This window comes from Bemisia tabaci, chromosome 10, assembly GCF_918797505.1.
Source record: "Bemisia tabaci chromosome 10, PGI_BMITA_v3".
NCBI lineage: Eukaryota > Metazoa > Arthropoda > Insecta > Hemiptera > Aleyrodidae > Bemisia > Bemisia tabaci.
This window is the reverse complement of record NC_092802.1, coordinates 9,779,201-10,253,561: the sequence shown is the minus strand read 5'-3', so window position 1 is coordinate 10,253,561 and position 474,361 is coordinate 9,779,201. Positions and strand designations below refer to the sequence as shown.

Below are 474,361 nucleotides of genomic sequence, written 5' to 3'. Positions count from 1 at the left end.
AAATGTTAGTGACCGATACCTCGTAAAAAACTGCATTTCATATATATATATATAATATATTTTTTTATTTAACGACGATCAGCATCTAGGCTAATTACGTCGGGGACTATGCAATTTTAAATTTTTAAATTTAATTTCTTGAAGAGTTTTAAAATTTCGGTTACTACTATTGGATTATCTGAACATAAAGGGTGGATGTTATGAGGGAGGGAATTTCGAATTTTGATGCGTGTGGCATAGGTTTTTGGGCAAGAAAGTAAAATATGGTCGATTGTAAGGGGGGAGTGTTGACATAGAGAGCAGAAAGGAACTGGAGATTTTGAGATTAAATGAGAATGAGAGAAAAAGGTATGGCCGATTATATATATATATAGTTAGTTAGTTAGTTAGTTTTAGTTAACGACGATCAGCATCTAGGCTAATTACGTCGGGGACTGGGCAATTTTAAATTTTTAAATTTAATTTTTTGAATATATATATATATGCTGACCGTCGTTAACTAAAACTAACTAACTATATATCGGAGAAGAAAATATCAAGAAAAATCGGATGTTGACTAATTTCAGTACGTTCATAATAATTAAAACTGTGTGATACATATATTTATCAACAATTTAAGTTCGTTGTACTATTTATGTTAGCGGCAAAATCACCACGTTATATTCTCATCTGGCACTTTCAGAAGATTAAATGAAAAACACAAGGTTTAGTGAAGCATCCCTCCGGGCAGAGTACATCGATTAAAGGTTTTTCAAGAATTTAGAATTTTTTATTAGAGAAAACCAGCAGCATCATTGCATTGTTCACAAGATTTCATCTACAAGTAGATTATATGTGACAGCGCTTATTAACAATACTTACAAATCTTTTATCAGGAGCCGAAGTCAAATGATATCGCAAGTTCAAGTCTCTTTTGATTTGGTTCCGTTTTGAAATGCATGATCATAACGATTCCAAAATTGTGCACGCACCTTCTTTGGCCAGCAGATTCCTGGCCAAGTCGTTTTGAATTGGGGCATTTTCGGTAGAAGGAATATGAGGCTGAGGCTCGCATATTGCTGAGATTGTGCAATTTTCCCAGCGTTTGCGGCGGATGAAATTCATTCACTGTCGATTTACTTCCTTACAATGGTGAAGGAAAACTCGGACCGGATTCAGGGAAACACTTGTAGCAGACCTGGCGGGCAAATTACTTACAACTACAGAGAACTCCGATGCACAATCGTAATAGCATCGGAAGTCTCATACGCCCTTTTACCGAAAAATGCGTTTAATTGAGAATTATGTGGCGAGTGCCGATGTATGCGCGCCGTTGTCTTTTACCGCGAGCAACTATTCTAACTTCTCTGATATCAAATTGCCTACCCGGCGCAATGAAGGAGCTTTTATTCCGCAGATTCGTGCCTCAACAGTCTGAGAGTGGCATGAGCGGAGGAAGCAATGCGCGTCGTCAGTTTTTACCACGATTAACTATTTCAACTCCTCAGAGAGCGAATTATATTGTCTTCATATCGAAAGAACTTTTGAACGCTCGATCAAAATCGAAGAATATGAGGATTTGGAGCCGTAGTCATAATTCTTCCTTATTATCACCTATTTTCCTTTAGGAGGCTCAGATATGCAAAATTTAATAAAATGAAACTAAGCATCGGGACTCAAGTCTCAAACTTGGCAAAGACGAAGGGCGATAAATTTAAAAATAAAAATCAGTGAAAAAAGGTAGACAAAGTGGAATTCATTGTCATCAGGGGAAACAGACCGAACGAATGAGCCGCATTTTACACAATTGTGGTTGAACGACGCCATTATTTGGACTACGTTTTGCAATTAAGAACTATATAAATTTCGGCCCGGTTTAAAAACAACGTATGTGCCCTTAGTTTCACCATGCACATAAGTGTTTTTTCAGATGAGTTAAAATTTATAGCTCCGAATTGCAAAATGCAGTCCATTTCGTGTGAGTTATTTCATGAACCTTCGGCGTTAATGTGAACGTTATTAATATTGTTAGTGTTGTTGAATTATCGAAAACCTTACCAAATGTGATTGCATTAAATTGTGTGAAACCCTGATGATGATCACCCGGTCGAAAAGCTTAAGAAGTTAAATAAACAATCAATTATTATACAACGCCTTGGTTCAAAGCATAACTCACACTAAGCCACATAGACTCGAGAAAAGAATCCCGATCACTGATTGGCTCGGCTGAGATGATGTCTCTACCTCATTGGAATTGTTCGATCAATCGTGTTAATTTTTGCGGGCATCTTTTTGTGCTCTCTGATGTTGTGGATCATTTTTGAGGTCAGCGCTCGCAAAGTGGACTTGCCCGGCGCACGGTGGATCGAGTCGATCGGAAAGGTCGGACACGACATTTTTAACTAAATTTAGAAATTTTTAGGTACAATTCGTCAAATTTTAAATTTTAAGGGGTGTCTCTGAAAGAAAATTTCACGAGAAAAGCAATGGATTCACTCGTAAAACCTCAACGTTTTGTATGAACGGAGTTATGAGCTTTTGAAGTTTCAACATTATTTTCAACCACCCCCCTTGTCTCGATCCACCGTGCGACGGTGCGGTGCGGTGGGGTGGGGTGCTCTGACGAGCTAAGGAAAAACGCCGTATGATCATTCGAGCGTTCCCAATTTTTTATTGTTAAAATGTGAATTGCTGAGAAAAGTTATGAATACTATTCTTTGAAATTTTCAAGAACTATAGGTGAAATTACGAACACAAATATTTGAAAAATATTCATAAGTTCACCCAGAAATTGTTGTTATATCTAAGGAAAATTGGCAGCGTCCGAAAGCTTTTACGGCGTTTTTCCGTATGACGGCATCCAAAGTGAAAATCGGAAGCTAAGGATCCGTAAACTTCGTGTCACAGAATCGTATTTAGATGGATAAATTGGAAGTATTTTTACCAAACAGAACTATCTGCAGGTGGGAAAGATGGGGCATGCTCGTTAGTAGACGGCCGTAAGAATGAATGGGAATTATAAGGCGCCAAAAAACTAATCAATCTCATTCTGACCTACATTTTTGCACTTTTGCGAACCATTCACGTTTTACATATTGTTTCAGTTGCACACAACATCATGTGTTTTTATCTATTTACTTGTACTTGCATACACTTGCGGTATACTGCCGTGCTACGGAAGAACGCCGTATGAACATTCGAGGGCTCCGAAATTTCCTTTGTTAAAATGTTCATTTACGAGAAAAGTTACGAATATTTCTCCTTGAAATTTTTAGGAGCCTTAGACGAAATTGTGAACGTAATTACCTGAGAAATTGGAAGAGAGATATTCATAAGTTTACCAGGAAATTTGTGTATTGTCAAAGAAAATTTAGTAACGCCTGAAGGTTCATACGGCGTTTTTCCTTAGCACGGCAGTATATCAATAGCGACTTGTACATACTCACTTGCACGGTCTACTCTCAACCTTGGGTAAAGCATCAATCAAAATTTTCAAAAAGAGAACCCAATAAACGAGAAAGTAAAAATGTGAATGATTGAGTAAATACTCTTCGAGTCACAAATTAGAATTCGACGGTGAAACCACCAAACCACGTATCTCGTTTGCGGTGTTTAGAAATCTACGCTCACATTTTATTTTTTTGAAGTAGACCAAATCAATAGCATTCCTTGAAATTTTCACGGAATTTTCTCCGCACGAAGAGGAAAAATCACAGAAATTTTCAAGACTGGATGTTAAGTAGTTTTTCCTTTAAAAAATAAAGTATGACAGGAAGTCTGCGACGTCGCAAACCGAGATACGTGGTTTGGTAGTTTCACCGTCGAATTGCTTTATTCAAATATCTCGGACGTCAAAACAAAGCACTAAATCAGTTGCACGTGTAGAGCAATATCGTGTTTTATTATCGGTGAGGGAAAAATATTTATTGCAAAAAAATCCACAATGTGCAGTGGCAGAGCTTTGCCTCATTAAAAGGAGCGAATCAGACGGACGGTAAGATGGTTCGATTGACGCCATTTTTGTGCCAGAACGATATGCGAGCAGAGGCGGACTGGTAGTCGAAAAGTTAGGAGGAGACCTAAATATAAGTGCCCCTCCTGTCGTTCGGGGGCCCCTATAAGAAGGTCCGGGGGCCCTTCCCCGGTAAATTTTGAAAATTTCACACTTTTTAAAAACGTAGGCATTATTGGAGTTGGATTCTACAGTACTTGAACGTCAAAATAACCCATTCTCGGGATTCATCGGGGGTCCCTTCATCACAAATGTTTTTGGCGACCTTCCATGTCTCTTAGAGACAAATTCTCAAGGAATTCGGGGCCTTTTAATGATTGAAAAGGATAAGAAAATTACAAAATTACGGGAAAAAAACGATGACTCGAAAAAAATTCGCCGCGAGGGCCCTTCGGGACCACCGCGGCAAATTGTTACGGGGCGATCGCCTCCCTGCCCCCATGACCAGTGAGGCACAGGAAAGCCGAAAAACCAAGCGGGGACAAAACTTCAATATTAAACTTCCATCGCCTTGCTAAGGCGCAGGGTTACAACTATTTGAACTCTCCGGAACGCGTGAGGTATCACGCCTCAATTGAAGGCGTTTTCGAATCTTCTGTATTCACATGACAAGATTTTCCAACTTTTCTTGCATTATATTGTAGATTTGAGTTCCTTTCATTATTTCGTTAAATTATTCCTGCTTCTTAATTTTTGATTATTCTGCAAAAATTATCTTTTTCCGAAGTACAATCCTGGCTTTAGCGCCCGTAAACTGCGGCCTTAACGGTTGAAACTACAGTGGCGGCACAGGAAAGCTGAAAAACCAAACGGGGACGCTACTTCAATATTAAACTTCCATCGCCTTGCTAAGGCGCAGGGATACAACTATTTGAACTCTCCGGAACGCGTGAGGTATCACACTCCAATTGAAAGCGATTTCCAATCATCCGCATTTACATGACGAGATATACCAAATTATTTTGCATTATATTGTCGATTTAAGTTACTTCATTATTTAGTTAAATTACACCTGCTCCTGAATATTTAATTATTCTGCAAACATTATCCATTTTGGAAGTACAACCCTGGCTTTAGCGCCCTTAAACTACGTTAGTTTTTTGCATTTCATTGTAGATTTGAGTTCCTTTTGTTATTTAGTCAAATCATTCTTGCGTCTTAATTTTTAATTATTATGCAATAATTATCTTTTTGCGAAATACAATCCTGGCTTTAGCGCCCGTAAACTACGGCCTTAACGGTTGAAACTACAGTAGCGGCACAGGAGAGCCAAAAAAACAAGCGGGGACGCTGCTTTATTATTTAACTTCCATCACCTTGCTAAGGCGCAGGGATACAACTATTTGAACTCTCCGAAACGCGCGAGGTATCACGCCTCAATTGAAGGCGTTTTCGAATCTTCTGTATTTACATGACGAGATATTTCAAATATTTTGGCATTATACTGTCGATTTGAGTACCTTTTATTATTTAGTTAAATCACTCCTTCTAATCAATTTTTAATTATTATGAAAAGATTATCGTTTTGCGAAATACGATCCTGGCTTTCGCTCCCTTTAACTACGGCCCGAACGGTCGAAACTACAGTAGCGGCACAGGAAAGCCAAAAAAACAAGCGGGGACGCTGCTTTAATATTTAACTTCCATCACCTTGCTAAGGCGCAGGGATACAACTATCTGAACTCTCCGGAACGCGTGCGGTATCACGCCTCAATTGAAGGCGTTTTCGAATCTTCTGTATTTACATGACGAGACATTCCAAATATTTTGGCATTATACCGTCGATTTGAGTTCCTTTTATTATTTAGTTAAATCACTCCTTCTAATTAATTTTTAATTATTATGAAAAGATTATCGTTTTGCGAAATACGATCCTGGCTTTAGCGCCCTTAAACTACGGCCTTAACGGTCAAAACTGCAGTAGCGGCACACAGGGGCGGACTGGTTATCGAAAAGTTAGGAGGAGACCTAAATGTAAGGGCCCCTCCTGTCGTTCGGGGGCCCCTCTAAGAAGGTCCGGGGGCCCTCCCCCGGTAAATTTTGAAAATTTCACACTTTTTAAAAACGTAGGCATTATTGGAGTTGGATTCTACAGTACTTGAACGTCAAAATAACCCATTCTCAGGATTCATCGGGGGTCCCTTCATCACAAATGTTTTTGGCGACCTTCCATGTCTCTTAGAGACAAATTTTCAAGGAATTCGGGGCCTTTTAATGATTGAAAAGGATAAGAAAATTACAAAATTACGGGGAAAAAAACGATGACTCGAAAAAAATTCGCCGCGAGGGCCCTTCGGGACCACCGCGGCAAATTGTTACGGGGCGATCGCCTCCCTGCCCCCATGACCAGTATGCGAGATCTCGCATCGATTGGTTCCATTTTTTCAGCTACTCGTCATTTTTATCAAATTTTGAAATCGCAATTCTGTTGTCATGAGACTGAAGAATTTATGCACCAAATTTGACAAAGCAACGTAAATAACGTAAGCAACGTAAGCAACGTAATAAAGGCAGGGTTTTTTAGAGGAAAAATATCGTATTCGATACTGATATCGGAACTGCACTCGAATGCGATATTTTTCCTTTAAAAAACCCTGCTTTTATTACGATGCATTGCTTTGTCAAATTTGGTACATGAATCTTCAGTCTCATGACTTCAGAATTGCGATCTCAAAATTCGATAAAAATGACGAGTAGCTGGAAAAAAGAACCAATCGATGCGAGATATCGCTTGTCGTTTAGACCAAAAATAAAGCGTCCATCGCATTACCTCAAGACCGAATGTCTGTCCATTCCATGCATACTTACACCATCCTCAGTATTCGAGACTTGCAACGAGCGAACTTTTATAGGACTGGTTTTTATGAAGTGAGTCATAAGTGAAATACGTACTGCGTTACCGTTATCATGAAAATGGCTACGCCTCAAATAGGTCATCTAAAATTGTTCGTAGAAAAAATTCATAAACGGAATAGTTGCAACCGTTTTTGGATTAACTAAATCAACCCAAGAAAGATCGACTTTGCAACATTCCAAAATTACAAACTGGAGGCAATTTAAGAGTTAGAGTTAGTCATGATGCTTGAAAAGCTCATCGGAAACTAATAAACTTTTTTAAACACGTAATAATGTTGAAATCTCAAACTGAATTTAATCATTTAATAATTAAACAAACAGAAATCTACATACTTTGTTGCTCTACAAACGTACTTCAATTTTGTCTTAAACACCGAATTTTAGCCCATTGGAGGCTCTTACAAGCAATATTTGCGAACGAATTCTTCCATTTTCTGAAGTTTCTAACTGTCGCTGTATGTTGAAACATATCCGTCAAAATCTCTCCCAGAAAAGTCAGGAAACTCAAAAACAGACCAACTGCAAGAGCAATGAAAGCCGATTGTAGATCATTTATATCGTATGCGCGAGGCTCCCGCGTATGATTAGTCGTGGCAATTATCTCAAATATATGATTTGTTTCTTCAATTGATATTAGTTCCGACAAGATTTTCCAAGCAAGCCCCGACTCGAAAAACTGACCGATTATTTGGTTGATTTTATCAAAAAAGAACCAATTTTTCGGGAATATAAGCATCAACGGATACGTCATCAAGCACTCCTTCATCAGATGGTACTCAAAAATCTCACCGTCATCCGAAGATGAAAATTTCATGCGAACGATCGTCTTAGGGGTGGAGAAGAACGGTATGATACATAAAAACGCGTCTTTTTCTGCTAATAAACGAATATGTTTCATCATATTTTTGATCATTTTTCCGTGTTTTGATTTATGCATCGGAATCAAATCATAAAAAGTAGAGGAATTGGTCGCGTTCGGAAATGAAATATTCGTTAAGTCATTCAAAAAATAGCTATAAAATGCCATACTGTCGACAAACTTAGCATTCATTGTCTCAGACTGGTTCAACTCGTCAATAAAAATCGACATATCGGTATCGATGATAGCGGGAGTTTGAATGTATCGATCGGACAGCTCTAAAGTCTCCAAGGAATCTATTTCTGGGTACATTACTCTATCACTAAGGAGTGTTGTCATGCCACTAAGGAAAACCGTGGAAAGGATGATTGTGGCGAAACTGAAGATTCCAAAGAGGATCTTTCCTGTTATCAGACGACCAAGATGCAGAGATGGTGGACTCCCGCACATAAAGTACGCGTAGACGATCAACAGAGAAGAAGTGTTTCTGTAATAATCTATTTCTGCGTCCGTGTAGAGAACCTGGAATGATTCACTTTGCGAATATTGGTAAACATATTGGACGAAAACAAAAACGATGATCGTGAGGAAAGTCAATACCCAAACAGCCGGTGGAAAACTTTCGAAAATAACCAGACCTTGCGACATAAAAGGGCTATGTGGGGTTGCAATGCATAAGCTACTTGCGTGAACACTGACTGAAAAATCAAATTTTGAGTGATCTGATTTCTTAGAGACGATCCCGGTGTTCGGCGCCAAGATATCGATCCCATATCTCAAGCTGTCTTCAATTATAGACTCATGTTTAGAGGATGTAATTTTCAATGTACAGTTTGCAGCAAGTTCGAAGTAATCAAAAACTTGCATGTAAAAACCACCGATGTTACTCCACAATGGACGGTTAGATAGGCTCAAATCAGAATCACTAAGCAAAATATTGGATACCCTGAACATTTTTCCATTCAAATTTTTCCAAGAAAAGTCGAAAAAAGTCTCATGGGTATCATTCTGGTATGAGATGAGGTTTCCGGTAAACGCGTCATATTTTTCGCAGCTGCCAGGGTGGCAAATGACTGTATTCCGGCCTTTGAAAAAACGCCAAAAGAATTTAAAGCAAAATATCAGGCTCCCGGAATCACTTTCTTTAAGAGTATCATCTGCGAAATATTTCGGCTCGATCATTCTAGTGTTGGGCTGGACATTTTTCAACACGAAAATGAGATGGTTTTTGCAATTCCAAATTTTGTTGAAGGACAAACCGCGAGTTGCGTTGAAAACTCCATCGCTCAAAACTGACGTGTCTTCTAGTTCGGATGATGTGATGCTTACCACTTTACTGCACGCTTTCCGGTTTCCTGGCCAGAGGTGATGCCCATCAACTTTGATACAGTAACGAGGTAAGGTTTCCTTCAACTGGCGTCCAGGGTGCGATTTATTATTTTCAAGACCGGGTTTGATCTCTTTGTTTATTCCCGTCAAATCTGCTTGTGAAATCGTGAAGAAAATCAAGTTGAATAATTCTTGGAAGTCTTCAAGGATGAAGATCATATTTTTTGGACCGTCAGTAATTACTGAACTACTCATCTTGGTGTGATCAGATATTAGGATAGTTTGAATCGAAGTCGTGTGTAATCCCTCAATGAGATGTAACGATGGGCGATGAGAATCAATGTCCACTACGTAAAAAAGCTTTAGCTCAGTTCTCTTCACTATGTTCTGACACATGTTGAATGCAAGTGATGTAAACCGTCCCGAGTTATCCATAACGGAGAAGCTGTTCATATCGGCATCATCACGGGCACCTATTACTATGAGCGCAGTAAATAATAAAATGAAATCTGGCCATTGATACATTACTGATCGGATATTCACAATTCTCTCACATAAAATGCTTTTTGCAATTGTTTTTATTAAAAATTGAACGAACCTTAAAATCAAATTTGAAATTGTTTGGAGGCTGAAAAGTAAATTGAAATACAAGTGTGATGTCCAAACATTAGAAAGAATTGAAACAAACGACCCCAACTGATTCTATTGTCGAAAAAACACTGTACAGTGTAGATTTTCTCTTCAAAATGTACGATTTGCACATGGAATAAGGGGTCAAACACAGAGAGAGAACAAAATAATCAATTTCACTTACTTTTAACCCTTTGTATACCAAGTATATAACATGCGTTCACTGAATCCAAACCTGATTTGAGCTATGAAAGAGTAAAGCGATAAATGCGGAAACTTCTATACTGTTCACTTATACTCCATCACATCATGTTTCTGAACATTTGGTTAGAGAGGTTTCGCGACGTGAATTTACGACATTCTTTTTTCCTTGTTTGTCCGTAAACTATGTATACAGAACTGGGCAAAAGAATATCAATATAATGTAAGTTTGCCTTTTTGTCTGTCGTGGAATTACTGATGAGTGGTAAACATCCGTATTGTCAAGGGTAGAAATATTATTATGGAGTAATTTTCCCGTTTTGAAACTATGTTTACTTCCAGGTGAATTCAAGGGCAGTTTTTTGTGATTTAATTTATCCAGTCTTGATTGATCTATCTTACCTATGAAGGAGAAGGTAAGGTAAGTGTAAAAAATGGGACGGATGTAAGAAACGCGCTAGGTAGTTCGAGCGCCATATTTTAAGGGTCCTCCGTAAATTCCGTAAGATAATTAGGAATGCGTACTTATGTACGCGTGCGTGATGGAAGGTTTCTGGCTCAAAAGATTGGATCCAGAGCTAGAGATTTTAATTTAAAATTAGTTACCAGCGTGACTGTTATTCATTTGCACGGTCATGTCAACAGGGTGACGGGAGAGATGCTGCCAAAAGAGGGCCTTGATTGGGTTCCTCCTGGGAGGAGACGAAGGGGACGCCCAGTGAATGGGCGGCGCACAGTGGTTCGTGTCAATAGGAGAGGTCGGGCAAAATTTGGAAACTATAAACGCTTATAGCTCTGTTTATACGGAACTATGAAGTTCTAAAAGCCGCTCCATTAGTTTTCCCGTGAAATTTTCTTCTAGATGCACCCCTTGAAGTTTAAAATGTGACGAAGTAAACAAAAAAATGTGTAGTTTCATTCAAAAATTTCATGACCGACCTCTCTCATTGACTCGATCCACTGTACGGCGTCAGGAGGTTTTAAATGCAATGAGGGAGTGCCAACTCCCTGACGGGTTATGGGAGGACGGAGTACTAAGGCGGTTGGGCGTCGTAGAGCCCTGGAGAGCGCTGTGAAATCGACTCTTAGGTATGTATGTGGTATTAATTTATTTGTGAATTTTTGCTGGATGACTAACACAAGAAAATGGGCGAGTAAGGTATTTTGATGTTTGATTTAGTCTTGTTTACCGTTTTCTTGTGATTGTCCTCGTTGTCCTCGTGTGAAGGGTGTAGTCGGAGCACTCTGACCGAATGAATGGAGAGAGACAAGCGAAAATGTTTCAGATCGGAAAACCCTTCATGGAAAAGTGGTGTAAGTATGGAAAATGGATAGTTCCGCAAAATATGGAAGAGAATACCTGAATGACCGCCTAAGAGATGGGCACACAGCTGGCTGTCTTTTACTGGGGATGATTCATATTTTACTACTGTATTTTATTGATTTGACGAGTCCTATATTTTTAATTTAACGACTTTTTAATTTAATAATCTTTACATGATTGAATGTGCTCGATACTAGATGGTCTAACAAACAGCACTTTGCTCTGTTCGTTTGTGGTAGAAGGAGAGGAAGAAGAATTATTCGAACGATATTGTTTATAAACAATATTACAAATATAAGTAAGTAAGTAAGTAAGTAAGTAAGGCCGGGCTGGCCGGCGAGGCGCCCTCAAGGGGCCAAGGCAACTGGCAACTGCCGTCGTGCACCCCGAAGTTGGACCGTACTCCTTAACTTATCTTCGTGCTATTGACACATGGAGTATCAATTATATTCCCGCAAGGCTCAGCGGCCGTCTGATAGCCAACGGAAGGTCTTATCAAAGACTGTGGCAGACGCTGCAGAGCACGGACTTTCGGAGCACGGCCATGCCTCCACCGAGTTGGACTGTGTTGTTGCAATCTACACTGATAGGTAGCGCTGGCAGTCGCGCACACTACGAGTGATAACCGATTTTTCACAACCCAGTCGAACAGTGCAGACGGATTACTTACTGGGTGACTATGTCCCTCCCGCACCCTGTAACCTCGAAGGGTCAGGGTATTGGAGTGGCATAGTCATCCACAGTCACGATGACTGATATTTGAGTGTCCTCAAATATCAGTCACCTCCGGGGATTGAACCCGGGACCTCAGTGCTGGCAGCGAACTGCCTTGACCACTACACCACTGAGGCTGACAATATTACAAATATATAAACAATTATTATATATAATGTCGCACATTTTCCATTTCAACTTCGCAAAATTTTCACATGCAAATTGAACTATTCAGTAGGAAGCAGATAGCAGTTTCTAACTGAAGATTGAATTGGTTTCATTGCTGACAATACGTAAAAATGGAGGATAGTATCAACAGTCATTGGACTATCATATTCTTTTTGAAAAAGTTTATGAATATCATATCCTTCAATTTTTCTTGAAAAAAATTGAATTGTTTGCGAGTCAATTTTACAATTTTGGAATGGACTTACCTCCTCTCTTTAGAAAAATGACGAACTGGAGGTCCGATGAATATTTCACTCCCACATCTGAAATCGGAAGTTAAGAGACCTTAAATCTGATTTTTTTTTTTTTTTTTTTTTTTTTTTTTTTTAAACAAAGTTATAAGCTTCCGGCTGGATGGATGCAGAATTTTTCAGATTCATGATATTCAATTGGACGTATTTCTGGAACTATGGATATCATCTTCGGAACTTTGTGCATTATGACATAAGCCCTAAGACCTGTAAGATTATATGCGTAACAGGGCTCACGTCATTATGCTCATAGTTCCGTTCGGCAGAAATACGCCCAATTCTAGATCGACGAGTTCAAAAAGAGTCACGGGCTCAGGGAGGCCAAGTACGAGTCCAGGTCTTTGCCCAGGATTTGGAGCTTCCCCCAAAAGATAACGCTGGAGAGGACCTTGATGAAGATCTTGATGATAAACTTGATGATGATTTAGACGATTTGAATGATGATCTTGATGATGATTTCGATGATGGTCTCGATAGTAAACTTGATGAACTTGATGATATCGATGATAAACTTGATGAACTTGATGATGGTCTCGATAATAAACTTGACGATCTTGATGATGACTGTATAGAATACGAGCTGCCCAAGGATGGCGCTGAGGTCGCTCTCAATAATAGGCTCGTTAAGGGCCCAACCCATTCTGATTTTGGCGACGTTGTAATACCGTCGACTCCATTGACAGTTGGATATTCACAAGCCGCGTATCTCACTTCAAATTCGTCCACCCTCACCGACTTTTCATTTTCTACGCCCATGATCACCGATACAAATCCGAGCTGAAAAATTTGAAACTGGAATTGAACTAAGAGCCAACTGAAGGAAAGATATGGTAAATTTTTGTATTCAACGAAAACAGACTTCTCTAGACAGAGTTTTGGGATTAATCGTCACGTTATGAATGAACTCATTCCATGAATTTGGTAGCAAAGGGATTGAAAAAAAATTAAATCGGACTTCTTTTTCTTCCTTTTTTTGCATGTGTGCAGTTCGAAATGGTAGACATTTTTAAAGGAAACCCTATCGTTGCCGTTTTGAGTTTGGAAAACTAATATTCAAAAAGGAGAAAAAATGATGTAGAATGTATGTTACCACCTTCCGGCCAAAGTATCACAAACGCCATGCGACGTTTCGAAATTTCCGCCACCATTTTATTTTCTTACGGAGAAATTTTTCAACGAAGCTGTTCGAAAATTTCATTGAATTTTCTCTGTGCAGCCGATAAAATTCAGTGTAACTTTCAAACAGATTCAATCAAAAATTTCTTTACATAAAAATAAAATGGCGGCGGAAATTTCAAAACGGCGCTTGGCGCTTGTGATAATATGGCCGGAAGGTAACGATGTGTGGTCGAGGTAGTGATAGTGGTGTTCTTTTCGACAGTGGTTTACTCTGCCGTGAAACGCAAAAACGCCGTAAACGCCATTTTACATTTTTTTGGAAAAAATATACCATAGCAGAAAAATTCGTGTACCTTTGGGACGATGTCTTTACAGGATTCTTCCGCAAATACTATGAAGAACTTAACCTGAAATTTTGAGGTGCATGAGTAAAACAGTTTTTATTTTATAAAGTGTTAAGTTCCTAAAAATGAGGGAAAACCATGATGGATCTACGGCGTGTTTGCTTTGCACGGCGGTGCTGGCAATGGTGGTGGTGGCAATGGTGGCATTGGTAGTAATAATACTTATTTATGTAATTATGAATGGCCAGAAAGAACTTCTCTTCCCCCCCCTCCCACCTGAAAAAGAAAATCCCAAAATACGTAAGAAATAATCCAAGTTTTATTGTTTAATTTGTTCTTACCGCGAAAGGCCTGCTCACATAAACAGGAACGGAGGCACGGTACCATTTCGTTGGATTGATCCCCAAATTGTTTCCCGCAAAACTCGTCCAAATTACAAACGATCGGTCCGAGTCAAATCCAAGATCCAGGGGCGAGCTCAAATCTGTTTTATACAGCTGAATCAATAATAAATACATGAGAAAGAATCATAGAGTACAATGAGACAAATTTTAAACAATAATTTAGATGAAGCATCGGAAAAAGGCACCTTAGTACGAGAATTTTTTTATTTTCTCATAAATTTTTCGCGCTCCGTCTTCTCTCTTTCGTTCCCCAAAATCTTTTTTCCTCGCGTAAAGGGATTCAAATACTTTAGAAACGACTTTCTCAAGAAGGGTGAAAGACTTCTATTCTACCGTGCTAAGAAAGAACGCCATATGAGCCTTTAGCCGTTGTTATATTTCCGTCAATAAAACCCGAATGTACCGAGGAAATTGTGAATATTTTTTTTTTTCAATTTTTTCAGACAATTTTGTTCGCAATTGAATAATCAAAGTCCGAGAATTTCAATTTTTATCCGGGGAAATTTGGCAACTTTCTAATGATGTTCATACGGCGTTCTTCCTTGGCACGACAGTATTATCTCCTATTCTTTTTCAACGTCCATCACTCATTTATGCAGTTCTAATACGACTAGATATAATCAAACTACGCACAGTCATCATACGTAAGGCACACTTCAAAGAAAAAGACATCGAACAATGCTATTCTGCTAAATGTAGATTAATGTTAATGTCTCATTAATGTTTTTATTTTTATAAGTTGCCACAAGGGAAATGCTTGAATTATGTGAAGACAGATCAACTTTGGCTGTTTTCCCACGAATAGGTGAGATTTATGTTTCAGGATATTTCTCACTGGCATCTACAAACTACAATAATGCAGAAACTAAATGTATGAGAGCAACTTGAATATTGATGAAATTACGTATCTTGATTTGCAGCTTCGCGTTACACACTTCCCGTCATGCTTCATTTTTAAATCGAAAATTTATCAGCATAATTAACTTAAGAGTCTCAATAATTTTTCTTTCCATTTGAGGAACCTTTTTTTAAAATATCAAGCTATTTAGAGTATCTTTTTTCCAAGAGAAATGAAAAGGAAGCAAACATTTTGCAAGCTTGTAGCTCAGTGTTGGTAACGTGGCCCTTGAAACACCACTACAAATAAGACATACGGAGCTAACACTCCATGCTAATAGAGCAAGGGAAAATACGACGGCGATGACGGCGCAGAGATACAACTATTCGTACTTGATGGATGTCCATGTTGCGTCTCCAAAATTGAAGGCGCGATGGCACGAGGCATGATCTCACAATGCTCCGTCACAAGACGCCGTTGCGGTGTCACCCTCATTAGGCCGGATGACACCTCTCCTAGCTTGGACTGTGTAGATACTTGAATTTTTTCAGCTTAATGCGTCTGATTCTCCTTTTAGGATGTATTTGTGGACCTATATCTAAAACTTGTACCTACCGGCACTATAACTCCCACAAAAGAGATAACGGGTTAATTTGACCCGGTTTGGGATTTATGCATGAGGATGGATGTCAAAAGAATTTTCCTTGATACTAGATTCGTTCTTTTTTTTTCAAATTGATGCCTGATTCTTTTTTTACGGTGTATTTGTGGACCTATATCTAAAGGTCGCACGTACCGGCCTGGTGTAATACGCGGATTTCGTGATTTTAGCGAGTCTCGAGTCAATTTGACATGACTTGAGCATCTAGGGGTTAAACAAAGAAATCAGAAAAAATTTTGGGCTAGAATTGCACAATCATATTCTTCTTTAAAACGCATTTGTTTCACGCATGATGTACAGCACAATAAATAGACTCTCTTTGGGTTCAATCGCACACGAATCACGATGGGTCAAAAGTCATTTTTATGCGATGTTACCGAAAGATATTCCAGTCATTTGGCTGTGTCTCTTGCGTGCCACGAACCCATTGGATTTGTTACGTCAATTTTATAACCTTAAAATGGAGTAACGTTTTCTCATTCGGAATAAGTTTGAAAACTGACCCGCAAAGACAGTATTCCCCTTTCGACAGTATCGAAATAGTACAGGAAATTGACACATCCCTCTGGACCCCGCTCATCGTCCAGAGGACTTAAACCATAGAAGTTAACGCTCCAAATTTGGCTCCTTGTGAATAATCCTCTATCCTCGGACCCCAATGCACTTTCCAGGTACCCTCCCACAAATGTACCTGAGGACTTTGAAGTCATGATAACTGAAACATAAGAATGCGGAAGTTGTGAGAGAGAGGAAGAAAAATAGCGTGAGTAGGAACCTTGCATTCTAAAATGAAGTATTGTGTGAGATCAACAAGGCATTGAGTCACTTCTTCTCTCACCTTGCAGAGAACTGTAAATAAATAAAATTGTTTTCAGTGTGGTTAATTTGTTATGTGATGCTTGAATTACTGCTCATGACCGGTATGATTAGACGCACTTGAAGAGTTCAAAAGTCAGAGTCGATATATATATTTTACAGTACAGTGATTTTCGTCGGGAAATACTTTCCAGTATGTACGTTATTCAACTTTAAACAACTTTTTTTTGGCTTTTTTTAGAATTTTTCATGGTGAAATTTCAGATTGATCCAAATTTTTCAGCTACAATTATCGAAAATTAGAGAATTGATTCACTTCCTTTACATGCTTGGTACACGGACTTTATGTCCACTTTTTTTACGTCCACAGACTTTTCGTCCACAAATTTCACGCCCACAGTTCTAAAGCCCACACTATTGTTAAGTCCATTACTTAAAGGTCCACTAAGTTAAGTCCGTAAATGTAAAGTCCACTAAAATCAAATTCAAGCGTCATATTTTAGTCCGTGTGTAAAATTATATTGACAATATCGAAATGAGAAAATTAAGAGAGAATGAGGTGTTGTTATCGTAACTCATATTTTAAATGAAATGTTAATTTCTTCTTTTGATTCATATTTTCAAATTGTCTTTGGTAAATACTTGGTTTCATTTCTATCCTTGAAATTTTCGATTTAAAATATGCCTTAAATGTACATTCTTTTTTTAATGAAATTGATTACTTCATTTTAAAAACATTTACATTTTTTAAACGTGATAAATATTTGTAGAACCTTCTCCAAGCAATGGCATCGATATGAATATCTCAATGAGCCGTAGTTGTGATGTAAGAAACTATACAAAAATTAATAAAAGAGGAAAAAAACTAAGAAGCACGCAATTTTTTGTTTCTAACTTATTTGTACATCGACCTCCTTGAGTCAAATATGTCCAATTTTGAGCGTTTGGTTGCGCTTACACCGCGCTGCAGCACAGTAAAAGCCCAAAACATAAAAGAATAAATTTGAATGCTTTGGAAATCATTAAATTTGACACGGAACCACTATTATATTTACAAAAAAACACATTATATTTTCCAGTAGTATATATTTCTTTTTCATCAGTTTAAAAGGGAATAATCAATGCAGAGAGTGCAAACATTTCAAAATCATTAGTTGAAAAACGATGACTCCACGAGTCTAAATATTAGAGCCTAACACAGAGCGGAGCAGCGTGTCAGCAGCGCAGAACGCGCACTGGCGCCTACAAACCTAACGGGATACTTCACGCATTGCGCAACGCGTGAAGTATCCCGTTAGGTTTGTAGGCGCCTATGCGTGTGTCACGCTGGTTACCTGCAGCGCCGCAACGCTTTAAGCAACTATTTCGCGTCAGATGCGTTGCACAGTATCCTACAAGATTGAAGGCGCACGATATAACTAGTTAAAGAGGACTTTCAATTTTGACTGCATCTGTTACTGAAAAATGTTTAATTTGGCATTGGAGCGTTTCTTAGGCTCCCGCTTTGGTTTTCTTCTTATCATATCCGTACAGTGTACACATGAACATATGTTTTTATCAGCTCTTAGAGACTGTTCTCTTTCATGACTTGATTCATGAATGAAATGTTTTTAAGAATGCAGAATGTTTTTAAGAATGTTTTTAAGTAGTAGTAGTAGTATGCATTTATTTTTGAGGTGGTTCCTGTCATTTAAATGAGAAGAAAAAATGTGGACATAACGTGTCCACAATTTGGACAATTTTGGACGTATTCATGGTTGGACATTAAATCATGTGGACTTAATGAAGACTGGACGTAACGTTTAGTGAACATTAATAGCGGTGGACATTTTTTTAATGGACGAAAGGTAGGTGGACATAAAGTCCTGGAAGCACATGTTTAGAATCAAGATACTTTCTTGATCACGGTACTCACAACACACACATCATACTCCTTTACAAAGGATGCTAGTGAGTCAATGGTGAGTTTTCTGGCAATAAAGTCTATTTTTCTGCAGTTTCTCACAGCATACAGAAAGTGCAGGCTTTTTATTGGACGTGTTTCTGCTAAACGGAATCAGAGACAGGCGGGAAGGAAGGTGTGTGCTCGTTAATCGAGGGTCGTAAGAATGAATGGGAATTATAAGGCGCCAGTGACGTCAGCGGTGACAAAGTCGTTGCTGTGCTGATTCATAGTCCGTCTCAACTCATGAGCCCTGTCCTCAACGCTCTTTTGCCATGCCAACGGCTCATGAGTGCCGCATACAGTTGGCGCTTTGTTCTGTGTGATAGAATGTAAAAACCCCCATTTTCATTTCCGCAAGGAGAATCACGCCCTTTTTTACATTGTTACTCATGCGGCTTTCTAGAGCACATCCCATCTTTCCCACTCGTCTATACTTTCGTATAAGGTCCTTTTATTGAGAGAGTTAAGACAACGCATCTCATGGATGTCACAAACGGGAATAAAGATTACACAATTAGGCACAGATAGGCGTTTTTTGTAATCTTTGATCGACCCATTCCCGAATTCCTATCTCCGTTTCCTCTCTTATTCCATTTGTTCCTTGCCGTACCCCCAATGTCCCAATCCATGCCAGTTTATAATCTTTGCAATTTGTGAAACTGTAATCTTAATTCCCGTTTGTGACACTGTGAAGGCCTAAAATACGGGAACCAATCAGAAATGGATTCACATTGTCTTGACTTTCAGTATATAAAGGGACTAGTTTCGTATAGCAGAAAAAAGTCCTATTGTTAGTCCACCAACCTACCGTTCCAAATGAAGAAATGCAGACTAACCCTTTCTTGGAATCCACGTCCATGCGCTGTCCTGAGTCCCCTTGAATCCGCAATCATTATCGTCGAAGGAACAAACGATGTCATGAGGAAAGCTTGGTTTCTGATCTGCACCTAAAACAGTTCATAATGTCTGGCATTAGTTCCTGGCACATAAATTCTAATTTCATTAAATTTTCAGATGAACGTTAGTTGGATTGTATTTTGCAAAAAGGAACCAAGATCATTCCAATGCCGCTAAGATTGTGCTACTTTTTTACCTTGCAATTATGAACTGATCATCTAAACAAACTTTATCTTTACTCCCGATAAACTATAAATTAAAAAAAAAAATTAAGTACCCTCGTGAATTTAATTTTTGGTATGGTTTTCAGTGATCTTATTGCAAAGAATGTAAGTAGCATAATCCTAGCAACATTGGAATCCTCTTGGTTTATTTTTGCAAAATGCAGTCCAGTTGCTCTAAAGAGGTGAGGGGGGCCTAGCCCCTTGTCGAGAAGTTGTAACAGTGTCATGTGACCTACGGAAGAAAGAGGTAGACGTTAAGTTCAAAATTGAACATTTCCAATGAATTGAGGTGGTCCCCAGTTGGTGAGGTTACTAACCCAAATGCTGCGGTATTTGTAACTGAAAAAGTCCATAGTACCCATAAGATCGAGGAAGTACCACAACTTTAGGGGATAACCCCTGACACTTTTTTTCCGTTTCCCTTTCCTCACTAAAACTGCAAAGTAGAATAAAGCCCCATACTTGTACATTTTCTCGCTTTGCTGCGTAGTGTGATAGGGAATAGGAAATAGCTTGACATGTTTCTCGAGGAATGTTAGTTTTGAAACTTATGTTCGCAATTGGCTAAATTTTGCGTAAGGTATAAGGGAGATTTAGCCTTAAAAGTTCCCGAAGGAAACCTCCCCGCTACTATCATTTCAACTTGCTCGCATAATGCCGATTATCAATGGGTAAAAATTCATTTGCCGTGGATTGTCCGAAGAATGTTAATTAAATTAAAGTGAGTGTGATCATATTTCCAAAATTTGCATAAATTTTATCCTACCTTCACGGAGAGAAAAATTTCGCGTGCGGGGCCCGAAGTTGAGGTCATATGGATCTCTGAAGTTTTCGGATCTTGCGTCCGAAAACTTGAGGTCCAGTTGCCGAAGTTCGGGTCAAACATCTGAAGTACTTTGTTATATACCGAAGGGTTCGGCTCACATATTTGAAGTGCTCCGGTACAATCCGAAGTACTTCAGACATTTGACACGAACTTTGGCTGCTGGACCTCGAGTTTTCGGATGCGCCATCCAAATACTTCAGAGATATATATGACCTCAACTTCGGGTCCCACGCACGAAGTTTTTCTCTCCGTGTTGAAGTTTTTTGGCTTTTGCGAGGAGTGTAAGTCTCTCACGTGGACGCGGCGAGGATGTTGGGAGGAGAATATAGACTCCTTCTCCCGATAATAATAACGCTCTTTAGAACAATTGTGTCTGTGTTGGGGAGAACGGAGACTGCTACATTCAACCCCGTTCGTAAATCCTCAATAGAAAAATTTAAAAAAAAAAATAGAAAAAAATCATGCTCCGCGTTTCTGATCTCTTATCCATTACTTGAAAGAGAGATCTAAAAAATTCTCTGGTTTCGGTTGAAAGTTTGATGGAGCTTACCTTCACACCGGTAGAGGTCATTGATTCTGCGGACATCGCCAGCGCTGAGCCTTGTGTTCCCTTCCAACGGCGCTCCTGATTTTAGTCTAAGCGTCTTTAATTTTGGCGGTTTCTGAAAGGGGAATAACATTGCTACTACATTTCAGATCACTATTCTGCTGTGCTAAGGAAAGACGCCGTATAAACATTCGAGAGTTGCCAAATTTCCTTCAACAAAATGTTTATTTTTGAGGGGAGATAAGAATATTTTTTCTTGAAATTGTCAGGAAATTTGTGTGAAATTGCGAACAAGATTATCTGAAAAATTGGAAGGAAAATATTCATAAGTAAGTAATTTCATAAATGCAGCAAGAAATTCGTGTTTTATCAAAGGAAATTTGGCAACTCCTGAAGGTTTATACGTTGTTTTTTCTTACGGCAGTATTACCCACCGTGGTTCGTCATATTTAGCACATCATTATACTTATTTTACGAGCAATTCATATCCATAGCTCTTCTTTGCCTCTGCTCTTGAATTACTTAAGTATCTTCTATCCTTTAAGAGGATACAATGATAGGTAATACTAGATCTGAATGATAGATATCTACTGATAAATGGAAACTGAGGAGATAATGACATTTTTTTTTCTCCGCATGTTTTCTTTCCCATTTTTCAAAATTTTCGACAGTAGGAAAAATATTATAATTAAAAAAAGAAGGTTGAAAAATTTACAGTCAGAATAAGGGTAATATTACCTTAGAGAAGGTAGAGTCAGCGTACATCATAATAGATTTGTGGTCAAATGGCTCCCCTAAGAGATTTACATCCGTTGGCAGGAATTTTCTAAAACTCGATATGAATTTCTACAAAAAAGAGAAAAAAATTCACACAAAGAAATCATTCATAGGAAAATCAGAAAGTTCCAACCATGATTTTATTTATTCATTTCTTATTTTCTTAAGTTAAAACGCTTGCAGTGAATGTGTGATATTGGGGGATTTTTACCATTAGAGGGTCCAATCCAACAGGAGTTGGTCAAAAAAAGTCCTATAGTTTACAAATACCATGTGTTTTTATTAGTTTGAATGGGAAGACAATTTTTGTATCGTTGGTTTTTGTTTATACAGGAGCAAATGCATTAGCAGGGTTGCCGTGTTTTCAACTTTTGAGTCCCCAAATAAAGTGGCAGCCCTGTCAATGTATTTGCTCCCTATCTTTGCACGGAGAGTTTGTCTTGATGTAGACGTGGACTCTCAGGATAGCGTGGGATATCCCCTCCATTTTGGCCTCAACTTGAGAGCTTTTTTTGAGATTGGGAGTTGATTTCAGAGAAAACCAGTAACACCATCGTGTTTCTCGCGAACTTTTACACAAGAATCAGTAGTAAATCGCATGCGATTTGACTGCTGATGATGTGTGAGGAATTTAAATTCCTCACACATGCAACACCTCCATTAAAAAATCTAAATTTTTGTATGTACACCCATCTTCCAAATTCTTTGTAAAGACGTTAATAGCCAAGGATGCTGAATGTCTATAAATAAAATAACTAACTAACTATCTATCCTTACCGGATCAATGTTGTCATAAAGGATATCCACATAATAGTCTCTGTCTGGGCGCGTGTGCTCATCGATGAGACCTACGGTGTGACCCAGTTCATGCATGATTAAACTTTTGATCCAGGCATGAGAATTTATTCGTATCTGCTGTTCACCCCCTCTACATCCTAAATGAGAATCGCCTCCTCTGTAAACGAGGTAAAAGATCTATGTTTCAAAAATCTGAGCTTCAAATGGACGTATTTCTGTCAAACGGAACCAAGCGCCATAGGGGGAGGAAGGCAGTGGAAAAACAAGGATGAAAAACGGGAAACAAGGCTAAAAATACACAATTAGCCATCCTTCCACCAGGTTTTTCATCCTCCTTTTTCCACTGCTATCATTGTCTTGGGTTGCTCTTAAAAGTTTGTATCTATGATTGCACTGGGGGAGGAAGGTAGAGAGGGGCTTTGATTGGCGGCGAAACCGGGCGTCGGGCTCATTCCGTCCTATACTCGCAATGCTTTTCCATGGCGCTTAGTTCCATTTGACAGAACGCGCTATCCGGGATTCTAAATTCCTCAAAAGGAACTCAAATTTTCGCTTAGTTACGTTTGACAGAAATACGTCCAAATTTGTAATGTAAGGCAAGATTTCAGGTACCGGGTTATTAGACGGACTAGCAACACTATTCATAAGTAATGATAAACAATGTGCCGACGCAATCGCATCCATTATCACAAACAAAAAATATTGAAGGTGACTTGGTTGTCTTAATGGCAGCGCTTGGACGCAACTGATCGTGTTCTAGGGGTGTCCCAGTTGCATATCCAAAAAATTGAAGGCGGCTTGGTTGTCTTGATGGCAACGCTTGGACGTAAGTACTCGTATTCTTGAGATGTCCCAGTTGCATATCCGAAAAATTGAAGGCGGCTTGGTTGTCTTAATGGCAACGCTCGGACGCAACTATTCGTGTTCTAGGGGTGTCCCAGTTGCATATCCAAAAAATTGAAGGCGGCTTGGTTGTCTTGATGGCAACGCTTGGACGTAAGTACTCGTGTTCTTGAGATGTCCCGGTTGCATATGCAAAAACCTGAAGGCGCACTGGTACTTTGCCGTGCTAAGGAAAAACGCTGTATGAACATTCGAGAGTAGCCAAATTTCCTACGATAAAATGTTTGTTTTGGAGGAAAGCTGTGAATATGTTTCCTTAAAATTTTCAGACACTTTAGATCAAATTACAAACAAAATTATCTGAGAAATTGGCAGAAAAATGTTCAAACAAGCAGGAAGCTCCAACGCATTCGCGTCGGAAAGCGGCTCTGGCGACGGTAGGTAGTTGTTACGCGTTTACGGTTTCCTTGGTAACCTTTGTTTGCTATCAGCTGATGTCGAGTAGTATGAATAGGAAGCTCCAACCACGGCATTCTTCGAAAAAAGCGCGAAAACTTATAGATTTGAATTTTCAAATTTTAAACGTAAAGTACATTTTTTCCAGTGCGAGATTAAAGCACAGACCGTTTTGAATTATTGACAGTATCACCATGATTCCAAAAATACACTACACAACATAGCATTCGCTCACAGGAAAAAAGATATCAATTAAAATAAAATCATAGTCCCCCCTAAACAGCAGAAAATGGCGCCGATTCCCATCAACCAACACGCGGTCTCTCCAATGTAACACGGTCCGTTGATACTCCCCAGCTGGGACCGTCCGGAATAGCAGCTCTAGTGCAAGCACCAGAGCCGCTAATAGTGCAAGCACCAGAGCCGCTAAAATGTTCTAAAAAATCAGTGATTTGCCAGAGGAAATTTGGCAACGCCTGAAGGTTCATACGGCGTTATTCCTTCGCACGCAGTACTCTTGACGGCACCGCCTGGATGCATGCTCAGGGGATACCCATTTTGCATATACAAAAAGCTGAAGGCTTATTCTATCGTGCTAAGGGAAAACGCCATATAAGCCTTTAAACTTCGCCAAACCTTCAATAAAAACCGGATTTACTGGTAAAATCTTGAATGTTTTCGACAATTTATTTTCGAATTTCTATAAAAAATAACTGAAACTTTAAAGAGGAAATATGAATATCTTTCCTCCAAAATACATGTTTTATTATCCGGGGAAATTTTGCACCTTCCAAATTTTCAAACGACGTCTTCCTTAACACGGCAGTATTGGTGAAAGCGGCTGGTTGCAACCTCGAATGGCAAATGCAACCCTTTTGAGAATGTAAATATACTCATTTTAATTGAACGTATTTCTGCCAAACAGAACTATGTGCATTAAGACATGAACCTTTAAGCTCAAAAGACAACTGGACGGCCACGTGTAATTATGTGAAGATCGTGATGGAAAGTAGAAAAAAGACCCTTGATGCTGATGCTATGCCTGATGGTGTTTCCAGCAGTCACTCACAATGATTTAATGATTTAATGATTTAATTCAATCTTTCGTACCCCCCTTTCTTACCTGTTTTTATTTTTTTATCTCTTTTGATGTAAATCTTTTAATTCTATTGTAACGTTGTTGAATGACAAATAAAAAAAAAAAAAAAAAAAAAAAAAAAAAAAAAAAAAAAAACATGAACCTGAAGACTCATAAGAGTATATGCATTACAGGGCTCACGTCATAATGCACATAGTTCCTTTTAACAGAAATACGTCCAATTAATAGGTCAGCAGAAGTTGTCAAACACACCATAGGTGAACCGTTCAGCATTGCTGCATGTGGCGTACCCAGGTAGTGTGCGATTTTAGGAAGTGTTATTTGCAATGATTCGCTGAATCAATGTGCGTAAAACTTTCTGCAAAAACGTTTTCGGTGAAAAATTTTACGTAACTGAAGACAGGTGGTGACAGTTCGGTTCTCTCATGACCAAATAAGCACCATCGCTTAAATAAAGTTCATTTGTTAAAAGACTTGAAAACTGCAGTAATACATCGGAAGGTCATAGTAATAAGGATAACGTATTTTTATCAAACAGAACTATGTGTAGGTAAGAAATATGGGGTGTGCTCAAGAAGGCTGCATAATAGACAATAATGTAAAAGTGGGCTCGTATTGGATACATTTTTTGCGAAAGCCCTGTTAACACCACTAACAAAAGTTCACAGAACTTGCACAAAAGTTAAGTTCCGTAAACCTATCTCTGTGTGGACAAGGTCCTCCATTCATAAGAAATGAACCAAAAATTTATGAAAGAACAAACATAAATGTGGTTTAATAATTTTAACTTCCGCCGCTGCGCCGCGCTGATCGCACTGTGTTTGGCACAATGCGTGAAGTATTCCTGCAGTCTTGTAGGCGCTATGCGTTTCACGCCAACAGCTGATGACCGCACTGTGTTTGACGCAATGCGTGAAGTATTCATGCAGTTATGTAGGCGCTAATATGTGTTACATGCCGAGCGCTGCGCCGAGGGCTTCTCCTTTTCATCTCAAGTCCTTTGTCATCATAGCTCTCTGAGTTGCGCCGTTCCAAGCCAAATTGCGTGTTTGATTTCTCTTAACTCGACTAATTAAAGATGCTGTCTCTCGTATCACCGAAAAACGACAAAATTAGAAATTACTATATTCTAAGGAAAGAGAGATTTTGTCCCCTTTTTTCATTGATAATTTTTTTTCTGAATCCGATTTCTTTAGACATACATTTAAAACAATTGCAAAATTTGCCGCCCCCTAAATTTGCCGCCATGGGCCGCGGCCCATATGGCCACCTGATGCTAGAGTCTTCGTTTTTGAATACCGTGATTGATGAGGTTATGGTTGTACAAGGAAATATATAAAAACACGGGTCGTTTTGCGCGATTTAAAAGCTGCATAGTTTGAAGTAGATGTGGCACGGTATGAGTCTCAACATGATTTTTCGCTCACTTTTCCTCTCTTTCCTCGACTCAGCTTTGAGTATGAAACTGAGTTTATAACCCTGCTCAAACGAAACGTTGGTGCGATTGAAGCCTGGTAATATGTTCACGGCAACAAGTAACTATCACAAGTAGTATAACCTTGTAAAGATCATGATGTTATCAAAATGAAAACCAACATGGTAACATACCGGTTTCATAGTGGTATTTATGACCAAGATTTTTAGTAGCAATTACTGCACATTATATTTGTAATGTCGGCTAATAACTCAGCTTTTTCTTCGGTTTATGACCAAGTTGATACCATTTTCCTACCATGTTGACAACATATTCACACCTGCATGGTCTTAACCCTTCATAGCATAGCGTTACGAATTCGTAACGAAGTATTTTCGGGGCTTTTAAAAATTAAATATTTCCCCTGTGCCATGATTTTGCAGAATTTTGTTAGTTTTTTCTTTTTTTGAAACTTCGTTTCCTTTAACTTTAAAATTTTGAAAAAAAAAAAACTTGGTATACTCTATTTTTTTATGCCAGCTACAAAATAGATTAATGTCCCAGAGAATGTGAGATCCAAAATTAATTCATGCCAGAGAGGGTTAAAGAGATAAATGTTGGTGACATTCTGCTCTCAAAATGTTACCAACATGGTTGCTTTTGACAGGAAAACGTCTAGGGCACTCAAAATATAGACGTATTTTTATCAAACGGAACTATGTGAATTATAACGTGAGCCCTGTTGTACATGTATTTTTATGGGTCTCAGGGCTCATGTCTTGATTCACATAGTTCCGTTTGACAGAAATACGTCCATATAGTCAAAGGAACAAAGAAAAATGACGATGAACGACTACTCACTTAATTCGAGTCTCCATAAAACGCACGTAATTGATCTCTCCGCTTCGCTCTTTGAATCGGATGCAAGTCTTTCTTGTGTATGCATACATAGCTTTCTTTATTGCCAAACACTTGGCCGAATCTGGGCATCCTTGAGCAAAGGGGGAAAACATTAATTGCACTTTATTTAGTATAAAGAAAACCAATGTCATTAAAAAGCTGCTGACTTGTGAAACATTTTTGTTCGGAACGAAGTAACTGAACATGGATGAATGAATCGGTGGAATTAAGCGATTCGGACTTGTATCTGTAAGTGCACTTTGAAAAAAAGGTGCTTGCCTCAAGTATGATGGTTCTTGAATTTGCCGCCAAGAATTTGTTTTATCTTGATTTAAGCTGAAAAAATAGTGCCTAGGTTAAGCAAAGAAGTATTTTAAATTAGGCAGCAAAATTCTCGATTTAAGAAAAAATACTTCTGAGGGACAAATTTAAGATTTTTTTTTTCAGTCAGTTTTAGACTGTTCTCAAATTCAGTTGTATCATGAAATCTGGGTTCTTTCTTTTAGTTTAAGGGATAAGAAAATTGTAAAATATACGAAAGCTTTTATTTTCTTGGAATCTTAATACGAAAACAATATATTTTATCAATCTTTCAATCAAGATTGCGGGCTCGATTGGCTTGATTCAACTTCCTGCTGAAAATTAACTCCGATGCACCCACAAGTACTTCCTTGGGTTAATACTTTATTTTAACTAGCATTAAATGGGACTTACATGATCTGGGAGTTAGTCTAGAGGCCGCAAAGTCATTTTTGCATGACACCCTGAAACTTTCAGGGTGTTTTCTACGTTCTCTGTTCACATAAATTTTTCATAAAATTTGAAATATCCGAACTTTTGGGGAAAAAGTATTTGGTTTCTCAAAATTAAGGGGCTCAGGGATCCAAACTTGAAAATCCTATGTACAATTTAGTGTAGAACATTGTTGGTACTTAAAACATATCCACTCTTGTCATTTGACAATTTTGCGTATTCAGGGTGTTTCCTACGGTCCCTGCTCACGTAACGGTGTCCTAGGGACCCCAGAAGATACTCTGAAAGTTTCAGGGCGGCACGTTAAAGTGACTTCGTGTCCCCTAGACTAAGTAGTGATGATGAGAATTGAAGAGGTTTGACGATTCACTCGACTAACTCAATTGAACAGCTGGAGGAAAAGATTCATGACAAATACACAGATATACAGCATCAACCCTACAAAGAGACATATGAAAGCTATCCTCAAATCGGTCATAGAAAACGCCCGCGGTTCCTAACTGTTGCCCTCTTCCTTCGCCACCGCAAAGTTGTCTTAAAATTGGGCGTTTATTTTCGTCACAATCCCGGAAAAAATACCGCCCTCCACGAATCCAGCCAGGACGTCATTGGAAACGTCCCGATAAAACAACCCCCTCGCGAGAAAATACATGAGCGGATAACTCAAGACGCGCTCAGACACGGCACACGGGAAAAAATGGATTGCTAATTTAAAAATTAAATAGATAAAGAATATTTCCGACATTATACTTTTACACACATTAAACATTGTACATATTAATACAAATGTACTTTTTACAACGGTGGAAAGCTAATTTGACCACGGCGGTGGTTGCACTAGCACACCGAAAAAAAAGTGAAGTTGATTTAACATTCTAGATGTAAAAAAAGTGTGCGAGAGCTTATGAGATGCTGAAGATACTGCTGCAGCAGCTACATTAGAAATGCCAAGATGTAAAACTGATTGTAAAATCTACACTGAAACATGTTGGAAACTTTTTTATACTACAAAGAAGTTTAATCAGAAATTTCATCTTCTTCCATATGGAACTCGTAAACACCCCCAATTCTCCGATCATAGTGAATCTGGTTTTTGACTTTTGAAACCAATGACGTGGTCTTCATTGAAAAAAGCATGAGATTTTAACATGACTTCAACCTAGCTATTGTGCCAACTGATGTCATTCACCCATGAATAAGATGCGTTAAAATTGAAGAAATGTAAGTTCTGATTCTAAACAGCAGCAACTGTTTAAAACGCCTAAAGTCCAAGCCATTAGTTAATCTTTGTTCGAGCTAATGAAACTCGGGATCCGCACCAAGAAAAATCAGCAGGCTGATTGTTGAAATCTATAGACAAAGCTATAGACAAAGAAGGCACAGGGAGTATGGAGCGATTCTAATGGTTGAAATTGGTGCTTTCCTTGGACGAAGAGGAACAATTATGAACTAACTATATCGCGGGTCGCCGTTAGGTACTCCATTTCTACCTGCTTTATCCATCGCATTCATTCGCTTCCACCAGTTGGATCCCTCCATATCCCTTTTGTCTTCTTTGTCTATAGCTTTGTCTATCAATTTCAACGATCAGCCACGGAAATGATTGGGTGAAAACCACAATCAATTTCACTGGTAAAAAAGTAGCTTGGATCAAGAGTCCAGACTCTTAAAAAATTGACAAGAAAAAATACTCTTGATTCAATCGGATTTTTCCTTGAATTGAAGAGCCAAGCCTCTTGATTTAAGCGGATTTCCATTTGTATCAAGAGTATTCTTTTTGTCAATATTTTTAAGAGTCTGGACTCTACATTCAAGCTACTTTTTTTACCAGTGCTATGGTCAATGTATTTCGGTAGCCTCTGATTATTTAACGATATAATTTTTACAAATAGCTGGGGAAATAACACCAAGATTGAAGGTTGGAATCTGGTAAAACAAGGCATCAAGGCGATATGTTCTCGGAATAGAGTACTAAAACTCAAGCATGTGGCAAAAGTGCACCCGTGGTTCCGTGAAAATGAAACGGAGCTTTCCACTACTCCCCAGCTTTTTCACTAGAAATAAGTTGGATTTTCCTGTTTTCTCTGACTTAAAGAGTGGCAACACTCAATTTTTAATGCGGAGCGTCAACATTTTTTCAAAGCTCATATCAAGACTATCTTGTCCGTAATTTGGAAAATTCTTGTTTTTTGTGGCCTCGCATCGCCCGAATTTGTACAATTTTTCCTGGTGAAGAACGTCAATACGGTAAAATTAATGGACATCTCGTTCGTGTCCTGCTGATAATGAGTAGGGTTGGAAATCGCCTGTTGAAATGTGTCCAACTCTGAGTCATGTTCCGATCAAACTATTTTTCACGAGAATTTCGCCAAATTTTTCTCATTCGCACATCAGCACCTACATAATCTTCATGGAAATTTTAATGCAGTTTTGGACGTATTTCTGCCAAACGGAACTATATGCATTATGACGTGAGCTCTGTTATGCAAAGGGTCTCAGGGCTCATGTCCTAATGCACACAGTACCGTTTGGCAGAAATACCTACAATTATTGTATAATCTAAACTCAAATATCGAGAAAAATAATGAACTATACCTTAGCTTGTAGGTACCTCCTCTGTATTATTTGGAGACACCCACATATCAATTTAAGTAAAACTAATAGGAGTGTTTCAGTTTTAGAGGACAATATATTGCCAACCTGAAGGAAAACAAATGGTTTAATCTATTACTCCTAAGCCACTCTGATTTTCTGGGTGCAAGGTAACGCTCTGCAGATTTCTTTGTAATCACTGTAATAGCGTTACCGGTATTTGACTCGGATTCCCTGCTGCGTCAAATTTTGTATTCGTTCTAAGCTATGTTTCTTTTGCGCTGAACGGTTAGCAGTAGCTACACCTCTGATCAATGCAATGACTCCTCAACTACAGATGTGGCTCATTCCTTATTATTTAAGAAATTCGAACCGAGCGGACTGAATATACCCCCACCTGGTCCTGTCAACTGTCGTTTGGGCGGAGCAAACGGGGTCCTTATGGAAGTGACATTAGCATCTTTTGAGTGTCCTGAAGAACTCGTCACCATTGGGAGTTGAACCCAGGACCTCAACGTTGGCAGCGAGCTATACTCTAATCACTATGCTACCGAAGATGGATGAATATAATATGATTTACAGCATTGGGGAAACAAATTAATCTGGCCACTCCTGAAATATTTTTTTGGATACCAGGTTCTTTTTGACAAAAACTAGAACACATCTAACTTAGCAAAATCCACTGTCAATCAAGATTAACTTTCATGAAAAAAGATCCCTTCCCTCATGAATAATGGTTATGAGAAGTCATGATTCAATCAACTTACCGATGTCAACGTCAATCTTGTAAATAACCGCTGCGCTCTTCCATAAAAGATGGTTGTTTTTAAGCATTTTCTTGCTCCGCAACTGTAAGAGATACGAATAAGGAGAAATTCAAATGCCTGCGGGCTGATTATTGAAATTGATAGACAAAGCTATAGACAAAGAAGACATAGGGGGTATGGAGCTATCCTAATGGCTGAAATGTATGGTTCTTGTAAACTAAGGGAGAAAATGATGGACTAATTGTCGGGCTTCTCGTGGGTTGCCGTTATATTTAATCTATTACCTACTGCCTTTGTCCATTGCAACCACCAAGTTCCACCAATAGATTCCCTCCATATCCCTTTTGTCATCTTTGTCTATAGCTTTGTGTGTCAATTTCAATAATCGGTCCGCAGTACACCAATGAGTCAGTTGCGCTGGTCACAGAATCATGCTTTGATGCTTGATTCTTGTAGATAAGCTGAAAATAATAAGATCTGTCAAAACCGCAACTTTCCACGTTCAACAACCGGGATATCGCCCATTGAAAAGTCGGGTTTTTGACGTCATCCACCGAGGTAGTGACACCCTTGGTCTCTTCAACCTTGTTTTCATTAGCGACGCACTTTTGCACTGGTTACCCAACGTGAAACTCGGATGAATGATATTAGCGCCTGCCAGACTGAGGAAATACTTCACGCATTGCACCAAACAGTGCGGTCGGCGTGAACCGCATATTAGCGCCTACAAGACCGCATGAATACTTCTCGCATTGCGCCAAAAGCAGTGCAGTCGGTCAGTTGCGTAGAACGCATATTAGCGCCTACAAGACTTGGGTTCATTCCACCTTGTTTTCATCCAAGTTTCACGTTGAGTAACCAGTGCGTCACTGACCGATGAAAGCAAGGTGAAAGAAACCACGGGCGTCACTACCGCAGTGGATGACGTCAAAAACCCAACTTTTCAAAGGGCGATAATTCGGTTGATATTGAACGTAGAAAGTTGCGGTTTGGAAAAATCTCAATATTTCTAGCCAAACTGCAAGAATCGAGCATCAAAACACGATTCTGTGATCACCGCTACCGACCCATTACTATTGTATTATAGAAAGGTAGTATTCATTGATTTATTCTCATTGGGGACTACACGGTGTGGTGATGTGGGTAAAATGGACCCGCTTTTACCGAAAAGAAGCCAAACTACATCATTTATTGCCAAACTCAACCGAGGAGTTCAATTTTTAACGAGAGAACGTTCGTGCGAATTTTTTTGAAAAGTTTTTAAATTTGCCTCGTAGTATGCAGAAAAGTCACTCAATAAAAATACTCAAAAACTCACTTGCACGTAATATTTTTGTTTGCGGACGCGTTTCGCCTACTCACAACTCCGGCATTCTCAGTGAGTGAGTTTTTAAGTTTTTAATTATCAGGTTTGGTTCTTTTCTTGTGCGGGTCTCAAAAAGTTTCAATGAGGAGGTTCACTGGATTCGCACAAAAATCAGCAAAACCGTTCTTATGTAAAAAATAGACAGTATGTTCGAGTATTTTGCCAACGTGAGTTCACAATTCAGCATAAAGCTGAAAATCTCAACACAGAGGAAAAAAACTCATATGAGCACAGTTTTCCCTGAAAGAGATATCGACGGTGAAACTACCAAACCACGTATCTCGGTTTGCGACGTCGCAGACTTCCTGTCATACTTTATTTTTTAAATGAAAAGCTACTTAACATCCGGTCTTGAAAATTTCTGTGATTTTTCCTCTTCGTGCGGAGAAAATTCCGTGAAAATTTCAAGGAATGATATTGATATGGTCTACTTCAAAAAAATTAAATGTGAGCGGAGATTTTTAAACACCGCAAACGAGATACGTGGTTTGGTAGTTTCACCGTCGATATGCTGTTTGGTGCAACGCTATCCCTCTGTATTGAGATTTTCAGCTTCGTGCTGAATTTTTAACGCACGTTGGCAAAATACTCCAACATACTGTCTTATGACCCGTTCGTCCACCGAAATGACTGAAACAGAAATAAAAAAATTTGTAAAAAAATAGACTGCGCAATTGAATTTGAGCTGATGTGGCTGGCTCCATTCTGCTTAACACGATCCAAATGAAGTCCGGGCATGGGCGATTTCCGACTTCTGAATATTCAGCACCGGAAACGCGTTCCACGAATGTTATGTGTATTATAGCCCGTTTCAGACTACTTTCCCATTTATGTTACATTCAATTCCCTATCCCGCGCACAGAGGAAAATAAAAAAAGTAATATGAAGCAGGCTTTATAAAGGTGCGATAACAGTTCTATGCTTTCACTCGTCATATTTATGGCCGAGGCCTCCGAGATCTTTCGAGTTCAATATTACGGAGTTGAGGACAGATGACACACATGCCAATGCTGTCACTACAGAAGCCTAAGTTCAAGCCTTTTTTTTCGTAGCTAATAAGCAAAATTAGCTCTAAAAGTGGGTAAGCGTATTTGACCATGTAATTTGAGTAACGATGCCGAAGCAAAACCACAATTACAATAATTTTAAGTCTCATCATTACTGCTTTTCTTGTTTTTTTGGTGCAACACATCTGCACGATAGCTTAAGATGGCTCAGCCAATCAGAGAGTATCTCTATACGGAGAATCTCTATGGTAACGTCACCAATAATACCTAATGCTTAAATCTGTGCCAATTTTTCGCATGAAGACTTGAAGCTTGGACGGCGTTTTAGACAGTTACATTAAATTTTCTAACCATCTAAACATGATCTAGTGTTTTATCCTATACTTTACATCATTTAACTATCCAAACATGAATAGATACAATTTAAAAAAAAACGATGAAAAACCTGAGCCCTGTACATGGTGGTGGCCGGGATCTGAGAAAAATCTACTGAAAATGACTCAGTTTTGAGTCAAAACGTCTCGTTTTTTTTTTTTTTTTTTTTTAATTTTTTTTTTTTTTTTTTTTTTTTTTTTTTTTTTTTATTGTGTATTTTCACCTTGATTCCCGTTTCCCCTTTGTTTTTCTACTGCAAACATGAATATATATTTACGCAAAAGTTACAAATTCTTACCATTGTACCTCCACTCTCTCGCGCTGATCTGTACTCGTCTTCAACCCTAATAACTCCGCCGTTGCGTAAGTTGACCTCGCGACTACTACCCTCAAAAATAACTTCAAAAACGAACAACAGCAAAACGCCCGTGAAAATGAACATGACTTAACGAACAACATCAATGAGCTAGTGACACAAGCTCATCCGAACCAGCGAGTGCGATCGTCGTCCTGTCCTAGGGGCCTCAAACTTTTGCGTCACTTGTTCGTTCAGTTTTTTCTTCTTTCTCTTTTTGCTTCACCTACCTTTTTTACATTTCATCTGGTTTTACAATTTGTTCCTCTGCATTGTTGCCAACTTAGACGCTTTATGTTTTGAGGTATTTTTTACACCGTCCTTAGGCGGTCCTGAGGTATTGAAACTTATTTATTTAAAATTGAGACGACAACCTAAACTGGTGATATTCAACAAGATTTTTTGGTGTGATTTGAGGTTGTCTGAGAAAGAAGAGTTATCGACTACCACAGGATATAAATGCTTGCCAACATTAAAGGTTTACAGCCTGCAAGGAAAACCCCATCGAGTGTGAACCTCATTAAGTTTCTTTTATCTCTAATTTTTTTACGTCAATCAAAATTTTACCCTGAGGGGAAAAATTATTCGGCATGTGCTGTGTGTATATTTTTAATTTTTGCACTCAGCTTGACGCATATTGTAATATTACTCACAGCGCTTACTTATAATTTCAATTACCAGGAAAAATTACATTTTCTCTATTTTTTTCACTTCTACGTGTGGAGATATATGAGATTCATGCACAAAATCAAACACGATGATTTGTTTTAAGGTCTCTATTCCATTAGACAGAGCAGCTCGTTCGAAGTGGAAAGTTGCTTCTGGAATGATTGATTTCATCTGGCATCAGACATAGTGCTATGTCTCTTAAAATAAATAACTCAGGGTGGCCTTGATCTGCTGTTAAAGTGCATGAACGGCTGCCTGCATGCGATTGTGTCCGCAACAATGTATGTGCGTTTAATTTCAACATTTATATCGTATAGCAAAGAGATAATTTCTTTTTTCCTGTATAGTGTTTTGAATTTTATCGCAGAAATATTTTCCAGACTGGTACGATCCTGAATATTCCATGTCTACCTTGAAGTATCAGAAATGTACTGAATATTTCATTTGTTGGTTGGGATTAGTCCAAATGAGGAAACGCACTTTAATTTAAACTTCTCAAAATCTCTACTTTTCTTTCAGATATTTGTTTATGTTTAATTGTTTGTACTTCTATAACAGACTTGATCAAATAAATTACAACATTTTGTAATTACTTAATTATCTTTTAAATTATTTGGACATTTATTTATTATCATTGTTATTCTGTAAAGGTTATGATAATTGCTCGAAATTTTCATAGATTGCTCTACATTGGATGAGAGATTCTTGGAAAAGGAATATGCGTGTTCGTTTGCAAGTGAGGTGCGTGCTTGCGTCAACTTCTATTGAAAAAAAACAGGACATCAGTGCAGGATGACCATTTGAGCGCATGTGTTTGCCTAAGCGCTCAATTGAAGGCAACCCATGTTCAGTTTTCTATTGCTCATTTGAGACTACAGCAAATTCCACGTGGCGCAATTCGCCTGCATTCAGTTGGTTAGGCGAAACAGCTCTTGGGTGCTGAAACTGCTGCATCTGCAGTGGTTTTTACGCAATACTTTTTCTTACACTCGCGAGGAATTCACGACTTCTGATGTGTCCTCTTTACATTACACTGCAAATATTTATTACGGTTCTTGCGGTTTTTTTGTGCGCACTTTATATTAAGTTCCAGGGGCTTCTATACAATTAATCACATCAAAAAGTACCTCGATACGTTTGCCTCGATGGATCACCACACGCTGTATAAATTTAAACATTCTGATACATGTTTCCCTCTGTAAATTTAACGTGAAATACGTTTCACTGGAAGAAAAAAAACACATTGCATCCAAAGTTCAGACTCTTAAAAACATCGACAAGAAAAAATACTCTTGGTCCAATCAGATTTAAGCTTAAATCAAGAACAAAGCCTCTTAATTTGAGCGGATTTCCTTTTGATTTAAGCTTAAATCTGATTGAATCAAGAGTCCTTTCTCTTGTCAATGCTTTCAAGAGTCTGGACTCTAGATCCAATGTGATTTTTTTCCGGTGCTGAACAATCATTTACATCAAAAAGGACCTCGATACGTTTGTCTCATTGGGTTTGTCTCTACCAGAGCGAGGTTCTTTCCACAAAATTGTAAAATGCGCTTCAAACTTACACCACCAGAATTGTTGGTATTAAATGTCACTGTCATCATGTACCATGAGGCAATTTAATGTAAAGATTAATTTATAATTTATCATATGTTATACACAGTTAACCCCCGAGTAATAAACTTGAATCAGACTGATAGGTACCATAAATGGACGCATTCCTGCTAAATGGAACCAAGCGGCATAGGGAGAAGAAGGGGAATTGGTTGAATTGGTGGGTAGATCATAACGACAAGCTCATTCCGTCCTACCCTCACAATGCTTTTCTATTGCGCTTAGTTTCGTTTGACAGAACGCACTATCCGGGATTCTAAAAAGAATTATATTGTTTAAAAAAAAAAAAAAAAAAAAAAAAAAAAAAAAAAAAAGAAATAGTCACCAAAGTGAAATACGCTGTGTGTAATAATGTGTAATAAGGATTGAAAGAACTTAATATCAAGTAGGAATACGTCCAAATATTCAAATGATGGTTCTAGTACTTTCATAGAATAAATTGTGCTGTTGGAAAAACAAAACAAAACAAAAAATTAACGGAATAGTCACCAAAATGAAATACGCTGTGGGCTTGTTTTTCAAACCCTTTAAATGTTCAATAAGGATTCAAAGAAAATAATATTAAGTAGAAATACGTCCAAATATTAAAAGGGTATAGTTGTAGTGCTTTCATAGAATAAATTATGTTGTTAGAAAAACTAAAAAAAAAAAAAAAAAAAATTGGGGCGAAATATTTTGGCTTGTTTTCCGAGACCTCTAAATGTGAAATAAGCTTCGAAAAAAATTTAAAAACGAGCTTAAATTATGTGAAAAAAATGGAATCCAGACGTTTATTTTTGTAGTCTCGTCGACGAAATTCGTGCTTTCCGGATCACTCCTGCAACCCGGCAGAAAGAGCCGAGCCAAAAGCATACCCGCGGACGCGGGGCGCAATTGTGCGGGTATTTATACGAATCCGGGAACACAAGAACAGCTCAACTACAAATAACAAGAGCCTCCCAAGCGAGCGAGGGCGGGGGGGGGGTTATGAGGTATGGACGCGGGGAGACAAGGCAACGTATGCATAAAGGGATGTAATAACGTTTAGGTTTGCACAGCGCTCCGCTGCTACAATATATCTCGCGTGTATGTGAACCGGGGAACGCGGGATTCGGACCGGGAACGGCAAAGCCCGGACTCCTTAGCTCGCCTTTGTTACGACTCCCGGCGGGTCCTCCATTCTTCAAGATGGAGGTCAGACGGACCTATAAAAATACAGGAAATAGGGAAATTGAGCAATTTAAAAAGGAGGGAAGGGGAGGTGTACGGGCGCCGAGCCTGAATGCGGGAATCTCTCCCTGCGGAGTCACAACCTCACGGCGGCGTCGCTCTTCTTCGCTGGTGGCGGATGAATGATGCCGCTGCTACCGCCCTAATGGACCCGCGCCGAACCCTATCCGCTTTTTTGAACACCCCCCCCCCCACCACCCCGTTCACCCCCTATTCTGTCGTGCTAAGGAAGAACGCCGTAAGAGCCTTCAGGCGATGCCAAATTGCCAGAGACAAATCACGAATTTTTGGGTACACTGAAAAAAAAATCTCGGTGTATTTACTAAGAAAAGGGACAAATTACCAAGAATTCAGGGTTCTATTTGATCCCAGTTTTTTCTTGGTAAAATTATCATTTATGGAATTGGTAATTTTATCGAGAAATCGCGGTGAAATTATTGAACTTTCTCGGTAATTTTACTGGACCTTGGTAAAAACAACAATATTTTTTATCGACTGCGGTAGAATTACCGAGATAAAATGGCAAAGTTACCGGGAATTGATTACCGATAAAAGTGGTATTCTTACCTGAAAAAAACAGTAAAAATGCCGGTTTTTAGGTAAGCTTACCAGTCTGTCTTGGTAAAATTACCAATAATTGATAAAAAAGTGAGATGGTAAAGGTACCAACGGACCTTAATAAAAACGCCGAGAATTTTTTTTCAGTGTAATTTCTTAGATATTTTACTCTTAATTTTTCAGAGACTTTTATCCGCAATGTACTGTTTAGACAATGTACGAATTTCATCATTCTGATACATGTTTTATAACTAAAATTTCAAGTAGAATACGACGCGCACAACGTAAATTACCGAAATCAACTCCTTCCGAAGATATTTAATGATTCTTGATGCGTGAATTCAAACCACCCGCTCATGAAAACTTAATACTCTGCGTGATTCACATCGTGGGCTAACTGTTATCATGGCAGTCTCTGCGATATAAAAATCTGGCAACCTCAATCTTGACGCTTTGGCTCAGCTGTAGCAAATTGTTTATAGTTTGAACAACACATGGTGGGAAATGAACATTGCTCGATTGAGAAGCTTGTTGAAACCGTTGTAGTGCGCGATTTGACTCACGTAGAGCTTTGACTTTCTTGTCAGCGGGCAGTTCAAATTCCTCGTAACCAATGTAAAATAAATACACTATTAATTTTTTCGTTTGGAGTTTGTTTCATTAGTTTTCGTTGCGCGCATCGTTCTCTACGTGAAATTCTGGTTAAGAAACATGTATCAGAATGCTTAAATTCGTACCTTGTCTAGTGGTCCATTGGATCTTAAGCCTCTTAAAATTTAAAAAAAAAAAATAAAAAAAAAAAACAAAAAAAAACAACATATTCATGACTATTCTCAAAAATTAATATTTTCTAAGAGGGAATTTGGCAACTCTTGAATGTTTGTAGGCGTTCTTCTTTAGCACGGCAGTATTCTGATGACGTCTTATTGCCGAGTGCTTGCATTTTCTGTACGCCGCGGAGGTAGGTAACTGTAATTACTGTTCCTTTTTCAAGAGAGTTGCGCCCGAAACTCGAAAAGTGTAAAATAACGTGCTGTCTCCAGCTTAAGAAAAGTACGGAGAAAACAGTATCACAATGCCAACAATACTGCCGTGCTAAGGAAAAACGCCATATGAACCTTCAGATGTCAAATTTCCTTAGACAAATCACGAATGTTCGAGTAGATTCGTAGATATTTTTCTTTTAATTTTTCTGAGACTTTTGCCCGCAATTTTATCTAAAATATCTGAAAATTTCAAGGAAAGGCAAGTATAACTTTCCTAAAAAGTACATGTTTTATCAAGAGGAATTTTGCAACTCTGGAATATCCATACGGCGTGCTTCCTTAGGACGGAAGTATTCTGATGACGTCGTATTGCCGAGTGCTTGTATTTTCTGTACGCCACGGAGGCAACTGTAATTTCCATTCCTTTTTGCCCGAAACTCAAAAAGCGTGTCGTAACGTGTCGTCCCCTTCTAAGAAAAATACACGAGTATCACAATACCAGCAATTCTGCCGTGCTAAGGAAAAACGCCGTATTAGCCCTAGGCGCAGCCAAATTTTCTCTGATTAAAAGTGAATTTATTGAGAAAGTTGTAGAGATTTTATTTCTGATTTTTCAGAAAATTTTTTCGGCAGTTCAATCTAAAATATCTGAAAATTTAAAGGAAAAATATGCATAACTTTCTTCAAAAATACATTTTTTATCAAGGGAAGTGTGGCAATTTCATCAAATCATACTCGAGTTCGTCGTGGTCAAATTAGACTGCAAGTGAAATGCACGCCAAATTACACTTATGTCAACAGGTGTTCTGGATATTTTTTCTTTCTTTCTTTCTTTCTTTCTTTTGCCCTCTTTAGAGGTGTAAATGGCCTTAGATGCTAAAGCACCGCTTAAAAATAAAATTATTTTACTACTACTACTACTTTTTAAATAAAATTATTTTACTACTACTACTACTTTCTTTCTTTCTTTCTAAAGCACCGCTTTAAAATAAAATTATTTACTACTACTACTACTACTTTCTTTCTTTCTTTCTTTCTTTTTCTTTTTTTTACGAAATTTCCTAAGAATATTCTTTGTAGGCCAAAGAAAAATCACACAAAATTTAATCTACGACGATGAGCAATTAGATAGGTTTAAACCAAAATCACTTTCACAACATTTCATGCTGCTAGAGTTCCTTCCATGCTTTATCCTTTACCCTGAGGTTCTTGAAAATTATCACCCCAAAAAACCACCCCATTACTGAAGAGAAACCACACGTTCCGGAGTCTCTATATGGACTTAAGTTTTCAAGTAGGAACTACTATTTTTTTTTCATTGAAAAACCAATCTGGATAGGGAAATTAATGGCAGGTATGTTGCATCTCAAATAAATCTGGGAGTTCCCACAAGTTCCACAGGTAGAGTTCCCATTTGAGGGGCTTTGAAGACAAGGCGCATAAGTGCAGTTTTAGAAGTCCGAGACTAGAGATTACAGCCCACTAGCTTCAGCCGCGTGTCATAGCTCGGTATGCTTGTATATATTTCAACAGGTGAGATACATGAAAACGACTGGACCGTAGCACAGTAGATAAAAACAGGAGGGAAAGGCGAAGGGAAACAGAAATCCAGGCCATTTCGTGTTTGTCCATGAAAAAGGAAGGATGGAAGGTTTCAGGGCATTCCGTCAACAATTTTTTGTACGTACACCTGTTTTGTCCAGTAGTTTACGTCCACGTGTGAAATAAGCAACAGTGACTTGGTCCAAGTGTCATATTTTAGTCCGTATGTAAAATTATATTGACAATAATGAAATGAGAAAATTAAGAGACACGGAAGAGTTGTTGTGGTAACTCATTTTTTTAATGAAATGTTATTTCCTTCTTTTGATCAATATTTATAGAATATTTGGTTTTATTTCCATCCTTAAAATTTTCGATGAAAAATAAACCTTATAAAAACTTTTTTTTAATACAAATATTACTTTATTTTAAAACATTTACATTTTTAAAACGTGGCAAATATTTGTAAAACCTTTTCCAAGAGATGGCATCGATATTAAAGTCAATGAGCAGTAGTTGTGACGAAAGAAACTATGCAAAAATGAATAAAAGTGGGAAAAAACCGAGAAGCACGCAATCTTCGGTTTTAGCCCATCTGTACATAGATCTCTCAGAGTCAAATGCATCCTATTTTGAGCGTTTGGTTGCGCTCACACCACGCTGCAGCACAGTAAAAACACAAAATATAAAAGAAAAAATCAATGTGCTTTGAAAATCATTAAATACGACAAGAAAACGCCTTAATATTTACAAAACACACATTAAATTTTCCTTTCATATATGAGGACTTATCTGTAACAATAGCGGATGTGAAAAATTACCTTTTCGAAACACGCTTAAAAAACTGTTTTGTTCACACAAAACTTTAATATGTTTGGCTCTGGTATAATGTACAGATCTCGAGGATCACATCTCAAGTATTTTCTCAACATTTTCTCGATGCCAAAACAGTTTTTTGAATTTGTTTCGAAAAGGTAATTTTTCACATCCGCTATTGTTCAGATAAGTCCTCATATATATTTTTTTTATCAATTTAAATTAAAGTAATCCATGCAGAGTGTGCAAACATATAAAAATCATGAGTTGACTCCAAGCTGACTCCGCGAATTTAAATAATAGGCCCTAACATAAAGCGGAGTGATGCGACATGCTGCCAGCACGAAACGCACATGGCGCCTACAAACCTAAGCAGATACTTCACGCATTGCGCAATGCTTGAGGTATCCCTTAGGTTTGTAGGCGCCAATGCGCGTTCAGTGCTGGCTGGCTGGCCGCGCTGCAGCGTGCCACGTGCCACGGCGCTTCACTATTTCACAATAGAGGTGTTGAACAGTATTATACAAAATTGAAGGCACTCCAACATACCAACAATAAGAATGAAAGGTATCCTTTAAGAGTACGAAACTTTTCCTTGCAAAATAAGTCGAGATAAGAGAGATAAAGGAACATTCTTGGGTACGCCGTCAAGAAGATTTTATTTTGAATCAAGCATGAAAGAGGTGAACAAAAGCGGGTTTCTGCTTGATGTAAGTGACTTTCCTTTTTATAAAAGCATCTTTTCTTCATTGAGAGAAAAACATTATTTTCTTTATTAAACTCATAAGGAAATCTTCTCGGCGGTAAATTTGAGGATATTTCTTCTTAATTTAGGTCACTTGTTCCTCTAATGAAGTTAAAAATCATACTAAACGTTATTAAATACAGATACTAGGACAGTAAGTTTTTCGACTACCGCTCTCTTTTTGTTGTCGTCACTCGATTTAATTTGCGAGGGAACTCCGTGCTTCTGAAAGATGCCATCAATAATACGTTGGGGTACCTTCGATCTCATATGATAGGTACTGTGCAACACCTCCGCGGCGAAATAGTAGCTCGAAGCGCTGCGGTAAACCAGTGCCGAAGCGAAGTTACCATGCACAGGAAAATATGAGATCCTTTATGAGGCAAATCAAAAGGTTTTCCAGTTCAGGTATAAACATATGGGATTTTCTTGAAGGATAATTAGGTCCTGTTGCACCAAAGAGGTGTAGAGAGTTTTAGTGAATTTTCTCTCATGGAAATGACGCTCCCTCATTTTCACCAAAAATCTTAGTTACATATTCCTCTCTGTTGGAGCAAAAAAAAAAAAAAAAAAAAAAAAAAAAAAAAAAAAAAAAAACAAGCAAACCCTCATTCTTCCAAGACATTAAACATTTTCATCCAAAAACGTCGTAAGCAATTGTCGTTTGAATTTACATGTGGACCAATTAACTTTGGGTCTTTAGTGGTGAGTGGACCAAAACTCCCCTTCCGAAAAAACGCGTAGACGTAAACTCCTGGAAAAAACAGGTGCGCGGACAAAAATTCGTTGACGAAATGTCCTACAACCGGATGGAAAAAAAAGTAAAATTGTGTGCTCAGAGGCATATCTTTGATCAACATTGAGTTGTGCATGTTTTTTGGTAGTAGGAGGGTAACGTAAAGTCTATCGAAATCCCAAGCTATTTTGTCTGAAAGTCATTTGACTCAGAGACAACAGCGAATGAGATAAGTGCATTTTTCGTTTAGAGAGGGCTCGGGATAAATGCGACTTACCGTCACTTGAAGCCTAACTTCTGGCCTCAAATTGCCTCAACTGAGCTGAAAATTTCAGAAAACGTTCATGAAGATTTGAGATAAACACGTGTAAATTTTGAAGGTACCCGGAGTTCTCTGTAGGGCTGAGTAAAATGCAGAACTTTAAACTCTTCTTTTTTTCGAAATAATAAAAACTGCTCTTATGCGCCGTGTCTTCCAAGCTCCTCATTTGCAAAATGTAATCCATATGATAATATCCGTGAGCACATTCAGATTAAATATTTACTTTTCAGACACCCTATGTATTGAAATGATAGCGTTTTCTCGGACTAATCAGTTTGAGGTTTTATTTTCATGCAGCACCGCGCAGATAAATTTTTATCTCGGACTTACTTGTCTACACATATAAGGTCAATACTATCACTACTTCTGTGTCAGTGATATTCTTTGTGCGCACAAGACCATCTACAATGTCGCGATTTCTTATATTTTATTTATGGTCCATGCCCTGGTAAGTGAATTTAAAAACATGTATTCGTTTGATTATCTTTGCACCCTGTAGGGAATCCCTCGAAATAAATGTTTCGTGATAATTTTATTAAATAAGTTCCCAGACACAAGTCGTGAGTCGTCAAGACCTTAGACATAATCCAAGTATATTAAACTTAGACTTATATGAAATCATACACTCACAAGTACACTAGCTTTTAGGATCTTTGGAGTACCTCCAATACTTATTTTCAGCGCTGATTCAAGGCAACATGTTAGATACAAATGTAGAGAAAGTTCGTGCAACTGTGTGAAAAAAATACGCTTCTAGTATTGTTGTAGAAATATTAGCAGATTTCAATTAGTGAGCTAGATCTATTCGTACCATTATTCACGAACAATCTTTTTTATTTTTTATTTCGCACAAAAGAAACTATACAAAGATACACTTTTGGACGTATTAAATGTCTTTAAAAAGCTTATCTTAACTATTAAAAAAAAAACAAATTAACTAAATGTACTACCTTTACAAAAACAAGGAGAGAGATGAAAAAAACATTATTACAAAATAAAATTGTGTCATTGATTTTCCTGCTGTTATTGGGCAACCAGGAACAGCCAAAGCCCAAGAAACCCCTGATCCCGTCCTAGAAACGTGAGAAGACACGTGTGGTGTAACTTTTTACGGAAATTTGAAAACCCCGATTCCAAGCTCATGGGGCTTGCGACGTTTTTACCTTTGAATGCATCGGTCCCATTCTAGGAGCGCAAGCGCTTAAGGGTTCACGAACACTACGCCTTGTCTCTTGAATTTCTCTCTATCCCTCCCCAGCTCTCCTTCTCTCTGTGAAAAATATCAGAAGCGTCATTTGTGCACAGGCGCTATCTTTCTAAACTTTTCAAGCTTGTCAAAATAGTTCTAAGGGAAATTAATGAGCAGAACCATTTCAAAATTTTACCCAATATTTTTTTTTGTCATCATTATTAAAGTCCAGATTAATGTCAGATAGGTCCAGAGAAGATCTAGATAAATGTCAGATTAATCAGTCTGGTCCTATCATTTATAATATCATTTACATTACTAACAGATGATTCAGTTTCATTAAAATAATAATAAAAAAAGGAAGAAGAAGAATAATTAATAGCTATCCAGGCCCTTAAGTTAAATCAATAGAAATGCCTCATTGAAATAGTCAACCATCTTAACCAAAATATTAACATTAAGTAAATAATCTCATTTAAGGTATCAAAGTTAAGTGACTATCACTAAAGATAAACGATTTTATCATGATTGATTTTAAAAGATCAACACTTACTTTCTTGAAAGTTATCGCAAAAGTTAAAAGGTCTCGATAGACGATCAAATTCCCGAACAAATTACCATCAAAGTGTCGGGAGTCATCAGTCTTAAACTCATTAATTTGCTTAATTTTTAAATGAAAACTTGGCAAAAATGTTTCCTGTGGCAGGAAATGATGAATGGTGGCACTCCATTCTGATCTTACTTTGAACAAAATAGTGCTACTCAAGCCATGTTCTTGCACATTGTTTTTTTATTAAAGCATGGCTAATAGCTCAGCTTTTTTTTCGCAAATAGCCACTACTTTTAAAGCAACTTTAAAAAACTCGTACATTTTTAAAGCTAACTTTTAAAAAAAAACTTTTGAACTTTATATTTTGGGAAAACCAGTGTTGTGGATATTTTAAACTAAAAGTTAAAGCGGTATGATTTGAGTGTAAACGATGTCGTAAACTCTTATAACCTCTATTAAACTTTTTTAAACTCTTAAAATGTTAAAAAAAAAACTCTAAAAAAACATTGTTTATAACTTTATATTTTGGGAAAACCAGTATTGTGTATATTTTAAAATAAAATTTAAAGCGGTAAGATTTGAGTGTAAACGATGTCGTAAACTCTTATAACATCTATTAAAGTTTTTTAAACTCTTAAAATGTAAAAAAAATGTTAAAAAAAAAAAAAAAAAAACTATAAAAAACATAGTTGCTCTTATACTTGTGTTACAGTATTATCTACGCGGAAACAGCTATTCTCGCGTCTGAAATAAATTGTGTTAAAATTCTCACCTGAAAATAAAAGAATAAAGTCTTTAATCCCCATAAATCTTCCCTCTAATTTCCCTCTAATTTTTAGTATGCGGGTAAGTCTGTAGGGCCCGGCGCCGGCGCCTACTTCACACGGCCGGCTCGGCCGAAAAGATGTTAATCACAGAAAATCTGATTGTCGCGCTCCAGTTAAATTAACTCACCTGATGATGACCTTCTTGGTCATGCAAAGTAGTCTCCATTGTGCATTGTGCGTCAAGCTTTACTCTTCGACAGTTCCGTTTCCATAGAATGAAAATAAATCCGATTTTGGATCACCCCCCGCGATTTGTAGGTTCTAATTTTCTTTTTTGTTTTACCTATTAAAATCTTTTTAAAATTTTAATAACATATAAACTGAAGAAAGAAAGACGTGTCATTGCTGAGGAGGAACGAAGACATTTGTAGACTTACATAGTTCACGTAAATGTCTAAATAAAATCCGATGCAAAAAGCCTTTTACCGAGGAAGCGTTTTTGTTAAAGTGTGTCAAAATGTCCAGTCCCAGTTTCAGTCTAAGATTGCGTTGACCTTAACGTGGAATCAGATGAAAAATCAGCAAAATTTCAGCTAGAAACACCCGAAAGCGGTTCAGTGCACGTTGAAGAAAAAATCTCTTGGATTCTGAGTCCAGACTCTTAAAAAATTTGACAGGAAAAAATATTCTTGATTCCATCAGATTTTTGCTTGAATCGAAAGCCAAGCCTCCTAATTCAAGGTGATTTGCCTTTGAATCAAGCAAAAATCCTATTGCATCAAGAGCAGAAGCGGATCCAGCAATTTGGCAATGTCGTATTTCCCTTTTTTAAGCCAATGCTAAATAATCGATTCTGACCGGAGCATCTAGCCTTTGATCTAGCCCCTCCAAGAATCGATACATTTTCATAGGTTTAAATGGAGGAAAACAATGTCGCCAATTTGCAGGGTCCGTCAATGATAAAGATTGATTTTTTTTTTGTTCAAATTTTTCAGGAGTCTTGACTCTGAGTCTGGACTCAGGATCAAAGAGACTTCTTTTCTCCTGTTCAAATTCAATTTTACAGCGATAAAACGCATACGTTATTTTGCCTAGAGATAGACGAATCAGCTACGAGCGATTCATGCTTCACCATCGATTGAGGACGAGTATCGCCGTTCGTAATAACAAGTTACATCCTCGGAAGTGATTTTTTTCCTCTTGAAGTTATACGGACAGCGCGAGGTATCTTGCTAATTCATCGCCGTGCGGATAACACCTCTTCAGGGGGAGAAGAAGAATCCGGCGCTGTTATCACATACGCGAAACATGACGTAACGGATCATCCATGTCGGGTAAACGTGGCAGCGGCGACGCGTCGCAAAGTCGGGCCCGTTTTCTGAATCCAGATCGGCCCGACCAGCGTCATCGCCAGGGAGCCAGTCGCGAGTGAAAACATCTCTTGGCCGCCGCTCAATTTCGGCTCGCACGTCGTTACGACGTCGGATTCTGAGTTTGGACGCGCCGCGCATCTTTCCCGCCGTGATTACGACTGCCCGGCCCCGACGTGCTTCGCATAACGCCCGAAGGAAAAGTGAGTCGTATGGGTGAACTTCTACGCTTTTGCGTTGGGTTCAGCGATAACTTAGGAATTTGTCGCGAAATTCGGTCAGAGATACAGCAAAAGCTTGCTAAGTCGAACTACGGTTAAGACAAAATACCGCTTAAGTCAATTTTTCGGTCCCTTGACACGTCCATAAGGCGCAATGTAAAAAACTTCGTACACGGAGAAAAAAACTTCGTGCATGGGTCTCGAAGTTGAGGTAATATGGATCTCTGAAGTTTTCTGATCACGCATCCGAAAACTTGGAGTCGAACTGTCGAAGATTGGGTCACGGAGACACATCGGTAAGTACCGGAGTACTTCAGATGTGCGACCCGAACCCTTCGGTATATATCGAAGTACTTTAGATGTCTGACCCGAACTTCGGCAGCTGGACCTCAAGTTTTTAGATACGTGATCCGAAAACTTCAGAGATCCATATGACCTCAACTTCGGGTCTCACGCACGAAGTTTTTTTTTTCCGTGTTTAAGACGAATTCGGAGCATTCATTTCTGAAGGAAAGCCGCTTAACTGGAAGAAAAATTCCCGAAAAATCTGACAAATTGTAAAATTTTTACGTGCGAAGAAGCAATTTTGAATGGAAACCTAACAAAAATGCTTTAGTGGTTACATACCTGTGACTCAGTAGAATGCAGAAAATTGTAACATAATCAGAAACATTGGTTAGCAAAGTTGCATTGATTAATTAATACCACCCGGAAGATAAATGAAATTTAATTTATTTTATTTTAATTTTTCTAAAATTAAATTTTGATTAATTTGATCAGGATTTAAACATTAAAACTCAGTTTTTACGCTTAAGTCGAAATCGTTCGTGTTACGTGGAGAATCGGTCAAGACACATTGCCGTTTAAGTCAAATTTTTCTTTCAGTTCCTACACAATTCTACTTGGCGAGCTTCCACTGTAGTAATTCAGAACAGGTTCCAGCAACGGTGTTTACCCACAGTGAACCCTACAGGGCCCATCCAAATGGTGACCCAATTTTACGAGAACGGAATGATGGTTTATTTTTCACCGCAGCGTTTAAGTCTCCAAGTCCTCACCGTAAAATTACTCACGAGTTTCGCTGGTAATATTTAGCCGGACAAAGCACGGCCGAACTATCCTTTGTCTATCAAAACAATGAGTCTGCCGGGACAATCACAGAATCGTGTTTCGATGGTAAAAACTTATGCATTCGCGAACAATAGTAAGCTCTGCGAAACTATCACATTTTTACTTCCAATATTAACGAAGCTTTCGCCGTTCGGAACCACGCTGTTTAACGTAAATGACTGAGCAAAGCTTAACATACTTTCCTCACCTTGAAATCGTGTACTTTATCGTTCCTTTTTGTGCGCGTCTCTGTTGTCGCAGGCTGATTATAGAAATTGATAGACAAAGCGTTAGACAAATAAGACATAGGGTTTATGGAGCGATCATATTAGTTGAAATGGGCGGTTTCTATAGACTAAGGGAGAAAATGATGAACAAACTATACGGTCTCTCGTGGGTTGCCGTCAGTTAGTCTATTACCTACCTCCTTTGTATATTGCAACCACCCGCTTCGACCGATAGGATCCTTCCAACTCCCTTTTGTCATATATGTCTGTCAATTTCAATAATCGGCCGGCTGGAGACGAACTATTTTCGAACGCTTCATCTTTTATAGGTCGTATTCGATAGTGGTGCGATGTATCGTTCGGTTCAAAACAATAGAGCAAAACCTCACACAAAAATTTTAGGATTTAAGCAGGGAAATGAGAAAATAAGAAAATTCCTAACAATTTCACTTTTCATTGCCGTTTCATATACTCATAAGAATCAAAGATCCATCACAAGAGCCCGTTCCCTCAGATTACTCAATTAACTTTTGATTCTATTCCTACATGTTGAACCAATCGATCGATGCAATCTCTGTCCATTGCAACCACCCGCTTCCACCGATAGGATCCTTCCAAATCCCTTTTAGGTCCAGTTACACGATCAAATTGAGCCATAAAATTGGGCCTCTCATTGGTCGCATCCTCACCTCAGGTCTTTTTCCACCTATCAGAACTTCAGTTTGATGGCTCAATTTGATCGTGTAACTGAACCTTTCGTCATCTATGTCTATAGCTTTGTCTATCAACTTGAATAATCAGCCGGCTGCGCAGTTTCCTTGAAAGAAAGCTCTCGGATCTCGGAAGCTGGGCCGGCCGGGGGCCGGGCTCGCTCGGTCGCTCGCGTGGCCACGGAATAATTAATAAAGGGAATTATCCTCACTCGGTTTCCCCGGGGCCGTCCGGAATTATTCAAATCCTCTCACCTTTCGAAAACCACCCAACTCCAACACCAACTCCACCCAACTCCGCGGTTCTGGCCGGAGGGATCTGTTCCGGCGGCTGGATGCAACAGGAGCGGAACCAGATGACTTCCCCGCGGCTTCCCTTGGGATGGGGGAAGGGGGGTGTTGATGCGTTCTTGGCGCCGTAATTAGCGGGCGAGGGAACGCGAACGGAGTCCCCGGAAGAGGACGCGGGCCACTACTTCCCACGACCGAGTGGGTCGCTGTTGCCGGACAACCGAGAGCCGGGTGTGATGCAACCGACGCGACGACTGTGCGATGGATCGGAAACTGATGATGATGACGCCCCCTTCGATCGGGAGAGTTGATGATGTTCGAAGGATTCGATATGGGGAGAGCACGAATACGTCGAAATGTGGAGATTTTAGGGCCCAAAGCGGCAGTCGATCTTCCTAGGCCTTGTCTCCACGGCCGTTTCACGAAATTTATCCCAGGGAAAAATCCCTCTTACGAAGTTGGGAAAAATATGAGTTAATCAATATTTTCCCGGTACCAAGTATGGCCCTTGTACCCCTAGGACCCATTGAGAGAGGAAGAAGAAGTGAAAACGAATCGTTCGATATTTGTTGATTACTCCATTGTTAATGTTTGTTTAGTTAAACTAATGTGTCTAATTGTCAATTGAGTGCAATTATTATTTTAATCCCGGTAAATACTCGACTTTAACTAAGTTATCCTCCCGCGCTAACCAGTCGCAGGACCGTATGAGCCTCGTCCCGTGGAGACGGTAACTGGGAAAAATCCAGAAGTTTCATTCCTGCTATTCGAACTTGGGAAAAATCCCATGAAAACGCCCCGTGGAGACAAGGCCTAACACGAGAAACAATGGAAAAATGTAACTACCGATCTTCAGAGTCCACTATCAAAGAAAAATGACCGAGAATGTACTTAAATAATGAGCGTCTTTCCGCCAAAATGAGTACATTCATGCAAAAACTAAGTAAAATGCGTGCTTCACATACAACTGGTCGTGACGATAAGTGAGTTGCACTGGTCAAAAAATCGTGTTTTGATGTTTGATGCATGTTGATAGCGGAAAGTAACATAATCTGTCCAAGCAGCAACTTCCTTCGTTGAATATTGACGGAGATATCGCGATTTGAAAAATTCGGTTTATGACGTCATCCACCGCGGTAGTGCCACCAGTCAAATCTCTCACCCAGGTTCATTTCGTGTCCTCTAGATCGTCCTAAATTGGCGAAATGCACCGTTGCCGACAACAACACCCCAGTTTTCAAAAATTTGAAGTTGGCAACGTCGTCAGGGTACGAGACAACAATAGCGTCCCGGGTTCCCGACGCTAACGAGTGGCGTCGCGGCGCTAGTGGTCGCCTGGGGGTCCGCGGCGGTCCGGGTGAAACTGGAGCCTCGGGACAGCCGGGTCCCTGCGCATGCGCAATCGACGCCCCCGGCCGGTGCGATAACACCGGGTCTGGGATTCCACGCTCAATTACGTTATAATCCTAAGGAAAAACGCCGTATGGTCAGTCGGAGGTTGCCATACCGTCTTATAAAATGTATATTTTAAGGGATTGCTGAGAAACACAACGCTATACTGCCGTGTTAAGGTGATTCGATGGACGCCATATTTTGCGTCAGAACGGCATGCGATATATCGCATCAATTGGTTCCATTTTTTCAGCTACTCGTCATTTTTCTCCAATTTTGAGATCGCAATTCTGTTGTCAGGAGACTAAAGCACTCACTTACCAATTTTAACAAAGAAATTCAACGTAATAAAGGCGTGGTTTTTTTAGAGAGAAAACATCGCATTCGAGTGCAGTTTCGATATCAGTATCGAATGCGATATTTTCTCTCTAAAAAAACCACGCCTTTATTACGTTGAATTTCTTTGTTAAAATTGGTGAGTGAGTGCTTTAGTCTCCTGACAACAGAATTGCGATCTCAAAATTGGAGAAAAATGACGAGTAGCTGAAAAAGCAGAACCAATTGATGCGATATATCGCATGCCGTTCTGACACAAAATATGGCGTCCATCGAATCACCTTAAGGAAAAACGCCGTATGGACGGTCGAAAGTTGCCATACCGTCCGATAAAATGTATATTTTAAGGGAATGATAAGAGACACAACGCTGTGCTGCCGTGCTAAAGAAGAACACCGTATAAACATTCAAATGCTACCATATTTCCCGCCAAGAAACATTAGTTTGTGAGGAAATTTTTGAATAGTTTTCCTTTAAATTTCCGGATACTGTGGATTAAATTGCAAATAAAATCATCAGAAAAATTGGAGGAGAAAAATTCACAAATTTCCCTTGAAATTCGTATTTTATCAAGGGAAATTTAGCAACGCATACGGCGTTCTTCCTAAGCACGGCAGTACAGCCTAATTCAATGATAAAATACATGAAAAAACTCGAAAATCATAGATACAACAATTAAGGCTGGCGAATGGTAAAAAACAGCCGCGAATTTATAAAATTTAATTTCCAAAAAATTGAAAGTAATTAATTAGCGAACTGAAAAACCAGTTTAAATAAGTAAATACTGAAATCTTATGCCTCTTGTAACAAGGATGATTAAAAATGACCAAATTGCTTCGGGTCTAGCCTAAATTCCAAGGCTAAAGATCAACGCTTGACATAGTCTTCATTTTTTAATTTTTAGCCTTTTTCCAGTTGAGAATGGGCCTCTAATTGGTCTTGAAAGTCCTGGCTGTTTTTTACGCATTTATATTAGACCTCTGACACTGATTTTTGCGTTTTCCCCTTGTATCTCATTTTTGTATTGTATTTCATATTTATGAATAATTCATTTTTGGTGGAACATTTTAACTAATCATTTTTATTTCTCTTTGTTGCAGGTACGTATCAAAGAATAATGAGCACAATGTTTTTGGGTGATTGAGCCGGATTTGGAATAACTTTCCGGTCTTTTATAAAGACTTAGTATTAATTTAGATCTACTTATCATTCCCACAATAAAATGAAGCAATCGAGAAGTCAGACGATGGTAAGTGGACTGCAAAAAATAATTCAGAGCATTGATTTGTCTATCGACAATTAGTGGGTGAAGATAAACCATGATTGCGAATGGACGTTCGTAGAGTTTGAAAACAGATCCGGCACCAAAAATTGCCATGAAATAATGTATTTGAGTTTCTAGAATACCATTAATGGTTGAAACCGTATGCCTCAATTAAGCCTCATACGTTACTACTTTTTCTTGAGTTGAGAGCGATTGGCTGCAGAGAAATTGCCTTATTTTCAAATAATACAACCATCGAATTTTGGCTCATTTACCACACTCTTATAAGTGTGTAATACCCATAATTACTTCAAACTTAACTTTATTTCTCTGATAGACCGAACGATCATGTGGCATAGTCTAAATTACTACTAAGTCTTGGTTTCAATGTTCCAAATAGACGCCACTACACATTCTTTCCTCAAATGCAAAATTTTGGCGAATAAATGCCTGACGTAAAGCTTTTTTGGCGACAGTTTGCAACATCTGAGAGCTTTTGCAACTTTATGCCCGATATATGGAAGGCGGAAGTTTGCACCTTTCTCCTTCTACACTTTGCAGAGTATCGAATGCAGTAAAAATCATTTTAAAGTCTAGCAGTTGCCAAACGTTGAATAATTATCATTTCTAATTTAAATCTCTGAGGAAAAAAAATGTAAAAATCGGCCACCTATAATTCGTCACTAAATTTTTCCAAATGCAACTCAAATTTTAAGTTTCGTTATCGTTTAATGGGTTGGTTTCGTTCAATTTTTCTTCAAAAATAGCACAATAAAAGTCCGTCACAGTGGCAACAATGCTCAATTTTTCACTCGTCTTAACAACCTCGCGACGAGACCCGCTACTGACCGTTGTGAATGATTACTGTTCGGGGATACAAAGATCTCTGATCTCGCTGCTGACAGCCAGCTCGACACTCAAAATTCACCCCTTTTCCCCCGATGTAAGCTTTAATTCCTGAATAAAATGAACGATACGGCAACGCATTGCGCGGTAATTATAATCATATGAGTGACCGATGACTTTTACTTATCGTCGAACAGGAATTGCTCGCCTCGATGGTACATTACGGTGATGCCGCTCCAGTAGCGTGGCGTGCTTTGCGATGTATCGATTGATCTGTCATTTAAACCTATGGAAAAAAATCGATTAATAGGGTGTTCGCAGCGAACACCTTAATAATCGATTCTTTACCACGGATTCAAATGGGGAAATATCGATAATCGATCATTCACGCCACGCCACTGGTGATGCCGCTGCGAAGATTTCATGCATATTCATTCATGCGGTGGGGCTGTTATGAAGAGCTTTCCGATCCAATATCATTGTTTGGGCAAAAATGGAAAAACGAGCATTAAATGGATGATAACATTCAATAAAAAGATGTTGTCATGCTCTTAAAAAATAATTGACAAAAATAACATATCAGTAAACGTGTCAGAGTCAGGCAAAATGTTCCTTAAGATGATAAGGGGCATTAAGTAACTTTATAAAAACACCTCGCCCAACCTCGCTCATTTGCGTAAAAGTAGGCGTACTTAAACCGGACATTAACATTATTTTCAACCACTTCAGTTAAAGTCAAAGATGACAGATAGCGATAGCGCGAGGCACTATAAACACGCAATCAGACGCCTGCCAAACTGGCCGTCCCGCTCTGATCGTACATGGAAGTCATGCCATGACCTCCCTACTCTGCCGTAGTGAGAAAAAACGTCGTATGAATATTTGCATGTTGCCAAATTTCTCCTGATAAAAAATGAACTGTATGAGGAAAGCTACGTACTTTTTTTTCTTGAAATTTTCAGGCATTTTAGATTGAATTGCGAACGAAATGACCTACCCTGGAAAAAAAGAAAAACACATTGGATCTAGAGTCCAGACTCTTAAAAACATCGACAAGAAAAAATACTCTTAACTCAATCGGATGTTTGCTTTAATCAAGAACCAAGCCTCTATTTGAGCGGATTTCCTTTTGATTTAAGCTTAAATCTGATTGAATCAAGAGTATTTTTTCTTGTCAATGTTTTCAAGAGTCTGGACTCTAGATTCAATGCGTTTTTTTTTTTTTTTTCCAGTGATGTTCACAACTTTCCAGATAAATTCGTATTTAGTGAAAGGAAATTTGGCAACGCCTGAAGGTTCATACGTCCCTCTCCGTTATCATGGCAGTATACTAGAAGCACCAAGCTCTCAAAACGGGACCCATTATGCGCCAAGACCGGAACCAAACGGCTCGATTACGGACCGCAGTCTCCGGTGCCGGTGCTGACCGTTGATCTGGGAAGGTCGTCGAAAGGTCGCGGCGACTTGTCACCCGCAACTTGTCACGACCGGCCTACGCTGCGTCGTCTGGAAAGGCGCTTTTATGGATATTACGCAAAAGTCCGCGAAATCGGGTCCGACCGAACCGGACCCGTAACCGGGCGCATCCGAGCTCGTAGCGGAAGTTGTCCGCTTGCGTAACCGTAGCCCCCCTCCCTCGGTCTCTTGATAAAGTTGCCGCGCACTTTGCTCGTTGTTAGTGTGCGATTTACCGATGATTCAACGGCCGCTGTTACGATGGATTTTTCTGTCGATGGAATCGGATACTTCAGATGCTTGAGTGATGAAGAGCTTGTGGAGATCACATAGTATTTTACAGGGTGATCCAAAAATCCCGAACCATCGGCATCAGGCATCACCTTAGCGGGCCGATTATCGAAGTGGAGATGTTGCATGTGTGAGAAATTTGCAATTATACTGATTCTTATGTAAAAGTTTGCGAGAAACACGATGGTGCCTCTGGTTTTCTCTAAAATTAACTCCCAAGCTCAAAAAAGCTCTCAATTTGAGGCCAAAATGGAGGGGATATCCCACGCTATCCTGAGAGTCCTCTACATCAAGACAAACTCTCCATGCAAAGATAGAAAGTAAATACATTGACAGGGCTGCCTCTTTATTTGGGGCCTCTAAAACCGAGAACACAGCATCACTGTTGACGTATTTGCTCCCTATCTTCGCATGGAGAGTTTGTCTTGATGTAGACGTGGACTCTCAGGGTAGGGTGGGATATCCCCTCCATTTTGGCCTCAACTTGAGAGCTTTTTTGAGCTTGGGAGTTGATTTTAGAGAAAACCAGTGGCACTATCATGTTTCTCACGAACTTTTACGTAAGAATCAACAGTCAAATCGAAAATTCCTCACACATGCAACATCTCCATTGATAGACAAAGAAGACATAGGGACAATCGTGCAAAATTACCGACGAGTTTTGCTTATCCTGAAAGTATAACTTCTGTACAATGGGAAATATACTGGCGCACGAAGGAAGAACACCGTATGAACATTCAAGAACTGCCTATTTTTTCTGAACCACACAAGTAATTTTAAGGTTAGCTATCCGTATTTTGCCTTAAAATCTTCAGATATTTCAAATCCAAGTGCGAATAAATTGTCTGAAAATTTTAAGAAAAAACATTCCAAATTTTCCGAATAAATTCGGCTTTAATTGAGGCAAATCTGGCGACGTCTAAAGGCTCATACGGCGTTTTTACAAAGCTCGGCAGTATAGCGGTACGGGGTCTCTATAAAAAATTATCCTTGCCAAAATCATACTTATTTTGAATGAATCAATAACTACTCCGCCAGCAGAGTGAAATCACAAGAGAATACCTGAAAAGTTGTATAAGTCAACAACAACCGCGGCATCAAATTGAGCGATAGGTAAATTCGAAATCCAACTGCACCCATACTCAATTACCTGATCTCTATCAGCTCCTCGAGTTGCTGCCTTTCCTTTCATCAAATTTTCACCGCATACTGTTAATTTGACCATCGGTTCCGATCCGAACTTCTGGGAGGGCCGATCTCGACATTTCTACGCCTCCTTTCAATTTTACGACGATTTTTGCGGCAAGCCGCGAATGCCAAACCGCGCTAAGGAGGAACACCGTAAGAACAATCGGATATTGCCAAATTTCTCTCGATGAAATATTTGTATTCGAGGAAAGTTTTGAATATTTTTCGAGCCCTCGGAAAAATTGAGAGGAGGAATAAAATCATTCTGGCAGAGGGAAGTAGGTCCACAGAACCAAATTTTACAGGAGAGGCAAAAACTGACTCTCTCGTCAAGCTGGACGACTAAAGTTTTCTGAAGGGCTCAAAAGATGGGTCAACATCGAGAGACGGGTCAACATCAAAAGATGGGTCAACATTAAAAGATGGGCCCAAATCAGTTTAAAAGTTTTAAAATATTTTTATTGGTGCAAAACTTCTTGGCACCACTTCGGGTTGTTTTGATATTTTGACCTACACCCTTTTTTGAGAAGATGAAGAGAAACTGAGAAATTTTTAAGTAAAATAAGTAAGTTTAAGTAAGTTTAAGGACTCATTTTCGTCCTTCAAGAAGAGCCTGGTGGTATAACCTCATTCAGATAGAGTCAAACATTTAGAAGCTTTTTCAATTCAAGTCGAAAATTTTACTATTTGCAGAGACTTTAACGCAAGGATATGAAAATCACCATCTGTTAATCGCGTTTTCCGTCTGGAAATGAGTTGGGTCCTTCCGACCTTGCACTCATACACATTAAAATTTTACCCACATTTCATTTTTCTGCCCGATTTTTGCACTTTTTCTTAAATAATAACGGAATTTATTTATTTATTTGGAGTCAAAAATTTAGAAGCATTATTCTTTTCTTTTCAAAGCGAACGAAACAAACAATTCTCAGAAAATGTATAAGCAAGTACCTTTCATCAGGCCAAAATTATCAAAACAGATGAATTTAAAAATGTTTTACTCGAGCTTTTCAACCATAAACCAATTAAAATGTTCACGAGTTTCTCCGACAGGCTGAATTTAACCTGAGGAAATTTGGCAACGTCTCACGGCTTATGCGGCGTTTTTCCTTAGCACAGCAGCGTATTCCATCGATTTATTGCAGAGTTCCGGCTGGGCTCTATGCATTCTCGCGTTTTTACGCGGTCGTTGAAACAAAAGTGGAAGAGATTAATTGCCGCCAATCGTTCTGAAGCACGGCTGCTTCGCGGTCACGGGCTTTTTAACACGCTTTACGGTTTTATTGGTGGGAGCTTTCCGTTTCTTGGGATTAACGAACTTGCGGGAACTGCCCAACTTGATTTTTGATGGATAAAAACTTCCTTTTTGATTGATAAAAACTTAACGGTACTATTTGGAGAGACTTTAACGCAAGGGTATGAAAATCACCTACTGTTAATCGCATTTCCTGTCTGGAAATTGCTTGGGTCTTCCCGATCTTGCCCTTCATACGGATTAAAATGTAACCTAAATTTCATTTTTCTGTCGGGTTTTTGCGCATTTTCTTAAATAATAAAGGAATTATTCAACTTTTTGGCGATCAAAAATGTTAAATCGAGAGCGACCAAACACTTGACTTTCCAAAAATCGCAAGCTACCAGTAACGTTCCTCAGATCATTTATTTTTCTTCTTCTTCTTCTTCTTCTTCTCCTTCTTTTCTTTTAAACTACTTCAAAAAGCCTATGAGGGCTAATCTTGGCGCTTCAAAAATCATATAGCTTTCTATTTCGATCATAAATGTTTACATTATTTATTATACAATTCAGAGAGCACTTTCTAACAAGCAGTGCGTTAAAACAAGCTTTAATCCAGACACATAATCCATGAAAATATCCCGTAGCCGTAACAGTTAAAGTGCTCATTAAGACCCGCCGTCTTGTACGCGCAAAACATCCGGGGACTTTCGCAAATCATCATTGTATTTGCAGTGTGCGGAAGTGAGGATGACAGAGAAAACGAATTAAATTCATAATTAACGTTAGTCTTTTCGGGCGTGCTCGTAATATTTTCGGCGAAATTTTAATTACATTCCCGACCAAAGGACTGCGCGGGTGCAAAAGGGTTTTGAATGCGAGACGATTTATGACTGATAGTGCGTTACTTGCGGTTTTACCGGTGGGGGATAAAGATGATGTTGCCAATTTTCAAAAACAAACAGAGGACTTTTAGAATACTTGGATCTCTTTCGACCAAAATTAAGAGGAAGTAACTTCTAAATAGTAAAATGAGAAGTCATGTATAACATTAGAATGAATTGTGTCGAAAAATGAAAATTTACACTGTTCCAATGCGAAAATTTACAATTTCATCAGGAATTATTACGAATCGGAATCAAATTTCAAAAAATTAAAAAGAGGGTTTTACGATCATCCCTGACCGCAATAGTAAAGCCCAGTCAATTTTTCAAAAAAATTGAGACAAAATGTTAAAATCTGCATTGTTTGAATAAGAAAATTTACAATTTCAACACGTTTTATCAAAAAACTGTTTGTGTTAAAAAAACTTTAAAAAAGCGGGCTCAACTATGGGTTATTACCTGTCGATGACGGCAGAAATCATGGAAGTCGATAGGATAGACCTCAAAAACGATTCATCGCCAAAAATGTAAAAGAGGGTCCATCCATCAAGATACTCAGTGCATCTTTAGAGGTAAGAGATATGCAAATGAGCCCCTTTTGGCAAGCTAGATAGCGAGTCGTATGGCGGCCCTCTCTTCTTCATTGAGAAGCAGAATTAGATTTCTACCTCATCTGGACGGCCGCATTGTCCTCATTATTCCGCTGTGAGGAATGATGACATCGGTACCGGAAAGAACAAAGCGAAAAGCAAATTAATGCTTTAAGTCCACCGTCGTTGTCACGTTTTGCACGGATTCACCATTCTGCTTCCGCGTTGAGAAACTAAAATTGTAACGTTGGAAAAAAATTGCCAGCGTGAGAAAAAAATAAAAAGAGATAACTGTATCACACTGGAAAAAAAAAAAAAAACACATTGGATCTAGAGTCCAGACTCTTAGGAACATCAACAAGAAAAAGTACTCTTGATTCAATCAGAATCTAGCTTAAATCAAGAACCAAGCCTCTTAATTTAAGCGGATTTAGTTTTGATTCAAGCAAAAATCCGATTGAATCAAGAGTATTTTTTCTTGTCAATGTTTTCAAGAGTCTGGACTTTAGGTCCAATGTGTTTTTTTCCCAGTGTAGGAGAAGTAATTCTGTATCATTTGGCGCAAATAATACGAAACAATTACCAAACTTGTATTATGTGAACAGTTTAATGTTTGCGAGCAATAAATCGAGAATTTTCAAGAGAACGTTGTAACAGTTTTTTGGTGCTTTTGTCACCTTCAAGAGCATTTCATTTCGAATGTTTTGAATAACATTAGTTATGAAGACCAAACACTCTCGAGTTAAGGGACAAAAATAAAAGCGCCACGCTCGAGCAAAAATTGTTTCATATTATTCAAGGGGCAGTTGAAAATAATGTCTGTCTTGGACGGACTATTTTTTATCGATAAGATTTTTTAAAATTTAAGAATTTTACTTATTTACATTTTGTTTTATTAATATCTTTTTAATCAATATAATTTATTTAAATAGAGTTAGGAAAAATAGACGTGCAAACTCCCTTGATGAAATTTCGTCACTTATAGGCCTGATTTTCCAGAAATTCTCGGTCCCAAAAGCAATATCCGCAGTCACGAAATTGAGTTATCTCAGAAACAATGAGAATAGAGTCTTCGATCATGACGTTTCTATCGTATCGATGAAGTGCACGACAAAAAAGCTCTGGGTGCGTGTGGACAATAAAACAAGTTTGACAGAGTTCAAATCTCCACCGAAACCGTTTCCAGCCAGAATAATTAATATATCGCTCTCCTAGACTGCCGTGGCAAGGGAGAACGCCATATGAACCTTCAGGCGTTGCCAAATTTCCTTTGATAAAACACGACTCTCCCGGTGAACTTATGAATATTTTCCTTCCAATATTTCAAATTATTTTGTTCGCAGTTTCACCCAAAGTTTCTGAAAATTTCAGGGGAAAATATTCATAACTTCCCTCAAAAATAAGCATTTTAGCGAAGGAAATTTGGCATTTCTCGAATGTTCATACGGCGTTTTTCCTTAGAAGGGGGGGGGGGGGGCACGAAGGAGCGTATTCTGAGCTGATGAGGGTCACTTTCGCTGACGGATGAGCCCGATGCTCGGTGGAAGTTCGGACACTCGGTTTGATTGATTAAAACACCGCCGCGGCCACTCACGCATCGAAGTGTTGCCGACCGTCGTTGTAAAATTCGCCTGCTTCACATGGATCCAGCTTAAGAGTAGGCGAAGTCTGGCGGTCACGGTTGCGGCTTGATTAATCAAACGATTTCGGCATTCACAGCTTGATTCGCTGGATCCGCCCGTCAGAATTGATCTGGAGATTATTTTCGTGGCCGGCTACTGCCGATTGTGGTAGAGCTTTCACAGGCTTTGCATTGTCACGCGACACGAAGAATGGAGAGGAGGGTTATTTGGATTTACCGAACCGGATCATGGAATTAAGAGGAATTTAGCATGTGCTAATGCGGATTATTTGGAGCTTATTATGAAAAAAGACATACAGGGGCGTATTCATGACAGAACTTATATATGGGCCTGTCTCGACTCTCGAATGATCTGAAGCTGCTTCCAAAAACGGCACTTTTTTACTACCGGAGATTTTTTACCGTAAAACTCCCCCTCTAATATCTCCCCTTTAAACCTTCCCTTCAATTAGCTGGTAATTCTTCTATGTGAGAAAAATTTTCAGACGATCCTGTACGCAATAACATCTAAAACATCTGAAAATTTCAAAGAAAAATGCGCATGAATGTCGTCAAAAATACAGGTTTTATCAAGGGAAATTTAGCATCTCTTGAATGTTCATATGGCGTTCTTCCTTGGCACAGCAGCAGTGCAGTGGTTAATACATTTTATGTCGGGTAAAATGACTTTCAAATCACCCGTTAGAGTTAAAAACTATCGCTCTGGTCATCAAAATGATCTGAAATCACAACAGAATCCTTTGATTTCTGACCCTGCCCAACGATCCATTCACGACAAAACGTTCCGTGATGAACCGACGGCGAGCGCAGAGGCTCTGACGTCATGGCCGTGGGTAGGTCGGCAAACTGGGGACGGAAGGGGGGGGGGGGGGGGTTCAGCGGGGGAGGCGAAAAAATGCTAAAACCCATCAGTCGGACGGGAAGATGGGAGATCGCCCGGTGGAAGCCCCAACTCAAACGGCAAACGTGACTTTCGTTTCCGGTGAACTTGCGCTTGCGCTTTCTTTGCATAACAAGTTCCTTGGCTCGCCGCCAGATCGCACTGATATCCCTGTAAAACCTTTGCAGCTTGGCTCTAATAACCGAATAAGACAAGCTCGAATTCCTTTGAGTCGACATTCGACGAATTCGTCGTATTCCCGATTGCTGACTCACGCATTTTTTCCTACCCAAGCGTTAAAGTCTCTGAGTTTTGAATTGAATCATCCGCAGGTAACCACTCAATAACGCAGCAGTGATATCCATTTTCAGCGAGAGAGCTTGGCATAAGTAGACAGACTAGTTCCGATCCAATTCCGATCAAAATACACCACTTGTATTGCATTTTGCAATAAATTAGGGACTACGATATCTGGCTTATTTTAGAAACAGCATATTTGACATACATTTCTCTATACAGGTAGGCACTTTCATGGATGAGCCTGAAATTGCAGTTTCTAATTGCAAAATGCATTCCATATAATGACTTTTTGTCACCTAGCAACATTCCTCTCTCTGATAGACTAATAATCGTGGCGCCTCTGATTGATAACTACTCTTGCATTTTTTCTATCCAATCGTTAAAGTCTCTGAGGGTATAGAGTTAGGATGTCACCTTGCAACGTTCTTCTCTCTGATAGACTAATAAGCGTAGCGTCTCTGATTGATAACTACTCTTGCATTTTTTCTATCCAATCGTTAAAGTCTCTGAAGATATCAAGTTGGGATGATCCTCAGGGCCACCACGCCACCAACTAAAGTGCCACCATTCATCATATTTTGTCGCACGGCACATTTCCGCCAAGTTTTCATTCGAAAATAATGACAATTCAAGATTTGACTCCCGACACATTTAGCGCCGCCCAATGTAGGCGAATTTTGGATGGGAACTTCGATCGCGAATCGAGACCTTAAAAGGTCGCTGCGGTTGATGTAATACAACCGGTTACCGATGAGTTTCCGGCAAAGCGCGGCACCGGCGATGGATGATGGAAGCAGGGAGCACTACCCGGGACGCACGACACTCACGAGCCAGCGCTGCCAGCCCCACCAAAACCCCGCGGATTTCCCGAGGTCCCGAAGCGTTTTTCGGTTCGAGGCGGCAACGCTGCCAGTGAAAGTTCCACCGTTCGGGCACCCGGCGAAGCTTCCTAACCTCTCCCGGCGGCGGGGCCTTTGTTTCCCGGCGTCGGAGTCCCTGGACCCGGCTCCGTTGTTGTTGTTGTTTTCGCTCCTCTTTCCGACGCGTCGCGTCACGCAAGTTGCAAGTCGCGAGCGGCTTTTGAGCGCCGCCGGGACTCCGCGCCACTTCCGTCTTCGAGGCCGTGTTTACACTTGCCAGCCGGGGTCAGGCGGGGCGCCGCGCTGCCACTCCGAGGGCTGTGTGCCGTGTACCCACGCCTCCACCGCGCGCCGGCCCAAGCGCGGAAGACGCGAGCTGGAGGCAATGTTTCAATCAGCGCAAATTTTGGACGAATTCCAACTGCGCACGGAAAAAAAAAAATCTCGGTGTATTTACTAAGAAAAGGGTAAAATTACCAAGAATTCAGGGTTCTATTTGATCCCAGTTTTTTCTCGGTCAAATTACCATTTATGGAATTGGTAATTTTACCCAGAAATCTCGGTAAAATTATTGACTTTCTCGGTAATCTTACTGGACCTTGGTAAAAACGCCAATATTTTTTATCGACTGTGGTAGAATTACCGAGATAAAATGGCAAAGTTACCGGGAATTGATTACCGATACAAGTGGTATTCTTACCTGAAAAAAACAGTAAAAATACCGGTTTTTAGGTAAGCTTACCAGTCTGTCTTGGTAAAATTACCAATAATTGGTAAAAAAGTGAGATAGTAAAGGTACCAACGGACCGTGGTAAAAACGCCGAGAATTTTTGTTCAGTGTACATTTTAAAAAAATACAACGGTAGGTAACAAGACTAGATAAAAAAAAACACATGCTCCAAGACGTTCCAGCTGGAAACACCACAGCATTCTTCAGTTCGATAAAATATCCATAATTTCATCCATGAAGAGGGGCTGAGGTGTTTTCAGCCGAAACGTATTGATGCGTGTGTTTTTTTCTAGCCTTGTCATCTACGGTTGCATTTTTTGAAAATGTGTGTCTTGTCGCAGGCTGCTAGTATTTAACATACCTCAATCAATAGGGAAACGAAGCAATCCTATTGGTTGAAACGGGTGGTTGAAATAGACTAAGGTGAGAAATGATAAACTAACTACAGGGTATCTCGTATAGGTTTCCGTTAAATTAGTCCATTACTTGCCTACTTCGTTAACTGCACCTACCCGCCTCCACCAACAGGATCGCTCTAATTTCCCGTTATCTTCTCGGTCTATCACTTTGTCTATCAATTTCAATTATCAGCCCGTAGTCCGCGAAATATGAAAATTGAAATGAAGGGACTGGTGTAAAAGCTATTCTGGTAGTTTAAAAACGCACTAATTTCTTTAGAATGTCAACTGCCATGGATGTTGTAACCTTTCTAGGTACCCCACTCCAGCAGGCTCCAAGTTATTAGGCTCATTCACTTTACGGATTTTAATTTCTTCAGTTAGAGTGTTCTTAATTAACTACGAATGGCTAACCAGCGTCAGTCATCTTCAAGAAGTCTCATAAAATCATATAAGTTTAAATTACAATCAATCTCTCATGGCTATTAATCAATTCAAATTGGTTCAACTTCAACAATTTACATGAAATATCTCATTAATAAATAAAAGCAATTAGTTGGTCTGCTCTCTTCCGTTTTGGGCACTTTTTCTAGATGCCTTAAATGGATTATCTATACGGCCCATTTAAACTCATAGCCACTAACAAACTTCATGGGATTACGCGCCCACGGCTGTTCATAATCTTTGATCGACAACGTGAGAGCTTCACAACCGAAAACCCGTGGAATCCACCCAAAAACACACCCAACCAGATTGTATAACCAATTTTACGAGGGCACCGGTCTCGGTCTCGGTTAACAACGTGAAAATACCGCACTAATAAGTCCCCTTTAAAATATCAACCGGCACACAAATTGCATAACCGACTTTATGAAGGCGCGCATAACCGTCGATCGGAGATCGGACTCGTCTCCGAAAAAAGAGAGAAAAAATCGTAAAAACGCGTAAAAACAAACATTGCGCAACCGGTTGTAGAATAAGGGTCAGACCGCGCATATGCATAACAGGTCCGGTCACGATGGACCGAAAAAAAACCGGTTTCCGGTTCGACGTCCGATTCCGTAGTAGGAAGGAGAGAGAGAAAAAAACCGAGCGGGATTGTCTCTTCCTTAATTTATGCTCGTTGCGGGCTTATCTAATGAACTCAGCCCCGGAGCCCTCAATTTTATAGGTTATGTAAACCGGCGGGAACAGCGTCCGGGCTTTTTTCAGGTGGTTTTAAAATTGCAACTCGGCGTTGGCGGATTGCAGCCGGCTCCGGTTGGAGTCGATCGGGAACGGGTGGGTTTTTTGGTTCGATTTGGCAGCGTGGTTGTCGGGGAAGTGCGGTGCGTGGTGCGGTTTCAGGATGCTTAAATGTGGGGCAGGCGCGGGAACTATCTCAGGCACGTTGTCGGGAGGAGATTATGGGGCACGGAGCTTGGAGTATCAGTGCGTTTTTGTTGCCAGCTTGGCGCGAATGGAGCACGAAAAAAAATTAAATGTTGATTTGGCATTTATACTGTTAAAAAGATGTCCGACAAGTTTCAAATGCTGATTTTACATTACAAAAATGCTAACATAACATTTTAATTCGTTCGTTTTGCAGCGGGCGTAGTTACGTTAGCATTTGTTAAAATGTAAAATCAGCATTTGAAACTTGTCGGACATCTTTTTAACAGTATACATGCTAAATCAACATTTAATTTTTCTCCGTAAGGTTTTAGACGAGGATTTCAAGCGTGAGAATTTGTTTTCTGGTGACAGCGGAGGATGGTGAGAAGAGGAATGGTGGAAAACTTCAACCCTAGTCCGAGAGACTCCCCCAAGACTTCGATCACTAGCCGATGATTGCCAAAATGGCGGATTTCGGCAACGCCATCACCCCGAACGCATAGTTCTCTTTTCCTGTGTGCCACAGGCACAGTGCTCCCTTATAAAGGCTTGGGTCCTGCTTTGCATATTTGTAGTAATTTCTAAATTATTCCTTTGTACAGACCAATAGTGATGGCAAATAAAAAATAAAAAAAAATAATAATGGTAAAAAAAAAGACTCCTATCATGTCAGATCAGGGCGCTATAGAATTTTGTAGGAGAGGAATAGGATGAAGAATGAGAGGATGATGAGTGATGCCAAAGGGAATTAGAAGTAAAAGGAAAGGAAGATGAAGGATATGAATAGCAACAACCACTAGAAGAAGAAATGGGGAAGAGGAAAGAATAAAGAAAGAAAATTACCGAGAAGAAAAAAATAGGAGAAGTTTTCATCCGCCTTTTTCTTCTTCCTCCTCCTCTTCTTTTTCTCATCAACCTTCTTTCTTTTCTCTTAAAAAAATGTACAAAAACCCTTTTATTCGCGAAAATATTTTTTAATTGAGCCTTTTGCCTCCCTAAAGACCCTTCTTTCTTTTGCTCTTTTGTCCCCTCCCAGAGGCATTCTTCGTGCAAGCATGTCTGAGACTTTACCATTAACAAAAGTTCAAATGATTTTTAGCGGAAACTACACTGCGTGCATAAATTCGTCAGGGGTGGAGAGACAGTGACCTATTGTGCCAAGAGCTTTAAGTGAGAGGAAAACCGAGTGTTATTTCATAAGTTTGACAACACTGGGTACAATTTGGTCCGTGCGCGTTCCCGAGTAACTGCGTAAGTGATTTTCATTTCTCTGAGGAATGGTTCCAAAGCACTACTGGTTCGCGTTTCCGCCATAAATGATCATAGGTCTCTCCTCTCGGCTACAATCTGAAGCCGGATCTTTAGAACGAGTCCGCAGAGAGACTTTTCCGCCGACGAATGAACCAAAAGTCCAGTGAAAGCTCCAACAAGACTGATAAAATTACTTCGCGGAGAGTTTTTTTTTATTTTTTTCCCCCTTTAAATGTAATCAATTATAGCGAGAGAACACAGGAAAAAATGTCTCACACCGAAAAAAAAGTGAAGTTGATTTAACATTCTGGAGGTAAAAAAAGTGCGCGAGAACTTGGAAAGGCTGAATTACCAGCTACAGCAGTTAAATTTACATCTTGGCATTGCTAAAGTAACTGGTGCAGAGGGTGATTTATAGCATTTTCTAAAATCTCGCACACTTTTTTTACACCCAGATTGTTAAATCAACTTCACTTTTTTTTTCGGTAAGGACTGTGGATCTAAGAGCTTTTTTCCAGTGAAAGGAAGTAACAGAGGGGAGGACATTTTCCCGATTCCTTCTCAATAACAATTCGGACTCGGATTGCAATCATTGCTTCGAAAACTAAAGCTAGGAGGCGCTTTCTACACGGAATCGCGCCAGAGAAACTGCAGAGTTCAGCCGAGAAGACGATGGTCGAGGGTCGAATCGCTAAAAAACAGACGGTCAAATACTCAATCGACTGGCAGATGCACCAGAATTACACTACTCCGACCAAGGATCCAGTCAATGGACACTGAATGGAAAGCACAATAGAAACCGGTGGATTTGCATAATTGTGAGGAATTAGCTTGCACTCTGCTCAGCCCCCCGTTTCTATGTTGTGGAGCGTAGAGGTAATGGAGATGAAGATGAGTGTCTAGGAGGTTGTAGGCATAGTATCTGGTTGTAATCGAACCGCAGTTTTCTTCTCCGAAGTAATTAAAAACAGCGTTGTCGAGTACATCGCTGGTGAAAATGTGCACATGTGAAGGATACAGAAAGAGAAGGAGAGAAGAAGAGAAGAGGAAGAGAAAAGAGAAAGAGGAAGAATATGAGAAGGAGAGGTAGAATAATATATTTATTAATCATTTTTTATATATTTTTTTAATTTTTTTTTATTTTCTGCCTGTCTTGTCCGTCTAAATTGCAACATTGCCCCGTGAAAATCCATGGAAAAAGGAAAGTTTGCCATTTTATTGGCAACAATGAGACGCGTAATGCCATCATCCCAATGACGCTGTGATAGCTGCTACAGCAAGAAACAAGTCAAAAAGGTCTTACTCAGCCGTCATTCAAAATCACTTAAGAGCGAGAGAAATTCCCTCGTCGGCAGATTATAACAACTCGTTTTTATACATGTAAAGTTGATGTTACATGCATGTTTTCGATTCAACTGTCTTCCAGAGGCGCATTTTGATAGTCATATTCAATAATATTTCGCCAGAGCAACTATTTTAACACCTATACAATGCTTGTCGTATGCACACAAAATTGCAGGCGCTACTAAAGAGATCAAAGTTTACCGTCGTGTACAGTGTAGCGTCGAAAGTAAGGCGAATAAAAAAATTGAAGAAAAATGAAGACAGGAGATAAAGAGATAAAAAATATGTATGAGAAAACGGAAAAGAATAAGAGGAGGAATCCTATACGAATATAGGACGAAAAAATAGAGAAATAAGGAGGACTATTCTTTTCTACTCTTTTTCTTTTTTTTCGTCTTTTCATCCCTTTCTTCTTGTTTTATTTCTTCTTCCTCATTTTATTCCATTCTTCTTCTTTTCCTTTTAGCTTCCTCTTTCAATCCCTTTCCTCCTAATTTCCTTCTTCTTCCTCTTCTGACCTCTATTTCCTTCTTCATCGTATTTTCATTCCATTTCCTCCTCCTTTTTTTTTATCCCTTTTCCCTTCTTCTTTTATCTCCTTTCAAAACTACCGAGGTAGATGCAACAGGTTTCCTTACGTCTATGCAATCGGATTGACACCTCGAGGTACCTAACCAAGAGCCATCATTCAAAACCGCCCTAGCTCGCTGACATTTGTAGACACTTCATCCATCAATTTCTCCCGACGGAGGCAGAGATCGGTGTCATTAGGAGTCTCATCACGTTGCTCGATGGCGATGCTCCGGGAACAAAGCGGCCGGCGCTCATAATCCGGTCTAATGATGACAAGCGTCCATAAACTCGACGAGAAAAAAACAGTCGAGGAGCTGTACGCCCAACACGCGTCGAAAAGCCGAAAATCATTTGTCGGTAGCTGGATCCTCGTAAGCCAAATTGGATAGGGCGCGAGCCGTGATTAGTGGAATGGGGATTAGGTTGATTCTTAATAGGTTATCATTTTTCTTACCGTGTATCCGTTCGCTTGGGCTAATGCTTAAAGCACGTTTTGTTCTTTTCTTAACCACTTGGGGGGCCGTTTTATCACCTCTGCGAACTGATTATTGAAATTTATGGACAAAGCTATAGGCAAAGAAGACGTAGGGAGTATAAAGCGATCCTATTGGTTGAAATGAGTGGTTCCGATAGACAAAGGGAGGAAATGATAGACTAACCGTCGGGTCTCTCGTGGGTTTCCGTTAGTTAGTCTATTACCTACCTCCTTTGTCCATTGCAACCACCCACTTCCACCAATAGGATCTCTCCATATCTCCTATGTCTTCTTTGTCTATAGCTTTGTCTATCAATTTCAATAATCAGCCCGCAGATCAAGATTCCAGATCTGGTTAGCGAAATGTTCATTCGCTTTCTTTGGAGTACGTTTGTTTCATACTTTTTTAGTCAAAATCATGATGACGTTTTTGGAGTCATTGAAGTTAACGGTAACCAGAGTTTAATAAGTTAACGCTTTGACAGGTGCTTTTGGAACAGGAAAATGGCTCCATTTCCGGTTCCAATCATGTTTCTGACGATTTTGCCTTTTAGAATCAGTCTTTCCTATTCCTTAAGTTGCATCTGTAGTAGAGGTAAGGAATTATACAATTTTTTAACAAATTTTTCCAAATGCTGAATTCATATTCCATTTTCGGCAAAAAAACAATCCATTACGCTAACAGACACACTGTAGTTGTTTATTCCCAAAATTTCTTTTGTAAAACCTGAATCAAAGCTAAAAGTATCCAAACGCGGAAATTAAGTTTCATTTTATGGTTTACGAGATAGTTCCTCGGGAAAAACAGCCAAATAGTTCTACTGTGTGTGTTGGAGCCGTTCCCTGCCAAAATTCTAAAAAAATGACCGGTAATTTTACAAAATTCGTTCGATATCTAGATATCTGTTCACTTCCGGTGTAGCTGTACCTTAAATATCCCTCTCCTTCTCTCCGTCCTATCAACACCGCCGCAATCCAATTAAACTCATCATTGGTCAGCGATGACGTCAATTATTACCTCTGACGCAAACACCTCCCCCCTCCCTGAGCCCGAATTCACTTTCAGATCGACGGATCTTTTTTTCTTGTTTCGAGAGATCCTCAACGCGACGAAACTTTCGCGCCAGCTTAATCTCTCACATTGTCGCCAGACCTCGAGCTAAACCCCTCCTTTGCCGCGATTTTAACACGGATTCACGAGTGATCCGACAACGCGGGCCGCATTTACATAACTTCTAGTATGACTCGATTTTCATTTCGTTTGGAGCGGCGTCAAATTTTCTGTCGCGCCGATCAAATCGGTGGCTCGTCGTAAAAGCTCATCCGGCCGGGATCGATGCACTATTACGGACTGTTATGGCCCGGTATACGGCCCGGTATACGGCCCGTACCAACATAACGCGGAGCGCTTTTGTGCCGGCGCTTCCCGCGATTTGCGACCGCTAAGTTGGTACTTATCGCTCGATTTTATTTTGCGCCTCGACCGTTTTCCTCAGCTCTCTTCGGGGCGCTCTGCGACGCACACTGGATCGAGTCAATAGGAGAGGTCGGACAAAATTTGGAAACTTTAAACGCTTATAACTCCGTTTATACAACACTTTGAGGTTCTAAAAGTGGTTCCATCGGTTTTCTCGTGAAAATTTCTTCCCAAAGGACCCCTTGAAATGTAGATTGTGATGAAATAAACGTTAAAATTTACAGCTTTTGCTAAAAATTGTATGTCCGACCTTTCTGATTGACTCGAACCACTGTGGGCCGGTGAAAAAGTGACCATGTCACGGTGTGATTTTTATGTTGATTGAATTTTGGACGGATCGAGCATAGTTTCCGAGACTGAATTTAATGATGATGATGGTGCCTCCTTTTATGGCCACTTCACACGCTGAAATTGATAATCTGTATGGTGGTTGTTGCAATGGCGTAATTTTGCAACTTTATAGTTTTTGACCTGGTTTTCTACTTAGTCATTGAAACGGCTCAGGCGAACTGATAGCTGTTGCATTTCGACCACATTGTGTAATTCGCAGAAATATCGTATATGAGGGGCTTAGAGGACAAGGCGCATAAAAGTAGTTTTCGAAAAAATTGAGATTCAAATTCGAAAAATTTGATGGAGAGAAATTCCATGGCTGAATTAATTTTTGAATTACTGATTTCGAGTAAAACTAGTCTTAGTGCATATTCTGTGAAAAATTCGCTCCCAAATTCCAATTTTTCAGCATCTAAAAGTCAGCTCGTCACTTTCTTTTCGCCAAACTGCCGTGCTACGGAAGAACGCCGTATGAACATTCGAGAGTTGCCAAATTTCCTGCGATCAAATGTTCATTTTTGAGGAACGTTATGAATATTTTTTCTTTAAATTTTCAGAATCTTTAAATAAAATTGTGAACTAAATTAGGTATCTAAAAAATTGGGCGGAAAATATTCATACATTTACCAGGAAATTCGCGTTTTTTAAAAAGGAAATTTGGCAACGCCTGAAGGTTCATACGGCGTTTTTCCTTAGCATGGCAGCATAGGGATTCATGTAATTTCAAGATTTCAAACACATATTCGTGGAAATGGCAAAAACTACTCTTAGGCGCCTTGTCCTCCTGGCCCCACAGACATCATATGCTTATGAGAAAACAAATAAATCATAAATTTGCCCTGGCAACATCGCAGATGACCACGGCGACATCCATAGTCTCCATGGCCGACTCCTGTTGCACAGTTCCTTGCACTTTCTGCAATCAGAGGAAGGAGGGAGGGTAGGTTCCGAGCATTTTTTAAACGGGCAGTAGGGAAAAAATACCGGCTTGGAGTGAAATGCTCCGTCGAGGAAGGCCGCCTCTCCGTCTAATAAGCACCTCTTGGGAAGTTGCAGGTTGCAGCGTGGTGTGAAACTTACTCCACTTACGCTACTACACCATCGCCCATTCGAGGTGGGCTTTTCCTCTCGGATGATACTAATCGGACCACAAACACCGCTGCCACTTATACTTACCGGTAGAAAGCATTTTAAAAAGAACTAATTTAAACTCAATATGGCAGCATTGTTGTGAAAATTATCCAGTGGTTGAAATGCTCAATAAATCCCTGGTAAAAATTGGCGATAGGAGCTGCGTTTCAAAATACCACAAGAGTTCTTACAGCCGACTGAAGAAGGCAATAGGGAACCATATAGCTAGCTGTGGAAAGTGGGAAAAATCATACGGCCGGGCCACACGAAGCGATAAAAAATTATACAGCCGGGCTATAGTTCCTATCGCCGGGCTTTACACTTTATCGTCATCGGCTATAAAAAATTGTGTAGAAATTCGTGTGCTTTGTAAATCCTTAAGTTTGTTCGGAACCACCTTAATATTTACAAAACGCACATTATATTTTCCTTTACTGCATATTTTTGTTCATCAATTGAAATGAGAATGATCCATACAGAGTGTGCGAACATTTCAAAGTCATGAGTTGAAAAACGCTGACTCCACGAGATTAAATATTAGAGCCTAACACAAAGCGGAGCGGCGGCGCACTGGCGCCTACAAACCTAACAGGGATACTTCACGCATTACGCAATGCTTGAAGTATCCCTGTTAGGTTTGTAGGCGCTGGCTGCCCGCCCGCCGCGCCGCGCAGCAGCGTATCACGGCGCTTGAAGCAACTATCTCACACCAGAGGATTCACAATCCAGATTCATTTTTAACATGAAATTTAGAAAATTTCGGACACCTACTAATTCTTCATTGACGATGATCAAGGTACAGTAGACTCTCGATTATCCGATAAATGTGAGGTGGGGAAAATTGGATGATTGAAATTGTTGAAACAAGATAGAAAGAAATGTCATTTCTTGCACTTTTTGTAACCAGGAAACGCAAGCTAGAATTTCCTATGATATTAGTAAAATATCGTCATTTAATGGGGGAAAAAATACAAGAAACTAATACATAGAGGTTCAGTTACACGATCAAATATAGAGACATCAAACTGAAGTTCTGATTGGTGGAAAAAGACCTGACGTGAGGATGCGACCAATGAGAGGCCCAATTTGATGGCTCAATTTTATCGTGTAACTGGACCTTAAATTTTGAATTTTTTGCCACAAAACCGGTCTCTGTTGTGTCGTAACATATCCGGAAATGTTTCGTTTCAGCGGTAAAAAAATTGTGTCGAACAATCGTGGCATCTCTGAGTTCTAGCGGAATGTATTTTTCTGCATGTCACCGATAAGTCGACACTTATATCACTCTTTCCGTCAACTCTCTCGGTTTCCGTTTATCTAACGTCCAGCATTTGAGGACGCCGACGGCTTTTGACTCGATCGACGTGACCAGACGATGACGTAATCTCTCGTAAGAATGCATACGTGCAATTCGCTTACACCTCCGTAACAATGTGTGGGAGTCGGATGGAAGTTCTCGGAATATGCATGAGGCGAACGGTAGGAGCTCGGGGACTCGCAACTTGCTCAACGCAAACAACGGACTCCTCGGTGAGCGAGCGCCTCGAATTTGCATCCGAGCGTGATGAGTGTTGATTCGTTGAAAGTGAAGTGCGTTTTGTTTTGTCTCCTCTAGCCACGCGGAAAGAGTCATTGTTGCCAGCTGTTGTAGAAACTGAGACTTGGGAAAAACACTGGCGAGGTAGCGAATTCTGGAAAAAAAAAACACATTGGATCTAGAGTCAAGACTCTTAAAAACATCGACAAGAAAAAATACTCTTGATTCAATCAGATTCGAGCTTAAATCAAGAACCAAGCTTCTTAATTTGAGCGGATTTCCTTTTGATTAAAGCTTAAATCTGATTGAATTAAGAGTCCTTTTTCTTGTCAATGTTTTCAAGAGTCTGTACTCTAGATGATGTGTGTTTTTTTTTTCCAGTGAACAGCAAATTGCGGAGGAAAAATCCGGAAGAAACCAGAGTGCTTTCAATTTTTCGTATATGCAATTTACACGACACCAGAGTACGCTTAGTTGCATTCAAGTTGTTAGTTGCGGTACCCAGGTATTGCGGGCGGCGAGCCCATGAAAAGCGTTAACGGAGAAATTAGGTTGAGCGAGGAGAAAGAAAGGAAAAAATTGTAAAGTCATTACAAATTTTATGCGCCATTAATCTCTTGACAAAAGCATCCATTGAAATAGAAAATAAGGACACTGGAAAACAGTCTTGGATCCAGAGTCTAGACTATTAAAACATTTGACAAGATAAAATACTCACGACTCAATCGGATTTTTGCTGGAATCGAGAGCCAAGCCTCTTAATTTAAGTGAATGGAGAATTTGCACGGACGTTTTTTATTGCTTCATCTGAGAGTGGCTAAAAAACTGATTTCGCAGTATTTTTTATATTTTTTTCTGATTTGTGAACTAATATAAAAATAGGTTTTAAATAGAGAAAAGAAACCGCTTAGTGACGTCAGATGGCGGCATTTCCCATTTAAACAAATTTATCTCGGCAAATTCGGTCACATTATATCTCCTCCAATAAATTGTCCAATTCATGACCCACGGTCATCCTCATGATCAGTTCACCTTGTTGCATCCAAATAAACGCGAAATTCATCAAATTTCTGACACCTGCGATTTCTCATACTGGAAAAAAAAACACATTGGATCTAGAGTCCAGACTCTTAAAAACATCGACAAGAGAAGGTACTCTTGGTTCAATCAGAATCTAGCTTAAATCAAGAACCAAGCCTCTTAATTTAAGCGGATTTCGTTTTGATTCAAGCAAAAATCCGATTGAATCAAGAGTATTTTTTCTTGTCAATGTTTTCAAGAGTCTGGACTCTAGATACAATGTGTTTTTTTTCCAGTGCAAGCAAAAATCCTATTGAACCGAGAGCATTTTTTCTCGTTAAACTTTTTAGGAGTGTAGACTCTGGATCTAAGAGACTGTTGTTCTAGTCGTTGGAAATCCTGTTCGGAAATTCCCTCTCTCGAGAATCCGACAACGGCCGAGGATCTCGAAGTCGGGAGCGCGCTTGGACCCAGACGGGCGACGAAAAGCGCCTAAAACAACGAGCACCGTGATTGACTGGTCCGGGGCCGGCACCGGGTTTCTCCGGCAGCGACGGCGGCGGCGCACAGTGGATCGAGTCAATCAGAGAGGTCGGACAAAATTTGGAAACTTTAAACGCTTACAACTCCGTTTATACAAAACGTTGAGGTTCTAAAAGTGGTTCCATTGGTTTCCTCGTAAAATTTCCTTCTAAAAGCACCACTTGAAATTTAAAATGTGACGAAATAAACACAAAAATTTGCAGTTTTGGTCAAAAATTTCATTAAGGTTAGCGAACATTGTACTTTACCCAAAAGGTAGTAGTACTTCAAATTTTTCGGTAGGTGAAATGTAGCCAAGTGCTGGAAATGATGTAACATTTTTTGGAAAACTTACATTTTAGTGATACAATTTGAACAAATTTTATCGATTTGGTTTCAAATTTGGTCGAATTTTATCAATAAAATGTAAGTCACAATGTGTGTCTTTAGCACAGTGCCCAAAAGGTAGTAGTACTTCAAATTTTTCGGCAGGTGAAATGTAGCCAAGTGCTAGAAATAATGTAACATTTTTTGGAAAACTTACATTTTATTGATACAATTTGACCAAATCGTATCAATTTGGTCAATTACCAAATCGTATCAATTTGGTCAATTACCAAATCGTATCAATTTGGTCAATTACCAAATCGTATCAATTTGGTCAATTACCAAATCGTATCAATTTGGTCAATTACCAAATCGTATCAATTTGGTCAATTTTAGCAAGTTACTCAATTTTATCAATTTGGTATCAAATTTGGTCAAATTTTATCAATAAAATGTAAGTTTTCCAAAAAATGTTGCATTATTTCTAGCACTTGGCTACATTCCACATACCGAAAAATTACATGTCCGACCTCTCCTATTGACTCGATCCACTGTGCGGCGGTGGGATGATTACATTCAAAACGGAGAAAAATCAGCGACAATCACGCGATGCTGCCAACGGGACGCGATCCGGCCGGAGATTACCGGGTGGCTCGCACTCACCTTCATCTCCATACAAACCGCTTATCTGCATGGGGTTCCCGCGGGGAGTTACGCGGTTCTGGGTAAAAGGATTGTCGCGCATGCACGGCCGCCGGCTAATGAGCATCTATGACAGTCATTGTTGACGCGCACAGACGTTCGCTGGACGTTGGGCCTACTCGGACGTGGACGATGACGACGGGCGCTCGGTCATGCGGTGTTGTTTGGATTCTGCCGCGCTAAGGAAGAACGACGTATCAACATTCAGATGTTGCCAAGTTTCTTCTGATGAAATATTGAGCTTCGAAGAAGGTTATTAATGTTTTTTTCTTGAAATATTCGAGAGTACGGATATATCGGTAATTTTGAGGGTAGGGCATGGCGCTTATAGGGCCCAAAACGGCAACCAACCTATAAATTCAAATTATCTGTGAAATAAAAGCGAATTTCCATTTCAATTTGACAACGTTCCTGAGTCTCCGGTTTCTATCCCATTAAAATACCACTGTGCATATTTCAAACGCAATTACCGCGCCGAAAACGATGGTGTGAAACACATCAGAGAGATTCACCACGGTGGACCATAGTGTCCCGGTGCTCAGTCTGAGCAACTCCGTTAAATTTTTCACGGGGGATCATACGGACTACATTTCGCTTCTTCCTGTCCTCATCTCCGTCATTTTTTCTTCGCCGTCTTCTTAAAATTTCTTTCTTCTTCTTTCTCGCCTCCTTCTTATTCTCTTTCTTCTCCTCCTCCTGCTTCTTTTCTCCTTCTTCTCCTTCATCTCTTCCTTTTCCTCCTCCTTTCTGCCCGTCTCCTTTTTTTCGAATTTCTAATGCGTCCTAATCTGACTTATAAAAGTTCCGAGACTCGAGTCTGTCAGATTGAGGTTAAAACAGGGAATACTTAAAACTAGAAAAATAAGCAAAAACTAAAAAGTTTTAAGGAGCAATCCGGCGATGTTGCCTGAACGCAAAGCGATGTGCGAGCTTTCTTTTTCGGCTCGGGGCCCGGGATGGGTAATTGAAAAGCAGAAAAGCGCATCGCTTCACGATAAAAAGCGCACGCGGCACCTGCCCAGCCTGCCTCCCGGAGTCCCGACTTAATGACTTTAAAATCGATGTCACCTACATGCAGCCTCGATCGCATCGCAACTCCAGTAATGACCTCCTCCTCATTCCGTAGATTATCGCTAGGTGGCGCCGTAGTTGGCATCTTCAGGGAGAGAAGTTTTTAAGATACACGGAATTTTCCAACTTTTCCATGGGTTTGAAATGGTGTTTCCGCATGATAACTTCATACAAATGATTTAACAATTTCCTTTAGGCGCGAAGTTTCTTGAAACTGATCAAATTTTTCGACCTGCGGCAAGAATTTCAAGGTTTCACGGGGCAATTTAGTTAATTTTAAGGACGGGGCAAAATTTCTTGACTTTTTAAGAACTTTGTCGCTACACCGCTGAAAAATCTTCAAGTGAAATTCCGGGCGCATTTCTTTCCGGAACCAATTTTACTCCCGGAAACACGAGAGATAAAACATGCGGAACGAAATCTACTCTTCATGCGGATTAACCCTTTTTTTGAGCGTATTAATGCTAAAAGGAACTATGTGCATTGGGTTTGTGTGCAACATAGTTCCTTTTACCATAAATACGTCCATTTTTACAGAGCGTAATCCTTAAAACTGCTCCATTAGACGTATCAGTCTGATCGGATATCAAAATGTATGATCGGGGGGAAAAATAGTTTATTGATATGAACATTTTTCCCAAAGGAGAACTGCAATTGGTTTTAACAGAAGCCGTAAGCGGAGCGTCCTAAAATACATTAGCAATGCAGGGAAATCACGCACATTCTGACAACCGTGACGAAAATCGCTCGTTTTCATGAATGAACGGAGTTATGAATGAGCGAGGACAAGTTTACGCTACAACGAATACACACGCGCCACGGACGGATGCGTTTGCGTAAACAATCCGGACTGTCGAACTGTGCGGGAGCCCGTGCATTCTCGTCGCAATAAACGATTTTTACCATCGATATGGCAACTGTGTCTGATTGAGGGCTTGAGCCGAGGGGTCATCGACCGATAAGCGCCGCAAAGGTCGGTGAGCCACTACGAACGACCTTGTTCGTTTGACCCAGTGACCGGAATGAGGATCCCGAGTTAGGATTGGAGTCGTCCTTTTTCCTTGTTGATGATGACGTCAGTTGGTTACAGAGTGTCTGACTGACTGAGAGTCTCTTCAGATTTTATGATTCTTGTAGAATTTTATCAAAGGCCAGGACCGTTTTTTGTCCGAAAATTAATTCGGGGAAGGCAGGAATAGGCTACATTTGGTGAAGAAACAATTTGACGCTAAAACTGCCGTGCTAATGAAAATCGCCGTATGAGCCATCAGGTGTTGCCAAACTTCCTTTGACAAATCACGTATTTTTGGGAATATTTTTAAACATTTTTCTTCTGATTTTTCAGAAAATTTAGTTCGTAATGTGATCTAAATAGTCCAAAAATTGTAAGGATAAATATTCATTATTTTTCTACGAGAATAAATATCGGTGTCAAAAAACGCGTTTCGGGCTTTCAGGAAGCGACTCAACTCGACAGCGACTGCGTGGCTACGCTAAATGATATTTCGCCTTCAATTTTCGAGGCAGGCCAGACATCATACATCCGCATCAATATTCAATTATAGTCGTCGGTTAAAGGCGGATTAAGATATTTTGGATTTTGATTTCCTCTAAAGTGTTTAAACACTATTGATTTCTTATGGACTACTATTTTTATGTTCACAGGTTTGTTTGGGGGCCCTCTTGCACATAACACTAATATGGGCCAAGGCAGTGGACCTCTCCCAACAAGTGGGTTTGAAAGACCCATCGCAGATCCAACAGTAAGTATTCCGTTGTAAAATGTATAATGAAACCTACTTATTAAGCCTCTTCAACGACGACTTCCGTACAAACTAACAGTTTTTCTGACGATTTTTGACAGAAAGTTTGACTCTGATTTCATAGATACCCGTTTAGTGAAAAATTAATGGCAATCGTCTAAGATAAAAAAAATAACTGGGATAGTGAATTCACGAGTGTCAATTTCATTGATGAAAATTAGAATACTGGTGGTGGGTGCGTTCAAATTTATTTATGTTTTTAAACCACCCTTAGTGAGTCAAAAAGTCAACAATCATCTTCTCGCTTTCCCGGAACTTTAATTTTTCATGGCGGGAAAAATGATAAAATAAATGAGGCTTAGTCAGTTTCCAGAATCTAAAAAAATCTCAATCCACCCTTTTCATCCATACAGGCAAAATCTGAGGGCAAAAATATTCAATCTCATCTCATGGACATTCATAACATTATGATAATCAACGGGACATAGCCGCAACTCAAAGAAGGATAAAGATCTTATGAATACATTTTGAGAGATATACTTTTTCTGGGATTCCACCGAACGACAGTACCTTAATTGCATTTTATTCAACCATTTACTGACCTTTCTCTTTCTTTCAGGCAAGAAGCATATTGGAGATTTTTAAGAAGTTTCGTCACAACATTACATTTTCGTGACAGTTGAAATATAAGAGTCGAGTCACAGAAACTTAAAATATCCAAAATGTTATCACCTTTTCCCACCATTTTTTGTTCCTTTAAACAGGGCATCCACCCACTAACTAATGTACTCTTCAAATCTCACAGAATAACATTTTCAGGAAAATGACCTACCAACTTACTGGTGCAAGAAATGAAACTTTCGAAGTTTTCATTTCAAAGGGTAAGAGCAGTTCTCTGCGATAGTGTGGGGACCATACTTGAGACTAGAGCCAAAAGGGTTGAAATTGGGCCAAAACAGAACAATAGGCACTCAAACCTAAGGACACGGAACATTTGGGACTCAAGAATCACGAAATCCTCGGACACAGAATGACATCGCACGGACTTCAAGAAAAAGTGAATGTTGACTTAAGCGGTCGACGGCTGCAGAAAACGAAGCAACATCGAGCACCATCTCATACCGTGGACTTTTGACTAGTAACATATTTATTCAGTGATCAGCAAGACTGGACTTAATATAGTTTTATTCCTAACTTTCAAGTTTTTAGTGCATTTGAACATTTATCCCGATATTCTTTGAACTTTTACCTCAGCAATCCACACTAACATACTAATCCATTTAAAAGACAATTTTAATAAGATCTAACGCGAACTGATCAAAAACAAGAGACTTACTCAATTGAATTCGCCGGAGTAGCGATGAAATGTTCGAACTTTGAGAGTTGGTTCATTAATTTTCTTCCTTTTCCATTCTATGAAGTTCCAAAAAAGATTTTAATTATTTTTTGAAGAGTCTCAGTGCATTTACTTATTACTACATTTAAAGTGACTTTAATGCTGAAAAGACAATTTGAAATGTGTGTGCCTCCTCAATGAGTGTACAGGAATAGTGCTTAAATGATCTCTTCACAGGACCAAGTTCCGGACAAGACACACTTAAAAGCACTCAATTTCTTTGCTACTTAATTATCCATTCAAAATCTCAGTGGGATAACTTCCTTTCATTTTTTTCACCACCGATCTGTAAATTTAGCTCCCTTTCAACTTCATTTTAGGAAGAAAAGACAAATATTTTTTAACGCTTCCTCTTAATAAAAAATCAGCGAAGGTGTAAACATTGAAATCCACAGACATGAGTGATAAATTTGCAAAGATTATTCTTGGAGCAATTAGTTTTTCAGAATTTCATAATCCAACTATTATTATGACAGACATCAAATAGACCTCGAAGGGATTCCGGTTTAACGAGAAAGTTTCACTCCAGTTACATTACAGATCGGAAACATTATGTTGATATGACTTCACGAACAGGTGGAATTAATACGAACTGATTTGTGTTTTTAGGGTCGCTGAGAAGCGAATCGGCGACTACGGACATGATGAACACCATCACCCACACCAAAAGGGCTACTGGAAGAAGAAACTCATCTGGAAACCCGGATGGGTCAAGACCTGGAAGCCTGCCAAGAAGCAAATCTGGAAGCCATCGTGGAAGCAGATCTGGAAGCCCATCTGGGTCCCAACACAGAAAGCGGTATGGAAAGAAATCAAAGTCCCTGACTGGAAGAAAATCTGGAAGCCAATCTGGGTTCCGATCTCCGTGCCCGCATGGAAAGAGGTGAAAGTTCCTGACTGGAAGAAAATCTACAAACCTATCTGGGTGCCGATCAAGGTCCCTGCCTGGAAAGAAGTGAAAGTCCCTGACTGGAAGAAGGTGTACAAACCAGTTTGGAAACACATCGAAGTTCCTGCATGGAAAGAATACCAAGTGCCTGACTGGAAGAAAATCTGGGTGCCAGAATTGATCAAGGTCCATGTGCCAGGAAGCAAACCTTTGGGTAAAGACGATCACGGCTGGGAATACTTGGCTCACGATCTGTGGAAGAAGAAGGTAGTCTGGAAGGTTCACTGGAAGAAGATCTGGAGAACCGAAAAGAAACAGATCTGGGTGCCGTCCAAGAAGCTCGTCTGGAAGGAAGACTGGGTGCAGATCTGGCGAACTGAGAAGAAACAAATCTGGGTTGAGGACAAGAAACTTGCCTGGAAGGAGGCCTGGAAACAGATCTGGAGGGTCGAGAAGAAACAGATCTGGATCAAGGAGAAGAAACTCGAATGGAAGGAAGACTGGAAGCAGATCTGGAGGCTGGACAAGAAGCTCATCTGGGTCCCAGACAAGAAATTAGAATGGAAAGAAGCCTGGAAACAAATCTGGGTTCCTGACTGGAAGGAGATCTGGGTTCCAGCCTGGAAGAAGATCTGGAAGCCTGTTTGGATCTCAGAATGGTTCCCTGAGCCAGAACACCACCCACACCACCACGAAGAACACCATGAGGAACACCACCACGGCTGGGACAGGAAGGATACTGGAGCGACGCAGCTTGTCGACACCGTCCAGGTGCAACAGCAGCCAATCCAGCAGATCGACACGAGGCCTCAGCCATTCCAGCAACAAGTGATCCCGCAAGGATCGTTGCTCCCTCAACAGTAAGACTGATAGAACTCTCGTTGTTTCACCATTGCTCCAGGGTGTCGCGGAATCTCTCTAGACTATCTCGCTCCTCAATTCCGGTAGGAATGAAATACCTCAAAAAATAAAATAATCGTAGCATCTCAAGTACCTGGCAGGCTCTTTGGGAAAATTCGCTAGTCTGATCGGTGTTACGAGACTTTCGAATTTCACCAAAGAGAACAGCTCACGGTTCCTATTGTGAGGATTTTGATTACCAAATGAATAATAATTGCCAGAGACATCGAACAGATCATCAGAAAAAATGAGCTAGTTGTAAAGAACCCTTTCTGCAGCATCATGATGCCGAAGGCATACTGTAAAACCAAAGATGAAGCTGAAAATTATCAAAGTTCCAAATTTTGTTGACACCCTGTAATGCCATGAAATGACGCGAGGTCATTTTTGTGCCACAAATACATTCAAAGCTTCCAACTTTATCAAGTACAAAACTAAATCACTGCCTTCAGATGTTGCAGCAATATTGTTACAAGCTTGTTCCTGCCTTCTCTCTCCATACCAGTTACTCTAGTACCTACAATTCTCTCTAAAAATATTGATTCATAGATTAGAAAGGATTTATTCTTGAAAAAGTAAATATTTGTTCATGCTTGTACCTGACCAAAGTTACGTCAACGATCAAAATACCAAAACCAGAATTGTTGCGATGCTAAAGCTGTGTGATATTAATAACAAAACTGCCCAAGCAAAATTGTTGCAATACCTACTTAAAGCTGTGTAATTGTTACTTGACAAAACTTATGATGTTCAGTTCTTCACCTTTTGAAAAAAAAATGATTGAAATTAGCTCCGAAAAGACTTGTGATTAATGAAGATTGCTGGTTGATTGGAATTACTTTAAATTAAAGTTGAAAGATGCCAAACCAAGACAAGATGAGTCATGACACTTTCTCTGATTGTATACGAAGAAAATCGGGCAACACTTAAATTGATTCAAACTTTCGGCCGCTAGAGAGGGGACATCATTTGTTTTTGTTCTTTAACAATCTTGTTGTTATTTTGTTTTCTGAATTCATTTTGCTTTAGTTTTAGGAAATTGTTGTAAATATTTTTTTACAAACACTTCAAATGTATATAATTAGCCGTAAGCTCTAATTGTTACTTAGTATTTAATGTTACCAAATTTGTTTCTTTCGCCACAACCTTTGCTATTTCTTCGCTGACGAGCGATTCTTTTGTAAATAATTTCCTCGATAGTGATAATATTGTAATTACAATATGATCATTAAAAAAGATAAAAGAAACAAAGAGTAGTTATTATTTCATTTCCATTTCAACAGTGTTCTGCACCCTGCAATTACGAGAAATACAGAAACCAGAAATAGCAAAAACATGAATTACTATTGGCGTGAATACTTAGAGCAGTGCACAAAAGTATGACTCAGCTACAGAGTTTTTGCTTTGAAAAATTAAAAATAAGCTCTTAAAAAATAACTGATGAGTAAATTTTATTATTAACATTAATACTTGTGAGATGAAAAATGCCCGTGAGCCCGGAATTTCTTTAATTTCTCTTAAATTTTATGCAGAGGTCTGAAATTTCTTCCTCGGCTTTATTTTGATGATCTGCACATCATTTGCGTATGCAAATCACCAAGTTTTTAATTTTCCACACTTCAAAAAAAATTGTTCATGATAAGACTAGGCCCCCAAGAAATCAAGCATTCGGTAAATGGTAAACACAAATCCTTTTAAAAAGAATTAGAGAAACTGATAATGAAATTTTGGATGATGCACTTCATTATTTACGAAAAATACAGCAACACATCGTTGACCAAAGTGCGAAACCACGTATCTTCGTTTCCAACGTTGGAGACTTCCTGTCATACTGTACTTTTTCTTTGGAAAAATAGTCAAAGTATTTTTTTGAAAACTTCTTAGATTTTTCTTCTGTGTTAGCAGAATATTCTGTGTGCATTACAAGCTGTAAAGCTGACTTATTCCTCTTCAAAAAAATAAATTTGGAGCAGAGATTTTGGAACACCGCAATAAAGATACAAGGGTTTTGCATTATGGCCATCGACATATTTTTGAAAGGATGTGAAAACATCCATTGAAATCGTCATAAAAGGACTGATTGTTGTTCTTCGTGAAAAATAATAACTGCTATAGAAATCAAAAAGTCAAACTTGGTAGTGTTAAGGTTAAGGCAGATGCCACTGGCTCTGAGGTCCCGGATTCAATTGCCAGTTGGTGAGAGGTTCCTATGGTACTTAAAAAACCTGTCATGGTGGCCTTACATGGATGACCAAGTAGAATTTTAGAGAATAAAACATGAATTCAACAATATTTCCATTTTATTTTGATGATCAACGATCGTGAAAATAAAAAATAAAACAGCTCATTGAAAAATAAAGCAAAATAATCGATAAAAAATCATGAAGACGTAAAAGACTAGTTTTTGATAATACAAGGTCTTCGTTTTGACGGACTTACATTATTCATTAGACAACAATGAGACGAATTCTAAAATACCAATATTAATTCTTGGGCGTGATTTGTGCCTGCTTTGGTTCCTTAAACTGTCTTGCACCCAGAGCATAAATTGCTGAAGGGCTAAATATAACTTCAATTTGGTGTATACAATGATGAGCTGAATAAGTGATTAAAACCACAGGATTTTCCATCAAGTATCACTTCATTAGCATTCTATCATTTGCAACATTAGAAAGTTACAAAATCTAGTTTCTAATAAAAAAGCCTTTTTTTACATTAAAGCTGAGAGCTTTAATTTACAGGCTGATCATGGATGATACCTTCCAAACTATTCCTGCTTTTGATGATTAAAAAAATTGCAGTGCCATTGGTCTCATTACTTAAGACTGCTGAAAGTGTTGCTGGACGCATTTACATATGAGAAGAATTAAACCGCATGGTAGAGCACACCTTTGTGTGATAAGCGCACAGGCAAATAAAAAACAAGATCTATGAAAGCAGACTTGATAAAAAAATTCAAAAGAGCTACGCGCCTGGGTAAAATGAAGGTCTACTATGAACAAAAGTAGATAAAACGAGATCAGAATTCTTCCAAGCTCCAAGTTTTACTACACTTTGAGATGTTAGCTCATTATAAAACATTATAAAACATTAGTCTTAGCCAACTTTTAATTGTTGAGCTATGTCTACTTACAATGCTGGCACAGTTAAGGAGGATTCCTTAAAAATGTTCCTTGTTGTGATTTTAAATATGTGAGACAAAGTGCCTAACCGTACTGATGTTATATATGTATTCTCTCTTAGTCTTCACCTACCTGTCAGTAAAAATAAAAAAATAGTTGACTTTAAATTTTCAAATGCTGAAAGCAACAGGGCACTTTATGAAATCATTGCTGATTTATTCTTTAAGGGCTGATTTCAGAGTTAGGAGTAACAAACGGTCACCAAAAGACCGATTTTCACTTAAACTTGGACTGCATTACATAAAAAAGAACCATTATTTCTAGCTCATTTTAAAAACAATGATTGCAATTAGTTTTCCTGAGCAGATAAGTGCTTTCATGGATGAGTTTAGAAATATTAGTTCTTTATTGGGTAGAACAGTTCATCTTACAATTTATTTTCTCAGCAGTGCCTAAGTCCTCTTTGTTCAAGCAACACCGGAAACAAAAAGGAGGAAAAGGAAGGATTCAAAGTCATTAAGATCAGTTACTCTTTAGATTTTTTAGATGAAAGGACCTTACTGGATGTTGATGATTTTGGAGAGGCGGCTACGGTTTCAGATTCTGAGGACTTGTCCGAGTGCTCAACGGAAGCCTCAAATTCCACAGGCTCGATGAATTTCTTGTTTGGGAATGGTGGTGGTCCTATGATTGAGACAACATCATCATAATTCAAAGTCTCTTTCTTTAAAAGTTCTTCAGCAAGCTGTAAAACAAAATAAATAACATTATTTATTACATGAAAAGTGGGAAATTTTTCATGGACATTGTTTTATTTATGAGAGAGACAGGGGTAGCAGTTGATCATGAATATTTCATAAAAAAACAAGCAAAAAATCTCTGATATGTTCCCTCAGCTGTTTTCTGTGTTGACGTGTTTTTAAGTTCTCCCAAGAAAATGAGTACCATTGAGATGAAAGAACGATCAATTTTGAGAAAACTACACTACGGCTAGAGAAATGATTTATAGAAAAACTATTATCTTGCTTTGTGCTTTGACAACAGGTGCATTGACTAAAGGTGTCACAGATTAATCTTTTCTAAATATGTACGGCCCCTCTCTGCCATCTTGTTGTTGACCTGGTGCACCATTTGTACGCACTGCCACCAGTAAACTAGAATTCTAGAGGCAGGTTACCGTTGCTGGTGTTTAATATTGCACTATATACTACATGTGATCCGGTCTGTGAAAAGGGACCTTATCTTCCAAAAATTCAAATTAAAGTTGTTGGTGCCACTGCAAGGGCCGAATTTTATCGGCTCTTTCACACGGTGATGCAACATCCATCCATGAGTCCAAACCTCATCACCAGCTAATCAGAAGCGCCAAGCTGGACTTAAGTGCAGTTGAGGCTCGTCATAAATATATTTAAGTAAGGAGAAAGAGCCAACAAATTTCGGCCCCAAAAAGAAAATTTGCAAATTTTGGTGCAAGTTTCGGCGCCTGAAAGCTTAAATATTGAGGAAGATGATCCTGAAGTTCCAAGACAAAGATTCTCAAGTTATAGGTTAAATTTAAAGTGGAAGATACAGTCCCATTCAGAATTTTGGCATGAACACAGAGAAGGAGTAGCAAGCTCCTTCTGGGACAAAGATATTAAACTAAAACCATGAGTAGCTTGTTCCAAAAGCTTTCAGGGAACGTTTCCTGTTGAGAGCTCAAAATCGCTAATTTCAAAATCTTGTTCTCTTTGAAACTTTTCTCCTAGAAGATAAAGTCCCTTCCCAAATATCCTGTCATATATGTAAAACAAATATGGAAGCACACAACACCAGCCTTTTTACATACATTCCTGATTCAATTGAGAACACTTACAGCTTTTAATTTATCTGAGTTATTCCTGAGTAAGTCTTCAGTTGATCTGTATGCTTTGGCAACCAATCTCTGGATCTCCACATCCATTAGAGCTGCCAGTTTTTTGCTGTAAGGTCTTCGACTTTGTCTGTCTTCTTCTTCAAATGAGACTAGTCCAACATTTTCGCTCATTCCAAACTGTTTTACCTGAAATACAAAAGTACCACCCTTTATCATCAAATTTTATTCAATCTTTCCAAGACTCGATTTGTACATACAACATTACTAAAATAAAATACTCAGTAATTACACATTTTGAGAGCAAACTAAGCTATTCTGCAAACATGATTTCTCCTGGTAGATTGTTGTTGGAAAATGATGATGATGATGAATATGAAGAATGAATTGGAAGATGATCAATTGGACGTATTTCTGGCAAACGGAACTATGTGCATTAAGACATGAGCCCTGAGACCCATAAGAATGTATGCATTTCAGGGCTGATGTCATAATGCGCATAGTTCTGTTTGGCAGAAATATGTCCAATTAATAAAATTGGCAGTTAAAAAAAATATTAATTTTTAAGTAAAAATAGATTGAACAATAAATGGGGACGTACCTGAGCAGCAGCCATTTTAGTAACTTTCTCTAGGTCATTTTGTGCTCCAGTCGTAATACTGTCAAAAGTGAGTGATTCGGCTACCCGTCCACCAAGAGCCATACACATACGATCAAACAGCTGAAATTAAGTAATCATGCAATTAAAGACACAGAAACCAACAAAACTTGCCATAATTTAATTTTAATTTTGCCGAAAGAGCTACAAAATTGAGAGACACATCATTCTTTGTCAATAGTGGTTCAGCATTAAAGACTGGAATAGACACTGAGGAAAGCGCTCTCCGTGAATTTTCTTTTCTAGAGAAATAAACTTTAAAATATTTGACTGAGGCTCCACGATAAAAGCGAACACTACTCAATAGGAAATCCGTGTTTCTGAAATTTCATTTTTCAGTAATTGGCTATCAAAAGTCATCAAATTCAATTTTATAATATTAAAAGGTTGAAAAATCAAAATAGACGGATGAAAGCAGTACCTCTTCTCGTGTGTAAAGTTTTTGGTCCGTGGGGATATACTGAGCAAATCCCAACGCCATAGTGGTTCTAGGTACAATGGTAACTTTGAGTAAGGCATCAGTGTATGGTAAAAGCCAGCCAACAAGTGCATGACCTGATTCGTGATAAGCTACGACACGCTTTTCAACAGGTGACATTGCATGACTTTTTTTCTCCGTCCCACCAACAGTCCTTTCAATGGCATATTCGAGGTCTTTGTCTTGAACTGTTTTTTGCAAGCTCCTTGCAGCATGCAAGGCAGCCTCATTACAAACGTTTGCAATATCTGCCCCTAAAAACACAAATATTATTAAATGGCAGGCATTTTATGATGTTATTCTTAGTAGATCTTTTTAGAATCAAACCAGCATTTGATGCGTTACATCAATTAAGTGAAAATTTTGGGTAAACTTTTGATTTTTTTCTTTTGCTAAAAAAAACTACAGCTCTGACGCAGTTTACAGAATCATTTGTACAATTGAAAATTAAAAAATTTCAAGTAAAATAATCTAGAAAAGAAAGGAAAAACGATTTGTAAATCTGCTGTTATTGTAAAAACGAGTTTGCTTGGTCTCATTAATATGAATAGGTTGAAAACTTTCTTTTCTTTTCAATACTTTGCGGGTGGATAAAAAAATTGTGTTATACCTCAAAATATCCCTGTTTTACGTTTCATTATTGTTTTTTACGACCTCTCCCGAATTGAGTTGTTTTTTGACTGATTGCTTTTTTCTTTCTATGGTACATGTAACAATGGCTAACGTTTGAAACCACGTATCTCCGTTTGCAACATTGTAGATTTCCTGTATTACTTTATTTTTTTCTTAGAATAACTAGTCAACGTAATATCTTGAGAACTGCCTTGATTTTTTTCCTCTATTAGCAGAACATTCTGAGTAAATTTCATGCAATAAAGTTGGCTTGTTTCTCTTTGAAAAAATAAAATTAGGACCGGAAATTTTTAAACACCACAATTGAGATATGCGGTTTTGCATTTTGGTCATTGATAATACTTGGACTGTGAAAGAATCAAGGTATTTATGAGTCGCAAGAGTGGAATGAGAAAAAAAGAGGATATTACAGTGAAGAAAAAGCCAAGAATATACTATAAATTAAACATCGTGACATTGAAAATATTTCAGATATTCAGAAGAAATATTTTTCACTTTGAGAGAAGAAAAACTGAAATTTTATGAATGAAGGAAGTGCAATACAATGAGTTAACACATACCACTGAATCCTGGGCTTAAATAGGCTAAACGTTTTGAGTAGGCGCTGGGAGGTTTCTCTAGTTTTATTCCTTTTAAGTGTAATTCAAAAATCTCAATTCTTTCCTGGAGATTTGGTAGATCAATTAGAATATGCCTGTCAAATCGTCCAGGGCGCAAGAGTGCCTGCAACAATGAGAAAAAACCGATTATTTCCTTGATACTATCATTCATATGAATGTTGTGAATGAAAAGTTCCTGTATTACATTCTACACTCAAAAAAAATTCAAAATGAGATGGGTTCAGTTGAATCAAGCGAGGGATAGTGAGAGATCAAAATTGATTGTTTCAAGTTTTGGTCTGCTTACATCTCATTTAAACGGAAACTGACCATAATAATGTAGAGAAGAGTTGGATATTTTTCTACTGTCAGTACTTATCTTTGGAATCATTGGCTCTTTTCTAGTAAAATGATCCCCTGTCTTATCTACAGATGAGCTTTTTTGCCAAAAACTTCTTATGTTTTTGACTGCAGATTATATTTTAGTAGACAAGTAGAAGTTAAGGATTCTAGAGATGAAGAGCAAAAAAGTATTGAACATATTTCGTAGCTTCTGGGCTTATACTTGGATGTGAAGGTTTAATTTGAAGAAAAACGTTTGATTCTTGCAGACATTTGCATTGAGTTACAAACTTACAGAGATGCATTATGCATGGTTTTTTAATATACTATAAGAAGAAGATATATAGCCGGGCCCTGGTTAATTGCTGTTTAATTACATTTTGTACGTAAATAAATGTAAATAAACAGTAATTCACCATGGTCTGGCTATATTCTCTTCTTATAATACATGTAGGTACAAACTACCTACTTAAATATTTTCTAAAGAATGGTTTCCTTGTTAGTAAAAGGCAGAGTTCTTCCTGGATTTTTTTTCAATTGTTCTGCATGAAAAACAAGTACCCATATTCTCATTGGCCACAAAAAAAACATATATGTACATATATTAGAGGAAGAAAGTGGTAGGGAACAATAGCATACTACTAACAAGTCGTTCTTATAGCGCTTCTGTGCGCTCAACGACACCCAACCACCACTGATAGCGATCCTGCCAGAGCTCTTTGGTTGCCTTAAGAATGTCCTAGGACCGTTTCTTCAACTGCCATACCTCAATAACAATAACAATCGGGAACAATAACGTATTGATTAAAATTTATGACTAAAGCTAAAATACATGACACTTACACTGTCCAAAACTTCCGCTCGATTTGTAGCGGCCAGCATTAGAACACCCTCTTTTGAGGCCATTCCGTCCATCTCGACTAAGAGTTGATTCAGCGTTTGCTCCCCCTCTTGAGAGTGCCCGTCAAATGGACCACTACCTCCACGCTTCCTTCCGATAGCATCAATTTCATCGATGAAAAGAATGCAAGGCGACCTTTTTCTGCCTTCTTTAAATAGATCCCTAGAATCATTTAAACATAATTGTTTCATTTGTATTCCGTCAAATTTACCACAGGTTCTTAAACTTTCGACATCATGACAAATGTCGTCTGAATCTTTTCCCGACTGATTTAGAGCTCAGCATAGATTTTAGTTGAGCTATGCATTAGATATTATGAGGCACAAATCAATTCATAATTGAGACAGTTAAGTCTATGAAGGGGAAGGTGCAAGAAACTATGAAGAAGTGAGTGGACCAAGAGTTTCTCAAGAATTTGGAAAAAATGTTGGTGGTTGTTTGAACCTACCACAGAGAAATTAATGTTGAATGGGGTAAAAATAAATATTTTTTTCAACCTCATGGTTCGGATAGGTAAAGAATAATTCAACGTTCCAGAGATTAATGATTTTCGAAAGCTTCAAAATTCGCCAATTTGAACCTCAAAGAAGGTCCGAAACAACTTTTATGGATTCAAAGTGGTTGATTTTTCAGACAATTTTTTCAATGTAAAAAGGAGTCCTGAAACTAGCTGAGTTTGGTGGTTTTTGAATCAACACATTTAATTAAGAGAGACAAAATACAATGGAGTCTTGATTATTTTGATATTATTATCTTGATCAATTAGGCAAAAAGTAATAGTCAAAACACAGCCCTCTGTATAAACGTCTAAACGTCTTCTTGAGTGTTACACATGCTAGGCCTCAAATGATTTTTACATGCTCTGAGTAAGCAAACTTACTTTAAACTCAAAGATGCAAAATATGGACTCTATAGTAATTATACAAGACACCATTTCAATTGGATTCGCTCTTATATAAACCGCTAGTGTCCTCCTTTCCTAATTTTGAGGAAACTGCAAAAATTGTACACAAATCTTTCAATCAAGCGATCAAATAGTATCCAAATGATGTCCTTTGAATCCTTCAAACCTACAATCGAAACTTCCAGACCCCTCAACCCAAAACTCCAAAAAACTCATAATATGAAAAAACGGACATTGGCGGTTTTAGCAGAAATCGATTTAATTAATAGTTGGTTCTTCATCAATTAAACTGGTATCATTATCTGGGTTAGATTTGGTTCCAACTAACGAATATAATCAAGAACCTAGTACATAGAAATTAGAGGAAAACCTTGTTAAGAATAAGTATTAATTATACAGGAGAATAATTTTTACCTGACTCTGGCAGCACCCAGCCCTCCAATTTTTTCAATGAACTCTGATCCGTTCATCGACAGAAAAGGAACATTAGCTTCGGTGGCTACAGCTTTTGCTAAGAGTGTTTTTCCACAACCAGGTGGTCCTAATAGTAGTGCTCCTTTTGGTACCTGTGAAAGGGATAAACATGTAAAAAAAATTTCTAAGTAATGAGACATTTTAATGAGCTTAATTGAAATATTAAGTTGGTAAACAACAAGAGAAATAAGTGTAATTAGGACATTCCCTCTTCTTCCGAACACAAAGCTTCTGGAGACCGAGCAGGCTACTTATGCAATGCCTACAGCTTTCAGTTGTTCAGAGATGTGACTGGAGTGTGGTCAATTTATGAAACTTCATTAAGATGATTCGTCAAGCTCAAGTGACGTGGTCGAACTGGCATGCGATATATCGCATTGATTGGGTCAAAAATCTCGGCAGATTTTGAATTTTTAGCAAAAAAAGGACAATAGCCCCTGCGCATGAGCTAAAAGATCATTCTAAACCCAAAAATTGGCCAAATTCAGAGAAATGAAAGCAGAATAGTGTTTGGAAAAAAACCTTGCATTCAATACAGAAATCGATAGCTGAATCAAATGGGAGGTTTTTTTCCAAACACTATTCTGCTTTCATTTCTCTGAATTTGGCCAATTTTTGGGTTTAGAATGATTTTTTAGACTCATTCGCAGGGGCTGTTGTCCTTTTTTTGCTAAAAATTCAAAATCTGCCGAGATTTTTGACCCAATCAATGCGATATATGCATGCCAGTTCGACCACATCACTTGAGCTTGACGAATCACCTTAAACTCAGGTATAAAAAAACTTAATATGATGGCAAAGGGGTTCACCAAATAGTTGGCCTAGCTAATTGCAGATATCAACAAACTAACATATTATGAGAAATTTGAGGCAAATTTCGAAGAATGATGACCTTTTAATTAGTATAGACTTGTCGCAATTGAGCAAACATTTTTGCAAAAATTTTAGGAATATTAGATAATTCCAATGAAAACCTTACCTTTGCTCCAAGTGTCTTGTATCGATCAGGGCTCTTTAAATAGTCAACAAATTCAGCTACTTCAACTTTAGCTTCCTTTAAGCCAGCTACATCTGAGAATTTGACACCTTTACCGACTCCTAATAAAGGGTCAACAAGCGTGAACTTGGCTTGCCGTATGGTTGACTGGAGTAAAAAACAAACATACATAATTAGATGTCTGAGAATATGTGGAATAAACTTCAAGCTCAAAAATTCAATTTTATCTACAAATATGTGAGATAGCATTGGCAAATTAGAAAACTAGCAAGAATTGGGTTCAATATTTTTTATATTACAAAGCGCCCAAACAGCTGATTGAAGCTCACTAACTACCGCTTGCAGTTTCCAATTTAGGTGGTTATCCAAGTATGCTTCTATAAATTATACATTTTTGGTTACACTGATTTGAAAGAGATCCTTGATATGAAATAAAAAAAAATAGTAATGGGGGGGGGGGGACACAGATGAAAAGGAGATAACAGGGATTGAGTCTTGGCTTCAATAACTATTAATCTCTTAGCGTAAAACTATGCTGACAATGAAGCTTGCTTAGATCATTTCTGTGATCAGGCCACTAAATTGTCACTTATTATTATTGGTAAGGAGTCATGGGCAAATATGACGATCAAGTACGGCATTTTTAAGACAAAGTTTTGAATAGCCTTGGATTACGAAAAACATATAAAGAAAATATATACTTACCAAAGGTTTATTCATCATATTTGATCCGAAGGAGCTGAGCTGAGGGAAAACAGCAAGCACAATAGCTCCAGCAATAAGAATAGCAAGAATTTTTCCCAGCGGAAAATCATCACTCCTCTCATATACAATGGGAACAGCGGATTCTATTCGGATACCAAGTTTTCGTTCGACGTTACGCAATTTTTCCTCAAATTTATTGACATCGCTAACATTCATAAAGAATGTCTTGTAATCCAACTGCAAAACAAAATTTCATACAAGTAAGGAAATAGTTTTAGGAAATACACGTCTGAGAATCTCTTCTTTTATAGAGAAAAATAAAATACAAAACTGATTGTGGTTTGATGCTTGAGTCGTTGAGACCAAGCAGTTCGTGATTTAGCCAATATGCATTTAAATTCAGTATAAAAGTAAATATAAAACATATTTTGAAAAAAAAAAAAAAAAACATGAAATTTTGAGAAACGGTGGCTAAATTACCAACTCTGTGTTTAGAGAGAGACTACTAGGAGAGAACTACCCCTAGAGCCTCAAGCAGAATTTCAGTCGATTTTCGATTTTTCCATAAACATGTTTTTCAACTCAAGCTGAACTTTTTAAGGACAAAGAGGAAAACACCTTGGATGATAAAGAAAGGATGTTAGGAAAAAAGAGCCTCCGGTATCTAAGATTGCATTGACTGGGCACTTCCATTTTATGTAAAATTTAGCAAGTTTTGGACCCGTGATTTGCCCTCTCAGAAAGATTTTGTTTCATTGTTTAGAAGCAATTAATGAATTAAAATTAACAAGAAGAAAAGAAATAATATAGTGTGCATGGACAAAAGTATTGACTTAAGCGTCAGTATATTTTTAAAGTTTTTTACTCAGCTTTCTGGTGCATTTGTGGAGGCATTTCTCATTTGTTTCCAGTTATCTTTCAATATTTTCTTAGATCTGTATTCAACAGAAGTGTTTGCTTATTTGAACAGTGTCAAATCCTGTGATGCCCAAAAAACCATGATGCTGATGAAATACCAATTTTTTTTCCTATCAAGGAAAAAATCTTAGGCAGGAAATGTTTGAAATTCCACACTGTGATTCAAACCTTCCCTAACGTTTTCTGAAAAATGTGATGCACAGAAACACCTCAATGCCTACAAGAATCAAACTGTCAGGAGAGATTCTACAAACAAGACCATACTATCCTAGACAAACAGATAAACAGAGAAAAAGTGGTATTCAAGTATAAAAATAAAAGATAAGAACCTTAGAGAAATTTATTTTCTACTTACTCTTTTGCCTTTGATAATAGCTCCTTCATGAAGATGAATTGTGACAATATCAGAATCTGGCCGAACGATCACTTCTTCTACTTCTCCTTTTGCTAACATATGATGCACAAACTCATTCCAGGATACAAATCTCAACATCTGCACAGAAAATTATGATTTGAAAAATCGTTGCATTTCTAATTTTATTTTATTGAGGGCGTAAGACGCTTTATTTCAAAACCAAGACTAGCAATTCTAGCACCCGTAAATAGACTTAAGCCTCATTGGTTGATTGGTGGACTACTGGTTGAAATAAAACACCTCCTGTATACAATCATCCATATGTTTTTATTTATCTACAATTTAAAACATTATGAATGGGCTGATTATTTTGAAAAACACGTCTGGTTTTTCAAGTAAAGTGTACTTTATTCTACGCCAGTTTTTTCATGAATCGAGTTTCCAGAGGGTAAGTGCTGGTGTGCAAATGTCAAAAAAATTCTACAGACACTCCTTTATAGAGAGTAGGTCATTTTGACAACACTCGAACAAATGTTAATTGAGTTGAATTGGGATTCAAATGAGGACCAATTCGGAAAAAAAGTCATGTCAATTTTTTCTTCGTTTTTATTCCTCCCCTGCCTTGGCATATTATATAGGTACCTAACTAAATGGTCAGTTGCTGAATGACTTAGTACTAAATCTCTACCTTTGTATACTCAAAAACCAAGGGCAACCACAAGTTACTGGCTGCATTTGACAACTTCTTGACTGATGTAAGATAAATGAACTTGTTATTTTGTAAAATGCTATCAGTATTGTTTTTCCTCCTTTTCTTCATCTTTTGCTGAGTACCTCAAAAATTTCAAATTCTACTAGGTACCTATGTTTCTATTCATGGGCATGTCAAAAAAGTGGAAATATCATTATATCTTTGCATCATTACATATGTAGTACGGGAGAATGACCTTCGTCCGCGTTAGATTCGTCATATCATTACGTAGTTTGCCAACATTTGAAAATCGCAGCGCATGATAACACAATGGACCTGTTGCAAACTTTTGCTGGAGCAAAAATAAGAGATTTTCCTCATAGATAATGTCTGAAAAATCATGATGAGCTTATTGGCAAACTCTGAAATGCACTCCTAACTTCACAATCTGCATGAGAAATTTGCGTTTTTTTAAGTTTCCCGCTTCAAAAAGGATACCACGGCACAGGTGAACATTGCGTTGGAGGAATCGTTACATTCTGCATTCCTACTCTGTGCCAACGAGGCCCCTTAAAATTGCCCCCCCTCCCCCCAAAAAAATCCCAATTTTTCTGTTTGGTGATTCTTTGAAATTTCAACGCTCGGCACCGGACTCTAACTTTTTCATAAATGTGCCTTGAAATACAAGCAAAAAGTCAATTTGGCCCCTAAAAACCTTCAATGGCCTCTAAAAATCGAGCTTGATGGGCCAAACGGCTCCTTAAACGCAGTTTTAAAACACAGCTTGGAAATTAGAGGGGCAGTTAATAAAACACTCCTCAACCAATTTTACTCACCTCTGGATTTTGTGAGTTTCCTGCTAGGATCGAAATGAGTAAGTAGCCGAGCAGCGTAAAAAAAATAGCCTTCGAAAAATATGCTATCATGTCCTTTTGCTCATCTTCTTTCTTTTTCTTATCTTCGTCATTGCCTGTGGCTTTTTGGTAGTTGTGATTCGATGAGTGGAATAATCGGACCTGGAGATTATTGATGCCATTTTGAGGAGGAAATGACCGACTGATCAACTGGTTGACAGCTCGAAACTCTCGGTTGATGTGGCGTAATACCTGAGATGAAAATAGAAATCAACATGGTAGATGAGTCAGCCTTAAGATTAGATGATGGTCCTATAAAAAAATGCTTGAGGATTTGTCGATCAATAAGTAATTGAGTATTTAAAGCCACATTTTTCGTAAATCTCTTCTCACTTCTCTTGATTTGGACTAATTAATGCTAAACAGAACCAGATACAGGTAGGAAAGAAGGGGCGTGCTTGTTAGTTGAGGGCCGTAAGCAAGAATGGGAATTATAAATCGCCAGTGACATCAGCACCAACGACCGAGATAGACAATACACAGAAATTCTCAGGAGCCAGAGCTACAGGCAAAAATAATACGGCTTTGAATTTTGAGGACTCCACCGATTTGATGGACACCGGACAAAAATTAGGGCTTTTTTTATCCTAGCCATAGAGGAGTACGATAGAATGCGTCACTTTTTTAACGCAGTCCACTGAAGCAGTCCAGCCTGTTCCTGGTATTCCAGTAGGACGCTCGGATCCCTCTCACGAGGTGGGTCGCAAGCTGTTACGTGCTATCCTAACCTCAGTCGATCCACTATGAAACATAGAGATCCCAATCCATCGCATTCCATGGACAAAAAAAGCCCTGTAGAGAACAAGTGGTTACCATCCAATAACAGCAATTTACCTTCTGATTTATACTATGAGGCCTAAGGAGATTGCTGACGGTTCCAGCACATGATTGACATAAACTTCGAGTCAACGCAGCATTATGGTTCAAGATGGAAATATTGAGAGGATTGCGCTTTATGCCAACGCGAGACTTGGTACCAATTGCTCTCAAGTTTCTGACGATTTCAATACCCATGCCGCAAGTTTAGATTCCAGAACCGCGACAGAAACTAATCGTATTGATGGTGACCTGGTAAATTTGAAATCAAATATCACATTTGATGATGTTGACAGGATCTAGCAGGAAATCTGAGACTTGGAAGCGATGTTATCCCACAAGGTGAAACCCCAGAGGGTGATGTAACAGCATTGGCTCAACACGACACAATGCTAGACAATGAGGAAAAATACAAATTGGAAAATACTTAAAATTGAACCTGGGAATTTTGAAAAACCGATCAAAAATTTAGACGATCACTTTAATTCACTATTCACGAAAATGATTATCACCAATTACTAGAGTGCTGATAATGGACACTGTTTGTTGTTATTGTTTTGAGGTTAACCCGTTATCCTGTTATCATTTTGCGTACAATGTTGCCTTTGCTAATTTGAATCACAAGATTCATAGATTACTATAAAAATAAGTATATTATGAAAAGGCAACATTTACCTCTCTCTTCGTCTTTCCTATCCCCACCACGAACCTTCTCAATTAAATTTCAAATTCCGCGATGATTCCGCGTTTATGCCCCTTGTCGAACCAGCGGAACTCGTTTTCAAGTGGTCCGCTTGCTTCGCATTCCTTTCTCTTTGAACGCAGAAATTGCAAGCCGCGAGCGAAAAGTTCTTGAAGTGAAGATAATGAAAATGGCGATGCAAAGCGATGGGTAGATTGATAGTTCGTGTTATGATGAGTTGTGTTAAAGTTTTGTAACGTTTCGCGTCATTGAAATGCACATTGTGAACACTCGTATTTTGAAATGAAGTGATTAGTTTTGTTAATAATGTCTTCCTACTACTTTATTTTCTTCGTTTCCGTCGTGTTTAATCTGCAGACGGCAGTTGAAAGTAAGGCGTGTTTATTTTTAACTTTTAAGGATTTTCGCCTATTGTCCCCAAATCGAAGTGCTCAATACTCAGTGACAGACCGATATCCTTCCATTCATCTGATATTACGCCATTAATCCACTTTACTGGACCCCTCCTCATGTGCCAAGCTCTTTTTCCCTGCAATGTTTTGGTTGTTGTGACTTGAAGCAGCTTTCTCCCCATGCCTTCAGCCCTACTTATTTCCATCAATCTTCCCTAGCTCATGAGCACCATTTCTTCTTAAACACAGCTAAATACTTTTATAGGATTACCTCCAGTCCTAACTTATTTCATGTTAAGGTTTATACTGGCCTCCGATGATTGTTTACTGGGGGATTATGATTACCACATATCGGCTTAACGATGAATAGGAAAGCCATTGTCATACTGTTGAGTGTTTTAAACATTATGAATCAACTCAATGAAACCTCCGGTAACAACCATTTGAAGTATTGATTTGCTGTTGATTTGACGGGTTCAATTCTCTCTCTGTCACTCTTCGCTGAATTTTAATGAGGATAAGGATGTGTACCGAATTAGCATGAATCAAGCTGAAGAAGCAACGCTTACTTGTTTTACTAAACTCAGTGCACTTATCTAATCTATAAATTAAATCATCCTAAGTTGATGCCATGTGATGGTGCTTTAGATTGTATTCATTATTTGGGGCTAGTAACTTGATATGCTAGAATTGTGCCTACCAGGAAACAAGCGTTCCGAAAGCACCAGTAATATCAGGATTCACAATGTGATTAATGTGCTAGTACATTTTACCCCATGTAGTCATTCAACTGAGAACAAGGTCATTACATTCCTTGGTCACGACCATATCAAACCTTTCTCCCTATTGATGCGTACAAAAACAAGTTTTGACTTTAGTCTGAACATACCATGGAGTGAGCTTTATCTAGGAGTGCATAAATAATTAACTCATTTGCGGCATGCACCTGAGTAAAAGGCCAATAGAAAGTCTAATAGAAGAGAATAGTATTAAGAAGAAAGAAGGAGCCAGCATGAATGCATGTGAATCGTGCTCAATGACTTTGTTGCATACTTAGCAGCTGTTAAAGCAAACGCATCGTATGTTGAGACTAATGTCAATCAATAATTACCTTTGAATTAGCACCACTCAACATTTAATACATGCAGTCAGATGGCACCACTAATGAGCGGTGACCTAAACAATACTTGACTCTTGTCCCTAGAGCTCACGCATCGTATGTTGAGACAAATGTCAATCCCAGATTAGCTCTAAGTACCCACCACTCAACAGGTTAATACATGCAACGTACATACAACTTGGTTGTTTGTCTCAACATATGATGCTCGAGCTCTACGAATGATGCATCTGCTGTAAGTCTATTCCAATCTCATTGAACTGATGAAAAACATCAGTTAATGTTTTTACAGCTTACTTACATGTCTCCATGACTTGTTTAAAGTTTTCAAGAACTTCAATTTATTTTTTTTCTGTACAGGTTTACTCTGCTATTGTGACTCATGCAGTACCACTAACTACACTTGTGTAACCGATGGCTATTGTTTCACCTCAAGCACTCTGGACGCGAAGAGCGGTCAATCGGTCAAATCATACAGGTAATATCATACCATACACATATCAGATCAATCTGTTCAGTTACCACATTTCTTTTGATGGAAAATTCCTGAGTGAAAACACATTAAGTGCTTTCTTTTTAACAACTTAGGCGCCCTCGATTTCACCCATTTACTGGTGGAAAGTCAACAGACCCACTATAGTAACTAAAATGTCTCTTAATAAGTCATTTTAATTACTCTTTCAACCTCATTATGGTTACAGGAAAATTTGTCTTTATCGGTATACTTACTTTTAAACAGTTAATGTAGGATGTACCCTCCTAATTGATTTTTCAGCACACGACGGACTAAATTAAGTTTAGGAAGGAAAACCTGTGTTTCACTTTCAGTCTGACTTGCACAGGGGAACATGAAGTACAAAAACCAATGGAAAACATCCCTCCATTTATTTTTTATTTTTTTAAATGGAGGCATCTTAAAAATAAAATAAGGCATACTACTCACAGTGAAAATCTTGAGAATACCTATCAATTATCTAAGTGCGAAACTACATATCTTCGTTTGCCAGGCTGGAGACTTCCTGTCGTTCTTCATTTTTTTCTTTGTGAAGCCAGTCTACGTACGTTCTGTAAAACCGCCTTGATTCTTCTCTGTCAGCAGAATATTCCGAATGAATTTCAAGCTACTAATTGTAAGACAGTTTGTTTCCCTCCGGACAGGAACAGAAACTTTGAAACACTGCAATGGAGAAACATGGTTTTGCACTTTAGGCAAATATAGGCCATATCAATATATGGTCTAACTGTAAATCAAAGTATGCCGTAGTTCAGCGTGAACCAAGACTTAAGGGGTTGAGCTAATTTTGCTCAAATTGGATGAAATTTAGCATTGAAAACAATTAAGGAACACCATTAACTGCCCTTCTAATTCGTAATTATATTTTTATTAATTAGGCAGCATTAAAAACTTACAAGAATTACTTATGGACCAAAATTCTAACCTCTACCACGCTTTTTAGGTATTACTTGTAGCTGGTCTGTTTCGCGTACGTGAAGACTTATCAGAGATCATAGCTTATATTTGTTCTGTGGCTCAACAGAGAACAAATCAATTTAATGGCTAACTTAGATTTTGTAACTCCAAGTCCAATAGCTTTTTCCCCCTTATTTTATCCTGTTCTATATACCTATTTTTACCTTTTTGCCTTGAGTTCTTGACAGGGTCTAAAAAATTATTGAAACAGGAAAAACACATTATTTGATACAAGAGAGAAATATTCCTGAAGCTAGCTGTTTTCCTTTTATTTAACGTGCGTCCTGGTTAGCATTTGCATCTTTTTTGTTCAGCTCACTCTGAAAGTCACCCATCATTTCCTTTTCCTCGGGGGAAAAAAAAGATTCACACTTAATTCAAACATTCCAGGGTAGTATTTTAAGTCCATTTAGGTGCAAATTTCCACAATTTTGAGACATACACGCTCACTATTTTAATATTTTAGCCGAATTGTTTTAAACACCTCTCTCCTTGTCACGGGCAATCACGGCAAGTTGATGTATTTTAAGGATGCTGGATATTACTACTTTCACTGTAGAGGAGAAAAAAAGGGAATAAAAAAATTTGTCCTTGATCAAGTGACACAGTTTTTCATCCAGTTTTTCTGCCCTTTTCTGAACAATTCCGCTGAGTTCAGTGTCCTGCCTCTTTTTATTTAATAGAAGCTCATGAAGCATAGTGATACTGAAGAAGGGAACTTCAAGCTCACTCATTTTTTTTTTGCTCACAATTGACATGTATGGAAGGTTAACGAGCTAAGAAAAAAGAATTCCAAAGTTTTTAGTGGAGAAGGGAGTCATGATAATTACACGATTGTGTTTTACAGTTTTTACAAAAGTTTTTGTGGTAGAAGGAAGTACCTACTTCTGATTCAAAATTATTTTTAGGACCTTTTTCTTGTTCTACACCACAAACTTGTCCATTTCTTTCATTAATTCAACTCCAAGATTTGATAATTTACCATTTGACACCATTTATTGAATTTGGCCTGTCTGTTGTTGTCGAAGCAACTGAAGCTCTGTCTTTGAAAGTAAATTCACTGGGGGTCCAAGTCTGTTAAGCTGAAGAAGAACGATGTAGGAAAATTTAAGAGCCGCGGAAAGTCCCCAAACATGTATTGTTGAGAAAAGTTATGCATATTTTTCCTTGAATTTTTCAGATATTTTAGATTAAATTTCGAACGTTGAAAAATTTTAAGAAAAATATTCACAATTTTCCCAATAAATTCCTTTTTGATTGAAAGAAATTCGGCAACGTCTGAAGGCTCATACAGTGATCTTCCTCAGCACAGCAGAAGTGATGATGATCATTAAATTTTGCATCTGGCAAAATAGAGTGAGACGGGGAAAAAAGTAATGTAGGTATGACCATTTTTTTATTTCGATTTATTTTCAAACATTCGCATTCTCTAAAGAAAGAAAAGAAATGGCTGTCAGAAGCAATAGGCTGCCTGTACTTTGAGTGTAATCTGATGTAATTATTATGCCGCTGATGTGCTCTGCTGCCCGTTCAGATTCTGAAAAATCAATGATGAGTAAACTGCAACAGCTCTTCAGTACGTAATTTAAACGGGAGTTTGAGTGACTGCAAGCGGTAGATAAGATGAGAGAAGAAAAAAGAAAATGCAGTTTCATGCATCAATCTTCACAGCAGTTCAAATGACCTTGATTGAATTCGCTAAGATAATTAATTAATTCCTTTCTTTGAGAATGTAATTTTCTCGCTTATCCTCCTCGGAGTGTGTCAGAGTGAGTTAGTCTACCTTATCAGAGAGGCAATCGTTCCACTTATGATTTGCTCTTTTATTAGGATTTTGGGGGGTGGGGGGGGGGGGGGGGTCAGACTAGTGGACTTCCTAAATGAAATTATGCTCACTGAAGCGTCTTATAAGACTTTTCTTCTCTCTACTTTTTTCTCCCTGAAGTTTAGAGGTCAAAATGATGCCTCTAAGCCATAGAGCATTATCTCTCCAGTTTAAATTTTTTATGTTGTTGTTATTTTGCACCGGGAAGCTGCTGTATAAGCATTATTACCCAACTTCATCTCCATCCAAAGAACGTTTTATCTTTTGGCAATGACGTTTTTCTCCTTATGCCTTTGTCCCCCCTTCCATTCGTCAATAATTACCTCTCTTCATAAATCCAGGCAGTAATCTGCCAAAGGTTACTGTTCCTTTCAAGACTCATAGGTTGAAAGAGTGGATATTTATTTGGAAAGTAGACAATTTTTTTACTGTCTCGTAAAGCTATGACTTTAGTTTATTGTTCTCTTGATATCTTAGCGGTATCATTATCTGCAAAGAGTTGCGCTTAAAATTTAGACGAACCAAGCAGATGTACAAACATGTGAAGTATTGATATGAGAGGTTAAGGAATTTTGATGATTTTGCTTGGCAAAGAACTGGGAAAGTTAGGTATTTTTTCTGCGAGTCTGTAAGATACCCTGCCAAACTAATTGTTTAAAACCAGCTTCAACCACTCTTATATGCAAATGATGACTTTGGCCAATAAGTTTCAAAGTAACTTCCAAAAATATCATAAACCTCATTGCCTCTCTGCAAGTTTAGATGAGAGAGGTGATAAAAATTCACTTTCTCAAAAATATGCGTGCCAATCAGAAACTATTCCTCCAAGTGAGCATTTCACTAAGACTTCACTTGCCTGTTCAGGTGACTTTCCATGTATGCCTACACCTACAGCCAATCTACACTTATCTCACAACCAAGGTTTCCTCTGTCAGTCATCAAAAACTCTTTTTCGGTCCATACTTTTTTCAAAGCTCAGTATTGCTTCTTTTTTTAAGGGGCCACAATGTTTTTCTGAGGCAGAACCCTCCCTTCCCCCCTTTTTTTGTCGGATGAGTTTTATAGCCCTTTTCATTTTCAAGCCAAAAGTTTTTTTTTTTTTTCCTGTGCGAAGTCGCAGTGATTCACTCGATCCTAAAGTGAAATTTCTGTACTGTTACTGATAAAACCTCGGAGAGAACACGGCTTTGTGATAGTAGAAAAATTTGTCTCTCGATTTGCAACGTTGCCAATTTCTTGTCACATTTTATTTTTACCATGGTAAACTAATGAACAATATTTCTTCGAATTGAAAAGGGTTAACCTGAATCAACCCAGCTACATCAGACATTGCCAAATTTCATTTTCCAATTCGTTTTCTGAAAGTGAGAAGCGAATCGAGCTTCCAGGAATTTTTCGGATTTTTTTAACCCTTTAATGGCAAAGAAACCCTGTTTTGAAAGTTCAAAAACTGTGACCAGTTTGAAACTATTTTTTGATGATGTAACCAGGCGAGAGAAGCATACAAACTTGTTGGTTTTTTCCACGAAATTCAGAATAGGAAAACATTTACTAGAACCCTGTAAATATTCCTTACCACCGCTTCATCCAGAGAAAGCTGTGAAACGTTTTATTGTACGGTTCTCTCTCAGAAAAATATAAAGTGAGAAGAAATTAAGCAAAGTAGAAATCAGTTAGGCTGTCTTCGGTTAAATTTGTCGAAGTAGAATTGATTCATTTATCCTGTAGGAATAGATTGGCCTCGAAAAATTTTAAAACTCATACATTTATTCGTTAAAAAAATAAACATAATAATAAAGTAACATCGAACATTTCAATGACGAAACTTCCAAACCACGTATCTCGGTTTGCGACCATGTAGACTTCCTGTCACTCATTATTTTTAAATGGAAAGTTACTCGATCTCAATTCTGAAAAAAAACTTCCGCGATTTGTCCTCTCTTTGCGAAGGGAATTCGGTGAAAACTTCAAGGAATGGGGTGATGGTTTGTTCTCGGAAATAAAACGGGAGTAGAGATTTTATAACGCCGCAAATGAGATACGCGGTTTTGTGGCTACACCGTCGGGTTTAAAGTGTCACAATGGACCACTAGACAAGGTACGAATTTAAGCAATCTGATACATGTTTCTTAACCAAAATTTTACGTAAAACACGATTTGCGCAACGAAAATTACTGAGACTAACTCCTAACGAAGATATTAACGTTTTTATTTCACATTGGTTACGAGGAATTTGAATTGCCCGCTCACGAGAAACTCAAAGCTCTTCGTGAGTCAAATCGCGCACCACAACGGTTTCAGCGAGCCTCTCAATCGAGCAAACGTTCATTTCCCACCATGTGTTGTTCAAACTATAAGCAATTTGCTACAGCTGAGCCAAAGCGTCAAGATTGAGGTTGCCAGATTTTTATATCGCAGAGACTGTCATGATAACGTTTAGCGCGCGATGTGAATTACGTAGAGCATTGAGTTTTAATGAGCGGGTAGTTTGAATTTACGCTTCAGGAATCATTAAATATCTTTGTAAGGAGTTTATTTCGGTGATTTGTGTTGTGCGCATCGTGTTCTACGTGAAATTTTGGTGAAGAAACATGTATCAGAATGCTGAAATTCGCACCTTGTCTAGTGGTCCATTGAAACATTTACATGTTTCTTGATGTTCGTCTAAGAATGATTTGCTTCAGTCAGCATAATCTATCCTCGGTCGAATTCTCGATGGAGAGGTGGCAACGCCTCCAACAGGGCATTGATGTTGTTTTGTTGATTTGTATACTCCAAGTGCTTCGTGAATTTAAAGCTGGAATCAATTTTTAACTCATGATTGTATTCACTCGTAATCGTCTTTCACTCACGATGCTTTAGTAATTCATTATCTTTCACTGCCATCGAGTACCTTAATTTTTTCGAACTGAAGAGTTTGTTTTTCTATTCCACCAAATAAATTCTAAGTACTTCTTATAGGATGAGCTCAAGGAGCCCGTATCGTCGTGTGAAGTACTCTCTCATCTTAATTTTCAACTGCCTGTTTCCTTTCAAGCTCGATCAATTCGTTTCAGATATATATAGCCGTTATCAATTTTATATCGTTGTTAAGTATTGAACAATGACTAAGATCAGAGCTACGCACCTATGTTTTTATTTTCTATTTCTATCATCCACACTATTGACCATCAATTAGATACCTCCGGTACTCGTAATTGGATTGCATTTTGCAATAAGGAACCATTATCTCTGGCTCTTCCATAAAAGCACTTTTCTATAAAAGGAAACCAATGGCATATATGCTGTTTCTAAAATGAGCCAAAAATAGTGCTTCCTTTTTGCAAAATGTGGTCCAATTATGGTATAATAGTCAGTCAAATGTATGCACTTGCTATAGTTTCGTTTGTGGCCCGAGAGAATGAAGAACTAGACTGCTGTGCTAAGGCAAAACGTCGTATGGTCATTCAAGAGTCGCCAAATTCCTTCCAGTAAAATTTTTATTTTTAAAGAAAGCTATTAATATTTTCTCATGAAATTTTCAGAAAATTTCGATCTGATTACGAATGAAATTCTCGGGAAAATTTAAGAAAACATATTCATACATTTCCCTGAAAATTCGTATTTTCCCAAAGGAAATTTGGCAATGGCTGAAGGCTCATGTGACGTTTTTCCTTAGCACAGCAGTATTGTCAGTGGAAAAACCCCAGCGGCTAACTTGGTTGCACGAGCATTAAGTTTTTAAAGTGGCAGAGGAAAGAGTGATGTTCATTCATTGGCTGTCAACACTACTGACTCATTTTTCACTCGCTACCTAACAGTCGTAGAAACTAAAGTTCAAAGCATTATAGGTACTTTCATGAAAAAATACCGTGGCTCCTTTTATCCTTTCAATGGGTTTCAGCATTTTTTGTGTGTGTCATAAGTAATCATCATCACAAGTAAAATTTAGAATATGATTTCCTATCGTGAAAGTTGAAATCTTAGGAACGAAAGAAGGAGGGGGTCATTGAATGAAGAAGACACCTCAAGCTTATTCAGGGTGTCTAGCATCAGGATTTTACAGATTCCACCTGGATTTGAGGTCAATCAGGATTTAATCCCGATTTCATCAGGATTTGAGGAAAAATCGGTCGTAAAATCAGGATTTGAGAAAAGTCAGCTGTTCGCATATTTTCCGTCAATAAATCCGTTATCCGTCCGTTAATTTTTCTCTGCATAAAGTCAGGATTTGGAAAAATTATGAAATCAGGATTTAGCAGTCAAAAATCAGGAAAAATTAGAATTTCATGAGAATTGTCCAAAATGAAAAAAGAAAAAAAAACTAACAAGGGGAGTCTACGAAGTGACATCCTGGGATTGGGTTCATTTTGCTTGTACATGAAGAAGAGACAAATCTAAGGTTGACGTATTTTTTTTTAGCCGCCAACTCCCAACCGTTCTCGAGATATCGATTTTTAAAGTTACGATTTTTGCACGTTTCCGCGCGGAGTTCCGGCGAGTCAACTGAGCGCCGGCAAGCTGCACGAAGCGTGTTTCCTATCAGCGCTGCAGACCGGCCATCCCCATCAACAGCTCCGTGGCCGAGTGGTAGAGTGTTCGCCTGCAGTTCCACTGTTCGCGGGTTCGAATCCCGCTCCGTGCCGTGACTTATAGGGTACGCCGCAATGCGTTTTTACAAGTTTTCTTTATTTTTATCACACAGCAAGGGGTCCGCCCCCTGGCCGGTACGCGGCCCAACCCCCGGGGCGAAAAGGCGCGTTTCGCGGCGAGCGAAATCATCGAAATCGACCGTTGACGGTTGCAAATTCAGAGTAAGGAAAAAGTCATTAAGAATATTGTGTGGTGGGAAATTTTTATTTGAAACATCATTTTATCATTCAATTAAAATTATTTACCCAGTAACCGTCAACGGTCGATTTCGATGATTTCGCTCGCCGCGAAGCGCGCCTTTTCGCCCCGGGGGTTGGGCCGAGCAGTGGCCAGGGGGCGGACCCCTTGGTGTGTGATAAAAATAAAGAAAACTTGTAAAAACGCATTGCGGCGTACCCTAAAAGTTACGGCACGGAGCGGGATTCGAACCCGCGGTCAATGAAACTGCAGGCGAACACTCTACCACTCGGCCACGGAGCTGCTGATGGAAATGGCCGGTCTGCAGCGCTGATAGGAAACACGCTTCGTGCAGCTTGCCGGCGCTCAGTTGACTCGCCGGAACTCCGCGCGGAAACGTGCAAAAATCGTAACTTTAAAAATCGATATCTCGAGAACGGTTGGGAGTTGGCGGCTAAAAAAAAATACGTCAACCTTAGATTTGTCTCTTCTTCATGTACAAGCAAAATGAACCCAATCCCAGGATGTCACTTCGTAGACTCCCCTTGTAAGACACCCTGTTATTTCAGTTGTACATGCTTAGCCTTCCCTGATATGCCAGACGTCCTTTTGCCGGTGGAAATTCAGGTCATTTTGAAACTCGAGGTTATTTGTCGGTGTCACTCAGAGTGATTGCCTTTGATTGTGTCCAATCAGAGTTGCCGCCTCGATTTAGTCTATTAATCCCTGATTCCAGTACAATCTGGTCATAAGTGCACTTCTTGAGGCGAACTGTCAAAACATGTTTTTATCTGTTTCATAGGCAGATTACTAGTGTTCAGTTCTACTTGAAAGTCATTGCAAATTAGATAAGATAGTTACATTTGTAATGGAATTTCTTCTCTCGAGTTCTCAGTTGTGTGGGAATCAGTTGCGTCCGCAAATCCCTTGATTTTAAAGTTCCAATGCTGAAATTTTAATATAAGTAAATGAATAGACTGTGGCTTCTCTGAACTTGTAGCTCATTTCTAGGGTTTACCATGTTTGCTTCTATTTTACTTTCTTCCCCAGAATATATAGCTGTCACTGTTTAAGTTTATCTCACATTATTCACCCTGCAGAGCTTTAAAAAATATATCTTCGTTTAAAAATTCAATCAATTTAAGTATGGAAAACTCTCATGGCTGCAGCTATTGAAGATCTCTGTTAAAATATTTTAACTACTATCAGTTTCTTTTATTTTTTCTCATCAGTGTTTTTCAACAGCTCAGCAAAGAATAGAATAGAAAGTGTATTTTACAGGGTGTCTAGCATCAGGATTTTCTCGAATCTATCAGGATTTAATCCTGATTTCATCAGGATTAGAGGCAAAATCTGTCGTAAAATCAGGATTTGAGAAAAGTCCTTAGAACTTAAGTCTAAAGTTCTGTTTTCGCATACGATTATGCAGAAATTTTAATTTTTTTCCGCATAAAATTAGTATTTGATCAGGATTTGGGAAAAATATGAAATCAGGATTCAGCAATCAAAAGTCAGGAAAAATTAGGATTTCATCAGGATTTCAAATGATGAAAAACAAGACACCTTGTTTTAATAGTACAGTAGACTCTGGATTATCCGGATTAATTGGTGCCGGGCCCGATCCGGATGAAAAAGAAATCCGGATAATAATAGTAAATACCAATACCACCAACCAACACCACAGTATTCTTATTATGTATACATCATGTACGTACCAACACGAATTTAAAAGGTTAACGCCAAACTGAACGACTCAATGGTGATTGTGAATGGTAGCCGACAACAATAAATTACAATACAACGATTAAAGTGCGCAATGCGTGAAGTATTCATGCAGTTTTGTAGCCGCTAATGTGCGTTTTAGGCTAACTAACCGACTGCACTGCGTTTGGCGTAATGCGAGAAGTATTTTTGCAATCCAGTAGGCGCTAATGCGTTCCACGCCGACCTCGCTGTTTGGCGCAATGCGTGAAGTATTCCTTCAGCCTTGCAGGCGCCAATATGCCTTGCGACCGCTTCTCCGCGGATCCGTTCACTTATCGGAATGCGTACGCAGTTACATGGTTGCAAAATCGATCCGGATAATCCAGAGTCCGGATAATACGAAGCCGGATAAACCAGAGTCTACTGTATTGTAATATTTACTATTGAAATTAACTTCTTAAAGTAGGACAGTAGCAGGAACACTGCACCCATTCATTGCTAAATAATAATTACAGAGTGGGTATTTACAGATCAGGAAAATCCAGAAGTGTTAAGGAGTTTCATCAGGTCATGAAAATCAGAGGAAAGACAAATCCCCCCCCCCCCCCCCGCCCCCGCCCCCTCATTTCCTGGCTGAAATATTTTATTTTCTAACAATATCATGATATGCGTGAATGATCGATTATCGATATCTCTCCATTTGAAGCTATGGTAAAGAATCGATTATAAAGGTGCTCGTTGCGGACAGCCTGTTTATCGATCCCTTTCCATGTGTTCAAATGGCAGATAAATCGATTTATCGTAAAACACGCCGCAACGCTGAATTTCATTTTCGCGGAATGGATTAACTCGGTATCTCGACGACAGCGTTGCTTTCGTCTTTAGTCAGCGTTTCTAATTCCAGCGTTTCTTTGTTCAGCGACCAAAAGAAAACCTCTGAACCAATATTTTTTTCCATAAATTCTAGCGCGTATTGAAACACAAGATGGAGAAAAGTCATGCAGAATGTCATCGATAGTTTTGCTTAGTAAAATAAAATTTGATCACGTCATCGATAGTTTTGCCTAGTAAAATAAAATTTGATAGAAAGTCTGCATCGCTACAAATATGAGGATAATTCTCTTGTACAACCGTTGATGTTCAATTTGTGAGTCTATTACTCAAGGAGTCTTCGTAAATCTACCTCCTATTTAACCTCTTTTAACCCTCTTTATCAGTCAGTTCTGATGAGGTTTATCTCCGCTATTTTAAGATTCTTTTTTTTCTCGTCAATGTATCAATTAATTTATTAATTGATTAATTAATGAACATTTTGATAAAGTGGAAAAGAAGCCTAAATTACCGCCGCCTTCTGTGATCATGTCGAGCATCGTCTAAGTGTGCAGCAATTATTTTTTGTCGAAACTGCAATTGATGCAGCAAAATCCTATCGTCCATTTTATTTAAATGATGCGTTGGAATACTCCCATCATCACGGGTACGATGGAAATTTTTTCCCCCCTAATCTGCCTCGCAACCCCAGGGTGTCCACAAGTCCGGAATTTCTGGAAAGTCCGGAAATAGTACTGATTTTTCAAGGGCGGTCCGGAAGTATTGAAAAAGTGCGGAAATTCCGCAAGAAGGTCCGGAATTTTTTTTTCATTTTTCTGTTATATTTTTGTCCCAATTTGAGCGGGAAATTCAAATTTTTTAAATTTCTTCAAATCTTAAATCTTCAATTGTAGGTACTGAAAAAGTACTGATATTTATTGATGTTGAGGAGATATCGAATTCCGGAAATTTTTTCATGTTTCTATTATTTTCGTCCCAATTTGAGCGGGAAACTCAAATTTGTGAAATTTTTCGGATTTCTTCAATTGTAGGCACTGAAAAAGTACTGAATATTTATGTTGAGGAGGTATTGAATTCCTTGGGAATGTACTGAAAAAGTACTGATTTTTGGCCAGCCTGTTTTGGTAGACACCCAAAACCCTCTTGTTTTTCGTTTCATTTTTTTCTGAACATTTTCCTCTCTTCTTCGTGTGGAAAGTGGGTTAATATTTGGCTGTCATTTAATTTTAAGATGCCTAAACCAAAGCCAATTTTTCCCTCCTGAGATGCCGCTTATGTGTTATTCAAGACCCTCCACCGAATTTGCTTTGGTTTGCTGTCGAGATGGTGAGCGCTGCAATGAGGCTTTGAAGCCGACACTTGTCGTTAGTACTCCAGGTAAAATTGATCACACGGAACACCCCCCACCCAGCGCGCCAATAACATAAGTGTGGTGTACCCTAACAGTCGTTCATTCATTAATTTGTGTGTGCGTGTTGTTTGTACCCTGCAAAGTAAAAATCTCCTGTTTTTCATAGAGAAAAAAAAGGAGGTGTTTGCATCTTGAGGATTTGTACCCACCTACGTCATCAATGTAAACAAGACGCTCGTTGAGGGTTATGTTGACGCTGTAAAAACGGACCATAATGTCCGATTTTTTTACTTAAATCAACTCTTTATATAATTTCAAGCACTTTTTATAGAATGACTTTTTCCCTTAAATTACACCATTTCCAAGAAAATCGACAGGATAAAAACGTCGCTGTACCCAATGACGTCATCAAAGCTATAGATACTCTATGAAAAATTCCAAGATGCCCGAAATGCAAACACCTCCTTTTTTTTCTCTATGCCTGTTTTTAGTATGCCTCGTGATTATACCGCAAGCGTGAGATCATCGGCGGATCCAGCAAATTGGCAACACAGCTTTTTCTCCGTTCGAGCTTATATATCGTATTCGATACATCGAAAGGTGATATTGTATCGATATCGATTGGTTCAACTTGTAAACACAGCCTCAAAGTCTACAAGTCCGGAAAGTCGGGAAATAGTACTGATTGTTTAAGGGCGGTCCGGAAGTACTGAAAAAACTGGAAATTCCGCAGAAAGGTCCGGAATTTTTTTAAGTTGTTGTCATTCTGTCGCATTTTGAGCGAGACATTCAAATTTTCGAAATTTTTTGAATTTCGTCAATTGGAGGTACTGAAAGAGAACTGAATTTTTCTGTTCAGAAGGTACGTGATCTCTTGGGAATGCACTGAAAAAGTGCTGTTAAAGTACTGATTTTTGGCCAGCCTGTTTTAGTGGGCACCTTGCAAAAGTCCACTCAGAAATGGAACGTGTTAAGCAGAAGAGAACCAAGCCACATCAGGCATTGCCAAATTTAACGAAGCAATTCAATTTTGTACATGAAATTAGTTGTGCGGATTTTTGTGCAAATGTCAGTGAATTTTCTGCATAGTACGAAGCAAATTCCTGAAAATTTTCAAAGGCATCCGCAAAAACGTTCTCTTGTAAATAATTAAATTGCCCAGTTAAATTTGGCAGTAGCCAAAATTTTTAATTTTAAATTTTTAAATTTGGCAATGTGGCTTGGTTCCTTTCAGCTAAACGCGGTTTAAATCTGACGGAACGGGTTATTTTATAGATGTTTGATTATGAGTACGAAATGGCAATGAAAAGTGAAATTGTTAGGAATTTTCTCACTTTCAGCTTTTCCAACTTAAATCCTTAAATTCTTGCTTAAGGTCATGTTCTATCATTTTGAACCAAACGATACATCGAACCAGTATCGAATACGATCCATTGAAATGTATCGATTCCCGGAGGGCTTAGGTGCTTCGGTAAGAATCGATTATTCAACACAGGTTTGAATGGAGGAAAGTCAGTGTTGACAAATCGTTGGATCCGCCTCTGTGTGGAATCGTCAGCCTCCAAAGGGACAGGGCAATTTCAAATAATTCGGCCTTGAAGCCGGTAGAATTGTTAATGTTCACGGGGAAAAAATCCTTATTCCTTAGCCCGCCGTAACTAAAAATGTATTTGTTGATATCATAGCATTAAAGAGTATCCCGCGAACATTTTGGAACAACAAACCCCTGAAATATATCAAACACTGGAAAAAAAACACATTGGATCTAGAGTCCAGACTCTTAAAATCATCGACAAGAAAAAATACTCTTGATTCAATCGGATTTTTGCTCAAATCAAGAACCAAGCCTCTTAATCTGAGCGGATTTCCTTTTGATTTAAGCAAAAATCTGATTGAATCAAGAGTAGTTTTTCTTGTTAATGTTTTCAAGAGTCTGGACTCTAGATCCAATGTGTTTTTATTCCAGTGAACCAAACTGGAGTTCCGGCGGTTTGAAGTTCACAGTTAAAAATAGTTGTTCGGAGGAAGAATTTTGTAAAAAATCGGTCCATCCTGTTCTGGGTATGCAATTGCCAGACAACAATGCACCTGTCCGTTCTCCAATAGCACAAAAATGCTTGCCTCGCATTATCCAGGACACTGGTTTTTGTTTATGTCGGGGATTTTTTCGAAAAAATCAATTAATCGACTCGATTCGATTTTCTTCGAGGAACCGATTTGCATCGATTTAAATCGTGACAAAAGATCGATTTAAAAAATGTCGAAATGATGGAGGCTAAAGATTTGAAAAAAATCGTATGATAATTTCTGGGGCGTTTGCTAAAATTCTGGTCCATAAATCCGCTCAAACGCCGATTCAAGCAAAAATCGGAACCTTCGACTTCGAGAGAAATATAGATTTGTACGATTATTAAGTAATCAAACCCTTTCAAATCGATGCGATTTAATTGTTTTTTCCCCTTTAAAAATCGAGTTTTCAAGAAAATCGATTAAAAATCCTTAACACCAGTTTTTGTCTCCCTCTAAATTCAATTTTATGATGCTACGCGACAAAAACCACTCTACAAACATTTTTGCAGAACTGAGGATCCTTTCCCTGTGAGCGAATTTTCGCTCCTTTGACGTAAGGGCATAGCTCAGTTTCCTGGTGATGAGCCCTGTCTTACTTATTAATCCATACTCCCTGGGGCTCCTATGGAAATCGACCTACGCTCTGACGTCACAATAGCGGCAATACATCGGAGAAGTGAATAGAATGACGATTTTTCCCATTTCCCGGAACTAGTTCCCAATTCCTGAAATTTTGAGATTATCCTGGATTTTCCCCGGAACTTTTGAATTTCCCAAAATGTTCCGAATCTTTAGCATTTTCCGAAATTTTTGAAAAAATCTATACTTAAGGAATCCTGGAATTTTTGACAATTATGGAGTGGGAGAAATTGGAACATAAAAATTCCGAATTCCGGAACATTTGACGTACATTAAATGCAATGCTCCTATTCCATGCCCGTCAAAAGTTCCGGGCTTCGGAACTTTTCTGTTCCAATATCTTCCATGCCATGAGCGTCAAAAGTTCCGGGATTCTTTTAAGATTTTTTCAAAAGTTCCGGAAAATGCAAAAGATCCAGAAATTTCGAAAGTTCCGAGAAAAATCCAGGAAAATTTCAAAAGTTCCGAAATTCGGTACTAGTTCAGAGAAATCGGCGCACTGATTTTGCCCTGCCCTCGCTGTAGTGCTGATAGATAGTTTTCGGTAATTACGAGTAAGTCATACTGACTTGTACCCTTTGAATTCTGTCGAAACACGCACACTGATACCCATCTGTGTGGCCTCCTTTGTCTGTCCTCATTTTATTCCCAAAAAATAACTGTAGTGAACACCAATAATAAGGGCTTGTGTGTGCCGCGTGTGTTTTCTTATCGCAGGTGTTTGGAGAAGTCGGTCTTATTACCACCGGAGAATCCATTTTTATGTCACTATGCGAACCCGCTCAATGACACTTTCGTCATTGAGTGCTGTAAAAGCGGCGACATGTGTAATGTAAACCTAAACCCCCTTCTCCATGAGAAGAAAAAAGGTAGGTCAGGCGACTCATGCGACCTTTTTTCACCATGCAATCGCAAAAATGCAGTCAATCGCACAGAATTGGTGACTGAGCATGAACCTTTATGTTCCTGTCCTTTCTCATCGTCTTCCTCTTTCTCTGTTTTCTTTTTATCTCTTCGCCTCCCCTCTATTTATTAATCATGTCTTTATCTTTTTTCAGTAGTTCGGATTTTGATATGCACGAATTTTTTCTTTAGATTTGCCAAGTTTGCATGGTTGACGTAATTCATCTTCTTCCGTGACCTTTTTCTACTTTTTTAAAAATTCTGATCTCTGAACGCTAAAGCCCTAATCACAAGATACCTTGTGATTTTGGTCAACATTTTTCATTTGTTCAGTAATGTTGCGGTAGCCAATCACCACCTAGTGGAGCAGTGCGCCTTAAGCTCACCCCTAATCGACTACCGCAGACTGGATGGTGATTGGCCGATAAAGACGTAATTTATGCTCGCTCTCGTGTATTTTGTAAATATGAGTGTATTTTCCAAAGGAAATACTAAGTATTCAAGGTTGAAATCTTTAGTTACCTAATCCAAACTTACCTTTCTGCAATTCGCATCCTCGTATTCTTACTTCTGTTTCCTACAAAATAACAGTGGTCGCGGAAGTAAATATTTATCGTTGAAACAAGAGAAAACTTCAAAGTTAGTTTTTTCAGAAGAAAGATTGTGTTCACCCGAGCTATTACCATGAATCTTATGTCATCGGGATACACATCCGTATTCAAGTAGTTTATATTTTAGATGTTTCTCCCGTGTTTTAACATTTAGCATCTTGCACTTTCATATTTTATCTTCCTAAATCACAGCTAATCTTGTCCCTTTAATCATCAAGTGTGATGACAAACTCTAACTTGACTAACCTTGCAAAATTTATCGTTTAGTCAGTTATCCAAATTGCAGACACGTGGTGTATTGACCGTATGCGATTTGGTAGTGAAGAACCAACACCAACTGACCATACCTGGCCACTGTTTAAGATTTTCCAGAGAGCCTACGGGATCGTAAAGGAAGGACCTAAAAAAATTGATTTTTTTTTTTTTTTTTTTTTTTTACTTTTTTTTTACTTTTTGTTTCGGGCATGGCATTCTCAGTTGAATTTCTGGGCAAGTTTGATGGAATGAAACAAATTCGTACGACAGAATCACATTTGAAATGAAGGAAAAATGATTTATCGTATGCCAATATACGGAATAAGGGCGATAAGGGATGCAACCCGACAAACGTATACATAAGCGAAGGGGTTGCAGGGGAATCTAAGTTTCTAGCTATCATAAGAGTTTTTCTTCGTGGCCAAAAATGTAACATTTCAATTCTGTGGATTATGAAGTCTCATGTTACAGAATTCCTTGGGTGGAACTGTACTATGCTGAAAAGCGAAAATTCACACTTTCACGCGTTACCCTTAGCCCGGTCCTTATACCCTCCGACCCTCCGTAGCACTTACTAACACACTCTCACACGATTTCTCACGTGGCCAGGGATGCTAAGTAGGAATGGATCAAGTGAATTTTATTTAGAAGTTCGATACTACTTTGCGCTCGAACCTCTCGGCTGTCATTTTATTTTGAGTTCGATACTTCCGATTCGATGACTTGTGAATCGCAACGTTGATGCGTAATTTTGGTACTGCTTCGCGAGGTGGTCCTAAAAAAAATTCGATCTATAGAAAACCGACGGGTCTGATTGGTCGAACCTGTTGGCAGCTAACGGTGACCATTAGTATTGATGGTTGATAAGACAAAACCGGACAGAACTTCCAGCGTGTCTACCGGTCCCCAAAAGTCCCCAATGTCCCCGATTTTGAAAGGGTGTCCCACATATCCCCGAAAATCCCCAATTTTCTTGTTCAGGTCCCCAAAAATGACAAAAATCGTCCTAAACACCGGCATTTTCAAATTTTCGGCTGCGCGGTATATCCAGGAATAAAAAAACTGAAGTGCTGCTCGGTTGTTCGTATGTTTTCATCGGTTCAACATGACTTAAAAATTAGTCGTATAAAATACGCCTTTTAACGCTCCAACTAGCTCCCTCTCTCACTAATTTGGGGGAAAAAGTCCCCTCTCTTACTATTTTGGAAAAAAAGGTCCCCTCTCTTACTATTTTGGGGAAAAAAGTCCCCAATTTCTGTAAAAAAAACCACCCCTAAAAGTCCCCAAGTTGGGTTTTTCATAACTGGTAGACACCCTGACTTCCCAAAGACACTGAAAAAAACTCCGGCCGTGGAAGCCGTACTTACGGGCCATACGGACGTGCCGTCCGCGTTCCGGTTTCAGAGGCCGAAAGTTCCGGGGCGTGCACCTGAAGCAATCGAAGCTACGGCTCCAGCACCCGGAAGTTTCGGCTGAGCCCGGAACGGACGGTATCTATACAGCCCGTAACTTTTTTTCTTGAGTGGAAGTTCGGAACTTAAAATAAAATTCGCTCATAACTTTTTTTTTCAGTGGAGGTTCGGAACTTTAAATAAAATTCGCTCATAGAACTCTGAATAGAATATCCCAGGTTTCCTGTGATACCGGATTCAGGAAGGTAGAATACCTCTGTAAATAGACCATTGTATGTTGTGTTAATCCTTCTTTCTGCTAGTAGTATGTCTTTGACCTCACGAATGATAAGCCACTTTGATGTAGGTGCTACAATAAATCGCATGTCTTTCCCCCGGAGAACCCCCTCGTGTGTCGGCCGGAATCCAACGAGAGGAATAGGGACTACGCGATCCTATGTTGCGAGGATTACCCCTATTGCAATCACAACCTGAATCCAAGTGTAAATATCACAGGTTTCGCAGGTAAGAACCAGGCACTCTTCCATGTGGGTTTTCCTCATCCGGGGCTCGCCATGCTCAGCTTCCAAGCGATTGTCAGACTAGTTCAAACTAGAGTCCCTTTATAGAGAGAGTTGAGACTGGAGTACCTTAGAGTACCTATACAGGGTGATCCAAAAGTCCCTTCCACCCCCTCTAACTTTTTACCTAATAGAGGTAAAGATTTGAAACTTGGGGGATATTCCTTGGTCAAAGGGAGCTACTTTTTGGCCCCCCTAAAATTTTCAGGGGGCCCCCCTTGGGGGGGCAACGGCTCCCAACTTTTAATTTTCAAATGGGAAGACCCCCTTTGTGATAGCTCGTTCGAAAGAACATAAAAAAAGAAAACTTTTCGCGCAAACCCGAAGTCAATATCTGAAACCGTTACAAAATGGCGGCCGGTTAAAGTTCAAAATGGCCGAAAATTCAAACCGGTTATTTGTCGATGGATTTGCGCGAAAATCGGTATGTAGGGGTATTTTGACACGAGAAAAACGAATTTGACGTTAGATTTTCAAAAAAACCGAAATTTCCAAAATGGCCGCCGGTTAAAGTTCAAAATGACAAAAAATTGATTTTCTTAGAAATCTAAGTTCAAATTTGTTTATCTTATGCCAAAATACTCTCAAATTCCAAGTTTTAGGCAAATCCATCAGCAAAAAACCGAGGTGACAATTTTCGGCCATTTTAAACTTTAACCGGCGGCCATTTTGGAAATTTCGGTTTTTTTGAAAATCTAACGTCAAATTCGTTTTTCTCGTGTCAAAATACCCTTACATACCGATTTTCGCGCAAATCCATCGACAAATAACCGGTTTGAATTTTCGGCCATTTTGAACTTTAACCGGCCGCCATTTTGAAACGGTTTGAGATATTGACTTCGGGTTTGCGCGAAAAGTTTTCTTTTTTTATGCTCTTTTGAACGAGCTATCACAAAGGGGGTCTTCCCATTTGAAAATTAAAAGTTGGGGGCCGTTGCCCCCCCCCCCCCAAGGGGGGCCCCCCTGAAAATTTTAGGGGGGCCAAAAAGTAGCTCCCTTTGACCTAGGAATATCCCCCAAGTTTCAAATCTTTACCTCAATTAGGTAAAAAGTTAGAGGGGGTGGAAGGGACTTTTGGATCACCCTGTATAGCGAGAGTAGGTATGGACAGATCGCTTCATGGAGAGATTAGGGCCCAAAAGTGCAGCCACCCTTCTAACCAACTTCTAACACACAAAACACTGCAAGTCAGCAGATTCCAATTCTAACAAAGATGGCCAAGAATGTACAGAAATAAGCGTTCCTCCGCAAAATTGAGTAAATTTATGCAAAAACTGAGTGAAACACGTGCTTAATAAACGACGGTTTTTAACGATAGTATCAGTAAATCGTTCTGGATAATTGAAATTCATAGGTTGGCTGCATTTCTGGGCCCTAACTTTATTCGCAGAAGCATCGGTGAAGGCCTGATGGATTTTCGGAGTTTCACATATGTCCATACTCTCGCCATACAGGTACTCTAGTGAGTACCTTGTTGAGACAACGCGGCCAGGGTGGCATGAAACGTACGAAAGAAATGAAAGATTGGAAATTTCAGTGAAATATTTCATGTTTTTCAGGGGCTAGAGTATGCAACCTGCACTCAAACACACGAAACTATCAGAAAGTCACAATTTTTTGATTTTGCAGAAGGAACACGAAAAGGAGCTGATATTTTTCAATATATTTCCTTAATTTCTGAAATTTATGAAAGATATTGAAAAATACCGGTTCTTTTTCATGTTTCGCAAAATGAAAAAATTGTGACTTTCTCCTATTTTTGCGTGTTAGAGTGCAGGTTGGATATTCTAGCCCTTGAAAATATGAAATATTTCATAGCCTTGTGAAATTTCATGAAATATTTCACTGAAATTTCCAATCTTTCATTTCTTCCTTACGTTTCATGACACCCTGCCACCCTGTATTGGCGACAATGTAATCTTCATTCCCGTTTGTGACATTGTGAAGGTCTAAAATACGGGAACCAATCAGAAATGGATTCGCATTGTCTTTACTCTCGGTATAGAGGGACGCTAGTTAAAAAGCTTTCAAGAGACTCACGCCGGTCCCTCCGGAGGAAGTTAGTTTCTGAACCAAGTAACAACTCCATGCATCATCGTAATCTCATTTTCGAAATAATGTCTGGTTTATTTCACATTGTAACTGTCCCATTGTCATCGCCGCCGCCTTGGATCATAACTTTAGTGCCTATGTAGGAAGAGTACGGACATAATTTTACACTTTTTTTCTCAGTTCCTTACAATACGTGTGGAAATAGTGGAGGGGGGGGGGGGGTAAAAATGTTTACCATCCCAGGTAGCAGTGATCGCAATACATAGCGATATTATCGGTTGGTTATCGCGATTATATCGGTGGCAATGTATAGAGATACATGCATAAAAAATGGCGATATGTGGCGATTAAATCGCTACACATCGCAATTTTTGGTTCGATAAAATCGCGATCAATTTTCGTCGATGAACTCGAGATTAAATTGCCATTTATTGTGATTTTTATTTCGGAAATATCGCGAGGAATTGCCGGACGATAAAATCGCGATTTTACACCGATAAGATCGAGAATAATCGCTCAGATGTTGACGACCCTAGAGATTTTATCGCCGATAAAATAATTGCAATACATCCCGATTTTTCCGTTGAAAAATGCTACTTGGGATGTTCTCCTTCGAGCTACATTTTATATGAGATTCAGAGTCAAAGCATCAAATTAAAGGGGAAAGAAAATAGAGATTCGATTTGCTTTCTTGAGTCGTAATTCGTCGCCTGGTTGACGAAAGGGCATAAATTACACTTTGAGATGAGCCTGGAAAAGCGTTGAATGATATGGACGTAAAGGTTCACTGAAGAGTGTCGTTAAGCCCCAATGTCAGGAGGATGACTAATATTGTTACTTGTTTTCCTGCTTGATCAGTGCTGTACATGAAATTGTCCTCTGAAATGTATCCAAAGAATGTTTCAAAAGTCCCTTTTAACATCGATGGCATGTTTTAAACCTTCCAGGGGAATTTTTTAAAGTAATAATTCTGTAACTTGTATGAAGCATCTCAAAAGCATGGTTTCGATGTGACACCGCATCAAGTATATTATAGGGAACTATTACCTCCCGGGTAAAAACTTTCCACGAAAGTCAAAGTGCTTCTCTTACTAAAATTGTGGAGCCCTTTGCCAAAAAGACTTGAAAAAGAGCCGTAGAAATGCCCAAATTACGATGCATTCCGTCAAACATAGACCTTCGACGAGCAAAAAATCGTAGTGATTAAGAAGTTAAGCTAGAGTCGGCCCAAAACGGCCCTTATCAACCCCTATCCTTTATTATCGTTGGTCATTGCTGAGATTGAATTTCTTCTCAAGGCTTTTCAATGTCCTTTTGATTCAGTGCGTCAGAAACAATTTTCAAGCAAATCATTCACCAAATGAGAGTTCTAGCATGTAGATAGACAAATATTTACCAATTTCCTCTGTTGTCCCTATATTCATTCACACTGCCGTGCTATGAAAAAACGCCTTATAAGCCTCCAGACGTTGCCAAATTTCCTCCAAAGAAGTATGAATTTCCAGAACAATTTGTGAATATTTTCCTACACATTTTTCGGAGAATTTTTCTCGCGATCAGGTGTAAATTTTCTGAAGCTTTCAAGAGGAAGTATTCATTCCACTCTTCCTACAGAAACGTATTATCGAAGAAAATTCGGCAACTCATGAATTTTCACATGGCGTTTTTCCGTAGCACAATAGCGAACCCCTCCTCTGAAAACATAGTTGTGCCAGTCTCGTTGGTCCTGCAGCACTCGATGTTTTTTTTCTCTTTTTGCTGTGCTTTAGTTATTTGGCCCAAGCTTGTGTCAGTTAAAGTCAAGACGCGGTCAGCAATAGCAGCATCCCAGAGCTATTCCAGCTAAAATTTCCATGAAGACTAGAATAGCACAAGATCAGAGAATGGAAAAATCTTTCAATACCCGCACTTTTAAAAAATTGAAAACAATTTATCTTGTCCATACCGCCAGTGGAAACTTCAGTTGCATTTCTTTTTTTCTTCCTCTAATCAGTTTACACCAGCCGTCAGTGTTTTTTTCTCAACTTGCGTGACCTATTGGTATCTTGGCAAGACAGTTATAGCATGACCTAATTAGTCAGAGATAACTTTTTCTTAATTATTAATATTAATTTCAAGAAATTATTCTACAAAAGGGATGATCGGACATCACTTAAACTAATCAAACTACTGCTATTAACAAAATTTCCCATCCCAAGAGGGAACTTCTTTTTATCTATGTATGTAGTTTTTTCAACATGAAATTTGGAATTGATACTACTTTTCTCTTTGGCAAATTATACATTGTCGACTATTTGATTGGCTCTGAACAAGGTATATTCTGTCATTTTAGAATGTAAGTTCTCAATGCTCGCTTCACCGAGTATCCAGGAAAATTGGTGAGTTCAATGCATGTACTGTAAACATTTTCTGCGAGAATTTGTTTTTTTCTGTGGATTGCACTATTTGTATCTTTTCAGTGGTTCTCTTCAAAAATGCTTGCATGCTTCCGCTTTTGTTTCAATGATTGACCATCCTATCAATTCTACATCACTCTCTGATGTCTTTGAACTCTTTGCACAATGATTCCAGATCCTTTCTAATATAGCATGCATTCTTACACTAACAAAAATCCCCATCTTAGTCTTTTTTAACCTTTAATTGGTTGCAGCATGAATTTACAAAGATGAATTTACTTATTTAATTTTTCAGCTTTTCAAATTTATTTTTCTATGAAAAAGAGATATATTTTAATGAAGTTTTCATTCAAACTAAGCCACAAGGCAAGATCTAGACTTGAAATACCATCACATGTGTTTTCTTCAAAAGCTTTTCTAGAAAACATTTAACAACATGGGAAGTTTGGAAGTAAACCACCGAAATACTTTTTTGCTTTTTGAAACATAGTTTAATGAACCCAGGAACCTTCAGAAAATTTCCTCTCTATTTTACTTAGATGGCTTAATGCAAAAAAAGCGTATCTCAATTCCAACGTGAGGACATCTCTGATTAAGTTTTATGTTCTTCAAGGAAATCAAATCAAAATGTTTCCTCACAATTCTTTATGAATTATTTTTAGAAGAAACGAAAAAATCCAGAGACCATTTCAATAGAGACTTATGACAAATTTTCTCAAGAAAAGAATAAAACATGAGGCAAGACGTACAGTCGTACAATGTCTCTATTGGAGGTACGCATTTTTCGACTTCAGCCATCGAATGACCCAAGAATCAATTTGAAAAAATATCAATTGCTGGCGGTCACTTCACTTGAAAAATTTCAAGGCTTATCTTGTATGAATATATATATTTTGTACGCCTAAAACAAATTTTAAGAAATATTTCAACTAGTCATATTTATTTTACGTATCACTAGAAAAGGTCATGATGAATCAACTTTAGAAAACTAAATTATCTTCATTATGAATTAATATCATGCATTCTATTAATAGAAGTTGGTTCAATGTAAACATTTCAAAACTGATAGAAGTAAACAGTGCTTGTCAGTTAGTTAAAGAAGAATATACATTTTGAAACCTTTCCATTTTACTTACCACAAAATTTACTCATATCTCAATTTCTGAGTTTGGCCTCTTTCATACATGAGTAGATCAGTGTCTGTCATAAATTATACCCTCACGAATGGTTTCTTATCTTAGCCAAAGATCTCATTTTAGTAGGAATACAGACTGCCTAAATGTTGCACCATCATTGGTTCTATAACCCTTGCTATCTTTTACAGAGCCACCGTGGTTCCCTGGTGTGATAAGCAACCTGAATGCCTGGGAACTTGCATTGATGATAGCGTGTCCGATCGCAATGATTTGCTGTGCTGTAGTGATGGGCTTTTCACACCTTCAGCGGCGGCGGACGCTCCACTATCACTGTCCAGAGAATGGTGACGCTCAGGATGGACAGCCCATCCTGGGGGCTTATTCTCTACGGCACATGATCGATATGACGACCAGTGGGTCTGGTTCTGGTGAGTTCCTCAAAAAATCATTATCAATCCTTACGAATCATAAAGATATATTATAGGAGATATGATAGACGCTCGGCAGCCCGTGACAAGATATACCGTAAAAAACAATTTAAAAAGCGGGTAACAAGGCTAAAATTTTACAAACAAAACCAAAACGTTTCTGCTGAAAATTCAGCCATCCTTGGTTGGATAAATAAAAAGAAAAATGGTCAAAAATCTGAAATAGTACCTGGCTGTACCTTTCAAAGCGAAAATGTTGTTATGACAGAAACTTTGATAACACAGTCAACAAAAAACACCGCAAACGGGCATCGGTGAAACCAATCCAGCGCTTAAAGTTTCAGCCGATAGATAGCGACACGAAATAGGCCGCGCTTCTCCTGGTTTTGGAAGAACTGGGGGTAGAGAGCACTGAGTCAGCTCACGTCCATGCGGGAATTACATAAAGATTCACCATGCTTCAAATCCCTATCATTTCCCGCACCAATCTACAAAATAGCTTTCCTTCCCTACACAAGATTTCAACTTGGTTTAAATGGAACTGGTGACCGAGCTCTCTTTGATGATGTTTGAGAGCTGTTAACTCTCAGCCGTCATTCATATGTTGCAACACTCGCTTGCGCAGAAGTTGTTTAGTTTGCCCAATATAGGACACATTGCAGTTGGAGCGAAATAATAAATGGAAGCGTGTGGCGGTAGTCTGCCAAGCTAAGGAAAAACGCTGTATGAGCCTTCAGGCATCTCCATATTTCCATAGATAAAAAACGAATTTATTGAGAGAGTTTCTTCCTTGATTTTGTAAAAAAAAAGAAAGAATTAGTACACAGGAAAATTTTCCCATTGTAAAATATACCTAAATTATTTTAGGGTTTGATTTGACTTGATTAGACTCCGGTTTTTCTGTGTACGGGAAGTGTGGATTAATGTAGACAAGGTCCGTTATTTTCTAACTCACGAGTTGAAGCAGGAAAGGTTTAATGCATCCATCATATTCTGTGTGAAATTTCACGCAGGCAACATTCAGTGTAGTTCTTGATTTCGTACTCCATCTTGCGGTCCATCACTATAATTCTTGTTATGACTTCTTAAGTAGACTTGAGTGTCTAAATTTCATGTCAGCCTAATCTTGAATCCCACTTATACATGAATTTTTGTTTGCTCAATTGCAGGACTTCCACTGCTTGTCCAACGAAGCATAGCCAGGCAAATCACTCTGGACGAAACCATTGGAAAAGGAAGGTTTGGTGAAGTTTGGAGGGGTCGTTGGAGAGGTGAAAATGTAGCTGTGAAGATATTCTCATCTCGTGAGGAACGATCATGGTTCAGAGAGGCTGAAATCTACCAAACTGTCATGCTGAGGCATGATAACATTCTTGGTTTCATCGCAGCTGATAATAAAGGTATTTTGCATTATCTGTAGTGCATAATTCCTGTAACATAAGTTCTAACTTCATATTTAAATAAATAGCTGTTTAAACGCTGTTTAGGATTTTTAAAGAATAATGTGTATCAGACTTAACTAAAATGACACTGAAATTTTTAGATACAAAGCTTATATTCCAAAGCAGCTCGCTCTATTTGAGTGGAAATGGTTTCAGTTTCTGTCAACTGAGGAAGAAAGTGGCTTTTGCGATAATGTTTACTTTCAAATTAATATGCTCTTAATTCATGAAATATGAAAAACAAGAGAAAAAAAGAAAGGAAGAAAAAGTATCTACATTCAGAGTTTTGAGTATTGTTCAAAGCCGACAGGCACAATGCGCAAAATGGGCCTGAATATTCCTAATTGGTGTCTAATTAATTAAAGGCAAAGCAAAAAATGGCATTTAAATATTTGCGGTTAGTTGGCTTCAAAAACGCTGAAACTTAGACAAACTATTTTGATACATACGAATCTACCAAGGATCCATTGAAAGGAATTCTATTTGGTAGTTAGAGAAAGTCAGATTCCTAAGTGCCAGAAGCCATCCAGTATTCATCATGAACTTCTTTAAAAAAAATCAATTTGACCCTTAAAGAACTCTAATGGCCCCTTGATATTGACCAAGCTGACAAAATTGGCCTGTAAATTTCACGGTAAGATTCGAACACAGGTTTTTAGGGAGGATGGTTATTTCCTGAAGATGGATTGAACTTTGTTTATTTCAGAAAGAACCTTTTTGAATGATCATGCTTTGTTCGTTTATTAGTTTATGTCTGAAGTGAGTTGACTTGTTCACAAATCCTGAGTTGCTGCCTTTCTCCATTATGTTAACACAAATTAGAAAAAATATTTACAAAGAATAGCGTGTGAAAGATCAATAGGACAAGCTGGTACGTAACTCTGAGATTATTATGATGGAAGTAAAAGTAAGTATTTACTCTCACTAAAATTGAAGGTAAAAAAGCTAGCATAGTTTTTGTCGTTAAGTGGGGACCTCTTCAAAAATGAAAAACACTCCCAGAAATAATATGATGTTGAAGAAACGGACAGCTATTGCCAAAGAGGTCACGATAGAAATGAGAGGTGTCTCCTGTTTCTATGATTTATGGTTCTGCATCGAAAGCAATTAAAATCAGACAGGGAAGTGTAGTTTTTCTAGTGTTACTGTAGTTTCAGCATGTCCCATTATCACATAGTCCTCACTCATTAAGCTTTTCTCATCTACAGATAATGGAACATGGACTCAGTTGTGGCTGGTCACTGACTATCATGAAAATGGTTCCCTCTTTGACTTCTTGAATCGCCATACAGTGGATATTCCAGGCATGATTCGTATGGCCCTGTCTATCGCAACAGGTTTAGCTCACTTGCACATGGAAATCGTTGGCACTCAAGGTATGTGTTTATTGTCTTGATGTTCTTTCTAATTTTTCTCCGTACTTTTTTGTGGTGTCTCTTTTAATTCTGAGGCAAGTTGTGCCTAACATTTTAAAATTAGTTTCCAGTAGTTCAGTAGTAAATGCACATTGGCATGAGCTTTGATGTCTCAAGTCTGCTGTTCAAAGGTGCTAGAATTGAAAGGGTATTGTTGAAGTTTTAATGGATTACGGACAAGGTACAAATCTAAGCATTCTGACCCAGGTTTGCGCTTCAAAATTTCATGTAGAATGTGATTGGCACCACGAAACCCTCTAAAATCAACTTTTTACCAAGATATCAACGTTTTTTTTTTAGCATCGGTTACAAAAAATTGAGGTTTTACCGTACATTGTAATGCCTAAATTTGCTTCTTGTCTAGTGGTTCATCAAATATTAAGGCAATTCAATCAGTTCATGACACCTTCAAGGTAAAAGTGGGACATAGGCCTCTCAAAAGATGATGCCGATAACCAATCAAATCTGTCTTATTAAAAAGTACACAACTAGGAAAATTTCAGCAGGGATGCAAATTGTTCTGTTTGCTCAAATCGTGGAAGTGCCCTTAAAATTGTGGAGGATGAGTTTTTTTTTTTTTTTTTTTTTTTGTTCAAAGGTTTTCAGATTTAAAACTATTGTTGAATAATTTAACTTTGACATACGTCCAAAAAATAACCCAAATATTTATCAAAATTTTGACTAGCCTGTTGTGTTGACCTCTCTGCAAAAATCCAGCATGTTGCATGAAAGTACAGTGGCCTCCTCGGAAATCGCGTAAGTCTAGAACAATTTGTACCCCTGAGTTTCAGTGCAAGGTTGATGAATTAATACCCTAAGTTATGACAATAATCCATAGTAGTTATTAGGCTTGCCTTATACCAGATTCTCTTTTTCCTTCGTTCAACATATTTTTTTGCGTTTTGTTTCTTACAGGAAAACCTGCCATTGCTCACAGAGATTTGAAATCGAAAAATATCCTCGTCAAATCAAATGGCACTTGTGCTATCGGAGACTTAGGTCTTGCTGTTAGGCATGATGTTACAACTGACACAGTAGATATTCCTCTTAACAACAGAGTGGGTACAAAGAGATATATGGCTCCAGAGGTAAGCTTCAAGTTTCTCTCTTCCTTTGCGAAAGCCACCACTCTGCTGTGGTTTATATTTTTACACGCTACGAAAGGCTCCTAGGCCCAACACTGAGATATTTTGTCAAATTGACATCTGTATTCTGTTCTGAGTTTGGTTGCTGTCAGCTGACAGCAAGTGGATGTCATCCAGTGCTCTGGGTTCAGCCCCAGTTTTTCGGAGCTACTAGCCTGAAGGTCAAACTTTTTAGATTTCATGCTCAACTTTTTTCTGAGTATTGATATTTTATATTTATAGGTATGAATATTATTATCATAATGAAATAGCGCAATTTAGGTACGTTCCCTCTTGCAGGGTATGACAAATTCTGTAATGTTTTTAATTTTTTTATTTTTCTTTACAAAGCTTACAGAAAGCCACCAAGAGGGGCTATTGTAATAGTCAGACATAGAACACTATGTAGTGTTATAACAATATATGAGGACATAAATGTAACAATGGAGTTGCCGACATCTGCCATTTTTAGGGCAAACGCTTTTTTCGAAATCTAGAGCCTCCAAGAATGCCTGTACAAAGTTTCAGACTTCCAGCACAATTTTTCGGCGAGATATGAACTGAAAAACATGTTATTTGTAAAAACAGCAGATGTGGGAATCGACTGTTTTTCCCGGCCGGTGCGGCAGTACACTGTGGAGATTAGAACCCACTTGCAATAACTGCCCGCCCACCGGCCATGGGCTGTAGCTGACACTCAAATTATACGTATCGGGACCGTCTCGCCAGAATTGTTGAATTTTTAACTGATTTTAGAATTTCTTCCTTGTTTTTGTCCTAAAAGTTACAAACGGTTTAGTTTCTTGTTCAATTTTGTGAAATGACTCAGCATTGACTTTCTTTTGGTTCATTTCAATCGTTTCACCAGCCTTACCCTTCCTGAAAACTTCGTTTCATGCATAAAAAAGTGTTTGCAGCAAAAATAGTGGATGTCACATTTTTTTCAAATCGCTGTTACTCCTTCAATTTTTCACTTACATATATCGTAAAACGTGTGTTTTTTTACTGGAAGAGTTGCCCCTCATGAAAATCTTCATAAGAATCCACTCGGTTCTATGGGCGGAAAAGTGCAAAGCTTCAAAAACTTCAAACGCAATTTTCTCACAACGTGAAAACTCGACATCTGCTATTGTTACAGATAAGTCCTCATATATAGACACATAGAAAATCACAGGCATTTGAGTCCCGATCGCTGTTTTTGTTCTGATTTTTTAAGCATATGAGTGTGAGTGTTACCGTTCAGGAAAGAAAAAAAAATCGTATTTATTTTAAAAATCTGTATTTAAATTCTCCTTGTCTGTTTCAGGTCCTGGAGGATTCAATGAACATGAATCATTTCGATTCGTTCAAGAGGGGTGATGTGTATGCTTTAGGGCTTATATTCTGGGAGATCGCCCGAAGGTGCAATGTGGGCGGGATATACGATGAATATCAGTTGCCCTTCTTTGATCTTGTTCCTTCAGACCCCACAATCGATGAGATGAGGAGAGTGGTCTGCATTGACAAACAACGCCCGTCAATACCCAACAGATGGCAGTCGTGCCCGGTTAGTGAACTTTCATCATCTTATTCTTCATCATCCTTTGCTTGTTTCTGATTAATGGGCGACTAGACTAGGTCTAAGCTAGAAGGAAACATCACATGTCTCCTTCTTAAAATTGTACGTAAAAAATTATTCGTACAATGGGAGTTCGAAAACCAACTCCGTAACAATATTGTAACAAATATTTTTAACACCAATCAAGCTGAAGTAAGATCATGCAAATGATTTCAATAATTTTTTTGCTGTTTAACTAATGCTAATCGGACTGCATTTAGCAGAAAGGAACCAAGCCACATCAGCTGTTGCCGAATTTAACATGGCAATTTCATTTTTTACAAAGGAACGTTAGTGCGGATCCCTTTGAAAATTTAGAAGAATTTGCTTTGTACTATGCAGATAATTTACTGAAGTTTGCACAAAAATCCGCACAACTGTTTTCATTTAAAAATTCAAATGATAATAACCCCACTAATAAAAGCCTATGTGCGTGTAGGCTGTTATTGCTCCTACTAGGTTTTCAGATTCTCCGTGCCCTGGACAGTGGCCGTCAGGCCTGTGACCTTTATTAGCCCAAATCAGTAATTGATGTAATACAACATTGTATACAATTGCACTCTACCATCTTTTATCTGCACTAAAACCGAGTGTTACCAATCGAACCCCACGCTTTACTTTACAGCCAGAGATGTAAAATTTCACAAAACTTTCAATTTATGAAACCTTCATCTTTAAAATTTCATGGAACATTTGAAATTTGTGAACTTTTTTCTTTGAAATTTCATGGAGCATTAGAAATTTGTGAAATTTCATCTTCCACTTTCATACAGAGAAATTTTGTCAACCTATCACTCGGCTATCTGATTAAATTAAATGATTGGTCCAAAAAACTCAGATATTTGTTTGTACAAAAAAATTTGGTCAAATTTCATCAGCCACATCAACCATGCACCAATTTTCAATATTTTATTCATGCATTTTATTTACGATTATTTTCACAAGAGAGATCAGTAATTGGGGCATGGTACGTGCTGAGAGTCCCCCTTATGCCTTACAATTAGTTCCGAAAAAATTAATACAATAGCATCCTATCAAGTATGTTCATTGCAGATATCGCATTTACCAAGCAAAAATTCAGATAGGTTATGAAATGCCTTAGATAGCAGAAAATTCCTTAAGAACTTAAAGAAGGAAGCTATATTTCCAATGCAAAGCTATTTCTTAATATTGCAGGGCAGAGCAGTTACCAGCTGGATAGCGGAAAATGTACAATTTTGCTCTGACCATTTCAGCCAAATTCTTGCGCCAAAATATTGGATGTAATACAGTGGGCGAATCGTCCTGTAACCGCTTAGTGCATAAAATTTACCATTTTACATCCTTAATTTAGTTACAATAATCTGATCATATTTCAGGCATTGCAAGTCATGTCGAAAGTGATGAAGGAGTGTTGGTATCCTCTCGCTGCAGCACGCTTGACGGCGCTCCGAATAAAGAAAACGCTGGCGAACCTCAGTGCCATAGAAGATCTCAAAGCGTAACGAGGCTCAGCTGCGCATTACTAGTCATTTCCTACTACAGTGTAAATTATTGAAAAGACAACATCATCTTTCAGACGTAGTCTCTCCTCTTAAGTTTTTTTAAACTCTTTTTTATTTCACAGGCTGTCCTGATGACTCAGGTAAGGTGTACAGTATACTTTTAATTGTAAGATTCCTGTTTCCTACCTTATCAATTTCGCCTCCCCTAATTTATTCGTGTATCGCAGTCAAGATGTTTACTAGCGGGTAAACAAGGGCTTTAATAGTACAACTATTCAACATATTAGGAACTAAATCTGTCAATCGGTATTGGATTATCGAAATTTTTTTACAGAGAGATGTAGTATTGAAGCTACCAGTAAAGAAAACCTTTAGAGCTTTCTACGTTTATACATGTTTGATAATGTACTAACAATTAATGAAAGGAAAAGCTGTCTTGCTAAGGAAGAACGCCTTATGAACCCTCAGATGTTGCCAAATATCTTCCTTTAAAATTTAAATTTTCAGGGATATTTGTGAATATTTTTCCTCCAAGTTTTCAGAGAAATTTTTTTGCAACCTGATCTAAATTACCCGAAAATTCCAAGAGAAAATATTTCCAACTCTGCTTTAAAAAAAAAAAAAAACCATTTATTTAAGGAATATTGGTAACTTTTGATTGTTCCTTCGGGGTTTTTCTTTAGCATGGCAGAATATGGCACTATGCAGTCCAGTGAAAAATTAAGTACGTAGCTGCCTCTATGTGCATTTATATTCCAAATTACGTGCTTTTTCCCTTTTTTAAAATTTTATTTTAATGTTAATTAAAATTCTTGTTATGTGACTCATTGTTATCAATCTAGGCGTTTTGTCTATTTAAAATCATTCATATTTAATTAAATGAGCCAATTAGAGGGATTCTTCAATATTTTCCAAATTTATATCATCATTTTTTTCTTTGTTTTCTCCTGGTGCTGATATAAGAAATCAAAAATTAACTTGGAAAACCCTGAACCATCAGTTCAAGTGCCCAGAGATAGCTTCAAGCATTGTGCACATCAAATTAATTTTTCTATGGATGCCTTAGGCAAAATTGTGATTTTTTTAAGTGCATATTTTTATACTTTTGAATGTTTGACAAGTTTTTATACTGTTATATTTTTCAAGTCCCATCGCTTGCGCATTGATCCCCTCCGTTAAATGTTTTTTTTTTCTTTCAAAAATTTTGCGTGCTATTTTGGTGGAAAGCATACCTATGCTTTAATAACATTCTTTAGGAGTTGTTTCGTTTGTATGCATTTACAGGTCTCAGCAATCAAGTTTCGATAGAAAACAAGTAGATTCCCAATTTACTAACAAAATTTTTAAAATATACAGACTATTCAAGATGACCTAAGTTATTTCTGAACCAACTATTTCATTATTCTAGTATTTGAAAATCTTGAAGCTTGCTGTTAGCAGAAAATTATCTTTAATCATCAGTTTAATGGCATCTCACAGTGTTCTACACAATTTGTGAGAATTATTTTTTTCACTGTGTGGCTGCGGAATATATTTTGTTATTGGAAACGGTCGACATTCAGCCTTTTAGTGTACATAGGCAGTCAAATTGAGCGTAAAGTTGTGCTATTAGAGTCCCAGTAGTTTTTAATATTCTTAGTGTACAAGTATTTTGTAATTCAGGTTTTTTCTTTTCTTTTTTTTATCATTGTAAATAATAACCAAAATGTGTAAGTTTTTCTTTTTTTTTGTTTTTGTTTTTTGTAAGTCAGAAAATAAGTAACTGTAAATTTTATAAAAGTGGATTTGTTCCATCTTTATATTTTGTTCCAACTGGATTCCTAATTCAGAAAACATAAGGAAACAAAATGATTCCTGATGGCAGAGCGCACTCAGGGAAATGACAGCAGCAATTATACTGCCACATGCTCAGGAAGTCTTATTTGTCACTACATATTATTAAGTCCTTAAGCAGTCAGTAACTCGTTGTTACTTTAATTTTAGTAGGCAGCTATCTACCACCAGGCAGCAAATTCAAAGGCCGGAGGAAGAATTCGCTGATTTCCTACCACGGAGTGTTTGCTATCATAGTTTTTTCACCATTCATTCTACACTCTTCAAACATTGTAAAAGTTGGGGAATCAGAGAGATCCCCTTTACTTCCGAAATTAGGAATTTCTAGACCTGAAAATTACTTTCCTCCCAATTTCAAAGCTCACCTGAAAATGATTGATTTTTCTTTTTTGCAAATAAGGCGTAAGTTTTTCCGAACTCAATTTACTGACACTTATTTTTAATATTCCCTAAAATTTGTCAGTTGAGTAGTGTGTTCTATCTTTTCATCTGCTGTAGCTATAGTTAAAACCCATGACTTCGAAAGTAAAAGAGGAATTTGAAGTATTTAAAGGATGCTTTCTTTCCCTAAGTAACTACGCCAGTAAACCGAACGAGTTCCGTACCTCGCGGGCTATGTTCTTTGCCCTGACGTAAATTGTAAGGATTTTTCTGACGCCTTTTAATGAAGTTTGCCAATATCAATGTTCCTCTCAGTAAAACTTATGTAGAATATCCTGTTGATTTTTGCTCAAATGTAAGTATCATTTTTCCCAATGATAAATATTCAGGTGCCATTCGCTTTTCGTCAAAGTGGGTATTTCTCTCTTTGAAGAAAAAGCTTTTTCACTTTTGAAGTTTCGCCATCAATTTTTGAAGATTCCTAGACTTAGATATTGGTTAGTTAGTGAAAAGGCCGATCTAAGAGCATATTGGTGTGTTTGGTTTGCTAGTGCATCACGCTAATGAAGCTAAATCAACTGTTGAACAATGGTTTCACTGTTTAGAATATGATCTTATCTGAAATCTTTTGAGACATTCCTGGTTTTTTTTATCCGTTTATTAAGAGACTATCCTCAAGAAAATATCCGTGTCTAATGCACCACTTACTTTCAAAAATAGACTACTCAGAGGTTGAAACTGTTTATTCATATTGATTGGTTTGCCTCTAAGATGATCATTTATCTTTTAGTAGAGTACAAAATCAAGGGAAGAATTTGAGTTGCATTGGTTGTAAACATGGAGGGTCATTGATCCATTCTGACACATTGACTGCTGCGCTGGGCCTGAAGGTCAATATTTTTCGAGTATCGCTTCACTGTCAGGACACAGAATTTTTGGGGCACTCCACCCTAATGTCATAGAATTTGCTTATGCATAAAACTTGCATCAGTGGCTCTTTCTTGCAAAAAATTGAGAGTACATGTAGCTCCGCTGTACTTCTGCTCTGCATTTGCTTAAACACTTACAAATTTAGAAGGCCGCGCGTTTCGGAGCAGAATGATTTACACTTTAGTAGTCAACTTGTTAAGCTATCAGAATCATCAAAATCCAGCTGCTGTGCATTTACTTCAAAATTTTGTTGAAAAGTAAACACTATTCAAAATCATGAAAACACTTTCTTTGTAAGATTGCGGAGCCTAAAAATGAGAACGTCCACGTTCAATCAGAAAGATCTCATTTAAGCATATCCTGAACTAGGAGGTGGTGAGAAGAGAAATTGACTACGTAGATTTAACACTGGCCAACTTGTCAAAGTAAGGTCAAAATTGTACTTTTAATGTCAGGACTGCGTCCTAATTGTTCGTTTTTTGATTGTGCTACTTTAGACCCCCTTGCTTGATCAGGATGTGGTATGCTGTTAAGTGATTAGAAGTCTGAACTACATCCAGAGACATCATTGCGTTTTTTCTATCTTTGCGTCTAGGAAGAATTAATATTTTTGTTGCGAGTGAATCATTTTCTTAGACGGCAAAACGAAAGAATTGCGCGTGTAAAGGTTCCAAACAGTACATTTCTTTTATCACCTCCTCCGATAAATGGCCATTACTCGAACAAATTGTAGCTACCAATTTTTCAATCACTGTACGATTTTTTGTTTACGTTTAGTTTTTTGTAAACTCTCTAGCTAGGCATCCTGTACATACTTTAGTGTTGTAAAAGACTTCGATTTCTAGTTATTTATATTTTTCATCCCTCACATGTGAATTATCCATTATGATTTCCCCCCTTGTAAATTTAGTTTCAAAACCAATTGTACCTCTATGATTTTTTCGCTCATTTTCTATACCCTTATTTTTAATTTATTTTTTGATAATTTGTTGTAGAACGAAGAATTATATATAACATTTATTATTTTTTACAAAATGACTAAGTTGGTAGTTTTTATTTCCTCTTCTTTTTTAAATGTATTAGTGTTACACGTAGAACATTTCACATATTTTTCAGAATGTTAACTTTTTTATCATTTTTCTCTATCCATGTAAATATTTACAGTACTTCTCAGATTTGTCAGTGCATAAACTGTTCATCCTCTAATTTTCTATCTTATTCTTGCTGAGGTCAGTGAAAACTATCAAGAGTCATTCTGTCATTGCAGCTTTCCTTTTAATGATGTTAGAGAGAGCAATGAATAACAACTTGTGCTCAGGACCTCCCAAGCAACGATTTACAAGTATACCAACACTAATCTCTGAAATAATTTAATCAATCTTGAAATACAGTGAGATCTCAATTTATAGGATTTTACGAGACTGACAAATTGAGCCGTTAAACCACTGAATCTGTCAATTCAAGCTAGCTTAAAGCTCTTGAAGGGATCAGAAGGTCGATCCGTTGAATGCCACCCAATAAATTGAGGTCTTACTGTATAATCAAATCAAATTTGTTTTACCCTTCTTCTCTGTGGCACAAATATGTCATTTATCCTTCACATTATTATTTACTCAAGAGAAGTATCTCTGTTCAAGGGTAGTTGAAGAATTTGTCTGTTTTTTTATTTGAGAACAAGCTGATGAGTGAAACATTTGAACATAGAATTTTGCCTGGTTAATTTCCTCTCTCTCAGAAATTCTGTTGAAAATAACTTGAACTGTACCGTTAAATGATTCTTTTTGTCCTTGCTAAAATGCGATCAAAATCAAACTCTCATCTTTATCGCACTAAGGCTATTGCAGAAAAATGGGTTTTTCACATTATTCCTTTATTTCTCTCAAATATCTGGTAATTTAAACTAAGAATCGAAAAAAATAAGCCAGTGACAAAAGAATGGACAGATAAAGTTTTGAGTAGTTTCTTTTACACCGAGAAATTACGACCAGGTAGATTCAGTGAGAATTATCAGCTCAGTTTCAAGAAATCTAAAGTAAAACTCTGGAAAGGAGTGTCCAGCTCAAATTGTTTAAATCTTATTTTGTCAGGTAGAAGTTCAAATTGTTAAAGTTTTTTTTTCTATATATTTAGTCTAGTCGGCTTCAAGGAAGGCAAGTCCATCCTCCCTTAGAATGACCTCTGGAAATTGTGTTCTTTCAAGGTTTTGTCATTTGAAGGAAGATATTTTATTACAAGCAGTTATGTCCGAGAGAGGTGGTTTTTTCGGTCACCGTGCATAAAATTAATTGATGTGAAATTCTCATACTAGAGGGTAAGAAACTTGAGTGTTTGCAAAGATTTTGCCCTACTGTTAGCTTCTTGATTTTGTGCAGAGGTGGATTAGTAGCTGAGCCAATTAAAGTGACATCCGCTTTCAGTTAGCAAAGGATTATGTTCACAACATTAGGAAATTTGATACTGGATTTTCAATTTGCATCCTGCTCAGAAGGCCGGAAGAAACATAGTATCAAATAATATAAATATTTAGCTGGTGCCAAACTTATTGGCACTGTGTGCACAGTCCTTTTCCACACAGCCATAACTAGCACCATTGCAAGGCAATTTTAGCAGCTCTGAAATATCTCTGCAGTCTTGTCCTGATATGCTGTAACAAGTGTGTAAGCAAACAGCTGCTTAGAAAATTTTGCTCAAATGAGCTTTTGTTCTGCACCACAAGAATGTTCGGTTTGATATTAAATGTTATGCACGATGACAAACTTACCATTTCTCCAATGAAACAACTTGTGCGTTAAACCGCCACTATTATTAGAAGTAGATATATGCACTAACCCTAATACGTGTAGCAATTTTTATGCATGATTACTTTGCATTAATACTTCTTGGTATTTTCGTGTCTCTGTTATGAGTGTTTCTCATTGTTCTTTGCCGTTTATTATGATTCATACTTTAATTTATGGTCTGTTTCTTTTTTTATGTTAAAATTGTGGTACATTTCTCTTTGTAAGTGTTTCTCTTGAAAAAAAAAACAGCACTGTTTCTTTTGTATGCTTGACAGATTTAGACTTGTTTTGCCTGATGCTCATTTGTATCCTAGCTGAGCAAACAAGGGGTGTCCTACCATCAGATAAAATATAAAAGATCAATATCCCACGATATTTTACTCGGTCATCATTTTTTTATTTGTTCTATTGCATTAAACCGCTGTGATCTTTCACAAGTAAATCAATGGCACCCAATTATTCTATGCTCATTAATTCTATGCTACTGATGATTTCGACAGGCTTGAGTGCATCAAACTGCATCAAAATTCCATTTTTTAATTCAGGACAAATATCGATTAATTGTCAGACACCCCTCTGTTTTTCTCAGAACTACCGCTATGATCGATTTTTTTAATGTCTGTGCTGTTTTCAAATTTTTGTAATCTCTTTATATTGCTCGATGTAAAAATTATCATCATATGGGGTTAAAATGAAGTGCTGGTCAAAGTGGATCAAAATGTATGCTTTTTTCGAAAAGGGGGAAGAAGTCAAATAAAGTTGTAGGTTTTACCTATCAATAATCATAGCAATTTGTATATTAGCCTTCACAAATTAAGAATGTATTCTTGCTTTGGCCTCAAAGTTTAGAACTAAAAATATTTCCTCTTTCAAAGATTGCTGAACTGAAGTGACGCACAGCCGAAATTTATACTGCATGCTCCCCTCTCAAGATACAAAAATGACAAGTTCTCATTTTTCCTTGCTTTCTAGAAAACAAATATTTATCAAATATCTCAGATTTCAACTCCGTATCTTTTAAATTCCACTTCTAGTTTTCCATTTGAAGAAGTATTTTGAACCTCCAAATCTTAGTTTTCACTCGACCTTTTTCAAATCCCATAGTACGTTTTTTCTTCCCTCTTAACGTTCTAAAGTTCAGCGTCTTTCTCAAAGAACAGATTTTTTAGTTGAAGGTCCATCATTTTATATTCTGTATCTTCAATTTTTATCGTGCAATATCGGATCATTTTTATTTTTATAAATATTTTCATTTTCTACTTCGTTAACTAGTTCAAAATAGTTTTCACATTCGAACAACTACAATTTAAATTTTTTTTTTTTTCAAAAGTTTTACACCTGTGCTCATTAGTGGTGCTATTTTTTTTATGAAACCCAGTAATACGGACTCAGATTTTTTTAAAATCTTTATTCAGCGTTTCATTTCCTGTTCTTCAAGTTTCAAAAAGCAAGCAGCACAAACTTATTTCATTGATCAAACTGTTTCATGTAAATGAAGGAAATCTGATTAAATCACAGTTTCAGCAAAAGTTGGTAAATGTACTTACAACTTAAGTACAACAACGGCACTCGCTGGCCTATCCGGTTTTTTGTGCACTTAATTCTTTTGACGCTACATAAGAGGGCCCTTGTATCAATGAGTGCAATCTCTAAATTCTTCTGTCGTAAATGTTCAGTTTAACAGCCCAACTTATCTTTTCTTTTTGTTTTAAAATTTGCCAGAAAGTAATCCAACCGATGCTTTTTCCTTTCTTTAAACTAATCATGCAAAAGTAATTACTCTAACTCATAGATGCATAGTCCTTAAATTTTATGAAATATTTAATGCATCCCTCTTTTAAAATCATAATTTTTTCTATATTATGACAAAATGCTAAATATTATCTGACTTTCCTTCGTCTGCAGTCTTAGTGTTTGGTATTGCAGATTTGAGTACCCAGTCAATAACAGATTTACTTTTATCTCATCCTTGACTTTGACCTGAGAGAAATTTTTTCAGGAATTGTAAATCTTATGCAAAACTATCTTTGTTAGAAATCAAAGTAATAATATTTATTTCCGGGTACATAATTGTGACTGTCCTCAGGGGAAACGTTTTTTGCGCGAAAGAACTGGAACCTGAGTTATTGATATCATTGTATAGAGGAGTCAATCGCTAAAATTTTGGCATAAGAATGCTCAAAATTTTCAAAGTAAATGTAAGTTAAAACAGACCTAAGTTGTTGGCTCAAGATACCCAATCATGATAAAAATTATTCAAGGTTTTTTCTTCCAAGTGTAGGTCTCAGAATGCTCCTATAAAAATGCAACTCAATTAATTAACTAAACCTCGAAATTCTTTGAAGTATTAGAGAGCGTTTCTTGTTCAAAACTTGTATACAGATATGGCCTGATCATCCAACGATACCTGCATTTCAAAACTGCGGTTGAGAACTGAAGTCCCCCTCCTCTGTGGATGGTCCAATGTAAGATGACGAATCTTTTGCAAATATCTGGGTCAAAAAGTTAGGTATATTTTCAAATAAGAGTCAAATAATTCCTACCTAATTTTGATATACACACCCATTAATGTTGCAACAGAAATAAAGTAGAATTGAAGAAAAAATGAATAATGATGAGAAAGCAGGAACTAAAGCATCAGAAAAAGAACCTCTCATCGGTCAAACCAGTGTAAATAAATTACCTATCATAATCGTCGTCATACTTTCTTTTTTTTACTCAGTATTTTTACGAACCTTGTTATTAAATTGTTGGCTTTAATTTAAATTTTGAAACTTTTTGTTCAAATATAATACATTTTATGCATATTTTTTCTAACTTGTTTGTTGAGAGAAGAATTTTTATAACTAAGATTAGGTTTTTTCTTTCTTTTTTTTAAAAAATAAAAATAAAATCAATATTGTAAAATTACTCCTTTTTTTAAAGTAAGATGATTGAATGCACTTTTTTCGTATTTCCTCCCAATTACAGAATTTTCAATAGGTCAGCCCCACAAAAGTAATAAAAGGTAGCTCAATAGATTTTATAACGTTTGTATGATAGACTAACATTTCTTGTATACTTGACAAAAGTCTCTAATCTTTAAGTATAATTGAAGTAATCTTAATTTGCTAGACGTAAGTTTTTTTAAAAGAAAAATATTTTACTGCATAGTTTTCTATCTTTCCTCTATTCAAGAGTATGCCTCTCTATTCGATGAATGTTTCACTTGAAACTGCCGTAAGTCAAGCGTTTTACGTGAAAAATTCATGCAACTTGGTACAAAATGTAGAGTGTAGCAGTTTTTTTGGTTTGACCCCCCCCCCCTCCCCCTTCAACCTGAGCGTAATTCATCTTTCAACTATGTCAGTTATGTAGCATTAGTTTTAACCCATCCTGAACTCTAAACATACGCTTGCAATGTATTGCCTTGATAGGAATGCAGCTATCAATTTAATTTCACTGTAAAATGGTTTTATTTCCCTACTAGTAAGAGGATTTAATGTAAAATTGTATAGGGCTTTACTTTAACTGAGCGCCCAGTGATGAAAAAAAATGTATGAAAAGTTGCATGAGAATAATAGACACGTTAAGGACAGTATGATAGTGCTGTGCTTAGGAAGATAGCTGTATTAGGCTTTGGACGTTGCCAGATTTCCTTTAACATAACCCAAATTTTTTTGGGAATGTATCAATATTTTTCCCTGAATTATTCAGAGAATTTTGTTCTCAATTTGAACTAGAGTATCTACAAATTTAAGAGAAAATTACTCATGACTTTCTTCAATTACTAATGTTTTATCAGAAGAAATTTGACAACCATCGGATTTTCATACAGCGTTTTTGGGTGAAAAAAGGTGAGAGATCAGTTGAAAAATGAATGGCTGATTTTTCTCAAGGTGACTCCAGGCATTATTTTGGTTTAAATTAAACTCTTTATGATTTACATCTGTATTTGATTTTTACTTTGGTTTTTTCAACAATTTGGAAGATATAAAGACAGTAGATTCTTGTCTTGACACAATGACAAATTTCCAATTCCCACGCACTCGGTAATGAGAGCAAGAATCTAGTGAATGAAAACCCCTCTGTTTAATTAACGGCATCCAAAAATGGAATAATAGATTGCATTCCGCAGAAGGGATTCAATGTGATTAGAGATTATCCAAAATCGTGCAACCCCTTTTGCTTTAATAATTGCTAAGTATATGTATAGTAATGGAATGTATACAATGGGTTTCCCTTAAAATTAACCATTTTTTGGCAAAGAAAAAAAAAAACAAAACAAAAGCCATATTCCATTCTAGGCATTTACTAAGTATAGGGATGAAGTTGTGCGATTTTTTTAACACTGAAATCGCGTTGGTTCCTTTCTCCTGAATGCAGCTCAAATGAAATTATTTTGAACAGACTTTTGCTTTCATTCTGAAATATTTCTAAGTTTGATAATGAATTTCTAAGTCAAGTATTTATTACCTGTAAATGCTATTTCACTCGATTGATCAGAGCACAGTCCTACCGTTTGAAAGATATGAATAGAAGTACTTAATGCCTGGATTAATCTAAAACTTTCTCACCATTTTAGAAAAATATTGCTGTGAACTACACCACCAAATCAATTACTCTGATAGCCGCATAATATCGATCAAAGCCTTGCAAAGAATTTACTTCACCTCTTAGAAGCACATAATCTCTTAAAGTTCGTCGCTAATTATTTCATTAAGTCTTCTACTGGATTGAAAAAATATTTTGATATTTAAAATTAAACAAAGAGTTGTTGTTGGTCATGATAGCAGGATTCAGCACTAAGGCGCAGGTCTTGAGTCATTGCTTTTTAATTTTGCCGCAGTTAGGTGATAGTTTTGTAGTTAGGTAAGGTACTTGGTATTGTACAAACTTGGTACCTTTTTTTTATTTTTTAAGTTTGTGGTTAATGTACTAATGTTATTATTTTTTATTTATTAATCTTTGTTTTTTTTTTTAAATATTTTCTTTGCTCTTCTCCTTGTTTTTGTACCCTCTCAGTTAAATCTTAACTTTGCGAAACAGGTTTTATTTTATCATGGTACCTACTCCTTTTTTGAATTTTGTTGTTGTAAATAATGTTACATCATAATTAATACAATACAAATACAGTTTTTGCCTTTTTTATACTCCTGTCTTGGTGATTTATTTTTGTCGTGCTATTCAAGAATTTCAAACACTCTATTTCAGTGAAAATTCTGATTCTAAGAATGTGAATTGGACGTATTTATGCGAAAAGGAGATATGTGGAAGTGGAAAGATGGGGTGTGCTCGTTAGTGGTCGGGCCATAAGAATGAATGGGGAATATAAAGCGCCAGTGACGTCAGCGGCGACGATGGAGACTCCGAGCCGCGGATCCGTGTCTTTAACTCATGAGCCCTGTCCACAACGCTCTCTTGCCATGCCCGCGGCTCATGAGTTAGCATATTTTGGCGCTTAGCTCCTTTTGATTTAATGTCAAATCCCGCTTCTCAATTTTCTCAAAAGGAGCTATATCCACTTTTACATTGTTTCTTATGGCCCAACTAACGAGCACACCCCATCTTTCCACTTGCACATATCTCCTTTTAGCATAAATACGTCCAATTTTGAATAATCGTTTGAATCTCTTTTTTCTTCTTCAACATTCAAGCAATAACTTTTCATGAAATTTTTTTTCTAAAGATAGTACCTAGGAAATCAGATGTATGAGATCATGCCATAAAGTGGAGCACATTTTAGACTGACTATAAGTCTGAGGAACCGAAAAATATTTGGGAATTTCATTTGGTCATGGAAATCGGGAAAAGTCATGGCATTCCACAAGAAAACCTGAAATTTTGACAAATATTGAAATTTTCAGTCTGAGAAAACATTCCAATCAATCAGGTCTCAAACTGTATTTAATAATTACTAAGTGTACTGTAATAAGTATACTAAGTCCCAGTTTGGTTCTGGGTCCAAAATTGAATAGAGGACTAAGAAATGTCTTCTACGGAATTGCAGTGCCTGTCAGTTAAATAATTAACACCTCAAGAAAAAAAGTTTCGCATCGTCCTGTCATTTGTGGCGGCATTAAAGCCAACATTTTTGAATTTTCAGTTCTACACGTGCTAATTGTAGATTTAAGAGGTCAAGGAATTTTGATCACTTTGGTTAGAGAAGACTTTAGAAAGCCATGGAATGGACCACTAGACAAGGTACGAATTTCAGCATTCTGATACATGATTCGTAACTAAAATTTCACGTAGAATACGACGCGCACAACGAAAATTACCGAATTCAACCCCTTCCAAAGATATTTAACGATTCTTGATACGTGAATTCAAACCACCCGCTCATGAAAACTCAATTCTCTACGTGATTCACATCGCGCGCTGAATGTTATTATGACAGTCTCTGCTATATAAAAATCTGGCAACCTCAATCTTGACGCTTTGGCTCGGCTATAGCAAATTGCTCACCTATAGTTTGAACAACACATGGTGGGAAATGAACATTGCTCGATTGAGAAGCTTTCTGAAACCGTTGTAGTGGGCGATTTGACTCACGTAGAGTTTTGAGTTTCTTGAGAGCGGGCAGTTCAAATTCCTCGTAACCAATGTGAAATAAAAACGATAATATCTTCGTTAGGAATTAGTTTCAGTAATTTTCATTGCGCGAATCGTGTTCTACGTGAAATTCTGGTTAAGAAACATGTATCAGATCGCTTAAATTCGTACCTTGTCTAGTGGTCCATTGTCTCCCGCCGAGTCTGTAGACAACTTGTATTCTGCTGTGCCAAGATAGAACGCCGTATGAACCATTAGGCTCCGCCATATTTTACAAATCACAAATTTAGTGAAATTTTCACGGTTTCAGGACACCCTGCCAACGATTCTTTGTCCGCGCACCTGTTTCGTCGAGTAGTTTACGTCCACGCGTAAAATGAACGTATTTCTATCAAACGGAACTATGTGCATTGTGACATGAGCCCTGTTATGCATGTATTCGTATGGATCTCGGGGCTCATGGCTTAATGCACATAGTTCCGTTTGATAGAAATACGTCCAAATAAATAACGGCGACGTGGTCCAAGCGTTTGACAATATCGAAATGAGGAAATTGAGAGAGAAGGAGGTGTTGTTTCGGTAACTCATTTCTTAAATGAAATGTTACTTTATTCTTTTGATTTCTTCTTTTCAAATTGTCATCGGCGAATATTTGGTTTTACTTCTAGGTATCCTTAAAATTTTCGATATAAAATACACCTCATATAAATATATACCTTTTTTTAAAATGAAAATAAGACTTCGTTTTAAAAACATTTTCCAAGCGATGGCATCGATAATCGTGCTACATCATGCTACACTACGTCCAATTTTGAGCGTTTGGTTGCGCATAGGTACACCACGCTGCTGCACATTAGAAGCACAAAATATAGGTAAAAGAAAAAATTAAAGTGCTTCAGGATTTATTAAATTTGACACGGAACCTCCTTAAAATTTACACAGCAGGGTAGGATGGGGTCAGTCCGCCACTTTTTTGCCCCAAGATTTTTCCTGAGTTCCCTAATTTATGGATGAACTTGTTTGAATGCTAGGAGTGATCTTTGGACCTTTGACTATGCACAAAAAAAAATTGGATACTTTAGGTGCATTTTCCCCCCCCCCCTTTTTTGAACCTTTTTTTTTTAAAAAAGAAAGTGGCGGAGTGACCCCACGAGTAGGGTCAGTCCGCCACATTCTTAGGGTCAGTCCGCCAGTGCTGGGGTCAATACGTCAGTAGCAAATGAAGACATGAGAAGTGCTGGAAAAAACAATTTAATTAAGAAAAATGAAGGAAAACAAACATATCTGAACTCAGAACTTCAGTCAGTACAAAAAAATCTATAACTATAAGAATGAAAAGTTAATTTTAAAGGTGTAATAAATTTCAAAATTTGAATTTTTTTTTTTTCAAAAAAAAGTCAAAATATTAATAAAAAGTCGGTGGTTTTGAAATTGAACTACAAACATATAAAGGACTAGCCAGTGTAGCAGCACCTAAACCTAAAAAGGGGTCACTTAGCCAGTAGCAGAATGACCCTCGGCGTCACTGGCGGAATGACCCCATCCCGGCTTCGCTGCACAAAATTGTTACCTGGCATGACAGAAGTAAAGATATTTCAAAGATCAAAAACGGAATCAATAGCCTTGAGTGAGTAGTTTACGATGGTGTACTTACCAAATTTCGATCACCAAACCACCAAAGTCCAGACGAAAAGTTCCAAAAAAGAAAAAAGTTACGATCGGGAGCAATTTTAACACCTGCGCCTGTAGGTTAGTTGTAAACAAATGAATCATGCATGGAACAACATATAGTAGACGAGCACTTCCAACTGCTTACTCCCATGCTTTGAATTTCCCAATTCGACCACCGCTAAGGGCGCTACGGTCAACTGGCGGACTGACCCACCCTGGCGGACTGACCCCATCCTACCCCACACATCATATTTTCCTTTTAACACATATTTTTTTTTTCATCAATTTAATTGAGAATAATCCATGCAAAGTGTGCAAACATTTCAAAATCATGAGTTGAAAAACGCTGACTCCGCGAGTTTAGATATTAGAGCCTCACACGAAGCGGAGCGGTGTGCTGCCTGCGCAAAACGCGCACTGGCGCCTTCAAACCTAACTGGATACTTCTCGCATTGCGCAATGCTTAGAGTATCTCCTTAGGTATGAAGGCGCCAATGCGAGTTGTGCTCTGGCCAGCCGGCTGCCGCTGCCCTGTAGCGTGCCGCAAGCAACTATTTCACAACAGAGGTGTTGCACAGTATCATTCGAAATTGAATCAAACATATTAAGGATGACAGGTATACAAAAAGAGAGCGGTATAGTCCAAAAACTCACTGAGTCCCATGCAGCATCCGTACTTTACAACGTTCCAGTATAATTTTTGAATTTCATTAGAGGAAAAGTGACTCAATTTAGGCAGGAAACATTCTTGAGTATACCGTCAAGAAGATTTTATTTCGAATCAAGAATAAAATAGCAAGAGGATTTCTCCTCCGTTTTTTTAGAGGATTTCGTTCGCAATTATTTGCTCTAAAAATTCCAAAAATTTCGAGAATAAATAATCATAACTTTCTTAAATTTTTTTTCAGTGCGCTCCTGTCGCTCCATCCTCTTCATAGAGAAAAAAAAGAGGTGTTTGCATTTTGGGCATCTTGGAATTTTTTTGATGACGTAGTAGGTCGGTACGGCGACTTTTATCATCGATTTCCGTGGAAATGGTGTAGTTTATGGAAAAAATGCATTCTACATAAAGTATTTGAAATTATATCATGAGTTGATTTAAGCAAAAAAATCGGGAGTTATGGTCCATTTTTCATACTTCGAATTCCGGATTTTGCTGACCAGGTTGTACCAACCTACGTCACAGGGTACACAATCCTCAAGATGCAAACACCTTTTTTTCTCTATGCATTCTCGTGACGGCACTGCGCGTAGAACCTTGCAACTTCTGAATGAGTCTCAAGTGACTTCACCTTCCAAAATGTCTGACAATCGAGGTTGTCACCGGAGCCGTTTGTGGTAGGTGAACATTTGAAATTGGCGAAAATCGAGAAACGAGGCACAGTGGATCGAGTCAATTTGAAAGGTCGGACATGAAATTTTTGACTAAAACTGCAAATTTTGATGTTTAATTCGTCACATTACGAACTTTAAGGGGTGGTTCGGGAAGAAAATTTCACGAGGAAACCAATGGAACCGCTTTTAGGTTCTAAAAGTTTTGTATAAACGGAGTTATGAGCTTTTAAAGTTTCAATATTTTGTCCGACCTCTCCTATTGACTCGATCCACCGTGCGACGCGAGATTTGAGTCGTGCCCAAAGTGGAATTCTGCCGTGCTGAGGAAAAACGCCGTATGAGCCTTCAGGCGTTGCTACATTTCCCCTGGCAAATCACTAATTTCCAGGAGAGTTTTAGAATGTGTGTCTACCAATTTCTCAGGTAATTTTGTTTGTAGTTTTTTTTTTATTTTTTATTTTTAACATCTTTTATTAAGTAATGATACATAATATTAACAAGTTTAATATGGATTAATAAACATTAACTTTAAAATTATATTGATTTACTTAACAAAGACCCCGGAACCGCCTGGTGGCATTACATCGGGGGGGGGGGGGGGGGCTGTTAAAGGGGTAGAATTATTAATCTTATTGCCAGAAGTCTTAAAAAATGATATCTTATCTTCTACTGTTTCTTTTATGTATCTATAGGTATAGCCTAAGTTCCATTTTTCCCTACTCTCTAACATTAACTTTAATAAATTATGTGCATTAATATTTTGTTTCATTTCTAATTCTAACTTACCCCTACAATCGAAATTAAGATTACATAAAAAGAAAGCATGGTTTAGAGTGTCTATTTCGCCGCATACACAATTGGGTGTTTGTAGTTTGATATAAAACGTCTGAAAATTTCAAGGAAAAATATTCATAATTCTCCTCAAAAATTAACATTTTATCGAAGGAAATTTGGCAACTCTAGGATGTTCATACGGCGTTCTTCCTTAGCACGGCAGAATTGCAAGCTCCAAACGGCGGGTTACGTCTTCCTTTCAAACCGAATCCTAAGACGCAACACAATGAAATCAAGACAAATAATAACACATTATTATCCGGCGATTCTTGCCTACCTAGGTACGGACAAGTTTTAAATAAAAAGGGCCCACGGGCTGGCTCACAAAAGGGGGAATAATTTTGCGGGGATCCGGAGCGAGTCTGCTGTTGCCAAATCTCGCTTAAAATATTGCATTGGTCACGATGCTCCTGTCGTGCTTCAGAGAGATGTTGAGTAGAGTCCCTTTATACTGAGAGTCAAGACAATTTGAATCCATTTCTGATTGGTTCCCGTGTTTTAGGCCTCCACAGTGTCAAAAACGGGAATAAAGATTACATTTTCACCAATTGCAAAGATTATAATCTGGAATGGACCAGGGAATTACGGGTTCGGCAAGGAACAAACGGAATGAGAGGAGGAACGGAGAAAGGCATTTGAGAATGGGCCGATCAAAGATTACGAAAAACGTTCAATTTCTGTAATCTTTATTCCCGTTTGTGACATCCATGAGCCGAATTGTCTTGACTCTCAGTATAAAGAGACTCTAATGTTGAGTACATTTATACTGCCGTGCTAAAGAAGAACGCCGTATGAACATTCGAGAGTTGCCAAATTTCTCTTCATTAAACATGTATTTTTGACGCAACGTACAGCCGGCGGCCGGCTGGCCAGAGCACAACTCGCATTGGCGCCTTCAAACCTAAGGAGATACTCTAAGCATTGCGCAATGCGTGAAGTATCCCTTTAGGTTTGTAGGCGCCACTGCGCGTTTTGCGCAGGCAGCACACCGCTCCGCTTCGTGTACCTAAGGCTCTAATATTTTAACTCCCGGAGTCAGCGTTTTTCAACTCATGATTTTGAAATATTTGCACACTCTGCATGGATTATTCTCTTTTAAATTTAAATGGAAATATTCAAAATAAAAAAACTAGGTAGTAAAAAAAAACTAAGCGTTTCTGCTGTTTTGCATTGCATGAAATGAAAAGGTCAAAATGTACACTTGAAACTTAAATCCGTTGATTTTTAATAATCCAAACAATGCTACATTTTTTTTTGGATAGTTGGACAATATTCTGAAATTCGAAACTACAGTTCGGGAAAAACATTTTTGTACATAGGGAAACGAATGGTACATACGTTATTACCGAACTGAGCCAGGACTTTTCCATGCAGTTACATGTTCTTGAGATATGGAAGAATTGATTAGCATAAAAAACTGAAAATCGATAATGTTGACCAAAATTGCGCTTAGTGTTGCCCTCCTCGAAAATTTGGCAACTCACTTAAATCACATTGGCAACGACGCGAGTATAACTTATAGAGCTGGAAAATTGACAAAGAATCTATTGTGAGGACTCGCACAATAGGGCGGCAAATTAATTGACTCGAAAAGTAAAGAAAGCCGGGAAAAGCAGTAGTGAACCCCCCACCCCTCGCCTGGTTATTCCTTTCGGGGATGGAAAAATGGTTCGGAACCCTTATTTGATGTTTGCTCTTCATTTTACGATCCTGGTCCGCAATGCGTCCGGGAGCATATCTCGGTTCGGGTTCAATTATTGGTTTAATTTATTTTTCCACTCGCAATTGTTAAAAATAATAATAATAATAATAAACCAAGAGTTTCTGCTGTCTTGCATTGTATGAAATGAAAAGGTCAACCTGTACAGTTGAAGCTGAAATCCGTCGATTTTTAATAACCCAAAACAATGCTACATTTTTTTTTTTGGATAATTGAAAAACATTCTGAAATTTGAAACTACAATTTGACAAAAATATTTTGTACATAGGAAAACTAATGGTACATACGTTGTTTCTAAACTGAGCCAGGAATTTTAGCTCCTAAATGCAAAACGTAGTCCAATTAGAGAATTTGCAGGTGTTCGACATTTTGTGAGTTTCATGTTAAAGAAGAAACTACTGAGCAAACTGAGTATGATCACTGGTAAAAAAAAACCTCTTGGACCAATGCCGCGGTGCATTGACTTAAGAGTGCAAATTCTTGTCGCCGGATTTAAGAGTCTTGAACTCTTGTTTCGAGCGGATTTTGCATTGATTCAATTTCATTTAAATTCATTTTAATTAAATCCGGCGACAAGAAACTGCACTCTTGAACCAAGAGGTTTTTTTTACTAGTGTTGGTCTCTAAAATGAACAATATAAGAGGATCACCAAATGACGTAATCTGCTAAAATACATTTTGGAATGGGTTAAATGTTTCCTAATGACTTCACAAGGCGGCAGAATTTCTCACTTTAAAATATATCTTTCCACAATTTCCCATATCAGAAAGAAATTATGAGAAGTACTGCGAACGCAGCTCGCTAAGCACTCTCCGATGCAGCAATAAAATCTCCTCGATGCAAATTATTCATTTATTCTCTTCATTCAATTTATTATTGACGCTTTTACCAAGAACGAATAATTAGTTCAATAACGTTTTTCGCTCAGACGCTTTTGGGTTCATTTTCTCAAAACTTCATCTTTGCACTGACTCTGCAGTGACAGCGAAGAGGCCGTAAGTCTCAAAATTCGTCTAATCTCTTTAAGATGAAATCACTGAAATAGCAAAAACAGCACAATTCATCTTAATTGTATCAAAAGAAGACATATGAGAAATCCGTGAGTGCGCAAAAAGTGACGTTAGTCTTAGATAAAACATATTCCTCCAGAGAGCAAATGAAAACAAAGCTTTCAATTGAAATGCCACTCTTTTCTGCCATTTTCGAATCTGAAAATGTGTTCGTTGTGTGCCCAAAATGCAACTGCGAAAGCATGCAGAGGCTATCGCTTACGCCTGTCTTGCCTAATACTAGCCTAGTGTAAAAATGAACTTACCTTTTTATGTACTTGAAATAAAATTGGTCGATTTTGAATAATCTAAACGAATTCTAGGAGTCTTTCGGATGATTTGTGACATTGTGGCAAAGAACGGAGGGTTTTTCAAATAAAATTTTCTGGTCAGACGGCTGTGAACCTATTTCCTCAAAACTTCATTTTTGCACTTACGGCTCTCTTCGCTTGTAGTATGGAAGAAAATTTGCCGAATTTCCTCGAGAAAAAAATGTATTTGTGAGGAATGTTTTGCATGGTTTTCCTTCAAATTTTCAGATATTTTACATAAAATCGCAAACAAAATTGTTTGAAAAATTCGAAAAAAAAATATTTGGGGGTAAAAACTTTTTGAAGAAAATATGGCAACATCTGACGGCTCATACGGCGTTTTTCCTTAGCACGGCAGTACTGTTCCTTGAGGTAGCATGGCAGAGGGGCAGGGGAGTGTTGAAGACTGATTGTTAAACAGAACAAATGGAGACAGTTAGCGCAGGCCGAGGGTTGAGGGGTAAGGGTGAACGATAAAGAGGCCTAATTAACGAAATCAATCCTTGCGGGTGATCGGATAATTTGTATCGGGGGCAGCCTCCCTCAGCGCGAATATTTTTCAAAGTTCCCTCCCTGAGCTTTTCCCTAATTAGACTCTGAATAGAAAGCGATTTGTTCCTGCCGCTGCCCCACTCCTCCCTTCTTATGGATATTGATGACCTCAACTACTCACCTTTCACTGTTAGTTTAGTCGCCCATCGACTCAGAAACTCTTCTTGTATCGCTGCTCTGCCCTGCAAAGGAAGAACCCCGTATGCACATTCGAGAGTTGTCAAATTCCCTTCAATAAAATGTTTATTTTGGAGGAAAGCTATGAATATTTTTCCTTGAGATTATCAGGAACGTTAGGTAAACTTGCTAGCAAAATTATCTGACACATTGGAAGGAAGATATTAGTGAGTTTATCAGGAAATTCGTATTTATCAAAGGAAATTTGGCAACGCATAAAGGTTCATACGGCCTTCTTCCTTAGCACGGCAGTGCTACTCAGTTACAGGCCATGCTAAGGAAAAACGCATAAACATTCAGATGCTGCCAAATCTCCCAGGAGAAGACATTCATTTTTAAGGAAATTCATGAATATTTTTCCTTTAAATTTCTGGATATTGTAGATCAAATTGCAAACAAAACCAACAGAAAAATTGGAGGATAAACATTCACAAATTTCCCTTAAAATTCGTATTTTATCCAGGGAAATTTGGCAACGCATAAAGGTTCATACGGCCTTCTTCCTTAGCACGGCAGTGCTGGTGAGCGAGCGAGTTACTGTTGAGCGTAATTTATAGGAATACTGGTTCGCCTTCAATTGTTGCTCATGCAACACGCGCGTCCGTCGAGTACGAATAGTTGCATGCAGCGCCTTGGCTTCAACTCCGCTTGCTACTTTGCGGTTCGTAGCAAGATCGCCGTATGCCTTCTTACAGAGAAACATCATATCGATTGTTACGGTGAAGTTTCTGACGACGACAATAATTGGAAAGAACGTTGAGCGGAAAATTGAAAAGAAATCTCACAACCGGCATTAGCTGAAGCTGTATTTGTATTTTCGCAAACCGGAAGCTGACGAAAATCCGTGAGAGTCAATTGAACATATCGCACGGCAACTAATCGAATTTTTTTGCGTTCGACTTTCTAGTTTACTTTTCGTAAACTTTTCGCGGATGTTAAGTTTGACCGTCTGAATTGGAGTTAAATTACATTGGAAATCAAGGAAATATTTTTTGATCACTTACGCTCGATGAAAATACAAAATATTTATGCAAAATATTTTTTCTTCCTAGCTTATAGTTGCTTTTTATGCATAGGTCTGAAAAATAAATCAATCGCTATTCATCAATTTTAACAATTGTCCTCGGGAGAAACAACTATGGTGGAAAAACAAATCAAATATTCCAATAAAACGTATCTAAGTATATTGACACAATAAGCCTCTCATTCAATTCTCACGGTTTGTATTTTTGCCTCGCAATCATACACAACAGCCTTGCTGAAAAAGGTGTTGCTGTATACTTAATGTTGTTTATTTTGTCAGCAAATTTTGATGATAGTAAGTCATTTTTGTTTCAAATCAAAATTTAGGTATAGTTTTTCATTTAAATGAGCAATAAAATCGGATCCACATTGACCTTAGAATTGTTATCCAACTATTAATCAAAAATTACGTCGTAACATTTTGATTTCGCAGCTGAACAAACATTTAGCCAGTGATCTAATTTTTACCCTTGATCTAAGCGAGGTATAAAATCCCGATGATATCGATCGAACTTGAAAACTAGATGCGCTCACACTGAAATTCAGAGACTTTCTGGGGCTGTAAAAATGAGACTCCATGATTCCTGCTTTATTCTGGTATGTTTTAGATTATGTAATGGAAAACCTCTCAGCAGAGTTTTAAAATTGTCGAAATTGTATTATGGCAAATTCATTGATAAGTATAGTGCTCGAAAAAAATTGTATTACCATCTTTAAAATTTTGTGTTTTGTGAAAATTGCCAAAGTTCATTTTTTTACGCAGGTGTGTAGTTTAAAGATGGGACACGAATCCCAAAAATTATTTCTGTTTTATTTCTTTTGTGGATCCAACCGAAAATATCATCTATTTTTTTTCTATATGTATAACGCAAAGATTTACCGGGAAAATGAAGTGCTCCCGAGAGAACGATTAATTTCAGGAGGAATGTCATTTTTTTGTGCAGCAGCCTTTCCCGTGATCAATTAAAATCGTTCGAAAAATTCTTGTACATTTGTCAGCAAATCTGTGCGTATCTTTTTAAAGATATGGATTGAAATTGAAGCATTAACTGTGGTTTGCAACGTTGCAATCTAGGTAATTAAGCTCATTTTCGTGTGGAACCATCGATATTTAAGCTCGTTTACTTCAGGCGTGACATACAACTATTTGACCACGAGTGTAAGCATGTTGCAGCTCCGCCGGATTGAAGGCGCGTCAAACTGCGGGAATCTCTTCACAGACTCTCGCTGGCGGGACGAACGCTAAAATTACTGTGACACTTAGGAGACGCGTCATTATTTATGACTCCCTTCTAATTTTCACTATAAAAAACCAAAATAACTATCGTAATAGCTACGATTTAGAATCAGGGACCGGGGTTTTTTTTTCGGTAAAAAACAAAAAAAAGGAAAATAGGACTAAAAATAATGTGGCGACATTTCCCGTAATTTCAATTAAAATCGTTCGAAAAATTCTTGTACATTTGTCAGCAAGTCTGTGCGTATCTTTTTAAAAATATTGATTGAAATTGAAGCATGAACTGGGGTTTGCAACGTTGCAATCGAGGTAAATAAGCTCCTTTTCCTGTGGAACCCGATATTTGAGTTCGTTTACAGCAGGCGTGACATACAACTATTTGACCACGGGTGTAAGCATGTTGCATGTCGTAAATTAATTACTTAAAAAAGTATAAAACATTGAATAAGACAATGTCCATTATTCTTCCAATTAAAATTTGAAATGTCAAATGAATTGTCAATGCTGTAAAATTTGCAAAAGAATGGTATGTTGAAATAAATGACTCGGCGAGTTGCAGATTCTCAAATTTTCCGTATTATCCTAAAATGAAAAATACATCTAAATTTCTTCGGGTCAAAGTGTTTCATCCATGTTGCTAAGCATGCGCAGGCAGCTTTCACATTTTCAAAAGGAGCCTCTCAATAAATTTAAAATATAAAATTTTCCTCTCGCATTTGCTTGGTTTGAACTTAATTTGTCGTTTCCTGGGCGTAGGAACACAACTTCATTCCAAGTTTGCAAACTTGATTCAAACAATTCAATTTTTCACAAGAATGTACCTGAAGAATTTATGACACAAAAATTTCTGAAATTTGCACGAGATCAGAAGAAAAATCAGTGAAATTTTCAGTAAAAATTCCTAAGCTTCACTCGGAAAATATTCGATTAGTGAAGGGATATTTCACAACATCGAAATGTCGTTACTTTCTTTCGTGAGGGAAAAGCTGAATGGAGAATTTGCAGGTGTCTAAAGTTTGATGGATTTCGTGTTTTAGTGAAAACTATGGAGAGAACTGAGAGATACCCTTGATCCCGAAATTAAACAATTGGGTATTGGAGGAGATATGACAACATGATTTGATCCTCTAAAATACATGTGTTTTTCAATGGGAAATACCGCCCAATGACGTCACTAGGCGGTGCATTTCCTAAATTTTAAATGCATATTTGAACGTATTTCTGCTAAAAGGAACGGGCGGGAAAGAAGGAGTGTGTTCGTTAGTTCTCGCGCTGTAAGATTGCATGGGAATTATAAAGCGCCAGTGACGTCAGCGGCGACAAAAGGACCGCCCGGCTAGGTGGCTGCCGGCTCCTTCACTCATGCGCTGTTGGGGTAAGCTCACGGTTCATAAAAGCCGCATATTTTGGCGCTTAGATCCGATGGATTTAATGAAAAATCCCACTTTTACATTGTTTCACAGGCAGCCCTGTAGAGCACACCTCATATTTCCCACCCGTCTCTTCTCTGGTTCCTTTTAGCAGAGATACATCCACTTATACTATCTCCTTCATCAGACTTCAGCTCTTTAACATTGGCGGATCCAGCAGACTGGCAACATTGTTTTTCCCCATTTAAACCTATGGAGATATATCGATTCTTGAAGGGGCCAGGTGCTCCGATAAGAATCGATTATTGAACATAGGTTTATATGGAGGGAATCCGGTTTTACCGAATTGCTGGATCCGCTGCTGCTCTTCAAGCACGCTCAGATGTAGCAATAAAAAAATGTCCATGCAAATTCTCCATTGGCTGTCAAAGAAATACTCAAACATAGAAACAACTAGAAACGGGGCTAAGGCCGCAAATAATAAAAGGAAACACATAAAATAAAATAAGAAACCCGGGACGTTTCGCAGGGATCACACCCGCATTTTCAGCCGGCAAACAAAAAATTAAAGGAAAAGACACTATGAGCCTACTCAAGTGAGCTTTTTACTCAAATGGGTCTATGTACGATTTTTAAAACATGAATGCCTTTTTAAGAGTTCCTTTACTTATATTCATTCGCTGGTGTATGAATCCGATCGTAAGGGTGACCCTGATGGTGATCCTGAGGGCGACCTTCGCTGAGATGATGTTGAGGAAGATCTGAAATAGTTCCTCAGAGACTGACCGAGGCTTACTTGCTGGAACCACGTTTTTTTGCCATTAGATTTGTTAGACTGACCACGACCATTCGATCGCGACGAGGACGCAATGCGTTTTAAATCACACGGCGTGTAACTCACTTTCAAATCGTCGATTATCACAGCGGGTCTCGCTTCAGGGTCAGAGATGTAGTAGTCTGTCTGGAACTCAAGCTGAAAGATTTTATATTACACTGAGAAAAATTATTTTAGATTTTACCATACTCAGACACAGTGATCCGAGTATAGTAATTAACACCAGATTGTATGGTAGCATTTACAATATTGTGTTAAGAATTACCTGAATTCTGGTGAATACTACTATAATTCTGGTCATTTTCACTACATAGTATCACTGTGTAAAAAATTAAGTAGACTTATAGTAGCCGTTACCATACCTTTTTTTCAGTGTAGATGTAAGCAGTGGCGTGACCCGTGACGTGCTTTGCAATATATCGATTGATCTGCCATTTAAACCTATGGTAAAGGATCGATAAACAGTGCGTTTGCAACGACACCTTGATAATCGATTCAGAACCAATTTTGTATCTTAGAGTTTGGGTAGAGCTAATTACTTTAATTTTTCCAAAAACTACAAAATCTTTCGATAAAACTCACAATTATTACAGGTGCACTGAAAAAAAAAACACATTGGATCTGGAGTCCAGACTCTTAAAAGCATCGACAAGAAAAAGTGCTCTTGATTCAATCAGAATCTAGCTTAAATCTAGAACCAAACCTCTTAATTTAAGCGGATTTCGTTTTGATTCAAGCAAAAATCCGATCGAATCAAGCGTATTTTTTCTTATCAATTTATCCAAGAGTCTGGACTCTAGATCCAATGTACTTATTTTCCAGCGTGTACATTGATTGATTTTCATATCGACGGTGAAGCTACAGCAGGAAAGCGTATCTCGCTTGCGGAATCTCCAAATCTATGCTTTCGTTTTATTTTATCCAAGGAGGAGACTCTAAACGAGGGAGGGAGGGGTACTGAAGTGATGCTTAAGATTTAGACGAAGTGATCTCGATCACATTTTAATAAATACCTACCCTGAATGGCTGTGTAACGTCAATGGTAACCGCAGCTGAGAACGATTTTCCTCCTTTGAACCGGTTATCTGCTTGTATGGACCAAAGTGATATCGATTTGCTGCTCGTATGTAGGCGGATGTCAAGGGACGACCTCAGTTTTATTTGGAAGAGCTGAGTCAATAATAAACAGAACGGATGATGCTTATGCATGAAATATTGAAGAAAAAACAATTAAACGCCAGTTGTCAAATGTTTACTGCTAAAAGCATTCAAAGTATTATATTTTTCGTGTCAATAACTGTACAATAAAATTCGGGGTTCGTTATGCAGTAGGCTGACCAAGAAAATTTCAGGGATGTGATCCTATCACAATACAAATCAACATCTTGCCAGATAAAAGCACCAAACTATTGTTGCAAATTTCGATCTTCATATTAGCAGTTTTACTAATTTACTTCCCCATGAATAAAGTTATTTTAGTATCAATGTAGGTATAGCATCCCGTTGAAGATTTTTTGGCAATAGCAATTTAACTGTACAAAGCGGTTCTTTCGTACTTTCTTCGAAAAATAAAAAAAATTACAATTTCAGATAACAATAAATAGTCCAGTCAATTTAGCTCTAAATAAGGGTCATCTGGGAAAATCCATATATAGAAGGTTTTTTTGCGGAAACATGTTGCATTAGGCTACCAGAACAACATATCAAAAGTTTACCAAAATCGGCCGTCCGCTAAGGCCGCCATCTTGAAAAAAGGGGGGGCGGGGGGCCAAAATACGCCGCCGGCGACCGGTTTTTAGCTTATATCTTGAAAAATATCGATCCTACGGAAAAATGTCACTGAACCTTTTAAAAAGATCATAAAATTTCCTATTAGAAACACTATACATTTATCAAGTTGCGACTTCTGGTTCGTGAGATATGGCGGTAGTTTCCTGCGGCTAGGAAAGTCAAATCTTGCGAGAAATCACGTTTTTTCAACAAAATCTGTAATTATCTTAAAAACGGCGAGTCTGAGGCAAAAAAGTGTTCTCACCGGAATGAAAGAGCATGAAATTTCCATGCTTAAAATGCTTATGAATTCACTAGGGGGTCCGCCCCCGGAGCGCTATGCGGTCCGAACCAACGGCGACTACTACGCGGTGAGGCTCGGCTTGGCCGCGCCATGCATTGTTGCGGTCCAAGATGAAACGGCTTCACTTTTTTGGTAGATTTACCGCGAGGGTAAGTCATATTATCCATTTAAATATGTGCTAATTTCCTTTCATCATGAACCCCCCCCCCCCTCCTCCCCCTTTAGGTCATGTATGTTGTATAGTTAACAAATGTCAACGGTCGCGCTTGAAGATAATGTTATTATTTTATGATTTCTTATTCAAACTAAATTTGTCAAAAAATCCTCCTTTTTCAAAGTAACTAAAAGGAAATGAATTAATACAAAATATAGAAAGAAGGAGTTTAAATTCATCCTCTGCTTCCTCTTCGATCAGTGTTTCTGCTTGATTGCTGCATCCCAAGCCGGAACAATGTAGACAAATGTCACTGCATGGTAGACCAGCTCAATTACAAGAGCAGCGGTTACTACAGCCTTTCGAACATGTACATGAGATGATTTGTAAAAGTTCTTTGGGGGGGGGGGGGGGCAGGCGGGTTGAGCATAGGCACAAGGAGAAGCCTGAGTTCCGAAGATTTCCACCCCCATTCTTTGGGATTCCGTTTTCTTCCTCTCTAGAGTTGAACTTGATAATATACACGAAGGAAGTGTTGTTTGCACGCATCTGAAGTTGGAGGCAACGTTTGCAGTTTCACCTCAGTTTTTGCCTTGCCAAAGCACGATTAAAACATTGAAATCTGCATTTGTTCAAAGCAGTAACTGATTTTTCAGCACCATACAGCAAAAGAACGAGTTGCTCACCCGCTTGACAAAGCTCATCTTGAGTGCAGTCGGTTTCATCAAATTTCTCAGCAATACAAGAGACTTCGCCACATTTTTCCAACAGTTTAATAAATTTGCCTTTGCCCTTGCCACGAAATGCTGAAGTAGTATCACATCCACTGACGACATGGATAAACAGAATGCTTTTCTTCAAATTTACATTCGATGTTCGCAATTGATTTGAGCTAAAAATTTGGGCTGCATATTTGCCCTTACCTGGTTTGAGTAATAGGACGTCGCTTGATGCAGGCGTCAAAGCTATCATTAGAACAAGGAGGTCAATGTCTTCACCAACGATTAGAGTACCTATATTGAGAGAGTATGGCCACCGGTGTTACCACCTCTGATTGGCTGAGCCATCTTAGGCTGAATGGAGCCCTTAGGACCCAAAAATGGCGGACGCCATAAATTAATGTGATGCAAAATGACTCAAATTGTAGTTTTCTTTGCTTATCGTAACGAGAAATTTACCCGAATGCACTATTGCGATTCTTTACATATTTTTAAGGCTAATCGTGTGCAATTTTTGAGAAAAATTATCTTAGATGTAGTAAGGTTGGCAGCAAGTGCGGTTGGTGAAAACCGTCAAAAGCTGGCAATGACCCCCTCCTATCCACAAAAACCAAAACAAAGCACCGCCATTTTTGGGTCCTAAAAGTCTCTCCATGGGGCCCAGTGGCCATACTCTCTCAATATAGGTACTCTACCAACGATAACAACTTGTTTCTTCGTTCCTCTCGGCAGACTAAGAGCTTCATTTACAATGAGAGTATCCGCATCGTCCTCTGCTTGAGATACATTAACTTTTGACTCCCTGTAGAAAAGTGTTTCGATAGCAAGCAAATCAAACGCGCCTTATTCTTTTCATTATAGATAGAAGCAAGTCCTTGGCCACGGATAGAGGAGTGTCCTCACAAAAAATTAAGGCAGGACATTTCTTAAAGCTATAACGTCGTCACCTTTCAACGCTTTTTGTTCGTATCCATCAAAAACAATTGAACCTTCAAGACCATCATGCTTTTCAACACATAGGTATTAATAAACGATTCCACCGCTTAAGGTAATAAACGAAGAAATGCTTGTCTTATTCCTATTTCTATATTTTGTATTAATTCATTTCCTTTTAGTTACTTTGAAAAAGGAGGATTTTTTGACAAATTTAGTTTGAATAAGAAATCATAAAATAATAACATTATCTTCAAGCGCGACCGTTGACATTTGTTAACTATACAACATACATGACCTAAAGGGGGAGGAGGGGGGGGGGGGTTCATGATGAAAGGAAATTAGCACATATTTAAATGGATAATATGACTTACCCTCGCGGTAAATCTACCAAAAAAGTGAAGCCGTTTCATCTTGGACCGCAACAATGCATGGCGCGGCCAAGCCGAGCCTCACCGCGTAGTAGTCGCCGTTGGTTCGGACCGCATAGCGCTCCGGGGGCGGACCCCCTAGTGAATTCATAAGCATTTTAAGCATGGAAATTTCATGCTCTTTCATTCCGGTGAGAACACTTTTTTGCCTCAGACTCGCCGTTTTTAAGATAATTACAGATTTTGTTGAAAAAACGTGATTTCTCGCAAGATTTGACTTTCCTAGCCGCAGGAAACTACCGCCATATCTCACGAACCAGAAGTCGCAACTTGATAAATGTATAGTGTTTCTAATAGGAAATTTTATGATCTTTTTAAAAGGTTCAGTGACATTTTTCCGTAGGATCGATATTTTTCAAGATATAAGCTAAAAACCGGTCGCCGGCGGCGTATTTTGGCCCCCCGCCCCCCCTTTTTTCAAGATGGCGGCCTTAGCGGACGGCCGATTTTGGTAAACTTTTGATATGTTGTTCTGGTAGCCTAATGCAACATGTTTCCGCAAAAAAACCTTCTATATATAGATTTTCCCAGAAAAATGCTAGATTGACTGGACTAAAAGAAAAACGGGCCACTAGGCAAAGGTCTAAACTAGGAAAGGAGCTACATATTTTTCTGCAATATCTTACATAGCAAACGATTCAAACTTAACGGGGAGTTCGAAAATCAACTCTTGGATGAAATTTTAACATATCAGCTCACATGAAAGTTACCTAAATTATACAAATGACGTCATTTGTATATTTACCATTTAACAAATGTTGATCGGGAACACATATATCTTACAAAGGGGTTGATTTGATTCGTTGTGTAATTTGTTTTACGCATACATTTTTGAGGAGGAAAAATGTTGCGTGTGGCTTTAATTTATACCTTGTGCAGAGGCCGAATCCACAATCGCGTGCAAATATTTATTACCTAGATGAAAAAGATCTGCACATACCTGTAAGATAACATATCCGACGTCAATTATCGGCGTATACACAAATCTGATACATCCTTCTTGTGAACGCGGAGTGCCAAAAGGACTCAAACCATGAAAATTGATGCTCCGAATGTTGACATTTACCTTAAAATTTGGTTGAACTAGCCAGCTCACCAAATAACCACCTCTGCCTTCGTCTGCAAAACAAGTTACATAATATAGAGAGAAATATATTCCATTGCGAAAGGAAAAACGTTGAGTGAATAAACTAAAAACTTATACGTTTTAATATTTCTAAAAAAAAGGACAGAGGATTATATAATTCCTGTTTTTTAGATAGTGATTTTAATATCTACCGTTACTCTGTAAACACACTGAAAGTGTGTAGTTTAGTTTTAAATCATGTAGTTAGATACAAGAAATATTCTTGTAGTAGTTACGGTAAAAAAAAAAAAAAAAAAAAAAAAAAAAAAAAAAAAAAAAAAAAAATCTATCTCTGCGTGGAAGCTTATATTGATACCGCGAAAATACGACAACAGTGTCTCTCTCCAAATCCGATATGGAAATTTTTAGGACATATTTGTGAATTTTCCTTCTCCGATTTGTACGATTTTTGGCGATAAAAGCGCTAAAATCATCGATATCTGAGCAATTATTCTCGATCGTGTCGCAATTATATCTCTGTATAAAATAGCTTTTGATTGACTTGGACTTTAATCTCAATATTTTACGATTTTTGGTTCGATAATATCGCGATAGATAGTTGTTCATTTGCGTTGAAGCGATGAAACTGCAATTTTCTACCCGATAATCAGTGACGTGGCGTGCTTTGCGATCTATCGATATTTCCCCATTTGAAGCTGTGGTAAATAATCGATTATTAAGGTGTTCTCTGCGAACACCCTGTTTATCGATACTTTTTCATAGGTTTAAATAGCCGATCAATCGATATATCGCAAAACACGCCACGCCACTGCCGATAATGTGACAATAAATCGACGTTGATAAAATCGCGATACATTTTCCGATCAAATCGCAACCTATATCGATCACCGCTACTTGGGTTAGGCTGGAAGCCACTTTTGTAATTTCAGACAAACCAGTTATTTCGATCCATGACCAAGTGCCTCCAGCATACCACACGAATCCGCAATTGTCTTTGTCAAAGTTGCAAAAGACATCAAAAGGCCAGCTTGGCTGCTGTTTTGCTCCTGAAAAAATAAACTGTCATGGAGAAAACTCAGGACATCGTCTACGGAATATATGTTTCATTTTGATGCATGGTTGTAGTCACATGTTTGAACGAGATACGTCCAAAAAATGAGAAAGATCAAAATATTAATTCATGTGCTTAATATGTATTAGAGAAAGAAAACTCTCAACATTTTTTTAAAGGTTCACGACTTTTACGTCTTAATTGCGAAAATAAAGACCCTTCAAAAATAAGATCCTTATCACGTGTCACTTTGAATATTAGACCGAAACTTCAAATTCCGATTGGTCCGTTTCTATTAAGAATTACAGGTATTTTACCTATAATTCACCCGAGGTAAAGCACAAAAATAACGATGCGCTTATCAAAAAAGTCAAAAATTCACTAACCGTATTTGCACACATTGGACCCATTAGACGATGTGGGAATTTAAGCATTCTGAGACATGTTTCCTAACCAGAATCTCACGTGAAACATGGTTTGCGCATTATAAAAATGCTGCAGTCAACTCCTAATAAAGACGTTAACACTTTCAGCTCACATTAAGGTTTCAGGACATTTTGTCAACGATTTTTTGTTCGCGCGCCTTTTTTGTCCAGTAGTTTACGCCCACACGTAAAATAAGCAACAGTGACTTATCGGTCCAAGCGTTATATTTTAGTCGGTATGTAAAACTATATTGACAATATGGAAATGAGAAATTGAGAGAGAAGGAGGTGCTGTCATGGTTGCTCATTTTCTAAATGAAATATTATTACTTTCTCCTTTTGAATTATCTTTTTTAAATTGTCATTGGTGAATATTTGGTTTTATTTCTATCCTTAAAATATTGAATGTACAATATACCTTATATATATATATCAAATGTAAAGGCATCAATTTAAATGAGAATAATCGATGCAGAGTGTGCTAACATTTCAAAATCATGAGTTAAAAAACGCTAAATATTAAAGCCTAACAGAGCGGCGCGGTGCGCTGCCAGCGCGAGAGGCTCACTGGCGCCTACAAACCTAAGTGGATACTTCACGCATTGCAGAATGCTTGAAGTATCCACGTAGGTTTGTAGGCGCCAATGCGCGTTTCGCGCTGGCCGCCGTGCGGCGGCGCCTGAAGCAACTATTTCACAACAGAGGTGTTGCACAGTATTATACGGCCCAATGAAAAAGCAAAATAGATACAAACGGTGTTACATCGGTGTAAAGTTCAAAAAGTGAAAGGAAACTGATTCGAATAATGTGATACACAATGAAGTTTGGCGAGAAATTTTTGATCTATAGATTTTTCTTATACGTTAGAGGCGCGAAACCATTGTTCTGCCTTCCCATTAAAATTTTAGGAGCTACCTTGGCCGGAAAGCCCAATTTTTAGGAGCCATCTACTATTTTTTAGGAGCCAAATTAAATTTTTGCATACGGGCCATGGCGATGCTGCGAACGGTGCGTATGGAGAGAGCTTCCTCGCTACTGCTGCTTCCCGAATGCGAGTTCAGCCTGTCAAATTTTTTAGGCGCCACGATGGCTCAGCCCTCCCCCCCCCCTCAATTTTTAGGCGCCAAGGCCCGATTTTTAGGCGCATTTAGCGCATGGCGCCCGGGGAAGAGCAGAACACTGCGCGAAACGCCTGGGGGGTTGGGCTACAAAGCGGCAATAGGGCGTGGTCCCTTAATGATATTACAAAGTATACTTTGACTCACCGTCACACTGATATAGCCTCCGTAATGTTATTACGTCAATACGACTGAGGCGATTATTTAGGTGCACATCCTCAAAGTTGCCGCTCTTTGTTTTCAAAAGAAGCGTTTTCTTTGGCATCCCGAGTATATTCTAGAATGCATAATACTGACATTACGTTCCAGATATTTTACATAACCTTTACAATGTCACAGCCATTGAATTTTGATCATTTTGTAGAAAAGAGACACTCGCCTGCAAAATCCCTGACGCTTTAGGTCAATCTTCAGCGGTGTGGAATAAGAAATTTTTCCGCGCAGGGAGCGCCACCGCTGTGTTATGATTTTTTGGTCCACGCTATTAGAGTCCGTACAGCCGTGCGTGAGTCATTGAGCTTTCATGAAAAAAGGAATTTCTAATAATTATAATCGAAGAGTCATACGTTCTAGCCATAACATTCTTCTTCCAATTGATACTAAAAAAGACGTGAAAAGTAATTTCTGAAGATCTGAAACTTGATCCCGGAAAAAAGTAGGGCTAAGCATGATGACCTTGATGCAACCAATCGCGATTGACCGCTCTCAGCAGTTGCAGATATCTCTCCCACCGTGAGCTACCTCTCTCGCACCTACAGATATTCCATGAGAGAAACTGGGATTAAGTTATAGCTTTTATTATTGAACTTTCAAAGCTCGCGTTTGTTTCTGAGCATTCCGGACGTATGCTACTAGAACAATGAGTCTTAGAATTTAATATATCCGTCATGATATTCAAATAATCACTGATTTCGGAGCCGCATTTTAGCAGCGCGACATGGTGGATTTTTTCGGAACTACAGCTGAAGATTCACCTTAATTAAAGTATCTATACCTTTTATTTAATGTATTTTCTTTTTTTTTTAAGGGTACATTCGAGTTTTTAATCGTATCGACAACTCTGCAACTTTGAATGATTACCAGGTTGGAAGTTAGTACACATGAAGGAACATAATCATTCTCTGGACTTTCAAGTTTTCAGGGATCAAGGCTGAATGAATTATTTTTCTGCAGATGAACTCCTCCATTCCTTGAAAATTTGTCTTCGCCGAAGGGATTCGATCCGAGACCTCCTACATTTGCGTTCCTGGGAACGCTTAGTTTCAGCGTTCTACCGGGCAGATTTTCATGATTTTTGCGGCTATCGACAGATTATCGTCTCTAGATGAGTCCGCTTTATTTAGATTTTGAAAATATGACCCAGGTTTTTTATATTACGTAGTAAAGTTGCAAATTCTCCCATTTAAACAATGTAATTTTTTATAATTTGTCATAGTTCGTTTGAACGTTCTACTGGGCTGATTTCCATGATTTGTGCGGTTATTGACAGGTGATAGTCCTTAGTTGAGCCCGCTTTAATCAGAATTTGAAAATAGGTCCCAGATTATTTTATATTAGGGGAGACCACAAAGCTTAGAAAGGGGGCAAAATTTGAAATTCCCGCCAATGAACAACGGCGGAATTCCAAATTTAGCGGAAAATTTAACTAAGCCCGAAAGTTTGAATCTTTGTCTGTTCGTAGGGTAAGTGAATCGAAGGGATGCTACTTTGCTATACACGCTTCCCAAAAGCGACGAAACGCTCCGTTTCGTTTCGTTTCAGTCTTGGCGTGAAGTTTGAAACAAATGCCGACTTTTTCATTTGATTCTTATTGGTCCAATTGCTCCCGGCCAGAGAAATATTGGATATATGAGAGTCGGTTATGAAAATCTTTTGATTTTTTTGGTCATTCTTATGTCGACGTGGGCCTAAGAGAACGCGAAGTGTCCTCTGGGGGTTGGGCCACGTAGCGGCCAGGGGGCATAGCCCCCTAGTTGGAACTAATATTAAACAAAAAATTCAATTTAATAAAAAAATCACATTACCTTTTTTGCGTATGCCTCTGAATGTGCTCCCATCATTACTGATTTCGGGTCAAAAGGTTTGTCCTGCACATGGTTCCAGTGATTCCAAGGTTCTTTCTCCATCCATTCCATGTTCTCCTATGTAATAAATAATAGTGAAAGTCAGTGTAATGGGTCACTTAAGTAACTAAGAACTCCTACATATCGTCGCCCCTCTGGCGTAAGGGCGTATCTAGATTTCCACGTGAACCCTGTTGTCCATATAATTCCATGTTTACCAGGGCTCACATCAAAATCGAAATACGCCCTTACGCCAGAGAAACGACGATATGTTCTCGCATCAAAATTTCACGCAGAATCCGATTGACACATTGAGAATCAATTCACAGGCGAGAAATAAGAATGTCCTCGGATCGTCGGTTTAAACTTCTCGTCTGTCAACAAAACGAAACCTACCCGTATCAATTATCTGGCAACAAAACCAGCCTCAGTTTTCCTTGCGACGAAATAATTTTCTGAACGTACTGAAAGATATCAAAAACCAAAAAATCCACAATCTAAATCTAAATTATTTTTCTATTATCTACTAAATATCTAACATTTTAGCTACGATAGAGACTACTAATTAGAGAAAAGAGATCCGTCCCCAAGGAAACTATGGCTTCGGCCACCGACTACATAGTACCTTTCGAGTACTTGCATTGAGGGAAAGTATGGTCATTTGTATCTTCATCGCGCGAGAAAGCTGTGCCGTTCTTTGATTGGTCCATGAGTTTTAAACCATCATAATGTTCTTACGAGTTAAACGCCCTCAGCCAAACGTTCGTAGTGGCTCATTGATGCCAAAAAAATATATGCTTTACTTCTAATTAAAAAATACTCCATACCCCATCAGCAGCCATTTTCATTTGGGTTACATATCAATTAATGGTCTCCCACGAAAAGGCATGTTATTATAACCCAAAATTAATTTCATCTTTAAAAAAAAGAAAAAAAAAGTCACAATTCTTAGTATCCAAGCCAGCATGATATCCTTGAATTATCTCCAGAAGAAATCCAAAGATTGCGCGGACTCACCATCTTGCTTATCTACTAACGGCCGAAAGAGAGCCACAGAAGCCTATTTTACGCGACCAATCAAAAAGTAACACATGATGACCCCTCTTTCCCCATACTCCAGTTCATTTCATTGATCCATTGTTTCAATTTTTATGATCTTCTCCGTTTTTTACCGCTTTTGTATTGGAACGTTGGTGGGACCACATTTTGCGATAAGGAACCACTATTTCCGGCTCATTTTAGAAACAACATATGTACCATTAGTTTCCCTATGCAGAAAGGTGCTTTCATGGAAGAGCCAGAGATAGTGGTTCCTAATTGCAAAATGTAATCCAGTGATTTTACAGTGGCAATGCGATGTGTGGATGGACTCAGGCAATTTATGCAACTTCTCTAGTAGCAGTGATCGCGATGAATTGCGATTTGGACTACATTTTGTCATGGGAACGGAGTTCCCCATGATATTAGAATCGTTCCGTTGCTTTCGCTATGGGATTCCCTATACCTCTGCGACCTTGAGCGTTTCGCCCAGTCTCCGATTTTTGGTTGATTTTCCGATGTATCAAAAACCGTTGTATTTTTTAGCCAATCATGTCTCTACGTCAAGTTGTGTTGATTGCTAAAATTCGCTTTCAGCGAGTTTTTTTCCACCTTAAGATGTCGTGTCTGACTGGTAAATCTGCGCAGAACCACGAAGTTCCGTTTTTAGGCAAATTCTTTTTTTTGGGAGGTTCTGATTGGTTATTTTTCGCCATCAGTTTTCTGTTCGTTGGTGCAAAAGATCGCCTACCTCGGTGTTCTTGAGAAGCCGCCATTATCCCACCTCAAATTTTAAACATAGATATAAAGAAATAATAACCATCGTACAAGGTGGAAAATTGCTCTGGAGGACCCGTTACGGATATATGAGCCAAAATCAGAACTCGATTGATGGATTTAATCCATGAATACAGAAATATTGCCTCAGCTTACTGCCGCGATCGCAAATCCATACTGAGATGAACCTTGTGACATATGACAGCATAGGTAAACAATGTCTCACAGAGTAATGCGCTTTAATCCGATGTCTCTTATGACGCCAGTGGCCGAACTGCCGAAATCTCAAGGTCGTCTTTTGTGAAGCCCCGCTCAGCGTCCGAGATCACTTAACTGTGTTATTTTCTCCCATCGCTCTCATACGGCGAGATGGCTCAGTCAGCAGAGACACCATTCTGACGTCGGGTAGATGTCACTTTTTGTGCGAGCGGGGGTTCGAATCTCGCAGGGGACAGTTAATTTTTACTGGTTGTATTGAATGTTTAAGACCAATCATCAAACAATAATTAATACTTGGCAACTTAGGAAGCACATAGGTCCCTTATGATGCGTATTCAGGCATATGTGTAGAGTAAAAATATCATACGTAGGGTGTCCCAAAAGTACCGGGACTGGTTCTGTAACTTCAAAAGTAAGATAGATACGGACATGATTTTGGTCTCATTTTAAAGATCAACTCAATACCTATCGATTAAAACCAAGATCAGCTCAATCGGATAAAAATTGACCGAGTTATGACAATTTGAAATTAGTGAGGAAAGTTTACCCCTACGGTTTTTAGGAAGATTTTTCGCTTACCAGGATTCAAAAAGTTAATATTCGTATCCACTTTCCTCCGAATCTTCCATAACTTCCTTTTGCTTTTCAAAGTAACGTCCATCAAACCGGATGCACTTTTTCATGCGCTCTTGCCACTTATCCAACATTGTTTTCCTGAATTCTTCCTCTGGGATGGCGTTGAAAAAGTTTTGAATTGCATTCTGGATTTCGGTCTTCGATTCGAATCTTCGTCCACGAAGCTCCTTTTTAAGTGTAGGAAACATCCAAAAATCACATGGAGCCAAGTCAGGGCTGTAAGGGGGATGAGGGATTGTTTCAACTCCATTTTTACTCATAAATTCACGTGTTAAGCTCGATGTGTGAGGCCGCGCTTGTCTTGATGGAGTATCCACGAAGCTTTCAAGTCCGACCGTTTCCGGGAAATGTGCATTCTCAACTCCTTTAGCACTTTGCAATAATACGCACTGTCAACTGTTGTGTTTGGTGGTACAAAATGTTGATAAATGACACCTCGAAAATGAAAAAAACACAATAAGCATCACTTTATAGGCCGACTTTTCGATTTACGGCGATGAAGAATCTTCCTTAAAAACCGTAGGCGTAAACTTTCCTCGCTGATTTCAAAGTGCCATAACTTGGTCAATTTTTATCCGATTGAGCTGATTTTGGTTTTAATCGATAGGTATTGAGTTGATCTTTAAAATGAGATCAAGATCATGTCTGTATCCATCTTACTTTCGAAGTTACAGAACAAGTCCCGGTGCTTTTGGGACACCTTTTGTATACTTTACGCCGAATAAGCGAACCTGAAACTTAAATGCGGTAACTTCCGAAAACCATAAATAATCCAACGAAAATAAATAATTGGTACATAACAGCTTTCTTGTATGCAAAGAAAATAATTAAAAATGTTAAAAAAGAGATGTCGACACAAAATTACATAGCCCCTTCAATTCAGAAGATACTACAAACGAACTGTACCTTAACATTTTCATATCCCAGAAGCTAACGTTCCCATGACGAATATTGCTATCGCTAGCGATTGCAAAATCCAACTTGTTGCAATTTGGACCTATAGATTCTAGCCCGGTTTAAAAACAACGTGTGTGCCATTAGTTCTCCTATGCACATAAGTGTTTTTCCAGAAGAGCCAAAATTTATAGTTCCAAATTGCAAAATGCAGTTCATTTGATCGGAGAACGTATCGCGATTTTATCGACGTCGACCTATTGCAATATTATCGGACAAAAGGTTGCAATTTTATCGCATGAATTTGCAATAAGGTTGCGATTTTTTCGACGGCGATTTATCGCAAAATCATTGAGCAAAAATTTGTGATATGTTGAGATGAAATTTCGATTTATTCAGACGCAATTTTACAGAGATAGAGACAAGATTGAGGAAAACAGTGATGTTGGTGATCCTAGCGATTTAATCGCCATAAAATCGATAAAAAATCGCAACTTAATTTCGAAGTATCACTGTTTTTCTGTTGAAAAATGCTACTTAGGTTTAGATCTCTGGAAGTTGTATCTTACCGGTGGAACGTTGTGAAATTTAACGAGCAGATAATTGTCTCTATCCGGCCGACGATGTTCGTCAATTAGACCCAAGGCGTGTCCCAGTTCATGCAACATATAGCCTTTGGTGAAATATTTGGGTCCACATCTAATCATCTGCTTACCTCCTCCTCTTCCCAGTGAATCGGTTTCGCATCCTCCGCTGTAAGCGCAAATCGAGGATGCAAAATTTGTGGAAAATCGAGAGTGATGAAAGTTTGTTGGGGCCGTTTAAGTATTATGTAACGCACTCATTTCGATTGTTTTACCCCTTCTCCCACTTTTAACGCACCCGTAACGCAGCCGCAGCCCTACGCCCCTTCGTCTGAATTACGTGACGCTGGCCTGGCTCCCTCCCCCATTTTCAAAACATCCATTCGAGAAGGTAGGGATTATCAATTTTTTGCACGTTTTTTTCCTCCCCCGGTTTGGATGTGTTACGTAACGTGATAAAAGTTTTTGGGGTCATTCAAGTATTACGTAACGCACTTATTTCGATTTTTTCACCCCCTCCTCCACTTATAACGCACTCGTAACGCAGCTGCAGCCCTACACCCCTTCTATTATATTACGTAACGCTGGCCTGGCTCCATCCCCTTTTTCCAAAAGATTCATTCGGAAGGGGCGGGATTATCAATTTTTTGCACGTTTTTTTTCCTCTGCCGGCTCGGCTTTGTTACGTGACGTGATAAAAGTTTTTTGGGGCGATTCAAGTGATACTTAACGCACTTTTTACGATTGTTTGACCCCTGGGCATGACCATCCTCCCCTTTTTAACGCACCGTGACGCTGGCTCATACCCCCCTCCCCTCTAAGTGCGTAACGTAATACTCGAATGGCCCCTTTACAAAATACAAAGTGGAGAAAAGGGGGAAAGGGGAGGGCTAAACGGCTACATTTATTTTTATATAATATAAAAGTTGACGCTACGAGGGAGATCCAGAGGAAATCGGACCAGTGACGTGGCGTGAATGATCGATCATCGATATCTCGCCATTTGAAGCTATGGTAAAGAATCGATTCCTAGGGTGTCCGCTGCGAACACCCTGATAATCGATTTTTTTCATAGGTTTGAGTGGCGTATCAATCGATAAATCGCAAAGCACGCCACGCCACTGAACCGGACGGTTTTCGTACCCTTGGCCATCGATATTCGAGTATTAATTCCTTACTTTGAGGGACTCTCAAGCAACTCTTCATAAAAAGCACTCTGCCGAATTTCAACATACACTCGACCATTTGTGTTTTCCTGAAACGCGTGTTTTTTTCGCGGCATTCTTTCGGTGTTTTTTTCATCCTGCGCGTTTCCACAGAATTCTCTCAGCGTGATTGACATCTAGCACTGGTAAAAGCCTATGAACCTTTGTTTTTTACCTGTTGAAACCCCACTTCAATTGTGAAACTGCAAAAATGCGTACCTTTGTTGCAGTATTTCAAAAGAGAGCTTTTAAAAGTAGATCCGATAAAAATTTTGGCCTAAAATAACCACAGCATATTCATCTTCTCGAGAATAGAAATCACCGGAGTTTCCAAGAAATGACGTTATTGGTAGTTTTCCGTTTGGAAAATGTAGTACAAAGAGGGGAAGTCTGTGACGCGGCGAATCGAGATACGCAATTCTGCAGTTTTACCATCAACTTGGAGCTACGAAAATGATTACGAAAGCTTTCACGGAGAAGGGTACGAAAGGATCTGAAATATTTGTCGCAAGCAATTATATTTACATAATCGAATGAAGCATTTGGTCAAATTGTTGGGCAAAAAGTCAATTATTTATACTGAGTCGCCGTGACTCCACCTTAAAATTCCAATGCAAACTGCCTGAGCTGAACACTCTCTTCCTCAGTTTTGTACTGGTACTCATTAGAGTTAAAAAAATGTATTTTTTTACTCTAATTATAATTTTTGGAACTTCTAGGCTTTGATTTCCCCGAGAAATGGTGTGGACCCAGCACCGTTTCTCTACCTTGTTATGTACAGTATTTGGACCACTTCTTAGTGTTTTTTTCTCATTTATACTTAGATTGAAATTCTAATTATTTTCCAATTTTAGACAAAATAGGTTATTTCTCACGTAAAAAAGAATTCTATGTAAAATTCTGGATAGAAAAGTATTTTACGCGATTTCCCAACCGAGCATTTATCTTGAAATTTGCATTGTGCCATTACGTGCAGAGTGTTTAAAATGTTAACGTATAAAATACGGAAATATAAGAGGAGCAAACGAAGAAGAAAGCACAATGAGAATTATTGGATTTGATTATTCAATCCTTCCAAAACATTGAAAAATCGTTAGCTCCTCGTCTGAAATTGCAAAGTTACGTAAACAGTCAAAATTCGACTATTTGCCCAGGCATTTGATAAAATGCCTGATTTGACTAATTGCCTGCGACATAAACAAAAGGCTAGTACGTTTCAAACGCAGTGCAATTTTCACCGGCGGCTTTGAATCTCGACAAAAAATGGAACCCATGCGTCCGTTAGTGAGAGCCGCAGTTTTCTATTCCGTGCGGTTGCATTTTATGTGTGTGTTTTTTTATTTTTTTTATTTCATATTTAGTTCATATTCAGTTATGAACTTTTAATGAGCAACATAGTAATTAAATTTGTGGCTTTCTCATCTATAGTTATATAGTTCAATCGAAAACACAGGAAAAAGAAGAAACAAGACTAAAATAAAAAATACAAAGGCAAAACGTTTCGTACCTTCGGTACGGTTCGTTCGGTACCTTACGGCACCATTATCAACTGCTGAAATAGAATTAAAAATAAAAAAGAAATTAAAATAAAAACCAGCAAACGGCGTTACATAGTGAAATTGGTGAAAAAATCAACTAGATTTTTCACCAATCTCAATTAGATTTTTTTACCAATTTCACTATGTAACGCCGTTTGCTGGTTTTTATTTTAATTGCTTTTTTATTTTTAATTCTATATCAGCAGTTGATAATTGTGCCGTAGGGTACCGAAACGTCCTGCCTTTGTATTTTTTATTTTAGCCTTGTTTCCGCTTTTTCCTGTGTTTTCGATTGTCGTTTCCGTTTCGGGCTGCTTTTACATTCTCCTTGTTTGACTGTTATATAGTTATTTATATTAGTGTAGAGCTACTTGCAGCAGAAGGATCGGCCAATTAGAATAATTATTGGAAATGACTCTGATGAACCTTACTCGTATTTGACGTCTTCATATATAAACACGTAATCTCGCTCTCCACTCCTCTCCTTGAAACGAATGCAAGTTTGCTTTGAAAGGTCTGCCATGGCCCTAATTACACTCTTGCATTTTTTTGAGTCCGGGCATTCTTGAACAAGATAAAAACAAAAAATAAACTCAATTAATGATTATCCTTTATATCTTTCATTATCAGACTGCCCCCTCCCCCAGTAATCTTTGAATGCTATTGTTTCCTAAATCGAAACGACCCGAAACATCAACTGGACGGAGTTAAACAGAAAGGAACCAAGCCACATCGGGATCGAACCGAGAAAAAGAGGTTTTAAGTTTGGCTCCTGCATAAGACTCAATGTAAACGATAAACTTCAAGTTCTGTTTTTGCAAAATTTGCTCCAACAAAAACTTTGAATTTTTGGCGATAGATAGTAGAGAAGTGGTTGAGTTCAAAACCACTCATAACTCAATTTTTTCCAAAATGTAAGTTGGTTCCTTTCTGCATAACTCAGTCCAACTGGCCGTAATGGAGATGTTGCATGTGTGAGGGATTTGCGATTTGACAATTCATTCTTACGTAAAAGTTCGCGAGAAACACGATGGTGCCACTGGTTTTCTCTGAAATCATCTCCCAAGCTCAAAAAAGCTCTCAAAGTGAGGCCAAAATGGAGGGGCTATCCCACATTCCCACCCTACCCTGAGAGTCCACCTCTACATCAAAACAAACTCTCCATGCAAAAATAGGGAGAAAATACATTAGCAGGGTTGCCACTTTATTTAGGGACTCCAAAACTGAAAACACGGCAACCTTGCTAATGTATTTGCTCCCTATCTTTGCATGGAGAGTTTGTCTTGATATAGACGTGGGCTCTCAGGATAGCGTGGGATATACTCCATTTTGGCCTCAATTTGAGAGCTCGTTTTGAGCTTGGGAGATGATTTCAGAGGAAACCAGTGGCACCATCGTGTTTCTTGCAAACTTTTACATAAGAATCAATGGTCAAATCGCAAATCCCTCACATATGCAACATCTCCATTACAATAAGTGATTACCATTTTTCACTCATCCATAAAAGCATCTATCTGTACAGGGAAACTAGTGGCACATAGTCTTTTCTGATATGAACAAAAAATAATAGTAGTTCCTTATCGCTAAATGTACAGTGGATATCGAATATAACAACATCTGATGCAACGACCTATCGGGCATAACGATGCAATTTGACCCGTCCGGCTGAACTTCGATTTAACCAAGGTATTTACGTATTGTTTATGACGGCATCACATATAGCGACATGCATCGAACTTAGCGACGGACTTTTTCGGGCTCGGCTATCGACTAACGATCAGAGCATCGCCCAGTGAGGCAATGCACTTATAATGCTCTCTATTTAAGACTATCAATACATATCGACAGCGTAAGTCCGTGATCATCTCGTTTGCGGTGTCTGAAAATCTCCGCCTCCATGTTATCTTTTTAAAGGAGAACAAATCGACATCATTCCTTGAAGTTTTTGAAAAATTTTCTTCGCACAGAGAAGAAAAATCACGGCAGGTTTAAAGAATTGCCGTTGAGTAGTTTCCCGTTTGAAAAATAAAGTATGGCAGGAAGTCTGCGACGTCGCAAAGCGAGTTATGTGATCGCCGACTTTCACCATCGATATGTAAATCAAGAGAAGAAAATTTGTCGGATTTTATGTGACTAATCGATTTATTAGTGTGCTCAAAACCTACAAGTAGTTACAAGTTCTTTTAATTTTTTGATTTTTGATTTTTTTCTTTGTGATGGGGCTTCGGCCTTCGTGCATCGGCGCAAACAACCAATCAGAATGAGAACCACTCAACTCCGCCCGTTTGAATAATAGCGCCGAACACAGTGTGGTCGGCGTAGAACGCATAGTAGCGCCTACAAGACTGTAGGAATACTTCACGCATTGCGCCAAACAGACTACGGTCGGCTCGGTCGGCTTGAAACGTATATTAGCGCCTACAAGCCTGTAGGAATACTTCACGCATTGCGCCAAACACAGTGCAGTTTGCGTGAAGCGCATGTTGACAATGGCTAATGAACAATACTGAATATCGCCTATCTGCAAACGGGCGATTTTGCAGAACAAAGAGAAAACGTTGCCATTTTTGTAATTTTAAAGTTAGATTGGCAATTTTTTTCATTCATTACAGCGTCATGGAAACGCTCTCCTACAGAACTGGAAAGAAACTAAAATCATCAGCTTGCGTATTTTGAACTGTAGAATGCGGCAAATTCGCTGACACATTTTTGTCAAAATTGTCAAATCAGCGGTATTGTTTGTTAGCCATCGATATTAGCACTTACATCACTGTATGCGTGCTTTACGCAGTGCGCCCACACCAAGGTCTACATCTCAAACATCTCTGATTAATGCCTCATTTTGGCTGCGGTGGACCTGTGATAAGTCGACTCTTTAAAATTCATGCTAAAACAACCAGAGCATACATTGTCAAGGCTGTTTCATAAGTGATCTTGTAAAATAAAAGTGATTTAGTCGAGACTCACCCATGGATTCGTCCATTTCGTAAACGAGTCCTGCGCTTTTCCAGAACAGAACTTCATCCGAGGATTTCTTACTCGTGAACATTATTGAAAAAAAAAGAAAATACAACATGTTATCTAAAATAATAATTTGACTTTTGAAACCAGTTCAAACTTTCTCTCCATTGAAGGCATGTTGTAACCGAAAAGAAACCTTTGAAGGTATTGCATACCCATCGGCGTAGCTAGAGAAATTTTCTAGGGGTGGCCTGCGACCCCTCTTTATGGAGAGGGGGAGGGTCTTGCAGAAAAATTGACATCTCTTAAATACGTTATCTCTTACGTCTCTTACGTGGCTTACGCCTCTCACGTATCTCAAGTCTCATACGTCTTTCTCGCGCAAAATTTCGCTGTACGTAAACTTATTAAGAAAGTTAAACGCTATTAATAATCGTCCAAAAGCATTCCAAAATTCCTCCTCTCTCCTATCGCATCATGCAGTTAAGAGAGGAGGTTTATCGGTCTTGATATTTTCGCTATTTGCTAACTTTTTTAGCGGGGAGGGGTTTAATGGTTATTTATTTTGATATTAAAACTTACTGTATGAACTTATGAAACTGTAAAAATGCGTATCTCTGTTACGGTTATTTTCAAAATCTCCGATTCTAATTTATTTTTTAAAAGGAAACTTAACAGACATCATGACTCGAAAATTTCACATATATTCCTCACATTGAGAAATTAATCACCGAGGCGTTCAAGAAATGACATTCAGTAGTTATCTATGCAAAGAATGAAGTGAGACAGGAATTCTGCAACGCTGCAATCCGAGATAAGCATTCTGGCAGTTTCACCATCCATACCTTGCTTCTGAAAATAGTCTGAAAAATTAGCTCTTTATTACAAAATGTAGTTCAATTGATAGTCTGATGGTAATTTATAACGTGTATCGAAGTAAAATCTTACCTCCGCGCCTGTATCGCGCTCTTCTGCGTAGTCATCTATAACCGGAGGAAATTGGTCTTCTGTCACATGGGATGATCGCTGTAGGGTTGTGCTGACCTCAGCTACAAACAATAGTAGCACAACCGCAAGGGTAGAAAAAATCAGATGCATAGTCACTGTTATTGCACGGGCATTCTTGACTCAACTCAACGCACTTGCGAGCCTCCTGAGCTTGGTATAAACAAATCACGTTTTTGATTATTTCAAAGGAACGCATTTCGCAAAACTTGTTGCACCCATTTTTCATTTTACGTAGAGGCGTATTTTTCCCGTTTTTTGTGGACCTATATTTTTTCCACCGCAGCGAATGAGGTAATTTTCATTGCGAGATTTTCCTCTAAGTGACAAATGTTCTCGAAGACCCGCCGTCGTTAGCGCAATAAATAGACGCATTGACGCAGTCGTTGTGCAGCGGCCAGGCGTGAATGATCGATTATCGATATATCTCCATTTGAAGCTATAGTAAAGAATCGATTATTAAGTTGCTCGTTGCGGTCACCCTGTTAATCGATCCTTTTCCATAGGTTTAAATGGCAGATCAAACGATATTCCGCAAAGCACGTAACGCCACCGGACATATCGAGGGATCGTTGATATGTCTCATGCAGTGGCGTGGCGTGAATTGCGATGTATCGATTGTTCTGCCATTTAAACGTATGGTAAAGAATCGATTATTAAGGTGTTCGCTGCAAACGTCTTGTTTATCGATCCTTTTACATAGGTTTAAATGGCACAACAATCGATATATCGCAAAGCACGCCACGGCACTGGTCTCATGCTCTTACTCTTAACTCTTAACTCTTCTTCTTAACTCTTAACTCTTCCACGTAATCGATCGAGCGGAAAATTACTAAAAAATTTGCAGGTCTGTTGCGCACTTAGCCGTGCTAAGGTAAAACGCCGTATGAGCCCTCAGACGTTGCCAAATTTCCATCGACAAAGCATAACATTTTGAGACACATGAAAATATTGTTCGCTGCATGCCAACACTGAGGTCCCGGGCTCAATCCCCGGAGGACTCAAATATCAGTCATCGTGACCGTGGATGACTATGCCACTCCAATACCCTGACCCTTCGTGGTAGCAGGGTGCGGGAGGGTCATAGTCACCCAGTAAGTAATCCGTCTGCACTGTTCGACTGGGTTGTGGAAAAATCGTTAATCACCCGTAGTGTGCGCGACTGCCAGCGCTACCTATCAGTGTAGATTGCAACAACACAGTCCAACTCGGTGGAGGCATGGCCGTGCTCCGAAAATCCGTGCTCTACAGCGTCTGCCACAGTCTTCATAGAGTACATAGAGTCGTAATGTGAGTGGGAGAGCTGGCGCCACTTTTAAGCATTTTTCAGGTCCCGAATTCCGAGACTCCTGTGTGACGCCGGGCCACTTTTTCAATCGATTGTTTGCGACACACGGGTACCCGGCCATCCGATGACAACAACAACAACAACAACAACAACAACAACAACAACAACAACAACAACAACAACAACAACAACAACAACGACAACAAAGGAGATAGGAATTACCACGTATTCCAGGGTGCCACACACGGGAGGGATGAGGCGCCCAAAAGTGAGGCTCTGCTGCGCGCGCACGTCGCATGTTTGGATTGTAATTTCGCGGCAGATTCGAACCCAAGGGGCGAGTTCCATAATACATTCTTCTCAAATGCACAGTATTAAAGTAAAAAAAGTCCAGAGTTTTAATCACGATTACTTTAATTAAATTTAACCTCTCGTAAATCCATACGTAAAAAGGGTTTCCTTCTCCGTAAATTTTAACAGTTTTATAGTGAGTTTAGTGATTAAAATTTACAATTTTTAGGAGATTTTTTAAAGTTCTTACTACAAGGGAATGTCTTGGCGAAGATTCTTTACTTTAACTCGCTTGCTCTTGACTTTCACATGGATGAAGCTAGCAGAACTTTTCGTGGAAGGGAGGGGGAGGATACGCTCCCAGGTCGCTCCCTCAAAAAAAGAAGAAAAACCGCAACAATGATGCTGTGGGATGTTTCTTTTGTGGGGGGGGGGGGGGGGAGCCTCTCGAGAAGGACTGGGCAGTGGGCTCCTCTGATGCCAGCTTTGCTCTCTCTCTCTGATATTTTGGTACCCTGCTACGAAATTTCTTTTCCATTTTACTGTTAGCCTTTCATCCTTACTGCTACACGAATTGTTAATTTGAGAGAATAAGATTGAAGGAAATTCATTTGTGAGCTGTCTGGAAAAGAGAATTGGACGTATTTATGCTACAAGGAAATATGTGCAAATGAGTGAAAGCAAAAAGATTAGTGTAGCTTGTGAGCCCTATGCACATAGATCCTCTTGATTCGATTTATTTTCGCATAATTCTTCTCAGCATAAATACGTTCAATTTTATTTTAGCACTTTCTCGTCTCTTTTCTAAATCCTTAAGCTTCAAAAATCTCAAACAATATTTCCTCGATAAAAGCAATAGGTACCTGCACCCGCTATAATTATGATTATAGGCATAAGTCTATTGCTATAGCGTACCTACATTTAGAAACACATAGGTACCTACCTCAATTACTAAGTTTAATAATGTATGTGTCTCCTGAGTATCTTTGCAGAAAAACACCATTGTTACTGTCTGAAATTTTTACAGGATATTCTTTCTGTCTTGAAGAGAAATCAACGGAAATTAAAAGAGAAAACTGGGATCATTTCTCCTTAGAAAAAATAAACATGTTGGAAAATGACTAACGTCTTGAATCCAAAATGCATGTTTTTGGACTTAGGCCATCAGTGTGCTCAAGAAGCAGTATTCTGATTAAGTGATGATTAAAGTATTAATGGCAATATTTGTTGAATTCGTAATTTGTATGAATTATTACATTTTGAATTTTTTACTTAGAAAAATCTTTGACTCGGTTTGTTTTGTCCTCCACGGTAGCTTCTGATTCATTTTTGGACCTTTGAGTATAAATTAAGTGTTTGTAAAGCACTGATTGGCCTAAAACATATTATTTTAACGAAAGTATTAGCAAACCCCCAGAGTTTGCTTTAACACATTTCAATATAATCGCAAAAAGAAGGATATAAGCCTGACAAATAATGTAATTCTTCAAAATGCAGACATTATTTTACTCTAAAAAAGTAGACATAAATCCAATGAATAAAAGCTACCGTTGTCATGAGGGGAAAAAGGAAATATGGAATTGATTAAAAACTGTATCTTTTTTGTTTTCATGTATTTTTTTAAAGAGGAAACAGAAAAAGGTGACCAAAAATTAACATTAAAGTCTATCAGGAACAGTAAAACATTAGGTCAATGTTGAATAAAAACAAGAAAAGGATACAAGAACCGTACTTAATCAACTAATTGGTGGTAAAAATTTCTTTATCAAAAATATCTTATCAAATAGTTGGTTTCAATGGTGATAAAAATTTCTTTATCGAAAATATCTTACCTACCCTTTATTGCAATTATACCTAACTTTAGTTAGACAAAGTGTAGGTTTGAAATGCTAACGTTTTAATTTGTTGAGATACACATTCTTACTTCTAGAATACCATGGATTTTCCTTCATTCTGTAATAGCGTGAGAGTTCCGCCTTGCCTTGTTTGAAATCAGAAACCCAAGTACAAGATCAAACGACAGATGAATTTTCTGAAGTCTGGAAACTTTGTTTATTCACAAAATGTCTCGAAAATACACTTTGCTAGCGATGTGAGATTTTAAGTATAGCAATGGCTTTTGGAAAGTCAGTCATAAAGTCCATACAGCTCATTATGAGCTACATTTCAAAGTGTAAGATGCCATTTCATTCACGCCTTTGATGTGTGTATCAAAGAAACTTATTTTTGCTTCCAGCTCCATTTTTTGAGGTGTCAGTCTTATTTTTTGACTTTTCAACTTTATGAAGGTCAGGACTCAGAGTTTTTTCAGATGATCCTGCATAAATATAATGTTTTGGGTTCTGGTCATTTTTGCAACTGCTAACACTCAGTTTACTCAACTTCTACGCACACAACAATGTTTTATACACATAAATATTTCCCGACAGTGCAGTACTGTAGCAGTGCCATTAGTGGAGCCCTCTATTCAGTTAGAATTTTTTGGAGTTTGATTTTTAGTGGATGATCCAGTCTATGTGTGCCGAAAACACAATGAGGTATTTACACTAGCTAGATTTTGATAAATGCCCCACAAGATATGTATGCTGTGGGTGACAACTGGAAAGTCTTCAGCATTCTGTTTAAAGTACGCAATTGCTCTACTTTGTCTCTTTCCCTCTTTGCTTCTGTAACAGCAGCCAGGCTACTTAGGTACCTGTTTCTAATTAAATGAAGCCTTGAGAAGTATAAGTGCATTGCGATCTTGATTGCTCAAACTTATTCAGCAAACGAGCTCCCAGCATGGAGGGACCATTTCATGACTGCTTGTCATGGCAGCTACTTATCATAATTTGTAATACAGGCGATTGAAAATTACACATACCTATATGCAGTTCAGACTCCTTACTTGTTGACTAGAATTCCGTGCTGGGGTAGGGATCGCGACGGGATGAATGGACCAGATCCCAGATCTGGGTTTCACAACACAAACACACGTGCGTCCCATGCGACGTGCGCGCGCAGCAGAGCCTCACTTTTGGGCGCCTCATCCCTCCCGTGTGTGGCACCCCGTATTCCACGCCGCCATTTTGGATCGAACATGTATCGAAAAAGTGACCTGAACTCGGCGCACACCGGGCTCGAAACTCGTCGAGCAGAACATGGCGCCAGCTCTCCCATTTACATTACGACTCTATGTACTCTATGGCAGTCTTTGATAAGACCTACCGTTGGCTATCAGACGGCCGCGGAGCCTTGCGGGAATATAGAGGCTACACGATGTGTCAATAGCACGAAGTTAAGGAGCACGGTCCAACTTCGGGGTGCACGACCAGCCCGGCCTCCTCACTTACTTACATGAAAATATTTTTCTTCCAATTTTTGAGATTTTTTGATCGTAATTTGATCTAATATGACTGGAAATTTCTTTGAGAAATCCTCATGAAATTCCCCGAAAATAAGTATTTTCCGAGAGTAAATTTGGCAAAATTAAAATGTTCATGCGGTGTTTTTCCTTTGCACGGCAGTATTGTAGAAGATCCATTGTCACTCCACTGACGTAAAGACCGTATTAATCAAGGCTCCTGGTAGCTAAAAATGGGGCTACCTGGAATTTCGGACACACAGCTATTTTTTTGGCCTACAAAAGGTTTTTTGGGTCGCTGAATCCGAATCTGAAGTTTCCATACGCATATCTTGTCTGCATTTGCCGCCATTTTGAAAAAATGGCCAAAAAGGCCTTTCTTGCGGTTTTTTTAAAATAGCGGCTACGCATTGGAAAAAATTCCAGATTTAGTTAATGTTTTGCATAGCTGACAGAATTTGGAGGAAAATGGTGTATACATGGAGAAAAAAACCTCTTGCGTGGGACCCGAAGTTTAGGTCATATGGATATCTGAAGTTTTCGGATTGAGCATCGGAACACTTTAGGTCTAGCTGTCGAGGTTTGGATCACACATCTAAAACTTCAGTTCTTACATCTGAAGTACTTCGGATGTGATAACCGAAGTACTTCAGATGTAAGAACTGAACTTTCAGATGTGCGATCCAAACCTCAGCAGCTGGACCTAAAGTGTTCAGATGCTCAATCCGAAAACTTCAGAGATCCATATGACCTAAACTTCGGGTCCCACGCACGAAGTTTTTTTCTCCGTGTACGTATGCTAGGTTTGCTCAAAAATTGAGGAACTTTGGAACGCTTCGATACTTGGCGGACCGCGACGTTCCGCACCGGGCTGACGGGCTACACATGACATGCTAAAGAAATGGCATAGTTCAAATTCCGTCATCACAAGTGAAAAAAAATTGTAGGCGCCTTCAGTATCTCAAGAGCAACGCCTAAAAGCAACTATTCGTTGTTAATCCGTGTTGCATAAGACATTGGGGGCGCTTTAGTTTTCACTTTTCATTAACGCCTAGATGAAATGATGGCAATGGCCTTTTATACACCATCCTGGCATCGATGTGGCAAATTTTCATGCGTATGACGTCACAACCTAAAGCGAACCCGTGTGCAGGTAACTTTTTTAATTTCACCGCTTGTTTACACGTTTTTGTATTCGCGAAATATCAAGCATCGGTTAAAAAAAATCCATCATGTTTTTAATATTTCGCGAGAATGCATTGAAAACAACCGCAAGCATTTGTGCACATTTTGTAGGGGAATTCTTTTTATTTTCTTTCACCATGTGCCTGTCAAGGGAAAAGGACCTAAAAAGGCAAAACTAATGAATTCAAATGACGTCATTTCACAGTTTTCCGAAAGCCGAGGAAAATTGGCTTTTCACTTCTATTTTTGAAACACTCGCCAGTTTTCTCTGAACATACGCCTGCCCAGGTAGCATTTTCCAACGGAAAACTCCGATATTTTGAAATTAAGTTGCGATTTTTTGCCGATAAATTTGCTATGGGATCATCAACATCTAAGCGACTATCCTCGATCTTGTCGCAATTTTATTTGTATGAAATCGCGTTCGATAAAATTGAAATTTTATCTCAATTTATCACGATTGTTTTTAAAATAATAATATTGCGATAGATAGCCATTGATAAAATCGCGATTTTATTGCAAATTTATGTGATGAAATCGCAATTCGTTACCCAATAATATTGCAACAAATTGACGTCGATGAAATTGCGAGACATCCTCCGATCAAATCGTAACTTATCACGATCACCGCTACTTGGGATATGGCTCCCGACACGGGTTTATAAATACTTATTAATTTTTGCCCTTTGTGCTCACCCAGGGTGATGTCTAAAAATGAGATCTCTCAAACCCATACCTGTCGAGATCCGAAATAACGACCAACAACAATTCCGATTCGGTCAAATTATTTTGTTTTGTTTTGCTCTGTTTGTTAGTTATTTTAGGTGTCAATCCCTCAGCGGATTTTACAACTATGGTGAGCGTCGGGTAGAGGGAACTGTATTGATCCAACATTTATGCTTTACAATTTTCAGAACTTAATGCCGAGTGAAATCTGTTTCTGTAGATCTACCCGACAAAGACGACCGACTGACGATCTTGATACACGATCAAATTTCGAACCAATTCTGATCAAACTATACCAGTTGATGACTGATTTTCACCATGCAACAGTCCTCTTTGATCAAAATTGGACGGACCTTCAAATTTTATTCAGAATGGAGTGCCACCATTCATCATTACCTGCCGCGCGAAACATTTCTGCCAAGTTTGATAGACATTTCTGCCAAGACGATCTTGATACACGATCAAATCTCGAACCAATTCTGATCAAATTATACCAGTTGATGACTGATTGTCACCATGCAACATTCCTCTTTGATCAAAATTGGACGGGCTGTCAAGTTTTGATCAAACTGGAGTGCCACCATTCATCATTACCTGCCGCGCGAAACATTTTTGCGAAGTTTTCATTTTATAACTAAGCAAATGTACCGATTTTAAGTCTGATAACTCCCGACAAATTGATGGAAATTGGTTCGGGAATTGGATCATGTATCAAGACCTTCTTAAAGACAATGATGGACTTACTATAGGGTCTCTCGTGGGCTGCAGTTATTTTGTTTATTACCTACCTCCTTTGTCCATTGTAACCACCCCTTCCCGTCAACAGGATTCCTCCATACCATCTTTGTCCTCTTTGTCTATATGGCTTTGTCTATCAATGTCAATAATCGGCCCGCTGGAACCTATTGACCTTGAGCCTGGTGAATCTTTTTACACATTCTAAGTACAGTAAAACAAGGGAATAACGAGCCAAGAGCATGTGATGCACGTATTACTAGAGCAACGCTCATTGGTTAGCGAGGATTCTGACTGAGAATTTGCTATTTTTAGCTAATCCGCCGTGCTACGGAAGAACGCCGTATGAACATTCGAGAGTTGCCACCTTTCCTTCGATAAAATGTTTATTTTTGAGAAAAGTTATGAATATTATCCTTTGAAGTTTTCAGAATCTTCAGGTGAAATTGCGGACAAAATTATCCAAAAAATTAGAAGAAAAATATTCATAAGTTTACCAGGAAATTTGTGTTTTATCAAAAGAAATTTGGCAGCGCCTGGGGTTCATACGGCGTTTTTCCTCAGTACGGCAGTAATCTAAAAGAACCAAGCATTAAAATATTATTCTGTGACCAGCGCAACCCTGGTAAAAATTGGCGATAAGAGCTGCGTTTCAAAATACCATAGAAATTCTTATAGCTGGCTAAAGAGGGCTACAGAAAATCATAGCTGGCTAGAATATGCGGAGAAAATCATACGGCCGGGCTATACGAAGCGATAAAAAAGTATGCAGCCGGGCTATAGTTCCTATCGCCGAGCTTTACACTTCATCGCTTGGCTGTTGCTTTTTCGCCGTCGATTATAAAAAGCTAGAAGAATTTGTGAAGAAATTCGTGTTCTTTGGAAATCATTAAGTTTGCTGCGGAACCACCTTAATATTTACAAAACACACATTATATTTTCCTTTCATACATATTTTTTTTCATCAATTAAAATGAGAATTTCCATACAGGATGTGCAAACATTTCAAAATCATGAGTTGAATTACGCTGACTCCCCCAGATTAAATATTAGAAACAAACAAACAAAGCGGAGCGGCGACGCACTGGCGCCTACAAACCCAACAGGGATACTTCACGCATTGCGAAACGCGTGAAGTAGGCGGTGAAGTAGGTTTGTAGGCGCCAGTGCGCGTTTTGCGCTGGCTGCCCGCCTGCCGCGCCACATCGTGCCACGGCGCTTGAAGCAACTATTTCACACCAGAGGTATTGCACAGTATCATACGAAACTGAAGGCGCTCTAATATATTAAGAATGGCAGGCATCCATCAAAAGTACGGAGCTTTCCTCGCAAAATAAATCAAGATACTACGGCCCAAAAAGAGAGAGCAGTGGTCCAAAAACTCGCCAAGCCCTAGCATCCGTAATTAGTGACGTTTAGCATACACTTTATCGCCTGGCTGTGAGTTGCTTAATCGCCATCGGCTATAAAAGGCTATAAGAAATTGTGTAGCCGGCTATAGAAGCTATTGGAAATCTTACAGCCGGCTGTAGGTCTATAGTATTTTGGAACACAGTTTCTACTGTCAAATTTTACCAGGGAACTGATCCATTTCTGATTCTGAAGTAAGGTTTGTCCGCTGTGCCGAAAAAAAACATTTGATATTGGAATGAGCTCCAGCGCGAGGTTTTTAAAACACGGTACGGTGAGGTGAGTCTGGAAAAAATGCTGCTCCTCGTGTACCTCAACCCTAATTAAACAAGTTGTTAATTGCAATTCCATTAGTGTTGCATTTGACGTGCCCAGGAGAAAAGTTTTTTGGTGATATTGGTTTTTTATTTTATTTTCAGCATAATTTTTTATTTCAACGAGAAAGGGGCACTTCTACAGAGACAGCACTCGAGATAAGTTCAATTACAGTAACCGAAAATAATATCAGCTAATGCAATGGGACACGGTAAATTTAAGCTAGTAAACAATATTGGCGTGAAATAGAAAAGCGATACATAAGGAATGATAGAAAATTTATTGATTAAGCGAGAAAAGGCTTTTTATTAATTTCAATAAAATACAATGGGAAATCAACCAGTAACATAGAAAAAATGGGATCACTGAAAATTAAAAACATAAGATATTTATCATGAATTACGTAAAAATAATTTAAATGACCTTTTTCCGAACTAATTTAAAGCTCAGCTTGGCGCTAATCGATGATGTAAAAGGAAGTAGAACAAAAAAAAACTTTCATCTAACTCAAAATTACAAAAAAAAGAGAATAATTTTCAATTATATAATGAAGTAGGTACTTGGATGTTTGATTAAATTGAATTATCCTTCGCAGTTTTAAAGTTTGGAATATTTTTTTCGTTGCTATGACGATCCCGTTTAATTCAGATTTTGGAAATATGACCCACTTTATATACCTTTCCACTTGTGTTCAAAACTCACGTTAGAGTTTCAGGAGCCATATGGCGCATCAAGTTTGATTTTTAAGGGCCACTGAAGATTTTTTAGAGGACATTGAAGATTTTTTAGGGGCCAGATTTACTTTTTGTCCATATATCACGGCGCATTTGGTGAAAAGTTAGACGCAAGATGTTTTAGTTACAAAACTAGTAACTGTAACTTGGGGGATATTTTGAAAAATCACCAAACGGAAAAATTAGGATTTTTTTGGGAGGGAGAGAGGCAATTTTTAGGGGTCACGTTGGCGCAGAGCCTTCATTTTTTAAGCGTCATGACCGATTTCTTAGGCGCAGTTGGCGTGTTGGCGCCTGTGAGTTTCGAACACTGCTTTACACATATATTTACTGCTCTGCCCTCCGACATCTCCAATCACAGATCTACTCCCCTTCAATCAACAGAAATACAAACCCACTTACATGCGATGAACCCAATATTACTACCAAAATTCTGAAACTCTTCACCTCTCTTAATTTAAAAATCTAAATTTTCGTATTTACTCCCATTTTCAAAATTATCTGTAAAGACGTTAATAGCCTGAGACGCTGAATGTCTTAAAATATACAAACTAACTAACTATATACTTGGGAGCGTGCTCATATTACACGCATCAAAATTCAAAATTACCTACCCCCAAACACCCTACCTTTAAGCTCTGATGATTCAAAAGTAACTACTGAAATTTTAACGCTCTTTAAACAAGTAAATTTTAAAATTTAAGGTAATTCCTGATCTCTAGCGGTAAATAGCCTAGTTGCTACTCGTCGTAACTAATTAACCAACTAACCAAATTATGCACAGTTAAAAAAAAAATACACAAGCTTAAGTTTATACGGGAACTGGGTCAAATGATTTCACAAGCCTTGTGTCAGCGTAAAAACTCGCACACATCCCCGAGTATATACTTGAACAGATTCGTGTTAAAATAGTCCATACTTTGATATTCATACACATCATTGTAAATGTTTTTTAAACAATTTTTCCCACAATTTTTACTCGTGTTCCAGAAAAAAAAACCCAACCCTGTGAATAAACACACAAAAACACCGAAGTTTATTCCTAGTATTGTGTTTTTAGAAATAGTCATTGAGTTTGAATAAACTCGGAAGTTGTCGATTTATTCCTAAACGCAAGAGAAAAAAAATACAAAATTTGAGTATAAACGCTGTAAATTCAAGCGAGTTTTTTTTCAGAAATATGCAAGGCTTGTGTAAATATTTGACCCAGTTCCCATATAAACTTAAACTTTAGTTTTTTTTTCACATCGTTGTGCAAATAACACTGAGCACAATGGAAGAAGTTAGTGTCCCTCCAACAGTTATCAAAGAATTTCAAACATCACAAATTCGTATCATACTCATAAAAAAATCAAACAAGTTAGACTATAGAAACAAATCTTTGGATAGAAGATAGCACTACAATAGTAAAGGCGTTCTATATCTATCGAATGTTCAAGTGTTCAGGAAGCAATTAAATAAATATTCACCATAATCTTGAGATTTATTTATTCAACAGTGCATACATAGATGCCGCCAAATGACGGCTATGATGCATGTCAAAAAGCAGGCTGTGTTAAAAGATTAAGAAGAACAATCACCTATAAGAACTCTTTTGAATCTTATGCATTTCCTACTAAACAGAACGTTTTCAATTGATAGAAAATTGCTACTAAGTTACCTTCACGAGGTAGATCCTTAAAATCATTAGGAAGAGAATTATACATCTGTACACAGATAAAACGTGTCCGAAAAATTTCTAGGTTCCGTCCGGATGTACGCTTCTCCAAACTCGACAGTGTTGCCATGTGGCTACACTGTTAGAAATTTTAGAAGATTCCGGGGTGAGAATCACTCTTACTTCGCCTCTATTTTGCCCATGGAAAAATCGAGTGAAAATACGAACGAGTGACCGACGGCGCGGAGGGAACAACACTCCTGAACTCGGCGTGTAATGCACCCCGACCACAGGGTGCTAATCACCACACAAAGGAGTGATTTCAGGAGAGGTGAGGGGAAGCTCGAGGAAGGGGCAATATGCTGCTACAAGAATTCACGCGACGCTACCGCGCAGGGTTTCAAAATTTCACGAAATCACGCCGATAGCGCTATCTGTCAATTAATGACTGAACTACTTTCTACGACATACTCAGCGCACGCTGTCAAATAGACATGGAAGTTCTTGCCATGAACATTAGTTACGGGTTTCTACAAGTTTATCACAATTGAAATTCGGATTACCTTACTAATGACAACATTAACCATTTACCTTAGATCCTGCGACGATTTGTAGCGTAAAATTCCGAGCGCTCCCGTGTGGATTTGGACCCGAGCCGCGTTGGTGATAGTCCAGTGCTCTGCCACTGAGCCTCGAGGGTCGGATGGTTGATAAGGCTGAAATCACGCCTCTTATTCTCATGGGTCGCGTTTGTGCAGTAGTGCGCGCAATGGCGCACTCTCTGCTCGGGGTGAAAATCACTCCAGGTAAAAGTGGGGAGTTAACAACTGATTCGCTGCAGCGACATTGTCTCGCTATCGCGGCAATTCACTTTCATGGAGAGTTCCGAACTCCTCGACGGAGTGATTTTCACTGCGATCTCAGGTCACTCCGCATTTCACTCCGGGTTTCCCGAAAGATTTTTAACAGTGTATGCTAGTTGTTCATTCGTCTTTCCATTCGTAATCACTATAAATCACTAAGTATAAGGCAGCGGAGCCTTTTCGTAACGATGCTATCGTTCAAACACAATAAGTATATCACGCAATGGAATGCTTAATACGTTAAAAATATACAACGGAAGAACACTCGACCTGGGTTGCACAATTCACTTGGACATGGGTCTCGCGGATCGCGCACGCTCTAACTGAGGATCATGGGTATCTGCGTTGCGAGACGGGGACTTACTGCGCATGCGTGAACCAAAATATATACACAACCACTGTGTTTTTACACACGAACAATGAGCATTAACACACAGAGCTGTTAATTTGTGCACAAACTCGTGCACTTTCATATATTTGTAGTGTGTTTCTTTACATCATTTCAGAACTTAATCATACTAGTAGAGTATTTTTTCTCCCAATTGGTTAATTTATTTTAACACACAGAGGTTCTGGTGCCCAACCGTTTTGAGTTTTTTTCTCGAGATTGCCTGTGTTTTATTTCTCTTTGCACCATGATGTTTTAGTCTACGAGTGTGCAAAACAACACCGACGTAAGAATATTTTCTTAGGACCGTAAAAACATTCTCTCTCGTTAATGAAAAGAAACACAGAGTCGTGATATTATTGTGCATCTTTTCTTAAGAGCTCAGAATATGTTGCAAGTGTTGTGTTTTTATTTTGAAAACACAAAGTTCTACGATTTCACTCAGTCAGAAGAGCCCTTGAGTAATTTTTGTAAGCATTTTTTTGTTATTTGTGTTTATTCATCGAGATTGTGCACTTTTTCTCCACCTCGAGTATTTTTACTCCAAGATTTTCAGAAGAAGTACACTGAAATTTCTAAAAACAACTACACAATAATACACAAGTCCATTTTTTTTTAACTGTGTGTAATATTATAGTACTTAAAGCTTACTACACATACACGCTTTGGAGTCAAATAAAGTCTATGTAGTGCTACCAAATAAACGTCACAGTCGGCAGCCTAAAATACGGGAACCAAACAGAAATGGATTCACATTGTCAAGGTGATTCGATGGACGCCATATTTTGTGTCAGAACGGCATGCGGTATATCGCATCAATTGGTTCCATTTTTTCAGCTACTCGTCATTTTTCACCAATTTTGAGATGGCAATTCTGTTTTCAGGAGACTAAAGCACTCACTTACGAATTTTAACAAAGAAATTCAATGTAATAAAGGCGTGGTTTTTTTTAGAGAGAAAACATCGCATATGAACTGATATGGAAACTGTACTCGAATGCTATATTTTCTCTCTAAAAAAATCACGCTTTTATCACGTTGAATTTCGTTGTTAAAATTCGTTAGTGAGTGCTTTAGTCTCCTGACAACAGGATTGCGATCTCAAAATTGGAGAACAATGACGAGTAGCTAAAAAAATGGAACCAATTGATGCGATATATCGCATGCCGTTCTGACACAAAATGTGGCGTCCATCGAATCACCTTAAGGGACTCTAGTTGACACCATGATCGTTGACATTATGCAACGTTACCCAATTTTTGACTGCACACTGAAAAAAAAATCTCGGTGTATTTACTAAGAAAAGTGTAACACTACCAAGAATTCAGGGTTCTATTTGATCCCAGTTTTTTCTTGGTAAAATCACTATTTATGGAATTGGTAATTTTACCGAGAATCTCGGCAAAACTAATGAACTTTCTCGGTAATTTTACTGGACCTTGGTAAAAACGCCAAAATTTTTTCGACTGTAGTAGAATTACCGAGATAAAATGGCAAAGTTACCCGGAATTGATTACCAATAAAAGTGGTATTCTTACCTGAAAAAAACAGTAAAAATACCGGTTTTTAGGTAAGCTTACCAGTCTGTCTTGGTAAAATTACCAATAATTGGTAAAGAAAGTGAGATGGTAAAGGTACCAACGGACCTTGGTAAAAACGCCGAGAATTTTTTTCAGTGCATTTACTGCATTTTTACACGTGACTGTTGAAAGACGATTGCGGGGACACTGCTCGTGAGAACCTTTCTGAAGGCGATTTTGACACTGAGGGAACTTTGAGCCAGTTCAAGGATTTGCCAAGACTTCGCAGTTTAAACCAGGGCTGACTCCCGTCGTAGCCTCGTTCTCGCTGTTGAACGAAGACAGGCGGTGGATTCCTCTCTTGATAGATCTCGGCACCGGGACCGCCACACTTGCTGTATTTCACGGCGAGATTTTTTATTATCACAATCCGTTCTCCTCCCTGATCGCCCTTCATCCTTTGGCCGAAGGATGTGTAAAACTCGAGCTGCAAATGAAGAACTTGATGTCGTTGCTGAACGATATATAAAGCATTTGACTCATTTTACCAATTTCACTATGTAACGCCGTTTGTTGGTTTTTATTTTAATTTCTTTTTTTATTTTTAATTATTTTTTAGCAGTTGATAATGGTGCCGTAAGGTACACTCAAAAAACAAGCATGGGAAGAGTGACTTACCGGCCGAGTTATGGATTATGGAGCCATAAAATATAGTTCGTGGAGCCATGCTTATAGGTTCACGACCAATAAAGTATGGCTCAGAAAGCCATACTGTGCCAGGTAAGTCACTTTGGTTAGCAATTATGGAACTCCGAGCCATTTTTTATGTGTCTCAGAGTCATGCCTTTTTTTGAGTGTACCGAAACGTTCTGCCTTTATATTTTGTATTTTAGCCTTGTTTCCGCTTTTCCCTGTGTTTTCGGTTGGCGTTTGACTTGATAGAGAGAGTATGGACATCTGGACGTATTGATGCTAAAAAAAAACTGTGCAAGTGGAAAGATGGCAGTGTTCGAAACTCACCTTCGAGTTTCAGGAGCCATGTGGCGCATAAAGCCTGATTTTTAGGCGCCATTGAAGATTTTTTAGGAGCTAATTTGACTTTCTGCTTATATACCCTAGTAGCACAACCCGTTTCACTAATATTTTAGAAACATCTCATAGGTGTCTAACTTGTGTCATCTCACTGAAACGTTTCAGAAATATTTTTGAAATATATAATTGACACGAAGCTTTGCAGAGGTTTCATTGATACAAATTTGAACCGTTTTAAAAACGTTTTTTTTTAAAATTAAAAAAATTAAAATCAAAATATATTAGAAAGAAATTTGAAATAAATTGCGGCTGTAAAAAATGAAACAAAATAGAAATGTTTCAGAACTATCTTGGAAACATTATTCCGAAACCTACGTCCAAATTTTGTACCTAAAAAATATATTGGAAATAAATTTGAAATGTTTTACTTTCAGTTTTTTGATGCGTGATTACCAAAATTTTGAATTGTTTTGAAAACAAATTTAAAAAAAATTTACGCGATTTTTCAGAAATATTTCTAAAACATATCAGAAATATTTCGTATGAATTTAGAAAAATACCATTTCATCTGAAACATTTTTGAAACAAATTTAAAACATTTTGACCTAGTTTGATCTTTGTTACGTTGAACTGAGTCAAAATTATTTTCCAAACATTTCTTCTTCATCTCATTAATCTTTGTTAAAACGTTTCCAAAACAAATTATAAATGTCATCTGAAATGGGTGGTTTTAGTTGAAATATTTGGAACACATTTTGAAAATGTTTCAACAAATCCTTTTCAAAACATTTTCAAAATGTCTCTAAAACCTTTTTGAATATTTTGTTTGAATTTATACGTCACTTAAAAATGTTTTTGACACGTTTTAGAAATGTTTCATTGATTAACATAGAAACATTTCTAGGACCTTTCTAAAACTTTTCCTGGTTCAAACTGAATCCACCAGAGGGCGTTAACGTTTAATTTCTCAATTTTACCAAATTTCAGCTTAATTTTTCGTCTCAAGCTATACTTTTTGGACATTTAATTATGTGGAGGTTATAAACACGTTTAATTCCTTGTATGAATCGAGTTCATCTCCATAAAAGCTCATAAGTTATGGATTATCTAGAATATTGAAACCGTACATCGTGCTTTACGTATACTTTTCTAAAGTGAAGGTGTTCTAATCCCTCTGATAGGTTGATAATGATGAAGTGTAACGATTCAGCCTTCAGGCATGGTTGGTATCAAGGGATTCCTGTTGTGATGGTTCTAATTCCACAGCGACATTAGTTATTAAAACAAATGTCTGAAAATTTTTGATACTTAGCCTCTAGTTAACCCCCGAAGAAACACATTTCTGAAACATGCAAACATTTCTAAAACATTTCATAGTGAACAGTCAGAACCTAATTTTCTCAAACACATGTTACAGAAATGTTGCTGAAACGATTCAGTGAAACTTTGAAACATCCTCAATAGGTTTCAGAAACATCTTCCCACGGTGTAGGCGACACAAGAATTTGGGGTGACATAGAGAAGTGTCTGAAACGTGTTAAAAACTGAATGAACACATTCTGAACGTGTTTAATATGTTTCGATGAAACGTAAGAAATATTTTGAAAACCATCGAAATGTTTTGGAAACGTTTCTGAAACAATTTTGTGAGAGCATCAATCACCTTTCCTTTCAAAAATATGTTTCAGAAATGTTCCTGAAACGTATCAGTGAAACTTTGCTACATCCTCAATAGGTATCAGAAACATCTGCATAGGGTGTCAGTTTGACAAAAATTTGGGGTGACATAGAGAAGTGTCTGAAACGTGTTAAAAACTGAATGAAAACATTTTGAACGTGTTTAAAATGTTTCGATGAAATGTGTTGACAATGTTTTTTATTTCAGTGACACATTTTTGAAACATTTTAAACACTAATTGTGCTACTAGGGTATTATGGCGCAATTAGTGGAAAGATAGACGCAAGATGTTCTTGGAACAGAACCAGTAAGTATCTGTAACTTGGGAAGGACAAAAGCACTATCAGAATGAAATCGTGAAGAATAGAAAAAGCTTTCACTTGCAGTGCTGAAAATTCCGAGTTTTTTTTTTAATTCAAATAGATTTCTTTTTCTTTCTTTATAAGATTCCCTATGAAAATCCAGATTTTTAGGGGGCAATTTTTAGGAGCCACGTTGGCGCAGAGCCTTCATTTTTTAGGCGCCATGGTTGATTTTTTAGGCGCAATTGGCGCGTTGGCGCCTGTGAGTTTCGGACACTGAAAGATGGGGTGCGCTCGTGGAAGCTGGATAAGAAAGAATGTAAAAGTGGATATAGCTCCTTTTGAGAAAATGGAAAAGCGAGATTTTCAATTAAATCCAAAGGAACTGAGCGCTAACTCGTGAGCCGTGGGCTTGTACCTAGAGCCTTGTGAACAGGGCTTCTTAACTATTTTGCGGTGTCCTCCTCTTTTAAAAAGAAAAAAAATCAACATCACTCCTTCAAGGTTTTACAGATTTTTTTCCTACGAAGAGGAAAATCACGGCAGTTTATAAGAATTGCCGTTGAATGATGTGCATTTAACCCGTAGATGCCCAAGACTTTTTTCCAGTTCGTAGTTGAGCCAAATTGACCCACATTTGAATACATTGCTTTTCATAATTTTTGAAGTATTATCTATGTTACTGCTACCTTTTTGAAAGTGAGAAATTCTAAAATTTTCCACTTCTTTGGTTCCATACTGGCCCTTTTTTACCCCCTCCTCAATCATATCTGAAACTCTCCTAAAAGAGGTAGTCGGGTCCACTATTATTTTTACCCGGCTTTGGATTTTTAGGGGTAGTCGTCAAGAACAAATTCATTTTTTTTTTTTTTTTTTTTTTTTAATCGGACCCTATAACTTCTCTCCTATCATTGTTTGAGTTGCTCCCGCAGCCCTTGAGACAACACTACGATTAATAGGACGGAGAAGACCGACACAACAAGGATATAGATCAAAACAGAGGACGCGCGTTGATCGCGGCGCGGAGATACAACTATTCGTGCTTGATGGATGTCCGTGTTGCATCTAAAAAATTGAAGGCGCGATGGCGCGAGGCGTCAACTCGCACTACTCTGCACCGTGCTGTCAATGAGGCGTCACTCAAATTCGGAGAAAAAGTTGAAAAAAGAGATCCGATTAAGTTTTTTTGACGCTCGGCTGGGTAGACACCAGTGGCGTGGCGTGAATAATCGATTATCGATATCTCGCCATTTGAAGCTATGGTAAAGAATCGATTATTAAGGTGTTCGCTGCGAACACCCTATTTATCGATCCTTTTCCATAGGTTTAAATGGCATAACAATCGATATATCGCAATTCACGCCACGCCACTGGTTGACACTCGGTGTTTGCCCGTTTTATTTCAATCTGATTCCTGACCCTTGTCTCACGATTTATTTGTAAACCTTCATATGGATTGCATTTTGCAAAAAGAAACCAGGAGCATTGCAATATTGCTAAGATTGTGGAACCTCTTTAGTCTCGGAAGAAAAACCTGATTGTTCATTAACAGATTCTATTTTACTCGCCAAAAACAGTAAATTTAAGACACAAATTACCCTGTAAATTTCATATTTGTTCATGATTTCAGTGATTTTATTGTAAAGGACGGAGTTGCACAATCTTAGCATCATTGCAATGCTTCTGCGGTTCCTTTTTGCGGAATGCAATCCATATAAAGCTTGTATTTACCAGACCTATAACTCCCTCAGAAGAGAAAGTTGTGTGAGTTTAATCCGACTGGTGACTTGTAGGGGTAGATGTCGAAAAATTCCCTCACAATCAATTTTTCCCCCTTTTTTTTCAGTTTGGAATCTGATTCTTGTTCCTTTTACGATGTATTTGTAGACGTATATCTGAAGCATGTAATGTGCCGCGGCCCCAGACAACCCGCAATGCAAACTTTCTTTCCAAAAAAGGCCTTCAAACCCATGTTAAGGCCAGTACTAGTCCCAAAAAGAGATAAAAATAGACCAAATCATGATGCATTCCGTATAATACAGATCTGTAATGAGCCAAAAATCGCCGAGTTGAGGAAATTTAGGGTGGGCGCAAAAATAGCCTTCATTGATACCTCTCCTTTTAAACAAAGTCGTGTAGAGAAAATAATACAATACAATACTCCTGGAAAATATTACGATGAGACCGTAGATTTTGAAACACCGCAAACGAGATGCGTGATGGGAGATTCAACGCCGATATGGACGTATTTCTAGCAAACGGAACTATGTGCATTATGACGTGAGCCTTGTTATGCACATATTCTTATGGGCCGCAGGGCTCATGTCTTAATGCACATACGCTGGAAAAAAACACATTGGATCTAGAGTCCAGACTCTTGAAAACATCGACAAGAAAAAGTACTCTTGATTCAATCAGAATCTAGCTTAAATCAAAAACCAAGCCTCTTAATTTAAGCGGATTTCGTTTTGATTCGATCAAGCAAAAATCAGTTGAATCAAGAGTATTTTTTCTTGTCAATGTTTTCAAGAGTCTAGACTCTAGATCCAATGTGTTTTTTTTTTTTTTTTTTTTCCAGTGAGTTCCGTTTGATAGACATGCGTCCATATTATGTAACTCCGTATTTAACCTATCACCAGGTGTACATGGAACGAGAAGAAAACGGCAACGGTCAAAACTTGGTCCTTACTCTGAATGGGCCTTGCACGTTAGCTGGAACAGAGTCCTGATACCATCGGATGTATTTTGCAGGATTTGGGTTCTTATCGTTGTGGGACCATATTCGAACATTCTGCAACCGATGCGATTTATAGCGGATATCGAAGGGTGTGTCCACATCCACCTTCAGTAGCTGCACCAAAAACAAGCCCAATACATTGTCACGAAACAGGAGGTAAAAGAGAGAGAAAGAAGAAAACAAAACTTTTTAGGATCGGGTATCGCAGAACGCCAGAGTGCGTGCAGAGGAGCGACTTTAATGTATGTTGAAAGCTAAAGGCTCATCAAAGTTGGTCGTATTTCTTTCAAACGGAACTAAGCGCCAAATTGAGTTCCTTTTGAGGATTACAGAATCCCGGATAGCGTGTTCTGTCAAACGGAACTAAGCGCCATGCTGCCGTGCTAAGGGAAAACGCCGTATGAACATTCGAGAGTTGCCAAATTTCCTTCGATGAAATATTTATTTTTGAGGAAATTTATAAATAGTTTCCCTTGAGATGTTCAGGAATTTTAGGTGAAATTGCGTGCAAAATTATCTGAATAATCGAAAGGAAAATATTCATAATTTTACCAGGAAATTCGCGTTTTATCGAAGGAAATTTGGCAACGCCTGGAGGTTCATACGGCGTTCTTCCTTAGCACGGCAGCATGGAAAAGTATTGCGAGTATAGGATGGAACGAGCATCGCGTACCGCAACACCCGCCAATCCAAGCCCCCCTCTCCCTTCCTCACCCGATGGCGCTTAGTTCCGTTTGATAGAAATACATCCAGTCGATCTTGAAATGCTCTCGGCTCTGAGACACACAGACGACATAAGTACCAGTGCTTGTCTTCTTTTTATCCCCTTTCAAATATCTTTAAGTGTTAATTTTGCGGCTTGAGTCTCATATCTCAGCCTTTGTCCAACAATCAGCCCCGGGAAACTGATGTTTGAGACCATTTAACTGGGGTCACACAGTAAGACAAAGTAACCAACATGTTATGTTAGTATGGGGAGTAGAGCACAAAGTAAACTAAACTTGCGGTTCATAGTTATTTATTAGTTTCTCCTCGGGTTAAATTGACCAAATCTTTGAGTTGAAAATTTTCAACCTCATTAAAAATCAGGTGGAAGCTGTTAAGATCGAACGTGGACCGCGTTGGCGATAGTCCGTTGCGCTGGCCACTCGCAAGTTGCAAAAAATACTTGCAAATATCTCCTTTCGGAGTTGATTTCCCAACTTTCCGTGGTGTGGTTGTGGATAGTAATCCGCGAAAGATGCGCTGAAAAAAAAATCAGTCACGTAAACCGAACGTTCGGTGTTCCATATCATTCCGAATATTTGGTTGGTCAAATTGAACTTTCGGTTCGTGCAACCGAACGTTCCGCATTTATGATCAAACTGTGTTCGTCAACCGCACAAGTTCGGTTTGAGAAACCGAAGATTCAGTTTGACAGACCGAAAATTCTGTTTGATAAATCGAATGAGTTGGGATAATATGGAACACCGAACTTCGGTACAACCGAACTTTTTTTTTTTCAGTGGGATCAAGAGAAAACTTGTGACGCTTTTCTCGCGGTTCGGATCTTGTTAAGTAGCCAATCGCGATATCTTTTGTTCGCAATGGATCCTTCGAGTGACAAAACAGGCTTGGACACTAACCGACAAACTAATCTCTCCGTTAGTGGTATATTGAAACGAATACTCGAAACTGATACATCCCATTGGTCCACGATCACGGTCGAACGGACTCAAACCATGAAAATTGATACTGTAAATGTTTCCTCTCTTTGGCAGTGGCTTCCTGTAACTCGGCGAAGAGCTTATCAAGTGCCCACCCTTCTCTGGAAAAAAAAAAAAAAAAAAAAATTAACGCAACAGTCGGCTGGAATGGAGATGTTATGTGGAGGTGATTTGAACGTCACGTTGAAGCATGAACATGAGTCTTAAAAGTCAGGCTTAAAAAGAAAGTTGCCTAAAAGTCGCGACGGAATTTCAAGAGTCCCCTTGTATTTCTTTGATCTGGCAGAAATCTTATTGAAATCACCTCAAGGTAAATTGCCCTGTTGCAAGATTCAGCTAGCGCAGAAAGGAGACTTGTATCTTACAGAAAAAAAAGTGGCTCAAAAATCACGCTGAAAGCATCGGGAAAGTCTGAAATACAATCCTAACTTCGCGAACCGAGTGAAAACGATGCATTTTTCAAGCTTCCCGCTTCAAATCTCTGCGTAGCATCTTAGTGCGCAAGGGTTGGATGGAACGACTTCTCTTATGAGATTTTTGTGAGATAAGTGAATTCTAGCCGAATTACACTCATTGGTTTTGTATGTAGGGGTAAGAGCCGCAGAAGGTTCTCAATTCTACCGGTGGTATGTACTAGATCAGTTCGCGGTGTCAATTTTCAGCTATTATCTTAAGCTTCAACCGGCCGCTATTTTAAAAAGGTTAGAGGTATGTATTAGCTTCGGCTTTTCTCAAAAACGGTTCTTTTTTAATACTCTTTCGAACGAGGTATCAGAAGGAGGGTCTCCCTAGTTGAAAAAAAGTTGGGGTCCGTTGCCCCCCCCCCTAAAATTTTTAGGGGACTAAAACATAGGTTCGTTTGACCTAGGAACATCTTCCAAGCGTAAGGTAAAAAATTACTGGGGGTGGAAGATACTTTTGAATCACCCTGTATTAGTCTCGATGCGCAAGTCTCAACAAATCGCGAGGTTAATTACATCTTGTAGCTTGAATGTTTTTTCTACCTCCCGATTCTTCCAAGTGGAGAGGAAAAATCAAATCAATACATCAAACCATCTAATGTATTTAGCTGAATAGTTTGGTGTCAGTTTACAACTTTGGACCTGAGAAAGAATTAAAATATTATAAATTAAATTGTTTTAAGTTTGAATTTATAACGTTTAATATTTTATAATTGAAGAAGTTTAAAACTTCTGACCTGATTCCGGAACCCACTTCCACGTGCCTTGTCGAAACCAGTCAAAGCCGCAATCATCATCTTTGAAGTCACAAAAAACATCGACAGGCCAGCTTGTTTTTTGCTGGGGGCCTACAAAAATAAAATTCGCAGTTAAAAATACAAACAAGTTTAGTAAACTTGCCGAGGTGCTTCAACGTCACCTCTTTCTTTCAACTATTATTATGACAAAACGTGAAAATTTACATCGTTCAAATGGGAGTACTAAGGCGATAATAGGGTCAAAATCTGCAATCTCTCCTTTACTCTGCCAAAGGCGTAGCTAGGATTCTTTGAGGGGGGTGGGGGGCGGGGGTCCATTTATATTAGCCCCTGATAATGTTTCATGTCTGCCCTTCCAGCGGGCTGATCATTGAAACTGATAGACAAAGCTATAGACAAAGAAGACATAGGGAGTATGTAGCAATCCTATTGGTTGAGATGGGTGGTTCTTATAGACTAAGGGAGAAAATGATGGACTAACTAAATGGTCTCTCATGAGTTGCCGATAGTTAGTCTATTACCTACCTCCTTGTCCATTGCAATCACCCGATTCCACCAATAGGATCCTTCTATATCCCTTTTGTCTTCTTTGTCTATAGCTTTGTCCATCAAGTTCAATAATCGCCCCGCAGGAGTAAAAACAGCAGTGGCGTGGCTTGAATTGCGATGTATCGATTGTTATGCCATTAAAACCTATGGAGAAGGATCGATAAACAGAGTGTTCGCAGCGAACACGACCTTAATAATCGATTCTTTTCCACATGTTTAAATGGAATAACTAACAATCGATGCATCGCAATTCACGCCACGCCACTGAAAAAAAGGTACAATTAACGAGGCTAAGAAAGGGGGGGGGGGGGCTCTGGACCCCGCCTTGTCTACGCCACTGACTCTGCCTAAAATTAGGACGATCATTTTAACTTATTATAAGGAGAGCAGGGTGAGTTTCTACTTGGGCGATTCCTCTAGAATTTTTTACCTGTTATAAGAAGAAATTGTAACTGTATTCAACTCACGGAGCCTCAATGTTTACTCGCTTTCGGAATGAAGATCGCACCCTCGGATCAGTGGCGTGGCGTGCTTTGCGATATATCGATTGTTATGCCGTTTAAATCTAGGGAAAAGGATCGATAAACAGGGTGTTCGCAGCGAACACCTTAAAAATCGATTCTTTACCAGGTTTAAACGGCATAACAATCGATACATCGAAATTCACGCCTCGCCACTGCCTCGGATTCTCGGCGCTTTCAACTCACATTTTCAACACTCAATATACAATAATCTTTTGAGATCTCATGCAGACCTAGAATATTTATGTTACTATTTTCTACACGGATTGTAATTATGATTAACTTATGATTAATTCTTTACTATCTGATCAATATGATCGCATAACTTTACTTGAGATCTCAACTAGAACCTGAACATTTATTTATATGCCTCTATACGAATTGTATTCATGTCTATTTTCTATGAATTAAAAAAGAAAATATATATATATATAGTTAGTTAATTTTATTTAACGACGATCAGCATCTAGGCTATTTACGTGTGTGTATTATATATGTATATATATATATATATATAAATCTGGGTTATATTCCCAAAATCTGAAAATCATCTTGGACTACCCTGCGGTGATAGCGAAGAGAGTAGGACGTGTCAAAATTTCGAAATCCAGTTTCCTTCAAAATTTGTCTAATCTCTTTTTGATGAAATCACTGAAATGGCTAAAACAGCAAAATTCATCTTAATTGTGCAAAAACGAGACGTGTGAGGAAGCCGTAAGTGCGCAGAAACTGACGGAGTTTCAGGCAAGACAGCAGTAAGTGACATTTTTCCTCCAGAGAGCCGATGAAAACAGTGCTTTCAAGTAAAGTGCCACCCTCCTCTACCAATTTTTAATCTGAAAATGTGTTTGTTGTCTGTCCAAAACGCAACCACGGCAGTATACAGGAGATAACACTAACGGCTGTCTTGTCTAACAATAGCCTAGCCGGATAATGAAAAATACCCTTTTTATGTAATTAAAATAAAATCGGTCGATTTTTAATCATTCAAACAATTTCAAGGAGTCTACCAGATGATTAGTGACAATCTGACAAAGAGCGGAGGCTTTTTTGAATAAAATTTTCCGGTCAGATGCTTGTGAGCCTTTTCCTCAAAACTTCATTTTTGCACTAACTACTTTCTTCCGGCGGTATCACCTGCCGATGACCGCAAAAATTATGGAAATCGGCTCTACCGAGCGGTAGTGCAAAGGAATGCTTAGTAACGATATGGCCTGGTTCCTTCCTGCTTAATGAGCACTCTTAATGACATTTCTCTACCTCTCCGTAAGTTTAGGAAAGGACTCTTAAAAAAAAACCCTATACGGTCGTTAGAAAAACTAAGCTAAGAGTAAAAACTGAATGCAACTAACCAGTACAGCGGTAAAGGTCAGTGATTTTCATTGCATCTCCTTCACTGATTTTTTCTGCACGTTTCAGCGTACCACCGCCTAAGAGTTTGGTTGGTTTCAGTGTCTTTTTTTCTCCGTCCTAAAAGGCAAACAATGGACGTTATATTATTGATACGCACTGCATTTCTTGGGAAGTGAGACAATATTTTTTATGCAAAATTACAGTCTCAAATACAAATTGCTGTGAAATCAATAACCTTACCATACTTTTCTTCTTTCATCCTGTGGAGCTTACGAGGTCATTCACTGAGAAAAATAATGGTAGATTTTACCATACTCAGACACAGTGATCCGAGTATAGTAACTAACACCAGATTGTATGACAGCATTTACAATATTGTGTTAAGAATTACCTGAATTCTGGTGAATACTACTATAATTCTGGTCATTTTCACTACATAGTATCACTACGTAAAAAATCAAGTAGACTTATAGTAGCCGTTACCATACCTTTTTTTCAGTGTTCCAGCGCGGAAAAATGCGATCTTTTGTTTGATTGATTACCAATCTACGTATTTTATGACCAGATATAAAATTAATTTTTAAATCATTCGCGAAATTTCTTACTTTTCGATCGACCATTCTCAAAGTTTTCAACACAAAACATACTTCCAAAATAAGCAATGAAGTAGGTTGCCAGGTGAAACTTTTCAATGTTGTGATGCAAATTCGGTTAGCTGTAGCCCCAACATTTATTAACGAGCTTTGTTTTTAGTTTGTCGGTAATTTTACTAGACCTTGGTAAAAACGCCAATATATTTTATCGACTGTGGTAGAATTACCGAGATAAAATGGAAAAGTTACCGGGAGTTGATTGCCAATAAAAGTGGTATTCTTACCTGAAAAAAACAGTAAAAATACCAGTTTTTAGGTAAGCTTACCAGTCTGTCTTGGTAAAATTACCAATAATTGGTAAAAAAGTGAGATGGTAAAAGTGCCAACGGACCGTGGTAAAATGGCCGAGAATTTTTTTCAGTGCGGTTTTCTCGAATTGCTCGTTATTTATCCGTGAACTTCGAATTGTTGCCGCAGGTTCATTTTTTATAATTTTTTTGGCACGGTATATGCGCCGAGTGATGCAATATTAACGTCGCGCCTGCGCAAAACGCGCACTGGCGCCTACAAACCTAAGGGGATACTTCACGCATTGCGCAATGCTGAGAGTATCTCCTTAGGTTTGAAGGCGCCAATGCGAGTTGTGCTCCGGCCAGCCGGCCGCCGCGCCGTCGCTCAGCTGTAGTTTGGGTATCTTACTTTTGCCTCTTTCACGCCTACGGACTAGTACGTAGATCGATATGTAGGTTGGATGAAATGAATTAAAGTTCCACTGAGCACAAAAAATCACTTCACCTTTGAAAATGTTGACGCACCGTACGCCATTACCGAATGTCGATCATACGGGAGTCCCAAAATGTTGAATTCACTTCGGTCCTTTATTTCAAACTGATTTTCAAATCCCTGTGAAATCAGTAAACATATTAGTCAGCTAAACATTAGTTATGGGAGGCATCAACATCTCAAACCTCCTTAAACTTGATACATTTCTGGATATAGGAATTGTAAACAATCCAATTAATGGAAAATATCATTCCAATTGTTTGCTCTCAACGTAATTGACTGAAAAAATCAAGAAAAGTTGTTGCAGAATTTCACTTAAGTACAATTCAACACGTTCTCCTAAGTTGTATCAATTGCGAGAAGATCTAGGAGTATTACCTTTGAACCTAGAATTAAATTTTAAGGCATCCTGCATCGATATGGTCAATGTCAAAAGACCTTCTCGAAGGTTGCATCACTAAAAGTTGAAATCATAGGAAAAAGAATAGGAAGCACAAAGACTTTTAATTTTCCTTTCGGCGTATTAATATTATCGATGTACAGTGGATATCGGATATAACGACATCGGTTATAACGACATATCGGGCATAACGACGTAAACTGGTCGGTCCCGGCTGAAATCCCATTCATTCAATGTATTTATGTATCGGTTATAACGACATCGCATATAACGACATATCGGTCATAGCGACGGAGTTTTCGCGTCCCAACAGATGTGGTGATCGGTTATAACGACCTGAGCGACAGCAACAGAGGCCGAAGAGGAGAGGATCTCGTTTCCAGACGCCCTAGAAGCCATCACAACTGTTCAAAAATTCCTAATTTTGAACTCAGAATGGAACGATTCCACTTTATCACACTTTACGCTCGGCCCATAGAGCGTTACAAAAAGGGTACGCGAACACGATTGTGAAGCAAAAAGAAATCACGGACTATTATTCAAATTAGAAGTTTTATACTTCTTCGGTATTGCGCATATGTATTGCAAACATAATGTAGTGTGTAGTGCATGTATTCTCAATATTATAAAATACCTTGTTTTTACAAATTCAAACAAAGTGTTTTAATTAAAATTAGTCCTAGAATAAAAAAATAAATGAATTAAATAAATATTCAATTCAAATAAAATTAGATAAAGCTAATAAACAAAGGTGTTACTGAAGAGATAATGAATCAGCAGCAAAATTCACCGGGCCCTGGAATCCCACCTACAGCACAGCCTTGTTCTCAGCTCTTTAACATAGGGTACGTGCGTAAAAATTCCACTATCGGTTATAACGACTATCGGCTATAACGACCGAATATGGCTGGTCCCTTCAAGGTCGTTATATCCGATATCCACTGTATTATATATCTTACACCTTACAATGTTATAAATATATGCATGTCTAAGGTTTGAATGGTCATAATATTGTTTAGGTACGTGTCAAATAAATTAATTTTTGAGCAATCAAATCAACTGGTGCACATGTGTGTCTTACGAATGATTTACATTCAATTAAAGTTTTTGTTCTTGCAACTCTAAGAAATCAGGCAGTGAGAAAACAATTGGAAACTTATAATTGAGAATTTTTTTTCAAAATTGTTTATTTATTTCAGTTAGGTTTTCTTAAGTCTCTCCATGAGCAAATCTGATTAATGTCAAAAAAAAAAAAAAAAAAAAAAAAAAAAAAAAAAAAAAAAAAAAAAAAAACAATACCCGCAGACGCAGTACTTTGGAAAAGAAATCACCACAAGAACTACGAAAATTTTACGTTTTTTACGTAGAACGTTTACGTTACGTTACGTTACGTTACGTTACGTTTTACGTTTGACGTAGAATTGAGAGGATATTTTTCAGTGGCGAGGCGGAATAATCTATTATCGATAAATTCTTATTTGAGGCTATGGTAAAGGAACGATTCTTAAGGTGCTTGTTCTGAACACCCTGGTTATCGATCCTTTTCCATGGGTTTAATAGTGACAGATCAATCGAATATCGCGAAGCACGTCATGCCTTCCACGCATCTCTTGTGTGCACTAGACCCATCATCGTGACTTACCGGCTTAATGTTCTGATCAATAACTTTTACATATTTGTCTCTATCTGGGCGCTGGTGATCGTGTTTTAGAGTGAGAACATGTCCTAATTCGTGCATGAGAATTCGATGGTGCCACTGACCAGGACCGCATGAAAGTTCTTGCTCCCCACCTTGTCTCCCGTTGTCGGCTGAACATCCGCTACGAGTGGAAATTAAAGAATGAAATAACATTGTTTTCGATAGAACGAATCCACCGACACTTGAGAGTATGGTGTGCTGTATGTGCTTAAGTACAATAAAATCTTAAATATCAACACCCCGGATGATACTAAGTAAGTTTGAGGTTTGTACCTCTTGAAAAAATCGACGAAAAACGTGATTTGCGATGAGTACGACTCGTTTTGGCTGCGATTTGGGCAAAGTTGAAGGTGGGGGAGAAGAATTTGTAGGCACTTTTTTGGAGGAACTAGGCTAATCACGTGAAATTAAGCAAGAATGCGTGTCCATGGACAAATTTTCAGATCTTCAGCAGCAAGTTTTTGTGTCTGGCGTGCCACTTCGATCGACGAAAAACGCAATTTGCAATGAATGCCAGTGAGCACAATTTATTGTGAATGTGGCTACATTGAAGTATAAAAAGGGCCTGTAGTAAGTTTTTGATCTTTTACATGAAAACTACGACGAAATGCTGGATACCGTATACCTGACACTGGTAGATACCTACCGGAGTTATGACTATGAAGTGGGAATTTTTGCGGTCATCTTGGTTTTGGAGCGGAACGTATTTTGAACGCCGAATTCGGAACCTATGTCGAAAATTACGTAGGAAAAGGTTCCAAACACGACACCAAAGATAAATTTCAAAATTGCCAGCCCCCGAACTCCCACTTTGGCCGCCACATTGAATTTTGGGCTTTAAACGCAAATGTTATCTTGACAACATCGACACTTTTTCAACACAATTTTCTAACTATTTTTCTACACATCATGCAGTGCGAAAATATTAAGACACAATTTACACTTACTTTACTTACGGTTACACATGAGGCTGTTCTTGAATCTATGCCCCCGGACTAAAAAAACTGTTTTTTTGTTTGTTTTTTTTTTTAAAAGAAAAAATAGTAAGCATAAGGGGTTGAGAAAATCAGCATTTTTCGAGAGCTTGCAATTTTCAGCTAATAAATTCTGAAATATTCTGATTAATGTCGTAGCCTCCAAAATAGATCCAATTGAGCTGAATTTCAGGAGACAGCCTATTTTTGTGTTACGCAAATATTCCGATCACGAAAAATTACAAGATGAAATTGACAAGAAAATGGTAAAATTAAAAGAGACGAAAGTGAAAATGCTTTAATCGGAATCTCAGAAAATTAAGATTTTTTTATGCAATTTGGACGAATGTATATCATTTTTACCCTTAAGAACATCCTCTCTAACCGCAAATGATTCCGGGGGAATTCATTTTTTGGTCACATTATCCCGCAGACTCAAAGTATTTTAGCATGTTTATGTAGGACGTATTTTTTCCCTCTCGTGATCATAGCTCGCACAATTTTATATTCTCTTTCACACTCCCCCTCTTCCTCCTTCTCTCTGTGCCTCTTTCTAATTGTTTTGAGGTTATTCGAGGCAAATAGATTCAAAAGTTGAAAATAACGTGGAAATACTCACAATTGCGTTTCGTTATGAAAAATGCGAACCCAATCATGTTCTCCACTCCTCTGCTTGAAACGGATGCAAGTTTTATCTGACCATGCTTTCATGGCTCGTATAATGGTTCGACAAATCTTTGAACCCGGGCAATCTTAAAAAAAGAAAAAGGAAACTTTAGTTTCTTACATCTTAATTTTTTTTACTGTCGCAAAAGCAAAAAGCCAGTGAAAGATACAACAATCGGAATGTTTTAGTTACAAGCGAGTTATGAACATAAATTAATCGACTTTTGATAGGCAATTCTGTCGACATGTGCGGAGAAGTTGGATTTTCTAACCACCGAGCCACTGAGAAAAAACTTTCATTTTCTAAAAAATTCTGGTTTAACGACGAACCGCGTGGATTTTTTTAAAATTCAGCGCCAGCCATCCTGTATGAATTATTTATCTCATTTCCCTCATTTTTCCAGGCACACATGTGTCTGCGTTATCATAGTGCCTGTGTGGAAATTCAGAAATAATGCTTTTTCCATAGTAGATCGACGAGAACCTTTAACTCATTGCAAGTATGATAGGGGGTTTCATGCGGAGTTGACCTATGATGAAAAAGTTATTTTTAAAGTTTCCGAGGTAATGGGCCTGTTGCATGCAAGAGATACAGCCGTGCGAATAGACTTTTTAGAGGTTAAATGACACGAAAATTACGATGGTCACATTAAAAAAGTCTGAAATACACTCCTTACTGCGCAATTTGCGTTGTTAGGAACGCGCTTTTTCAAATTTCCCGCGTCTGGGGGCAGTTTTCTAACGGCAACTCGCGGCTATTTCCGGTCAACTAAAACTGACAACATAACCTAAAAATCGGAGCTCGTGATATCGTGAAATGAAATGTAGAAGGATTGCGTTGGATATTTAAAAGTTGATCGATTTCGTTACCACATAAAGCGTACATGGACCACTATAAGAGATCACGTTGGGTTTGTAAACAAACTGAAGGAAAAAATAACAACAACAACAACGACTCGGCATCTTCCGGAAATCACCGAGCCCGCCGTTTGCTCGTTTCCGGTGATTAGAAAACTGCCCCCAGACGCGGGAAATTTGAAAAAGCGCGTTCCTAACAACGCAAATTGCGCAGTAAGGAGTGTATTTCAGACTTTTTTAATGAGACCATCGTAATTTTCGTGTCATTTAACCTCTGAAAAGTCTATTCGCGCGGCTGTATCTCTTGCATGCAACAGGCCCATTCAGATATAGTGTTTTTTCCAAAGTACATCGACGAGAACCTCTGACTCATTGAAAGCATGAAAGGGGGAGGGGGTTCATACCTAGTTAGCCTAGGATGAAAAAGCTTTTTTGAAAGTTCGATCTGAATTGAAATCGACTAGAAAACATTTTTTTTTACACGATGACGTCAAAGAGGATTCCTGGAATTTTCAATTTTCCTGCAGTTCTTTCAATTTCCAGAACGAAAGCTGCTCCGAAGAGGAGTGAAACAAGGGAGGTCTCATTTAAAGAACAATGAAAGTATGATTCAAAGCCCACAGAATGACATATACACACTGTTGCAGTTTCACAGTTGAAAAGTATGGAAGTATGTGAACGTAGTTATGCTGAAAGGGGCTGTGGAGTACGCAAATCCTTTGTGCATAGTAATTTTTTATATACATATGGAGCTAGTTTGGCATCCGTTGCACATGTGCCACACACATGTGCACATGGTGTGTGCAACGTATGCCTGATGATAGGTTGCCTAAGAAGGTTCTGGATTGGGTCCACCCTGGCAGAAAACGTAGAGGACGCCCTGCCAAATCGTGGGTTGAGGGAATAAGGCAGGTAATGAGGAGATGCGATCTGTCGAAGGAGCTCTGGCAGGATCGCTACCGGTGGCGGTTGGGTGTCGCAGAGCGCGCAGAAGCGCTATAAGAGCGACTTGCTAGTAGTAGTAGCAGCTAGTTTGAGAGAAACGCTTTGAGTTCAAGTCGCGGCCGAGACCAGAGGCGGATCCAGCAATTTGGCAACACCGGATTTCCTCCATTCAAATCTATGCTAAATAATCGATTCTTGTCGGAGCACCTGGCCCTTCCAAGGATCGATATATTTCCATAGGTTTAAATGGAGAAAAGACACTGTTGCCAATTTGCTGGATCCGCCAATGCCCGAGACAGATCAAGTTTCAACCGGGAAGAAGATGTTTGAAGCTTTATTCCTCCATATACCTATGAGGCTTACTGGAAAGGACACAGTTTAACGATTATTTTCACGTTCAGAACAGTGGCGTGGCGTGATTTGCAATGTATCGATTGGTATGCCATTTAAACTTATAGAAAAAGATCGATTATCAGGGCGTTCGCAACGAGCGTCTGAATAATCGATTCTGTACCATAACTTCATGAGGGAAAAAATCGATGGTCGACTATCAGTTCTCGCCACTAGTTGAAAATAATATTGCTCGACTCAGGATTTTTGATAGGAGAAAATTTACGACTAGCTGTATTGAAAACTAATTGGACCGCGTTAAACAGAAAGGAACCAAGCCACATCAGCTATTGCCAAATTTCCCTGGGCAATTCAATTTTTTACGAGGGAACGTTTGTGCGGATTCCTTCGAAAATTGTATTGAATTTGCTTTGCACGATGTAGAAAATCCCTGAAATTTGCAGAAAAATCTGCACAACCGTTTTCATATAAAGAATTAAATTACAACTCATTTTTCTATAACTCGTATGGTGTGTTTTCCTTAAACTCGCTACATTTGATTTATGTATGTAAAGTCACTCTTAACATTAATTATCTATATACGCCCATTTTCAAAATTCTCTGTTAAGACGTTAATAGCCTGCGCCGCTGAATGTCTTAAAATATATTAACTAACTAACTAACTTTTTTCCAAGATCCAAGAGATAGTTGGATTATTTTATAGACTCACAGCGGACGAATATATAAAAATATCCAAACATTACAATACTTATCATTTAGGTACTCAAACTTTGGCCCTGTCTGTGCTACGTATTCTTTCGGAGCAACAAAGGTAGGGAGGGGGGATCATACCAGTGGCGTGGCGTGCTTCGCGATGTATCGATTGATCTGTCATTTAAACCTATGGAGAAGGATCGATAAGCAGGGTGTTCGCAGCGAACACCTTAATAATCGATTCTTTACCATAGGTTTAAATGGCATAACAATCGATACATCGCAATTCACGCCACGCCACTGGATTAAATATCGATAGCCAACGTGCGAAACTATAAGTATCTCCCCCAGCGACTTAGCAGGTTTCGCAATAAACTTTATATTGTTTGGAAAACTAGTCGACATAATCTCCTGAATGAGTTTGTCTATTATTCATCGAAACAACTCTACGATTATTTGATCTTGTAATACGGTGAAAATCGACTTGACTGATCCCATTAAATTTTTTAGGGTTGAGTTTGAAAGACAAATTGCCTCAAGATTTTCATCCTCTCATGATTTTTGAGAGGATTGGAGCTGATGAAATAAATGGGTGATTCCAAAAAAAAAAAAAAAAAAAAAAAAAAAATAACAACATTTTCTCCGGCATTTCGTCGTTTTATCTTTCTCCAGACAGCAATATTGGTTTGAAAGGTTGAAAGTTAAATTGTTTACTCACTCGCACGTTTTTTTAATTATTTTTCCGCAGACGCGTTTCGGTCAGTACGCCGAGTAAAACCAGATGAAAAATAATTAAAAAAAACATGCAAGTGAGTAAACAATTTAACTTTCAACCTTTTAAGTCATTTTCTTGTGCGGTAAAGCTCCCGCGATAGTATTTAGCAATATTGGTATCAACACATGAAACGTAAGTTTTCGTCAAACTCGTCAAGAATCATTTAATTTCTTCGTAAGGAGTTGATTTCGGTAGTTTTTGTTGTGCCCTTCGTGTTCTACGTGAAATTTTGGTTAAGAAACCTGTACCAGAATGATGAAATTCGTACCTTGTCTAGTGGTCCATTCAAAGGAGGGCGAGAAAAGATTGGGAGGGATTTGTTCTGTATGAAATGGTTCATCGTGCTAAAACTTACACAAAATAAAAACAAAAATGAACTTACTTAAATCGTCATCGATTCTGAAAATGACTGCTGCTTTGGGCCATAACTTTTCCGGATTGTTCAGTAATTTCTTAGTCCGGGCCTACATTGGAAAAATGACAAATTACTTTTCCATGAATTTCTCAGGCATGCTATCTCACAGATATTTTCTTAGGCGTAGCTAAAAGGGTAACTACTACAAGACCTAAGTCGTCCTTCTTGATTCCTGATATTGCATCCCCCCCCAAAAAAAAATTTTTTTTGCGAAGACAAAATGAAAACTTTTGACCTTTACGAGGAATTTTCGATCAAAGTCCTTTACAGAAACTTGAGATACACCATAGATTTTTGAGTTCAAAATATACGTCCCTCCGATTCCAGAAGTATGAGTGTCCATGTTTTGGATTTTAATCGATACGCCTGTAAACTGGATCAATTTTGATCATTTTCTACAACGGAGACGTTAGCTTGAACTGGACGCTTGGCTGAAGCATATACATGTGAGAATGAGGTTATTTGCAGACAACATTTCGACGAATTTACGAGCGTTCAGAAAGTAATTTCACCAATTCAATATCTCCTAAGCTAAAATAGATAAAGAAAATATGTAAGAAGCGTTAAAAATCCACTACTCTCAGCTTTCTAACGCGCCAAAAATTTCCAAGCCAAGGCAATTTGGGCTCGCCGCGGCTTTTTTCACTTGTCTCTCATTTATCCTTATTCAAATTCCTCCCTCCTCTCTTTTTTCATTCAAACCTCTCTATCTTTTCTCATCATTTTTTATGTCGTCACGCTTCACATTTTGGTACCTCGGCAAGTTACCACTTTTGGCTACACTAGTTTTTTTTGGTATTTTTTAGACCCGTTCAATCCTAAATATGGCAATGCCTGAAGGTTGATACGGCGTTTTTCCTTAGCACGGCAGTATACCATAGGCGGGGAGTTGGATTTTGGTGCAAGTGAGTGTCAGCTCGATAGTGACGGCTACTTGTCATTTTGGTCAATCTGGTACGGATCACGGATCGTGTAAGAAAACAGCATACCAATAATTGAGTTGCGAGTCAAAAGCAGGAGTGAGAGATGAGGATTTTTATTTGACATTCATAAGCTCATTAAGCTAGTTTATGCCCCCCCTCCCCCTCCCAAAAAAACACCTAAAAAAGTGCGATCAAATTAATGGCAGGCTTTGAAGCTTTGAAGAGGGTATATAACAGTGGCGTGGCGTAAATGATCGATTACCGATATTTCTCCATTTGAAGTTATGGTAAAGAATCGATTATTGAGGTATTCGTTACGAACACTCTTTTTATAGATATTTTTCCATAGGTTTAAATGACAGATGAATCGATTTATTGCAAAGCACGCCACGCCACTGGTATAAAAAAATTGATTGCGGAATCACGGGTTAAATGAGGCATCGTTCCAACAAAAATAGCGTGTAGATATCGGTGAAACTGCCAAAAAATATATACCTCAATGGACCACTAGACAAGGTACGAATTTCAGCATTCTGATACATGTTTCTTAACTATAATTTCACGTAGAACACGATGCGCACAACAAAAATTACCGCAATTAACTCCCTACGAAGATATTAAATGATTCTTGATGTGTGAATTCAAACCAACCGCTCATGAAAACTCAATGCTCTGCGTGATTCACATCGCGCGCTAAACGTTTATCATGACAGTCTCTTGCGATATAAAAATCTGGCAACCTCTAGCTTGACGCTTTGGCTCAGCTATTGCAAATTGCTTATGGTTTGAACAACACATGGAGGGAAATGAACATTGCTTGATTGAGAGGCTTGCTGAAACCGTTGTAGTGCGCGATTTGACTCACGTAGAGCTTTGAATTTCGGGTGAGCGGGCAGTTCAAAATCCGCGTAACCAATGTGAAATGAAAAGGTTAATATATTCGTTAGGAGTTAGTTTCAGTAATTTTCGTTGCGCGAATCGTGTTTTACGTGAAATTCTGTTTAAGAAACATGTATCAGAATGCTTGAATTCGTGCCTTGTCTAGTGGTCCATTTTCACACGGAAAAAACTATGGTTTGAGTGACAATGATATGAGTATGATAATCACCGACAGACACTATGATAGCAATGACTGTGACTAATCACATTTACCAAAATGACGGTAAATGCTACTAGAGAGCTGGTCATCTCAAGCCTCCAGAATCATTTTGTCAAAAATAAAGTAGAATTCGCAATATTCCTAGTAAAATTTTCCATACTTTTTCGTTAGCGTAGGCCTCCTGTTAAAACTGCTTTTCTGAATTAAAATTACTTAAAATCTCATCCTTAAATTATTCTACTCTGAACAGAGAATATTCTGTAAACATTTCAAATAGAACTGTTCAATTGGTCTCCCTTGATAAAATAAAATGGGAGCGAAGATTTTTGATTTGAAACATTGCAAACGATATGCGTTTTTCTGCAGTTTCACTGAGAATACCTATACATAAGAAAATTATAAATAGAAAAAACACACAAAAATGGGTAAACAAAATAAAGAGTGAATGGGTTAAATAAATTATATCTTGACGACTTTATAAGTTGTATCCTTACCCCCGGACCTCTATCCCGCACCGTTCGATATTCATCATCCACGTAAGGTGACCTACTGATCTGTGAACTCTTCTTTACCAACACAAGCAGATGGATAGCCACAGCAACGACCAACATCAACCGGACACTTACAGTCATCGCACGGACGCTTCAGTCTTGCCCACGGACTGCACGAACAGTGCGAACAGTACCACGGACTGCACGAACAGTGCGAACAGTACCACGGTCTGCACGAACAGTACAAACAGTACCACGGTCGGCACGAACAGTGTAGGTTTAAACGATCCTGTTTCCGTTCGAGCTAGTGATTTCCCCGAGCGTTCCGACGCACAGTGGAAATAGCTTTCGAGACAGGTCAGGCTGAAATGTTCCACGAACACTGCAAAGAGGATTATTCAAAAGCGGCGTTTTGGATGCCCCTACATTTGCCCGGAGTTGGATATGTTGTTCCCTTTCACAGGACACGCCTTTTTCTAGCAATGGCAAGTCCACAAAAAATTCGCCGCGCGCGCTACATCGTTGCCGAGTTAGAAACGCGAAAATTTCGTAGGTGCCATTAAAATTTAGCTATGAAGTCGCGGTTTGGGCTTAAAAATGCGCAGTTTAAAGATACGTTCATGCTTTAAGTGTTCTGTTAGTTTTAACATACATTGTTACCAATTTTTATTTTTGAATTCATCAATTTTTACAAATCCGCAAATATCAAAAAAAGGCTGTATTTTGATTTGAATAAAAAGTTGTCTAATCGACAGTTCCTTTCATTCCGCGTCCACCCAGCATGGAAAGTTTTTCTTTGCTACGTATGGCCATTTTTGTGAACAGCTTTTTAGAGCAAAGACGCTTGTTGAGTCCAGGCAGATGGACATTTTAGCCTTCAAAAACGCAGAGTAGCCTTAATTCCAAGAGTTTCCTGAGTAATTTTTGACGCTGAATCCGAATTTCAACTTTTCATCACGAAATTGTTGCCCGAAAGTTGCCAAATTTTGCAAAAATGGCTTAAAATCGGCGTTTATGGCGGAATAGGGCCTGTGATCGGCGAGAGCTTGATCTGACGACAAAGTTGGTTATCTCCAAAGTTAAAACTTGTTAAATTTTCTGCAAACTGGATGAAATGCTTTCTGCTCACGGCAAAATAAAACGCGCATCAAAATTGTTGTTTCTGACTGAGAGTTCAACTTCAGACTCAAAAGTTGTTTCCTGACTGAGAGAATGTTTCATAGGACAATCTTGATTAGACAGAGTGTAACGAAAAACTATTAGATTGTTAAAAACATACATAAGAGTTGCTCATTTGACGAGTATACTCGTCAGCGCGCGCGCGGGACATATCTCAGTTGACGAGTTAATTCGCGGCATCCATCGGCGTTGCTATGCGATTTTTTTGCCAGTGGTTTTTCAATTAACAGCGATCTCTCGCGCAATAACCTATCCACTCTCCTCTCCTTGCTCGGATGTTCGACGTAGGTTGGGTGATTATGGTGACGTGCATAGAACGATTCTAGTTTTTTGCTGAAAAAATGTCTATCATCATCTAAAAACGGTGCCTCTATGTGTAATGTATCGGGGAACGTCCCATTTTAATGATCGATCTCTTCTAATGTTCTCAAAAAAAAGAGTGGAGTATGACGTGCGGAGCCAAGGCTTTGTGCCGTTAGGGTGAGAGGAACATTCATATGGGAGGAAAATCAAACGAAAGTCTCTCGCTGTGGTGCCATCGTTCGCTTCGATGCAGCGCTGAAAACTATACACTGAAAAAAAAAAAAAAAAAAAAAAAAAACATTGGATTTAGAGTTCAGACTCTTGAAAACATTGACAAGAAAAAATACTCTTGATTCAATCAGATTTTCGCTTGAATCAAAACGAAATCCGCTTATATTAAGAGGCTTGGTTCTTGATTTAAGCGAGATTCTGATTGAATCAAGAGTACCTACTTTTTCTTGTCGATGTTTTTAAGAGTCCGGACTCTAGATCCAATGTGTTTTTTTTTTCTAGCGTATCAAGAATTTAGTAATAATTTTCCTAGTTTTATTCTATTTAATTCATGAAAAACATAATAATTATGTGCAATTGTGCCGGTTACAATAATTACATATATCGATGATGAATGTATGCAGAAGTGCGTACCTCGATTTTTGACAGTTTTTAGTTAGCTGCATAAACGTGCTGCTGAAGATGTCGTGTATATCCGCCAGTACGAGACTACAGTAAAAAAAATCGGGAAGTCACCTAAAACAGTAAAACTGTTTTCGCGTATCTCGGGCTTTAGTGCAGAAATGTGTATCTCGTTCTGCTTTGCGCGAAAGTTAAGTTCCGTAAAGCCATCCCTGTTTGGACAAGGCCTTCCATTTATAATAAACAAACGAAAAAATTATGAAAGAACAAACATAAATGTGGTCAATAATTTTAACTTCCGCCGCTGCGCCGACCGCACTGTGTTTGGCGCAATGCGTGAAGTATTCGTGCTGTCTTGTAGGCGCTACGCGTTTCACGCCGACCGCTGCTGATCGCACTGTTTGGCGCAATGCGTGAAGTATTCATGCAGTCTTGCAGGCACTATGCGTTTCAAGCCGACTGCTACTGACCCTGCTGACCGCAGTGTGTTGGACGCAATGCGTGAAGTATTCATGCAGTCTTGTAGGCGCTATGCGTTTCATGCCGATCGCCGCCGCCGCGCCGATGGCTTCTCCTTTTCATCTTAGTCCTCGTTATCATTGATCTCTGCACCGCTCCGCTCCAGGTCAAATTGCGTGTTTGGTTTCTCTCTTAACTCGACTATAATTATTAAAGGAGCTGTGTCTTATATCACCAAAAGACGGCAAAATCAGAAATCACCGTACTATTACTCTCAGAAAATTAGAGATTTTGTCTTCCTTTCTCGTCTGTAATTTATTTTCTGAATCCGACTTTTTTCTCTTATTTTGACACCTACATTAAAAAAGATTGCACAATTTGCTGCCATGGGCCCCGGCCCACGTGGCCACCCCTTAATCCGGCTCTGTCCCTGAGGGATGGTCCGGTAATTTTAATTTGGACGTATATTATAACCGACATATCGACGGTGAAACTACCAAAGCACGTACATATCTCGTTTGCGGTGTTTAAAAATCTACGCTCGCATTTTATTTTTTTGAAGTAGACCAAATCAATATCATTTCTTGAACTTTTCACAGAATTTTCTCGGCACGAAGAGGAAAAATCACAGAAATTTTCAAGACTGGACGTTTAGTAGTTTTTCATTTAAAAAATAAAGTATGACAGGAAGTCTGCGACGTCGCAAACCGAGATACGTGGTTTGGTAGTTTCACCGTCGATATGCATTTCCGCGCATCGGCCTGTTTCCCCTCATTAATCTAATGTAACTTTTTGTTCCAAAATTCCGATTGCTTCAAGCGATAGCTATAAATACTTCAATTTTAGGCGTCTTAGTTATTTCACTAATTGACCCACTTGGCAAATAGTGCGCATACATATTCCAACATGACTGATATGGCGAGCCGCGCCCTAGCGGGTACCTCTAGTGAAGCGGAAATGAACGGGACCCTTGGACAACTAGGGGAGCACTTGGATGTCAGAAGGGGCAGCCCCCGGGGGGTTGGGCTGCTCGGATGCCAAGTGGGGTACCCCTGAAAGTTGGACTTCTTGGATGCCAGGTGGAGCATCTCCGGAGGCTGGGCAATGGACCACCAGACAAGGTACGAATTTAAGCACTCTGTTACATGTTCTAGAAGCAGAATTTCACGAAAAAAATTATTCTCTCATCGAAAATTACTCAAATTAACTCCTAACTAAGATATAAACGTTTTTACTATACATTGTTTACGGGATATTTGAATTGCCCGATCACAAGAACCTCATTACTCTCGCAAGTCGAGATTGCCTATGTCCGAAAACCACAAGCCAAAATATCTGCGATTGAAGATATGCCAGATTCAAAAAGCCTTCAAATACTGTGATACTTCACCACAATACACGAGAGTCGAAATAGTTGTCTCTCGGCGCCTTTATGCGTTTTGAGCAGAGCGGAGCCATCCGGAGAACTTTTGGTTTGGTAATGGACCACTACACAAAATACGTATTTTTAGCACTCTGATACATGTTTTACAAGTAAAACTTCACGTAGAGCACGATTCTTGCATCAATAATTACTGAAATCAACTCCTAAATGAGCAGGTAACGTTTCCGTTTTACATCAGTTACGGGATTATTGAATTCCCCAGTCACAAGAAACACAAAACTTTTCGTGAGTCAAATCGCGCCTTACAAGGGTTTCAGCAGGCTTCTCAAGCCAGCATTGTTCCTTTCCCACCCTTTATTGTTCAAAGTGTAAACAATTTACCATAGCTGAGCCAAAGCATCATGATTGAGGCTATACTAAATTTTTGTATCGCAGAGACTGCCACGGTAACGATTAATGTGCGACTTGACTCACGCAGACCCTTGAGTTTTCATGAGCGAGAAGTTTGAATTCACGCGTCAAGAAACATGGAATATCTTGGTTAGGAGTTAGTTTCAGTAATTTTCGTTCCTTGAAACGTGATCTACGTAAAATTTTAGTTGAAAAACATGTATCAGAATGCCTCATTTTGTACCGTGTCTAGTGGTCTATTGGATGCCAAGTGGGGCACCCCCGGAGGTTCGGCTCACTAAAAATTACGTAGCACATTGCTGAAATTCGTACCTTGTTGCCTGGGCTAATGATTCGCCTTCAATTAGCCGGCGTTGCAAATTGACTGTCATGACGCACGAATAGTGGTGTCAGAATTTAGCATTGAGATTACGCAGTGGGTTGAAGGCGCTCTTCTCTACTTTATGTGAGTGGCCATGTAAGTACATACATTGATGTTGACCAAAAATGTTCATAATTTTGGAGTCTTAAATCGAGCCGTAGTTTTGAAAAATGCCCGAAGAATATTATTTTGATTATTTAACAATAAGATTTTTTTCTGATTTTTTTCTGTAAGTCTTATTTAAAAAGAGAGAGCCCAAACTCTTGGTTCAGATCGTAGTTTTTATTATGTCTTCTTGCTTTGGTCATTGTATTCTCATGCAAAACTGAGGGAGTCACCGTTTACAAGATCGCAACTTATTCAAAAGTGGTTATGAATTCAATAAGTTTCGTACGGATAAAATGAGCTTTCGTCGATGAACCTTGAATAACCAAAATTGAAGAGAAGGCACTTTGTCCACTGGTCCATTGAAAGGCGGAGAGCGTGGATGAATGGAGCATGGATGTCCTCCGAGTTTCTACGGGCACTGTATATAACGAATACATATAGATGGTTGTAGGTTTCTAACGGTAAATATGCCAAAATGTTGGAGGAAAAATAGAAAAAAAAGCATTACCTATAAAATTTTTTGAGGGTCCAAGCAGAGACGATATATTCTAGAGACTCTGCACTGTCTTGTTACCTACCTATGATGTAAAAGTTACTCAAGGAAGCCAATTCTCTGATTCACTTATTGATGACTCACGGTATTGGATCAACTAAAGCTTCTGAACAAGTTTTAAGTATGAATAAACTCTATTTTAATATTAATGATCAAAATCAGGTTCAAAACGCTAATAAAAGCAGAAATGCGCATCTCGTGATCAAATGCCATTTTCCAATCACACAATACTTGATCTGGCCAATGGCCACATGAGATCAAACTAAAGCTTATCTAATAAGGAATTGTAAGCCTGAAACTTTTTTTTCAGTCTTTAAGTGATCCAAATTCGCCAACAACAGTTTTAAAACACTGATTGCAAAAATGCGTATCTCGTGATGAAGTGTCAATTTATTCTTAGTGCTGAAAACGCGGCAAATTACCTTAGTGCGGCAATTCTGCCGCATTTTCTAACAGTCCGAAAAAGTATTCAAAATGCTGACGGAGTCAGAAAAAGCATCTTATTCTTGCTATGCTCAAGACATTTTACCCATTAACTAACAATAAAGAGGAATGTAGGCAGTTTTTTTAATCTCCCGGAAAATCGTGTATTCCGACTCGTGTTCCGATTCGTGTTTCCGACGCACTTCTGCACTTTCGCCATCGATATGGTAGTATAATACTTATATTTTAATTCACTCCCTTTTCCTGAGGGAACGCTTCTTTCTCAAAGTGTCTGCAGAGAAGTTACCTTTAAAACGCAATCGTACTACGGAAAATTAACTTTTCCAACAAAAAAGGGGAAAAACTAACAGAGGCAGGTCCAAAAGGTCGGGTCGACCCCCTCTGAAATTTTACCTGATTCATATTTTGAAACGAAACTTAGAGGATGATCATGGATCAGTGCCAGCTACTTTTGGAGCCCAAAAAGGAACTTATATTGATTTATAAACATCTTTAAAGTTTCGTTTCAAAATATGAATTGGGTACAGTTTTAGATGGGGTGGACTCATTTTTGGGCCACCCTGTGTACATTTTACTGTTTTCTCAGGGAGCGCTCACCGGCCTTCATCCTAGTATTTTCTCATTATATTTTCCTTAAGTTTGCAATTTGTTTCATATGTTCCATTTGAATCCATTTTAAATAATTGACTCTAGGGTAAACATCTCGATTCAATGTAGATAAACTGTTTTAGATGCGTTTTAATGGGCAAGACCCTGTGTTGCCAATTTGCAATATCTCGACTGTGAACAAGCATTAAAAAACTTAGCCGGCCAGGTCCTAGTGGTCAGCGCGTCTGACCCTAGACCAATAGGTCTCGGTATTGGCGACCAATTTTCACGGAACTGACGAGTGGATCTGCAGAAACAGATCATACTCGACCTTAATCCCTGGAAATTTGAAAGCCGGAGCATAGATGTGCCAAAATCCTCCTGATGTCTACTGACAATAAAATAATCTCTATGTTAAAACTCATGTCTACAGATGACTGTAGATTCCTAAATTACTAAATAAACAGGGATAGAAGCCAAATAAACCGCAAAAAATAAAATGTATAAAACTTTATTCATAAAGGCACAGTCATACAAACATTATAAATGGTCAAAAAGCCCTCCCTCCTCCCTTTACAACTAAGATACAGCTTACTCTAACTAACTCCAAAAATATCTTTAAGAACACTTAAAAGAAGTTGTTCTAATGTATACAAACATGTAGGTGATTCCAACCATACTATCAATAACAGTAGTTTGAAAATTTTAAATAATTCCAACGATAGAAGACTGATAGAAGTATTAAAAAAATTTAAAATAGCCAACCAAGCTAGAAAAAATATAATTATGTGCCACTGCGAAAAATAAAATAAAAAAAATGCTTCAATTTCGTCAAGCTCGAGGTGGGTTGAGCGGAACTGAAAAATTTGCAAAAGCTGCAATAGTCCCCTTTTTCTTTATTTCTGAAGTTACTACGGTATAGTTCAAATGTAAAGTATCAATTATTTTTTCTGCTGAAGTCCTGGCAATGGCGATATCCGGTAAGCTTTTACTTAGTGTAACCAATAAAAAACTTTCCAAGTAAGTCTAAGTTGCGACTACTTTCATATCACTGGCTACCTCAAAACTGCAATTTTTGTGACATGTCTTTATTTTTATGATAGCAAATCATTAGATTTTCTCGAAAGGATCCATTACTGAAATTTAAATTTTCAAAGTTCTTTCCATAAAATTATCCATTTTATGGTACTTTATTGAAGGCCTTTCTCTGGCTTGGCTCCATCCCCCCTCCCATTTGTCAGAAAATAACCTTAAAAAGCCTGGAAAATACTTAAAAATATATGTTTTATCGGAAATTAGACTTCTTTTTAAAAAATGAGGAAGGCTTACGAAAGACTGTGCTTGACCCCTCTCTTTCGCAAGACCTCATTAAGCAATAAGTCCAGCCCCCACTAAATTATTTATTTGAACGGCCCCAAAAGAACCGATTGTGGAACGACTAAGAACACCCCGTTTGGGCAGCAAAAAAATTGGTGATAGAAAAACGGCAGAAATACACGGATGAAAATTTGCGTGCTTGATGTCACTCTGTGTTTCTTTTACTGTGTCACGTTCACCTACACTTGGTTAGAACACACACAGTAAAAATACACAGATAAAAATCTCCATGCTTGATGTCACTCTGAGTTACTTTGTATTTTTTTTATTGTGTCACGTCCACCTACACCTGGTTGCTTTTGTGTTAAACCGATCCAAACCGTAGGCTTCTCTGAGATATCGAATCACGGAGAAAGTGTCCTGCCGAACATATGTCCTTTTGTTTTCCAACACTTTTTCAGTGCTCGCGACTTGCGAGTGGCTAGCGTTTTGGATTTCCAAAGATGCGATCCTGGAGGCTGGCGACTGATTTTAACGAGGTTACAGATTTTCAACACAAAATTTTGGTCACCGCAACCCAAAGACTTAGTCAATTTGACACGGGAAATCCAAATACAAAAAAATCAACCAATAGCTTCGGTTACTTCGTGTGTTACTTCCTATTTTTTTTTTTTTTCTTTCTTTGTGGGTGTGTGCGTGTGTTGTTCTAGGTGCGGGTTTTAAAATTTTTGAGGGAACACTTAGATTCGTAAAAACATATTAACATAATATTTTGGTTGCTCTTCCTTCCCATGTATGCTCTTATAAATGTAACAAATTTGTAGATTTTCAACTCAAGTTTTGGTGATCTTACTCTAAATATTTTTTTTTTTTTTTTTTTTTTTTTTTTTTTTTTTTTTTTTTTTTTGTGTGTGTGTGTGTCGCACTAGGTGCTTTTAAAATGTCCAAGGAAACACCCAGGTTCGTTGAAACATACTAACACAAGATTTTGTTTCATCTTCCTTACTGTGAAGGCTCTTATAAATGTAACAATTTTTGTATCTTATTGAGAAGTTTCTTCAGGGTTTCTACTTAATCTTTGAAGGGACATCTACACTGAAAAAAAAATCTCGGTGTATTTACTGAGAAACGGGTACAATTACCAAGAATTCAGGGTTCTATTTGATCCTAGTTTTTTCTTGGCAAAATTACCATTTATGGAATTGGGAATTTTACCGAGAAATTTCGGTACGATTATTGAACTTTCTCGGTAATTTTACTGGACCTTGGTAAAAACGCCAATATTTTTTATCGACTGTGGTAGAATTACCGAGATACAATGGCAAAGTTGCCGGGAATTAATTTCCGATAAAAGTGGCATTCTTACCTGAAAAAAAAAAAAAAACAGTAAAATACCGGTTCTTAGGTAAGCTTACCAGTCTGTCTTGGTAAATTTACAAATAATTGGTAAAAAAAGTGAGATGGTAAAGGTACCAACGGACCGTGGTAAAATGGCCGAGAATTTTTTTCAGTGCGGTTTTCTCGAATTGCCCGTTATTTATCCGTGAACTTTGAACTGTTGCCACAGGTTCATTTTTTATAATTTTTTGGCACGGTATATGCGCCGAGTGATGCGATATCAACGTCGCGCCTGCGCAAAACGCGCACTGGCGCCTTCAAACCTAAGGGGATACTTCACGCATTGCGCAATGCTTAGAGTATCTCCTTAGGTTTGAAGGCGCAAAGGCAAAAAAAGTGAGATGGTAAAGGTACCAACGGACTTTGGTAAAAACGCCGAGAATTTTTTTTCAGTGTAGGGGATTAATCTAGGGGTTGATCTTGATATCTGAAGGATGACGGTCGAGACGACATTCGTGAATTCGGTGGAGGCGGATTTCGTGAGGGCGATGCTGATTCCGATGGCGGCAAGGACTCCAACGAGGGGACTCTAAGGAAGTCCCTATATGACCCTAGTGAGGGGTTTCTAGGGAAATCCTTAAGGGATGTAGATGGACCATGTGACTGAATTCTTTGTGATCCCTCGTTGTAATAAAACCGGGCATTTGCGTTCGTTGGATTTGTGCATGGCACGTACCTCACTTCCAATCTGGCAATTCTTGCTGAGCCTCGGTTGTTTTTGCCGAAGAAATTCGATCTGAACTCGAGCTGAAACATTTGAAACTCAGCCTGAAAACGGCGATAATGGAAATGGTTCAACAGGATATCCTGTACTAGAGTCCCTTTATACTGAGAGTCAAGACAATGTGAATCCATTTCTGAATGGTTCCCGTATTTTAGGCCTTCACAGTGTCACAAACGGGAATAAAGATTACATTTCCACCGATTGCAAAGATTATAATCTGGAATGGACCGGGGAATTACGGGTTCGGCAAGGAACAAACGGAATGAGAGAAGGAACGGAGAAAGGAATTTGAGAATGGGCCGATGAAAGATCACAAAAAACTTTCAATTTCTACAATCTTCATTCCCGTTTGTGACTCCATGAGGGGTTGTTGTCTTGACTCTCAGTGTAAAGAGACTCTATCCTGTACTCGTTCAAGGAATTGTTTTTGCTGATTTGGACGTATTTCTATCAAACGGAACTATGTGCATTAAGAAATAAACCCTGAGACCTATAAGAGTACATGCATAAAAGGGCTCACGTCATGATGCACATAGTTCTGTTAGACAGAAATGCGTCCATTTGAGCATCTGAGGCGACTCTATTATTGGCAACAACTCACTGTGGAGCGCGTCAATCAGAGAGGTCGGACATACATTTTTTTTATTACGGTTGCAAATTTTAATGTTTAATTCGTCACATTTCAAATATTTTGGGGTGTTTCTCGAAAAAAATTTCAAGAGGAAATCAATGGAACCACTTTCAAGACCTCAAGGTTTTGTATAAACAGAGTTATGAGTTTTTAAAGTTTCCAAATTTTGTACGACCTCTCACATTGACTTGATCCACTGCGCGACTGGTAAAACATTTTTAAGAAACGCAAAAATTTTGAAATCACGACTCTCGAGAAGACTATTGAAAATGTTTGAGGGAACCTTTATCGGGAGGTTTTTTCTTTGCGTGGATTTCGGTGAAATTACGTGAAAAAAAAAAAAAAAAAAAAACGTCAGGAACCTCTTCAAAAATTTGCTGTAAAGTTTTTGGTCCCTTGAAATGTTTTAAAATAATGTTAATGAACCAGTTAAAGGACTTAATTACTTGAATGAATACACAAAGAAAGTTCCCTGAGAAATAATTTTAAAATGTTCTCGATAGATCCAATGTTCAACCAAAATTTTAAGCGTGCTTCTTAAAGGTCGTTTTACTCGGAATATGGCAAATTCCTTGAAAATGTGTTAATACCTAGAGGGGAAGGGGGAAAGAAACTTATTTTACTCCCCTTTATAATCGGAATCGTTTTGCATTTTGATGCGCTTATTTTTCTCGTGTATCATTGGTGAAAATGAAGTAAAGAACGAAAAATTTAGCGTGTACCATACTCTAGGAAAGGGGTTATCGTGAAAAAGTCATTTGCGGCGAATATTGAAAGGTATTTAAAAGTACTTCGCGGTCAAATCTTGCCTGCAGAGAGCTGCCGCATTTCAGACTGATGTGATGTTAATTTGAGGACCTGCTTGAAAGACGCGTTTTAAAATCTAGAGATTATCAAAAGATTGGTCGAAAATCAAATCGTTCTCCAAAGCGCTGTAGGGTCACCTTTAATTTAAAGAAAATGAAATGGTCAAGAATTTAGAATTTACCTGAAATGGCCCATCGACCCTCGTACGGAGAGAGACCCAAGTCCATTGGTCGAATGTTGGCTTTTGATCACCAGGCCAAAGTTCAAAGTAATTTTTCGGTTTAGGAAATAAGTCGAAGGGTGACCTCAGATTCACCCTAAACAGCTGAGCGAGAAAAAAACGATCACAAAGTAGATAAAATACATAAAGTTGTACACAATTTATTGTATTGGACCTGCATAGAATCAATGGGCCTGTTGCGAACTTTAAGAATTTTTTCTTATAGAAAATGGCTCAAAATCCACGATGAGCGCTTCAACAAAGTCTGGAATGCACTCCTAACTTCACAATCTGCGTAAAAAATTCACGTTTTTTTGAGCTCCTCGCTTCAAAAAAGATACCACGACTCAGGTGAACATTTCGTTAAAGGAGTCGTTCCATTTGACCCTTCCGTGCTAGAATGTTTTGCAATACTCAACATAACCGTCACTGTCGAAACGGATTTTTATCAACGCGAGTAAAACGTGAATGTAGACTTGCCAGGTTGTTGATGATTAGAATTTCGTCCTGGCACACGTGTTTTGGCCAGTTTTGGTGGATTGGCGTCGGCCATGTTGATTATTGTGCAGTATTGCACAGAGGTTGGAAGGAATAACTCCTCTAACGAAATGCTCACCTGTACCGTAGTATCGTTTTTGAAGCGGGAAGCTAGAAAAAAACATGAATATCCTACGCAGTTTGTGAAGTTAGAGTGTATTTCGGACTTGGTTGATGCGCCCATCTTGAGTTTTGAGCCATTTGCGATAAAAAAGAACTCTTATTTTTGTTCTTGCAAAAGTTTGCAACAGGCTCATTACAGGCTAGACTCCAAGACATTGTCCAAGAATCCAACGAAGTTTGACTCTTATAATAATTATTTTACATACAGATACACACATTCATGTGTATAAATGATAATCATGCTTCACCGAGTGAAATCAATCGCAACAGAAACTTGAAAATGTTTTTGATAGGTGGCACGAATCGTTTAAAAGCTTTAAATCCGTTATTTTTTCATCTTTTTTGAAAGAGGATTTAATTATGACTATAGTTTAGATGTTTTATGATACTTGATAAAACAAAAATGCGCTAATGTATTTAAATATGCGTAGCATACAGCGTATATTTCTTTCAACCAGAATTTTCAGCGAAGTTTGTAAGTAACAGATCGTCACTTTCCGGCCAAAGTATCACAAGCGCCATGCCCATGCGACGTTCCCAAATTTCCGCCGATATTTTATTCTTTTACCAAGAAATTGCCCATCGAAGCTCTCCGAAAATACCATTCAATTTTCTTTGTGCTGCAGATGAAATTCAGTGAAATAATCAGGCAGATCCAACCAACAATGGACCACTAGACAAGGTACGAATTTCAGCATTCTGATACATGCGTCTTCACCAAAATTTCACGTAAAACACGATGCGCACAACGAAAATCACCGAACTCAACTCCTCCCGAAGATATTTAATGATTCTTGATGCGTAAATTCAAACCGCCCGCTCATGAAAACTCAATGCTCTACGTGATTCACATCGCGCGCTACACGTTATCATGAACGTCTCTGCGATAAAAAAATCTGGCAACCTCAATCTTGACGCTTTGGCTCAGCTATAGCAAATTACTTATAGTTTGAAAAACACATGGTGGGAAATGAACATTGCTCGATTGAGAAGCTTCCTGAAACCGTTGTAGTGCGCGATTTGACTCACGTAGAGCTTTGAGTTTCTTGTGAGCGGGCAGTTCAAATTCCTCGTAACCAATGTGAAATAAAAATGTTAATATCTCCGTTCGGAGTTGGTTTCAGTAATTTTCGTTGCGCGAATCGTGTTCTACGTGAAATTCTGGTTAAGAAACATGTATCAGAATGCTTAAATTCGTACCTTGTCTAGTGGTCCATTTCCCTTTAAAACAATAAAATGGCGGCGGAAATTTTGAAACGTCGCATGGCGCTCGTGATACTTTGGCCAGAGGGTGACGAGATAGAGACCAACAGCCCCGTATAAACCCATATTTACACTTTATTTTTGAGGAATCATTACCTGGAGTGTTCTCAAATGATTTCTCAGAAAAACTGTTTCGGTAACGAACCTTCAGGGATACTAGTTCTTCCATTTGCCTCTGTCTTTCACGAGGATCTCTTTCCTCCATCAAGAGGTACATGAAGTTGATGCATCCTTCTCCGTGGCGAAAAGGGTCCTCTGGGCTCAAAGCATGGAAATTAACGCTCCAAATGTGCGGATATTGCTTACACCGACCTCTACCCTTTTGGTCTAATTTGTTTTCCAGGTAACCACCGCTGTTCCCTGAAATTCATCTTCTATGTAAAAATGATGTATGTAGAATACATGAATTTATCAGATTTTGCAAGTAAAACCTATTTTTCGATCAAATTGTGGCGCGAGATGACGAGTTTCAAATGAATAAATATTTGTATACCATGGCAGTCTCAATGCCCATCCGGTAAAATTCAGGGGGAATATCTGGTATCAAAAATATACAAGTAGCCGCACAGTTCACATCAGAATTAAATTATATAGCGACATAAAGTCATGCTCAGGTTTGTTGCCTATCCGGAGAAATTGAAGGCGAACTTGATGTAACCACACTCAAAAACAACCTCCTATGGCGCAGCGAGATCAAATCGTGAGAAGAAATGTTTATTATCTCAATAGATAACTGTTTATGTTCCAGAGAGTGTCTTTGTTGCCTATTCGACGAAATTGAAGGCAAACCATAGGTAACCAAATCTACAAACAGCCTCACACAATCGTGCTGCGATCAAATCATGAAGCGATATCAATGTGAATTTTCTGAATTGGTGTCTATATTCCCGATCTCCAGTAAGTTTGTCGCCTATTAGATATTCGAAGGTGAACTTCATGTGTACAGTTTTCTCAAAATATAAGTCTCACATTTTGTTTTTCGAATATATTCTGTTTCTTTTATATGCGCATTGCCACGCACAGGAGGTGAAGAGGGATTTTGCAAAATAAGTGTAAAAACAAATGTATTACGGTGCAATGAAGATGTTGCATGTGTGAGGAATCTGCGATTTGACTGTTGATTCTCATGTAAAAGTTCGCGAGAAACACGATGGTGCCACTGGTTTTCTCTTAAATCAACTCCCAAGCTCAAAAAAAGCTCTCAAGTTGAGGCCAAACTGGAGGGGATATCCCACGCTATTCTGAGTGTCCACCTCTACATTAAGACATACTCTCCATGCAAGGATAGGGAGCAAATACATTGACAGGGCTGCCACTTTATTTGGGGACTCCAAAATTGAAAACACGGCAACCCTGCTAATGTAGAGCCTCTTCGTAGAGGTGGACTCTCAGGATAGCGTGGGATATCCCCTCCATTTTATCCCATCCAACTTGCGAGCTTTTTTCGAGCTTGGGAGTTGCTTGGGGTTTCAGAAAAAACCAGTGGCACCATCGTGTTTTTCGCGGACTTTTACATAAGAATCAGCGGTCAAATCGCAAATTCCTCTCACATGCAACATCTCCATTTTAAAAGCAGGTTGAAATCAAACAGCGCGTCCGCCCTATCGGCTGAAAGCTTGAGGCCGCGGATAAAGCGTGTGAGTTTAAAAAGATGAAAAAACCGTCTTTGATTGGATGCGAATAATATTTACACGAACCCTCCTTGTCTATCAATTTCCAAGTGCTACATGTGTACCAGGTAAATCCGCAATCATTTTCGAAATCGCAAACGACGTCGACAGGCCAGTTTACTTTTTGTTTGTTACCTAAAAAAATGAAAATGACATGTATTAAGAAAAATGTATAATTTTAGTTCCTCATTTGTCGCTTTCTGACAAATTGTCACTTGTCGTCGTCGTCGTCGTCGTTGTCGTTGTGTTGTTGTTGTTGTTGTTGTTGTTGTTGTTGTTGTTGTTGTTGTTGTTGTTGTTGTTGTTGTTGTTGTTGTTGTTGTTGTTGTTGTTGTTGTGTTGTTGTTGTTGTGTTGTTGTTGTTGTGTGTTGTTGTGTGTTGTTGTTGTTGTTGTTGTGTGTTGTTGTTGTTGTTGTTGTTGTTGTGTGTTGTTGTTGGTTGTTGTTGTCATCTGTTTAGTTCATGAGCGAAATGTGAACTTTGATGGTGGTTCAATGGTCTATGCCTATGTGGGTGGTTTTTCCAAACTACAGTAATCTCTCTCTGTTACGAGAACTCAAGAGACCGGCCGATTTCCTCGATATATAGAGAGATTCATGTTATAACGATAAGTCGATATTTAATATAGGAAGTTCAAGGGATCGACTGATTTTCTCATCACAAAGAGATTCTCGTTTCAACGATAGTCGTCACAGAGAGAAAGTACTGTATACGTGAAATGTGCCTAAAGGAGTGGACTTCAGAATTTTTCAATGTTACCAATTTTACTCCAAATGTTTATTCACACAGTCGTATCTCTTACTTGGAACAGAACAGACCCATCAAGAGGCAACCTGATCCCAGTTGCTATCACGCAACTGCTGGAATCTTGAAAGTTGGCAACATTGTTTTCCCTCCATTTAAATGTATGCAAAACAATCGATTCTTAGTGAGGCAGCTTTCCTTGCCTAAAATCGATATTTTCAATGGATTTATACGGAGGGAAACCAATGTTACCATCTTTCAAAATCACCATTGGTAGGCATCCCTTGCTGCGAAATCTGCGACATCTACCCGCGAAATTGGAACGGATAACGCCACACACTTGCCGATGCCGCCATTTAATTCTGAAAAAGTGGTGATATAGTTCGATTGAATTGACTCACCATCACATCGATAAAGATCGTCGAGCTTTTTGACATCGCCCTCACTCAGATGTCTGTACCTTCTAATCGACTTACCGGATTTCATTTTAACCGTCTTCCAAAAGCCGAAAAAGTCCTAAAAGAAAAAACAATTATCATTGTATTCGTAGCTGGAAATGTATGTGTTTATGTGAATTAATTAAAAATACAACACCACTGAGACATGTTATTGGAAAATATTATGCTTGATTCTGGATAAAGGAATTTTAAACAATTATCGCAAATGACATGATGCATAAAAATATGGTGCAACTCTTTAGCAACTCAACTCAAACAACTCTATTTTGGAACTAGGGGGCTCTTCCCCTTGGCCGCTACGCTGCCTAACCCTCGTTCCAGCGAAATCGTCGAAATCGCCCGTTGGCGGTTAATGAGCAAGTAACTTTAATTGAATAACAAAACAATGTTTCGAAGAACAATTTCCCACCAAACAATATTCTTGTCATTGTTACTCTGAGTGCATGGATCCGGCGCGAATTTCGCGCTCTGGCGGGAGTGAGAATCTGACAGGCAAACGTAACACGGAACTGCCGCAGCATGGACTTGAACTCGAGTCACGGCGGTGATAGACGAGTGCGCTACCGCTTTGCCATTCGGCGCTCGTACCAGGAGGCCCTGAATTCACGCTACTTGAGGTACCTCAACTAATTCGTTCGTCGTTTCTGATATTTACGCTCTGATCTATTCACTAAGAGTACGGCGCGAAATTCGCGCCAGTTTTTTTTTTCTTTTTTCACGCCGGCCATTCATTCAGAATAAATCATTGATTTTTAACAGTGAAGTATTTATTCTCATCTGAGATTTTCATTTATCATGTTTGACCCATGCAGCTTATCTAAGATTGCAGCTAAAAACTCTTATCAATATTTTGTATCAGTGCTTTACTGTTATTTTCTATGGATGGCTACAAATGACTTTAACCGAATAGCAAAAAATCTCCTTACCCTTGAGTCGGGACTATACGACATTATTGACTTCCGATCAAAGGGCACTCCTAGCAGATTTACTTCATCATAATCGAATTTTTTAAAAATACGTTCACCCTGTAACATCATAATTATATCACTTAGCATTATTGAAAAATACAACAACATCCTAAACCATGTGGCCAATGGCCATCTTGTGGCGTATATCTGTTGAAAAATAAAAGAAAAATACATGCACGTATATACTAGGTATTGTATTTAAACAATGGCTGCATATCACTCGAGCCTTTTCCCATTATTATTGTTAACGGGAAATATTGGTTCATTTAGTGACGTGTATGCCAGTGCTAATGCACTACTCTTTCCTTACAAACGGGATATGAAATGTACGAGTATTCGGTCTCGTATAAACACTTGTCTAAATTGCTCATGAGAAAAAACGATGACGACAAATTAAAAATATATGCTTTTTAAGAATACTTCATGCCAAATATAACTAAAAAACCAGTCGGTGAAGCACAACATAGTAGCGTGCAGGAACGCGTCTGTGAAAAAAAAAAGGAATTGGAAATCATAGGCATGTTCAATTTATTTTGAACGGTATAAGAATGTAAAGAACATTAGCGCGTTTTTGGTGCTTCTCGAAAGATGAGAGAAGGAAAAGATAAAGAATAATGGTGGTATTAGTAATTTCAAATAAATAGGACTAAGGAGTCCAATTTTATAGAAAGGAGGGGAACCGATAGTAAAATATGAAAAAAATGACTGGTAATTTTCAGCAGACAGTCACTTGGAAGAAAACATGGAGACAGACGTATTTGGACCAAAATGACCTTTGAAATAAGAACGGGTTCGAGAATGACAAGCTTCATACTATGTACTCAGGTTGTAGAGGCTAGTGTAGTAAACTGTGGATTAAAGTAAACAATTTCAGAACTTAACTACATTTCACGAAGATCGAGGAATTACTATTTTGGACTCATCCATAAAAGCACACATCTGCATAAAGGAGCTAATGGCAAATATTTTATTTTTGAAATGAACCAGAATTAGCAGTTCTCTTTGCTGCAAGATATATTCAAAAATATTCGCGATCGTCGTGCTATCAAGATTCGGTAAAGTTCCTTGTTGAACGTATTACGTTATTGCACCAAGATAACGCCACGTTGGCAACGTCAATTAAAATGACTTAAACGACCAAAACCCAGATCTTGTGTATTCAGGTACTGACAACGCAAAAAAAGTGCACATACATTGATACCACGAATACAGAATTCTTCCCTGCAATATGGAGTAATAACCTATTTAATTTCAATTTTTAAAATCTCGGAGACTGTAACGCCGGGATAGGAAAGTAGGAAATTTTGATCCTGCAGGTTTAATCTATGTAGAAACTTCAACTTTTTATTGAGACTTTCTATGGAGAGTTATAGATTCTTTCTGCTTCCTGCTTTGTCTTTGAGAAGAAATTTTCATGGGAAAAGTTGCGTTTGCCTGATGATCTATGGGAGAAAAGGGGGCAATGGTGATTGGGCGTCGCAGAGCACGAGGCTGTGCTGTGAAAGCGGCTTAATGCAGGTTTTGTGTTTTCCCCCTCTACAAATCCACGTGAGAGAAATTCAACGTCATAATTTCCCAAAGAGATCATTTTACGTGATTTTAATTATCTGACTCAGCAAAATTGAAGAATGCGGAAGATACACTCTATTATTTTAAAGAATTTTCAAAACCTGCAAAATTCAATTTTTCGGTATCGTCATTTTTTGGTTGAGGCACATTATTACACTGGGGAAAAAAATACACATTGGACCTAGAGTCCATACTCTTAAAAACATCGAGAAGAAAAAATACTCTTAATTCAATCAGATTTAAGCTTAAATCAAGAACCAAGCCTCTTAATTTGAGCGGATTTCTTTTTGATTTAAGCTTAAATCTGATTGAATCAAGAGTCCTTCTTCTTGTCAACGTTTTCAAGAGTCTAGACTCTAGAACCAATGTGTTTTTTTCCCAGTGTATGATCTCTAGAATGAATATATTTCAGAAGTAATTCTGTTGCATATTTATAGAGATCCGTTGAAGTTTATGATAATTATATTGAGGATGTTAAACAAAACTGGGTTTTTACTTTACCTTCGGTCACTTTCAAAGATCGTCGGGCCGGCGATTTTCGTAAGGCAACAGCCAACAATTCCATCAATGAGCCTCTTTAAAACCTGCAGTTTCTGCATGAGGCAGGCACGGAAGTGCATCGGTGGATCCTGCAAATTGGCAACATTGTTTTTCTTCATTTAAACCTATGGAAATGTATCGATTCTTCGAGGAGCCAGGTGCTCCGACAAAAATCGATTGTTCAACATAGGTTTAAATGGAGAGAATCCGGTGTTGCCAAATTGCTGGTTCCGCCTCGGTAGGGGTGCCCTTTACGAAGGTGTGAAAGTGCAAATATCTTTTTCTTGATTCAAGTTTGATGCGATATGGTGCTTTTCTGTTGAATTTTTGGCGCGTATACGTAGTATATTGGCGCGTATACGTAGTATACCGCCTTTGCGATCGTTTCGAACCCTGCTCGATACAATAACCGAGTCCCTTAGTTCCTTACCGAAAAGTGACTACCGCGAACTTCTGAGATTTTCCAAAGCATGTAAAAAGTTTATTTATCCGTCAATAATTATGATTTAAAGTTGTTTCTCATTCTGGGGCTTTCTAGTTTATGTGCAGTGAATACCAAGAGTCTACGTTACTTGGTTTTTTTAAAAAAAGCCTAAGAGTACGACGCGCTGATTTAAAATTACTCTATATAAAGCTGCTGTTCCCACTCACTCTGCCCCCCCTAGATAAAAATTGGCCGAAGCGATTTCCTTTAAAATATGTACACGCTTAGCTATTGTAATGAGGAGTTGATTAAAATTATTCCCATTCAAATCCGCTACCTCGGATGCCCGCAAGAGCGAAAAGTTATTTCTCCATATAGTATTACATTGGAGATACGCGGTTGTTTACGCGCATCGCGCCGAACAGGTTCAATCCTGTTGCGTGACGTCACTGCCTTACAGACGAAATATAAGGTTTTAGGAGGTATTTTTCAACGGATTTACGTGAAATTCGGAATCCGGGGGTACTTTTCGACGGGAAACTCGAATTTTTGGTCAGATTTTCAAAATTTCAAAATCCAAGATGGCGGCCGTGGCCTAAAATGCTAAGTCGCCTCCTGTTTGATCGATTTTCGTGAAACTCGGTATCCGGGAGTATGTTTCGACGGGAAACTCGAATTTTTGGTTAGATTTTCAAAATTGCAAAATCCAAGATGGCGGCCGTGGCCTAAAATGCTAAGTCGGCTCCTGTTCGATCGATTTTCGTGAAACTCGGCATCCGGGGGTACTTTTCGACGGGAAACTCGAATTTATGGTCAGATTTTCAAAATTTCAAAATCCAAGATGGCGGCCGTGGCCTAAAATGCTAAGTCGGCTCCTGTTCGATCGATTTTCGTGAAATTCGGTATCCGGGGGTATATTTCGACGGGAAACTAGAATGTTTGGTCAGATTTTCAAAATTCAAAAATTCAAGATGGCGGCCGTGGTCTAAAATGCTACATCGCTTCCTGATATCGATCGATTTTTGTGAAACTTTATATTAGGAGGTGTATTTCGACGGGAAATTAGAATTTTAGGTCCGATTTTCAAAATTCAATAATCAAAAATGGCGATCGTGGTCTAAAATGCTACATCGCTTCCTGATATCGATCGATTTTTGTGAAACTCGGTATTAGGAGGTGTATTTCGACGGGAAATTAGAATTTTAGGTCCGATTTTCAAAATTCAAAAATCAAAAATGGCGATCGTGGTCTAAGTTGTTATCTTGGCTTCCGATCCATCGATTTTTGTGAAATTCGGTATTAGGAGGTGTATTTTGACGGAAACTCGCATTTTTGGTCAGATTTTCAACATTTCCAAATCCAAGATGGCGGCCCCGCAGGAAAACGCGGTCCGGACTCCTAGAACATCAATTTCTGTAAAACTTGGTGAAAAAGAAGATTAAGACATAGATGTTGTCTCCTCATCAATGTTAAAAACTGTGCGGGGCGGTGGCGGCTCGCGGAGCGAGTCGCAAGTTCGTCGCGAAGCGTAGAACTGGGGTCCAGGGGCACTCCCCGGCTAGACGTGTCAGCTCGCAAAGCGAGCTAATCACGACTAGTATACATATATAAGCAGAAGCAAGCGAACTGATTTGAGGATGACTGACCAGTTCGGCACTTTAAGAATGAGAATTTCACTCACTCCGTTTTGTTCAAAACGTTGCTTTGACAGATCTCCACACGCTGTTATGATTTTCAAAAGTTGGTACCCGTGCTCTGATAGTGCAATCTGTGTAAGTGCAATCTGTGATGAGCCTCGAGACTCATTAGACCATTTGCTAAACGTGGCTCATACAGGAATCCACCTACCCCTCTGTTCCCCACGCTCCTGACCACTGCGTCGGCGTCCCGACGAACAATAGCTGATGACGGTCGCCAGGCGGCCGGGACCCTCAGCCCCTCGCCCAATTACTTACGCTTGATTAACCATTTCACCGTCACGCTAGGATTCATCCAATTTTCAAAAAAAATGTTTCGCGTGTGTTTAGCAATTTATTCCTTACTCTCCGTTAAAACACAAATAAAAAGAGACCTCATTCATAAAAATCGGCTGAATAGAAGAGAAGTTACAGTAATCGAAATCCGAAGAAATCAACAAAACTTCTCCATTGAGAAAATAAAATAAAGGGGAAAAAAAGAAATGTATAAATTACAATTAAATATAATTGACCTCAGAATTTGACAAGCAATTCAATTATATACCTAACGGAGAAAAAACTGGGAGAAATTACAAAAAATTCGCCTCTTGCAAGGGGCTTCTTTGTAAGAATTTTGACCTGAAGACAAGGGTCGAATAACAGCAGCACTCCATACAATACACGGTGTGCCTGAACGAGTTAAACATTTTTTATACGTCCAAATCGAAAAATCTTTATATTTTTAACTACAGTGTCTCTTGAATCGTTTAAGCCCCCCCCCCAAAAAAAAAAAAAAAATTCCGTCGAGATTCTGGAACGTAAAGGCGCTTTAAAAGCATTCTGGGGCTATAATAGCTAAATCACCGGTAGTAAATCCCGTTATATTATTAAAAAGAAATTGACTCCATAGTTTAATGCCTTAGTTTCTTGAATACGATTATTTTAAGCACTTAAACATTTATACCACCAATTTTAGCCATGGGGTGATTTCCTGAGAGCCGATAATATCACGAATTTCTCATAGAACCCTTCAACAGTGGCTTGCTTTTTTGGCAGCCGATTCGGCCATCGAACCGGAGTTTAAATGGAAGCTGATAATAACCCAAAGCTCTGAGAAAAATTTTGAGATGAGTATAAGAACGGTTTGTTGTAAGTAACGAGGAGAGGCGGGCAAAGCGGCTAAAATCCGATCTAATTTTTACAGTTTTTCTGTTGAATTAATGTTGCCGCGGGCTTCTGACTGTGTCCACACATAGTTTCTGTTCAGCATATCGATACATGAGTATTTACACACGTAGAATCTAATTTTCACGTCAGGGAGTCGACATATTTCGATTTTTTCGATTTTATACGGAAAATTGATGGTTTTTCGGGATTGAAATTATTATTGTTTCATGAAAAATAAATGCACCCAAAATGACTATAGCATATTGATTTTTACACATTTGCACTCACGAAATTGGTTGGTAAATTCAACGAGTGGGTGCATCGACCTGGTATATCAAGTTTCTGCAATTTTTTACGGCAAATCAGTAGATTTTCGGGATGTAGATTGCTTACTTTCAATTCATGAATGAATAAAGCAACGACATGGTTGAACTTCTTTGCATGGAAAGACGTTTAAAATAACAAAATCAAGACATATTTAATGTAATTGCATTTATATCGAGTCAATTTCTTTTCAATAATATAACGGGATTTTAGTACTACCGGTGATTTGGGTATTTTAGCCCCAAAATACCTTTAAATCGACTTTATCTTCTAGGAGTTCGACAGAATTTTTCCTTTCTTCGCTTAAATTATTCCGTAGCACTTTTCTTCAAGAATCTGATAAGATTTTGCTTGAGGCAGATCAAAAAACTTAAATTCGATCGAATAGCTTTCTACATTCACAATACACGGTCTCGTCAAGGTGCGTCATTGACCTCGCAGTGTTGGATCGTGAATTCTCTTGTTGCGCTGCTTGCCTATTTTGGAATCTCTGTAAATGAAAACTAAAGGGGTTGATATGTGCGAGTTAATGACGCGCCTTATCAACACATTGTGTTGGAGTTCACTGCTTGTTTTTACTTTTTTGTTACTACTTCAAGTAGCCCACAAGGGCTACTCCTGCGCTTTAAGTCCCATCCCCCCTCCATCCCTACTGAACCAGTCCCAGGCAACCATTGTTTGCGACCATTAAACTCGGGTCGCCTGGCCGGGAATCGAACCTGACCTCCCGATCATAGAGCTAGCGCCACAACCATTACACCATAGGAGTCCGATAACTTTGTCCATTTGAACGGCATGCTCTCCGGGTTAAAGTACAAAATTGAAAGTCCCAACAACGGAACTTAAAAAAAAAAAAAAAAACAATTCTTATTTTCATGGTAAGCGCACTTATTCTAAAAAAAACTCAACTTCAGATCTCAGTACCCTGTCTTACCTCTTTAACGGCCCAGTCTTTAACATTTATGTAGTTGTCTCTATCGGGCCGTTTGAACTCGTCTACTAGACTCAAGGTGTGCCCCAGTTCGTGTAAGATCTTTATATATGTCCATTTATCGGGATGGATGGTGATGTGACTCTCTCCCTCTTTTCTGCCAACAGTTGCCAAGCCTGCACTGAAAGAGAAATCAAACTTGCGAAACATGGAGCAAATGGACATTGTCCTAACATGTGAAAGGATTTGTTCAAGTAATAAAAAGTAAAGATTACCGTGCACCAGGGAAGGAGCCTCGGTGATTAAAGGATAAGGAATATTCGTAAAGGAAACGATTTCCGTCATGATTAGAGGACAAATCTGCCGTACCAAGGAAAAACGTCGTGCAACATTCTAGAGTTGCCAAATTTCCTTCAATAAAATATTAATTTTTGAGGAAAGTCATTAATATTTTTCCCTAAAATTTTCACACTATTTGGATCAAATTACGAACGAAAGCTTTCCTTGTTCCCGAGGATCTTAGTACCTACCATTGTTAAGGATAGTGTTTTGATGTTTAAATGGAGCAATACATTTATGAAGTTGAGATTAGTGTGGTCGAACGGGCCCCTTAACCTACGTCACGAGGTCATGTGACACGTACTGAGACTCATGGGAAATTTTCAACTTGTCCATACCTGTGTTAATCTACCTTGGGATTTCGCTATATATTCTTTTTACAAAAAAAGAAGAAGATAATATTTTATCTAATGTGTGATACCCCCGAATAAAGTTGCGGTAGTTGCGGTACATAGTAGATGGTGGCACATTTATATATGGTGGATATTCCTCAGCAGACTTGATGATTTAAAATAACGATTGCCAAAATAACAACGACAAAACATTACGTACTAAACTGAACGGTCCTCTTGAATGCGCACATAGTCTGGCTCTCCACTCCTTTCCTTGAACCGGATACAAGTTTTCTCCGTAAATTCGTTCATGGCTTGGATGATCTTCTTACACTTGCTAGATTTGGGGCATCCTAGAACGAGAAAAAAGTGAGCCTTCGTGTTTTATTTTGACGATTAGAATTGAATTAAATCGGTAATTAATGATGAAATAGCGAAATTTAATTCTGGATCCTGTCTTGCAAATTGCACTTTGTTCAAGTATTTCGTGAGGAATTTTTGCCAACTTTTTGACCCCCCCCCCCCTGTTCGGCACCCGTGTGAAATCTCTGACCCCCCTTTTGAATTACGTACAATTGGCAATAATTACTTAAGATTTGAAATGGCAGGGTTTCACAGCGCATAACACCGATAAAGTTTTTTTTTTATTTTTTTGTTATTTTTTAAACAAAAAGCCTTTGTTTACGGCGGAAAGGTTACGTAAGACTCGGCTTGAACCCCTCTGCCCTCATCGTAAGGCTCAGTAAGACAAAGCCGGACCCCCCCCCCCCTCTAATTGCCTTACGTAATATTTGGTTGGCTCCTTAACAGGAGACTCTTGGAAATTTCTGCCTGAAAATGTCACTGAATTTTCTTCTGGTCTCATGCGAAAATCCCCGTTTCAGAAGTTACTAAATAGTAACAATGCCTTGCGAAAGACGCAAGATTTTGATATTCTGATTAAGGTCCACATAAATTGGACCGCATTTTGCAATTTGGAAATATAAGTTCTGGCTCATTTGAAAAAACACTCATGTGCATAGGGAAACTAATGTCACATACGTTGTTTTTAAATCAGGCCAGAATTTATAGTTCCAAATTGCAAAATGCAGTCCAATTGTCAGAAAAAAGCAAAACCATCGATCAAGTCTCTCTTTTTTTGTTACAGGATTCCCAATAGAAAGTAAATGTCTGGAGATAATCATCAGAATTAAGATTGTCTATTATTAATTGCCGATTTATTTCCATTCTTGTCGTCAAAATTAAAAATGTTGTTAGCCGTAAAAAAACAGGCACCTGGCAACAAGCCTCACAAAAATCGATCGAACGGGAGTCGCACATCGCAAGATCACCGGGACTGTAAACAGTGGTGAACGGCACCAGTCAATTTACGCAGGCTGGTGCGCCTTCATTTTCGCCTGATACTGTGCAATGCTTCCGTGGCGGAATAGTTGCTCAGAGCGCCTTCGACAGTATCGCTTCTATTTGATTTGGCGCGTGAGTGGCTACACTTTTCTCTCATCACCTACAATGAGGTGCAAAGCGTGCATCCCTCAATTTGCGACGTTGCAAATTTTTGACTCCCTATTTAATGCGGGTAAACGAGTATGAATTTTTAAAACCCGCCGTGATTTTTCTAAGATATCACAACAAATATTATTTTAATGTTTCACTCAAGCCTACGTGTAAATAATCAGTTCTATGATCAGCTTGCTTTTGCGGCTACGATGTAAAAGTTATAAACTTTGATTATATTCGTCCGAAAAAGGAAAAAACATAAATACATGAATAAAACAATCAGCAGTTTCAACACAAAAAAGTTGAAGAGCACGGCAAGATCGAGGAGTATTCGCTAAGGGCGAGTAAATAGATTTTGAGACTGAAAAGGGAAAGAATATAGAAAACTCGTTTGCAAAGTTGAAGGCATCAAAATATTAGCCATTTCTGCCATTTACGATTTTTAAATTTTGGGAACTTGACTGAAAATTCGACTTTTACTCGCACCCATCACAAGAATCGATCGAATTTACATGAGCTGAGAATTTATTTTAAGCCACATCGACCATCTTGGATTTCGAAAATCTAAAACATTCAAGTCTGAATTTGGTTTCGTCCCTTCTTTGAAAAATAAGATACGAGAGATATATTAGGCCGCATTTGAAGTAGCAAGACCGACTTTCGTTAAATGTGCTCTATCACAAGCAGACATACCAAATAATATTCATTGACATAATCGGTGCTGTCCTGGAAGGTATCTCATAAGATTCACACTCACCAATTCCATGATCTATTTTGTATATGACTGCAGCTTTCTTCCATAATTCCTCAGGATTTTTTAGAAGTCTCTTTTTCCTTGCCTATATAGGGGAAAAAAGTAAATTAATATTTGTGGAAACACATTCCAACATAACTTGCTTAAAGAGCTGATTTCACAGTATGTTTTATAGTTTTTTTCTGATATGGAAAATATATTGAAAATAGATTTGAAAGTGAGAAAATGCACCGCCTTACGACGTCATCTGGCGGCATTTCCCATTTAAACACATGCATATTAGCAGATTAGATCATTTTGCCATATCTTCTACAATAATTGATCGATTCATGGACCAAGGGTATCCTTCTATTCAGTTCACTCAGTAGTTTCCACATAAACACGAAATGGACCATACTAGACAAGGTACAAATTTCAGCATCCTCATTCATGTTTCTTCACCAAAATTTCACGTGAAGCACGACGCGCACAACGAAAATTACTGAAACCAACTCCTAACGGAGATATTAACATTTTTATTTCACATAGGCTACGAGGAATTTGAACTGCCCGCTCACAAGAAACTCAAAGCTCTACGTGAGTCAAACTACCGTGCACTGCAACGGTTTCAGCAAGCTCCTCAATCGAGCAATGTTCATTTTCCACCATGTGTTTTTCAAACTATAAGCAATTTGCTATAGCTGAGCCAAAGTGTCAACATTGAGGTTGCAAGATTTTTATATCGCATAGAGACTGTCATGATAACATTTAGCGCGCGATTTGAGTCACGTAGAGCATTGAGTTTTCAAGGCGGGAGGTTTGAATTCACGCATCAAGAATCATTAAATATCTTCGTAAGGAGTTGATTTCGGTAATTTTCGTTGTGCGCATCGTGTTTTACGTGAAATTTTGGTAAAGAAACAAGTATCAGAAGGCTTAAATTTGAACCTTGTCTAGTGGTCCGTTCAGAAAATTTCAGAAATCTGTAAATTCTCTATTGACTTATTTTAATATCTAACTCAATTTTTTTCAAATTTGGATTCACGGCATTTTTACGCCTGATGGCAGCACGGAAAAATGTGGTCAAATTCTTACCTGTGGACCTTTATCGCGGACGCTTGCGTATTCATCCTCAACTTCAGGGGGATCAGGTTTCTGTTTGCCCTCGCTGACTTTGGTCAAACAAATAAGTAGAAGAACCAGAAAGCCGAACAATATCAAACGGAACTGTGCAGCCATCACACCATCCGTGTTACCCAAACCGGACGTAACTGCACACTGACTTTTTCCGGTTGTAATACTTCAAGGGTTACCTCTGACGTACATTGGTTTTTTTAATCATGTACATTTCTGTCTTTCATATCAATCAGTAGCGTGGGGTGAATTGCGATATATCGATTGTTATGCCATTTAAACCTGTGGTAAATAATCGACTATCAAGGTGTTCGCTGCGAACACCCTGTTTATCGATCCTTTTCCATAGGTTTAAATGGCATAACAATCGATTTATCGCAAAGCACGCCACGCCACTGATATTAACCATCCTGATGAAGTTCACAAGAAAAGTGGAATCAAATATGCAAAGGACTCGCATCTCCTTGATTGATCTCATTGAAATGTGTGGTGCGCCATCTTCTGCCGTGCTAAGGAAGAACGCCGTATGAACATTCGAGAGTTGCCAAATTTCCCTTGATAAAACATGCATTTTTAACAATGTTGATGCAAATTTTTCCTTGATATTTTCAAATATTTAAGATTGAATTGCGCACAAAATTGTCTGAAATTTTTGGAAAATAATATGCGCAATTTTCCCAGTAAATTCGGTTTTTATCGGAGGAAACTTGGCAACGTCTGAAGGCTCACACGGCGTTCTTCCTCAGCATGACAGTACTCTCATCTGTGCGTATGTCCTTAATGGATTACTTGTCATGATGATGCTGAAAGCACTTAAAGGTTCAGCACATTGTAATGTGGTTTCATAAAAACATGGAGGATGTACAAGGTGATTCGAAAAGAAGTGCGACGATTTTTAAACGGGAACTGTACGCTAACATGAATTTTACACTGCATGCAGTGTATGGTCTGCGCAAGTGTACCTAGGGCGAGGCTTGACCGGTTCTGAGTCGGGGTAGCCAGAGCCTTAGACCCAGGGACCTCACCAGAGCGAGGCCCTGAGAGCAACGGGCACTCTCTGGAGGACAGGCCATAGAATAATAGCTACCAGAAAGGCAGCATTCGACCATCTTTGCTCCAACACTTGAAATCCCCGCGACCCCCGCTCAGCCAACCATTTCAAATTTCGCGGGAGATTAGAGCAAGGTCCGGCCGCTCTCACCATACGCCGTACGTCTCTCTGCCGTTTCAAATTTCGCGGGGAAATAGAGCAAAGTCCGCTTCGAAAAAGTGACTATACGCGATCTTACGGGAAGATCTGCCAGTTAAATTTCAGGTAACTATTATTCTATGGACAGGCGATCGATCTGGCCGTGGGACGCTTCTCATCCCTGTGGCTCCAGACTTTCACCGGCATTCTTGAAGAGACTGGCGATCGAGGGGCACTTGGCCGTTCCTCATCTCTTCGACCCTGAATCCAGCGTGTGTATGATCTTGTGCTAGTGTTTGCCTGTGTTTGCCAAAAAGACGTCTCGTCTCATCTGTAAGATTGGTCTCTTCTTCTTCTCCTCATCTGGTCCATCCCCGTTTGTGTCAGTACTGCATTTGTGACGCCTTTGTGTCAGCACTGCAGTTGCGACGCCGCTCTATACCCCCCTCCCCCCGAACAACGCCATCTAACATTCTATAAGCCCCTTGGGAAGCTTAGTGAATGAGATTCTTTTAGGTCCTACGTGAATTGTGCAGAATTTAGTGGGCTGATAGTTCTGGTCAATCTGGGGTAAGGCAATTCATTCTACTCAGAAGCCCCTGGGAGACGATGTTACTTTTTTTCAAAGATGAAACCTCCGAAAATTCATACATTTGAACAATAACAGTAATTGCGTTGCAATTTGTGCAAAAATATTTTTAAAAAAATAGACTTATCAACGGAATTACTAAAAATACCGGTCGTTTCACCATTCATGTCAATTGCACAAAAATTAACTCGAAGTGGGTGAGTGACTTTTATCGAGTTTTCCTTTTAGGTGATTCGACGGTTGCCATTTTTTGTGTCAGAGCGACGTGGGATATAACGCATCAATTCGTTCCATAATTTCAGCTACATGTCATTTTTTTCGAATTTTGAGATCGCATTTCTGTTGTTATGAGACAAAAGAATTCATGTGCCACATTTGACAAAGAAATTCAACGTAATAAAGGCAGGGTTTTTTTGGCGGAAAAATATCGCACTCGAGTGCGGTTTCCATATCAGTATCGAATGCAATATTTTTCCTCAATATATTTCAATCTACGAGAGAATATATTTGACCACCATCCTAGATTTTTGACTAGATGTATGTTTGAAGTATTTTAAGGAAGGGACATCGTACTTTTCTGAACACCCTGCGTGAGATAGGTAAATGATCAAGAGATAAGTTTTTTTGGTCATCAGTATAGCTCTGAAGAGCACATCAAGTCGAGAACTTAATGAAAGTGGAATATTTTTTACGTCATACGCTCTAGAATTCCTGATGAAATGTCAAGTCTTCACGGTGATCAACCACCGTGAGTTACGCAATGCGTCGTTTTGTGAATGCAGATGAGATGAATTCACTTTAGTTTGAGCTTCAAATGCATTGAGTCATATGGACGCAAGGGTTTGGAGTAACAAATTGTTGGGAAATTGAATTCACAGAGGGAGAAATCTAGGAAATCTAGAATGTGCTCATCAACCAAAAAAAAAAATTCCATCAGCGTTTCAGTGCGTGCACGCAATGCTATTAAAGTTTTACGTTGACTTTTTGAAAGCATATATTTCTGGCAGTCATATTTTTATTATTTCCTTCCATGCATTTGCAAACAATTGGATTGTATTTTGCAAAAAGGAACCACTAGCATTGCAATGATGCTAAAATTTTGCAACTTCATCCTTCGCAATAGAATTGCGGAACTCGTGGAAAACTATGAAATTTAGATGGTAATTTTTGTCTTAAATTCACAGTTTTTAGCGAGTAAAATAGAAACCATTAATGGATAATCGGGTTTTTCCTCCAAGACAAAAGAAATTCGCACAATTTTAGCAACATTGCAATGCTAGTGGTTCCTTTTTGCAAAATGCAATCCAATTGTTCAGGCGATTTTAGTAAGTTTCCAAAACCCGTATTGCAGGAATCTTGTTTCATTTCCGCAGAAAGGCGATTTCCGCAGCTTTCTGCGCTTCGATTCAGACTGCCTTTTTCGTGAAAATAAATAAAAAACGAGTCCGAGTGCCCATAAGAGTGCTACGAATACCAGTGGCGTGGCGTGAATTGCGATATATCGATTGTTATGCCATTTAAACCTATGGAAAATGATCGATAAACAGGGTGTTCGCAGCGAACACCTTAATAATCGATTCTTTACCATAGCTTTAAATGGCATAGCAATCGATATATCGCAAAGCACGCCACGCCACTGACGAATACCTCTTCAAAATAAACGAGGTCGAGGCTCTGGGATTCCATCTAAAATGGGGAGGTCGAATTATGTACTATGAATGATGTTTATTGATTTGAAAAATATTGAACGTGGCAATAAATTAAACAGAAATCTTGAATCAAAATGAAATAAGCCCATTTCTCGTAAAAAAAAGTCAACGAAAAGTTTCAACCTTCTTTCATTTTTTTTGATTGCGGTGCTGAAAATTGTCCATACGGAAATTAGGACTGATCAGTCCTATAATTTCCGCATGGACTTATCACACGCGTTTAATGTAAGAAGTTTTTTTAGCCTTTATATAATTTTTTATTTTGCGTTTTAAGCGGTTGATAAAGGCTCGGGTAACCAGCCGAAACGTCCTGCATATTGTTCATTGATTTTAGCCTTGTTTCCCACTGAATTTTTGTGTTTTTATCGTATACGTTTCGGGCTACCATTCTTAACCTCTCTTCCTCTGTATCAATATCTCTCTATATTTACAATTTATTACATAAAATTTAGGTAAGATTGTAAATGTATTAACATCCTCTTGCACATTTTTTTTTATTCAAGCATGCACTGGTAAAAAAAAAACCTCTTGGTTCAAGAGTGCAGTTTCTTGTCGCCGGATTTAAGAGTCTGGACTCTTGTTTTAATGCAAAATCCGCTTGAATCAATGCAAAATCCGCTTGAAACAAGAGTTCAAGACTCTTAACTCCGGCGACAAGAAACTGCACTCTTAAGCCAATGCAATGCGGCATTGGTCCAAGAGGTTTTTTTTACCAGTGGGCCTGCTGAGTCGCAATTATTACATATCGACGGTGAAACTACCAGACCATGTATATCGTTTGCGGTGTTTAAAAATCTCCACTCACATTTTATTTTTTTTGAAGGAGATCAAATCAATATCATTCTTTACAATTTTCACAGATTTTTCTCCACACTAAGAGGAAAAATTACGGAAGTTTTCACGAATTGACGTTGAGTAGTTTTCTATTTAAAAAATAAAGTATGGCAGGAAGTCTGGGACGTCGCAAACCGAGATACGTGGTTTGGTAGTTTCACCGTCGAAATTATATTCATTAAGTCAGCTAACAGCTCAACTTTTGTTTTCGGATTAAGAGTAGCCGAAAACCAAAAAATCTTGCTAAGATTCATCTCGTTCTTTTTTGAACGATGGCGTCGGAGACGACATTCTTGAGGAAAAGCTTGATCCAGAGAGCGACGAAGAACATGGCAAGAGCTTCTTCATGGACCCAAGCCAACTGAGTGTCCTTTGTTTGGATAATTTGCCATTGATCAACTGATCGTCAACATGAGTTGGACGTTTGCATGGCGTGTACCTCACCTCTAAATCATCGATTTTCACTGAGCCTTTGGTGTTTTTATCGACGAATGACGATCTGAACTCGAGCTGAAACATTGAAACTCAGTTTAAAAACCATGATAGTTTACTATAAGATTACCGAAATCACGCAAAAAATGGGTCACTAAACCATAAACGAATTTTGACTTGCGAATATAGTTTTCTGAAGGAAAATGACGCGTAGAACACGATACGCTCATTAAAAACGGGGACAAGTAACTCAATAACCGAGAAATGCGCAGTTCAAATCGCTCAACTTATACGCAAATTTAAAACGCCCCGGTTTCGCGCCGCGCCGAATGATGTCATCCGGCACCAATCAGAAGCGGGCAAGGGTTTCCAAGACTTCCGTCAAATGTCTATCTACTCTTCGTACATGAAAACAATAACTAAAGTCGAAATTATATCTTTTGAATTCAAGACTTGAATCTCATTCATATGTTAGCTGTAATAAACGAGCAACAATTCCACATTGAAACACGTTTTATTTAAACAAACATCAGAGGAAAATGAGAGAGGATTGCGATATGACTACCGCAGTGCGTCAACACCGTCAGTTTCCCGCCATTCGGGTGCGTTTGAAATGTCTTGCAGTTTTTAGATTTTTCAAAAGCGGGTTTCTCCGCGATTTCGGCTCCATAAAAATGCGGAAAAATCACCACGTCATTTACTCACATTGTATTTTCAGAATATTCAATAAAATAAACAAGGTTTAGTGACCCATTATATTTACGAACGTAATTTTTGTCTTGAAATTAAAGTTTATTGAGAGTGAAGGTAAACCTTGTTTAGGCGATGAGTTTATATTTGCAAGGTAAAACGAGTCGCACAATCTTAATGATATTGGAATCCTCTTGGTTCCTTTTCTCAAAATTCAATCCATATTATTCTTCCTTACCATAAATGGTCCAGTAACACTCGTGCGGATGGAGACCTGAGACCACACTCCAAGATACGAGCTCGCATCGGTGGACCAGATTTCAAAGTAATTTCTCGATTTGGGAAACAAATCGAGGGGTGCTCTCAGATCCACCTTAAAAAGCTGGAAGCAAATAAGAAAAGTAAGGGGCTATATTCCGGAAGAATTAGAGAGAACCGGCGAGTATTAAAAGTAACACTTGTTCTTTCATTAGAAAAAAATAATATTAAAAAAATCAATACGTTTTGTAGAGAGAGATGTTCAAGTATTTTATATGATGATAATTCTCAAAGAGCGAGCGTTCTGAAGGTAAATTCAGGATGAATAGTTTTGTGTATCGCTACCATTTCGATGTATGGCTAATTGGATGCTTCTGGTGACCAGATGCGCCCTTTCCAGCCGTTAGGACCTTCCGATGCAACATGTACGATAGTACATAACGTGTTGCCTTACGGCCTACGGGTAAAGACGAGGATTATCTTTAAAAAAACTCAGATCGGCAGGAGGTGGCTATATGAGATAAAATATATGATTATACTTTGAGGGTAATTCACTCAAAAATAAAGACAAAAGTAGAGGCCGAAAACATTTCATACTTAGATCATTGATTGATTCACCAAGTAACATCAAATCCAATCTCAAATCATACTCTTGAAGCATGGGTCTATCTTCTGATCAAATTTTTTGAAAATGGTCGAGTAAAACTTATGATTAGTCATATCGCAAAGGTATCCGGTACGTGTGCGGAAATTTTTACCCTGGATTAAAGTTGACCACAGCTATAATCTAAGTTCAATCAAGACCAGCAGACTGATTATTGAAATAATGCTTGTGTCTAGTGGAGAAAACTAGATTAAAATGAAATGTAAGAAAAACGAAAAGGAGCTTTCATGAAACTTCCGACGATCACATCCCAGAGAGAGGTCAATTTTAGGAAAGTTAATTTAAATTCCCCGCAGTTTGTCATAAAAAGTGCTAAAAATTATACCATAGGCTTATCCCTTTCAAAATAAGCGGTGTCATTCCGCCATTTTGGTAATGAACAAGTAAACTATTGAATCGCTGCAGCAATTGGACTCTAGTATACTGATCGACGTTAAAACTCTCAAACCACGCATCTCGATTTGCGACGGTGCAGACTTTCAGCTACTTTAGTTTTTAAATGAGAGTCTATTCGACGCTAATTCTTACTGCCAGGATTTTCGTTCTCGGATGCGAAGAAAATGCTATAAAACCCTCAAGGTATAATGTTGATTTGTTCTCCATCAAAAAAATATACAGGTTGCGGCTATTTTTTAACACCGAAAACAAGACTTGGAAGTTCCACCGTCAAAATCAGATTGAAAGCAAACGCGCTATCAGCCGAGAGCTTGAAAATTGGTCTCCTTCATTCGTTCAGGATGAGAAAGGGACAACTGGATACTCTCTTTAAATATTTCAGCAAAACGGGTTGGAGCACTGACCTTCAGAGATACCTGCGTTGGAATTTGATCCTCTAATAAGTATTTGAACTTGATACATCCTTCTGGGCCGCGCTCCGTGTCAAATGGACTCAAACCATGGAAATTGACACTCCAAATGTTGGGGTTTTCTTTGGTAGGGCTGCCCCTAATATTCGAAATTGCACTCTCCAAGTAACCACCTTCATCCTCTGAAAAGTACGATGCATATTGGAATGGTTGAATGTTCACGATACGCGATCGTGATACATTGAAAAATCAAGGGAAGCCAAAAATAATGGCCTCTGTAATTAAATTTTTGCAATATATTCATCCATTCGAAATTAATTATTAGGGATCGATTTAAGTATCACATAAGGCGCGTTTGACCCTCTTCTACAATTGAAGGCAATTGTGCGACAACCATTTACCCCATTTTGAGTTTCGTAGTATTTGAATGACTTTCTCAATACAATGTGTTAGAAAGTAATTAGGCTTCCAGGACTTTATGTCCACCTACCTTTCGTCCATTAAATAAATGTCCACCGCTATTTATGTCCACTAAACGTTGAGTCCAGTCTTTATTAAGGCCACCTGATTTAATGTCCCAACCATGAATATGTCCAAAATTGTCCAAATTGTGGACATATTACGTCCACATGTTTTTCTTCTCATTTAAATGACAGGAACCACCTCAAAAATAAATGCATACTACTACTACCTTCATTCTTAAAAACATTTCATTCATGAATCAAGTCATGAAAAAGAACAACCTCTAAGAGCAGAAAAAAACATATGTTCATGTGTACACTGTACGGATATGATAAAATGAAAATCAAAATGGGAGCCTAGGAAACGCTCTAACGCCAAATTAAACATTTTTCAGTAACAGCTGATGCAGCCAAAATTGAAAGTCCTCTTTAACTAGTTATTTCGTGCGCCTTCAATCTTGTAGGATACTATGCAACGCCTCTGACGCGAAATAGTTGTTTAAAGCGTTGCGGCGCGGCAGGCAACCAGCGTGCCACGCGCATAGGCGCCTACAAACCTAATGGGATACTTCACGCGTTGCGTAATGCGTGAAGTATCCCGTTAGGTTTGTAGGCGCCAGTGCGCGTTCTTCGCTGCTAACATGCTGCTCCGCTCTGTGTTATATTTAAATGCGCGGAGTCAGCGTTTTTCAACTCATAATTTTGAAATGTTTGAAAACTCTGTATGAATAATTCTTATTTAAATTGATGAAAAAGAAATATGTACTAATGGAAAATATAATGTGTTTTTTGTAAATATAATAGTGGTTCCGTATCAAATTTAATGATTTCCAAAGCATTCAAATTTATTATTTAATGTTTTAGGCTTTTACTGTGCTGCAGCGTGGTGTAAGCGCAACCAAACGCTCAAAATTGGACGTATTTGACACAAGGAGGTCGATGTACAAATAAGTTAAAAACAAAAAATTGCGTGCTTCTTAGTTTTTTCCCTCTTTTATTAATTTTTGTATAGTTTCTTTCATCACAACTACGGCTCATTGAGATTCATATCGATGCCATTTCTTGGAATATAGGTTTTACAAATATTTACCACGTTTTAAAAGTGTAAATGTTTTTAAAATGAAGTAATCAATTTCATTAAAAAAAAAGAATGTACATTTAAGGCATATTTTATATCGGAAATTTCAAGGATAGAAATGAAACCAAGTATTTACCAAAGACAATTTGAAAATATGAATCAAAAGAAGAAATTAACATTTCATTTAAAATATGAGTTACGATAACAACACCTCATTCTCTCTTAATTTTCTCATTTCGATATTGTCAATATAATTTTACACACGGGCTAAAATATGACGCTTGAATTTGATTTTAGTGGACTTTACATTTACGGACTTAACTTAGTGGACGTTTAAGTAATGGACTTAACAATAGTGTGGGCTTTAGAACTGTGGGCGTAAAAATTGTGGACGAAAAGTCTGTGGACGTAAAGGAAGTGGACATAAAGTCCGTGTACCGTAATTAGAACGCTTGAAAAATTTCTGAAAAAAATTATTATCATTGGAAATATAATTTGCTTTCTATAGTGGGCGCCCTTTATTAGACTAGGCTTGACTCCATCTCCTTCTTGTATAAACCTGTAAAACAAGCTCAGAATCACACCATCTTAGTTGCTTACGTAATGTTTAAAAAAATGGTTCCTAAAGGAGCTGTCGCCCTGTTTGTTTTCACCTCCATTGGAGATTACAGATTAGAGAGGGGTGCAACTAATTTCCTTGTTTTACTGGATTAATATTTCAGCAATTAAGCGTCACGATAGTTCAACTCAATTTTTATCAGAAACGCATTGCGTCAACAGAGTTTGTAATGCCGCAAGCGCAAAATTTGACATCGCGGGATTGTTTAACGCAATTAGGAACTAGTATTTCTAGCTTATCTCGGAGAAACGGCTTATGAGCCATCAGTTTCTCCACGTAAATATCTACTCTATCACCCCCCATCCCCCGATCAATGAATAGAGGTAATAAAAAAGTACGATGGTTACAGGAATAATCTTCTACGGGCAAATAAGCAGGATTACAAATGATTCAGGATACAGGATTTAGCGTTGAAATTTCTGAAGTTCATTATCAGCATGCATGATGTATAAAAGGAAGAGAGGAAAAATTAAATGAATGAAACAAATCCAAATAATTTTGGTGCCGCACATGAGTGCGTAATTGTTGCGCACCCCTCAACGACCTCAAGACCGAATTACGAGTATAAAGAAACAATTTTAAACGGACCCGTTTTTGTGATTAGTTTCCAAGTGCTTCCTCGCCACCATTTGAACCCACACTCTTCTTCGTCAAAACTGCAGTATACATCAACAGGCCAGCTTGGCTTTTGTTTTGAACCTAGGTAAATGAAAGTAACATGTAATTAAAAAGTTATTAATAGGAAACGATTTTATCAAAGAATGAGTTGCAGGCTGTTTACGTATTTGTAATTCGCTTTTGTGGTAAAATAACTCGTAAAGTTGCATTTCATCCGTCATTATAGTGCCCTGAACATAGCAGGTAAAAACTTAAAATGTTCTCTTCTTAGTACATTTTCGTTTGACATCATTTTTCATTCTTCCGGTACTTACTAAAATAAACTGATGGCCATGACCCGAAAATGCGTATTTTAATTGTGAAGATTCAAAATCTTTAATTATGTTTTACTTTTTCCAAGAAAACTCTCCAAAATATTGCATTGCGATTCTCGGTGATACTTCTTAGAATGAGTGGGAAATTTTAAAATGAAACTGTTAGTCAGCTGTCCTTTCAAAAACTAAAAAGACCTACAACATCTCTATCTGAGAAATGCATTTTTTGACTTCAGTAATCGAAAAACATTTAATCATCCAGTAATACCAATATGCGTTGACTTTGAGCTAAAGGTTCTTTTTCCTTTTGACCATCATTTATCAAGTACGTTGTTAAATAAAACATTGGTTCTATCAGCCATGAAAAAACAAAAGATCAAATATCACACACTTAAAATTTGAAATAAAATCATATTGTGGCATGATTTTTTTTTCTAAATAAGTTTGAACTTCTCAAAGCTTTTAATGATAAACTTTCAATTTAAATAGCGAGAAAAATATTTTACTCTCCAGAGGTGTACTTTCAATACCTTTAATTCCTTTATTTCAGGTTTCTAAGTGTATAACACGTGCTTTCATAGTCAATACTTTAATGTTAGAGAGTCAATCAGACTTACCGTCACATCTGTAAAGATCATTGATTCTCCGCACATCACCCGCACTGAGATGTTTACGATGTCTCAACCAATGACCGGATCTCAATTTAAGCGTAGGTAAAATAGAGAGAGGGCACTAAATGACAAATAAATTGACATCAAATTCTTTTATACTAATACGCGAGAATCAATGATCACTGGTTAATGGTAAATGATGGCTTAAAATGGTTATGTGGCGAGAGTCCATACTGCTCGGAAAATCTATGGTATGAACTGCGCGCAAATACGGTCTGGACAAACATGTCGTGTATGGAAAAGGAGTTGTATAAACTTACTGTTCATTTGGTATGAATGCTAGGTCCATACGGTATGAACTCAGAGGTACGGTACCCTTCGTATGTAATATTTATCCATACTAAAATGGGCTCTATCTTTATTTTTAGATTTTAAAGTGTTTTACAGTCTGTAAATGGATCTGACCCATACTTCATGTAGCGTGAGTGCATACATTTTTTCAGCGTCGATGATCACAAATTCAAAAGACGTGAGTCACTGAACTTTGAATTATTTTCTTGAAGAATTATGTCATCATGATAAAATATCAAATTACCTTTCCAAGTGTATCCCATTTCATACATCATTATCGACTTTCGATCGAATGGTTCTCCTAATAGATTGACGTCTTTATAGTCGAATTTCTCAAAAACCCACCTGAACTCCTGTAAAAACAGCAGGAATACCAATGAGCACGGTAAGACAGCACAATCACAAAATTCAAACGCTGAAAATATCAAATGGACCATGCTTATTCATTTCTTTGAATACAAAAGCATGGACTCCATTTTACCGTACAAAATACACGCGCCGTAATTCCATGCTGGATTTTACGAACTTTTCTTTGACAAAACACCGTATGACGAGACAACTTGATTACCTTCGAGCCTCATTTTCTCAGTACGAGTTTTTAGCAGTACGATAAAGTTTCTCTGAAACTGTACATAATCAGCATTCATCTTGCTGTGGTACATTTTGTTACTGGAAAAATTGGAAAATCAGATTTGGGGTTACCGCGTTTTTCCGGTGGATGACAACATCCGTACCACATACTGCCCAGGTGCTACTACTACTAAACTGCATGCTATACTCAAACTCAAGCATTGCTCTTCTTGAAAAGCATATGTATTTAGAAAACTAACGATATGCATATTAAAAACAGTGGCACGTTTAAAAAAAGAAAGCTCTCCTTCAATTTACAGTGTAGGCAACACGAGCTCCCACATCCTAGAATAGTGGTGTCGTCGTGAAATAATGCACTCGGAACACACACAAATAAAAGTATGTCGCCAATCGGGAAGAGGTTGCATTCGCGTTATGCCAGTGCGCCCTCAATTTTTAGGATATAATCATCGCGAGTTCCCACCTGGTCAAAAAGCGGTATCATCCCCTGTATAATGTTCAGACTGTCTCTGTAAGGAAATTTGACACACGGTTGTTCTTGTCGTCTTGTCGTGTCGTCAGCTAAGTTGACGGTTGTTTACTTTCGGTTTGCAGGCGTTTTCGAGTCAAAACTTTCCATATGAAAACATCTGGCTCTCTCAGAAGCAAGAATACAATTTTCGATAAGTTGTTTCATACTTTCAAACCTTGTAACACTTTAATTTTTAGCCACACAGAAATCACAACCACAAAAAAAGTCGCAAATCATAACTGATAAGTAGTTTTTTAGGATACTATCATGAGACTGATGTTTTCAATGTGGATAGTAGCGAACGCCGCTTTGTTCAGAGGCCCAAATTCGTCGTTGGCGCTTGCAAACCGAATGTAAGCAACCGTCAACTTAGCTGACGACACCTCTGCGATTGCGTCAATTTTTTCAAATTTTGTAAGAGCATGCCGTTTGGTAGCCAAAATCAGAGAGGAAAGAAGACCACTCGCTGAACTTGAGTTATTTGAACCGAAGTTTGATTTCTACGGTCAAACTCCATTAAGTCAAAGACTTTACTGCGCGATATAATTTTATGTTACGTTCTCATAAGAAAGGTATTATTCCTTTCTCATGACGTGGTAACTTTCTTACGGCCTTGGTTCCAACATCAAGCTTCCAAATTTTCGTGTCTTACCTTCAAGGCATTTTTTGGATAAACCTTCAGATATTCGTCTCGATCAGGCCGCATGTGTTCGTCTATCAAACTCAGGGTGTGCCCCAGCTCGTGTAAAACCATGCTTCTGGACCACGATTTAGTATTAAATTTAATTATTGTCTCGCCTTTACCTCGTCCTACATCGGCTTCAGCTCCCCTGCGAAAGAAAATCATACTTGCAGAGGTCGAACGATATTTCAGGGGTATGAACTGGAATCCGATTTAAAAATGACCGTATGTAGTTAATGAGACCCTTCGTACACAGAGGCATACATTTTGTCGTCGTATACCCTTATGATGCTGTACAACATTTCTGTTGCGAAATAGTTGCTTAAAGCGCCGTGGGACGCCGCCCTGCAGCGGCGGGCGAGTGTGACCAGCGCGACACGCACATTGGCGCCTACAAACCTAACAGGGATACTTCACGCATTGCGCACTGCGTGAAGTATCCCTGTTAGGTTTGTAGGCGCCAGTGCGCGTGTCACGCTGGCAGCACAACGCTCCGACCAGTGTTCGGATCTAATAATTAAACTCGCGGAGTCAGCGTTTTTCAACTCATGATTTTGCAATGATTGCACACTTTGCATGAATTATCCTCATCTGAATCGATGGGGGAAAAATATGTATTAAAGGAAAACATACTGTGTGTTCTGTAAATATTCAGATGATTCGGCGTCAAATTTAATGATTTTCAAAGCCCTTTAAATTATTATTTTATATTTTGTGGTTTACTGTGCTGCAGCGTGGTGTACGTGCAACCAAACGCTCAAAATAGGACGTATTTGACTCTACTAGATCTATATACAAACGAGTTAAAACCAAAGATCGCGTGCTTTTTTTTCTATGATTCATTTTTGTATATATGTAGTTCCTTTCAACACAACTTTGGCTCATTGAGATTAATATCGATGCTGTTGCTTTGAAAATTCTAAGGATAAAAATAAAACCAAATATTCACCAATGACAATTTGAAATGATGAATCAAAAGGAGAAAGCAACATTTCATTTACAAAATGAGTTATCATAAAAACACCTCCTTCTCTCTCAATTTACTCATTTCAGTATTGTCACTATAATTTTACATTTGGACTATATAACCAACTATGGACGCTTGAACCTAGTCGCTGATGCCAATATTACACAAGGACTTAAACTACTGGGCAAAACAGCTGCGCGGACAAAAAACCGTTGACAAAATGTCCTGAAACCGTTAAATCCGGAGACCCGAACGGCTAGGTAGGGCGCATCTACCAGGACCCAGTACCCAGCAGCGCCCGATAACGATTGTTACTGACGTAGAATAAAACCTACCTCATGTTGCGGTCCTCGGAAAAACGCACATAGTCTCGTTCTCCGCTCCTTTCCTTGAAACGGACACAAGTTTTTTCCGCATATTCGCTCATTGCTAGGATTATTGAGAAACATTTTGTAGACCAAGGGCACCCTTAAAAAATGAAACAAGACTTACAGACAGTTTCCTTTCCTCCTTTAATTGTTAGAGCGGCGAACCGTCAATGTAAATGTGTTTTGAAGCTTGATTCTTGATTACCTAGAAATAATAAGGCCTGTCCAAACAGCAACTAACCGAGATATTAATCGACATACACTGAAAAAAAAATCTCGGTGTATTTACTAAGAAAAGGGTAAAATTACCAAGAATTCAGGGTTCTATTTGATCCCAGTTTTTTCTTGGTAAAATTACCATTTATGGCATTGGTAATTTTACCAGTTTTTTTCTCGGTAAAATTATCGAACTTTCTCGGTAATTTTACTGGACCTTGGTAAAAACGCCAATATTTTCTATCGACTGTGGTAGTATTACTAAGATAAAATGGCAAAGAGCCCGGGAATTGATTACCAATAAAAGTGGTATTCTTACCTGAAAAAACAGTAAAAATACCGGTTTTTAGGTAAGCCTACCAGTCTGTATTGGTAAAATTACCAATAATTGGTAAAAAAAGTGAGATGGTAAAGGTACCAACGGACCGTGGTAAAACGCCGAGAATTTTTTTTCAGTGTATCGCGCTATGAAAAATTCGGTTTATGACGCCATCCACCGCGGTTGTGACACCCTTGGTTTCCTCCACCATAGTTTCATCCAAGTTCAAAGATATAAAGACGGAGCGCTCGTATCTAAAAGCACGGGGAAAAAGTGAAGCTAGGTTCGGCGCTGCGCGCTTGTGTGAGTGTGTAAATGAGCGCGGGAATCCATGGCGGCAAACGGAAATTTGATTTGAACTTGTCCTCTTGATTTTTGCACATTTCTTCTTCGAAACGTATTTTAAATTCCTAAAACGAATATACTAAGAAAGTTCGGTCTGCGTCCTAACATAATACACCTACTTTTGCTCGGTAACAGGCAGTAATCTCAGATAAAGTTAGTTTTTCTTCTGCTCATGGTGGTTCTGCAGGTTCAAACAGGCCGTTACAGTTCTAGATCAACGTTACTCCCAAATGAAATTAATCGGTCGACGACGGACGGAAACTAACCTAGAGTTAAAAAAATATGAGTTTGTACCTGAATTTGGGCAAAAATCAACCTAAAATACTTTGTTTCCGCAATTTTATTTAGTTCCCGCCCTACATTTGAATTTCAAACTTGTCCCGATTTCGCCGCCAATCCTCTAGCCAATCGTAGAGGTGGTTGAAAAGAAGCTTCATTTTTTGCTTTTAGCCCTCCGTCTTTATGTCTTTGTCCAAGTTTCACGGTGGGTAACCAGTGAAAATTTGTGTATTTTCCTGACTGGTGCTGTCGTGCTAAGGAAGAACGCCGTATGAGCACTGGAGAGTTGACAAATTTCTCTCGATAAAATTTTTATTTTTTAGGAAAGTTATGCACATTTTTCCTTTTCAGAATCTTTAGGTTAAATTGCTAACTAAATTATTTGAAAAATTGGGAGGATAGTATATTCATTAATTTACCAGGAAATTCGCGTTTTATCAAAGGAAATTTGGCAACGCTTGAAGGCTCATACGGCGCTTTTACTTAGCACGGCCGTATGGATTGGAATTGAATGACAGGAAGAAACCGTGGTGACACCACCGCGGTGGGTGACGTCCTACACCGAATTTTTCAAAGCGTGATATCTCGGTTAATATTGAATGTAGAAAGTTCCTGTTTAGATAGGTCTTATTATTTTTAGCTGATCTATAAAAATAAAGCATCAAAACTCAATAACGTAACCAGCGCAACTGGCCTATAATGAAGTAACCACTGTTGACTCTGATATACAGACGACAAAGTGTGCTGTAATTTAAAGTGAGAGAAGATGGTAGATGGCATTTCCCTCGTTACCTTTGGGACGTTTAGAGATAGAGAAATGAAACTTTTCTATATCAAGGAAAACTAGCGGGTTAGACACATTTTTGGGTTCCTTTAAAGGGGATCTAAGGGCTATCGACTTTTTGTCCAACTAGTAACTCCTCCTTTTTTTAACGTCGTTCACAGTAGTGTAAAAGAGACAATGTTTGGCGTTATTTGCAATCCTTTAGCTATCACCCTTTCGATAGATCCAGTAACCTGTTAAAGTTCTGATGAATTACAACTTCACTGGAGCCGGAGCACCGTATTGATGTTTGCTAGGGACCTCCTTTCCAATGAAAAAATTCTATTTTCATTTCACATTTTTAATTACATTTGTTTTCTGGTCGGAGGAGCGGAGCTGAATATTTGGACAATATTTCCATTTCTCTGTCTTCAACTTTTGATCCTCAGGCCTTCCTGTAATTACTTAAAGTTACTTCACGTTACTTTACGTTACTTTACGTTACTTTACGTTACTTTACGTTACTTTACTTTACGTTACTTTACGGTACATTACGTTACTTTACGGTACATTACGTTACTTTACGTTACTTTACGTTAAAATACTCCGCATAATTCATACTCACCGATTGTGAAGTCTATTGTGTAAATAACTGCTGCTCTACTCCATAACAGTTCTGGATGCTTCAGGAATTTCTTGCTTCGGGCCTTTATTGAAAAGAAGTAAATTTTCATCTTTGTAAAAACAGCACAACTTTACAGATTCCTCTCTTCGAAGCGAGTTGTTGATCAACTTTCTTAATGTAAGCACACGCACATTCAGTGTGTCAGATTTGTAAACATTGATAAGTGAATATTTTGAAGTTTTATCGGTTGAGAAAACAACTGTACGTGATCTGATCCCTTTCTATTTTTTGAGGCACAGTGGCATCAACCTATGTAATTTTGCCTCAGAAAGTAAAACAAGCAGTTCCAACGCCAAAGCGTTGGAGGGCGCTTTTTTAACACTGCGCATGCGAGGAACGTTTTCATACGGCCAAGCGAGAGTATTGCGAACGGACGATGTATAACAAATTGCCTACGTGAAGGTGGTCCGGCAGCAACATACCCGCCGCTAGTCTCTGGAAAACAATAGAAAATAGTAGTTGCGTACGTTGCCAGCGAGCGCGCTGCGAGCGCATCTGTTTCAATTACCTAGCATCGAGTCGGGCCTCTAACTTTCTATTCTCTCTGACATAACCTTAAACCTTCAACCCAGAGCCGCAAACAGCTGACGCTTGACGATGCTGCGCCGAGAAAATGAACCAATCACAAAATAGCACAGTAATACGTCACTAAAATGAAGAGATCACGTGACTGTTCGTGATTTTTTCGAATCAATCTGAAACTACAACCTCGAATATGAGGCATTTAAGCATAACGAAGCCCCAAAATAGTTTAACCAGGTAATACGTCCGTGCGAGATTGTTATGCTTAAAAGCAAAACATTTCACGAAAACTTTTACGAATACCAGATGCAGAAGAAAATCAAATTTTCCCGGGTGTACCAGAATGGCGTCATTACCCATAAGGCAAAACGGTATGTAGTATAGTACATGTTACATCGGGGGAGTCGAACGGCTGGAAAGGGCGCATCTGGTACCCAGAAGCGCCCAAAAGGATTAAATGAAGTTGTTATTTCAGCCAAGGAACTTCAAAATTAAGTATTTTCAAAATGATAAAAAAATGTAAACTTTGCAACGCCATATTGCCAAGACGAGCTTTGGAATGGAGCTAAAACTTCCACTGGCGGAATTCCTGATCTTGGAGTTTCGTTTAGGTCACATTTAAACAACATCCTGAAATTCCTCCGAGAGGGGGCACAAAAGCTGTTTTTTGGCAGGTTTTTTTAATGGAAATTTTAAGTTCTTGAGGTAGTGCAAACAGATGACTCCAATATTTTAGCGGGAAGCACATACAAGCACTATGAAAACAAGAGACCGGAGCAGTGATGCCAAGAACATTAACACTCTTAGTTCGCAGCTTCATGACAGAGCGCACCACCAGTCGTGCCACTGAGTTAAAACTTGAGTATTCTAGAGGGTGTACGGACCTACAGAGCCTAACCACTTATTAGAATTAATTTAGCGAGTAATTAGTAACGAGAATAAGCTAGGTTACTTGGGGGTATATATAGCTCCCCCGCATTACGCACAGTAGTTGAACGAAAGTAATTAAATGTGGGTCCAACAGGCTGTTCCATTGCTTAAGGGACTTAATGGATAAATGTGCGAAGGGTGATGAAGTCCCGAAGGAGTGGAAAGAATGTTGGATTACAGCTACCCAAAAAAAGGGGAAAAAGGACGATCTCGATAATTATCGTGGATTGTCGGTGACCGGGACGATCAGTAAAATTTATGGTAAGATATTGAAAGCTAAAATCGAAGAAGAATGGATTCATCATGAGGCAGAAGAGCAAGCGGGTTTCAGGGCTGGCAGATCAACCGTCGACCATCTATTTTGCATCACCCAGGTTATTGAGAAGAAGATGGCGGTTGGTCAAGAATTGCACTTGGTGTTCGTGGATTTGCGAAAAGCCTATGATAGCGTGCCTTTAGTGAAACTCTGGGAGGCCTTGGAAAAATCTGATTTTACTCGTGGACTAATTAATGCAATTAAGCTTTTTTATCAAGGGACTTTCGCAAGAATTAAATGTACAGGGGGCTTGTCGGGGGGTTTTTATGTAACAAAGGGGCTAAAACAAGGGTGTTGCCTCTCCCCCACCTTGTTTAAAATATACTTAGAACATGTACTGCGTGAATGGAAGAAAAAATGTTCCGGAATGGGTGTCCCTCTGAATGATGAAGAAACTCTGTACACGTTATGCTTTGCTGATGACCAAGTACTTATCGCCCAAGATCAGGATGATGCTGAGTACATGACTCGAAAGTTGGTGGCTGAGTATCGGAAATGGGGCCTCGAGGTGAAAGTCAGCAAAACCGAGAAGTTGACCGTTGGCGGGAATCAGCAAAGTATAGAATTAGAGGATGGGCGGCAAATTGGAAGCTGCGATATTTACAAATATTTAGGAGTTTTTCTAACCCAGGATGGAAGATTGGACCAGGCCATCAAGAACAGGAATATGCAGGGTAGGAGGGCAATCGCTATGTTAAATGGAGTCCTTTGGGACCAAAGGATCTCCAAAGAGAACAAAAGAAGGATCTACAACGCGATTGTCAAGAGCATAGTAACCTACGGGTGTGAAGTATGGCCGATGAAACAGCGGACCCGGGAGGTTTTAGAGGCAACAGAGATGGACTTCTGGCGTAGATCCGCTGGTATTTCCAGAAAGGATCGCGTCAGAAATGAGACGGTACGGGAGATCATGGATGCCAAGCAGACCATCGTGCATGACATTATGACAAAACAACTCATTTGGTATGGTCATGTCCAGAGAATGGCAGGAGACAGGTTGCCGAAGAAGGTCCTTGACTGGGTTCCTCCTGGGAGAAGACGCAGAGGGCGCCCAATGAAAGGTTGGGGGGAAGGGATTGAAGCGGAAATGTTAAGGTCAAAGACATAAAGACGGAGTGCTCGTATCTAAAAGCACGGGGAAAAAGTGAAGCCTGGTTTGGCGCTGGGTGCTTGTGTGAGTGTGTAAATGAGCGCGGGAATCCATGGCGGCAAACGGAAATTTGATTTGAACTTGTCCTCTTGATTTTTCCTTATTTCTTCTTCTAAACGTGTTTTAAATGCCTAAAACGATTATATTAAGAAAGTTCGGTCTGCGTCCTAATATAATACACCTACTTTTGCTCAGTAACAGGCAGTAATCTCAGATAAAGTTAGTTTTTCTTCTGCTCATGGTGGTTCTGCAGGTTCAAACAGGCCGTTACAGTGCTAGATGACCGTTACTCCCAAATGAAATTAATCGGTCGACGACGGACCAAAACTAACCTAAAGTTAAAAAAATATGAGTGGGTAAGTGAATTTGGGCAAAAATCAACCTAGAATACTTTGTTTCCGCAATTTTATTTAGTTCCCGCCCTACATTTGAATTTCAAACTTGTCCCGATTTCCCCGCCAATCCTCTAGCCAATAGTAGAGGTGGTTGAAAAGAAGCTTCATTTTTTGCTTTTAGCCCTCCGTCTTTATGTCTTTGGTTAAGGTGCTCAATCCCCCAAGATTTGTGGTTTGAAAGAGAGCAGTGGAGGTTAGGGGTCGGAGAGCGCGAGGGAGTGCTGTAAAGCGATCTATATGTATGTAGTTGAACGAAAGTGCGTTTCTCTATTGCAACAGGATGAGTTGTCATGGTTTATTGAGTTACACAAAAAGCCTTTCCACCAGTACTGTAAGTAGAGTATTTTTTTTTTCGGTCAAGGCGCCTAAAAAATGAAGGCTCTGCGCCAACGTGGCTCCTAAAAATTGCCCCCTAAAAATTCTGGATTTTAACAGGAAGTCACATAAGGAAAGGAAAACAAATCTATTTGAATTGAAAAAACTCTGAATTTTTAGCACTACAAGTGAAAGCTTGCTTTTTCTATTCTTCATGATTTCATTCTTAGTGCTTTTGTGTTCCCCAAGTTACAGCTACTCATTAGTTCTGTTACAAAAACATCTTGCGTCTAACTATTCACTGAATGCGCCGTAAGATATAGGCAATAAGTCAATTTTGCCCCTAAAAAATCTTCAATAGCGCCTAAAAATAAGGCTTGATGCGCCACATGGCTCCTAAAACTCAAAGGTGAGTTTTGAACACTGACTCTAACATATGTATATTCAATTCTTACCTCTAGACCTTCACCACGCACATGTGCGTATTCGTCCACAACTGGGGGAGGCTCCTTTCTGGCTGCGCTGACTTGGGTCACATAAATCAGGAGGGGGACCACAATAAAGGACAATATCGAAACGGACCGTTGCAGCCATTCCATTCTTACTGTTACAGTGCGACTAAACTTATCCGCTTTTTGGTCGAGGAAGGGGCCGGTAATGCCGTCACGAGATCAGAGGGAAGGGGTGTCAGGGCTGCTTAAAAAATTCTGAAATGATCCTGGAAATGGAAGGGGGGACTTGACGTGGGAGGACGAAGCGGTCGAAAAACCGGAAGAAGTATTTGCCGTCATTAACACCAGAAAAAATTTAACGAGTTTCCCTTAACAGTATTTTTGGGAGATGTGCTTAGTAAGTAATGCACTGTTGTCATATTTTGCTGGAAAAGTGTCAATTTTCCTACGTATTTCAATATAAATTATTAACATTTCGTCGTTCTCCTCGCGAAAGAACGTGCCTTTATTTTGATGTTGCCAAATCACCCCTAGCATGCTGTATTTTAACCAGGAGAATATTTGGGATTTTTGGCTGAAAATTTCACAGATTTCTCCTCTGCTTTTATGCAAAAACCAGAAAATTATTGGACCAAAATTGCATGGGTACATTTTTGTGTAAAATTAAATTATTCGAGTGAATTTCACAACTTAAGAAAGAAGTTACGTTCTTTCGTCCGGGGAACGATGGCTTTATCTCTAAGTCTGACGAGTATGCAATTAACGATCCTAATTTTTTCGTTTCTTCAGGTCGTGGATCATTCGTCACGAGTACCGGGTATTTTGAACGGAGACAACGCTACTTTTAAAAATAACCTCTTTCCAGAGAGAAGTCATTAATTGCTCGCTTGGTTCTTTTTTTCTTGTCTGTACGCTAAATTTTGCGAAGGTCTTACATGTCAACGATACGGCAAATCGACTATGAAACTGCATTGACGTATTTCTTGTTTGCGGTGTTTCAAAATCTCCGTTTCCACTTCATTTCATCCTCGGGAAACAAAATGGACTGCATTTTGCAATTTGGAGCTATACATTTTAACTTATCTGAAAAACACTTAAGTGCATAGGGAAACTAATAGCACATACGTTATTTTTAAACCGGGCCGAAATTTATAGTTCTTGATTGCAAAATATAGTCCAAATCATCCCTATTCTTTGAGATTTGCACGGATTAGAGAATTTGCAGGTGTCTTAAATTTTGTGAATTTCATCTTTAAAATGATACTACTAGGAAAACTGAGTACGAGGATGTCTTTGGTTTCTAAATTGAACAATTATTGGAGAAAATATGACAAAATAACCGAATCTGCTAAAATACATGTGTTTAAATGAATAATGCCGCCAGATGACGTCGTAAGGCGGCACATTTTCTCACTTTTAGATCAATTTTTCTCCAATTTCCCATGTCAGAAAAAAAGTATGAAAAATACTGCGAACTCAGCTCATTAGGCGCACTCTCAGATGATGCATTAAAATTTGTGTGTGCAAATTCTCTATTACCTTTAAACAGAGAAGAATATTCTAGGAAGTTTTCAAGAAATGACGTTGAATATTTTACGCTTCTTGAAACTAAATTATGACAGGAATTTTGCAGCGTCGCAAACCGCCATGCTCGTTTTTGCAGTCTCATACATTTCAGTCGAAATGTTTTACAGAGTTCACGAGCGTTCGCACGTAGTTGCATCATTAGTCGCGGTAGGTTTGAGCTTTTTTTCGGCAAAAAAGTATGGTGCATATCACGCACAATATTGATGGCTTTGGAACAATATTGCCTAACTAACAATTTTAGCACAAATGAGTTAGAGACTGCCGCGTCCTACAGTATACAATTCGCAACTAATGTTTTCAGTTTTTTAATGAAAATTCAACATTCAGGTGATTCGTCAAGCTCAAGTGACGTGGTCGAACTGGCATGCGATATGTGGAATCTTTTAGGTCAAAAATCTCGGCAGATTTTGAATTTTCAGCAAAAAAAAGGACAATAGTCCCTGCGCATGAGCTTTAAAAATCATTCTAAACCCAAAAATCGGAAAAATTCAGAGAAATGAAGGCAGAATCGTGTTTGGAAAAAAACCTTGCATTCGATACAGCTATCGATTTCTGTATCGAATGCGAGGTTTTTTTCCAAAACACAAACGACACACACAAAACACGAACACGACAAACACAAACGACACACGACAAACAAAACGGACAACACACAAACCGCGGTAAATACAAACGACAATTGCTCACGACATTTTTGGATGAAAATGTATAATGCCTTGGAAGAATGAGGGTTTGCTTGTTTTTTTGTTTTATCTGTTTGGTCCAACGGAGAGTAATTTACAATAGTTGAGAGTTTTGGTAAAAATAGAGGAGCGTCAATTCCATGTGACAAAATTCACTCAAACTCTCTACACCTCTTTGGTGTAACAGGACTTAATTATCTTTCAAGAAATTCCCACCTTGATATACCTGAACCGGATAAACCTCTGTATTTGCCTCAGCTAAAGGCCCTTAGATTTTTCCTGTGTACGATAAGTATCTTGATTTATTTTGCGAGAAAAGATCTGTACTTTTAAAGGATGCCTGTCATTCTTAATTCGTTCAATTTCGTATATTACTGTGCAACATCTCTGTTGTGAAATAGTTGCTTCAGGCGCCGCCGCACGGCGGCGGGCGGCCAGCGCGTGACGCGCGTTGGCGCCTACAAACCTAAGTGGATACTTCAAGCATTGTGCAATGCGCGAAGTATCCACTTAGGTTTGTAGGCGCCAGTGAGCCTCTCGCGCTGGCAGCACGCCCCTCCACTCTGTTAGGCATTAATATTTCTACTCGCATTGTCAGCGTTTTTTAACTCATGATTTTGAAATGATTGCACACTCTGCATTGATTATTCTCATTTAAATTGATGGGGAAAAATATGTATCAATTTATCAAAGGAGAATAATAATATAATGTGTGTTTTTTAAATATTGGTGGTTCCGTGTCAAATTTAATGATTTCCAAGGCACTTTAATTTTTTCTTTTACATGTTGTGCTTTTATTGTGCTGCAGGGAGGTGTACGCGCAACCAAATGCTCAAAATTTGACGTATTTGACTCTAAAAGATCGATGTACAAATGGGTTAAAACTAAAGATTGCGTGCTTCTTGGTTTTTTTTTCCCCTCTTTTATTCATTTTTGCAGTTTCTGTTCAGTTCTGAACTGCAGTTTCTGCAGTTCAGTCAACTGCAGCTCATTGATATTAATGTCGCTTGAAAAATGTTTTGCAAATATTTGTCACGTTTTAAAAATATAAATGTTTCCAAAATGAAGTAATAATTTCGTAAAGAAAAAATTTAAAAAAAATAAAAAACAAGCAGTGAACTCCAACACAATGTGTTGATAAGGCGCGTCATTAACTCGCACATATCAACCCCTTTAGTTTTCATTTACAGAGATTTCAAAAAAGGCAAGCAGCACAACAAGAGAATTCACGATCCAACACTGCAAGGTCAACGACGCACCTTCACGAGACCGTGTATTGTGAATCTAGAAAGCTATTCGAACAAATTTAAGTTTTTTGATCTGCCTCAAGCAAAATCTTTTCAGATTCTTGAAGAAAAGTGCTACGGAAAAATTTAAGCGAAGAAAGGAAAAATTCTGTCGAACTCCTAGAAGATAAAGTCGATTTAAAGGTATTTTGGGGCTAAAATACCCAAATCACCGGTATTATAAATCCCGTTATATTATTGAAAAGAAATTGACTCGATATAAATGCAATTGTCTTAAATATGTCTTGATTTTGTTATTTTAAACGTCTTTTCATGCAAAGAAGCTCAACCATGTCCATGCTTTATTCATTCATGAATTGAAAGTAAGCAATCCACATCCCGAAAATCTACCGATTTGCCGTAAAAAATCGCAGAAACTTGATATACCAGGTCGATGTACCCACTCTTTGAATTTACCAATCAATTTAGTGAGTGCACGTATGTGAAAGTCAAAATGCTATAGTCATTTTGGGTGCATTCATTTTTCATGAAACAATTGTAAGTAATTTCAATCCCGAAAAACCATAAATTTTCCGTATAAAATAAAAAAAATCAAAATATGTCGACTCCCTGACGTGAAAATTAAATTCTACGTGTGAAAATACTTATGTATCGATATGCTGAACAGAATGCCCGCCTCTCCTCGTAATTTACAAACCGTTCCTATACTCATCTCAAAATTTTTCTCAGAGCTTTGTGTTATTATCAGCTTCCATTTAAACCCCGGTTTGATGGCCGAATCGGCTGCCCAAAAAGCAAGCCATTTTTGAAGGGCTCTATGAGAAATTCGTGATATTATCAGCTCTCAGGAAATCACCCCATGGGTAAAATTGCTGGTATAAATTTTCGAGTGCTTAAAATAATCGTATTCAAGAAACTAAGGCATTAAACTATGGAGTCAATTTCGTTTTAATAATATAACGGGATTTACTTGTCTTCAGGTCAAAACTCATACAAGAAAGCCCCTTGCAAGAGGCTAATTTTTTGTAATTTCACTCAATTTTTTCTCCTTTTTATAATTGAATTGCTTGTCACATTCTGAGGTCAATCATATTAAATTGTAATTTATACATTTCTTTTTTTCCCCCTTCATTTTATTTTTTGTTTGGAGAAGTTTTGTTGATTTCTTCGGATTTCGAATACTGTAACTTCTCTTCTATTTGGCCGATTTTTATGAATGAGACCTCTTTTAATTCGTGTTTTAACGGAAAGTAAGGAAAAAATTGCTAAAAACTCGCGAAACAATTTTTTTTTAAAATTGGACGAATCCTAGCGTGACGGTGAAATGGTTAATGAAGCGTAAGTAATTGGGCGAGGGGCTGAGGATCCCGGCCTCGCTTGGCGACCGTCATTAGCTATTGTTCGTCGAGACGCCGACGCAGTGATCAGGAGCGTGGGGAAGAGAGGGGTAAGTGGATTCCTGTATGAGCCACGTTTAGCTAATGGTCTAATGAGTCTCGAGGCTCATCACAGATTGCACTTACACAGATTGCACTATCATGAGTGGCGGTAGCTACCACCGGGCAAGTAACCTATCCTCCAACAATTGGCAACACAGCACAGCCCGGTCGAGGCAACGACACCATAGTTACACGAACTTGGCTTATTTGGGTTTTTCAGAGCACGAGTACCAACTTTTGAAAAGTATAACCGAGGTTACAGATCTGTCAAAGCAACGTTTTGAACAAAACGGAGGAGTTAGATTCTCATTCCGAGAGTGCCGACCTGCTCAGCCATCCTCGAATCAATTCGCTTGATTCTGCTTATATATGCATATTTTAAATCAGCGCGTCGCATTCTTAGGCTTTTTTTAAAAAAACCAAGTAACTTAGACTCTTGGTATTCACTGCACATAAACTAGCGACCCCCAGAATGAGAAACAACTTTAAATCATAATTATTGATGGATAAATAAACTTTTTACACGCTTTGGAAAATCTCAGAAGTTCGCGGTAGTCACTTTTCGGTAAGGAACTAAAGGACTCGGTTATTGTATCGAGCAGGGTTCGAAACGATCGCAAAGGCGGTATACTACGTATACGCGCCAAAAAAGTACCTATACGTATATAAGGTTTATTGTACATCGAATATTTTAAGGATGAAAATAAAACCAAATATTCACCAATGACAATTTAAAAAGATGATTCAAAAGGAGAAAGTAATAACATTTCATTTAGAAAATGAGCAACCATAACAACTCCTCTTTCTCTCTCAATTTCTCATTTCTATATTGTCAATATTATTTTACATACCGACTAAAATACATATAACGCTTGGGCCAAGTCACTGTTGCTTATTTTACGTGTGGGCGTAAACTACTGGACAACTAAGGTACGTTGACAAAATGTCCTGAAACCCAGTATCATAGGTAATCAGATCAGAGAACCTAATCTGATTTCCTTGCTAACTTTAAGCACAGTAATTCATTCCTCCTGTAAGGAAAAATTATTCGTAAAAACATTTAGTATCTGTAAAAATTAAAATACTCATTAACAACGCATTCTTGTGCAATACGTAGCTTGGTGCTCCGAGGCCTGCATGGACAGTCAATAAATCGAACGGGTGTTTCTCCTTTCTTTCACGTTCATATTTTTAAAATTTTTATTGATCATGTCCATTGATGCCGATATTTTTCGGGATACTTTGTTGCAAAAACTGAAGATAATTTTTCAGGTGCCCTCACTGAAAGCTCCTATATATGTTTAAAAGTCATGAGTTGAAAAACGCATGACCCAACGAGTTAGAATATTACAGTCAAACAGAGTGCGGCTACCGCGAGACTCGTATTAGCGCCTACAAGACTGCAAGGATACTTCACGCATTGCGCATACTGTAAGGATACTTCACGCATTGCGCCGATTGCGCGTGCACCACTGCACTGCCATGCTAAGGAAGAACGCCGTATGAACCACCATGCGTTGCCAAATTTCCTTTGATAAAATACGCATTTCCTGGTAAACTTATGAATATTTTCCCTGTAATTTTTCAGATGATTTTGTTCGCCATTCCACCTAAAGTCCCTGAAAATTTCAGGAAAAAATATTTCTATCTTTCCTCAAAAATGAAAATTTTATTGAAGGAAATTCGGCAACTCTCGAATGTTTATACGGCGTTCTTCCTTAGCACGGCAGTGCAGTACACGGTGCTCCGTATTTCGTGCACGGAAGAAAGTCAGGTAAAAGATACTGAAGTTTAGTTCGTTACTGAACAGTAAACACTATACTTTTTCGGTTCAGGCACCTAATAGAGATTTACCTTCTACGGAACCGCATTTCGGTTTCTGTGACCAAAAACCTCGATTTTCTAAACTGAAGAAAGATTTGTGTTCAATATGAACCGAGGACTAGTACCTTTTATTGAGCTATTTTCCTCAGTACGCACATGCATCCTTTATTACTTTGAAGTAGGAATACATGTAAGTTATTTTTGTGCGACCACCATCGTTGTGATGTCAAATATCAAGATGAGTATTTCTTGGTGCCTTTCAAAAAACGACTTAGCTAATTTCCTTGTTGATAACATTTTTCAATTCTACATAAGACCATGACGCTTCTATGCTTTCTATTTTAGTCTGTGTGGAAACATCTGAGGATTTTTTTTTCTTTTGCAGGAGTGATATTGATGATTGCCTTAAAATGTTTAAGATCATAGTGGCTGACCGTTACATCGTCAGAGATCCTAGATCCTTCGCACATCGAGGTGTTTGTTTTACACTCGTCAGTGCACCCAACTGACAATCTTGTAAAATCCAAGACGGCATCAAAGTACAAGTTTTGCAATGCAAGACGGTAAGTTTCGTGCTGGTACTCATTAGAGATCAAAAGGCATTAAAATATTTTAATATGCTAGGCGAAATTCCTCCAACAATGTTTAATTTTTATGGGAACTTGCTCATATTTTTCTTAACATTTTCAGGGAATTTTAGGTGTGATTTTATCTTGCATATCTAGAATTGTAATGAAAAATGTTGATGACTTTCTGCAACATTAAATGTAGAGGGACAAAAACAGATGAAAAAATTGAAATAATAACAAAAATAACGACAGGAAAAAAGAGTTTAACGAATCTCAACAGAGTGGTATGCCAGATTTTGTCATTCTCTTTTTTGCTTTGAACTTCAGCTCGAGCCTGAGCGTCACGATGACTCATTTTTCTGATTAAAAAAAAAAAATAAAAAAAAAAAATAAAAAAATAAAAAAACAAGCAGTGAACTCCAACACAATGTGTTGATAAGGCGCGTCATTAACTCACACATATCAACCCCTTTACTTTTCATTTACAGAGATTTCAAAATAGGCAAGTAGCACAACAAGAGAATTCATACGATCCAACTCTTTGACGACGCACTTTGACGAGACCGTGTATTGTGAATGTAGAAAGCCATTCGAACGAGTTTAAGTTTTTTGATCTGCCCCCAGCAATATCTTATCAGATTCTTAAAGAAAAGTGCTACGGAATAATTTAAGCGAAGAAAGGAAAAATTCTGTCGAACTCCTGAAAGATACAGTCGATTTAAAGGTATTTTTGGGGCTAAAATATCCAAATCACCGGTACCTATTATAAATCCCGATATATTATTGAAAAGAAATTGACTCGATATAAATGTAATTGCATTAAATATGTCTTGATTTTGTTATTTTAAACGTATTTCCATGCAAAGAAGTTCAACCATGTCCATGCTTTATTCATTCATGAATTGAAAGTAAGCAATCTACATCCCGAAAATCTACCGATTTGCCGTAAAAAATTGCAGAAACTTGATATACCAGGTCGATGCACTCACTCGTTGAATTTACCAACCAATTTCGTGGGTGCAAATATATAAAAATCAATATGCTATAGTCATTTTGGGTGCATTTATTTTTCATGAAACAATAATAATTTCAATCCCGAAAAACCATCAATTTTCCGTATAAAATCGAAAAAAATCGAGATGTGTCGACTCCCTGACGTGAAATTTAGATTCTACGTGTAAAAATACTTACACATGGATATGCTGAACAGAAACCATGTGTGGACACAGTTAGGATACATAGCCCCAGAATACTTTTAAAGCGTCTTTACTTTCCAGAATCTTGACGAAATTTTTTTTTGGCTTAAACGACTCAAGAGACACTGTAATTGAAAAATATGAAGAATTTTCGATTTTGACACAAAAAAAATGTTCGTTCTGGCACACCATGTATTGTATGGTGTATTGCGCTGGTATTCAATCCTTGCCTTCAGATCAAAATTCTTACAAGGAAGCCCCTTGCAAGAGGCGAATTTTTTGTAATTTCTCCCAATTTTTTCTCCGTTATATAGTTGAATTGCTTGCCAAATTCTGAGGTCAATTATATTTAATTGTAATTTATACATTTCTTTTTTCCCCTTCTTTTATTTTTTGTTTGTAGAAGTTTCGTTGATTTCTTCGGATTTCGAATACTGTAACTTCTCTTCTATTCGGCCGATTTTTATGAATGAGACCTCTTTCAATTCGTCTTTGCACGGAGAGTAAATAAAAAATTGCTAAGTACTCGCGAAACAATTTTTTTCGAAAATTTGATGGATTCCAGCGCGACGGTGAAATGGGTAATCGAGTGAAAGTAATTAGGTCTGACTGTGACGAGGACCGCGAGGGTCGCCTTTTGTTCTTCAGCTGGGAAGCGACGCGGCGAACCGAGCCAGGACCGGGACACTACCTGGGTTTTGTGCCTGTCTGTGTCTGTGCACTGTTTTGGCCTGATAGGGGAGTGAATTTCTGTATGGGCCACGGTTAGCACATGGTCTAATGAGTCTCGAGGCTCATCACAGATTGCACTTACCACTATCCTGCTGGCCCCGGCTATCAGAGCAAGGGGTACCAAATTTTGAAAATCTAACAGGGTTGTGGAGATCTGTCAAAGCAACGTTTTAAACAAAACGAAGAAGTGAAATTCTCATTCAACGAGTGCCGACCTGATCAGCCATCCTCGAATCAGTTCGCTTGTTTCTGCTTATATATGCATATTTTAAATCAGCGCGTCGCATTCTAAGGTTTTTTTTAAAATAAACCAAGAAACGCAGACTCTTGGTATTTATTACACATAAACTAGAGAGCCCCAGAATGAGAAACAACTTTAAATCATAATTATTGACGGATAAATAAACTTTTTACACGCTTTGGAAAATCTCAGAAGTTCGCGGTAGTCACTTTTCGGTAAGGAACTAAGAGACTCGGTTATTGTATTGAGTGGGGGGTCGAAACGATCGCAAAGGCGGTATACTACGTATACGCGCCAAAAAAAAAAAAACTGTTGACGCAGAGCAGAATTCCCTGTGTTTCAGGCTTACTGATGCGCATAAAATTTTCCTCTCTACTCCTCTCTTTCAATCGGACGCATGTTTTGTCCGTGTATTCACATTCGGTTTTCATTATTTTCAAATTGCTTGATTTGTTGATAGCTCAAGTTTTTTTTTTTTTTTTTTTTTATTCTGGCGCACTCTTGAACAAGAAAAAATATATAATTCACAGGCTGCATGTTTGCATTCAATCGTTGCTAAAATTGTACAACTTCAGAAATTCAATCGCTTTTTGAGGAAAGTTACGCTTAAGAGGTGCCAGTGACGTAAGAGGTTCCCATCCATCTTTCACAGACTTTTGTAGAGTGGATATGTAATATGAACCCACGAACCCATTAGAATCTATTATTTTGGGTATGTTAGACACCAAAATGCAACCGGTAAATGTATAAAGTTTGGATTAGATCAACTCTTTTATGTCATTTTAATTTTAAACATTCTGTTTGTTTGTGAGGATTCAAACAAATTCTAAAGTTTTTGGCTCAATGAGATGGTTTTAGATGATTTAAATAAAACATAAATCAAATACGAATAGGGAAGTACGTAATTTTAGATTTGCGGAACTAAATAGTCGACATTTTGCAGGTGGCAAGTCATTTTTCTTAAAACATTTTTTCCTACTGCAATTTTTCCTAATACTTTTTTCCTACTCGTTTTTTGTCCCATCACAGTTAGTCCTACGAGTGAGATGTCCTACTGGCTTTTTTCCTAGGGACATTTGTCCTAAATTCAATTTTAAAACTAGGGGATCGAGGAAATAAAAAAATAACATAGGTACCTCACAAGTTAAAGTTGTGGCCGCATGCCCGGAAGTAGTGGAGCTTCATCCTCCTCCTTAAATTATATATTTAATAATGTTCATTATTAATAATTATATAAATTATTTCTATACATTTTTATATATATTTACTGTATAATCACTGTCCTCCCATTGTGGGGAGGGAGGACAGTACTTATACTATATTAAAATACCCTCTCTAGGGGTTGCCCTATAATATAACAATATTAAAAAATTACACCTTTTTTTTAAAACAAAAAAAAGCACTAAATTTGAGCTCAACTCAAGTAAGCTATTGAGGGTATAGAAGGCTCAGCTTGTGATGTCTCCTGTTCACGCGCTTAAATTCGGCTCGCTGAGAAAACTTTACTCTTTCTGAAAAATTTCTCTCTACTCTACTCATGTTTACGTTTCAATTATTATGGGATTATTAGGACAAACGCCCTTAGGAAAAAAGCCAGTGGGATATCTCACTCGTAGGACTTACTGTAATGGGACAAAAAACGAGTAGGAAAAAGTATTAGGAAAACCTGATGTAGGAAAAAAAAATTAGGAAAAATGACCTAGCACCATTTTGCAGGCCTACATAAAAAATTAAATATATTTATTTATTTATTTGCTTAAATTATACATGAATGGATGCAAAAAGTGAATCTCTTCGAATTTTTGGCCCATCATCAAGCTGAACACCCACTAAAACGACGAAATTATGTTATGCAACATGCAAACTTACATAGGAAGAATGGACAGAGGGAATCAATGAAAAGGTACTCAATACTGCAGTACAAATTTTTCGTGAAACTTTTTGAAACGAAATAAGCTCTTTTGGGGTAATACAGATGACATATTAATCATTAAGAAATGTAGGGAATAGGTCTAGCTTTGCATTCTATATCCAGGTAATATCGAATACACATGTCCTCATAGGGCAAATGTAAACTTACATACTACATTTATGTTTGTTGATCACGCTTGAATAAAAAATAAACAAAATAAAATGAAACTAAGAGAAATATAGTGAAATAAAAGACTCGTTCGTGGCAAAATTCAAGATAAAAGTATTACTCTGAAATCTGATTTTGAACCTAAAAAAAACACGAAAATTAAATATTTACCCACAAAGTGAAGAAATTATCAACGATTGGAGACTTTTCTTGTAATCCGAAGTAGCAGTGACCGCGGAAAGATGCGATTTGATCAGGAAATGAATTGCAATTTTATCGACGTCAATTTACTATCGGAAAAAAATCGTGATAAATTGAGATAAAATTTCGATTTCTTCGAACGCGTTTTTATAGAGATGAAATTTCAACAAGATTGGAGAAAATCGCTCAAATGTTGATGATCCCAGCCAGTTCATCGGCCAAAAGTCACCGTTAAAAAATTGTGACTTAATCTCAAAACATCGCTATTATACGATGAAAAATTCTACACTGAGAAAAAGCATTAATAGAATTTGGCATTCCTTCACGCTGTATTTCACAAAGCGTCAGTTCAGAGTCAATTCTGCCAGAAGAAAGGTAAACGTTACTATATACTGATACAGAACCATTCCTTTAGCAGATTCGACTTGAAGATTGGTAGTATTTACCATTCCTTCACGCTGTGTGAAATACAGCGTGAAGGAATGGTAAATTCTACCAATATTTCTTCAGTGTACTTGAGGCTAAAGACTATGGCATCGGGAAAAGAGAATTATAAGTCCTGAGTGCTGATTGTGGCATATAAACATCACTTTGTCTGAAACGCTGAAGCTTTTTTTTTTTTTTTTTTTAACAATGATTTTATTTATCAGATAACAACTTTGAAACAAGACCGACAGCAGTCTTGCTCGAAATTGGGAAGAAGTGCAATTGACATAGTAATTGTGCAAAATAGATTAAATTACTTACATATAGCTACATATCAACTATCAATTTCGTTATATTGTGCATTTCATGTCTCTACCAATTTACTTATTTTCATTTAATTCTCTCACGTCTCTACTTATTTACTTATTTTCATTTGATTCAACGCTGGAGCTTGCACCATGGAAGATTCTTTCAAACAGCCTCCGTGATTGAGTTCTTCCATTTCCTTAAGTATTTTAGAAAGGTGGCACGTTGAAGTAAAACAGTCAAAATCTCTCCAACAAAAGTCAAGAAACTTAAAGTCAAGCCAGTGACGAGGGCAATGAAAGCCGATTGTAAATCATTTAAATTGTAAGCGCGAGGCTCAGGGTCATCATTTTTTTGAGGAGCCATCTCCAAAAAACTCTGAAGACTCGTTTCTTTTAACACCGATGTCTCCAAAATCCTTCCGGAGAGACCTGACTCAAAGAACTGAGCAATCATCTGATTTATTCTATCAAAAAAGAACCAATTTCTAGGAAATAAGAACATCAGCGGATACGTCATTAAGTTTTTTCCCCATCAGATGGTACTCAGGCATCTCGTCGTCGTGTAAAGGGAGGAATTTTATGCGAACATTTTTTTTAGGGGTCGACGAGAACGGTAAGCTTAGTAAAAGTGCGTCCCTTTCTGCTGTTAATCGAATAGTTTTCTGAAGTTTCTTCAGTACTTTCCCTTGCTGTCCTTCGTGCATTTGGTGAAAGTCATGAAAAAAAGAGGAAACGGTCGAGTTCCACACCAAAGGTCCCAATGAATCAAAATACAAATCAATATAATAACTCAAACTGTTGATGAATTTAACCTTCATGGTCTCAGATTGGTTCGATTTGCTTATATAAGTCAACATGTCACCGTCGAGATCCGAAAAAGTTTGAATAAAATGATCAGACGTCTCTAGAGTCTCCAAAGAATCAATTTCTGGATACATGACTCTATTGCTGAGGAGTGTTGTCATTCCACCCAAAAAAACCGTTGAAAGGATCATTGCGGCGAAACTGAAGATCACAAAGAGGATCTTCCCTGTAATCAGACGACCAAGATGCAGAGATGGTGGACTGCCGCATATAAAAAACGCGTATATGATCAACAGGGACGAAGCGTTCCTGTAGTAATCAATTTCTGCGACGGAGTACAAACGGCGAAAAGATTCGCACTGTAGGTACAGGAAAATATAGTGAATGGAAACGAAAATTCCGATCGCAATGCAGGCTAAAATCCAAACAGTTGGTGTAAAACTTTTGAATATTACCAGACCCTGCGACATAAAACCGCTGTGTGGCGTAGCGATACATAATCTACTCGTGTGGATACTGACTGAAAAATCAAATTTTGAAACATCCGTTTCTTCCAAGACAATTCCGGTGTCAAACACCAAAAAATCGATCCCAAATCGCAAGCCATCTTCAATCAGAAAGAAATCTTTATTGGAGGTTGGACGTCTCAAAACGCAGTTTCCGGAACGTTCGAAGTTGTAAAGAACTTCCCAGTAAAAATCAACGAAGTCACTCCAATATGGGCGGGTTGAAATCCTCAAATCAGTATCCCTGAGAAAACCTATGGATACCTCGAGGGTTTTTCCGTGCAAATTTTTCCAAGAAAAGTCGAGAAAAGTCTCAAGGGTATCGTTCCGGTATGAGATGACGTTTCCGGTAAACGCGTCATATTTTTCGCAGCTGCCAGGGTAGCAAATGACTGTATTCCGGCCTTTGAAAAAACGCCAAAAGAATTTGAAGCAAAATATCAGGCTTCCGGAAACACTTTCTTTAAGAGTATCATCTGTGAAATATTTTGGCTCAATCGTTCTAGTGTTGTGCTGAACATTTTTTAACACGAAAATGAGATGGTTTCTGCAATTCCAAATTTTATTGAAGTACAAATCGCGAGTTGCGTTGAAAACTTTATCGCTCAAAACTGACCTGTCTTCTAGTTCGGATGACGTGATGCTTACCACTTTACTGCACGCTTTCCGGTTTCCTGACCAGAGGTAATGCCCATCAACTTTGATACAGTAACGAGGTAAGGTTTCCTTCAACTGACATCCAGGGTGCGATTTATTATTTCCAAGACCGGTTACGATCTCTTTGTTTATTTCCGTCAAATCTGCTTGTGAAATCGTGAAAAAAATCAAGTTGAATAATTCCTGGAAGTCTTCAAGAATGAAGATCATATTTTTTGGACCATCGGTTATTACTGAACTTCTCACCTTGCTGTGATGAGATATTAGGATAGTTTGAATCGAAGTCGTTTGTAAATTCTCAATGAGATGCGATGATACGAGATGAGAATCAATGTCTACAATGTAAAATAGCTTTAGCTCAGTTCTCTTCCCTATGGCCTGACACATATTGAATGCAAGTGATGTAAGAGGTTCCAACTTATGTAGAGCGGAGATGGCGTGCACGCCGGTAAAACTGTATGCAATCGTTATTAAAAGTTTGAAAAAGATCAAAATAATATCAGAATTCTGATTCATTATAGATTAGACAAATATTTTTTCTTTTCATTTAAAAATTGATAGTCAAATATTTTGATAAAAACTCAATAGAATTTTCAATTTTAAATTAATGTGAAAGTTCGATATTTGAATTAAAATAGTTTAGAAGCTGAAAAATTAAGCTAACTTAAATCATTTTTTTCATGAAAGAAGAAATATGTTGAATGAATACGTTCCTCTTTGCTCACACCAGACATTACACTTACGTGCACTAGACCCAAACGTATTTTAATTGTGAATACTGATGTATGCGGAATTTTAGTTTACTTCAAATTATATCATAGCACAACACAGGTCGAGACTTTTATTTTAATTTGTTCACGACTTTATAAGTGACGGAATTCTTATTTGCAGATTTGGCCGTGGGCTAACGTTTTTGCAATCTAATACTAAAGAAACAAAAAAAAAAAATCGATATCCTTCAAATATTTTCCTTTCAAGTGGTGGAGTTATAAGTGAGTGGTAAACATTCGTGACATAGAAACTAGACATAATTTTTCCTTGATATTTGATATATTGTTATTATATCCTTTGATATTATTTCATTGATATTTTTTAAATGTTGTATGTAATAAATATTGTAAATATTATGTAAATCCAAGGACAACATTTTGTGATTCACTTCGTGCGATTTTGATGAACCCATCAAGTGTTGGAAACCGTAGGTGTTCTGTCGGACGTCCTTTTTGATGAGGGTCTCAGAAAATTTTGTAAGAGGGTGATCGTTTCCGTCTCATAAAACTGTTTTGATACTTTAACACTAATTGTTTACCTTCACTGATACGTGACCTGATTTTCACACTGACGATCCAAATGAATATAACTACCCTCTGGAGCCAGTAAAAGGACATGTGAATCACAACATATGCACAACAAGCAGGGGGAAGGGGAGGGGAGGGATTATTGTGAACGTCTCGTTATTTTTTACTTAAAAAGAATACGTATAAAACACCGATGTCAAAAGGAGTTAAAAGCCCACAAGATATAAGATAGGAGTAGTAAAATCCATGTAAGGGCTAAGAACAATATAGCCTAATCAACACTTTGAGCTAAAATGAGTCAGCAACTGTGTCGTATTCTTCAGTTTTTTTTTTTTTTTTTTTATATTTTTTTTTCTTATTCAGTATAATACAAACTTATAGTACATACAATAGAATGTTCAGACAAACTATGTATTCATCAGTGTATTAAATACTCAAGCCGATGTCGGGCGCTTCTGGTTTATCAGATGCGCCCAACATCGGGCCAACGATTGTGCCGATCCCTAAAGACGATTCAATTAAAATCGAAAGGGTGACTATGGACATAACTTCAGGGAATAGACAAACCTATAAAAATAGATTCAAATATTGAGCTACTAACCGATCCCCTCTTCAATAATATGTGAATCCAGGGCATGCTTAAAACAACAGTGTGTTGGAGAAGTTTTATTTGAAAATTAGCTCAACATGCGAGCTCTCATCAATGTGTTGAGGTAATTTTTAAATAAACATTCTATTTCACACATTCACTCATTCTCATACGCACAAAACAAGTAATGTTAAAGCACCTTTAAATGGACCGCGTTAAGCAGAAAGGAACCTAAGCCACATCAACTATTGCCAACTTTAACTGGGCAATTTAATTTTTCACAAAAGTACGTGTGTGCGGATTCCTTGAAAATGTTGAGGGATTTGCTTCGTACTATGCAGAAAATTCACTGAAATTTGCACAAAAATCCTCACAACCATTTTCATGTAAAACATTAGATAACCCAATTAAATTTGGCTTGGTTCCTTTCTGCTTAACGCGGTCCGAATATATGTATCAGACGACACCAACATTCTCTGTAGGCTTTTCTCTCGTGGCTTTGACTCAAAACGTTTCCGCATACATTACATACCGACAGCGTTTTAAGATTTTGCAAAATTTCGTATCACTATCACAAGGAGCACATTTTGCAATAAGGAACCACTATTTCTGACTCATTTCAGAAACAACATACGCGCCATTGGTTTCCCTATGCAGAAAGGTGCTTTAACGGAAAAGACAGAAATAGTGGTTCCCTATTGCAAAATGCAATTCACAGGTGGGTGACTTAAGTGCGAAACCACGTGTCTCCATTTGCGTAGTTTGTGGAGAACTCACGCAGAACCATCAAAGTCTGGTGCAGGAAATCCTGCGCGACCCTTAATACTGCATCATAGATTACTCTTACACTTATCTTGATGGGTAACTTGTACTTTTTGCGGCAAGCGTGATCTCCTGCCGTCAAGTCTAAGCGAGACTGCTGAAGGCGCTGTGAGCAACTATTCCGCCTCGGAAGTATTGCACAGTATCATACGGAAATGAAGGCGCACTGACGACCGCTACGGTTCCGTTCACCGCTGTGCAGAGTCCTTCCCTGCCGTGCTAAGGAAGAACGCCGTATGAACAGTCGAGAGTTACCGAATTTCCTTCGCTACAAAAATTTTATTTTTAAAAGAAGGTATGAGTATTTTTCTATGACATTTTCACGAACTTTGGGTGGAATTGCAAACAACATTATCTGACAAATAAGAAGAAAAATATTCACCAAGAAATTCGCGTTTTATCGAAGAAAATTTGGCAACGCCTGGAGGCTCATACGGCGTTCCACCTCAGCGCGGCAGTACTGATCCTACCATATGCGGCACGTGCTTGACCGATTTTTGTGAAACTTGGTACCAGATAGCATATTTAGACGGGGAACTTGAACATCAAGTCAAATTTTCAGAATTCAAAAATCCAAGATGCTGAAGTGCGGCTTAAAATGCCATATTGGCGTCTCCGAGATAATCCAAACTTGCATTGGAGGCGTCTGCTATGTTTTTTTCCGTACCGTATCAATATCGATGGATTCTCAGCTGATTGGACTGCATTTTGCAATTTGGAACTATAAATTCTGGCTCTCCCTGGAGAAAACACTTATGTGCATAGGGAAACTAATGGCTTATGCGTTGTTTTTAAACCGGGCAAGAATTTATAGTTCCAAATTGCTCAATGTAGTCCAATTTAGACCGCGATGACAGCGCTCTTCTCAATTTTTTTGTGTTGAAGACTTGTTTATTCATTACACCGACGGTGTAAGTCCGCAACTACGTATATTTTTTAAATGGAAAATTGCTCATCGGCAATTCTTTAAAATCTGCCGTTATTTTTTTCCTTTGTGCGAAGAAACTTTAACAAAAACTTAAAGTAATAATGTCAATTTGTTCTGCTTTAAAAAAAATTAGAGGCGGATATTTCCAAACACCGCGAACGAGACGCGTGGTTACGGACTTACGACGTCGACATGTATTCATATAGTCATTTTTTATTCCTTTCTCGAAGGAATATAATCAAAGATCATACTCTTTACATCATAGATTCAAAAGCGAGCCGAATTTAACTCTGGTTTTAAGTCAGTTTGCTGAATGCTGCTTTTTCAACTCTTCGGGGCCGTTCACTTCGAAGACTTTGAATTCAATTCCCGTTCTTGTTCGTTCGAAAATTCTTACTCGTTATCTTTTTCTCTTTCAAATAAAATCATAAAAATTGACTCGAATGGAAAAATACAATAATATTTTCCGTCGCGTCTTAGGAAATCAGATTTTAAAGTGTTTCCCATTCGTTTACCCGCATTAAATGGGCAAGGCAATATGGCAACGTCAAAAATTGTGGTAAAAATGTTCTTTACCTCATCGTTGGTTATGAAAACATATGTACTTCGCATGCGCTAAAGTTAGACCCATTAAGACCGCATGAATTATAGTTCACACAAATCTGTCCTTGAATTCACCTCGGTGTAAATCAAGTGTAAAAACAGGCTGTTTTCATGAAAATAATGTTTCTCTCATTAACAACACGAGTGTTTACAAGTCACGAGGAATTCCACCATAAATGAGGCCGAAATCTAACAATATTTTGATATCCTTGATTTGTAATGCCAAGAACTGAAGTTGACGGTCGAACAAGGAAAAGATAATGTCGTATTGATACATCGCGAACCATTCAACCTAAATATTTAGAAAAGAGATGCAGTGGATTATAGTTTTTGAAGTAAAGACAATTCCGCGTTTATCGGTATACCCTTTCATAGTTCAAATCTCGTTTGGATTCAGTAAACCTAAGTTTTATGTGCGAAATGAACGAAGGGATAAGTAAGTGAAACTGATTAATTCTTTCACCCTCCTTTCTTAATTTAGATTGACTTTCCGACCTCCATAAATTTCAAATTTCACTTTAAAATTCGTTATAATTTTCATAAAAAAAAATAATCGATGACCGATATTAAAGTAGGAGAGTTGTAGTTAGCCGATGCGTAATGTTCAAATTTCCTAATTTTATTTTTGTTCTAACTACGCTCAGAGTAATAGGTGCATATGACTTTGTCGATGTTAACAACATCTCCGTTTCAGATGATTCGGAACCGCTTACATCACTTCCATTCCATATGTGTCAGACCATAGTGAGGAAAACCGAGCTACAGTTATTTTACATTGTAGACATTCATTCTCATCTCGTATCATCGCATCTCATTGAGAGTTTACACACGAATTCGATTCAAACTATCCTAATATCTCATCACAGCAAGGTGAGAAGTTCAGTAATTACCGATGGTCCAAAAAATATGATCTTCATCCTTCAAGACTTCCAGGAATTATTCAACTTGATTTTTTTCACGATTTCACAAGCAGATTTGACGGAAATAAACAAAGAGATCGTAACCGGTCTTGGAAATAATAAATCGCACCCTCGATGTCGGTTGAAGGAAACCTTACCTCGTTACTGTATCAAAGTTGATGGGCGTTACCTCTGGTCCCGAAACCGGAAAGCGTGCAAAAAGGTAATCATTACGTCCTCAGAACTAGAAGACATGTCAGTTTTGAGCGATGGAGTTTTCAACGCAACTCGCGGTTTGTATTTCAACAAAATTTGGAATTCCAGAAACCATCTCATTATCATGTTGCAAAATGTTCAACGCAACACTACAGTTATAACCGTGCCGAAAGAATTCCCGGATGGGACTCTCACAGGAGATGTTACCGGTAGCCTGATATTTTGTTTTAAATTCTTTTGGCGTTTTTTCAAAGGCCGGAATACAGTCATTAGCCACCCTGGCAGCTGCGAAAAATATGACGCGTTTACTGGAAACCTCATCTCATACCAGAATGATACCCATGAGACTTTTTTCGACTTTTCTTGGGAAAATTTGAATGGAAAAACCTTCGGGGTATCCAATTTCATTCACAGCGCTGGTGATATGAGAGTTTTAAGCCGTCCAGGGTGGAGTAACATCGTTGGTTTTTACATGGATGTTCTTGATTACTTCGAACTTTCTGCAAACTGTACGTTTAGATTTATACTCCCTAAAGATGAGACCATGATTGAAGATAGCTTGAGATCAGGGATCGATATCTTGGCGCCAAACACCGGGATCGTCTCTAAGGAAACAGATCACTCAAAATTTGATTTTTCAGTCAGTATCCACGCCAGTAGCTTATGCATTGCAACTCCACACAGCGCTTTTATGTCACAAGGTCTGGTCATTTTTAAAAGTTTTCCACTGCCTGTTTGGGTTTTGACTTGCGTTACAATCATCGTATTTTTTTTCATCCAATATTCATACCAATATTCGCAGTGTGAGTCATTCCAGCTTCTCTACACGGACGCAGAAATCGATTATTACAGAAACACCTCTTCTCTGTTGACCGTCTACGCGTACTTTATGTGCGGGAGTCCACCATCGCTTCATCTTGGTCGTCTGATTACAGGAAAGATCCTCTTTGGAATCTTCAGTTTTGCCACAATCATCCTTTCCACGGTTTTCCTTAGTGGTATGACAACACTCCTTAGTGATAGAGTAATGTACCCAGAAATAGATTCCTTGGAGACTTTAGCAATGTCTGATCATTGCATTCAATCTCCCGTGGTTATCGATACCGATATGTCGATTTTTATTGACGAGTTGAACCAGTCTGAGACGATGAGGGGTAAGTTCGTCGACAGTATGGAATTTTATAATAATTTTGTGAATGACTTAATGACAATTTCATTTTCGAAAGCGACGAATGCCTCTAATTATCATGATTTGCTTTGGATTTTTGAACCAAAACACGGAGAAATTATCAAAGAAATTCAGAGAAATATTCGTTTAATAGCAGAAAAAGACGCGTTTTTACGCAGCGTACCGTTCTTTTCCACCCCTAAGACGATTCTTCGCATGAAATTTTTATCCTCGGATGACGGGGAGATTTTTGAGTACCATCTGATGAAGGAGTGCTTGATGTCGTATCCGTTAATGTTTCTATTTCCAAAAAATTGGTTCTTTTTTGATAAAATAAACCAACTGATTGCTCAATTTTTTGAGTCAGGGCATGCCGGGAAAATCTTGATGAAATATATGATAGCTGAAGCTGAGATTTTTGAGATCGGATCCAGAAGTCCTAATACGGAAGATGAGCCTCGCGCATACGATTTAAATGATCTACAATCGGCTTTCATTGCTCTTGCCATCGGTCTGTTTTTGAGTTTCCTGACTTTTCTGGGAGAGATTTTGACGGATATGTTTCAACATACAGCGGCAGTTAAATACTTAAGAAAATGGAAGAATTCCCTCGCAAGTACTGCCTGTAAGATCCTTCAATGGGCTAAACTTAGGTATTTAAGACAAAATTGATGTATGTTTGTAAAGCAACAAAGTATGTCGATTTCTGTTTGTTTAATTATTAAATGATTAAATTAAGTTTGAGATTTTTACATTACTACGAGTTTTAAAATGCCTATTAGTTTCCGGTGAGCTTTTCAAGCTTTGTGGCTAACCCTCCCTCCTAAAACGCCTCCAGTTTATAATTTTGCATTGTTGCTAAGTCGATCTTTCTCGAGTTGATTCAGTAAATCTGCCAACAGTTTTATATTTAGGATCACTATACATTTCTTTTAAAATCCTGTCGAAATGCGTCAACGAAGGTTGCTCTAAAAAAAATATGGCTGGTACATATGTACATGACGAGCCACAAATAAACAAATATAAAATCCTCTCGGATGGTTAATTTTTCCTCATTCAGAAAAATTTTGCAGCACCAGACCTTAGACTATCAAAGCTTTATTTTTAGAATATAATTTTTTACATACTTCAGCTGAGAAAATGCACCATCATGCATGCGATCGAAGAACGATCTGAAAAATCAACGGTTTTAATTTTTTCGATATTTTGAGGTCACTCGAAAAGTTACCTGCTCGCAGGATTCGATTCCAAATCTATGGTGTGGGTTTTCAGACCAACCTTTTTAACACGTGACATCAGACAGGCAATGACGAGGAACTTTTTTTTCTCTTTTTTTTCTAGAACTTAAAAAATTGAATGAGATTCATCGAATTACTGGCCTATGATACATCGTTCACTCGTTTACCGCGGCATTGTTCATCGTCAAACGTCAATTTCTCAAGACACTTACTTTCATTCAGTGCAGCGAATGTAAAACATAGTGCGTCAGCACACAAGTTTTAACATCCGTGAATTTCAGCCTGTTTTCTTATTACAACTCAGCCCCACCTTAGCATACAGAATTTTATTAAAACTTGGGGTGGACTACATATTACAAGAGTGTTCTGTCGTGGAAGTCTGAATTTGATGATCAGGGCCGGATTTACCTATGGTGCATCGGTGCAGCTGCACAGGGCGCCAGAATTTGAGGGGCGCCAAATTTTGTTTTTTTTTCCAAACTCTGCAAAATTACATCAGGGAACCATTAATTTATTGCGTTCCATCTTTTAAATGACCTGACCCTAGACTTTAAGGGTCAAACTTTCTCTTACTTTCGTAGTTAACAGTAACAGGAACAGGTACCTGGTTTTGGTTTCTGCCCCAGAATCATTCACCCACTTGAAAAATTCGTATTTAGTTAGAGTTAGCACGTAGTAACCAAAGAAGACCGTCGGGTTGGGAAATGCGGGGGCGAAGGGGGGGGGGGTGCGAGGGGGGCGCCTCGAAAATTTCTGCACAGGGCGCCAAAAACGTAAATCCGACCCTGTTGATGATCGTTAATTATTTCAAACGTAGCAGTTTACGGGGCTTTTCCCCTTGCCCTGAAGTGCAGCGCTCCCCGAAAGATCTCTTCACGGTCGAGAAGAGAAAAGAAATGGTCGGACAAAACCTGGAACTTTGAAAGCTTCTATTTTCAAAAATATAAAAACAAAGAAGTTCGAGAGTTAGTCCGATTGGGTTTTTCGTAAAATTTCATTTCAGAAACACCCCTTGAAATTGAATTTTTGACTCTGAAAACATCAAAACCTGAAATTTCCGCCAAAAAATTCATCATTCGATCAGAGTTGCTGAATGCGTATCACTCGAGGGTCCTCCAGTATCATCTCTTAATACTGCCGCGCTAAGGAAAAACGCCGTGTGAGCCTTCAGGCGTTGCCAAATTTCTTTTAATAAATCATGAATTTTCGGGAAAACTTGTAAACGTTTTTCCTTCAATTTTTCAGAAAATTTTGTTCGCAATTTTACCGAAATTTCTTGAAAATTCCAAGGAAAAATATCCATAGCTTTCTTCAAAAATTAATATTTTATGGAGGGCAATTTGGCAACTCTCGAATGTTCATACGGCGTCTTTCTTTAGCACGGCAGAATAGTTACCTATTACTAGCGGCGCGCGGCGTTCATGTCCATTATTCAATCTCTGGGCCAATGCAATCATGAACTGACGACGCGACGGTTCGTCACAACGGTCAGTTGTATTAGAGTCAATCGAGTCATATAGTGCTTCATCTACCACTAAAGGGTCAGAAGTGTGATTTTCTCGTTCGAGAGAGGTAGTCGCCTCCCTGAGCAGGGCCGGATTTACCTACTTGCCACCCATGGGCCGCCTGTATTTTTCCGCCCCCCCCCCCTCTCATTCGTTTAGAAGCATCAGTAGATCGTATTCGACAGTGGTTCGATGTATCGCTGGGTTAAAAACAACAGAACATAACCCCAAACAAAAATTTTAGGATTTAATTTGGAAAAGTTGAAAATGAGAAAATTCCTGACAATCTCACTTTTTATAGCCTTTTGGTACTCGAGAGAATAAAAAATCGATCACAAAAGATCCGTTACCTTAGATTTCTAAATTGACTTTTGAGGCTGTGTTTACATTGAACCAATCGATATCAATATAATCTCACCTGTTTGATGTATCGAATACTATCTATAAAAACCATCGAGTGAACGTGCCGGTGGGGGAGGGGTGCATGAGACGCGTTTACTCGTGTTGGGTACATTTTTTGTGAAAGCCCTGTCAACACTAACAAGAGTTCACGGAATTTTGCGCGAAAGTTAAGTTCTGTAAACCCATCCCTGTTTGGACAAGGCCTTCCATTTATAACAAACGAACGAAAAAATTACGAAAGAACAAACAAAAATGTGGTTAGTAATTTTAACTTCCGCCGCGTCACTGCTCCGACCGCACTGTGTTGGTCGCAATGCGTGAAGTATTCATGCAGTCTTGTAGGCGCTATGCGTTTCACGCCGACCGCTGATGATCGCACTGTTTGGCGCAATGCGTGAAGTATTCATGCAGTCTTGTAGGCACTATGCGTTTCAAGCCAACTGCTACTGACCCTGCTGACCGAAGTGTGTTGGACGCAATGCGTGAAGTATTCATGCAGTCTTGTAGGCGCTATTCGTTTCATGCCGATCGCCGCCGCCGCGCCGATGGCTTCTCCTTTTCATCTTAGTCCTCGTTATCATTGATCTCTGCACCGCTCCGCTCCAGGTCAAATTGCGTGTTTGGTTTCTCTCTTAACTCGACTATAAGTAAAGGAGTCTTGTATCACCAAAAGACGGCATACTTAGAAATCACCGTAGTATTACTCTCAGAAAATGAGAGATTTTGTCGCTTTTCCTCGATTGTAATTTATTTTCTGAATCCGACGTTTTTCTCTTTTTTCTGATACCTACATTAACAAAGATTGCAAAATTGGCCACCAACCTTATATGGCCCTGTCCCTGAGCTGAGGAATGGTCCGGTAATTTTAATCTGGGCGTATATTATAACCAACAAATGCATTTCCGCGCATCGGCCTGTTCCCCTTCATTAGACTATTGTAACTTTTTGTTTCAAAATTCCGATTGCTTTATGCGATAGCTATAAATACTTCAATTTTAGGCGTCTTAGTTATTTCACTAATTGACCCAATTGGCAAATAGTGCGTATGCATATTCCAACATGACTGATATGAGCCGCGCCCTGCTAGCGGGTACTTCTACTGAAGCGGACATGAAATGGACCCTTGGACACCTAGGGGAGCACTTGGATGTCAGGTGGGGCAGCCCTCCCCCCGGGGGGGGGGGGGGTTGGGCTCCTTGGATGCCAGGGAAGGAGTCAACGATTGTTGACGTCGTGCTCAGGCAGTAAAACGCAAAAATGGGCCCTGAGCATGGTGTCAACGATCACGGTGTCAACAAACAGAAAAATATCTTCCTTATGAGTAAAATTAAGTGCACAGGAGAGGTTTGGGTCACGTATCGTTAGATTAGTTAGGTTAGTTTAGGTCAGGACATGTACGGTTACATTAGGTAGGTAAGGTTAGGGTGAGGTTGGAGAAAGTTAAGTTCCGTGAAAGTGGGTTAGGTCCAAAGACATAAAGACGGAGGGCTAAAAGCAAAAAATGAAGCTTCTTTTCAACCACCTCTACGATTGGCTAGAGGATTGGCGGCGAAATCGGGACAAGTTTGAAATTCAAATGTAAGGCGGGAACTAAATAAAATTGCGGAAACAAAGTATTTTAGGTTGATTTTTGCCCAAATTCAGGTACAAACTCATATTTTTTTAACTCTAGGTTAGTTTCCGTCCGTCGTCGACCGATTAATTTCATTTGGGAGTAACGTTGATCTAGAACTGTAACGGCCTGTTTGAACCTGCAGAACCACCATGAGCAGAAGAAAAACTAACTTTATCTGAGATTACTGCCTGTTACCGAGCAAAAGTAGGTGTATTATGTTAGGACGCAGACCGAACTTTCTTAGTATATTCGTTTTAGGAATTTAAAATACGTTTCGAAGAAGAAATGTGCAAAAATCAAGAGGACAAGTTCAAATCAAATTTCCGTTTGCCGCCATGGATTCCCGCGCTCATTTACACACTCACACAAGCGCGCAGCGCCGAACCTAGCTTCACTTTTTCCCCGTGCTTTTAGATACGAGCGCTCCGTCTTTATGTCTTTGGTTAGGTCTTGTAAGGTAAAGTTGGGTAAGGTTAGGTTCGGTTAGTTAGGTTAGGTTAGGTTAGGTTAGGTTAGAGTAAATGACACAAGAAAAACAAGACATGAAATTTGATAGATGTTATGGAGGGAAGTTTTAAGTTTCGTTGACGTCGTGATAGTTGACACCGTGATCATATTTCTTAAGAATCAGAATTTTTTATTTTTGGATGATCATAGTGTCAACAAAAACTTAGAAAAACTGTTTGTTGACACCGTAATCGTTGACACCATGCTACGTAATCGGTGGGGCAGTCCCCGGAGGATTGGGTTCCTTGGATATCAAGGGGGCAGATGGGGCAGCCCCAGGAGGGTTTGGTTCCTTGGATACCAAGGGGGGTAGCCCCTGAGAGTAGGACCTCTTGCTTACCCGGGAGGGCAACCCGAGTGATGGGTTCCATGGATGTCAGGCGGGGGCAGCCCCCCGTGGGTTAGGCTCCTTGGATGCCAAGTGAGGCAACCCTGGGGGTTGGACTTCTTGGATGTCAGGCGGAGCATCCCCGGAGGCTGCGCAATGCACCACCAGACAAGGTACGGATTTAAGCACTCTGTTACATGTTTTTGAGGCAGAATTTCACGAAAAAATGATTCTCTCATCGAAAATTACTCAAATTAACTCCTAACCAAGATATTAACGTTTTTATTGTACATTGATCACGGGATATTTGAATTGCCCGGTCACAAGAAACTCATTACTCTCGCAAGTCGAGATTACCTATGTCCGAAAACCACAAGCAAAAACATCTGCGATTGAAGATATGCCAGATTCAAAAAGCCTTCAAATACTGTGATACTTCACCACAATACATGAGAGTCGAAATAGTTGTCTCTCGGCGCCTTTATGAGTTTTGAGCAGAGCGGAGCCATCCGGAGAACTTTTGGTTTGGTAATGGACCACTACAGAAAGTACGTATTTGAGCACTCTGATACATGTTTCATAAGTAAAACTTCACGTAGAACACGATTCTTGCATCAATAATTACTGAAATCAACTCCTAAATGAACAGGTAACGTGTCCGTTCTACATTAGTTACGGGATTATTGAGTTGCCCAGTCAGAAGAATCACAAAACTTTTCGTGAGTCAAATCGCGCCTTACAAGGGTTTCAGCAGGCTTCTCGATCGAACATTGTTCCTTTCCCACTCTTTACTGTTCAAAGTGTAAACAATTTACTACAGCTGAGCCAAAGCGTCATAATTGAGGCTATACGAAATTTTTGTATCGCAGAGACTGCCGCGGTAACGTTTAGTGTGCGATTTGACTCACGCAGATTACTGAGTTTTCATGAGCGAGAAGTTAGAATTCACGCGTCAAGAAACATGGAATATCTTGGTTACGAGTTAGTTTCAGTAATTTTCGTTCCTTGAATCGTGTTCTACGTGAAATTTTAGTTGAGAAACATGTATCAGAATGCCTCATTTTGTACCTTGTTTAGTGGTCCATTGGATGCCAGGTGGGGCACCCCCGGAGGTTTGGCTCCCTAAAAGTTAAGTAACACATTGCTGAAATCTGTACCTTGTTGCCTGGGCCAATGATTCGCCTTCAATTAGCTGGCTATGCAAATTGACTGTCATGACGCACGAATAGTGGTATCAGAATTTAGCATTAAGATTACGGAGTGGGTTGAAGGCGCTCTTCTGTATTCTATGTGAGTGGCCTTGTGCATTGATGTTGACCAAAAATGTTCATAATTTTGGAGTCTTCAATCGAGCCGTAATTTTGAAATATGCCCGAAGACTATTATTTTGATTATTTAATAATAAGATTTTTTCCGTCTGTAAGTCTTATTTCAAAAAAGAGAGCCAAAACGCTTGCTTCAGATTGTAGTTTTTATTAAGTCTTCTTGGTTTGGTCATCGTATTCTCATGTAAAACTGCGTGAGAGAGTCGCCGTTTACAAGATCGCAACTTATTTAAAAGCGGTTGTGAATTCAATAAGTTTCGCACAGATAAAATCAGCCTCCGTCGATGAACCTCGAATAATCAAAATTGAAGAAAAGGTACTTTGTCCACTGGTCCATTTGAAAGGCAAAAAGCTTGGATGGATGGAGCATGGATGTCCTCCTAGTTTCTACGGGCACTGTATATAACGAATACATATAGATGGTTGTAGGTTTCTAACGGTAAATATGCCAAAATTTTGGAAGAAAAATGGGAAAAAAAGTATTACGTATATATAATTTTTTGAGGGTCCAAGCAGAGACGATATATTCTAGAGACTCCGCACTGTCTTGTTATTACCTACCTATGGTACCAATGGTGTGGTTACTCAAGGAAGCAAATTCTCTAATTCACAGATTGATGACTCACGGTATTGGATCAACTAAAGCTTCTTAACAAGTTTTAAATATGAATAAACTCTATTTTTAATATTAATGATCAAAACCAGGTTCAAAACGCTAATAATTGCAGAAATGCGTAGGTATACCTCGTGATCAAATGTCATTTTCCAATCATACAATGCTTGATCTTGCCATATGAGATCAAACTGAACCTTACGTGATAAGAAATAAATTGTTAGCGTGAAACTCTTTTTTCAGTCTTTAAATGGACTGCATTTTGCAATTTGGAACTATAAATTCTGGCTCATCTGTTAAAACACTTATGCGCATAGGGAAACTAATGGCACATACGTTGTTTTTAAACCGGGCTAGAATTCATAGTTCCATATTGCAAAATGCAGTCCAAATGATCCAAATCCGCCAACAGCAGTTTTAAAACACTAATCGCAAAAATACGTATCTCGTGATGAAGTGTCAATTCTTAGTGCCGAAAACGCTAATCTCGTCATTTCTGCCGTATTTTCTAACAGCCCGATAAATTATTTAAAATGCTGATGGAGTCTGAAAAATCATCTTATTCTTGCTAGCCTCAAGAATAATTACCCTCCTACGAACAATAAAGAGGAACGTAGATAGTTTTTTTTTTTACTCTCCCGGAAAATTGTGTTTTCCGAGATACGCACATCTGCACTTTCACCATCGATATGGTAGTGTAATACATATATTTTAATTCACTCCTTTTCCTGAGGGGACGCTTCTTTCTCAAGGTGTCTGCAGAGAAGCCACCTTTAAAATGCAGTCGTACTACGGAAAACTAACTTTTCCAACAAAAAAGGGAAAAAAAGGAACAGAGGCAGGTCCAAAAAGTCGGGTCGACCCCCTCTAAAATTTTACCTGATTTGTAATTTGAAACGGAACTTAAGGGATGATCATGGATCAGTGCCAGCTACTTTCGGAGCCCAAAAAAGAACTTACATTGATTTATAAACATCTTTAAAGTTTCGTTTCAAAATATGAATTAAGTACAGTTTTAGAGAGGGTAGACCCACTTTTGGGACACCCTGTGTACATTTTACTGTTTTCTCAGGGAGCGCTCGCCGGCCTTCATCCTAGTTATTTCTCATTATATTTTCCTCAAGTTTGCAATTTGTTTCATATGTTCCATTTGAATCCATTTTAAATAATTGACTCTAGGGTAAACATCTCGATTCAATGTAGATAAACTGTTTTAGATGCGTTCTAATGGGCAAGACCCCGTGTTGCCAATTTGCAATATCTCGACTGTGAACAAGCATTGAAAAACTTAGCCGGCCAGGTCCTAGTGGTCAGCGCGTCTGACCCTAGACCAATAGGTCTCGGTATTGGCGACCAATTTTCACGGAACTGACGAGTGGATCTGCAGAAACAGATCATACTCGACCTTAATCCCTGAAAATTTGAAAGCCGGAGCATGAATGTGCCAAAATCCTCCTGATGTCTACTGACAATAAAATAAAATTCATGTTAAAACTCATGTCTACAGATGACTGTAGATTCCTAAATTACTAAATAAACATGGATAGAAGCCAAATAAACCAGAAAAAATAAAATGTATAAAACTTTATTCATAAAGGCACAGTCATACAAACATTATAAAAGGTCAAAAAGCCCTCCCTCCTTCCCTTACAACTAAGATACAGCTTACTCTAACTCCAAAAATACCTTTAAGAACACTTAAAAGAAGTTGTTCCAATGTATACAAACATGTAGATGATTCCAACCATAGTATCAATAACAGTAGTTTGAAAATTTTACATAATTCCAACGATAGAAGACTGATAGAAGTATTAAAAAAATTTAAAATAGCCAACCAAGCTAGGAAAAATATAATTATGTGCCACTGCGAAAAATAAAATAAAAAAACGCTTCAATTTCGTCAAGCTCGAGGTGGGTTGAGCGGAACTGAAAAATTTGCAAAAGCTGCAATAGCTGCAATAGTCCCTATTCTCTTTATTTCTGAAGTTACTACGGTATAGTTCAAATGTAAAGTATCAATTATTTTTTCTGCTGAAGTTCTGGCAATGGCGATAGCCGGTAAGCTTTTACTTAATGTAACCAATAAAAAACTTTCCAAGTAAGTCTAAGTTGCGACTAAATTACTTACACAGCACTGGCTATCTCAAAACTGCAATTTTTGTGACATGTCTTTATTTTTATGACGGCAAACCATTAAATTTTCTCGGTAGGATCCATTACTCAAATTTAAATTTTCAAAGTTCTTTCCATAAAATTATCCATTATGGTCCTCTGTTGAAGGCCTCTCTCTGGCTTGGCTCCATCCCCCTCCCATTAGTCAGAAAATAACCTTAAATAGCCTGGAGAATACTTAAAAATAAATATTTTATCGGAAATCAGACTTCTTTTTAAAAAATGAGTAAGGCTTACGAAAGACTGTGCTTGACCCCCTCTCCCTTGTAAGACCTCATAAAGCAAGTCCAGCCCCCACTAAATTATTTATTTGAACGGCCCAAAAAAACCGATTGTGGAACGACTAAGAACACGCCGTTTGGGCAGCAAAAAATTTGGTGATTGAAAAACGGTAGAAATACACGAATAAAAATGTCCGTGCTTGATGTCACTCTGTGTTATTACTTTGTGTTTCTTTTATTGTGTCACGTTCACCTACACTTGGTAAGAACACACACAGTGGAAATACACAGATAAAAATGTCCGTGCTTGATGTCACTCTGTGTTACTTTGTGTTTTTTTTTATTGTGTCACGTCCACCTACACCTGGTTGCTTTTGTGTTAAACCGATCCAAACCGTAGGCTTCTCTGAGATATTGAATCACGGAGAAAGTGTCCTGCCGAAAATATGTTTTCTTGTTTTCCTACCCTTTTTCAGTGCTCGCGACTTGCGAGTGGCTAGCGTTTTGGATTTCCAACGATGCTATCCTGGAGGCTGGCGAATAATAATTTTAACGAGGTTACAGATTTTCAACACAAAATTTTGGTCACCACAACCCAAAGATTTAGTAGATTTGACACGGGAAATCCAAGTACATAAAAATCAACCAATAGCTTCAGTTACTTCGTGTGTTACTTCCTATTTTTCTCTTTTTTTTTGGGTGTGTGCGTGTATCGCTCTAGGTGGGTCTTAAAATTTCCGAGGGAACGCTCAGATTCGTAGAAACATATTAACGTAATATTTTGGTTACTCTTTCTTCCTGTGTATGCTCTTATAAATGTAACAAGTTTGTATATTTTCAACTCAAGTTTTGGTGATCTCACTCTGAAGATTTTTTTCCCCTTTATTTTGTGTCGCACTAAGTGCTTTCAAAATGTCCAGGGAAACACCCAGGATCGTTGAAACATACTAACACAAGATTTTGTTTTATCTTCCTTACTGTGAAGGCTCTTATAAATGTAACAATTTTTGTATCTTATTGAGGAGTTTCAGTAAAAAGTCCTCCCTGTCATTAGATAATGAGTTATTATTATACAAGCAAATTATAAGACCCACTTGGGCTTATGGTTGCCAAATTTGGGGATGTGTCCCCAAAACTAGTTTAAAATCATTGCAATCGATGCGGTCTAAAATATTAAGGAAATTGAGTAATATATTCAAAAAATTTCGCAAAGATACGAAGACAGGATACATCGTATTCCAAACGAAACAGCTATTGAACTTTTAAATAATATTGAAGAAATAAGGAGACTTAAGAGGGAAAAGCCTTGGGAGCTTGTCACTAACGCTGATTCCGATTTTTAAAAAACTTGCATAACTTATTTCTACCTTAAATTAATCATCCTTAATCTTAAATTTATCTACTGGATGTTCTTTTCTATTTTTCAAGCTAATATAATTGTTCTACTATGTAGAAAATTATTATTTTTTCTCCTTAATCTTATGTTAATAAGCGATGAGCACGTCGTTGCTTTGTTATACAATTACCTCGTAATTTAAGCAAATTGTTTATATTTCCCTGTTGGAAGCTAACAATAAAGTATACTTAAAAAAAAAAAATTGAGGAGTTTCTTCAGGCTTTCTACTTAATCTTTGAAGGGTCATCCAGGGGATTAATCTAGGGGTTGATCTTGATATCTGAAGGACGACGGTCGAGACGACATTCGTGAATACGGTATTCGTGAGGGCGATGCTGATTCCGATGGCGGCAAGGACTCCAACGAGGGGACTCCGAGGAAGTCCCTATAGGACCCTAGTGAGGGGTTTCTAGGGAAATCCTTAAGGGATGCAGATGGACCATGTGAGTGAAGTCTTTGTGATCCGTCGTTGTAATAAAACCGGGCATTTGCGTTCGTTGGATTTGTGCATGGCACGTACCTCACTTCCAATCTGGCAATTCTTGCTGAGCCTTGGTTGTTTCTGCCGAAGAAATTTGATCTGAACTCGAGCTGAAACATTTGAAACTCAGCCTGAAAACGGCGATAGTGGAAATGGTTCAACAGGATATCCTGTACTCGTTCAAGGAATTGTTTTTGCTGATTTCATAGAGTACATAGAGTCGTAGTGTAAATGGGAGAGCTGGCGCCATGTTCTGCTCGACGAGTTCCGAGCCCGGTGTGCGCCGAGTTCGGGTCACTTTTTCGATACATGTTCGATCCAAAATGGCGGTGTGGAATACGTGGTGATTCCTATCTTCTTTGTTTACATCGGATGGCCGGGTACCCGTGTATCGCAAACGATCGATTATGTATCGAAAAAGTGACCCGGCGTCACACAGGAGTCTCAGAATTCGGGACCTGGAAAATGCTTAAAAGTGGCGCCAGCTCACCCACTTACATTACGACTCTATGTACTCTATGGCTGATTTGGTCGTATTTCTATCAAACGGACCTATGTGCATTAAGACATGAACCCTGAGACCCATAAGAATACATGCATAAAAGGGCTCACGTCATGATGCGCATAGTTCTGTTTGACAGAAATGCGTCCATTTGAGCATCCGAGGCGACTCTTTTGGCAACAACTCACTTTGGATCGCGTCAATCAGAGAGGTCGGACATAAATTGTTTTTATTACAGTTGCAAATTTTAACGTTTAATTCGTCACATTTAAAATATTTAGGGGCGTTTCCCAAAGAAAATTTCACGAGGGAATCGATGGAGCCACTTTTAAGACCTCAAGGTCTTGTATAAACAAAGTTATGAGCTTTTAAAGTTCCCAAATTTTGTACGACCTCTCACATAGACTTGATCCACTGCGCGACTGGTAAAACATTTTTAAGAAACTCAAAAATTTTGAAATGACGACTCGAAAAAACTATTGAAAATGTTTGAAAAAACCTTTATCGGGAGGTCTTTTTTTTGCGTGGATTTCGGTAAAATTACGTGGAAAAAAAAAAAAAAAAAAAAAAAAAAAAAAAAAAAAAAACGTCAGGAACCTCTTCAAACATTTGCTGTAAAGCTTTTGGTCCCTTGAAATGTTTTAAAATAATGTTAATGAACCAGTTAAAGGACTTAATTACCTGAATAAGTACACAAAGAGAGTTCCCTGAGAAATCATTTTAAAATGTTCTCGATAGATCCAATGTTCAACCGAATTCTTAAGCGTGCTTCTTAAAGGTCATTTTACTCAGAATATGGAAAGTTCCTTGAAAATGTGTCAATACCTAGAGGGAAAGGGGGAAAGAAAATTATTTTACTCCCCTCATTTATAATCGAAATCGTTTTGCATTTTGATACGCTTACTTTTTCTCGTGTATCAATGGTGAAAATGAAGTAAAGAACGAAAAATTTAGCGTGCACCATACTCCAGGAAAGGAGTCATCATGAAAAATGCATTTGCGGCGAAGATTGAAAGGTATTTAGAAGTACTTCGCGGTCAAATCTTGCCTGCAGAGAGCTGCCGCATTTCAGACTGATGTGATGTTAATTTGAGGACCTGCTTGAAAGACGCGTTTTAAAATCTAAAGATTATTAAAAGATTGCTCGAAAATCAAATCGTTCTCCAAAGCGCTGTAGGGTCACCTTTAATTTAAAGAAAATGAAATGGTCAAGAATTTAGAATTTACCATGAATGGTCCATCGACCCTCGTACGGAGAGATACCCAAGTCCATTGGTCGAATGTTGGCTTTTGATCACCAGGCCAAAGTTCAAAGTAATTTTTCGGTTTAGGAAATAAGTCGAGGGGTGACCTCAGATTCACGCTATACAGCTGAGCGAGAAAAAAACGATCACAAAGTAGATAAAATATATAAAGTTGTACACAATTTATTGTATTGGACTCAATGTGCATAGAATCAATGGGCCTTTTGCGAACTTTTACTAAAGCAAAATTTAGTACAGCAAACATTTATTTTCACTAAAGCAAAATTTAACGCAATATCAGCTCAATTTTTCCACTCTTGCCATTTTCAAATGGAGATTGGCTAACTGTGAGCAAATAATAATTTCAGTGAACTAAAGAATTCATGAATCATTTGGAATGATGGGAGATTCACCGTCAGGACATCCACAGCCCACACCAGCAAAATATCTTTAGGGGTACACAAGAGAAACACGCCGAGAATGAAAATAGACAAACGTACCTCTGTCCATGTAATTGTATGTGGAATTTTTTCTGTTGATTTAACATCCTGAAAGTTGAAAAAGTGCAGAGAACTCCCGACTTGCTGAATTCACCTTTTCAGCAGTTAGGTACTTCAGCATCTAAATTATAATAATTCGGGAGATTCTGAACATATTCGTAACGATGTTGGATGAACGTAACTTGAATACCGTATGTAAACTCTCTCTAAAATGATAATAATTGTATTTTTCGATATAAGTAAGAGTTTAAAATTTTGCTACACTGCATGTGTATAAATTTCACACTGTAGCCTTGCAAAAAAATTTCCAGCAAGAATGGTGATTACTTTTCAACTGAAAACTTGATACACGGAGAATAACGCATCGTTTTCTACAATGAAGAACGTAATGCATTTTAAGGTTGCAAAATTGATCATAAAATCCCAAGGAGACAAATTTTTTGCAGGAGTCTGACTGTGCAACCTTGCTGTAGCCAATATTTTGCTGGATGTTTGCGTGTAATCAGGGAAAAAACGAGTAAAATTTCTAAGTAAAATCGCTCACCGTTCTCTCGTAAAAATACAATTTGCGAGTGATAATTTGGCTATTGATTGAAATGTTTTTACAATCTTTCATCTGGAAAAACAGCGAATTTCTTAACATAAAAATTGTTAAGCGTTATTCTTAGTTAACGGCCGATTAATGGTATTTCTGAATGAAAAACGATACGATTATTCCAGCGGGAACTTATGTATATGTATGAGCCAATCGATCCACCGTCGTGGTAAGAAGATACGTTGCTTAAAAAATGTCTGATAAGTGATAAGATGAATGATGGAAAATTGAGAGAGTTTAATAGTTTTCTTAATTACATGCCTTCAAATTCCAACATATAATCATGATAAAGTTGTGCATGACTTGCTGGTAAAAGTTTCTACATATTTCATTAAAACTGCTCAGCATGAAGTTTCTTCGTTTGTGCAAAGTCATTCAGCTTTTGCATTTAAATCTCACCCGTGGTTGGCCTAAAATGCTTTGAAATATCTATATTATACAGCTACAAGCAAAATCTTGGAAGCACTATTTCTGACGAACTGCCGGACCAATTAGGATGATATTTACATGTATGTCATCCGTAGTAGATGTAGATGTGCAAAAAATCATGAAACCCCGAACTTTTAATGTTGTAGAGCTTTTAAAGCTCATGTCACTTAAGTCCAATGTTAACAGCGTGAGAGATATGTCGTTTCCGCTGGAAACGTAAAGGTGTGGGATTCTACCTGAGTGACTCGAATAAACAATAAAACAATGGAAAAGCTCGTGAAGGGCTCCTCATTCGAAGAGTTGAGGAACGGTGCATCGCTCAGGGTTCAGGGTTCAAGGTTCCAGGTCCAAAGTATAAGGTTTAACTCAATTTTTCCTGCATTCTTCCGGCTTCGATTTGTGGCATTGGTCAATTTACTTGCTTGCTGAATTTCTATTAATATTTACAGCAGATAAACAGCAGATACAAATTGAGAAGGTAGGCGCTGCGTCGCGTCGGGACGGACCAAATATTATTAACTCTTAACGGTCGAAATCCGATTTTCTTTTTTTTAAATTAAGTATTTGAAAATGACATAATAAATGGAAATTTCTTCAGTAAGTGGACTGTGGAATTATGTACATCCAGCTATTCCTCATCATTTACAAATCTGAGTGTTACGTCAAAAATATTGAAATCGATGCAGCTCGAACACAAAATGGTGTAATAAAATGGAAGAACATTTTTGCCTATACATAATTATGCGTATAGGGCCCGCGAAGCGGGCCTGAGGGCGCGAGGCGCCCTCCCGGGGGTTGGGCCGTGTAGCGGTCAGGGGGTAGGCCCCCTAGTTTCTCAATAAGACTAGATATAACCTTTCAAAAATTTGAACATCATCACTGACATCAGTGCCATCGTGATAATTTTTTTATCTAAGAATAAGGGAAAAAGTTCTTGATCGAGATATTTTTTCCTCGCCTATCACGACAAGAAATGGTTGTTTTAACGAAAAAATGTCTTGGTAGGTGATGAAACTTAATCACGGGTTATCAGTTATGTCAAAGACAATTTTCCTCGTGATAACCATTTATTTTTCTCGCGCGTGTAGCTTATTGAGAGAAGTCGAGAAGGCAGGCTATTGACGAATTTTTTTCAAGGGATATCTACGTCGCACAATATATTGAGTCAGTAGGAGAGGTCGGACATGGTTTAAGAACTTTAAAAGCTTATATCTTCGAGAATATGAAATGTTGATGTTTTAAACGTAGTTTCAATGGTTTCCTCGTAAAAAGTTCAAAATTGAGCACCCCTTAAAATTAAAATTATGACGAGATAAACGTATAATTTTACAATTTTTGCCAAATTTATCATGTCCAATTTATTCCAAAGAATCGTTCTACTGTGCATCGGAGGAAACTCAGCGACACCTGATGACGCTCACCACGTTTTGAATTTCCACTCTTTAACGGAAATGTTGCATGTGTGAGGGATTTGCGATTTGACCATTGATTCTTATGTAAAAGTCCGCGAGAAACACGATGGTGCCACTGGTTTTTTTCTGAAATCAACTTCCAAGCTCAAAAAAAGCTCTCAAAGTGAGGCCAAAATGGAGGGGATATCCCACTCTGCCCCGAGAGTCCACCTCTACATTAAAACAAACTCTCCATGCAACGATAGGGAGCAAATACATCAGCAGGGTTGCCGTGTTTTCAGTTGTGGAGTCCCCAAATAAAGTGGCAGCCCTGTCAATGTATATGCTCCCTATCTCTGCCCGGAGAGATTGTTTTGATGTAGAGGTGGACTCTCAGGGTAGGGTGGGATATCCCCTCCATTTTGGCCTCACTTTGAGAGCTTTTCTTGAGCTTGGGAGATGATTTCAGAGAAAACCAGTGGCACCATTGTGTTTCTCGCGAACTTTTATACAAGAATCAACAGTCAAATTGCAAATTCCTCACACATGCAACATCTCCATTACAGCCATCAACTAATAATGCATGAGGTACTATGCTACTGTTGATTTTTTCTGTGGTGCAGTCCTATTTACTAAACAGCGTAGATTTGAAAGTAAAACCTGTCTTGATTTAATTTTTTTTCACAAAATATCAGAGGAGCCATACCTGTCTTATTCTTCCTCTCTGCGTACGCTCTTATGATCCAGATCATGGTCATGCTTGAATCATCCTCTTAGTCGGCAGTTGTGACCCAGAAATAATTGACTCCAATCGGTTTACCCATGTGATTCTCTTTTGTCATCACTCTCGGTTCAAAAAATTCTCGTTCATCCATGTCGCCACTAGAAGGAAGGAAATAAACATAAATGTATTGCGCGTTCAAACATGCTGAAGCTCAGAATGTGAACGCAAGGGGTATTCTCAGGGCCAATCAAAAAGTTGGAGACTCATCAGCTCGAATATGAAATGCGGTATGTATGTATTTGTAAACAATTTGTGAGAAGTTTTCGCTTTCTAGCTCACTGAATATTCGTAACAATTGAATGTTTTCTGGCGATAGATTCGCTGCTTTTTCAAAGGGATCAGGGAAGAGGCCGTGTTTTGATTCGAGATACCTTGCAGGTATACTTGACCTCTACTGACATTTGGATCGCATTTAACATTTATACAGTCTTTTTAAAATTTTGCAACTTCCTCTTTTCTTTTGAAAAAAACTTAATATATGAACAGTACTACAGTCTTAAAATTTACACAATTATTTTATTTTAAAATTGACAATTTTTTGAAGGGAGGCAAAAAATAAATTTCCTATTCCAGAAGATTTTTTAGAAAATAACGAGGAAGCAACATTTTTACAACATTCTAATCGCGTTGGTCCCTTTTAGTTGAATGCGATGCGTTTGAAAGTCAATGATTGAAAAAAAAGGTGAAACAAAAACAATTTTTTTTTACCAAATTTGGAGCCTGTTTATCACTTATGTGAAATCATAAAAAGCTTACTCACTCTTCTGTCATGACGTCCGTTACGTAATACAATTCCGCATCTTGATTTTGCCTGTACAATATGAAAACTATGCGATGTTTTCCTGCTTGGACAGAGAAATTAGAATCATTTAGGAATCTCAAGCAACAAATATTTTCAGATTTCCTTGCCCATTGCCACCATTTTGCTTGCAATTTATTCAATAAAACGTTTGCTTTACAATTTTTCTCCGATTTGAGAATAAAAACAAATCATTTTAAAATATATTTACTTTACGAGATATTTTGTTTCTTCTTTATCTGAAGCAAAAAATGTCATCAACCGTTATATAGAGGAACTCAGATAAAATTGAGACATTGCCTTCACTTTGCACCCCCTAAATGTCACATCAAAATTCAGCAAAATCAAAAATTAATTAATGTATAATAAATTAAAAAGCCAATCGTTTCAATAATATATGACTATAATTTGACTCTGAAGACGAGCGTAGCTTACCAGGTCCATAATTAGGTTTGACAATACCAACGTATTCCACTCTGGTTTCACCCCCAACCGTATTATTATCGTTTCGAATGTTTCCCACGTGCCAATGCAAGAAACTACGATATTTTGGTGCTTTGAGCAATGTTGGCATATCGGGACCTGAGAGATCGAAAAACATAAAAATCAAATCAATACTATCAATAATTATCGCGTGCCAATAACTTATCTTCAGAGTTTAGATGGTTTCGTCAATGATTGACGGAATGCCACGAGCAGATCCAACATTACAAGACCAACTCGGTTTTGAGACAATTCAGTAAGAAAAGGGATTATCAGTGGCGTCGAAGCGTGAGTGATCGACAATCGATATTCCCCATTTGAAGCCATAGTAAAGATCGATTATTAAGGTGTTCGTTGCGAAAGCCCTGTTTATCGATCCTTTTCCATAGGTTTAAATGGCAGATCAATATCGATTTATCGCAAAGCACATGACGCCGCAAAGAGGCGTAAAGGCATAAAGGGGATAAAAAACGTGTTGTTCAATCAGTCGTCGCACCGAGAGCTTGTCATGCCATTTGAGAATAAATAGTGAGAGAACTATATTTTACCTACGCACACTAGAGTGTACATGCCGAATGGGCTTGGACTTGACCATCCAACACACGGTTTTTCATTCATGGCCGCTCCCGGAATCTCGTTTCCGAAGCCAACTGTGCAGCTGATATTGTCGTGTACGTAGTGTACCTGTCATCAGAAAAAACTCTCATGATCTAATTGGCATACGTTGCAATATACATTGCGATTAAATGGTGGAATGACGTCTCCTGCATCAGCTCGTAGTGTGTGTTGCATATCTGTTATCTGAAGAGGCTCCTCTTCTTGAAATGTATTGAAATAAACCTGCTTAAGTCAGTTTGCGACTAAATATAACAAAAGTAAAGAGGAGTCTGGCAACGCTGCAATGTAGTTACGTTTCTTCGTGGGGAAAACGACGATATTGTATGCATTCAAAAGGAAACTCATGACTTCTTTGCATTTCTTTGGGCCTTGTCCACACGAGCGCAGTTCGCGGAACTTATTCCTCGAACTTGCTCAGTTCCCGGAACTTGCTCCTTGAAACGAGGCATGCTGTCCACACGGGTTCGTCCGAACTGGAACCGGAACTTCAATAAAACTATACAATTATTGCAAAATAATAGATTATTATGACCGCCAAAGTAACAAAAATAAATGTCAAGATCATACGTAAAGGACGTGAAAAACAAAAACAAGCAAATTCACATCAAAAGAAACATATTTAGAAGCTCGGAGCACGGGGGAAATTCCAGGTTTTCGAGGAATAAGTTTCAGCTCAGCAAAAAACTTGTTCCGGGAACAAGTTTCTCGAACTGAGTTCCGCGAACCGCGTTCGTGTGGACAAGGCCATTATCTGTTTTTCTTCATCCTACGCAGGGAATCCTGTGCAAAGTTCAAGCATTGCCTCTCAGTCGTTCTTTATCTTCACTTATAGTGATAGAAAAATAGCTGGACATTTGCCAAAATAGCAATCGGGATACGCGTTTCTCGATTTTCACCATCGAAATGCAAAACCGTGTTCTTCATCGATTTGGGATTCAAACTGAGAGGTTGGCACTGTCGGGGTCTTATATTGAAAGTGTCGAGGCCGAGGGCCTCGCATGAGAGCAATTATAAGGAAGTGCAAATACCTCCATGGGAAAAAATGGTTTGGTTCGAGATAAGTTCGCGCACCACATCATCTTTGTTCAATCCCTCGAGCATATCATTAAGACAAGCTTTTAAAAGACCATCAGGAGACCATTAAGACAAGCTTTTAAAAGACTTATATGAAGTCTAAAAGTGCTTATTCTACAAAATTTCTATTGTGCAAATAATAATAAAAAAAAAAATGCACCTGCTGAGATTATGTGACCATATTTCATTCGCTAAAGAGTCGCAGTCGGTTCACACGTGAAAAAATAGAGATTTTTGTAAGCTATTAAGGGCAATTAAATTACTGTAAAAAAATTTAAATTTGTTTGCCTCATTCCTGAATACAATATCAATTAATTCAAAAGAAATTTTTCGCAGTCGAATTTCTATTTTTAAAAAGTCTGCTATAATACTCAGGGGTCCAAAATCCTAAAACTTAAAAATACCCGTTCTTAAATGTAGACCTCAATTTCCGAACGGGTGTTGGTATTATCCACCCCGAATTTCCTTAGTTTCATTCTATGTTTTAGTCGCACTAACTTAATGTAGTCTCGCTCAACCAAAATTCAATTTTGGACTCGTATTCGGTTTGGTTTTTTCATATCACCAGTGTGCAATGAGCATTAAGTATTGATTATCTCTTTGATACTGCGATTATACAACTGCTCTGAAGATTTATTTTGATGTTATCAACTCGAGTATATAAGCTCTGACGACCCGTCATTTTGGATCCTTCCATCGAGACCCATGTCCCATGTGCGGCGCGTCGTATTTTTTATTTCCTCTTTTAAGTGCGTACATTCTATATTTTTTAAAATACGTCGTGCGGTTTCGATGAAAGCTCTCTGATTCATTTTTGCTTTTCTTTATTTCGCGCTCCAAATTAATAACCAATGAGCTGACATCGTGGGATCAAATCGTCAACGATGGGCCGATTCACTTTCTTCTGTGTCCTAGCTGCTGTGTTTGATGTAAGTTCTGAGCTTGTCTTCTTTCGTAAACGCAATTTCGATTTTATGAAAAATCAGAGAATAGGAGGCATCTCCGACCAAAGCCAGCTTCAATTCCATTTTCGGCTGAATTTCCCCCTCTTGAACGTTTTTAAAGAGAGGTACTGTAAGCCCGAGTAGACTAATTAATAATCAGGTAATCATGATCTAGACCGAATCCGTGCAAGTGGAAATAATCCAGACATTCATGAAGAATTACAAACCTATTTTCAATTAATGCACGGCCGAAAACTTCTATAATCTCAGATCGGGAAACCCGGCATTGAGAATACACTGTCAATTAAAAGGCGCAGCTTCTTCAACTTTGACAAATGAAGCATCCGGTAAGAGCTGGCGCGGCGATCGCCAATTTTTGCCGAATATTCTAAACGCCAAAATTTGACGACTCCATCCACAACTATTTTCTAAGCGCGTATAAAGCGCATTTAAAGTCTGATCAGGCGATTTAGGCGACTTCACAGAAACAAAAGTTGCTTGCGGCGATTTGGCTTCATTAATTTGGTTTAATCACACGGCAAGAACGAGTTCAATCATTTTACTTGCAATGTTCGCGCTCGCCTCGACCAGTTTGCCTTCAATATTCTACTTAGGCAATATATGTAGTATGCTTGGGAGCAGCAACAGTCGCTTGCAGCAGTCTAGCAATGTTCATTCATTTAATAACTGCAAAAACGGGTTTTTATCACTTTAAATATATACATAAGGTAATGTCTCGCACTCGCTCTGACCAGTTCACCTTCAATATTCTGCTTTGGCAAGATAAGCTGCTTTGGAGCAGGTGTAGTTACTTGCAGCAGTTTGACCAGGTTGAGGTCATTTTTTAATAACGCCAGCGCATTAGTGTTACTCGAATCCCAAAATGTCGCGCTCATGCTAGCCAGTTTGCCTTCAATACCCTGATTAGACAAAGTGAGCGGCTTGAAAGCTATAGGTAATAGTTCCTTGCAGCAGTCTCATCAATTTTCTTGCTTACATAAATTATTATTTCCACAGCTGTTAATATTGCACGGTATTTCGTTAAAGTCACGGCGTTTTTTTTTTTTTTTTTTTTTTTTTTTTTTTTTCTTTTTGATCGGCTAAAAAAGATTTTAAATCTTTGCTGTTCGCTTTAATGTTTCCAGACAACTAAACAGCAGTTGATTCGTGTTATGGAGAGTAACTTCTCTGAAATAGTCTACTCTCCTTATTTTACGGACAAAACTATGTTCATTAAATATTTCATGAGGGAGCCAAAACATTTGATGGTACTCGCCCCGCAAGGTTTTGGCAAGTCAACTATCCTCTCTATGCTTCAACTTTTCCTCGATCTCCAGGTTGGTATATTTACGCCTCCACATGTTTTCACAAATAATTGTCTCATTTCTTTATTGTGCGTGTTTTTTTTTAAAGTCTTAGTACCTAATTTTAAGACAACTGTGATTTAACGTAGCTCTAAAATTGATCAAGCAATGACAATCCAATCGCATCTGAACATGATTGACGATTGCTTTCTCGCGATTAAATAGTTTAAATTTCACAATATTTCACCTAAAGTAAGTTGAGAGAAACCTAAGTGCTACCGAGGAGGCCTGCGGTTTGATTGTTGAATGGTTATCGAACGACCTTAATCGATATTTCCCTATCTTAACAATGCTATAAATCGATCAAAGTCATTCGATAACGATTCAATAATCGAGGCGCAGGAAAGGCACTCCCATACCCTGCAAAGCCATTGAGAGCGGCATTTTGCAAAATTCAATCATTTTTCCGGTCAAAAACTGATCATAAATATCCCAAATGTAACAATAAAGAGTTGACACCCGTTATCATTTTTGACAGCCTTGGTATGAATCCTGAGCAGGATGATTGAACGTATCAAACCGGAACTCCTCTAATTGCATTAAAGTTACTTCATTACCTAATATGCGTTGTATTTTCAATAGAAAACTAAACATGTTCCTGTATACTAAAACAATGTGAGTTTACTCTTTTAATTCTGAGGAAAATGCCAAGGCTTTATGATGTTTAGTTTCCTGTTTAAAAAATAAATCCTGAGAAAATATTGAGCTACGCGGAATGAAATTAAGTTGATTCTAGTTGAGCCCCTCTAACTAAGCGCGCTGTTTTTCAAAATTGTGAAATACATTTGTTTTAGGCAGACCGGAATGGGACCATAATTCAACCTAACACCACTCAAAATGCACCCTTTTTCGAGAGAGTCAAGATTCGGCGGGAGGAAGAATACTATGAGCGTCATTTTGCGCAACACCCCGTTCTTTATTTGAACCTGAAACATCTAGCCTGCCATCCGAGCTACTTGGTGTTCGGTCGGACCTTCCGGGATATGATCGTCCGCATGCTCCTTAAATACAAGTATCTGCTTAGAAGTAGAATCTTGGTCTCGAGGGCTCCTCAGGAGTACTACAGCTGCTTTAAGTTACTCTTCCAGTCTAATTTTAATCCTGAGCATTTCGTACTCATGGGTCGCAGGATGACCAGGTCAGCTTCCACTGAGTTTCATTCCTTTTATGATGCCCATATTGGATTAAAGATTTCAAAATTTTCTCGAAATTTTTCGCAAAACCCTCCACACGTGATCTCAAGTTTTTTTAAGCATCTAAATTTTGTCGTTTTTCCCCAAAAGTATCCATCGAAGTACATCCACCGTCGGAATCAGCTAGGCGGCGGTTTGTATACTAGGGTTTAACTGACAGAGCGCCTTTAATGGGCCAGTTGCTCTGATCACAGAAAATAATAAGATCCGTCCAAACAGCAACTTTCTACGTTCAATATTGACCGAGATATCGCGCCTTGAAAAATTCGGTTTATGACGTCATCCACCATGGAAGCGCTTTCTTTTCACCCTCCTTTCATTCTTGTTTTACGTTGAGTTACCAGGGCAAATGTCTCCTTGACAAATTGAAGCAAGGTGGAAGAAAATAAGGGTGGCACTTGGCACTACCGCGGTGGATGACGACATAAATCGAATTTTTCAAAGGCGATATTTCGATTAATATCGAACGTAAAAAGTTGCTGTTTGGACGAATCTAGTTATTTTTAGCGGATCTACAATAATCGAGCATCAAAACACGATTATGAGACCATCACAACTGATCCATTTTTCGTTTTCACTGCAAAGACACTCACTACGCACAAATAGTTACACATATCACACATGCGTAGGATGAGAGAATATTTTCAGTTTCAGTTTTAATATAGAGCCGTGCTGAGCATTATACTTGTGGAGCAACTATTCGTGCCTACGACATATCTCCATAGTGTAAACCTATTGTAGAATTGGAGACACTCGGTCAATACGGATCGTCGCTGTACAACCCACCGCGCCGTTGCGTTGCGCTACGCAGAGGGTGAAGCGGAGAGTGCCTGTGGAGAACCAAAACGCCTTCAGATCCGTGCGTATGCAAAACTGACATCCGCAGAGCTCGAATAGTTGCATCCAGGCGTTATAATGAAATTCGCTTAGTGTTCGAGCTGCATGTGATACTAATTCGGGATGCTTTGCTTATTTCTGTACCGCGTAACACCTAGCGTTGCCCATCGCGCCGACGAAGTAATTATTACTAACTTTTATGTTAAATTGTCAATTTTCCGAATAATGCTTTGCTTGTTTCAATATATTACAACGTCGCCAGTTCCCGAAATTGTAAAAAAGGTATTTGAGAAAGATTTGCAGAGTTGCCTTTCATCTAAATTAACGAGTCGGCTTTTGGTGGGATTTTTACTCCATTTAGAAAAATACTTTCGACGCAACGCTTAAATGCGAAATATATAAAGAACAGTTCTCTCAGCCGGCCTAAAGTTCCTCGCATAAATTCCCAATTAAGGCGAATTGCGCTTTTGGAGTGAGTTTCAACACTCCCCGTTTGCGCTGTAAGGCTATATATGCATTTTTTACTTTTGCTTGCACTTTCGGAATTGTTCACTTTTGGACACCGTTCACTTCATGACACCAATAAATTTTACACGTTAAGAGGAAAAAAAGAGCTCCATTTTTCACATGATATTCTTGGAGACTAGTTCAGATGAAATACGTCCTCCCTTGTCATACCTCATTCCATGAGGTACTATACTCACCGAGGTTCAAAACTACTCACCGCGTCAATTCTTTAAACAATTCCATGATTTTCCTTCTCTGTGCCGAACCAATCTGCAAGGAAACTCCAAGGAATGATGTTGATATGTTCTCCCCTTAGAAGAACCCATATAGGACTGGAGTTTTTAAACACCGGAAACGAGATTTAGAGGTTAGGACGAGAAGCGTTTAGAGGTTTCACCGTCGATATGTCCAAGAACCATGCCATTCTTTTTTTCAGTATAGGATCTACCGATAGGACTGACATTTTTTACAGCTCGTGTCTCCATGTCCAGGTACCTATCTTGGCACTTCGACCGGAAATGCGTGGTGCTTATCGACGGGTTCGACGCGCCCGGAACGCGGAGCCTCCAACCGGGCTGCTCGTACCCTGGGATGCCGGGCACCTCGACGGACAAGCGGATCCTGGACGTGGTGGGCCGCTTCTTGACGGCCCTGCTGGAGGGTGACGAGTTCGTGAGTCACTCCCTGTCGACGGGCGTTACGCGGATAGGGAGCAGCGTCGTCTACGCCAACCTCACAGCCGCCTCCGCCCTCGACGAACCCGATCTCGCCCCGTTCTTCGGCCTCAGCGAAACCGAGCTCCGGGACATCGCCATGAGTCGAGGGCAGCTCCACCACTTGGAGAGACTCGCGCTTTGGTACGGCGGCTATCGTGCTCAAGGTTGGTGGTCTTTTCGAAATCTTCATCAACCCACCTATTCTGCCAAACTCTGGTCTTGGAGACCCGAATGTGTCGGAGGTAAAGATTAAACAAAAAAAAAAGAAAAGAGAGAGAGGGGGAGAGAGAGAGAGAGAGAAAGAGAAAGAGTACGAAGAAGAAGAAAAAGAAAAGAAAAATAGAAATAAGAAGAAAAAGAAGAAGAGAAATAAGAAGAAAAAGAAAAAAGAAAAGAAAGAGAAAGAGAAAGAGAAAGAGAAAGAGAAAGAAGGAGAATGAAAAGAGAAAGAGAAAGAAGAACAAGAGGAAGAGAAAGAAGAGGAAAAAAGAGGAAAAGAAATGGAAAGAAGAAGAAGAAAAAAATAAAAAGAAAAATAAAAAGAAGAAAAAGATAAGCAAAAGAAGAAGAAGAAAGAGAGAAAGATGAGGAAAAAGAGTGAGGAAAAGACGATGAAAAAGAAATTCTTCTTCCTCCTCATCTTTTTCCTTTTATACCTTTTCACTCTCTTCCCCCCTTTTCTTCTTCCTCCTATTTTCCTTATTTTCTCCTTCTTCTTCTTCATTCTCAACTTCTCCTTTCGGTTCTCTCTCCTCCGAGTGGTACTACAACCAACTTATGTTAGGAGTGTCAGTGTCTGTGCCCTCAGGTTCGGAAGATTAGGGTTCGAAGACCTCATAAAAAGTTGTATAATGTGTAAAAATGTTAATTTAAAACTCCTCTGCACACGTTTTTGCGAACGACCTCACGAATGAGTTACTTTGAGAATGCCAGAGCTTAAACTTTTGGATCCCTTCTCTTCCGAGATTATCTTCAACCCCTAAAAATGTATGAGTCACGCCACTGTATATGTCTCGTTGTCCACTGACGTATTCAAAATTCTGGTAATTTACAGGGAGCATGCAGAGACATTTCAATACTCGTTCCGTAATGACTTTTTTCAAGACTGGAAAATTCAAACGCTATTGGAGGACCCCTTCCGTCATGGAACAGCTACGGGAACTATTCGACTACGACCTTTTCGGGGCATTTTTGGAAGGGGCCCTGAGCACAGGGCTCCCCGCTGCTTTGAACAAGAAGTATATGCGACTCAACTCGCTTAAATTCCGGGGGCTATTTGCCCCGTACTACAAATACAGCCCAACGGACAACGACTTGATGGTACAATTCTTGCTAGAAAACGGCTACCTCACCCCTACAGGAGTGTCCGGAAATTTCATAATCGGGGTTTCCACCCCTAACCTCGAGATGAAGGAGGCTCTGCAGAAGCTCCTGTACAAGGAGATGTTCTTCCGGAAAAAGTTCAACATCAGTGGAAGGAGTAGTAAGTCCCGCGCTTTGTGTCATACAATAGACCTGTCAATCAAACTTAACACAAAGGGATACCGCCGTGGGTGGTCCCCCGTGGGTGGTCCCAGGGGGATGTTTTGTTAAGGGACCTGTCAATCAAACCTAAGTGGTTTGGACAGTGAACCGTAAGTACTGTGTTAATGCAACTGAAGGTCATTGACCTTACCTCCTTGATGTGTACAAAACCATTTTTAAACGAGATTCTTCGAGCTATCGATACTATCGATTATCGATTATTTGAATCTGCATAAGAGGAAGGCCGAGGTCACTGCCATCATAAGAAAGTGTTTACTAGTCTCCAAGTGGAGCTGTCATTGACCTTACCCCCTTGTTGTGTACAAAACCATTTTTAAACGAGATTCTTCGATCTATCGATACTATCGATTATTGATTTATTGAATGGGTTATTCGATTATTTGAATCTACATAAGCGGAAGGCCGAGGTCACTGCCATCATAAGAAAGTGTTTACTAATCTCCAATTGGAGCTGTAATATGGGGCGATCCACTGAGAGCGATCTAATTTTGTGAAAAAACTAATTTTACAAAAAATAATGCTTGTTGAATTTTTAAAAAAGAGTTTAAAGAGTAGTGTAAGGTCACTTACAAGTTGAAGGTTTCAAAATTAAAAACGGGAAGAGGGTTTAAAATGTAATTTCTAAACATTTTTTCCTATCTTGCATTTTTTGCTTTTGCAAAACTAAGTGTACACTTACCAATGAAAATATCTTGAAACTTAGGAAATGCACGTAAACAGAACACCGAAGGAGAGGGAGGCGCCAATTCGATGACCTATACAATGTTCAATTTTTAGTCTGCTTCGGTCAGCAAAAAATTCTTCCAATACTATACAAATAGTACATTGTACAGAAAACTAGGTGATATGGCACGTAACTAAAAGGGGTTTAATTGGACTGCATATCGCAATTGGGAGCTATAAATTCTGGCACATTTGGAAAAAACACGTGTTTGCATAGGGAAACTAAGAGCAAATACTTTTTTTAAACCGGCGTGGAAGTTATAGTTCCTAAGTGCAAAATGTAGTCCAAATGATAACTGTCATTCATGCATTCATCACTGAAATCTAAAGGAATACGGGACTCTTACAAAAGGGCTATTCAAATTCGGTATTAAGTGAGTAATGTTTTTAGAGAAATGTTACTGTAAAGAATCCTCAAATTCGAATGTATTAAAACAATGCGCATCCTGCGTCGTGGGAGAGCTGAGTGCTCCTAGACAGTGAGGAAGAGAGAAATTCATTTGCAGCTATTCAAAGACTAGACCAAATCGTTTAAAACAAATAGCGCCAGACTGTCTGGAGAACACGACCCTTTGACGGGCGCGGACCAGCAATGTGAACTCCCGCCTGCAAAGGTAACAAGGGCCCTCACACAAAGGCGAGCCATTCATTGATAGGCCACCCACTCATAATGAGCCAAGACAAAAGTGAGCCACTCATTGACTGGATTCCACCTTTTTGTGAGACAAGAGGATTCTACCAGAAGAATCAGAGACCCCGTTCTTCTGATATTAAAACAGGCATTGATGAACTTCTTCGAATTTACATAGGGTGGCCTGATACTCACAAATCAACACAACGGTGCCGAACGGTGCTAAAATTTCATTACATTAGTGCCAGTACTGTTAGGCAAAGGGTCTTAATAAGGAATGATCACCTGTTGTAAGGGGGGAAATCGTTAAAGAACTGGATGTTTATGGGTACTGTCAAGACGAATATTTTTCCTTCATAAAACGATAGCAGAGAGAATGTTGTTCATAAAATCTACATTGGCAAATTGGAGATTTCTTAAACCCTCGCAACTCTGCTGATTGATACATGAAACGAAAGATAAAGTGAACGAGCGGATAACAGAGAGATTCTATTGATTGAAACGTGTGGTACTTGTAGGCTGAGAAGGAAAATAAGTGGCACCAGAGACTCGTGAGTTGTCGATAGTTGGACTGCATTTTGCACTAAGGACCTATAAATTCTGTCTCATCTGAAAAACACATATGTGAATGGGGAGACTAATGGCACATACGTAGTTTTTAAACCGAGCAGGAATTTATAGCTCCAAATTGCAAAATGTACTTCAGTTGAGATGTTACTATTACACTGTATGCCTATTGCAACTACCACCATCCATCTGTAAGAGCGTTTAATGAAAACTCGATATCTAGTTAGTGCTCTCAGGTTCAAAACGTAACATAATCACAGCAAAAAATCAAGAATCATTTAGAGACTTTAATGCAGCGCAAGAAAAGTAGGCGTCACCCGCTAACAAAAAAACCACCAGTTTGAACCAATACAAACTCGCTCCCTTTTCCCTTAGGTACCATGGAATACGAAAGAAGGAACATTCATTGCTTTACACGAAACTAAATGATGTCTGAGCAACAGGAGGCTGAAAATGTTGCACCAAACGTTGGATGTCCCTGCCCGCCACCCCGTGCGATTAAAAGAAAGCCGAAGATCACCAGAACAACGAAAATATTACATTTGAAAATAGATGAATTTGATGTTGAATTTGAAAATAGACTTTCAATAAATTGTAAGTTTAAACCCTTAAATTGAGAAATATTAAAAAACGAATACTCATTGTAGAAGTATTCCAACCAAACAACAAAATTATCTTTATGGGGGGACAGTGAGATTGGTTATATGCAATGCAAAGAAGAATTGCAACCTATTTCAATTTAACAACATAAACTAACAATGAACGGGGGCCCCTTCAAATAACCCCCAGACAACAAGCACAACTCTCACTGGAGGAGAAAAATTTTTACTATGGAAATGTTACACAGGACAAATGAAAACTTCGAAACGAGGCAAACAGAAAAGTTAAAAATGAAAAAAAGAAGAAGAGACAAAAAACAAACGAAGAGACGAATAAGCAAAGAGAAAACTCAGAAAGGAAAAATCATAAAGGAAAACGGAAAAGTTAAAAATAAAAAAAGAAGAGAGAAAAATAAGAGAAGAGAAAAAACAGAATGGGAAAAGAAAAGAGAAATAAATACAATCAGAAAAAGAAAAAGTGAAAAAAAGAAACATTATTAAACACAAAATTAAACAAGAAAAAGAAAAAGCGAAAGGAAGAAATTTAACAACAAAATAGAAAACGAAAAATAATTATAAGAGAAAGTAGAAGGAATGATAAATAAAAAAAGAGCTCAGAAAAATCATCAAAAAAAAAAAAAAATCAAACAAAAGGAAGTTAAGTTTTTAAAATCATCTATTAAAAAAACTCGTTAAGACAAGAAAAAAACGAAAGAAACTTAATAATACTACAAAAATAAAGAAAAATTTAAGAAACTTAACAGTACTATAACTAAAATATCATCTCATCTAAGAAAAAATCCCGATCTTCCTCCTCGTCGGGATAGGGGAGGACAAGAGGCTCTTCAACCTGCTCTTCGTTAGACTCGTACACCTCCTCCTCATCCTCGGAGCTGTACATTTCATCTTCCAGGCCTTCGTAGGGCGGAAACTCCTCCTCCCAGCGGGCTCTGGCCTCTTCCTGCTCTTGCAACTGTAAGAACACAAAGAAAAAGAATAATTTTCCGACCGAAAATCTTCTACTTCAAAACTGTATGTTCATTGCCTGCATGTACAAACAACAATCATAAAGAGGGCATCTTCGAGAGTAATATACCATACAAGGGTTCAAAATTCTCAGAAGAATACTGAGAAACTTCTGCACTATACTACAGTGCTAACGAAAAAATACCACATGAACCTTCAGGCGTTGCCAATATAACCATAACGTTCCACAAAACAAAGATGTTATTAAGGGAAATTTAACAATTCTTGAATGTTCATAAGGTGTTCTTTCTTAGCACTGTTGTATACTACAAAAAAAAAATAAATAAATAAAAAACGCACTCATAGTTTAAAATGAAATTCTGAGTAGGCACTAGGTATGTAACAGAAACATGAAAAAATTGGCGAAGAGTTTGAAACTAACCGGTGAAGATGACCATCCTCTGATAAAAAGGACGAGGTTTTTAATTTGAAAAATGCAAGAAGAAGGTACCTTGTTGGGGAGCTAAAACCCTCCAACTTTTTTCTCGTTTCATTTTTTGCTCAGTGCGAAAAAGAAATTTACCGCTTCATTTTTTTTTTTTTTAAAAAACTGCAACAATAGGGTTTAGTAGTGAAACCAATGACATGTTGTGTGCCACTGAAATCGAACACCTCTGAATTTGGAGTTACAATTTTAAAATATACTGTCCTACCTTTTCTTTTCTCTAAGCAACAAAAAGAAATATTTAAAAATAAGAAATTAGTGACTTTCAGCACGAGAAAAAGGTTTCTTATTCTACTAAAACACACCTCGAGGATGAATATGTAACTTGTTTTGATAACCGTAACAATTTTGCCGGGAGAAGGAAAATACATCTATTACGACGACGCGTGAAAAGTTTGCTAGCTTTCAGACCGATATCTAATATTGCTTTTAGCATCCAGGCGCCTGGTAAGTCTACCTGGAATTTTGGGTACACAGCGATTTTTTTGGCCTACTTTATGTTTTTTGGGTCGCTGAATCCGAATCTGAAGTTTCCGCACGCGTATCTGGTGAGCATTTTCCGCTATTTTGAAAAAATGGCCTAAAAAGGCCTTTTTTTGCGGTTTTTTTGATATAGCGGCTACGGATGAGGAAAAGTCCCGGATTTAGCTAATGTTTTGAATAGCTGACATAATTTGGAAGAAAATGGTGTATACATATGTTAGGTTTGCTTAAAAATTGAGGAAGATACAGCATCGTGAACATCGCGCCTATTCACGTTTTCGCGGCGCACCCGTCAACGCGCGATCCGGCTCGCCGCGGTCAGCCAAGTTCCGAAGCGTTCTAAAGTTCCGAAATCCGAGGTTCCTCAATTTTTGAGCAAACCTAGCATATTCATATACCATTTTCTTCCAAATTTTGTCAGCTATTCAAAACATTAGCTAAATCCGGGACTTTTCCTCATCCGTAGCCGCTATATCAAAAAAACCGCAAAAAAAGGCCTTTTTAGGCCATTTTTTCAAAATAGCGGAAAATGCTCACCAGATACGCGTGCGGAAACTTCAGATTCGGATTCAGCGACCCAAAAAACATAAAGTAAGCCAAAAAAATCGCTGTGTACCCAAAATTCCAGGTAGCCTCATTTTTAGCTACCAGGCGCCTGGATAACGAACCACTAAGGAAACAGGAGGAGGATAATAGGGTTCTAGCAGACTTGAGATTCAACCTTCAACAAGAAGATATTTGACAGAGCTCGAAAGAACCCCTGTATTTTTGACGAGCTCTAAAAGAAACCACGCCGAAGCCTGGGTGAGGGGGAGGGGGGGAGGCGCTTGAATGTTCGAAAAAAGCTAAATATTTTTAGAAGAGGCGTGTGATGGGGTAAAGAATCGTTTATTCTATGTGTGAGAGGGTTGTGTGTGTGTGTGTAATGGCTAAAGTTATGATTCAACAAAACGATAAACTACTTACCCGGGACGGAAATTTATTGGACAATCACACAAACGCATAAAATTTTTCACCCACTGTTCAAAATAGGGAGCAGTTTAAAACCGCAAGAATTAAGACGAAGAGACAATGTTTCAGGGTAGTAGGGAGAGCGAGAATACGATCCTATTGCGATAAATTCCAGTATAAGGAGCTCTTTTTTTATTTTTTTTCAACCCCCCCACTTTATGGTAAAAGAAACCGCATAGTTAGGTGTGCTTAACGACATATCGATTGCCTACTGGATACATTTTTTTTTTTTTTTTTTTTTATTAAGGCTATAACTGGATTTTCCTGAAACACTAAGAGCATAAAAAGCTTGTACCAAGCGTCATAGCCCGCGAGAGGGGACGAATATCGCCTTCCCAATTTGTGTACCTATCCCATGGGTGGATTCATAGATAGGGCCACCGGCGTATCTCTCCGCACCTCGTCCCGCTTCATTGCTGGGGGAGTGTCAATGGCTGGTCTGAGACACAACCAGGCTCTTCAGGGTAATAGAGTGGGAGCTCGATTTTCGGGTATGCGTTGGCAGAGGTGGGCAGGATTCTCGATCACGACCCTGGAACACCGCTCTCGCCAACGCATCACAATTTGGCACGAAGGAACGTGATCCGGCATTTTTAAATTTCTGAAAACATAGCAACAACAAAACCATAGAGTACATGTATAGGAGGAGAGTGCAAAAGTGACTCAGAGCAGTCAGCTCCGTCTTCTCAGAAGAGAGCTGGCCGTCAAAACATATTACCATAATGAAATGACACAGAGTGTTATAAAATTGTACCTGGAAATTTTTAGGTCGTTACAATTTTTTAAATACTACAAGGAGGTTTCTTCTCATTGGAAAAACTAGGGCAACGTCCGTCTTTGGTATTCATTTAACGAACAAAGTTTTACAAAGTGAGTCAGTTGGTTCCACTGTCTCCTCCCCTCTCAAGTTTTTAAACCTCGAACATGAATTGGATGTGTAACGTAGTGCGCTAATCAGCTGCAACGGTTCTTTTTTTTTTTTTTTTAATTTTTCAATTTTATTTTTTGTGCAGTTATAATACAGCCGAGGAAAGTTGTGTTTTACCCTCAGCTCCTAGACTTTTACATTACGCGTTTCCTTATCAGGAACAGGACTCAAATTTTTCTTTAGCTATTCATGAGATCGTCCTTGCTAGAGTTCGTAAGGGAGTCATAGCAATCGCAAGATTAGCTCAGTTACACCCCCCAGAGAACTCCAAATTTTGTGTAGTCTTGAGAAAAAAAGACCCTTTTGACAACTTTTACAGGTACAATTTTATAACACTCTGTGTCATTTCATTATGGTAATATGTTTTGACGGCCAGCTCTCTTCTGAGAAGACGGAGCTGACTGCTCTGAGTCACTTTTGCACTCTCCTCCTATACATGTACTCTATGGTTTTGTTGTGTGCTATGTTTTCAGAAATTTAAAAATGCCGGATCACGTTCCTTCGTGCCAAATTGTGATGCGTTGGCGAGAGCGGTGTTCCAGGGTCGTGATCGAGAATCCTGCCCACCTCTGCCAACGCATACCCGAAAATCGAGCTCCACTCTATTACCCTGAAGAGCCTGTGGTGCTCAGACCAGCCATTGACACCCCCCAGGAAGAAGCGGAGAGGGCGGAGAGATACGCCCGGTGGCCTATCTATGATCCCCCATGGGAGGTCACAAATTGGGAAGGCGATATTCGCCCTCTCGAGGGCTATGACGCTTGGGTAAGATTTTTATGCTCTGTGTTCAGGAAAATCCAGTTATAGCCTTAATAAAAAAAAAGTATCCAGTAGGCAATCGATATGTCGTTAAGCACACCTAACTAAGCGATTCTTTACCTAAGCTCCTTATACTGGAATTTTCGCAATAGGATCTTTCTCGCTTCCCTACTACCCGTAAACATTGTCTCTTCTCTTATTTCTTTCGGTTTAAACTGCTCCCTATTTTGAACAGTGGGTAAAAATTTTATGCGTTGTGTGATGTCAATAAATTTCCGTCCTGGTAAATATTTTATCGTTTGTTGAATCATACTTTGTCATTACACACACACACACACACCCCTCTCACACATAGATAAACGATTCTTTACCCCATCCACGCCTCTTCTACAAATATTTAGCTTTTCGAACATTCAAGCGCCCCCCCCCCCCATCACCCAGGCTTCGGTGTGGTTCTTTTAGAGCTCGTCAAAAATACAGGTGGTTCTTTATAGTTTTGTCAAATATCTTCTTGTTGAAGGTTGGAATCTCAAGTCTGCTAGAACCTATTATCCTCCTCCTGTTTCCTTAGGGTTCGTTAGATTGACGATTTTTCCCCATTGCTACTCTCGTTTTTAGGAAATTCCATACCAGAGGCGTGTTGAATGGTTGCCATGCTAAAAGCAATATTAGATATCGGTCTGAAAGCTAGCAAACTTTTCACGCGTCGTCGTAATAGATGTATTTTCCTTCTCCCGGCAAAAATTGTTACGGTTATCAAAACAAGTTACATATTCATCCTCGAGGTGTGTTTTAGTAGAATAAGAAACCTTTTTCTCGTGCTGAAAGTCACTAATTTCTTATTTTTAAATATTTCTTTTTGTTGCTTAGAGAAAAGAAAAGGTAGGACAGTATATTTTAAAATTGTAACTCCAAATTCAGAGGTGTTCGATTTCAGTGGCACACAACATGTCATTGGTTTCACTACTAAACCCTATTGTTGCAGTTTTTTAAAAAAAAAAAAATGAAGCGGTAAATTTCTTTTTCGCACTCAGCAAAAAATGAAACGAGAAAAAAGTTGGAGGGTTTTAGCTCCCCAACAAGGTACCTTCTTCTTGCATTTTTCAAATTAAAAACCTCGTCCTTTTTATCAGAGGATGGTCATCTTCACCGGTTAGTTTCAAACTCTTCGCCAATTTTTTCATGTTTCTGTTACATACCTAGTGCCTACTCAGAATTTCATTTTAAACTATGAGTGCGTTTTTTATTTATTTATTTTTTTTTTGTAGTATACAACAGTGCTAAGAAAGAACACCTTATGAACATTCAAGAATTGTTAAATTTCCCTTAATAACATCTTTGTTTTGTGGAACGTTATGGTTATATTGGCAACGCCTGAAGGTTCATGTGGTATTTTTTCGTTAGCACTGTAGTATAGTGCAGAAGTTTCTCAGTATTCTTCTGAGAATTTTGAACCCTTGTATGGTATATTACTCTCGAAGATGCCCTCTTTATGATTGTTGTTTGTACATGCAGGCAATGAACATACAGTTTTGAAGTAGAAGATTTTCGGTCGGAAAATTATTCTTTTTCTTTGTGTTCTTACAGTTGCAAGAGCAGGAAGAGGCCAGAGCCCGCTGGGAGGAGGAGTTTCCGCCCTACGAAGGCCTGGAAGATGAAATGTACAGCTCCGAGGATGAGGAGGAGGTGTACGAGTCTAACGAAGAGCAGGTTGAAGAGCCTCTTGTCCTCCCCTATCCCGACGAGGAGGAAGATCGGGATTTTTTCTTAGATGAGATGATATTTTAGTTATAGTACTGTTAAGTTTCTTAAATTTTTCTTTATTTTTGTAGTATTATTAAGTTTCTTTCGTTTTTTTCTTGTCTTAACGAGTTTTTTTAATAGATGATTTTAAAAACTTAACTTCCTTTTGTTTGATTTTTTTTTTTTTTGATGATTTTTCTGAGCTCTTTTTTTATTTATCATTCCTTCTACTTTCTCTTATAATTATTTTTCGTTTTCTATTTTGTTGTTAAATTTCTTCCTTTCGCTTTTTCTTTTTCTTGTTTAATTTTGTGTTTAATAATGTTTCTTTTTTTCACTTTTTCTTTTTCTGATTGTATTTATTTCTCTTTTCTTTTCCCATTCTGTTTTTTCTCTTCTCTTATTTTTCTCTCTTCTTTTTTTATTTTTAACTTTTCCGTTTTCCTTTATGATTTTTCCTTTCTGAGTTTTCTCTTTGCTTATTCGTCTCTTCGTTTGTTTTTTGTCTCTTCTTCTTTTTTTCATTTTTAACTTTTCTGTTTGCCTCGTTTCGAAGTTTTCATTTGTCCTGTGTAACATTTCCATAGTAAAAATTTTTCTCCTCCAGTGAGAGTTGTGCTTGTTGTCTGGGGGTTATTTGAAGGGGCCCCCGTTCATTGTTAGTTTATGTTGTTAAATTGAAATAGGTTGCAATTCTTCTTTGCATTGCATATAACCAATCTCACTGTCCCCCCATAAAGATAATTTTGTTGTTTGGTTGGAATACTTCTACAATGAGTATTCGTTTTTTAATATTTCTCAATTTAAGGGTTTAAACTTACAATTTATTGAAAGTCTATTTTCAAATTCAACATCAAATTCATCTATTTTCAAATGTAATATTTTCGTTGTTCTGGTGATCTTCGGCTTTCTTTTAATCGCACGGGGTGGCGGGCAGGGACATCCAACGTTTGGTGCAACATTTTCAGCCTCCTGTTGCTCAGACATCATTTAGTTTCGTGTAAAGCAATGAATGTTCCTTCTTTCGTATTCCATGGTACCTAAGGGAAAAGGGAGCGAGTTTGTATTGGTTCAAACTGGTGGTTTTTTTGTTAGCGGGTGACGCCTACTTTTCTTGCGCTGCATTAAAGTCTCTAAATGATTCTTGATTTTTTGCTGTGATTATGTTACGTTTTGAACCTGAGAGCACTAACTAGATATCGAGTTTTCATTAAACGCTCTTACAGATGGATGGTGGTAGTTGCAATAGGCATACAGTGTAATAGTAACATCTCAACTGAAGTACATTTTGCAATTTGGAGCTATAAATTCCTGCTCGGTTTAAAAACTACGTATGTGCCATTAGTCTCCCCATTCACATATGTGTTTTTCAGATGAGACAGAATTTATAGGTCCTTAGTGCAAAATGCAGTCCAACTATCGACAACTCACGAGTCTCTGGTGCCACTTATTTTCCTTCTCAGCCTACAAGTACCACACGTTTCAATCAATAGAATCTCTCTGTTATCCGCTCGTTCACTTTATCTTTCGTTTCATGTATCAATCAGCAGAGTTGCGAGGGTTTAAGAAATCTCCAATTTGCCAATGTAGATTTTATGAACAACATTCTCTCTGCTATCGTTTTATGAAGGAAAAATATTCGTCTTGACAGTACCCATAAACATCCAGTTCTTTAACGATTTCCCCCCTTACAACAGGTGATCATTCCTTATTAAGACCCTTTGCCTAACAGTACTGGCACTAATGTAATGAAATTTTAGCACCGTTCGGCACCGTTGTGTTGATTTGTGAGTATCAGGCCACCCTATGTAAATTCGAAGAAGTTCATCAATGCCTGTTTTAATATCAGAAGAACGGGGTCTCTGATTCTTCTGGTAGAATCCTCTTGTCTCACAAAAAGGTGGAATCCAGTCAATGAGTGGCTCACTTTTGTCTTGGCTCATTATGAGTGGGTGGCCTATCAATGAATGGCTCGCCTTTGTGTGAGGGCCCTTGTTACCTTTGCAGGCGGGAGTTCACATTGCTGGTCCGCGCCCGTCAAAGGGTCGTGTTCTCCAGACAGTCTGGCGCTATTTGTTTTAAACGATTTGGTCTAGTCTTTGAATAGCTGCAAATGAATTTCTCTCTTCCTCACTGTCTAGGAGCACTCAGCTCTCCCACGACGCAGGATGCGCATTGTTTTAATACATTCGAATTTGAGGATTCTTTACAGTAACATTTCTCTAAAAACATTACTCACTTAATACCGAATTTGAATAGCCCTTTTGTAAGAGTCCCGTATTCCTTTAGATTTCAGTGATGAATGCATGAATGACAGTTATCATTTGGACTACATTTTGCACTTAGGAACTATAACTTCCACGCCGGTTTAAAAAAAAGTATTTGCTCTTAGTTTCCCTATGCAAACACGTGTTTTTTCCAAATGTGCCAGAATTTATAGCTCCCAATTGCGATATGCAGTCCAATTAAACCCCTTTTAGTTACGTGCCATATCACCTAGTTTTCTGTACAATGTACTATTTGTATAGTATTGGAAGAATTTTTTGCTGACCGAAGCAGACTAAAAATTGAACATTGTATAGGTCATCGAATTGGCGCCTCCCTCTCCTTCGGTGTTCTGTTTACGTGCATTTCCTAAGTTTCAAGATATTTTCATTGGTAAGTGTACACTTAGTTTTGCAAAAGCAAAAAATGCAAGATAGGAAAAAATGTTTAGAAATTACATTTTAAACCCTCTTCCCGTTTTTAATTTTGAAACCTTCAACTTGTAAGTGACCTTACACTACTCTTTAAACTCTTTTTTAAAAATTCAACAAGCATTATTTTTTGTAAAATTAGTTTTTTCACAAAATTAGATCGCTCTCAGTGGATCGCCCCATATTACAGCTCCAATTGGAGATTAGTAAACACTTTCTTATGATGGCAGTGACCTCGGCCTTCCGCTTATGTAGATTCAAATAATCGAATAACCCATTCAATAAATCAATAATCGATAGTATCGATAGATCGAAGAATCTCGTTTAAAAATGGTTTTGTACACAACAAGGGGGTAAGGTCAATGACAGCTCCACTTGGAGACTAGTAAACACTTTCTTATGATGGCAGTGACCTCGGCCTTCCTCTTATGCAGATTCAAATAATCGATAATCGATAGTATCGATAGCTCGAAGAATCTCGTTTAAAAATGGTTTTGTACACATCAAGGAGGTAAGGTCAATGACCTTCAGTTGCATTAACACAGTACTTACGGTTCACTTCCCCACCAGTTAGATTTGACTGACAGGTCCTATTAAATTAATCGTTGTGCCAATTAAAAACTAAATTCAGAAGTATACAACCAGTGCGAGGTCGATGACCTTTAGATGCATTAACATAGTACTTACGGTTCACTGTCCAAACCACTTAGGTTTGATTGCCAGGTCCTATTAAATTAATCGATGTGCCAATTAAAAAATAAAACACAAATAAATAAATATATTTCAAGATTGATAGGTCCCAATTGTGGGTTTTCGTCGGCTTAAAACATGTGCATTCTAACGAGGATGTGTATTTTTCAAGAAAAAGTAAACATCCTGGGTAGATTGCACTTGTTTTGCGGTATGGAGTATTTGAAGAGTCAAATAATCGATTCAATTATTCGAAAATCGATAAGTATTGATCTATCGAAGAATCCCGTTTCAATGGGTTTTGTACACATACAATGTGAGGTCCTGTGTGTACACTTGCATTAACACCGTACTTACGGTTCAGTACCCAACATCTTAGGTTTGTTGGTCAGCCCAATTAAATTAATCATTGTGCCAAATAAATAATAAATTCAGAAGTATACAAACAGTGCGAGGTCAATGACCTTTAGATCCATTAACACAGTACTTACGGTTCACTGTCCAAACCACTTAGGTTTGATTGACAGGTCCCTTAACAAAACATCCCCCTGGGACCACCCACGGGGGACCACCCACGGCGGTATCCCTTTGTGTTAAGTTTGATTGACAGGTCTATTGTATGACACAAAGCGCGGGCCTTACTACTGGAAGGGTGGTGAAAGACTACGTTGAAGCACTGTTGAATGTGACCGGAAATGAGGCTCATTTTAGGGCCTTCCTCAACTGCACAGCGCGGATTTTTGAAAGGAATTTCCCCAGGAATGAGGCAGAGCTCCAGGCACCACTTTTTATTTTCCCGACGATGATTGAAGGGGCCTTCAGGGAAAGGAAAACGGAATATACGATGGAGGGATCTACAAGGGATGTTACACTGACGGGAAACAAAGACGGGGTTGTTATCATCCTTGGAGTTCGATACGATAGATCGTCAGCACCGCAAGTATTAAAGCAAGTCTTAGCCTATAATCATCAACAGCTACTTGAGAAGTCTGTACCTGTAACAACCACTTCAGAGAATTCACCCTCGCAAAGACCAACAGGTCGTAAACTTATCGATGCTCTGAGAGAAAAAGCTTTGAAGTATAAAAGTTCCCAGGATAACGCTTCCATGCCAGCAACTATTTTAATTGGTCTGAAGGTTACCAAGACAAGGAACTATTCCGTGAGTTATCTTTGTGGGAGCAAAAGTATTTCAAATGCAAAGACACTACACTTAGTTCCTGGTCCGGTCTCTTGATTGTCCGTATTTTCCTGCGGAGTCTCTCTCGCATGGTAAATGTAGTATACCGAGTGACAAATCAGGCACTCTCCGAGAGGTGGGGAAAATGCAGAAGGACTATCATGTTGACGTTGAAAAAAGAAAGAATGTTTTTTATTTTGTCGTTGTCATAGCTTAGACTTGGAGTTGAATAAAAAATAAATATTAATAAAGAAAATGTTGAAAATTGACGGGAGAGCTGGTTGAAGAAACGAAAGTTTGAGAGGCCGAAAAGTTATATTGGAGAATTTTGAACAATTGAGTATTACAAGTTTTACAAGATTAGTCACACTAGTGGTGGGACGTGCTATAAGGGCTGGAGAGACACGCAGACCGGGTCTGGTTCAAGATGGAATCGACCCAGTGCTGCCATTTTATTTCATCAAAAGATTCCGAAATAATTCCGATTTTCGGAAACATATTCTGATATGCCAAACTTCCGAGAAAAATTCCGGGGAAAAATTCTAAAATACTGGTGTGACCGTTGAAAAAAAAGTGCAATTTCCAAAGTCCACCAGTAGGAGGGCTTCTCTTTAGAGGAAGGGTCCTTTATTACAAAATTCTCACTAAGGGAATAAGTTAAGATTTCCTGACAACTCTGCGCCGTAAGGACAGTGGTTGCCGCGAGAACCAAGGTGACAAATCGTGCTACTGTGGAAAGAAAGGACAGAGTTTTTTCTTTAGAGATCCACCAACCGGTAGACACAGATGGTTTAGGTGGAGGGGGGTATCAGACAACATGTCAAATTCTATCGCGTGATGGTCACTGTGGTTTTCGTATTGGTTCAAGACCCTGCTGAGACGAGAAAAAAGGGGCAAGGAAGGGAATGAGATTGCAACCAGATCCCCCACAGACTCACCATTGTGATTTTTGAAGGTGGGAACAAATTAATCAAAATCCTTTAGAGTGGTAAGAGAGTTCGCTGTGAACCATTCCAAAAGCGCCACGTCCCTGGCATCAGATTTCCTGTCGCCCCAGGCAGGAACCTTGGTAAAGTCTTGGTGCCAGGACTTGGTAACATTCAGACCAATTAAAATAGTCGGCTGCTATTGAAGTCACCCATGACAGCAAGAGGCCAAAGAATGATACGTCAAATGAATTCGTTTTCAATCAATCACTATCAGTTCCGTCTGATTTCTAAGATTCTCATCAAAAGTAAGACAAAATGTAGATCGCATGGTCGGGTGTATCAATGGAATTAAAGGGAGGAGAGCGAACTAATTGGCTAATCATAAAGTTGACTCTTGTCAGTCCAAAAAATCCATGTCTATTGTCCAGTTAGAAATTGTGTGGTGTATGGAAGTTCACGTGTCCGTGTACTGCATTAAAATACTCTCTAAAATATTGAATAAGTTAACTTGCCCTTTATTACCTCTTTTTATCACCCCTCTCCAGGGATCTACTATTGAAATCTCCGATAAGCACTGATGATATTGTTTTGTTTTTTTGGCGCGTATACGTAGTGCTACTTCAGCATGTTTATATGCATACAATTTGCTATATACATATATATATAAAACATATATATATATATATACACGCGCGCGCAATCTCATTCCCTTCCTTGCCCCTTTTTTCTCGTCTCAGCAGGGTCTTGAACCAATACGAAAACCACAGTGACCATCACGCGATAGAATTTGACATGTTGTCTGATACCCCCCTCCACCTAAACCATCTGTGTCTACCGGTTGGTGGATCTCTAAAGAAAAAACTCTGTCCTTTCTTTCCACAGTAGCACGATTTGTCACCTTGGTTCTCGCGGCAACCACTGTCCTTACGGCGCAGAGTTGTCAGGAAATCTTAACTTATTCCCTTAGTGAGAATTTTGTAATAAAGGACCCTTCCTCTAAGGAGAAGCCCTCCTACTGGTGGACTTTGGAAATTGCACTTTTTTTTCAACGGTCACACCAGTATTTTAGAATTTTTCCCCGGAATTTTTCTCGGAAGTTTGGCATATCAGAATATGTTTCCGAAAATCGGAATTATTTCGGAATCTTTTGATGAAATAAAATGGCAGCACTGGGTCGATTCCATCTTGAACCAGACCCGGTCTGCGTGTCTCTCCAGCCCTTATAGCACGTCCCACCACTAGTGTGACTAATCTTGTAAAACTTGTAATACTCAATTGTTCAAAATTCTCCAATATAACTTTTCGGCCTCTCAAACTTTCGTTTCTTCAACCAGCTCTCCCGTCAATTTTCAACATTTTCTTTATTAATATTTATTTTTTATTCAACTCCAAGTGTAAGCTATGACAACGACAAAATAAAAAACATTCTTTCTTTTTTCAACGTCAACATGACAGTCCTTCTGCATTTTCGAAAATTTCTGCCTTCAATATTCCGCATTTTCTGCACTCAAAAATGCGTCAACAACAGATGCCAATGTCGCAAAAACGGACTTTTATGCAACTCTAAATGTCATGGCAGCTCCGCATGCAACAATAAATAGATACATTGTTACATTTATTTTTTAGTATAAGACTTCTTCATTAGTATAAGACTTCTATGTGAAATAAATAAAGTGACCCCCTGCTCTTAAATGTTTCGTAAAGTTACTATTTTACCCTATCCTTTATTTTCTTTTTAATTATTTTTCATTTTTTTTCGGTCCGGCAAAACTAGTTTCGCCTGGTCGTGTTCAGGCAAAACTGACAGCGCTCCGGCGGAACTGGTTTTGCCTACTTTGCGCAGGCAAAACTAGATGCCTCGGAAAAATACATTTTTTCCTATAGGCAAATCTAGTTCTGCCTGGAATCGGGTTTTGCCGCTAACATAAATAGTGCACGAACTTAAATTGTTGATAAATATATGTATCACACAGTTTTAATTATTATGAACGTACTGAAATTAGTCAACATCCGATTTTTCTTGGATTGGTTTTAGCTCTTTTGAGAGCGAGAAGTTTTGGTCAAAAAAATGTATATACGTTAAATATGTAAACGCTTCATCTCAATTATAAATTGAATTTGCCAACATATCATGCGCCCAACGTAAGCTTCCTTAAATTCTAATTTGAGAACACGGATTGGGTTGCTTATCTTCAGACCTCATGCATTGGTCCGTTTAATATTCTTATTTTATATGCGGAAGAATTCTCGGTAAAATTGAGGCATTCGGTACAGAATGTACATTTCTTAGGTACGGTGTTTCAGAATGTATAGTGCTAATTTACATTTTAGAGAGGAGAGTATCGGACAAATTTTATCATTAAGAATAATTAGTAAAAGTTACAACGCATTACATACATTTGCCTCAATCATAATGGATGAAACGATAGCGGAGATTTCGAAACACCGCAAACAAGAAAGTCCTTTCTGCATCATATTAATTACATTTTTTAGAGCAGGATTTGAGATGCGACTTTATCAACTTTTACGTAGCTGAAATAGTATACTCGCCGAAATGAAGGAGAATTAAAAACTCACGGTTATGAGAGAAATTCATACAAACAATCAAAGAAATTTTAGGACATTTAATTTCTATAACTTATTTATTTTAAACAATTGTGCAGACCAAGCAGACAATTCTGTCGAGCATCAAAATATTTGCGGTATTTATGATTCAGAAAACCAAATCTACAATGAGAATTAGGTAAACCAACCAAGTATAAGTCACGAACGGCTCTGGTCTTAAGCCTCTGGTTATCTCTTTCCGAATTTGAAGGGTCCATCTCTAGTGAGAAGAACCTTGTTGGCCCATGCAATGATGCACATCCTATTTCAGGGCGTGACGGTCTGGTCAACAAACATTTACGGTTTTTAATTATTATGAAAAGATTATCGTTTTGCGAAATACGATCCTGGCTTTAGCGCCCTTAAACTACGGCCTTAACGGTCAAAACTGACAGTAGCGGCACACAGGGGCGGACTGGTTATCGAAAAGTTAGGAGGAGACCTAAATATAAGTGCCCCTCCTGTCGTTCGGGGGCCCCTCTAAGAAGGTCCGGGGGCCCTCCCCCGGTAAATTTTGAAAATTTCACACTTTTTAAAAACGTAGGCATTATTGGAGTTGGATTCTACAGTACTTGAACGTCAAAATAACCCATTCTCAGGATTCATCGGGGGTCCCTTCATCACAAATGTTTTTGGCGACCTTCCATGTCTCTTAGAGACAAATTTTCAAGGAATTCGGGGCCTTTTAATGATTGAAAAGGATAAGAAAATTACAAAATTACGGGAAAAAAAACGATGACTCGAAAAAAATTCGCCGCGAGGGCCCTTCGGGACCACCGCGGCAAATTGTTACGGGGCGATCGCCTCCCTGCCCCCATGACCAGTATGCGAGATCTCGCATCGATTGGTTCCATTTTTTCAGCTACTCGTCATTTTTATCAAATTTTGAAATCGCAATTCTGTTGTCATGAGACTGAAGAATTTATGCACCAAATTTGACAAAGCAACGTAAATAACGTAAGCAACGTAAGCAACGTAATAAAGGCAGGGTTTTTTAGAGGAAAAATATCGTATTCGATACTGATATCGGAACTGCACTCGAATGCGATATTTTTCCTTTAAAAAACCCTGCTTTTATTACGATGCATTGCTTTGTCAAATTTGGTACATGAATCTTCAGTCTCATGACTTCAGAATTGCGATCTCAAAATTCGATAAAAATGACGAGTAGCTGGAAAAAAGAACCAATCGATGCGAGATATCGCTTGTCGTTTAGACCAAAAATAAAGCGTCCATCGCATTACCTCAAGACCGAATGTCTGTCCATTCCATGCATACTTACACCATCCTCAGTATTCGAGACTTGCAACGAGCGAACTTTTATAGGACTGGTTTTTATGAAGTGAGTCATAAGTGAAATACGTACTGCGTTACCGTTATCATGAAAATGGCTACGCCTCAAATAGGTCATCGAAAATTGTTCGTAGAAAAAATTCACAAACGGAATAGTTTCAACCGTTTTTGGATTAACTAAATCAACCCAAGAAAGATCGACTTTGCAACATTCCAAAATTACAAACTGGAGGCAATTTAAGAGTTAGAGTTAGTCATGATGCTTGAAAAGCTCATCGGAAACTAATAAACTTTTTTAAACACGTAATAATGTTGAAATCTCAAACTGAATTTAATCATTTAATAATTAAACAAACAGAAATCTACATACTTTGTTGCTCTACAAACGTACTTCAATTTTGTCTTAAACACCGAAGTTTAGCCCATTGGAGGCTCTTACAAGCAATATTTGCGAACGAATTCTTCCATTTTCTGAAGTTTCTAACTGTCGCTGTATGTTGAAACATATCCGTCAAAATCTCTCCCAGAAAAGTCAGGAAACTCAAAAACAGACCAACTGCAAGAGCAATGAAAGCCGATTGTAGATCATTTATATCGTATGCGCGAGGCTCCCGCGTATCATTAGTCGTGGCAATCATCTCAAATATATGATTTGTTTCTTCAATTGATGTAAGTTCTGACAAGATTTTCCCAGCATGCCCTGACTCAAAGAACTGACCGATTATTTGGTTGATTTTATCAAAAAAAATCCAATTTTTTGGGAATATAAGCATCAACGGATACGTCATCAAGCACTCCTTCATCAGATGGTACTCAAAAATCTCCCCGTCATCCGAGGATAAAAATTTAATGCGAAGAATCGTCTTAGGGCTGGAGAGGAACGGTAAGATACATAAAAATGCGTCTTTTTCTGCTAATCTATACTATAAGCTCCGAGACCTCCTAATTTTGCGAAACTGGTGACGCTTAGTTCCAGCGTTCTACCGGGCCGATTTTCATTATTTTTGCGGCTATCAACGGGCAATGGCCTCTAGATAAGCCAACTCTTTTCAGATTTTCAAAATATGGCCCAGGTTTTTTTATATTACGTGGTAAAGTTGCGAATTCTCCCATTTAAACAATGTAAATTTATACTTTTTGTCATAGTTCGTTTGAGCGTTCTACCGGGCCGATTTCCATGATTTTTGCGTAAATCGACAGGTAATAGGCCCTAGATGAGCCCGCTGCAATCAGATTTTGGAAAAAGGACCCAGATTTTTTTAAAATCACGTTATAAAAGTGAGTGAGTTTACAGAATGCTCCGGTACTGCTACCGCTATGCGCGGGAGGATGCGCAATGGTCGAGGAGGTTGCGCAGTAGCTGGGTAGCCTGCGCATCAGCTCTACACTTATCTACACAAGATTCGCACCTGAGGCTTCATGACGAGCGGTGGCCGAGTCGTGTAAGACAAATGCGTCCGCTTTGATCTCAGTGTGGGTTCGATCCCCGACTCATGAAATCTTAATCACTACCTGACTATCATTGTTCATTGTTTTACTGCAATATGTCATCAAGCAGTCATTCCAAAACGCGTCCTTTTAATTTTAAAGTAATTTTAAGTAAAGTTTAAAATTAAAGTATACCTCATATCGTATTTTTTTAGGGGAAAAATAAAACTAACACTGATAGGAGGGTAAAAATAGGGCCGCGAAGCGGCTCATTGATGGCGCGGAGCGCCTTCAGGGGGTTGGGCCGCGTAGAGGCCAGGGGGCGTAGCCCCCTAGTAAACGAATATCGACGGTGAAAGTCGGCAATCACATAACTCGTTTGCGGTGTCTGAAAATCTCCGCCTCTACGTCATTTTTATAAAGGAGAACAAATTGATATTATTTCTTGAAGTTTTTGCAGAATTTTCTTCGCATTAAGAAGAAAAATCATGACAGTTTTAAAGAATTGCCGTTGAGTAGTTTTCCATTTAAAAAATAAAGTATGGCAGGAAGTCTGCGACGTCGCAAACCGAGTTATGTGATTGCCGACTTTCACCGTCGATATGTTTCATAATTTTTTCGTTCGTTTTTCCGTGTTTTGCGTTATGCATCCGAACCAACTCATAAAAATTAGAGGAATTGGTCACGTTCGTAAATGAAATTGTCGTTAAGTCATTCAAAAAATCATTATAAAATACCATACTGTCGACAAACTTAGCTTTCATTGTCTCAGACTGGTTCAACTCGTCAATAAAAATCGACATATCGGTATCAATGATCGCGGGAGTTTGAATGCTATGATCAGACATTGCTAAAGTCTCCAAGGAATCTATTTCTGGGTACATTACTCTATCACTAAGGAGTGTTGTCATGCCACTAAGGAAAACCGTGGAAAGGATGATTGTGGCGAAACTGAAGATTCCAAAGAGGATCTTTCCTGTTATCAGACGACCAAGATGCAGAGATGGTGGACTCCCGCACATAAAGTACGCGTAGACGATCAACAGAGAAGAAGTGTTTCTGTAATAATCTATTTCTGCGTCCGTGTAGAGAACCTGGAATGATTCACACTGCGAATATTGGTAAACATATTGGACGAAAACAAAAACGATGATCGTGAGGAAAGTCAATACCCAAACAGCCGGTGGAAAACTTTCGAAAAAAGACCAGACCTTGCGACATAAAAGGGCTGTGTGGGGTTGCAATGCATAAGCTACTTGCGTGAACACTGACTGAAAAATCAAATTTTGAGTGATCTGATTTCTTAGAGACGATCCCGGTGTTCGGCGCACAAGATATCGATCCCTGATCTCAAGCTGTCTTCAATTGTAGACGCACGTTCAGAGGGCGTAATTTTCAATGTACAGTTTGCAGAAAGTTCGAAGTAATCAAGAACTTCCATGTAAAAACCAGCGAAGTTACTCCAGAATGGACGGTTAGATATGCTCAAATCAGAATCGCTGAGCAAGACATTGAATACCCCAAAGGTTTTTCCATTCAAATTTTTCCAAGAAAAGTCGAAAAAAGTCTTGTGGGTACCATTCTGGTATGAGATGAGGTTTCCTGTAAACGCGTCATATCTTTCGCAGCTGCCAGGGTGGCAAATTACTGTATTCCGGCCTTTGAAAAAACGCCAAAAGAATTTAAAACAAAATATCAGGCCTCCGGAAACACTTTCTTTAAGAGTATCATCTGTGAAATATTTCGGCTCGATCATTCTAGTGTTGTGCTGGACATGTTTCAACACGAAAATGAGATGGTTTCTGCAATTCCAAATTTTATTGAAAAGCAAACCGCGAGTTGCGTTGAAAACTCCATCGCTCAAAACTGACCTGTCCTCTAGTTCGGATGATGTAATGCTCACCACTTTACTGCACGCTTTGCCGTTTCCTGACCAGAGGTGATGCCCATCAACTTTGATACAGTAACGAGGTAAGGTTTCCTTCAACTGACATCCAGGGTGCGATTTATGATATCGAAGACCGGTTACGACCTCTTTGTTTATTTCCGTCAAATCTGCTTGTGAAATCGTGAAAAAAATCAAGTTGAATAATTCCTGGAAGTCCTCGAGAATGAAGATCATATTTTTCGGACCGTCAGTGATTACTGAACTTTTCACCTTGCTGTGATCAGATATTAAGATAGTTTGAATCGAAGTCGTGTGTAAGCCCTCAATTAAATGCGCCGATGGGCGATGAGAATCAATGTCTACTACGTAAAACAGCTTTACCTCAGTTCTCTTCACTATGTTCTGACACACATTGAATGCAAGTGATGTAAACCGTCCCGAATTATCCATAACGGATATGCCGTTAATGTCGGCAAAGTCACGGGCACCTATTACTATGAGCGTAGTAAATAATAAAATAAAATCTGGCCATTGATACATTGCAGATCGGTCATTAACTATTCTCTCACTTGAAATGCTTTTTGCAATTTTTTTTCATGAAAAATTATACGAACCTTAAAATTAAATTTGAAATGTTTTGGAGGCTGACAAGTAAATTTAAATATAAGTGTGAAGATAAAAAGTCCCTTACTGATTCTTTTGTCGAATAAATACTGTACGGTGTAGATTTTCTCTTCAAAATCAACGATTGTCTCATGAAATAAAGGGTCAAGCACAGAGAGAGAAAAAAATAATCAATATCACCTAATGAACCCTTTGTATACCAAGTATAAAACGTGCGTTTACTGAATCCAAACCTGATTTGAGCTATGAAGGGGTAAAGCGATAAATGCGGAAGCTTCTATACTGTCAACTATATTCCATCACATCACGTTTCTGAACATTTGGTGTGAGAGGTTTAGCGATGTGAATTTACGACATTCTTTTTTCCTTGTTTGTCCGTAAACTATGTATACAGAACTGGGCAAAAGAATATCATTATACTGTAAGTTTGCCTTTTTGTCTGTCTCGGAATTACTGATGAGTGGTAAACATCCGTATTGTTAAGGGTAGAAATATTATTATGGAGTAAAATTCCTGTTTTGAAACTTTGTTTACAAGCAGGTGAATTCAAGGGCAGTTTTTGTGATCTAATTTATCCAGTCTTGATTGATCTATCTTACCTATGAAGGAGAAGGTAAGGTAAGTGTAACAAATGGGACGGTATGTAAGAGACGCGCTGGGTAGTTCGAGCGCCATATTTTAAGGGTCCTCCGTAAATTCCGTTAGATAATTAGGAATGCGTACTTATTTACGCGTGCGTGATGGAAGGTTTCTGGCTCAAAAGATTGGATCCAGAGCTAGAGATTTCAATTTAAAATTAGTTACCAGCGTGACTGATATTCATTTGCACGGTCATGTCAACAGGGTGACGGAAGAGACGCTGGCAAAAGAGGGCCTTGATTGGGTTCCTCCTGGGAGGAGACGAAGGGGACGCCCAGTGAATGGGCGGCGCACAGTGGTTCGTGTCAATAGGAGGGGTCGGACAAAATTTGGAAACTTTAAACGCTTATAACTCCGATTATACGTAACCATGAAGTTCTAAATGCCGCTCCATTGGTTTTCCCGTAAAATTGTCTTCTAGATGCACCCCTTAAAGTTTAAAATGTGACGAAGTAAACATAAAAATTTGCAGTTTTATTCAAGAATTTCATGCCCGACTTCTCTCATTGACTCGATCCACTGTGCGGCGCGGCGTCAGGAGGTTTTAAATGCAATGAGGGAGTACCAACTCCCTGACGGGTTATGGGAGGACGGAGTACTAAGTCGGTTGGGCGTCGTAGAGTGCTGGAGAGCGCTGTGAAATCGACTCTTAGGTATGTATGTGGTATGAATTGATTTGCGAATTAAAATTTGCTGGATGACTAACACAAGAAAATGGGCGAGCAAGGTATTTTGATGTTTGATTTAGTCTTGTTTACCCATTTCCTTGTGATTGTCCTCGTTGTCCTCGTGTGAAGGGTGTAGTCGGAGCACTCTGACCGAATGGATGGAGAGAGACAAGCGAAAATGTTTCAGATCGGAAAACCCGTCATGGAAAAGTGGTGTAAGTATGGAAAATGGAAAGTTCCGCAAAATATGGAAGAGAATACCTGAATGACCGCCTAAGAGATGGGCACACAGCTGGCTGTCTTTTACTGGGGATGATTCATATTTTACTACTGTATTTTATTGATTTGACGAGTCCTATATGTTTATTTAACGTCTTCTTAATTTAATAATCTTTACATGATTGAATGTGCTCGATACTAGATGGTCTAACAAACAGCACTTTGCTCTGTTCGTTTGTAGTAGAAGGAGAGTAAGAAGAATTATTCGAACGATATTGTTTATAAACAATATTAAAAATATATAAACAATTATTATATATAATGTCGCACATTTTCCATTTCAACTTCGCAAAATTTTCACATGCAAATTGAACTATTCAGTAGGAAGCAGATAGCAGTTTCTAACTGAAGATTGAATTGGTTTCATTGCTGACAATACGTAAAAATGGAGGATAGTATCAACAGTCATTGGACTATCATATTCTTTTTGAAAAAGTTTATGAATATCATATCCTTCAATTTTTCTTGAAAAAAATTGAATTGTTTGCGAGTCAATTTTACAATTTTGGAATGGACTTACCTCCTCTCTTTAGAAAAATGACGAACTGGAGGTCCGATGAATATTTCACTCCCACATCTGAAATCGGAAGTTAAGAGACCTTAAATCTGATTTTTTTTTTTTTTTTTTTTTTTTTTTTTTTTTTAAACAAAGTTATAAGCTTCCGGCTGGATGGATGCAGAATTTTTCAGATTCATGATATTCAATTGGACGTATTTCTGGAACTATGGATATCATCTTCGGAACTTTGTGCATTATGACATAAGCCCTAAGACCTGTAAGATTATATGCGTAACAGGGCTCACGTCATTATGCTCATAGTTCCGTTCGGCAGAAATACGCCCAATTCTAGATCGACGAGTTCAAAAAGAGTCACGGGCTCAGGGAGGCCAAGTACGAGTCCAGGTCTTTGCCCAGGATTTGGAGCTTCCCCCAAAAGATAACGCTGGAGAGGACCTTGATGAAGATCTTGATGATAAACTTGATGATGATTTAGACGATTTTAATGATGATCTTGATGATGATTTCGATGATGGTCTCGATAGTAAACTTGATGAACTTGATGATATCGATGATAAACTTGATGAACTTGATGATGGTCTCGATAATAAACTTGACGATCTTGATGATGACTGTATAGAATACGAGCTGCCCAAGGATGGCGCTGAGGTCGCTCTCAATAATAGGCTCGTTAAGGGCCCAACCCATTCTGATTTTGGCGACGTTGTAATACCGTCGACTCCATTGACAGTTGGATATTCACAAGCCGCGTATCTCACTTCAAATTCGTCCACCCTCACCGACTTTTCATTTTCTACGCCCATGATCACCGATACAAATCCGAGCTGAAAAATTTGAAACTGGAATTGAACTAAGAGCCAACTGAAGGAAAGATATGGTAAATTTTTGTATTCAACGAAAACAGACTTCTCTAGACAGAGTTTTGGGATTAATCGTCACGTTATGAATGAACTCATTCCATGAATTTGGTAGCAAAGGGATTGAAAAAAAATTAAATCGGACTTCTTTTTCTTCCTTTTTTTGCATGTGTGCAGTTCGAAATGGTAGACATTTTTAAAGGAAACCCTATCGTTGCCGTTTTGAGTTTGGAAAACTAATATTCAAAAAGGAGAAAAAATGATGTAGAATGTATGTTACCACCTTCCGGCCAAAGTATCACAAACGCCATGCGACGTTTCGAAATTTCCGCCACCATTTTATTTTCTTACGGAGAAATTTTTCAACGAAGCTGTTCGAAAATTTCATTGAATTTTCTCTGTGCAGCCGATAAAATTCAGTGTAACTTTCAAACAGATTCAATCAAAAATTTCTTTACATAAAAATAAAATGGCGGCGGAAATTTCAAAACGGCGCTTGGCGCTTGTGATAATATGGCCGGAAGGTAACGATGTGTGGTCGAGGTAGTGATAGTGGTGTTCTTTTCGACAGTGGTTTACTCTGCCGTGAAACGCAAAAACGCCGTAAACGCCATTTTACATTTTTTTGGAAAAAATATACCATAGCAGAAAAATTCGTGTACCTTTGGGACGATGTCTTTACAGGATTCTTCCGGAAATACTATGAAGAACTTAACCTGAAATTTTGAGGTGCATGAGTAAAACAGTTTTTATTTTATAAAGTGTTAAGTTCCTAAAAATGAGGGAAAACCATGATGGATCTACGGCGTGTTTGCTTTGCACGGCGGTGCTGGCAATGGTGGTGGTGGCAATGGTGGCATTGGTAGTAATAATACTTATTTATGTAATTATGAATGGCCAGAAAGAACTTCTCTTCCCCCCCCCTCCCACCTGAAAAAGAAAATCCCAAAATACGTAAGAAATAATCCAAGTTTTATTGTTTAATTTGTTCTTACCGCGAAAGGCCTGCTCACATAAACAGGAACGGAGGCACGGTACCATTTCGTTGGATTGATCCCCAAATTGTTTCCCGCAAAACTCGTCCAAATTACAAACGATCGGTCCGAGTCAAATCCAAGATCCAGGGGCGAGCTCAAATCTGTTTTATACAGCTGAATCAATAATAAATACATGAGAAAGAATCATAGAGTACAATGAGACAAATTTTAAACAATAATTTAGATGAAGCATCGGAAAAAGGCACCTTAGTACGAGAATTTTTTTATTTTCTCATAAATTTTTCGCGCTCCGTCTTCTCTCTTTCGTTCCCCAAAATCTTTTTTCCTCGCGTAAAGGGATTCAAATACTTTAGAAACGACTTTCTCAAAAAGGGTGAAAGACTTCTATTCTACCGTGCTAAGAAAGAACGCCATATGAGCCTTTAGCCGTTGTTATATTTCCGTCAATAAAACCCGAATGTACCGAGGAAATTGTGAATATTTTTTTTTTCAATTTTTTCAGACAATTTTGTTCGCAATTGAATAATCAAAGTCCGAGAATTTCAAGGAAAAATACATATTTTATCCGGGGAAATTTGGCAACTTTCTAATGATGTTCATACGGCGTTCTTCCTTGGCACGACAGTATTATCTCCTATTCTTTTTCAACGTCCATCACTCATTTATGCAGTTCTAATACGACTAGATATAATCAAACTACGCACAGTCATCATACGTAAGGCACACTTCAAAGAAAAAGACATCGAACAATGCTATTCTGCTAAATGTAGATTATGACTCATTAATGTTTTTATTTTTATAAGTTGCCACAAGGGAAATGCTTGAATTATGTGAAGACAGATCAACTTTGGCTGTTTTCCCACGAATAGGTGAGATTTATGTTTCAGGATATTTCTCACTGGCATCTACAAACTACAATAATGCAGAAACTAAATGTATGAGAGCAACTTGAATATTGATGAAATTACGTATCTTGATTTGCAGCTTCGCGTTACACACTTCCCGTCATGCTTCATTTTTAAATCGAATAAATTTATCAGCATAATTAACTTAAGAGTCTCAATAATTTTTCTTTCCATTTGAGGAACCTTTTTTTAAAATATCAAGCTATTTAGAGTATCTTTTTTCCAAGAGAAATGAAAAGGAAGCAAACATTTTGCAAGCTTGTAGCTCAGTGTTGGTAACGTGGCCCTTGAAACACCACTACAAATAAGACATACGGAGCTAACACTCCATGCTAATAGAGCAAGGGAAAATACGACGGCGATGACGGCGCAGAGATACAACTATTCGTACTTGATGGATGTCCATGTTGCGTCTCCAAAATTGAAGGCGCGATGGCACGAGGCATGATCTCACAATGCTCCGTCACAAGACGCCGTTGCGGTGTCACCCTCATTAGGCCGGATGACACCTCTCCTAGCTTGGACTGTGTAGATACTTGAATTTTTTCAGCTTAATGCGTCTGATTCTCCTTTTAGGATGTATTTGTGGACCTATATCTAAAACTTGTACCTACCGGCACTATAACTCCCACAAAAGAGATAACGGGTTAATTTGACCCGGTTTGGGATTTATGCATGAGGATGGATGTCAAAAGAATTTTCCTTGATACTAGATTCGTTCTTTTTTTTTCAAATTGATGCCTGATTCTTTTTTTACGGTGTATTTGTGGACCTATATCTAAAGGTCGCACGTACCGGCCTGGTGTAATACGCGGATTTCGTGATTTTAGCGAGTCTCGAGTCAATTTGACATGACTTGAGCATCTAGGGGTTAAACAAAGAAATCAGAAAAAATTTTGGGCTAGAATTGCACAATCATATTCTTCTTTAAAACGCATTTGTTTCACGCATGATGTACAGCACAATAAATAGACTCTCTTTGGGTTCAATCGCACACGAATCACGATGGGTCAAAAGTCATTTTTATGCGATGTTACCGAAAGATATTCCAGTCATTTGGCTGTGTCTCTTGCGTGCCACGAACCGATTGGATTTGTTACGTCAATTTTATAACCTTAAAATGGAGTAACGTTTTCTCGTTCGGAATAAGTTTGAAAACTGACCCGCAAAGACAGTATTCCCCTTTCGACAGTATCGAAATAGTACTGGAAATTGACACATCCCTCTGGACCCCGCTCATCGTCCAGAGGACTTAAACCATAGAAGTTAACGCTCCAAATTTGGCTCCTTGTGAATAATCCTCTATCCTCGGACCCCAATGCACTTTCCAGGTACCCTCCCACAAATGTACCTGAGGACTTTGAAGTCATGATAACTGAAACATAAGAATGCGGAAGTTGTGAGAGAGAGGAAGAAAAATAGCGTGAGTAGGAACCTTGCATTCTAAAATGAAGTATTGTGTGAGATCAACAAGGCATTGAGTCACTTCTTCTCTCACCTTGCAGAGAACTGTAAATAAATAAAATTGTTTTCAGTGTGGTTAATTTGTTATGTGATGCTTGAATTACTGCTCATGACCGGTATGATTAGACGCACTTGAAGAGCAGTTCAAAAGTCAGAGTCGATATATATATTTTACAGTGCAGTGATTTTCGTCGGGAAATACTTTCCAGTATGTACGTTATTCAACTTTAAACAAGTTTTTTTTGGCTTTTTTTAGAATTTTTCATGGTGAAATTTCAGATTGATCCAAATTTTTCAGCTACAATTATCGAAAATTAGAGAATTGATTCACTTCCTTTACATGCTTGGTACACGGACTTTATGTCCACTTTTTTTACGTCCACAGACTTTTCGTCCACAAATTTCACGCCCACAGTTCTAAAGCCCACACTATTGTTAAGTCCATTACTTAAAGGTCCACTAAGTTAAGTCCGTAAATGTAAAGTCCACTAAAATCAAATTCAAGCGTCATATTTTAGTCCGTGTGTAAAATTATATTGACAATATCGAAATGAGAAAATTAAGAGAGAATGAGGTGTTGTTATCGTAACTCATATTTTAAATGAAATGTTAATTTCTTCTTTTGATTCATATTTTCAAATTGTCTTTGGTAAATACTTGGTTTCATTTCTATCCTTGAAATTTTCGATTTAAAATATGCCTTAAATGTACATTCTTTTTTTAATGAAATTGATTACTTCATTTTAAAAACATTTACATTTTTTAAACGTGATAAATATTTGTAGAACCTTCTCCAAGCAATGGCATCGATATGAATATCTCAATGAGCCGTAGTTGTGATGTAAGAAACTATACAAAAATTAATAAAAGAGGAAAAAAACTAAGAAGCACGCAATTTTTTGTTTCTAACTTATTTGTACATCGACCTCCTTGAGTCAAATATGTCCAATTTTGAGCGTTTGGTTGCGCTTACACCGCGCTGCAGCACAGTAAAAGCCCAAAACATAAAAGAATAAATTTGAATGCTTTGGAAATCATTAAATTTGACACGGAACCACTATTATATTTACAAAAAAACACATTATATTTTCCAGTAGTATATATTTCTTTTTCATCAGTTTAAAAGGGAATAATCAATGCAGAGAGTGCAAACATTTCAAAATCATTAGTTGAAAAACGATGACTCCACGAGTCTAAATATTAGAGCCTAACACAGAGCGGAGCAGCGTGTCAGCAGCGCAGAACGCGCACTGGCGCCTACAAACCTAACGGGATACTTCACGCATTGCGCAACGCGTGAAGTATCCCGTTAGGTTTGTAGGCGCCTATGCGTGTGTCACGCTGGTTACCTGCAGCGCCGCAACGCTTTAAGCAACTATTTCGCGTCAGATGCGTTGCACAGTATCCTACAAGATTGAAGGCGCACGATATAACTAGTTAAAGAGGACTTTCAATTTTGACTGCATCTGTTACTGAAAAATGTTTAATTTGGCATTGGAGCGTTTCTTAGGCTCCCGCTTTGGTTTTCTTCTTATCATATCCGTACAGTGTACACATGAACATATGTTTTTATCAGCTCTTAGAGACTGTTCTCTTTCATGACTTGATTCATGAATGAAATGTTTTTAAGAATGCAGAATGTTTTTAAGAATGTTTTTAAGTAGTAGTAGTAGTATGCATTTATTTTTGAGGTGGTTCCTGTCATTTAAATGAGAAGAAAAAATGTGGACATAACGTGTCCACAATTTGGACAATTTTGGACGTATTCATGGTTGGACATTAAATCATGTGGACTTAATGAAGACTGGACGTAACGTTTAGTGAACATTAATAGCGGTGGACATTTTTTTAATGGACGAAAGGTAGGTGGACATAAAGTCCTGGAAGCACATGTTTAGAATCAAGATACTTTCTTGATCACGGTACTCACAACACACACATCATACTCCTTTACAAAGGATGCTAGTGAGTCAATGGGAGTTTTCTGGCAATAAAGTCTATTTTTCTGCAGTTTCTCACAGCATACATAAAGTGCAGGCTTTTTATTGGACGTGTTTCTGCTAAACGGAATCAGAGACAGACGGGAAGGAAGGTGTGTGCTCGTTAATCGAGGGCCGTAAGAATGAATGGGAATTATAAGGCGCCAGTGACGTCAGCGGTGACAAAGTCGTTGCTGTGCTGATTCATAGTCCGTCTCAACTCATGAGCCCTGTCCTCAACGCTCTTTTGCCATGCCAACGGCTCATGAGTGCCGCATACAGTTGGCGCTTTGTTCTGTGTGATAGAATGTAAAAACCCCCATTTTCATTTCCGCAAGGAGAATCACGCCCTTTTTTACATTGTTACTCATGCGGCTTTCTAGAGCACATCCCATCTTTCCCACTCGTCTATACTTTCGTATAAGGTCCTTTTATTGAGAGAGTTAAGACAACGCATCTCATGGATGTCACAAACGGGAATAAAGATTACACAATTAGGCACAGATAGGCGTTTTTTGTAATCTTTGATCGACCCATTCCCGAATTCCTATCTCCGTTTCCTCTCTTATTCCATTTGTTCCTTGCCGTACCCCCAATGTCCCAATCCATGCCAGTTTATAATCTTTGCAATTTGTGAAACTGTAATCTTAATTCCCGTTTGTGACACTGTGAAGGCCTAAAATACGGGAACCAATCAGAAATGGATTCACATTGTCTTGACTTTCAGTATATAAAGGGACTAGTTTCGTATAGCAGAAAAAAGTCCTATTGTTAGTCCACCAACACACCGTTCCAAATGAAGAAATGCAGACTAACCCTTTCTTGGAATCCACGTCCATGCGCTGTCCTGAGTCCCCTTGAATCCGCAATCATTATCGTCGAAGGAACAAACGATGTCATGAGGAAAGCTTGGTTTCTGATCTGCACCTAAAACAGTTCATAATGTCTGGCATTAGTTCCTGGCACATAAATTCTAATTTCATTAAATTTTCAGATGAACGTTAGTTGGATTGCATTTTGCAAAAAGGAACCGAGAGCATTCCAATGTCGCTAAGATTGTGCTACTTTTTTACCTTGCAATTATGAACTGATCATCTAAACAAACTTTATCTTTACTCCCGATAAACTATAAATTAAAAAAAAAATTAAGTACCCTCGTGAATTTAATTTTTGGTATGGTTTTCAGTGATCTTATTGCAAAGAATGTAAGTAGCATAATCCTAGCAACATTGGAATCCTCTTGGTTTATTTTTGCAAAATGCAGTCCAGTTGCTCTAAAGATGCCGCCTTTCATTTTGAGGGCAAGGGGGAGGTCAGGAACGAAAACTAAGGCCTGAGCAAAGGTGAGCAAATGATTCTCCATCGTTTGACACCAATTTCAACTCAATCGGACAAAGTGGGGGTGCTGCCTTTGATGTTCCCCAAAATGCCGCCTCACATTTTTGGGGGGATGGAGGGGTGAGCAACGAAAACTAAGGCCTGAGCAAAGGTGAGCAAATGATTCTGCGTCGTTTGAGACCATTTTCAGGTCAATCGAACAAAGTGGGGGTGCTAGGGTCAATGACCTCTCTGAAAGTTCAAGTTCGATTTTTGGGGGGTACAGGTCTGAGCAAAAAAATGAAAGCGATTTTTGAGGTGAGCAAATGATGACCAATGATGAGCAAAAGAGAAAATTTTAAATTTTAAAAGTCGGGGTGCTAACTTCACGGACATTAGAAATTGGAACGGTGTCATGTGACCTACGGAAAAAAGAGGTAGGAGTCAAGTTCCAAATTGAACATTTTCAATGAATTAAACAGGGTCCCCAATTAGTGAGGTTACTCACCCAAATGCTGCGGTATTTGTAATTGGAAAAGTCCATATTACCCATAAGATCGAGGTAGTACCACAACTTTGGGTGATAACCCCTGACACTTTTTTTTCCGTTTCCCTTTCCTCAGTAGAACTGTAAAATAGAGTACCCCATACTCGTAAATTTTCTCGCTTTTTATTTGCTTGCCATGTTAATTTTAAAAATTATGTTAGCAATCAGCTTTTTGCATGAGGTAGGTATAAGTGAGATTTTGCCTTAAAAGTTCCTAAAGGAAACCTCCTCCACTAGTATCATGTCAACTTGCTCTTATGATGCCGATTATCAATGGGTAAAAATTCATTTGCCGTGGATTGTCCGAAGAATGTTAATTAAATTAAAGTGAGTGTGATCATATTTCCAAAATTTGCATAAATTATATCCTACCTTCACGGACAAAAAAACTTCGTGTGCGGGGCCCGAAGTTGAGGTCACATGGATCTCTGAAGTTTTCGGATCTCGCCTCCGAAAACTTCAGGTCCAGTTGCCGAAGTTCGGGTCAAACATCTGAATTACTTTGTTATGTACCGAAGGGTTCGGCTCACATATTTGAAGTGCTCCGGTACAATCCGAAGTACTTCAGACATTTGACACGAACTTTGGCTGCTGGACCTCGAGTTTTCGGATGCGCCATCCAAATACTTCAGAGATATATATGACCTCAACTTCGGGTCCCACGCACGAAGTTTTTCTCTCCGTGTTGAAGTTTTTTGGCTTTTGCGAGGAGTGTAAGTCTCTCATGTGGACGCGGCGAGGATGTTGGGAGGAGAATATAGACTCCTTCTCCCGATAATAATAACGCTCTTTAGAACAATGGACCAATAGACAAAGTACGAATTTAAGCATTCTAATACATGTTTCTTGGCCAGAATTTCACGTAGAACACGATGCGTACAACGAAAATTACCGAAATCAACTCGTTATGAAGATATTTAATGATTCTTGATGCGTGAATTCAAACCACCCGCTCATGAAAACTCAATGCTCTACGTAACTCACATCGCGCGCTAAACGTTATCATGACAGTCTCTGCGATATAAAAATCTGGCAACCTTAATCCTGACGCTTTAGCTCAGCTATTGCAAGTCGTTTATAGATTGAACAGCACATGGTGGGAAATGAACATCGCTCGATTGAGAAGTTTGCTGAAACCGTTGTAGGGCACGATTTGACTCACGTAGAGCTTTGAGTTTCTTGTGAGCGGGCAGTTCAAATTACTCGTAACCAATGTGAAATATAAACGTTAATATCTTTGTTAGGAGTTGATTTCGGTAATTTTCGTTGCGCGAATCGTGTTCTACGTGAAATTCTGGTCAAGAAACATGTATTAGAATGCTTAAATTCGTACCTTGTCTATTGGTCCATTGTGTCTGTGTTGGGGAGAACGGAGACTGCTACATTCAACCCCGTTCGTAAATCCTCAATAGAAAAAATTTAAAAAAAAAAACAGAAAAAAATCATGCTCCGCGTTTCTGATCTCTTATCCATTACCTGAAAGAGAGATCTGAAAAATTCTCTGGTTTCGGTTGAGAGTTTGATGGAGCTTACCTTCACACCGGTAGAGGTCATTGATTCTGCGGACATCACCAGCGCTGAGCCTTGTGTTCCCTCTCAACGGCGCTCCTGATTTTAGTCTAAGCGTCTTTAATTTTGGCGGTTTCTGAAAGGGGAATAAAACTGATAGCACATTTCAGATCACTATTCTGCTGTGCCAAGGAAAGACGCCGTATAAACATTCGAGAGTTGCCAAATTTCCTTCAATGAAATGTTTATTTTTGAGGAGAAATAAGAATATTTTTTCTTGATATTGCCCGGGACTTTATGTGAAATTGCGAACAAAATTATCTGAAAAATTGGGAGGAAAATATTCATAAGTTCAGCAAGAAATTCGTGTTTTATCAAGGGAAATTTGGCGACGCCTGAAGGTCTATACGTTGTTTTTTCTCACGGCAGTATTCCCCACTGTGGTGCGTCATATTTAGCACATCATTATACTTATTTTACGAGCAATTCATATCCATAGCTCTTCTTTGCCTCAGGTCTCGAATTATTTAAGTATCTTATATCCTTTAAGAGGATGTATAAGATAATGACAATTTTTTCCCCGCATGTTTTCTTTCCCATTTTTCAAAATGTTTGACAGTAGGAAAAATATTTTATTTAAAAAAAGAAGGTTGAAAAATTTACAGTCAGAATATGGGTAATATTACCTTAGAAAAGGTCGAGTCAGCGTACATCATAATAGATTTGTGGTCAAATGGCTCCCCTAAAAGATTTACATCTGCTGGCAGGAATTTTCTAAAACTCGGTTTGAATTTCTACAAAAAAGAAAAAAAAATCACACAAAGAAATTATTAATAGGAAAATCAGAAAATTCCAACCATGATTTTGTTTATTCATTTCTTCTTTTCTTAAGTTAAAACGCTTGCATTGAATGTGTGATATTGGCGGATTTTTACCACTAGAATGTCCAACCCAACAGAAGTTGGTCAAAAAAAGTCCTCGTCTATAGTTTTTTTTTCTGTTGTTTAATGGCCTCGTCTATAGTTTACAAATACCATGTGTTTATATTAGTTTGAATTGGATGAACATTTTTGCATCGTTTGTTTTTGTTTATTTACTAAATAAAATTCATTCCCATTTACACCTCAGCAGTTTGTTATATTTTCTTCCAAACAGGATGCTTGAACTCACTGACTTTAATTTAAGTATAATATTTATCAGAATATTACAAGAATGAAATGAGTTTTGACAATTCTGTTATATTTTGTCGCCGTGCTTTACGAATTGTGGATGCTTTATTTATTTTATTGAATTATTTACAACGTGCCCATGCGTCTTTAGGATGCTCAATCGTTTCGGTCGTGAAAAATGGCGAAATGCACTAAAATATAATTGACTGCCCAAAAATTCGTCATACTTTTTACTCATTTTTTTTAATTCTTTTGAATTATATTTCTCAGACAATATAATGGCCAACTCAAGACTACTGGCAGAGAGAACCAATTAAATTCAATAGACACCTGGTGAACTTTGCCTAACATTTCGTGGGGAGAGGAGGTATCTGTACAATCAAGTTTCCACAACTTCGTATGTCTACTATATGTGTCTAGTGGTTCTGAACAAGAATGGCGCAAAGTGAACAGAATCGTCTCCGTAGAGCCATACCATATCCAAGAACATCAAACCACAAAACAAGATCATGTGAAGTTCGAACTGCGCGTCTCAGGATTGGTCACACTTTTTCAGTCACAATCATATCATCTGCAAAGAAGATAAACCCATCTGTAACTTCTGCAATTCATCACCTCTCACCGTCAAACACGTAATTTCAGACTGCTCTGCGCTCAGGGATCTCCAATTATAGATTTACTCTCCAACAGTCAAAAGGAATACAAACCCACTAACATGCGATGAATCAAATGTCACAACCATACTTCTAAAACTCTTTGCCTCCCTTAATGGAGATGTTGCATGTGTGAGAAATTTGCGGTTTAACTACTGATTCTTATGTAAAAGTTTGCGAGAAACACGATGGTGCCACTGCTTTTCTTTGAAATCAACCCCAAGCTCAAAAAAAGCTCTCAAGTTGAGGCCAAAATGGAGGGGATATCCCACGCTACCCTGAGAGTCCACGTCTACATCAAGACAAACTCTCCATGCAAAGATAGGGAGCAAATACATTAGCAGGGTTGCCGTGTTTTCAGTTTGCACGATGGTGCCATTGGTTTTCTCTGAAATCATCTCCCACGCTCAAAAAAAGCTCTCAAAGTGAGGCCAAAATGGAGGGGATATCCCGCCCTACCCTGAGAGTCCACGTCCACATCAAGAAAAACTCCCCATGCAAAGATAGGGAGCAAATACATCAGCAGTATTGCCGTGTTTTCAATTTTAGAGTCCCCAAATAAAGTGGCAGCCCTGTCAATGTATTTGCTCCCTATCTTTGCATGGAGAGTTTGTCTTGATGTAGAGGTGGACTCTCAGGTAGCGTGGGATATCCCCTCCATTTTGGCCTCACTTTGAGAGCTTTTTTTTGAGCTTGGGAGTTGATTTCAGAGAAAACCAGTGGCACCATCGTGTGTCTCGCGAACTTTTACACAATAATCAGTAGTCCAATCGCAAATTCCTCACACATGCAACATCTCCATTTAAAAATCTGAATTTTTGTACATACACCCATATTCCAAATTCTTTGTAAAGACGTTAATAGCCTAGGATGCTGAATATCTATAAATAAAATAACTAACTAACTATGTATCCTTACCGGATCAATGTTGTCATAAAGGATATCCACATAATAGTCTCTGTCAGGGCGCGTGTGTTCATCGATGAGACCTACAGTGTGACCCAGTTCATGCATGATTAAACTTTTGATCCAGGCATGAGAGTTTATTCGTATCTGTTGTTCACCCCCTCTACATCCTAAATGAGAATCGCCTCCTCTGTAAACGAGGTAAAAGATCTATAGATGATGTTTCAAAAATCTGAGCTTCAAATGGACGTATTTCTGTCAAACGGAACTATTTATAAGCGCCATAGGGGAGGCAAGTATGAATGTAGTCTGGGTTTCATGCGAGTATGGGTTATGAAAGTTAAAGTTAAAAACAAAAATTAGATGCTAGTCAATTTATAAGTTATTTTATTTGTAAAGTAAAGTTAATTTACACCTAGTTAGGTGGTTGTAACATATTTTGGATGAATAAAAAAAAAAAAAAAAAAAAAAATAGGGGAGGAAGGCAGTGGAAAAACATGGATGAAAAACGGGAAACAAGGCTAAAAATACACAATTAACCATCCTTCCACCAGGTTTTTCATCCTAGTTTTTCCACTGTTATCATTGTCTTGGGCTGCGCTTAAAAGTTTGTATCTATGATTGCATTGGGGGAGGAAGGTAGAGAGGGGCTTTGATTGGCGGCGAAACCGGGTGTCGGGCTCATTCCGTCCTATACTCGCAATGCTTTTCCATGGCGCTTAGTTCCGTTTGACAGAACGCGCTATCCGGGATTCTAAATTCCTCAAAAGGAACTCAAATTGGCGCTTAGTTACGTTTGACAGAAATACGTCCAAAGAGCCGTATGCAAAAACGACATTTTTCGCCCCCCCCCCCCCCACTAAAACTTATTCAAACTTCGTCTATCAGTTGCTAATACTGGAGCGCTTCTTTCCCCAAATTTTCAGACCCCCAAAAAATTTTGGGGGGGCGCTAGGGGGGGGGTGGAAGTCAAAACCTGTGACCCTCGATATCTTTCGAACGAAACAAGATATTGAGGCCCGGTTTGGACGAAAAATCGTCTAAAATTGCATACTTTAAGATTCTAAAAATCAAAATCCCAAAATTAAATTTTTAATTTAACTTATGTGCTTTTTTCAGTTTTTGAGGAAAAACAATTTCTTTTAAACAGATTAAACTGAAATTTTACATTTTTTGATTTGAACCAAAACCAGTTTTTTAACTTGTTCGTCTTTTTCCGCATCCAACGAGTGGTCGTTCAAGCTGGGGAACCGAACGGTTCCGGAGTTATGATCGATTGAAGTTTCCGCTCAACGCGCGCCGACCGATTTTCGCGCGCAAAAAAGTCGGATTTGACTGTTATTAAATCAGATGTAATGTTCAAACTGAGCAAAATGCATTATTAGGGACTCTTGAGGGTCGCTGAGTCCAGAAATTACAGATACTTCCAAAAAATTCACGTTTTTAAAATTACAGCTCCGTAGCGCTATTTTAGAGGCCCACTGAGCGCCGACCGGCCGCTCAGTGGTCCTGTACGGAGCTGTAATTTTAAAAACGTGAATTTTTTGGAAGTATCTGTAATTTCTGGACTCAGCGACCCTCAAGAGTCCCTAATAATGCATTTTGCTCAGTTTGAACATTACATCTGATTTAATAACAGTCAAATCCGACTTTTTTGCGCGCGAAAATCGGTCGGCGCGCGTTGAGCGGAAACTTCAATCGATCATAACTCCGGAACCGTTCGGTTCCCCAGCTTGAACGACCACTCGTTGGATGCGGAAAAAGACGAACAAGTTAAAAAACTGGTTTTGGTTCAAATCAAAAAATGTGAAATTTCAGTTTAATCTGTTTAAAAGAAATTGTTTTTCCTCAAAAACTGAAAAAAAGCACATGAGTTAAATTAAAAATTTAATTTTGGGATTTTGACCTTTAGAATCTTAAAATATGCAATTTTAGACGATTTTTCGTCCAAACCGAGCCTCAATATCTTGTTTCGTTCGAAAGATATCGAGGGTCACAGGTTTTGACTTCCACCCCCCCTAGCGCCCCCCCAAAATTTTTTGGGGGTCTGAAAATTTGGGGAAAGAAGCGCTCCAGTATTAGCAACTGATAGACGAAGTTTGAATAAGTTTTAGTGGGGGGGGCGAAAAATGTCGTTTTTGCATACGGCTCTTTGTAATGTAAGGCAAGATTTCAGGTACCGGGTTATTAGACGGACTGGCAACACTATTCATAAGTAATGATAAAAAATGTGCCGACGCAATCTAATCCATTATCCCGAACAAAAAGTATTGAAGGTGGCTTGGTTGTCTTAATGGCAGCGCTTGGACGCAACTATTCGTGTTCTAGGGGTGTCCCAGTTGCATATCCAAAAAATTGAAGGCGGCTTGGTTGTCTTAGTGGCAACGCTTGGACGTAACTACTCGTGTTTTTGAGATGTCCCGGTTGCATATGCAAAAACTTGAAGGTGCACTGGTACTCTGCCGTGCTAAGGAAAAACGCCGTATGAACATTCGAAAGTAGCCAAATTTCCTACGATAAAATGTTTATTTTGGAGGAAAGTTGTGAATATGTTTCCTTGAAATTTTCAGACACTTTAGATCAAATTACAAACAAAATTATCTGAGAAATTGGCAGAAAAATGTTCTCAAAAATCAGTGATTTGCCAAAGGAAAATTTGGCAACGCCTGAAGGTTCATACGGCGTTATTCCTTCGCACGGCAGTACTCTTGACGGCACCGCCTGGATGCATGCTCAAGGGATACCCATTTTGCATATACAAAAAGCTGAAGGCTTATTCTATCGTGCTAAGGGAAAACGCCATATAAGCCTTTAAACTTCGCCAAACCTTTAATAAAAACCGGATTTACTGGTAAAATCTTGAATGTTTTCGATAATTTATTTTCGAATTTCGATAAAAAATAACTGAAAATTTAAAGAGGAAATATGAATATCTTTCCTCCAAAATACATGTTTTATTATCCGGGGAAATTTTGCACCTTCCAAATTTTCAAACGACGTCTTCCTTAACACGGCAGTATTGGTGAAAGCGGCTGGTTGCAACCTCGAATGACAAATGCAACCCTTTTGAGAATGTAAATATACTCATTTTAATTGAACGTATTTCTGCCAAATAGAACTATGTGCATTAAGACATGAGCCTTAAGACTCATAAGAGTATATGCATTACAGGGCTCACGTCATAATGCACATAGTTCCTTTTAACAGAAATACGTCCAATTAATAGGTCAGCAGAAGTTGTCAAACACACCATAAGTGAACCGTTCAGCATTGTTGCATGTGGCGTACCCAGGTAGTGTGCGATTTTAGGAAGTGTTATTTGCAATGATTCGCTGAATCAATGTGCGTAAAACTTTCTGCAAAAACGTTTTCGGTGAAAAATTTTACGTGACTGAAGACAGGTGGTGACAGTTCGGTTCTCTCATGACCAAATAAGAACCATCGCTTAAATAAAGTTCATTTCTTAAAAGACTTGAAAACTGCAGTAATACATCGGAAGGTCATAGTAATAAGGATAACGTATTTTTATCAAACAGAACTATGTGTAGGTAAGAAATATGGGGTGTGCTCCAGAAGGCTGCATAATAGACAATAATGTAAAAGTGGGCTCGTATTGGATACATTTTTTGCGAAAGCCCTGTTAACACCACTAACAAAAGTTCACAGAACTTGCACAAAAGTTAAGTTCCGTAAACCTATCTCTGTGTGGACAAGGTCCTCCATTCATAAGAAATGAACCAAAAATTTATGAAAGAACAAACATAAATGTGGTTTAATAATTTTAACTTCCGCCGCTGCGCCGCGCTGATCGCACTGTATTTGGCACAATGCGTGAAGTATTCCTGCAGTCTTGTAGGCGCTATGCGTTTCACGCCAACAGCTGATGACCGCACTGTGTTTGACGCAATGCGTGAAGTATTCATGCAGTTATGTAGGCGCTAATATGTGTTACATGCCGAGCGCTGCGCCGAGGGCTTCTCCTTTTCATCTCAAGTCCTTTGTCATCATAGCTCTCTGAGTTGCGCCGTTCCAAGCCAAATTGCGTGTTTGATTTCTCTTAACTCGACTAATTAAAGATGCTGTCTCTCGTATCACCGAAAAACGACAAAATTAGAAATTACTATATTCTAAGGGAAGAGAGATTTTGTCCCCTTTTTCATTGATAATTTTTTTTCTGAATCCGATTTCTTTAGACCTACATTTAAAACAATTGCAAAATTTGCCGCCCCCTAAATTTGCCGCCATGGGCCGCGGTCCATATGGCCACCTGATGCTAGAGTCTTCGTTTTGAATACCGTGATTGATGAGATTATGGTTGTACAAGGAAATATATAAAAACACGGGTCGTTTTGCGCGATTTAAAAGCTGCATAGTTTGAAGTAGATGTGGCACGGTATGAGTCTCAACATGATTTTTCGCTCACTTTTCCTCTCTTTCCTCGACTCAGCTTTGAGTATGAAACTGAGTTTATAACCCTGCTCAAACGATTATGTTGGTGCGATTGAAGCCTGGTAATATGTTCACGGCAACAAGTAACTATCACAAGTAGTATAACCTTGTAAAGATCATGATGTTATCAAAATGAAAACCAACATAGTAACATACCGGTTTCATAGTGGTATTTATGACCAAGATTTTTAGTAGCAATTACTGCACATTATATTTGTAATGTCGGCTAATAACTCAGCTTTTTCTTCGGTTTATGACCAAGTTGATACCATTTTCCTACCATGTTGACAACATATTCACACCTGCATGGTCTTAACCCTTTATGGCATAGCGTTACGAATTTGTAACGACGTATTTTCGGGGCTTTTAAAAATTGAATCTTTCCCCTGTGCCATGATTTTGCAGAATTTCGTTAGTCTTTTCTTTTTTTGAAACTTTGTTTCCTTTAACTTTAAAATTTTGAAAAAAAAACTTGGTAGACTCTTTTTTTTTTATGCCAGCTACAAAATAGATTAATGTCCCCGAGAATGTGAGATCCAAAATTAGTTCATGCCAGAGAGGGTTAAAGAGATAAATGTTGGTGACATTCTACTCTCAAAATGTTACCAACATGGTTGCTTTTGACAGGAAAACGTCTAGGGCACTCAAAATATAGACGTATTTTTATCAAACGGAACTATGTGAATTATAACGTGAGCCCTGTTGTACATGTATTTTTATGGGTCTCAGGGCTCATGTCTCGATGCACATAGTTCCGTTTGACAGAAATACGTCCATATAGTCAAAGGAACAAAGACAAATGACGATGAACGACTACTCACTTAATTCGAGTCTCCATAAAACGCACGTAATTGATCTCTCCGCTTCGCTCTTTGAATCGGATGCAAGTATTTCTTGTGTATGCATACATAGCTTTCTTTATTGCCAAACACTTAGCCGAATCTGGGCATCCTTGAGCAAAGGGGGAAAACATTAATTGCACTTTATTTAGTATAAAGAAAACCAATGTCATTAAAAAGCTGCTGAATTGTGCGATATTTTTGTTCGGAACGAAGTAACTGAACATGGATGAATGAATCGGTGGAAGTAAACGATTCGGACTTGTATCTGTAAGTGCACTTTGAAAAAAAGGTGCTTGCCTCAAGTATGATGGTTCTTGAATTTGCCGCCAAGAATTTGTTTTATCTTGATTTAAGCTGAAAAAATAGTGCTTAGGTTAAGCAAAAAAGTATTTTAAATTATGCAGTGAAATTCTCGATTTAAGAAAAAATACTTCTTAGTGACAAATTTAAGATTTTTTTTCAGTGCAGTTTTTTTCAAAAAGACCCTCTTTTTCAGTCACTTTTAAACTGTTCTCGAATTCAGTTGTATCATGAAATCTGGGTTCTTTCTTTTAGTTTAAGAGATAAGAAAATTGTAAAACATACGAATGCTTTTATTTTCTTGGAATCTTAATAATACGAAAACAATATAATTTTATCATCGATGTATTATAATTACTCCTACTAATTTAAGTAGACTAAAAGTGCTGCTAGAGGTTCTTTTAGAGGGCAAACTGACTCTCTTTCAATCAAGATTGCGGGCCCGATTGACATGATTCAACTTCCTGCTGAAAATTGACTCCACTCACAAATACTTTCTTTGGTTAATACTGTATTTTAACTGGCATTAAATAGGACGTATGTGAACTGGGAGTTAGTCTAGGGGTCGCAAAGTCATTTTTGCATGTCACCCTGAAACTTACAGGGTGTCTTCTACGGTCCCTGTTCACGTAAATTTTTTAAACAATTTGAAATATCCGAACTTCTGGGGAAAAAATAATTGGTTTCTCAAAATTAAGGGATTCAAAGATCCAAACTTGAAAATCCTATGCACAATTTTGTGTAGAACATTTTTGGCGCACTTAAAACATTGCCACTCTTGTCATTTGACAATTTTCCGTATTCAGGGTGTTTTCTACGGTCCCTGTTCACGTAAATTTTTCAAAAAAATTGAAATATCCAAACTTTGGGGGGAAGTTCCCCTTTAAACACAGCTTCTACTGTTTTTTCAAAAAAAATTCGATTGTTTCATTAAAAATTTTGCGTATCTCTGAAAATTGTCAAGTAAATCGTTGATTCTTGGAAGCACCTCTGGACTCCTCGATTTTGGACATATTGGCCATTTCGAATATGTTTCCCGGGATACGGACATTTTGATTGCTGGAAAACGGTGTCCTAGGGACCCCATGCCCATAGAAGATACTCTGAATGTTTCAGGGTGGCACATTAAATTAACTTCGTGGCCCCTAGACTAAGTAGTGATGAAGAGAATTGTAGATGTTCGACAATTTACTCGACCAACTCAATCGAACAGCTGGGGAACATTTTCATGACAAATACACACATGTACAGCATCAACCCTATAAAGAGACAAATGAAAGCTGTCTTCAAATCGGTCATAGAAAACGCCCTCGGCTCCTTGCTGTCACCCTCTTCCTCCGCCACCGCAAAGTTGTCTTAAAATTGGGCGTTTATTTTCGTCACATTCCCGGAAAAAATACCGCCTTCCACGAATCGAGCCAGGACGTCATTGAAAACGTCCCGATAAAACAACCCCCCGCGAGAAAATACATGAGCAGATAACTCAAGACGCGTTTAGACACGTCACACGGGAAAAAATGGATTGCTAATTTAAAAATTAAATTGATAAAGAATACTGCCTCGCTAAGGAAGAACGCCGTATGAGCCTTCAGACGTTGCCAAGTTTCTTCCAATAAAACCCGAATTCACTGGGAAAATTGTGAATATTATTTTCCAAACTTTTCACGCAATTTTGCACGCAATTTAATCTGAAATATAAGAAAATTTCAAAGAATAATGTGCATATATGTCGTCAAAAAAGCATGTTCTATTGGAGGAGATTTGGCGACTCTTGAATGTTCATGCGGCGTTCTTCCTTAGCACGGCAGAATATGTCAGACATGTTTCAAATGTACTTTTTACAATGGTGGTACGCTAATTTGACCACGGCGGTGATTGAATTAGCACACCGAAAAAAAAAATAAAGTTGATTTAACATTCTAGACGTAAAAAAAGCGTGCGAGAACTTATGAGATGCCGAAAGGGCCCGCTACAGCAGTTACTTTAGCAACGCCAATATGTAAAACTAATTGTAAAATCTACATTGAAACATGAAGACACTTTTTTATACTACAAAAGTGTTTAATGAGACATTTCAATTTCTTCCGTATGGAACTCGTAAACACCCTCAGTCCGGTATTTTTTTTTTTTTTTTTTTTTTTTCTTTTTTTTTTTTTTGAAATAACATATTTATTAGTTTATTTACAAGTTACAACCAATTAAGACAGTAATTGGCGAGAAGGCCTATGGTGTACAATCTAATAAGAAAGAATAGGAGCATAATTATGATTTATAGTGATATTGTTACAAGATTAAAAGGGTTAAATATTTATAGAGATTAATTAATTACAACTATAATTAATATTTACACTAGGTTTGGGTTACAACACCGGTATCGCCTGGAGGCATTTCTTCGGTATGAAGGGTTGTCAGTTGCGTAAGACGAGATGTTAATGTCTTTTTCCTTGTTAACACTTTTTCTACATACTGGCTGATTGACTGCCAATTACTATTTGAGGAGATCATAAAATCGTCGACTGTGGATGGTTCTAACCTATAAGATGTCTTGGATTCTAAGTTATATCTAAGATGTACAAAGGCAGAACAGTCAAAAAATGTGTGATAAGCCGTGTCTTTTATGTCTTCATTACAGATTGTGCAGAGAGGGGATGTCTTTATCTTAAACCTATGTAAATAATCATTGAAATCACCATGGCCAGTAAAGAATTGTGAAAGATAATAATTTGTATATCCATGCGTTCTGTTCATCCATGCATCAAAATCGTTAGTTAAAGTCTTAATCCATTTATTTTTAGTGTTTTTATTCCATTCACTCTTCCATTTATTCATGATTTCTTCCTCAATTTCTTCCCTACGATCTTTGTACCTAAATCATCATACGTCTTTTCTTTTTTACTAGTAAATGTGGAGGCTCTATTCTAGATAATGTATCTAATGCAAAATCGGACACAGTTCGATAAGCACAGCATAGTGATATTATTAAAGGTCTAAGTGTTTTCCTAATTCTGTCTTGGTTGTATTTTAACTTAATAGCGTGTGACCAAATTGTTACACCGTAAAAGATAAAGTGACATAGTTGCATGAATAATAAGTAGTCTTTTGAGATAGGAAGGGCCATTAACATTAACTAGTAGGCTCCTATAAAATTGAGTTGCCTTTTTTGCTTTTGTGCATACTGTTTCAATATGTTCATTGAACGTTAGATTTTTTCCAACTTGGAAACCAAGGTGACGCATTGATTTCGAAATTGAATCGGTTTCTGTTATACGGGCGTAAGTCCAAAAATTTCAAAATCGTTTTTTTTGCATTTTCAGCCTCCTTTAGGGTACATACACATTTTCTGAAAAGATGGCGGAAGTCCTGTGTGTAGAAGCCTGTGGAATAGGGGGGGGGGGGCGAGTTCTCAAACTCGCGCATTTCTAAAGTTTCTGTAACTTTTTTCATAATAAATGAAGAACATTTGTATTGAATTTGCATCTTGACCTAGCTGTTAGGTGATATAACTTCTTATTGTGCATTGATCACAAAAATACATGATTGAAATTTGAAAACTTGGTTTCAACACTTTTTTAAATGAAAATATCCCATGTCACCTTCATTAATTTTGGAAAAATAGGAGTAATTCTAGAAAATTTAGGCCTTTAAATAAATTTAAAAACATATAATAACTCCCTATGCTATATAAAAGAAAAAAACCATGTGCTACATTTTTCAAACTTACTTTAATATTAGTTTTTTGGCTTGAAACTGTCTCAGTCATCCTTCGTTTTCTGGTATAAGGGCGTAAGTCCAAAACTTAAAATTAGACTAAAAGGGTACTAAAATTTTTCTGAGCCAAAAAAACATTTCAGAACTTTTAAACGGATGTTTATACAACCTTTGAACCCTTTTTTGAAATTTAGTGGTGTCCTGCATAACGAGAAAATCAGTTTTTTGCCTCTCCTGAAAAATTTGGATTTGTGGACTTACGCCCGTTTAACAGAAACCGATTCAATTGGGATTACAGTATCACCTACAAGGACCGTTGCGTCCTTCCTATCATCAATAGATCCGCTAATTATTACTGCATCTGTCTTAGGGACAGCTATTTCTAGCGAAAGTTTCTTAAGTTCTTTAATATATTGCTTAGTAATTCGAAAGGAGTTATTACGTAGAGAAGATTTACTGTAACATTGCAAAATTATTAAAAGATCATCAGCATATACAATTTTGTCTGATCTGGGGATAGTACGAAGTCGAACAATATAATCAAAAGTAATGTTCCATAGAATTGCAGCGAGAACACTGCCTTGTCCTACACCGCTGGATACTTCAAAGCATAAATCATTATATTTTATTTTTCGGTCGGAAAAATACGATTTCATTGATTGTATTATATATGGAGCAACATTCTTGCTTTCTAATGCAGCAATGATGTCACTCCATCGTAAAGAATTGAATGCATTTTTTATGTCTAGACCAATGATGCAAAGTATGTTTCTGTGATGAAGAGGGGAGTCCGGTATTTTACCGTACGCGTACGGTAATTTTTGTTTTTAAGTTAAGTTTATTAGGGGTAAAGATAAAATTAGTTTAAATAACCTGTGTATACTTGCAAGGCAAACAAAGTTGCACAATCTTAGCGACATTGGAATGCTCTTTAAGATCAATGCATTTCGGTAGCCTCTGACTTTTTAGCCATATCATTTTTAGGAATAGCTATAGATGAAATAACACCAAGATTGAAGGATGCAGTCTGTTAAAACAAAGCATAAAGGCGATGTGTTCTCGGAATAGTGTACTAAGACTCAAGCATGCGGTGATAGTGCACCCGTGGTTCCGAAAAAATGAAACGGAGCTTTCCATCACTCCCCAGCTTTTTCACTTGAAATAAGTTGGATTTTCCTGTTTTCTCTGACTTGAAGAGTGGCAACACTCAATTTTTAATGCGGAGCGTCAAAATTTTTTCAAGTCTTGTATCAAGACTATCTTGTCCGTGATTTGGAAAATTCTTGTTTTTTATGGCTCGCATCGCCCGAATTTCGTACAATTTTTCCTGGTGAAGAACGTCATTACGGTAAAAGTAATGGACATTTCGTTCGTGTCCTGCTGTTAATGAGTAGGATTGGAAATCTTGTTGAAATGTGTCCAACTCTGATGTCCCGATCAAACTATTTTCCCCCGAGAATTTCGCCATTGTTTTTTCTCATTCGCACATCAGCACCTATCTTCATGGAAATTTTAATGCAGAATTGGACGTATTTCTGCCAAACGAAACTATATGTACCTACATTATGACGTGAGCTCTGTCATGCATATATTCTTAAGGGTCTCAATGCTCATGTCCTAATGCACACAGTACCGTTTGGCAGAAATACCTACAATTATTGTATAATCTGAACTCAAATATCGAGAAAAATAATAAACTATACCTTAGCCTGTAGGTATCTCCTCTGCATTATTTAGAGACACCCAAATATCAATTTAAGTAAAACTAATAGGAGTGTTTCAGTTTTAGAGGACAATATATTGCTAACCTGAAGGAAAACGAATGGTTCAATCTATTACTCCTGAGCCATTCTGATTTTCTGGGTGCAAGGTAACGCACTGCAGATTTCTTTGTAATCACTCTAATAGCGTTACCGGTATTTGACTCGCATTCAATCCTGCGTCTTTTATTCGTTCTAAACTATGTTTCTTTTGCGCTGAACGGTTAGCAGTAGCTACACCTCTGATCAATGCAATGACTTCTCAACTACAGATGTGGCCCATTCCTTGTTAGAGAAAGTCGAAAAGAGTGGACTGAATATGCCCCTACCTAGCCAATCCATGTCCTTCTCTCAACTAGAGTACCTATATAGCGAGAGTATGGACAGATCGCTTCATGGAGGGCTTAGGGCCCAAAAGTGCAGCCACCCTTCTAACCAACTTCTAACGCACAAAATTTTACTGCCAGTCTGCAGATTCCAATTCTAACCAAGATAGCCAAGAATGTACAGAAATGAGCGTTCTTCCGCAAAATTGAGTAAATTTATGCAAAAACGGAGTCAAACACGTGCTTAATAAACGACGGTTCGTAACAATAGTATTAGTAAATCGCTCTGGATACTTGAAATTCGTAGGTTGGCTGCATTTCTGGGCCCTAACTTTATTCGCAGAAGCATCGGTGAAGGCCTGATGGATTTTCGGAGTTTCACATCTGTCCATACTCTCCCTATACAGGTACTCTACTCTCAACTGTCGTCTGGGCGGAGCAAACGGGGTCCTTATGGAAGTGGCATTAGCCCCTTTTGAGTGCCCTGAAGAACTCGTCACCACTGGGAGTTGAACCTGGGACCTCAACGTTGGCAGGAGCTATACTTTAACCATTACGCTACCGAAGATGAATGAGTAAAATATGATTTACAGCATTGGGAAACAAATTAATCTGGCCACTCCTGAAATATTTTTTTGGTTATTAGGTTTTTTGACAAAAACTAGAACACACGCGGAAAAAAATTAAATGTTGATTTAGCATTTATATTGTTAAAAAGATGTCCGACAAGTTTCAAATGCTAATTTTACGATACAAAAATGCTAACATAACATTTTAATTTGTTCGTTTTGCAGCGGGCGTAGTTACGTTAGCCTTTGTTAAAATGTAAAATCAGCATTTGAAACTTGTCGGACATCTTTTTAACAGTATAAATGCTAAATCAACATTTAATTTCTTTCCGTTCACATCTAACTTAGCAAAATCCACTGTCAATTAAGATTAGCTTTCATAAAAAAGATCCCTTCCCTCATGAATAATGGTTATGAGAAGTCATGATTCAATCAACTTACCGATGTCAACGTCAATCTTGTAAATAACCGCTGCGCTCTTCCATAAAAGATGGTTGTTTTTAAGCATTTTCTTGCTCCGCAACTGTAAGGAATAAGAATAAAGAGAAATTCAAATGCCTGTCCACCAAATGGGTCAATGGACCACTAGACAAGGTACGAATTTAAGCAATCTGATATATGTTTCTTAACCAGAATTTCACGTAGAACACGATTAGCGCAACGAATATTACTGAAACTAACTCCTAACGAAGATTTCAACGTTTTTATTTCACATTGGTTACGAGGAATTTGAACTGCCCGCTCACAAGAAACTCAAAGCTCTACTCGAGTCAAATCGCGCACTACAACGGTTTCAGCAAGCTTCTCCATCGAGCTATGTTCATTTCCCATTATATGTTGTTAAAACCACAAGAAATTTGCTATAGCTGAGCCAAACCGTCAAGATTGAGGTTTCCAGATTTTTAAATTGCAGAGACTATCATGATGGAAGTTTAGCGCGCGATGTGAAACACGTAGAGCATTGAGTTTTCGTGAGCGGGCGGTTTGAATTCACGCATCATGAATCATTAAATATCTTCGTAAGGAGTTGATTTCGGTAACTTTTGCTATGCGCATCGCATTTTACGTGAAATTTTGGTTGAGAAACATGTATTAGAATGCTGAAATTCGTACCTAGTCTAGTGGTCCATTGTGTCACAGAATCGTGTTTTTATGCTGAATTCTTGGAGATAAGCTAAAAATAATAAGATCTGTCAAAACCGCAACTTTCCACGTTCAATAACCAGGATATCGCCCATTGAAAAGTCGGGTTTTTGACGTCATCCGCCGCGGTAGTGACACCCTTGGTCTCTTTAACCTTGTTTTCATTAGCGACGCACTTTTGCACTGGTTACTCAACGTGAAACTCGGATGAATGATCTTAGCGCCTGCCACACTGAGGAAATACTTCCCACATTGCGCCAAACAGTGCGGTCGGCGTGAACCGCATATTAGCGCCTACAAGACCGCGTGAATACTTCTCGCATTACGCCAAAAGCAGTGCAGTCGATCAGTTGGCGTAAAACGCATTTTAGCGCCTACAAGACTGGGGTTCTTTCCACCTTGTTTTCATCCAAGTTTCACGTTGAGTAACCAGTGCGTCACGGACCGATGAAAGCAAGGTGAAAGAAACCACGGGCGTCACTACCGCAGTGGATGACGTCAAAAACCCAACTTTTCAAAGGGCGATAATTCGGTTGATATTGAACGTAGAAAGTTGCGGTTTGGAAAAATCTTAATATTTCTAGCCAAACTGCAAGAATCGAGCATCAAAACACGATTCTGTGATCACCGCTACCGACCCATTACTATTGTATTATAGAAAGGTAGTATTCATTGATTTATTCTCATTGGAGACCACACGGTGTGATGATGTGGGTAAAATGGAACGAAACGAAGCCAAGCTACATCAGCTGTTGTCAAATTCAACCGAGGAGCTCAATTTTTTACGAGAGAACGTTCGTGCGAATTTTTTTGAAAATTTTTTGAATTTGCCTCGTAGTATGCAGAAAAGTCACTCAATAGAAATACTTAAAAACTCACTCGCACGTAATATTTTTCCTTGCGGACGCGTTTCGCCGACTCGCATCTCCAGCATCCTCAGCGAGTGAGTTTTTAAGTTTTTAATTATCAGGTTTGGTTCTTTTCTTGTGCGGGTCTCAAAAAGTTTCAATGAGGAGGTTCACTGGAATTCGCACAAAAATCAGCAAAACCGTTCTTATGTAAAAAATAGACAGTATGTTCGAGTATTTTGCCAACGTGAGTTCACAATTCAGCATAAAGCTGAAAATCTCAACACAGAGGAAAAAAACTCATATGAGCACAGTTTTCCCTGAAAGAGATAATGCTGTTTGGTGCAACGCTATCCCTCTGTATTGAGATTTTCAGCTTCGTGCTGAATTTTTAACGCACGTTGGCAAAATACTCCAACATACTGTCTTACGACCCGTTCGTCCACCGAAATGACTGAAACAGAAATAAAAAAAATTTGTAAAAAAATAGACTGCGCAATTGAATTTGAGCTGATGTTCCATTCTGCTTAACGCGATCCAAATGAAGTCCGGGCATGGGCGATTTCCGACTTCTGAATATTCAGCACCGGAAACGTGTTCCACGAATGTTATGTGTATTATAGCCCGTTTCAGACTACTTTCCCATTTATGTTACATTCAATTCCCTATCCCGCGCACAGAGGAAAATAAAAAAAGTAATATGAAGCACGCTTTATAAAGGTGCGATAACAGTTCTATGCTTTCATTCGTCATATTTATGGCCGAGGCCTCCGAGATCTTTCGAGTTCACTATTACGGAGTTGAGGACAGAGGACACACATGCCAATGCTGTCACTATAGAAGCCTAAGTTCAAGCCTTTTTTTCGTAGCTAATAAGCAAAATTAGCTCTAAAAGTGGGTAAGCGTATTCGACCATGTAATTTGAGTAACGATGCCGAAGCAAAACCACAATTACAATAATTTTAAGTCTCATCATTACTGCTTTTCTTGTTTTTTGGTGCAACACATCTGCACGATAGCTTAAGATGGCTCAGCCAATCAGAGAGGTATCTCTATACGGAGAATCCCAATGGTGACGTCACCAATAATAATGCTGAAATCTGTGCCAATTATTTGCATTAAGACTTGAAGCTTGGACGGCATTTTAGACCGTTACATTTAATTTTCTAACCATTTAAACATGATTGAGTATTTTATCCTATACTTTAAGTCATTTAACTATCTAAACATGAATAGATACAAATTTGTATGGAGCAGCATGAGACAATGGTGACAGAAGAAAAACGAGGGGGGCGGGAAACGAGGCTAAAATACATAATTAAAAATAAACCGAAACGTTTCGACTCAAAACTAAGTCATTTTCAGTCAGAAATGTTACAGTAAAAATTTAAAAAAAAACGATGAAAAACCTGAGCCCTATACAATATACATGGTGATGGCCGGGATCTGAGAAAAATCTTCTGAAAATGACTCAGTTTTGAGTCGAAACGTCTCGGTTTTTTTTTTTTTTTTTTTTTAAATTTCGTTTTTTAACCTTGATTCCCGTTTCCCCCTCATTTTTCTGCACTGGAAAAAAACACATTGGATCTAGAGTCCAGACTCTTGAAAACATCGACAAGAAAAAGTACTCTTGATTCAATCAGAATCTAGCTTAAATCAAGAACCAAGCCTCTTAATTTAAGCGTATTTCGTTTTGATTCAAGCTAATTGGTAAATCAAGAGTATTTTTTCTTGTCAATGTTTTCAAGAGGCTGGACTCTACATCCAATGTGTTCTTTTTTCCAGTGTACTGCAAACATGAATATATAAGTACGCAAAAATTACAAATTCTTACCATTGTACCTCCACTCTCTCGCGCTAATTTGTACTCGTCTTCAACCCTAATAACTGCGCCGTTGGGTAGGTTGACCTCGCGACTACCGACCTCAAAAATAACCTCAAAAACGAACAACGGCAAAACGCCCGTGAAAATGAACATGACTTAACGAACAACATCAATGAGCTTGTGACACTATCTCATCCGAACCAGCGAGTGATCGGCGTCCTGTCCTGGGGGCCTCAAACTTTTGCGTCATTTGTTCGTTCAGTTTTCTCTTCTTTCTCTTTTTGCTTTCAAAGAATCTAGGTTCACCTACCTTTTTTACATTTCATCTGGTTTTACAATTTGTTCCTCTGCATTGTTGCCAACTTAGACGCTTTGTGTTCTAAGGTATTTTTTGCACCGTCCTTCAGGCGGGCGTAAGGTACTGAAACTTATTTTAAGCGGCAGTTTGAGTCGTTTAAAATTGAGATGACAACCTAGACTGGTGATATTCAACAAGATTTTTTGGTGTGATTTGAGGTTGTCTGAAAAAGAAGAGTTATTGACTACCAAAATAAAAACGCTTGACAATTTTAAATTTTGAAAACCTGCAAAGAAAACCCCATCGAGTGCGAACCTCATTAAGTTTCTTTTATCTCTAATTTTTTTACGTCAATCAAAATTTTACCCTGAGGGGAAAAATTATTCGGCATGTGCTGTGTGTATATTTTTAATTTTTTGCACTCAGCTTGACGCATATTGTAATATTACTCACAGCACTTACTTATTTTTTCAATTACCAGGAAAAATTACATTTTCTCTATTTTTTTTTCAGTTCTACGGGTGGAGATATATAAGATCCATGCACAAAATCAAACACGATGATTTGTTTTAAGGTCTCTATTCCATTAGACAGACCAGCTCGCTAAAATTGGAAAGTTGCTTCTGAAATGATTGATTTCATCTCGCATCAGACGTTATGCTATGACGTTATGACGTCGTGCTATGTTCCTGAAAATAAATAACTCAGGGCAGCCTTGATCTGCTGTTAAGTGCATGAAAGGCTGCATGCGATTGTGTCCGCAACAATGTACGTGTGTTTAATTTCAAATTTTATATGGTATAGAAAAGAGATAACTGCTTTTTTCCTGTATAGTGTTTTGAATTTTATCGCAGAAATATTTTCCAGACTGGTACGGTCCTGTATATTCTATGTGTGCCTTGAAGTGACAGACATGCACTTAGTATTTCATTTGTTGGTTGGGATTAGTCCAAATGAGGACAAGCACTTTAATTTAGACTTCTCAAAATCCCTACTTTTCTTTCAGGTATTTGTTTATGTTTAGTTGTTTGTAGATCTATAACAGACTTGAACAAATAAATTATAACATTTTGTAATTACTTAATTATCTTTTGAATTATTTATATATTTATCTACTATCATTGTTATTCTGTAAAGGTAATCGTAATTGCTCGAAATTTTCATAGATTGCTCTACATTGGATGAGAGATTCTTGGAAAAGGAACATGCGTGTTCGTTTGCGAGTGAGGTGCGTGCTTGCGTCAACTCCTATTGACAAAAACAGGACATCAGTGTAGGATGACTATTTGAGCGCATGTGTTGCCTAAGCGCTCAATTGAAGGCAACCCATGTTCAGTTTTCTATTGCTCATTTGAGACCGCGGCAAATTCCACGTAGCGTAATTCGACTGCATTCAGTCGGTTAGGCGAAACAGCTCTTGGGTGCTGAAACTGCTGCATCTGCAGTGGTTTTTACGCAATACTTTTTCTTACACTCGTGAGGAATTCACGATTCATGATGCGTTCTCTTTACATTGCACTGCAAATATTTATTACGGTTCTTGCAGTTTTTTTGTGCGCACTTTATAATTAAGTTCCAGGGGCTTCTAAACAATTAATCACATCAAAAAGTACCTCGATACGTTTGCCTCGATGGATCACCACACGCTGTATACATTTAAACATTCTGATACATGTTTCCTTTTTGAAATTTAACGTGAAATACGTCTGAACAATCATTCACATCAAAAAGGACCTCGATACGTTTGTCTCAATGGGTTTGTCTTTACACTGGTACTCTGCACAAAACCTCTTGGTTCAAGAGTGCAGTTTCTTGTCGCCGGATTTAAGAGTCTGAACTCTTGTTCCAATGCAAAGACCGCTTGAATCAATACAAAATCCCCTTGAATCAATGCAAAATCAGCTTGAAACAAGAGTTCAAGACTCTTAAATCCGGCGACAAGAAACTGCACTCTTAAGTCAATGCAATGCGGCATTGGTCCAAGAGGTTTTTTTTTACCAGTGAGCAGAGCGAGGTTCTTTCCACAAAATTGTAAAATGCGCTCCAAAGTTACATCGCCAGAATGTATGGTTTTGAATGTCACTGTCATCATGCACCATGAGGCAATTTAATGACGAGATTAATTTATAATTTATCAAATGTTATACACAGTTCACCCCCGAGTAATAGGCTTGAACCAGACTGATAGGTACCATAAATAGACGCGTTTCTGGTAAATGTAACTAAGCGGCATAGGGGAAAGAGGGGGAATTGGTTGGATCTTAGATCTTAGCGACAAGCTCATTCCGTCCTACCCTCACAATGCTTTTCTATGGCGCTTAGGTTCGTTTGACAGAACGCACTATTCGGGATTCTAAAATCCTCGAAAGGAACTCACACTGACGCGTAATTCCGTTTAGCAGAAACTAGGGGCTTATGGGGCTGCTTGGCAGCCCCTTATTTTTCCTGTACACTTTTCACTTTCACATGTTTTTTTTTTTTTTTTTTATTTATTTATTTTCATTTAATTTTCTGTTTTGTCTTTGAATCGGGTCTAATTATTTCTTTGAGAGAATAAATATAACAAATGTTTTCAAAAATTGTAATTTTATTTAGTAAACTTTAAACTAAAATTTTGTTTTAATCTTCATACAAAATTATTTTTTAGGTTTTACATTTGTTTTCAAACTAATTTTAAAGAAGATCTTTTTTTATTTTTTAAATACTTTGCTTTTTTTCGATTAAATTGTTGATTCTTCTTTTGTCATTTCTGTCCTGCTTTTCCTCCTATATTTCCTACAACTTTGCTCTTCTTCTTTCCTCCTTTTGTCTTTTCTTCTTTTGCTTCTTCTTTTTCTTCTTCAGTAGCTGTTCCTTCTGGTTCTTCTTCTTTTTCTGCTCCTGTTTTAACTTCATCTAATTTTTCCGCTTTTTCTTCTTCGTTTTTTCCATGTTCAGTCTGCTTTCTGGTTTCCGTATTTGCTGGTATGTTATCTTTTTCTTGTTTCGTTATCTTACTATTCCACGTATAAGTCAGTTGTTTATTACTCATGTATGTTCCTAGCTTAACTTGTTTGATGAAAATGGTTTTTCCCAAGTCTTCGTGTTCAATTTCATTGGTAGCTTCGTTCCACAGGATTATGTCAATCTGGAAAATGTTAAAATATGATTTAATAATGTTTTTTTTTTTTTTTTTTTTTTTTTTTTTTGTCATGTAACATTTTTATCAGTATTCCAAGCTTTCATATCCAATCGTTTAAACTTATTTAACTCATTTAATTTTTTCTTTTAATAGAAAATCCTCTCTCTGCTGCTTTTGAAATGTAATTTTTCAATTTTTTTGTCGTTTGTTAATTGTCAGTGGTGTTTTTTTGGTGTTTAGACTCTCCGCCCCGTTTCCCATTCCACAATGGGCCTGTTGCATGCAAGAGATACAGCCGCGCGAATAGACTTTATAGAGGTTAAATGACACGAAAATTACGATGGTCACATTAAAAAAGTCTGAAATACACTCCTTACTGCGCAATTTGCGTTGTTAGGAACGCGCTTTTTCAAATTTCCCGCGTCCGGGGGCACTTTTCTAATCACCGGAAACGAGCAAACGGCGGGCTCGGTGATTTCCGGAAGATGCCGAGTCGTTGTTGTTGTTGTTATTTTTTCCTTCAGTTTGTTTACAAACCCAACGTGATCTCCTACAGTGGTCCATATACGCTTTATGCGGTAACCAAATCGATCAACTTTTAAATATCCAACGCAATCCTTCTACATTTCAATTCACGATGTCACGAGCTCCGATTTTTAGGTTATGTTGTCAGTTTTAGTTGACCGGAAATAGCCGCGAGTTGCCGTTAGTTGTTTCCGTTAGAAAACTGCCCCCAGACGCGGGAAATTTGAAAAAGCGCGTTCCTAACAACACAAATTGCGCAGTAAGGAGTGTATTTCAGACTTTTTTAATGTGACCATCGTAATTTTCGTGTCATTTAACCTCTGTAAAGTCTATTCGCACGGCTGTATCTCTTGCATGCAACAGGCCCATTGCGCTACTTAATAATTTTTCTTTTTTCTTACCCCGTTGCCCTTTGAGTCTAATTTTTGCTGTTCTTTTTTTCATGGTTCCAGTTTTTGTTTGTAAGTTTTGTTCTTCTTCTATCTCACCAATAATACCTGTAACATCTATTTAAAGAAAGAGGAATAAATATATGGATAGTATATATCTAGTAGTATATATTTAATAGTATTTGTGTTTTGTTACCTTAAGGCACGACTGGTTAAACTTGTCTGAAATCGCCGCTAAATAATATAACTTTGCCACCGAAGGGGGCGTGTTCCAGATGCTTTGATTCATTTTTCATTATATTCCTCAGGAGTTTGTCTATGCATTCCATAGAGGCAGCGGGAATGATTGATGCTTCATCTATTAAGATTCACGAAGCTTTACGCAATCACGAGTTTTATTTCATATGGTTCACGGACCATGTTGCGAACGAAATCCTTCATCACCTTGCATGAAACTCGGAAAATGCTCAAAAAATTATCCGAAATCAATTCGATTTGCAGAGAAAGAGGCAAAAGCAACAGCACTATTATAATTTCTGATATGCTTTATGAAATTTGGAGAATATAAAAATAATGATTTCAAATCGGTATCTGTCCGAATACTCGGTAAAGAAATTAAGCCATTTTGGCAGCAGTTATTAAAATGACCATTGGACATTTCACCCTGAAAATGGCGAGCATCACAATGATGACAAATTATATTCATTGAACCGACTGAAAATTTGGTAACAAAATTTTCATCGAAGTTCTGATCATCAATTTTATACTTCCGAAATGAAGAAATGAAACTTTGATTTTCTATAGTAATAACAGAGTTAAGTTCTTGCTTCACTAAACGAACATGCGAAGAATTCTGGAAAACGCAACCACGTTTTGGAGGACGACCGCCTCGGTCATTGAAAATTTCACTCATAACAACTGTTAAATTTAAAATTAAAATTAGTAAAAATTATTATTATTTTAACAAAATCATAACTGAAAAGTTCAATTTTTAAATTAAAAAAAATAAATCAGAAGAAAAAGGATGAAATGAAAATGGAAATTAATAATAAACATATTTATACACATTGAAAAGAAACAGCGTGAAAAGTTCTGATCGGAAATGAGAAAAAAAACTTGGAGGTTATTGACTTAATGAGGAAAAATTGGCAATAGGAAAAAGATGGAACCAATCATGAAAAACCGTAAAAAAAAAAAAACGCGGGAAAAGAAAAATGTAAGTTGACGGCAGTTGAGTGTTTGGAAGTAACCTCACTTAATGATGATTGTTGAATGAAAACAGCTGATAAAAAGACAGCAAACAGTAAAGTAAGATGCGTAGCAACAAAACTTTTCCGAAAAACAAAAAACAAAAAACCCCCACTTCCCCTCATCCAATTTATGAGTTTTTAGGGATTTAAAAATCGGGGACGAACCCCAGAAAATAATTTATAGTTTTCCCGAAGCATTGAGAACAACACCTTTCAAATGAACCAACGCCCCTCGCAATTAGTACAGTGGTTGATTCACAATTTCATTCTATTTTTCAAATTAGATATTAAGATAAGTCCAAATATTGTAATAGTAGTTGTAGTACTTATATGGAATGAATTATATTGTAAAAAAGAAGAAAGAAAGAAAGAAATAGTCACCAAAAAGAAATACGCTATGGGCTTCTTTTCCGAAACCTCTAAATGTGTGATAAGGATTGTAAGAAATTAATATTCAGTAGAACTACGTCCAAATATTCAAACGATGGTTGTAGTACTCTCATAGAATAAATTATGTTGTTAGGAAAAAAAAATTGACAATTTAGTCACCAAAGTGAAATACGCTGTGGGCTTGTTTTCCGAAACCTCTAAATGTGTAATAAGGATTGAAAGAAATTAATATTAGGTAGAAATACGTCCAAATTTTCAAATTATATAGTTGTAGTACTTTCATAGAATAAATTATGTTGTTAGAATAACAAAAAAAACAAAAACAAAAAAACAAAACAAAAAATTGGGGCGAAATATTTTGACTCGTTTTCCGAGACCCCCAAATGTGAAATAAGCTTTGAAAACAATTTAAAAACGAGCTTAAATTATTCAGAAAAAATGCAATTCAGACGTATATTTTCGTAGTCTCGTCGACGAAATTGGCGCTTTCCAGATCACTCCTGCAACCCGGCAGAAAGAGCCGAGCCGAAAGCATGCCCCCGCGACGCGGGGCGCAATTGTGCGGGTATTTATACGAATCCGGGAACACAAGAACAGCACAACTACAAATAACAAGAGCCTCCCAAGCGAGCGGGGGCGGGGGCGAGGGGGGGAGGGGGAGGGGGGAGGGGGGTTATGAGGTATGGGACGCGGGGAGACAAGGCAACGTATGCATAAAGGGATGTAATAACGTTTAGGTTTGCACAGCGCTCCGCTGCTACAATATATCTTGCGTACCGTGTATGTGAACCGGGGAACGCGGGAATCGGACCGGGAACGGCGGAGCCCGGACTCCTTAGCTCGCCTTTGTTACGACTCCCGGCGGGTCCTCCATTCTTCAAGATGGAGGTCAGGCGGACCTATAAAAATACAGGAAATAGGGAAATTGAGCAATTTAAAAAAGGAGAGAAGGGGAGGTGTACGGCGCCGGGCCTGAATGCGGGAATCTCTCCCTGTGGAGTCACAACCTCACGCCGGCGTCGCTCTTCTCCGCTGGTGGCGGATGAATGATGCCGCTGCTACCGCCCTAATGGACTCGCGCCAAACCCTATCCGCTTTTTTGAACCCCCCCCCCCCCCCACCTCCCCGTTCACCCCCTATTCAGTCGAGCTAGGGAAGAACGCCGTAAGAGCCTTCAGACATTGTCAAATTTCCTTAGACAAATCACGAATGGACCACTAGACAAGGTACGAATTAAAGGATTCTGATACATGTTCCTTAACCAAAATTTCACGCAAAACACGATTCGCGCAACGAAAAGACTGAAACCAACTCCTAACAAAGATATTAACGTTTTTATTTCACATTGGTTACAAGGAATTTGAACTGCCCGCTCACAAGAAACTCAAAGCTCTACGTGAGTCAAATCGCGCAATACAACGGTTTCAGCAAGCTTCTCAATCGAGCAATGTTCATTTCCCACCATGTGTTGTTCAAACTGAGCATAACTGAGCCAAAGCGTAGAAATTGAGGTTGCCAGATTTTTAAACCGCAGAGACTGTCATGATAACGTTTAACGCGCGATGTGAATCACGTAGAGCATTGAGTTTTCATGAGCGGGTGGTTTGAATTCACGCATCAAGAATTATTTAATATCTTCGTAAGGAGTTGATTTCGGTAATTTTCGTTGTGCGCATCGTGTTCTACGTGAAATTTTGGTTCAAAAGCATGATTCAGAATGCTGAAATTCGTACCCTGTCTAGTGGTCCATTGAATCTGAAGCCTCTTAAAATTTAAAAAAAAAAAAAAAAATATTCATGACTTTTCTCTAAAATTAATATTTTCTGAGAGGAAATTTGGCAACTCTTGAATGTTCGTAAGGTGTTCTTCTTTAGCACGGTAGTATTCTGATGACGTCTTATTGCCGAGTGCTTGTATTTTCTGTACGCCGCAGAGGTAACTGTAATTGCTGTTCCTTTTTGAAGAGAGTTGCGCCCGAAACTCAAAAAGCGTGCAGTAACGTGTTGTCTCCAGCTAAGAAAAATACGGAGAAAAAAGTATCACAATGCCGACAATGCTGCCGTGACAAGGAGAACCGCCGCATAAACCTTCAGACGTCAACTTCCCTTAGACAAATCACGAATTTTCGGGTAGATTCGTAGATATTTTCCTCCTAATTTTTCTAAAACTTTTGCCCGCAATTTTATCTAAAATATCTGAAAATTTCAAGGAAAAATGAGCATGACTTCCCTAGAAAATACATGTTTTATCCAGAGAAAGTTTGCAACTTTGGAATATCCATACGGCGTACTTCCTCAGCACGGAAGTATTCTGATGACGTTTTATTGCCGAGTGCTTGTTTTTTCTGTACGCCGCGAAGGCAACTGTAATTACTGTTCCTCTTTGCCCGAAACTCAAAAAGTGTGTCGTAACGTGTCGTCCCCTTCTAAGAAAAATACACGAGAAAAAGAGTATCACAATGTCAACAATAATGCTGTGCCAAGGAAAAACGCCGTATGAACCCTCAGGCGCAGCCAAATTTTCTCTGATTAAAAGTGAATTTATTGGGAAAGTTGTAAAGATGTTATTTCTATTTTTTCAGAAAATTTTGGCGGCAGTTCAACCTAAAATATCTGAAAATTTAAAGGAAAAATATGCATGACTTTCTTCAAAAATATTTTTTATCAGGGGAAGTGTGGCAAAGTGTGGCAATTTCATCAAATCATACTCGAGTTCGTCGCGGTCAAATTAGGCTGCAAGTGAAATGCACGCCAAATTACACTTCCACATGTCAACAGATGTTCTGGACATTTTTTTTTTACGAAATTTCCTAAGAATATTCTTTGTTGGCCAAAGAAAAATCACACATTTAATCTACGATGATAAGCAATTAGATAGGTTTAACCAAAATCACTTTCACAACATTTCATGCTGCTAGAGTTCCTTCCATGCTTTATTCTTTACCCCGAGGTTTTTGAAAATTATCAGAGATGAAAAACCTCCCCATTACTATAGAGAAACCACGCGTTCCGCAGTTTCTATGCGGACTTAAGTTTTCTAGTAGGGACTATATTTCTTGTTTATAGAAAAACCAATCGGAATAGGGAAATTAATGGCACGTATGTTGCATCTCAAATAAATCTGAGAGTTTCCACAAGTTTCACGGGTGGAGTTCCCATTTGAGGGGCTTTGAAGACAAGGCGCATAAGTGCAGTTTTAGAAATTCGAGACCAGAGATTAGAGCCCAGCTGCCTCAGCTGCGTGTCATAGCTCGTTTCGCATGTATTTCAACAGGAGAGATACATGAAAACGACTGGACCTCACTAAAAGCACAGTAGATAAAAACAGGAGGGAAGGGCGGAGGGGGCACAGAAATCCAGGCCATTTCGTGTTTTTCCATGTTGAAAAAGGAAGGATGGAGGGTTTCAGGGCATTCCGTCAACAAGTTTTTGTTCGTACACCTGTTTTGTCCAGTAGTTTACGTCCACGTGTGAAATAAGCAACAGTGACTTGGTCCAGGTGTCATATTTTAGTCCGTATGTAAAATTATACTGACAATAATGAAATGAGAAAATTAAGAGACACGGAAGATTTGTGGTAACTCATTTTTTTAATGAAATGTTATTTCCTTCTTTTGATCAATCTTTTTAAATTGTCATGGGCAAATATTTGGTTTTATTTCCATCCTTAAAATTTTCGATGAAAAATAAACCTTATAAATACTTTTTTTCAATAAAAATATTACTTTCTTTTGAAAACATTTACATTTTTAAAACGTGGCAAATATTTGTAAAACATTTTCCAAGAGATGGCATCGATATTAAAGTCAATGAGCAGTAGTTCTGACGAAAAAAACTATGCACAAATGAATAAAAGTGGGAAAAAACCGAGAAGCACGCAATCTTCGGTTTTAGCCCATCTGTACGTAGATCTCTCAGAGTCAAATACGTCCTATTTTGAGCGTTTGGTTGCGCTCACACCACGCTGCAGCACAGTAAAAGCACAAAATATAAAAGGAAAAATTAATGTGCTTTGAAAATCATTAAATACGACAAGGAAACGCCTTAATATTTACAAAACACACATTAAATTTTCCTTTCATATACGAGGACTTATCTGTATCAATAGCGGTTGTGAAAAATTACCTTTTCGAAACACGCTAAAAAAAACTGTTTTGTTCACACAAAAATTTAATATGTTTGGCTCTGGCAAAATGTACAGATCTCGAAGATCACATCTCAAGTATTTTCTCAAAATTTTCTCGATGCCAAAACAGTTTTTTAAATGTGTTTCGAAAAGGTAATTTTTCACATCCGCTATTGTTCAGATAAGTCCTCATATATATTTTTTCATCAATTTAAATTAAAGTAATCCATGCAGAGTGTGCAAACATATAAATATCATGAGTTGACTCCACGCTGACTCCGCGAATTTAAATAATAGGCCCTAGCACAAAGCGGAGTGATGCGACGTGCTGCCAGCACGAAACGCGCACTGGCGCCTACAAACCTAAGCAGATACTTCACGCATTGCGCAATGCTTGAGGTATCCCTTAGGTTTGTAGGCGCCAATGCGCGTTCCGTGCTGGCTGGCTGGCCGCGCCGCAGCGTGCCACGGCGCGGCGCTTCACTATTTCACAATAGAGGTGTTGTACAGTATTATACAAAATTGAAGGCACTCCAACATACCAACAATAAGAATGACAGGCATCCTTTAAGAGTGCGGAACTTTCCTTGCAAAATAAGTCGAGATAAGAGAGATAAAGGAACATTCTTGAGTATGCCGTCAAGAAGATTATATTTTGAATCAAGCATAAAAGAGGTGAACAAAAGCGGATTTCTGCTTGATGTAAGTGACTTTCCTTTTTATAAAAGCATATTTTCTTCATTAAGAAAACATTATTTTCTTTATTAACTCATAAGGAAATCTTCTCGGCGGTAAATGTGAGGATATTTCTCCTTAACTTAGGTCACTTGTTCCTCTAATGAAGTTAAAAATCATACTAAACGTTATTAAATACAGATACTAGGACAGTAAGTTTTTCGGCTACCGCTCTCTTTTTGTTGTCGTCACTCAATTTAATTTGCGAGGGAACTTCGTGCTTTTGAAAAATGCCATCAATGATACGTTGGGGTGCCTTCGATCTCATATGATAGGTACTGTGCAACACCTCCGCGGCGAAATAGTAGCTCGAAGCGCTGCGGTAAACCAGTGCCGAAGCGAAGTTATCATGCACAGGAAAAATATGAGATCCTTTATGAGGCAAATCAAAGGGTTTTCCAGTTCAGGTATAAAAATATGGGATTTTCTTGAAGGATAATTAAGTCCTGCTGCACCAAAGAGGTTTAGAGAGTTTTAGTGAATTTTCTCTCATGGAAATGACGCTCCCTCATTTTTACCAAAAATCTTAATTATATATTTCTCTCTGTTGGAGCAAACAAACAAAAAAAAAACAAGCAGTGAACTCCAACACAATGTGTTGATAAGGCGCGTCATTAACTCGCACATATCAACCCCTTTAGTTTTCATTTACAGAGATTTCAAAATAGGCAAACAGCATAAAAAGAGAATTCACGATCCAACACTGCGAGGTCAAAGACGCACCTTGACGAGACCGTGTATTGTGAAAGTAGAAAGCTATTCGATCGAATTTAAGTTTTTTGATCTGCCTCAAGCAAAATCTTATCAGATTCTTGAAGAAAAGTGCTACGGAATAATTTAAGCGAAGAAAGGAAAAATTCTGTCGAACTCCTAGAAGATAAAGTCGATTTAAAGGTATTTTGGGGCTAAAATACCCAAATCACCGGTAGTAAAAATCCCGTTATATTATTGAAAAGAAATTGACTCGATATAAATGCAATTGCATTAAATACGTCTTGATTTTGTTATTTTAAACGTCTTTCCATGCAAAGAAGTTCAACCATGTCGTTGCTTTATTCATTCATGAATTGAAAGTAAGCAATCTACATCCCGAAAATCTACTGATTTGCCGTAAAAAATTGCAGAAACTTGATATACCAGGTCGATGCACCCACTCGTTGAATTTACCAACCAATTTTGTGAGTGCAAATGTGTAAGAATCAATATGCTATAGTCATTTTGGGTGCATTTATTTTTCATGAAACAATAATAATTTCAATCCCGAAAAACCATCAATTTTCCGTATAAAATCGAAAAAATCAAAATATGTCAACTCCCCGACGTGAAAATTAGATTCTACGTATGTAAAATGTAAATACTTATGTATCGATATGCTGAACAGAACTATGTGTGGACAGTCAGAAGCCCGCGGCAACATTAATTCAACAGAAAAACTGTAAAAATTAGATAGGATTTTAGCCGCTTTGCCCGCCTCTCCTCGCTACTTACAACAAACCGTTCTTATACTCATCTCAAAATTTTTCTCAGAGCTTTGGGTTATTATCAGCTTCCATTTAAACTCCGGTTCGATGGCCGAATCGGCTGCCAAAAAAGCAAGCCACTGTTGAGGGGTTCTATGAGAAATTCGTGATATTATCGGCTCTCAGGAAATCACCCCATGGCTAAAATTGGTGGTATAAATGTTTAAGTGCTTAAAATAATCGTATTCAAGAAACTAAGGAATTAAACTATGGAGTCAATTTCTTTTTAATAATATAACGAATTTACTACCGGTGATTTAGCTATTATAGCCCCAGAATACTTTTAAAGCGCCTTTGCGTTCCAGAATCTCGACGGAATTTTTTTTTTTTTTTTTTTTTTGCTTAAACGATTCAAGAAACATTGTAGTTAAAAATATAAAGATTTTTCGATTTGGACGTATGAAAAATGTTTAACTCGTTCAGGCACACCGTGTATTGTATGGAGTACTGCTGTTATTCGACCGTTGTCTTCAGGTCAAAATTCTTACAAAGAAGCCCCTTGCAAGAGGCAAATTTTTTGTAATTTCTCCCAGTTTTTTCAGCGTTAGGTATATAAATGAATTGTTTGTCAAATTTTGAGGTCAATTATATTTAATTGTAATTTATACTTTCTTTTTTTCCCCTTCATTTTATTTTTCGTATCGAGGAGTCGAGGTTTTGTTGATTTCTTCGGATTTCGATTACTGTAACTTCTCTTCTATTCGGCCGATTTTTATGAATGAGGTCTCTTTTTATTTGTGTTTTAACGGAGAGTAAGGAAAAAATTGCTAAATACATGCGAAACAATTTTTTTTGAAAATTGGATGAATCCTAGCGTGACGGTGAAATGGTTAATGAAGCGTGAGTAATTGGGGTACGGGTATCGGCCGCGTTGGGACCCAAGGCCCATTGTTCTTCGTGACGCCGACGCAGTGATCAGGAGCGTGGGGACGAGAGGGCTTAGTGGACTCCTGTATGAGCCACGTTTAGCAAATGGTCTAATGAGTCTCGAGGCTCATCACAGATTGCACTTACCACTATCCTGGTGGCCCCGGCTATCAGAGCAAGGAGTACCAACTTTTGAAAAGGATAACAGTGTTGTGGAGATATGTCAAAGCAACGTTGTGAACAAAACGGAGTGAGTGAAATTCTCATTCAAGGAGTGCCGAACTGGTCAGCCATCCTCGAATCAGTTCGCTTGCTTCCGCTTATATATGCATATTTTAAATCAGCGCGCCCCATTCTAAGGTTTTTTTAAAAAAAACCAAGAAACGTAGACTCTTGGTATTCATTACACATAAACTAGCGAGCCCCAGAATGAGAAACAAATTTTAATCATTATTATTGACGGATTAGTAAACTTTTTACACGCTTTGGAAAATCTCAGAAGTTCGCGGTAGTCACTTTTCGGTAAGGAACTAGGGGACTCGGTTATTGTATCGAGGGGGGGGTCGAAACGATCGCAAAGGCGGTATACTACGTATACGCGCCAACAAGCAAACCCTCATTCTTCCAAGACATTAAACATTTTCATCCAAAAACGTCGTAAGCAATTGTCGTTTGAATTTACATGTGGACCAATTAACTTAGGGTCTTTAGTGGTAAGTGGACCAAAACTCCCCTCCCGAAAAAACACGTGGACGTAAACTACTGGAAAAAACAGGTGCGCGGACAAAAAATCGTTGACGAAATGTCCTACAACTGGATGGAAATAAAAGTAAAATTGTGTGCTCAGAGGCATATCTTTGATCAACATTGAGTTGTGCATGTTTTTTGGTAGTAGAAGGTAAGGTAAGGTCTATCGAAATCCCAAGCTATTTTGTCTGAAAGTCATTTGACGAGGAGAAAACAGCGAATGAGATAAGTGCATTTTTCGTTTAGAGAGGGCTCGGGATAAATGCGACTTACCGTCATTTTAAGCCCAACTGCTGGCCTCAATTTGCCTCAACTGAGCTGAAAATTTTCAGAAAACGTTCATGAAGATTTGAGATAAACACTTGTAAATTTTGATGGTACTCGGAGTTCTCTGTAGGTCTGAGTAAAATGCAGAACTTTAAACTCTTCTTTTTTTTCGAAATAATAAAAACTGCTCTTATGCGCCGTGTCTTCCAAGCTCCTCATTTGCAAAATGTAATCCATATGATAATATCCGTGAGCACATTCAGATTAAATATTTACTTTTCAGACACCCTATGTATTGAAATGATAGCGTTTTCTCGGACTAATCAGTTTTGAGGTTTTATTTTCTTGCAGCACCGCGCAGATAAATTTTTTATCTCGGACTTACTTGTCTACACATATAAGGTCAATACCATCACTAATTCTGTGTCAGTGATATTCTTTGTGCGCACAATACCATCTGACAATGTCGCGATTTCTTATATTTTATTTATGTTCCATGCCCCTGGTAAGTGACTTTTAAAACATGTATTCGTTTGATTATCTTTGCACCTTGTAGGAATCCCTCGAAATAAATGTTTCGTGAGAATTTTATTAAATAAGTTCCCAGACACAAGTCGTGAGTCGTCAAGACCTTAGACATAATCCGAGTATATTAAACTAATTGTAAGACTTATATGAAAGCTTACCTTCACAAGTACACCGGCTTTTAGGATTTTTGGAATACCTTCAATAATCATTTTCAGCGCTGATTCAAGGCAACATGTTTGATACACATGTAGAGAAAGTTCATGAGTGTAGGAAAATCGTACGCTTCTAGTATTGTTGCAGAAATATTAGCACATTTCAATTAGTGAGCTAGATCTATTCTCGCCATTATTCACCAACACTTTTATTTATTTTTTATTTCGCACACAAGAAACTGTACAAAGATACACTTTTGGACGTATTAAGTGTCTTTAAAAAGCTTATCTTAACTATTAAAAAATACAACTTAACAAAGTGTACTACCTTTACAAAAACAAAGAGAGATATACAAAAAAATTATTATATATCAAAACGTTTTCCCCCCAATTTCACAATTTTTAAGTTTTCTTTCTTCTTCTTTTTTATCAAAAATATGATTTTATAGTGATTTATTTTCCTTCTTCGTCCTAGACTCCATTTCATCGTAGGTGAAGCCGAAGAACTCGGAGAGAGCACCGTCGTTCACCGGACACTCCAGAAAGTTCATGTCTTCAGTTCCGACGTCTGTGATTCCAGTCACGACGCCGAATTCTAAATACTCGTCTTGGAATAACGCTTTTGAGATAGCATGAACTTGAGTCCGGATTCGGTCGTAGTACGAGCACTTGGGCGTGTGGCCGCTGGTATGGATTACCTAAAATAACACAGGTTATCCTTCTCATTCACTATTGAAAATAACATTATTATGTTCCTATATCGAAAATAAGCCACGTGGGTGTGGTCAAATAAGATTTGACTTCAGAGAAAATTAGTGTAACACCCTGTTAATTAAAGGCATTTTAAAGTCAATTTTTAACGTATCGTCCAAGTGTCGCCGAAGGTGCTGTCTCTCCTTCTTCTTCTTTTTCTCCTTCTTCTTTTTTTGCTACTTCTTCTTTTTCTGCTTCTTCTCCATTTTCTCATTTTTCTTCTTTCTCTCATTTTTCTTCTTTTTCTCCTTCTCCTTCTTTTTTCCTTCTTCTTCTTTTTCTCCTTCTTCTTCTTTTTCTCCTTCTTCTTCTTTTTCTCCTTCTGCCTCTTTTTCTCCTCTGCTTCTTTTTCTCCTTCTTCTTCTTTTTCTCCTTCTTCTTCTTTTTCCACTTCTTCTTCTTTTTCTCCTACTTCTTCTTTTTCTCCTTCTTCTCATTCCCCCTATACTCCCTCTCTCATTTTCTTGCTTTTTTGTATTCCTATTTCCATTTTTCTCGTTATTTGTTATTCTTCCTCTTCCCCTTCCTCTTTTTTTCCTGTATAACTCACTATAACATTTCTCCTCTTTATCCTCTTCTCTCCCTGTTTTTTCTCCTTCCTTTTTTTTCTTCGCCATCTTTCCACTTTTTCTTCTTCTCTTTTGTTCTGTTTTTATTTTTTTCTTTCTCCTCTTAATCAGGACCGGATTTACCTACCTGCCACCCCCTGCTCATTCGTTTTGAAACATCAATAAAAACCATCAAATGTTGTGCAAGCGGGGGAGGGGTGCATAAGACGCGTTTACTTGTGTTGAACCCATTTTTTGGGAAAGCCCTGTCAACACTACTGGCAAAAGTTCACGGAACTTTGCGCGAAAGTTAAGTCTCGTAAACCTATCTCTGTGAGGACAAGGCCTTTCATTCATAAGAAATGAACGAAAAAATTATGAAAGAACAAACATAAATGTGGATTAATGATTTTAACTTCCGCCGCCGCGCCGCGCAGACCGCACCGTGTTTGGCGCAATGCGTGAAGTATTCCGACAGTCTTGTAGGCGCTATGAGTTTCACGCCGACCGCTGCTGAACGCACTGTGTTTGACGCAATGCGGGAAGCATTCACGCAGTCTTGTAGGCGCTATGCGTTTCACGCTGATCGCACTGTGTTTGCCGCAATGCGTGAAGTATTTGTGCAGTCATGTAGGGGCTAATATGTGTTACATGCCGATCGCCGCGCCGAGGGCTTCTCCTCTTTCATCTCAAGTCCTCGTCATCGTTTCTCTCTAACCGTTCTCGTTTGGTTCCAGGCTAAATTGCGTGTTTGGTTTCTCTCTTAACTCGACTAATTGAAGGTGCTGTCTCTTGTATCCCTGAAAGACGACAAAAGTAGAAATTACTATACTCTCAGAAAATTAGAGATTTTGTCGCCTTTTCTCGTTTGTAATTTTTTTTTCTAAATTCGAATTTTCTATACCTACATCATTCGTATTTGTGATGGCTTCCCCAACTTCAGTCTTGGCTAGTGTCATCCAGTCCTTGCGATTGTTCTGAATAAACCTATTCTAAGTTTATTCGTGTTGGTCATTCAGTCTACCCTCTTAGGTAGTCTCGTCTACCATTAGTGGCGCAGTCCTGCGGAATCGATTTTTGAAGCATCGAGCATCGTAGTTTTCGTGCACCGACTTCAAGCATCGCGCTTCAAATCCACACGTTCCTGCTCTCCGATTCTTCGCACACTGCTGTCAACGATGGTCAGCGCTTCAGTCATCCTTCTTCTGTAAGTCTGTCTGATAATACTCTTGACCATCCCCACTGTAAAATAAAAATAGGATCCTAACAAACTAACTAATTAAATAATAATTATAATTCAAAGTATCTTTATACTTACTCCATATTTTTGGAAAATTTTTACTCCATATTTTGGAAAATTTTCTCCATAATTTTGGAAACTTTTATCTTTCAACGATTTGAGATTTATGGACCTCAAATTATGAAACAACAATTGTCCTTTTATTAGAGATTTTTACCGTTATTCCCTCTTTGTTGAGAATTTTAATATTATACACCCTTTTATCTTTGAACTCACGGAAAAAACCAATTACGCCGATATTAGAAACCTTGTTCTACAAACTCACGTAAAGCATTGGATCAACGACACAATTTCCTTGTCATCACGACTAATTAAAATTAATACAATCATTAAATATCTCCTAGCCAATTTTGACGAAGGATACGAGTCTGAATGAGTTATATTAGACGACCGATTTTAAATCTTGATCCAGCAGATCCAGAAGAAAATCAAGAAAACATGGCTCAACAACAAGCTCCAGCTCCAACTGTCGAACAATTCGAAGCATTGCAGACAGTTGTTCAAGATCTATGCATCAGACATATTAATGAATTTCTTAAGCTAACTGATGGCGATATTCGGTCTATTCCGGAATTCAAAGGCGAACCTCAAATTCTTCCCCAATTCATTCGTATTTGTGATAGCTTCCCCAACTTCAGTCTTGGCTAGTGTCATCCAGTCCTTGCGATTGTTCTGAATAAACCTATTCTAAGTTTATTCGTGTTGGTCATTCAGTCTACCCTCTCAGGTAGTCTCGTCTACCATTAGTTACATTTAAAAAAATTTCAAAATTTACCGCCCCCATAGATTCGCCGCCACGGGCCGCAGCCCATGTAGCCACCCCCTTAATCCGGCCCTGCTCTTAATTTATTATTCTCCCCTTCTTTTTTTCGTCTTCTTCGCTCCTTTTTCGTATTTGTCCTCCTCTATCACTTCTCTTCCTTCTACCTTTCTTTCTGCTCTTCTTCTTCCTCCTCCTTCGCTTTAACCTCCTCTTTTTTGAATGTTTCAATGCAGATAAGCGATTTTACAAATGTGCCAGAAATTATGGTTTCTTTGTGAAAAATGCAAGATATAGGTGATTTTACGAATGTACCAGAAATAATAGTTTCTTAGTGAAAAATGCGGTTCACCCTGAGACAAAGTTTCCAGTATATAATTGCAAAACGAGAATTATCGCTAAGTCAACCGAATGTCTGCTTAAAGTAACTATATACGTCCTTTGGAAGTAAGAGAAATATCCTTTGAAATAATGAGGTTTCCTGTTGACTTAATGAGAAATTTCATCCAGGAATTATTGATTAGAATTTTTATCGATCCAACAAAAACATTTCTCGGCGCAAATGTCAATTCAAAAAGGGAAAAAAATTGATTCGTAGTAACTTGGATTTTTCATTTTGAGTATCAGACGAATCTATATAAATAAAATCGTTGGGGGTTTCACTGTAACGCTTATTTCTGGAGTTCTACCGGACCGATTTCGACGATGCTTGACTCTGGTTAAAGCCCTTGACGTCCCGATGTCCGCAAAATTTTCAGACTTCCAAATTTTTCAGCCTCTTTCGCTTAAGACGCTTTTAAAGCCAAATCCACCCCCCTCCGACCTTAAGTTTCCGAGAGTTGCGGTATGTTTCCGTTGTAACGCCTAATTTGAGAGATCTACCGGGGCGATTTTTACGATTTTTGGGTCGACCGCAAGCTCCTAGCTTCTAGATGCTCGCAAAATTGTCAGACTTCCAAATTTTTCAGACTCTTCTTCCTGAGACGCTCTTAAAGCCAAATCCACCCCCCTCCGGCCTTAAGTTCCCGGGAATTGGTTATGTTCCTGTTGTAACGCCTATTTTGAGAGATCTACCGGGGCGATTTTTACGATTTTTGGGTCGATTGAAAGCTTCTAGCTCCTAGATGCTCGCAAAACTATGAGAATTTCCAATTTTTCAGCCATATCTGTGTAAACCGCTGAGAGATGCAAATAGACCCCTCTCCATATTACTACTACACAGCCTTCACCCAACGCCGAAGGTCAAACTCGGACTCAGTCTCAGCACTGCTCTGTCTGAATAAAAGGAAGCCGCCCCAGATACGTGGTTCCATAAAACTGTCGAAGCGGTGCGATGACATGGGTTTTCCCGTCCTTTTGTCTAACAACCCTCGAGCCCGAGACTGCTCGCTACGGGATCGCAGCCCTATTGTCTCATATGCCAAACAAAATCTGACCCTCAAAATTTAAAGACAATAAAAATGCAATTTTTTCTATCATTCGGAAATTGTTTTTACAGTGTATATTTTTCGATTCGCGGTGAAATTTTGAGCAGAATGGTGGTCAAACTAATGAAAATACATGATTCTACGGTACACTAAGATCGATACCACAACTGCTGCATTTATAACTTGCTGAACGATATTTCCGTTACTTATCAACATATCACGACGAAATTTAGTTCATTGTAATATACTTTTTTAGCAGAGCGTAAATTTACTGAGAAAGTTGAAATCGAACCCGATGAGAGAAATTTCATCAATTTTTTTGGAGCTCCACTAGGCCGAGCAGGAAGGGAAAAAAGGATGACGAATTGAGATCTATTGCTGCCGCCTGGTCTCCTGACTGTCCAGGCCCAGCTGTTCTTGAACGCTTTGACGAGATTTTGTCGGCAGACGAGTCAAAACATGATTTTCCGACCAGGGAGCGACATCCAAACCTCGCGCTAATCCTCTCATTGTATTTTTATTGGAGTTATGTCCGAATACTTTGAAGAAAACCGAAAATGGTCTCTTTTTTAAAGCGTAGTGTTTGCAATTCTGCCGTGCTAAGGAAGAACGACATATGAACATTCGGGAGTTGCCAAATTTTCTTTGATAAAATGTTTATTTTTGAGGAAAATTATGAATATTTTCCCCATGAAATATTCAGACGTTTTAGATCAAATTAAAAACAAAAGTATCCAAAATTTTCAAAAATTTTCCTGAAATTTAGTGGTTTTCCAGGGGAAATTTGGCAACGTCTGAAGACTCATACGGTGTTCTTCCTTACCAATGCAGAATTATGTTTGTCCCTCCCGTTACCCCTACATCAGCTACCTTTATCGAAGAGCAAAGGAAAACCGTGGGAAAAAACAGGAAACAAAATGTTTTCAGGACTGAATTGCTTCCTTTGAATTGCTTCCTCTGAGTTGCTCCGAAAATCAGTCTATTCGTGTACGCTGCCAACTTAGCTGCATCCTGCATCTCGAGAGCAACACTGATTAGATTTCGAAATCTCGCGACTTTTTGAGAGGTTGCCCATCGCTCATCTGCTTTCGTCGGATACGTTCTTTTACGGTTATGTTAGTTGATCAATGGGTACTTAACAATATCTGCTCAATTTTTCTTTCTTTTTTCACGGAACAGTTCCGATTTGTGAGTGTCCGATATTGAGTGATACTATTTTGCCTCTGTATTCGCGAGATACGTTCTTTTGCGGCCGCGCCAGTCGATGAATGGATATTTAGCAATTTCTACTCATACTTTCTTTCCTTTCTTTTTTTACGGAATATCCTCGGTTTTTTAGTGTCCAACCCAGTGCGAGGCTATTGTACACCTGTTTTCGCCAGAAACGTTCTACACAATTTCTACTCATATTTTCTGGGTGCAAATGTGCGAGATTGTTGCGTCCTGTGCATGAAGTTTGTCTCTTTTTAGTGCGTATACTAATTAATGAGTCTAATAATTTACACATTCAAACAATTCACTCGAATTTTTTACGCAGAATGTTCCTTGAGTGAGTAGCTAACGACTAGGAGGAGTAACTCCAAATTTACATGTATTTTGCCGGTCAGTGCCGAGTAACCGAAAATCCTTCTTTTATAAGGTAATACGTTTTGTACCCCGTTCGTTCATACTTTTGCGCGAAATTCATTTGAAAATACATCCATTTATATGATGGCCAAATGCATGAGATGCTTTTTTTCATGTAACATTCGAAATTGTCTCTTTTCTTAAGTCCTAAATCTTCTCTACTACTGGCGCCACCCGACGTATGATTGTTTAAGTCTGTAGCTTTGGCGTGGTGTTGGCTGGAGTCCTGGAGGACGCCAGTGAGCTACTCCTCCTGGCCAATACCAAGTGCGCAGGGCTTACATTGTCATATTCCGGAGGGACTTCGCCTTATTTAACTCACAGTTAATGCCCCCCCCCCCCCCCCGAAGAAAAATCCCTTACAGGAAAACTATCCATAATGCTTCTTGGCAATTTCGCGTAATTTCGTTTTTCTTTTGAAAATTTACAAGGAAGATCATTACGGAACTGAAAACAGGTAAACTAATTTAGGAAGGAATGCCTCTCGTATTCATGTATTCAGAAGAGTTCTTATTGGATTACATTACTTTATCATCTTTTTGCATTTACGGCACGGAATACGGCTCGCTTGCGAGCCGTAAGTCACTCGCGAAGCGAGTGACCGGGGGTCCAGGGGGCGGAGCCCCCGGCTAGACGCGAGGCGAGCGAAGCGAGCCACAGCGGCTAGTAAAATATAAAACTCGAAATGAGAATATGAGCACGCACGAAAGCTATAAAACTTGATCATGGCGACGTTAGGCGTTATGTTGATAATGCGCCGCACAGTGGATCGAATCAATTGGAGAGGTCGGACAAAATTTGGAAATTTTATACGCTTAAAACTCCGTTTATACGAAACTTTGAGATTCTGAGAGTGGTTCCATTGGTTTCTTTGTAAAATTTTCTTCTGGAAGCACCCCTTAAAATTTAAAATGTGACGAATTAAACATCAAAATTTGCGGTTTTTGTTAAAAATGTCATGTCCGACCTAAACTATTGACTCGATCCACTGTGCGCCGACCAGTTGATCAGACTTTGGTATTACATCACTCTTTTGCCTGGCCGGGTACAACTTGGTGGCACGTGCGTTGCCTAGTTTGGGGGACGAGCAATCGAGATCGCCAGGTTGTGCGATACAATATGTTTAGTTCATATGGTTTTAAAAGGGTGAAAGTGCGGATTTCTCAGCACTATCTGTCAACTATGCGAGCAACATATCGACGGTGAAAGTAAAAAAGCGCGTATCTCAGTTCGGGACACTACAGAAATCCAGTCATAATTCGTTTGAATGTAAACAAAAACTCGCGGTTATTTTTTGAAAATTTTCTTGAGTTGTCTTTTCTGATGCCTAAAGAAAATATTGTAAGAATTACAGGCAATAATGTCGGTCTTTTTTTCTTTGATAAAAGCAAATGAGAATGAAGATTTTGAAACACCCCAAAGAAGATTCGCGTTTTTGCGGTTTCGCAATCGATATCGTCTTTTCTCCGAAGAGGGGATGTAACTTCATCCCATTGACTGAAAATATTGTTGCACAATAATACGCCTGTTTTTTCCGTCCGGAATTTCACATTGCGAAGTACTCACAAAAATCTCGTTGAAGACATCGGAGAGGCCTAAAATTCAACTCCTAACCCACTTTTTCCGTAATATTTTCAGATTTCAGGTCATCAAAGGGCAATGTAGGCTAAATAAGCTCATGGTAAAATCTCATGTAGACTAAACGTTGTAGTTTAAAAGTACGTACACGGAAAAAAGTAAATTGCTGATTTAACAATTCAATTGCCACAATAAAATGACTGCAATATTTCAACGTAGATTTCACAACAAGAAAATGCTACTTCAACCACCATTGTAAGCTAATTTAAAAACGGGGGTGGTTAAAGTAGCATTTTTTGTGTTGTGAAATCTACATAACGTTGAAATGTTGCAGTCCCTTTTTTTTTAGCAATTGAATTGTTAAATCAGCATTTTGCCGGCCAGGTTGGCCTAGTGGTTAGCGCGTCTGACTCTAGGTCAATAGGTCCCGGGTTCGAATCCCGGTGGTGGCGACAAATTTTCATGGAACTGACGAGTGGATCTGTAAGCAGAATTCGCTCGGCCTTAATCCGTGAAAATTTGTAAGCCCGAGCATGGATGTCTACCAAACTCCCTGATGTCTTCGGACAATAAATAGTGCCTATAGATGGCTGTAGATTCCTAAAGGAATAGAAGCCACTAAACTCTCAATAAAAAAAAAAAAAAAAAAAAAAAAAAAAAAAAATCAGCACTTTAATTTTTTCCGTGAACGGGCGCGCCCAGTGTTGAACGCAGCGCTTGGATGCAACTATACCTGCTTAAAGGATGTCCATGTTACATATTCAAAAAATTGAAGGCGTTCAAGCCTGGCCTTTTCTCGTAGCAATGACTGAAGTATACATCATTTTAACTCCGAGCGGGACGTTTGGATTTACTGATGCATAGAAGAATGTTAATATCTTGATGAGGAGTTACTTCCAATAAAATTCATCGTACGAATCGTGTTTTATGTTAAATTTTAATTTAAAAATATACATTTTATAAATGTAACGATTTGATAGATCATTTATTTTCTTATTACATTCACTGGAAAAAAAAGTAGCTTGGATCTCGAGTCCAGACTCTTGAAAACATTGACAAGAAATAATTCTCTTGATTCAATCGGATTTTTGCTTAAATCGAGAGCCAAGCCTCTTAATTTAAGCGGATTTCTTTTTGATTCAAGCAACAATCCGATTGAATCAAGCGTATTTTTTCTTGTCAATGTTTTCAACAGTTTGGACTCTAGATCCAAGCTTCTTTTTTTTCCAGTGTTGTTCAGGGAAAAGGTGCCTGCCGAAGCAGGAGGAATTTAAATATGTGAGATCCCGAAAATTTTGAGGCAAGGAGTTGATTTTGGACATTTTTTATGTACTCAACGTGATTTTTGTGTGGTTATATCGATGACTACTTGTAGTCAGTCGGCTGCACTTCGAAATAAACTCACTCGATTATAATCTAATTTTGTCTCCTTTTACAGGCACTGAATGGCTTTATCCCGACTGTGCAGGAAGGTGGTTTCACGGTAAACTAATCTTTAAGTTCTATACACGTTCTAGACGTAAGTTCTTTGAAACTTAGAATTAAAGATCCTGCATTACTTCGTAAAATTTGTAACTTGCGCAGCAGTAGTCGAGGGATGGAATGAATTGAAATGGAATATTTAATTGCAAGATTCCAACGCTAAGTAGAATATTCTAGTATTTGGCTTTATTACTAGTGTTAAAATTTACTAAAGTGCATCTAATGATCTGGGGACGAAATCCGTTACCGTGCTGCTGCGTGATACACAGTCTATGCCAATGGGAAGCAAAATGTATCGTAATCTACTATCAAATTGTATAAGAAACTGACCCATGACGAGTGGCTATGTTGATACTTCAACTTCGTAGTATGATATCAAAGTTGTACAGATTTTTTGAAAATGTATTCAAACATTTTTGTTCCCAAAGTCAATTGCATTGCACAAGTGTCGCAGGCAAAAGGTCAAATCAGGCATTTTGTCAACTGCCTGTGGGCAAACAGTCTAATGATCTTTCTTTCATTGAAATTCTTATTCTTTTGCATTTTGGAGAAAATAGTCATGCGTCCATCCGTGTAGGAAAGAGCTCTCCGTAATTATTCGCGTAGCCATCAAACCAACCCTTATCCCGAAATGTGCAGCATGTCCTGAGGTACAGAATTTTGCGAAATCCGACACTTAAAACATATATGAGGAGCATTCAGAAAGGAGAGTACACTCAAAAATTGTAGATTCGATTCTTTTCCACTTTCAAAAAGTTCAAAACTCGAGTAATCTTCATAAAAAATGCACGAAACTTTTGAAGTTATCAAATGGACGTATTTCTATCAAACGGACCTAAGCGCCATCGGGAGAGGAAGGTAGCGGGGGGCTTGGATTGGCGGCGGAATCGGGCGTCCGGCTTATTCCGTCCTATACTCGCAATGCTTTTCCATGGCGCTTAGGTCCGTTTGACAGAATGCGCTATCCGGGATTCTAAATTCCTCAAAAGGAACTCAAATCGGCGCTTAGTTCCGTTTGATAGAAATACGTCCAAATGTGACCGCTTGCCTCGGCAAATGGTGGAATACCTAATTTGACTTTCTGCACCGAGAAAAAAACCTCGTTCGTGGGACCCGAAGTTTAGGTCATATGGATCTCTGAAGTTTTCGGATTGAGCATCTGATGAACACTAACTTGAGGTCTAGCTGTCGAGGTTCGGATCACACATCTGAAACTCCAGTTCTTACATCTGAAGTACTTCAGATGTGAGAACCGAAGTTTTTCGGATGTGAAAACCGAAGTACTTCAGATGTAAGAACCGAAGTTTCAGATGTGTGATCCAAACCGCAGCAGCTGGACTTAAAGTGTTCAGATGCTCAATCCGAAAACTTCAGAGATCCATATAACCTAAACTTCGGGTCCCACGCACGAAGTTTTTTCTCCGTGTATATAAAGATATTGAATTTCATTTTTGTTATCAGAGTGACCCACAACACCTGGCCGCTCCGCCCTACACCGGCAATGACTTCAAAGAAATGGTAGAGCTGAGAGTCCCCCTGGTGGACAAAACCGATTTCATCAAACAATTCAACTCCTCCACCAAAAGGATCCTGATCACTCGTCCACGCGGGTTCGGCAAAACCTTCAACTTGTCCATGCTGAAGCATTTCTACGCGCTCAACACCAACTCCAGCCACCTGTTCCAGGACAAGGCGATCTGCAAGGACAAAACCTTCTGCGCGAAATACCTAAACAAGCGCGAAGTCCTATATATGAGTTTTGGGGGCCTCAACCACAGCACTTTCGAAGGGGTCCGGGGCGCGTTCAAAGGGTTCGCTCGACGGTTGTACCAGGAGAACTCCTACCTGGCCAATAGCAGTCACGTTCCGCCAGCGGAACAACCGGCCTTCAAGGCGTTCGCCCGGGGGAAAATAAACGACAACCAAATCCCGGAGGCGTTCGGACTTCTGGTCCGGTACCTCCACGCCGGCCGTGGGAAACTTGTGCTTCTCCTTGATGATTACGATGGACCAATCAGGACGTAAGTTGCCATGCCAATATTTCAAGATGTTTCAAGTGCTTAGCCGATAGAGAACGCTTTGGGATTTCAACCCGCCTCTACAGAGCCGGATTAAGGGGGTGGCCGCATGGGTTGCGACCCATGGCGGCATGTTTAGGGGGCGGCAATATTTTGCAATTTTTTTAAATGTAGGTATAAAAAAATCGGATTCAGAAAAAAAATTATCCATGAGAAAAGGGGACAAAATCTCTCTTTCCTGAGAGTATAGTAATTTCTCGGCCTGTCGTTTCTCGGTGATACAAGAAATAGCATCTTTAATTGGTAGAGTGAAGAGAGGAACTAAACACGCAATTTGGCCTGCAGCTCAACGCCGAGAGGAATGATGACAGGACTTGAGATGAAAAAGACAAGCCCTCGGCGCGGCGATCGGCATGTAACACATATTAGCGCCCACAAGACTGCATGAATACTTCACCCATTGCGCCAAAACCAGTGCGGTCAGGAGCGGTTGGCGTGAAACGTATAGCGCCTACAAGACTGTAGGAATACTTCACGCATTGCGCCAATCACAGTACGATCAGCGCGGCGCAGTGGTGGAAGTTAAAATCATTAATCCACATTTATGTTTGTTCTCTCATAATTTTTTGGTTCATTTCTTATAAATGAAGAACCTTGTCCACATAGAGATAGGTTTACGGAACTTAACTTTCGCGCAAAGTTCCGTGAAATTTTGCTAGGAGTGAAAACGGAACAATGTGCATTACGACGTGTGTGGAGATAACTATGTGAAAATACAAGAAATGATATTGATTTGTTCTCTTTCTAAAAAATAAAATGGGAGATTTTTAAAAAATGCAAACGAGATAACCTAGCGTTACGTTGGTAATATTCTGGTAATATTACATGTTACAACAATTTTAAGTAATATTACATGTTGATGTTTGTTCACATACCAGCGGCTACACACACAAATATTACGACCGCATCCGGACTTTAGTCACCGCTATCCTGAGAGCGTTATTCCAAGACGATTATTTGGAATTCGGCGTCGTGACTGGAATCACGAACGTCGGAACTGAAGACATGAACTTCCTCGAGTATCCGATGAACGACGGCGCTCTCTCCGAGTTCTTCGGCTTCACCTACGATGAAATGGAATCCCTGGCGAAACAGTTTGGCGAGCCGAAACCGGGGCTGGTGCCGAAGATGGAGGCCATGTACGAGGGATACTACTTCGGCAACCGGACGGTCCACAACCCGTACGACGTGGTGGTTAGTCTGCGTAGGGGAGGAGATCTGGACGACCACTGGGTGCAGGCCTGCGGAGATGAGAACCCGTACGAGTTTTGGAACGAGTTCGGGTTGATGCCGTCCCTCAAAGGACAGTTCTTGCTCGGCGATGTTATGCCTAGACAATGGCTTCGGAAACAGGTAATTACACTGGAAAAAAACACATTGGATCTAGAGTCCAGACTCTTGAAAACATTGACAAGAAAAAATACTCTTGATTCAATCAGATTTAAGCCTAAATCAAGAACCAAGCCTCTTAATTTGAGCGGATTTCCTTTTGATTTAAGCTTAAATCTGATTGAATCAAGAGTATTTTTTCTTGTCGATGTTTTTAAGAGTCTGGACTCTAGATCCAATATATGTTTTATTTTCTAGTGTAGTGTGGAAGACATCTTATGATGATTAATTGGTGGATCCAGCGAACTAGTGATGTAGCATCGCGTCAATGATATTGGACTCCATGCTTTGCTCTATATGTTCGGTTGCTCATCACGTCCAAGATCTTGAACTCCATGCTCACTTTAACGAGGGATGATTTTTTCGAAAAATCGAAGTGAGCATAGCGTCCAAAATTGTGGTATGCAGGTATTCTCTGACAATACACGAGCATAGGGTCCAAAAATGTATTAGGACAATTTTTGTGAAATAAATGCGAAAAAATGTGTCCTCAAAAAAAATTGTGCATTGCGTCATCCGTCTTTCTAAGGTTTAATTATTTTAACGAAACTTTACGGCAAAAGATAGTATCCTCGTTTCAAGAGTTTATAGATTTTTTTTTAATTTTAGACCCTAAATTATTAGCCATCAACGGCACTTTAAAATATCAAAATTTGATGTCCGTGACGTGAAAAAAATGCCCCTCTGCGATCAATGGTATCTTATATCGTGTTTTTCAAAGGGTCTCACCATCGTCAAAATTGCAGGTATATAATATACTAGGTGATTCAGATCTCATTATTTTTGCTTACTCCATAGGCTTTAATCACCAAAACGTGACTCTTTGACAAGCGCGACTAACTATTGTCTTCACATTTTCTTAACCCTTTTGCTCAGCAGCATGCTTATTATTGAAATTGATAGACAAAGCGAAAGACAAAGAAGAATCCGGGATTACAGAGCTTTCCTATTGGTTGAAACGAATGGCTCTTATACACTTTGGAGGAAAATGATGAACGAACTGCAGGGTCTCTTGTTGGTTGCCATGATTTAGTCTATTACTTACCTCCTTTAGTAATTTCAACCACCCTTTACCGCCAATAGTATCGCTTCGTTTGTTCTACACTGAAAGAAAAAAAAAACACATTGAATCTATCATCGTCCCATTCAAGCTCTCTCACTCCCTTCGGCTGCATCGCATCATCTGCATCGCTGCATCACTCCTCACAACATAGCTCATAGCTCTCTCGCTGCATACAGCTCCGGCTTCAATCTAGTGTCCGGGTCTCGCCCAAAAAAAAATGCATCGCAAAAAGACGGTTCTTGATGGTGTGCACGATAAAAGAAAAAAAGATACGATGCTCTTACTATGCTCATACTTAAATATTTAATAATATTGAAGTGCTGCACTAATAAAACAGCACTTAAATATATTTAAATAGATAAATATAAGGAATGTACTTCATTAATATCAGTGAGTAGAAAGATAGAAGAAAATAATCTGCACTGGAAAAAAAACACATTGGATCTAGAGTCCAGACTCTTAAAAACATCGACAAGAAAAAATACTCTTGATTCAATCAGATTTAGGCCTAAATCAAGAACCAAACCTCTTAGTTTGAGCAGATTTCCTTTTGATTTAAGCTTAAATCTGATTGAATCAAGAGTCCTTTTTCTTGTCAATGTTTGCAAGAGTCTGGACTCTAGATCCAATGCGTTTTTTTTCCAGTGTATGTAATCTTTGTCTATCGGTTTGTCTATCGATTTCAATAATCAGCCCGCAGGGGCGCATTTTTTTAAACCTCTATTTTCGTTTCTGTGCACTGCCCAAAAGGACGTCGATTTACACTGAAAAAAATGGTATGCTGTTTTAGCACCTGGGATGTCAAAAAACGGTCTGGTGATCCTAAGATGCTACCTTGATTGCCCACACAGTTGAATTTGCATTCCTAGAATGTAACGTTAACTGCGAGGGCAGTAAAGGCAGCATCTTGGGATCACCAGACACATATTTGACATCCTAGATGCTAAAACAGCATATTATTTTTTCAGTGTATCTTATCCCTCCGTTTCTTTCACAGGTAGACTTGTCCCTTATGGACTCGGACGAGGACATGTTCTGGACGTACGTAACCAGGTTAGGTTACCTAACGGTGGCCGATGTCCTGTCGATTACCGGTAACGGGGATGCCCTCTACGCCCTGCGGATCCCGAACCAGGAACTCCGCGAAACAATCCACTTCATTGTCTACGGCATCCCGCATCACTTCCAGGTGATTCGACAAGTTATTTATATCACCCTGGAAGACCCAGGCTCCATAACGTGTGTGCGCACTTTGCATACCTGTAAAACTTGCACGCAATGGAGATGTTGCATGCGTGAGGGATTTGCGATTTGACTGTTGTTTCTTACGTAAAAGTTCGCGAGAAACACGATGGTGCCACTGGTTTTCTCTCCCAAGCTAAAAAAAAGCTCTCAAAGTGAGGCCAAAATGGAGGGGATATCCCACCCTACCCTTAGAGTCCACCTCTACATCAAAACAAACTCTCCATACATAGATAGGGAGCAAATACATTAGCAGGGTTGCCACTTTATTTGGGGACTTCAAAACTGAAAACACGGCAACCCTGCTAATGTATTTGCTCCCTATTTTTGCATGGAGAGTTTGTTTTGATGTAGAGGTGGACTCTCAGGGTAAGGTGGGATGTCCCCTCCATTTTGGCCTCAACTTGAGAGCTTTTTTGGAGCTTGGGAGATGATACCAGAGGCATCATCGTGTTTCTCGCGAACTTTTACATTAGAAACAACAGTCGAATCGCAAATCCCTCACACATGCAACATCTCCATTATTGTGGCTCTTATATAAATATACTTGCCGATGGTATACCGCACGGTAGTTCCGACGCACAGTGGATCGAGTCTATGGGAGGGGTCGGACAAAATTTGGAAACTTTAAAAGCTTTTAACTCCGTTCATACAAAATTTTGAGGTTTCAAAAGTGGCAAAAGTTTCAAAAGTCGTTGGTGTCCTCGTGAAATTTCCTTCAAAGGCAACCCTTAAAATTCAAAATTTGACAAATTAAACATCAAAATTTGCAATTATAGTTAAAAAATCTATGTCCTACCTCTTTAATGGACTTAGTCCACTATGCGACGTGACCTTGGCTCTTGGGGCCACTTGAACCTGCTATTCTTTCATTGTTTTGTACTATTGATTTTTTAAATCGTCTCTACTCTAGAAACGTCGTTTTACTGTCTTGAAAACTCGTATATTCTTTACTCTTTAAATATTGTACATCTATCCTGTAATCTCTTTGTCTTATAAAGGTCACAATTTAAAAAAAAAAAAAAAAAATATAAATATACTAGGGGGTACGCCTTGAGTGCCTTGACCATATCGTATAAATAATCAAAAGCAATTTTCCAAACTATAAAACGAGATAAAATGGACGGCGTTAAGCAGAGAAGACCCAAAACCACGTTAGCTATTTTCAAATTGATGCCGGCGATTTAATTTTTTACATGAAAATGGTTGCGCGAATCTTTGTCGCAAATTTCATTGAATTTTCTGCATGGCATGAAGCAAATTCTTCAAAAGTTTCGAAGAAATCCGCACGGACGTTCTCTATTAAAAATTAATCAACCACCATCTAGAGTGGAGGATCAGGGTAAGGGACATAGGGGAGGGTGGATGATGAAGAGGGGTGAGGTGGGTGAAAAAAAAAATTCGGGTTCAGAGGAAAACCCGACATATTTTCTAAAAACCCTGACTATGCACGGAAAAAAATGGATCGCTGACTTAAAAATATGTCCGACATGTTTCAAATGTACATTTTACAATACTGCCGTGCTGAGGAAGAACGCCGTATAAGCATTCGAGAGTTGCCAAATTTCCTTAGATGAAATGTTTATTTTTGAAGAAAGCTATATATATTTTTCCCAGAAGTTTTCAGGAAATTTAGGTGAAATTGCGAACAAAATTATCTGAAAAATCGGAGGAAAACGTTCACAAATTTTATCGAAAATTCGTGATTTATCAAAGGAAATTTGGCAACGCCTGAATGCTCATACGGCGTTTTTCCTTAGCACGGCCGAATACATATAGTAGACAGCTAATTTAGCCACGGGGGTGGTTAATTTAACATTTTTCTATTGTAAAACCTAAATTGTTAAATCAGCAATATCATTTTTTTCTAAGCATTCAACGGTAAACACGTGTGTTCTAGGTCCGTGAATACGAAAAGTTTGAGGAGGCCTATCAATGGCAGCAGGAGAAGGCTGCCACGAGGATCTTGACCAAGTACGCAAACAGGACGGGGAAGTACTTCAAAACAGCCCCCCTGAGGACAGCCCTCGGACTTGTCACAGGGCTGGAGGAGACTAGAGGCCGGCTCATCAAGGTCCCTGGGGACTGCGAAATGTACATCTTCGAAAAGGCACAGAATATGATTCTGTTGAGGACGGTCATCGATAAGGCGGACCTGAATCCTCAGACAGAGGAAAAGTGGATGATCGATTGTTTTGAGCACATCAAGAAGAAATTACCCGAGAACAGGGTCACGCGGCAGGCCGTCGTGTCAGTCTGGGGCACCACCGTCATCATGCAGTTTTATCAATATCGATAGACTTTCTCAATGTCGTCGTGGGACTGAACGACCTTCCGTCTCCGTCTATGACGATGCGAACTTCCATGTGAGCCCAAATTGGTACTGCACGTGACAAATCTGCGCCAGAAACTCTCAAAATCCAATGGTCGAAAAGTAACGATTGCTGGGAAACGTACAAGCCAGCTCAGATGGGGGAGGTGGAGGGAGAGAGACAGAGAGAAATGGCACTATGTATTACTTTTTAAGTTCTTACACCAGGTCTCTTCTTAACTTATTCCTACCAAGGATTGACTCAATTGGATTGTTTGTTTCATTTATTTGTTGTGTTCGTTTGATTGTGTGTCAAAGAGCCTTGTTAAAAATGGATCGAAATTCGCCCCTTTTTAGGCCCTCGATTTTGCAAACAGGAATTGCGCCAAATTGTTGCATATGATGCCCTAAGTCTCTGGTAAAAATTTCAGCTTGAGTTGAAAAGTGGTTTCGGAGATACGGGGGGGTGAAGTGGGGGAGTTGAGCGGCTGGCGTGCGCTATTTCCGCGGCTGTTCCTCGCCAAATCTTCGTTATGATGTCACCCGTTACATGTGTTTTTATGTAATTTTTCGCGTACTTTCCGTTTCTAACCTTAAAAATTACTTACAACCACTTTTCAAGGCGCTAGGGGGTGAAAATAGAGGTTGAACGGCCAGCGGCGCGCTCTTTCCTTGGCTGTTCCTCGCCAAATCTTCGTTTTGATGTCACCCATCACATGTTTTCCTATGTAACTTTTCGCGTACTTTCCGTTTCTAACCTTAAAAATTACTTACAACCACTTTTTAAGGCACTAGGGGGTGAAAGTGGGGGTTGAGCGGTTGGCGGCGCGCTCTTTCCGCGGTTGTTCCTCGCCAAATCTTCGTTTTGATGTCACCCGTTACATGATTTTCTATGTATTTTTTCGCGTACTTTCCATTTCTGGCCTTAAAAATTACTTAAAACCACTTTTCAAGGGGCCATGAATTTTTTTCGCATTTTTTTTTTTTTTTTTTTTTTTTTTTTTTGAGTTTTTTTAATTGATTTCGTATTATTCCTTAAGATCTATTCGTGCCGTATATTTTCACGTTTTCTCAGAGTACCTCCCACGTCGCACGAGAATATACGCATGATTTCATCGGAACATAAATGTTTACACGCCAAAATGACATGGCAAATATGGGGAAAAATCTGAGATATGCCCCGGGCAGTAAATTAATCTGATTAATAAAAAATCTATCCTTTACTTCGTTACTTATTTATTTAAAAGCAGACATTACCAGCCTACACGCCGTATTTAAGGATATTATGACCACAGATACATTTACACGTTCACGCTGAGAGACCAATCGTCACCCTAATTAAGTCAAGGGAAGTATGAAAAATTATGAGCTATGGCAACTTATCGATTTAAAAATGTGCCTCCCCCCCTCATGAAAGCTTTAAAGCTTCACTTGATGATTCTGCCATTATTCTACCATCTCCCTTCTACGAACGCTCGTCTTTGCATATCACTTAGGCGTGTAAACATTTACGTTCCGATGAAATCATGCGTATATTCTCGTGAGACGTGGGAGGTACACTGAGAAAACGTGAAAATATACGGCACGAATAGGTCTTAGGGAATAATACGAAATCAATTAAAAAAACTCGAAAAAAAAAAAAAAAAAAAAAAAAAAAAAAAAAAAAAAAAATGCGAAAAAAATTCATGGCCCCTTGAAAAGTGGTTTTAAGTAATTTTTAAGGCCAGAAATGGAAAGTACGCGAAAAAATACATAGAAAATCATGTAACGGGTGACATCAAAACGAAGATTTGGCGAGGAACAACCGCGGAAAGAGCGCGCCGCCAACCGCTCAACCCCCACTTTCACCCCCTAGTGCCTTAAAAAGTGGTTGTAAGTAATTTTTAAGGTTAGAAACGGAAAGTACGCGAAAAGTTACATAGGAAAACATGTGATGGGTGACATCAAAACGAAGATTTGGCGAGGAACAGCCAAGGAAAGAGCGCGCCGCTGGCCGTTCAACCTCTATTTTCACCCCCTAGCGCCTTGAAAAGTGGTTGTAAGTAATTTTTAAGGTTAGAAACGGAAAGTACGCGAAAAATTACATAAAAACACATGTAACGGGTGACATCATAACGAAGATTTGGCGAGGAACAGCCGCGGAAATAGCGCACGCCAGCCGCTCAACTCCCCCACTTCACCCCCCCGTATCTCCGAAACCACTTTTCAACTCAAGCTGAAATTTTTACCAGAGACTTAGGGCATCATATGCAACAATTTGGCGCAATTCCTGTTTGCAAAATCGAGGGCCTAAAAAGGGGCGAATTTCGATCCATTTTTAACAAGGCTCTTTATCTTGCCGAAAAAAGTAAAAACGTTCACTGTCCTGCAAATAAACCAGTATTATTTTTGTAATTGGAATGTCCAAAGGACGTCGAATAATAATTAAATCGTTACGTTTGTTCATCTATTGCATTCTTTTTCTTTACAAGTCCTTTGATTTTCCAAATTTTCCGTTTAATGTCGGTCTAACAAAAAGCTCTGAATTCTTTTTGGACGGCTATGCTCGGTTGATGTCTCTTTTATTTTAAATTGCAGCAAGTTTTATATTGGTTACTAACTCTTTTCAGAATCTTTAAGTCTTTTCATTTGTTAAGTCCAAATTCCTCTCTCAAATTTTGCACATTCTTAATGAATTTGTTTTTGCGTAAAATACGCTAGAAAAGGGATAGGGGTAGACGGATGGGGAGCGGTGGTCGGAAAAAGATTGGTAAAAAGAGCAGGGGTGCATTGTGCAAGGGTTACATGAAATTAGGAAACATGAGGACGTAGACGTAAAAAGTCTACCTTCTTGCATTCATTACAATGTTTCTACAATTTCGGAAGAGAACCCAATATTCAAAATTGTTGAATATTTAGTGCGTATGCAATAAAATCTAGAACTGGAGAAAATATAATTTCAAACAGTTTTTGTAGTTCTCACTGATTTTAGTGATGAAAAAAAATCGGGACGTTCTGAAGTATAAAAGTCTCATTTTTAAACGGAAAAAAGGAAAATGATTCGTCGATTTGCTGTCATTGCGAGACCAAGACTTAATTGTTCGTGACAAAATATAAAAATAAAAATCCCTTTACAACCGAAAAAAACCTCAGTCTCACAATACAAGCGTACTCATTTTTCGTTGTTTCCGGTTCAAAATGAGATTGCTTTACTTAAAATTTTCCCGGTTTTTCTGACTTTCTGATCTTTTATATGTTTTTACCAACATTACCGCGGATTAAGTTGATATTTCAGCATGTGCTTTGGTTGATTAAGTTGTAAATCGTTCTTAGAAGTAATGTATAGTTGGAGAGGTACTAATCAAATCATTTTTACGACAAATTCGCAAGTCTTGTACACTTCTTTACACGTAATGAACAACCTCGCAACATGTACCTAGCTGTTTCAATTGCCACTTTTTTCAAAGCGGTTGTTTTTTTTTTGACAGCCCTTATCATTGGGGGTAAAATGAGATGATGTTAAAACTTTCATGATCGCAATAACGGAGGAGGATCTTAGTAGTGAATCGACAAGAGATCGCAAGTTTATTTCATAAAGGTGGATGATGTTATCTATAAATACCTTCACAAAGTTACGTTCAGTCACCGTCAACACCATGCGCTCAAGTAGAATACAAAGAGTGTGTTCGGTTGCTCACACCACCTTCGGAGTGCCTCAGAGAGTTCACAACTCACCACTCGTCTTACCTTGAATCGAAGAAACTTGCGAAGCGACCCCTTTTCAGTAAGTTCCTCTCCATCCCCCAGGAGGGCAGTAGAAAGTTTCCGCTCATTCCCTTCTTGGTCCTCGCTACAGCTTCTCAATCAACTGACCCTCATTTGTACGTCTTGTCTACCAAATAACCGCGTTTTTAAGTTCCCCGAGACTGGGCTTTAAAATTTATCTCTGAAATTCCCGAATTTCAAAAACAGCTGAATCTATAAAGTAAATTAGACATGTCATTTTGGTGCACTTCTTCCAAATGGATGACTTTTTGAGAATCGATATATCTTCTCTTTCTGACCTATAAACCTTGCGTCGGCCTAACTAGAGGAGGACCATTTTGTTGTAAAGGAGCTCTAAAGATTGCTGGTTGCAAATTCAATAATTAGAGTCGTTTCCGCTTTACGAAGACTAAACTGATTGGGATTTGACTATAGCGCCTTGATGCAATTATTCGTGTTCTTCGAATGTGAGTGTTGCATGTTCCAAATTGAAGGAGTTTTCGCAACTTCAAAATCAGCTGAATCTAAAGCGAATCAGGCTTATTTCAATATTGTAAGAGGGTAATCGCTGTCTATTTGGTGTACCACTTTCAAATCTCACCGTCAATATTTATATCACTATAACAACTAGGGTTTGGAGAAGGGGGAGGGGGCTTCGAAGTGACACGCACTCCGGATTTCACCCCGAAATTTCTACCCTTAAGTCAGTTCACCGCGAAAATTGTTTCGATACCATGGCAGGGGGAAAAAATCAACAATTGAGCACTTTACCCGCGAATGCCCCCAGGCTCCAGTCGTCCTAAAGCCGTATCCCAAGTGCGAGCTGTCACGCGAAACAATTTAAATATTTGTTTATAATCAATCTCAGGCAAGCGACTGCGTGTGCTGGAGAATGGTGGATGACCGTTTATTTACAATTAATCGTTGCATAGCGCGGCGCAACGTTGCCATTTCATCCGGAATCGAGATTTTTCTCTTGTGGACCTGCGTGTATTCTGGCCCAAATTTGCGGCACTGCAGAGACGGGCTAATTATTATTGAATTCTGTCAAGGAGGCAAACAGCGAATCGTAACATGTGCCCTCTGTAATTAGATGAGCAAACTTGGCTTTCCCCCGGTTGTCAGCATGTCAGCAGGAGCGCTGAATTTCGGGGCTCCCGTGGAATAGTTCATCAGTTGCGTCGCGTGAATGATCGATCATCGATATTTCCTCATTTGAAGCTATGATAAAGGATCGATTATTAAGGTATTCGTGGCGAACACCCTGTATATCAAGCCTTCTCCTTAGGTTTAAATGGCAGATCAATCGATATATCGCAAAACACACCACGCCAGTGTAGTTCAGGTATATCTTCAGCACCGTGGAGGATGAATTGGTAGTCGATCGATCAATCGATGGTTCCTAGATTGTATGAATTTTTTTTAAAGAATTTTAGAGCGTTTATCGATATTTCCCCATTTGAAGCTATAGTATAGAATCTATTATTAAGGTGTTCATTACGAACACCCTGTCTATCGATTCTTTTCCATATGTTTAAAAGGCGGATCAATCGATACATCGAAAAGCACGCCACGCCACTGTATTCTTCCACGTCTTCGGAATTATCTCTAACAAATAAAACTAACCTTAGCGTTCCGATGTTCCCTGAGTCACCTATATCGAGTCTTTGATTTGGAGCCAAATTAGTGGGCTGATTACTGAAATCGATACACAGGTCAATAGTCGAAGAGAACGAAGAGACAACGGAGTGATTCTATTGGCTGAAAGGAATGGTTGTTATAGACTGGGAGGGGGGGATAATGATAAACTTATTTTGAGGTCCCTCTTGGGTTGTCGTTAGTTAGTCCATTATTTACCTCCTTTGTTCATTGCAACCAAACGCATCAGGATCGCTTCATTTTCATTTTATCTTCTTTGTCTATTGCTTCGTCCATCGATTTAAACAATCAGCCCGCTTTAACTTGGGAGAATTCCGAATGAGGTGCCTCTTGGTCGCCTAGTATAGGCTCTCGCGATATCCATACATTGGAGTGACTACTTGCGAGGAGTGAGCGTGAAGGAAGCCAGCGCGCCTTCATACTGTCGAATATGCAACACGGACATCCGCCGAGTACGTATGGTTGTATTCCGGAGCTGTGTGAGTCTGTATCACGTCAATATCTGCCGCCAGTTTTGCAACTTTGGAATGGAATTACGTTTTTTCATCCGGACAACGACGACTGGAAAAAAGTGTACTTTTTCAGTCTAATGTGTTCATTTCTGTTCATAACTCTTTTTTACAACTACTTCAGGTTAAGTATTTGTAAAAATATATACGAGGGGTATTCGTAAAGTAAGTTAATATTTGTCATATCTTCTAAACTAATAAAAATAATTTAAATCTGTGAAAATTTTGTGAATTGTCATACTCGCAGCTTTTGAAAAAACGTCCGTTTTTTAAATTTGGTCTTCTGAGTGCCGAGTGACATCAGTTTTCCCACACCCGTCTCTCACCACCGCGTGTCCAAAATTGACGCCCGCTGGGGACGTCACAGGACGGTAGCATGCGGCTGCATCCTGCAAATTGTCAAAATGGAATTTTTTGTTTGAAATTTAAAATTTCCATGCTTGTGAAGACCTGACTTTACTTTTCCATGTAATCCCCATCTCGTAGGACACATTTTACATATCATATCAAGAGCTTATTTGTTCCATCAGCGTAAAACTGGCGATTCTGTTTTTGCAGCCACTTTTGTACAGCTTCTTTCACCTCATCGTCGTCCACGGAACTTTTTTCGCCAAAACTCTTCTCTAGCTCAGGTAAAAAGTGATAAGTCACGTGGAGTGAGATCCTGAGAATAAAGAGGATGTGGGAAAGGTCTCATTTTAAGGAGGTCAACAACTGATTGGTCACATGAGCTGTATGGGGCCTAGCATTGTCATGAAGCAGCATCACTTGACAAGACAAAAGGCCAAAGTATTTTCTTTTGAATGCTGATTTGAGCCTTTTCATGGCATCACACTTTCTGTTTGCATCAATATTTGTGCTTCTTTCTAAGAAATAAATGAGTAACACTCATCAAGCACCCGCAAAGACGCGCGTAAATTTTGGACACGCGGTGGTGAGAGACGGGTGTGGGAAAACTGATGTCACTCGGCACTCAGAAGACCAAATTTAAAAAACGGACGCTTTTTAGAAAGCTGAAAGTATGACAATTCACAAAATTCTTACAGATTTAAATTATCTTTATTAGTTTAGAAGATATGACAAATATTAACTTACTTTACGAATACCCCCTCGTATGTCAACAAGTTTTTCTCTATAGTAGTTCCTATCTGGCCCCATTCTCACTTTTAGAATTTATATTTTCACACCTAAAAAAATACTAGGCCGCCAAAATGTTTGCATTTAAGGCATTTTGACTTGAAACTTTAAGAAAAAAAATCAACCCTAATCCTCATAAATTTTACTTTTAAGGGTCGAAAATAGCTCGATTCAGATCCTCCCCATTAGAACCGTGTAATATGCTGAATCCATCTGTTCGGGTGCCCGAAAAACCAATCTTCAGGTATGGTCAATCTAGGAGGCTAGGAGGTGTTGACTTGTTGAGCAGTGCTGTTCTTTATTAGTTGAAAAGTTTCCATATGGTTCAAACTAAAATTAAAAGACATCATTTCAAATTGTATCTTCGGACACGTGACCCAGTGATCCTCCTTCAATCCGTCAGCTAAGGCAGTTAGATATGACGGCGTTTCGATGCCATCTTAGATTTTGTGGGATTTCAAACTGGGATCATGACAGATGTCATCTACTGATGAGCTCTAAAAAGACCTAAACCGATGTAGGTCCCTCGATGTGTGCCCAGATTAATATTTCTAAGCTGAACACTTTCCCCTCAGCCTTGTATTGAAACCAATTAGAGCTCAAATATTTGATTCTTATGAAAATGCTTGGAGTTTATTAGCCTTCGAATAGTGTGGACCCAACACTATTTTGCCATTCTGTTATGTACATAAATATTGAAATGATCTATACGTATCTCTGCTTTTACACTGATTGTAAATACTACGCCAGAGTTTATACAGGGTTATTCAAAAGTCACGCACCACTGACCATTATTTTAGTTCTAATTATGATATCGACTTGCAGTTTAAGACGTTTTTCCTCATATCTAGGGGGAAACTTTTTTAAAGTACTTTCCAGTTTTTGATCCCCTCGGGGGGAGAGGGCCGAGGGCAACTCAAAAATTTCAAATGGCCACCCCCCTTATAGCCAGTGGTGCGTGACTTTTGAATAACCCTGTATATCGTCCAGAAAACCCTGAGTCATATCGTTGTGGAGCGGATTTTATTCTCCTTACGGAGTGACTCACACTATGGATTGTATTCGATACATCAAACAGGTGAGATTGTATAGGTATCAATTGTTTCGCCTGTAACAATATAGCCTCAAAAGTCAATCAAGTAATCTGTGCGAACGGGGTTTTGTGATAAATTTTTGACTTTTATGAGAACCACATGACAATAATAAATGAAATTGTTACGAACAATCTCTTTTTAATCTTTTCTAACTTTAATCCTAAAATTTTTGTTTGAGGTTGTGATCGGTTGTTTCGGGAGATCATGGATGCCAAGCAGACCATCGCGCATGACATCAAAACAAAACAACTCATTTGGTATGGTCATGTCCAGAGAATGGCAGGAGACAGGTTGCCGAAGAAGGTCCTTGATTGGGTTCCTCCTGGGAGAAGACGCAGAGGGTGCCCAATGAAAAGTTGGAGGGGAGGATTGAAGCGGAAATGTTAAGGTGCTCAATGCCCTAAGATTTGTGGTTTGAAAGAGAGCAGTGGAGGTCAGGAGTCGTAGAGCACGAGGGAGTGCTGTAAAGAGACTTATATGTATATGTAATCCTAAAATTTTTGTTTGAGGTTGTGATCGGTTGTTTTAAACCAAGCGATACATCGAACCACTATCAAATACGATCGATTACAGATCGGAATCTAATTTTTTTGTGGGGTATCAATCGCTTTAATGGTGCTGATTTCACTTCGTATTTACTTTACTAGTGGTTTTTGGGCGCTATACAGGCTCTGGCGCAATGTGGATCTGATCTATTGGAAAGGTCGGACATGATTAAAAAACTTCAAAAGCGTATATCTTCATCAATATGAAATTTTGATGTTTTGAAAGTAGTTTCATTGGTTTTCTCGTAAAATTCTCTCCAAAAAGCACCCCTCATAATTAAAGTTGTGATGCGATAAACGTAAAATTTTACAATTTTTGTCAAACATTTCATGTCCGACCTCTTCCATTGACGCGATCCACTGTGCGGCACCGAATATCACTCCTCGTTTTTGAACAGTGTAGATGCAGAGCATGCCTACGGCTCGAAATTATCGAGATCCGACCGCCGCACGGTAGATCGAGACAATAGGAGAGGCCGGACAAAATTTGGAAACTTTAATAGCTTATAACTCCGTTGTTGCAAAACTTTGAGGTTTTAAAAGTGGGTCCATTGCTTTCCTCGTAAAATTTTCTCCCATGCTTACCGCTTAAAACTAAAAATGTGACGAAATAAACAACTAAATTCGCAGTTTTGGTAAAAAAAATGTATGTCCAACCTCTGATTGACTCGATCCATTGTGCGCCGTCTTGGGGTTCTCGGTGGCTTGGCAAACGCGCGCTGTGTTTACATGGGCGATTCTCGCGGCGCGATTGATTAGGAACTTGGCCGCGGGCTATTTGGCCGCCGATGCCGCGGTGCCGCGAAGCGACGTTGGCTGGTGGGCGGTGAAGATTCACCGGAGGCCATGATTTGTGCCGTGATAACGAAGAGAGTAGTTTAAAACCAACCCAAACCCTAGATCACGTCCAGACGCCGCGGAGAGACGTCGATAATAAATCTGCCTGATGATTTTGCGAGGAGTGGCACCTTACCGGCGGCGGAGAGACGCTGCGGAAAACGCCGGTGGAGGACGCCAACTGATCGGAGCGGAGACGCCGACAAATTCCGCTCAGTCCGCTGCCTTTCCTACCGATTTTCGAATGTGTTGAGTTCGACAAACTCCCGAATCGATCGACAAAAGCCGTGAATCGATCGACAAACCCGTGATTCGATCGACTAAGCTGATGAGAGTCGATTGAATTACGTCAATTGGTTCACGTTTTGGTTTTTCGATCGGTTCATGTCGATTTAATTGACACCAGTTTTTTTTTCAAATTAACTGTCGATCATTATTTTCTCATCGATCGATTCACGTCATTCTTCGATCGATTCATGTCGATCGAATCGACACCAGGTTTTTAATAATTTGTCCATCGCATCAATGTCGATCGATTTACGTTTTTACTTTTCGGTCGATTCATGTCGATCGAATCCATACCCTCCTGAAAAAAGCGCGTCCAGTCCAGCCATTTTCGCGGCTCAAAGCATACTGTCCGATCAACGGAAATACGGGAAATTGACAGCGGACGCAGCGGGAAAAATCCACGAATCCCGTTCCTAAGGTGCCGTGCTCCAAAATGCGAGCGTCTTCTCGCCCTCGACTCGGTAGCAGCATTTTCCGCCGGCGTCCAGACGCCGCGAAAAGACCCGCCTAAGGTTCCGTACGCTTAAGGTACGGAACCTTAGGCGCGTCTGTCCGCGGCGTCCTGGACGCCGCGGAGAGACGCCGATAAATCTGTCTGATGATTTTGCGTGGAGACGGCACCTTAGCGGTGGAGAGACGCTGCGGAAAACGCCGACGGAGGACGCTCCGATCCGTCGCCAACAGATCGGAGCGGAGACGCCGACAAATTCCGCTCAGTCCGCTGCCTTTCCTATTCATTTTTTAATGTGTTTAGTTCGACAAACCCACGAATCCATCACAAAGGCCGTGAATTGATCGACAAAAGCCGTGGATCGATCGACAAACCTGTGAGTCTATCGACAAACCTGTGAATCGATCGACAAACCTATGAGTGGATCGACAAACCTATGAGTCGATCGACAAACCTGTGAGTTGATCGACAAACCCGTGAATTGATCGACCAAGTTGTGAATCGATCGAATTACGTCGATCGGTTCACGTTTTGGTTTTTCGATCGATTCATGTCGATTGACTTGATACCGGTTTCTCGTTTAATTGTCGTAATCATTTCTCGTCTATCGATCCGCGTTTTTTTGTCGATCGAATCGACACCGGTTTTTTAGTAATTTGTACATCGAATTGGTGTCGATCGATTCACGTTTTTATTTTTCGGTCGATTTTTGTCGATCAAATCCACACCTTCCTAAAAAAAACGTCCAGCCATTTTCGCGGCCCAGAGCGTACTGTCCGATCAACGAAAATTCGAGAAATTGACAGCGGACAGAGCGGAAAAAATCCACGGATTCCGCTCCTAAGGTGCTGTGCTCCTAAATGTAAGCGTCTTCTCGCCCTCGACTCGGTTGCAGAGTTTTCCGCCGCGCCGGCGGCGTCCAGGACGCCGCGGACAGACACGCCTAAGGTTCCGTAGCTTAAATAACACGAAAGTGTTTTGAGCAATAACCAAATCCTTTGGGTTCCTCTGATAGCGGGGGACATCCCCTCCATTTTGGCCTCAACTTGGGAGCTTTTTTTGAGCTTGGGGTTAATTTCAGAGAAAACCAGTGGCACCATCGTGTTTCTCGCGAACTTTTTCATAAGAATCATCAGTCAAATCGCAAATTCCTCCTCAGGGTGGCAAAATATAATGGAAAATAAAATCTTGCAATTTCACTTGAAATTCCAGTAATTTATGAAAAATATTGAAAAATACCGGCTCCTTAACATGTTTCGCAAAATGTGAAGATTGTGACTTTCTTCTATGTTTGTATGTTTGAGTGCGAATTGCATACTCTAGCCCTTGAAAAATATGAAATATTTCACAGACTCGTAAAATTTCATTGAATATTTCGCTGAGATTTCTAATCTTTCATTTCCTTCTAACATTTCACGCCACCCTAATAGTAGAATATAACACTACGTATCAATGTCGTAAAGAGTACTAAAACAATGCATTTGTCATTAAAAGTATTTGCCAATGCAGCTCCTGTCCAAAATTTTGTTGACATTTATTTTTGCATGCAATCAAAAAGAAAATCAATCAAATTGTTTAATAAAATATGTCCGATAATTTTCAAGTGAAGGTAAAGGTTTGAGAGAAAAATTAAATGAGAAAAACGATGAGATGTCTTGTGAAAATAACTGCAATTTGTGATCTGCGGGTACCAAATTTTCAAAATTCTACCTAGAAAAACCTTCCAGACTCCCCGTTCTCCTTTCAAAATGTTTTCCTCTTCCAAAGGTTTCAACCCCTGCGCTAGCAGTACGTCTTAGAAACAGAATGAAAAGAAAGAGCTATAAGACAAAGTGTAAGCCAGAATTTTTCATGTGTTTTCTTTTCAAAATCGAACGTAAAAACTATTTTCAAACCGGGGAGCTCAAAGAGTAACTCCCATACGTCATATTAAGAAGGTACTTCAACATTTATGAAATGGACGTTAAATGATACAAATAACGGCAATTGTATTTTTGTCTCATTTCATCAGTGTTTATTGTCAACACTGATATCTTATTCAGGACTAGATTTGTAGACTCCCCGTGGTTCGATTTGCTTTCCCCGTAAAACTTTGAATAGAAATACGTTGTGTCGTATTTTAATTTAAACCCTGTCTAAAGGATTATTAAGAAAGGTACCAGCAGATGCGAGTGATATGAAAATACGTGATTCGGACTGCACAAACTGTGCGTTAAGAAATAGATCTTAGATATTTCCGACGCGCTGAACTATTTTTGTGCGATTTTGCATGGTATTTTCCTGGTCGCGGTTTATTTTATTTTCTACGGTCATATTTATCTCTTGTGAGTGACGCACGTAGGACAAAAATTAACTACTAACTGAACGGAAAGTCGGTCAGTTATGCGTGTGCAAAGATTTGTCATATCGATGACTAATGTGCGAAGCCTTGTATGTCCGTTTGTGATGTTTCAGACATCTTGTCATTCTTTATTTTTTCATCATAAAACTAGTCAACTAAATCGTTAGAAAACTTTCCTTACATTTTTTATCCATATAAATCCGTAGAAATTTTATGCTGCTCCATATTCCAGTGACACTTCTCAGTATAGATTTATGCACTACGAAGCCCTTTTTGAATCTTGCTTTCAACCTGAAAAATTTTGGCAAATTAAAATTTGCACAGTTTAGCGTTATCATTTAAGCGCGCAAATACACATATTTTGCGCGCTCAAATGATAACGCTAATCTGTGCAAATTTTAATTTTCCAGAATTTTTCAGGTGAAACAAAAAATTCAAAAAAGGGCTTCGTAGTGCATAAATCTATACTGAGAAGTGTCACTGGAATATAGATCAAAACTATGACGATACTGGCTTAGTCTAGACAGCACTCAATATTTTAGTCTTCAGATTTTAATTTTTAATGGAATAGGTACATCAGTTTAGTTTGTTGGTTTCTTAATTAAGTACAACGATCAGCAACTAGGCTGTTATTCATATGTTTAATTTAACCTTTATAGACATACTAGGGGTATGCTCCCTGGCCGCTACGCCGGCCCAACCCGCAGAGGGCGCTTCGTGCTCTCGTAGGCCCGCGTCGACAAAAGAACGACCAAAAAAATGAAAAGATTTTCATCCACGACTCTCATTCATCCAATCTCTCTCTGGCCGGGAGCAATTGAACTAATAAGAATCGAATGAAAAAATCGGCATTTATTTCAAACTTCATGCCAAGACTAAAACGAAACGAAACGGAGCGTTTTGTCGCATTTGGATAGTCTGTAGCAAAGAAGCATACCATCGATTCACTTACCCAAACAGACGAGGATTCGAAACTTCCCGCTTACTTCAATTTTTCGCTAAATTTGAAATTCCCGCCATTTTTTATTCGCGGGAATTTCAAATTTTGCCCCCCTTTCTAAGCCCTCTGATCTCCTCCAATGTAAAAAAAACCTGGGTCCTATGTTCAAATTCTGATTACAGCGGGCTCATTTAGGAACTATCACCTGTCAATAACCGCAAAAATCATGGAAATCGGCCCAGTAGAACGCTAAAACGAACTATGACAAAAAATAAAAATTTACATTGTTTAAATGAGAGAATTTTCAACTTTACCACGTAATATAAAAAAACCTGGGTCATATTTTCAAAATCAAAATAAAGTGGGTTCATTCAGAGACAATTGCCTGTCGATAGCCGCAAAAATCAAGAAAATCTGCCCGGTAGAACACTGGAGCTAAGCGTTACCAGATATGCAAATTTAGGAGGTCTTGGAGCTTATATATATGATTAATTGATATTAAGTGATGATACAGTTGGTATCAATAAAATATATACAATTTAGTGTATTACATATTGCAGCTATTTATTTTTGTTTTAAAAATTATAACATAAAGTGGTAATAATGATTATATGAAAATAGTGTGGCAATCTTTGTGAAATATTCCGACTTAACTTGGTTACCAGTCGTAAGATTCAGTCATAACCAGTCGTGTTGGCCGAGCAGGACGCGTTAGACATGCTGTAGCCTGGGAACCCAGAGAAGAGTGATGGTTGATCTTGCAATTTTGGGCAGCCAAGTGTGAGCTTGCCCCCGAATATTGTGTCTAACAATTTTTCGACAACGGGGGTAATACTTTCAGTAACTTTGCCGAAGATCGCTGTCAATGAACTGAGGGCCGTTAATTGTAGATTCTGATATATAAAACATTGCAAATTATTGCCTTCTAAAAGATTCTTGGCATTGTAAAGGCCACCCGATAGGTCACCGACATCGACACCAACAAAGGAATTATTCTCGCCAGTGTTGCCCCCGAATTTAAGTAAAGTCGGATCATTCACTATCGTGGCGATGACATCTTCATTCGCCTTTTTAAGGTCGTACTCTTCTCCATAGGGAACTCTGTACCAATTTTCTGGGATTTGTTCGTGGCCTGCAAAGTACGCCAAACTACCATTGTCATTTCTGTTGACCGCGAAGAATGACATCATCGTCCCATGATCGATGCACGGTTTTGGAGTGCACGATGGGTAGTTTGAGTTGAACAAGCACCGAAGGGGTAGTAAGTACGTAAGGATAGCAAGAAGGAATGTGACGGGATTGATAAGTAAATAAGGATTCGTGTTGATGCTATTCATTAGCCGAGTCTTGCGAAAATTCGTCATATCATTATAGGTGATGGTATCGTTCGTCGTCATATCCAGGAGTTGCTTGAAATAGGGAAGATAGAGATTTGTAGAGTCACCACTAACGTATTTGTCCATCCGCGTCGGCGAAACATCGCCCTCCATCCTGTTGTGAGTATTTATGAGCCCTTGGCACTCGCCAAGGCCCAGGGAATTGTTTTTGGATTTGCCTCCGATACTGAATGACGGCAGGAGGCCACAGACGAGACTGGCGTAGACGCTGAGGACAAGGGCAGCGTCTAACCCCATTCCTAGGACTCCCCAGCACGCTGAGGTGGCTATGCCAATAGTGACCACACCACTGCGCGGGATGTAGCCGTGGTTTGCCAGGGCGTTCAAACCCGGACAAGGGCCCCGCTCATCGAATGGGCCTGGGGCCCTCCATTCGTGGTCCCCATCAACACTGATCTTAATCGGACCAGAACTAACATCAGGTAACTCACGTTTTATTCGCAATATCTCATCGATTTTGCTCACATACTCGTGAGCTATATTTGGACCTGGATCAGTGTCGAGTAGTTCACGTTTCACTCGCAATATTCCGTCGATTCTCCTCGCGAGTTCATCGACGGAAATTCCGGCCGCCATCACCCGGTTGACAACCGCTAGCAGCAGCAACATTTTGAGACCTGTCATGATCTAGGTGTTTAAGTCAAAAAAATTTCAAATACTCAGTTTGCTTTCGATAAAATCACAAAGTCTATATCGATGAACCCTCCAAGTTTGCGTTGATCGTAGCAAAGCGTGGAATCTCATTCGTTGTGAACAGGCATTCAGTATGCTTATTGTTTATACTTCCAGGGCACGCTATGTTATAATCAACTAACTTTGCATTAGTGTCCAGAGTATATAATGATAAGTATGTAGCTTCCTGAAAGTACAAAAATTAACACGGAATTAAGTATTTTTTGGAGAATAGAGTACACACATACATCTGCCACGTTACCATAATAAGAAAGAAGGATAGGGAAGAATTCTGGCGTTCAATGATAGAATAAGGAATTCTCTAAAATACTTGTAATTTCTTTGGTCTTCAAGTTGTTCAGACACAAAGGCTGTCCGAAGGATACTGAGAGTGGGCCTATGCTCTCTAAAACTATCACAAATATTGGAATACGACATGCAGGAACTTTGAACTTTTTTCATTAACTTTCGGTCAAACGATCGAATTTTTGCGGCAATTTTACGGTGACGTGTAAGTTTACACTTTTATCATTGAAATATGTTGAAATTTGTATTTTTCAAAAGTGCCCTCCTTTTTTGGAGCTACGGCCCCGAGAACTTTCAGGAATTTATCGTCTTTTTTAATTTCGGCAACGGATACAGACCAAAACTCGTAAAACATGATTACATCCTATTCCTGTTAACGGAAATTTTTAGCGCTAAAAGTAGGAGCCTTAAAAATGTCAAGATTAATGATCAGACATTGATTTCTCGGGAATCGAGGCGGTCTTGGATTTTTTAGAGCCAAGAACTTGGTTTTTTTATGACAAAGGTGCTGTCCTTGGGGTGTCATTGTATTCAATATAAAATGTTTTGGAAAAACATTTTGAGCATCTTCTTTCCTGGGTCTTAGTTTCGAGAAAATCGCGCTTGAATGCGCGCACCTTGAATGGGTCTCCACGCATTGGACCTACCTCCACTTACGTTTAAAAAGTTCTTATTTTCTGGACCAACGGATTACGCAAGTGACTTTGAGGGGTTACCTGAGCTTGCCTTACCGGAACTTACGAGGGACAGAGAGGGTTAAACCCACTCCTACATCAGCATCAATTTTTTAAAAAATCAATGTAAACACAAATAAACAGAAAAATCCAAAGTCATCGAACATTGTCAAGCAATGTGTGGAGGTAGTAGCAATATATATATATATATATATATATATATATATATATATATATATATATATGTGTGTGTGTGTGGTGTGTGTGTGTGTGTGTGTGAGGGTGTGCATGTCTTACATCAGAAGTGGGGCCGAGACTGTGGAGTGTGCCTCAGAACTGGGGCAGACCATGAAAATACCCAACAGAACTGGGGCTGCCTCACTTATGGGCCGTGCCCCACTTCTGGAAAATATCCCCAAAACCCCCCCAAAAAACCCCGAAAACCCTTGAGAGCCCCCGGGGCGGCCAGGTTAGGTTAGGTTAGGTTAGGTAGGTTAGGTTATGTTAGGTTAGGTTAGGTTAGGTCAGGTTAGGTTAGGTCAGGTTAGGTTAGGTTAGGTCAGGTTAGGTTAGGTTAGGTCAGGTTAGGTTAGGTCAGGTTAGGTTAGGTTAGGTCAGGTTAGGTTAGGAAGGCCTAAGGATGAGTCAAGTAAGGTTTGGTTAGGTTAGAATGGGTTAAATAAGCCTTTTTTCGCAAGGTGCCCCACTTCTGTTGTGAAACATAACTGTGTGTGTGTGTGTGTGTGTGGGTTTGTGTTGGTAGCCGAGTGCTAGAAATAATGTAAAAAAATGTTTTAAAAAAAAACACTTACATTTTATTAATAAAGTACCGAAGCTTTTCGAGGCGGACGCCTCATCGTCAGGGTAACAACAAAATTAATATCACAAAGACCGTTGCCATACTTTGATGTGATGATAAAGAGATACTAACTTGATACTACTTGACTTTGTTTTCACTGGAAAAAAAACCTGCTTGGACCAATGCAATGGTGCATTGACTCAAGAGTCCAGGTGCATTAAAAGCGGCGACAAGAAACATGCTTCTTGGATCTAGCATCCGAAAGTTGTTGAACCAAGAAACCTGGTTTCTTAATTTAAAATTCCATCGTTTCTTGGATCAAGTTTTTTCTTAGATCAGGATTTCCAAAAATTGGTCAGGAGCGCTCTCTACTTGTGAAGAGTACAAGTGTTCTGTTCACACATCATCAACTATTTAGTGGTTTATTCATTACATACAAGTATTACACAAGTTAATTAGAGAGACAAGAGACATATATTAATCAATTTGACTTAACAATCGAGAGATGTTGCGGCGTAAAATCTCGAGCGGACCTGTGGAGATTCGAACCCACGGCGCGCGGCGACTGGATTCACAGCCGAGCGCTCTACCAACTGAGCTATAGCTGCTGTTGAAGAGCGAGGTCGAAATATCCCTACAAACCCTTCTACGAGCGACTAGTAGTTATGCAGCTTGTTCTTCGTCCTCGCTACTTCATTCAGAGCACTTAAACCTTTTCGAAACTAAAACTTTCTAAGTTTCATCCGTAAAGTTATTTTTCAGCCCTCGTATTTTGTCCTTTAAAATACCTAGAAAGTATGAATTATATAAAGCTACTGTACCGAGATTTCAACAGATTCAATCCTGTCGCGTAACGTCACAGCATTATAGATGAAATTTCAGGTTTTAGGGGGTATTTATCGACGGACTTACTTGAAACTTTCTGACCGGGGGTACTTTTCGACGGGAAACTCGAATTTTTGGTCAGATTTTCAAAATTTCAAAATCCAAGATGGCGGCCGTGGCCTAAAATGCAAAGTCGGCTCCTGTTCGCTCGATTTTCGTAAAACTCGGTTTCCGGGGGTACTTTTCGACGGAAAACTCGAATTTTTGGTCAGATTTTCAAAATTTCAAAATCCAAGATGGCGGCCGTGGCCTAAAATGCTAAGGCAGCTCCTGTTCGCTCGATTTTCGTGAAACTCGGTTTCCGGGGGTACTTTTCGACGGGAAACTCGAATTTTTGGTCAGATTTTCAAAATTTCAAAATCCAAGATGGCGGCCGTGGCCTAAAATGCTAAGTCAGCTCCTGTTTGTTCGATTTTCGTGAAACTCAGTATCCGTGGGTACTTTACGACGGGAAACTCGTATTTTTGGTCAGCTTTTCAAAATTTCAAAATCCATAATGGCGGCCGTGGCCTAAAATGTTAAGTCGGCTCCTGTTCGCTCGATTTTCGTGTAACTCGGTATCCGGGGGTATTTTTCAAAGGGGAACTCGAATTTTTGGTCAGATTTTCAAAATTTAAAAATCCAAGATGGCGGCCGTGGCCAAAGATAACATTTTCGCCACTATTCATCACTTCGTTCTCACAGTAATTCTTTAAATGTGGACTCATACATCTTAAGTTAAGAAAAGCTGAACTATTAAACCGAACCCTCCTCCCCTCCAAGTGGTTGATTTACGAAACGTAAAGGGTTGATTCAAGAAATCTGAAAGCTTGATTCAAGAAACCTGAAAACTTCATTCAAGAAACCTGAGGCTCTTGGAAGGAGTTAAGAGTTAATCTTGAGTTAAGATTCAGAACTCTTCTTTTAAGAAACCAAGTTTCTTGCATTGAGAGTCCGGGTGCTGGCATCTTAATCCAAGAGTCCGTTTTCTTAACTCAAGTGTCAAGTCTCTTGGTTCAATGCAATATCGGCTTGGATCAAGAGAAAAATTTCCAAGAGTGCACATAATCTTATTTTAAGATTTCATTTTTTTTCCAGTGTTGAATAGTAAGACTGATCTAATAGCTCGTTATCACTTGTTACCTAGTTTGAAATTTAAAGTATGGCAACGGCCTGTGTGATATTAATTTTGTTGTTACCCTGACGATGAGGCGTCCGCCTCGAAAAGCTTCGGTACTTTATTAATAAAATGTAAGTGTTTTTTTTAAAACATTTTTTTGCATTATTTCTAGCACTCGGCTACCGACACAAACCCAGAAAAATCCAGTTGTTTCTTATTATATGCACATTTTCCAAGAATTTGAGAAAGGCGGTCAAGTCAATTTTATATTCTTTGAAATAGGGAGGAAAAGGGATAAAATAGACGGTAAAAATGCTTTACGCCATACTTGAACAGCTCCTGACTGAACCCAAGATGTGGAGAAGACAAATTTTCCAAAAAGTTTCGAGAGCTGAAGCTCTGACTGGAGGCACCGAATTTGTACATACAAGCAAGAACTTTTCATATGAAGGATAGTATTTTAACTCAAAAATCAAACTTTTCCATTCCGCTTATTGGTCTGCCCCTTTTAATCCTGGGAGCATCTGACGTTGTTAAGAGTGAAAGAATACTATGTACGAACATACCTCCAAAAAAGAAGGAAGGAATTCCGCGCGAGCCGATACTTTGAGAGTGGCGCGGCGCTCGAATTTCAGGGGAGAAACTGAACTGTCATAGAGAATAATGAGAGGACGTTAATATAGACCAAGATCCGTGCGCAGAAGCCAGAGCTCACCGAGTTATCAATTTTAGCCATTAGTTCCTCATGACTGATCAAAGGGTTTCTAAATTGTGCAAAAAATCATGGAACTTTTTTCAGTTCTGACAGTAATATTGACATCCACGCAAACATCTCTCGATGATGAAACAGCGCATCCCCAAAAATTCGTATCACAGTTTGCGGCGTTGAAGATTCCCTACCATATACTTTAGTTTCTATATTGAAAAGTAATTAACGCCATTTTTTTTTAAATGCATGTGATTTGTCTTTTCCTTATAACAATATTCTAAGAAAACTTTAAGTCATGCTGTTGGTCCAGTATCCTTTTTAAAAAACAAAATATTACCAGAGATTTCGGAACATCGGAACTAACATACGCATTTTTGCGGTTTCATCCGCTTTCCTAATCGTAATTATACAGTCTATATATTTAATACACGAAGGCTTTTTTGTCCTCCTTCAGTTTGGAAAGTTTGTGCTAAATCGATCTCGGAAACTACTGGACCGATTTTCCTCGGCTTTGTTTTAAATGAAAGCTCTTGGGCTCTAGATGTGCCAAATTATTTAACCCCTAGGTTTTTCGATTTTTATGACCGACGTTTCAAAATGTCTCGCGACTCAATTTAACTTATATTCAGCTGTATGGTTGTTTTTAATGGAGAAGATATATTGTAACGTTGACCAAAAAAATCGAGATACTAAAGTGTGCAGGAACTTTAACGCATCAACAGCTTTCAATGAAAAAAATACAAAAACAAATTAGCTGCAGGTTACGCCCGAGGGTGCGTCAGAAAATTACATCATATAATTCGACGTTCAGCTTTGGTGTGCTCATGTTGACATGACGCGGGAAATGATTGCCAAAAATATAATTGAGTTTATAATGCAGAATTCATTGTGGTCTTTTACTTTTTTATCATCTTGAGCAGATTAGCAGGATTGAGAAAAAAAATTCATACTTCTGAAAGAAGAGAAACACAAAAATAAGGTAGGAAAAAAGTGGAGCGAGGAGGAGAGAAAGTTTGGCCTCAACCAATTGGTGAAATATTACTTTGTGATAGTTTTCCGTGTTCAGTCCCATAGAAAAGTCTTAAAGAAAAAAAAAGAAGAAAAAAACTGCTGAAGTGAAAGCGTTTCATTTTTCATTTTTTTTTTGTGGAACATCTTTTAACTGCCCATTTTTACAACATCCTGATCCACAAGCAAGGAGACTAAAGTGGACCCGACGGTGAGACGTGCTTCAAAATTGTTTGCTCTAATTTCGTAATGGACCGTTCCAAATACGAGGACGACTGCATTTCCGAAGAGGCACACCATTAAACAGTGATATAACTAACATCCATAACATCTCTTTTCACACGAGTACGTATTGACATTCTCTTAACTATACTGCCGTGCTAAGGAAAAACGCCGTATGAATCTTCAAGCGTTGTCAAATTGCCTTTGGTAAATCGCGAATTTTCGGGGAAATTTGTAAATATTTTCCCTCCAATTTTTCAGCTAATTTCGTTCGCAATTTCACCTAAAGTTCCTAAAAATTTCAAGAAAATATATTCATAACTTTTAATAAACATAAACATAACTATTTTCTGAGAGGAAATTTGGCAACTCTCGAATGTTCATACGGCAGTATACACAGAATGTCTCTAATTTTCTTCTCGAACTTTTCGCACTTACACCTTTCTATAGACTGAATTAGTGACCAGGTCATTCTCTTGCGTTATTCGATGTATCCCATTTCGATGTATCGCTTTTCGATGGTTCCAACCAAAACAATAGAATGAAAATTAATGTCAAAATTCCGTATAAATTTTATTGTTTTGCATCTCATCACAATTTTGTCATTAACCAGCTATGGCATGAATTAATTCTGGATCTCAGATTCTGGGGGACTTTTTGTAGCTTGCATTAAAAACATACCTAGGGTACCAATTTTTTTTTCAAAATTATAAATTTTAGGGAATCAGTTATTTAAAAAAAAGAAAAGTTAATGAAAATTTGCAAAATCATGCCATAGAGGAAATATTCAATTTTTACAAAACCCAAAAATACGTTGTTAAGAAATAAACAAATCAAGAATCGCTAAATTCGAGTAATTCCTCTTGCAAGTAAGAATTTAATTAGACTCATTTTACTAGCATTGTGCAAATACGATGTGGTCATGTGTCGGCTAACAATAAAACGGTGAAACAGTAATATGTAATTAAAGAGTTACCCGCTAAAAGTCCAAGCTATAAAGTCTATACGAATATGAGAGATTGGCTTTGCGTCTGTCTCTGCAAGAGCTGATTTTGAACACTCTCAAGACGTCCATCTCACATAGTTAATACCTCGCGAGGATTTTTAAATTCTCATACTTTACGAATAGTTGTTCTTGAATTGAACATGAATTTAAGAGGAACTCATAAAAATCATTCACAATAAAGAATAGCAAAATGTCAAGAAATTGAAACAAGATTTGTCAAAAACAAATGCAAATACAGTAAGTTTTGTGCAATAATGAATACCTGAATAAAACATGAATTTACTTTTTCTATTGACGAATCCTGTTTGTATTTCTTCTAATTTTACAAGTCTTCGGTACGTTCTCTGAAAATCTATCCTCAGACTCACAAGCAAGATTTACCGTCGTTTTTCGGTCTAAAGTTTAAAGTTTTTGAGGGACCGAGGTTATTGGCTCATTCGATACTTATGCAGGTATGCCACACACAAGTTCAAACACAACTGGATCCCTAAAACAAATTATCCAAAGCTAATTCAGTCTCGGTCAATCTTAATTGAGGGACTATTGATTGCAATTTCAATAACTCGATAAATGAAATCGTTTCTAAATTCTGAAATGATTGTTTTTAGTGGAAAAAAAGTTAGTACTTTTTTAGTCTAATTTTAAATTTTGAATTTACACGCATTATCAAGAACTTGAATGGAAATGGAGAAATTTTTAAGTATTAACTTTTCTCTCGAATCTAAATGTCTCCTCTTTAGCAGCATAGAGTGGAGCATTGCGAGTTCACGCCTCGTGCCATCGCCCCTTCAATTTTGCGGATACAACACGGACATCCATCAAGCACGAATAGTTGTATCTCTGCGCCGTTACTATTGCATATGTCCTTCCTCTTGCTCTATTCCCATATTGTGTTTGTTTCCGTTCGTCTTATAAGTAGTGGTGCTTCCTGAGGAATATGTAAGCAACACAACAGAGGATAGGAGAGAATTTAATTGGAGTTCTAATTGAGTGCTGAACTTTTATTATACGGTTCCGTTATTTAATTTTTATTTTTATTTTATTCATTCGTTTATTTATTAGTTTGTTACTGCACAAAAAGGCTAATACAAATATGTCAAGTTTTCATTAATATTTTAATACATTTATCAAGGAGGGGAACAATTAAATCACATAGTAGTGGGGCAGACCCTAGTCTGACCTTAAGCAACTCGATTTTTTTGAAGAATGTATCTATGTAATTTTTGTCCAAAATTTACCTGATTTTTGCAAGATTCAGTCCTGAATGTACTCATTAATTTCATAGTACTCGCCGTTAATTAGATATTCTTTTCATTTCGCTTTAAAATTATTTGCAAATCCTCAGTGATCAAGCAACCCTAGTTTGTAATCTTAATATCCTCTCTATTCTATAAGAAAATCACTTTTAAGACGCTCGATGGACGGGGTGAGAAAGGAGAGTAAGACGGTCCAAAGGTCGAATTCCAAAGAATTAATCAAAATTCGGAGTAATGAGAAAGTCATTGAGAATGTTGTTTGGCGGGAAAATTCCCTTTGAAACATCGTTTTGTTATTCAATTAAAATTATTTCCTCATTAAGGTGATTGGATGGACGCCATATTTTGTGTCAGAACGACATGTGATATATCGCATCAATTGGCTCCATTTTTCAGCTACTCGTCATTTTTCTCCAATTTTGAGATCGCAATTCTGTTGTCAGGAGACTCAAGCACTCACTTACCAATTTTGACAAAGAAATTCAACGTAATAAAGGCGTGGTTTCTTTAGAGAGAAAACATCGCATTCGATACTGATATCGAAACTGCACTCGAATGCGATTTTTTCTCTCTAAAAAACCACGCCTTTATTACGTTTGATTTCTTTGTTAAAATTGGTGAGTGCTTGAGTCTCCTGACGACAGAATTGCGATCTCAAAATTGGAGAAAAATGACGAGTAGCTGAAAAATGGAGCCAATTGATGCGATATATCGCATGTCGTTGTGACACAATATATGGCGTCCATCCAATCACCTTAATCGGCAATGAGCGATTTCGACGATTTCGCTGGCCGTGAAGCGGCCTTTTGTGGGGGAGGGAGGGAGGTCGAGCCGCGTAGCGGCCAGGGGGTGGAGTCCCCTAATTCAAGGTTTAAAGGCAAATTAACCAACAACTCTGGTGAAAATTGCAGAGTCGCATCTTCAAACGGGCATTTTATAGGTCGAAAGAAAAGAACTACCGTCAGAACGCTCCTCCCAGCCGTACAGTGATTGGTTAATTGCGGCCAACAGAGAGTTGCGTTCAGTGGAATCCTTCGTGATTTGTCAAGTTACAGCCCTTACACGAAAATCTCGCCCAAGTATTGTTCTGCCATACCTAAATTACCATTTTTAGGGGGAAATGTAGGCCGTCCAACCATAAATACGACAGTTCAAGTCCTGCGAGTATATTGACTGCACGTGAAAAGAGTGCCTGATAAACCTCGGACGTTGGAATTGAATAAAGTTTTCGGCGAGAACAGCTTGAAGTCGCTTTTGCGACGACCCAGTTTTCCAAGATAGGTACTTCGCGAAAGGCCCTCCGACCCCCTGTAAAGCTGGCAGATTTCCCCGGACTCTCCTTTGGAGCTGAGAGAGCCCTGCAGACGCAGGTAGAATCCCCAAGATGAGCGTTTTTTGTGCCAACCTTGAAGAAGTACCTTTCTGCCTATCTCAGATTTTTTTTCTTTCTCTAACACAAATAGAAATAGTTTCCTCTAAAAAGCAATATACAGGGTTATTCAAAAGTCACGCACCACTGCCAATGAGGGGGCCATTTGAAATTTTTGAGTTGCCCCCCGCCCCCTCCCCCGAGGGGATCAAAAACTGGAAAGAACCTAAAAAAGTGTCCCCCTCGATATGAGGAAAAACGTCTTAAACTACAAGTCGATATCATAATTAGAACTAAACTTATAATCAGTGGTGCGTGACTTTTGAATAACCCTGTATACCTCATATAGTATTTTTATGCGGAAAAAGAATCAACATTGTTGAGGAGCTTAAGAAAGCCCCGAAAAGAGGTCCCTCGATGGGGCGGAGCGCCTTTGGGGGTCGGGCCGCGTAGCAGCCAGGGGACGTACCCCCTAGTACTACTCTAATTTTCATTAAAAATACTCAACAGAGGAGTGGCAATACGGGAAAGCATTAACAAAAAGGAAAAAATACTTGAACAATTAAGTATTATATTTCACTTTTAAAAACTCCATTATTTCCTTATATGTCAGTTATAAGACTACAAAAAGACTTATTCATCAAGCAAACATACCATTATTTTTTCTCTGGTCAGCCAAATTAATCATGGTCTATCCAACGACAGCTTCTTCATTTAATCCCTTTGACTATCTCTCAATTCATTAACCTTGATTGATTTCATACCTTAATTTTAATGACCGAAACAAATAATTTACAACATACATTGTACGGTGAATACATTACGTTAACATGAGTTATGTTAGAACTTTGTATCGATAGTATTTTTCGTGTTAAATGCATAATTTTATGGTAATAATACATGGAAATATTGTGACCAATTTGGCAAAAAAATCCAACTTCATTGGGAAACTGGTCGTGGTCTTCAGTCTTAACCAGTCGGGCAAGAATAGTTCGGATGGCCGTAAGAATCGAAGGGGGCGAGGAGGGTAGGATAATCATTCAATACTGGGCAGCCAAGCTCGATCAGCTTGTCCCCAATCGGCTTAAGCACGACTTCCAAAATGGGTTTCAAAGCTTTAGCGAGTGCCTCTTGCAGACTTATCAAAATACTGACGGTACCTATCTGAAGACAATTGTACAAAAAACATTGCAAATTATTGCCTTCGAGAAGATTCTTAGCATTGAAGATTCCGCCTGTCAAGTTTCCTAAATTTATCCCGGCCCACGATTCAGTCTTACCAGTATTGCCTCCTAGCCTGAATGTGCTGGGTTCCTTCTGGGTCGCGTAGGCCGCGTCGGCTAAGAACTGCGCCATACCGTACGCATCAGGACGTCTGTACCAGTTTTCAGGGATCTTTTCGTAGCCTGGTTTGTAAGTCATATTATAAGGGTAGTCTCCTGTGACCCCCCAGAATGATTTTATTACCTCGTGATTGAGGTACCCATCGGGACTCTTATAGTCGGCCATAAGTCTGACAGGCAATATGTACGTAGCTATATAACCGAGGAGTGTGTTGATATTGAGAAAACAATAAGGATTCGTTTTGATGCAATAATCTAGTCGTGCCTTGCGGAAATCAATCATGACATCATAGGTGTACCTTTCTTTGGGGGGCATTAGATCCAAGAACTGTTTGAAGAAGGTCATGTTCACCTCATAAGCGTTACCGGTCGGACTCGCATACAGGTCATTGCGTGTAGGCGAGCAGTCGCCCTCGAACTTGTTATGAGACCAGCTAAGCCCTGAGCAATTGGTAAGACCGATGCGGCTAAGCGTACTATTTATCTTAAGTCCCCCGATGGAGAAATAAGGAGGACCGCCGGCCAGTGAGGCGATTACAGCGAGAGGCAAACCTATGTCAAACCCCATTCCATAGACAACATAAACAGCCGTCATTGCTCCTCCTATGGTGACTACACCGTCATGCGGGAGATAGTTGTGGTTCGCTAAGGCGTTCAGACCCGGACAAGGGCCGCGCTGATCGTTCGGGCCTGGAGGCACCCATGCGTGCTTACCAGTGGTTTCGATCGGAATCCCGCTTGAATTAAGATTTAGAGGTAGCTCAGGTAGCTCACGTTTCATTCGCACCATTTCATCGACTGCTTGAGCTATATTTGAGCCTGGACCAAAGTCGAGCGCCTTGTGGTTCATTCGCACTATTTCATCGACTTCCCTTGCATACTCTTGAGCTATGTTCGGACCTGGACCAAAGTCGGGTAGCTCACGTTTCATTCGCAATATTCTATCGACGCGTCTCTCGAATCCTCGAAATGTCATTGCAGCCGCCAGCACCTTGTTCACAAACGCTAACAGCAGCAGGATTTTGAGACAAGGCATGATCGAGGCGTTCAAGTCAAAAGATAGCAAATATTCGGTTCGCCTCTATCGATTCACCTTCGGAACTTATGTCGTTTATAGCAAACTACGGAAGCTCACTCGTCGCATGCAGGCATTCAAAATGCTCATGCTTCTATGGCGAAATACGCTATATTCAACTGAGTCTTCATTGCTGATCACAACTGATGTCTGTGGTTTCCTGAAACAACAAAATTTAACACGGAATTTGGTCTTATTAGAGGATAAAATAGACGTGAACACATGTCCACGATACCGTGATGAGGGAAAATGACCGCGTTGTAATTCGAATGTTCTCTGATAAAATAAGGCATTCTCCAAAATACTTGTGACTGCTTTAGTCTTCTAGTGTTTTAGATAGAAAGGCTACATGTGGCATGATCTATCGATTTATCTGTTATTTAAACTTATGGAAAAAGATCGATGAGTAGGATGTTCACAACGAACACCTAAATAATCGATTCTTCACCATCATAGTTTCAAATGAGGAAATATCGAAAATCGATCATTCAAACCTCACCACTGAAAAAAGAAAACGAAAAGTCGGCCTGCTATTATCAAACTTCCAAAAATATCAAAGTACGGCTTGCAGGAACTTAAAACGTTTTTTCATTAGCTTTCGGACGAGCCCATGTTGAGCTACGTTGGTGAAATATTCGGATTTTTACGGCGATATTTCGGCGTGTAATATTTACAGGCTGTACACGCTTGAAAATTGCCAGTACGTTTTTTCTCTCATAAGTGCTCCCTTTTAGTCCTAAGACTCCCAGAATTTTCAGGAATTCTTCAACGGTACCGGAAGTAGACCAAAACTATGATGGAAAACGACTATACTTCCTGGGCTAATTCTCAGCGCTGAATTTAGCAAGAACCTTAAAAAAATATAAATTTAATGCTTTTCATTAGCTTTCCGACGATCCCATGTTGAGCAACTTTGGTGAAATATTCGCAATTTTACTGCGATTTTTCAGCGCTTCTTGATGATGATTAAACGCTGCTTTCCTGGAGATCTAGCGGTCTTGGATCTCCTACAGCCAATAATTTAGTTTTTAAAAGACACAGGCGCTGTTTTTAGGGTTTTATTTTATTGGAAAACTTGTTTAACAGTAAACTCGTTAAAGAAGCTGAAAAAATATTCAAAATTAAAAATGTTCAATGCATTTTCGGATACAATCCATCATCAGAAGACAACAATGCGCATTACTTACAATATACATAGAAAAATGCGTACATGGTGATAAAGCATAAATGGTTGTTATAACAAGTGGAAAGAAATATTACACATACTGATTAGAAAGAAACAACTAAAAGTAACTACTTATTGGAGATCTGGAAAAATTCTGAAAAAATCTTGAAAAATTCCATGATCGCATTTTTTTATATTGTAAGTAATACCCATTGTTATCTTCTGATGATGGATTGTATCCGAAAATGAATTGAAGATTTTTAGTTTTATATATTTTTCAGATTATTCAGTCTATTAAACAAGTTGTCCAATACTATAAAGATGCTAATATGGTGCTTAAAGGTAACGATATTTTATTCAATTTAAAATGTTCTCGAAAAACATTTTGAGCATCTTTTTTAAAAATAAAAATAAAATATAGTTGATCCGCTTCCATTTTTTAAGGCTCACTACAAGCAGTTTATGTTATTTGACGATAGAGTCCGTAGTTAAAACAGCGATTTAATAACTGGTTGGGATACAGCGTTGCAAAGTTTACACATGATGTCCAAGACTACCAGTTTCAGGGTTTTACTCTGTTATTTGAAGTCGGACGAGGTCGGGAAGTGACGGTTGAATGACCGCCATTATGACCTCACGGAGGGCTGGAGAATGGAGGCCCCGAAACCATAAAATTTAATTTCTTGGGTTTGATTGAAAACAATTGGAATACATGATTACGGCTAAAATATTAAACTTGCAAGAGAACTTCATGCTCTGTTTAAAAAGACCAAAATCAGGTATGTCGTTATTTTGAATTTATTGAGTAACCAAGTTCCATTACAGCCGGAGTAACGTTGAGTATTAACATTACTAGTCCAAATGGATCTGTCTACAATAAAGTTAGTGACTCGTTAATGGCACACTTTCAGTGCTAATTTCAAACATGGCCTCCACTTTTGTAAGTTAGTTCGATGTTTTTAGGAAATATCCGCATTTTCCCCAAAAATTTAGCTTTTCCGGAGGAAATTCAATAGCTTGCAAAATCTGCACATTCTAGATAACGAAATTTCATTTACGGTTTCAGTAGACAAAAAACCATATATATTAAGAATTTATTCCATGCCTACGAATTCTCTCCTCTCTGCTCTTAATGAGAAGATTTTCCGATCAACAGCTTTTCAATTGTTTTGCATCGGGTAGATTACATAATTTATTTTACAGGTGTTAAATGGGGATATTACTACCTACTCGTACTTCTAGTTATAGAACCCACAAATAAATTTAGATTCTTCTCTCTTCAAATGTCGGAGAAGTTTTTTGAGCTAAAAAGAAGCATTTCGACGGCGAAAGTCCGCAATCACATATCTCGTTTGCGATGTCAGCAACTCTCTGTCTTTATGTTATTTTTTTAAAGGAGAACAATTTGTCACCATTCCTTGAAACTTTTGCAGAATTTTTTTTCGCACGGAGAAGAAGAATCACGACAGTTTTAAAGAATTGCCGTTGAGTAGTTTTCTGTTTAAGAAATAAAGTAAGACAGGAAGTTTGCGAAACCGAGCACATTCTTTTTAGAGAAATCGACGGTTGACAGTCAATGTGATTGCCGATTTACATCGTCAATTTCTCTAAAAAGAATCGCGTTTTTGCAAGTTAGTAAATACAGGAAAACTACGGTCAATTTTGGCCTCAGCGGAAAAATTTGTGTAGAAATAGTCCAATTAGACACTCGGAGAGCACAAACCCGCCCCTCATGATCCGAAAAAATGTGTTGACCAGAATAAAGAGAGAGGCATGTTTAAATAAATCGTAAGATACATGATATCATGTGTATATTTGTCTGCTGGATCCAAAAGCGACACTGGTTCATCCATACCACGCACACTTTTCCAGAAAATTGTATTTCTCCCAAAACGATTAAATTTTTGGAGGGAATCCGAATTTTTAAGGCAAAATCGAACCAATCCAAGTAAACGGAAGTAATTTTTGAAAACAGTAGACACAAATCTGTCTAGTATTTTGGCCCATAAGACACACTCTTATAGTCCGGCTGTAAGTCTGGTCATGTAATATTGGGACACTTTGTATTTATTATAAGTGGAAGAATATTGCGCTATAACATACCTCCAAAAAGGAAGAGAGAGATCCCGAACCAAAGTGATGTTCAAATTTCAGGTGAGGAACTGAACTGTCATCCGAGATTATGAGAGGACGCTTTTGCAGACCAAGATCCGTCCGCTGAGGCCAGAGCTCACGGAGTTATCAATTTTAGTCATAGTCCTCACGACTGATTGAACAGTTTCTATATCGTGCAGAAAATGTGGGACATTTTCTCAGTTGTGACATTGTGATTGACTACGAATAGAGGAATAGAAAATTTACTTCATTACTCTCTTGCGGGCTGCGCTGAAAAAAAAATCTCGGTGTATTTACTAAGAAAAGGGTAAAATTACCAAGAATTCAGGGTTATATTTGATCCCGGTTTTTTCTTGGTAAAATTACCATTTATGGAATTGGTAATTTTACCGAGAAATCTCGGTAAAATTATTGAAATTTCTCGGTAATTTTACTGGACTCCGGTAAAAACGCCAATATTTTTTATCGACTGTGGTAGAATTACCGAGATAAAATGGCAAAGTTACCGGGAATTGATTACCAACAAAAGCTGTATTCTTACCTGAAAAAAACAGTAATAATACCGGTTTTTATAGGTAAGCTTACCAGTCTGTCTTGGTAAAATTACCAATAATTGGTAAAAAAAGTGAGATGGTAAAGGTACCAACGGACCTTGGTAAAAACGCCGATAATTTTATTTCAGTATACTTCATTTCTCTCTTGCGGGCTGCTAAAAAAAGAAATACAATGGTATAGTGCAATTTTGTGATTAGCTTATACATCGCAAAGCTAGATTCATTTACTTCTGGTAATAATGAGAAAGGTAGAAAAAGTACAAAAGTGATGATATGAAGTTTTACAAGAAACGAGGGGATTCAAACTCTCCGAGGGGCTTCTTGAGGATAGACAATTACGCGTTGTAGAGCAAGCACTGTGAAAGCGGCTTTTAAATTTTGAATTCCACGCACAGTTTTGAATTTCTCGTTTTTATCCAGTATATCAAGGTAGAGCAAACCGTATTTTTGTTCAAGCCCAAACATTTTTAATATGCTTTACCATTACAATAATATATGACATTTTCATTTTCTTTCTTTCAAACGTGGCTTTCAGCGTTGAATTTGACCGTTCAGGACACAGTCTGAAAATATCCTTCGATCGTAAATACATACATATCAAGCCGCTACCTCAGCGCACCAGAGCGCTCTGCGACTCCAAATCGCCATCGGAATCGATCCTCCCACAAAAAATCGGGCAGGTCACACCGTCCGATCTCCCCCTTCACTCCCTCCCGCCACCTTCTTCCGGGAGGAACCCAATCAAATACCTTTCTGGGCAACCTACCATCTGCCACTCACGTTTCTATACCGATCGTAAATAAAAAAATCATATTTTTGAAAGAAGAGAAACACAAAAATAAGGTAGAAAAAAAGTAGAGCGAGGAGGAGAGAAAGTTTGGCCTCAACCAATTGGTGAAAAATTACTTTGTGAAAGTTTTCCATGTTCAGTCCCATAGAAGAGTCTAAAAAAAAAAAAAAAATAAACTCTGCTGAAGTCGAAGCGTTTGATTTTTTTGTTTTTGTTTTTTGGGAACATCTTTTAACTGCCCATTTTTACAACATCCCGATCCAAAAGCAAGGAGGCTAAAATGGACCCGACGGTGAGACGTGCCTCAAATATTGTTTGCTCTAATTTAGTAAACGGACCGTTCCAAATACGGGGACGACTGCATTTCCGTAGAGGCACACCGTTAAACAGTGATATAACTAACATCCATAACATCTCTTTTCACACGAGTACGTATTGACATTCTCACAACTATACTGCCGCGCTAAGGACAAATGCCTTATGAACCTTCAAGCGTTGTCAAATTGCCTTTGGTAAATCGCGAATTTTCGGGGAAATTTGTAAATATTTTCCCTCCAATTTTCAGCTAATTTCGTTCGCAATTTCACCTAAAGTTTCTGAAAATTTCAAGAAAATATATTCATAACTTTTAATAAACATAAACATAACTATTTTCTGGGAGGAAATTTGGCAACTCTCGAATGTTCATACGGCAGTATACACAGAATGTCTCTAATTCTCTCTCAAACTTTTCACTTGCACCTTCCAATAGACGGAATTAGTGACCAGGTCATTCTCTTGCGTTATTCGATGTATTCCATTTCGATGTATTGCTTTTCGATGGTTCCAACCAAAACAAAAGAATGAAAATTAATGTCCAAATTCCGTATAAATTTTATTGTTTTGCATCTCATCACAATTTTGTCATTCACCCTCTATGTCATGAATTAATTCTGGATCTCAGATTCTGGGGAACATAAATCTATTTTGTAGCTTGCATTAAACACATAGGGTACCAATTGTTTTTCAAAATTTTAAATCTTAGGGAATCAGCTATTAAGAAAAGAAAAGACTAATAAAAATTTGCAAAATCATGCCACAGAGGAAATATTCAATTTTTAAAAAAACAAACCCAAAAATACGTTGTTAAGAAATAAACAAATCATGCATTGCTAAATTCGAGTAATTCCTATTGCAAGTTAGACTTTAATCAGACGTATTTTACCAGCATGGCGCAAATACGATGTGGTCATGTGTCGGCTAACAATAAAACCGTGAAGCAGTGATATGTAATTGAAGAGTTACCCACTAAAAGTCCAAGCCACTGAAGTCCATACGAATATGAGAGATTGGCTTGGCGTCTGCCTCTGCAGGAACTGATTTTGAACACTCTCAAGACGTCCATCTCACATTTTTAATACCTCACGAGGATTTTTAAATTCTCATACTTTACGATTAGTTGTTCTTGAATTGAACTTGAATTTAAAAGGAACTCATAAAAATCATTCACAATAAAGAATAGCATAATGTCAAGAAATTGAAACAAGATTTGTTAAAAACAAATGCAAATACAGTAAGTTTTGTACAATAATCAATACCTGAATAAAACCTGAATTTACTTTTTCTATTGGCGAATCCTGTTTGTATTTCTCCTACTTTTACAAGTCTTCGGTGCGTTCTCTGAAAATCTATCCTCAGACTCACACGCAAGATTTACCGACGTTTTTCGGTCTAAAGTTTAAAGTTTTTGAGGGACCGAGGTTATTGGCCCAATCGATACTTATGCAGGTATGCCACACACAAGTTCAACCACAACTGGATCCCTAAAACAAATTATCCAAAGCTAATTCAGTCTCGGTCAATCTTAGTTGAGATTTATTGAGGGCCTATTGATTACAATTTCAATAACTCAATAAATAAAATCATTTCTAAATTCTGAAATGATTGTTTTGGTGGAAAAAAATTAGTACTTTTTTAGGCTAATTTGAAATTTTGAATTTACACCCATTATCATGAACTTGAATGGAAATAGAGAACTTTTAAAGTATTAACTTTTCTCTCGAATCTAAATGTCTCCTTTTTAGCAGCAAAGAGTGGAGCATTGCAAGTTCACGCCTCGTGCCATCGCGCCTTTTTTTAATTTCGCGCCTTAAATTTTACAGATACAACACGGACATCCATCAAGCACGACTAGTTGTATCTCTGCGCCGTTATCAACGCACGCCTTTTCCCTGGCTTTATTCCCATGTTGTATTGGTTCCGTTTGTCCTGTTTGTGGTGACTTCAAGAGCTACGTGAGCAACACAGCCGAGGGCAGGAGAGACGTATTCAGACCTTGTTTTTAACCTCTCTCGCAAATTGAAGCGATAAATCTTCATCAGCATCGAGCAGACCATTGCTCGCGCCATCGCGCCTTCAATTTTGCAGATACAACACGGACATCCATCAAGCACGAATAGTTGTATCTCTGCGCCGTTACTAATGCATATGTCCTTTCTCTTGTTCTATTCCCATATTGTGTTTGTTTCCGTTCGTCTTATAAAGTAGTGGTACTTCCAGGAGCATGTAAGCAACACAACAGAGGATAGGAGAGAATTTAATTGGAGTTTTAATTGAGTGGTGAACGTTTTATTATATACGGTTTCGTTATTTAATTTTTATTTATTTTATTTATTTATTTGTTTGTTTGTTTCCGCACAAAAAAACTAATACAAATATGTCAAGTTTTCATTAATATTTTAATATATTTATCAAGGAGGGAAACAATTAAATCACATAGTAGTAGGTCAGACTAAGATTCAGTCCTGAATATACTCATTAATTTCATAGTGCTCGCCGTTAATTAGATATTATTTTCCTTTCGCTTTAAAATTATTTGCATCATAAATTTTATTTAGATCACATGGGGAGTATCATTCAAGTAGCGCATGCATGTGTAGCTTTTAAATAATTACAAACAATGCGTCGTTTCCGGGACGAAGGAACGTATCTCTATGCCAATTTCGCAATGTTGACTTAAGCAACTCGATTGTTTTGAAGAATGTACCCGTGCAATTTTTGTCCAAAATTTTCCTGATTTTTGCAAGAGATCAGATGAAAAATCAGTGAAATTTTCAGTTGGACGCGGCCAAAGTTCTATTACATTTAATTTTGAGATCTGCGAGGGGAAATTTGGCAACATTGAGGTGTAGTTTCGTTATTTCGTGAAGGGAACGACGAATTTGAGGCATTACTCTTCTATTCATTGATAAAGAGAAAAAATCTTAGAAAATTTGTTGGTATCCTTTAAATAATCAAAATAAGGGGGAAAATTTAAAATTGTGAAATTACTTCTATCAACTAGAAAACGATTCGTTGACTAGAAATAGGACCCGAAATAAGCAGGCTTAGTGGCGTGGCGTGCTTCGCGATTATCGATTGATTCGCCATTCAAATCTATGGAAAAAGATCGATTATTAGGGCGTTCGCAGCGAACACCTTAGTAATCGATTCTTTACCATAGCTTCAAATGGCGATATATCGATAATCGATCCTTCACGCCACGCCACTGTTATGGATATGGGTGTTGCCGCACAAAAACAAAGGCTCAGCGTGGGATTGAAGAAAAGAAAATAATCCGAAGTTAAAGGAGCAATTCGTATCAATAATGCAGGATTGCAAGGTGCTAGATTGCCAGGAGGTTGATTTTATCTCCCACCAGAGAGCGCGAAGACCAGCATCAATCTGTGTCACCCTTCTCGCTGTTAGTGCAGCCTCCTTTGTTTACGTTCCGTCCATCTATTTTAGTGTTACCGTTCTCGACTCGAAATCGACCTCTTTTGTACGGATTCAAATCAGAGAAAGGAGACGAGGTTGTTGGTTATCCTTTGAGTCTGTCGCTAAAGATTATCACAACATAAAATAACAAAAAGCTGGAATCACAGTGATCATGCGAAGGTTAAGGAAGCCCTTATAATAACATCATGAAAAAGACAATTTTGCCAACCTCGAATAAAGTTCAGTTACACACAATTTTGGAAATGGGTCATTTCAAGAGATTACAATCATTTCCGCTGCAAAAACTACAAAATACGAAAAGAAATAATTAAGGAATTTTAAAAAACTAAAGCGACCCTACCATAAAATTTCCGAAACTCGCAATATAAATTTTTCCAAATTTTGAATTTTATATAGAGGTAAATAATTTGAATTCCTTTCAAGAGCCCATTTCTAAAGATATATCGTTGAATTTTATTCGAGGTTTGCAAAAAGTGTCTTATAAGCGCTCGGCCGAAAGGGACCCCTTTTTTATTTCAACCTGCCCTTAGAATTTCAATATACATACACTAAGCCGCTATCACAGCGCAGCCTCGCGCTCTGCGAGGCCCAATCGCTATTTCCCTCCGTCCTCCCAGAGATCATCAGGCGTCAAAAATTCAATTTGAACTTCCTTTCCGCCATACGGAGGCATGTAATTTCGAAATTTCAAAGACGTATTCTCGAAATAGCGAATACTGCACTTATGCGCCTTGTCCGCCACGCTCCTCATTTCTCATCTCAAATTTTTGATTTTGAGATTTTGAGTAAATTTAGTAAAACAAATCATAATGCGTGTTCTGTGAAAAATTCGCTCCCAAATTCTAGATTTTAAACATCAAAAAGTCGGTTGGAACTTTCTCTCCGCCATAAGGATCAACGAAAGGAAAGGATCATAAGGATCCGCGGATAAGGATAAGGATTTGTAATTTCGAAACTTCTATTTCTCATAATAGCAAAAACTGCACTTATGCGCCTTGTCCTCCAAGCCCCTCATTTTTCATCTCATATTTTTGTTTTGAGATTTTCATTACATAAATAAATACCGACGTCTTTGAGACGTCGCAAAATCACATGAATGAACTGCCCTCGGGGCCTCGGGGAGCAGATCCATGACGTCACACCGGATCACACACACTCTCTCATACCTTTGTTGACGAGTTCGTATCGAAAGGCTAAAGCGCTCCTGACAGATTCCCCTGCGAGCTTTATCGGGAGAAATTTATTATGCACTCCTATGCCTGGCACGCGTCAAATGCAAGGTGAATCTCCTCGAATAAAGTCTGGACGGAAAGTTGAGCATCGCCGTAGACTTTTTGATATCCACCGGTCAACAAGGATGTGGGGGGATGTGAGTGGTGTAATCAAGACGATATAATAAGACGTCACGAATGTTACCTTCCCCAGAGACGAAAGGACTATTTCGTTGATTTGATCAGGTAACGCTACGGAATAGTCGTTGCCTTCGTGGAAAAACTTGAAAAAGCGGGATTTCCTTTTTTTTAAAAAAAACAATATCGATGGCCTAACGCCGGAACCACGTATCTCCATTACGATGTTCCAAAATTCACATTCGTATTTTGTTTCTTCAAAAAGAATAGACAAGCCAACTTTATAGCCTGAAATTCTTACAGAATATTCGTCTCACAGAGTGGGAAAATGAAGGGAATTTCCTTTGACTACATAGACAGAAATTTCGTCCCTGATGATGACCTCACTGGTCGAAACGCGTCGGATTGTTAAACAATTCCCTGACTAGTGAGTTTTTTAAATTTTATATTATAACGGTTCATAGAATGAAGATGTTGCATGTGTGATGACTTTGCGATTTGACTATTGATTCTTACGTAAAAGTTCGCGAGAAACACGATGTTGCCACTGGTTTTCTCTGAAACCAACTCCCAAGCTCAAAACAAGCTCTCAAGTTGAGGCCAAAATGGAGGGGATATCCCACGATATCCTGAGAGTCCACCTCTACACCAAGACGAACTCTCCATGCAAAGATAGGGAGAAATACATTGACAGGGCTGCCACCTTATTTGGGGACTCTTAAACTGAAAACACGGCAACCCTGTCAATGTATTTGCTCCCTATCTTCGCATGGAGAGTTTATCTTGATGTACCCTAGAGAAAATATTACCTTGCGGTGAGCTCACCATCACCTTGCGGCAAGGTATCGGCCTTGCCACCCTCTCCGAGCCCTATCCGAGGCCTCGCCGGGTCAGTTCGTGGAACTTAACGACTGGGAATAATTATGCATGGCAACGTTGGAGACGAAAAGCATACCCAACACGGGGTATTTCCCGATGCTGTGTCGCCTTTTTCGCGCCCTGCGTCTTGATTTGGGTCTACAGTGTTGTCATACGGTTTTATTCCCGGTCGTCGAGTTCCATGAACTAGCTCGGTGAGGGCTCGGATAGGGCTCGGAGAGGGCGGCAAGGCCGATACCTTGCCGCAAGGTGATGGTTAGCTGATAGCTCACCGCAAGGTAATATTTACACTAGGGTAGAGGTGGACTCTCAGGATAGCGTGGGATATCCCCTCCATTTTGGCCTCAACTTGAGAGCTTTTTTTGAGCTTGGGAGTTGATATCAGAGAAAACCAGTGGCACCATCTTATCTCTCGCGAACTTGTACATAAGAATCTATAGTCAAATCGCAAATTCCTCACACATGCAACATCTCCATTGATAGTACGGTTTCATAAACCGAATTTACGGTCAAATGTGTGTGCGTACGGTTTCTACGACAGAGCTTTTTTCTCAGTGTGCGAAGCGGCAACGCTGCGGGCCCCACTTGGAGCCAACCCTTTTTTGAGCGTCACTCATAGGGCGACGATGATAATTATGCAGTGCGGATTGGAATAGATACGCGTGTAATAATGCTGAGCTCCGTTCCGCGTTGGATGCAACCCGGGATGCTCATCGGGGATTTGGAGCTAAGTGTCAGCAGCCGGCGCGTGACGTCGTTTTCTCACTCGTCACGCGTGAGGCGTGACGCATGGACCGCGCTTCCATCGAAACTTCTCGCCCTGTGACGTTCCATTACTCCGCGGAATGGTCTTCCTTTGATTGCCTGTAGGAGACAACCCAGGGAAAAAGAGGTAGAAAATAAATTCGATGCCCAAAGTGCGAAACCACATATGATCTCTGTCGCGTGTGCCTTCAGCAGCGCGCGCAATAGAGAATATGCTCGCAAATGTTTTATTGCTTCATCTGAAAGTGCTTAAAGAGCTGATTTCACAGTATTTTTTATAATATTCTTCTGATATGGGAAATAGTATAAAAATAGATTTAAAAGTGAGAAAATGCACCGCCTAGTGACGTCATCTGGCGGCATTTCCCATTTAAACACATGTATTTCAGCAGATTAGATCATTTTGTCATGGTTTCTCCAATAATTGTTCAATTCATGAATCAAGGGTATCCTCGTGTTCAGTTCACTCAGTAGTTTCCACTTAAACACAAAATTCATCAAATTTCAGACACCTGCAAATCCTCCATTCCTTAAATGTCCCTATTTCATAACGACGGTGAAACTACCAAACCACGTATCTCGTTTGCGGTGTTTAAAAATCTACGCTCACATTTTATTTTTTTGAAGTAGACCAAATTAATATCATTCTTTGAAATTTTCACGGAATTTTCTCCGCACAAAGAGGAAAAATCACAGAAATTTTCAAGACTGGATGTTAAGTAGTTTTTCATTTAAAAAATAAAGTATGACAGGAAGTCTGCGACGTCGCAAACCGAGATACGTGGTTTGGTAGTTTCATCGTCGATATGTATATCAGTCGCAGGCAAATAGTCAAATCTGGTATTTTGTCAAATGCCTAGGCAAATGGTTAAATGAACATATTTATGCTAGAAGGAACTATGTGCATAGGGATTGCGTGTAACATAGTTCGCTTTAGAACAAATACGTCCAAATATTCTTATATATACTGACATTCTGATTAGTTTGCTGACTGTAGACGAAATAATTCTCTGATCATGCGGAAAAGAATTTCCCGTAAAAAATTGTTCCATACGATTATAAATACTTTGTTTCTAGTCCTTAAATGCGAATTTATCTCAAAATATGTGGTATTTTGTGAAATAAAAAGTTTTCAAAATTTGGATGGATGAAAAATTATGAGGATCCTCATTTTTAAACAGGAAATAAAATGGCAGTAAGTACTTTAACGGATTTTTTGTCTCAAAATATTGAAAATTAGAGAGGGTTTAAACGCAAAAAAACCTGGTAATTTCTGAAAATTCAAGTATTTGCCTAGGCATTTGATAAAATGCCTGATTTGACTTTTTGCCTGCGACATATCGAGGGTTAAACTGCTAGAATGGCTGGATTTGAGCACATTTTTTTGAGACCCTCAAACCACGTATCTCGGTTTGCAAGGTTGTAAACTTTCTGTCATCCTTCATTTTTTCAGTAGAAAACTACTCAATGTCAATTCTTCAAAACTTCCATAATTTTTCTTCACCGCGCAAAGAAAATTCTGCGAAAACTTTAAGGAGTGATGTTGATTTGTTTTCCGTCAAAAAAACGAAATGGAAGCGGAAATTTTAAAATACCGCAGACAAAATACGTGGTTTAGGAGTTCCACCACTAATATGTATATACACATTAATGAATTAAACATAAGTGCAAATTTGTAACGCAACAACCGGAAAACAGGCGTTTTTTGACTTTACAGTTCACTAAGAAAATAAATATAAGGTTTGAGCAATAGTGATATGAGTGTGGTAAGCGCCAACAGATTTTATGATAGCCTAGCAAATACCGTAAATCGAATCGCATTCACCAAAAGTATGGTAAATGCTTCCAGATGTCTGGTTATCCTCACCCCACAGCGTAACTAGTTCAATGATCAAATTGAATCATTATAGGAAATACCATACTTTTCCTAGAACCTGACATACCTCTTTTTCAGCGTAGACATGACGGCACAACATGGCAACGTAGGAAAACGGAGGCAATTGATATATGACGAGGGTGAGGGGTGTGAGGGCTAGGGCTGGTAATAACGTTAAAAAGATAGTTGAATTAAAATTTAATACTGTTGATCTACTGGAAGGGGATGATTCGGACTCACCCCTGCAAAGATTCCCAATTCGGGGTTTCGTCTCGGCTATTGTTCGCTTGTTTATTCGGGCAGGCAAACCACTTGTTCGCACTTGGATCCTCGCAAACCGGCGTCGCGCGGTGGAGCAGGTCAAAGAGGGAGGTTCAACATTCTATTAGACTTTACAAGTCAATATTTTCATTAAGGTGGATCTTCTGCACTTTGAAAAACGAGTCAATGGTCGATGAATCAATAATTGACAGGAGAGGATAGATACATTAATGTGGCCTGATTACTGTAACAGGGTGGTAGAATGCAATAGCGTGGCACGCTTTGTGATATTTCGATTGATCTGCCTTTAAACCTAGGAAAAAATATCGATAGACACGTGTTCGCGACAAATGCCTTAATATTCGATTTTTTACCATAGTTTCAAATGGAGGAAAAATCGATATAATCGATCCAGGCCCGCCACAAGGGGGGGGATACTGGGTCCCTGGTACCGGGGCCCGTGACGCAGGTGACAAACCACTACTAATTCATGTGTATAACCCTTTTTTTTTTTTTTTAAAGATAACTTTGATTTATTATTTTGGTTACAAGTTGGAACCATAGTTTAACAGAACTATGGCCGAAGGCCTATGTTTACATGTTAGATTAGAATGAGAAGTTCCTATATTTACAAATTGGTGGTTCCCCCATGTGTATAACCCTTGTCTCGTAGGGAAAAGTGAAAAAATTACCCTAAAAATTCCGCAAAAGATGAATAAAGTTTCAAAAACACGCTATCGATCATTCACGCCTCGCCACTGGAATGGTGCTGGTGCGACTCCAATGGTAGTTTTTTTTTTTTTTAAATATTTGGCTTTTTGCGCACACTGGAAAAAAAAAACACATTGGATCTAGAGTCCAGACTCTTGAAAACATTGAAAAGAAAAAATACTCTTGATTCAATCGGATTTTTGCTTGAATCAAAACGAAATCCGCTTACATTAAGAGGTTTGGTTCTTGATTTAAGCTGGGTTCTGATTGAATCAAGAGTTCTTTTTCTTGTCGACGTTTTTGAGAGTCTATAGACTCTCGATCCAATGTGGTTTTTTTTTCAGCGTACGATATTGTAGAACCAGCATTATTCTACCATCCTGTCAACCAATTAATAAATTATCGATTTTAGGACATGCTTTAAGAATTTTCCTAGTATTGCACGGAGACATACTTTTTCAAAATTCTCCACAAGCATATGGCTGGTTTGCTGAATGAAGCTAGGTGTATGGTTTTAAATCTATGTTATGTTACTTCTCCACTATCGAGCATCGTTGACACTCAGGTGAGAACTCTATGACAGAGCACAAACTTTGCGGGCGGCGGACAGTGAACAGTTTATTTCAGAGAGGTCGGACGTACATTTTTTTACTGAAACCGCAAATTTTTGTGCTAATTTCGTCACAATGTACATTGTAAAGTATATTTTTCAAGGGAAATTCAACGTAAAAACCAATAAAATCACTTTTGGGACCTCTTTATTTCATACTAACATAGATACGTCGCAGGCAAATAGTCAAATCAGGCATTACATCAAATGCCTAAGCAGATAGTCAAATGTTGATGGTTCACAAGGATTTGTATGTTTTTTACGAGGAACTATTAAGTTGCCATTGTTTCGAAGGTACTAATTCATCAAAATGACGAACTTATCTTGCATTTTGCCCTTCAAATGCTCCTCAAATATTTTTACTTTCGCTGCGGAATTTTATAAATTCGGTATTATAAGACACACTAAAAAGTCCGAGATATAAGCTCGTTAAAGGGCTGGATCTAATTTATTTACATTTGTATGATGGCAATTTTTACAGAAACTCTGTATTAACTTGAGAGAATAATTATTTTTTCTAAAAGTAGCAAAAGGATCAGAATTTCAATCCAAGTACACTGGAAAAAAAAAGTCGCTTGGATCTAGAGTCCAGACTCTTGAAAACGATGACAAGAAAAAATACTCTTGATACAATCGGATTCTTGCTTAGATCAAGAACCAATCCCCTTAATTTAAGCGGATTTCGTTTTGATCCGCAAGTAAAACTCCGATTGAATCAAGAGTATTTTTTCTTGTCATTGTTTTCAAGAGTCTGGACTGTAGATCCAAGCGACTTTTTTTTCCAGTGTAAGATTATTTAAATGGAGTCCTTTGGGACCAAAGGATCTCCAAAGAGAACAAAAAAAGGATCTACAACGCGATTGTCAAGAGCATAGTAACCTACGGGTGTGAAGTATGGCCGATGAAACAGCGGACCCGGGAGGTTTTAGAGGCAACAGAGATGGACTTCTGGCGTAGATCCGCTGGTATTTCCAGAAAGGATCGCGTCAGGAATGAGACGGTACGGGAGATCATGGATGCCAAGCAGACCATCGTGCATGACATTATGACAAAACAACTCATTTGGTATGGTCATGTCCAGAGAATGGCAGGAGACAGGTTGCCGAAGAAGGTCCTTGACTGGGTTCCTCCTGGGAGAAGACGCAGAGAGCGCCCAATGAAAGGTTGGAGGGAAGGGATTGAAGCGGAAATGTTAAGGTGCTCAATCCCCCAAGATTTGTGGTTTGAAAGAGAGCAGTGGAGGTTAGGAGTCGTAGAGCGCGAGGGAGTGCTGTAAAGCGACTTATATGTATGTATGTATGTAAGATTATTTGACTTTTTACCTAGTCATTTAACAAAATGAGCTTTTTCAGTTTAGGTTTTGAAGGATCGCATATTGCATCTATTAAACTGATTCGTAGAAAGCAAGGTACGCCAATTAGATGCAGGAAATAACTATTTATTTATTTATCCAAATGCATTTCGGCCATAAGGCCATCCTCAGTGGTACACATAGGATTATAAACTACAAGCAAGTACATGCTAATGAGGACATGCAGATGATAATCAAAATTACAGGTACTAACTACGTTATGCAATTGTCACCTGTGTATGCATAACGTAGTTGGTACCTGTAATTTTGATTATCATCTGCATGTCCTCATTAGCATGTACTTGCTTGTAGTTTATAATCCTATGTGTACCACTGAGGATGGCCTTATGGGCCGAAATGCATTTGGATAAATAAATAAATAGTTATTTCCTGCATCTAATTGGCGTACCTTGCTTTCTACGAATCTTTTTCAGTTTCCAGATTTTGTCCAACTTCTCTCATTGTTTTGTCCCCTTGTGCGGCGCTCGAGATCCGGGGACGACGGAGGCAAGAACCTATCTAAACCGGGAGGAGGCCGATGCGGTGGAAAGTAGGAGCAGTGGCGAGTCGGTGAATATTTGATGGACGAACGGCTCTAATTAAAGCGCAGCTATGTAGAGGTGTCAAGACTCGGACCCTGGAGTCAGGACCTCAGTGCCAACAGCTCAATTAGCCTCCTTTTACTGCCCTCTTTTCTCGATTCTCTGTCCCCGGAAACAACTGTGCGAAAGTTTAGCGTGCGCTGACGCCACACGGTGGATCGGGTCAATAGGAGAAAATTTGGAAACTTTAAACGCTTATAACTCCGTTCAATCAAAATTTTCAGGTCCACTTGAAAAAAAAAACACATTGGATCTAGAGTCCAGACTCTTAGAAACATCGACGAGAAAAAGTCCTCTTGATTCAAACAGAATCTAGCTTAAATCAAGAACCAGGCCTCTTAATTTAAGCGGATTTCCTTTTGATTCAAGCAAAAATCGGCATGGGAGCGGGATGGAAATATACTCTCCCGTATACAGGTAATCTATAGATAGCTCAAAAAAACACAAATTCCTTTCGAAGATTGTGAAGTTAGGAGTGCATTTCAAACTTCGCTAGTGCGCTCATCGTGATTTTTAAGACAATTACTGATAGAAACAACTCTCATTTTTGCAGTAGCAAAAGTTTGCAACAGCCGGCTTGGTTTGTCCTAGCGGTCAGCGCGTCTGACTCTAGACCAATAGGTTCCGGGTTCGGATCCCGGTGGTGACGACAAATTTTCACGGAACTGACGAGTGGATCTGCAGAAACAGATCCTACTCGGCCTTAATCCCCGCGAATTTGAAAGCCGGAGCATGGATGTCCCTATCGCCCTGATGTCTAAGGACATTATGTCTTTGTCTATAGTTGGCTGTAGACCTCTGAGAAGAGATATAAGCCAATAAACCTGAAAAACAAAATGAAATAAATCAGCAAGGCCCATTCGATTTAAAATATTTGAAAATTACAAGGAAGGATATGCATGTATTTCTTCGAAAATAAATATTTCATCAAGGAAGATTAGTTCACTCGATCGATTCAAGTTTTCATTTTTCGATCAATTCATGTCGATCGAATCCATACCCTCCATCTGCATCATCTGGCGCAAAGATTGTCGTCACTGAGAAGCGCCTCAGTGTATATTTCCCATTTGTGTGCAGCTCTAGGAGGGGGAGGGGTTGGGGGCTAGACAGTCCTCTGATGGAAATCACCGAGGATTGAGCTGAGCAAGGATGATGGTCCGAAGGAGGGAAGAGGTTTAGGGTTAATAAAGCCACGGATTAGGGGTGGGGGTGGGTCCAAATGTGCAAGTTGCAGCTCGGTGCTTTCCGGGGTATAAAGTTTCCCGATTTGCCGGTCGCGGTACCGCTAAAGCGACAGGCACAGTGTTGTCGTAACAACATGAATTAAATCATCCAGAATCAAAAGGGGAAAAGTTTACCTTTTGGCAAGCCTGAAATTGTGCTCAGAGCCCTAACATTTAAATGTTGATTTTTGAGGAAAGATATGAATATTTTTCCTTGAAATTTTCAGAAACTTCAGTTGAAATAGCAAACGAAATTATCTGAAAAATTGGAAGGAAAATATTCATAAGTTTACCAGGAAATTCGTGTTTTATCAATCGAAATGTGGCAAAGTCTGAAGGTTCATTCGGCGTTTTTCCCTATAGCACGGCAGCATATCGACGGTGAAACTACCAAACCACGTATCTCGTTTGCGGTGTTTAAAAATCTACGCTCGCATTTTATTTTTTTGAAGTAGACCAAATCAATATCATTCCTTGAAATTTTCACAGAATTTTCTCCGCACGATGAGGAAAAATCACAAAAATTTTCAAGACTGGACGTTAAGTAGTTTTTCATTTAAAAAATAAAGTATGACAGGAAGTCTGCGACGTCGCAAACCGAGATACGTGGTTTGGTAGTTTCACCGTCGATATATCGTTTTTGACAGTGGTTCGATGTATCGTTTAGTTCAAAACAATAGAACGTAACCTCAAACAAAACTTTCAGGATTTTAGTCGAAAAAGTTGAAAATGAGAAAATTCCTTACTATTTCACCTTGCAATGCCATTCAATACTCATAAGAATCAAAAATCTATCAGAAAAACCCCGTGTCCTCAGATTACTCGATTGACTTTTGAGGCTATGTTTACATGTTGAACCAATCGATATTGATACAATCTCACCTATTTGTTGTATACGATATATTGGTCTCTCTCCATCAGTTTCCCTAATCTCATGATCAAGAACCCCAAATATGGGAGAGAACACACGACACGGAAAGACAAGCCGTTTCGTATGACGATGTAAAGACAAAAAGCCAACGAGGGGCTTGGAAAAATAGGGTCACGAAGAAACAAGAACTTGCACGAAACCGAGGAAGGGCGGAGATACGTATGTACGCAGAACACACTCGAAATATATTCATATTATCGGGGAATTGGAAGTCGGCATCACAAGACAAATGTCATATCAGGAAAGGGGTCGGGGCGGAAAGGGGGGGGTCGCTAGCGCCCTTTGCACAAGCACCTGATTTGCCTAATGCAACTGGGGCCTCAAGCAAAGGCACGCGGGAGGGGCAACCCTTATACTGCCGTGCGAAGGAAAAACATCGTATGAACATTCGAGAGTTGCCATATTTCCTTCGATGAAACGTTTAATTTTCAGAAAAGGCATGACTGTTTTACCTTAGAATCTCCAGGAACTTTACGTGAAATTGCAAACGAATATATCTGAAATATCAGAAGGAAAATATTCATAAGTTTACCATGAAAACCGTGCTTTATTAACGGAAATTTGGCAACGCCTAAAGGTTCATACGGCGTTTTTCCTTCGCGCGGTAGTATACACCACAGTGTATAACGAACAGAACAGTAAATCCGAAATACGTCGTTCCCCTCTAGAAAGAACGTAACCGCATTTCAATGTTGTTTCAATGTCTCCTGCGCAAATTGCATATTGACGAGTAGAATCTTAGGCATTTTGAATGGAGATGTTGCATGTGTGAGGAATTTGCGATTTGACTGTTGATTCTCATGTAAAAGTTCGCGAGAAACATGATGGTGCCACTGGTTTTCTCTGAAATCAACTCCCAAGCTCCAAAAAAGCTCTCAAGTTGAGGCCAAAATGGAGGGGATATCCCACACTATCCTGAGAGTCCACCTCTACATCAAGACGAACTCTCCATGCGAAGATAGGGAGCAAATACATTGACAGGGCTGCCACCTTATTTGGGAACTTTAAAACTGAAATCAAGCAAACCCTGCTAATGTTTTTTCTATCTATCTTTGCATGGAGAGTTTGTCTTGATGTAAGGGTGGACTCTCAGGATAGTGTGGGATATCCCCTCAATTTTGGCCTCAACTTGAGAGCTTTTTTTGAGCTTGGGAGTTGATTTCAGAGAAAACCAGTGGCACCATCGTGTTTCTCGCGAACTTTTACGTAAGAATCAATAGTCAAATCGCAAATTCCTCACACATGCAACATCCCCATTGGATATTTCACCGACTTCTCTTTAGATCTTGAGCGGGAATCAGAAAAATTTTGCATGAAAATTGCACCGGTAGATTCTTGTGTGAAATGTTGTTTTCTTGTGCCTCCCTTCAAAAGTAAATAAATTTCGGCAGAAATGTGGCAACATCCAAATCTTCAAACGGTCTTTTCCTCAGCAAGACAGACCAGGCAACAATGGTATGAACTTGGGCGCCGTTTGACGTACATGTTCGCACCCTCCATCAGTTTTTTTTTTTTTTTTTTTTTTTTTTTTTTTTTACCCTCCATCAGTTGCGTCCCTTGAGACGAGAACTGCGTATGAAGATCGCAACGAGCATGTAGAGATGGTGAGGTACGACCCAATGCCACCGAATATGTATGGTTCAAAATTACGCTTAAAAAAGTCCAAACGGCATGCATTGCATTGATAGGGCAGGAAAAACATGTTTGTTTCAAAAGCGTTTTGTTCCACTCTTTGTGAAACACATTTTGAGGAAGTAATAAAAGAAATGGACTGCAATTTGCAATTTGGAACTATACATTCTGGCTCTTCTGAATAAACACTAATGTGCACAGGGAAACTAATGGCACATAAGTTGTTTTAAACAACGTTGTTGGGCTAGAATTTATAGTTCCAAATTGCAAAATGTAGTCCGAATGTTCTTCAGAGCCAGCAATCATTGAAAACAACTTAGGAATTCTTAGCTGCAGTCAACAATTTTTTTTTTTTTTTAAATGAATTTTTTCATGTTTGGTATTAAAAATGAAGAAACGAATGAATTACTTCTGAAAACTTATTTTGAAAAACCTATCTCTGTGTGAACAAGGCCTTCCATTCATAGAAAATGAACGAAAAAATTATGAAAGAACAAACATAAATGTGGATTAATGATTTTAACTTCCGCCGACGCGCCGCCGGGCCTCACAGACCGCACTGTGTTTGACGCAATGCGTGAAGTATTCACGCAGTCTTGTAGGCGCTATGCGTTTCACGCTGGTCGCACTGTGTTTGCCGCAATGCGTGAAGTATTTATGCACTCTTGTAGGCGCTATCCGCAATGACCGCACTCTGTTTGATGCAATGCGTGAAGTATTCGTGCAGCCTTGTAGGCGCTAATATGTGTTACAAGCCGATCGCCGCGCCGAGGGCTTCTCCTTTTCATCTCAAATCCTCGTCATCATTTCTCTCTAAGTCGGGCCCGCTCCAGGCCGAATTGCGTGTTTGGTTCCTCTCTTAACTCGACTAATTAAAGGTGCTGTCTCTTGTATCACTGAAAGACAAAAAAATTAGAGATTACTATACTCTCAGGAAATGAGAGATTTTGTTGCCTTTTCTTGTTTGTAATTTTTTTTTATCCCTACATTTAAAAAAATTGCAAAATTTGCCGCCCCCTGTAGATTTGCCGCCATGAGCCGCGGCCCATGTGGCCACCCTTTTAATCCGGCCCTGCATATCTACGAATTACACATGAAAAACACGCGAAAACACTGTTAAATCACCTTTCATCGCGATCTTTTCCACAGGAAGATGTAAGATGTGCAAACCTCAAACCTCAACCCTTGAGAGAGAGGTAATTTTCCCTTCTCACTATTACACAACGCGGTCGGAGTATTTTCAGCAGAAAATTTTCCGCGGTGATTTTGACAAAACAATTATCGTGGTCAAGCTACTTCATAATCAAAAAAATAAAAATAAAAAAGTCCAATTTAACTAACATCAAGAAAACATCAGCACAGGTGCAGTAATGTACAGAAAAATCAATGTGCAGACAGTAATTTATACATCCGCATCAGAATTAAAGTCATTGTAGCCGTTTTCAGCAAAAATAATGCTCTTCTGATGATTTCAATTGGCTGATGTCGCAAATTCGAAGTATTGCGTGCAAATTCCCACTCGCCTGCGCTCGCAGCCGTGCATAACGCCTTCAACATCAAAGAAATACTGCAAACGCTAAACCATTTGACCAGTACACACAAATTGCCTACCCTGCGCCTGCCGGTGTGTACACTGTGTTTCATGGTGCTTATCGTCCACCTGCGATCCACGGATCAGCTTAGTGATCGAGCACGCCCGGTCCTAAGTGGTTAATCACCCCCTGAAACTGTAAGTAGGTGCCAATAAAAGTCATGGTAGATGTAAAATGGGAGTGATAAGATTCTGCATATGCTAAAATTTTGTAATAATTTTATGCCGCCATGAAATATGAACGACGAATGTCTCTGGATGTCCTAAGGGTGAACCACCCCCTGGACATGAGAGAGGGGCAGAAAAAAGTATAGTGGAAAGAAAATGGAGAAAACAAGATTTTCTTGATCGCGCTAGATATTTAATCAAAAAACATTGACCTTTATTTTGGTTACTTTGAGTTCCACGCCCCATACTGTCACAAAATGTTGGTTACTTTTTTTTAACTACTTTTTTCTGCTGATAACAGCCACCTTGTTTGTTTATTTACGGCTGTAAGAAAATCGTGTCAGCCTATTTTCACGCGACCAATGAAAAACCGGCACAGAAATGACCATACTCTGTCTATAAAGCTGCCGTGCTAAGGAAGAATGCCTTATGAACATTCGAGAGTTGCCAAATTGCCCCGGATAGAACATGTATTTTTGAAGAAAATTATGCGTATTTTTCTTTAAACTTTTCAGACTGTTTAGATGAAATTGCAAATAAAACTGTCTGAAAAAATTGGGGGTAAATATTCACAAGTTTCCTAAATATATTATGTTATTATTGAAGAAGATATGGCAATTTGACATAGCCCTAGCCGTAGGGCTTCTACGGCGTTCTTCCTAAGCACAGCAGAATGAACTCTAACGCGGACCATCTATTTATTAATTTATTTACTTGTAAAGGTTAGTGCATTAGCCTGAATATAAAGGCTCAATACAAGTTACATTAGAAAAAATTAGAAGAAAGAGGAATTTTAAAAATTTAAAAACTCATGCAAGGTGTAGAGCGGGTTTTGTAAAAAGTGTTCTTTTAATACCTTAAGGAACGAATTTGGCGACTCAGCTTTGATAAAGATTTCTTTCAACTCTTTGGGTAACTTGTTGAAAAATCTGACAACCCTAAACTCAAAGCTATCCCAGTCCCAGCCCGTATCAACATTTCTCGTGGTTCTCACTAGAATGTTTCTTGTTTCTATTTGATGGTCATTTTTGCCTCTCTCCTTACTAATATATGCCATTTTTATCGCTTCCTTGATTGAGATAAAAATGTAACGAGCAGAGACCGTCATAACTCGGAGTTCAGGGAACAGCCTTCTACAAGACTCAAATCTAACAGCTCATCTCAACTCTGCCGTGCTAAGGAAAAACGCCGTATGAACCTTCAGGCGTTGCCAAATTTCCTTTGATAAAACACGAATTTCCTGGTAAACTTAAGAGTATTTTCCCTCCAATTTTTCAGATAATTTTGTTCACAGTTTCACCTAAAGCCCTTGAAAATTTCAAGAATAAATATTCATATCTTTCCTCAGAAATAAACATTTTAGAGAAGGAAATTTGGCAACGCCTGAAGGTTCATACGGCGTTTTCCTTAGCACGGCAGAACTCAACTCTCAGCTCAACTCAACTCAACCAGCAACGATGCAGCCTCAAAGGTAACGCCAAAGGTGCGCATCAATCAAACTCGAAAATGATGGGAGAGGGCTCAAAAGCGTGTAGCCAAATGCGTGGGCGGGCAAAGGCGGGCGCAAACGAGGCAACAAATAACACTTAATAAATTAGTAAGCAATTCCAGGTAACGAGCGGCCGCCCGTAAATAACACCATTAAGTAGCGCTCGAGATGTAGCACCGCCATATTAGTGAAGGGCTAATTCACAGGTTAAACGGGTGGATGATTAGTTGCATCCGAGCTCGCGGAGGGAGGGAGGGGCGACCAGGGGTTGTTGGGGTGCCAAAATGGGCGGCTAGCCATGATATGCATTCGATGTGTTTATGGTCGGCTACTCATAAAGTATGCACTAGAAAAAAAAAAAACACATTGGATCTAGAGTCCAGACTCTTGAAAACATTGACATGAAAATACTCTTGATTCAATCAGATTTTTCCTTGAATCGAAGAGCGTAGCCTCTTGATTTAGGCGGATTTTCTTTTTATCCAAGCAAAAAGTCCGATTGAATCAAGAGTATTTTTCCTTGTCAATGTTTTTAAGAATCTGAACTCTAGATCCAAGCGACCTTTTTTCCAGTGATGAAATTAAGCAACACTAAATTTTATAAGTTCATTATATAAGATTCAATCGGATTTTTGCTTGAATCAAAATGAAATCCGCTTAAATTAAGAGGCTTGGTTCTTGATTTAAGCTAGATTCTGATTGAATCAAGAGTACTTTTTCTTGTCGATGTTTTTAAGAGCTTGGACTCTAGACCCAATGTGATTTTTTCCAGTGTGCGAAAAAAAAAAGTGAGCTATCAGCCGACTTTCCAAATATAATACGCTATAATCGCTGCTCAGGTCAAATAAATGAATTACAAATAAATAAAACGTTGGTTGATCAATTAAATCCTTTCGTTGGATCTGACCAAACAATGTAACTCAAGGTAACCCAATGTAATCATTAACCTGGAAATCAACTGCGTAGTTATAAACCCAGTTACACTATAAAAAAGTCGTTAAAAGTAATCAAATAATTTATATCCATGAATAGATAGTTAGTTGGTTAGATAGTTAGTTAGTATATTTTAAGACATTCAGCGTCACAGGCTATTAACGTCTTTACAGAGAATTTTAAAAATGGGGGTATATACGAAAATTTAGATTTTTAAATTAAGAGAGGTGAAGAGTTTCGGAATTTTTGTAGTAACATTGGGTTCATCGCATGTAAGTGGGTTTGTATTTCTGTTGATTGTAGGGGAGTAGATTTGTGATTGGAGATATCTGAGGGCAGAGCAGTCCATAAAAACGTGTTTGACGATTAGAGGTGATGCATTACAGAAGTTACAGATGGGTTTTACGTAAGAACAAAGTTGCATATAAAATATATCACGGAAACATAAATCAAAAATCCTATTTTTGAGCAATTATTTGCCACTGTAGTAAATGACAATCGTTGGTGCATCGATAAAAAGAAAAAAGAGCCTTTGCGGATACGAAATTCAATATTCCAAATATTTCGGGAGATAATATGACCTAACATCCTGTACCAGAAACGAGGGTTGATTATTTTTATTGCTTGTTGATATCATTCCATTTTTAGTTTCCACGTCAATGAAGGGCTGATTTCCACCCTAAATCGTCCCGGGCGTTTCGCATCCATTTTTATCCTTCTTGACCCATGTTGGTCTGTTTTCCTTCTCCTAAATTATTCATTCAAGTCTTGATTACTCACAGTGATGCTGTCGTAAAAAATTGCGCATGCTACTAGGCCGGAAAATGATATATATATTGCGCTCACATTTAACATTAATCTGTTCATAGTTTCAGGATGAATTGTAATCTGTGAATCACACTGAAAAAAAAAATATTGCTGAAATTGCCGTGCATGCGAGTATTTCATGGCATGGTGTAGCTAAAAAACGAACGTGCAAACCATGCAGGTAAAATCGCTACACTTTCAGCTAACTTACTTTGCTCTCTGAAAAGCTACCTATGTCTGTTACCTTTTTAGTTATTCTTCCATAAAGTTTGCAATTTTTCCGTAAATTCCGCTATTTCAGCTTAACTATTGAGCTATTTTTACTGTTCGCAAAGCACCAATACCAAAAAATGCAGTTACACTTCCAAGCCACTCGATGCAAGATTAACTGCATGAAGACGCGCAGATGTAGCAAATCGGTGTAGCAATTCGTGCTAGTCGTTCATCTGATTCAACACCGTGCACGGATAAGAAATAGGGTGAAGCAAATTTTGCTCCACCCTAAATCGGTGAATTAGCAATCCTTTTTTTTCAGTGCATGTTTGTGAATGGTACAAACTTTTTGATCATTCTTAACGCTAAGGTTAATTTTATTTTTTCTCATTCTTTCGTTAGATGTTCATTCATTGGAACCAACAATCAAGGAAAAGTACAAGGAATAAATTGATTGCTGATTTAAAAATCAAATTCATAGAAAAATGTCCGATATGTTTCAAATGTAAATTTTACGATATGGTAAAAAGCTAATTTAATCACGATTCGGTTTGTCAAACTGAACTTTCGGTTTGTGTAACCGAACATTTGGTTCATATGTTCGTCAATTCACTTTTCCGTTGAAGTTCCGTTACTCGAACCGGAAGTTCAGTTTGACGAACCGGAAATATGGTTTGACAAACCAGTTGTTGGGATGATATGGAACATCGAACTTTGGTTCGTACGATCGAACTTTGGTTCATACGACCAAACTTTTTATTCAGTAGGGGTTAGATTAAGTAGGTAAGGTAGGTCAGGTTAGATCAAGTTTGGTACGGTTAAATAGACTCAAATATTAAGGGGTGTTCCCTCGTGTGGTGGTGAGGGTGAATACGCGAGTGTTTTGTTCTGGTTTTTTTTCCACTCAAAATTGTTTCCTTCTTCCCAGAACGCACTATTCTATTACAAGAAAATTCAATTGCCACGAGGCTTCATTTTTCATTTTCAGTTCCTAATGGTGTGGCGGAGTTGTATTGAAAAAATGATGGGTGCATATTTGTTGCTTTTCTTGCAAAACCGCAGTTTGTCTGAAAACAATTGAAGAAGTGTTGAATGGAGTTATGGTGTTTTTACTTCGGACGCAGAAAAGTCTTACTTTCATCGAATTCGACGGAAACCCTAAAAATTTCTCGAAGGCGTGGCGACTGAGCACGAAGCGAGATTCACGGGAAAATAGGAATGAGTGATGGGGGTCCCTATCTCCCAAACGGACTTTGTTATGTCTGGCCCCACTTAATATCACGACCGCTGACCGATCCTCGTTACTAAATTACCCCCTCCTTCCCCTTCAAGCCGCCCCTTTCCTCCCCTCTCCACCACCCGTGCTCAACTCGGACTAGACGAGAGACCGCATACTCTATTCAGGAAAGCTCAAAGGGAGGCCTTGCCTCATCTCTGGAGATTTTCCAGGAAACCGTTGCGTTCGGACTTTCGGTCATTTTTGCCGTGCAAAAGAAAAACGCCGTATGAACCTTCAGGCGTTGCCAAATTTCCTTCGATAAATCACGACATTCCCGGTAAACTTATGAATATTTCTCTGCCAATTTTTCAGATAATTTTGTTCGCAATTTCAACCAAAGTTCCTGGAAATTCCAGGGAAAAACATCAATGAAATTTCCTCAAAAATTAACATTTTATTGAAGGAAATTTGGCAACTCTCGAATGTTCATACGGCGTTTTTCCTTGTAGCACGGCAGATTCGATGCGGGATTTTGGCGAAGATGAAACAGGGGACAAGAATGAACAGCTGGACGTATTTCTGCCAAAATGCATGTATTTATGTTCGTGAAAGTTTAATGTTAGTTTTCTAAAAAGATTAGCCGAAAGGGTCGTCCACGGCACCCGGACCGTAGGCAATCGTGACCGGTCACGAGTAGCGCGATGGAAGCTAATTAAAGAGAGAGACGAACATTTACTTTATTGAAATTTGGAAGAATTCATCCGCGGCACCCGGACCGCAGGCAATCGTGTCCGGACACGAGCAACGCGAATGAATTTAGAGACCGAAAGGAATTATTTATTGGCAGAAGGCCGGAATTTGACATGAGATTATTATTATTGGAAAAGATAGAGTAAAGAAGGTGAATTTAGAATACATACTCACTTGATTGGATGAAAAAACGTAACTGCTTTAGGAAGAAAGGTTAAGGCGCATGAAAGACATATGCGGGGCGAATGAACATACCCATAGACGCTACCAAAAAGTGGTAGGTGATGCATAATTGAGCTATGGCACACGGGCCAACCGGTCAAACTGGATTTGAAAAGGAATTGCGCGGACGCGTGGTTTGGGTTGAGAAAGGTTGTGAAGGAAGGCGCCGGTGAGTATTATAATTTAGGATTTATTGAGAGAAGGGATCAATGATGAATTCTACATATTGAAACAGACAAAATAATAAAGAAAAGAATTTAAATATCTAAAGGAAAGCCGGAGGGGCGAATAAAGAGCACGCAGCGCGATCGGGCGGGCCGCGGCGGAACTAGGCGCGCGGCGCGACATGAGATGCGGGCGGCTTGCCTAGCTGACGGAATGAAGGCTAAATATTGGTGACGCTAGCGGCGCCAACATACCGGCCCCCATTGAAATACTGGGGTGTTTCAATAAGAAGAAAAAATGTAACAAGTTGAAAAATTCCAAAAGAAATATAGAGAAACAAATATTTTTGAAGAAAAAATTACACTCGAAAGAAAATTATGAGTGCTGATATTTGCAATTGCTTACTCTATTGGAAGAGGGCAAAAAAAAAAAATTCGTTTGACGCTCCTAGAAAATTGGAGCCGCAGTCACTCCAGAGGTCTGAGGGCTTCCCTCTGCGGCAGATAAACCGTGCGAGCGCAGCGATGAAGGAGTTGGCGGTAAGATCCGATGTTGTTTCAATGTGTACTGCTTTTGTAGAGAAGCAGACAAATACACATATGTACGTTTTGACCACTTTTGAATTCCGCAATGTCGACGTGCGGGTTTGGATGGGTCCACCGAAGTCCATGCCTGTGCATGAAAAAGCCCGATTTGCGGTGACTCTGTTGACCGGCAAATTGCCCATCAACTGATTGACTGGCTTTGCCTTGAGTTTGAAACAAGGTATGCACTTGAGCAGGCAAGACCTAATGATAGACCTCGCAGACAAAATCCAAAATTCTTGATTCAGAATTGACATTAATAGAGAAGGACCGGCATGAAGATGCGTCTCATGATAATGATTGATAATGCAAATCGTGACTGGATGATTTTTAGGCATTAAAATGGGATGGCGAGCCTTATAATCGATAGAGGCTCTTTGAAGTCGGCCACCCACTCGCATGAGTCCTTGAGTGTCAAGGAATGGACAAAGTCTTTGTATTTGATCACTGCATTCCTTGCCTTTGCGGAGGTTCTTGAGGTCCTCAGCGAAGGCTTCCTTTTGCACCAGCGTGCAAATTTTGTTTTGAGCTGCTGCAATCTCCTCAAGCGAAAAAGGTCCATGCAGAATTGACAGAGAGCTATCGATTTTTCTTGCTCTAATGTTGTTGACAAAACGTAGTATGTAAGCCATCACGCGTTTCAGAGAAGGCCACCAGGAGAAGCGCTGGAAGAAATCCCAGGTTGCGGGTTGCTCGTTGAGGTGAAGACTTGTCGCTGATTCAGGTTTCATAGCACCTTTGATGAATTCATCTTCCCGTTTAGTTGGGTCCTTTCTAGAGATAGGCCATTCTGATTTTGGTCCGCTGAGCCATTTTGGGCCGGACCACCACATTTCAGCGTTCATCAGCTCTGATGGCAGCAAACCTCTAGACGCACAGTCTGCAGCATTCTCTTCTGATGGTACATGTCTCCAGGACTCTGGAGATACGTTTTCTTGAATCTCAGCAACTCTGTTCCCCTCATAGGTCTTGAGGCGATAAGCTGGAGTTTGGATCCAACCCAGGGCTACGGTGGAGTCCGTGAAGGCGTGGGTTTCTGCAATCTCGAAGTCCTCTGCTAAAATTGATTTTGCATATGCCAAAAGTTTTGACAAGAGGTGAGCTCCATTGAGCTCTAATCGAGGTATGCTTAAGGTTTTGAGGGGTGAAACTCTGTTTTTAGCCATGAATAATCGAACTTTTGAGTCTGTAGTACTTCTGATGTAGATTACGGCAGCAAATCCTTTTTCTGAACCATCGCAGAATCCGCAAAGCTCTATAGAAGTGCAATTTTCTGACACGAGAAGTCTATCGATTAGAATATTCTCAAAGAGTGGCAATTCTGTGGTAAATTGGTTCCACAGGCACAGAGTTTCTGAGGGAACCGGTTCGTCCCAGTCGAGCCCTTTAGTCCAGATGATTTTCATGAAGGTTTTACACCATAGACTAGTTGGGGCTAAAAAGCCGCACGGGTCATAAATTCGAGCTATGACTGATAAAATTGTGCGCTTCGTGTTAGCAGGCATTATACTTTTAATTTTGTAGGATAAAGCATCCTTAGGTTTTATCCATCGTAGACCTAAAATGCCGAATGATAGATCATTAGGATCCGTGAAATCAAGGGGTTTTTCGAGGTCTTCCTGAGGTATTTTTGCCAAAATTTCAGGTGAATTGCTGACGATTTTTCGTAATGAGAAATGACATAAGCCGCATAAATCGATTAATTCTTGAAAAAGACACTCAGCTGTGTTCACGGTTTTCACGGAGGTTACGATGTCATCAACCAGAATATTTTTGCGCAGTACTGGCGCTGCCAATGGAAATTTATGACCTTCATCTGTCACCAATTGATGTATTGAGCGGACCGCTAAAAATGATGAGCTGGTGAATCCGAAAGTTACTGTTGTGAGTTGATACACAGTTATCGGTTCATTTTCTGATTCGCGCCAAAAAATTAATTGATAATTTCGATCAGATTCATCCATGTTAATTTGTCTGTACATTTGGCATATATCACAAACTAATACGATGGGATGAAATCTAAAACGGGCAACTACATCAACAAGCTCATTTTGCAGTTTAGGGCCACACAAAAGTTGAGAATTCAAGGATTCTCCGTTGTCAGTTTTCATACTGGCATCCATGACTACGCGACACTTAGTGGTACTGCTAGAATCCTTAAGTACAGGATGATGAGGTAAAAAATAATTAGGCTGCGAAAAATCAAAATGATTCAATGTGGCAACCTTTTTCATGTGCCCAAGTTGCTCGTATTCTCTCATGTACTCCGTATAAAGAGTTTTGAGCTTTGGATTTGAATTGAGCTTTTTCTCTAGGGCATAAATCTTCTTAAAGCCTGAGGGTGTGATTTACCCAAATTAGGACTTCCATTTTTGAATGGCAGGCGCACACTGTAACGACCATTTTCCAGCCGGGTGTGCGTTTCTTGATAGTGTTTCTCACAAGCGAGCTCTGCAGGGCTCAACTTTTGAGCTTGAGGTGGCTCTTCTGACCGCCAAAAGCGCTCCATAGTTTCCTGAATAGAAGGAACAGTAACTCCGCCTGTACTGTCTTCTATAGGGAGTGCTGCCGGTCCCAAGCCCGGGCTAAGGAGGAGGGTTCGGCGGTGAGGCTAGCAACCTGCCGCCGGTAAAAACACACAATCTGCTCAAAGAAGCAAAAAGAAGCCTCGGTACCAGACTTTAACGGATTTACGACCCAAAGATTTACGGAAAACGGATAAACGGATTAAAATGGCTCAACGATTGAGAATCGCTACATGGAACGTGAAATCATGGAATAAGAAGGACCAAGAAATCGTCTCGGAAATAGAAGAAAGAAAAATCGATGTCTGTGCTCTGAGCGAAACAAAAAGAAAAGGCGCTGGCACTGTGATGCGCGGAAATTACCTGCTTCTGTATAAAGGCGCAAATAAGAACGAAAGAGCATATGCCGGTGTTGGAATATTAATTCATAAAAATCTCGTTGACAACATCACTGATATCAAATACATAAGCGAAAGGATGCTCCTTGTAGAGCTTAATCTAGGCTGTGAGAAGCTGAACTTGATATCTGTTTATGCACCGGATACAGGAAGAGCGAAGCAGGAACGAGACGACTTCTACCGCGATTTACAAAAAGTCATAGATACTATACCGGTGCGCGAGAAATTAATCATGTTAGGTGACTGGAATGCTCGAGTTGGAGACAGCGTGGTGCCTGGAGTGAAGAACAGATTTAACGAGCCTACTCTGAATGACAGCGGTAGAGAATTAGTAGAATTTTGCTCCGTTAACGAATTAAGAATAAACAATACGTTCTTTGATCATCCTAGACAACATAAGATCACCTACACCAATAGTAGAGGTCAGACGTCCATGATTGACTATGTTATCAGCAATCGGCAGCTGCATCCGCAGCAAGTACTGGATGTTCGAACTTTATCATCTGCAAATGCCGGCACAGATCACGGACTCGTCTTATGCGAACTGCGATTGAGTCTGAATCCAGTAAAGAGGCGTCCAGTAATAGTGCAGAAATTGTGTGCTGAGAAGCTGTCAGACCTCTCTATAAGAGGACTTTACCGATCGAGATTACGCGGAAAACTGGAGAGTCCACCCAGTGATTCTTCGACAGCTGATGAACTATGGCAACATATCAAGTCAAAAGTGCTAGAAGCAGCGGAAGAAGCCGTTGGTTGGCGAAAAGTGAACAAGAATCGCATGAATAACCGAACACCGTGGTTTTGCGACGAGGTCAAGGAAGCGGCGAAGATAAAGAAAGAAGCTTTCCTCAAATACAAATCCAATCCAACCCCTCAAGAACACGAGATATATGCAAGAATCCGCAACGCGACCAATGAAAAAATAACGAAAATCAAAGAGAATTACTGGGAAGGATATACGAAAGGCATGGAGCGTGACTTTTATGGAGCTCAGAGGAAAATGTGGGGTGCACTCCGAAACCAGCGAAAAGAAATTTGTGAATATAAGCGTGTCCAGCATGTAGATAAGGAGCAATGGTTTAAATATTTCTCTGAACTGTATGATGAAAGCAATACAGACTCCAATGGAAATTTAGAATTCAGAAATGAAGATAGTGTGAACATAACCTTGGACATGGTAACAAGAGCTATCCACCGGCTCAAATTAAGGAAGTCACCTGGACCAGATAGTATAGGCAATGAATTTTTGAAATATGGCGGTGGCACTTTGGCCAAGCACATCCATCATTTGTTCTCTAAAATCTTACAGGAAAAGAAAGTTCCAGACGAATGGAAGGATAGCCACACGATCCCAATCTTCAAGAAAGGAAATAAGCTTCTACCAGAGAACTACCGCGGCATTACGCTGCTCAATACCTGTTTGAAGCTTTTCACTACTGTAATTAAGAACATTTTAGAGGAAATTGTAGACGCGGCTGAAGAGCAGCAAGGCTTCCGGAGGAATAGAGGAACTACTGATGCCATATTTATGATTCGTCAACTATCGGAGAAGGCTATCGAATTTAATAAGCCACTCTTCCTATGCTTTGTAGACCTTGAAAAAGCATTTGATCGCGTACGAAAACAGGATGTGCTGCAGATATTAAATGAGAGAAATGTTCCCAGATGCTTGATAGAGTTAGTTAAAGATTTAAATACTAACACGAGGACCCAAATTATTACCGCTGAAGGTCTCTCGGATGCCATCGTCATAAATAAGGGAGTGAGACAGGGTGATTCGCTGAGCGCATTTCTCTTCAACTTAGTGATGGACAAACTAATTCGCGCCGTGCGACCAAGGCGAGGATATACGCTTAGGAACAGAAATATTAATATCATTTGTTATGCTGACGATGCTGTGCTCATAGCAGATTCGGAAGATGAACTGCAAAGAATCTTGCATACATTTAATATGACAGCCAAGAAGTACAATATGAAAGTATCCGCCGCTAAGACAAAAAGTATGGTAGTCAGTAGAAACCCTATACGATGCAAGTTGGAAGTAGATGGTAAAATGATCGAACAAGTGATGGAGTTTAAATATCTTGGAGCATTGCTGACAAGTGCAAAGGACTTAGGAACCGAAGTGCTAGACCAGGCACTCAAGGCGGCGAGAGTTGCCGGATGCCTCAACGAGATGGTGTGGCGCAACAAATACATGGCCCGAGAAAGTAAAGTCAGAGTCTATAAAACAATCGTTAGACCAGTGTTAACATTTGCCACAGAGACCAGGGCCGAGACAAAGCGCACCAAACAACAATTCCGCACCGTTGAAATGAAGGTCTTAAGAAAAATAGCGGGCTTTACACTTTGGGATCATCAGACCAACGAGTCCATCAGAGATGCTTGTAATGTGCAAGATGTAGCCAAGTGGACTAGGATGAGGAGAAAGATGTGGTCGGAGCACGTTGACAGAATGGATGAAGAGAGACTGGCAAAAGTTTGTATGACTGGACAACCCATAGGGAAAAGACTGCCTGGACGACCGCCTAAGAGATGGGCACAAAGCTGGCTCTCTTCTCCTGAAGATGATTGAATGTTCCTGTTGCTATTTGTTTTATTGACTTGACGAATCTTTACAGATAATTATTAAATTTTTAATATTTTGTGCTTGGCACTCGAAGGCTTGACAAACAGGGCCATGCCCTAGTCGTTAGTAGAAGAAGAAGAAGAAGAAGGAACAGTGCTTGTTAACAAAGAGACCGATGAGTCATGACTTTGATCAAGAGTTGGACCAAAAAGTGCGTCACCGAAGACTGTAGGCAAGGCCATTGGCATGTTAGGGCCAAGAGAAATCGGTGTCCCAGAAATTAGGGTTGGCAATAAATCAGCGCCAAACAGAATGTCGATTGGGCTTTTGACGTAAAACTCAGGATCCGCCAATTTGAAATTGCGCGCGTAAGTACGCAGCTCACTGGAAACAGGGTGCGACGGAAGTGGAGCTGTAATAGCATCAAGAACATCTACGGAGTGATTCTGTGTCACAAGAATGTTTTCAGATGTTAAGACATTTATTTTGGTGCTCCCGCGTACATTCACTGGTACATCTGAAATGCCGCTCAAAGGAGAGCTTTTAGGATAGCATTTGAGATGCAGCTTCTGAGAAAGTTGCGTTGTGATTATCGTTCTTTGAGCACCGGAGTCCAGAATTCCGCGGACCATGATACTGCGATTCGAATGACTTGAAATTCGAGCCTTAACCGTGGCTAGTAGCACAGTAGTACGAGCAGGGATCGCGTCTGCAAAGGTTGTTGCTACAACTGTCGCTGGTTTAGTGGAATCATCGTTTTTGGCATCTGAACTTTCAGTATGGAGCAATGTATTATGAGTTTTAAGGCACACGCGACAAGTCCATGTAGAATTGCACTGGTCGACGGGATGCGAACGCAGACAATTTTTGCAGAGTCTGTGCTGCTGCGCTATTGAAGAGCGCTCTCGGACCGATTTTTGCAAAAACGCTTCACATTTGAAAACTGGATGAAGTTCTTTACAAAGTGGGCATGGATCGGTCCAATTGTTTGATTTAGATGAGTTGTTTGGTTTTTTCAAACTACTCTTTTTATTAGATTTTTTCTGATTTCGTTCATTCGAGTCAGAATTTGCTCCAGTTCCTACTAGAGCTCGAGCATTTTTCTGTTGAGCCTTGGGTTTCGGATTTGAGGAAGAAAGTTCTTCAACCAAAAGAGTTTCCTTTTCAAGAAAATTAATAAGTTCATCAATTTTAGGAAACTTGGCATCCTTGCCTCGATAATCTTCAAATCGCTTTTTGAAATAGTGATTCATTTTGCGTAATAACGCCGCAACGAGGAGATGAGGATTTTCTTCTTTGTACCCTAGACCTTCAAGCGCTTGAGTATGCTCGCGGTATTGCGTAAGAAAGGTTGGAATATGCTCTGTTTTGGAAATTTCAGGCAAATCCAAAAGTCCATGTAAATGATGGACAACGTGACGTCTCTCGCACTGGTACCTTTTACATAAGAGTTCATAAGCAACATCGTAATTTTGTTCTGTGATGTTAAGTCCTTTTACAAGATCAAGGGCTTCACCGCGAAGTGAGCTTAAGAGGTACTGGAATTTTTGTACTGATGATAATTCCGGCAGAGAGTGCACTGTGACGTTAAAAACGTTAAAGAATGAGCTCCAGGTCTCAATTTTTCCTGAGAATTGAGGCAACTCCATTTTTGGAAGTCGTACTGACGCTGCTGATTTTTGAGATGAAAGAACGTGTTGAATTTGAGTTTTCATTGTGCGAGCTTTTTAGAGAGTTGAACTTGGCTTTCACTTCGTAAAAGAGCTCCTCAAATTGTTCCATCTCAGATTTTAAGTCAGTTCTCTTCTGCTCCGAAATGTGAGAAGAGAGACGGACGAGTTCGGAAAAATTTTCCTCGTGTTCCTTCCACAGACTTTCAAGATGCTCACAGCGAGCAAGAAAAATTCCGCGTTTTTCCGGCAAATTTTCTGATAGTGCATTTGTGTCTTGTACACGTTTGAAAAGCAATGAGTTCCTAATGAGAATCTCGTTTACTCTAGAGAGTTGCTCTTCCTGCACTTTTGCCTTTCTTGGAGCCATATTTGAAAGAAGGAGACACGTTTTTGATGCTTATTTTTGAGAGCAGTGGACTGTATTTTTAAACTGAAAATTTTGCAAGTTCAAATCCGGTTCGGTCAGGACCAATGAAAGTTTAATGTAAGTCTTCTAAAAAGATTAGCCGAAAGGGTCGTCCACGGCACCCGGACCGTAGGCAATCGTGACCGGTCACGAGTAGCGCGATGGAAGCTAATTAAAGAGAGAGACGAACATTTACTTTATTGAAATTTGGAAGAATTCATCCGCGGCACCCGGACCGCAGGCAATCGTGTCCGGACACGAGTAACGCGAATGAATTTAGAGACCGAAAGGAATTATTTATTGGCAGAAGGCCGGAATTTGACATGAGATTATTATTATTGGAAAAGATAGAGTAAAGAAGGTGAATTTAGAATACATACTCACTTGATTGAATGAAAAGACGTAACTGCTTTAAGAAGGAAGGTTACAGCGCATGAAAGACATATGCGGGGCGAATGAACATACCCATAGACGCTACCATAGAGTGGTAGGTGAAGCATAATTTAGATACGGCACACGGGCCAACCGGTCAAACTAGATTTGAAAAGGAATTACGCGGACGCGTGGTTTGAGTTGAGAAAGGTTGTGAAGGAAGGCGCCGGTGAGTATTATAATTTAGGATTTATGGAGAGAAGTAATCAAAGATGAATTTTACATATTGAAACAGACAAAATAATAAAGAAAAGAATTTAAATATCTAAAGGAAAGCCGGAGGGGCGAATAAAGAGCCCGCAGCGCGATCGGGCGGGCCGCGGCGGAACTAGGCGCGCGGCGCGACATGAGATGCGGGCGGCTTGCCTAGCTGACGGAATGAAGGCTAAATATTGGTGACGCTAGCGGCGCCAACAGTTCGTATTTGTGCTCCAGAAAGGTGCGTAAGATACGATGTTTAAGCGGGCGTGATTTCAATTGGAGAAATGCGGAAAAGCGGGATTTTACGTTCTGTCAAACGGAACTATGTCGCAACTGAATGCGGCACTCATGAGCCGTGGGAATGGCGAATGAGCGTTGTTGACAGAGCTCATGAGCTAACGTTGGCCACGCGGACACCGTGGTGGATGACGTCAAAAACCCGACTTTTCGAAAGGCGATATCTTGGTCAATAATAAACGTAGGAAGCTGTGGTTTGGACAGATCTTATTATTTTTGGAGAATCTACGAGAATCAAGCATCAAGGCACGTATCTGTGATCAGCACAACTGACCCATTCTGCCGTGCTCAGAAAAAACGCCGTATGAGCCTCCAAGCGTTGCCAAATTTCCTTTAATAAATCACGAATTTCCGACAGAATTCGACAGAAAAACTCCAAGGAAAAATCTCTATAGCTCTCTTCAAAAATAAACATTTTATTGGAGGAGATTGGGCAACTCTTGAATGTTCATACGGCGTTTTTCCTTAGTGTGGCAGCATTAGGTTACTAACAAAAATATTGCGGTGCAAACACGATAAATCGGAAATGCCCATACCGTTCAACAAATTGGGATAGTACCACAATGTTAGGAGATAACCCCCAACACTTTCTTTTCCGTGGCGTTGCCTCGAAATTTTTTTACTCCTTTTCTAAACGCCAATCGAAAATCAATACTCGGAAAAGCGAGCTTTCGGGCCGACTCCGAGGATAAATAGACCTCATATCGGGGGTTGATCGGCTGCAATCGGATACCGGGCCTAATTAGGGCCGACCGGGCCTCGCGGGCCCGAGCGTCCGACTTGTAAACTGTCCGGCTTAAATCTAAATTTATGTTGCCGGCAACACTTTCCTTTCTTAAATTTAGTTCAGCGCAATAAATATACTGCCCCTTCCGCCTTTCTCCCCCCCCCCCCTCCCCGCGTGAGATCTCGTTGTTCCGGGCGTCTTTTTCTCAATCAAGCAGCTCCTCGCCCTTCGCCGTCGGTCCAGACGGCGCAGCCCTCCTCGGTTGAACCTGCCGTATTTCACACCATTAGCTCGAGACTGATGCTCTAGTCAACCCCTCCGGTGGGTTGTCAAATTGGGACGAGAAATTTAAAATTTTTCATGTTTGAAATTTTTACACTGGGAAAAAAAAACACATTGGATCTAGAGTCCAGACTCTTGAAAACATTGACAAGAAAAAATACTCTTGATTCAATCAGATTTTCGCTTGAATCAAAACGAAATCCGCTTAAATTAAGAAGCTTGGTTATTGATTTAAGCTAGATTCTGATTGAATCAAGAGTAATTTTTCTAGTCGATGTTTTTAAGAGTCTGGACTCTAGATCCAATGTGATTTTTTTCCAGTGTAGTTTCAACAAGTGGATTTTACAAAAAAACGAAGAAAAACAGCTTCATATGTTTAGAGACCACTTGTGTGACATGTCATAAAACGAAATAAAATCAAAACCAAGAAAAAGAAAGCACCGATTGGCCAATCCTGACAGAACCTAGAATATTTTTAGGCTTAAACAAGGAAAATTTAAGTCAAGACAGGGAAAAAGTGAATGTAGAAGGACAAGATATGATGAATGAAATAGAATCAATAATAATAAAATAAATTAAATTAAATTACGAGGAAACGAATTGAATTTATTGAAAAAAGGGGTTCTCACTCCAGCGTAAATCTCATTAAAAAATTTTAAAAAAAGTATAGAAAAAGTAAATTCCAACATTCGCTGAAAAAAGGGTCCGTTATAAGAACGTCATATGCTAGAGGGAACGAGAGACGGGTGGAAAGAAGAAGTATGCTCGTTAGCTACGGGCCGTGAGAATGAATGACAATATAAAGCGCCAGTGACGTCAAAGGTGACGACCGGACTCTACGAGCTAAACTTTGCGCTATAAATCATGAGACCTGTCCACGAAGCTATTGTCCCATGCCCATGGCTCATGAGGTAGCGTATAGTTGGCGCTTGAGTCCTTTGGATAAAATGTAAAATCCCACTTTTCCATTTTGCAAAAAGGAATCACGTCCACTTTCACATTTTTTTCATTTCCAGCTTTTTACAGCACACCCCGTCTTTCCCACCCGTCTCTGATTCCTTTTAGCATAAGTACGTCCTTGTAACTCGTAGGAAATTGGTCAAATAGGGAATTTTATCAAATGCCTCGGCAAATTTTTACAGTTTTCGGAATTTTGTAAATTTATGGCAAGGAGCTCACACGAGTTATCAGTATTTTGGGAAAAATAACTCATCAAATCTTCCATCTCTCCGTGATCCTTCTTCCTCACGAACATGCTATTCGTATATTTACAAATTTGTCTCTACTAAAAATTGAATTTTCAATTCTTCATTAATTCCCTAATCTTACAGATCGATTTTGCCAGATAATTAATAAAATCTGGAACCCTCAGATTTGGGAATGAATGGGAAACGACGGACATCCTCGGTTCTTCGATACTCCGAGAAAATCCGATCCGGTGTATCTAAACTTGGCAAGAAGAGGATCACATATTCGAGCTCTTCTGAGTGTAGTCTCAGGTGTCCAATAAATCACAACTCAATCTGCTAATTAAAATCCGATTTTTCATCTTCAAAGCAGTGCTCCTCGATAACTGCTTTCCTTTGCATTGTAGGGGGTATAGCTCTAGGCGAAATGGATATCTTGCGAGAGAAACGTAACCAAAGTTAGAGACTATTTATTGAGGATTATAAATCGGTGAAGATTATTTCTTGTCTCTGTGAGCACACAAAATACGTGAGGAATACGAGAAGATGAAACTGTAGGTGCCAGAAGAAAAGGATATAACCAAGTAAAGCATGATGTGTAATGAGTGCAAAAAGTAGATGAAAACGAAATGGAAAATTAGTAAAATACAGGACTTAATGGCAGTGCTTCAAAATCATTCTTATACCTCACTTTTTAATAGCGCAATAACAGAGACTAATAGAGGTAAAACAATGAGAAAAAAGTTAGAAAATTTCGAGGTATCGTCACTAAACACTGAATATAACCTCTTGTTCACGCTTCGCGCCATCGCATCGCGCCTTCAATTTTGCAGACGCAACACGGACATCCATCAAGCACGAATAGTTGTATCTCTGCGCCGCGCCGTCATCAACGTGCGTTGAGGTGTCTTTGATTTCAAAGAGTGCTTAATCGGTGGCATTTTATCAAAGAACGACGCATGGAAATTCTATGATAGATTGCCAAATATCGTAAAGGAAAACATATATAAATCAACATTCTGTAAGCTGGCCACAAGACATTTAATAGCAAAATGCCCTTATTCAATCAATGAATTTTTAGATAAAGAATTGTGAATTCTCATGATGAGAAGAATTGTATGCGAATATAAGTTGTAATAATATTAATAACATTGAATAATTACCCCAGACGAATTGTATGTAAATATGTTTATATATAAGTATCTTTATTCTGAAAATGACGTTTTTGTGAAGCCAAATGTGCAAAAAGCAAAAGAATAAATAAATCGAATCAAATCCTGGGGTTAAATATTAGATCGATGAATTTTGAAGGAAACTCGAATTCGAAAATTTCGGCCTCGCTGCTCTTCTCGGAAGATAATACCGGCACGACGTCATAGCTCCGAATCAAAGAACGGATCCGATAGAGGGCATCTGAGGAGAAAAACGCCGTCAGAGATACGCGGAGCAACGAGTAATTGAATAAAACGCAGACGCAAATATCAGGATATCAGGGGTGCGCGGCACCGGGCGGGGAATCCGCGTACATTCTCGAATTTCAAATAAAACATGCATAACAACATATAAATATCATGTATACGTTACACGGGTGCGCATTACATATCATATTTGCCCCTCTCGACAGGAAAAATCAAAATAAACTGGAAAAAACAGCCGAGGAAATGAAGCGGGGATAAGAGAGCGGGCTAAGCCACCCTCCCGAGTAAAAAGAACGTAACTCTACAGTTCCCCCATGTGTAGTTAGGTGGTTTCTCGTTGGAGGGTGGGCCCGCGCGAGCATATGGCGGGCTGCAACGGGCGGGGAAAAGAAAGGAGGAAGAAGAAGGAACCCCCTCGCGAAGCCTATTATGCAAATACCCCACAATACTCTATTGATACACTCTTTCTCATATGCTATTCCTTTAGTGGAGATGAACTTAAGTGGGATCCAGCCTCCGATATTTGACATATTTCCCCCCGGCCTTCGCTCCCTTTATCTTGTTTATTTCTCACCGTCGCCCCGCTGCGCCTCTTTGTTTTTTATCTTCGTCGTTTTGTTTTTACGATACTTCAAACTGTCGCTTTTTTTAGTGTGTGCGTGTTTTTTCTTCTCGTTTTTTTTCACCCCGTATCGCCCTCGATGTGGATCGTCAATGAGCGACGGCAATGTCGAGAGGGAGGGATGCATTTCATACTCGTGTTTAGCAAACTGTGCTGGTGCGAAAGATCAAACCGCGGAATGATCGGTGGGCAGCCTCATGCACCCTTAAAAGGCAATGAACGGAATCATCATCAGGTTATTATCGTTCGGTATTACTTTCAAACTCGTAAAACTTTTTTGGGGTGCGAGGATTTCTGACATTCCTTTGTTCATTTGTTAGAATAAACCTCTGTACAAAGATTTTCGACTGATTATTTAAGGTAGTTTATTTTGAACATGTAGATTCTAGGGTGTATGATGGGGAAATATCACAAGTAAGAGCTACACCGTTAAAAACTTTAAAAACCGAGACTCAAAAAATTGAGGTCACATTTAAAATAAAGGGGGTCGAAAATTAAAAACTCAAGTATAACTTAATACATTACAATTGTAATTTATCGAGGTATACTCGAGTTTTTAATTTTGACTCCCTTTATTTTTCAAAGTCAGGTCGACTCAAAATCTTCCAGGTGTAAAAGATATTTCCGTCCACTTAATTTTAATCGAGTATAGCGATGTGCTGAGTAACTTTATCGTTCCCCAGAAAAGGAACATAACGCCATTCCCAGGTTGCAAAATTAGCTCAAACAATGAAATTATTTACGAGAGTATACCTTAAAATTTGTGTCCAAAATTTTCTGATTTTTGCATTAGATCAGGAGAAAAATCAGTGAATTTTTCAGTCAGAAATGATCAAGATTTTCCTGGTAAAAATGCTATTTATGAGGAAAAATTTGGCGACATTGAAATATAGTTACATTCTTCCGTAAGGGAAGTGACGACTTGTGTCTGACAAACTGTGTTGGTGAGGAGGATCAAATCGTGAAATGATCGGTGGGTATAGCTTCACCCTTAAAAGGCGATGAAACGGAAATCATCATCAGGATTAGAACCGTAAACTCGCGGTGATTATCTCAAACTCTCCGAGGTGTAAAAGTTATTTCCGTTCACTTAATTTTGGCCGATTAAGTCTTCGTCTTGCACAAATTAAGGTGTTAGACTATTTTTGAAAGTGCATGGGCGTATAATTGGTTTTTACTCGAGGGGCTTGCATGGAATTTCAAATCAATAAATATGTGTATATGATTAGCCAGCTTCATAGTTTATTCCCATCTTGACCTAAACCCACTCAGTTTGCAATAAAGAGAAACTATTTTCGGCTCATCGTAGGCACGACATATTTGAAATCAGTTTCTCTAAGCAGGTATTTTTAAAGATGAGGCAGAAATAGTGATCCTCTATTGCGAATGTAATTCAATCAAAATGTATTGACCACTAAAAGTTCAGATGCACGGAAACAAATGGATTGCCGATTTAAAAATTAAATTGTTAAAAAAAAGTGATTGAGTATCTTGTCGTTTCGACATGGATTCGATAATAATCGGGTCGCTAGTCATAGATCTGTTAAATTATTTCGGTTCTGGTAGAGCAAAGAATTGTATTAAAGACCAAACCATTTGTTATCATATATCGACGGTGTAAGTCGGCAATCACATAACTCGGTTTGCGACGTTGCAGACTTCCTGTCATACTTTATTTGTTAAATGGAAAACTACTCAACGACAATTCTTTAAAACTGCCGTGATTTTTCTTCTCTGTGCGAAGATAATTCTGCAAAAACTTCAAGGAATGATGTCAATTTGTTCTCCTTTAAAAAAATAACAAAGAGGCGGAGATTTTCAGACACCGCAAACGAGTTATGTGATTGCCGACTTACACCGTCGATATGCACCATTGTAACCACGATTACAAAGGTGGGTGTGACCCGGATTCCACTTTAAGTGTAAGAATGATGATTTTTCCTCCGCTCAGCACCATCCAAAAAAAACTCGGTTCTCCTGTGCAGCGACTACCAAGGTAGATCCGTGTCCAGTAACTTAGTTACGGTCGGCCGCAAACCCATTAAAATCCAAGCTCTGCCCTCCAAGTCGTTCCGGGCCGCTTCTCGTAAGTCCACTACCACGCGACTATAAAACCCGGCCTCCTCCGTTCTAGGTAAGCCAATAAACCGCTCGACAGCCTGCTCCGGGCCTCCTCCTCGGGGAATTGCCGCGCGGCGGTAACAAGCTTGCCATCCAGGCCCGCGGTGCGGTGAGAGGGGGGGGGGGGGTGCGCCGAAAGAATCAAAGTTCAATTGGCGGCATAAACAATGGCACAATCGCACTTGGAGCTGTCAAAAGTGCTCAAAACTTGAAGAGTGAAAACACGGCGCGAGGGTCGGGGTGGCTGCCAGGCCGCGGCGCACGGTGGTCCGATTGGAGAGAGAGGAGGACAAATGGACGTATTTCTGTCAAAGGCGCCGTCCACAAATTACGAAACACTGGAAAACAAACACATTGGATCTAGAGTCCAGACTCTTGAAAACATAGACAAGAAAAAATACCCTTGATTCAATCAGATTTAAGCTTAAATCAAAAGGAACTCAGCTCAAATTAAGAGGCTGGGTTCTTGATTTAAGCTTAAATCTGATTGAATCAAGAGTATTTTTTCTTGTCGATGTTTTTTAAGATTCTGGACTCTAGATCCAATGTATTTTTTTCCAGTGTAGGGGGGAGGGGTTCAAGAGGTGCCTTTTAGAGACTTTTTGGACTTTTAATATTTTTTGTCAAAATTCAACTTTTTTAGATTTTATTTCTTCCAAATTTCGTTGATTTAAATACTGATAAGTCCAAATTTCGTTATTTTAGACGTTTATTGTTGTTCTGTTGAACTGTAATTTTTTCTGAACTTTTTGAATTAAAAACTGGTTATCTTTTGATATGATCTCTTATGATAGGTATTTAAAACACGTTTAGAAGAAGAATTGTGGAAAAATCAAGAGGACAAGTTCAAATCAAATCGCTATTTCCCACCCATGAATTCCCGCGCTCATTCACACACTCACACAAGCACCCAGCGCCAAACCAGGCTTCACTTTTTCCCCGTGCTTTTAGATACGAGCACTCCGTCTTTCTGTCATGTTAGTGTTATTAATACTAACTTTCTACAGATGAAACTCAATGATATTTTACTTAATATTCGAGATTTCTATAATTATTGTATTAAGAGTTATTATAACATGAAGGTATCAACCAGAACGAGTAGGAGCTGCCTTATTCTTGGCTCAATATAAAGGGACTCTACTAGAGATTATTCCTACGGGGTTGTTTTTCCACAAAACATCATCCCCGAGCCACTTTGCGACGGGGCACTCGAGCCCGTCCGTTCCGCCGTGTGAGAACCCATGCTCGCAGCACCGGACCGGGGCCTGTCGTCACCCCTCCCCCTCCGGCCCAGGACGGGAGGCTCAAATCAAGAGTGACGTCATTGCTTTAAAATCATTACGGCCCGCGGCTCCTGTCCTGCTCATTGTGCGTGAAGGCACCAGACGCACAGCAGACACGCACACATACGATGAACGCACACGTTATGTGTTCTGTGTGTGTGTGTGTGCGGCGGTGCACCCACGTCATTCACGAAGCGTCGTGCGTGCATGTTTGTCATAGACTGGTTTAGTGAATACGTCATTTGGACGTATTTCTGTCGGACGATAACGGATCTATGTGCATTATGACGTGAGCCCTGTTATATTATCATGGATCTCAGGGCTCATGTCTTAATGCACATAGTTCCGTTGAACAGAAATACGTCCATTTGATGTAATATCGAACTCTTGGTTCAAACCAAATCAAACTAACTTAACCTGATGAGCGAATTCTTCATTTCTCCATGAGCAAATAGGGAATATGCAGGTTTCTGAAATTTGATGAATTTCGTGTAATCTCAAATAGAATTATTTCAACAGAAAATCGCGATATTTTACGATTGAGTTGCGATTTTTTGGCGATAATCTCGCTAGGACCATCAACATCCGAGTGATCATCCTCTATCTTGTCGTGATTTTATCCGTATAAAATCGCGTCCAACTCAGTCTCGTGGTCCAATCTCGAGTTATTTTTCCCCAGCGCCTTACTAGGTCTGGATACACGATCAAATTCCGAACCAATTCTGATCAAAGTAGACCACTTGATGGCTAATGTAATGGTCACCATCCAAGAGTCCTTTTTGATCAAAATTGGACGGGCCGTCAAATATTGATCAGAATGGAGTGCCAGTGCCACCATTCATCATTCCTGCCACAGAAAACATTTCTGCCAAGTTTTAATTTAAAAATCAAGCAAATTAATGATTTTAAGACTGGTGACTCCCAACACGTTGATGGTATAATTGGTTCGGGGATCTGATCGTGTCTCGAGACCTACTAGGAAAACTACTCGAAAATTTTCTGCGAATGTTTTAAATAGAGAGCATTCTTGAGACAGCATTTTGCTATCAGGAGGACTGATCTGACTTTGACCGGATAAATATGTAAGCGCCGAAAGGCATTTGTTTCGCTGCGTGCGTCCGATCTCCGGGGGTATGTGCGTGTGCAATGCACCCACGGCATAGATGAAGCGTCATGATGCGAGCAAATTTATTATTTCTGGTGCGCTGAGGGAATCCTTTTTTGAGATGTAGCTCAGCTTTTTCCAATACATTGTTAGAATCAAAACATTATTCCCTCGGCGAAAAGGTTAATTACTCTCAATGTACCGTCACAAGTATAATAATACCCAGCGCCGTACTCGGAAAATGTCCTACAACTTTCTTCGAACTATTCATATTGGAGGCATCTCTTGGACAGGAGATTTCCCCTTGAGAGGAAAACGTCCGTTGTTTGGTCGAAAAGAGGTATTTTTACTTCAACGTTACAAAATTTCCACTTAAGGTGATTCGAAGGACGCCATATTTTGTGTCAGAACGGCATGCGAGTTATCGCATCAATCGGTTCCATTTTTTCAGCTACTCGTCATTTTTCTCCAATTTTGAGATCGCAATTCTGTTGTCAGGAGACTAAAGCACTCACCAATTTCAACAAAGAAATTCAACGTAATAAAGGCGTGGTTTTTTAGAGAGAAAACATCGCATTCGATACTGATATCGAAACTGCACTCGAATGCAATATTTCCTCTCTAAAAAAACCACGCCTTTAGTACGTTGAATTTCTTAGTTAAAATTGGTGAGTGAGTGCTTTAGTCTCCTGACAACAGAATTGCGATCTCAAAATTGGAGAAAAATGACGAGTAGCTGAAAAAATGGAACCGATTGATGCGATAACTCGCATGCCGTTCTGACACAAAATATGGCGTCCATCGAATCACCTTAATATTGTTCTTTTGATACGATATGGCTGTGCGTCTCTGAATGAAAAATTTGATTACTGATTTTTTCTGATAATCGAACAAAATCAGTCAAATTTTGGACGGAAATTGCGCCATTATATTCTTGTGAAACATCAAATTTTTCGGGTAGAATGAAGTTACCTTCTCCTAGTCCAATGAAAAAATGAAAAGTCTACATGGGCAGTTAGAAAGTATGAGCGTTTGAAATCATATTTTTTTTATTATTTTAATTGAAATTTGAGGCAAAGTATAGGGTAACTAGTTGAATTTTGTTTGAAACGACATAGGTCGTAAATTCAGGTTTATACGCCTACTGGTCGAATAGTATCCTCCAGATGATTGTGTCTTGGCCCAAATTTTATCACGTTTCAATGGTAGCCCTGGTTGTTGCTTGAGACTGATTTACAAGATGGACGAATTGTATGGATCAAATTCAACGGATTCTTTCAGAGGTTCAAATAATTTTCACCTCTACATCTCAAATCTTTAAGTGGTGGGAAGGAATTTTTGCCGGGTTGTAGTATATTATTTACTTAGAATTTTGTGATAAACCCAAAAACTTAATTTGAAAGTTCAAAATATAATATCTTAGAGGAGGAAAAGTTCATCGCGTGCGAACGTATGAAGTGAACTTTGAGCTTTGAGCTTTTGGTCGAATTTTGATTAGCTTTTTCACCTCTTAGAAATGATAAGTTGAACTTTTTGGGTTTACACGGAATTTAACGTGAGAAAATCTATACTAAACCCCAAGAAAATTCCCTCGTCACTGCGTATGAAGATTTTGGATGTAGAGATGGAAAATTATTTGAGCCTCTGAGAAAACCCTGTGGATTCGAGGCATGCAAACTGTTCATCAAAAATCACCCTCCAAGCAGCAACACATACCCAAATCTTTAATACAACAGTGATTAGGGATCTTTGCCGGGTTTTGGTAAAAATGTTCTCAAGTGAAATTTCGTGACAAGTTAAGAGCTTAAAAGTTCACTCCATGCTCTCACGTGCGATTACCTTTTCCTCCGCTCAGAAATTTATTTTGAACTTCCAAATAAAATTGTTGGGTTTATCACAAAATTTTACGTACAAAAACGTACCAAAACCCGGGAAAAATTTCCTTGCCACTCCCCACTAAAGATTCGAGATGTAGAGATGGAAAATATCTGAACCTCTGAGAAAACCTACCGGATTCAATGCATGCAAACTGTCCATCATAAATCACCCTCCAAGCAACAACCAGGCTGGACGCGCTAAGGAAGAACACCGTACAAACATTCAAAAGTTGCCAAATTTCCTTAGATAAAATGTTTATTTTTTAGAAAAGTTTTAAATATCCTCCCTTTAAATTTTCCGAATCTTCGGGTAAAATTGCGAACTAAATCATCTGAAAAAATGGGAGGAAAATGTTCATAAATTTACCGCGAAATTCGCGTTTTATCAAAGGAAATTTGGCAACGCCTGAAGGTTCATACGGCCTTTTTCCTTAGCACGGGCTACTCAACTAAAAGTTTGAGATGTAGAGATGGAAAATATCTGAGCCTCTGAGAAAACCTACTAGATTCAATGCATGCAAACTGTCCATCATAAATCACCCTCCCAGCAACAACCAGGCCGACGCGCTAAGGAAAAACACCGGACGAACATTCAAGAGTTGCCAAATTTTCTTCGATAAAACGTTTATTCTTCAGAAAAGTTTGGAATATCTTCCCTTTAAATTTTCAGAATCCTCAGGTAAAATTGCGAGCTAAAATCATCAGAAAAAATAGGAGGAAACTGTTCATAAATTTACCGCGAAATTCGCGTTTTATCAGAGGAAATTTGGCAACGCCTGAAGGTTCATACGGCGTTTTTCCTTAGCACGGGCAGGTAACCACTTGGAAGCGTGCGGCGGAAGGGGTGATTGAAGCACGTGACAACGACCACTAGAACACCCGGTTGCGCACGAGTAAAACCTAACCCCTCATTTCCGGTTATTATCCTATCATTACCAACCTGTCCTCAGCGAGGCTCGCTATCGATTGTGTGTACAACTCCACTAATTGTACGTGTAAGTATGCAGTGTTGCCAATCCGCCCTCGCGGGTACGTCCAGCGTCGTCTTCGGGGGGTTTTCCGGTTTGTCAAACCGGCAGACCTGATCGGAGCACGTGGACGAGCGGGTCTCAACTCGGTCCGGCGTTATTAATTATTTTCAATTAAGTTCAATTTCCGAAAGGGTCAGCTCGGGTCGTGTCCTTATGCAGACCGGAAATTGGACTGACCGCGGGATTTGGTGATGATACCGGAAGTGCTCGGCTCTCGGCTAGTTGCACGGCTACAGGTTTACATGGGGGTCATCGGGCACGATATGCAAAGAGGAGGCTCGACGTAGTGGGAGCATGGTATTTCGTGTATAGGGAAGATTTGCCCTGACACCTCGAAAATTTTACATTTTAAGGCCTGGATACACGCTCAAATTTCCATCAATTTCGGATCAAATGGTGACTGGTGCGCACTAAAATGATGACAAAAATGTCGGTCAGATTTTTGCAGGTCGCAAAAATTTGATGGTAGATGGTGCGCACCAGTCGCCATTTGATCGGAAATTGATGGAAATTTGAGCGGAAAATGGAATTTGGGAATTGAACATTGCTTGATTAAGAAGCTTTCTGAAACCGTCGTAGTGCGCGATTTGACTCACGTAGAGCTTTGAGTTTCTTGTGAGCGGGCAGTTCAAATTCCTCGTAACCAATGTGAAATAAAAATGTTAATATCTCCGTTAGGAGTTGGTTTCAGTAATTTTCGTTGCACGAATCGTGTTCTACGTGAACTTCTGGTTAAGAAACATGTATCAGATTGCTGAAATTCGTAACCTTGTCTATAGTGGTCCATTTGTTCACCAAAATTTCAAGTATCGGCTGAAAGCTAAAAATAGAGGGGAAACTCTTGATGTATCAATAATTATTTGTCTTTGGAGGGAGGAAAGGGATCCGTATTTTATGAAAGACTCATCGGGGTTGTCTCGGTATCGAAAATGCGTCATGCGTCATAGGCTCTTGCAATTCGCCCAGAATAGCCACCTCCAAGTATTGCTGACATTCTATATACCTGCCAAGTATCCCGTATGAGGTATGAGCTAATCCTCTTGGGACGTGAGCATGAGCATGTTTCTCTGATGCAAAAAAGCTAATCAGATCATTGTTTGATATGCGCCGGAATGCCCACTGCCGACCCTATATCTCCGTCAAAAATAGATTGTTCGCTCTGACCTTCTTTATATCTCGGATTGCCTGAAGCTCACTATCTCCAACTGAATAGTGTCTCCCAATCTGTTTTCGTGACAAAATTGCAAACAATTTTCAATGTCATAGGGAGTGGTGTAGGGGCCGTTCGCCCAACAAAGAGGAGGAAGAAAAAGGGGAAAAGATAGAATGAAGGAACGGAGGAAAGGAGAACGTAAGAACGGAGAAAAGAAGGAAGGGCGCTGGTATTCCGTAATTTTTCATGACGAAATTAATTCAAACGGCATGTTGGATACTTTAAAATTTCAAAGATATGCTGAGGGAAGCCCACAGGTTCTTTTCGCCCCACCCCCACCCCCTGTTCGGAAAGTCTGGATCCGGGTATTTTCAACGCTTCCATCAACGCATTACTTTCGCTATACTTTGAATAAAGTGATATAAAGTACGTATGATTTTAAGGATGCTTTTT

At 38.8% G+C, this 474,361-nt stretch overlaps 12 protein-coding genes across 21 annotated transcripts; 4 read left to right on the top strand and 8 right to left on the bottom strand.

The window, feature by feature from the left end:
- The first annotated feature begins 44,063 nt into the window (after positions 1-44,063).
- LOC109044729 (uncharacterized protein in vnfD 5'region) lies at positions 44,064-398,974 on the top strand. 4 transcript variants are annotated; one of them, XM_072305601.1, is made up of 7 exons: positions 44,064-44,136; positions 378,781-378,793; positions 388,399-388,443; positions 389,904-390,463; positions 391,399-391,873; positions 393,970-394,161; positions 396,115-398,974. In XM_072305601.1, the coding sequence occupies exons 1-7, from the start codon at positions 44,108-44,110 to the stop codon at positions 396,511-396,513; spliced, it is 1,713 nt and encodes a 570-aa protein (XP_072161702.1). In that variant the 5' UTR covers positions 44,064-44,107; the 3' UTR covers positions 396,514-398,974. The 4 variants fall into 4 exon arrangements, with proteins under 4 accessions (XP_072161702.1, XP_018918118.2, XP_018918120.2 ...); XM_019062575.2 differs by lacking the exon at positions 44,064-44,136 and adding an exon at positions 379,444-379,655 and having other exon boundaries at positions 378,701-378,793; XM_019062574.2 differs by lacking the exon at positions 44,064-44,136 and adding an exon at positions 379,444-379,680 and having other exon boundaries at positions 378,701-378,793.
- On the top strand, positions 79,186-83,761 carry LOC109044673 (uncharacterized; the record flags this gene model as incomplete). The annotated part of the gene is made up of 2 exons (XM_019062498.2): positions 79,186-79,325; positions 81,331-83,761. Coding segments are annotated over 2 exons (1,284 nt in total), but the record flags the coding sequence as incomplete, so codon positions are not given.
- On the bottom strand, positions 84,793-98,456 carry Spg7 (SPG7 matrix AAA peptidase subunit, paraplegin). Its single transcript, XM_019062497.2, has 12 exons — positions 97,888-98,456; positions 96,976-97,245; positions 95,449-95,586; positions 94,176-94,412; positions 93,453-93,617; positions 92,414-92,565; positions 91,038-91,257; positions 89,814-89,976; positions 88,564-88,874; positions 88,086-88,205; positions 87,488-87,673; positions 84,793-86,377 (listed from the first exon to the last, which is right to left on the bottom strand). The coding sequence occupies exons 1-12, from the start codon at positions 98,065-98,067 to the stop codon at positions 86,159-86,161; spliced, it is 2,361 nt and encodes a 786-aa protein (XP_018918042.2). The 5' UTR covers positions 98,068-98,456; the 3' UTR covers positions 84,793-86,158.
- On the top strand, positions 98,691-142,652 carry babo (TGF-beta receptor type-1 babo). Of its 3 annotated transcripts, none has more exons than XM_019062494.2 (9): positions 98,691-98,942; positions 100,442-100,559; positions 115,499-115,650; positions 124,295-124,534; positions 125,704-125,934; positions 127,185-127,352; positions 128,307-128,479; positions 129,822-130,061; positions 131,471-142,652. In XM_019062494.2, the coding sequence occupies exons 1-9, from the start codon at positions 98,879-98,881 to the stop codon at positions 131,594-131,596; spliced, it is 1,512 nt and encodes a 503-aa protein (XP_018918039.1). In that variant the 5' UTR covers positions 98,691-98,878; the 3' UTR covers positions 131,597-142,652. The 3 variants fall into 3 exon arrangements, with proteins under 3 accessions (XP_018918039.1, XP_018918037.2, XP_018918041.2); XM_019062492.2 differs by lacking the exon at positions 115,499-115,650 and adding an exon at positions 118,309-118,466 and having other exon boundaries at positions 98,692-98,942; XM_019062496.2 differs by lacking the exon at positions 115,499-115,650 and having other exon boundaries at positions 98,695-98,942.
- Positions 154,376-164,518, bottom strand: LOC140225642 (uncharacterized). The gene is made up of 5 exons (XM_072305214.1): positions 164,309-164,518; positions 162,503-162,613; positions 161,421-161,599; positions 157,187-157,339; positions 154,376-156,307 (listed from the first exon to the last, which is right to left on the bottom strand). The coding sequence occupies exons 1-5, from the start codon at positions 164,424-164,426 to the stop codon at positions 156,008-156,010; spliced, it is 861 nt and encodes a 286-aa protein (XP_072161315.1). The 5' UTR covers positions 164,427-164,518; the 3' UTR covers positions 154,376-156,007.
- LOC140225661 (uncharacterized) lies at positions 195,443-203,059 on the bottom strand. The gene is made up of 5 exons (XM_072305273.1): positions 203,024-203,059; positions 202,632-202,749; positions 200,189-200,299; positions 198,910-199,091; positions 195,443-197,398 (listed from the first exon to the last, which is right to left on the bottom strand). Exons 1-5 carry the CDS (start codon positions 203,057-203,059, stop codon positions 197,219-197,221), a joined length of 627 nt encoding a protein of 208 aa, XP_072161374.1. The 3' UTR covers positions 195,443-197,218.
- Positions 203,900-207,862, bottom strand: LOC109044665 (high choriolytic enzyme 1-like). Its single transcript, XM_072305539.1, has 3 exons — positions 207,701-207,862; positions 206,051-206,228; positions 203,900-204,128 (listed from the first exon to the last, which is right to left on the bottom strand). The coding sequence occupies exons 1-3, from the start codon at positions 207,790-207,792 to the stop codon at positions 204,012-204,014; spliced, it is 387 nt and encodes a 128-aa protein (XP_072161640.1). The 5' UTR covers positions 207,793-207,862; the 3' UTR covers positions 203,900-204,011.
- On the bottom strand, positions 294,906-304,820 carry LOC109044750 (protein D2). 3 transcript variants are annotated; one of them, XM_072304864.1, is made up of 8 exons: positions 304,682-304,820; positions 303,378-303,513; positions 302,782-302,928; positions 302,308-302,389; positions 301,470-301,645; positions 297,832-297,975; positions 297,286-297,429; positions 294,906-296,212 (listed from the first exon to the last, which is right to left on the bottom strand). In XM_072304864.1, the coding sequence occupies exons 2-5, from the start codon at positions 303,445-303,447 to the stop codon at positions 301,537-301,539; spliced, it is 408 nt and encodes a 135-aa protein (XP_072160965.1). In that variant the 5' UTR covers positions 303,448-303,513; positions 304,682-304,820; the 3' UTR covers positions 294,906-296,212; positions 297,286-297,429; positions 297,832-297,975; positions 301,470-301,536. The 3 variants fall into 3 exon arrangements, with proteins under 3 accessions (XP_072160965.1, XP_072160966.1, XP_072160967.1); XM_072304865.1 differs by lacking the exons at positions 297,286-297,429; positions 304,682-304,820 and having other exon boundaries at positions 303,378-303,607; XM_072304866.1 differs by lacking the exons at positions 297,286-297,429; positions 297,832-297,975; positions 304,682-304,820 and having other exon boundaries at positions 303,378-303,607.
- Positions 305,237-315,300, top strand: LOC109044737 (uncharacterized). 2 transcript variants are annotated; one of them, XM_072304862.1, is made up of 6 exons: positions 305,237-305,450; positions 306,611-306,802; positions 307,624-307,967; positions 309,858-310,246; positions 311,137-311,716; positions 313,924-315,300. In XM_072304862.1, the coding sequence occupies exons 1-5, from the start codon at positions 305,406-305,408 to the stop codon at positions 311,673-311,675; spliced, it is 1,509 nt and encodes a 502-aa protein (XP_072160963.1). In that variant the 5' UTR covers positions 305,237-305,405; the 3' UTR covers positions 311,676-311,716; positions 313,924-315,300. The 2 variants fall into 2 exon arrangements, with proteins under 2 accessions (XP_072160963.1, XP_018918131.2); XM_019062586.2 differs by having other exon boundaries at positions 305,239-305,450; positions 311,137-311,565.
- An 11,634-nt stretch (positions 398,975-410,608) lies between the features above and the next one.
- On the bottom strand, positions 410,609-416,611 carry LOC109044649 (uncharacterized). Of its 2 annotated transcripts, none has more exons than XM_072304962.1 (2): positions 416,469-416,611; positions 410,609-412,326 (listed from the first exon to the last, which is right to left on the bottom strand). In XM_072304962.1, exon 2 carries the CDS (start codon positions 412,089-412,091, stop codon positions 410,745-410,747), a length of 1,347 nt encoding a protein of 448 aa, XP_072161063.1. In that variant the 5' UTR covers positions 412,092-412,326; positions 416,469-416,611; the 3' UTR covers positions 410,609-410,744. The 2 variants fall into 2 exon arrangements, with proteins under 2 accessions (XP_072161063.1, XP_072161064.1); XM_072304963.1 differs by lacking the exon at positions 416,469-416,611 and adding an exon at positions 416,231-416,416.
- Positions 416,612-422,023: 5,412 nt separating this feature from the next.
- Positions 422,024-427,311, bottom strand: LOC109038426 (uncharacterized). Its single transcript, XM_072304969.1, has 2 exons — positions 427,159-427,311; positions 422,024-424,050 (listed from the first exon to the last, which is right to left on the bottom strand). The coding sequence occupies exon 2, from the start codon at positions 423,849-423,851 to the stop codon at positions 422,442-422,444; it is 1,410 nt and encodes a 469-aa protein (XP_072161070.1). The 5' UTR covers positions 423,852-424,050; positions 427,159-427,311; the 3' UTR covers positions 422,024-422,441.
- Positions 427,312-452,423: 25,112 nt separating this feature from the next.
- LOC140225678 (uncharacterized) lies at positions 452,424-454,106 on the bottom strand. The gene has a single exon (XM_072305314.1). It carries the CDS (start codon positions 454,104-454,106, stop codon positions 452,424-452,426), a length of 1,683 nt encoding a protein of 560 aa, XP_072161415.1.
- Positions 454,107-474,361: the final 20,255 nt, after the last annotated feature.

What these genes read in the sequence shown, in the direction of transcription:
- LOC140225661 (XM_072305273.1), bottom strand. Translation starts at nt 203,059, where the DNA reads ATGACCAGAATTATAGTAGTATTCACCAGAATTCAG. An exon ending in GAAGTGGGTTCCGGAATCAG is followed by an intron (nt 199,092 to 200,188) that starts GTCAGAAGTTTT and finishes TTTTTTTTCCAG; the next exon opens with AGAAGGGTGGGCACTTGATA. An exon ending in ACGGAGAGATTAGTTTGTCG is followed by an intron (nt 197,399 to 198,909) that starts GTTAGTGTCCAA and finishes TTTTTGGTGCAG; the next exon opens with CTACTGAAGGTGGATGTGGA.
- LOC109038426 (XM_072304969.1), bottom strand. Translation starts at nt 423,851, where the DNA reads ATGCCTTGTCTCAAAATCCTGCTGCTGTTAGCGTTTGTGAACAAGGTG.
- LOC109044665 (XM_072305539.1), bottom strand. Translation starts at nt 207,792, where the DNA reads ATGAAAGCATGGTCAGATAAAACTTGCATCCGTTTCAAGCAGAGGAGT. An exon ending in TTTCATAACGAAACGCAATT is followed by an intron (nt 206,229 to 207,700) that starts GTGAGTATTTCC and finishes TTCCACTCGTAG; the next exon opens with CGGATGTTCAGCCGACAACG. An exon ending in TTGATCAGAACATTAAGCCG is followed by an intron (nt 204,129 to 206,050) that starts GTAAGTCACGAT and finishes CTGATTTCACAG; the next exon opens with GGATTTGAAAATCAGTTTGA.
- LOC109044737 (XM_072304862.1), top strand. Translation starts at nt 305,406, where the DNA reads ATGGGCCGATTCACTTTCTTCTGTGTCCTAGCTGCTGTGTTTGAT. An exon ending in TCCTAGCTGCTGTGTTTGAT is followed by an intron (nt 305,451 to 306,610) that starts GTAAGTTCTGAG and finishes TAATGTTTCCAG; the next exon opens with ACAACTAAACAGCAGTTGAT. An exon ending in AACTTTTCCTCGATCTCCAG is followed by an intron (nt 306,803 to 307,623) that starts GTTGGTATATTT and finishes CATTTGTTTTAG; the next exon opens with GCAGACCGGAATGGGACCAT.
- Spg7 (XM_019062497.2), bottom strand. Translation starts at nt 98,067, where the DNA reads ATGGGTATTGAAATCGTCAGAAACTTGAGAGCAATTGGTACCAAGTCT. An exon ending in CTGGGTGCTGCCAGAGTCAG is followed by an intron (nt 91,258 to 92,413) that starts GTAAAAATTATT and finishes AAATGATTCTAG; the next exon opens with GGATCTATTTAAAGAAGGCA. An exon ending in CTAAAATGGCTGCTGCTCAG is followed by an intron (nt 87,674 to 88,085) that starts GTACGTCCCCAT and finishes TTTGTATTTCAG; the next exon opens with GTAAAACAGTTTGGAATGAG.
- LOC109044649 (XM_072304962.1), bottom strand. Translation starts at nt 412,091, where the DNA reads ATGACAGGTCTCAAAATGTTGCTGCTGCTAGCGGTTGTCAACCGGGTG.
- LOC109044750 (XM_072304864.1), bottom strand. Translation starts at nt 303,447, where the DNA reads ATGAATGAAAAACCGTGTGTTGGATGGTCAAGTCCAAGCCCATTCGGC. An exon ending in CAAACCTAATTATGGACCTG is followed by an intron (nt 302,390 to 302,781) that starts GTAAGCTACGCT and finishes CTGTCCAAGCAG; the next exon opens with GAAAACATCGCATAGTTTTC. An exon ending in ACGGACGTCATGACAGAAGA is followed by an intron (nt 301,646 to 302,307) that starts GTGAGTAAGCTT and finishes CCTTCCTTCTAG; the next exon opens with TGGCGACATGGATGAACGAG.
- babo (XM_019062492.2), top strand. Translation starts at nt 98,879, where the DNA reads ATGTCTTCCTACTACTTTATTTTCTTCGTTTCCGTCGTGTTTAATCTG. An exon ending in CATCGCAGCTGATAATAAAG is followed by an intron (nt 125,935 to 127,184) that starts GTATTTTGCATT and finishes TCTCATCTACAG; the next exon opens with ATAATGGAACATGGACTCAG. An exon ending in ACAGATGGCAGTCGTGCCCG is followed by an intron (nt 130,062 to 131,470) that starts GTTAGTGAACTT and finishes ATCATATTTCAG; the next exon opens with GCATTGCAAGTCATGTCGAA.
- LOC109044729 (XM_072305601.1), top strand. Translation starts at nt 44,108, where the DNA reads ATGTCGCGATTTCTTATATTTTATTTATG. An exon ending in TGCAGGAAGGTGGTTTCACG is followed by an intron (nt 388,444 to 389,903) that starts GTAAACTAATCT and finishes TTTTGTTATCAG; the next exon opens with AGTGACCCACAACACCTGGC. An exon ending in TACGATGGACCAATCAGGAC is followed by an intron (nt 390,464 to 391,398) that starts GTAAGTTGCCAT and finishes TTCACATACCAG; the next exon opens with CGGCTACACACACAAATATT.
- LOC140225642 (XM_072305214.1), bottom strand. Translation starts at nt 164,426, where the DNA reads ATGCCAAAGAAAACGCTTCTTTTGAAAACAAAGAGCGGCAACTTTGAG. An exon ending in GTCATGGATCGAAATAACTG is followed by an intron (nt 161,600 to 162,502) that starts GTTTGTCTGAAA and finishes CTTGTTTTGCAG; the next exon opens with ACGAAGGCAGAGGTGGTTAT. An exon ending in ACGTTACACAGCCATTCAGG is followed by an intron (nt 156,308 to 157,186) that starts GTAGGTATTTAT and finishes AAAATCTTTCAG; the next exon opens with CTTGAGTTCCAGACAGACTA.
- LOC140225678 (XM_072305314.1), bottom strand. Translation starts at nt 454,106, where the DNA reads ATGCCTGCTAACACGAAGCGCACAATTTTATCAGTCATAGCTCGAATT.